The 532892-nt window shown below is 40.8% G+C and overlaps 1 protein-coding gene across 6 annotated transcripts; it reads left to right on the forward strand.

The window, feature by feature from the left end:
• The first annotated feature begins 64319 nt into the window (after nt 1-64319).
• On the forward strand, nt 64320-460437 carry NTM (neurotrimin). 6 transcript variants are annotated; one of them, XM_047823727.1, is made up of 10 exons: nt 64320-64369; nt 65926-66010; nt 292723-292955; nt 354324-354449; nt 439062-439196; nt 441122-441242; nt 445643-445794; nt 449136-449171; nt 454435-454467; nt 459472-460437. In XM_047823727.1, the coding sequence occupies exons 2-10, from the start codon at nt 65967-65969 to the stop codon at nt 459570-459572; spliced, it is 981 nt and encodes a 326-aa protein (XP_047679683.1). In that variant the 5' UTR covers nt 64320-64369; nt 65926-65966; the 3' UTR covers nt 459573-460437. The 6 variants fall into 6 exon arrangements, 5 of the variants coding, with proteins under 5 accessions (XP_047679683.1, XP_047679679.1, XP_047679682.1 ...); XR_007144903.1 differs by lacking the exon at nt 64320-64369 and adding an exon at nt 447146-447251 and having other exon boundaries at nt 65333-66010; nt 459472-459521; XM_047823723.1 differs by lacking the exon at nt 64320-64369 and having other exon boundaries at nt 65333-66010.
• Nucleotides 460438-532892: the final 72455 nt, after the last annotated feature.

Consider the following 532892-nt stretch of genomic DNA (forward strand, 5'->3'; position numbering starts at 1 on the left):
GCTTCTATCAATGCAGTACATGTGATGATACCAATAAGCCCAAGTTTGTATGGACACCCAGAAGACTACCACCTAACCCAAACTATAAGGTTCAGGGAAACCTTCTTGGAGAAGTTATCAACCTACTAATCTTCTAATAGATATGTAGGCTTTTTATATATAAAAATAGAGGTAAGGAGATGGGTGAAGAAAAATCTTCTGGACAGAGTTTCAGAATACAGTCATGGATTTGGGGGGAAAAATGTAAATGAGAGCATAAGCAGTTCAATGTTGCCAGCATGCAAAATGTGACCATGGAGTGGTTTGAAATGGACCTGGAGAAGAAGAGAGTAGTCAAGCTTGGCCAACCTTGCACAATGGTAATGAGCTTTGATGTTACTCTGTGGATAACAGATAGCCTGGGTGGGTTCAGGGCCAGGAAATAGTTATGGGCAGATTAGCGTGTTATAGAAATTTTGCCATAATTTTAAGATAAAACATCAGTTAAGATAAAACTAAAAATTATATGAGTCTGCACAATTTTATTGAGCACTCAGTGTAGTTCTTGGTAAAATTAGTTATCTATGAATTAATCATCTATGGTTGCACAGAAAATCACTCCAAAACATAGTGCCTTAAAGCAACCAACATTTACTTTTGTATTTCCCAATTGTTCTGGGTCAGGAGTCTGGTGGGCACAGCTTAGCTGGATCCTCTGGCTTTGGATCTATCATCATACTGATACCAAGGTATCTGTTAGTGCTACATTCATGTTAAATCTACTAGAGGTGAATCATTTTCAAGCTCACTCATGTAGTTGTTGGTAAGATTCATTTCCTCCTGGACTGTTGGCTGGAGGCTGCCCTCAGGTTCTTTCCACATGGGCCTCTCCATATGGCAGCTCCAACATGGCAGCTCATTTCACCCAAGGGAACAAACAAGACAGCAAGAGATAGAATGTGAGCAAGATGGAAGTAACCAACTTTTATAATCTAATGTGAGAGAGTGATAGCATCCCACCACTTTTGCTGTATTCTATTTGTTAGAATAAAGTTACTAGGTCAGCCCATACTGAAAGGGAGGAAATTTACCTAAGGGCATAAATATTGGAGGTCACTGGGACAATCTTGGAGGCTGGCTACAACACATGGGAAATGTCTATTATATATTAGTAATGTGTTTAATGGATGAATGAGATACTGTTTCTCTCTATTCTTTATTTTTTTTCCTTTTGTAATGAGTTTTCTGCATATCATATAGATGTGTTGTGTCATTGAATGGAATTTTGTTCAGGGGTTTTGAATGTCAGATATAAAGTTGGGATTAAAAAAAAATAAGATACCTTGATGCAAGCCTAACTTCTGTCTGCCTTTCCCTTTGGATTTCAGCTAAACAAATAATATAATAACTGTTCATAAGGACATGGAACCCTCCAAGCAGGAGTAACTCTCAAGTTGAAATTTTCTTGATTATTTTTTTATTAAATACTTGATCTAGTTTCTATGTCTCTGGTAAAGTTAAACTGTAGCTATTTGGAATCTTTTTTGTCTACATGAAAGTCACTTTTCTGATGATGTGATAATGTCAATAGTAATGTAGCTTTCAGCTGTCTGCAAGGCTGTGGGGAAGGTCATGATGGATGTTGTTACAGACAACACACACATTCCATGAAACATTCATGTTTTATATCAGCCTTTATTTAGATCTTTCTTGAAGAAATCCACCTTTCTTGAAGAAATCCATAAGGACCTTTGGTAATAGCATTAATGTGCATTCTCATTTTCAAAATACTATTAATAGCTAACATTTATATATACTTTACATTTTACAAAAAGCTTTCATATCTGTCATCAACCTTGATTCTCATCCTTGCTCTGAGAGGCATAAGATTGGCCTCAAATCACAATTCTCAGAAATATCAGAGTCAGAGCTAGAACCCACATCTTCTCCTTTGAGTGTTTGCTTTTAATTACATCACAGTGCATTGAGAAGTTCCAGCACTGTTTTTTTCTTCCCCATAAATTAAGGAGCATTATTTGAGTCACTACCTTACTGTATTAATTTTCAATGTTTCCAGGAAAGAGTGTCTTGCCAAATTGCTGACTTTTCTCATACAATCTATTTCACTACTTATAAAATCTAAGTTTTCACACCTATAAAATAGGGGTATAATAATTTCCCCCAATAAAAATAAATATATGAGACTAAATGAGCTCAATATAGTTAGGCTTTTAAGACCAGTTATTTTCTTTACCAATAGCATGTTTAAAACAAACCCTAGTACTTGACAAATTGAGAATGTAGACGGAGAGGCACCTAGGTGGCTCAGTCAGTTGGGCATCTGACTCTTGATTTTGGCTCAGGTCATGATTTCAGGGTGGTGGCATTGAGCCCTGCATCAGGCTCTGCACTAAACATGGAGCCTGCTTAAGATTCTCTCTCTCTCTCTCTCTCTCTCTCTCTCCCTCTCTCTCTCTCTGTAATTAATAAAAAGGAGGGTATCTGGGTGGCTCAGTTGGTTAAGCATCTGAGTTTGGCTCAGGTTATGATCTCACAGTTTGTGGGTTCAAGCCCCATGTTGGGCTCTGTGCAGACAGCTCAGAGCCTGGAGTGTACTTCGGATTCTGTGTCTCCTTCTCTCTCTGCCCCTCCCCCATTCATATTCATTCTCTCTCTTTCTCCATCTCTCTCTCCTTCAAAAATAAAATAAACATTAAATAAAACATGTATAACCTTTTAAAACATTAAAATAATTTAAAGGGAAATAGAGACACAGACCCTCTTCTCAGGAAAGATTGTAATTTAAAGAAGTTTTTCCTCTAGTAGGCTTTGGGGTCAAGCAGTTATTTGGATACTTTGAGGACAATGACCCTTCCCTGAAAAATCTTCACTAACAAAAATATATTGCATAACAATTTAGAGGCAACTACAGATTAGCTAAAACTCATCTTTGAATGCCAGTTAAGACCTTAGATCTAGAGGTACGTGGTCTGTACTTGGGATGCTAAATGCAGGTTACAGTGACCATTAACAGTAAACTAATGCCCAGGATTAGCTTTAATGGCTTGCTGACATTAGTGAAAATGTAAACACTTGAAATCATTCCATTGACAGGTAAAGTACACTTCCACATTCGCAGTTGTAGCTTTGAGTATTTGGGTTAGCAATCAAATTATGTGAAATAAAGTACTGCTGTACAATTTAATAATAGGCAGTGAATATTCATTTAGTTCATTCATTAGACTACATCTGTATCCTAGCAGCTATTATCAGATGTTAGCCCACTACAGCCTCCAGAAAAATAAAGCTAGCTCTGTTTCCTTTCCCACTTTCACTTGGCTCTGAGGTTAGCAACTCTTAAGTGAACACTAGCAAATCACACCTTTCTCCTTGACCCTGAAGAGTGTGCATTTCTACTAAGGAGACATAGAGTATGAAGGCCAAAGTAAGTTTTCTTTCTTTGACATGGAAGTTTGGCTTGTCTTTCCAAGTGTGAAGTCAGTGCTTTTGATTCACTTAAAGAAAACTAAGAAACAAACAAACAAAAAAGGATTAGCTGAAATTCCTTTGGGTAGGTAGTGGCTGCTGAGAAGAATGGTCTAATGAGGTGAGCAGCAACAATCAATGTTGAAACAGAGGTCAGCAGGCCAGGCTGTGCCATTGGATTTTGCTGGGATTGTTCAGTCAATAAATGACCTGGTAGGGAATTACTATAAACAAACTGCACCATCTTTAATTCAGGTGTGGGCTGAGGGGAGGGCGCTGACCCATAGGATTTCTTGATTAGAAGAATAGGCAGCAGGTTATTTCTCAGAATTCTTTGAACAGATTTATTTACCGAGCAGAGTTGTAAATGTACAGAGATGTCCTCTCTGCCCTCCCGCTTTGTGTTCTCATCTTTGCAGGCTGTCATCCATTCCACAGCTGTCTTGATACTGTCAGTGGGTGATCATGGGCCTTCCTGAGTGTCTACACCTAAGCAGCTGAGTTGTTACTTGCTTTAATCCAAGGAGAACCAAAGTTTACCATGGTCAGTTTGTTGCTTTGCAAAGCCACAAACAAGAGTATTTTGAGTTCAGGTTGAATATATTATTGATGTCAAATGGATCTAAATAAATTGTTAAACGATAGTAAAAAGTATAGCAGAGATCCAAATATTCAAAATCGTTGGTTCTATATGACCATAAGGTCCTTAGAATCATAGATGTGTCAAATATTAGCCAGCAATGGGTGTTGGAGGATCTAAAGACCAGCACCTGCTTTTCACCTGGAACCCCAAGTGATTGAATGATACCATGTTCAAAAGTCAGTCCTCTTTCTGCTGGAAAAATGTGTTTTATTTTTGTTTTTTTTTTAGCTAACATTTTCATTTAATGCGGCATTCTCCTTTAGCAAATGTAAAGAATGACATTTCCAAATTCAGGAGAGAGGTCTGTTGTTTCCCATGATTATCGCTAGTATTACTTGTGTCTGCAAACTCCTTTGCTGAGTTTTAAAAAAAAAGGAAGAAAAGAAAAGAAAAGAAAAGAAAAGAAAAAAACTCCTTTCAAATTCCAGCTGGTCTATAACCTTCTATGGTCTGGGAAGAACATGCACTGTCTGATGCCCGGTAAAGGTGAGTTCAGAAGAAATCTTACCACTTCTGTGAAGCTTCCACTTGCACTTTGCAACAGGGTTCAGCATCCCTCTTTTGTGTCACTCTTCCTTACACAAATCCCTAGTAGAGCACCATTTAAGACATGTTGTCATTCTTGTCCTATTAAGCAGTGATCTGCTACAGGCCAGGAACCATCCATCCCCAGCAGGGAACAGTCATAAATTCATAATTAAAAATAACTTTGTCAAATTATGGATCTAAGTATGCCCCATACATTACTCAAAACTTTTTCAAAAGAAAAAATAAAGAGGAACACAGAAGAAGGGGGAAAAAGAAGCAAGAAGGAAGAAAAAGTCCTCATTTTGGTGAGAGTTCTGAGGAAGGCTTAGGTCACTTTGCATTTCATATCCTAAATCAATTTGCCTGGGTGGAGCATGGGACATGCACCATGTTGGGGATGAGCTGGCTTTATTACCAGCTGCTAGACTTGCTGATAGAATTGTCCTTGATGTTCCAGAATGGAGAAAAAGGCAGCTACTGACAGAGAGGCAGTGTGGGGAAGGCTCCTGCAGGGACAGAGTGTTATAACCTGCTGAGGCGGCTCCCCATGGAGTCATGAGCTGTGTGCAAATGGCAGTAGGTGTGTGCTTTGAAGCCTCCAGCCTTGGGAACTTCAAACAAGGAGAGGGCAGACAGATGATCTATGGGAAATTAATATCTAACGGGGCTCAAAACTGCTCTCCCTGTCACCTTAATCTCCTGCCTGTCCACTGACTGTGTTTACTTTCTGAACATACCAAACATTTAACACAACAGAGGTTCCCACGTCCTTAATTTTTCTAAAACAGAGAAACTTGCATTTCAATTTTACCTATTTCTCTTTTTAGCTTCACTGAACTGTTCCTTTTTCTAGGTTTTGGAAGGTTCCCTAGGGAGCAGAGAAGTGAATGAGGTTTGAGGAAAGAGCTAGGCTGACAGATGGAACGCCGTGCCAATGCCATGCCCCACTCTGCCCAGAAGGTACTCACGGAATTATGTTCAAAGATAGCTCCCACTGAGTTAAGAGCAGGTCTTTTCCCCCTACTTGGATATAAAGCCACACACCCTAGGATCTTTGATTTGCTGGCAGTAGACAAGCTTACTGTGGACTATAATGGGGAAAAGGATAGGTTTTACCTCCATCCATCCATTCAACCATCCATCTCCCCATCCGTTCATCTACCACCTATCTATCCATCCATTCACTCATCCATTCATTTGAACATTCAGGCAGATAGTCCATCTACAAACATTTTTAGAGTACCTACTGTATGCCCAAAAGTATGCTAGATGCTAGTAACAAGAGGAGAATAAAGAGTGGTCCTGCCCTTAAGGTGTGTGTATTCTGTATTCTGTATTATGAAGGACTCATAATCAGACCATTCCTGCCTTTGATACACACTAGTTAGCTTATCCTTCAATTGCCACCTTTATAAATTTATACATTTTTTAATGTTTATTTATTTTTGTAAGAGAGAGAAGCAGAGTATAAGAAGGGAAGGGGCAGAGAGAGAGGGAGGAAGACACAGAATCTGAAACCGGTTTCAGGCTCTGAGCTGTCAGAGAAAGCCCGACACAGGGCCTGAACTCACAGACCATGAGATCATGACCTGAGCCAAAGGCAGACCCTTTGCAGACTGAGCCACCCAGGCACCCCTCCCTCAATTGCTTCTTAATGGCCCTTCCATAATGTCTTGTCTTTACTACCATTTAGGGTGACTAGTTTATGCAGATTTGCCTAGCACTACTCAGGACTTCCCCGCTTTTAGCACTGAATATCTCATCTCCTTCAGTCTTAGACAAAACAGGTTAATTGGTCACCTTATTGCCAGCATCTCAGATTCCCAATCAGTTGTTCTCACAGCATACCCCAGACATCCCTCATCCACTCAACCCCGTGTACAGGGAGGCCTCAGCATCATCTGGGAACTTGTCAGAAATGCAAATTCTAGGCTCTGCTCCTGACCCAGTGAATCAGAGACTCCAGGCATAACAGCAAGCTGCATTTTAATAAACCCCCCCAAACACTAAAGTTTGAGAAGCACTGCTCTAAACTGGTTCTGACTTCTGACCCATCAGTATTGTTCTGTCTTCAGAGGTGCTCAACATCCTGTAAGTGACTCATTAACCGATTTGATAAACTAACTATAGCTAGGTGTCAATGGTGGTAATATAGTCTCTGACCTAATAATAATTAATACAGAAACAAATAATTAAGCAAACAAGTAAATAAATTAGATATGATGGTTGAGGTATATGTAGGCAACCACAGAAAGCTGAGAAGCCACTTCTGGCAGCTTCAGGATACTTCTCCTCAAAAGGACAATATGCATGACAGAACAAAGTAGTGCCAAGCCCTGTGTGGGCTGCCTGGAGAATTCATCCCCTTCCTAAATCACATTTTTACAGAGTTGTGATGCTTTCATATAAAGAGTCTACAGTATTTGCCCTGCCATATTTGGAGCAAAGATTTGGATAACTGTCTACCCTACCTGTGCATTGAGCCAATTTCAAGAACTATGGTAGGAGTCAGAAAATCTGGCCTACCATCTCAGTTTGAGCATTAAATGATCTTCAATGAGTAAGTTAGTCTTTCCAAACTTTACTTCCTTCATCCATTAATAGATCTAATAATTCTTTGCCCTTCTTTAAAGAGGTTCTGAAGCAGCTTCTTTTGAAAACTGTGTCATCATAAACTCTTGTTTCTGTGATGATTGATTTATATACTCCTATACTGTGTATAATGACACAAGATAAGAATGATTTACACACTCCCATATTGAATAAATAATATGTTCTTTTCTTCTGTAATTATGTAGAAGTGCCAGTAATAGAAATTAGACAATGGAAGGGTCTGGGGCAGATGCATGTAGTAAGTTAAGAAAGCAACTCAGGCATATTGTGACACATTGCGATAACTTTCTGAGGCTCACAAAGATAGCACTAATAATAGTAAAAGAATCTTACAACTGAAGTCATCTCAGAGTAAGATATGTGTTTTCTAGAGTGCTTCCATCTCTAAAGCCTGTGAGGATCCCAGCTGTAGGCATGGAGAGTGTCTCTGACCTGTCTGTGCTAACAGTGCCTTAGGTATGAGGGGTGCCAAGCACACAGAGATAAAAAATGCACACTAGGTCCTTCCCTTAGGGAGCTACCATTTGAGTTAAAAGTTACTGCAATACATAGCAAATTTAGAAAAAAAATGATTGCATCTGTCATTCATGAGCACTGTAGAAGCGCTAAAGATGGTGTCATGTTTGTGTGGGGAGGGGTGGACTGTCTGGTGTGGTCAGGGAAGGCCTTTCTGAGGCTGTGGAATTTGAGCAGAGATAGGCAAAAAGAGAAAACCCCAGCATCAGAAGACACAGAAGGAACTGTATTCTAGGCAGAGGAAGCATAAAATGCTCAAGGCTTGACATCAGCATGGGCTCAGCATATTGGGGAAGACAGAGGGGCAGCATGGCTGCAGCACAGTGAGTAGAGGAGAAGGTACAGATGAGCTCAGGGTGACAAGGGGAAAATATCCAGTCTGGATCTTTGGAGTTTGGATTATAGTTTGATAGCGATGGAGAGAGATTGGAGGTTTTAAAATAGAGAGGACATTTAATTTATCATCCAATGGGATTCCTTTTGAAAGTGAATGGAACACCGTTAATAATCAAATGTGACCAGTGAGTGTCACAGGTAAATTGGGACTCCTTAGTTTTGAGCAGTATGCTGACATGATTTCTGTTTCTAAAAGACCATTGTAGCTGCTATGTAGGGAATATGTTAGGGGAGAGCAAGATTGGAGATTCTAGCATGGGAGTCTCCATGGCCAGGGAGGGAGCCTCAAGATGAGACTGAGAGCCAGCCAGCCATAGTGTTGGGCATGGAGTACAGATGAGTTGGCAATTCTAGATCATCAGAACCAAGAGGTACCACACGCAGCTTAGAAATGGCAAATTTAGAGCAATTAAAATGAAGTACTTTACCCAGCAGGCAGTAAGTACATGAAACTTGTTACTCTAAGACATGGTACAGGCTGACAATCTCAAGAGGTTAAAAGAAAGTGAATGGAATGAGTTGCTAAGGGAAACTAGGTTATTTTGGATACATCCATAATGCTGAAATATTAATGTGAAAGAAAGTAATGATGGCCTCTCCATACCAACTTCAGAAGCAAGGGAGGACAGAAAATCTCTGTAGGTTAAGTCTGCTGGACAATTTTCACATTTAAATCCCCTGCTCCTTAGCAACGAACTCAGATCCTCCTCATTCTCACAATGGAATAAATAGGGGCGCCTGGGTGGCTCAGTCAATAAGATGTCTGACTTCGGCTCAGGTCATGATCTCATGGCTTGTGAGTTTGAGCCCCATATTGGGCTCTGTGCTGACAGCTCAGAGCCTGAAGCCTGCTTCAGATTCTATGTCTCCCCCTTTCTCTACCCCTCCCCTGCTCACACTCTGTGTCTCTTTGTCTCTCAATAATAAACATCAAATTTTTTTAAATAAATAAAATAAAACAAAATAGGCGAGGCAAAAAACAAATCTTTCTTTTGACCCCCACTTTTCAAACTACTTTTCAAATCTTTTTATTTTTCTTGCTGCTGCCAGATAGCTTTAAGGTAGCTGCATGCACTTACTGATATTCTTTTTCTTTCCTTCCGTTGCTCCTTAAATGTATGCCTTTAACCTTCATTCTAACAATACTGTTTGAATGTCTTCCTCCAAGATGGTCCAAATTCCCTCGCAGCAAATGCACTTGGGTCTCTCTTCTGATCCGTTCCCTCTTGATTGCAGCCCTGGGAGCAAATGCTCCCTCTCTGTGCTTCCTGTACATTTGAGACCGTCCCCCCCTTCAGTGAATGTTGATCTCCTTGGGAATGGAGACTGTGCCTTATTCATCCCTGTATCCATAGTAGCTAGCTTAATATCTGACACCTAATAGGTGCTCACCCAATATTGTTTAATTTAATTATGTATAAAATGGTCTACGGTGTTCAGTGCCAGCTCCCCATTCCTGACAGATGGTGGCTGCCCAAGGTGTGTGTATTGAATGAAGGAAGGAAGGAATCTTTGGGTTCCTGGGATACTCAGAGCATATTTGCTGTGCCTTGTAGGGTGCCACACTGTGTCCTGGTACTCACATTCGTGGACAAAATAAAGAACCTGGGTTGACAAGCTCCGTTTCCTGGTCATCTGTTCACTCCTTAGCAGCTTCAGTGCCAGTCTGCTCCACTTCTCACAGCTACTGCAGACTTTCCATCTATGAGAGTATAGCAATGTTCTTAGAAACATCAAATACAGTGACATTTTCTTAGGCCTCAAAAAAATTATATATGGTATAATTTTATAATTAAGAGGCATTTAGAGATCATCTATACCAAGTCTCCAATTTTTTCAACAAATAACGCTCATTTTTAAAATCCCCATGAAACCATTTTCAAGAATTTCTCCCTAAATTTATATTCAGCAACAGCTAATTTTCTCTCCCTCTCTCTCTCTCTCTCTCTCTCTCTCTCTCTCTCTCTCACACACACACACACACACACACACACACACACACAGTGTTTGCCATGCAAAGTGACTGATCAGGATTAATTAATAAACTGAACAACTATTTATTGAGTCACTGTGTCCCCAGTTCTGTGCTAGATGCCAGGAACTAAATGATGAACAAAAATCAAATTCCTTTCACTAACAAACCTTATGATCTAGTGTAAACACTTTCCAGGATTAGCATGTTGAGTTTCTGTAATTCCAGCCAAAATAAAACACACATTTTATTTAGGTTCAACTGCCCTTTGTAGATAAATGTATCCATTTGTACATTACCTTATATATAACATATGCTATTACATAAAATATATATTTTAATACATTACATATTATTTGAAACACTGAAAATAGGCATGAGCACCTTCAAAGGCTTTGATATAGTGGAGGACCCTCCACATGTTAAGCCACTCACCTAGCCTGAGAGCCCATTTTATAGATAAGAGCATTAAAACCCAAAGAGGTTTTAGTGGGTTGCTCAGAGTCACACATCTGAACAACAATAAAGCCTCGGCTAGAATGGATTTCCAGTCCTGGTCTGTTTCCTTTTCTTTTCTTTTTCTGTTGCCTTTGATCCTCTTTCTTCTACTTTGTACATAATATTCAAGTATCTAAGAAGTCTATTAGTAATAGAACCTGCTAAACATGGTTTAATCCAGTATTTTCCAAACTTAATTTAACTACAATCCTCTCATTTCACAAAGTGGTTATAAACATCTCCTGGGACACAGGCCTTCCAAAGAACAGACTTAGGAAACACCGGCCCAGATAAGAAAGTTTTAACTCTTTAACCTGTCATTTAAATTCCTTCACCCTCTATCTGTTCATGTTTATCTTCCATAATTCCCATCTGTACATTGTCTCAACGACTGACTCCTCACTGCTGCATCCTTTGTCACCCAGTTCCTGGGTCGTCCCCTCCTTGTGGGCCCACCTGCGTCCTGCCCATCTTTCTGCTCTACACACAGCATCCCACGTGTGATTAACACAGTTGGAAGCAAGTCTGTCTCCTCTCCCGTGGTCCTTACAGTCTCTGCCTTCGTATGACTCTTTGCTGTTAGGTGTCTTTGAATGTTTGTATGTTCTCTCCTGAGAGTAGGAGCCTTGTCTTGTTCTATATAACTCCATAGGGCAAGCAGGCAGAAAAAAACTGAGAAATTTGAAAAACAGTCAGGATTTCTCTCTCTCTCTCCCCTCGCTAAATGACATACCAAACGTGTATGTCTTTTCCATTCCCATTGCTAAAGCCTGAATCCTGGCCTGTTATCTCTTGTCTGGCCCATGTTATTGTCTCCTAACCAGTCTCTTATTTCCTGGCTCACCCACCTCCAATCATCCTCCACCCTCCTACTAGATGACCTTTTTAAAATAGAAATCTGATCAAGTTATTCTAATGCCTGCCCAGCATCCTCAGGAGAGAGCTCTGACTCCTTCACATAGTATAAAAGGCCCTTTGTTGTCTGGCTCCTGCCAACTCTTCCGTCTCTACTTCTCTGTTCCTACTCCCTGTCTTTCCCACTTCCTACTCCTCACCTTCCTTCCCAGGCCATATTTTACCATACTGAGCCGTAGGGATTTTGGCTACACAATTTTGTGATTTTCGTACATGTGATTGCATTTTCCTGGGATGTTAACCCCCACTTGCCCACATGTTCTTCTCTATTCAGTAAAGTTTTTCATTTTTCCTTGTTGGCCATGCATATGCCAGTTAGTATGCTGATGCTTGTGAATCTTCTAAAATAAGTAGATCTCACTCTTTCTCTCATCCTTTCCTCTTTTCCTCTTCACTCTTCCCTCCTTGAGCGCACGCGCGTGTGCGCGCGCACACACACACACACACACACATTGTTTTGCAGTTATTTATTTATTTATTTATTTGTTTATTCCCCCATCGGGTTTCACACAGATAGGGATCCTGTCTGAGTCATCATCATATCTCTATTACCTACAAAAGAAGCTGACCTAGCTAAAGAGCTTAGTATTTGTTCTGTAAATCAATAAATGCATAAATGGTCACAGTTCATGGAACCAAGGAGGCTCCTGTGCACTGGTGGGCTACATGGATATAAAAATAGGACACTGAGTTAAGCGAGAAAGTCTTTCGAGACAGTAGCAGTTGCATGTCTTTGTTCTCACCTAAGCCAACATCCTGGCTCACTGACTGCTTAAGCAGGCATTGTAAGAAGTGGAGTCCCAGCAGCTGGGAACCCACATGTTTGAATCTTCCTTTCTTAAACGTGGACTGAGAGGGTGAAGACTAGAAAACATTCTGTGAAGCTTAAATTCTTTCTTGAAAATCCCCAAGCCAGGTGAAATTGGCAGCAATGCAGACAACTCCATTCTTCTGTCCATTGTTTCTCTATCCCTGTTTCCATGTGGAGGGACCTCAGGTACATTAAGTGTAGAAAGGGATGCGGCAGTCAAGAGCAACTTTATTCCACTTAACTAATTAATTCTTAGTCCAGAAAACTAGGAGCATAAAGATCAAAAACACCCAGTCAGGGGTTTGCTACCCCTCCACTACTAGAAAATGATTGCAATTTCCCAAAGTCTCTTTTCACCTTCAGCATCCATCCACCCATCCACCCAACCATCCATCCATCCACCTGTCCATCCATCTGTTCACCCATCCATCCATCCATTCATCCATCCATCTGAAAGACATGGTAGGTGCCTCCCTGATGCCAGGTATATTTATAGGATACAAAGGTATATTCATACAGTTCACTATTTAGTAAGTACTTTGTGATAACGTTGAAAATGCTCTGTATATCTATAATCCCGACCAGCAGGAAAGATAAAACATTTGAAAATTAAGCCTTCAAGAAAGTTCTTACTTCTTTAAAATCTTACAGAGGACTGAAAATCTGGAGCTAATAGACAACATTCTTGGCATCTTGGATAGCTTTCTCCACATGTGCTACTAGGAATTCAGATGTGTTAAGGGAAAATTAGAGGTAAGACTTCCTCTTGTTTCTTTCAGAAAGTCCCCTTAGGAGTCATGTTCTGTGTTATCTTTCCCCTTTATAAGCACTATTTCACTATTCTAATAATACTGAGTGTGAGGATGTCATTATGTCTGATACTTACCTTGTCTTCCTGAAGAACACATCTGAATGAGGTATTGATTCCATCACTTACCAGTTATGAGTTGGGCACATTAATATAAACTCTCCCTCAGTTTCATCATCTTAAAAATACAGATACTATTGCCCATTACTTACCACATCCCATTATAAATTTTACCTGAAATCCATATATGTAAAGGGCTTTGCACATGCCTGAGACATTGTAAGTACTCAACAAATAGTAGCTAAGAGGACAATATTGTTCATCGTGGTAGTAGATAGACTCTGAGACCTTTTGCATTTCCCTTCTAGAAGTCTCCCCTCTCTTTTGTTTTTTCTCTCTTTCTTTTTTTTTTTTCCCCTGAGACTATTAAAGATTGTTCTCATTAGTAAGGGCATTTCCCCTCCTTTCTCACCTCCTCCCCATTTGCCATTGCTCTTTACTTTCCTGGGCAAGGAAAAAAAACAAACAAACAAACATGAGTTTCTTATAGATGAGTAACTGCAATATCTATTAGAGTCCTCTGAGGACTGAGAGAGCTTAGTCACCATTGGGGGACATGCATCTATATTGGGCCATGGCTCAAATATGTAGTCTCCATCAGTATCAGAAGCAATCTCAGAAGCAGATGTGAGATTCAGGATTGATAGTAGGACAAGAACCAGCTGGAAAGTTTTCCTTGAGAGAGGATGTGTTGGGGGTCTCCCAGACCACCTCATGTTTGGAGAATCCCTAGGAAGATTCAGAAGATGTAGCATATAATTGTACTCATAAGTAAGATTTACTATAGAGATATAGTAAAGATACACATCTGAATCATATGGGACAAAGACACAGGTGGAGTCAGAACAATTCTTGTGAGGCTTCCCTGTGCTTTGTTTGTCCCATGAGGAGTCACACAGAGCTCACTCTTCATCCAGAAATAAGTGTGATGTTTCTGCCCAAGGAAACTCACTAGAGACTCAGTGCTCAGGGTCCTAATTAGGGGCTGGTCATGTAGGCATCCTCTGCCTAGCATGCCAAAATTCCAGACTCCCAGAAGGAAAGAAGGGGTCTGAAACACACACACACACACACACACACACACACACACACACACCCTGTCTGCACAAAGAGTCTATGAACAAGGAATCATGCTTATCATGCTTATACTTAGTTACAAAACAGTAAGAACCTTCTAAAACACAAAGTTCCCTCACACCAGCCAAGAGCCACTCTTGCAAGCTGGCTTTTCTTAAAGGCAGCAGTCTCAGACCTGCTGTGTCAACTCCTTTCTGCAGAAAAGGCCGTTAGTTAGGGAAGACCTCTAACTAAAAGTACTGTTTTCCACTTGTTGACTCAGCTCTGTGTGATTTCTGAGACAGTCCTACCCAGGGTGGGAAGTTAATTAAGAGCCCTGTGGTCTATGTAATTCATCTCACTACTGATGATCCTATGTGAACTCCAGGGAAGCTGTGTCTTTCCCCTGTCTTTTGTTCAGCCTCAGCTTCCTTCCCTCATATACTCCAGATCTCCACTAGCTCTGAATTTCTGCCCCAGGCCCCAGGCTGTCTACCCTGCCCAACTCCTCAGTTCTTACCATCTCTCCCTTGGAGGATGCATTGATGGGACTGCATCATTTCCCTAATTTTCACAATTTTCATGGACACACATTTCTTTCCTCATATCCTGCTGGCTTTGTACACATGAGAAAGGCCTGGGTGCTGGAGTAAGTTGTTGCTGATTCTGATGTGCCCCCGCTGGGTGTTACCTAGTACACTAGCCATTTCCCTCTGATTTAGCATGAATTAGAATTGATCCCAATTTACCACTGGCTTTTGTACCCTGTCCGTTGACTGTCCCACACCCCTTCCCAAAGGGTGTGACTTAGTACCCGAGGATTTCTTAAGCCTTATGCCTGGCTTTCTGGCTTTTTTCTTGTCTACCTTATTACTGAGAACAAGCATGTCTTTTGGTGAAGGGGGTAAGAGATTCAGAAAGAAGATCGCAGTAGTGTTAGAGAGGGCCTGAACACAAAATTCAAATGTTAACACAGGGAAGCCTGTGCTGTTCTATCCCCAAGTGTTGGAAATATTTCAGACCAATGTGACCTGTAACATTATTGCACATTTTTAAACCTTCCTTTATACGTTAAAACATAATCCCCCAGTAGTGAGGGGCATGGACAGGCCTGCTCTCCCTCTCCTACTTCATTCTTCCCCTCCTCTCTACCCATCTCATCTTGCTTTCAATCTCTTTTCTTATGTCTTTCTGTCTGCTCATCCTTCTATGTCCTCCAACTATCTTTTCCTTTCTTGATGAAAATTAAGAAAAAACAACTTGATAGATTTTCCAATAACCTTCCAGAAAGTCTCACCGGGTTACATTTTGCTTTAATAGCATTTAAGCCAATCTGCCTGATGTTGCTGTAAAGGTCAATTAAATTCACCCTAAAAATTTCACTTCTGGCTCATTATACAATTGGAAAATGAATTAGAAGCACATGCTGCCCCTGAGGTTTCTGATATTTCGCTAATGAATATGTCTTAGAAAGCAAAAAAAAAAAAAAAAAAAAAAAAAAAAGATGTTGTTAGGCCACACAGCTGCATGCAGTGTTAGTGGCCTGGCACAGATCATTGTCACATGTAACAGCTTGAGATGAGTGAATGCTAGTTAGTCCTGTCTTCACATTACAAGACATTCACATTTCTTGAATGCCCATGGCTATGGTCAGCTCTTCAGTGTCCTCCTCTGCATATCTGGAGCCCATTCTCAAACCCCAGATGAGACATTTAGCTCACCTTTGTCCTCAGTGGCCGTTGTTAGTGTGGGCTCAAGGACTCAAGGGCTAATTTAATATCAGCCTAAATAAAATCTGATTCTGAAGGTAAGTCTATAAGGAGCTATTTTTGGCGGGGTGGATCATATGTATTGCAAAGCCAGCTATCAGTTGAGCTGGCAATTCTCAGAATTCTGACAATGTGGAGAGACATGGTAGCTGCTAAAGAGAAAACAATGTGTGGAGGAAGGAATATGCATTTCTGGCTTAATTGGGGCCAAGGATATAGGGAACACAAAGTCAAATTTGGGTATGATTTCAGGAAGTAATTTCTAACTGTCCTTTCTCCCCACTAAGGGGGAAAAAAAATAAACTACCCAATAAGATGACATCTTTATACTTGAAAGAGTCTTCAACAGAGCAGAACAACTTTGTGGCAGCTTTCTATCCAGTGAGTTTATGTTTTATGTGTGAGATTCATTTATTCATTCATTTATTGGTTTATTCAACATATTTATTGATGTGTCATAGACAGAACTAATCTTGGGAATGGATACAAGCCCATATTCTGAAACTGTACAGCTGCTTTATTATGTATTAAGGATTTCTTATGAAGGTAAATATATTTTTAAAAGATGGCTCTGTAGATGTTTCTAAGGTTTCTAGTTTCAAACCTCATCCTGAAATTCAGGCTTTTGCTCACAGTGGAGTTTTGGAAGACTTTCATGTTCTCCAGACTGCCTAGGCCATGACTACTCCACTTGTATGAAATTGCAAACTGTGTTTCTATTTTAGGGCAAGATGGCTCTAAAGCTAGCAATATAAGTTATTAGATGTCTGTCTTAAGGTATAAGTATAAACCTAGCCGAATTAATTAAAATATATAGAGACAATCTCTCAAGTCCTTCAGGGAAGAGAAGGGAAATCTGCGATGTTCATCTTATATGTCTCACAAATATCTGTATAGGATTTTAGGATTTCAGAGCTGGGAGGTACATTGAGGTCATCACATGGAGCTTCTCTCTTCTAAAATAGGGAAACTGAGGAGGCTTTATTCAGGGAGTCAGTAAGAGAACAATCCACACTTCACCCAGAGCTTCCAGACTCCAAAGTAGTATTCTTCCATATTGGAAGGTATGGAAATCATGTTTTTCATGTAAACAGTGCTCTGGCAGGCAGAAGCCATCATGGTGTGTGTTGAGGGTGGCCAGTCAAGCATTGAGCAAAGGAGGGCATGGACAGGCAGGGTTGGCTTCAAGTCCCAGACAGTGATTTCCCTTTGCTGTACTTGGCCTCCTCAAAGCTTGCCTCTAAGAAGGATTTCATTCACATGCTGTCAATGTTTCCATTTTCATTTCCTGGTTCCCGGAGGTTCTTGTCTTTTATCTCAAACCTAGTGTTAGTAGAGGCTCTTGGAGTCCTATTGACTCCATTGTGCAGCAAGCTGGGCCTATTCACAGTGTCCCAAAGAAGCACAGAGTTATATCCAGGAAGTGATGATTGAAGTCACTCAGCCACTCATTAGCTTCACTGACTGTCAGCAATCTAGCCTTGGAGCAGTGAAAGAAAAGCCAGTGTAAAAACCAAGGGCTACAGATTAATGATGACATGAGGGAGGGGTTCTTTCTTTCTTTCTTTCTTTCTTTCTTTCTTCTTCTTTCAAGTTTAGCCTGCTAACCACAACTTTGAAGGCACAGAGCCTCCTATCTGACCTCCACAAAACCAGGACACAGGACCCTATGATCACACTGTCCTATTCTGCTGCCTCCTCCCTCCTATTCCTGTCTGTTTTCTCTTCCCTAGAAAACCGTCCATGAGCTCAGGATCTCCTGCTGTTCATGAACATGAGCTCAGGCTGCCCCATTGCCTAGGAGGGCTGGCCAGGGCTTGTAGGAAATATTCTGATAGTTTCTTATTTAAAAATCAGAGCCAGTTATACCAGTATGGCCTGACACAATCAAATTTCAGGTAAGCTAGGGCAAGCCCTCAGAGTTAAACTGATGAGTCTGGGGTCTCACGAGCAATGGGGTAGGCAAAATCAGGAATGAAATGCTTGGGCTCCTCAATGTGGGATGCTGCATCTAGGCTCAAAAGTCAGAGGGGCAGAGAAGACAGAGAGGAGGGAGGGAGGGATGGAGGGAGGGAGGGAGGGAGGAAGAGAGGGAAGGAGGGAGGAAGAAAGGAAGGGAGGGAGAGAGGAGGGAAGGAAGGAGAGAAGGAAGGAAGAAAAAGAGACAGCTGGGGAGTTAGATCAGTCAATTAGAGAATTATCCTGACTACAAGAGATGGAAAGACTACATAGTTTAGAATGGCATGTATCCTTCTCCAAGTGTAAGCAGTTAGGGAAGAAAAGGAGGGAAAGAGAAAAGCAATCCAATGAAAGACAAAATAAATCACTGAGAACAGAGTACATCAGGAGAGAAAGAGTCAAACAATTCTTATGTCCAAGGCAGGGCTCAGGTCACTAGAGTTGTGTCATCATTCTCCCATCATTCTAAAACTGCTGGAGAGTGGATGGGCAGCATTGACCCAAAAGAGCCTCTCTTTGGATTAACCAGTTTCAATTAAGACTATAGCAAAAGCTAATTATCATTTTAAACCTGAGTCTCAGATTCACTCTTCCTCCTGCTCTAAAAGGATTGCTTAATGGTCCCAGTGCAAGGCTCTGAAACACTGGAGGCTTCCTATTATTTCTTTGCCTCCAGCAGGGACCAGGGACTTCCAGAGTGTACGTTTCAAGGGAGAATAGGAGTAGCAATACTCTTTTTCTCTTTCACAGAAACAAAGACTTAGCATCGGGGGAACATTCAATTTGATTTTGATATAGTTGGGCCTTCTACTGCATCAAAGAGTTTCCCTACATGCCATCTCTGACCAGGATTACCTGGCTTTGTTTGAACACAACTGGTGACAGGGAGCTTGTTACCTCCGGGTCCTTTGTTGGGCAGCCCTCATAGCCAGAATGTCTCTCCCAGTGTTGAACTGACATATGCCTTTTTGCTAATTTCCATGCTCTAGTCTCACTTCTGCTTTATCCTCAAGGTTTTTGGGTTTGGACAGTCCAAGACTTTCTGATCTCAGCCTTTCTGAAGCCTGAGATTGGGAAATAGGAAAGCTGGTCCATTACTTCACTGCACTCTCCCTAACAGGAACTGCCACCCCAGTGCCATTCTGTGTTGGGGTACTAGGTTCTGAGGCTCACCTTTCTATCACCCAGCTTTTTCTGGATAAGTAAGGGAGACAGAGAGCCACACACTTCATTTCCTATGCTTTGTTATATATACTACTGTGAGACAAGGTGTAAGTACCCTGCAAAGTAAGTACTAGTATCTCCATTTTCAAATAAAAATGCTGAGGCTGGGTCACCTGGGTGGCTTAGTTAAACATCTGACTCTTGGTTTCAGCTCAGGTCATCATCTCACGGCTTCACGGGTTCAAGCCCCACATTGGGCTCTGTGCTGGCAGTGTGGAACCTGCTTGGGTTTTTCTCTCTCCCTCTCTCTCTGTCTCTCCCCCACTTGTGCTGTCTCTATGTCTCTCAAAATAAAAAAATAAAATAAAATAAATAAAAAATAAACTTAAAAAATGCTGAGGCTCAGAAAGATTAAGTGGCTTACTCAAGGTCACGCAGCTAGCACATGGCAAAAGCCAATATTCAAGCCAGTGTCTATTATCTCGAAAGCATATTTTCCTAAGTCACATGGAACAAAAATGTGGAATACATGGTTTATCAAGTTAAAATGTACCTGTGAGTATATTACAAATAGTTCTTGGAAACTGGGAGTATCCAGAAAAATCCCGAACATGTTGTATTTATATGGGCTAACTGATTGTTTTGCACCAAAACTATTCCATAGCTAATCCTTATACTTTGCTTAGTCAGCCTAACACTTCCCTCCTGTTCCGCACTTGATAGCTGGTTAAAACAAGCAAACAACACTAGCAGAACCTTAGTATAGTCATGTTCACATTCCTATGCTTGGCCTGACCTGGTAGGGCCAGCTCCTCCTCCCTAGTCTCTCAGTCTCTCAGCTCCTCACACACACACACACACACACACACACACACACCTTTCTTTACCCCTTTACATCCTTTTTCTATTTCCCAAATTTGCATGGGCAAACACAAAACACAAACATGAATATCTACTGGGGGTGAGGAGCAGGACCCCTCAATATCACCAGTAGGTTGCTGGCTGGTGCTTCAAAACTGCCACGCCAGTCTTTTGTGATGAGCAGGGCCCATTTCTCACAAGTACCAGGAGGCCAGAATCCTGGCACAAACCCACGGAACAGGGCACCAGGAAGCTGGACCCATTTTTCTGCAGGGACAGGCCTACTTTTCCTTTCAGATCTCCAAAATCCCAAAGGAATGAATATTCAGAACTAAGTACCCACCTTGCATTAATTTCGTGTGTATATGTATGTTTCCTCCCGTGCAAATCTGTGTGGACTAAAAATACCTGAGCGCTCCATGGCGCCAGAGACCGCTGACAAAGGAATTTGCATTTGCAGTCAGAAACACCCTCGGATTACTTTTGAAATAACCTCCCTTACATTTTAAACAGGTTGGTGGATTCATCATTGAGGCTACTGCCAGGAGTCAGCTATTAAGAGATGCGGCATGGAATGGCATTTTCCTTAAAAGGTTAAAAAGTGCTTATTGTCATTACAGTGTCGTGATTTTTCTGGTTTAAAAATAAAAGCTATTTGAACTTGGGATGCTTTTGACAAAATGATATCTTTAGGAAAAGTAGGTTAATAAGAAATGTTTTTGGAGAAACCAGGTTGTGCTCCTGATTCTTCTGGAATGAGAGCAGGACACCAGGTGCTACAGCCAATATGGAGAACAGGGCACAGATGGGGGGGATGAAGGGCCAGTCTCTTTCCTTCTGGGTCTCTTGGAATGGGGAGCAGAGGGTAGGAGGGAATTGCTGGATCAATTAGCAGTCTGCAAGTAAATTAACCAGCAAATTAACTTTTCAGATGTCCAACTGTTTGTCCTCTCAAATATTGCCGTCCTACCGGTCTGTCATTTGTCCTTTGTAGCAGGGCTGGGGAGAGTGGTTCAACTTAACCTCCAGGGCTTGCCAGGGTTCCAGAATACAGAGTGGGAGGATGTAGCAGGGAGGCTACCCTAGAGCTGAGATGCTGTGCATTTGTAGCTTGTGTGCGCATGTGTCTATACGTGTATGTTTGTGTGTATGTCTGTGTATGTATCTGTGTGTGTCTTATGCATCTATGTACATGTGTATTTATGTGCATCTATGTCTATCTGTGTGCATCTGTCTTTATGTGCATCCATATATGTGACTAGGCGTGCTTGTGTGTGTGTGTGTGTGTGTGTGTGTTTTCTTTGCAGGGAAAAGAGTGTGATGAAGGAGTTTTGAGGGCACAAAATGAGGATTTTACACTTGACCGCAGGCCACAGGGTCCCACACCAGCAGATGGTGCTGTAGGTACAAGTTTGAAGGAGGTGAAGCTGTGGGTTTGTTGGAGACTTCGGAAGCAATTACCCTGTTGAATGTGGGAGTTAAGGGCAGAACACACCCCATCTGCATGGAGAGGTAGCAAACCCTGAATTTATCTAGGACTTCTCTTTTTTCACCAAGGAGCCCTTGTTTTGACTCTGATTGAATTGCAGATTGCATCTGAATGATAACTCTCTGGTTCTATGATTATGGACTCTCCAGCCCTCCCATGCCCCACTGAGAATTAGAACTTCACAGTCTAGTGGAACCTTTGAGCAGGAGGCATCCCCTTTGTTTTACAGATGAGGGAAAAAAGAAATGGGGCTTAGCTCCCTGGCGCTTCCCTCACTCTACCCCACCTTTCCTTTTGGGGCCAAGTTTATCAAAACACCTCTTCCATCCTTCCTTCTTTTCCCTCCAGGTAAGTCCTTATGGCCTCACATACCTGCTCCTTTTCTCCTAAGCAGTGAGGCTGCCAACCCTCTCTCCAGGTCACCAGACCAATCTGCTCTACGCACAGCTGTGTTCATGTTGGATCACCCAGACTCTTCAGCGTCTCCACAGCCATCTGTGGAATCCAGACAAGAGTCTCTACCCTGGCCCCCAGTCTGGAAATAACACCCCTTTCTAGCCCCCTTGGTGGTACCTTTTTTGCTTTGTTCTTCCAAGAGTTACCCGGAGCTCTTCCCCATTTCCCATGTACACCCTGAGCTTTGTTGGTGTCTCCACCTTGTGACTGTTCTTTTTTTAATTTGTCCTTCTTTTATTTCATTTCCAAATGCCCCATCTCCTCAGATCTCTCAGGTCTTATGCTGCTGCTCCATGAAGCTGTCCTGGAATATACATTTCCTGCTCTGAATGTTCCAGGCCTTTCACCTGGACCTCTCGTCTGTAATTTGTCCTTTATACACATTGTGGTTCCTTGCATACATAACCCCTACTTTGAAGGTGACTCACCTGCTCCTTTCCCCACTACTAAAGTATATAATAAGGCTTGTGGGTAAATGAACACAAAAATGTGTCTTCAGATGTTTTTATCTTTAGCTAAGTTCCAATTCGAAGCAGTTTATGGTGGTTTTTCTCCCAGCTTGGAAATGAGAGATAACAGGTCCGTGTCTTTTCCTCTGCCTAGTCCTATGACTATTAGCAGTCACTCCCCGGGTCTGCCTTCAGTTACCTCAGCTCTTAATTGTGGGCTTTAGAGAGGATCAATCGATTTGTTTTTCGGTCTGTACACTGTCCCCTAGTGGCAGGCAGGTCTACCTTTGGGCTCTTGGCTGAAAGCCTTAAGATGAGCTTTGTGGCCAAGCACAAACCTATTGTAACCCCACCTCTCCTACAACTAACCTGAAAAGCATTGTTTCAGAGAAAGTCCTTCCCAGGTCTATCACTCACTGTGTAATTTTAACAGTGTAATTCTTTACTCTTTCTACTCTTCATAGCTTGAAGATTTTTCTCTTCTGCTTTGGGGTTGATATGGAAGCAAACCAGGAGTTGAGACGTTCTGCCGACTCTGACATCTGTTAACATTCACTAGCTTCCCCAAGAAGCTGGCCTGTTCTTTCCTTGCCCATCTTTTGAACCAAATAAAATTTAAAATTAATTCACATGGCTTGGTTGATGCCAGCTTTCAGCTGCCCGAATGCTATTTCTAAAAATTTATGTTCTCATTTTATTTTATTCTTTGTAAGATTACAGACTTTTAGAAACAGAAGGAAACTTGAGTGATAATTTAGAAGACTTAATTGTGGATATCAAATCTGCCACTGCTGCTGTCATATCCCTTCCCTCTGCCCCTGTCCACCCTTATCAAAATAGCTCCCAGAATTCCTAGTGGGATGAGGGCAGTCCTTATGGCTATACCTTGGCCCATTCAGCACTGCACTATTACTATAATGAGAGTACAGGTTGATTCTCACTCATCTCTCCTAGAACCCAAGCAACTCCATTGTTGCTACAACTTTAAATCACTGATCATTTACTGATTACTGACCATGTGCTACACAAGAGTCATTTAACTCATATCAGATTTCTATAAAGTATATCCCACTGTTTCATGATGAAAAACCTGAGGCATGCAAAGTTTAAGTAACTTGACTAATGCCCCCGACCTTCAAGAGATGAAGCTAAGATATAAGCCTGGGAATTCTGACTATAGAACCTTTGCTTTGAACTAGTCCATTTTAGGGGCGCCTGGGTGGCGCAGTCGGTTAAGCGTCCGACTTCAGCCAGGTCACAATCTCGCGGTCCGCGAGTTCGAGCCCCGCGTCGGGCTCTGGGCTGATGGCTCAGAGCCTGGAGCCTGCTTCCGATTCTGTGTCTCCCTCTCTCTGTGCCCCTCCCCCGTTCATGCTCTGTCTCTCTCTGTCTCAAAAATAAATAAACGTTAAAAAAAATTAAAAAAAAATGAACTAGTCCATTTTAATGCACTCTTGTGAAGGCAAAGTTCTAGGGAAAGGAAAAATAATTCCAAGGCGAAGTCACAGTAGAAAAAGAGTGTATGGGCTTTGGGTTTAGACTAAGCTGAGTCAAATTCTGGTTTTACTGGTTACTTGCTGTATGATATTAAGAAGATTAACTTTTCTGAACAATTGTTTCTTCATTAGCAAAATGGGATAACCATGCTGTGTCAAATAATAATAAGAAGAGGAAGAGTAACAATAGAACAGTAACTGAAGTTGTAATTGGGAATGCGTGGCAAGGGCATCTGGTGAATATTAGGTACCTCCTGGATGTCAGTTTCTCTCCCTTGAGTAGGAAGCATGGAAGTCCTTGCTTTTCTGGGTAGATGCACCAGTACCAGTTGGTCTCTGTGGAGCTTAGCACCAGATCTGACACCAGGTTGTGAGCTTGTTAGGGCTCTTCTTTAAGCAAGGCATCTTTGTAGCTTTGAGCAGGATCTCTCTCCCCTCACCACCGAGGCATGAGCTACATTACCATTTCCAAGGTTCAAGGCATTCTATTTCCCTTGAACTCTCAAGGTAATAAAGTTCTGATAAAAAGACACCAACTTGCAAAATTTAGAAGCCAATTCTCAGAAAGAAAGTGACTGACATAAATTCTTTCAGTCCAGAGTGTAGTGCTTCCCAATCAAGAATGAACATCAGAAATGACCTGTGTGTACTGCTCAATAGTTAATTTTATTAAAGGTATCTTTAAGCACCCATCCCATTGAATCCCACTGAATCTAAGTATTTGAGATGGAAACAAAGATCTGTACTTTAATGACATCCCTGAGCATGGTACCAGGCATGATAGAAGGTGGTATGACTGGGTCTACTTAGGGACCTGACCTAGCCTAAATATAGAATCTGCAAGCTGCCATCCATATGAAGCAGATGTAAGAAAGCCCATCTGAAAGCATTGTTATATATTTTATAAAACTGCAGCCAAAAATATGATCCATGTATTCTCTTTTGCTGCACATGCTAAACAGTACCAGGAAAGGGTCTGTGCGATCATGGGAGCTGGTTTGCTTCTGTTTTAATCAGTGAGAACATTGAAACTAACATACGTTGTCCCTCTTAGTGTTCACAGCTCGGAGCTAAATTTAGTGTTCAGTTACCCAGCCCAGGTGGTGCCTGATACGTTTCTTTCCTTGTTCTTTTTTACCGGCTTGTGTTCCTGTTTTCATTTTTAGCTATTCTGCTTTATATATATTTTAACATTGCAAGCTGTCTCAGACCCTTTTTTCTAAGTAGGTGGAATATAAATTATGAGTAAATAAATAAAGCTACTGAAGCAATGAGTGACTTCTGAGAAAGTATAGGTATCATAGGCAGGCAGACACAGCAGGACTGGATATTATTATAATGGGTTTTTATATTTTGATGATAAAACTATAGCTATTAGCTATGAAATATTATTTATACATTGTTGCCTCTTATACGTTTATTAATTGATTTGTATAAACTCACATAAATACTTTATCAATATGAATACTTTGCATTATGGGCTTATTTTCTTCCAATGAATCCAACGAGAAACACGGTGACAGTATTGCACCCATCAGCTGTTCATACTACTCTCCCCTCCAGAGCACATCCACCCTCCCCTGTTCCTATGGGCCATCCTGCCCCTGTTCTCTGGGGAAGATGTTCTCCTTTTTCTCTCTGCATTTGCAACAACTGGTCCCCTAGGTCATTCCTTTCTCATCATGTACCTTGTCTTCTTCCTCTTGCTTCCCCGCAGCTCCTGCATTTTCTCCCAATTAAGAATGAAGAGGTTCAGCCAATTTTAGTCCTAAAACTGGGAAAAACTGTCAGTGCTTTTAAGGGATTTCCACACTCTTCATGAAGACGTGCTATGTACACATACAGAACTCCCTTGGCATGTTCATGAGCTCCATTCATTCTTCCATGATACCGGGTTGTGCTTTAGTGTGTCTAACACATCTTATTAGCCAATCATTCTCTACTGGGTGCAGTGCCGCCAAATCCCCGAAGTCCCCCAGCATGGGTTGAGTGGATTCAGGCAGATCTGGCCCAAGTTATTCACAAACAGGCGAGGAAGCAGAACTTAGGTGCTCGGGCCAGTCCTTCATTAACCTTGAAGAAGTCCTTCATTAAATTTTACTGAGGCTCAGCAGTATCTGGCTTTTGGGTGAAAAGTTTCAGAAAGATTATGCACAGGGAGTTTTAGATATCGACATACTTAGTAATGCCCAGATTTGTCAATTTCTCAGTGTGCTCCTACCTCATTTCATTTGTCTTGATTCCCCGAAAGGGCCAGTGGCTGCCTCACATATTGGCTTGTTCAGCACGATCTATGTTCATCGGTTCTCCTTCTCATGACAGTCTTCCTATTCATATTGCCAAGTAGTTACTTATCATTTTCTAGTTTTCTATGTCAATTTCATAAAAATGTGGAAAAAGTCCAATGGGGTTGGTATATCTATGTACAGGTATAGTTGGAAGAATGGGGTTGATGTATATAATGAGTACAAAACACAATTGTGGCATTTAAGAACACATTCAATCTGGTGAATGTGTATTCTCCCATCAGTGTACAATTGACTGTATTGAAAATTAGTTCCATTAAAATTTAGTTAATAAATTATGTTATCGAATTGCTGGATTGGCAATGCTGGAACTTAAAACTAGCAACAGAGTGTTGTTGGTATAATGCCTTGGTGGTTGCTTTGATGTGAAAAGAAAATAGAGATAAGGCCTTCTTGGTCTTACCTAGGGTCCCTTGCTTTCTGCAGGTTGGGGAAAATGTGGCACATCACCTTTTCTTCTGCACACAAATGGTGTCAGTCTCTTTGACAGACAGTCCAGCAGACAGCAAATGAGGGCTGTGAAACCATGGCATGTGGCATACTGTGTGTAATCATGTTTTTCACTCTGATTTTAAGTGATTTCTTGAAAGATGAATTGTTTCCATCATGATGTTTAGTTTTCCAATTGCCTTTATTAAAAACAAAATGACAACAGTATTAGTAAACTGACAGGCAGATATTCTTCATTGAAGAAAAATTGCTAAGCATCAAATGACACTATTTTAAATCTAGACTTCCATGCATTTAATCGGCCACATTTCCTGACTGTAACATGCAAATCTTACAGGCCTTGATTTGAAGGGTTGTTGTTAAACCTCTAGTTTGTGACTTCTTGGGCATGCTCAACCCAGGTCTACCAGTTGGTTTAATGCAATGTCTCTTGGTAGGTTCCATTTTTCTCCATTCCTTCTAAAACCGCCCAACTCTACTCCATTCCAGATTGAATTTTCTGTTCCAGAGATAGAACTGCAGAAATTAGAAAATTAGTTGTGAATTATGACCAAGGAAAACTTTGATATTGGCCAACTCTGCAAAGGATAAACTCAGCGAGGCAAGAGCAAGCATCCCTCTCCTGATGCCTTTTAGTATTAAGACTCAGTGGGGCAGTATCTGCAAAACTGGCAAGAGTAGGGATTTGAGCTCCAACAGAGTTGGTACCACATCTTGGATGCTCTGTCTACCTATTAACCATGACTTGGAAAATTTGCCAACCCCCCTCAGCCTCATTTCAACCACACTGAAAATGGGATTAGTACACTCTCCTTTAAAAATTTTCTCACTATCCACTGTTCCACTTAACTGAAAACCCTGCTTTATTGGTGTCTTATATTAGACTTCCTGAAAATATTCTACGTGAAAATTGTTTTCCTGCACTTTAAAAGGCAAAATGATTTTATATCCCAGTTTATAGTGGTGTGTGGGTTCCCTGAAAGTGTGATCCGTGGTTTGTCCATTGCTCCATCTTTAGAATCCAACCAAGGACCTGATATATAATCCAGTAGAGTCTGAATTGATTTTGGAATGTTGAATGAAAGAATGAATGAATGAACAAATGAATGAATGAATGAATCTAGATAATGCAAACCATTTCTTGCTCCATGACCCTTAGCTGTAATAAGTTACTGCTGTTACTTGTGGTTGCTGTTGTAACAGAAGTAGAATAGAAAGTAAATCAGGAAACCTTTTTGTAGGACTGTGAAATATGTGATGTATTTTAAGTTATAAGAAGGCAGCAGTATCCCTATATGCTTCTCTATTTACAGGGACCTGTACATAGCCTTGCACAATTAATCATTTAATAAAGCCCTCTGCTGAGGATGTCACTGGAAATGATAAGCCTCCTTTCTGTGGTCTCCAATGGACCTTGTTCCAGAGATGAACATGAGCAGCTGGCAGAGAAAGATCTCTTATCCACTCATTTCTTTGTCCTTTAGTTTATTCTCTATTATTCCACTTAGTGAAAGGCTTTCCAAGGGTGATTTTTTGGCTCACCCTTTTTTCAAGCACGGAAAAGTGGCATCCTGAGGGGTAATCAATGGCAGAGGCAGCAAGGCAGCTAATAGGCAGGGTAAGAGGAGCTCGGTATGCAAGGCAGAGTCGGGCCACGGAAGTGACACTTGACAATTTAGTTTTGAACTTCTCTGTTATTTCCAGTAAAGCGATTTCCTTGACATTTTCTTGTGGCATTTGAAGGGGGGCGGGGGGGAAGTAGTTTTTTTTTTTTTCTTTATCGTATTGTTTTCCTTTTCTCCCTCTCCAAAATGATTTATCTCTGGTCTTTCTCCAAAAGTCAACACTCCTCAGAGCCTTTTAAATAGTGTGAGTGTTTTACAAGGATACACATTTGTGCTCCTCAGTCTGTGTGGGGGCCTGCATTCATATATGTGAGCATCATACACGTATGTGACACATTAAGGATCCCAGGAACTAGACAAACTGCTGGGTGCACGTTCGGAGGCCCGCCAGCGTATGCTCCAATCCCCTCTCACTGCCTTCTGAATCTCTGGTGTGTGGATTACCACACCCAGTCTCTAGACTCCAGCTGATCCTCAGGTGCCTGGCCCTATTACTCACCCAATATGTGATCATGAAAAGACCAATTAATTTTAATCTTAGCCCAAGCAAAACATAATTAGAGAAATCTGCTAGAAGAATAACATATGAGGCATTCCAAAGCTGAAAGCAGGTCAAATTCTGCCATGAAGACTGTCTCGGGAAACTGCATTTTCACCTTTCTCTCTGTACACCAGTACTACATTTAGAGAGGTATTACTCAGGAGCGCAGCATCAGAAGGAGCTGAGAAAGACCTGGCTGGATGAGGAGACATTTTCATTTTCTCTATTTTTAGAATGAAAATAACTATGGCTCTTCCCGAGGGATAATGTAAGATTTAACAGAATGATATGTGTAAACTGTAAAGTGTTCTATTAACATAAAGTATAATTTTTATTGAACTGATAATTTCTATACTGAATTTGTGCCTAACTGCCTGATTGACAGTGACCACTCTTTCAGATAGTTCTTGTTAAGGATCTTCCCTGTTAAGGCTTTGCATTTTTCAGCACGGCCTGCCAGGAACCATTCAGACTTACACAATTCTTTTCTCTTGGCTCAGTCCAGGGCTTTGGAGGGATAGGCCATCTTCAAATTCACTTCCAGAAGGAATCTGCCAGAATCTTTTTTAAACCTTTGCTTCTTCTTTTTTTAATGTTTATTTATTTTGAGAAAGGGGGCAGGCAGAGAGAGGGAGAGGGAGAATACCAAGCAGGCTCCACACGTAGGAAACCCCACGTGGAGTTTGATTCCACAAACTGTGAGATCATGACCTGAGCCAATATCAAGAGTCAGATGCTTAACCAACTGAGCCACCCAAGCACCCCAAAATCTTCAAGAATTTTTGATTCACACAAACCTCACAGGAATGTTCTTACCTGCCACAGACTGCACCCACGGTGTCCCAGAGACACAGCAGCTCATACCTGCTAGCCCTGAGAGGGCCCGTCTATGCTTCCCCATGGGGGGTGCTGCAGCCACGCAGCAATAATAAAATATACCCATTCCACGCATGCTTAAATCTCTGTTGGGTCTCCATTTTTCTTTCTTTAAACGCTTACGGAATAAATGGAATTTATAATCAGAAACCATAAAATGTGTCTGATTTATTACTCATCTTGATGACAATATTTAATAACTCGTGTATATTTTATCACATCTTTCTAATGCTCTGTTGTGGAATTTTACTTAAAGAGATTCCATCCTCCATGTCAAACTATGTTTGGAACCAAAGGGGAAGAGTATCCTTTTGAGCAAGAGGTCGGGAGATTGCTCAGCGTCCCACAGGTGGTTTGGGAAATCTCAGGCCCCCAGGGCAGGGCTAGGTCCTTCCCAAATGGCAAGGTTCTCACTACACCTGTCATGTGAGGCGTGTTAGGACTTCCTCATTTACTTGAAGCACTGAAAATTCTCTGCTTCGAGAACTATTCCTTTGAGCCTTGAAGACCTTAACTTTTCAGGTGTTCTCTACTAAAGTTCTAGTACCCTCAGAAGGAAAACTATATGAGGGACATTGAGAATTATGGAATAGCCAGTCAAAACATCCTGTGAGAAGGAAATCCAGGGCAGTGGTTAGAAATGGGGAGAAGAAGAGGGCTCAAAAGAAAATAAGCAGAAGTGGGGACCAGAACTTAGTTATACTTGACCATTTTGTTTTAAATTTTATGTTCATTTATTTTTGACAGAGAAGGAGACAGAGCATGAGCAGGGGAGGGGCAGAGAGAGGGAGACACAGAATCCAAAGCAGGCTCCAGGCTCTGGGCTGTCAGCACAGAGCCTGACACAGGGCTCAAACTCACAGACTGTGAGATCTTGACCTGAGCTGAAGTAGGACACTTCACCAACAGAGCCACCCAGGCGTTGCCATACTTGACCATTTTGATTGGCCCATAGACTTATCCTGTTAAACTCCTTGCTTCTGGGCCCAGAATCTCTTAAAAGAAAGAGAGGAGACATAGCTCTTTGCCTGAATGGAGGCCCCAGCACCCTAAATACTTCAGTGTTTACCTCCCCCAAATAAGAATTCTATCTTCCTTACTAATATATAACCCTCCCAATCAGGAAATCAGTATGATGCCAACCCAACTTTCCAAGCCACAGAACTCATTCATATGTTGCCAATTATCCTAACAAAGTCTCTTTTTCCTTTCTGGCTAAGGATCTTTTCCAGTAATACACATTTAATTCACGTGTCTTAACCCACAGTTTCCTTCAATCTGAAACAGTTTCTTGGCCTTTGGTCTCCCATGTCCTTATTGGACATCCAGTGTATGCAGTCCTTTCATGCTGCGAGATGGCTCTGAACCTGGGTCTGTCTCACCTTTGTTTATGACCAGGTATTCTTGGCAGGAATATCACAGAAGTGGCATTGCCATCAGGAAGACATCAGAAAGCACAATATCTACAGTGTACCACTCCTGGAAATGTTGAACTTGATTCCTTGGTCAAGGTAGGGTCTGCCAGGTGTTCCCGCTGTGTGGAAAATGTTTCCTGGAATCAAAAACCCCCCACTCCCAAACCCCAATTTTTCACACTCCTGCACTTAAACTGAAGTAAGATTAATGAGGTTAATTCAGCAACATAGGGCAAAAAAAAATTTCAGCAAGGTGGAAACGAGAAATATTCTGACCTGTCAGCTTATTACAGTCTTAATGCCTTTGGAAGGACTCCACAGGCTTCAACTTCAAAATATTCTCAATTATCTTTTGGAAAAGGTATTTATTTGAAAAATACTTATTTTATTTTTCACTTTCTGAATCACAGGAAGAGATGAATCCAGCTACTTGGGGTCTCATGGATAAACTTCCAAAAAGATTCTCTGCTCAAGCTGTAGCTCTTCTCTTTCCGTCTTAAATAGTTGTCCCAAATTCCTTTCTCCTCTCTAGATTCCATATATAGTCTTCTTTGTGTTCTTTGTGTTTCAGTGGTCTGTGGCCTGAGAATATTGGGAGGCTGAAAGAGTGACCTATGTTACATGGGGCCATTTTAGGATTTTTGTATCCATGTGATTGACCTTATGATTTACTGCTTTGCTTTTCTTTGCTTCCTGGTTTTGCCACCTTCAAGAATTACGATAGCAGAATACAGGCATAGTTGACCAGAGAGGTAGAGACAGGAGTCACAGAAAAATAAGCTTCCCTCTTTTAATTGGTTTCCGCACACTCCCCAACTCCCGGAGCATGTACACCACACACACACACACACACACACACACACACTCTCCACGACATACACACACATACAGAGCCATCTGGACAAATCTCTAAATCTTTTCTTACTCAACAGGCAAATCATAAAACTCTCCATAAAGACAACCAAGAGGACCAATTTTGAGAGTGACATTCCACCCACTATTTTTCGAACCACTGCTGAAGCCTTAAAGGGCCTCCACTCCCTTCTGCCAAGAGCCCAGGCAATGGAGCTCCTGTGCATGCTCAGTTCCATGGCTAACAGACCTGGGACTAATGCTAAATTATAGTCTAGAGGAGAGGACTCAGGGGGCAGATGATCACAAGCTATAAATACCTTCAAGGAAACAATGCAAATGAGGGAAGGGAATTATTCATTCGCTCGGCAGGTGCTAGGGCAAGGAGCAGTAGCCTGGAGCTGAGGAACAGAACATTCAGGCTGGGGATTAGCAGAAAAGCTCCTCACACAGAGTTTCCTGCCCAGGGCTCTGGACTTAGGAGTCCAGCGTCAGGTGCCAGGGACGGAAGCATGATAATAGATACTGGGAAGAATTCCTGCCAGATTCAAGAGTCATAGGAGCAAACCCAAAGCTTTCTGGTTATTATCTGTATTCTTAGGACGACATCCACATAAATTCCTTTGCATCCAGCATTTAATTTCTAACCTGACTGTTCAGGAAGCAATTCCTTGTATCTGATCCTTTGTGACAGTTGAAAGACTAACTCCAAGTCTCACTCTTCCTTTTGCCCCCAAAACTAAGAGTATCTATAGTCAAGCCATAGTGACTAGTGCCCAGCTCTGCTAATCCCATATGAAAAGATGTAGGGCTCCTGAGCCAGATTTTGTGGTTAGGAAACTGATACTGTCGGATGCTTAAAAGTAGGAATGGCAGAAAAAAAATTCCACTAATAATTATTACTGATTACATTATTATTTAGCTGTTTTTGAATATGTGCTTTCTCAATACTCAGTAATAAATATTAGGTGGAACAGAAAAAAAAAGGACTCACCTGAATTCCATCTTTTCCATAGCTAAATGAATGCCACCGAACAAGTGTTGACCTAGACTTTCTGAGCCTGAAATACTAGAATAATAATGCCTACTTCTGACAGCTGGTGTTAGATTCAGGTAGCACAGGCCTGTCCTATAGCAAACATGTAATTTCTCTATTTCTCCCCTCTAATACTTTTTCCCAAAATTTCCACCTTCCAAGAAGTATGGAGAGATTTGGGGACTAAATTATACATATGTACGTGTGTGTGTGTGTGTGTGTGTGTGTGTAGATAGGTAGATACCCAGATGTGGATATAGATATAAATGCATATTTTGTGAACTCTTCACCCATTCTATCACTACCTACTTAGTACAAAGGGAGGCACATAATAAGCACTTTAAAAATAGTTGTTGAATTATATTCCACTGGGTGGCTTTGTTGACATCTCCCAGACATCTTTAAACTGGCGTTCTTATTTTATTTCTGATCATTTCTGCTGTTTTCAATCTAAGAAATGAATTGGTGGTAACAGTTAGTTACCATTGTTAGTTACAAGCATGGGTCTAGACTTTACTGGCCTCTCCTGATCCCAACACCTCTGAGAGGTACACCAGCACAGATGATCTGGGCCAGCCCTGTACCTTGTGATGAATCTCAGGGCACAAGAGAGACACATAGCTTAGACCCAGACACCACTTACTAAGTTTTTAATAACACCTACACATGTCTTTTTAAGTTCTAACCATTTTTTATTTGAAAAACTACCTCTCTGCTCTTATATCCTGATTCAGCTAGGTCTTTCTCTCTGGCATCCAAAGATCACTTTAATCACTGGTGGAAGTTGGTGATCTGTGGCCATCTGGCATCCCCACCTCGTTCAGTGCTCCACAGAATTTCATACTCAGAATCTCCTCATTGTGGCTTTTAGAAGACTTCTTCTTTGGGAGTATCCAGCCATAACAGGCATCTCTTAGTCATGAACTGCATTTCACTAGCCTGCATGGGACTAGTCAGGGACTTTCTTATTGGAAAGAATCTATATATTCCCAAATGATCTGCTTTCCCATGTAAATTTTCTATATTTTTCAGTCCTGATTTCACCACTTTTTGATCTCCTGTAAAGGGCTTTGCTCAGTTACCTGGCTGAATTTGGGTCTCAATTATTTGCCCTTCATTTGACTGTCCTTGTTAACACACACTGAGCACTTGCTCTGACAAATTAAAACAATATGAACATAGGCAAATATTTCTTTTTTTATAATCCTTACACTCAAGAATTAGAGGAAGCACAGCAATCGTTTAAAGCACATGGATTTGGAGTCAGAAACACTGGATGTGAAACCCACATTGGTCACTTATTCACTATATAACCCTGAGTAATTTGCTTGATCCTGCTGCGTTTCCATTTGGAGATAATAAAACCCACCTAAAGAATAATTGTGGGGTCTCGTTACACATGCACAACTACACTGCCTTTGACATAGAGCAGCCAATACACAGTAGCCACTAGTGTCACAGACACACTGAATGTAGTGTGCAAACTGCGAGAATGTGCTACAGAATTTTCCTCCCCCCGGTAAGAAAAGCTTGAAAAGGCACTAAGGAAGTTTAGAGGAGAGAAAGATTATTCCAACTTCTTTTAGGAAAGAACAGGAAGACTTTAGGATTGTCCTATTTTCAATATATGATTCATTCCCTTCCAATCACTGAGTACCTTGTCTTCATACTGTTTAATGCTGGTGATGGGGAGACACGATGGGTGACAGTGAGGACTCACCTGCACCCCAGGGAGACAGGGCTGAGGCGTTAATGGCTATTCAAAGGCCACACACCACATTTGTGGGTCAATCAGCTGTAGGGTAGGAACGAACAGTGTGGTATGCCCATCTCCATCACTAGCAGAGAACAATTTTATGAAGCTCTCTTCTCTTTGTCTAATGTGAATTAGCTGGAATTTAGAAAGTTGGGTGAAATACAGAAGCTTCATAGAGGAAGGACACATTCTAAGAAAGTGCCTGAGAGAATGTCTTGCCTGTAGGGGAAGGGTAACATTACACTATGTTATACTACAATGCCACATGTTCATTAGGGTTTTCCAGAAAAAAAAATAGAACAAATAGGATGTGTGTACATATACAATGGGTTGTGTGATTGTGTGTGTATGTTATATATTTTATATATGTATATTTGTATATCTACATATATGTATATGTAATATATAATATTAAAAAGAGATATTTATTTTAAAGAATTGGCTCATATGATAGTGGAGGCTGGCAAGTTTTTGATAGAGAAGGCTGGCAGGCTAGAAACCCAGGAAAGAGATGATGCTACTGTTCAAGTTCAAAAACTGCTGGGAGAATCTCTGCCTCTCCAGGGGAAGTTCGTGTTTTTCTTTTTTCTTTTTTTCTAAGTTTATTTATTTAGTTTGAGAGAAAGAAAGTGAGCTGGAGCAGGGGAGGGGCAGAGAGAGAGGGGGAGAGAAAGAATCCCAAGCAGGCTGTGCACTGTCAGCACAGAGACCTATGCGGGGCTTGAACTCACAGAACTGTGAGATCATGACCTGAGGGAAAATCAAGAGTCAGACCCTTCACTGACTGAGCCAGCCAGTCACGCCACGTTTGTGTTTTTCTGTTAAAGTTTTCAACTGATTGGATAGGACCCACCACTTTATGAAGGGCAATCTGCCTTACTCAAAATCTCCAGATTTAACCACATCTAAAAACTACCCTTACAGAAACATCTAGAATAATGTTTGCCCAAATATCTGGCTGCCCTGGCCTAACCAAGGTAACTCATAATACCAACCGTCAGAGCATGATGGAGAAGTCACTTCACGAGACACATGCTTCATACTGCCCCCTTCATCCCTAGAGTGTCTCGCTGACAGTGGAGTTTAGATGGAACTTCACATGAAGAGGGGGAAGTGTAGGAAAAGGCAATTCACAACTGAGATGAAGTACGTATTTGCAGAAAAGAAAGGAGAGGGAGTAAATATTCTCTGCTAATTTTTGATGGGTGCTGAGGCAGGCGATTCTTAGCCTAATTATAAAGATCCTTGAATGCCGTGTTGAAAAAATTTGGTTTGGTGCAATTAGCAGTTGACAAGAGCTAAGAGTTCCTACTTCATTTTATTTCTACCTTTTTCATCTGAGAAAGCAGAGATGGAAAAGTTCAAGAAAATCATGTGTGTCTGGGCCACTCTATATTAAAGAGACAAAAGCCATAGTCCCAAGGATAGAAAATGTGTAGCATATCCTGGGTACACATTCCTACTGAGGATAGGAAAGATGATAGTACCAGGAAGAGGAAAGAACCCCTCTGCTCCTCAGTCTCACACCCAGCAAGTGGCCCAAGCAGCCCCCATAAATGAGAAATCAGGGATTTCTCTTTGGCTGTTTGCTGCTACACATCAGCATGTAACCTTTTCATGCCAAGTACAGCGCATCTCAAGTAATTAAAAAGGGAAATTCAAAACACTAATATTTCATATCCAAAGGTCGTGGTATCTCCAGTCTCTTTTCCAAACTGGGTGATAGAGAACTTGCAAGCTTCCCTACCATAATGCCATAAAATCCACACAGAAATCATGTTCCTTCTCAAGGTTCTGGGAACCAGAGCCTGTCCAGACTCTGGCCAGATTCCCAGAGACCTTTGGGTTATAGTCATATTCACAGCCTTGGGATTGAGAAGACCAATAATAGCCCCTGGTCTACTCTATCATTGTGCAGATGAGAGAACTGAAGTCTGGAGAGGAGTGGTTTTCTCTGCTCTGTGTTACACACTCATCTCTGGAAGAATTAAGACTAGGACTTAGTTTTATGACTACTGGTATGTGTATATTCCCTTAGCGGAAAGTTGGTAGGGAGAAAATGACAAACCAGTGGCAAAAAGTCTCTGTTCAAAAGTGCTTCCTTCAAAGGTGCTGAGTTGTGATAGATTTTCAAGTTATGCTTCATTTTCATGACAAAAGAGGAGAAAGGGCATGCGTCTTTGTACATGGGAATGACCTGCTGTTCATAGGCATATGCTGTAGAATGGGAAGAGTCTAATTTATAATTAAATGACCCCATATTTACATATGTTGGTGTATGTGGCATATGGTAGCTACAAATAATAATATTTAAAATTTATTGAATACTTAATATGAGGCAGGAGCTATTCTAAGCCCTTCAAAGAAATCAAGTCAGTTAATCTTTGCAACAATCCTGTGAGTTAGATAGTATCAGTGTCCCTATTTTACAGATAAAGAAACTGAGGTGTTATAAGTTATTAATGCATCCAGGGTCTTATGGCTAGAAAAATGGCAGAGCTGAAATTTGTGACTCTGGAGACAGGGCTCTTAACTCCTGCACCATGATTCCCATTTAACTTTAGATATCCAGATAATATATCATCTGTGTAAAGTATGATCTTCCACAAATGAAATATCATCTGTGAAAAGTATGATCTTCCACAAATAAAAGGGTCTAGCACAGGAAAACACTGGAGTCCAGATAAAATACCAGCCAGTGGGCTCCAAGAAGAGAGTACAGTGTGAAATATCTTGCAAGAGGGGACACGAAGGAAGAAGGTGAGCAGTATTATCTTGAGTGGTGATAGAATCATGCCCTTGAGAGATGGATTGACTAATCTGGGAGGGATAATATCCCCAGTAGGTTCCTGGGACAAAGCACTCAAATACAGTAAAAGAAGATTAAGGTCCTTTCTAGGACTTTAGAATGGCTAATATATTGAGGATTTCCAAAATCAAGATCCTATTTGTAGCCCTCAGTATGCATTGTCTCAATCTTCACAGGAAACCATTAGGCAGGTACTGTTAGTACCTCTATTTTCTGAGGCCCAGAAAGTTCCAGAATATGAGCTCATACTTATCAGCCAGTTAGGGGGAGTTGAGTCAATGTGGAGACTCACAGAGTTGGATGAGAGCCCTGGGATTCCACAGTCTAATGTGAGGATTAGTACTTATAAGTGGAACAGGGTTGGTAGAGGTTATGATCTTCAGAAGTAAACAAGTCTGCAAAAAGTGGGTGCCATACAGGTGATGCATGGTCACTGGACTAATTGTGGTGATCATTTCACTGTGTATACAAATATTGAGCCATTATGTTGTACACCTGAAACTAATAAAAAGTTAGATGTGAATTATACCTCAATTAAAAATAAAAACTGGCACCATGCATAGCCTGGGAATCATGGCAGATGAGATTCATACATTCGCTTATGTTGACTAGTCATCACGTTCCAGGCACTGGGTGTAGGACAACGAATGGGAAGAAAGGTCTCCTGCCCTCATAGAGCTTACAGCTTGACAGGATCAGTGGTAAGGAAAGAAGAGAGATCTGGTATATCTCTGAAGATCAATCTACTGTGGCAGAGCTATTCCCTCAAACAGCGCTTTTTACACTGTTCCAGGCAGGTGGGGGACCCTGCAGAGTGCCGGCTGACACATAAAAATGGCCTTCTACATTTCTGCTGACACATCATCTGTATCTGATGGAGCAACATCTTCGTTATGAAATTAGAATAAAATTCTGATGCAAAGACTAATAGATAACATCCCACGCTCTTCCTCTGGAGCCAGAGCCACAGAAACAGCAAAGAGCAAGGAACGGAGCCAGAGCCTGCCCCCACCCTATCTGATTCCATTTTCATACCCACCTGTCATCTCCCCACAAACGTCATTAGCTCACAGAGGGGATGGTGTCTCATTGCATTATCAGCCACCACCACAACAAAAGAGCTTTTTTACTGAGGCTGATATGAAATTATGGAACAAGTAGATAAATTTTATGCAAGAAGTTCCCTGGTGGGGTAGTGCTCCCTATGCACCCAGGACCTGTTATTTCTAGCACAAGAGCGAGGAAACTTTCTTTGTAGGCAGTCTGTACATAGAGGCCATTGAAGATTGGAGAGATGAAATTGTTCAAAAAGTAAGCCCAACAGCCTGAAGCCCCAAGTACTCATTTTTTCCTCTCCAGGGAGGGAATAGGAGTGGGTTACTCCTTTGAGAGACTGAGCACCTGGCTCTCTGTCTCTTCTTCATTCTCCTTGTTTTTTCCAGGAGACACCCCTCTGCCACACTGGCTGTGTCGGGCCAGCACAATTTAAACTTGGCTGTTGCATGAAGGCAAGCAGGCACAAGCAGGGCCCGTGGAGCCAAGGGACAAGTCCAATGTCCCCCTGTTCAGTTCACTCTGCCCTTGCTAAATACTCCTGTTGCTCAATCCCTGCCATCTACCTGTGTGCTAATGTCCCCACTGTGAAAACTACCAGCTCTCCTCAAATAAAACAAAACCTGCACACTCCCAACTGGCCATGGAGATAAACTTCCACTTGGACTGAGAAGGCTTCTGGGTCTCCTGGACCATGCCTAATTCCCCAGACATTGCTGTCTCTGATTTGCCCTCTGCCCAGGTGTGAGGGGAACATCTGCCCATGGTCAGGGCTGTGCAAAGGGATCCTCTTAGGTGCTATCAGCAGGGTTCTGTATTTGAGCTGGTGAAGCAGACCACTCCCCAGTCCTGGGTTGAGTTATTTTTGCTCATATTTGAGCTCCGTATCTGGGTTTATAGAGTGAACTGTGCTCATGTGGTACCCTTTTCTCACTAATGCAAAAAGGAAGGATTTCTCCATGGGGTTATGTTTGATTTTCCTCTTCTGTTTCCTAAGCTGCACTAGGGATTCAGATGGGATCCCTGCACCCCGAAGTGGAAAGGGCAAAAAGAGGTCAAAGATGTTAAGGGATCCTTCTTGCAAAGCTTTGACCAGGACTTGGGCAGAGCTAAATTTGCCAAAAGCTATTCTACTTTTCTAGCAAGACGTAAGGGGCTCACGTGGGACTCCTGCATTTCTAGGGCCCCCTGAGGAGGGGATCCCTGGAGACGGCTTCTGATCCTATGGTTTCCATCTGTCTTCCTTGAGGATACCAAGACATTCATTTACAGATTGCCTCCAGTGTGTTAGGCTTTTTTATGTACCTCATCTCCTATAATCCTCATTATAAACCTGCAAGTGGGCACAATGACCTCCATTTTACAACTTGGGAACCTACAGCTTGAGTGGTTAGGTTGACTGGCTAGTAAAATTCACTGATTTAACTCCAAAGCCCCATTGTACAGCTGGGTCCTTAGGTCTACCTCCTGTATGTTATTATTTCAGCTGTGTTTAGTACCCAGTTCATTGCATTTCTCCCCACCACTATTAGGACTCTAGGTTGAGACCACAGCTATCTTCCTCTAGTCCTTTCCTTTATCTCCCCAACATCCTTGCATCCCACCCAAAGGGGCGATTTCCCCCTTGACCAGCCTGAAACCAAACAATAATGTTACATTGGGAGTCACCTTTCTTTTTCATTGTGAAAGACACATCCTCAGCTCCCACTAATTTGGCAAAGCTCTGATAGTCAACATTTACTCGTTAGTACTGACACTCTGTCCTTCTTCCTGAGACTGGCCATTCAGTGGCTAAGCCTTTGGGGTTGAAGGAAATTTGTCTTTGTAGGATGGTAGGAGATCTAGGGTTAACATCTGACAACAGAGAAGAATTTTGGTTGGGGGTCACTAACATGCTGAGGATACTGTTGAGAGATGGACCCTTTTTTCCAAGAGCCAAAGAGAAACTGATTTTGCTTCTGAGATGTCAAACATCTGTGCCTCAGTAGCAGTGTGTGTTACATGAGGCTCTTATCTACACAGGTCCCCTGGTATCAGAGACTGTATTCCACTACAGATAACAGAAACTCAGATTCCTAGACTTAACTACAGAGCATGAAGTCCAGAGATAGACAGGCTCCAGATGTCATCAGCATCCCAGGTCTTCTAGCCTTCCTCTCTGCAATCTTTAGTGTCAGATTCTTGTCCTCATGGTTGAAAGGTGGATGCTTCACCTCCACTGTCACTTTGACTCCCAGGCAAGGAGAAGAAAAAGAGGTTAGAAGGGATAACCGGTGCCAGAATCACAAAACAAAACTGTCTGTGAGCTGTCTGGAAGGTTTCCACTTCCAGACCACAGACCAGATCCTCATCATGTAGCTAACCTCCAGGTGCAAGGGAGGAGGTAGTTTCTAATTATGCTCCTTAGTACCCTAAACCAATCCAGGGTTAGTTGAGTAAGGAAGATGGGGAGAACACATACTAGGCAAATAACTAATAGTGTCAGCCACAGGCAGATATTTCTTGCTATGTAGACATTTTCGAGGATACAGAAGAAGCCATTGGAAGGAAACTCTTAACATTCTAGACTGCTCTTAAAGACAGAGCTCTCCACTGGCTCTCACATTGTGTATTACAAGGGTCTCTTAACAGCGACCCCTCCTCATCTCTCATCCCATCAATTGATTGTCCAGTGCTGCTTCAAACATCTGTGTTCTTCCACTGCAGTTTTTATAGTTAGGGAAGAATTATTAATTTTGTATATTATATAAAGAGAGATTAAAATTAGTATGACAGCAGGTAGAGTAGTTCAAAATGGATAATGCTTCTACCTTTTTGTAAAATCTCCCGGTGAATCCCCATTTCCAACAAAATGAAACCCAAACTGTCTAGCAAGCCAGGTGGGGTTTTTTTTTACTAGGTTTTACCTCCCACCATTCATCAGGCACAATTTATCACTTTTTTAAAAACCAGCCATGATGAGGGGGCACCTGGTTAATTCAGTCAGTAGAGTATGTGAGTCTTGCTTTCAGGTCATGAGTTCAAGCCCTGCGTTGGGCATGGAGCCTACTTAAAACAAAACAAAACAAAACAAAACAAAACAAAACAAAACAAAATGCCATGATCTTTTAGACAGACTTTCATCTCTTTCTTTTTTCTGTACTCTTCTAGAAATAATATTATCCCTCTTCCCCAACTGGCAACTTCCTATTTCCTACCTATCCTACAAAACCTACAAAACCCATTTTGTCTGCTAAGTGTTCCCCAACTCCCTTGATCCTTATATCCAAAATCTCAGACTTCGTAGATATCACTATCTTAGCCCCCATCACACTGTTGATAATTTGTATGCACATCTGTCTCCTCTATTAAGTTATGAAACACTGAGATGTGTACGCAGGCACTTATAAACCATTGTAGCCACTGTATCTAGTACAATATTTGTTACACTATAGTTCCTCATTAGATCATTATAATAGCACTGTTCTGGCACTTTATTTCAGGGTGATGTTATCATTGTTAGCCCCAGTTTGCATATGACAAAATCAGTGCAGGAAGAGAATAACTTGCTGCATTTATACCTTCATGAGTAAAAGGGCCTTAACTGGAACCTTGGCTTCTGGCTTCAGTGTCTACACTTGCAGTTATTTCTCAACACTGCTTCCCAGTAACATATTTGATTAAAGAATGAATGAGGCCATAGATACTGTCCAGCCTCTTTCGAAAAGCATTTTTTTATAGTGCAGGGAAATGTGCAGTTCATTCCCCTCCAGCTTATGACTCACTTTTGACCCATCTGCCAGCCCAGTTCTCCTGCTTTAAGCAGTGAGCCTGGCACAGGCTCTGTGGGGGCTGCTCTCCCTGGGGTTCAGTCCCCTCAGGTCGAAGGTCACATTGCAGCATTTTGACATGGCTCCCTTGTGACACCTGCTCTCCCCATCCCTCCCTGCCTGGCCCCTCTGGCCCCCCTTTCCATTTCCCTGCCACAGATGTAAAATCCACGCAGCCATCTCTGACGCTGCTAACCACAGGCATTCAGGAACAGTCTTGCTCCAAATCCTGCCTCCTATTTTCATATTTCCTGTGGCGTTTTATAGAAATAGCAGAACAATTGCTCATCCACAGGGGGTAAAGAGAACAGGATTTTATATAATTAAATGTTAAAGTGACAAAGTTTTCAGCCTATGGGGGAAGTAGCAGGAAGGAAAAGTGGGATGGGGATGGTCCAGGGTGAAGGAGAAGCCTGGGTTGTGCATCAGTGATTCAGAATCCAGCTTTAATTCTCCTTTTCTCTCTCTCTCTCTTTTTTATCTGTGACAAGGACAGTGGGCATAATTTGTGCCTTTGGTTCTGCCCCTCCTTCTATCGAGTTGTAACAGGAAGCTCCAAGCGGTGATGGGTCTCTGCCAAAAGCTGTTTGGCATCACCTGCTTCCAGAGGGACCTCTGGATTTTAGACATGTTGATAATTTCTATCTTTTGCATTGGGGGAAGAGAAGAAAAATGATAGCTTATCTCCCAAAAGAAACATTCTTAACATGATTACGGACAGAGAACAGAAACATCTGTCTGTAGCAAGCATGCTCAGGGTTTTCCCATAAACACAGGTTTCCATGAAAACCAAACAAAGGAACATGAGGAAAAGGCCAGGCACATTCCACTTCAGCTCCCAGATGTAAATGAGTCTTATAGCCTCATTCCTTTTAAGGGCAGGGTACCAGAGGACAAGCCTGGGTCCCCAAGGCTGCACCCAGCCTGCACCCAGGGCTGGCCTTACACACACAGCCTCCTTTGCGCAAGCACGGGTGCACATATGCACGCTCTCCAGCCATTTGTTCCTTTGATGTGTGCTAAGTGAAACATAATTACCCACTTTGTCACATTGCATGTGACTTTGACGGCCCAGTGTGTGGGCTTTTTTAAAAAATACATTAGAAGGTCCTCAAGGGGGAAACAGTGCTCCTTTTGGGGTTTGTTTCAGGACTTTTACGTGGTTCTAAACAACATGAGCACCAGAACCAGTTCTCCCAGTAAGGAGCAGCTACTTCTTCCCTACTTCCTATCACCTGCAGAAACAGAAAGGACAGAAAAGGAAAACCAGGGTGGAAAAGGGCATGGAAAGCAACATCCATAAGGCTTTAATGAAGAAGAGGGGGAAGAACAAGAAGGGAAACAATGGGGCAAAAGAGCACTGTAATACACCACTTTTGCATGACAAATTTTTTCCAAAACCAGAGAGGGATGTCTCCTCAGGAATCCTCTCACTACACCTTCCAAACATCCTACTTAAGCATGCATTTACTAACTTTCCCAAAGCCCTGTACTCAAAGTAGCATTTCTCTTGCTCACATAGACTCCTCCTTCCCAGACATACAAAACTCCCTCCTACAGCAGGCAGACCTCACCCATTTTCACCAGCACCCTCCTCCTCCCTGACCCAGTTCCTTGCTGGCCGCACACCTGCATTTACATGCATGTACACGTATGCACACACAGGCACATGTATGCAGACAACACACACACACACACACACACACGCCCCTGACCCTCAGTACCTTCACTTCTTTGTGGACACACACTATACCCCCTGCAAACAGAGCGTGTGCACATTTGGAGCCTGTAAATGCTGTTAGGTATCAGGCTGCGAGTTTCCTTAAATGTGAATCCTACCCATTACTGCAACTAATTGGCATTGCTGCACTAATCATAAGGCAGCCTGCCTATAATAGAAGTGTAGAAGGGAGAGGTTGTAGGATTTGAGCCATGTGCAGGGTCTATAGCAGAGCATACAAGAAAATCATAGCATTTTCTTTTTTTGTAAAGCCAGGATGCACTATTTGATTTATATTAACAATATCCAATCATCTTTTATTGGTGCCAGATTGATTTTCTGTTCATATTTTTTAATGTATTAATGCATAATAATCTGAATAACTTTCATCCCTGGTCAGCTGATTAAGAATAATCACCACCCAGTTAAGAAGTTTGAATGATCCACTCATGAAAACCCCATTGGAAGAGAACAGACATGCTAAATGAAATGGTCATCTCTAAAATGAAGTTGCCTTGAAGATTCAATATCAATTGTATACGTCTTTGGGTGGTCCAACTTTGGTCATAGGATGGCAGGTCTGAGGGACTTGTCAGAATCACTCACTCAACCTTTCATTCTGACTTTGTTTTGGGCAAGTTCTTTGGGAAGCTAAGGGTGCAGGTGAATTCCCTTTCTAATCTGCCTGACTGTGAGAACTTGGCTCAAATGTGTCTGCTCTCCACACCTCTGTTTCCTCATCTATAAAATGAGGACACTGCTCTAGATGGCTTATACAGGCCTTTTCAGCTCTAAAGCAAGTTGAGCTAATGAAAGACAAGCACCATTCTAACATTGGGTTTATCTTTTGTGGGAAAGATGCCATGTGTTTATACCCAACTATAACACAAGGCGATATGTTTTACATGCTGGAGAAGATACAAAATATGATAAGAATTCAGAAGAAGATCATTTCTCAATGGGATAAACAGAGAAGACTCCAAAGAAGAGGGGGGCATCTGAGTTGTGTCCTGTGTGATGTTTCATTGGTAGGTTCAGTGGAGGAAGACATGTGCCATTAGATGGTAACATCACACTCCTGGGAAGGGAGGAAAGGCAAGCTGAAAGTTATGGTGTCTGGAATTACAAAGAAAAAGGCCATTTCAAGAATGCTTTCAAGAGATCAAGGAGGCTATTACATTCTGAACAAACCCCACTCTGGATAACAGGCCTCTGGTCCTTCTGATGGGCCCCATCAGGTCTGCCAATGGCCACCTGTGAAACCTCCCCACAGTGCCCGTCATGGTGGGAAGTGGATTCTTGTTCCCCGAGCCTGTCATGTCTATAAATCTTGCTTATTGTTCTGTGGACAATAAATGCTCCTTTCCAGAAACTCAGAAGTGACACCCAGGAGATGAATGACAGGACAGACCTCTTACATTTCTCAGACACTCTGGATTGTCTTCCTTTTCTTTGTGTCACATTCTATCCTAGGCCTGCTTCTTAATAATGGTTCTGGTTCTTATACCATCTGCTCTTGAGTTGTAGCCTTCCATTTGTCCTTCACAAATTCTCCCCATTATCCTGTCTGGTGCTCCTCATCCCCAACCTCCCCCCACCACCTGGGCCATGGCAAAGGGAGTGTCCCTCAAGGAAGGACAGTAGATTCTTGAATGTATTAAACTACAGTCAAGTAAAATGAGCCCTGAATTTTGAGTTAGAACATTTAAATTAAAACCTAGATGTTCCCCATTCTACCCTGGGCACTTTGTCAGTTTCCACTAAAAATATGGTCCATGGTTTTCTCATCTGTCAAATAGGAACAACGTTTCTTCCAGACAAGGTATATGGGAGAGAATCAAATTACATGACAAATACAATTTATTTTGCCAATAATTTAACTGTATGGAGGGAAATGATCTTCATTATTTTAAAAAGTTCATGGGCCATTCCATAAACAAAGTAAGCTATGCAACTTAAAATTACGTGTATTTTGCGTAAAATTACGTGCATAGCTTCTGTCAGGCAGTGTATAATTTCTTTTACTGTCAGGGAATGCTTGCCTATTTCTAACTGAAGTTAGAACATGGGACTTCTCCATTTATTTTCCTCCATGCATTTTCTACTGGATATGGAATTCCTCCAGGGCTTCTACTGGGCATTTGACTGCATAGCCATCTCGAAGGGTGACCATGACCTGCCCTCTGGGTGAGTGCACTTAGGTGATGATGGAGGCAATTTAAGGGTCCTATGGTGACCAAATTCAGTTTGCCCTCCTCTCAAGGAGTGGATCACATTGTGGACAGGACTGATAGTGCTTTTCCCTTGCCCTGGCCTGTCAGTGGTGCTCAGGCCAGCCTGCACCTTCAAGGAGCAAAAATGTCTGTTTCCTAAAGGCTGGAGCTTCTCATGGCAGGTGGCCCACAGCAGGGACACCAGCCTGCCTGAGTCCACCAGGTCAGCGCTTCTGCTTCCAGACAGGAAGCTTTTCTCCTGCCCGCCTGCTGTTCCTTCCCTGAGAACAGTCTCTCATATCCTTTCTCTCCCTTAAGGCAGAGCTCCAGTGCCATTTTTGGAGCTTAGAAGTCACTTTGAACCTTTGAGTTCTGTGATAGAAGATTCTTCCTGGTCTGCCAGGGAGGCAGAAAAAACCAAGAACATGAGAGAAGGACAACATATTTGTTCAAAATTGAGGACGTGGACCATGTGGTCCTGCCTGTTTGTAGGGATTTGTAGTAGGGTTATGGTTTTAAAAATATGCACTTATGCACCAGTTACTTTGGGGGCTCGACTGTTCAGGTGAAGGCCTTTTGAAATCACATCACTGCTGCTCTAAAATACATTTGAAAGCGTGAATATTGGAGGAGGAAAAGGGGGAGCCAGAAGCCCACTCATGCAAATATAGAGACATAAATGACTCAGTTTCCTTTTCCATAAAGAAGATAATGATGCTGTGTTGCTTTGCTGGCAGATTAGCTAATGGGTGGGTGTTGTGTTAATTAACAGCATAAAGAATTGCAAAAGCACAAAAGCTTTAGAAGTATCCTGTTGTAGTGTGATTCTTGGTGCATTAACCAGCCTGTATATGGCAGTATTTATGAAAGTGAGGGAGTAAGAGAAAGCTGGCAGCAGAAAGCAGGTGTGTGCCTACAGAGCAAGAGCAGTTCAAGGCTGAGTAAAGGAATCTAAAGTAGAGTGCCATGCTCATAAAGTTGATACACTTTTCCTGATTAAGTGGGAGCATAGTACTTTGGAACTTTGGATTTTTTGGCAGCAAGTAACTGGACACTTACTAATGGAGGCTTAGAAAATTAGGACATCAGAGAAGCCTGGAGGTACGGTGTCCAAAAGCTGAGCAACAGCCCCTGCAACCTAGAGTCTCACAGTTAATCTTCATGATGCTTGAGATGTCAGTCTTTATCCCATGAGTGGGAAGTGGCTGCCTTTTTCCACCCCGCACGCCATCACCTGACCATGATCAAAGACAGTATCAGTGGGGGTCTGGAAGAGTGCACCTCCTTCTTTTTGGTTAGTGGGGGATATCCAACTAATTTACTATGTAATGTGGTCATCCATAGCATCACTTGATAGTGAATTTCTGGCATTTGGAGCCTCTGTTGTGGGAGGCAGACTCTGCCAATAGAAAAGAAAGGAGGGGAGAATAAAATCATTTTATACAGCCACCAGCATCTAGCATCTTTGTAAACAATGGACTTGTAAATAAAGATGTGGGATTTGTTGGGAAATAGTTACTTCTGTGAACATCTGAGACAATTGGGCAGCTTCTCTCCAACTGCTAGTGATATGCCTGCCTCATCAGTGCCTCTGCAGTCCCTGCCTCATTGCATGTTCAGGCTGTAAAGCAGTGGCTTTGTAGTGCTTTCTCCCACTGATGGGTCATCCCCAACTGCAGACCCTCCAGGATATGAACATGATCCCTGCCTTGTGGACTGGATTCCTTTATTGTAGCATTTGTGTGCATCAGACAATATGTGAACAAGGGCTTGGGGACAGGCAGAAGCTTTGCATTCCCATGAGGTTTACTTGCTTTGAAAAACCAGATATGGTAAAATATGTATATGGTGGCCTTGCAAATCATTACTGACCCCCTGTCTGGCCTTGAAAGAAATGGGTGCAATTCTATGGAAAAAACCAAGCAGAAGACATCGCGGGAAATTAGTCAGATGTTCAGCAACACTGCTTAACCCACAGGCTTCCATATGCTTGTACCCTTCTCTTCCAAACCAAGTACCAGTTGTGTCTGCTCAGTAACCAACTGGCCATTCTCTCTCCCATCTCCTCAAATTGCAAACCACCCACAGCAGCAGCAAAGGTTGCCTCCCTATCAGACCAGAGCAGCGTATGAAAGTTGTTCATTCTCCTCCCTCTTTCCTGATGAATTTTTCATCATTAAAGGGAAAATGTCATTTTGGTGACAGATATTAGTATGATTGGTGTCAGGAATGAATCTTCCTTTCTCTGTCAGCCTTGCTTCATACAATCCTAAGACAATGTTCTGTTAAAAGGCCACTTCCATTTCCAACTCAAGCAGCGTGAGAGAAGGGCAGGCTTCGGCTGTGATGGATGGGCTTAGTCAAGGCTGGAGCTGTGCCAGGAAGCGCAGCTGGAGCCTGACCCTTCCACCACCAGGCAAGCCTGAGAAGGTTTCTGGGAAACCCATGTCTTTTCTGGCTGAATTCTGTTGGGAACATAATGTTAAAAGGGGGAAACCTGCAGCTCTGTTTGGTGACAAGGTTTTAAGAGATAGAAGATTTGTTATCATCAGTGGCATATAGAGTGATACAAATCCAAACCCTTACATCAGAGAGCTGACCTAGAAATGGAAATTTTTGTTTTCTTTTGGCAAAAATGTAGGCCAGCCTCTCTAGATGTATTTCTAGGGGCAGATCTGAGCCAGCCTCATATGAGCTGGAGGTAATTATATGTTCCCCCTCTATATCATGCCTCATCAGATGCTCTGCATAAAATAACCTTTCAGAACTCATTTGGAGCTCAATTTCCTCATGTGTGAAATAAAGATAATAATACCTAGTCTATCTCTCTCAATTACTGGAAGGCCAGTTCAATCCAATGACCTCATACTCTGGGCCACGTACTTTGCCAAACCTTGGAGTGGTACAGAAATGAACAAGAAATAGTGCCTGCCTTCAGAGACCTTAAGTGACTTCAGACAAATATACAATCAAATATATATACAGAGAGAGAGCATGTATGAGCGAGGAAAGGGCAGAGAGAGAGGGAGAGAGAGGATCCCAAGCAGGCTCCAAGCTGTCAGCAAACAGCCTTATGCGGGGCTCCTACCCATGAACCATGAGATCATGACCAGAGCCAAAATCAGCAGCTGGACACTTAACAGACCAACCAGGTGCCCCTGAAGGAAACAGAATTTTAACTGGCCCTTAAACACTGAGTGGGATTTATAAAACTGTGGATAGAAGGGAGGTGAATTCTGGCAAAGCCAAGCAGTAAAGTGTGAGATATTCAGGGAAACTGAGGAGTCACGGGATGATGGATGAGTGTGGAGGTGGGGCCACTGCAGAGCCTGAGCCTAGACAGTTGCCTTGGGATACCTCTAAGGGGCTTGGCTGCCAAACGTGGGAACTTGAACTATATGTCATAGGCAAGGAAACACTGAAATTTTCTGAACACATAACAAACATTACTGAGCTATGCTTTAGAAAGACAAAGCTACTTCCTGTGTATGGAATTGTTTTTATCAGGAGTTATCTATTTTACCTGATCCAAATCTTATTTGTTATTTGAGAACTATTTTGTATTTTCCTTATTGCTATGCAAAATTAATTTCATAGGTAAAATAAGCTGCCTATGCACGCACTTTAAAAAATGGCGTATATGATGTCCTAATTCAATCTACAAGTGAAATACAGAGAAAATGATTGATAATCAAATAAGTGTAAAACAAATCTTTCGCTACAACAATACCACAGGATGTTATGATGTGTAGATGCCTGTGTCACTATATAGACTCTCCATGAATGTGAAGGCTACAATAGAGATAAAGGGGCATAGAATTGGTGACTTAAATACTATGAGAAGCAATGCCATTGGTCACGTGAACTTTCAAACTGGTGATGTTCAAACGGTAAACAAATCAAAGCACGCTCTTCCCTGAGTTTACAGGTAGTTTCATTTCTGGAGGATTAGGAAGCATTAAAACTTTGAAAAATGTTCTGTTTATATATCAAATGGAATACATCTTAAGCTTAGATTAAAAAAAAAAAAAAAAGGTTTCACTCACCTCAGTGCCAGACAGGCATTCAACATCTGTGACTGAATATCCTATGCATTGCTGAGTGTCTAGCCTCCCTGTCCCCCATGCACTAAGTGGCAGGACTGTCTCCACAATTATGGTGACAATCCTTCTTCTCCCAACTTTTGACCACCCCCAAGGAGTCTATCTGGTCTCTGTAAGAAAGCACTGGTTTAGGTAGAAGCAGGGTTGGGGGCAGAGACGTGAGTTAAGATTTAATTAAAATAATAGAGAAAAGAGACAAGGGCAGCCTTAGTGGTAGTGAATTCCAGAAAGGAGGGAAAAAATGCAGGAGAAATTCCTACACCTGTGAGATAAGGGATGTAAATATCCGCAGTAAAGTTTAAAGCACTATGCAAATATTGTTGCTGTTAGAGCTAAATGTCATTATATTCACTTCACAGAAAGGAAATCTCAAGCACTAAAATGGTGCAGTGACTTTTCCAAAGACATAGAACAGGTCAGGAATTGCATTAGACACCGGATGCCTCAGACCTACATTTTCACTATAATTACTAATGCAAAGGAGCTTCTACTCAGTGTGGAGAATTATAAGCAGAGAACTGGAGCAGAGCAAATACAAAGATGGAAACACCTTCCGGAAATAGTCAAATTCCAAGTGCTCTATTTAGCACTTCATTATTGTATGGAATGCCTGGAAAACTGGGATTCCAAACAAAGATCAAGATTCTGCCATCCATCCACTTCCATATTTGCTTACACCTCTAAATATTCATCAGTAACATTTAAGACAAAAGAAAGAGATAATTACAAGGAGAGTTTTTTCAAGATATTAAAGGTTAACAGGATTCTTGGCATTTGTGTCCTGTCAATTTCCTTGTAATTATGCTCAATTCCCAGAATTCAGAGTCAGTTGTGGCTGTTAATGCCTAAAGATGGTATCCTTGGAAAATAATTTATAAGATCATTTCTCAAATTTTTCAGGTTCAAACCAAGCACTCTGGCTAATAGTCTGATTATTATTAATGTTATTCTTGCATGGAGTGTGCGAGGAGGTCATAAGTTGGATGTAGGGATTAGAGTGGATTTTTCATGAGTGTGGTGAGCTAGCTTTCCCAAGAGCAAAATGAGTGCACTGAAAATATTTATAATACCTAATTTATATGCTTCTCCTATTTAGGGCTGACAAAAAAAAGAACATGCAAAGGGCACCTCAGTTCCTTGGAAGGCTATTGGCCCTTGGAAGAAGGGAAGGGATCTGGTAGAGATGTCTGTGTAGGGGGAGGGACAACCCAAATGGAAGAATTTCATGGAAATTCATGGAAGAATATTGAGACTTCAGAGTCTAGGTGTTTTTACATGTTTACTCATTCAATCATTTGCCCTACATTGATTTATTATTGCATATATTTTACCTTGCTCTGTGCTAAAATGGAGTGATTCTGAATAAGACACTCTTTTTCTGTTCTCTTGTAATCTTGCACTTTCCCTTTGTAATATGTATTTCACTTGTGATTCATTGATTACCTGTACAATTATTTATAATGTTAGTCTTTGCAGCAAACTGTAACCTTGGGGGCTGGACCCAGAGCGTGCCAGTTTCTGTTGTATCATACCACTTACCCCAGCATAGACTTGCAGCATAAATGTGAGAAGGGTGCTTTCACCCCAGCAGGGAAATCAGAAACAATCTTTCCAACTAACTTCTGTGAACCTTGTTTGGGGGAAATTTTCTGGAGCATTTCTAGTCTTGGGCCTCCCATATCTCTGGAGTGCTAAGGCCCCAGCTATGTCTCAGGAAATGAAGGTTACTGACAGAGGTTCCCAAATGCAGTTATAGTGAAGCATATCATGGAGGGCATAAGCTGGGCACACAGGCCTGGGCATTATCTATTGTTTTGGACTATGGTTGCTACAGTTATCTTCCGCTAGCGTGAAAAATAAAGAATTGTATGTAAAACTGATCACTCCCCATCATGCCCTGGAAGGTAGGCTGACATAGGGAAGCACTGAGGTGGAGAAAAAAAAAAAAGACCATGGGACCAGGAGTTTAAAGACACATATTGTAATCCCATTCTTCCAGTTGTGAAAAGGAGGAAGTCAAGGGAGATGAGGGAGGTGCTCAAAGTACATTGGAAAGTAATGCTTGAGGAAATAGGGAGTGCAGGGTAGACTAGGTCTCCTAAGACATTGTTAGGAACAGAAGTCAGGAGTCAGACATGGAGGAAATAGCCAAGGAAGAGGAAGATAAAATCAGAAGGAAGTCCAACTAATTCTGCCCAAAGAAGACTTTCCCTTAGCTCAGGGTTCATTTTTCACAGAAACCATACACACATTTTCTTGCAGCATTTAAAAAAATGCTCTTACCAAGTGTAAAAAAAAAATATTCTAGAGTGGGTGTGCAGGGGAAAAGGATAAGCAAAATTCCGTTATCTCTAGCAATGTGGACAATAGAATTACTGAGTAGATGGGAAGATGACATTAGAAAGGTCACATCGGGTCACATCCATTCAGATGTCCTGGTTACCTGTTTTGGACAGTAGCAGTTTTGCATGGGAATCCTACTTCAAAGGTTAGAGGTATACATCAGGTACCCCTAACCTAATAAATCAATATAAGTCTGTCACCTATTAATTTATCCCAGACTTCCCTTTGTATTATTTCTGCCTGTATAACCTTTTATACAGGCATGCTTGTCTTTACCCTTACACTACCATCTTTCAATTTCTTGGGGTTCCTTTCCTTTTATTTCCAGCCAGAGTTTGGTCATGAAGTCATGTGCACCCTATCCTTACATGTCATGAATACCAAATGTCTTCATCTTCCTGATGTTTCTCCAGTGGAAATCCCTGCCAGAAAATCTTTTACCTTTTTGAATTTTTCCCAGATGTACTGGTCATTTAAATTCAACAAATATTTATTAGAAACCTATTATGCACTAAGTACTGTGTTAGGCTTCAGGAGTATAAGAGAGGGAAAGACACAATTTAAATGATTACAAGTATTACTTGTACAATGAGCATTTGCCCTAATCGAATGGAACAGTTAAAGGAAGGTCTTTAGGAGGAAGTTAGAGTTTACAAAGATGAATAGAACTTAGATAAATGTAGTGGCAGTATGCTAGGCAGGAACCCAGCATGTGCAAAAGTCCTGAGTTGAGAAACAGGAGCCTATGAGGGATTAAAAAATAATAAATTAAAATAAAGACTGGTGTGGCTCTCTATAAGGGATGAAGTGACAGGAGAAAACAGTGAAAACAGAAGCCACTGTCATGAGGTTCTCAGAAACTACATAACAGATTGGGGGCTTTATTCAAATTGCTGCATGAAGCCACTAAAGATTGAGTTGGCAGTGTGATATGGTCAGGTTTTCAGGAAAACTTTATATCAGATCTTTAGCTTGAAATAGAACTGAAAAAAATCCATGTGAGAGAGAATCTTACAAATAGAAGAAAATAAAGAGTTTATGATGCCATAGGCCAGGGCTGGGCAGCTGAGGTTGAGAAAGCTGGCCAGATATTAAAGATATTTTGATGAAGAAGCCACGAGAAAGACTGATTGAATTATGTGAGAGTTGGCTGTGGTGAGGGAGAAGAGATTGAAGGTGACTCCTGATTTCTGGCTTCAGATACTGGGTGCATGAGGTTCCTTTGTTATTTGTGAGCCACAATAATAGGTATTATCAGTAATATTTGAAGAAATCATGCACAGTGATTTTGAGTAAAGGTAACATCTCTTTCTTTGTTTCTATTTTTACCAATATGTTTCATAAAATGTGTGGCTCAACATTTCTCTCTCTCTCTCTCTCTCTCTCTCTCTCTCTCTTTTGGCAAAATATCCTGATATCTGCAGACAGTAATCCACAGTATTATATTCCAAAATGTGTTGTAAGGATCGTAGCTCGGGAACCGCTGGCCATAGCTATTTCCAACGTGTTTTTCCTGTGTCGTGAGAAAATAATCACTAGCCACCATTTTTGGCTCCTGCATGACAGGTTTTTAACTGGGTAATTTACAAATACTATCTCATTTAATCCTCACAGCAAATATATGAGGTCAGTGATATTCTTATTTAACATAGGGGAAAATTGAGGCTTTGGGAGGTAAGAAAATTATCCAAGGTGAAAGTAGCCATTTGAAGAGCTCGGCCTTCAAGCCAAAGCCATTAACCCCGACATCCATGTTCAGCTCACTCCTGATCACTGTTCCTTATTCCACTGCCCATAGTCCAGCATCTTAGAAGCACACTTTAGATGTTTTTCCCTAAACCATGTTGTATTGTATTTGCCCACTTCTCTACATACTCTCAGAACTTTGTGGATGGTTTGAAGCTCATCCATGTCAACTGCAGATTTCATTACTTAAGGGAACTTCATGACTTCTGCAAACTTGGTAGAGCTCTCTATGAATTCCCTTTGACAGATCATTGATAAAAATATTACATTTGGCTGGTCCCAGCCACAATCCTTTAGAGAATCTAGAATTAATACCTCCCCATATAGAAACATGTCAGTCTATCCTTGATTTGTGCCTTAGTGTTAAGCTAATTCTCCACCTTTGAAAAAGAAGATAGCTTTAGAAGATAGCTCATTACCCATTTTGTTTTTGAAGGTGTCTTTGATCTTGACACCTTGTCAAAACTGTTGTGAAAACCTAGGTAAATTATTTTCACATGTTATTCCTTATTCACATGCACACTCAAAACATTTGCCCGTTCTGTTCTCGCCAGGTTCAAAGCTACCTGGGCACAGATTAAGTCCACTCCTCCAAGCCATTCACAAATTGCTCTGACTTTCACTACCTGTAGCACCATGTGGAGCTTTTGGGTTAACTAGATAAAGAAAGCGTACAAAAGGTGTAGGGGAAGCAATTCCTCCCAGGAGGGAAAGCCCACATCGACTCTCAGGAAGAATGAGAGGTTCTAACTGCAGCCTTCATTCCTTCACCGAGAACGTCCCCAAACTCCTAATGATAATGCATATAGATGTGCAGATAAAGTAAAAGTCAGGATGGTGCAGAAGCCTACAGAAGTGTGTTCAATTCTTTCTTGGATTTCTAAGACTGGATAAAATAAAACATAAAGACACTTTGAATGTGGAGAATTTTTTTTTTAACTGAAGATAGTACATGGATGGAGGATGGGGTAGTGTCTTTAGTCTCACTTGACACTGATTTATGTAAAGGAGGAAAAAGGAAGCAGGATGGTTTGTGTATTTGGTTAGACACACAAAGAAGCATAACTTTTGTAAGCAGTGCCAATGCAGGCTTTCCTCAAGCAAGTAGTTCAGAATGTGTTTAGTCTTCTTAAAAATATGGGGGATGCCTTCCAATCTGCCCACCTTTTCCTTTTCCATGCCCCCATATTCCCCTGCTCATGTCCATCTCTGGCTCTATCCCTCTCTCCACCACCACCCAGTCTCCAGGCCTGGCAAGGCAAACAACGAACAAATTACAAATTGAACTTAGGGTCCTGCACCTTTAGACATTTTAGAGTCAGGGGCACCTGGGTGGCTCAGTTGATTAAGCATCTGATTTCAGCTCAGGTCATGATCTCCTGGCTTGTGAGTTTGGGCCCGTCAACTGGCTCCATGCTGGCAGTGTGGACCCTGCTTGGGATTTTCTCTCTCTCTCTCTCTCTCTCTCTCTCTCTATCTCTCTCTCAAAATAAATAAATAAGCCTTAAAGAAGTAAAATGAAAACCTTATTATATTTAAAAAATAGAAATCCTAGGGGTGCCTGGGTGGCTCAGTCAGTTGGGCGGCCGACTTCAGCTCAGGTCATGATCTCGCGGTCAGTGAGTTCGAGCCCCACATCGGACTCTGTGCTGACAGCTCAGAGCCTGGAGCCTGTTTCGGATTCTGTGTCTCCCTCTCTCTGATCCTCCCCCGTTCATGCTCTGTCTCTCTCTGTCTCAAAAAAATAAATAAGCGTTAAAAAATTAAAAAAAAAAATAGAAATCTTAGTATCAATTATTTTTATCCCAATCATTTCCCACTTCTTGAGGAAAGTTAACTCAGCTTGAACACTAACCCATCTGATTGCATGTTTATTTTTAATCCCCATGTTTCACTAGTAAACAGACTTGATGAAACCAGTGAGTGAGTGAGTGTGTTCATGTGTGTGTTTGATGTAGAAATGTTGTAAATATGTTATAATCAAGGCAAAATAGCATCCCAGAAGTTTAGCCAGGACCACTTTTATAATAAAAAATATTAATTGATCCCAGGGATAGCAAAGATCACTTCTACCCAATTACACTCCTGCTGCCCCTTCTAAGGCAGTGTGATTCAGGGATTCCTTCACAGCTCTTATTCTTTTATGTACAACTGTTATTATAAAGTGGTCTTTATGACACTTAGAATAATATATGTATAACTTACACGTATGTGTATGTGTACATATACATATATATGAGTGTATATAGAATTTGCTAAGTATCCTAAATGAGTCCTAAGAAACTCAGGAGAGATTGAGACAAAAACACAGCAGAATGAAACTCAAACATGAAGTCCAAGAGAAAAAAAAAAATTACTAACAGAGTGGAAAGAGAGAGAGAGAGAGAAATTAAAAATAAAGAGGAGACAAAGAGAGAGAAAGGAAACATACAATAAGCTTTACTGTATAGATGGGGAAAAACAGGACCCCAAAAAGTCAAAAGACACAGGATATAAAACTTACTATTCAAGCTGACCTCTAAGACTCTTCCAACCATGATATTCTAATAGTCTAGTCTGAAAAGGATGGCTTAAATATTCTCTTTTATGGCTGGATGCCTAGCATAGACTATGATCTAGACAGCCATGTCCCAGCTAGGCTTTAGGGGAAGATTCCCAAATGGGCAATTAATTTAGATTTAATAGGACAGTTACTGTAAGTTTAAATAAATGCCAGTTAAATATTAACAGCGTATTTATTGAAGATTAACATTGCTGGTTGCATTGTGGGATTTTCTTTTCCTTAAAGAAACCCTTTATCGGAAGAATTTTAATCACCTTGGCTCTGCCATCAGCTTGCCTTAGATGCAGGGCAGCTCATTTATTACTTTGTTCAATCGTGTTCTGTACTGTGAAGTGCATACCTTGGTTCTGGAGAAAGTAGAAGGACATGAGTGGGAGGGCTATTTCTCTATAGGAGGGATTGATAAGTGGGTATGAAGGATAAAGTGCTTTTGAGGAGAGTGTCGAGAAGCACTCAAACTATAGGCTATGAGAGTTGGAAGGGCCCTTGGAAGTCACCTAATCCAAACTCTTGGAATAGAAGAAAAGCGGAAGTGAACGGAGCACCCTCATGCAGCCAGCAGATGGCATGCTTGATGCAATACCCTGGACCCCTAGCCCTACCCTGAGAAGCCCTCTTGCTCTGGAGTACTTTTAATTTTCAAAAGTGCCCTAGCCCATTTAGATGCATTAGGAGACATTAGATTTTCAGAAAGTCCCATATATCATAAAGATTTTTGGTTCTTCTGACAAGTAAAAATTTGGAAAAAGTAATTTTTTTTTAAAGCAAGTGAAGTGACTTATCTAAGGTGATCTAATGAAGGCCTGAGTTGAAACTAAAACACAGGTCCTTTGGTTTACAAAACCATATTTATAAAATGTCACCTCCAGTGAAAAGTACAATGAATCTATATGTTTTGAGCAAATGTTTGTCTCTTCTGTTACTGATCTTGGTTGGGGAATATGGAGTCAAACCAGTAAAGAAAGTGCAGAGAAAAGGTTAATGAGATAAATGAGTAAAAGGAAATCCTCTGGGGAGAAAAAATTCAAGGGTAGAAACAAGCCAAATTCCTTTGATCTGGGATGTTAACTTCCAAGTTTGGGGCTGGTGAGAGGTTTCTTTCTCTATGAGAAACCCCAACCCGACTCTGGCAGGGCTGCCTCTTGTAAACATTAGAACTGCTGTCTTGGGTCTGTCTATGCACTAGATGGATGTCTTCATGGAACCCTCCCTCCCTTCTACAGAGGGAACGAAGCTGGTCCTGAGGCACTGTTCTGGGATGTTAAATGGTAGAAATTAGGAAAGGTAAGGCAGGCACAGGATATTATTATCAAATGACGAGTCTAAGATCTAGACCTGAGAAGGCTTTGATTTCAGGCATCAGGCACACAGGAACAAAGAAGGGTGTAAAGGTTTATGGAAGGAGTGGAAGGAGTGGGGCCTGCTCCTTTAAAGATGAGATGGAGGGATCTTGTCTTGTCTTCAGGTTCTTTCACTACCTTTCAGTTATATGTGGAAGCGAGACAGATAAAAGTTCCCAGGCTGGGGCGCCTGGGTGGCTCAATTAAGCAGCTGACTCTTAATCTTGGCTCAGGTCATGATCTCAGGGTTCATGTGTTTGAAGTCCGCCTCAGGTACTACACTAACAGCTTGGAGACTGCTTGGGATTCTCCCTCCCTCTCTCTCTCTCTTTCTGTTTTACTTTGCTCCTCCCCTGCTCACACTCTCTCTGTCTCTCAAAATAAATAAACTTAAACAAAAATTCCCAGGAAGAGAAAGCCCTCTTCTCTTTCCCAAACACAGGTCATTTCCCATAGGCCTATATCCTGTGTGCTTTTGTGGAGCATTGAGTTTGAGACACTACGGTGGGAGCTGGAGGGTCATCTTCTTCCTGCCCTGGTTTGAAGGCTAAGCTACTTCCTTTTATGACCACATCTCAGCATGAAGTGTCTGCTCAGTCTCTGTGATGAAACCTCTCAGCATCTGTATGCTCACGGTGCTCACAGGCCTACACTCAGCAGACTGCCCCTGGGTTCTCTGAATGAATATCAGGTCTGGCACTCCTCTGTCCCTGCCAGTCTTGATGTAGAAGCACGGTGGCTCCCACATTTTAACCCCTGCAGTGTGTGTAATAGGCCTTTGCTGAACTCTCTACATCTACTGTCTTATTTCTTCATCACACCAACACTCTGTGGTAGGCACCATTCTTACCATTATTTTTACAAATGAGATTATTTCCTCAAGTCAAGGTCACACAGCTAATAATGGAGATGATGAGTGTTTGACCTCTGGTCTGTCCAATTCAAAAGCCCATGGTCATTCTTCACTGATGCATTTGTACTGAATAAATTCATAAGTGAATGAACACAGAATGCTGGAAGAGTTAGAGATGTTCAATCACAGCACTTTACACATATCCATCCCTAGTTTACATGAGGGCAATCTGAGAATATAAAAAGGCAGCTTCTGCTCATGCTCTTTCTGGTCTTGGGCTGTGTGGCTTCTGTCCTGTCTGCCTACAACAAGGTTCCCGCCCACACCACCTGCCTCTTCATCTCCTCACTATTAAGTCCCAGTTTAAAGTCATTTTTGGGGAAATGTTTCCTGATCTTCCAGATTCCACAAGACCCTTCTGTCATATGCATTCTCTATTTCCCCCTCAAAGTGCTTATCACAACTGTATCCACTGGTTTGTAAAATTATTTATTTACTATCTGTCTTCCCTGCTGGACAGTGTGATTTATGAAGGTAAGTCTCATGTTGATTTTGTTTTTGTCTCTCTCTCTCTCATCACAGTTTCAATGCCCTGCCTATCCCATAGCTAGTGTAACACTAAATGCCTGTTTGTTGTATAGATGAATTTCTCACTTATGTTTATAAATCCTTGAGATCACCTCTCCCCTCCTAATGTCATTTTAAATTAAGTTCGGGAAACCATGGTCAGTGCCTGGAAATCTGGACAAGCTAATGGGACAAACTGATTCTAAGAGGGAGGTATATTCCAGCTTTTTTCTTTTTTCAATGATTACTTATTTTGAGAGAGAAAAAGAGTGAGAGACAGGAGTGGTGGGGCATAGAGACAGAGGGACAGAGAGAATTCCAAGCAGGCTCTGCACTGCCAGCACTGAAATCCAGAGTCAGATGCTTAACTGATTGGGCTCCCCCAGGCATCCCCCCCCCCCAGTTTGTTTTTCTTAGCACTGAGAACATTCTCAAGGGCTCATAGGGAGCGTGGGGATGAGTTCATGATAACTTCAAAATTCATGAGTGTAAATACAAATAAAACCACTGCCAAACCTAATAACACAAAACTACAAGCAAATCAAAGGCTGGGGCTATGTCTTTCATTCCTGTATCACTAACTCCAAAGTGATTTCAGGTACATAGGAGGAGCTCAAAGTCTACCTGTCCATACTTACTGAATGCACTGAATTCCAACTGATAATTGGGTACCCAGAGGTATTCTTGGCAGTAATAGTATCACTTCTTTTGTAGTTCTCTCTCTTGCCCATAGATGAAGCAGCCAAAGGAGATATTTTATTAGTTAGCTCTTAAGCAGTGTCCTTACCTGACAGGTGTAGCAGAAAGCTATATTGGAACAGGAGCCGTCAGTCCTGAGTTCCAGTTCTGATTTACCAGTTACTACCCTTATGTCCCTACAGTAATAACTCCTTCCTGGGTTCAACCCTCCACCCTTATGAAATGAGTGGGTTGTATGAAATATCTTCCAAGGTCCCCTCTGACCATATCATTCTGTGATTCTGTGACTCCAGGGTCTTATTTTGACCCAAAACCTAGGTTAGGAAAGATTCTGCCCCAAAGACCCCTGGCTTGTGAGATGCTCCCGTTTAGGCATCTGGCTTTTTCTTCATTGGTGCTTTGAATTTAATCATTCATTGTGCTCCTCCTTACTTTTCCGTCTACCTACCGATTATTCTTCTGACCATCTTTCCCCTTTATGCACCTCTTAGAAAGTTGTATAGCTTTCAAAGTCCATAGATAGCCTAACCTTTGCCACTTCTTCCTGTTCTCCTTTTCTATCCTCTCTATTTGTGACCCCTTTTTTCTCCTTAGAGGCTTCTTCCCCTCCTTCAAGTTGCTCTTTTGCTCTTTCTGTTGAAATCCTAACATACTGGACTGTAGCCCAGATGAACAACGATTTTATTTTGATCTTATATTCATATAGGAGGAAAAGAATAGCCTGTATTTTCCAGAGTTCTGCCCATCCCTGTTCCCCTAGAGACATCTCTTTATTCAGATCCACACCCCCTTTTCTGATTAAACTTTTCAATATCTACTCGGTGCCACGCCACTGTAACTGCCTTGCATCTTATCTTCCTGCCTGAGCTCCTGTTTGGAATCTCTACCAGGAGAGGGGGGCCTTTAGCCTTTTTAGAGAAGGAGAAGCAGAACTGGCATTTCTTAAGCTAGTGCTCTTCTTTTGGTCTTCCGTGTGTGTGGAATATTCATAGCTCTTTAGCTAGCCCCAGCTTTCTGTAGGTAACAGAGTGAAACAACAACAACAGCTGATTTCCCTTTCACAGGGAATTTCCTATTCCAACCTTGCTTTTAGTGTGTAGATGCTGCTGATGCCAGAAGCCTCCCTGTACCCCTGTCTCCACACCTGCCTGCCAGCTTTTTGGGGTCTGCACTGCAGAGCTCCTGCACTCCCTCTGTTTTGCAGTCATGGGATCATTAAAGGGAGTATGAGCATTTTCGTTTGCTCTGGCAGTGTGTGTGTAGGTGTGTGTGTGTCTGTGAGCTTGAAAAGCATTGTCCTATGGATATTTTTATAACCTGAAGCAATTACAGCTGTCAGCACAGAGACAAGCTGTGACAAGTTGATTTATGTGTACAGTATATGTGTATCCAAGAGGGAAGGGAGGAAGGAGAGGGAGATGGGGGGAAGAAGGTGGAGGTGGGCGCTTGTTAGGATGCTGCTTTCCAGGAGGCAGAAAGGAAGTTGTTTTTATAAAGAACACAAATAATGAAATTGCTCTGACTGTCATCCCTTTTTCATTAACTTGGATATGCTGGGAAAAATAAAATAAATCTAGCAGTTTTTATGAAGCAAGAGACAGGATATAGGATAAGCCACTAAGTGTTGGTTATATTTAGGGATTAGGGGATGGGCAGGGAGTTGACATATGATTTTGATCTTCATCTACTCAAACAACTTCAATAAGGAGTTCGGATAAAATGGATTATGGCTTGTTAATTGTGCGGGCATCTCTGGTCTTTCACCACTTTCTAAACTTCCATTTTTGAATAAAGTTTGGTCCCCTTGACTCACGGAGAAGGCATGAGGTTGCAAGTGGCTGTTCTATCTCCAACCTGAGTATTACCTGAGCTCTGCTGGGTTTCCTGCCAGATGCTGCAGCTCAGCACCCTCCCTTCATGGTCAGAGACAAAGATGGTTTGACTGTCTTAGATCAATGACATGCAGACTGGTATAAAATGAACATCTTAAAGAGCCCATATGAAGAATTATTTTTCTGCCCAGTCATAATAATGAAGTGGTAGCAGACAAAATGTATTAATAAAGCATCTTCCACCTTAAATGGATTTCTAAGTATTTTCCTGTAGAGTTAATCATGTATGTAGGTCCCTAGGGAAGGCTGGTTGTTGTCATTATCCACATTCCCAGATGCAAAAACTAATGCCATTTGTACCTACCTGGGAATTAGATGCAAGAGCCAGGACTAGAATTTATTATGAAAGGAATCATCCCTGCCATTCCCAAGCCTGCAAGGAAATGACTCCATAGCCCAGAATGAATCCCTCTCCCTTCCCCACACTGTAATTATTTCCAGCTGAGGTAGTGAAGATGTGTGTACACAGAAGGGTTGGTAGGGGAGCATGAGGGGTGGGTAAAATTGAAAGATGGATATTATTAGAGGTAACTCGTTGGCTTTAGGGGAAGAACAACTCCAAATTCAGCAGACTGTAAGTCAGCAAATACAATCTCACACTTTACTTCTTATAGGGTCTTGGAAGAATGGACTGGTGCAGAGAAAGATTTTCTCTTTTTTATTCTTTCAAAAATATAAGCAAAACTCTCCCGCTCTCCATAGATGCATAGATGCCATTTTTTTTTTTTTTTTGCTTTTGCTCCCCCCCGCCCCCGCCCCGATAGTAAAGTCATTTGTTGCAGGCATAAGTTGACAATTGATTTTTTTTGGTGCTATATATCAAAGGGTCCCTACTGGCCAAAAGTAGCAGGTGGGTTTCCCTGAGAATTTAATCTCAGGAAAAGTCACCAGAGGAGATGAAGAAAAAAATGGCCCTAATGATGGATTAATTGAGATCTTCAGTGTAAAGTTGCTCAACTTTTAATGGTTGACCAGTTTCTGGTTAACTATTAAAAGAAAAAAAAGAAAAAACACATATGCTCAGTCTGTCTTTGTTACCCTGGAGTATGGGTCCTACATCTGCAAACCCTATCTCCATCCCTACCAGTCTAAAGTAGGGTGAGGCAGTATGGTGGGTAAAATGCTTGTTTTATCTCTGACACATATGTTACCTACATGCAAGTAGTGGTTACAACCTGCAAGGTGTAAGGACTTTTCTGGCACTGGGACACTTATAGTTATAATGTATCAATCATTTTGGTGTTGGCTAGGTGGATTTGGGAAAGAACATCTTTTTCTGTTATTTAACAGCTATTGGAAAACAAAAAACAACAAAACAAAAACAACAAAACAAACAAACAAACAAACAAACAAACAAACAACAGATTCCTGGTTGTATCTGATAGAAAGTTGAGGGAGGAGAAACAAAGTCACTATTGGTTGCCTCTTGTCTAAGCCCAGGAAAAATCTGGGTCAGTGTAGAGGGCTTAGATCTGGAAGTCCCTGAGGAGAAAGTATGTTAGCATTACTTAGCACAGCTGTGTGGGTTGAGCTGCTCTGGGCTTCTCCCTAGCTCAGGGGCCAGGCCCAGGAAGGGGAATGCACTGCATTCTTTCATAGCTGGACTCAAGGGAGAAATTTAAATGTAGGTATACAGGGACCCACAGCAGCTAGAGAGAAATGACAAGAACTGAAGCAAAACCAGTTTTTCCCTGGGTTTCAAGAATTCGAAAAACACACCTCTTAAGATGATTTGAAATCAGCTCTGCAAGATTGTGAAACCCAGGAAATTTGGGAGTCCGCAGTATAAATAAAGCAAGTGGCTCACACTCATTCATCTGAATGAGCACTTTTGCAGGGCTAGCATCTTTTAATGTCGACAGAACAAGAATAAAGAATGTAAGTTAGTGTCAAACTTGACCAAAATTTTGATGCGATTTTGCCACTTTTACACACTAAGAGGCTTCTGTGATTTTCCATTTATTTTATATATGGGAGATCTGTTTAGAAAGGTGGTGTTGAGTCTCCAGTGTTGGAAAGTAGCTTCTGGGGGGGGGGGGGGGGTGCTGGTGGTGTGGGCATTGACTATTGAATAAAAATGAGATTATTCTAAAGCGTCCTCCAACACTCTAAATTTACTCTAAATGCTAATGAAATTAATCTGATAATTTTAAAGGTGCATGCATGCATGCTGCAGGGTTTTCCTTTCCTAGTTAATTAGTTTGTGACCCTTTTTAAGATGTCTTGGGTTTATTAAGATTGTGAGGTAACTTTGCCTTTCTTCTTAATTTGGAAGTGACAGCTCCTCAAGGGGGTAAATGGTTAAACTCCTCGCCTCGGCTGGTGCACTGCCGCGGCGCGGCGCGGCGCGGCAGGGGTTAAGGTGGGCGCCCGCGCCCCGAGCCCCGCGCCCGCCCGCCAGGATGAGCGCGCAGTCCGCCCGCTTGCTCGGCGCCGGCCCCGGAGAAAGTGGCGGTCAGTGATGGAGCTGCTGCCATGACAACCCCGGCGGTCGGGGCCCGCGCGCGTCGGGGCTGCTCCCGGGAGGAAGGCGGCGCGGAGGCCGGGGGCGGCCGCTGAGCGTGGCGTCCGCGCGGCTCCGGTGCCGGCTGCGCCTCGTCTTCCCTAGCCAGACAGCCAGCGAGCTAGGGGCCGCCGCGGTGCGCTCCGCCGGGCCGCTCCTGCCTCGGCCGCCGCCGCGGCGACTGCCTCCCCCGAGACTGGCCGAATCGCAGCGGCTGCAGAGCGCATTTCGGCTCGGAGGAAGTTGACCGAGGCGGCTGCCGCAGGATCACCGGGTCCGGATCGCACGAAGCCCGGCGGAGCCGCCTCCAGCGTGCCCCACTTTCCATCTCGGCTATTGTTACGGATTGTTTTTCTCCTGGCGATCCTTCCTTTGAAACTTACAAAGAAAGTGTTGGATTTCCCCTTGTTCGAACTGAGGAATTGCAGACCGCCTCTGGGGAGCCGGATCTGACCCACCCCCTGTCCCCTTCTGGTACCAAAGTGCTTACTCCACTCCAAAGTGCCATGTCAGAACTGCTACCGGGAAGAAGGGGCTCTTGAGACGTGCCCACACCTTTGCACCTGCCTTGCGCTTCCCCTTTCTTGGCCGTCTTCCCCGGCCGAAGCAGCACCGAGGAAGCACCCCGTGGATGTCCTCCGTGGAAATTGGTTACCCGAGGCCGGATTCGGGGGAGGAATATTAGACTTGGAGGAGTCTGCGCGCTTTTCTCCTCTCGCGCCTCTCGGTCGCTGCTAGTTCACTGCTCTGTCCCTGAGCTCGCTCCCTCACCCCACCCACTTCCTGTGCTCGCCCGGGGGGTGTGTGCCTTGCAGCTGCCGGAGTTCTGGGAAGTTGTGGCTGTCGAGGATGGGGGTCTGTGGGTACCTGTTCCTGCCCTGGAAGTGCCTCGTGGTCGTGTCTCTCAGGCTGCTGTTCCTTGTACCCACAGGAGTGCCCGTGCGCAGCGGAGATGCCACCTTCCCCAAAGCTATGGACAACGTGACGGTCCGGCAGGGGGAGAGCGCCACCCTCAGGTAGGGAGCTGTCTTTCTTCTATGAATTAACAATGATTTGTATGGGTTGTGGGGGGAGAGGGGCAGGGGTGCAGGTGTGAGCTCTGGCGCAGCTGGCACGGAGGTCGCTGGTTCCTTGGGCTGCACGATTCATGGATGGGGAGCTGAGTGCTCTGCCCCGGGAACGTGGTGGTGTTAGGGAAACGCTCAGAGGTTGGGGAGATGAGCTGTTTCTCCAAAATTGGCCTCCTTGGCTCAGAACTTGGTAAGCGTGAGGGGCGGCTAAGACAGAGAGTCACTGAAATTGAGGACAGTGGCATGGACACTGTGTGTGCCTGAACCTGGTGGCCATGGTGACTGGGGACCTGGCTGGGGCTCAGCATGAACAGTCATCTCTGAAGTTAATGAGTCCCAAAGGACGAGTCTGGCTCCGTTTGAATGCCTTCACTCTGCCTGTGCCATGGGGTGTTGCCAGTGGGCTCCTGTATTCTGGCAGACCTGATGTTTTGTCCTGGGCTTGACTGTGTCTGGGCTTTCCTGGGGTGCCTTCATGCCATGAGCTGGTGGGCAGAAGGACATGCTTTTTCCTGTCGAAATATGGCTTTCTGAGATTGAAGTCCTGGAGATGAGTCTGATTTGTCCATGGAAAACATCATTTACTCTGGTTAGCTGTTCCCTATTTTTTTTTTCCACTAAAATGGTGTGTGCAAAACTCATCTACTGAAAAGATAGGATATTTCAATGTTGAGTTGGGTCCTGATGGGTTTCTAGGGTTAAGGCTTACAGAAACCGAGGAGGAGAAGAATCTTGGCTATGTTTTGTGTAAGATGGGATGAGTCTATGTCCCTGATGACCCTGCCTACTGACTTGTTAACTCAATTTCCAGTGTCTAAGAAATGTATCACTCATGAGAGGGTAACAGAGAATTAGTGATGATAATGGGAAATCTTACTCTTTAGAGAGAGTCAGCATGAGGCAGAAGTTAAGAAGGTTCATATGAAGAATCATTTCTCTGCCTCTCTTTGATTTAATATTCTCTCTTACTTAAAGTTTTCCAAACTGGGCTACTGAGCTGACTCTAAGGCAACATGGCAATATTCCCATGCTTTGCATTCAAAGATTCTTAGAAAGATAATCGTGGTACTGGTGTCCATTGTTTTACCCCTGGTGACTGTTCTTTTAAAATTGCATTGTTTGTGGATGGTACGCTTAAGGGAATATCCACAGGATAGAAAATGTCGAGAAGGGGGCTCTGGCAATACAGAGCTGACTTGTCAGGACATTGCCAAATGAAGTGTGTGATTTAAGGACATATGTAAGGCCTACAAACATCCCGTGCTCCATTGTCTTTGAGGAGCTAACCCCCAAAGCCCCAGTGAACTCCTAGTTACCCATTGGCTCAGAAAACCCACCTCTTCCACTAAGCCCTTCAGCAACTACTTTGGACAAAGGTTAAATATCTAACTGCCTCCCACCCCAGAATTACTGTATCTGCTTTGTCAAGGGATGTCATGGAGCTCTAAAAATGTTGTGATTTCAGGCTGCCTAAAAGAGAAGTGCAAAAATGAAGCCTTAACACAATACGATGATGAATTTAGTGTTCTCTGGATGTTCCCTTTGTCCCTAACTCTTAGCTGCAAGGAGTGGTCCCAAAGAGATGAAATAGAGACAGTCTCACATGGAGAACATTTTAGAAACAGATGGGATGGTATTTTCAAGGAGAAGGTGGAAGGTAGTCAGCTCTGTGGAGATTTGGAGATAAAGAAATAGCAAAGGGGCCTTATAGATAACTGTCCCATATTGTAATGGGGATCATTTGAAGGGGGGTTGGATGAGGCAGGATCTGGTCTTCAGAAAGCATCTTCCTAGTCTCATGAGAATTAAGACTCTCTAGAGAGTGGCTGAATTTGGCAGATGTTGAGCCAGGGCATGGGCTTTAGTTAGGAACAGCTTCTACTTAAAATTGCATTATCATGGACTAGCTGCTTCCCTTTCTTTATCTTTCCCTCCATGCCTTTCTTGCTCACTCTGGGCTTCCCTGTCCCTGTCTCTTTCAAGTGCTAATGTTTCTTTGCATTTTCACATCTGCTCTGGTCTTATTTGGGTGTAGAAGGAGGAAGTGGAATATGATGGGGCTTCTTCTCTAGACCCAACACTGCTGTGACATAAAAAGACTCTTAGAACATCTCCTGCCATTCTGTAACAGCCCCTGGAATGAAATGTCTAAGTGACATAAGGAGGAAGACACTTCCAGTTGATGGAGCCTTATAGGGCAGGGATTAGAGGAGCTAGGATGTGACTGACACTGACCCACTGGCTAGGGCCTGATTTAGGATGTGAATCGGGCTGCAGGTGTATCAGATGACCTGCACAAAGGATGCTCATGTTCTGCAGGATAACCTTCATTCTTCCCAGGCTCTTATGCACTAGAACAAGCAAGGTCCGCCATGCTGAGGTGTTCTTTTGTGGAGTTGGAGCCTTTGAACCCTCAAACACAGTCTTTGTAATTTGGTGTGCAAAGAAGCAAATAGGAATTTCAGAATGTATTTTGTTTGCATAAAATTTGCTAAATTTGCAAACCTGATTCTAGATTGTTGTAGTGCAGTGTCTCAGGGCTCTGGAATTTTGTTTTTTTTTTTTTTATTTTTATTTTTTGGAGTTTTTCTTTCTTTTTTGTGTATTTATGTGGATCTTTTCATTTTATTTCCCTCTTTACCTTCTTCCTTCCTTCCTTCCTTCCCCTCAATCTCCTTCTCTCTCTCTCTCTCTCTCTCTCTTTCTCTCTTCTTTTCTTTTTCAGCATGCAACTAAGCTACACAGAATACAACTAGGGAGGCCTGGAGCACCTCCGCTCTGCCCTGGAGAGCAACCGTGTCCACATTGCTGTGGGTGACGCTTGTAGTTTACTTCTCAACCAGCAGAGGACTTTTTGCTCTGATTTCATTTTATTCTTTGTTCTCGCCAGTTTTATTTTTTGAAGATGTCTTCCAGTCCCCAAAGAATGAATGCTTCAGCAGCAGATTCTAATGTGAGGAAACTTTTAAAAATGTTTTATTTCATCCAATTAGTGTTAACGATCCTTGTGGAGGTATTGGGAAACCTTTCACCCGAGCCTGCCATTGACAGCCTGAAAAAAATCACAAACAATTTGCTATCACCCACCCTTTCTGCCCTCCTGCTGATAATCTGTATGCATATCTTTTTTTAAAGGTGAGGTTATGTAGAACAGGATATACCATAATAATAGCATTAACAAAGGTTTAGGGAGCATTTGCTATGTGTCAGGGAGGAGTCTGTTTTTCATAGCATCTTCTCTGTCATCCAGCTTCATAACATTAACATTTAACCCTAATAGAGACCCTCTGATGTAGATGCTATTATTATTCCCATTTTTCAGATGAGGAAATTGAGGCATGGAGAGTTTACCTTGTTTGATTAAGTTGTACAGGTAGGAAGTGTTGAAGCCAGGTTATGAGGCAGTAGTAATAATAATGTTAATAAGATGAATAGTAGTGTCAATGATTGGTCAGTTACTGTATGTGTTAAATAGTTTGTATACATAGTAACATTTAATGTTTGAACAACTCCCTGAAATAGACTTAATTATCCCAACTTCATTGCTATGGAATCTAAGGCCCACAGAGGGAAATTTAGGTAATATCACACAAGTAGTTAAGTGGCAGAGCTGGAAGCTGACTCAGGACTCTACTCCCTCATTTTGGACACCACACTTTCCCCGCTGCATTCTGTATTCTAATTCCTTGCTAGTACTTAGTGTCTCCTCTAGTCATTTTGGCTTAGACCCTTTCCTGCAATGATGTTGAACCTTCTATGTTCTTTCTCCTCATGCAATAGGGAACAGCTAGCTGTTGGAAAGCAGAGATCGTACCTTGTAATGTCATGAGCACTGTGTACTCCCAAATGTTTATGGAACAGATAAAATGAATAGAAACTAAACAAAAACATCCCCCAGCCTATATTCAACTTATTTCTTTACTGCATTTTTCCATCATTTTACTTTAAAATACAGCTGTGGTCAACCAACAAAGGTTTATTGAGTGGTTCTTACATGAAGGGTTCTGAACTGGGTTTTGGGGTATAAAAAGGCATGAGGCTTGGATGTCATACTCCAGGGCCTTAAGTCCAACTCAAAAGGCTGGGCTGTGGACAAAGAGGTAACTTACAGGTGAGGCAGAGTGTGCCCATCAGGAAGTGGGTAATGTGTGTGCATGTGGTCAGAAAAGAGCATCCTGTTTCCATGTGGGGTGGGATTCTCTGTGGAAATGCTGAGGAAAAAGTGAGGAGCAGGAGAGATCTGAGGTTCTCAACTATGTGGATGTCATTAATTGGAGACATTTTGGGGCACCTGGGTGGCTCAGTTGGTTGGACGTCTGACTTTGGCTCAGGTCATGGTCTCACAGCTTGTGAGTTTGAGCCCCGCATTGGGCTCTGTGCTAACAGCTCAGAGCCTAGAGCCTGCTTCAGATTCTGAATTCTGTGTCTCCCTCTCTCTGCCCCTCCCCTGCTCACACTCTGTCTCTCAAAAATGAATAAACATTAAAAAAATTGATTGGAGACCTTTCACTAAGTATCCACCTATCGTTTGGAAGTTCTGATGAATGTGTTTTGTGTTGTCATAGATTCCCCCAATAAGGTGACAAGTAGTATAGTGAATTATTTCACTGGGATCATCTGCAAAGTGAGTATCAAAAGCTAAGTTGTACCTGTTGTTACATGTCTAGAGTGTAGGCTTTGCCACTGCACAATGTTGAGGTTTTGTTTTTTGTTTGTTTCTTTGTTTGTTTGTTTGTTTGTTTAGATGAGTTAAGAAGAAAAGATCTGAGAAATGTATGAGATTGAAGTTGGATTTTGCCATAGCAACTCCATGGAATAGCGCAGAAGAATGTGTTTTTGATACTTGAGGAAACCCATGGAGTCCCCTTCTAAATATAGGAAGCTGTGGCCCTTTATTCATATCATGTGAAAAATTTAGCATTTCACTTGATAGCAGATGGATTCTCTCTTTATCCCTTCAGCTACTCCATTGTCTCTTGGGGGCAAAATGATGACTTTCTCATGTTTGTATCCCAGCATCCAGCACATGACTTAGCCTATCATTTTTGCTAATAAAGTCTGAATGTCTGTTCTGCTTGTCTTTCTGCTGTAGACATCCTGGCCTTTTCTCCACCTCATAAAGGTAGAAAACAAATTCTTGCTACAGAGGCCTTCTATTTGTGCTCATAACTGTTGGGGATACCTTACTCTAGATCTTTCCATGGACAGCTATTTATCATTTTGGTCTCAGCTCAGATGGAAACCCCTCACTAAAACCTTTCCTGACACCCAAGGTCAAAATAATGCCTACCACCTACACCAGTCTTACACTGGCATTTCATCTTGGATTTTTTTTCTTCAGATAAGTCATCCATATCTGAAGTTTTCTTATTCATATATTTGGTTATGTGTTTATGATTTGTCTTCCCCAAATGGACTTTAACTAGAGAATAGGTACCTTCTCTTATTCAGCACTGTGTACCCAAGGTCAGGCAAATAGAAGGCTCTCAGTAAATAGTTGTTGCGTGAACAAATGAAGGAAATCTGAGATCATTGCCTTCTTCTCCTTGCCCTTCTCTGTCCTTTTCCCTTAGTTGTCTTGTGTTGTTCTTGCCCTCGACATGTTACTGGCTCACTGTCATTTCTGACTAGTCTGCACAGATGTGTGAGGTTGCCCTTGAGGAAGTTACAATTACAGATAAGTAATTGGGCTGGTGTCTTTCTGTCAGGGACACAGATGGGCCACATCATCTGTTGGTTATTTCATAGCTGCACCCATGACACTTGTCTTCTTTCTGCCAGGTCACTTCCCTATCCAGTCCTTCAGCCTTTGAAGAGGAGCTCCTCTCTGATGAGGTGTTTAAGCCCAGGTAGACCTCAAGGAGATTAGCATTTTCAAGATGAGGAGGGGCACCAAAATGTACCTTTCTGCCCATCCTTCTTTCTCTCTCTTTGGAGTTTGCTAGCAATGGTTGTCTCGTGGTGTAACTATTGATCCATTCTTAATGAGTTAACTGGTTCAGAATAGCAGTGCCACTCAGGAACCATGTGCTGTTCTGATTGTGTTGCCTCCTCCCAAGATCGGCCACTGTGTGCTCACCTCCGGGGCTTGCCAGGGATCCAGCCGGTGGACTGTGGCTCAGAAGAGCATGGACAGATGGAGTTGTGGAGGGAGGCTCCTGGAAGCATATTCAGCCTTTTGAGGAGCCAAAGACTAAAATGGGAAAATGAAAAACCCAACAGAGCATGGGGCAGAAGGAGAAAGGTTTATGCCAGTTGTCATAGGAGCCTGGCAAGGGGCACTGAGGGACAGCCTGGTTCTCCAACATTCCTCACCTACAATCATAGGTGCTTTGCAGAAATGTTGCTTTTGTCTTTTGAGTTTGAAAGGATTGCAGAGATCTGTTTAAACCACCTGGTTTTACAGATAATGAGATAGTGATCATAAGTCTTGCACAAAGATGCCTTCCGGAAGGGTGAGGTGGAGCTGACATCAGCCCATGATTCCTCACTTAGCTGTGAGCCCTAGTATAGGGCTACCTGTGCCTGAAAGAAGTCCGCTGTTTCCTACAAAGTGCAAAAGTGTCACACTGACAGCATCATGACAGTCAGCAAGCATTTGTCACCATGCTTGGTTCTCATTGCTGGTTGTGTCTGGCACTGAAGTTTGTATTCTTAGCCTTCTCCACCTCTGATTTCATATAGGACAACTGTTTACTGTGTCAGGCTCCATGCTAAGCACTCTACTAATTTAGTCCTCATAGCCTTATTTAATCCTCATAGCTGCTCTAGGAGATGGATGCGATTATTATTCTGATTTTACAGATCAAGAAACCAAAGCACAGAGAAAAGTGAGACATTTTCCAAGATCACACAGTCAGATGGTGGCTGAGACTGGGGCTTGGAACAAGTTTTATCTGACTCTAAGCTGGTTCTCTTTTTGTACCAGAGGGCTCTTCTCAATCTATCCCTTCTTTGCTTCATTGCCGTGGTGTACTCCTTCTAGAAACCAGGTGAATTTGGCTTTTCCTCCTTGTCCTGAAGTGTAAGAATCTCCTTTCTTGAAGTATTTTAGGAATGGAGTATGGGAATGTTTAAGCTTTGATGGTGTGGAGACACAGAGAATGCCCAGCTGGCCTCTACAAGTCCCTTCTCATTAGGCAACCCTAGAATCTCCATAGTTTTTTCAGAGTAAGTCTATTCCAGGTTCTTCCACCAAACTTTTGCTTCAGATCAGCAGTCTCGGACTCTTGTAGAGAGTTAGCAAATCATCAGACATTGCCATGTATTACTCTGGCATGGGATATTGAACAAATCAAGGTAGAAACAAAATTCTATGAGGATCCCACAAGTCAGTGTATCTGGCTGTTCTGGCAGTGGGAAGCAGAGTGGGTGAAACCTTGACCTACAAACTTTCTTCTTAGTTTTTCTAGAAGTAGGACCATTGGCATCTCTCAACATGGGAGAATCTTGAAAACAATTATAATTAATGTTAATAGTGTATTTATTCTCTTAGGTTCAGAGTTTCCACTGACAGGTAAAAATAACATTATCCTTGTATTATTTGACGTTACTTTTCTTCCTTGGGATAAGGTTGATGGGTTCCCACTATGTGTAATAGATTACTGATAATAAATAAACAATATAATTAACTTCATATAGATGGTCAATTAGTACTACATTTAGGAACTTAAGAATTACTTGGGTTTAGGACACAATTTCCAAATTGCATGTGAGCAATGATGAGGAGGAGAAAATAAGAATGTTTTATGGGAGCACAATTGATAGCGGCAAAGGTCTCCAACAAACAAGACCATACTAACTCATAATCTAGTGGAAGTGGTATGCTAGAAAGAAAATGGATTAGGAGATAGGATTCTGCTCACCCTGACTCAAGCACTGTGTCTGTGAGCTGTCAGGCAAAAGCTTTTAATCTGTCAGTATAAAGAGGACAGTTATTGCCTACCTCAAAGGGTTATTTTTGGTTAAAAAGGAAATACACACAAAGTTTAGTGTATAATTATTACTCTCTTTCTCTCCATATGTATATATATATTCACACACACACACACACACATATATATATATATATATATATATATATATATATATATAATATTGACACATTTGGCAATTTTCATTATAAACTATAGCAGTTTAAACAACCATAGCTACCCTTTGATTGATACACCATGTAATGCTTCTGGAATGTCTAGAATGATAGGAATGCCTCTCCACCCACCCTTAATTATACTTTGGCATTTTCTCTACACATTTGTTTAGATCCTAGGACTCTTCTTCAGTTCAAGTAATTTCTTGCACTGTTTTATTTCTGACAGGGAGTGAGAAGAAAGGTATTTCTTTATTTTTCATAACAAGATTGTTGCATAGCAAGTTGTGACAGTTCATGGCTCTGAAGATGAATTTCCTACCAGAAAAAAGCCATACAGAAAGCTCTGTAGAGGCAGGTTCTCTGAAACAAATAGTGGGGTCAGGAGTTCATGTGCAGATTTAGGATTGGTAGACTTTTTTCCTTGGGAGACTGATTTTTCTGTGATAATTCCACTGGAGTCAACAGACAAATAGAGGTAGGGATGCCCTAGCTTGGGCCAGGGTGGGGAGGGGGTTAAGCCCTTCTAGCTTTAATGTTCTCTGATTGTAATTTTTCCATTCATTCACATCCCCTGTGCAGTCAGAGGCCAGCTCAGGACTTGCACAGTAATAGGGAAAATTGAGAAGGAAGTCTTTCTGCATTTGGTAATTTTTCTTCTGTCCAAGTCTGGGACAAGACCCTTGCACCTGGCATTAGAAATTGACTGCAGAAATCACCAATGGAACCACAAAAACAGTCCTTTTCACTTCAAACGTATGCCATGGAGCTAAAATTAATTGAAGTTATAGATAGAAGTCTCACCCTTTCTGCATCTGGCTTTCTCAAATCTCATTGATCACGTGGCTTGTTTTTTTGGGCTTATTTGGGCATATTTGGCCAACTTGCCCTCTTCTCAGTGTGAGATGCTTTGGCTCAGAAAGCTTTTGGGATTTAGATTTGTCTTATAAAATGAACATATGAATCAATCTTACAATCTTGCTGATGGATTTTTTTAAATCATAGAATTTTTAATGAAAAAAGCATCAACCATTAGACTGATGGAAAGTGACAAAACTGAAATCAACAGTCAGATAAAGCTTTGTTGGCCACATGTTGGCAAAGGAAGATATGTTTGTGTAAAAATAATTTCCTGGCTTTCAAACAGGCTCTAATGGAGAGGATGAGTGGAAAAGTGCACTCACACTCAGAATAAGCATCTTTGGACAAATTTACTTGTCAGGAAAGCTCAATCCATAATAATTCTAAACAATCAGAAGCAATGAGGAAGAAAATAAGATAGAGAATACATGCAAATTCTCTTTAATTTGGTACAGTTATTATACATAAAAACTGGAAAGGGTAATACTGTGGTGTGGGTTGAATCGTGCTCCCTACCAAAAGAATAAAGAAAAAAAAAAAGAAAACAAAAGATATGTTGAAGTCCTGACATCCAGTACCTCATAAAGTGACCTTACCTGGAAATAAGGCCATTGTAGATGTAATCGATGAACTTAAGATGGGATCATGCTGGAATAGGTGAGCCCCTAATCTAAGACAGCTGGTGTCTTCATAAGAAGATGAACACAGGGAAACACAGAGGACACACTGGGAGAATGCCATGTGATGATGAAGACAAAGGTTGGAATCATACAGCTGCAAGTCAAGAAATGCCAGAGATTGCCAAACAACCACCAGAAGGAAAAGGCAAGGAAGGATTCTATCCTACAGGTTTCATAGGGAGCATGTCCCTGCCATCACCTTAATTTCATACTTCAGGTCCCTTGAACTGTGACACAATAAATTTCTTTTGTTTTAAGACATCCAGTTTGTAATGCTTTGTTATAACAGCCCCAGGAAATGAATACACTAGGAGAAAGAAATTACAAAGGAAGAGTTCTCTTAAATAATCACCACCATCTAAAGGACCACTGAAAAGCTAGGTTAGACCACCCCATCACCCACTGTGACACAAGCCACTGCAGTCCATACAGGAGCAGTCAGAGCCCTGAATGTTCTTGGCATGGCAGTTCCTATCCTAGTCATGACCCCCCAGGCTCTCCATTACAAATATCTAGGAAGCTGATCTGGAGTATAACTGTACTCAGAGCTCGTTACCCTCTTTTTTTCCTAAGAGACCATAAGGACAAGACCTGTAGTTCCCACTCCTCAGTTATCTCAGTCACCTCAGAAGTCAAAGCCCACTCCTCCACCTAGGTCATGTATCATCATCTAGATTTTTATTATTACCATATGGTCTTGTACTTCCAATGATCTGAACCAACTGCAGACTTCCCTCTAATCCTCCAAACCTTCCTATTTACTATCTTACAGCTTCATGATCCATCACCAGCAGAATCCCTATGTTTCCAGTCTTTTCCCTGAATTTTCTCTTTTTCCTGAGTTGTTTCCATTCCTAGAGTCATGTCAAAAGAGACTGTTTTTTTTTTTTTCTTCGTATGTACTGGTTACCATGAGTCCTAAAAGTTGGATAGATATCCTCCTTGCTACTCATTGTGACTTCTGTGCATTCTCTTTCTGGCTTTCTCAGAATCCCTAATCATGTCAGCATGTGGGCTGTGAGGTTGCATTACCCACAGCCATTCTTGCTGCAGCCTTCTGCTCTTCCCTGAGCAGTCAGTCTCTCCTGCTGGAGTTCCAGATCATATATCCTAGTGTTAATCCACAGGTCCACTTTTATGGCTCAGATATTTCAAACTCAATGCCTTCAGCCAGAGCTCTTGATGCCAGCCGCATTTAACCCACCTCCAGCCACCAACTTGATCTTCCATCCCTGTCTGCCCCAAGCCCTGATCTTAGGAATGGAAGCCACCATTCATTCAACCACTCAGGCCCAAGACCCAATAAATATGTATTTTTTTTTCTTTCTCTCTTATGCTTCATCTAATCTATCAATACATCCTATTTGTCTTTACTTTTAAGATATATCTTGAATCAGACCACTTTAACCATCTCTAACACTATCTTTTTAGTCAAAACCACCACCAACTCTCACCTGGATTATTCCAGTAGCATCTCATCTGGTCTTGCTGCACCCCTTCTGCTCTACCAGAGACCATTCTCTACCTCATGGCTCAAGTTTAAGAACATTGTTCAAATCATACCACTCTCTGTGCAAAACCCCATGGTGGCTTCCAGTAATATTTAGGTTGAAATACAAACACTTCAATGGTATAAAAAAATGTTTTATTGCCAGTGCCTAGGTAGCTTACTTGGTTAAGTGTCAGACTCTTGATTTCACCTCGGGTCATGATCTCACTGTCTGTGAGTGTGAGCTCCACGTTGGCCTCTGCACTGACAATGCAGAAACTGCTTGGGATTCTCTGTCTCCCCTCTCTGTGCCACTCCCCCTTCTTGCATGCTCTGTGTCTCCCAAAAGTAAATAAATAAACTTAAAAAAGAAACAACTCTTTATTGCCTGTTGCCTGCCTACCCCTCAGAATTTCCCTCTATCACCTCTGCTCCACTCACAAGGATGCAGTTCACTGAACTTCTCTGTTGTTCCTTGAACCCACCAGGTCCATTCTTGCCTGTGGAAATGCTCTTTCTTCTGCCAGGACCCACCACAATGTTGTATGGCTGGATATTCATGACATTCGTGTGTCTGCTCAAATACCCCATCCTCAAAGAAGACTTTCCAGACCTTGCTGTTTGAGATAACCATACTCCAGCCCCCACTCTCCTGTGTTTCCCTACCTAGGTTTAATTTTCTTTATCACCCTTAACACTCAGAAAATTCTGTTATTTATTCATCTATTATTTATTTATGGCCTCTTCCACTAAAACTAGGGTCCCTAAAGCGACTGACTTTATTGCTCTCATTTATAGTGGCTAAATTATGGTCTGGAACATGGCATATATTAAGAAATAGTTGTGGAGTGAATGAAAACTTTTTTAGGAATAATAGTAAGCTGCTAACAGTGAAAATTATTTATCTTTTATCAGAAAGAGGGGACTTATGTATATATCTGAATTGGCAGAAGTTTGGGTGTTCCTAAACAGAGCTCAAAAGGAGTGGGTGTGATCTAGCCTTGGTTTTGTCTTCCAGGGCATTGAGTAGGATGGGAAGTTGATGGGGAAGTGTGTCAGGGTATTGTGACACACTTCATAAAATCTACATGGGCAGAGGCTAAAGGACCTTTAAATTTCCACTTTCACAGGAGGTTTTATAGAAAATCTAATAAACACTTGAAAATAAGGACTAGTTTCTGGTTCGAGTCTGATCACCGTGGCGGGGCGGGGGAGGGGGGAGGAAATAGCACTTAGAAATCAGGCTATGCGCCTCACTTCTAACATATTATTCCATGTATATTATGTCCCCTATGTTTCTTTCAAAACTATTTATTAAGGGAATTCTACCTTAAGGCTACCGAGCATGATGATTGAGTAGAGGGTCTGGAGCCAGGCACCTCCCTGGGTTCAAATCTTGGCTTTGCTACCTCCCTGTTGTGTGACCTTTGGCACATTGATTAAGCTCACTGGGCCTCAGTTTTGTGGTTGTTTGATAATAGAAGTGAACCAGGAGGGAAATAGGGAGTATTTAAGAACAATGCCTGGCACTCAGTAAGTGTTAGCTTCATATGGAGGGGGAAGGACAGAGCATGAAATGCATCTGCTGTGGGCAAATAGTATTCCTTTGAATCCAGTGACCCCAGGTGCCCCAGTGGAGGCTGATGTTCCTGCAAGTCCTGCACCTCTGTGGTGGGCTGATTTTGAAGAATTTCAGCAAAGGTCATTGTTTTTGGAAGGTGAATAGTGGTTGTGGGCTGGAGTGACCTGAGCCTCAAGCCTAGCTCTGTCACAACTCACCATGGGATGCTGCTAAAAAAATTAGTGTTTCCCTGTTTCCCAGTTTCCCTGCGTCTGAAATGAGAAGGCAGGGCCTGACCCTACTGCTCTGTTCAGTTCTTTACATTTGAGGAAGAGATTGTTAACTGTTCAAAAATATATAGGTTGTTTATCTTCTTCCCTGGACACAAAGCTTGACTCTCATTTCCCAGGCTCTTTTGAATTCAGGTGTGGCCACATGACTGAGTTCTACCCAGAGGAATGTGAGCAAAGTTATGTGCGGATTGGCCCATAAAAATCTCCCATATGAAATACTTCATGCTGTTTCTCTTTACGCCATCTGGATGTTGATGTCCAAAATTACCTTGGAAACCCATGTCCTATTGGGCAGATGCTCCATTATCAGCCAAGTCATTGAATGTCTCCACAGAGCAGGGCTTCCACACCCATCCCACCAGCTGACCCAGAACCTCATTTGTTAGATTATCGCATGAAGGAAAATTACGCTTCCATTGTGATAGGCTTCTGGGATTTTTGAGTTCATTTGTTATAGTACCTAGCATTACATGATATAATTCCACAAAACTATTATAATTCCTATTTTCTGATATCAGTTGCATAGAAATATACAGAGTTCTTAAAAAAGTCCAAACTTAAGCACTTATTAAAATTTCTTGGCAAGCTTTTTGGTGATTTTTATATGTGGCTGAAAGTGGGAACCATGGCCTTTTCAAACTGAAGCCTCAAATGTTTGATTTTCATTTGCTTGACTCTTTACATCTCTGAAGCAAGTAAAATGTCTGCTTTACAGAATATGTGAAAACCAGTGTCAAAGAAAAGTTTTACCTTGAAGTAAATTAGCACATGTCCATAATGGATACGACTGGAGACATACCGTAATTAGTGAAAATACTTCTTAGATGACAAATTGCTCATTAATGGCTGGAGGTTTCTTAGTGTAACCTTTTGTGCTAGAGATATTCCAACACTCAGTGTTTTAATTGACACACAGTAAAGAGACAGATGGGATGATTCGTAAGCTTTTTCTTAAAAATGTTGAAGAAGAGAGAAAACCACTGTCAGAGGTTACCTTTTAGAAGTGTGACCAGGTGGTGGGGTAGTCACTTGTGCATTTGAGTAAGGGGGGGAAAGAGGTCAGAAAGGGAAGGAGGAGGGCAGTTGTGGTAGGAGATCTGCAAGGAACAGAGGCAATGAAGACACCTAGAGATTTAAGGTGGCTCTATTACAAGATTTTGCATTTCAGGGGTCAGGAGTCTTGTCTTATGTTCATTGCTGTCTCCAAATGACTCACAACACCTGGCACATAATAGGAGCTTAATGCACTGTTGGCGAATAAGCGGATGAACTTCCTTATGTCACTTCAACACTACTTCCTCTGTATCTTGTACATGCCAGGCGTTGTACTAGGTACTGAGTTTCTTTTTCACAGAATGATTTTAAGTGAAGGGAGACTGGGGCTGCAGCTTGTATGAAATGTAGAAAAGAGTGTCCTCTTCCAGCATACAACTTAAACAGACTAGTTAGAAGTAGGTGCCCTTCCTCCAGTCTGACAACTCAGTCCCTAGGCCTCTTGGTGGGATAGACAGAGATGTGAATTTTTAACTCCCTCCATCCAGCATTCTTGAGCAGCACACAGCTTGTGTAACTGTACTTGGCAGGTCCAGTTTTTACTAAATAAGTAAGTAGACAAACAGTACTTTGTGTATTGGAAAGCACTATGCCAGAATTTAAAATATGGGTAATGGACAGTACCTTGGGGTGCAGGGAGAGTGGTGTTTGCAGGGTGGTCAGGAGCATGGTATGATCCCTGTAGGAATCAGCAGGAAAAACATTCTGGACAGAGAAATCAGCAAGTTTCATGACCAGTTGAAAAATGAGCAGTACTAAAAGGAGGCAGTCTCAAAACTGAAGATGGTGTAATGAGTAACAAAAATCCCAAAGACCAAAAAACCAAAAAACAAACAAAAAATCCCACAAAAAACAAACACAAAACAAAACAAAACAAAAAAACATTTGGGGCCTTGAGTGTCTGCAAGCTGTAGTATAACATCCAAATTAAGGAGCAAATGTTGATAGCAGCACAGATTTTAGGAGATTAGAAATAAATAAAAATCCCACATAAACAAAGACAACACCTGTGTTGATTTTCTCTGCTGTGTATAGTTTCCATGTGGATACTGTCTGGGTTGTTACAGCTCTGTGGTTCTGTGTCAGCCAATATTTGGTGCCTCGCCCCCCCCCTCACACACATCTAGCCATATGGACCTAGTGTTTTCTAACTGAAATGTCATCCTTCTTTGGTCCATTATGCTTTGTCATTGCCATTTATCACATCTGAAAATTATAAACATTGAAAATCTGCATAATATCCAATTTGATGTTTTACCTGTTGCCATTTCCAGGATATTACATTGTGAAATTAAGCCGGCATTTTATGATCCTGTGTGGATGTGTGTGTATGTATAAGCAGACACATATTTGGAATTAATGGACTCATAGAAATCAGAGATGGATTAGACCTAATGAGCTGTTCAGAAGAATTATTTAGCGCATATTTCATATCTCTATTCAGTAATCAAACCTACACACTGCGTATGCTAAGAAGGTGAGGTTTTTACATTTTTTTTTTTTTCAGTCCTTGGATCATCTCCATTTCTGCCTGAAAATTTAGCGTTGCACCCCTAGAGCATTTTGCACCAACTTTATTAAGCATTCAGTTTGACATTTCCCTACCCTTAGGGTTATCTTTGGTATTGAAAAAATAGTTGCTTTGCTTGTTACCATTAATGTATCATTAGTAATTGGTGCCGGGTTCCCAGGATCCCACCAGGATGCTGGGCAGCTCAGAGCAGGTGGTGGGAGTCATCAGAGACTCAGTCCTGCCCCTTCCCCAGGCCCTTTCCAGTCTCTGGGAGAGACAAGCCTGACTTTGAGCGTGTACTGAGTGGAAGACTTGGAGAGTTAGCCTAGATGAGAGGCTATATTCGAATTTTTATCCAGAGCAAATGATTTCCCTGCTGCCTTCTGTTTTCACTGAAACTATGCTAGAGCTGGTGACCTTCCTGCTGAATGAGCACTGGCTCTTGGTTATCGCCCACTCTGGTTTATATTAGCCCTTCAAGCCTTAAAATTCCAGCAGGCCTTCAAAATTCCATTCACAACAAGGTTTTCTCTACGAACTAAAAGGGGAAATGAAAGGTGAGATGTTTGAGAGTGTGGAAGTTTAACCAGAGAAGGACTGCATTTTTGAAGCTGTAACAGAGACATGAAATTATGGGAATTTAAAGAAAACCTCGGGGGTGGGTTGACACATTGTCAGCTTCCCACAGGCAGATGCCTAGTTTCTAAATGTTCCTTATAGCTTGTTTAAATATAATATATATTTTATATATATATTTAATATATTTAATATTTAATATTATATATATATATATATATATATATATATACTCAACTCTTGTTGGTCTACATAAAACATGCTAATTGAGAATTATTCTGTAGTGGGAATAAAGAGACTCTAGAGTTAGAACCTCATTTGTTAAATTATTAACCTCTCTGAGGCTTTATTTTCTTATCTGTGAAATGGGGCTAAATAACACCTTAATACCTACCTGACAGAGTTGTTGGAAGAAACAACAAAGCATAGCATCATTAGCAGTGTTTAATACAAACCTTTGTGTGGGTCATCTCATTCATCATCATAGTTATTTATGATAATTGTGTAAGATAACTTGTAAAATCTCAGCTATTGTGCTTGGTGTATATTAAGCATTAAACATGTTATATTCTTTCATAGTACATTAAATTAGCAATAAGAAAAAAAAAAGGTTAAAGCTATTTATCATGGATGGAAGATTGATGGAAGACAGGCCATCACATCCATGTTGTGACTCTTGCCCGGATTTCCAGACACAGACCTCTCCTGTTACTCTCGTCTGTGTTTTGTCCTACTACAAAGGTCCCCTTAAGGTGCTCCAGCATATATTCTCTGTGGCTTACTTAGCCTGGTTGGTTTTTCCACACCCTTCTCCCCTATTCCTTGTTTCTCCCCTCTCTCCCAGGCCCAAGTCTGGTGGAAAGACTGAAAACAGCATAATCTCACCCTTGATCTTCAATTGGAACAAACCTCTTATTCACCCAGATTCCCATAGTTTGTTTATGACCATGCATCGTTTGCTCAAAAAAATAATTATTCAACACCTGATAACAGTGTCAGATAGTGATGCACACTCCCTAGAAGAAAGCAAGCAGGTAAGGGAAGGGAGACATTAGCACCTACTAATTTTAAGTTTTTTTTTTAAATTTATTTTTATTTATTTTGAGAGAGAGGGGGGCAGAGAGAATCCCAAGCAGGCTGCACACTGTCAGCACAGAGCCCCATGCAGGGCTCAAACTCATGAATTGAGATCATGACCTGAGATGAACGCTTAACCAACTAGCCACCCAGGCACCTGGAATAAAATAGGTGCTAATTTTAGACACTCCCCACACGGGTTGGGGGAGGTCTTTCAAAGGTGGGGCTTTTGAGTGAAATCTGATGAAGTGAGGGAGTCAGTGTGTGTGCACATTTGGGGAAAGATGTAGCAGGGAGAAACACGGCAAATACAGAGGTGCAGAGGTGGAAACATCTTGGCTTGCCCAGAATGTGGAGAGGAGGGCAGAGCCAAGGCCAGGCCACTTGGCTGCAGTGACCATAGTGACCCCTTCGGATTTTATTCTTAGAGCTATGGAAGCTACTAGAACAGTTTGATCATTTTTGGGTGCTATGTATTATTTTTTCATTTTTCTGCACTTTGCTATTATTTTCATGCCCTACCCTTGTTTAATTTTAAGTTTCTTGAAAGCAAAGACCATGTTTGATTTGTATCTGTGTATCACTGATTGGACAGAACCAAATCCGACTAAATGAACCTCCTCTGAGCTCCCACAGTGACCTGAACCACCCCATCTAATCAGCACTTACCATAATTATGGAAAAGCTCTTTTTCTGTATGTCTTTGGTTAGGCTCACACTGGTTCACCAAGAATGAAGCCACTTCCAACTGTTACATTGTGAGGATTTGGAAATTCCTTAATGGATCATGAAATTACCCAGGAGTACAAATGCCTTGACTTCCTTGGATGAATAAACAGTCTACCATCCCTAGACTGAAGGCTCAGCCACACTGCCAGGCCCTTGTTGCTCCTGGTCTTATGATGGTTGAAATCAATAAAATGTCCTGAAAAAAATGATCTATAATAAAAACTTCAGCAGAGATTCATAAACTATTACTCTTATTTTATTTAATTAAAAAATTGTTTCATTACTAAAAAAAGTAAATAATTACTGTTCATTTTGCTTTGTTATGATTGCCTTAGTGCTATATTGTTTAACCCTACAGTGTATGCCTATGGCATTTTGGGTCAGTAATTACTGCTGAGTTGCAGATAAAATATTAATTAAACATACTCCCATTTTTAAGGAAATATTTACACATAGCTCCTGTTGAAAATACATTTTGAATTTTTCTGTGAACTATTTTTGTCCCCAAGTTCTTTCCTAATAGAAATTGGAAATGGTTGGGACAAGTAGTGATGAGGTTATGGTCCATGCACTTGGGCAGTGGTGAAGATCATGTGTTACTGGTTGCCTTTGATTGGTCCTCTTTCCTCTGGGAGTATAGACCTGGTTCATACTAGCCGCTCAGTAAATGCTGATAAAATGTTTATTTCAGTAGCACAATATTTCCTGTGTACTGGGAACAAAATATGTATTACTTTCCTTTTATTATGAAATATTTTATATCTCAATATGTGTATGATATATCTATGTATAAAAACATAACAGATTGATCACCTGCATGCCTTGCACCTACTCTAAGAAGTAGAACCTTCCATTAGTTGTGAAATCTCATATGTTCCCTCCTTTTTTTATACCCCGTCTCCTCTGAGGGGCTGGCCACTACCCTGAACATTTTTATTCTTTCCTTTTTTTCTTTAAGGCTTTACCAAATGTATAGATATTCTTAAATAATGCATTGTCTATGTTTGTTTGCTTATTTCTTTATATTAAAAAAACATTTTATTTATTATACTGTAAATGTTCATTTAACATTATGTATTTTCTAATAATTTGAAATTAATATCTTACTGAATATGGATAAGGGAAGAACTCTAAGTCATTTCAGATAATTAAATGATCTACAGCTCATCATTCAAAAATGGTTCAGTGCCCTGTGAATGTGTATGTATGCACACAAACACCTGCTAAAAATATACACTGAAAGGCTCAAATCTCAACATAGTAATGCTCATAAAGTTTCCGAGTAGTGGAATTATGAGTGACTTTGATTTTCTTCTTGTGTTTTCTATAATTATTAAATTTTTAAAAACTAGTTTTTATTTTTATGAAATCAGGAAGAAGTCAATGTTATAAAACCTAATAAAGTGAAAATAGGTTACCGTTTAAACCCATACTGTATGATAAGTCTTGGGGCTTCCTGCACACATGCTCCCATGTGTAAGGCATTGTTCTACCGGCTACTGGGATATAGAAAGCACAGCTCCTGTCCTTGGCCAGCCTCCAGTCTGGCCAGGTAGAGAAAGCTTCAGAACCAGCACCTCAGAAAGAGATTGGAATCTATGGCACTTGCCTGTCTGGGATCCCACTTGTAATCTGGGAAACGGGCTTGTGGGTTGGAGAAGCACAGAATGGACACTGTGGGGTATGGGGAAGAAGGCAAGAAGGGGCTAAGTCTGTGAGGGCTGGGGGTGATTGGGCTGGCAAGGCCCGAATATGACACTGGCCTAGAGCAGCACGAGGCCACTAACCAAAGTTGGCCCATTTCTGAGGACAGGGCAGCAGAGCTCTGGGCCTCATGACTGGTTCCTCCCCAGGGGTTGTGCCTGGCCTCGTGGAACTTCCCTTCCAGCAGAATGAGACAGACCGTGAACAAAATACATACAAAATACGGCATATAGGAACTGGTAATACATGCTATGAAAAAGAATGAGTGACAAGTGTGGGAGATAAGAGGATGAAGGCCATTATTTCAAATAAGATATCTAGACAAGGCCTAGTTAATTACTCTTCACTTACCTATGTATTTTAGATTTTCTACAGAAACATACAGTCTTTTGACAGGAGAACAAACACATTAGAAAAAAAAAAGCAATGGTTTAAGGCAAAAAATACAGTGGTTTAAGGCAATGTATGCTTTTTGTTCTACATCAGGGTAAAGAGATTGTACAAACAAGCTGCGTAGGAAATACGCTTTAGTGTCTAAAACTCTTTACAGCCAGGATGTTGATCTTCATTTATCATCCAAATTCTTTTGCCTCTATCTTAATTGCCCCTGTCAGAAAGAATAAAAAATGGAAACACTTTGTCCAGCTTCATCACAGAAAACCTATCTCTGATCAACAGAAGAGAAAAAAGGATATGGTTCTGATTATGGTGATTATTCATAACTTAATGAGCACGCCCTTATCACCAGTGGGCAAGGCAAAGAACAGGTCAGGATTTACACCCTGCCCTCAGGAGGTGTCTGGAAGACTGCTGAGCAGCCAGTATGGGAGGAGTAGAGAATGGAGGCTGGCTGCAACAGCCAGTCCTGAGGCAACTTTCAGCCCTGAGGCCTTTGGAACCAAATTGCGTGGAGCAGTTTAACTGCCCAGACACTCAAAGCCTCTTAAAAGCAATGGCCGGTGAATAAGCCAGAAGTCATAAATAGATCAACTAACAAGCAAATAATGGAATTAATAAATAGGGGAGCAGCACCCGTGCTGTGAGCACCCGCTAGATCAAGAAATGTCAGCTTTTCTCTCAGCTTTTCCTCCACAGCGCCAACTGTCAGTAATTTAACTAACATTTTGTAAATAAATGTGGCTCTCGGACAGCTGTCAGCGCGCCTGCTATAAACACTCCTTTTGTCACTGAAAGCTGGCAGTGGTGCACTGTTTCTCCTGCAAGTGTGGCCGGCACTGCCAGTTGGCTCCTGGGCCCAGGACTGTCACTGGAAAGGCATGGAGACCAAAGGCAGAAGCAGGTGTGGCCACAAGTCCTGGGAAGGCCCTGCTCTTCCAGACCTACAAGCTTGACTGCTGCCGGCTCAGCCCTCCCCTTACATGTGGCCAATTTGTGAGTCACTGCGTTTTCTTGCCTGTCCTGTTGCCCAAGTTCCACCCCAGGACAGTTGTTTAGGTTAGGAATTCCATACCCCCAGTGAATTTGCTTTTCCTTAAGTAAGAAATTCAATTATCCAGGTCAGAGAGATACTGAACTTGCTGTTTTCCAGTCCAGCCACTAGATGATTATTTGATGTTAGGACATAGCCAGATTCTGCTCCCTCTTTAGTTTCCTCCATTGCTGAAGACAAATGACTCTGGACTGCTCTTTGACTTTCCCAGGCTTAATCACTGAGTTTTATTAAGTTAGTGCTTCCATGTACCCTGTTTCCCTATGAGGCTCTTTCTCAAGTATTCTTAACCCATACCCAAGCAAAAGCAGAGCAAGAGGAAGAATATTTCTTAATATAACAGTCCCAGGGGCAATAAATTTGGGTTATTGTAATATATATAATATAGCTCCATGGAGAGAAGGGTGTACTAGGTAATTAAGTACTCAGGATATATTTAGTAAGAATAATAATTCTAACAAACCTTTACTGAACTCTTTCTGTTGGCTACGTTCCTTTTCCGCATGCTTTACATAGTATCTCACTTAATTTTTAGAGATCTGCGATCATCCCTGTTTTGCAAATGAGGGCCAGGAGTACAGAGGCTTTGAGGAACATGCTCAAGGCTTTACGCTTAAAGTGTAGCTGGATGGGGTTTTGATCCCAGGCAACTAATCACAGGGTCTGTGCTCTTGGCAGCTGCACTGCATTTCCCCATTTGTAGTTACCCTGTGGGCTGGGTATAGGATTTCCAGTTTTAAAGAAGTTAGGACTCAATCAAATAAACCCCACACTGAAACTGAGGAAGCAGCTTTGATATTTTTTCAATGAATAAGAAGGCTTTTTATAGTTATTATGGCAGCCCTTCAAGAACACTATTCCCTGGAGGATATCCTAGCATAATGTGTCAGCTCAGAAATGTACTTAACCTCACTGATAAACTAAGAATAGCAATTAATAGAAACTGATTTGTAGGGATGTTTTGAGGATTCAATAAAACAGTCCGTATTAAGTATTTAGTGGTACCTGGCATAGAGTAAATATTCATTCTCTAATTGAAATATTTATTATGTGTATATGATGTGCCATGGGTTCTGTGAATAAGAGAGATGTAATGTGCTCTTGGAACTTATATTCCCTTGAGAAGATATAGTGAACAAACAGACTTACACAAATATATCAAATAGGACCAAGTGCTGTGATCCAGGCCACCTGGGTGGCTTCTGTAGATTGGTGGTTTAGTGACAGTCTCTCTGAGAGGAAGTGACATTTGAGCTAAGATCTAACTGGAGAGAAGGATGTGAGAGTAGAGCTCTCCAGACAAGGGGAACAAGCTTTCTGTGTTGGTGGAAGAGAAAAGGGACCATTGTGTAGAAGCAGAGCAGACAATGGGGAGAGAGATTCAGGAAGAGGTGGGAGGGGTAAGATGGGCAGAACTCTGAAAGCCAGGTAATGAATGGATTTGGGTCTCATTTCATTATAAGAGAGGAAGCCATCAGAGCATTTAAAGACAGGAGTGTCAGGGCCTGAGTTCCTGGGTTACAAGAAAATGGTGCTGGGTGGCTATTTGGGGAATGGTTACAAGTCTGAGAGGTGTAAAGTGTGATACCTGTAGAGATTGTGCAGAATACAGGTGAGGGATGGCAGTGAATTTGACAATGGCAGAGGCAGTTAAAGATTGAGAGATGCTGACAGATATATTTGCTGGCTAACCAGACTAAGCTGACAGAGCCAATTAATATAAGGGTGTTTAGTGATAGCAATCCTTGTGGTCTGTATTATTGTAAAATAAAATGATACTGATGGTTTTATTGGATTATCATTATTGAGGAATTTAGATGCATAATAAATTATTTACGTCTTGACAAAAGCACCTAGAGAATTCTTTGTCACATTACTACTTCGAATCAAACATAGCTATTCTGATATGGAAAGTTATCACTCCCTACCTCTCATACTTAAAACCCATTCAGGGGTGCCTGTTTTCTTTATTTATACTGTCTTTACCTGCTTTACTTATGAGATTGAGGTCAGTATTAAATAATTAAACAGAAGGAGGAGGATATGATAGGGGATTTAGTGAGGAGAGGAAAGTAGACAGTAGAAGATTCCCTGGCTTAATTCACCAAATTCCCTCTGCAACCCTATCATTTACTCGCAGGGCCAGATACATTTTCTGTGGACCTGGTTTCATCTTCCATAGGAGAATATTTTAATTAGGGCCTCGTTCTCTACTCTTCTTACTTGTAGACTTTTAGTCCAAAATAATAGAGGATTCTCAGTCCTAGATTCAAGCCCTGTTTCATGCAGAACAGGGAAAAAAGACTATGCAGATGAAGACAGTGACATATCTCATTCTTTAATAAAATACTGGCACTCACTATCATTAATACTGATATTTTGTTCTTATGCAAAATCAGCATTAAAGTACCAGTATTGTAATTTTGCTCAAGTATTGCAATAACTAGGAGTGATAAAAAGAGAGGAATCAAGGAAATCATAGCTATATATGCATATAGAGAGAGCAGATTCTTAAATATCTCATTAACTCCTAAGAGTGTCAATATAAAAATTGGTGTTCAGGATGATGAATCTGAGGCATCAACATTTTAAAATATATTAAATTACACTCAGCATACTCAGTCTCCTAAGGCATTGAAGTGAGACATATATTTTGAGCAATTTGTCATCAAAGTTGGTTAAAATTAAGATGATAATTTTGGCTCATATAGAATTAAATGTCAGTTTATCTTGACATTCATTTATATGATACATTGCATTCCACTATATAATACCAGAAAACTGCAGTATCTCTGGAAAATGCATGTTTCTTATCTAAGGTTTTGAGTGTATTTTAAGAAAGTACTGTTTTCTTGGGTGTCTTTTTAGCAAGTGTTGGATAGTTAAATGATGGTGATCAATCTATTGGTCAAAGGGAACTGGTTCTCAAAATCAGCCTTTTCTCTGGAAAAAAAGATCCTATTATATACCAATATATCATACTGAGGAGTAGGTGGATCTTATAGGGCTCTCATACCAATATTCATCAGTCACTTATTATAATTACCAGATAATGTTCCAAGCATTTATATCTATCTCATAACAACCTTGAGATAGATTCTACTATTATTCTCACTTCATAGGTAAGGAAAATGAGGCCCAGAAAAATTAAGTTATATGCCCAAGAAAATATGACTGCTAAGGAAAGGAACCAAGTTGCTTATTCAGCCCCAAAGGAAATTCTTATACAAAGTCCATAGGAACACGTCCAACATACCTACTCTTTTAACTCTTTGGTTTTTAAGTATGAAACTATAAAGAAGCAAGAAGGAATATTCCTCCCTGTTTATAACTGTACCCAGCATGTATCCTTTATTATTTCTGCAGAAACAGAAGCTCTGCATTTTCACCGAGGAGTAGAGTCAGCAGTTTATGTGTGTTTTTTTAATACCCTCTTAGCAATTAATTATTCCTTTTAATAAGCACAATGAAAAAAGAATCATTATTGGACTTGTACTTTAATTGAATTAATAATGTATTCTGGCTATTAATGTTTTTTTAATATTCTGTGTATTATTTTTTGTTCTGTTAGACAGCTATGGCAGGGAGATAAAATGTGAGGGTATGTGGGGCTGTGTGGATATAGAGCTCTCTGTATAATGCATGGATTCTGACAGTGATTGGTATTAAGTGGGTGCATGTTGCAGGGGCAAGGTGTGAGATGCGATGCTGTTTCCTCATCACTGCAAAAGTGATTGAGGCCTTTTGGCTAATTTCTTGGGCAGAGGTGAATGAAATAGCAAAGCCATTCATATATGATGTGAAATTCTTCATATGAAATAATGGAGTCTATTCTCATTTCTCTAGTTATAGACTGATCTAGGCAAGGGGATACTTGGACCTTAATACCGTGATAATCTGGGTCTAACTAGAGAAATAAATCATAATTTCTTTATATCCAGTATCCCTTTTAGAGACATAGCCCCTATGTTAGAGTTACAATAAAAGGCATGTCATGGATTAAAGTTATTTTCTAGAGGATGTTCAACAAAATGTCTCAAAGGGCAGAGAAAAGATGAAATTCTTTCAGATTCTACATTCCCTGTCCTCTGTACTTGACTGTTTTTTATATAAGATTACTTAGCCAGACCTCAAAATAATGTCCGTGTCTGGATAATAATAGACATGCTTGCTATCAGTTTAGCTAGCACACATTATTTGTTAATTCATTTATTCATTTACCTAACGTCCATCGGGTGCTCACTATGGGTTGAGTGTTATTTTAGGTGGTCAGGATACACAGGTGACCAAATCAGTCTTTGCCCTCATAGAAGCTCACGTTTTAGTGGGAAAGCAAGCAGATGATAAACACAATTAAACAAGAGCATTTTTTGATGAACAGGAAAAGGAGAAGAAAAGGAGAAGAAAAGGAGCAGGTGACGTGATGGAAAATAACTGGAGCAGGGTGGTCAGGAATGGACTCTTGAGTTGGGCACAGTTGAGCAGAGCCTTGAAGACTGGGAAGGAGCCAGCTAGGCAGAAAGCCTGGAAGGAAGTGGAGAATTCTAATGAGAGAGAAAACAAGTACGAAGCTTGTGTGGCTGCAGCAGTCTTGGCATGTTTGGGAAAGACAAAGGAAGTCACTGTGGTCTAGCATAATGAGGAGAGAGGGTGCAGTGGAGAGGTCAGGTAGGTAGACAGGCAGCAGCTTGTGCCCTGCCTTGCTGGCCAGGGTGAAGCCTTCGCACTTTCTCTGGGTGCAGTGGGAAAGATTAGAGATTTCAGGCAAGAGAATGGCTTGGTGGCATGTATGTTTCTTGAATGTCCCGGCTGCTCTGCATACAATTCCATGCGGGAGGGTGACATGAATAAAATACCACTTTGGAAGTTCCTGTGATCATGCTAGTGAAACAGCAGTGGCAACTTGGATGTGGAGGTGAATATACAGGGATGTAGAGGGGGAGGTAGATATTGTGGAGGAGAACTGTAGGACAAGATGCTGGGCTTTGCAATGAGAGAATAGAAGGAACCAAGGATGGCTTCCAGGAATTTAACCTGAGCACTTAATGGATCATGATTCTTTTTACCAGCATAGAAAGACTGGAGAAGAAGTAGGCTGGGGGTGAGGAAGAACGAGGACCATCTTGGGTAGACTAAGTTTAAGATTTAGAATCAAGAGGAGTTTTTAAGTGGATTTATGGTTGTGGAGCTCAGTGAAAAGATGAGTGTTGGGGATATAAATTCGTTAGAGATCAGCTTATATTTGTTAAAATCTTGAAACTGGATAAAATCTCCAAAATAAGGATATGGTATAGTTGGAGTGCAGGATCAAGGGGTGAGCCCCCAGGCTTTGCAACAAAATTGGAAGAAGGAGGAGCCAACAAAGCAGACAGAGAAAACAGCCAGTTAAATGGAGAGAAAACCAAGAGAGCTTGATATCAAAACATGAGAGGGAAGAAAGTATTCTAAAGAGGGAGTGACCGACTTTGTGGCAGAATGCATCTACACTCAAAGTTCTGGAGACTGAGAAAAGAGGAATATCCATGGGGTTGGATAAGATGAAAGCATGGTGATCCTGGCAATATTGATTTCAGAAAAGTCACAGGGAAGCAGACCAAAAAATGATGGCAGTTGTAGGGGTAAATCAAGTCAAAATAATTGTGTTTGTGTATGCATTCACACACATTCTAGCCAGAGCCTGGCTGCATGCAGATGAGAAAGTTCCAGTAAAGATGGAATCAATTGTGATACAGGACAGCAGAGCTGAGAAGCTAAGCATAGGTAGAGGGCTGGCTTTTGCAAGAAGCAGAGGCACACTTTTGGTATGAGAGTACCTCTGTTGCTTGCTTCCTAAAGTTCTCTTCCCTTAGCAACCCCCATGCTAAGTTTACCTTCCCATTCCTGTAAACTACTCAGCTGGGAATACTGATAATACATTTTCATGAATTTTCCAATGGGACAGTTGAGAGTATGAGGAATTTAGCATCTGAAAAAATGAAATTTCAAGATTCCTCTTTTACTTCCATGGACTTGGGGGAAATTAAGAGAGTGATAGAGATGGATGCTAGATTGGAAGAAAAGAAATATGGTTCAGTGCCGGATGTGTAAGGATTGTTAAAAAACAAAACAAAAAAAACAAAGAAAAAACAAAATTCACCTGAAGATCTAGTTGGCTTTATTAATGATTCAAGAATCAGGTAGCATCCCATCTAACAAGTAGAGGGGAACCCCAAAAAGTTGTACAGAATGGAAGAGTTTTATAGGAAGAAGGGTAGGGCAGGAAGTTTTGCAAAGGAAAAGAAAGGAGAGGTCATTTTGCCTTAGGGGGAAGGACAGGTCATCTTATCTTACAGATTACAACATTTTCCATTGTCTGTGTGTGGAGGGGGTGGGGCGTGCGTCACGTGGAGAGGGTTCATGTGAGAGTTTACCTCTTTGGTGCCATTCAGAAAATTCCTAACTGACCAGTTAAGACTATATTTTTGGGGGATATTGAACTTGCAATTAGATATTAGGTATTAAGCCCTGGTCTGGTGACTTACTTGCCATATGTGATTCCATCTTGGGCCTGTGGTGTTCTTTTTAAGAGGACAATATCTGGGTACCTGGGTAGCTCAGTAGGTTAAGCAATCAACTCTTGATTTTGGCTCAGATCATGATCCAGTTGGTGAGATCTAGTCCTGCATTGGGCTCTGTGCTGGCCATACAGAACCTGCTTGAGATTCCTTTTGTCCCCTTCTCTCTGCCCCTCTCCCACTTTCTCTCTCTCTGTCAAAATAAATAAATAAACTTAAAAAAAAAGGACAATTTCATATGAGAAGACTCAACATGAGCTACTTCATTACCCTTGGACTTTTACCTGTATCATCTCTCTTGTCTAAGTCGTTTTGTTCTACAGATCTGAGCTGAACCAGAAGAAATCTGTTTTAAACTGGGCATAGAATATCTCACTTCAGAGAACCTTCCTCACTATTTTTAGCTTCATTGTAGATGATTCCAATATGGCATGGACAATTCTGAAGAGACCTGGTTTGTCTCTACCCAGTCTCCAACCTAAGAGGATGCTGCTCAATTGCAATGTCTTATTTTCACTCTTAACATGATGCAAAGTGCCAAGTGCAACTCTTATGCAATTTCACTACAAATAAAACATTGTCATCTATTCCCAGGAACCATTTGATTGTACAGGAAGGAGAGTGGGGAGTGCTTTTAGGAGATCAAAAAGTAAAGATATTAATTGGTGCAGTTTACTATATAAATATTTTAAAGTTTACTGCAGGGGGTCTGTGTTTACTTGGCTGTCCCAAGTGTTTTGCAAATCCTACCATGTATATGCACAAGTAATTTCCATGAGCAATGTACACATGATTGCCTGCCATTATCAAGGAACTCCATTATCAGGGAATTTGGTATAGATGTAGTCCACTTGTGTTACAGAAGGTATAGACACTTTTGTTAAATATGTCCCAGACCCTTCAAGAATATTTTCTTATTTTATTTTTTTAAATAATTTTTGTGGTTCTCAAGGTCAAGATGTCCTCTTTCTGTTTCTGGGTTAGTTTAGTAGAGTGTTTGTGTATAACACCAAATGAGGGATATATCACTCTTTGTACCCAACAAATGTTATGTGTAAAAGAAGGATCTGTTGCTAAATCCTGCATGTTGTCCTAATGTTGCTACATCCTTGAAATATGAAAATTATTTAAATAAAGTATTTAAATAGACAATTACCATGTTTTGATGACATAATCAGTTTATGAACTGACACAGTGATTTTTTAAATGTCATTTACAAATATGAGTATAAATTACCAAAATATTTTATCAAACTGTACTATCCTGCCAACTACATTACATTTTCTTCTTAATCGCTTCTATTGACTAGAAGGACAAGTTCACATGGAAATGTGAATACAGCATGTGGAAGTGTTCAAGGGGCAAAGAAGAATACAGTAGAGCATAAAAAGATGAGATGCACATTTTATAATTTCTCACATGTATATATTTGTATTTACATTTTTTAAAAAGGGCAATAACTCATAAATCTGTTGCTTTTATTCTCCTCACTAGCTGGTATTTTTCCATTCTGTATCTGTGGGGCAGAAGAGAAATTTGTTAGCCTGGAGCTAAAGTTGCATCCTCACCACTTCCCTGCCAGCCCTCCCAAGCTCCCACCCCTTCCAGGAGTCAGGATAATGTAAGGGAAAGAGCTCTTGGGACAAGAATTCCAATCCTGACTCTTCCACTTCTTGGCTGTGTGTGACCTTGGGAAAACTAATAAATTACTTAGCTCCTGTTTTCTTACCTGTAATCATTTTTTATAAATGATAATTACAAGAGGTAATGTACACAGCAGAGGGCTTGGTGCAAATGCACACAGCCCATTACATGTCTGAGCCTTTGTGTTGCCAACATTCCAGTAGTTCACTGCCTCTTCTAGTTCAGTGCCTCTTCTACCTCAGGAAGAGAAGGAGCCACTGACTTCTCATGTGATAGGTGCTGTGAAGGCTTCCTGAGGTACATGACCTCCTGACTGTGAAAGTCAAAGTTAATCCCAAAATTCAAACTCAAGCCTTTCTGACTCCTGTGTCCTTTCTGACTCCTGGGTGCCCAAACTGAACAGAGGCCAATGGCTCCTCACATCTGGTGCTCTGCAGCCTTAAAGCGTTTCCTTCTATTCTCTTTACTTATCTTCAGAGACTATCAGCACCTGGAGAGCAGGGAGTATGTCTTTGATTCCTACATCTCCAGAACCTGGCATGTTTCCTGGCCCATAAACACGGTGGGACAAATACAGGCTCAATGAGCAGTAGATTTTTATTTCACTTCTTACTACAAAACTGTGCAGTGTCAGGAGGACTGGGATAAAGCTTACAAAGCACCTAACACAGCTCACAAAATGCAGGCTCTTATTGGCATTATTGGGGAACAGGTATTATTCACTTGGAGTGATCAAAACACCCCCCCCCCAAAAACCCCACTAAATAATGGATTTGAGCTCTCAACCCAATTCTTGTGCTTCCACTTGACTTTATTGCCCTTCAATCTCAGTAAAGTGTAGCTCTATTCAAATGGGCAGGTGTTGGCTGCATAATAATCCCCATGAAACCACGAAAGAGCACACTTATAGGTACTGAACATCATCCCATATTATAACTGATTTTCCTTCCTCTACTTGCTTCCTTTTTTCCCTTTCTTCCTTTTCCTTCTGCAGACATTTATTGATTGTCTATTTTATGCCAGTGTTTTATTATTTGCTGGAGATTTAAAAAAGAATAAAGGAAAGAAAGCTATAATCTCATGTGAAGATCGGCACTTAGACAACTAACTCTAATATAAATGAAAAGTGGTATAGCACAGACAGGAACAGAGTGCTCTGCAAAAACAGGAGTGAGAGTGGATTAGTAGAGTAATTATTACTAGCTGCTATAACAAACCACTTCCAAATCCTAGTGAACTAAGACAATAAACATTAATTTCTTACTGACACCATATCCATTATAGGTGACATGTCTCTCCTCTTCCAGCTGGTGATTCAGGGACTTGGGCTCTTTCCATCATGTTTATAGTCTAGTCCTTGTTTTCATGCAGGTATATAGGGAAGAGAAGGCAGAGAATCATGCCCTGCCTTTTGGGGCCAAACCTGGAAATGGAGCTAGACCTATAACATGTACCCACTAAGATGCAAGGGGGCTGGGAAAGGCATCCTTGGTCTGGGACTAGGATGCAAATGAGAGCAGTTTGGTGGGCACTGAACATTGTCTCTGCACAGGAAATTGTTATTTATATTGAGAACAAGAATAGGAGTCTGGGGATACAAGAAGACTCTGCAGAGGGGGGCCCATTTGCCTCACCCCTTGATGAATGACTAGGGTTTGGCCATGTGGGAACATTACAGGGCATTCCAGGCAAAGAGATTCATAACAACTAAGCATGCATCTGCAGATCTTTGTAACACAGTCAGGGGAGTGGAATCATCAAGTGAAGAGGCATTTCAGGCAGCATTTTTCTATCACTGCATCCTCATGTCATCTTTTTATCCTGGCCTTCCACCATCCCACCTGCTGGTGGAAATTTACTATTCGGGTTATTCTCTGACCTGATTAGGGGAGATTAGGGAGAGATTAGGGGAGATTCTCTGCTGTGTGTACTGTGGAGGGGCCGTGGGCCCATCTTCCCTACGGAAGTTCTCTTCACACTGGCTTTCTCCCTTCTTGGCACCTAGGGTGTGGACACATGACCTGGTCTCAACCTAATGGAGCCCACATCCAAGATGTCAGCTAGTGACAAAAAGAAGTGGTAGCTAGAAGCCAGTAGTACTCCCAGGGGTGGGCCAAGTAGTCTGTGTTTTAACAACCCTCTCAGGTGTTCTGATGCATGCTACAGTCTGACAAGCACTGCTTTCCCCTGTTTCTCCTTGCTGAGTCCACCCTCAAGTTTCTGATTCAGTAGGTCTGGGGTGAGGCATGAAGGTGTGCATTTCTGACAAGTGGATGGTGCCAATGCTGCTGGCCTAGGGAGCACACTGAGAGAGCCTCTGTGCTATTTTACCTCACAAATATAGATACTGCAACTATATTACACCCAACATAGAAAGACTGCCACCGTATCACCCCAAACATAGAGAGGCTGCTGCCACATTATCTTGAAAACATAATTAATAGAATTGAGAAGGAGGAAGGACAAAGGGGTAGATCCTCCAGGCAGAATGAAAGAGGACAAAGCAAGAGGCTTCAGGGTGCAACTCTCTGGCTCTCTTCCCCCTTTGCCCTCTGAGCATACTACTCTCATTTCCCCCCATCCTTTCCCATCACATTGGCCCACTTTGCCTGGGTAAAACATTCTAGAAATATAACTTTTTTTTTTGTTTTACCTGTACAGGTGCCAGTTCTGTCATTAGAAATGTCTTGCCAAATTAGATCACAAATAAGCCAAGAATATCCTTCAAAGTAATCAAAGTGTAGCATCAGAACCTGATCTTTCTCTCACACATCCATGGTGATGGCCCAGGGCTGCTTCCTTTACAGCCTGGAAGATATTCTAATTCTGAGTCACATTTTTCTGAAGGGGAAAAAAATTACCTGTTAGACTAGTGCTCTTTAAAGAAGATTCTTTTTTAGAGGAACTTTGTGAAAGCCACATTTGGACATTATTTGTATGTGAAGATTGTGCTCTTCCTGCTCATAAACTTTTCTGAAACAGTTTTTTTTCTCCCCTCTTTTTTTGTGGGAGCTTAGAAAAGGGCTGGTAATTTTAAAACGTCATCTGTGACACTGATATGCTTTTGGTAGCAGATAAATGCCAGTGGCTGGTGTGAAGACAATTTGCCTGGAAACTATGAAATGCTATATATCCAGAATTACTAGGCACAGAGTAAAATTCTCCATTTGTTAAAAAAAAAAAAAAAGTTCACCAGACACTGACTTGCACCAGTTGAATTCTGTGCTGTGTGTTATTAATCCTTCTGTTCACAGTGCATGAGACACAGAGGCAGGGGCTGCTGGTCAGAGCTGAGTTCTTAATGAACCATGTTTTGGGAGGCCCCTGTGTTGCAGGAGACAATGCTGTCCATTCTCTGACTCACATACAAGACACAGGGAACACACTAGGCGGTTTAAACATGCAGCTTTCCTTCCAGACAAGGAACAATGATATCAGCATGTAATCGCAGTATTTTGCCCTTGACATAAAATTCTGCCCGCTGCTCCGGTAACCAGCAGCTCACTCCTCACTAATTTGAAATAGGTCTCAGTGGATTGGCATCCCCTCCATCTGAATTGCAACATACACTTCATCTCCTCCTGTTTAAAATGAGGATGAGCATGCTTGTAGCATTTAAGAGTTGGAAGCTGCTTCAGGGATAGGTATTTGTATTTTCATGAATTATTTATTTAAGCAAATGTATACAGAGCATTTGTGTGTTGGAGTATATGCCTGATCACACTCGAAGGGGTGTCATGGAAATGTATCATGCCACCGCATCACTGTTTTGACATATGTAGTGTGTAGAGTCAAAACGCTGCTCCTGGGATAGAACAGGATTAGTTCAGTTTGGAGTCATTGGCTCTCATGATGCAAGACTAAGTAAATGCGTTTTATCATCTCCCCTGTTGTGCAAGGATAAAGCCCAGCCTGGATCTATTTGGGCTTCATGCCTGGAGTTTTGAACTAAACACAGTCCCATTGGTGTTTGTAGGATTTCATTGTTTTTGTTTTTATTTTGTTTTCTCCTTTCACCAAGCACAGATTCAGAAAAACAGCAGTATGTGCTTTAGAGGTTTATATAGCATTTTCCCTACAGGGAGATTCACAAAGTAGTATAAATCAAGTTATGTTTTTAAATATTTGTGTAAGACAGAGTCTCTGCTTTCCCTTTTACCTAGCATTTCCTGTCATACATGTACACCCACATGCACATGCAGCCAGAGGTCTGCTGTAACACTTAACGATGCATTCAGGTGTTTAATTTGGAACAGTGCAGAAAGTGAGGGGCCTGAACATCCTCTCATATGTGGGAAAATCCAGCCTCAAGTTTGCTTTGGACCCTTTACTCCAGCATATGTGGAGACAGCTGTTAGGGACAGCTTCTTGACTCTGTGGACATTCTCACCTCCTCCTTTCTGGTTGACTGGCAGTTAAAGATTGAAGTGAAGGAATCTAGAATGAGCCCCTAAAACATATGTCAGTAAGTACTCCTCTCTGAAAACACAAAGAGGTGGAATAGAAAGAGTAAAGCTTAACCAGGTATTCAAGTTTTTGCCTAAATACTCAATATTTCTGAAATCATTTAAGGAATTAACTCCAAAATCAATCACCAGCCAGCCAGTGTTTGTCAAAAAGAAAGGGCAAATTGCATACGTGACTTGGCTAATTCCCCCTGTGAAGTACTCTGAATTGTGCAGTGACCTCTTGCACCTTTACTGATGCCCTCTAAAAGTCCCACATGGAAGGGTAACTATAATTGCTCGCTAAGATGCGTCCATCCTGAAATCTCCAGGAGACAGAAATATTAAAATGAATAGACGGCGCCTGGCAGATCGCTTCCTGCCAGTGATAAGCAATCTTGCCTATTAAGTGTCTCCCAGTGCAGGCAGATACTTACATTCCATGCACGGTCACAGGCACGGCGTGGGATGATTGATTGAACATATCTATACTTTGTATACAGCTAATGAACTCAGGATGGTTGCTTAAAAGGAAGACTGATAGAACCCAGAAGTCTATAGCCAGATTCTGGCCAGAAAGAGGGTGAGAAAGAGGTCCAGGGAATCAGGGTATAGGGGGAGATAAATCAGGTAGATAGACATTATAAACAGGCCTGGGAACCTGGGGCCTGCAGGCAGTGTGAGAGACTCTCGGGAAACGGAGAAATGAAGAAATGGAGCGCTGATGAATGCTTCACTGCCTTCTATCCTTAGCATGCTTGGGTTCAGCAGCCATATGTGCTTTTTAAAAAAGAATCTTCTTTCTAAATCCTAGAAACATTGGTCTGAAAATACGGTAAAAATTGTACCAATGCCCTTCTTTTAGATAGGAGAAAGCACCGAGGTAAAATAAATTGCCTCATAAGTTAAAGTCTGATTTCCTGATCTTTTTCTTTAAAATGGAAGTTAAAAGTGGGGGCACCTGGGTGGCTCAGTTGGTTAAGCCTCTGACTTTGGCTCAGGTCATGATCTCACAGTTCCTGAGTTTGAGCCCTGTGTTGGGCTCTGTGCTGACAGCATGGAGCCTGGAACTTGCTTTGAGTTCTGTGCCTCCCTATCTCTCTGCCCCTCCCCCACTCACTCTCTGTTTCTCTCTCTCTCTCTCTCTCTCTCAAAAATAAATAAACATTAAAAATTAAAAAAAATGAAAGTTAAAAGTTTCTTATTGTTCTTTAAAAAAAGAAAAGAAAGGAAAAGACCTCTGCTCATTATAAACTGACCTAAACAGTTTAGTATTTTTAGAAGTGCAAAGGGAAAGTTTCATTGGTGGGGCCTTTCTCTCCTTCTCCAGAACAGTCCATAAATTCATATGTATTTTTATATTTATTTTTCCTCAAGTACAATTCATACAATATGAATCCTACACAAATAAAATATGTCACATATTTTATAAAATATGTTATTGATCCTTTTATTTACAAATAGCATATTGGCAATATGCATCCTTGTTAGTATGGATAAATTAATTTTGCTTCTCCTAAGATTCCATGAGGTATTTCACTAGTCCCTTATTGTTAGTCTTAAAAATAAAAGTTATTTTACCAGAAAAAAAATAGGTTCATCCAGGAATGGCAGAGAATTGCAACTCAGGATATGCCACATGTGGCAAAACCATAGACAGGTCCCACAAACAAAGGAGAGGACTGTTATTTTATGAATAAAAAGGAGGAAGTTGGGAAGGGCTGTTTTGAACAAAAGTCCCTAGGAGAAAACCAAGTTCAGGGTGATGAAGGTTTCTCATTGCCTCAGTTGAAAGAATAGTTGATTTCTTATAGGAGACACAATATACATCTTTCCCTTTGGGGCCTATAAATGATGCTTCTTTTCTGTTGAGATTCTTTGGGGTCTGTAATTGACAATTATTGTTATAATTAATATTTAACTGATGAGGCTTCCCCTTCTATGCTCCCCCTTCTAGCCTCTGACTCCATTTTAGTGAGGTTTGACTTTATTAATTTCACATTGCAAATTAACCTGGAAGTTGTTTCTAGTTCTTCTGCTCTGCCAACCAAGGCCATCAGGAATGTCTTGGTGCATGTGTGTAAGTGTATCTGAAATGCAGACTCCTAGATACGGAATTGCTAGAACCAGTGGTATACAAATTAAAAGTCTAGGAATATTTCAAAACTGACTAGCAGAAAAGTCATTGCATTGTGCCATCCCACCAACTATGTGGGACCACCAGAAAATCTAGTCCGTGGGAGTATTTTCATGCTTTGACATTATCAGACTGGTAGGTGAGAAATGTTTAATTTATATTTCTTTAATCATGGAGTTGAATGTCCTTTCATATAATTACTGGGCATTTTTACTTCATGTTCTTCATATTGCTTGTTTCTATTATTTGCTTGTGTTTCTTTGTTTTTTCATATTTTTTTCTTTTTGATTTGCAAGAGGTGTAATGTGTTAAGGTAATCTGACCATTATCACATGTGTTATAAATTACCTTCCAGTTGTTTTTTCATGATCTTATTTTGTTTATCAGGTATATATATTTTATATACAATGTTTCATTTTTATGTAGTCAACGTTGCCTTTATATCTTCTGAGCCCCTAGTGGAAAAGATTGTTCCCTTCTCCATTCCCAAGAATTTGAACAATATGGAATATTTTCCTAATGGTTTGCATAATTTAAATCATTGATCCATCTGAAATGTATTTAGTGTCAAGAGGAGGATCCAGTATTTTTCTTCTGTATAAAAAGGTGTATGGTCCCAGAATCCTGTGTTAACTAATGTACCTACTCCCACCAATGGGAAGTGCCATCTTTACTTAGAGCCAATTCTGGACCCTCTTTTATTCCATTCATTTGTCAGGCTAACACTGAGGCAATTCTGTGTTTTTTCTAAGTATTATAGTTTCGTAAACTCTTTCAGTGCTTGTCAGGAAACATTCCCCACATTAAGCATCCTTCTCCTACTTTCCCAAATTGTCCCATGGGGGGTAACACGGGAGGGAAAGAGGCAAAACTTCACTGTGCTGGTGCCCCTGCAGGGCCCTGATGACACTCATGGTTGTGCAGTCCTCCACCTGAGACATTGGACATTTCCCTGATGAGCCCCAAAGGACTTTCTTCGAATTTCTTGGTATTGAAACCCTTTGGATGGGAAAGCTGTCAGGGGGCTTGTTTTGTAGCTTCCCTTCTGCCCGTCAACTCCATGTGCAGCTGGTCAGAGAATGCCTTCTTACTTTTGGTTATATGTTTTTTTTTTTTTTTTAATACGATGTTCTCCTGTGTGATTTCCTTCCCTAATTGGCACTGACAAACTGACTTTGTATCCATACCTGATTTTATCATCCACCTTCACCTTATACATTAAGTACAGGACAGCTTCAGGATCCACTTGAGCTCTCTTTGCCTGTGGATCCAGTAGGTTCTGCACTTCTGTCAGCCTGCCGATTTCTCGGGAGTATGTCCATCTGTCTTCTCTGAATCTCAGCACTAAGCAGGGCTCCTGGCATGTATGAGCACTCCAGAAGTGGTTGATAAGGAAGAAAGAACCAAAAGGAGGGAAGGAGAGAGGAGCACGATGATGCATGTATTCAGCAAGCATCTGGAATGAGTAGAACATTTGTAAGACACAAAGGCCCTGAGGTCTGTCCTTAATTCTGATTTCGTGATCTTGTTTTAGTGTTTTAGCATTCTGGGGTCTTGTTTCCTCATACATTGATACCACTCAGTTACCCATATGGGCAGTAGTTAATATACCAGTTAATAACATTGACTATGGCATCAGTCAGATGTGAATGTAAGTAATGGCCATACCACCTACTGGTTTTTGATTGGTTTAATTTACTTTTGTTAGCCTCAGTTTTTCCTCCTTAGATTAGCAGTGAGGATGAGGTGAGATTAATGCGCTGAAAACACTTGACACAGAGCCTGATATGTGCTGTAGGGACCCAATACATGTTAGCTCCTACTAGTAGGATTTCTGTTATTTTTATTATAATTATTACTGCTATCTTATTTTATTCAGTGGTAAGTTGATAAATGAAATTATTTACTTGACTATAAGGCCATAGGCGCTACACTGAGCAAGAAAATACAATAAAAACAAATTAAGCCCAATGATGATTGTATCCAAAGATCTAACAAAACTTAGCCACTTTCTTTTTTCAAAACATTACTGTCCCTCTGATTATGGGTTGTTGTTAACAAGGAGTTACTGTAATGCAGAAAGTTGACTTGCATCTAGAAAGAATGAATGATGGAAATAAGTGCGTCCTGCTCAACTCTTTAAGCTCAGGGCCTTTTTACTTGCTCTTCCCTCTTCCTGGAAAGGTCTTCCCCTTGGTATCTCAGTGGCTTCTTTTCTTACTTCTTTCAGAAGAGCAATGTGTCCGGGGAGCCTTTGCCGACCACCAGTATAACACAGTACAACCACCCTGGCAATATGCAGGTCCTTAGCTCTTACTACCACCAGACATGTGCATGTATTTTTATTTTCTTAGTTTTATCTTATTATGGTAAGAACATTTAACATGAGATCTACCCTGTTAACACGTGTTTACGTGTACAATAGAGTAGTGTTCACTGCAGGGACACTGTTGTAAAGGAAGTAGACCTCTAGAGCCCATCTTGTGGAATTGAGGCTTAATGTGTGTTGATTAGCAGCTTCTCATTCTCTTTCCTCCCACCCCCAGCCTCTGGTAATCACCATTCTCCTCTTTGAGTCTGTGACTTTGGCGACTTGAGATAACTCATGTAAGTGTAATCATGCAGTGTGTGTCCTCCTGTGACTGGCTGATTTCACTTAGTGTAATGTCCTCCAGTTTCACCTGTGTTGTCACATACGACAGGATTTCCTTCTTCTAAGGTTGGATACTATTGCATTGTATGTATATGCCACATTGTCTTTCTTCACTCATCCATCAGTGGGCATTTAGGGTGTCTCCACATCTGGGCTGCTGTGAAGAGTGCCGTAATGACATGTGACTCCTAATATGTTTTGTATACTTATTATTTGCCTGTGTATTGCCCACTATTCCTCACTAGACCCTAAGTGGCATGAAGGCTTAGCTTTGCTTTCTTCACTGCTATACCCTCAGAGTCTAGAATAGTGCACTGTTCTAGATTCAGACCCCAGTACTTCTTTCCTTTGTCCTTAGTTATGTCCTAAGATGGAAAGCCATCCCAGTCCCAGGTTTAAGCCATGTACCCAAAAAACTGACTGTGTGGCTGGAGAAGTGATCAGCTTTCACACCCTTGGAAATTCAGGTACTTGTGCTTGGTCCACCCTGAGTACTGGTCTCAGACCCAGAATGGTGACCACATTCCCATGGTTTCTGAGGTTCATCCTCTTGAGCCATGAACAGTGTCATTTGTTAGGTCCAAGTCATTTGCAAGTCTGGTTTTAGTTGAAGATCCAGACCCACTGAGCATCAGCACAATCAGCCTTACAGATCATTTGCAAAAGCCCTGAAGAGCAGAGAGCTCTGTTTTGATGTAAGATTCACATCCTTGTTCCAACTTCTGCCCCCTATATTCTCTGCATTCTTCCATCCTGTTGAGACTCTTGTAGCTATTCATAATTGTTTCTTCCATAACTCTGCAAACTTACTATTGTTTACTATTTGTAATCATTTTGTTACAGTTTCCTCCACTAGAATGTAAACTCCATGAGTGATGGTAACTTGTTTGTTTTGTTAACCACCCTGTCTTGACTATCAGGAACAGTGTTTTGTCATAGTAAAAGAATATTTAGTGAGCACTGATTGATTTAGTGAGCACTGATTTTGTTTCACCTTCCCATCCACACTCTATCCCAAAGGTGGTATGAGTGGGCTGCCCACCCTTTTCAAAACCCACCTTAGGTACCATATTCCTAGGTTGCTCTAGTGACCTCCTGTTTCTTTGGTCTTTTCCCCTCTGGATTCTTCACACTGTAGTGTAACTCACAAGAGCAGGGATCCCAGAAAGATTGTCTTGAAACATGGCCCAGAGCACTTTCCTCCTGTTTCCACGGTGTACAAATCTTTGCCTAGTAGACAGCATTCAAACATCCTTGCCTGGTTTTCTGGACATCTGACACACTGGCTTCAACTTTCCTTTCCATCTCACCTCCCCTGTTCCTGAAGTCTTGCTTCAGCTAAACCAGAAAACTCGCCTTCACTAGATATGCCCTGCGTTTCACACATATACTTTGTTCATGCAATACCCTCTGTCTGAAGAGCCCCCTCACTTCCCCTCTACCCCACTGTGTTCTTTGCATCTTTATGTCCTTGGCTTAAAAGGAACAAAGAATCAGGTCACATCCTGAATCTACTTGGTAAGTGGATAACACTTTTCTGAGCTTGTGTTTAATAATATGTCAAGTGATGGAAATAATGGCACCTACTTTATCAAGATATTGGGAGGGTTAAATTAAGATACTGTGTACAGGTGGTTTGTCATAGAGTAAGTGTGCCATAAATATAAGTAGATATTTCTCTTCAAAGACCACTCAAAAACATCCCCCTCTGCCAACTCCCTTCTAATATTCCCAGACATGGTCTTTCTTCTTCCTTACCATTCTGTTGGAGGTTGTGGCAGAGTTGGCCATATACCAAAATGCTCTATACACAAGTTCTTTCTTCCCTTCAATTTATCTAAGATGAGAAACACCTTGAAGTTAAGAATCTTGTGTTCTCTGCAGTACGCTGAACATCACAGTTGTTCCAGAATTGTTTTTCCTTTTTAATGGAGTGAATCATTTTGCTGCTTCTCAGACTACTTTCTATCACAATATCCTGTAGATTAGGTAAGGATAGCCTATTTTTCACTTTGGTAATGGCCCAGCAGCTAGGCCCTGATTTTGAGCTCTTAATATGATACCAGGAAAATCACTAGCATTGAAAGAAACTAGATCAGAGGGTGAATAAAAAGGCATTTGATGAGGCTGTTAGTGTAACAGAATGTCTCACTCATCTTTTTTCCTTAGTCTTTGAAATAGACAATGGCCTGGAGCCTTCTCGGCAGATGGACCATGTTTGTGCCTTAGCCACTTAACAGCCATTAGCCTAATTCCATACACTGCAGCCAAATTAAATAGTAAGTAAGAGCCTATGAAAAGCTGGTTTGGAGGCAGTATTACTGAGTCTCGCTTGATGGCCTTCTTGGAAGCACATGTTTCCTCTCCATGCTGTCAGCCTGGTTTTGGGACTAAGGCACCTTCCACACAGAAGCAAAGATGCATACCTTCAGGAGAGTTGTCTGCACTCTAGATACAGGAAGAACATCCTGATTATAAAGTCCAGCTTTCACCCCCTGCTCCTACCCTCCATGTCACCTACCAAGAAGACAACTCACAGTGATGTGATTTTTGCTTTGATTAGTCAAAAGTTGCTGTCTGTGTTACCTGATAGTATATAACCTACAAAAGTTCACAACAAGGAAGTAACATCTCCATTCTACTGCCAACAAGCTGATAAATTCTCCTTTATAACCCCTGTTTTCTTGCATTTGTAGCATTGCTTATAGATTCCCTTCTCCAAGAATGCCTCCCTGACAACCCCCAAATCCTACACATTCTTCAAGGAAGGGTCTAAATGTCTCTGTCCCCAGGCAACTGTCTCAACATGAAGTGCTTCTCAACTTCACCCCTACTGTGAATGACCACGTCCTCCCCTGAGCACCCTTCCCACTGAATCTGGACATAATATTTAATGGAATTTAATATTTTCATGCTGATATTATAAATTTTGTATATACAGTTCCTGAAAGGTAGGAACTCTATTGTTCATCTATGTACTTCCTATAGGTTTAACTTTATATGTAAAATGTTTGTGTGCATACATATATGTTCATACACATACAGTCAATTTTTTAATGAATGCCTGCAAACTCTTAGACATTTTAACTCTAGCTTCTCTTTCAGCTCCTCCATAGTGAACCCAAATTCTTTCTGCATGTGGACACACAGGTCTCTGCATTTGTAAAATATCTCTATCAACCATGAATGCTCATTACCTGATTTACAAGGGGTTAGATTCATATTATCTCCTAGAAAGTGTGGTTGCATTTCTTAACTTAAATTTTTGCAGAAAATAAAAGCAGAAAACTCAATTTTCATCAAAAAAGAAACTTTGGGTGGTTGGGTGGCTCAGTCAGTTAAGTGTCTGACTTTTTTTTTTTTATTTTTTCTTATGACTTTTTTAAATGTGAAATGTATTGTCAAATTGGTTTCCATACAATACCCAGTGCTCATCCAAACAGGTGCCCTCCTCAATGCCCATCACCACTTTCCCCTCCCCCCCCCCACCCGCTGACAATCAACCCTCAGTTAGTTAAGTGTCTGACTCTTGATTTTGGCTCAGGTCATGAGCTCATGGTTCCTGACATTGATCCCCATGGTGGGCTCTGAGCTGATAGCATGGAGACTGCCTGGGATTCTCTTTCTTCTGTCTCTCTCCGTGCCCCCCACCCCACTCCCGTGCATGCTATGCACACCTCTCTCAAAAAAAGGTAATAACAAAACTAAAAAAAAAAAGAAAAAAAACTTAAAAGAATACACTCATTAATACTAGAGACTTATTGCAAGTTATACTTCATAAAAAAGCATGCATGGTTCTTGTGTGTGGTAGCTGACTGGTGGCCAGTCCTTCACCTGTATGCTCTCTTCCTACCTTCATACAAAATTCTCTAGAGATAAAGAAAGACAAATTAAATTAGAATTTTTTTTCTTCTGTAATTCTGCTAGTAAGGTGTCATGCAGATTTAAGATCCCTGACCCTTTAAGTAACATGTACCAGCTTGTTTCTTTAGGTTGATTTATCAATTAAAAAAAAGAAAAACAAAAAAAAAACAAAACTAGAAGGTAGCCACTCATCATGGCTTCTGGACAGAAACTATGAAGTTCAGATTCCTCCAAATGCTGGCAAGGAAGAACATGGGGTAGAGAAGTCAGATACTTTTTAGTTTCAGATGTTAGGAAGATACTGGATGGTCTGTTGTCCTGGCAACACTTCTCTAATGTTTCAATAAGTGTGAAAAATGAAGTGCTAAGTGGTCCAAAAATAGAGGCATAATATACCCCCCCCCCGTTATGTTTATAAGATCTTTTCCAAACATATCTTAGGACTAAAAGTTAAGATCTATTTTCCTGGTTATGAGGGTAAGGTGTATGTGGTATCTAAGGCACTTTAAATGGCAGAAGCCAAGTCAATATGGCAATGTGTATGTGCATGCATATGTGTGTACTTTTGTACATAGTTAGCACAGAGAAGAGGCCTTTGCAGACACTATACTACCTAGAGGGCATGGAATGAAGGAAAATATAGTATTAAAATTATGTTCAATTCTTTAGGAATTGTCATTCCTATCACCCAATCCAAGGAAGGAGCTTTCTCTAAGTAATTTCATTGACTTGATTGCTTTATGTGGTTGGTTTTCTGTGGTATTCCTTGCCTGGGGAACCATTAAGTCCAGTGAAGGCTCAGTGCTAGACAAAATACAGAATGGCCTTAAGAACCCAGGCTTCTGTAGAGCTGCAATTCACTTTGTAATGACAAAGGAGGAGGAGTAAAGAATAGGAAAAAAAAAAAAAAAAAAGGAAGAAAGTTGTTGGGAGGCTACAAAAGTTTAAGAAACCAAGAGAAGATAAGATAAAGAGATCAGAGGTCACAAGGAAGAGGAGGAGAAATAAATGGTGTGCCATAAGGAGAATGCAGACCTTAAAATTGGGTCTGATTAACCCAAGCTACTCTTCAGAGATGCAGAAGGCCATCATATTTCTTGCTCACCTTAGCAGCTACTGTTTGTGGGAATATCAGTCCATCTGTAAGCTTGGAGAGGTGAGTTCCTTTTGTTTAATGATCTGTAATTATGTAAGTCAGACAAGAGGGATGCAATGGCATCATATGACACTGTTTCTCAGGGTGAACTGTGATTTAGTTAGGACCTCCTTTTCCCTAAAATAACTACCTGAAGGATGACTCCTGGCACTTGAGGGAGTCTGCAAGTCAGGTTAGTTTTGGGAATGAGACTTAGGCAGTGTGAGTAACACAGGGGGCTTCTCTCCTCACACCAGGAAGGAAGTCTCTTAGATTTATGGGAGGTGCCAGAGGGGAAGAACCAGCCTACTGTCCTCTAATCCAGGCCCCAGGAAGCATGGGGACCACTACTGTGGTTCGATAGTACCCAGGCTGCCGGCCAAGGCTTCAGCTGGATATGTGCAGGTCATAAGTGGGACCCCCATAATGTGCTGATCTACATTCAGCCAACAAGTAGACTTAGGGCTCCCAATACTATGGCAGGATTGTATAGATTCTTTCTTCTCATCAGTACCTCCTGGGAGCCTCCATGCTTCATTGGTAATTTCTCCCCATAGTGCTTGGCACAAACTGTGTGCTCAATTAACTTTTACAGAATTTTTTTTTTCCAGAAGCAAAATCATTATATGTTTATGGTGGGAAGTTTTAGGTAATACTGAAAAGGAAACGCCACACACACAATGCAAACCATCTATAATTCATTATCCACAGTTTGTTATTGTTAACATAATCATACATATGCTTTAAGTTTTAATTTTATACAGTGATAGATCTAATTACATTTTTCATTTACAAAAATGAACTCCCATAGTACACAATCTTTTGTTACATGCATATAAAGTATCTTTCCATGTCCCTAAATATTTCATACATTATATTTCATGGCTACAAACTATTCTATTTTATAGATGGATCTTTATTTAACTAATAATCCTCTATGGTTGGACAGTTAGACTATTTCCAATTGTTTTGCTGTCATAAATAACATTCAAATGAACATCTTTGTTGTTAAGTCTTTATTCAAAACCATAGTTATTTTCATAGGATAAATTCTTTCAAGTGGAATTGTAGCAGAGAAATTCCAATGACCAGTGTTTGTTGATAGCTGATGTCAGACTCCCCTCCAGATAGGTGCCACTGTGTGCTCCTTAGCAGAAGTACTACAGTGGGGTCATGTCTTTACTTGGTCACCCTCCCATCCCCATCAAGGCTGGCTAGGTAGGTTTGCTAGTTCAACAGGTAGGTATGTTTCTTTGAGGAGCAATGAGTTTGAACTTTCCCCTCACATGTTGATTGATTATTTGATTTTCTTTTTTCCTGGTTACCTACACATATGGATCCTGGTTGGACTCCCAAAAGTGGCAATATGGAAACTGTTAGGCTTTTTTTTTTTTTTGAGAGGCTTTAGGTAGAAAATATACCTCATCAAATGTGCTCAAAAACTATTTTAAAATGTAAGGGGGGAATGTAGATGATCAGAGAGACTGATTACAAACCTTGAGAAATTATAATAGTTTTTAAGAAAGGCAAACACTCAAAAGATATGTAATGATAAAAGAACAAAATGTCTTAAGAAATCCACTCATTAGGTGAGAATTCTATACTGAGTGTGTTTCATCAGGGAAAGCTGGAAGAAACACACCTCCCCCCCCCCCCCCCCCCCCCCCCCCCCCCCCCCCCCCCGCTCAGTACTCTCCTATGACTTAAGGATAGTGTGATTTTTTAGTGCCCCACCAGGGACACAACATACCCTTGCTCACTGATACCAAAATGTTCCTTTCCTAAATATAAAGCCCATGCTTTAGCTTTTAAAAATAACAGCAGAAAATGACCAGAGGGACACTCAGTGACGTCTAAAAATCCTGGGGCAAGGCAGCCTGTTCTTAAGATAGCTCCATCCTTGTCTCGCTGAATTATTTACAAAACCTGTGGGGGCAGAGGCTGAGTGAAGGCACTTCCTTTCTGAACATGCTCAAGAACTCCCAGGGCCAGGCAGGGAAGCCAGCGTCTCTAGGATGTCTGATACTTGGAGTCAGGGAGTCTGCCATTGATTTTCTTTAGAACAAGCCTTTCTGCAAATGCCACAGAACTGCATTAGCCGGCACTAGAGACACTTGGTCAGAGGCAGGCAAAGAGAATAGGGAATCCCGTGTGCTGATTTTATCTCTCTTCTAGACAGTTGCTTCCTTTAAATCCCATAACAATGGCAGAGAGAAGTCAAGTACCCCCACATCTAAGTTGGAATAGTGACCTTGAATGTTTGAAAGTCTTAGTTATTAAAGATACGATTAGAGCCACCCACACTAAAAAGTCATTTGAGAGTTGGGGAGTTATGGAAAAATGACAAGCATGATGTTTAGATTGATTTCTTCTCAACAAAGGTGATTTCACCAGGCTTTCCCAGACAGTTTATGATACTTTGTCATTACTTTGGATCTCTGGCCAGATTTTTCAGTTACATTAAGCAGGGAGGCTCTTAGAAAGGAGGAAACCTTGAGAAGACTCCAAGCCTTTGGGCTACTGTCCAGCATAAATTTGTCTTCATATCTGCCTCCAGGGAGGGGGTGTTGGGCCACAGTGCAGAGGAATGCTTCACCCAGGACCTTCCTTCTAGCCCAGGGACAGTGTTCTCCCATTCACAGTCACTAGCTGTCTTCTCATTCTCTTAAAATTTGCATTTCTGTTCCAGCTTGGTGTCTTCCCACTAATTGACAGGCACTGGGCACCCCCTTCTCTCCAGGGCCAGCCTCTGTCTGCGTGGGGCCACATCAAACTGAAGCAATGCTAGAACACCCTGAATCATGTAATAAGAAGTGAATAGGGCTCGGAATTGGAAGAGATAGTGAATTCTGAGACCATCCAAAACGATGGGTGAATATACTCAAGCATCTATTCTGTGCTGTCTGCTTTGTGTCTAGTCAGTTATCTCACTTAATTGTGTTAATTTTCTGTGAAGTAGGAACTATCACCGCTGATTTACCTATTCGGTAACTGAAGTTCATAGCAGTAAAAGGTCCTAGAAGCTACTAGGTGGCTATACTAGGATTTAAACATTGTTTTGTGTCTTTTTTTTATAGTGCAAATCTTCTTTTCTTTCCACGAGATTACAGTTGCCTTACTTCACAGAGCTGTTTTGAGGATCAGATGATTATAATACATATGAAAGATAAAAGAAAACAGTCTTACCATTGTTTGGGAGTGTTATATTGCTTCTATAGTGTAGTCACCTCTCTGTTATGAAAAGGCAAGTTTCCAAAGGGCCTGGCTTTGAAGGGAAATAAGACAAGTGGAGAAATTAGGGGCCATGGAGAAATAAAGGAGGGAGGTTGTTCTCTGTTGATCCCATGAAACCAGTTCCCCTGTTTCTTCCTCATTCCAGAAGGAAGGCCTATTTGTCGAACTGGAAAGGTGGCCGCAGTTGTTGTAGGTTCCACTGCTCTGGACTATGGGCTCTGCTGACCAGTCTCTGCCTCCCTTTTGCTTATGTCCATTTGTGCTAAAATCATTCTGAAATACTTCCTTTTTATCATCATAGGGCTCATGTACCTTTAAGCGCTGGAGCCCAAAATCTTACTCATGATTTATTTTATTTTTACTTATTTCACAAACAATACAAACACAAATAAAGATAAGACATGTGAGAGTATTTTAATTTACCTCCAAACTAGATTTAAGCATCCACTGTTTCTACATCTCTCTCTCTCCCTCCAGAGCATTTTGCAATAGGGAAGATTCATTCACCATCTTATCTTATTTTCTAATCTCAAATTAAAGATTTGGATTTTCTTAATCTCAAATTATATTAATATGAACATATTAATAGAGACATTTTAGAGACAGAGAACTCTTCCAAGGGATATAGATAGGTAGATTTACATATTTACTTCTCCCATGGCTTCATGTAGAATGTTTAAAGATCCTGGAAATTTTTCTCTAGGAATGGAAGTGGAAGCCGCAGGCTTCATGGTTGATTGCTTTTCTGATTGGTGCCATAAAAAAACTGCATTAAAGAGAGAATGTTTGATTTAAAGAGCGCCTAGATGCCGACACCACCTCTGTTTGTTTTCCTTCCTTTAGCAGAAACCTTGTAAAATTTTTATGAAGCATTAATGGATCTGAGATTTTCTCAAGCAAATTTTATGAGGTGAGCTTAATCCCACACATCCGACCCAATTTAGCAGTCTTTAGAGACATAGAGCATAAAAAGCACTTGGAAGGTATCCTGGGTACCTCAATGCCATAGGGGAAATGGCATTGGGCAAGGGAAGGGACTTTGCTTTCCCATGATGCTCTAACATGAAGTTCTAGCATCCACTATGGTAGTAAAATGAATAACCATGCAGGATGGAAAAAAGAGATTTCCTGGCCACAAAGAATGCCACACAGGTAAGCCAACACTGCAGGTATTAAATCTTCATTTATAATTTAGCACTAACTTCAAGAACTTCCCCTGTATCCCTCTATTCATCAATGAGAAAATCATGTTAGAAAAAACAAAAATTTATTTGTATCAATGATTTTTGTGATGTTAACCTGAAATCAATGACTTTGATCTCAGGAGACACACACACACACACACACACACACACACCACTTGCCCTCCATACCAATTTGTTTTCTTATATCTGAAACAAAAGGGTTTTGAAGAGGATAAATTAATTTTGGTACATGCTGATGGATGAAATTGTACTCTGTAATGTGAAGTTTGGTATTTCACAAACCAGGCGGCTGAATGTGTCTTCACAAACTAGGGAAAAGTGGTCATTTAGAGGAATCCTCCCACTTGCTTGTTTATGCTGCTCTTGTCCCACTATTGAGAGTTCTTGTCATTTATTGTGGGCATTCCATTAAATTTATGATCAGTTTGACAGGGGGAACAAGGTCTTTGGGAAGAGAGACAGGAACCCATTTACCCAATGGGTAATTTACAGTAATTTACCCAATTACTAGGCCATTCTTAGTGCCCTGTTCAACAACTGTGAAGAGTTTGAGGTTGCACCTGACTTTCAGACTAACAGGGCAGCCTGCTACTATTTTATGGATCCTGGCAGAAGACACAAGACTCCTAGGTCAGAGACAAAGGACTTCAGTACTCCTGACACAGCAAGAGGCATGTGTTCCAGTTCATACCAGTCCCTTTCATCCTTCAAGTCCCAGGAGGGTGATGTGTGTTGCCCAGGTAGATGCTATGTACTCAGTTTGCATGACTGGGGGAAGGGGGTGGAGAAGACAACAAAAGATGCAGACAGATGTCTTCTAAGAGAGTTATAAGACCTGGGGCCATCCTCTACTGTTTCTGATAAACTTTTCTTTAAGCTTAAGGGGAATAGTGATCAAATTGTGACCAGAGCCATCAGGCGAGGTGTGATAGACTCAACATTTAGTTAAATTAAGGTGTTTGCAGCGGTTTGGGAGTGCTGTACCAGGTCATTTTCCTCAGGAGGTAGGCTCCATGGATAGTTCTGAAAGACAAAGGGTGATTCATGTTCCTTCCTCTTTGTACTTTCCAGGATATGAGGTATCCTTTTCCAGGGACTTGGATTTTTGCTTCTACCTCTACAAAATTGGTGTGCCATACCTAGTAGCTATTATTTCACTTTTTCCAATAATCTTATGCCTATACATAGATATTTTATCTAAAAGAGTAGGTACAAGGTCTCAAGGGGATTTTCATAAAACTTAGATGCATTATGTCCCCACTTTGGCCTATGTGAGCCACTGTGGAGGGATTTGGACAAGAGTGTACTCAACCATGTGGCCATTATCCTTTTGATTTAGGACCATGTCAGCCCAACAAGAGAATCCAGGAGGCTGAACTAGAATTGAATTTGAATCCTCTGGATCCCCTTTTGGACACGTAGCCACCTATATGGTGGACCTACCAGGCTGGCCTAGGGTTGTTTTTAGGGGAATGAAAGAACAACATGCCCAGGAATGGTCAGGGTGAAATCTTGAATTTTCAGTAAAGGGTTTTATAACCCCTCCCCCATAGTTTATTTTGTCCTGTTTATTATCCAGGAAGTTACTAAAAATAAATGATTTTTTTCCTTGGAATAGCCATGTTCAGGAACCACAATGATATATTAAAGTCTGTGGATTAGGAGGAGGTAAAGGAAAGAGTCTGAAATCTTTTTGATTCAGTTTTTCAGAGGCTTTTCCAATACTCACTGATATCACATGACTGTCTGATAAGGAGAATAAAGGTCCATCAAATATCTTGACTATCAGCCCTTTGTTGAGATGTTTTCATGATAAAAGCTGTAGCACTGCTTGACTGCAAAGACTCCAGAAAGTTCAACACATGACCCAGATTAGTTTTAAGGGCTACAGTGTTTGTGGTTAAATTAGCAGATTATAGGGGCGCCTGGGTGGCTCAGTCGGCTGGGCGTCCAACTTCGGCTCAGGTCATGATCTCACGGTCTGTGAGTTCGAGCCCCGCGTCGGGCTCTGTGCTGACAGCTCAGAGGGTGGAGCCTGTTTCAGATTCTGTGTCTCCCTCTCTCTGACCTTCCCCCATTCATGCTCTGCCTCTCTCTGTCTCAAAAATGAATAAACGTTAAAAAATTTTTAAAAAATAAAATAAATTAGCAGATTATACTGGAACAGAAACACTGTACCATGAAAAATGTCCACCACAGTGAGGCAACATCGATAGCTCTGAAGTAGGGGATTGAATGGTCAGATATGGTCAGTTTTCCAGTAGTGGACAGGAGCAAAAACCCATGGGATGGGCCTCCCCGCTACCACAAGATAAACACATCAAAAGCAATAGTCCCAAGTGGTGCCCTTTGCATTGGAAACATAGAGTCATTTAGTGTGTATCCAGGCTAGGTTAGCCGTTGTGTTGCCATGACTAGCACAACGATGGATCCAGGCATCAGTGGTGTCCATCAAAGTGGTGTAACTTCATCCCAGTTAATCTCATGAGAGAGCCAGTCCTTGCTGTGGGGATCTAAATGGGTTACCCAGGCAGTTTGTTTAGCAGTTCTGTGATTTGTTTCCACAGCTCATGGCTCCAAAGAGTGGTGTCTTATCTTTAAGTTTGTAATTTTCTTAGTGGCAGACCAAACAGTTAGGCTGTTGACAATAGTCCAGGAATAAGTACAAATGGAACAAGTTTCATCAAGGAGAGTATTAGTAGGAACTGTGTGAATGGCTCTGAGTTCTGCCCACTGAGTGGAATGTCCATGTCCATGTTTGGTTCTGTTCTATTGGAGCTAAGGTTGAACAGCTGTCGCCATCTAGAGGATGCCATTGGGTTTCACCTTAGCTGAACCATCAGTCAGCCAAATGCAGGCATTTAGGAGAACCTCTGAATGGAGGGCTTCACTGGGTCAGTGGCTTTGATTCAGGCAACAGAGTTGGGAATAAAGTTTCCTCTGAGGGATAGCTGACACTTTTCATGTAAAGCTGAGATGCCACTGAACTAGGCAGGCTGCATTCTTGAATAGATCATTTCCATTTGACAAGCAAGGCTTGTTGAGCTCCACCCCCCCCCCACCACCAACATTGACAGCCCTTCGGGCCTAATTGAGACGTGTCAAAATAGGGATATCAGGCTGGAGAGTCTCAAGGCCTCTAAAGGTCACGTGTTCAGTTTTGCCAAGAACCCAGTAGCAAGTTAATAGCTGCTTTTCAAAAGAGGTGTATCTGGTAGTCGTGTCAGGGAGAGAAAGTGTCCAAATTCCCAAGGTACACCTCAGGGTAAGCCAGCCTCTCTTTCCCAGAAGCTCTAATCTGCGAAATCATTACTCACAGAAACATGCAGCTCAGAGGGGTCATTAGGGTTATGGGGCACCAAAAGTAGAGAGCATGCCACGAGTTCCTGGACAGCTTCCAACACAGACTATTGGTTTGGGTCCCACTTAAAGGAAGCTGATTTGAGAGTTAATCAATATAGAAGAGCAAGTAGAATGCTGAACTAATGTGCATCCTTCCATCTATTACCCAGCATGTCCAATGAGATGCCAGACCTTCTTCTTGGTGACAAGGGGCTGAAGAGACCAGAGGTTTCCCCCTGACTTCCAGGGGGATTAGACATTATAAATCAATTCAGCTAGTTCAAAGAAACTACTTGGCAAGCAGGTCCTTGAATTTTATAGGGGTTTATCAGCCAGAGTCCCCTGCTGGTGGAGGTGTGATAACAATACATTCAAGGGTCATTGAAACTGAGGCTTCTAACTTGCCAATCAACTAGATATCAACTAGAGAGTAAAAGCTTTGGCCATCAGAGAATAGAGGCATTAGTGCTAAATCTTGACCCAAGGCTTGATGACACATGTCAGGGGAATTCGTCCCACTGGCCCTTCTCTACCTCCAGCTCTCCCTAATCAGGAGGATCCCTCTCACATTTCTGGGATGTGAAAGTACAAACATAACACAGTAGTTCCCACTGTTGATGGAGAAGCAACAGCAACAAAAATAGTACATTGAATTGGCTTAAAGGGCCCAGCCTTGTTCTTCACATTAACTTCCCTTTCCTACTGTTAACCCTGCTCAAACCTCATTAGCTGAATCTGACTTCCTCTCCACAATGGGAACTAGTAGACTAGTGACTTAAAAACCATCCTAAGTGGGATGGCTTAGTGAATATCTTGATTCCCTCCCCTCCTCAAGATTCCTCAACATATGTGAGTACAGGGAGATCTCAGCCCCATCTCTAATCATCCTTATCCTTAAAGCAACTGAACAGAGTAGAAAGGGTAAGAATAAGGAAGGGGTTTGGAGGTAGAGAGCAGCTCTGGGTCAATAAGCCAGGTACTACCACCAAACAAATTTCTGGTGTTTTCAATTCACTGAGAGTTTTTTTTTTTAAGTTTATTTATTTATGAGAGAGAGAGACAGAGAGAGAGAGAGAGGGAGACGGGCATAAAGAGAGGGAGACAGAGAATGTCAAGCAGGCTTTTTCCTGTCAGCATGGGGCCCAATGTGGGACTCGAACTCACAAACCACGAGATCATGACATGAGCTGAAACCAAGAGTCAGACGCTTAGCCTACTGAGCCACCCAGAAACCCCTCAATTCTGTATCATCATTGCTAATGCCATTTATTTTAGCTCTGAGGATTCCTGGGCTCAACAGCTATAGCCATATTGTCTTTATTACTGGGGTTGTGAGGTTTGCTGTCCTATTGTCCTTATAACATCCCTTGTTCTGGAGGAGTGTAAGCAACAACCAATCACGATTCATGAGATTGTTTCAATCCTACCTATCTCCAGTCTCCAAATATTGAATAATATACAACACAATGGGGACTTTCACTCACTGCCCTCTACCCACTATTGATTAGGTAATATCATTTGCTATAGGATCCAAATTGTTTTATATCTCCTAATGCAGATTGTGAGGCACACATCCTTTCTCTTCCAGAAGATTCTATCTCCATTACTATCCTCTTCTTATTATCAAAACCTGTCAGGAACTGTAGAAGGGCTGAGATTTTACCTAACCATCAAGATGACAAAATAGTCATTTTTAAAATTAATTAATTAACTAACTAATTAACTAAATTTTAAATTTACATCCAATCTAGTTAGCATATAGTGCAATAATGATTTCAGGATTAGATTCCAGTGATTCATCCCCTATGTATAACAGCCAGTGCTCATCCCCACAAGTGTCTTCCTTAATGCCCCTTACCCATTTACCTGCCCCCACCCCGCCCTCAACCCCTCCAGCAACTCTCAGAGAACCTTTGTTCTCTGTATTTAAGAGTCTCTTATGTTATGTCCCCCTTCCTGTTTTTATATTATTTTTGCTTCCCTTCCCTTATGTTCATCTGTTTCATATCTTAAATCCCTCATTTGAGTGAAGTCATATGATATTTGTCTTTCTCTGACTAATTTCACTTAGCATAATAACCTCTAGTTCCATCCACATAGTTGCAAATGGCAAGATTTCATTCTTCTTGATTGCCAAGTAATACTCTGTTGTATATATATGCCACATCTTCTTTATCCATTTATCTGTTGATGGACATTTGGACTCTTCCCATACTTTGGCTGTTGTTGATAGTGCTGCTATAAACATTGTGGTGCATGTGCCCCTTTGAAACAGTATACCTGTATCCCTTTGATAAATACCCAGTAGTACAATTTCTGGGTCATAGGGTAGTTCTATTTTTAATGTTTTGAGGAACATCCATACAATTTTACAGAGTGGCTGCACCAGTTTGCATTCCCACCAGCAATGCAAAAGAGATCCTCTTTCTCCACATCCTCACCAATATCTGTTGTTGATATTTGAGTTGTAAATGTTAGCCATTCTGACTGGTGTGAGGTGGTATCTCATTGTGGTTTTAATTTGTATTTCCCTGATGATGAGTAATGTTGAGTATTTTTTCATTTGTCTGTTAGCCATCTGGATGTCTTCTTTGGAGAAGTGTCTATTTGTGTCTTTTGTCCATTTCTTCACTGGATGATTTGATTTTTGGGTGTTGAGTTTGATAAGTTGTTTACAGATTTTTGATACTATGCCTTTATCTGATAAGCCATTTGAAAATATCTCCTCCCATCCTGTTTATTGCCTTTAGTTTTGCTGATTGTTTCCTTTGCTGTACAGAACTTTTTATTTTGATGCAATCCCAATAGTTCATTTTTGCTTTTGTTTCCCTTGCCTCCAGATATGTGTTGAGTAAGAAGTTGCTGTGGCCGAAGTCAAAGAGGTTTTTCCCTGCTTTCTCCTTGAGGATTTTGATGGCTTCCTGTCTTACATTTAGGTCTTTAATCCATTTTGAGTTTATTTTTGTGTGTGGTGGAAGAAAGTGGTCCAGCTTCATTTTTCAGCATGTCACTGTCCAGTTTTGCTTGCACCATTTGCTGAAGAGCCTGTCTTTATTCCACTGGATATTCTTCCCTGCTTTATCAAAGATTAGTTGGCCATACATTTGTGGGTCCACTTATGGATTCTCTATTCTTTTCCATTATCTGAATGTCTGTTTTTGTGCCAGTACCATACTGTCTTGATGATTACAGCTGTGTGATACAGTTTGAAGTCCAGGATTGTGATGCCTCCAGCTTTGGTTTTCTTTTTCAGTGTAGCTTTGGCTATTTGGGGTCTTTTCTGTTTCCATGCAAATTTTAAGATTGTTTGCTATAGCTCTGTGAAGAATGCTGATATTATTTTGATAGGGATTGCATTGAATATGTAGATTCTTTTGTATGGACATTTTAACAATATTTGTTCTTCCAATCCAGGAGCATGGAATATTTTTTCACTTTTTTGTGTCTTCTCCAATTTCTTTCATAAGCTTTGTATAGTTTTCAGTGTTATAGATTTTTAACTTATTTGATTAAGTTTATTCCTAGGTATTTTATGGTTTTTGGTGCTAGCCACTGCTTTTTAAATGCTAGCAGAAGACAGTTGATTCCTGGGTAGGAGACAAAGGGGTTCGTTGCTCTGGCACAGCAAGCAACATGAACTTCAAGTTCACATCAGTTATCCCTGCTTCCCAAGTCCCAAGTCCAACAGTGATATGCAGAGCAGCTAGGTGGGTGGGTTTACTTCACAGCTGATAGCCACAAGTTTAAGGAACCTGAATCTTTTATAATGGACTGCTAGCATACCTGCCTGACATTTGCCAAGGAGGGAGACATTATTTTCATTATACTGGGCAGTAAATAAAATATTCTCTTTTCTGGAGGGAGATACTCTCTCTATCTTCCAAGATTATTCATTCCACAGGCATCTGTGATAAGATTGTCAGGTCCTTTGTTTGCAAGATGTACAGAAATGCAAGTGACCCATTGTGACTTTTTCCTGAGACTTGATAAAAAGATTCAAGCCAGAGGCACTAAGAAAGTGACTGTTAGGGCTCCAGTCCTGGCTTTAGAGCAACTTTTATTCAACAACTACTTGCTAGAATGCTCTAGGGTCTGGAATAGATCCAGAATATAAAAAATAATGTAGTAATGATTTATTCCAACAGAGATTCTATAGGCAAAATCATGATCAGAGATACACTTACACATGACTTACTATGTCCTAGGACTTTTGTAAGTAATTTACATTTTACTCATCAAAGTGACACTTTGAGGTAGATCCCATTGTTGTTATTCCCATATTTACAGATTAGGAAACTGATGGAAGGTGATGGAGTCAGAATTCAAACTCAACCAGTTTCTTGAGTTTGTGCTTCTAACCACTGCCTTTTTTTATCTTTAAGTTTTTTTATTGTATTTATTTTGAGATATATGGAGAGAGAGAGAGAGAGAGAGAGAGAGAGAGAGAGAGAGAGAGAATCCCAACCAGGCTTTGTGCTGTCAGCTCAGAGGCCAATGTGGAACTTGATGCTACGAACTGTGAGATCATGACCTGAGTCAAAATCAAGAGTCAGACGCTTGACCAACTGAGCCACCCAGGTGCCCCTGTTTTTCCAACCACTGTCTTATCCAGCTTCTAATTAATTTACCACGTGGTATCATGAATTCAGTTATTTTACAATACAAGAAGAACCGGAGTTTTCTAGGAGGAGTTTCTAAGCCAGACTGAAAGGTATCCCAAAGACTATTAAGAATAGTCCTGAAGGGTGTGTGAGTTTACCTCATTGAATGTTAGGTAGAGATCTGCCAGTGGGTGGACTGCACATGCAAAGACATTGGAAGGGAGTTGGGATGACTATGATAATATCTACTTTGATGGGTCCTTTACTCATCATGATGGCATCTATTTTTTGGGGATGAGGAAGCTTGAAGAGATTACCCCCAGTCTTCTAAATCACAGCTTTTTGTTCTATATATATATATATATATATATATATATATATAATAATAAAATATTCTTTGCTTTGATTGTTGAGAGGGCACATGAACCTCTAAAAGGTCAGCAAAGTAAACCAAAGCATAGTGGAAATGACAAAGCCCATCATTAGCTGGCTTTATTTTGATTTTGTAGGACTCATAGACCCCAGGTGACTAATTAGTTAGCTAGTAGAGGAATTAAGGCCAGCTGTGAAAGAGATTATGAGAGAAAAGAAAAAGATTCAAAGCAAGAAGTTTGCCTGGACAGTGATAGCTTCTGTGATGGTCTCTCTTCATTATGGGATTTTATTAGGCGTTGTTTTTCCCTTGGCCATTGGGTACATCTTACTTTTATTATTTACCTCCTGGTAGCACTGCAGGGTTGAGGGGGGGGTGGTTCCCTGGGTTGTGAGCACTGGCCTGGTTACACTGGTCTTCCCCACACTAACCTTCTCTGTGATCAGCCCATGTTTTCCTCCTCAGTATCTCCAGATGGAGAGTGCCTGTGATCTGACAGCTCTGAATAATTGATACCCACTCATACTGAAGTCGAGTTTAGGTTTTGTGGTTCAGCAGGATGCTTTACTCTTGTTGACCTTAACCTTCAGAGGCATTCGGGCATTACTGAGAGATCAATAAAACTTCCCCTGGCCAGTCTGAGAGGACAGGGGCCTGACAGAGAGTGATGATCAAGAGAAGAGGGAAGGAAAGATTGCATTCTCACCTGGGGAACAGGAAATGAAGGGTGTGTGAGGCAGTGGGGGCGACAGACTTGGGGATGGAGAGCATGTGGAATGAAAGAAAGAAATAGTTTTCCAGAAGGATGAAATGAAAGATAAAGTGATAGGGAGAAAAAGGGGTTGACAAAGAGGGAAGAGTGTCAGAAGAATAACAAACAGGAGCACAGGACAGCTGAGGGAGGGAAGTACAGGAATGGAGGGGATTTATTCCTTAATCCTCATGAATTGAAGTCTACAGTATGCAAAGCTATACCATGAGTGGTCTCAAGGAACTCAATATCCCATGGCAACCAGACAGCCAGATGCCCTACAGATTGAGGAGGAATCAAGTAAGGGTCACAAAAGGAATTCAGTAACTGTGGGGCATTTCAGGGAAGGGGATTAATGTGTGAATGACAACTCAGTGCTAAAAGGGCATCTGTACAGTATTTAGTTTACTTATTTATTATTATCTATTACTGATTATATTATTATGTAGTACATAATAAGCATATAATTATTAATTAATTTTTTAGTTTAATTATCAAATAACTTTAAGGTAGGAACTATTTTCATTTTAAAGATGAAGAGATGGAAGCTTATAGAGACTGGGTTTTTTGAGTAAGCTCATTGGTAAATGGTGGAGATGGACTATGAATTTGTCTCCTACAGCTCTTAAGCTATATCTCTTTTCACCATCCTAGGCTGCCACCCACACAGTGAAACATTATAGTGATTTATTCATAGGGAGGCATTGGAAAAATCTTTAGTGGACTATAAGCTAATTGGAGGCGGAGGCAGTGTCTTATTTTTTTTTTTTCTAAATCTACCATGGCTAACATAGTAAATACTGCATAAAATATGCTAAAATGTTCCTGGAAACAAGGAAGAGATGGAGGGAGGCAGGGATGAAGCAAAGGAGGGAGAGAGAGAGATGAAAGAAGAAAGAGTGGGAGGGAGGGAAGGAATTGTATTTGGGCTGAATCTAGAAGACTAAGTTGTATTTTCTGAGGATGGTTGTGGGAGGAAGAGCATTGAAGCTTGAATAGGGTAATCAAAAGTAGGGAGCATGTGTTTGTATAATAAAAGAATGACACTTCATTCCGGCTAGATTCTAGACCAAAGACAATGGTGGAAGACAAGATTGATGAAACAGAATGATTCCTGATTCATTAATTCATTCATTGAACAAATACCTTTCCAGTGATTACTATGGCTGGGCATTGCTAAAAGGGCTCAGGATATGCTAGTGAATCAAAAGGTAAATACACCTGCCCTTATGAATCTTACATTCCAGTGAAGAGAGACAGGCAATAAACATAATACACAAACACATTATACAGAATGCAAAAAATAGTAAGTGCTCACAGGTGAAAAACAGAGCCAAATAATGGAATGAGATACAGGGACATGGTAGATCATATATTGAGGTAAATCATTAAGAAGGTGAGATTTGAGTAATACCTTGAAAGAGGTGATGGGATATTTAACACATATGTGTAGGAAAGGAATTCTGGGCAGAGGAAATAGGGTGTTTAACAGCCAAGGACAGAAGTAAACATGAAATATTCATGGGACAGCCAGAGGCAGGTGTGGCTGGGGTGTGGTGCAGGGGAAAATGTTGAAGGGTGGAGAGGTGACAGCTGTCTAGATCATGTCGGGCCTCAAGAACTGTCTCACCATGAGAGGAGAAGGGAGCTGCTTGACAGTTATTGAGCAGAGGGGTGACATGTATTTGGAAAGGGTTACATAGGTTGCTATGTGGGGGAGTTGCGGCAGCAGGGGGCCAGTTAGGAAGTTGCTGAAGTGGTCCAAGCCATAGATGATGGTGAGGAAGGTGGCATCAGTGGGTGTGCTCCCAGGCCAGATTCTGGGTGCATTTAGAGGGAAGAGCCAATAAGATTTGCTGATGGATTAGATGCAGAGTATGAGAGAAATAGAGGACCCGAGGTTAATTCTAGGGTTTTTGGCTAAAACTGCCAATATCTGGGCTGGGAAATATTGTGGGCGATGTAAGTTTTTCAAATGAGGTCAGGTGTTCTCTAGTGCATAATAAGACAAGGTGACTATTAGACATCCTATTGAAGCTCTGAAGTGGGCAGGTGAATATGAAAGAGGTTAGAACTTAAGGGAGGTGTCTAGGCAAGAGGTTTACACTGGGAAATCATAAGCACATAAATGGTAATTAAAATCATGAGGTTAGGAAACACTAATTTGAAATGATGTATGCACTCCTTTGTTTATTGCAACATTATTTACAATAACCCCCATATGAAAGCAACCTAAGTGCCCAGCCATAGAGGGATGGATAAAGAAGATGTGTGTATATGTATGTGTGTGTGTGTGTGTGTGTGTGTGTGTGTGTGTGTACACATAATATTCCATTCCATATATTATGGAATATTACTCAGCCATAAAAAGAATGAGGTCTTGCCATTTGTGACAACACAGATGGACCTTGAGGGTATTAATGCTAAGTGAATTTCAGATACAGAAAGACATATACCATATGGTTTCACTTATAACAAAAACAAAACAAACAGATAAATACAAAGAACAAACTGTTTGCCAGAGGGGAGGGGTGGGTGAAATAGTTGAAGGGGGTTAAGAGTTACAGACTACAGACTTCCAGTTATAAAATAAGTCACAGAGATGAAAAGTGAAGCAAAGGGAGTATAGTCAGTTGAATTGTAATAATGTTGTATGGTGACAGATGGTGACTACACTGATTGTCGTGAGGCACCGAGTCATGTATAGAATAGTTGAATCGCTCTGTTGTACACCTGAAACTAATATAACATGGTATACCAATTATACTTCAATAACTAATTAAAAAAATAACTGGGGATACATTTGTTCATGGATATGTACCCCAAGTGCTTAAACAGTGCCTGACACAGCATGCTTAATAAATATTTGATAAATTAAAAAAAAATGGAAAATAGAAAACCCCCTGGTTTTGCAAGCAGAGAGAGAAAGAGCTCTCAAATGCTATGCCTATGGTTTGAAACTATATTTCTTGATCGATGGGAAGCTATTGATATTTTTTTGAGAATAAGGTAACAAAATCTCAACTGGGCTTGTTTTGTTGGTGTATTTGTTTGCCTGTTTTATCTAGATTCCATTCTGGTAGTCCTATGGCAGTTGGCCAAGGAAGACCAGTAAGGAGGCTGGTGTCATGTGAAAGGATAATGAGGACCCAAAACAGAACCATGGCAGTGAGGACAGAGGGGAGCAAGGAAGAGGGGGAAGATAAAGGCAAGAAGGGACAAGACAGAAAAATCAATTTTCCTTTCACTCAGTTCAAAACAGAAATCACAGGATCAATAGAAAAGAAAACATAATTTAAACCTGAAAAGAGGATTTTGTGTTTTCTTTCTCCTCTCTCTCTCTTTGCCTGTTTGTTTGTTTGTTTGTTTGTTTATTCAGTGCTTGAGGCATGGCTATGGTTTATAATGTTTTGCTTCCTGGGCATATCTGACAGCAGGAGGAAGGGAAAATGGAAACGAAGTTTTCAGTATTTCCGAAAACCAGTTCATATCTGAACTGTGGAGGCTGAGGAGCTTGTTCTTTTCATTAATTGTTTAGCCTACTCAGAATCTGAGGGAGATTTTGTGAGACACATAGATCTAAGTCATTCTGATAGAAAGATGGAAATGGTACCCTGCCCCAAATCCCTTGGCCTGGTAAATAATTGCAGTCATACTACCTCATACAGGAATAGAATAAAATAAAATGCATGAAGTACGTAGCCATGTGCCTAACACATGGTAACTAGTATGTGGCCAATAAGAATGCTGCCCCATTTCAAATTGCCTTTATAGGGCTTATCAGAATGAATTCCTACAGTAAGTAGTTAAAGAAATAAGGGATTCCCCTCTATTTACTAAATAACCAAGCCCTAACCAGGTGAAGTGACTTGCTTACATTAGGGGAAAAGAGAACCAAGAATCGAACCAATCTGGACACTGAGGTCTGCTTTTCCACAACACACACTATCAGGAAACATAGGGACCAGGCCACTGAATGCCTGGCATCTGGCACAACCTCAGGCCCATTATGTGCCATTAGAGGGTTCATGATTCTCTAAACTCAGCACCATCCTTGACAACTGTTTCTTAAAAATATTAGGGTCAAGAGTGGTGGGCTACTGCCATTTGCAAATGCACCCAGCAAAAGTGAAAGGTAGGTTCCAGCGCTGGTGGAAGGAGTAAAAACAGTTGTACATGTCTTCGTCTCTTATCTATAAAGTATCCCATCTTGCCTGATCAGGATTATGTCTCCCTCACTATGTGCACTTTGCTTCTGGGTGTTGCTGGCTGCCTCTCTATGTCATGGTAAGAGTACAGTAGGCTTTTGAGCTAAGTTTATTGCTGGGGTATTTGATCTCTAACAGGGCACAGGTATTCCTTTCTCATTTTCTGTAAATTACACCTATCTTCCCCCAAAGGCATTTTCAATGGAGCATTAGATGACTGAACACACACACCTTTCCATCCCCTTATTCTGACGAAATTATCTCCCCACTGACTGTTTCTCTTATTGCACTTTGTGTCTATTGAAGACCATTGGTGTTTAAGACCTACCTGATGGATTTGTTTGTCAGAAGGCAAGAGGCTTCTACCTCTGTCCCTGAAACATCTGTAATGAAACACATTTAATTATAGGTCAAATACAATACAGCAGCAGGGCTTACAAATCAATTAGCATGTACTTCAAGATTAACAACAGAAGAGGACTAATTCTGTTTTCCATTTGGGTGGTAGGCTGCTTAAGGAATAGTAGGACAAAGGCCAAAGTCTTTTCAAGAATACTTAATCAGAAGTAAAGAAAGTTTACCCAGGTTTCTTTGTTAATTATGAGAGATGGGACATTCTGTGACAAAGAGAGATGGTTGAAGGTCACCCACATTCTCTAGGAGATCTTTCATGGCTTTTGTCTTCTTAACCTCAAATCTACTCCTTTATTTTAGCTATACTCTGTATGAGTTATAAGCACTTGTTCATGTTTCTCTGTAATTATTCAAACTATGTCTTCTTAACCTATACCACGTGCCCATCAACTCTGAAGGGCAGGGCACTTTAATCTGTTGGCTTTAAGAGGGGGAGGGGAGGGTGAGCCCTTCATGCCTCTTATGGATTGGAGCCACACTGGATGTCAAGGGCTTTATTGTTTGGAGTTTGGTGGTATGTGATGTGAATAGGAGTAATTTAGACAATGGAAAATTCTGCTGCTTTGAAGTTGTTTCATTATCTCTAATTTTGAGTAGTTCACAGAATCGACAATCTATACATTTTGAAAATGATAGCCTGCTCTCTAGGCTGAAATTTTTCTCTATACTCAGGGAACTGCCTTCCTTTTCTCCCATTTCTATGTTTTCATATTGGTATAAGGAAAGATAGATGCCAATTCATATATGAGGCAGTGAAAGTAATTCTGTAGGAACTTCACCTACACCTTATCACAGCCAAATCATAATTGTCCTAATGCTTCCAGGTCAAGAATGATGGCATTAGAAGACACTCTTCATGGCTCTGATTTTCTCATGTTTTACCTTACCTCAGTTTCTGTAGGTCATGGGATTCAACTGTATATTTTCTGTTTCTTCCATATTCTACTTGCCAGTGAGCTTGAGATGACGCACATTTCCTCTGGAACCCTCTCCATGCTGCACTGGGTAAACTGTACCTCCACATGGAGCTTCCAGTTCATAACCTCTGTTGTAATTCTTTTGTTAAGCCAAATTGTCTTCAGTTCTCTTCACTAGACCTCAGCCTTCCCCAGCCAGGCTATTTAATTCCTTCCTGAAGATTCCTGTCTGTTTCTAGCTGCTGGGAGCCCTAGACTAAGGCAGCTGTTATTTAAATTACTGATAGTCTGGGGCACCTGGGTAGTTCAGTCAATTGAGCATCTGACTCTTGACTTTGGCTCTGCTCGTGATCCCAGGATTGTGGGATTGAGCACTGCATGGAGCCTACTGGGGATTCACTCTCTCTCTCTCTCTCTCTCTCTCTCTCTCTCTCTCTCTCTCTCTCTCTCTCCGTCTGAAAAAAAAATAAAAAAAAAATTGCTGATAGTCCTAGCTTCAGGAGTCAGCAATATTTCAACCTTGCAACCTGCTTGGCTGTGATCAGCATTCCAGTTCTCACACCTGGGCTCTTACCTCATTCTGCATCCTAATTCCACTCATTATTCTTTATTATTTATACCACAGATGCAGGGTGGTTGGGGGCTAAGTTAATCATATTCCCCACTTGATAGCACTTTGTCATTCCTGAAAAAGGGGATTGTAGATCCCCCAAAAGTACTATCTTACTTTCTCATTTATCTCCAGTCTTACTCCTGTTTTTCTTTCTTCTGCAGTGCCCCACACACGTTTCATGAATCCATGAAATGTGCACATATCTTCATGAAACATGGTGGTGTGGTATTACATGTGTATGTCACTGATTTATCCATTCCTACGATTCATCAGGGCTCTTTCCAATTCCATTCTATACCAAACAATTCCACAACAAACTTCCTCTTATACACCAGTGTGAAATTTTCCTAGGAAACAGAGCCGGTAAGTAGTGGCATTGCTGGGTAATGGCTCCACATGCTGAACTGTATTAAGTACTGCCATATTGCATTTTAACATGACATCATACATCCACACTCTCTAGTAGAGTGTAAGAGTTCCTATCTGCACCTATCTTCACCAACATTTAGTTTTATATACTTCTAGGTTCCTGTGTTTTTTTTTTTTTTAAACCATGTTCATGGGTATAAATAAACTGTTACTTTAATATTATTTTCATATTTATTTCTCTGTTTACTGCTGAGTGTAAGTATTTCTTCATGGATTTGTTTGCTTTGGGGGTCTTTTCCCACCCCTGTGTATGGCACATTCTTATCTTTTGCCTATTTATTTATCTATTTATTAAACATTTATTTATTTATTTTTGAGAGACAGAGAGAGACAGAGAACAAGCAGGAGAAGGGCAGAGAGAGACAGAGACACAGAATCTGAAGCAGGCTCCAGGCTCTGAGCTGTCAGCAAAGAACCCAACTTGGGGCTTGGACTCAAGAATCGTGAGATCATGACTTGAGCTAAAGTCGCACCCTTAACCAACTGAGCCACCCAGGGGCCCCTCTTTTGCTTATTTATTTAAGTTTATTTATTTATTTTGAGACAAGAAGAGAGAGAGAGCTGGAGAAGGGAAGGGGGAGAGGGAGAGAGAATTCCAAGCAGGCTCTGTGCTGACAGCTGTCAGCAGAAAGCCGCAGTGTAGGGCTCAATCTCATGAACCATGAGATTGTGACCTGAGCTGAGATCAAGAGTCACATGCCTAACGGATAGAGCCTCCTGCGTGTCTTTTTGCCTGTTTTTTTTTTAATTATGATGCTTCTATTTTTCTTGTAAATGTGCAATAATTACTTGTGCATTCTACATATTAATTGCTTATTAGTTTTAGATGAAGAAATAATCTTTTTTTTTCCTTTGTAATGTGTTACCTTTGTCAATGGTGCATTGTATAATGGTTAAGAACATATATGCCAAACCAAACTGCCTGGCTTCAAATCCTAGCTATGTGGTCTTACTGATAGTCCTAACTTTTCTGTCTGTAAAATGGGCATGGTATAAGGTTACCTTATTTATTAGCTTTTTCTGGGAGTAAATGAATTAAAGTTTGTAAAGAACTTGTAACAGTACCTGACAAAATATGAGTGCTATATGTTTTTTTTAATTTATCTATTTATTTATCCACTCATTCACTTATTTATTTAAAAGTTTTTTGAATGTTTATTTTTGAGAGAGAGAGAGACAGAGAGAGAGAGAGAGCAGGTTAGGGGCAGAGAGAGAGGGAGACACAGAATCCAAAACAGGCTGCAGGCTCTGGGCTGTCAGCACAGAGCCCAACATGAGACTCAAACCCACAAACCATGAGATCATGACCTAAGCCCGTCAGATGCTTAACTGACTGAGCCACCCAGGCGCCCCTGTATATGTAGTTTTTAAATGAAAATAATTTTTTAGCTTTATAATTATACCTTTCCCTTTTAGGTAATTAATATGAAGTCAAACTTAAGATAATATAACCTCAATATAAAAAAAGATGGGGATCGAGCTTTGATTTTCCTCATGGTGTGAGCCAGTGTTTCATTATCATCCACTAAACTGTCAGTCATCCCAGTTGCTTTGTAGGGCTACTGTCTTCATGTTGAGTTCCTATGCATACTCAGTTCTTTTAGTGAGCTCTTTAGTCCATTCCGTTGACCTATTGTTCCTGGACCTGTACCATCCTGTTGCATTATTCTAGCCTTAATAACTATTAGGATAGTTTTTCTTTTCTTATGTTTTCTTACTTGTGACCGTGTTTCTGCCTGGATCCCCACATCATTTTTCTGCCCACCTGTGCTAGCAGAGCACATGATATAGCTTTCATGGTTTCATAAGATTCCCAGAAGCTATCCTGGACCAAAGGACTCTTAATATATTTTTTTCCTCAATTGTCAGATTATAAACCTCTAGGAATTATAACACTGGTGCATCTTTTGTTTCTCTGTAAATTGTCAGGCATAGTGTCAGAGGCAGTTAATTAAGATGTTTTTAAGGATAAAAAAAAATAACACCACTTACTATCTCACCATATCATTCTAAATGAAAGGAAGTCTAATGATTTTTGTGCACTGTGGAGTGAATTGTGAGTCCGCTTTCTCATTTTGAACCCATCTCATTCAGAGAGGCCTAAATTATTGTGTACCCTCCAACTAAGCTGAGACAATTCAAAACGACAAATAATCAGACAGATAAATAAGCAAGCAGACTAACAACAACAAAAGCACTATTTACTGAAGAGTCTACTTAGCTTCATGGGCCTTACAGACTCACGAAGAACTCTAAATTCATTAAAATGGACCCCAAGTTCCCCAGAGAGTACTCACCTGGCTAGGGCTATCTTTCCTATGCCCCCACCTATAATTATGTCTGCAGGATGGTTCCATGAAGGGGAAGTGAAAAAACAAGGCCGAATCTCATATCCCTTCTATTCCTTTTGGTTGATTCTGTCTTTTTGGTAGAACACAGAAGGAGTTGAGCACAGGATTCTGCAATATTAACTCCAGCCTTTTGGTAATTCCAAAGCCTAGAATTCCTTTTTTTTTTTTTTAAAGTGTATTTATTTATTTATTTATTTATTTTTGAGAGAGAGACAGAGAGACAGAGAGCAGGGCAGGGGCAGAAAGAGAGGGACAGAGAGAGAATCCCAAGCAGGCTCTGTGGCGTCAGCACGGAGCCTGATGCAGAGCTCGAACTCAGGAACCCTGAGATCATACCCTGAGCTAAAATCAAGAGTCAGACACTTAACCCACTGAGCCACCCTGGTGCCCCACAAAGCCTAGAATTCTAAAAGTGGGACTTTCCCTTAGCCCTTTCCATATAGTATGTAGATTCAGTTCAGCTCCTCACCCATCCAAGAGGAGACTGTTGTGGCTTTATTAGTTTTTCTCCTGTGAGCTATCCATAACCACCCCTCCACTCCACACTGGTGACCTCTTTAGGGCTGGAGTGATGTCCCACGTTCTTCTGCATCTTGCCTTGTTTAGAATAGTGACCCACAAAATAGACATTTAAGACATATTTGAATGAATGAAAAAATAGATGAGTGAATAAACCGTGATAGAATCCTGAGCAATAAATTTTTACTTACACCAAATATATTTAGCCTAGCCCCTTTAAAGACTGGAATTCTTTTGCAGCTTTTATAGCATCCCGGGATATTTGTTCTATAGGTAAGCTGAGCGATATTCAGCATTGACATGTTTGCCATTTGCATGTGAATTTATGTCTCTTTGCTTTCATGTTAATTAGTTCAACAAGTATTGATTTAACATCTACCATGAGCACAGTATAATGTCTGAACGGTGCATGAAAGATGAGGACTGTGAAAATAGATCCAAAGAGGTGAGCATGAGCTCTTAGGTAAGATCGCCCAGGTTCAGATTTTGACACTGTTACTTAGAAGAACACACATTTGGAGAAGTCACTAAAATGCTCTTTGCCTTAGTCCTTTTTTTTTCTTTCAGTTTTTATTTATTTCGATTGAGAGAGAGAGAGCATGAGCAGGAGGGGCAGAGAGAGAGGCAGAGATAACATCCAAAGTGGCTCTGTGCTCTCAGCACAGAGCCCGAGGTGAGGCTTGAACCCACGAACTGTGAGATCATGACCTGAGCTGAAATCAAGAGTCAGACACTTAACCAGCTGAACTACCCAGGCCTTAGTCTCCTTATCGGAAAAATATTGCTTTTCTCATAGACTTATTGTAAAAACACGTGTGAAAGTCTGGCACATCCTTAACATGTAATTATTAGGTATTAGTGTTATTAGAGTTTAACCAGCAAAATTCTCAAATTTAGATGGGAAGATAAAACATAGCTGGGACAGGTTAAACTTTTGAAAAGGTTGAAGCCTATCACCAATGTTTTAAGTTATTTATTCCTACATTGTGTCCTTTGAGCAGAATTTGTAAACTCCTCAAAGGGGTTTCCCTACACTGAAAGATGAATATTCTGCACTCAGTGGATTATTTTCAAACAGGTAATCCGACCAACTTTATGCCTTAGAAAAGATTCAGATCCTACTGCTCTCTGATTTCCCTGTGTCTTCAGGTAATGAGTGAGACTAAAATCAGTATTTTTCATTCTTATGGAAAGCCTGGTCCTCTATGTTTGTAAATGGCAAAAAGTTAATAAAAAAAATCAAATCAATAATGAAAGCTTAAATGCTTAGACCCCTATATGGATAAATTTGTCATCAAGGGGGGACCAGGATTAGGGGAAGGTGCACACGTGAGCATGTGCGAGTCTGGCCCACATGCATGCATGTGGGTGTTGCCTCCTATCCGATTTAATACTGTTCTTGTTTCATGCTGTTTCAGTCCAGCTCCAGATGAATGTCTTTTCTGAGCAGTTTTCTTCTTGTGAGGGAGTACACGGGTTGGGTTCGAGAGTCCTCAGCTTTCTGCTATTACACTTGAAGGGAAGAGGGTCACTAGAGGAGTGGAATTTTAAGTCTCCATGGTCAGCAGGAAGAGGAAGAAGTTCTGCACAGAATTTCCTGTTGTTTATTTTGAAGAGCTCTGTGGTGTGCTCCGTGCAGGATCAGGGATGTGATGAGCCAAACGTGGGACCCCACGGGCCTCATCAGAGAATCAAGTGTTTCCAGCATCGGCAGCCAAGTGTCCTTAGTGAGGCTGAACCCGTGTTCTTCAAGGCCTTGTTACCCTTTCAGAAGGAACTCAATGGCCTTTGAATGCATTCTAAACATGTGATTGGTGCAGTTTGATTGGTGTTTTTTTTTTTTTAATTTGGAAAATCTTGAATGCACTTTAATTCTGCTTTCAATATATTTAATGGGATAAAGTTGAAGCAATGAGAGAAGGACCGTAGGTGCGCTTGGACCTGAGATGGGTGAGGAGAGGGAGGTGAGGTGTTCTAATTATTACTTTTTTTTTTTTTTGGTCTTGGCTACCAATTGGCCCAGTGGGAGGCAGTGTGCTCTACAGGACAGCCTACTGCCATCAGTCGGCTCTTACTTGTGAGCTGCCTTTTATATTTGACAATCTGAAATGATCTTTCCCCATTTTCTCTCCTAAGGAATCACTCTTATGCCCATGTCTTCTTTGATTCTTCCTTTGTTCCTGGTTAACACACAGATAGTTTAGAAGGATGCTTCTGTGTCTGTCTCCCCCACCTCTCACCTCCACCTGGTCCAGGAGTAACCACATTCACAAACGAATGGATCAAATTAATAGTCTTTGTCATGCCTCTGTTTTACTAATTTGCAGAGGCAAACAAGCCAGAGTGGTGAATAGTATTTTGCATGGAAAAGTATCACAGAAAAAAAAAATCCCATGTGATAACACCACTCTAATTTCCATAATTCTGCTCCCTCTGGAGCACAGGTACATTTAATTTCTCACAACTGTTACTTAAATGAAGAGCAGCATGAGGAATACACGGAGAATGAAAAATATCCATGTGTGTGGGTAGTACATGGCCACTAATCTTTCCTGACATTTACTTTCACTCATGAGCACAGGGGTGACCAGCCCCACCAGTCCTAGATGCTGAAGATAAATGTCAGCTCCAGCCAAGCTTTCTATGCATACATGCATATTGGAAATCAAATATAGTTGGCATATCACACACTGAGACTGCAGTGCCCATCCTTCAGAAGCGTAATGATTGCTCTCTGCCATCCCAGTCACCACCACCACTTGATAGAGCTGGGAAATGATAGAAGAGCTTGCTGTTTTTTTTTTTTTTAATGGAAGGAAAAAACAACTAAGCTTAACAGTTTTCACATCATATGCCTTTGGTGCTGTGCTTTGTCTTCCCATGTGTTTTGCTGCCAAATTTCCAAAGAGCATCTGCTCTTCCTATTGTGAAAACAATGAGCTGGGGTATGCCATGCAAGGGTAATTCTACCCCTGCCAAATAGTTGTGTACATTTTAATTGTCCTAAGACTGGGCTCTACCAGTTACTCAGGTGCACACTGCTTCTTCAGCCCTAGGCAACCAAAGTCATAATATTCATGAGCAATTGCTTCCCTCACATAAAGGAAAAAGGGTTTTGGTTTTAAGGCCTTACCAGTTCATTGACTAATTTACTCTTAACCCTGAATATATAAAGCCATTTGAACATTGTGCTTGGATGACATGGTTAAAGCCTTATGTGAATATATCCTGTAAGGGATGGGATTGTAAAAGAAAGTCAGAAAGAGGACACTGTTTCTTTTGACAATGTACGATAAAAATCTGATGTCCAATGAAGATCTGAAGCAGGAACCTTTGCAATTTAATGCAGTGTGAGTTGCTTTCAGAAAAAAGAAAACAAAAAAGCAGAGGGGGAAGTTCATTCTCAGGAAACCATTAACGATGTTGTATAATGCGACTTCTGATATGCAAGAATGGCCCAAAATAAATTATGGAGAAAATAAATCATGAACTAAAGATAAAAGAATATTAAAAATATACTTGCAAAGTCAGGAAGTAATATTTGTGGGAACATCTGGAGTGATGTTCAAGGAAGAGAGTCCTTCTTTAAGGGCTGTCCATGGTCAGAAGGAAAGGAGGCAGCCCTGTGAAGTCAGGCTTAGATGTACTTCTGGAATGTTAAGAATGAGAACACAAATCATTTTTTCAGTTGAGATGAAAGACTGCTTCAAAAATAAAGGTGTGTCTCATGCTCTTAAAAATTAAGTATGAATTGTTGATGGAAGGAACAAGAGCATAGTCCGGAAGCCTGGAATGAAATCATAATAAACTGAATCTAAAAAGCTCAAGGACAGTAATGATTTGGGTATTTTATCATATAACACATTTTCCTTAAAAACAGTAGTAGACTCAAAGACTGTTTACAGTAAAGATGCTTTAGAACATCTAGTCTGGTTGTTTTCAAATGACTTTGGTCATTTGAACCTATTCTGTACAGATCAGATTCAATATTAAAACATTAAAGCAAACAAAATAAGAAGAAAAAAAAATAAGTTGGCCTGTTCTGGCTAATAAGCTGATGAAGTTTGAGGCTCTTCCCCTCTGCCTGTATCTTCCCTGGAGGCCCCCACAGCAGAGCCTTGGGGCATCAGGGAACAGGCTTGGAACCCTATTTTTCCTGGTATTAGTTCCAAACTAGGCTTGTGGATACTCTATCAAAACGTGTTTTCTTTGTTTAGTAAGTTTGTAATGCTGCTTATATAGCCCAGAGCTTGGAGAATTGAATTGCACATTAACACATTGAAGGCTGTAAGGAATCCTTTTGTTTTTCATTGCATTAATGTATGTTTGACCTAGTTTTTTGCCTGCATACTTCAGTGTACCTGACTGGGGAACCCTTTCATCAGAAATGCCTATTAACATTTGTGGCAAACAAGTCCCCTAGAATGTGGTTTAGGAAACATAAATTTTTGGTGGGGTTCTAGTCTAATTCCCTTACTTTTCAAAAAGGGGCACTGAGATTAAGAGAGAGCTGGTAAAATAACCTGGTTCTGGGTGACACAACTGGAAGCATAGTTAAGGAACCAGATGTAGGACTCTTGAATCTATGAGGGTAAAAGGCTTTTAAGATATAGCCTCCAATATGTCTACATGTCTATGGGCAGGCAGCAATCATTGTCTGTTTTGTCCCAGTTGTACAGTGTAACACAGAAAGTCAGCATCACCCAATTTAATACCCAGAGTATTAAATTCCCCCTACTCTGCCCTGGTTTGCTTACTGGGTGCTAAATCATTTCCCTGATGAAGGGAAGAGGTAGGGCTGGCGATTTTTAGATATTAGGACATGCTAAGATAGATTTAAACTAAAGGCAATGTGTGATGGCATTATTAGCAATTGGCATAGTAATTTCTTAAGGTTTGATGAAACTAGTGTGTATTCACAACCCTTTGTAGTATTTTAAGGTGTTTTGCTATGTTGGCATTAGTAATTTGGTCAGACCTCTGGCCAGAATGAAGTTTAGCCCACGTGAGCTCTGGCAATGCAGTGAAAGGGAGCTTTAGAACCCTCTCAACTGCCTGTGCTTAATTAAGATCTGATCAGGCAGCCTCTCTGTGGCCATTAATTCATTGTCTGGTAATCCAATAAGGGGTTATTGTTTGAAGCTGTTTGAGAGACACTCACCTCGTTATTAACTCAAAGGTGCCCAGAAGGCAGCACTAAGCTGTCATTCTTTCTGCCCAAAAGAGGTTATGACATTGAAGGATATATCATATCTCCTTTTGACAGTACTTTACACTCAGACATTATGGCTCAGACGTTCACAAGTCTGTGGATGTGATAATAGAACTGGTGACATCAATTACTAAATGGCAATTAATGGCAATAGCCGTTTGTGAATATGTAGAGCTATTCTCTACAAGGGGCTCAGTTTTCTTTGCACATATTGATTAGTATAGATGAGCAGATGGTGACAGAAAGGTAGCCTTATAACTCATTGTTGGTGAGTAAACTGAGTCATATTCAAATTGCCCTGTATCAATATATACCAATTAGTTGCTTGCTTATTTGATACCACATGTACTATAATTTTAAAATTAATTGAAGAGAAACAGGAACTGTAGAGAAGTGGAAAAGATGGATGTCAAATGAACATCCAAGGCAGTATTAAACTTATTAGATACCTTAGTTACTTCTACTCTTATACTTTTAAAATAGGAGTTGGTAATATTTACTGAATTGGTAGCCAAATTGCAAACAGTAGATGAGTTTTGACAAAGTGATGTCTGGTATATCCAGATTAAGATTCATTTCATATTTCTCCATAGAGCCTCAAAGATGTTGGATTCTATTGTCAAGTCAAATTTGGCCTGGGTGGTGATGTTCCATTGGTCCTGGTAGATATAATTGATGTCTATTTGGCAAATGCCTACTTCATAATGAAAATTTTAATTAAAACCAGGAAACTGAATTGTGTTATCTCTGTTGATCCCATCCAAACACCGCAAATTGTTTTATGATTACTTGCAGAATTAAAAAATATATATATTTTTTTAATTTTTAAAAATTTATTTATTTTGTGAGAGAGAGGGAGGAAGAGCAAACATGCACACATGGGGGAGGGAGGGAGGGAGGGAGGGAGGGAGAGAGAGAGAGAGAGAATTTCAAGTAGACTCCATGCTGAGCATGGAGCCCGAACGTGTGGCTGGATCCCAGGACTGCGAGATCATGACCTGAGCCGGAATCAAGACATGGACTGAGACATCCAGGCCTCCCCCACGACAAAGAAAGGATTTTTAAAAAAGTATAACTACTTAAATTTTACAGTGTTTTTTATGGAAATCAAGTGAATTTTCATTACACTTTCAAATGGAAGACAACACCATTATTTTATACATTATTTCCTTCCCAAGTATTTAATAAACACATATGATGTACCAGTGTGCTGAGTCCTGAATTTATTTATTTATTTACTTTTTAAGTTTATTCATTTTTGAGAGAGAGAGAGAGACAGAGCATGAGCGGGGTAGGGGCAGAGAGAGAGAGAGAGAGAGAGAGAGAGAGAGAGAATGTATTTATAAGTTTAAATAGCTTGATCCTTTTACAACCTCCTTAACATCAACAGGGACCCATTTGTTTTGACATAAGGAAGGGAGATAAGATTTGGCATATTATAGACATTCAGTAGATATGACGTCACCCTTAAGTATAAGGTACATGAGTCCTGAACAATTTGAGTCTGTTAGTAATGGTGTGAATCTTTTTACTCTGCATTGTATAAGGCTACCTGTTGAGGCCTAGAGAAGAGAGAATTAAAGTTTCCTGACACTGTGTCCAGGTAGCCTAGATTTTAAGTAGACAACATTTTTTTTCTACCAAAGAAGCTCCCATGCAGCTGTGTTAGACCATGGAGCTTGCTGGTGAACTGTGTGATGCCAGCTGGATGTCCCCTTCTTTTATGTCCCTCGGTTTCTGGTTAGGCTTGGGCTGGAGTGGTCTTGATGTATTTCTGCAAGCACTCTTCCCTTGTCCAAGGGATGATTCATCGGCATGAAGCTCCTAAGTGAGTAAAATAAAACATTTTTATGGAAATGCTCTGCTTACCCTGTGTTCCCAGGCACCTCTGCAGTGTCTCCGTGGCAAGAGAAGACCAGAGGGGACACATATCATCTGTGTGTGTGTGTGTGTGTGTGTGTGTGTGTGTGTTTCTCTTCTGTTATAACATCCAATATTTCTATGCTAGGATAGGACCTGAAAATTATTCCACTTCATTCTGATAACCCTGAATGTGCTGTAAGGGGGCCTGGAAAAGAAAGAAGATAACAAAAAATTACAGCTTATAACTATGTCAGAGACTGCCCATCTGTCTGAAGGGACAAGAAGTCTATGAGAAACTATTGAAGATGGCAGACTGATACTTTCAGACAGCAGCACAGTGTCACTATGCAAAGGGAAGGTTTTGTGTTTGTTTTGTGCATAGAAACTTGCCCTGATTGGAGAAAAGTTTGCAGTTCTTCTCAGTGTGGGGGTTCTTTATTAAAATGACTTAGAGAAGGCATAGAAGTAAGAGTTTAAAGAGAACAAGGAACATAGATACAATGAGCTAGGGGAAAGAAAGGAAGATCCATCACGTGGATGGAGGGAAAGGAGGGCTGAGATAGGGGGAGCAGATGGGGAAATGGAACAGATGCAATTGCTTCTTGAATTGCGATGCAAGAGGATCTGCCCGGAAGAGAGGGTCCTTCCAGCCAGGGGGATCGCCTAGGAAAAGCAGACTGTCTGCTTCTTCAGTGTGTGTGCCCTTTAAAGCAAGCAACACTGGGGACATATAAAATGAGAGAAAGGGAGGGTGGAATAAAGGGAAAATTATTGTCATTCTTGGATGATTTTAAAAAGCGGTGATTGGATTCTTTTATTCATTACACATCATAAAGGACCCAGGCTGTGTTGCCCATGGTTTTAAAGTCTAGGACCCTATTAAAACCTTTCTTGTTAGTAACTCTGTGCTTTGGAAAACTCCCTAAGAAAAAAAGCCAATTTAATCAAGGTGAGATTTAACACAAAGAAAAGAACTGATCTTGCCTTTCTGAAGAAAAACTTTCAGGATCAAATGGCTTATCGTTTTCATTTACCTAAAGAATCCCTGTGGAATTAGCAGTTGGAGGGAGGGGATCTTTTCATTTGCTTGCAGGGCACACCCAGATTCTTTTTCTTCACGCTGAGTCCTGACTGCTTCCTTAGCTCTATAAAGAGAAATAAATTTTTAAAAATCATGGTGTGTGCAAGAAAACCCATGAATTAACCGAGGGGCAAAAACAAATCTACCTAATATCTGAACGTAGGAAAAGATTGGTTGGTTTATCTTGACCCTAGCAGATCCTTTTCTTAATGACCGGTAGAGTATCTTCGATTGCCAAATGGTAGTGTGGTACAGTGAAGGGGGATGCTGGAGTCGGGAGACATAGGTTTGAGCCCAACGTCTGCATGTTCAATATCCCTAAATTAAGTAAAATAAGTTGTCTGAGCCTCATTTTTCACATCTATAAAATGGAGGGTGCAGTATTGCATTTGTGAAAAAAAAAAAAACACCAAAACATCATTGAGTTAACTCAATATAAGTGTATGTCTTATTCGCTGAACAGTCTGAGTGTTTCTGATTGTTAGTGAGGAGAGAAGTCCTGCTCTACACAGTTGCTCAGGGACCCAGTCTAAGAAAGGTTATGGTTTCTTTAACACATGACATCCAAGAGGACCCAAAGCACTAGTTGCTAGCCAGAGGAAGAGGAAAGAGCACAGAGGAGTACACTTGGGAGGTTTTAAGGGTCATAATGGTATGTGTCATTTTTTCTCACTTTCCTTTGGCTAAAATGCAATTACTTGGTATACCTGGCTACAGAGAATCTAGAATCTAGCCTACTGCCAAGAAAAAGGAAATCTAGCTGAGAAAAGGAATCTAGCCTACTGCCAAGAAACAATAGGAAATAGATATTATCATACCGCTAGCAATCATACCTATAATATCTTCACCAGATACCCATTTACACCCCTTTAAAATATTTAGAACATACACAGGCCCAAGATAGACAACTCAAAATTCAATTTAACTGTTACATCCAGGTCAAAGTCCAAGATCTCTTGGTGTATTTACTCCTTTTCTTCATGACCAGACATGGCTTTTTCATGCAAAACTAAAAGGGTTGCCATCCCTCATTTCAACTTCCTGTTTAATAGGGTCACAGGGCAGGATTATAAAATAAAATGTTTGGAAATTTTGGAATTTGGAAAAGAGAGGAAATAGAGATACAAAACAGTGAGGGGTTTGTGGTAGTGGTGATGCCTTTGTCCTGGCAGCTGGAGACATTTCTTACTTAGATTCTGATTCTGTTCTCCAGGAGGAAAATTTTGTCTGCAGTTGCCTGGGAAGTCTACCCACTGGGTAGCTCTTTGTTCAGTATCTTCCACGACCTCATCTAAAGTGGTCATTGTTGAGCACATCCACCTTGGGGCTGAATGGCATATGTGCAGCTCATTTTCTGTGAGTGCATGTTGGAGAGCTTGCAATTGTCTACAGTCACAGGCTCTCATTGTTCCTTTGACTACACAATTCCTTCAACAATGCCATAAACTTCTGCTCTATGTTTTCGTTCAGGCAAATCCATTTGCCACATGAAAAATCTCAAAGGCATAAATGGCTATAACTCTGAAGCCTGCAGTATTTCCTTCCTTTTGTGCCTGTGCTCCTCTTTTCCCACTTAATGTGGCTACATTAAGGTGGTCTGAAAGAAAAGACTTGGTAAAGAAGTTGATGACCATGATTTGGTATTTGCCACTAAAGTGTGTGTCCTTTTGTCCAACTGAGAAGTCTTAATGGGCCTTAGCTGTTTAGAACTACTTTCTGTCTTCCCGATATTTGGGATCCAATTCAGTTGACTTCTCCAAACCAGAGAGGCCTGAAATTTCTAGAATCAATCCTTCTCTGCATCTTTCTTACTTTAGCTCTCATTTTAATATCTGATTAAAAACTGGCACATTTTTTCCTGAGCTCATCTCTTTTTTTGTAATCATTTGTGTAAACAGAGAGGAGTAATTAAGACACATAAACACTTTGGCTCTTTCTATCCATTTTTTTCTAGACCTATGGGCTTGGTTGGCACTTAACTGGCCTTAGAAATTATCAGAAGTGACAGTTTTATCAAATGTTTGCTATTCTAAAACTGGGATTTCCAGCCTTCTAGCTCACACTATCTGTTTCACTGATATCTATTGACTAACTACAAAAGCCATTAACATATATTTTTGGTTTATGCCAAAACTCTATTCCTGGTACCAATTTCAGTATTAATTAGGGTCACACTAGTTATCATAATAAATAAATCCCCAAATCTTTGTGGCTTTACAATAGGCATTTATCTCTCACCATTTAACAGATCTGTATGGTGCTATTGGTTGTAAAATGTGGAAGGCTTTACCTTGTGTGCTCAATCAGGGATGCTGAATTTTGGAGGCTTTTCTTTTCTTTTTTAAATTAATTAATTAATTAATTAATTAATTTTGAGAGAGAGAGAGAGAGAGAGAGAGAAGGGGAGGGGCAAAGAGGAAGAGAGGGAATCCCAACTAGGTTCTGCACTAACAGCATGGAACCTGACATGGGACTCAAACTCAAGAACACGTGAGATCATGACCTGAGCTGAAACCATGTCAGCTTAACCATCTGAGCCACCCAGGTGCCCTTGTAGGCTTTTATATCTTCAACATATGCCTACAAAGTTGGCCATGGTTATCAGCTTTTGGCTGGGGGAAGGGAAGACACAAAGCAGCACATAAAGGAAAATTTAAAGGGCCAGGTCTGAGAAGTTACACATGGCACTTCCACCTTCATTCCAACAGGTAGAACTTGGTTACAGCATCACACATAATTGCAAGAGAGGTTGGGAAATGACATCTAGTGAAGTGCTCAAGAAGAGAAAGCAAGTTTTGTTGAAGAGTCATCAATGTCACAATACCCACCATTTTTTTGTGGTAAGGATTCCAATGGGCTGTATGCAAAGGACCCATCATGATGAAAACACACTTAGGTACTTGGTGTTTATTCTCTTCACCTCCCTGCTCACTCTAAATAGCTCCCAGGTTATCCAGTGATCACTCAATAAACAGAGACTAAATGAATTAGTAGTTGTAGTTATTTCTCCTCTGAACTGGGGACTTTTGAGATCTGGCCTTGATTTGGACTGAACTATGTTCAATCTCTTTGGATCTGATTTTCCTTTGAATAGAATCATCTTTCAGGAAATTAGACTATTTTCCAAAGAACTCCATCTGGTGTATTGGAAACTGTTTCAGAGTTGAAACTTTAACCCTGACAGGTCCTTTGGCCACTAAAGATGATGCCCCTGAGGACATGTCTATGCTGGCTATTAACATAAAATAGCATGGCAGAAATCAGATGAAAGTGATCTGCTTTGATTATTTTTACATCTGCTGTGCTGATTTTTAAACATACCTACCTTACACAAAAGCTTGATTTTCTTTTCCCCAGATTTTAAATCACTTTGTCAACTACAGAAATAACTATAAAGGACCTGTTTTATTCCATTTCGTTTCTATACTTGTTTATAATGTTGGCTTTTTAGTCTATTTGTTTTATTTTTTTCTGTATGGTTATTTTTTCCAGATTTATTGAAGTATAATTGACAAATAAAATTGTAAAATATTGAAAGCACATGACCTGATTGTTTGACATATGTGTACATTGTGAGAAAATTTCTCCCTCCCATGGAGTTAACAATTCCATCACCTCTCATATTTACCTTTTCTTTTTTTTTTCCTTTTTTGATGAGGACAGTTTGCTACTCTCTTAATAAACTTCAATTATGCAAACAGTGTTATCAACTGTAGTTACCATGTTATACAGTAATCTATATATTCATCTTATATGTGAAACTCTATAGCCATTTATCAATATCTCCCTGTATTCTCCATCTCCTAGTCCTTGTAAGCACTCTTCTACTCTCTGTTTCTAGGAAGTTTGATTTTATTTGTTTATTTATTTATTTATTAATAGGGTTAGGGTTAACATGTTGTTTAATTTATTTTGAGAGAGAGAGAGAGAGGCTGTGAGTCGGGGGGGGTGGTGTGTAGAGAGAGAGAATCTCAAGCAGGTTCTGAATTGTCAATGTGGAGCCTTGTGTGAGGCTCATACCCACGAATTGTGAGATCATTACTGCAGCCAAACCAAGAGTTGGATGCTTTACCAAATGAGCCAATCAGTAGCCCCCTTTTTTTTTTCAATTTTTAAACATTTGATATATAAGTGAAACCATGCAATATTTGTTTTTCTCTGGTTTATTTCACTTAGAATAATGACCTCCAGGTTACCTATGTTATCACAAATGATAGGATTTCCTTCTTTTTGAAACTGAATAATATTACATTGTGTGTGTGTATATAGGAGGGAAGGAGGAGGGAGGGAGGGAGAGAGAGAGAGAGAGAGAGAGAGAGAGAGAGAGAGAGAGAGAGATTGGGGTCCAGGATAGGAAGTAATGTGCAGGCTGTTGGAAGAGGAAAGAACACAGCCCAGAAAAGGTGCAACATCACCTAGAAAAGCAGGTGGCACATCTCCCTTTTACAGATTAAGAAAGTGATGCTTTAAAAGACATACTTATTTGTCTAAAGTTACATAACTAACAAGTGGTGAAAACAAGATATTAATCAGGTCTACACCAGTGATTTTTTAAAATCTATACCAGCGATTTACAAACTTCTTCATATCTACCTATAGAGATAACCATAGTTTAATTATAATGTTGTTCAGACAGGTGCTTGTACATTTGTATTTATACATACTCAAACAGAAGTATTTATTTTCTCATGTGTAAAACATTCTAATATTTCCTATTCTATTCTGTTCTATTCCATCCCACCCCAGTCCTATTTCTTAATTTGATTTTGACCCATTGAATTGTTTTTGCAGCAAAACAACTGGGTTGCAAAGCAGAATTTGAAAGTATTTGCTCTTTGTCTTGTTCCATGGTATTGAAAGGTTCTGGGGCCCCAGAGCACATGCTAAGGATTTGGAAGACTTATCGAGGAGATAATATTTGGTTAGGCCTTGAATGATGGGTTGGATATAAGGAAAATATTTAAAATAGTAAACATTTTACCCAGTCAGGCAATAGTACTTATATAATTTAGGTTTCTATCATATAATCCAGATACTTGGCATTTTATGATGAAGCTGAAGGAAAATAAAAATGCTCTAATGTGTGGCTTTCTTCATAATAATAATCCATCAGTCAATTGCTGTGTCATTGTCATTCACTTGGAAAGTAACTATTGAGCTGTAATTATATATTAGGCAGTGGGTTCAGCACTGAAAACATATATGTCTACAACATGTTGTTTACCCTTAGGGAGCAAATGTTTGAATGCTTCTTTCCATGAACTGATCTGGCAACTAATCCTTTGAACTGCGGGCATTAAACTGTATTCCCCGGTCCCTGGGGAACTGGTGTTCCTCTTACTTGGTTATATGCTTGGTGTATGGGATACAGTATTGCTCTCTCCTTCCGCCATCTTGAAATGGCATTTATAAGTTAAAACACAGCCATTCATTGTGGCCTGATGACATATTGATTGCATTTGTGGGTTTCCTTTGTTAAAAGCATTCCATGTGAATGATGGTTCTAGAGATGGTAAAGTAGGTTTATGGGTTTTATCATCTCTTTTGCTTGAGATCAGGTTTTTTCCCCCCAAAATCAGAGGAATGAAAGTTGCCTTATCCATTTAAGTTGAGGATTATCTAGAGAAGTTGATAGGTGTGGCTCCCTGCCCACTACCTTCATTTTAACAGTTTTCTGGGTCTGATGGATTGATTACCAGAGAGGAGGTTAGGAAGCTGAGTTTAGGCAACAAGGCCTCTGACAGGAAGGTTTCAAACAAAAGCCCCTATTTTACATAGACTTTCAATGACTAAAACATAATACCCAAACCATTAACATATATTTCCTTATTTTAAGCCTGTAGTATTTAACATGCATTATTTTGGGATGGATACACGACAAACTAAGATATATAAACACAGAATAAAATAGAAAAAATATCACCTTTCTAATCCTGTAAATCTAACAACAAGTGGCCTGAAACATTCTGTACATTTTTTTAATTTGTTTATTTGTTTTGATTTAATAGATACAATAGAGTTTATCTCAATCACTGAGATATGGTGCTAAATATGCTGCTGCTGATTCCATTTTATAATACTTTGGCCTGAATATCCTTTGAAGATAGTTCTGTGTTATATGCCTCATTGTGCTTTATAAAAATTAGCTGCTCACAAATATACTAATTGACAATTCAGTACCAACTAATACATCAAAACAGAAATTTGTAATTTATAAAATACTTTCATATGCATTTCACCATTTGGTTTAAAAATCAACAACAATTTATTTAATGATATGTTCTTAGAAAGTTTTTCCAAAGTATTCAACTTACTCTTCATAGAATAAAATTTCAATATGAAATCTCAATAGTTATACATGACATACAAGAAACTGATTCTTGTTAATTATTCACGTAACTTGTGGAATCAGAAAAATGCTAATGTGCTAGGTATTAGTCCAATGATTCTGGGCTTTCATTATGTTTTTTGGAGGAAATAGAGTGTAGTGAATCTGGTGGGTATTTAAGTGAAAAATTAGTTAAGAGAGGTTCTAAGGTGTATTAGTTAGCTTTGGCTAAGTTACGTGGTAATAACAAATGTCACCAATATATCAGTGGCTTACAAGCACAAAGGTGGCTTGCAACTGTGTTTTATATATAATTTGTTTTTAAATTTTAATTTGTATATTTGATATTCCTTAATATATATGGCCTATATTGAGCCAAAGTAGTTTCTTTCTTCCATTTGTGGATATAATCATTATTTTATGTTATTTTATTAAGATTCTCATTTTTGCATATACACGTATGTGTGTGTCTAAAGTCAAGCTCCTGCAGTCCTCTGCAGGACCTTATATATACACATATATATACATACACACCCATATATATACACAATACACACACATTCATTCACTTATTTGTTTGTTTATTTATTTATAAATGTGCATGCACACATGCTCTGGCCTATTTTCTTGTGTGCATGTTACAGCGTGTGTATCACACATATAGAATGTGATTTATCAGGTAACTGAGTAGCCCACCCACTCTAAAGCCAAACAAAGATTCAAAATGAAATACTCTTTCTTTTTAGAATAGAGCATGTATATGTGTACATATATGCATAAACATATGTGTATATTTATATAATATTGTTTATTTATTTCTGTATTTATAAATGTACATGCACATAAACATGGATGCATATACACTCAAATTTATTTATTTATTTAATTTCTGGACTAAAGTCTGAAGGAATCAGTTTTATTTAGGATGTGCATCTTGCTCCAGAGAGAAAAGAATGAAAGAACCACATTATGGCTCTTAAAGTTTCTATTTTACAGTGGCATATGACAGTTCTATTCATTGCATTGGCCAAAGCAAGCCAAATGACCAAGACTGATGTCAGTTGTATAGAATGTATAATCTTTTCATTGGGAGAAGCTTCAAATACTTGGAACAATAAAATGATATACACCATACTGTTATTATATATAGTAGGAATATTGAGATCTGAACATTAGAATAATTAACCTCACATTGATTTTGATCCTCTCAAGTAACCATACGTTTGGCAGAATAGATGTTATTCAATGTGTTTTATAGGCAAGAAAAAAAAAAAAACTAAGGCTAATTTTTTTTTTTTTAACATTTTCAAGTCTCATAGCTGGTAAATGGCAAAATCTAAATTTAAACTGATCTAAATCTGACTCTCTTTATAACCTAAATATAAATCTGATACTCTTCATGGCCATGCTACATATGTGAGTGTCTGTGTTATGTCAGAAACTAGAATGGAAAATGGAAACGTCCCAGCCATGGGATGCTGGAGAATTTGTTTCTAAATTTTCACTTGTATATTTCATATTTCTTAAGATGACCAATATTGAGCCAAAGTAGTTTCTTCCATCTGTGGATATAATCATTATTTTATGTTGTTTTATTAAGATTCTCATTTTTGCATATACATGTATGTGTGTGTATCTAAAGTCAGGCTCCTTCGGTCCTCTATAGGACCTTAACAAAATATTCTTACATATCCTGCTAAAACTGCTGAGTTTCAAATCAGAAATTAGCTCTGATTCTGTTGATGTAAACCTGAACAGAGAGGAGAAACATAATCCACCTTCCTGCATTATTAAGATTTCAGATATACAGTTTTGATAAAAGCTTGCAAGTACAAAATTTGCTATCAAGCCTAATGTAGCATAGAGGATTTTGTCTGAGCTAGCAAAGGATCACATTTTCATCTCCTATGAGGCAAGAACCGAGCTCTGTAAACTATTTTCTACATGCATGCTCTACTAAAAAAAAAAAATTCATTTTGAATCTTTGTTTGCTTTCAGAGTGGGTGGGCTCTAAATCCAGTTGCCTGATAAATCACCTTCTATATGGATAATATACACAGTCTCTAACCTAAGCGAAGAACATTGACTTCTGATACAAGGCAAACCAGTGCTGCACAGTAGATGGACTAGATGACTTACTCAGTTCAATTCACATTAGTACTGCAGTGTGTACTGTAGAGGAGATGCACTACCCTTCCAGCTGTCAGGGAGTTCTTGTTGAAGAGATGAATTATACAATCTTGGGGAGATGCTCCTGAAGCAGGATTGAAAAGAAGCTTTCTCCATCTTACCTACTTTATTTTCCCTAAGATGGGAAGAAAAAAAATCTATCTACTATGTTGCATAGTTGAGAACAGTAGTTCCATAACAAGAGAGTTTGGTTTGGAGGTCTGAGACTGTAGGTCATTATAGGACAGAGATAGTCACTTTTTGGACCTTTTCTCATTTGACATCCTTTTCTGATTAATTAGTAGTTAAAAGGTGATTCTTTAAATGATCACTTCAGCCCTTCATTAAATATACAGGTCATTATTTGTGCCCAGAGCTGTGCTGAGAAAGCCATATAAGCACAGCCCTTCCCCTTTATCTCTAAGTCCAATGGGGACAAATCAACCAATGACTCCAAGGCCATGTAGCAAGAGCAATGTCAGCTTTAAGTACAAGTTCTTTTGGGGCAGAGGAGAAGAATTTTCTAGATTTAAACATCCTGCTAAGGGTTTCTAGCAGAAGTGGTCCCTGAAATGAATCTTCATGGATGGGAAGGCTAATTACTAAGATTACAAAAGTGGAGGAAGAGCATTCTATGACATGTTGTATATGTCATAGTATGCACCAAGAAAGTAGACCAGAAACAACAGGTAAAAGTAGTCATGAGGAGTTCTTAAGTAGAATGGGACTGTGCAGAATTTTGGAGGAGGAGAAAAGTTGGTGATGACGGTAGACAGGTAAGACAGAAATTGAATTCATGAGGGGCACCTGTGTGGCTCAGTTGGTTGTGTGTCCAACTCTTGATTTTTGCTCAGGTCATGATCCCAGGGTTGTGGGATTGAGTCCTGTGTCAGGCTCCACACTTAGCATGGAGCCTGCTTAAGATTCTCTCTCCCTTTCCCTCTGCCCCTCTCCTCCACTCGCACACTCTCTTTCTAAATAAAATAAATAAATAAAAATGAAATAATAATTTTAAAAAGAAATATAATTCGTGAAGCTATTATAGTCCATTACTGGTCTATTATCTGCGTGATTTTGGACTTATGTATGGAAACACATTCAGTCTAGCATAGGCAAGAAAGGAAACTTCCTTAAAAATATTGGATGCTCTCTGGGGCGCCTGGGTGGCGCAGTCGGTTGGGCGTCCGACTTCAGCCAGGTCACGATCTTGCGGTCCGTGAGTTCGAGCCCCGCGTCAGGCTCTGGGCTGATGGCTCGGAGCCTGGAGCCTGTTTCCGATTCTGTGTCTCCCTCTCTCTCTGCCCCTCCCCCGTTCATGCTGTCTCTCTCTGTCCCAAAAATAAATAAAAACGTTGAAAAAAAAATTTAAAAAAAATATTGGATGCTCTCTTGGAGTACAAATTCAGGACTATAGCTTGGCTTCAAACATTGGCTGCCACTGAGAACAGGGATGCCATCAGGAACCCCTGTTCTGCTGTTCCCTTTATGGGTTCTTTATTCTCCTCATTAATGCATAACTGCTTGTCTACATGTCTAACCCACATGATGCAACACAAAAGGCAAGACCTTACATATACAGCCACCCGGAAAGATTGAATGTCTCTCTGTGTTCACTAACAAATTCTCATTGAAAGGAAATTGGTTTGGTCAGCTTGAGTTTGCTTATACCACTTCGCCTATGGCTAGAAGACAGTTTTGTTGTGTGAATATTGTTTCTGTGACCACAGTACACAGGGGAATGGTTGCACTGGAAATCCCTAGAGAAAGAGACTAAATTTTACAAAATACATGTAGTATATTAGTGGGTCACAACAGACCACTGATGAAGATACCTCACAATAACTTCCTGAGTTTTGGAGCATATATTTATGGGTTTCACCTGCTAAACATTCTGATTCATTAGACCTGAGATGAGCTCTGGGACCTGCATTTTTAAAAACTTCAGTAAGTGATTGTAATGCCCAGCTAGAGTGAGAACAATATTAAGAAATTTAGATTTTAGGGGGCCTCTGGGTGGCTCAGTCAGTTAAGCATCCAACTTCGGCTCAGGTCATGATCTCACAGTTTGTGAGTTCGAGCCCCACGTCGGGGATCCATGCTGACAACTCAGAGCCTAGAGCCCACTTCAGTTCTGTGTCTCCCTCTCTCTCTGCCCCTTACCCACTCACGTTCTGTCTCTCTCTCTCTCCTTCAAAAATAAATAAATGTTAAAAATAATAAAAAAATAAATTTACATTTTTTCTCAAAGAAGAAAGGAAACCTCAGGAAGAAGAAGGAAGTGTATGGAGTAGATTTGCATCATAGTATAACCTACTTTGTCAAATAGTTTGGTGAGGAGAGCATAAGAGTGGAGTGGATTCTGAGGAGTTTATTTTGTTCATGAAAAGGGATGAAAGATCCTATCGAAGGCAAAGCAGTACAATAGAAAGGAAGGAAAGTTAGAAGATAGAACTGGCAGTTTGTTGCCATCAGTTATAACTGGGGATAAGTGTATGTAGACCAATTCCCATATTTTTTTTGCATGGGTAATGAGGTAATCAGGTGATATTAGCAATTGGATATATGGGAGTTTAGGAGCTACAGATGAGGCTTTTGTAATAATTGTTTGCAAATGACAGACAAAGACATTGTGTGCAGATTTCTGATGGTGGATGCAGTTAATTAAGGACAAAGGAGGCTGTGAGTTTTGGAGACATCAAAAATTAACGGAAGGGGTAAGAAGTTTGAGAAAGAGAAACCAACAAGGGGATACATAAACAGAAGTAGAATATAAGTCAGAAGAGACTGGTATCCTTACAAAGTAGGGAGAGATTTTAAAGAAGACAGGATTAGCCAATAGTGTGAAATATTAAGTATAAAAATTGTACACTGGGTTTTGCTAGTAGCAGGTCAGTTATGACCTTGAGGAGAGCAGTTTTGTTCTTTAATATTATTTTCACACATCTGTCTTCTCCATCTAATGGTGAATTTTGTCCATGCATTCACTGAGTAAACCTTCTGTGGGCAGGACTGGGAATCCTGAAATACATAATTTCTTACCCAAGAAGTTCATAATTTAATGGAAAGACAAATAAGATTATAGCAGAAAGTGATGAACTGTGATGGAGGTATACAGAGTATTATGGGAGCCCACGGGGCGCATATCTAACCACTTAACTAAGTAGGCACTCAATAAAATTTTATTAAATTAGCATATTTATTAAATTTTCTGGTGCAAAAATAAGTAATATCATCAGTAAGCGCACAGACCAGCTAATATGAGCTGGAGTGTTGGCAGAAGTTTGTTAAGAAAGGCAATGAGTCCTAAGTGGTTTTTTAAATGCTTATATTTTTCAGGGTTTTCTCATAAGCCCACTAGTGTCTTTGGCTCTACACAGACATCAAGGACTACTTCATCCCACTTCAGGGATTTTAGCCTGTGAGCCTCTAACTCCCCAATTTATGTTTCTGGCCTTTCCAGATACCAAATCTAATTCTCAAGCTGCCTGATGGACATTTTCACCTGTATGTCTCCCACGTACCTCATATTTAACAAGGCCCAAACAGGACTCTATTTCTAACTTCATTTTATGAATCCTTATTCCTAAACCCATTATCCACCTGGTCACCCAGACCAGATTGCCCAAGGGTCATCCTAGACTCCTTCCTCTTCCTTATTCCCCATTGTGTGCTGACTTTATGGTTGAATGGCTTGTCTCATATCTGCATTCATGATGCCACTGTGGAAGATGAGACTGTAGTCATTTCTTCCCTGAATGACTTAAGTTAGCCAGGCTGCCTGCCTCAGATCCCCACCCTCAAATGCATCCTCCTCCACTGCAGGGCCAGAGTGATCTTTCTTCATCCTTTTGGCCAGTGCCCTGCTCCCACTATTAGTGGCTTCGTGCTAACTGTAGGTTACCATCTAAACAACTTAGCAGATCATGCAACACCTTAATTGGTTTCCAATGTAGGAAACTATTTAGCAATTTAACAAAATTACATTTTTTCATATTATCTGCAAGGCACTGGGCCAGGTCCTGTGATAGCAGTGTTCCGCTCTAATGGGACTAACATTCCAGTGTAGGTGACCCAAATGGAGCACAGAACTGAGAATATAGTGAGTGTTTGCAAGAGTACCTGGAAGGATGGGGCCATGTAACTGTATGTCTTGGTTAGTATGAATGGTACAGTGGCATGGAGTACCTTCCATGGAGGCTCCTCGGAAGAAACTGTGTCTTGGCTGAGACCTGAGTGGATGAGGAAGAGCTAGGTAGGCACAAGTTACAGGGAGGAGAATAGCACTTGCCACGAACCTGAGTGGAAAGAAATGTGGTATGTGACAGATGGAGGTATGGGTAGAAAAGAGTGAGCAGAAGGGCCAAGGCTATGAGATGCATCTGATTGGACCTCAGAAAGATCATGCCAGACCTTCTGGACTGCCTTAGGGAATTTCTTTCATGGGGTGTAGCAAACACCTAAAACATTTGAAAGGGTAGTGACAAGGCAAATTTTTGCTTCAAGATCACTCACTATTCTGAGGGTAATGGTTGGATGAGGTCAAGAGTCAAGACAGGAACTTCAGCCATCTTATTGGTCTCATATGTCCTTGTCTCCCAGACCCACTACCTCATAACTTCCACAGCCCACACAGCACCTGACACATTAGGCAAGGCAACGACGTAATAGGTAAACCTTTCCTACAAGGAGCTGATGCTCTAGGCAAGGCAGATGGCTTACTTTACGAAAATATGGGTGGTTATTTTTTTAAGTTAATTTATTTATTTTTGAGAGAAAGGGAATAAGAGAATATGAGTGGGAGAGGGGCAGAGGGAGAGGGAGAGAGAGAAACAGAGAATTCCAAGCAGGCTCTGAGCTGTCATCTCAGAGCCCTACATGGAGCTTGAACTCATGAACTGTAAGTTCATGACTTGAGCTGAAGTCCAGAGTCAGACGCTCAACCGGCTGAGCCCCCCAGGAGCTCCTGGTTGATTCTTTTATATCTGCAGCCACTGCACAGGTTTTCTTTGCTGAAAATGCCCCTCCCCTTTGGCCACAGCTCTACAGACTCCTATGCACTCATTAAGATGCTGCTCAAATCCCACCCTACATGCCTTATCTCCTTTAATCCTAAAAGCAACCATATGAGTCAACTGTTTTATCTCCACTTCACAGATGAGGAAAAAGAGACTCAGAAAGATTATGGACTTGCTCAGAGTCACAGAGGGGGTTTTGGGATTTACAGCCAAGTCTCCTTGTCTTCCTACCTGTTTTCACCACTCTTCAAGGTTCCTGAAAACACGAGTGATTTAACAGGAATAATTACTGACTCTGGGGCATTGCTACAGCCCCAAGGTAAACTTTGCTCCCTGGATGTGCAATTGCCCTCTGCCAAGATTTTTGATTCCCTCATGCATTGCCTCCCTTGTTCTCCCACACCTGTCCCTTCAGATGTCTGGAGATCAGTTCCACACAGTATTAGCACATCCACACCTGTCACTTGCTTTCCTGTTTTCCTGTCTTCTCCAACCTGGAAAACCCCGAAGCCTCCACAGTCAGTCACTTCATGAACACTGTCAGCTTCATCATGGCCCTCATTTGAACCAGATGCTCTGGGGGCAAAGCATCAGCCGTGGATGACTACACCTGAGGTATTTCAACACACTATCACCTCTGTTTCTTATTTTCTGAGATCTACAGACAGTGTGCCTCACTTCAGCTGCCTTCCTCAGGGTCTGTGTGGATGACTGGTGGCCACCATGGGCTTGCTCAGGAAACCTTCTCCCCCTGCCCCAGCCAGCTCCCCACCCAGCCACACTGGTGCTCCCACCAAGAACACCCATGCTGCATTTCTCCGGCCTCTGTCCATGACTTCTGCAGGATAGCACTATCTTTTTGTGGGGACATGTAGAGCACAGAACCTGGCTAATAAGTTTGGATGATTTAAGATCCCAGATCAAAGCACAGGATCAGGTTGTCTCAGTCACAGTGACTCAGAAGGGATCGGTGGGCCTGAGCTAAGAGCCCAGCTGAGGAGGATTAACATGCTGGGTCAAAAGGTATTCTCACTGTGATTGACAAATTTTCTATGAACTTCATGGAATGTTTCAAATGTTCTGAGCCAGGGATGCCTCCTGGGTGGCTCAGTGGGTTAAGTGTCTGACTTCGGCTCAGGTCATGATCTCATAGTTCATGGATTTGAGACCCGTGTCGGACTCTGTGCTGACAACTCAGAGCCTGGAGCCTGCTTCAGATTCTACGTCTCCCTCTTGCTCTGCCCTTCCCCCACTCCCTTTCTCTCTCTCTCTCCCAAAAGTAAATAAACATTAAAAATTAAAAAAAAAAATTAAGTGTTCTCAGTTGGATTTCTAGCTCCTATTCTTTCTTTGTGTGTGTGTGTGTGTGTGTGTGTTGTTTGTTTGTTTTTCCTTCTGTAATGCAGGTGTCATAATAATGGGAAGATGTCCTTGAAAAATGCCATGGAGCCTGTGATTTCTGGGAGGCTTCAGTTTTTATCTTTCCATTGAAGGTGTCCAGCCCCTGTTAGTTATGAATCTGTCTGCTGAACCTTAAGCTCTTGCTGTGTTTGGTGACTAGTACTGGGTCATTTGGGTGCTCTGAAGTGCAGGAAACTGTAAAGCCATGTTCATATACATCTCTCATGCCCACCTTCTATCTGCCGTTGCCTCCTCTCACTCTCCAGTCCTTCTACCTCACCCACAACCTGCCTTCACTCAAGGCAACCCCCCCCTGGCGGTGTTCTCTCCATCTTTCCTGGAGGCCTTGTAAATGTACAGACCATTTAGACTTTAAGACAGTGGGGCCACTTTTCATCTCGGGCCAGGCTGCTGCCTGGTTTTACAGGGTCATAAAAGTCCTGACAGGAGTCATAAAAGCCTCCAATTGCACTGCAGAAACCCTTGGAGTATATTTTAAGGGCCCCTGAGTTTTCATTTTGCTGCTTTTATGGGGACTCGTAAAAGCTGCGTGAAGTGAACCCTCTGATTGGCTGCTCACCACGGAGGTAGTTAAAATTACAGCTTTAGACAAATTGTTCCAGTCCCAATAAATCAGCATACAGCATGTGGCAGGGGGAAGGCTTCCAGCCCTGCTGCATTCCTTGTGGCCTCCCTTGTCCCACCTCAAGGCAAGGCTGTGATTGGGGAAACCTTATCGGGGGACACCATCATTCTCCAAAACCATTCTTTGCAAGAGAACACTTGTTAATCAACTTGCTGTTTTTATGCATTTTACCAAATACCTAGCTGACTCCTTTATTTCCATAAAACTCATTATTTTATACCAGATTGATTTATTTTTAAATCAATTGGAGTTAAAGAGACACAATCTCAGACTCTTTCCATCAGCATGGCTGCAGTATGGCTGCTGAATATAACCTACTTTCTCCCTATGGATCCCCTGACAGCACCTCTCCCCATATGTCTTACTGTTGTCTTAGCAAATCAGTCATAGCCCTCCAGTGGACCAGTGTAGGGCTACCATAGCACCAAAATGGTCTGTAGGAATGTCATTCTCTGGACCCATCTTAATTTTCTACTGGTTGTGCCTAGCAGAAAATCACCCCAGAGTGAGGATTATGGGATGCTGCTTTGTTTTGTGCCATTATCAACTTTCTATTAGCTTTTGGCCCAAATATATCACCAGTCTAGAGAATTCTCAAGACATTGAATGGAGAAGCAGACATTATCTCTTCCCTTCTTTCCAGACCCAGCATTAGTCAGGCCCAGTTGAATTACCATGCTAACATCCTGAGCTTCAATCAGCCTCTTGAATGGAAACTTGGAAGTTGAGAAGAAAGGGACTAACCCTTTACCACTCTGGGCATTCTTCCTTTTCAGGCAAACAAAGGTTCCAGAAGATGCCCTGATAGGGGTAGAAGCAAGGAGGGGGCTTTGCTCATGCCCCCTTGGGAGAAATGTACTACTGGTGTTTGCATGGTTGCCTCTGTTCCCATGGCAACCACCTCTCTCCCCTGCTATTTCTGAAAAGCATGTGCTTGGGGAAGTATCATTCTGAAAACGAAAAAAATGATGCATACTCCTCCTTCCCTGGAGATTAGCCAAGTCAATACCTCCAGCAGTACGAAGTATCTTATTACACGGGAAATGCCCAACTCAATGTAGATTGGTGGGAGAGTCAAGTGAGGTAGGGAGAAGGGCTTGGAGTAGGGAAGGAATGTAAGGACTGCCAGGCAGGGATTAGCCTGAGAAATTAGACCAAGATCCATGGGTGGAAAGCTTTGCCACCATTACTTCCCTTCCAGAGCCATGGGCTGGCATATCCAGCCCTGCCAAGACAAGAAGGAAAAGGGATACAGGTATTGTTGCAAATTTCCTGCATAAGTCAGAGGAGAAAACAGGTTCTCTCCTGACATATGCCTCTGTTTTGAAGGGTCTTATTCTTTTCTTAAATATATGAACCAATCACAGAAGTTACAGGCTACATGAGAGAAAAACACATCTTATTTCTGTCTTGCTCTAGTTTTATATAATTATTATATCAACTGGGGCTGATCAAAGCATTCATTAAAGAGAAACTATCTCTCCTCTGCTTTTGTTGCAGTTTGGAGAGATTTGACAGGCTTTCTATGTCTCTGGCTATGTTTCCCTTTTTCTTTTTCACGGTTGATTTCTCTCTTCTTCCTCTCCTCCTCCTCTTTCTCCATACCAGTGATTTTTAACACGACATTTTTTTTTTCTCCTCCACCTGGCTTAATCAAATCTCTCTTAAGGTATCAAGGCAACCATGAGCCAAAGCAGCTCTGGGAGTTATATCTGTGTGCTAGAAGATGAGCTCCATAGCAGATGTCCCATTGCAGAGAAATGATCAGACCCATGGAAGTGCAGAGGGCCTCCCCTAGGCATGCCTGCCCCAACCCTCCTTTTTTCATATCTTTCTCATGGATGCTGATTTATGTGCTGAGTTTCCTGCCCCACCCTTATAGTCTCCTTCCAAAGACAGGCACATATCTGCCATCCCTTTGTTAAACCTAAGGGGAATTCAGTGCCAGCTGGGGATTTCCATATTGGCAGCTCTGTCTTTGTAAGCTCTCGTCTTTCAACATGGCTTTGGCGGCTGTTCCTCTCATTATCCCAGTGCTGTTCTTCCAGCTGCGGTTTCCCCAGTTTATTTACCATAAAGGGTTTTCTCCCGGGGATTTCAGCAACCCAATAAATTACAAGAGGATGTGACTTGAACTGGAAGAGGATTTGGGGTGAATGTATGGAAGTACATTTTTCATATCAAGGTGCCTCTGTATCCCATTGTGTGGCATAATTTCATCTTGTTCTCCACTGAAAAATTTATATAAGTACTTTGGTCTTCAATCTGTATTTCATCATTCATTTATTCAGTCATTCAACATACAAAGCACAGACTATGTGCTTGGTACTATTCTGGTGCCTGGGGACATGGAGATAAATAAGAAACAATCTCTGTCTTCTTGCAATTCATAAACAAATAGGGTAGGGAAAGTGTAATCAATTACTTACTAAGCATTGTGGAAAATGCCGTGACATATAAGGAGGAAGAAGGGATAAGTAGTGAGTTTCTGGGAGTGTTTAATCTTATCTGGATTTTCCCCAAGAGGAAAGAATCAGGACAGGGCATCCAGGTAAAGATAGCAACAAAGGAGACTCCCAGAAACATAAAACAGCATGTTGTGGCATTCATAGTTCTCTGCTGAAGACAAATGGTGAGAGAAGCCTTGAGCAATAAAGAGGCTGAAGAGAAATTCAAGGATCAGATTTTGAGAGGTATTTGTATTGAAAGATACAGGATGTGGGTTTTGCATTACTAAAGAAAAAAAGCAGCATCAAATGTTTCCATATCACTGTGGGGTATTGTATGCCCCTTCAAGTTAGCAAATACTCATTGAGTGCTTGCTGTGTACAAAGTAGTGGACCAGATGTGGCAGGGATACAAGGACGAAGAGATGCAAAAGAGAAGAGATATATTGAAGACAATAGAAAGATGCATCTTGGAGGGCCTGGTGGCTCAGTTGGTTAAGCATTCAACTTCAGCTCAGATCATGATCTCATGGTTCATGAATTTGACCTCCACCATCAGGTTCTGTGCTAACAATTCAGAGCTTGGAGCCTGCTTCAGATTCTATGTCTCCCTTTCTCTCTGCCCCTCCTCTGCTCTCTCTCTCTCTCTTTCTCAGAAATAAATAAACACTTTAAAAAATTTTAAAAAGGTTCATCTCAGTACCAGCCTTCTAAGGATTAGACATTTTGTTGGACAGACAGGTCATAAAGAGAAAAAAAAATCCACTGAAAGCGTATACACGTATATATATACATGTGCATTCAACAGCAAAGGAAAATGAGATCAGATCATACGTGAGTAACTGTCAAGTAATCTTAAGGACAGACAATTTTGGAAGTGGAGAGCATAATTACATAGACGTGGATGATCAAGGAAGCCTATATGAAGGAGGTCAATGCAGCTGAACGCAGAAGGGTGGGCACAATTTGGAAAGGTGGAGTCTGCATGTATGGAAAAATTTGATGGAAAGTATAATGGTGGGAAAATCCAGATCAGAATTAGAGTGCAATGAATGAGTTGGACTTACTGGAAGAGGAGTTAATGGGAGCACCTGAAAGCTAGGACTGGGGGTGTGTTGTCTGCAGATCACAGAGGGTCTTCAAATGTTATAGTAAGAGTATTGGAATTTCCCCTAGTGGCAACAAGGAGTCCCTGAAGGTATGAGAAGGAAAGTGACATGGTACTGGTCAGCCTTCCCTTATGGGATGTTTGTGGCACCTTTATTGTACAAAAGCCATCAAATTTAATAATTCTTCAGTTATCTGGAACATTACTATAGCAAGATAGCCTATCTTTTAATGGGAATTCAGGAATGGGAGTTTACTGATAAGCAGCTGAATTAGGAGGATATCAGGAGGGAAAATTTGGGTGAAGAGGATAAGAAGGTACATTTTGAGTTGCAATGGTCCTAGATAAACCTTACTGTATTAATTTCTTCTAAGGGAATACAATTAATACTCTATAAACAGGATGCAGGAAAACACAATGGTTCCTTTATGTATACTCCCAAAGCTAAGAGGCTTTTGGCCATTGCTTGCATAAATTTCTGTTATGGACAGAGGTACTTTTTTTTCCCTTTTATTTTACTGCTCATGATTCTCCTGAATCATTCCTCCCCCCTCAAGAATCTCATCTATTTAATTTTATAGTACCATATTGTCTGGGTTTGGACTCAAGTTTCTTCACTTCCTCGTTCTCTGATCTTGGATGAGTTATTGAAACTCTCTGTACGTCAGTGAACTCACATGGAAAATGGGGACGATTCTAGCACCAATTTAGTGAAGTTGAAGATTAAGTGAGTTTTATATATAAAGTTTTTTAAACCAGTTCTGCCCTTAGTAATCTCTTCACCTGTGTTAAATTTCATGAATCTACTGCCTAGAGATCTAGTGTCACCCGGATGTTTCATGTTTAGAAATTATTTCTCACTCAGCCACCCAGATTCTCTAAAAAGCTCAAGGTTCTCTTACAATCTTTTCCATGAGCATCCTTTAGTGCCTGGATGGCCTAGCACTCCTACCTTCATTTTTTCACGTCCTGTAGTCTCCTTAATCAAACATTAGCATAATGTATTAGCATATCCATGGCACAGTTATATTTTGATTACTCTAGTCCCAGTCAGACTAAAAGATGCCTTCAATCTAGATATAAATAATTTAGAATGTTTGCCCCAAGGAGAATTACAGAGGAGGGAAGGAGAGAATATGTGTGTGTATGCAGTCCGGTGGGTGTGGTTTAGTGATGGTGGCAAAAGACAAATTGGGTTGCTGCTTTATCTTGCATCTCTTCTCTGGGTTGTTCTCAATAAGAAGGCACATGTGTATATATATTCAAAACACAGATACCATTTTTAATTGCTTCTAATCCTTTCCTTCCTTTTAATCTCATTAAAGCTGTCAAAAATGTGTCTCATTTATTAAGTAAGAAATAGAGTGTGGTTTTGAGATTCAGTTTCTTCCAAATGGCTAGCTCTCTGTGTAAATACACCTTCATGCGGTTCATCTTTGGAAGATCTCTCTTCCCTTGTCCAGTTAACTTTCTGACCACCTCGTCGTTGATAACACTTGTGTCTGTGCTACTCTGTTGTCAGTTTGGAATCCTGATTTTTCTTGATTGGTGTTCTCTGTAACAGGCTAAAAGAAATCTTAATATATTTTGGGTCTGAGGAAGGTTCACACACACGTACACAAAGGCATCATATCAGATGGGCATATCTGTGGTGGGATCACAATCATTCAGAGCTTGTGAAGTTCAAATTACCTTGGAGATTGATCCAGCTTTGGAGCAGATGTGAATGACAAGATAAAAGGAGTGTTCTCCATGGGAATGTTAAGTAATGATGTTATTGGGTCCTCTGAGAAGCATAGAGATAAATTTACTGGAATGGAGACAGTTCTTATAAGTTACATTTAGAATGGGTGACATGTGCATAAGCCCATTCATGGAAATTGTTACTTTTGCACCTTCCCTACCAGAATGAAAACAGGTGCTTGGGAGTAGCAGACATGATTACTCTTGCTTCTGATGTGAGGAGGCTGTTGATCAGGGTGGGCATGGTGAGCGAGAGTGTGGGAGAGGTGGGGTTGACAGTGTAAAGTGGTTGCATTGGTGTGGCTGGTCATTAGATTAGGTTCTCCAAGGGAGTTTTCAAAAATACAGATTCATGGGCCCCCAGCCTAGAGATTTTGCACATCTGGGGATGGAATTCCATCAGCTAACTCTAACAGCCTGCCACATTTGGGTCATTTTGTTTTAAATAGCGTCAGAGAGCCATGAGCTTGAATCTTGTCATGGCCAATTAATATCTAGAAAACCTTAGGCAAGATACATAGTTTCTGAGTCTCACTGTTTTCATCCTGAGTTTATTGTTTTCTAGCCCATCTCCCCATTAAATGGTGAACAACTTGAGGGCAGTATCTCTGTTTTCTCTTTTTCACCAGCTCCTTGCCTAGTACCAGGCAGAGAGCAGGGACTAATTGATTGTTTTAGAATGGATGAGTGAATGTGTGAATAAATGAACATTGGAAGGATGGGGTATGTGATTAGGTTGTGTATACTTTTTTTTAATTTTTTAAATATTTATTTTTGAGAGAGAGAGAGAGAGAGAGAGAAGGCATGAGCAGGGGAAGAGCAGAAAGAGAAAGGGAGACACAGAAACTGAAGCAGGCTCCAGGCTCTGAGCAGTCATCACAGAGCCCAATGTGGGGCTCGAACTCATGAACTGTGAGATCACGACCTGAGCTGAAGTCAGACATTTAACAGACTGAGCCACTCAGGCACACCTGTTGTGTGTATTAAATGAGATAATTATGTGTAATACTCCTGACATATAATGGGTATTTAAAGAAGTTTCCTTCCTTCTTTTCCTTTTCCTTTTCCTTTCTATGTGCACCATGCTCATTAAGAGGTTGTTGATTTATATTCTTTTACCTTCCTTTTCCCGGTTAAAAAGAGGAAGAGGTCCTTAGACTTTATCCTTCCTAGTATCTATTTCACTTTCATGGACCCACAGCAGATCTGTAGCATACATTATTAGTCTATGTAGATTTATAAACTGTCTTTCTGACTCAACTCCTTCTTGTTGCCCTGAAGAGAATGCTTCTCTTAGAAATTTTAAAACAACATTAAACAAGAAAGAAAAAAATTTGGAAGAAATAAAAAGTAAAGGGTTTTAACTGCATCTGCATATTTCAGTTATTAGTGCTCACCTGTGCTCCCATTAGTGCAGATAAGTGAGATTTTGCATTATTATTCTGTCAGAAGCACAGCCCCTTTCCCTCCCTCTCTTCTTATTAGGTATTCCCTTCTTTCAGAAGCCTCGTCCCATTTGGCTAATTCATCTCGACAGCTCCTTTAATAAGAGTGCTTGGTGTTAGCATTCAAGGATGTGTAGGAGTTGACAAAAATCTCCCTTGCAATTTTTCCATGGCTCAAAAATAAATGACTTCACCCAGGGAGGCCTAGCACCTGCATCTCTCAACCCAAAATGGTGAGAAAGCTTGAGGGAAGCGGAACAGCCATTGATTTAACAGAGACAGTTTGATTTGTTTGTGTGTCTTTTCTCTCTTTTTTTGTGAAAAGGCTAGAGGCAGGAGGGAAAATTTGGGAAACAGAAAATGTTTAAATCTACCCAAAAAGAGTAAAAAAATCCAACAAGAAGAAGAATCTAGAGAATGTGAGAAGGCAGTCTCTCTTGGTGTAAATTAAAGTCTCTATTGCAAGAACTCCATAGAACAAAGGTGTATCTGTGGTCCTGAAAACCTCAGCATGGCACAGACATCCTGGTTTTCACACTTAAAGACAGCCCTGGAGGAGGCGTCCCATGGGCCAGGTGTGAACCAGACACCTATTCTGAATTCAATAGAGTTCTGCAATCATTTCTTTGGGGACAAGGCTTAAGGGGCTGATGTAATCAGGGGTACACTAGGAATCTCTTTTTTCTACAGTACTGACATAGACCAGGTCAACCAAAAATCCCTTCCTTCATTTGTTCCCAGGATTATAGGATCTGAATCTCCTTGTCCTTTGCGGTCATGGAATAGCCTTGGGCACCATGGTGGGCCTGTGCTAATCATTGGTGCTACTCAGTGATTATTTTGGGCTCTCTGCATCCCAAGCACTTTCTTTGGTAGGATTCTCCTTCCTCTCTTATGGGGCAGAGGAGAGCATGTGGCTAATCCTGGCCAATGAGAGGGAAGTAAAAGTGACATGTACCACTTGGGGGAGGGGTGGGTTAATTATTTTATTTCCAGTTTGAGGTCCTCCAGAGCCCTCTCTTCTCCCTGTCATGTCAATTAATAGCTTTATAAAGATTTTGACTGGTCCCTCAACCTGGGTCCGTGAGAGAGTGGATGAAAAAGAGCCATAGGGCTGCCTCCTGCCCACTGACCTGGGATGGACATCTAATATGAGAGACAAATAAACATTTATTGTTTTAAGCCACTGAGACTTTCTATTGTTTATTTATTTAGCATAAATTAACCTATCAGAGTCTTATTCTAATGCAAAAAATTATCATGACTTTTAGCCTAGCTGTCTACAGTGGCTCAGCTTTTTCTGCAGGGTAGTTTGATGAAATGGAAATAAAGGAATAGTGGCTATTCATACCAGGATGACTTGGGAGTCCTAATAGGCTGGCATGGGGCACCTGGGTGACTCCATCAGTTGAACGTCCGACTTCAGCTCAGATCATGATCTCACGGATTGTGGGTTCAAGCCCTGCATTGGGTTTGCATGTGGACAGCTCAGAGCCTGGAGCCTGCTTTGGATTCTGTCTCCCTCTTTCTATGCCCTTCCCCTGCTCATGCTCTGTCTCTCTCTGCCTCTCAAATATGGATACACATTAAAACAAAAACAAAAACAAAAACAAAAACAAAAACAATGGCGCCTGGTGCCAGGCTTCAAGCTTACGAGGGCCACTAGTATAGTCTGAAGGGCATAACTTTGGCTACCCTTTTGGAAGCAATAAGTGATTTGATGCCTGCCAATAGCTAAAGGCTAAATGAATAGGTCCAACGTGTGAGTTTTCCAGGCAAATATTTCTGATGCTTCTTTGTATTATAGTCTACTTTCCTTTATTTATGCAAAGAATATATCCCTGGGGGGAAAATAAAGTCATATCATAAATGCATCAGAGAAGCTTACTATTTAAGGAAGTCTGTGGTGAATCATTTTGTGAAGGAAATAATCATCTACCCTGATATGCATTTGCTTTGTAAATTGTGTTGTGTTGTGTGTGTATGTGTGTGTGTGTGTATGTGTGTGTATCAGGTTTTATGAATTTAGGGCACATAATAGTGTATGACAAACAAAGTCTAACAGAGCTGAATTTTAATCTTAGGTCAGCAAAAACATGTAGTGTGACATTGTAATGGGAGTAGAACAAGGGTACAATGAGGTGTGAACTTTTACTCAAAATGCCCTGCCTGTTGAGAAGGTGGTACAAGGTAGTTGGCAGGGATAACCCTGGGTCGGATTAGTTTGGATATAAGGGAAGTCATAGAAGCAAAGATATATGAGGAGTAGACAAGGAAGCATTGAGTGGACCAAACTCAAATTTTTAGAATAGGTGTTAGTATTGGCATGGGAAAATTGGGGGAAATCCACCCAGCCATGTCAAGACTTTCAGTGAAGAGAGGCAAGAGAACAAGTCTGAATGTACTAAGTGTGAATAAATAGAGAAATGGGATTAGATTTGTCCAATTTGCCCTAGATTCCACTGCATAGAGTCATGAAATAGTAAGAAGGAACATGGTCTATGGTTTACGATAGATGAGAAATTAAGTTCCAAGTATGCCTCTTGCTGGATGCATCTCTTTGGGCAAGGTTTGTATTTTTAAATTTTATTAATGTTTTAATCTTTCTGAGCCTTGGCTTTCTATCCGTATGGTGAATGTCATAATCCCTCCTTGCAGGACTGTTGTGTGGATCAAGAGCCCACCAATGTCAAGTACTTAATATTATAGTTGACCCTAGACAGGACTCAGGAAATTAACACTATCAATATTGTTGACTGCATATTTTTTTTTCTGAATATCCTAAATGTAAAGTATTAGTGTCGAGTCTATGATAGGGCTTTCACAAATATTTGTTGAAAGAATGTGCCATCTTGGTCGGGCAAGGAATGTGGAATGGAAAATAGATATGAATACTGAGGGGCAATGAGCCTCTGTCTGTGTATCATTTGCTTTTCCTCCCAGCATTACAAATGCCCCCAATTCCCCTAAAAATCATGGCTATTCCACAGAATCCATATTGCTCAGAAAGAATAAAACCATTTCAGAGATTTGGTGTTCTTTTTTATGTTTTCTGTTTTGCACATCAGGTTCTCTGACCATTTGATTTCAGCAACTCAAAGAGCTCCCTCTTTTTCTTCTTTGTTTCTTTTTTCCTTTCCTTTCCTTTCTTTCCTTGTCTCCCCCCCCCCTTGTCAGAGCCCTAGGAGTTTCTTTTCCCTTTTTAATTAAGAGCGAATGAAGTTAACAAAGTGTTTTATAACTGGAGAGAATTCACCAGTGGGATACCAAGGTGGAAATCCACACGATGAAAGGCCAGCAGACAGACACCATATTGGCACCATGGGGAAGGTGGTCTGCCCTTGTGTTCTGCGCCATGCTGTCTTATTGCCCAGCCTTCCCCCTAACCATTAGCCTGGAAGCTTTACACTGAGGAAGTCCCCCTGTCTTTTGTTAAGAAAAGCTGTAGTTGGAAGTTTGTGTTTTAAAACCATTTTTAAACACACAATGTGCTCTCCTGAAATACATGTGTGTGCCTGCAAGGGTCCTGCAAGTTAAGTCCTGCTGCCCAGGAACTGTCCTAATTTCTCCTGACTTTCCCTGACCTCCTCCTCACCATGTACCCAGCTGTCTTTAAAAACAGGTACAGTTTGTGATCAAAACAGCAGATCTCCTGGAAGTGTCAGTCAGATGTATATGTGTGTGTGCTGATGTAAAGCAAAGATGGGGGGCTAAGAGAAAGTATGTAAGTAGGGAGAAGGAAAATCAAATCCTATTCCAGAGAGCCACACAGAAAAAGAAGCCCTTTCCTGCACTGATGCTGTGCCCAGTCCAGTGTTTTGTGTGCTCTCCTGGGAGCTAAGGAGCAGTCTGGTCTTGACAGAATGGAGTGCATGCATTCAGTGTCCTCTTTGGAGCCCTGAATCTGACTCATTGCTTTCCGGAGCTGTGTTTTGCATACCACTCTTGGAGGATGGCATTATGAGATTCCTAATGAGGAAAGCATGCTTTTATTAAACTCCTGGACCAAATTGCCTCCCTGTTGCCCTCTTTCTTTTTCATGAGACATGATGGGTTATTACATTGCTGATTAAAAAGATCCGTCATCAGTGTGTTTTGCCTTTTCAGTTTTGTTGGAAGGTGATCATGACGCCAGTTCTCAGAGGAACAGAGGATGGAGAAGACAGGGCAAATTCTGATATTTAAGGAAATCACCCTGCGGAGAGGGTTGACTCTTCTTTCTGCATTCACTGCTGGCCATGTGGCTCAAATAGCTGTGAAAGGTCACTGAGCTGGACACATGAACACTGTACCAGTTCTGCACAGCAGGAGTGAAGAAAATGGACAGGCTGATTTTTTAAGCCAGTTACCAGATTGTAGATATCCATACAGATAATTCTGGAATTTTTATAAAATCCAAATGTTTATCCCCCCACCACGACTTTTATAATAATAACTAATCAGCTTTTTGTTTCTTGTTAGATTTGCACTGTCAATTTTGATCTGAATGTTTCAGAAATGAATGTTTCCTTAAAAAAAAAATACTGACTACAATAGCGAGCATTTGAAATTCAACTAATGTGTGATTTAGCTGCAGCCCCGAACTTCCATCTCACCTTGGTGACTCAAATATCAAAGGAGGATGAGTGTAAGGATTCTGTTTCTCTGTGGTTAGACCACATGCTTCAGGATGTAGATATAAAGTTATAGGGATGACTGATACAGTACAAAGGGCAATTTTCTTCAGAATTCTCCACTGCTCTTCCCAATGAGTTGACTCAGGCTTGGGTGAGTAGGATGGCCTCCTAACTCATTTCTTTTTTTTTCCAATCTCAAGCCTCCATCTTCCTGTGTTCAGGTATAGTTCTTTATGCTAAAAGAGTGCCTTGTTCATGTTGATTCTCTCCTTGAATAAAGTTCAGTGAATTTTCCCATCAATGGCCATTCCTGTCTTATCCTGGCATTTGAGGTTCTCTATTAAGTTGCCTGCTTCTACTTCTTTTAGTCTTCCACTAGACTCTCCTATGAGCTCTTCATGGTGTCTGCATGGCACTACTGGCAATCATTGAAGGGTCTCTTACATTTTCCCCAGGTTTGGGACTTTGCCAATATCTGTCTCCCCATTAAATTTTGCATCCTTTATTTTTGCCTATCAAAATCACACATTTTTCTCAAGGCACAGACTCATGCCATCCCTCCTAAGAATTCCCTGATGGAAGTATCATTTACTTGATGCTAGGTGACTCAACTTGTAACCTTAGCTCTTGGTTAAGACCCTAAGAATTCTCTGAGTATCAGTTACTTGTCTATGTATGTTCTCTAAGCTCCCTTGATCTTCATTCTATAATAGGAAGTGGTCTATTAGTTAAATATATCCTATGGACATTACCACTATGTATACTGTCTGGGAGTGTGTTATTTGTATATGCTTAATTATAACCTCAGCAAATGTGGCATTATTTCTTATATTATTGTCATCCTTCATAACAAGTCTATGCTTTGTAAAATTTGTTCCATAAATATATGAAGGACTGAATGAAATCATCTTTAGTAAAAACTCATACTTTATAATAATTCTGTGATTTGAGAAAAAAAAAGATAAATCAAGATGAGGAACTCCTTGAGATAACAATTTGTTGTGGTGTTCTAACATTATCTAGAATTACAAATAAGTGAATTTTAGTAAGTCATCTTTTCTTTGAAGTGATCTGAATGCTGGCAGTGCTCAGGAAAGAAAGGGATCCAGCATTTCTGTTAAGAAATGCTTAGATGAGAGCAGGGGCGGGGGGGCAAATTAGCACCTCCCCACAAGATGGATGAGCAGTGGCTGAGTATCTGTGCTGTCCTTTCCTTTCTTCAGCAGGGATATTCATATCTAACATGTTATTTTTTTCTTGTGAGAAAAGGATATTTGCATTTATGATTTACATTTTATTGCATATAATATACCTGAGCTTTACAAGCATTATCCAATTAATTCTCATAATAATTTTATGACCAAGACATTATAATACACATTTTAAAGTTGAGAAAACTAACATTCAGAGAGCGTAAGTAATTTGGACAAAGTCACACAGCTGGTAAGTGGTGGAGTTACCATTCCAACCTAGATCCATCTCATTCCAGAGCTCATGTTCCTTCTAGTGCATCAGATAGTGTCTATATATGTCCTACATTTTTCTGTTTCTGGGTCTCTGTGGATGCTCATTCCCAAGCCTGTATTGCCTTTCCCAAGTCTACACTGCTATGAGTGTCCCCTTTTATCCCCAAGCCTTGTTCTCCATTACTTGGGAAGTAATAACTCTCTTTATTACTTTTAAAATTTTATTTATTTTGAGAAAAAAAGAGACAATGCAAGTGGGGGGGCAGAGAGAGAGGAAGAGAGAGAGAATCCCAAAAAGACTCTGTGCCATCATTATAGAGCCCGATGTGAGACTCGAACTCACGAATCATGAGATCATGACCTGAGCAGAAACCAAGAATCGGACACTTAACTGACTGAGCCACCCAGATGTCCCTGGAAGTAATCATTATTTCAGTGGGAATTCTCACAGCACTTTGGATTTTTATCTAAGTCTCTTTAAAATAATTCATCACTTTCATCCAATAATACAGGCATTTATGTACTGATTCTATTTTCCTTCTGACACAGGAAGCTCCTTGAGGGTAGACTTGATTCCCTTTGATTCATCCTGGGATGCACATCCAAGTGTTAATGGAAGAGTTGATGCACAGTGTAGTCACTCTGGACACATGCTTGGAAGATGGGGTTGGGGAAGGAAGGAGGGTGAGAATGGAAGAAATTAGACAACAATAGAAGACACTGTATAATTAAGTGCTAAATTGTGTGGTTCAGACTAATTATAAAGCCTTTTAAAGAAATGTAGTTTTATTACTTTCAGGAACATAAAGTTAATTAATGGCTAACAAAATGTTGTCAAGTAACTGTCTTGTCATTCCCACTATAATTAATCAATGCTTTTTGCATAAATGCAGAAGTGGACTTAAGCCCAGCCCAACTCCAGATTATTGAGAGTTTTAAATTAGCACAGTCTGAAATAATGAGTTTTGTAGAGGCTTAGATTGAAGTCTAAAGATAAATGCATACAGATAGAGAATGCATAGGACACTTTTAAGTGCTTTTCTCTTTAACCAGTACTAACCAGGGCCTTTATAATTGTTGAAACACATATAGGACCTTTTTTGCCAACATGATAGCACATTTGCTTAGAATTTTGAATTACTTATTTTCTCCTCCTTGTTTGAGTAAGTAAACATTTTATTCACTCATTTAAAAAAGAGAAGATATAAAATGACTATTTTGAGGCTATTTCAAAAATGCTAAATGATAGAGTAATAAAAATGATGAAGCCAGTAGAATAGAGGGTGAAAAGGAGGAGAGAAAATAAAATGAAGAAAAAAACTAGAAATTATAGGGTACGATTTGTGAATAATCCATTGTGGGTGTCAGGGAGAGGAAGGACTGCCAGGTAAGTTTTCAGATTTCATGTTTAGGTGACTATTTGGAAAGAGGGAGCACAGAAGGATAAGAAGAAGCACATTCATGAGGAAGAAAATGGAATTTAATATTGGGCCTACTGTCTTTGGAATGTCTCTTTATCAAATTAGAGCTATTCAGAGACCAGTTGACATATATTACTGACACTCAGAAGAGAGGGTCACCAGAAGATAACCAGTTGTGAAGTCATCGGTAGTTGTGGTTGGTGAAGCATTTCACAAAGGAGGGATGTGTTAGGTTACAGGGAATAGAACAAGGAAGGGTCTCACAAAGATTGAAGGTAAGAATCAGAGAAGTTATCTAACAAGTGGTTTTTTAAAATTTTTTTAATGTTTATTTTTGAGAGACACAGAGCATGAGCGGGGAGGGGAGACAGAGAGAGAGAGAGAGAAAGAATATGAAGCAGGCTCTAGGCTCTGAGCTTCCAGCACAGAGCCTGATGTGGGGCTTGAACCCACAGGTCACAAGATCATGACCTGAGCCTAAATCTGTCACTTAACCAACTGAGCCACCCAGGCGTCCCTAACAAGTGGTTTTTAAAACGAGTGTGCAGAGAAGACAGAGGAAAACCCAGAGAGAATGTCAAGGAAACTAAACAGAAATGTTTTTAGCAGGGATCTCGAGGAGAACGGCAAACCATCTGTTAGTGTTGTATTTAGACTGCCGGCTGTAGATAAGTACAGGTTTACTGTGATGGTGAAGGGAGCCCAAGTGGGACTTGTGGAATGAAAAGGGAGAGTGGGGCCATGTCTGTCACAGAATGTGGTAAAAGGAAGGAACTAGTGGGGGACTTGAGAGAAACAAAGGCATTTGGGAATAAAGCGGATCTAGCAGAAGGGTGATGGGGCATGGTCTTGAACAGGGACAGAATCATCTGTCTCCTCCATTGAGAGAAACATGGAGTGGTCATCAATGTCTGCCTATAGGGTAGAGCCCAGTGCAGAATGCAGCTCACTGTTGTGTTGTTTGTTTTTGTTAGCTTTGTTAATGTACAATTTACATAACATAAAATTCATCTGCTGTAGTGTAAAATTCAATTATTTTAAAGTAAATTTATAGGTGTGTAATCATTACCACAATCTACTTTTAGAACATTTCCATCACTCCAGAAAGTTCCTTTATGTCTATTTGCAGTTAATCTTCACTTCTGCCCAGCTGTAGGCAACCATTTATCTTCTTCCTGTATCCACTTCTGGATATTTCATATAAATGGAATTATAGAATAAATACTTTTTGGATTTTGCTTTTTTCATAATTTTTTCATGGTTGGTCTATGTTGTAGCACGTATCAGTAATTTATTCCTTTGTATAGCCTACTAGTATTCTGTTGTAAAGATACAACACATTTTGATTATTCATTTGCTAGCTGTAAGACATTTGGATAGTTCCCAGATTTGGGGCTATTATGAATAACACTGCTGTGAACATTCACCTACATGTCTTTATGTGAACATATGTTTTCATTTCTCTTGTGGAGATTCCTAGAAGTGGAATCACTAGGTCATATAATAAGTTTATTTTTAACTAAAAAAAAAAAAAAAACTTGCCAACTGTTTTTCCAAAGTGGTTATAACATTTTACATTTCCACCAGCAATTGATGAGTTCTACATCTTCTAGACATCCTTACCAGCACTTGTTTCATCTCTCTTTTTGATTATAGACATTCTAGAGGGGTGTATAAACCGCAGGGGGTATCTCCTTTTGGTTTTAATTTGAATTTCCTTAATGACTAATGATGCTGAACATCTCTTCATGGCTTATTACCCTTCATGTATCTTCTTGGGTGAAGTGTCGGTTCAAATCTTTTGATGATTTCTTAATCGTGTTGTTTATAGTCTTATTAAGTTGTAAGAATATTTTTATATTCTGTATACAAGTTCTTTATTAGATATACGATTTGTAAATATTTTCTCCCAGTCTCTGGCTTGTCTTTTCATTTTCTTAATGGTGTTTAAAAAATTATATATATATATATATATATATATAATACAAAAAAATAAATATAAAATATAAAAAATATAAATATAAAAATTATATATATATTATTTTAAATAAGTCCAATTGATCATTTTTCCCCTTTATAGGCTATTCTTTTGCTGTTACATCTAAGAACTTTTTGCCCAATCACAAGGTCATGAATTGTTTCTACTATATCTTCTTTGAGACATATCATAGTGTTTTAGGTCTTACATTTAGATATGTGATTCAATTTGAGATATTTTCTGTATATTATAAAGCAAAGGTTAATTCATTTTTATTCACACAGATATTCAACTGTTCTGGGTCCCTATGTGATATGAGATTTATTTCTGGAATATCAATTCTATTCCATTGATCTAATCGCCTATCTTTCCACCAGTATCACATATTAATTACTGTGACTTTATAGTAAGTTTGAAATCAGGCAGTATAAGTCCTCCAACTTGATCATCTTTTTTCAAATTTGTTTTTGGTCTTCTATGTCCGTTAGATTTCCAAGTATAGTTTAGAAATAGATTGTCAATGTATACCAGCCTGTTGAGGTTTTGATAGGAATTGCTTTGGATTTATAGATCAATTTGGGGAGAATTCCCATCTTGGAAATATTAAATCTTCAAATTCATGAACATGGAATATATTTCCTTTTATTTAGATCTGTTTTAATTTCTGTCCACACTGTTTTATTGTTGTCAGTTTGAAATTTTGTAGGTGCTTAATCATTTCCAGAAATATGATTCATTTTATTTATCAGTGCTATTTCTTGCAACATTGCAAAATTGTGTATTAGTTCTAATACTTCTTTGTGAATTCTTTACAGTCTTGTACATCTGAGATTATATCACCTGAGAATAAAGACAGTTTTCTATCTTCCTTTTCAGTCTAAATTTTCTTTCTCTTTTTCCCTCCCCTTCCTTCCTTCCTTCCTTCCTTTTCTTTCTTTCTTTCTTTCTTTCTTTCTTTCTTTCTTTCTTTCTTTTTCTTCTTTCTTTCTTTCTTTCTTTCTTTCTTTCTTTCTTCTTCTGTTTGTGCTGAGTAGAACCTCTGGTGCAATGTTGAATACAAGTGTCAAAATTGGATATCCTTGCATCTTCAGTAATCAGGAGGAAAGTATCCAGACTTTCATCATTGTATGATGTTAGTGTGGATTTTTCATAGATACCCTGTCAGAATGAGCATGTTTATTCTAATCCTCTTGTTTGAGAGTTTTCATCATGATGGGGTATTGAATTTTATACAGTGATTTTTATTCATCTGCTGAGATGATCATGTGGCCTTTTTCTTTTATTCTGTTACATGATATATTTCATTAACTGATCTTCAGATACTAAGTCAAGTTATTCCTGTAATAAATCCTACTTGGTGTTAGTGTATAATTCTCTCTATATGTTTCTAGATTCAGCTTCCTAATATTTTTAGAGAGTTTTACGTTTGTATTCATGAGGGATATTTTTCTATGTTTTGGGTTTTTTTACTTGTGATTTCTTTGTCTGGATTTTGTATCAGGTAATACTAGCTTCTTAAAATGAGTTGGAAGTGTTCCATCCTTCTCTATATTTTGAAAGAGTTTGTGATGGATTAATATTTTTCTTTTAAAAATATTTGATAGAATTCACTGTGAAGTCACATGGTCCTCACTTTTCCTTGTGAGGAGATTTTTATTAATCATTTAATTAAGTTCTGTTCAGATATTTTCCTTCTTTTTGAGGCAGTTTGGTAACTTTTATCTTTCTATGATTTTCATCTCAATTGTCTAACTTATTGGCATAAAACTGTTAATATTTCCTTCTGTTTTTGTTGTATTATCTTAGGATCTGTAGAATCATGTCCTTTCATTTGATTTTGGCAATTTCTTTCATCTCTCTTTTTTCTTGGTTACTTTAACAAAAGATTTGTTAATTTTGTTAATGTTTCAAAAAGTTTTTAAATGTTTATTTATTTTTAAGAGAGAGAGAGAGAGAGAAAACACGCCAGTGGGGGAGGAGCAGAGAGAGAGGAAGACACAGAATCTGAAGTAGGCTTCAGTCTCTGAGCTGTCAGCACAGAGCCCAACGCTGATCTCGAACCCACAAGCAGTGAGATCATGACCTGAGCTGAAATTGGATGGTTAAAGGACTGGGCCACCCAGCACCCCTAATTTTGTTAATCTTTCAAGGAGCTAATTTTCGTTCCTTTGGTTCTATTGTTTTCCTCATTTTATTTTGTTTATTTTTCACCCCAAATAATTATTACTTTTCTTCTGTTTGATTTTGATTTAGTTTTCTCTTATATTTTCTTTTTTAAAAATTTTTTAAATGTTTTATTTATTTTTAAGAGCAAGAGAGAGACAGAGTGTGAGTGGGGAGGGGCAAAGAGAGAGGGAGATACAGAATTCAAAGCAGGCTCTAGGCTCTGAGCTGTCAGCACAGAGCCTGACATGGGGCTCGGACCCATGAATTGGAGATCATGACCTGAGCCGAAGTCTGATGCTTAACCGACGAGCCACCCAGGCACCCCTCTCTTCTGTTTTCTAAGGTGGAAGCTCAGATTACTGATTTGAGAATTTTCTTCTTTTCCAATGTTAGTAATTTACAGGTATAAATTCCCCTCTAAATGGTGCTTTTGTTACATTCCATAAATGTAGATATGTTTTTGTTTTCATTCAACTCAGAACACTTTTTTTAATATTTTCTTGTGATTTCTTCTTTGATCTATGCATTATCTATAAGTATATTGTTTAATTTACAAACATTTAGGTATATCCCAGATTTCTATTATTGGCTTATAATTTAATTATACCAATATTGGGAAGTTAATTCCCATGATTCAATCCTTTTAAATGTTGAGACTTATTTTGGTCTACTATATGTTCAGTCCTCAAGAATGTCCCACATGCATTGGAAGTATGCATGTGTGTTATTGATGTTGATCAGAGTCTTGTAAAAAGGAAAAAAAAAAAGGAAACATGTCAGATAAATTCATAGTATTTTTTTAAGACTTCTGGGTTTTATATCAACTATTGAGAGTGAGGTATTGAAATTTCCATCTTTAAAAGTTGATTAGTCCTTTTTTTTTTGCAGTTTTGTCTGTTTTTCTTTGCTGCAATTTGAGGTTCTGTTTTTAAGTTCATATACATCTGTAAGTTTTTTATCCTCCTGATATATGGACTTCCATGAAACACATCTTATGTGGATTTCATTATGCAATGTGCTTCTTTGTCATTAATAATGCTTCTAGTCTGAAAATGTTTTTGCCTGATATTAAAATTCTTCCTTTCTAATCTGGATGCCTTCTTTTTAATGGTTATCATTTGCATGATATCTTTTTATTTTCACTTATTTGTAACTTTAAATGCAAGGTGTATCTCTTTTAGATAGCTTATAACTGGATCTTAACCAACCTAACCATCTTTGCCTTTCAATGGAATACTTATGCCAATTATATGTAATGATAATTATTTTTATGGTTGGATTTACAGTTGACATTTTGTTCTTTGCTTTCTGTATGATTCCCACTTTTAAGTTCCTTTGCTTCTTTTAAATTGACTAATTTTAATTTAAATATTGTCCGTGTATCATTTTCATTCTGTGGACATTTTATCTATATATTTGAGTTGTGTTTTTATCAATTGCTTTAATGATTTCACTATGCAGTTTAGCTTATAACAATCTACTTCAGATTAATGCTAACTGAATTCTGGCAAAACATAGAAAATTTATTGTAGCTCTATTTCCTCCCCCCTTCTCTGTGCTATTACTGTTAGATATGGTATATCCATATATGTTATAAACACAGCAATACATAGTGAATTCTTGCTTTACTCAGTTTTACATTTTAAAGACATTAGAGAAGAAATGAGAAAAAATAAAGATGTTTTATGATTTATAAAAGACTTTATATGATTCTACATACTTACCATCCTTTTTTCTTCTTTTCTTGCTGTGAATTCAAGTTACCACTTGGCCATTTCTTTTCATTCTGAAAGACTTTCTTTAGTATTACTTGAAAGGTAGGTCAACTAGCAACAGATTGTTTATCTGAGAATGTCTATGTTTTACCTTCATATTTGACAGAGAATTCTACTGGATGTAGAATTGTTGATTACAGTGCTTTTTCCTACCTTTTGAATATATCATTCCACTGCCTTGGCCTCCAGTGTTTCAGATGAGAAGTCAGCCTTAACCATATCACTGCTCTTCTGTCATTTTTCTCTTGCTGCTGTCGAGATTTTCTCTTTCTCTTTGGTTGCAATTACTCATTATTTTCTAGATATGGATCTCATTGCAGCTACCCTACTTTTCCTTTATAGAACTTGTTAGTTATGTAGATTGTTTTTCATCAACTTTGGGATACTTTCTCAATAATTTCTTTGAGTATATTTTCTGCTCTTTTCTTTCTCTTATACTGAGACTCCTATTACGTATATATTGGTGCTATGAGACTCATTTTTCTTCCATTTTTTCCCCTTTGTTTGGATAATTTCTATTGATCCATTTCCAAGTTCACTGATTCTTTCTTCTGTCATCTCAAATCCACAGTCCTCCAGTTAAATTTTCATATTCTTATTGTATACTTTTCTATTCCATAATTTGCATTTGCTTCTTCATAATTTTTGTTTCCATGTTGAAAAACTCCACTTATTGATTTATTGTTGTCCTACTTTAATTAAAAAAAATTCCTTTAGTTTTTAAAATATATTCATAAGATTTGCTTTGAAGTTTTAAATCTAACCCCGATATCTGAGGATACTTAATTCCTATTACCTACTTTTTTTGTGAGTGTAGGTCACAGTTTCTTGTTTATTTGTGCATCTCATATATTTTTTAAAGTTTTCATTTTATTTAATTTTTTATTCATTTATTGTTTATTTTGAGAAACAGAGAGAGGGTGCAATTGAGTGAGGGGCAGAGAGAGAGAGAGAGACAGAGAGACAGAGAGAGAGAATCCCACCCAGAAAGAGAGAGAGAGAGGTAGAGAGAGAGAAGTGAGGCTCACCTGAAGCAGGGCTCGTGGTTTTTACATGAAGTGGGGCTCAAGCTCACCCAAAGTGGGACTTGAACTCACAGAATGTGAGGTCATGACCTGAGCCAAAGTCAGATGCTTAAAGACTGACCACCCAGTTGCCCTAAAGTTGTCTTTATATATGGTATTTAGTAGCAAATTTGGATCCTGGGCCCTAGTCCTCCCCTCTTATGCTTTTGTTTTTGTTATGCTTTTGTTTGTTTATTTTTTTATTTTTTTATTTATTTTTTTTTTTTTAATTTTTTTTTCAACGTTTATTCATTTTTGGGACAGAGAGAGACAGAGCATGAACGGGGGAGGGGCAGAGAGAGAGGGAGACACAGAATCGGAAACAGGCTCCAGGCTCTGAGCCATCAGCCCAGAGCCTGACGCGGGGCTCGAACTCACGGACCGCAAGATCGTGACCTGGCTGAAGTCGGACGCCCAACCGACTGCGCCACCCAGGCGCCCCTATTTTCTTTGTTTAGTAAATTGGCTAGAATAATCTGTGAAATCCATCTTCTTTGCTGTACAGAGTATAGTCACTAATATCTCTCTTCAGATTTTTAAAAATATCTGTGTTTTTATTTTTAAGCCTAGCTTTCTACAGGTTGCCCCTTGGTCTTTGTAGCTGTGTTGTCAGCCAGTGATTGAACAAAGGCTGTGCTTAAACAACTCAAGCTAGTAAGTCTTCTGCTGATAGATTAGTATGTGGGTAGGAAACATATTCAGCATTCAAGCAATTTTCAGATATGTTCTGGTTTTTACCTTCTACTAGGGCCCTTTGTGTCCTTTATGCTCATGTTCACAGCCTCAGAGTCAGTCAGTGAAGAGTGTATGGCTGACATGGGTGCTTTCTAGGCCGTACAAGCATGCAGATCCATGGTTCCCCAGCCCTGACCAAACTGCATACTTGTAAAACCATTGGCTTTCCCCTCTAGCCTTTCAGAGTGTCATTTCTATCAACAATACCAGCATCACCCACCACTCCAATGCAGGTGAGCATCTTAAATCATGGCAATGGAGCTGCTGGTCCTCACAGCTTGCCCCACCTTGAAAGAACCTCCAAATTGACTGGGCTGGTGGTGGGGTCAGAACACCAAAGATCCCCACAGGTATTCCAGTAAAGTTCAGTGGTTTTACAAAAATATGTTGCTCTAGTCATTGTATGTCGTTCTCAGTTTTCACATCACTTACATAGTTATGTTTTTTTAAAACAATTTTGTTCAACTTTATAGTCTATTTTTTGTGGACAGAACATTTCCAACCTCCTTTATTTGCCATAGTGGAAGTTGCTGGTTTTTATTTAGTACTGTGATCAGCCCTTTATATTTGTAGCTTTGGGTGATGTTTCTTCAGAGTCCACATGATATTTGTTATCACAGCTCTCTAAATTTGTAAGTGAACTTTTAGTCCCATGTGGCCCCGCAAAAGACACTGACCCCAGTTTTTGTTGGTTGCCTGATCTCACCTCAGAGGCTTACAACACTTAGCTTCCAAGATGTTAGCTCTGACTGTGAAGTAAAATTAGAGTCCCATATTTGTTGAGCTGAAAAAAGTCAATGGCAGTCCCCGATCCAAGCTTCTCTTAAATTCACTGCTTGAATTCAGGACAAACATTTCATAGGCATCTTTAGCTCTGGAAATTGTCATGTGGACTGGATGCCTAGAACTTTATTGAGTAATGTATAGCTTAAAGAATCTAAGAAAGTGTGCATCGTGGTCCTTTAAGATTTGAAAGCTGCAATTCAAGGGCTGTTAAGACCTTCAGCTGGTGATAATTGGATTTGAAAGACAGTGCAACATGTGATAAAAACACTCCTGTTGGATGGGATCCCAGTTTTCTTCTATCCTTCCTATTAATGTGATAAATGTTGCTGTCTCAGCTGATAGGGCCATGTTGGATAATCAGATTGGAATCAAGTTTGAGTTCCTCAGGCTGACTTCATGTGAAGCTCGTGGGAAGACTTGAAAAAAAATACTGTAGAAAATAAAAGAGGGGCCTGGGTTGGCAAAGGGAACATTTAACTTTCATTACAAGGCTCCATGGTGCAGAAAAGACTCATTAACCATAGACTTTAGCCATGTGCTACAACCTCTGCATGCCATGTCCCATGGGAGGCTGTGGGAAAGGATCCCCAGTGTTACTGGACACATGCCACAGTGGAGGCAGGGGAGAAAACAACTGCATCTCTTCATATGGGTGTTGGGCCAGTGAGGAGCCAAAATAATGTTGGAAAATTAAACCTCTCTTAATTAAAGCTGATGGCAAACAAACTCCAGTAATATGGCACTACAGCTGGGAAACAGAACTATGATTTGAAACTGAACAGCTGTGAAATTGATCCCTCTGGTTACAGCTGGGCATGCAAAAGGGACAGAAATCCCGGCAAAGGTGTTGCCCCTGCCTGGAGGATTAGTCTAGGGACACACAGAGTGTGTGGTTTGCTTTCCTCATTGTTTTCAAAACAGTATACCCCACCCAGTTATCCAGTTCTCTGGGTTTCTGGAATCCTGGGGTCTGTTCACCAATACCCTTTTGTCCCGCACATTTGTTTAGGATTTTTCCTGATGAGAAAAGCATCCTTGTGGGTGCTGAATTAAAGAGAAAAGGCCCAGAGAGCCTGGGTGGCTCAGTTAGTTGAGTGTTTGACTCTTGATTTCAGCTCAGGTCATGATCTTAGGTTTCCTGGGGTAGAGCCCTACATAGGGCCCTGCCCTGACAGGGTGGAGCCTGCTTGGGATCCTTTCTCCCTCTCTCTGCTCCTCCCCCACTTGCACTGTCTCTATGTCAAAATAAATAAATAAACATTTAAAAAAAAGTAAAGAGAAAAGGCTCACAGGGGGAAGAAAATATAATTTATTTTGTGATTTAAAATATTTTTTATCTATTCATATTCCTGAAGATCTCCAGGCAGTGTCCTTCCCAACCAGTACGGTACATAGGTCAGCTCTTGCCATTCTATTACTGACCATTCTGCCTTGAGAGCCCTGTGTAGGTGGGGCAAGTGCAGAGATGCTAGCTTTCCTTTTTACATTTTTGCCTCACCAATAGAGGCTAGAGTCTGGCTGCACTGATGTGAGGGTTGGGATATTCTGAGATTTCCTTGAAGTTATGAACTTCTGACTCAGTCACATCATTAACCTCTGAAGCATGTGGCTATCACTTCTTTCTGAATATTTTCCTTAGGCCTCTTTCTCACTTGTCTGTCAAATTTAGTTGATGTTTTGATTGTTTAGGAACAATCCCCAACCATGTACACTGATCATCAGGTCAGTATCAGGATGACCTAGACTGTGCTGTCGAAATAAACCCTGAGATGTTCAAGGCCAAATATACTTCATTTAGTTCTTTCACCCTTTATTGCCTGGAGTGGGTTGCAGTCAACTTGTGACTCCTGGATCTGCCTCCCTTTCCCTTGTGAGCCTCTACTATCTTGGAGTTCTGTGGCCTTCACATCACACGCAGATGATGGAAAAGGAGTCTGGAGGACTGAGCAGTGGGGCAACACTGGAGATGGAGCAGGATGTTTAATGGCCAGGCCCAGAGTGACATTTCTCCCCATACTCCATTGTCTAGTGGTCAGTCACATGCTTTCAGCTTCCCTGTAAGGGAAACTGGAGAATGGAGTCTTCCTGTGTGGCCAGGATTTGGTCAGTCACTATTAATTGCAACTGCTAGTATCTATCTGTCCAGTTAACAAAGTCTTAGTGTCTGGGTTTGAAGGGATATTTGGAAGCAATTTAGTAATTCTTCTGTCTGCACTGAAAATACCTTGGATCCTTGCTTTTGAAAGTGTGGTCCTGGGACAAGGGTGGTGGTCAGTAACACAGGGTAGGTGTTAGAAATGCAAATTCTAGGGCCCCACTGCATCAGGAATTTGGGGAGCAGGGCCACATGATCTATGCTTTAATAAGCACTCCAGGGAATTTTTTTAAGTTAAATTTTATTTATTTTGAGAGAGAGAGAGAGAGAGAGAGAGAGAGAGAGAGGCAGAGAGAGAGGGAGACAGAATCCCAAGCAGGGACTGTGCTGTCAGCACAGAGCTTGACTAAAGAACTCAGGAAGAGTGAGATCATGACCTGAGCCGAAATCAAGAGTCTGATGTTTAACCAGCTGAGCCACCTAGGTGCCCCCGCCCTCCAGGGAATTTTAATGCTCCCTAAACTTTGAGAACCACTGTCCCAGATCCTCAGTTCTCACTTAACTGGGTCACCCCTTAGGATTGCCTGCCTGTGGAGCTTTAAAAAGTACTGGTAGCTAGTGCCACACCTAGGAGACTTTTATTGAATTGATCTGGGGTGTGGTCTGAGGCAACTACAGGAAGCAGTGCCCTAGAATGATTTTTCAGGAATACTCTTCCTCCCTGAAAATTTCCATGAAAACAGATTTCACCTGGTTTCCCTGACACTTCCTAAGGTCTCACAGGCTATGGGAGTGAGGAAATTTCATGTTCTAAGCACTTCCTTTTCCCCTTCAACTGGAAGCAACCACCCAGCTATCCAGGGCAAAAGAGAGATTTGGGAATTTAGAAGTGGAATCCTGATTCTGTCTTAGACTCATCATACAACCTTGGGAAAGTCGATTAATTTCTCTTTGTCTTGTGTCTGTAAACAGCAGTAGTAACACTTGCCCACAGATGTTGCCAGCATTATTTAATTAATGAGCAGAGAATGTTTGGGAAATACAAAGTACTGTAGAAATGCTAATCGTTATGATGAATGCAATGCATTTCGCAGATACAAAAGTGCTGTGTATATGCCCATAATTATTATAATTATTGCTAATACCAATAATATTGCTACTAGTAATACATTTCCCCTGCAGTGGGAGCTCAGGATGTCCTTTGGGTTAACATTTTACTCCACATTGTCAGGAAGTCTTGCTAAAGCAGCTGTTTAATGACCACTGCTCTCTACCTCCCTGGAAAGTGTCATTCATCAGGAGGGCAAATAGTCAAGCATGCGAACCATCCTGGGGTCCATTTATGAAATGGCCCTGACTGCTGGGTCATTGCCAGATCATGTTTCAGAAGCTCTTCTTTAGGTTAAGCAAGTGCCCAGAATATAGAGTTCAGCCATTCTTTTTATTATTTTCATCAGAGGCATTTTTTCCTCTTCTGTTGGTCTTTTATCTACAGTAATTTTGCCATCTGCTTTCATATGGTTTTAAATGTGCTGAAGAAAATCCTAGTGTGTGTTGACGAATATGACTAGCTTCCAATGCCCGTAGTTCACAGGTATGACCAGCAGCAATTGGTGTTGAGAACAGGGCAAGTATTTTTGCTGCAGGTTTGTTTTGTTCAGTTTTAGCTTGGGTTTTGACTTGGTGGAAGGTGCATAAGAGGGGAATTGTGTCTCTTCATTTCTCAAGAAGTAAATGGTATTGAGGATTATATGATTGGTATGGCAAAGCAGATTGGAAAAAAAATCAACAGATGATGTTCAGTTAGCAATTTAAAAAAAAAAACATTGCCCTTATTCATGTTCCTTGTGACTTCCATTTCCTGGTCATAAAGACATGGATGTCCAAGTTGCTTAGGCTTTGTCCACACTGTGGATAAAACAAATGGGAATGAAGCAAATGTGAATGAAGCTTACAAAATAAGCTCATCCTGAGCATTTAATTTAATCCGAGGCCTTGGAAAAAATACAGAGTTCCCTGATTGTCCTTACCATAGACCACTGCACTCCTTCCATTTATCATCACTATTTCAAAACCCTGATGGCTATCTTCCTTTTCCCCTTGGTGAGGCCATACATGATAACTGAAATGTCAAGTTTCTGTGCTGTAGGCTGGAACTACATCAAATCTTTTGGTTAGTGCTGATTGTCTTATGTTGATCAGAAGCTCTGACTGACAAGAGATATCTTACGTAATAATGGGAAAACAAAATAATTAACACTTTATGTGACTCCAAGTCTCTGACCTATGTCATTGCCCTTCTTCCTGAAGAACATTGAAAAAAAAATGAAAGACATATTTACTGACAGCCAATTCCCTTAGCTTTTGAATGTTTGAGAAAATATTTCTTTTTCACTTTTGAAGGATAATTTTGCTGTATACAGTATTCTAGGTTAGTGGTTCTTTTCTTTTAACACATGAAACTTTATTTAATCTACTCTCTTCTTGATGACATCTTCTCTGAAGAGAAGTCCAATGTGGAACAGCAGGGTGGGTGGCTCAGTTGGTTAAACATCTGACTCTTGAATTTGGCTCAAGTCATGGTTTGTGAGTTTGAGCCCTGTGCGGGGCTCTGTGCTGACAGTGTGGAGCCTTCCTGGGGTTCTGTCTTCCTCCCTCTGCCCTTCTCTTGCTCTGCTCTCTCTCTCTCTCTCTGTCTCTCTCTCTCTCTCTCTCTCTCTCTCTCTCAAAAAAAAAAAACATTTGAAGGAAAAAGAAGTCTGATGTGATTCTTATTCTTGCTCCTGTATGTGTATGGTGCTGCTCCAGCCCCACCCCCCAGCCTCTTTCAAGATTTTCTCTTTGTCTTTGGTTTTCTGCAGTTTCAATATAATGTGCCAAGGTGTAGTTTTTCGGTCTTCTCTGGGCTCCCTTCTTGCTGTTCTCTGAACTTCTGGATCTGTGTTTTGGTGTCTGTAATTAATTTTGAGAAATTCTCAGTCACCATTTCAAATATTTCTCCTATTATTTTTCTTCTTCTGGTATGCCCATTATGCATATGCTACACATTTTATAACCATCTCACAGTTAGTAGATACTCTGTCTCATGGTTGTTGTTGTTGTTGGTGGTGGTGGTGGTGGTAGTGGTTCCTGTCTTTTTTCTCTTTTTATTTTAGTTTTGGAAATTTCAGCCAATTCATTGATTTTTCCTCTGCCATGTCCAGCCTACTGATGAGCTCATCAATGGCATTCCCCATTTCCATTGTGGTGGTTTTGGTCTCTAGCGTTTCCTTTTGATTTTTTCTCAGAGTTTCCATCTCTCCACTTACATTACCCATCTATTCTTGTATATTGTCCACTTTTGCCTTCAAAGCCCTTAGAATATTAATCATACCTGTCTGAAATTCCAAGTCTAGTAATTCTAACATATCTGCCATATATGAGTCTGGATCTAATGCTTGCTATTTCTGCAACCTGTGTTTTATGTCTTTTGTTATGTGTTGTATTTTTTTGTTGAAAACCATACAGGATGTTCAGGGTAAAAGAAACGGAGGTATTTGGTATTTTGTGTAAGGTTTTATATTTATATGACTAGGGGTTAAACAGTGTTTATTGTTTGTTGTAACTGTAGGTGTCAGAGCATATAACTTCTGCTGCACTTGTTTTTTTTCCTACCCAGTTGTCTTTAGGTTTCCCTAGAGACTTCTTTTTTTTTAAGTTGATTTATTTTTGAGGACGAGAGAGAGAGGGAGAGAGAGAGAGGGCACATCCATGAGGAAGAGAAAGAGGGATACAGAGAATCCCAACCAGGCTCCTCCTCAGTGACAGCATGGAGCCCCATGCAGGGCTTGAACTCAAGAACTGGGAGATCATGACCTGAGCCCAAACTGAGAGTCAGATGCTTAACCGACTGAGCGATCCAGGAACTCCTCCCTAGAGACTTCTTTAAAAAGACCTGAGATGGATATATTTTTTTTTTTTTTAGTTTTACTCCCATTATTAGTATACATGAACCCTTTTGATATAGAAGTAATAGGAGGGAGGAAAAACATTCTATGGTCCTATGATTAAGTTTCAGTGTTTCAGTGAGCCTGTGTACCTGAACTGTGACCTTTATAATTACCTCTCAGTTTTACTTTATTTTTCTCCTTAAGTGAAGTAGGAAAGCTGTAGCCAACTGAGGTTGGGTATTTCCTATTCTCCAGGCCATTTAGACTCTGTTTAATTCATTTCTCTTACTATCAGAAGAGTAGAATGCTCTGGGAGTATTTCAAAAGGGCTACCTCTCCTTTCACCCTATTGGAAGTACAAGGGGATTTTTCTCTGATCATCACTGAGAGAATCCAGTAGTGCTCCTGGGGGTGATATTAACAAATGTGTGTGTGGGCATGTGGAAGACTGGAGCCCCTTGGAGTTTGTAACTCCCAAAGATGTCTGTCCAATTGCACCTCTGATAGTTCATCGATTACAGTGTAAGCATTCCTATCCCGGTACTGGTTCCCACAAAGTTGTTTGCTTTGGGCTTCTGCTCCTGTAAGTTGTGATTCTCTGTACCTGATTCACCTGTCTGTCCCTTCAATTTGGGAGGTAGCAGTTTGCTGTGTGGCCTGAGTTCTCTGGTGGATGTAAGGAGAGTTGTTGATTTTTAGCTTGACCACATTTTTCTTATGTGATGGGAGTAATGACTTCAAAGTCACTTCCATACCAAACTGGAAACTAGAAGTTCTATTTAATCCAATAATTATCACTTAACAGATTCAGTCTGTGTATTCCATCAGGAAGAAAAATAATCGTTTGGGTCCCTAGTGTTGAAATGATGTGAAATGGAGTATACATTAACTTATAGCTACAACTATTTGTTACAAACTGCCTTTTCAAGAAAAAAAGGAAGAAAATCATATAACGGTAGGAGAAGGTGGGTCAAGAAGAGGAGTGGGTATAAAATCAATTCTGCCTATTATTCATGGGGAAAGAATAATCATCAAATTCATTATAAATCCTTATGTTTATATAGGAAAGTCTTATTTATGAGGTACCAGCAGTGTTCCACATGAATGAATTTGTCATATAACTGAGCTATCATCCTTTAAATTGAACTTAAAACATTACAATCCTTTTTGATAGAGTTCTTTTCCTAAAATATATTATTGTTCTGTCTTATTGAGCAAAGCACAGAGAATATCATTTATCTTATTTTGTTCCTTGGGTCATTATTGTAAACATCAGTCACAGAGCAACTCTGTTGTAATTCAGAGCAGCTCTCAAGGGCTCTGGAGGTGACTGGGATCATTGCACCTAAGCACACTACCTGTCTTGCTTCCCAATGCTTTACTTTACCATCCCTTTTCACCAATTACTTTAAAAGCCCCAGCCCATCTACTTAATCTAAAATAAAATTAAATATATTTTAATTATATAAAATCTGTCCATTTATCTACTAAAATCATCTCACATATTGCTTCATTATGCACACACAATAGTTGGAAAAACACTGCTCTATAGGATAGGGAGAATTGAAAATCAGCAGGGGAAACTGAATTTATGTTTGTTTAATTACTAGGCAGATTATATGTACAAAAGTGAGTTAGAGATTCTGGCCTATAGGCTAAAAAATAAATAAATGTGTAATATGTCAGCTGTATTATGGAGTACTATGGAGAAACATAAACCAAGGCAAGGGGTAACAGAGGGGTGGAGGTAGGGGTAGTCATGAAACACATTGTGGTTAAGGTATTCAAGTAGAGACTTGAAGGAAGTAATAATAATTAAAAAAAAATGGGATATTGTGGAGTAGGGAACAAGAACTGCATGTACCAGGGCTCTGAGGCAGGAGAATGTTTGGGTCAGAAAAATAAGAGGCCAATATGCCTTGGTCAGCATGAGGGAGGAAGCAGAGAGAAGGAGATGAGAACTGAGAGCTTGTGGGAGGCTAGATAATTGAATTAGTAAGCTATTGCCATGCAAGTGCTACAGATATTACTCAGGGGCATTTAACAATAGGATTTTTTCCCTCACTTTTGGATTTCTGGATTAACTGCATTAGCTGTAGTCTGTAAATAGGGCTCAGGCCTCTTCTATGTACGTTCATCTGGGACCCAAGTTGAAGAACCAGAACCTATCCTGGGCCCCCAAATCTGTTATCCATGTAGAACAGCAGAATTCAAGAAGAAAGCCTAAGCACTCATGAACTTTGCCAGCGTGCTTACATTTTATCTGCTAACATCCCTGAAGTCAAAGCAAGTAATAGACCAAACCCAAAGTTGAGAGGCAGGAAGGTACACCCTGCTCACACTGGGAGGGGAAAAAAGCAAATGACTGTGACCAATAACTCAATCTACCACAAGTAGGGACAGGTCTGTAGACCGTTAAGAAAGTCTTTTGTTTGACTTTACTCTTTATGTAAAGGGAAGTTACTAAAGAACATTAAGCCAAGGGCTGTCTTGTTTTTACTTTTATCTTCAATGAGTAACTCTGGTAATGTGAGAAGAGGAGATGTAAGGGTCCAGTATGATGTAAGAACAGCAGGGAGACTGTTACCATGTTCCAGATGAGAGATGATCGTGGCTTTGACCATGATGTAGAAGTGGGGATGATGTGGAATAGTCATTTTATGAGTATATTTAACAGGTAAAGGATTGGCTGGTGAATTGAATGTTGGGTGGGAGAAAAAGCTAGTGGTCAAGGACTCCAAGGCTTTTGGCTGGAGGACCTGGCTGGAGCCATGAGCAGGAAGACTGGCCAAAGAACAAGTTTGAGAGTTGGAAGTGGAGAATCAGGAGTTCTGTTTTGATTATTAAGATTTAAGATATCCGTTAGGTTTTCAAGTGGAAACACCAAATAGGCAATTGCACATATAAGCCTAGGGCTCCAGAGAGAGGTCCAGGATGGAGATAGGGTTAAATTAAAGTTTGTAAGAGATTTAGACCCATATTTCTCTTGGATGTTGAAAATAATATTTCACTTAGAGTCAGACTCTGTTATGTAATCTTTTGTGGGTGGGAGTCTAAATCCTCTCATTCTCTACTGGCTTTTACCCCAAAATATAACATGCCAAAGCCCTCTGATCCCTCTCTTGCTCTTTCTCTGTCCCTTTCATTCTTAATTGACATTTTTGGATAGTAATTTACTCCCTCATTTCTATTCATTCTTTAATCAACTGAAATCTATATTCTGTACTGCTATATCTATTAAAAAACTGCCCTGATCAAACCTTTCAAACTCTGCACAAATCCAAAGTGCACTCTAGAGTGCTTATTTCATTGCTGCATTCAAATTGTTGCACCCTACCTTTCCCCTTCCTGAAACTCTACAGCTCTGGGTTCTGCAATGCTGCCTCCTCACCCTATTTTCTTTGTGCTGCTCTGGCTGCTCTGGCTTCGTCCCTTATGGTCTCTTTCCTTCCTGTGTTAACCCCTTAAACACTGGTTCTGTCCATGACCCAGAGCTGTCATACTTCTCCATGGGAAACCTCATCCATTTCCTAGACTTTCACTGATATTTACATGGGGGGGATGTCCAAATTGCTCTCTGACTCTGATCTCTTATTTGAATGTAATAAAATTATTTCCAGCTACATGTTGGATACCTCCAAATCAATGTACAATAGGTACCTAAATCTCAGCATATCCAAAAGGAAACATTCCCTGGTGACTGGAGAAGTACAAGCAAGCCATCACTCTTCCTGTAAGCTCTAGTGACTCAGACCTTCCTATAGATATCATGTTCAACAGTCCCCATGCCAACACCCATTCACCTCTGAATTGATCTGTGATGTTCCCACAGGGGGATGTCCTCAAAACCACCCTTTCCTTTGTTTTTAGTTACTCCTCTTTGACATTTGATTCAAATAGCATGTCCTCTAAGAAGTCTCCTCCAAGTTCCTAGGATACGGTGTTCCTTCTTTGTGTCTCACCAAACATCCTGTTCACATGTCTTGTCAGATGTTGACATTATGGGTGCATAACGTCACAAAGTTTGCCAAATTTCTAAATCAGACTTCTCCAGGGAAGACTGCTGTGTTCAGTATACCAAGATCAGTACTCAGCACTTGGTAGAATCTCAATAAATGTTTTTGAGTTTGATAGAAATGACATTTGGATCAATGAATCCAACTAAAGATAAACAAGGCCCAGGTATAGCCACAGACACATGGTCTTCTAGACCTCATAGCTTCACCGCTGGGACTCATAATAACTTTTATCCATTCACAAGCTTTTTCTTCATGCCCACTCTACACACATGAGAGTGTGCTTGTGACTGTAGGCAAAATCATTGGAAGATTAACATGAATTCTGACAACTCCTCAGAAAGAGAAAGTAGCCCAATCATCCCTAGCGAGATGATGAGTGTGTCTCATGTTATTTCCAGGCAATGCAAGGTTTTATTTTTGTCGCGCACCAAATGGACTTGGTGTCAGGCAGTCAAATGTCTGGCAATCTGCCTAGCTGAAGAGATAACATGAGTAGTGAATAGAGCATTATTGTGTGATAATGATTTCCAGCAGCTATTGAAGATAAATTCCAATGCAAAGTAGAAAGCTTTATTTCCAGGGGAGAAGATATCGATCCTGTGGCCACTGTAAACAAAATGAGAGTTGCAGGTGTAGAGAGTCCTGTCCTGTCATTGCCATTGAGTTCTGACTAACAGAGGGAACTGCCTCCTGGAGCCAAATGAAGACCCACTTGGTGAAGAGCAGTTTGATATTCCCCGGATATTGTTACTTTCTTACAGGAACATGTCATGGGAATCAGATGCAGCATGTGAACATAGGTCCCATCAGCATGTTATGGATACAGCACCTAAATGTGTAATGAAACAAAGACCTCTGGATCAACCATGATTTGTTCCATTACAGTCCCTAGTATCTTGCTTGGTTCTTTGAGAGAAAATGTCTTATATGAGTCAGAGATAGGTTAGGAGCCTAGATGACTGAATTGTTTTATAGACTTAATGGTTGGTTAAAACATTAGTCTCTTTTTCTTTATCTACAGATTGAGATTGAGGATGTGATTATTCTTCATTAGCTTTTGAAGAACTGATCATTACAGACTTTCTAGGTCATAGACCATTCAATCTAGGAAGGACCTTAAGGATCATCTCATTTAATCCTTTTATTTTTCAGCAAGGAAATGATGACCCAGAAATAAGTAACATTACAAAGGGCATAGTTAACTTGGCTGCTTTTTTTTTTTTTTTTAAACATTGTCAAAATGTATAACTCTTTTTTAGCTTACTAGAATTCTGGTGATTATAGAGGAAGTTTCCTTTGTGATAGCACTAATTCATGGAGACCTCTCAAATTCTTAAGGATCTGGAGGAATGCTAACTCTTCTTGTTTCAGAGGCTAGAAGATATATATATAATGTTTATTGGTTTTTTTTTTTTTTGAGAGAGAGAGACAGAGCATGAGTAGAGGAGGGGCAGAGAGATAGGGAGACACAGGATCTGAATCAGTGTCCAGGCTCTGAGCTGTCAGCATAGAGCACAATGCAGGGCTCAAACTTATAAACCGAGATCATGACCTGAGCCAAAGTCAGAGGTTTGACCAACTGAGCCACCCAGGTGACCCTAGATGATATTCATTTATATTTCTAATATGGATAAATGCAGACTATCTGGTGCCCTTATTCTCACCCTGAGATCAGCTACCAGTAGGCAGTATGGATCTATGTTTTGAATCTTCAAGATCTCTGGAGGGTCATGAACTTCAAGGTCACTAACTTTGAGATCTATACTTAGTAGGTTTGTTCACTTTGCACATCAGTGAAGAACATTTGCAAGGTAAATGTTGATGGGGATTTGTGGCTGGAAGGTCAGCCAGTGAAAAAATTACTCAAGCAGGTATGGGGATGATGGCAAATGGGTTCACATTAAATCCAGATAAAATTCAAGATGTCATTTTGGTTACCCCTCAGCAAAAACTGTACAATAACTCTGTCATGTTGCTATTCTCTTAACACCTACTTATGAATAGCAGTTAGGAGGTTGGGAGTTTAGGGACAGAGGAACCTGGAGAGACTAATAGGTTCTTTGTCTTTCCTCACAACCTCAGAGAAATGCCTGCAATGATCCCCAAATTTTGTGTCCCATAATTATTGTGAATGGATGAGGACCTTGATTAAGGCCTTTGTACATTCTTGGGATGCCTGGGTGGCTCACTTCGTTAAGTGTCCAACTTCAACTCAGGTCATGATCTCACGGTTTGTGAGTTTGAGCTCCACATTAGGTTCTGTGGTGACAGCTCAGAGCCCGGAGTCTGCTTCAGATTCTGTATCTCCCTCTCTCTCTCTGCCTCTCCCTGACTCACTCTCTGTCACTTTCTCAAGAATAAATAAACAATACAAATTAAAAAAAAAAAAACAAAAACTGGGGCTCCTGGGTGGCTCAGTCAGTTAAGCATCTGAGTCTTTCAGCTCACGTCATGATCTCATGGTTTGTGAGTTTGAGTCCCACATAAGGCTCTGTGCTGATAGCTCGGAGCCTGCTTGTGAATATCTCTCTCTCGCTGACTGACCCTCCCCACTCACACTCTCTCTCTTTCTCAGTATAAATTAAAAATCTCTAAAAAAATTAAAAAAAAAAACATTTGTACATTCTTACCTTGTTGATTGCAATTCTGCAAGCCTAGTTGTTAAATGCCTGTGTTGATCAGAAAACGTCCCTACAACTGTGGACAGATTATGTACATGTATACCCAAGCTATAAACATTCAAAAGCTAAAGGGATATTGAAATTATTAGTATATATCTGATCTTCCAGTGCCTTGGCTATACACAATTAAACTTGTTTATGCTCATAATTCTGATGTTTTCCTTCCAATGTTTGTTTTTCATTAATGAAAACTATTTTAATTTTTTTGTTGTTGTTGTTAATTTGCTTTTAGAAAACAGAGAGCACTGTGGATAGAGAGATCTTTGAAATGTCTCTTTCATATATATATATATATATATATATATATATATATAATGTTTATTTTTGAGACACAGAGAGACAGAGCATGAATGGGGGAGGGTCAGAGAGAGAGGGAGATACAGATTCTGAAACAGGCTCCAGGCTCTGAGCTGTCAGCACAGAGCCTGATGCGGGGCTCAAAATCACGGACTGCGAGATCATGACCTGAGCCAAAGTAGGACAGTTAACCGACTGAGCCACCCAGGTGCCCCTGAAGTGTCTCTGTCTAACAGGCTATCAATGAACGTGATATTTCAGCTCTCCTAAATGTTCATTTGAATATATAAGAAGCCATATTTATGATTACACCACCCCAAAGTGAGTTCCCTCTTCTCTCTACTTGTGTAGCTCTTGTTGTCTGTACCGGTCGTTTGGCAGTTAATTATATACTGCCTTGTGGCAATATAAATTAACTTATTATGTATTTATATTATTTGTGTCAGTGGACTCAGATCCTTGAGGGAGAGAATTGAGTATTATGCTTCTTTGTTTCCTCTCTTACACCTAGCAGAATGCTATGAGCACAGTCGGCTGTCAAACAATATTTGCTGAATAATCTACCACACGGAATTTCTTAATGCCTCCCCATAATGGTCCCAGAGAGAATGTTGCATAAAAAGAGATAATATTCTTCCCAAATATTAAAATATTTGGTGAAATGCTACAACAGTGATGTTTCAAATGTCTGCAGATTAAATGGTTGAGGGAGTATAAATTAGTTGCTGGTGTGTTTGTGCCCATATGCAGGTGGAACATTTTTGTGTGCATGTGTTGGGGAACCTGTTCCTTTCATCTCTAATTTGGGGAAATTTAATCAGTCCCTCTGATTAAGGATGGAGAGCACTGGCTGGGTAATGGATATCTTGCTATGGATGGCAGGGCAGTGATGCCTCAACTGGAAAATCATTAACTCCCAGATTTCAGCCTGTCTCTCTATCACCTATCATAAACAGCAAATCTGCTTTATCAGCTAAGAATTCCCTTATCTCTCAGTGACTGTGGGCCATGTGCTGCTGCTTTCTGTAGATGGGAGATAGAGCTGCACCATTACCCGGAGGTGACAAGGATATAATTTACAGGCTCAATCAGTTCTAGTTACCATGTAATTACAGAGTTATTACATGGTCATTTGTTCCTGATGGACACCAGTGATCTCTTATCGTGTTCTACTGTGGTCTGTTTCTTGTCTTATGCAACCAACGATGTTTAGTCTCATCTGCATGAAGTGCTAAATGGTATACTAGGGAGGTAGGACAGAAACGATTTGGGATAAGATGTTGATTATGCTGAGAAGCTATTTGTTCTTCTCAATTGGCCTGGTGATGATAACAGCATCCTGTGGCTTTCCTCCCCTAGGCTCCAAGTTCACATTTTATCCATAAGAGAGGATGGAGACAATATTGTACTTGGCTGCCTGGGGGAAATTGGGTGTAAGGAATATTCTGACCCATACCACCCAGTGATACGAAGGGAATATCAACCTCAAGACTATGTCACTGCCTCTTGTAATTTGAAGCTCATGGTAATGAAATGCTTATTGAAAGAAAAGTTCCTTTGTATAATAAAATTAAGAGGAAGCATTTAAGTGTGTAATTTGGTATCATAGAGAAATCATGAGAAGGTTCAATAACCTGCCCAATGCCACCAAGTGAGTGATATGTCTAGAACTCAAATGACAAAGCTTGGTTCCTTCCATTCTAACATATTTAAATGAATTCCTTTATTTGAAGGCAACATGCTTTTAAAATCACAAGTACTAGATATGATGTGAAGAAATTTGAATAGTACCACATATTTGCTTGAATGATTTATGGTAAGTTCTTTAATCCCATATGTTTATTATCTATCAATTGATGTGTGTGATACCCCTTCATTTTCTGAGTGTGTCTAACATGTGTGGATTCCTAATTTGGGGGAAAATGGACTGAATGTGGTATTTTTTGTCACCATTCAAAAGTGCGATATCCATGTCATGATGTAGGCAGTATACTAGAGTCACCATTGTAGGGCAGGAAATATGGGTGTAGTTTCAGTTTTCCCACTAAACTGTGTGATTCAAAATCTGCTACTCTGCCTGCATAGGCTTCAGTTTCCTGCTCTGTATGATGGTCAAGTGGACCAGAGAATAGTGGAGGTCTTTTCCAGCCTTGACAGTTGCCTGTGGCTCCATGATTTAAGTTGTCTTGCAGGTGAGACTGAGAGCAGTTCGGCTTGTTGGGTGCAAGGTCACAGGAAGATAATATTCAATGTTGTTACCAGAAAAGCTTCTCCCCACATGGGAGCCAGAAAGGTGCTAGTGTGCATGTCATATTTCAGTTGATGGAATGCTGGGAATCATTAACACTCACTCTCACTTCTCTCTACTTAAAACACCTTACTGATTTAATTAAAATACTTTTTTTTCTTTTGAATGGCTTAAAAACAGCCCTAATTGTAATGTAACTGTTATGTAACTAATATGTGCAGGTAATATTGTGATTATATATAGACAGCCATATGCTACAATGCAGCCATTTTCCATGCTGTTAAACTGCTGAAGCGGATAACTCTATGTCCGTGCACAAGGTAATTGCACCAAACTAATTTGTGTTTGCAAACAGATCCCAAATTAACTATGTAAATAGGCATATATGCAAACAAAATATTATAATGTGCTTGTGTGCAGACTCAAGGGGCCGCGTGGAAGTGATTTTCTACCTGCATGAATGATGATGTCAGAGAAGAACTGGGGCTTGCCTGTGGCATGTGTTGCCTTTTTGGACCCCAGGTTTCTCTGAATTCTTGTCCAGCATCAGTCATTCTGAGTCACTCTGTTCAAATGCGGATGACTGAAGGCAATCTGAATTTGTTTTCACTAGGGGTAAAGGGTTATTCCAATCCATCTACCTTTCTTGACCTTGCTTACTACCCTCACGCATTTCTTGGTCACTGATGCTTCCAAGATGGCTGTCTCTGGCTCAGTATTTAATATGGAGTAAATATTTTCTCCCTAAGAAGAGAGGAGAGTTGGTTGTGTGATTTGACAATTGTTATTGCCCTGAGGACTGTGTGGGCTTTTGAGTCAAACATGGCTATGCAAAGTCTGGCTTCACCTTGGACAGGTCACCTCATTTCTCTGAGTCTTGATTTTCTGAACTGTAAAAGGAGGGGATGATATTAGGACTTGCTTCATAGGGCTGTTAAAAGAAGTGAGTGAGTGAGTGAATGTGTGTGGCATTCAACATGGGGCTGGCATGTGATCAAGGTTCATGCAGTGATTGCTGCTGCTGTTGCTAAGCTTGATGCCACAGTGTTTTTTATTTTGTTTGTTTGTTTATTTGTTTGTTTTTTAATCCCTGGACACTCCAGCACAACTTCCTGTGTGCTCTGTGAGCAAAGCTGAGACTAAGTTCAGGCAGGTTCCCAGCATGGCATGTCAACTGCAAAGGAAGCTCATGGAATTAGTGAGAGTTCTCCAAAGAAACAGAAACAAAGGTTATACAGAGACATGTATGACAAGATTTATTCTAAGAATTGGCTCATGAGATTACAGAGGCTGAAGGATGCTATGATATGCTGTCCACCAGCTGGAGACCTAGGAAACATGGTGGTATAATTGAGACCAAGTCTGAAGGCCTGGAATCCAAGAGCTCTGAAGGTAGGAGAACAGGGACATCCTGGTTCAAGAAAAGAGAAAGAGAATTCAGACCTTCTTTTGCCTTTTCTGTTTGGGTACTCATTGGATTGGATGATGCCTGGCCGCAGTGGTAAGGGGGGGATGTTGTTTACTCAGCCTACCCGTTCAAGTGCTAATCTCTTCCAGAAACTTCCTCACTGACTTACTCAGCAATGTTATTTTGCTGGCACCCTTTAGCCCAGTCCAGTTGACATGTAAAATTAACCATCATACCCACTTTGACTAGGCAAGGTGGACCCTGAAAGGAAGTCAAATGTGCATATCTTTTCTGTATCCTCTGCACACCCCTCCCTCACCCCCTGTTCAGCAGCTATCCCTCCAGTGCAGAATGAGAGGGCTCGGCCACTGCAGCAGTCCACCTAGGCAGAACTTTCTGTTCTTCACTTTTCAGACTTGCTTCTTGTTTTCGCAAACCTTACCTTCTTGAGGCCCAGTTTTCAAGACTTGCCCTCTACCTGGGTGGTTGTTTTGAGCAAGGACATTCGGAGGGTACAGTACTGATGCTGGTCTCCTTGCTTCCTGCTCTAGCTGGTGCCTCTGCCGCAGATACTCTTTCCACAGAGACCCATAGGGTCCCTGCCCTCTGCTCCTTCAGGTCTTCACTCAAACTTCACCTTCTCCAGCAGGCCCGCCCAATGGCAGAGCCATCTGTCCCTGCCCCCTTCACCCTGCTCCCACCTAGGCCTCCCTTCTTCTTACCCTGTTCTAGTTTTGCCTTTTCCATAGCTATCATCACCTTGTACTATTTTATGCAATTTTACTTACCTATTTCATTTGCTGCCTATTTCTCCATGCCTGCTTATAAGCTCTTTGAAAGTGGGATCTTTATTTTTGTTCATTAATGTTTGTCAAACTCTCAGTCTGTGCATGACCCTAGGAAGGTTCCTCCTAAGTTTTAATCACAGATTCCTGTCTGTATTCCTCTATCTGTCGCCTCAGAATCCAGGTGGACTGAAGGGAGAAGGACCTGAGACTAGGGGACATAGAGCAGAGAAGCCTTACCAGAAGCTGTCAGAGGAAACAAAACTGGGGGACCAGATAGAGCTAGCAGTGTTGTGGACAGGGACTCTCAAAGGGGGCCCAAACCAAAGAGAGCAGAGGCAAGAGTCAGCCACAGGTGTGTGGGGAGTAGAGGCATAAGTCATAGGCAGGAGTCAGGAGAGCAGAGGTACACATCAAGCCAGGGGTAGGGGGAGTGGAGGACACAACAGCGACTGAAGTTGGGGTGAGAGAACATCAGCAGTAGAGACCTCATGCCCTCCAGCTGCACATATGACCCAGTGAGTCACTAGATCTGTCTGCAGCTTAGTTTTCTCATCTGTAAATGACAAAAATATTTGACAGGTTTACCTTATGTTTTTTGTTTTTTGTTTTTTGTGGGGTTTTTTTGTGAGGATCAGTTAAGGCAACCACATGAATGTAATTGCATATATAAGTATATCACAATTCAAATGTTAGTGGTTTCTTATTATTTCTGTGTCTAAGTTTATCTGTATGCAAAATAGACAATTAATTAGAAAGGGATTGAGTGTGAAAAAGGTTATCTCTGAAGAACTGTAAATCACTATTATAATCGCTTATGGATTACTTTCATGAGCCAGCCAATATAGAGCACATAGGTGAGATAGACTACCATAACAGGCCAGGGGAGATGAGACAATTCCAAAGATTTAACTCAAAGAATGACTAAAGAGCATTATATGCACCAAGAAGTAGGCCAATTTGGGAGACACGTTTCAATAGAAGAACTTTTGGGGGCGCCTGGGTGGCTCAGTCGGTTAAGCGTCTGACTTTGGCTCAGGTCATGATCTCACAGTCCGTGAGTTCGAGCCCCGTGTTGGGCTCTGTGCTGACAGCTTAGAGCCTGGAGTCTGTTTCAGATTCCGTGTCTCCCTCTCTCTCTGACCCCCCCCCCCCCCGTTCATGCTCTGTCTTTCTCTGTCTCAAAAATAAACGTTAAAAAAATATTTAAAAAAAATAGAAGAACTTTTGCCTTCCTTAGCATACCTGGGGACATTTCTTGTTTCATATTATCCTAAGATTAACAATACCCCTATGGCATAAAACATTGGGGCTATTGATCAAAAATGAATAATTGGTCCTGGGTTCCTAGGTCCCCTTTCTCCCTATAAACCTTTTTATATTGAGGTGGCTTGTGTATCCCCTTTCTGTCCAACGTGGACAGCCCATTACAAAACTCTCTAGCCATCAAAATTTGAGAATGAAGTGTCTTGTGCTCTCATATTCTTCAGACTCTTGGGGAATCTTTTCTTCTGCCAGTAGGTGATCTAATTAACCTGTTTAAGGCTTGAGAGAAGGAAACAGATTGTTATCTGTGCATGTGCTTTGACTCTAGAATCTGATGCAGACATCAACTCATCATTTGCCAGCTATATGACCATGAGCATATCACTGGAGCATCCAGCTCCTTTACTGGTATAAAGGTAATAGCCCCTCAGTTGTGGCCAAGGTTAAATTAGTTCCTACGTGTGGAAGTATCTAACACAATTCCTGGCATATATTAGGCATCCAGCAAATGTTAGTTTTGCCCTTCTATTCATAAAATAAATAAGCTGGAGCCTTCAATATCCACTATTTAAAAAGAAAAGGGTTTCATTCATTTAGATTGGAGAAGATTCATTTAACAAGTTGCAGGTATCTAGATTGGAGACTTTGTTTAGAATGCACATTTCAGCCTGCATCTATCTCTTTGTTATTTTTACTGTCTTCTTCTTTTTTTTTTTTTTATTTATTTATTTATTTATTTATTATTATTTTTTAATTTTTTTAATGTTTATTTATTTTTGAGACAGAGAGAGACAGAGCATGAATGGGGGAGGGGCAGAGAGAGAGGGAGACACAGAATCGGAAGCAGGCTCCAGGCTCTGAGCCATCAGCCCAGAGCCCGACGCGGGGCTCGAACTCACGGACCGCGAGATCGTGACCTGAGCTGAAGTCAGACGCTTAACCGACTGAGCCACCCAGGCGCCCCCTTTTTTTTTTTTTTTTTTTTTTTAAATGGCATATGTGTATTAGGGCTTATTTTTAGGGAATTATTTTTTTTTTGTTTTGTTTTGTTTTGTTGATTGTTTTTTTTTTTTTAACTTGCAAACCAGGCAATGGGAAAAACCAGGTGAGAATGTGGAAATGAAGGATATTCACTAGACTTAGTCTAAAGTGCTGACAGCAAAGGACTTTATTTCCTCAAATCCTCTCAAATGTATTCAGAATAACCTTAAGCATATTTAGACAGTCATACATTTTATTTTTGTCTCTGGGCATTAATGTGCTGACTTGTGGGATTATTAACCTATAATTCCCCAAGATATATTTCTGTCACTCAGTAGGTATGAATGTGCAATCATTAGTAAACCCAGGATTTAGGATTCTTTCTCCTCCATGTTAAATGGGAGAAGAAAAAGGAACATGACTGATATTGCAAGCTGGGCAAACACCTACCACTGTTCCTGAATCATTGGAAACTTCTGAGTGATAGTGGTAGGACTGGAATTTTGAACCAGAAAACATGAAGACCAGTTCTGGCATTGCCATTTATCAGCAGTGTGACTTTAGACAACTCAGAGAACCACTTTGAGGCTTAGTTTCCTCATCTATAAAATGAGGAGAAAATTTGTCTTGTGATGATCAAGTAAGTTGGGTGTATTAGCAGATTAACAAACTTGAAAACATTATAGTTATAATACTTGTTATTAGTTGTCTTGAATTATTACTCAGTTTTTTTTACCGTTATTACTTGTTTTTGTTTTTTTGTTGTTGTTGTTGTTGTTTTTTAATTTGGGAATGAGTACCAAGATTATAGCCTAATTATTATAAGAGCCTGCCTTCGTCTATCGTGTTTAGTGTTATGCAGCATTTTAAATGCCGGTGAGCAGCCTGTCATTCACAATACCATCCCTCTCTTAAACTTCAAGTGGCAAGTTAACTACGCATCTGCGTGCTTTAAAACAAAAATGAAGAATGTGTTTGGTGTCAGAACTTAGAGAGGCTGCTTTCCTATTTACCAACAATGAAGAAGTGGACTTTGTTTTTTATTTATGTTTTGTATTGTATTTCATTTTATTCTATTGTATTTTTTGGACTTTGAAATTAAAAACACAATACGATTTACATTTGTATTCCCCCCAAATGAAATTCTTAGGTGTAAGTCTAGCAAAATATGTGTAATATCTTTCTGTGGCAAACTACAAAACTCTAATAAACAAAATCAAAGAACTTAAATAAATAGAGATGCATTCCATATTCATGGATAGAAAGACAATATTGACAATATGTCGATTCTTCCCAACTTGATCTATAGATTCAGTGCATTCCCAGTCAAAATCCCAGCAAGTTATTTTGTAGATATCAACAATCTAATTCTAGAGTTTACATAGAGATTTAAAAGAATAGCTAACGTAATATCAAAAGAAAAGAACAAAGTTGGAGGACTGATGCTTAAGGTGGAGACCTCAAGACTTATTATAAAGCTAGTCATAGAGACAGTGTGGTATTGACAAAAGAATGGGAAAAATGTTAAGGGTTAAAGGTTATGTTTTACTTTGATCCTAGATGTCAGATGGTATATCCCCTTTCCTTATTCTGTTGGAAAGAATCATGTCCTCTGCATTAGCTGAGGGGAACAGCCATATTCCTAATACAGATATGACCGCTGTAGCTGGGAATGTCCAAGAGAGATTTACACTTTTTGCTGGCCAATCACTTCTCTGCAGGGGCTCCAGATGTGTTTCTTCTTCCTGAAGAGCACCCCAAACAAACAAACAAAAACTGTATCAAATCTCCAGAAGGGAGAGGGTCCACATGTTTACCTTATATTCTCAGTACACAGGACTTTGTCTGGCATACAGGACTTTGCCCAGCATACAATTGATGCTCAAAATATTTCTAAGTATTATCCCATTGACTGAGCTTATTCCAATAGTGGGCTTAGGTACTTACTTATTCTTCTGTTTGATGAGTAAAAGTGTGGTGAGGTCAATAATAAAGTGGAGGAGTTCTAGAGGTAGGGACTGAACTTAGGATGCTAAAACATAAAATTAAAATTTAGAAATCCTTTTAAATTACTCCATGGGCCAAGGGATAGCTGAAAGGCATTTGATTTTGGCAGTGTACTGAGAACTTCTGTGTTTACTGTCATGTTCTTGCTACTGCTTATTTTTGGTTTGTGTCTTTCCAAATTCCTGCATGGCCACCAAGGATCTGGACTGTGTTTTGATATTTGACCTGATTCATTCACTTCAAACTATGTGAATTCTAGTTAGTGGGTTTGCCAAAGGCAAAAAGAACAATTCTAATCACATGTCACTTAACCAAGGACACTTTTAAAAATAAGAACCACATGCATATCAACAAATGTGGGTGGAGGATGGTTTGGGCTGGCTGTCTAGACTTCACAAAGCTCCCTTCCTGCATCATCCTTTGCTGTAACATTATGGAAGTAAGATACTCAGGAGCATATGTCCCCCTAAATGAAACCACAGACCCTAACTCAGGCAATTTTCACAGTTGTTGATTTGGGTTCATATAAGTTTCTACAATATTGGAAAGTGGTCACCCATTATGGCCCTTGGCTCTTACTTCTGGGTCAGTTCAAGCACATGATTCAATTATTCTGATAGATGGCTGGCAGAGAAAAACTAGTCACAGCATCAGATATTCAGGAAGTTCTGAACTTACTATTATTCTGGCAGTATCATTTTGTGTGTGTGGGGAAGAAGAGAGAATTAAAATTCAAGAGTCACACAGAGAGTAAAAAATTCTGGTTTAGGGAAATACATATCACTTGGCCAATGTCACCCTCTCCTAGAACCATTCTGGTTAAAGAAGATCCAGTCTTTTCAGGATAAGTGGCAGTGTTGCCATCCTAGCAGTTTACAAAAGCAGATACTGACTCTGTGGTGTGTGTGTGTGTGTGTGTGTGTGTGAATAGTTGAAATTGGCCTCAGGCACTACCTACTATGAGGCTGTGCTGTGGTTTGTGACTACCCAGTCTCTCATAATGTCAGCCCCTAACAGGGCTCAAGTGTTGCTAATTTTGCTTCTGTGACTCTTTCTTTCAAGAACATATAAGACCTTTCCATGATAAGATTTATGTTCCTGCTGCAGTATGTGGAAATTGGGGCAGACAGGACACTTTGTATTTCCTATATGGGAAATCTGAGGCCAAAAGATTTAGGAATTGTGGATCTCAGTAAGTGTGTCAGATCAAGAGAGAGGGTGCCTCTCCTGAATATTGTCACCCCATAGTATTTCCTTTATGCATCTTCTCATGGATCAATATATTTTAGTATGTCCATATCCCTGAGGTGGCCCACAACTATGAAAGAAAATGAATAATACAGGAGAAAAGGGCTGGGCAACAAGAGAGAACAAAGGTGCCCCATGTTATCATGGGCATTTCCTTGGGTACAAGGAAAACCAGTCTCCAAAACAGGATCCTAGACAGTGCAAGTTCTTTAATGAGATTCTATTCCAGAGCAACCTGTGCTTTCCCAAGTATGCCTTCATTGAGCACTGCCTAGAGAGACAGGTCTGCAATGAGATTAAGGGAAATGACAGTTTTTATTTTGTAGTAGCAGCTTTAGAGTTTCTTATCAGGTTGTTTGTTGCATTTTGTTTTGTGGTAGATACACCATTCCTGTGATGAGCAATTATACATCTCTTTGTATTCATTAAAGTGTTAAGCGGTGGCAGCTCTGTAAGGCAGTTGCTATGTAAAGGAAGTGGAATCAAAGGTGTTACTGATCCTGTTGGGAAGGGAGAGAAGTGAGAAGGAGGCAGTCAAAGAAAGAAAGGAGAGGACACGAGTGGGCATAATATAACTTACCCTCACAAGAGTATCTGTGATTGGACTACACTCTTTAAAGATTGATCACATTTCATTTTTTGGTTTATAGTTGTATATCTAGAGATACCTCAAGTTATTATTTTGACATATTTCCTTAGCCTGGCTAGCTTATTTGGTAGAGCATGAGACTCTTTGGTATATTTCCTTGTATTTACCTTCTTTTACAAACACAATATTATGTTTCCCATATGAGTAATTATTTTTCAGACACATGATTTCAATAGCTATTTAATATTATCTTCTATTTCACAGCCACTCTTTTCCTTAAATATAATTTAAAAAGAAATGTATATAAAGTACATAACTCCCAAGTTGGAACTCAGCTAGATCAGGGACAGGGGCTTCCTTAAACACATTTCTTAACATGGATCAACAGTAGTGGCATTGAGGTTTTCTTTCCGGTGCTCTTCTCTTTTCCCATGATGCAGTGTGGTAGCCCCACATCTCAGTGTCCTTGGATCTCCAGCTCACTTTCTTGAAAGACTCCCAGGAATAGATGACCACTTTTTTTTTCTTTCTGAGCTCTTTCTGAAGTTCCACTGTCTCTGGAAATCCATCAGTGTCGATAGAAGTGTTGTGGTTAGAAAAATTAAATGACGAGAGAATACTGCTGTCCTGGTCCCATACAGGTTATGTATAGAAATACAGTAGCTTATATAAAGTTAAGAAACTGAAAGGAAACTTTATCTGTGCAGCTGTCTCCCCCACCAGACTATTACCATGAACTTGGATGAGCTACTCAACATATTCAAACCTCCATTTTCACAAAATGGGGATAATAATAGTGCCTACTTCATAGGATTGTTTGAGTATTAAATGAGATAAATAAGATAATGTGCATGAAGTGCTTCACAAAGAGAGGGACCTAGTGAATGCCAAAGAAATGGTTACAATTCTAACTGTTTTGTCATTAGTGTTATCATTCTGAGCTTTTCCACAGCAGAGACCATATCATATTTATATTTGTCAGAGACATTCAATAAATGTTTGTTAAATTGAAGTAAGTATTCTAAAAACTGAATAAATAAATAGGGAAAATGAAAAAAAAAATCCATTACTTTATGCTAACAATATCACACTTCTACTGGCCAATGGAATAAGCATGCATCCTTACTGCTGTGAGTTATTATATTCTCTGAATGAATATAAGCCTTTCATATGGCCTAATGATTAATGACTTATGCAAAGAAATTTTAATTCCATTAATAAAAAAAGTAAGCAGCAAGCTCTCCCCACTTTTTTGACAGTGTCAGGCTTTCACCTGTTCTCTTGGGGACAACAGGTTTCCGGGAACATGCTGAGTACAGAAAATAGATCATTCCCAGACGGTACTCCCCTGTGTTCTCCATGTCTTTCTGACCAGCACGTGGGATAGATACAAGGTACTTTATAGATGGAGGAGAGGGGTCCTTGTGGAATGAAGCAGAAAGGATAACTGAGTGCTTGCTCATTCTCTCTATTTCTTCATCCATCCATCCATCCATCCATCCACTCCCTCAGATAGAGGATTTACTCTGTGTCAGAACTGGTAACACTAAGATCTGTGTCATTTAACTCTAGGAGGTTCATGTGATTACCCCAATTTTACATATGGAATCCTGGGCTCAGGCATGGTGTCATGTCCATGGTGATATAATGAAGTAACAGATCTGGAATTGGAACATAGGTCTGTCTATTTCCCAAGTTTCTGCTTAACTTTCTCACCTAAGTCCAGACTTCTTTTGCTCTTACATATTGGGTCTGAAGTAGGAATTAGCCAGTTTAGTCAAGATGACCAAAATTCTATCACCAAATGCTCAGGAAGGGAGTCTTATCTGATTAAGTGAACAATCTTTCAATGTTGCAGCAAAATTTCAAGCAAAATATCCAGGCTGGTCTGATGCTGAATCCTGAATATCCCTCATGAACACTTGTCTCCAAATACTTGGATATCAGTATTTCCACCTTAGATGCCATTTCCCTCACCCTTCAAAAGCTTGGTCTCAATCTCCATTATTCATTTGGAAGCCAAAGTTCCAAATTTCCAGAACCAGAGTTTTCAGGCTTCAAAACCAGGGAGTCTGGCAGAACCCAGTCATCACTACAATTTTTGGGAAAAAGCTAGTTACCAGGCCACACCTTTATTCTTGACTGTAGTGACCTGGGCTGGACAATATGCAAATTTAGGTACAGATTCATGTCTTTGGCAAACTTTCTTCTCTCAGACTCCCATGTTTCCTCACAAATGCCTCTTTAGCTAAGGGAAGAGAACTCTCTCTCTTTCCCAGTAAACTACTCCTCAGGGTGGTCTTAAGGACCCCATTCCATCCTTGATCGGTATCTGAGCAGAGTTGGGTGGACTGATCATATGATATCTCAAGTGTATGGTTGAATTACTCTTATCCTTAATACCCTCACTTCCTATATTGACCTAGCATTTGATTCTTAATTAGTTTGGATGATGATGAGGAGGAGGATGAGGATGATGATGATGGCTGTGTGAACCTGTATGTGTGCATTTAGGTTTATGTGTGCATACCTACTCTGTAGCTACATTTCAACTTTCAGGAGAAAGAGCCACTCCTTTTTTATCTGCATCTTTGATGACTTCAAAGTCTAGGGGCATACATGAGGGTCTCAAAATGTACTGCTGCTTGTCCTATACACAGACTTGCTCTATTCTACTGAATCTGAAGGCATGCTTGTGGAGTAGCAATACACCACCCCCCAGGCATGCATCTACCCTTTTCCCCTCCTTCCAATTCCAAAGAAGAGCCCAAAGAGCCAGATTAGATTATCTTCGGTTCTCTTTAAAACTCTCTGTGTCCACATTACGTACAACTTTAGACATGAGTGGGGAATGGGTGTTCCATTTTTTGGATGCTGAGAATAGAGGGGCCAGTATTGCATCTTGGGGGTGCATAGCAGGACCACTGAAGCCCTTGAATCTTTGTTTGTTTTTGCCTTTGAAAGAAGAAAAAGAATAGACTATTCCCACAATCAGAGTGGAAGATTCTGCATCTTCTTGTCATGATTCCAGAGTCCCTCTGAAGCCATGTGTGAGAAAGCAGTGTGAACATGGTTGACGTTTATGGATGGTTGAGTCCAGATGGCAATGACAATGGATCAGGGACCCGGGAGCTGAGAAACTCCAGAAGAAATCATTTTGGTCTCAGCATTAAAATCCAGCGTCCTCAAAACAGATAGACAAGCCACAAAAGAGCAGCAGCAGCAACAACAAATAAAGCGAACAAAAACTCTGGTTGCCAGAACTAAAGAGATGTTTCTTTTTGAGCATCTGTTAAAACACAAAATAGCCAGAGGTTCTTTTCTTCACCCCCCCATTTTGTGCACAGTGCTAGGTGGGGAGGCATCTGAAGAGTCAGTCCATACCCTGTAGGACACCCAGTCTAACTTACTCAAGAGACAAGGACTTCTGTCTGTGGCTCAGGAATTTTGTTGTTATTTTATTGTTAATCGGGAGCCCCAAAGAAAGGAAGTACAGTTTTTCAGATATGACCAGGTAATAGGAAATGTAATCGAATAAAAATGTAATAGAAAGGTGATACAGCCTCTTGATGTTAGGTTACACACCTCAAAAACCTACTGAAAGGAAACAAAAAGAACAACTTAGACCCCTCTGACAAAAAGGAGAAAAATCAGAACATAAAATATGTCTGAAAACAAAGTCTCAAGTGACCCCCGAAAGGAAGATGTCACCAGATTGCTCAGGAATGGAGACCATCGGGGATCACGGGGCCATGGGACACTTCTGAGGGGAAAAGGGAATAGATGTCTTCCCCTTCATTCCTTCAGTGCCATTGGGCCTGGCTATACATCCAGGTTCACTGGATCCTTTTATCCACCTCAGGCTCCTCTGGAAGCAGGGCTGGGTTGAGGCAGGGTTGAAGATTAGAAAGACGAGGAGACAGGATACAGCCCTTCCAGTGAGCAAAGCATCAACTCCCTGCTAAAAACATTGTTTTTGAAGTCAATAAAGTCTCTCTTGCAGCTGCAGTCAGTGGGAGGAGTGTGCCCTTCACTTGTGACCTCGCTGGTTATCAGCACCGCTAGAGATGTTTATTGCTTCCATCAACACTCGCCTGGGACTAGGTTTTACTTATGTTGCTGGTGGTGTGACAGGTGGGGATGTGACTCATCTGGGGAAGCCAGTGTGCTGCTGTGTTCAGTTAGAGGTGCAGTATCGGAAAGTTGAGGAGGAAAAGACAAACTAAGGAAGACCATACATTTCTGTTGAGCTCAGTCAGGAGGGAGCCATTAATGCTCTGGTCTCTTTGACAAACCTACTTGATGGAGGAGGGGCATTCAGCTCAGGAGGTCTGGTAAAATGGTCATCCCATTTCTGAGCCTTTTACTGTGGAGAATTTCCAGTAGTGTTCATAGGATCTCCAGGTAATTTGATAGATGCAGTGTCTCCCTCCCAGCTTCCCTACTGACCTTTTCGGAATTTCTAGTTTGGGCTATCCCAGAGGCAAATGGAAATTTGCTCAGTGGCATTTACCTAACTGAGACCACTGATGGTGTGACATAGTTGGGTGACTTTAGGGTTTACAGAGAAAATGCTGGTGGAGAATGAGAAGAGCAGGAAGGCAGGACGGGGAGACACAGGCTCCTCTTTTCTGTAATGATACGCGAGCTTGAAGGCAAGCTGATTGGCTAATATACAGCCAGGAGCAAATGGCTGGAGACCCACTGCCCAAGTCAGGAATGTTTGAGACAAATGCAGAACCTGAGTCTGAAGCCAGCAGGACTGAACAAGCTGCTTGTTTACACAGCCCCTGTCTTCCTGGAGCACCAGAACATTCCACAGTTGGTCCTCACAGTCATTGTGAACAAGCCCACCTCTTCAAGATTTTTTCTGCTCTGGAAATTCAGGAAGTAGTGTCATAGGAGACAGAGAAGGGAGGAGAAATGCCCAGCAGGTCTATCCCTGGAGGGACATTTATTTTGTCTGCTAGGCACTGTGCTCCCTGTTGGAGCAAGGGAGAAACTTCCCCTACCTTTATGATGGGTGCTATAAGTGAGGAGACAGATATAAACACAGAATTACACAAATAATTGCTTACATTTGAGATCTGAGCTTCAAGAAGAAGTGTGTTCCCTAGAAGAATGTGTGTGGGGGATAAAGCCTAGACTGTGGAGTCTAGAAGCTCCATGAATAGATAGTATTTCAGCTGAGACTTTAGGAATGAAGAGTAGGCGGCTAGGTAAAGGGGAGGATATAGAATTACCTATAGGCAAAAGGTCCTGCAGCCAGAAGCAGCTGAGCACACAGATACCTGGGAGGTCCTTGTGGCAGGGGTGACAGAAACAGAGGGAACACACCCCCCCCCCATGGCTGTTGGGTGACCATTCTCTTTTGGCTTCATTTATTTGTCTGCTGCTGTTGTTTTTCGGTTCATATTTATGTGTATTGCTTCCCCACAGATACTATAAGCAATTTACATTGTCTTGTCCTTCTTATGTGTAACATCTCCTGAATAGCAGTAGGAACTCCAGAAATAAGACCTGATGAACTGAGAGCCATGCTGTGTGTCTGAGGGTGGAAGGATGTCTTGGTGAAAGGTGGTTGGCTAACGTTGATCAGGAGAGGTGCCTTGTTTCTTGGTTAAGGGTTTGCCCTTTGGAGTCAGATATATTTCAGTTCAAATCCTAGCCCTGTGACTCTGGCCAAGACACATAATCTGAGTTTCTGTCATATTGGTAGAAAAATACAGATAATGTTGCTTACCTTTACTCATCTGTAAATAATGATAATGATAACAATAGTAAAAATGACACTTCTGTGCCAGGCACAGTTCTGAGTGTTTCATAGATATTAACTCATTTGATCCTTAGTGTGGCTCTATAAGACAGGTGCTATTTTTATTCCCTTTTTACAGGTGAGGAAAGTGAGACACTGAGAGGTTATTACACAGTTGATATAGGTTAAATCCAGGTTTAGAATCCACTGACTCTGGAAACTGATTCTTCACTCTTACTACCATGTGTCCTTGTAATTATTTTACATTATTTTTTAATGTCTATTTATTTCTGAGAGAGAGAGAGAGAGAGAGAGAGAGAGAGAGAGAGAGAGAGAGAATGGATCCAAAGCGGGTTCTACACTGATAGCAGTGAGCCCAAAACAAAGCTCAAACTTATGAATCACGAGATCATGATCTGAGTGAAGTCAGACACTCAACCAACTGAGCCACCCAGGTACCTGTTCTTATAGTTTTAGTCTGTGTGGAATCTGGAGTGGCTGGTGATATTGAGTTCCTGGTGACCAGATGGGAAGGAAATGAGGTGGCCATAGTGAGCCAATCCTCCCTTCCTTGTATGTCATTATTTTGTCTAGGGTCATTATTTGCCTGTGATGTGGTGGTCTCTTATTGTCCCAGGGAAAAGGACAGAGGAACTGAAGGGCGGGCTTTGGCAGCCTGGACAAGCTGCCAGCAGGACTGGCCCAGGGGGGCAGGAGCTCCTTCCTTGCCCTTGGGAAGAGTTCCTGCTAAACTCTGGCTACTCCTGATTGCTCATCCAACTACCTCCACCCACCGTTGTGACCCGGAATATGAGGAACAGAGCCAGGCATGCGCTTTCTCAAGTGCTGAGTCAATTTCAGAAATGATTGTCAGGAACTCATGGATGCTGGTTGCTTATTGCACTGTGATCCCTGAAGATTGGATTCAGTGCCGTGGAAGCTGGCCAAGTAATGTGCCCGACCTTGCTTGTGGGGTCACTGACTGATTGCACCAGTTGGCCCTGCACTCATCTCCCTGGCTGCGGAGAGGTTGGAGGCAAGAGGATTGATTAAATTGGTGGCAGAAGCTTCACCTTTAAAATGTGGAAAACAACAACAACAAAGCAGACCTTTTATATAGAAGTTAATGTAATTATTAAAGGGAAATAAAAATATTGGCATGTTAAGAAAATATCCAACTGGTTTAGAAAAGTGTTTTCTAAATCCTCAATAGATATTTATCCAGAGGAGGAATATTCACTAAGCAAAATTTGCTCTTAATCCTTAATCCACAAAGCTAAGATCTCACAGTTTTACCAAGTAAGAACAGGCATGAATATTAATTACAACTCACCCTCTCTTCCTCCCTTCCCTTATTTGTTGCACACAAGTATTGTCTCTAAGTGTGGGAGGCCGGAAGTATTTTCCTCCTTAAAGAGTAGTGTTTGAGTCTACATCTTACCACCCTCTTTGGTATTCACAGTGTAAATGGCACTTTATTAGGTGAGAATGTGAATCTTGTCAACAGCCCCCAGCTCTGCCAGCTTATCAGGGAAAGAGAGAGAGAGAACAAGATTCAGAGAGATGTACCTAGTCCTGTTCATTCCAGAAGAGTGATAGATAATAACATTTCCAGGCAAGAAATGGCAGGAAATTTGACGTACAGGAATTAAGGCACCAAATGGAAAAGTCAATCGCTTATTCACTCCATGCTTCATATTTGAAGGAAATGTTATTTGATTTGGATGCTTCCTCTTTCCTCTCCTTCTTTCTTCTATGAAGCAGGCAGAATAGCAGAATTGATTCTCTCTCTTTGTAATCATATTTTCCAGGCTCAATGAGTCTCTGTGTGTGTAAATTCCCATTTAAACGTATACTAATGTTTTGCAAATGTATATTTCTCAGCCACATTTTAAAGCTCTGCATAAGTAAAAGGAGGTATTTTAAAGCTCTGCATAAGTAAAAGGAGGAATCTCTGTAATTCCTTTCTTATGATGTCTCTTGTCACTTCTAAAGTAGACCTAAATTCGGAACTCACATAATAAAAATAAAAATGATAACAGTACTGCCTTTGTAGTTCTGTGCATCATATTTTTACAGTATTTGATAGTTCTGCATTGTATTGGATTTAAATCACTAATTGCAGTGGTGTATCAATCACAACAAAAATAATCATCAACTAAATACTGGACGTGCATAATTTAAGTCAATGTTTACATTGCCCCTATGAGGGTGTATCTATCATGGTCCTCACTTAGTACCTACCTCAGGTTAGAGGTAACATGTCGAAGGTCACTCACCCAATAAGTGGTGGAGATGAGATTTGACCCAAGGCATATTTGACTCCAGAGCCTGACCTCTTAAAAGGTTCACTCTCTAGGTCATGAAAATGAGTGGAGGACGGCTCAGGTCACAAATAAATGAAGGACAGATCCACGCACTGGATCTAGGTCTTGCTAACTCTTATTTCTTTGCTTGTTATCCTGCCAAGGTCAAGGATGAAGAAAACCTAAACACCAAAATAAATTACTGTAGGGTAGGGACCTTGTCTCAGTACAACAGAAAATGTTTGTGGAATTCTGGACCAAGTAGGTGTTTACTTAGGATGTGGGAGGTAGAGGGTGTGTGTGTGGGGGTGGGGGGGCTGACTTCCTAAGGGTGAAATAACATGAAACAAAGAACATATACTCTCCCTTCCCCTGCCACCCAACCTTCTAAATACGATTCTTGCAAATTTAAGCAAACGCTTGCCTCAAAACTTCAAATAGAGGATTCATTTTCCCTAAAGTTGCCCAGGTGTTTCCTATAACAGAAGGCAGTTAATACGTATTCTTTCTTTTCCTTGGACTGATTACCCCTAATTGGTGGGTTCTCTTCCAATAGCCGCTGCCAGCTCCCCACGAGAGCAGTTTCACTGAATCTTTGTGGTCTATTTACAATAGCAAATCAAACAAAAATCAAACAAAAATAAATTTAAAAAAATAAAATATTGTGCCTCAGCCTCCCGCTGCACACAGGACCTGGGATTTGGTATGTAGCTATGTGCTCTCCATGGAAAATTTGGGATTGGCAACTTGCTGTCTTGACTCCCTCCTCCTCCTCCTCCTCCTCCTCCTCCTCCTCCCCCTCCTCCTCCCTCTTCTTTAAACAACGTTATAAAGTTAGATACAAAGCTATTTGTCTATACCGTCCCAAGATGAGCACAGGTGATTCCAATTTGGAGTCACATTTGCTGAAAATAGCCAAATAATTTTAAATGTACTTTGATATAGAATCCTTTCTCTGAAGAGCTCAAAGCAACTTAGTGTTTATTTTGTTGTTTCTACTCAAAACATCCCTTTAAGAGGGGAGGGTGACAGTGATAATTTTCACACTGGGAGAGGGAAATGAATGGAGGCATGGCTAGTTTGCAGTAAGTTAGAGGTCTATCAGCCTCTCCTTGATTGTTCTAGTGGCCAGTAAAAGGACTAGGTATAGAACATTTGATCTAGATCTAAGTGTGCTAACAGAGAAGGAGGAAGGGGCAGGAGTGGACAAACCAAATTACATACTTGAGATTTAGGATTATCAGATCTACCCTGAGTGGAAAAAATACATCTCTTCAGGTAGTATTGGTAACCTTCTAAAAGCTAATCTGGGGGGCACCGGTATGGCTCAGTTGGTTAAGTGTACAACTCATGATCTTGGCTCAGGTCATGATATCATCGTTCCTGAGTTTGAGCTCCTCACCAGGCTCTGCACTGACAGTGCAAAGCTTGCTGGGATTCTCTCTGTCTCCCCACTCTCTCCCCTCTCTCGCCCCTCTCTCTCTACCTCTATCCTGCTGGCACCCTCTCTCTGTCTCTCTCTCTCTCCCTCCCTCTCTCTCTCTCTCTCAATAAATAAATAGACTTTCAAAAACATTTCAACAACAATAAAAAAATGCTAAACCAGTTATTTTGTAGTTTATAACAAATTTAGCCAAATGGTCCTGTTAGATGATGGAATTGAGATAGAGAAAGTGGAAAATGATCAGAACCCCTTCCTGCAGGTAGAGCTCAGACTCATCCTTGGATCTGGAGGAGCCCTGGCACACAGAAGGTCCTTTGTTCTTCAGGAGACCTGAAGAACAAAGTCAGGTGGTCCTGATGAGGTGTTCCACAGGCTTGATGAATGTGCTAGAGGGTGTGGGACATGGGTACAAAGCAGAGTGTGAAGAGATCTCAGAGTCTCTGGAATGTAGGTACAAGGGTCTTCTTTTAAGATGTTCTGCCCACTGGGGTAGATACTCCCTTCAGAGAACCTAATTGCTATGGACATTTAGATATTCAGCTTTCTACTGGCAATGCAGATGTAACAATGGTTGTCAAGAGCTCAACTTCACTCCGAATGAATGTGTTTGGTGTGTTACCTATTGTTTTAGTTGATTTGGTTTCTCCCCAAATATCTAAAAAGTCTTCCTTAGGTTATTGGGTATTCAGTGCTGGACACCAACAATGATAAGTGACAGTGCCACTTAGTGCACATTGCAGGCCACTAGTCACTATGTCAATGGCCTTAACCAAGTTACCTCATTCCACCTTCATAGTGTGTTATCGTCGCCCCTATTTGGGATGTGAGGAAGTCAAGGCTCTGAGAGGTTCAGGAACTAATCCAAGGTCACATGGCAAAAGGGAGCTGTAGAGCCTGGGTACAGCCACTACATCAGGGCATTTCTTGTTAGTTTATTTAGAAAGGAACTTGATAACTGAGTGGCTTCTAGGTCTCAGCACATGTCTGCAGTGAAGTAAATGTGGTCAGTAACCACCATGGCATTGTGGCTGACTCCCTGGGTTCAATCCCTGAGTTCACCAGCTGTGAACTAGTAGTTCCCTAGTTCATCAGCTGTGCGGTCTTGCCCTTGCTCGAGTCATTTAACCTCTCTGTGCTTCATAGGACTGGTGTGAAGAATAAATGAGTGGGTATTTGGAAATGAGTTAAGACAGTGGCATTTGGTATCACAATGGTTTGAGGAAAACCAGTAGGGCCAGTGAGTAAAATCAGAGAGGGTGTGGGTTCCCTGCTCAGCTCTGAAGTGGAGAGAGCCACATTGCAAAGGTTGACACTGGCACTGGGGGGGAATCAAGTATGGCTGTAATTTTGACTGTCAGTTTTCATCCTCACATCTTCTCACTTGAACACCTTTTATTGGCACTAAATTTGTTTTAGGATAATGAAAGCAGATGTTCCGTTTATGCCCTCACCCCACTCACCTGCATGTCTCCTCTCAAAGACACTTTCTCTCCCTCAGGACTAACTCTGAGCACAGTGGAGCCCATGTGTCTGAGGCTAAGGCTGGCACTTGGAAAGCGTGTTCCTGGAGAGCCGTAGCCTGGGAGGGGTTAACGCATTATCTGGGAATACTCAAATAGTATGAGCCCATCAGATAGAGAAACATAGCAACTCGCAAATGAATAGAAACATGTTTATTAGAGTAGAAGAAAACAGCTTTTTTGGCACCACCAGTGCTATGGCATCAGGCACAGCAGCTGCAGCCTGGGACAACAGTCAGGGAGAACCAGAAAGTAAACATGCATTTTCTAAGTGCTTAAGTCAGGAGTGGGCATTTCCAAGCAAACAGAAGGTTCATGCACGTGTGTATGTGTACGACAGAGAGAGAGAGAGAGAGAGAGAGAGAGAGAGAGAGAGAGGTGGGAAGAGATGCAGAGGGGCAGGCACAGAGTTGCAGTGGAGTGGCATGCAGGTAACTAGGCAGTAGCAGGTAGACATGAGGCCCAGGTGGACCTGGGGTTGAATGTCATCCTGGTTCTCTCCCAGGAATTTGGTGGTCTTGGTCCTTTTAGTAGACCTCTGGGAAACTGCATGTTTATCTGCACAATCCCAGTCACAATTATCCTCGGTAGTTTTATATCTCAGGAGCATATAAGGTGACATATTTTAAGCATCTATCAAGGGACCTGGCACACAGAAGGTGCTCAGTAAATTTGAGTCCTCACTGAAGTTCTGTGGTAGAATATTCCAGAAGGCTACAGTAGGTCTCCCATGGTTCCTGAGAACAATTCAGTTTTTCTCTCAAGAAAGGAGAGAAGGGAGAGTGAGGTGCGAGGCAGAGATGTCATGAAGACCATGTTTGATTTATAATTTCATTTATGGAGTGGGTAAAGAAATATAGAAGGATAAACTCCTCCTCTTTTAAAATTAAGGGTTAGAAGTCTTCATTTTTATTCAATAAATACAAAATGTGGCTGAACTATACCCTTGTCCCAATTTAAATGGGAGTTAGAAAAGAGAGAGGGAGGAAGGGAGGGGTGAGAAAGGGAGAGAGAGAGAGAGAATATAAATGGCTGAGAATGATCCTGGATTACAAGCCTGGGTTCTGGGTTCCTCTGCATCCTCCCATCCCACCCTGAAGGGAGCAGCTCAGCTTTGATAACTTGATGAATTTTCATTATAGGATTTCACTGGCAGATAGGGTTCTACTATCTAGAAAAGTGATTTGATAGCCACTGCTGTACATCATTTGATATCTCTTCTTCTGCACTAAATGTGAGCTCCATGAGGGCCAAGGTCACTGGTTCACATAGTAGGTGATCTAATCTGCAGGATGAGTTAATGCACTGAGGAGTAAGTGAATGTAAAGAGGAGAAGAGGTGAGGATTGGAGGGGAGTGGAGGGGAGAGGCAGGGAAAATCAGACTTTCTTGGACACAAGAAATGCTCTGTCCTTGAATGTTGAAATTATTTTTCAGTCTGGTCTTGCTCTTCTCAAACTCCCTGGCCTGTATTCTACAAATCAGGACATTCTGTTATTTCTTCATTTGATGGGCCCCTAATTTCATTTTTAACCAAGTTCTGGTGTCTTCGCAGATGATCCTCAGCCTTTGTATATTCCAGTCTTGCACAAGCCACTGTGTGCGTATACTACACGGAAACCATGCAAGCCCAAATGTGTTCTTGTGTGGCCCCCTGAGAAACAAGCCATAGCCTGGTGGTCTGTTGACAAGCCAGCAGCTTGGTTTCTGGAATCCACTTGCTTGGTCAGTATATCAGGGTCTGCATGACTATTTGAATATTTTATTGCATTTTTTCCTGGCAGAAAAATAAAAATGCTGATACCAGCGATAAGAAACGTAGGTTTCATAAACTTAACACAGTTGAGGCCAAGATGGAAATCATTAGGCATGCACAAAAGAGCAAATGTTTAGCCTCAGTTGGGGTGCTTATCACACTTGAGCTGTCTGTGCGTTCATCTGGGAAGGAAAAGGAAAAAGGAAAGGAAAGAAAACAGGCACAATGCAGTAAATATTGTCAAAGATTAAGTCTAAAATACATGGTACATTTTGGAATTGAATTGTATTTTTTAGGCTTCCAAGAATGCACATGCAACTCTGGCTTCTTTTTATTCCTGCTAATGTTTTTAGCCAGGTCCTGTGTTAGTGCAAGAATCTCTTTGCCAGTTTCCCCACCCACCCTCTCCCTGCCCCAATTCATTATTTATTTGTACCTTTACCACGATTCATCTTTGATCCTATCCTATCTTTTCCTTAAGGTTTCACAAGGTTTCCTACTTTGTCAGATAGACTCAACTATGTGTTTTGTTTTCAAGAATTTGAGTTATATCTTTGAAATTGCCCAGTTTTTAGGAAAAAAAAACATCTCTGCCAAAAAACTGCTTGCATTTCCCCTGCCTCCTCCAACATGAAGTGTCCACTATATGCTGCCCTTTCTCAAAATTCTGCACCACCCTGCCAGTTCCTGTCTTCTCTACTTCTAGATCCTGCTAGGACTGCATGTTTCCTTTTCTATTTGGTCTTCTCCTGGACCAATTCCATCAGGGAACTCCCGACACTTATTTTTTGTGGGCAATCATGCCTACGTAGTAGATTCTAAATAAACCATTTAACTAATTTTAAAGTAGGTCTAGAATCCCTCTGTCCTTTCTCAGCTGTTTTATTTTATTTTTCTCCCTTACTTAGAGTGTCCAGTTGCCATGGACTACTCTAACTGTTTGGGTGTTTTGTTTTGTTTTGTTTTTTCCTCTCCACTTCCTCTACCTCATCTCATGATCACTTGGTAAATTTCCAAAGACCATTGCCCTAAGTGTGTTTCATTCTCAGTTCCAAGATGCGTAATTGGATATTTTTTCATAACCTCTACGTTGAGCTCATAATTCCTGTTCTTGTTTATAAGTGCAGTGCTCTTCACATCTTTCTTTAGATATGAAGCCAACTTACAGAGCCCTCTTCTTATTGCTCTTTTAGCTCTGATTTCTCTTAAGTTTTTGTCTGTTGAGATTCTTGTTTCTGTGTTTGAATTTCATGGTATTGGCCTTTGTGAATTGTATGGTGATTCTTTTATAATGTTTATTTATTTTGAGAGAGAGAGAGAGAGAGAGAGAGGGAACATGTGAGCAGTGGAGACACAGAGAACGAGGGGGGAGAGAGAATCCCAAACAGGCTCCACATTCAGCACAAAGCCTGATACGGGCTTCAATCTCATGGAAGTGAGATCATGACCTGAGCCCAAATCAACTGTCAGATGCTTGACCAACTGGGCCACTCATCTTATCTTATCTCTGTTAAGTGTGAATGCCCATAAACTGCCTGGTGCAAGTGTTTATGCATTTGGATGGAGGAGGTGGGCAGGAGGTGCTGCATGTGAAATGTGTGTTGCATTCAAAGATAATGGGGAAGGAATGGAAGGTGCTGTGAAACAGTGCTCTTGGCACTGGCTGTGGGTGATCTCAGATCCCCTCCAAATCACCAGCTTTGGGAGCTCTGCCCTACATATTGGACCTGATCTCCTATACTCACTTCTCAAGCCCTAAGTAAGACACTCTATTTCTTGTTACTTGGCATAGAGATTTAGTCTCTGTGGCTGTTCTCACTGCAGTGGAGTGACTAATGCCATGTTTCTTCAGACCTTCATCCACCTCTTGGCATGAACACTTTCCATTTCCCTGGTCTGTAGCTTCCCTCTGTGGTGGTTACTGAGTTCTGCTTTTTATCATTCAAGGGTTATTCAAATTCTTATCTTTAGTATGTTTCCTTTCTGTCATTTTCTGTGGGTTTGTCTGGGGCAGGGAATTCATGTAGGAAGGGAAGACTGTAGGAAGCCATGTAAAACTAGGAGGTATCTTCTTCTCTGAGTCTGAGATGTTCTGACTCCCAGAACATCCTAAAAATCAGGGCTTCATGGCACTGGATCTGTATGAGATTGTTGAACCCTGTCACCTGTCATATATATGCAATCTATGCATCTGAACTGGAAGTAGCAGGGGTAGACAGTGGATATTTCTCTATGATGGAGGAAATCAAGCCAGTGTTCCCCGTAGTTCACTTTGTAAATGTGGTGAAAATCTGAAATAGAAGAATGAGGGGGGAGTTAAGTATATGGAATTATGTATGGAATATCCCCAGTCTTGTGCTTTTTACCTCTTTCCTTTCCTTTTACCAACCTTATTCCTTATCATAGTCAATGTGCTCCAGAATCAGGCTCTTGACTTCCAACTTCCCTTTTAGTCGTGCACTTGAATCCTGTCCAGTTCTTGGCCTCTTTGTAGAAATGGGCTGGTCTGACCTGACAGGAACATGGGTTATGTGGTTCATCACCTGACAGAACAGAGCCTCCCTGATCCTCCATTCCTCATGGCCAACCTGGCCTCATGGCTGTCCTGAGACTCAGCCTGTGACCTCTTGAGTGCCTGGCCCCCACCAAGGAGGAATGAACCACTGAGAAATGTTTGCTGCCTCTAAGCAACAGTGCCTCAGGTGTGCTGTAGACAGAATTCTGTGTTTCCCCTTCCAAATTAATATGTGGAAACCTTGACCCTTAACCCTGAACCAAATATGTGACTATTTGGAGATGGGCCTTTTAGGAGATAATCAAGGTTAAATGAAGTCATAAGGGTGGGGTTTTAATCGATTAGGATTAGTGGCTTATAAGAAGAGAAGCTGAGAGAGCTCTCACTCTACACACATGAACTGAAGAGAGGCTATACATAGGCACAGCGGGAAGGCAACTGTCTGTATGTCAGAGAAGCAGGGTCTCACCAGAACCTGATGATGCTAGTACCATGATGTCAGATTTCTAGCCTCTAGAAGTGTGAGAAAATGGATTTCTGTTATTTTAGCCACCCAGTCCATGTTATTTTGTTACATGGCTTAAGCTGACTAGACCAAGGTGTGTCCCTCAAATCATGGAATAGCGACACAGGGAAAGGCATTAGGGAGCACATGATGATCCTTTCACCCATTTGTTTTAGGAATGAATAAAATGAGGCTAGACATGTTACATGATTTTCCCAGCAAGTTGAGAGCACTTGCCAATCTCATAAATACCAGTTTCATAAATTGGTCAGCCAAACCTCAATTCCTAAGCCAGTCTGATGTGTACAAAAGCAAGCATCCAGATGTCCTCCAGGGCAGGCACTGTGTGACTAGTTCCCATAGGAACCCATTTCTGAGCACTTTGAATCTCTTCATGAACTTTGCCTTAGTCTGATTTAGTTCTTCAGGGTGTTCATATCAAGGATTCCCACATTTTAAAATTTTTCAACATTTATTAATTTTTGAGAGACAGAGCACAAGTGGAGGAGGGGCAGAGAGAGAGAGGGAGACACAGAATCTGAAGCAGGTTCCAGGCTCTGAGCTGTCAGCACAGAGCCCATTGTTAACCCACATACCGCAGGATCATGGCCTGAGCTGAAGTCAGACACTTAACCAACCAAGCCTCCCAGGTGCCCCAGGATTCCCACATCATTTTATTCCCTTCTCTCTCCATTGATCCCCAGATCCATTCCCCAGCCAGACCAAGATTGCACACTGTCTCATGGGCTCTTCCTGCAGTGCATTCTCCAGAGTACCTCCTATAGGGCTAGGAGCTGGATGCATGTTTTTCCCAGGTCAGAGTCTCCTCTAGACACCTAGTGCCATCCAAGATCCCCAGACCAGAACTTCACAGCCCCATAAGGTGTCCTGTAAAAGGCCCAGAGTTCTAGCAATAGAGATCCTGCTGGGAGGTCCCCTTCCTCATGGGGTACAGGCTGGTAGAGCTACCTCCACAGGCCAACACTAGGTCATGCTGCTTCTCGTGGAGACCACACCTTGGGTTTAAACTTCTTCCTGAAGATATAATACATCCAGCAACTCAGGCTGTGTGTCTGATGTTCATTTATGATTTAAGTGTCTTATTACAAGTTCCCTCCCTATTAGGGGACTGACAAAGGGAGGAATCAAATTTACCTGGTGCATTCAGGTTTGATGACCTAAGAAAGCACAGAGACAGGAGACCAGGTCTTTGGAATTTTCATTTTCCTAAGTGATTCTAGCCTAGAATGAGGACTTCCTACATTTTAAATGCTACTATGCTATAGATGGAGGGGGTATCCACATTTAATTGGACATGGGCAATGGGAGGAGGTGAAATATTTGAATTGCTGTCCTCCACTGATGTAAGGTGGATAAAGATAGCTTATTGCTACTGATAAACTGGTAAAGTAGATATAGAAATGGGATGTGATGCAGAAAGCATTTCACCTTGTCACATGTTATTGGTGGAAACTGTTCATAGAAACCAAAGGCAGACTTTGACTTCCAGTCACAGAAATAATATACTACATCAAATTTCCTTGAGAATATACAATCTCCTGTGCAATTGCAGACTGCTACTATTTTCCTTCCAGGAGGGTCTAGACCTGTGGTTGCAGAATAATTTAGAAATCAGTGTATTGCCTGCTTCATATGGTGTGATTAATCTTTTTTGATTTCACATGTCTACAAATGGTGTTAGTGGTCATAACTGCAAACTATTGCTATTTTTATTGGTTGGAATGTGAATGTTTGTGTTAGAGCATCTGCAAAAGCAAACACGTTTGCTATGTTGAAAAAAATAATGAAGATCTAAGTGATTTTAAGATGGCATTTTCTGAATGAACACGGAAATGCTGCTAGATTTTTATTTGTTTTACTGTTAATGCTGCATTGAAGATAGAGTCATGCTGCGGCACATTTTTTTGCCTGTTTCTTCTTTTCCTTTGTCTTTAGAAACATATCCATTCTAGTTGCAATTTTTACTCACGAAATCAAGATCATTGCACATTAAGATAAGTTCATAATCTAAGAAACGAATAAATGTAAAAGGAAAGCATGTCATAGCAGTATCAGCTATTTTGCATCATACATAAGTAATACCTTGCTTAGCCTTGGCATATTTTCTGTGTATATTTTAATAGAATGTCCAATATATCACAGTCATCTGAATGTCCTTAGCAACATCTTAGGTGTTATACTCACTGGTGTTTAGCATACTTCATGTTGCAATTATAAGGTCCCTCAAACCCTGGCTGATAATTTATTTTTAGTTCTTTGTGGGGAGGGGTTGTGTTTCACTAATTTTCATACTAGCCTGCATCTAATAGAGTTTATGGCTAATGAATATGTTGAATTAAATTGGATTAGATTGAATTGAATTGAACAGAAATAAATTGAATTGTATTGAGTTATAAACCAGAGAGTGCAAATACATGGATATCTAACAGCATCTGATAATAACAGAATATGGAATTCATATGCCCAACTTAGGAGATATTTGATAACTCATAAGTGAGACGATTGCCCTCCTCCCATGTTATTGGGTATTCTTGCCAAGTGGAGATGGATGTCACATGAAACCCAAGGCAATTACACAGTTCAAGCATCTTCTGTATTTGTGCAGGAGCAGACTATGCCAGGAGAGTTACAGACCTGCTTTATTATTCTATATGTCACAAAGTAAGAGCTCCATTTTTTAAATAATTATTTTTTTTCCTTTTGTTCAGCAGCAGCTGGCTCTAGGCAAGCACTTAGAATAAAGTGGTGTGTGTGTGTGTGTGTGTGTGTGTGTGTGTGTGTGTGTATCAGATAGGGAGTATCATTTGCTAGTTTTAATTGGTAGATTCAACATCTTCCACTAACAGTGGCGAAGCCACTGGCTGAGACGTTACCATGGTAAATCAAACCACGGTGTTTGATTAGTTGACTTCGGAAGCAGGTACAATCATTTTAATCAACTCCAGGAAAGTTGAGGCCATCTGGTTTTGCCTCACCTGGAGGTAATTTACCACTCCAGGTGCAAAAAAATTACTCTGAGGTCAGTAATAGTAAAGCTGCCTCAAGATGTTCCAGCAGAGTATGAAAGAGGAACAGTGTCACAAAGTAATTTTTATGTTTGTTTTTATATTTTCAAGCTTGGGAAAGTGAGGGGCTAATCATGAAAACCAGAACCAAGAATAGATTTGGCAGGTGCTAACCCAGTTAGTTCTAAACAGCAAAGTGAAAATCCCTTAAACTTACTCTAGAGTAACTATTTTAATGGTCCAGTTCTGAATGCCTGACAGATTTTTAAAGAAACTTTTCCTTTTGAGAATCAAGTTTCTCAAAAATGTGGCTGAAGAGAGTGGTGTGCTTTGGAGATTAAGGAATGAAATGGAATGAGTCATACTTTGCAGTGAGGGAAATCCTCCCCAAAAGACTTCCCCCCAAAAACATATTTTGGACTTGTCAATTTTACATAGTAACTTAGTATTTTATATATTCTTGTGAGCAAATAGGATGTAACCACTCCCAAATATAGTGAGAAGACTTCAGAATCATTAGCTATTTGGATTAGTTAGAAGGATTTATTTGGCTCATGTGACATTGATTTGTTTTGGCTGCACTTGAAATGTGTGGTCTTTGCGAGTCAATAGAAATGAAGTCCTTTATTGAATAGGAAAAACTGCATGGAGTGAATTAGAGAAACAGAAAGCAAAGGGTCTTGTTGTCTTGTGTATCTGTGGGAATGGAGCTAGGCAGGATGGGTTGAGCTTTGGAAAGGAAAGCACAGAGATGGCCTTGACCAAAAGGGGTCTGGTAGGAGTTACAAAATCACCTTACAGGGAAACCATGGAAGCTTGGGTTGAAGGTTCACCAAGATGAAAGGTATGATAGTGGGAAGCCTGGGATAAAGGGGGACAAAATACCACCATAAGTCATGGAAAGGCAGTGATTCTTCTAGAAGTGTCATAATCTCAGAGGGCTGGGGATGGAAGGCCTAGTAGGACATGTGTCGGGGAAGGAAAAAATATTCTGCCATTCATTGTTCATGTAACTGGACTAAGAATTAAGTTGACATGAAACACATTAACAGGGGAAAATTAAATTTATTTTTGTACATACTGGAAATCCATACAGACATGAAATTCCAAAGACAGTCAGGCAAAATGAGATATACATGTCTTCCCGAACTAAGGAGAAGGGGCAGGCACCTGGAACTATAATGGGAAGGAATATAATTCATAGGAAGATGAAAAAGAGTAAATGTTTGGTAAACAAATGTGTGCTGGGCTACTCAGGAACAGAGGTACATAGAGGACTCTGATCAAACAAACCAAGCTAGATTCCTCCCTGCCTACCATACCTAGTTCATAGCATAATGCAGTTATCTATGGGTATAGCTCCCTTCCTGGAAGAGGTCTTCTATCTAAATTCTTTTAGGTATTTGCAGGTGGAGGGGAGTTAAGGTTTTTCCCTGAATCATTTTGGTCTTGATTGTTTTTGGCTAGAAATAATCTGCATGCCAAAGTGGCCCATTTAGCGAGATGCCTTGTTTATTGATGAGGGAGTGGAGGGCTAGAGAGTGGCTGAGGGCAAGGCTGACATGGAGTGGTTATAACAGAAGTGAAGCCCAGTTTTATAGCACCCTCTTTGGGGAACTTCTGATCCTCCAGAAGCTGATAAATCCATGGATTTGAGTCTCTCCTGACCCCCCTCCATGCTCTACTTACTCATTTGTTTCAGAACTGAATTTTGGTTACTTGACATGATGATGTTCATATTGCAATGATGGAGGGGGCACTTCTTGTTCAGATTCCCTTTGATCATTAGCTCAGTTTCACAGAGGCCAGAACAGGTGAGGTGAGAACGGACTATATGCATCATCTCTATCTATCTAAACTTGTACCTAACTTGTACCTACATATACATATGTATGTCCATATGTGTGTGTGTATATATATATATATGTGTGTGTGTGTGTGTGTGTGTGTGTGTGTATGTGTAAGTGTGTATACACACACACACACACACACACACACTAAATTGCAGTTACATTAGCCATGAGTTACCCAAATGGAAACAGGACATAGACATGAAATATAGTCTCTCATTTTCTAAAAGGCACAAGTGTGAATAACGAAAGGGAACTGAGCAAAGACAAATTCAAGGTGACTGTCAGGAATGAAGAGTTAATGGTGAGGCCTCCCACAATGTAGCGACTTCTTTAAGGGAAAGGATTTGAGGACACATGTTTTGGATGATTTAAAATGAGTTTCATGAAAGCCCTGGATAACAGTGCAGGAAATAAACCTGAAAATAGCTAAAGGAACAGGCAGAGAAGACGAAGAGATTTTTACTCTTTGAACCCCATGGTTCCCTTTCATTTCATCTTTCTTCAGGCTAACAACTTGACTTTCCACAGGGGAGGCAGCTTAAGTGACCACCACCTTGGGTCATGGGTCAGAACATCATGCCATACAATTTCACATAGATGAACATTTCGTAAAACTACTGCATTTCATTCTTTTTCCGGAACATGATTCATTGCACGTTTCTGCATTTTTGCTTGGTTGTGAAAGGCAGTGTAATATTATAGATTCATTGTCACACCCGCAAGGACTTGCACATATGCTAAAATTCTAAAAATGCATTTGTCTCTGCTTTCAAAGGAAGAGGTTAGGGAATTGTGTGCCTCCACTGGCCTATCTGCACGAGAGCATAGGATGTGTGAGTCCTGGAAAAACATATGCAACTAGCCATCAAGATCATTAGGAATCATGAGAGGCATGCTTTATAAACATTGCATACATTCCCAGCCATTGAACATTGTGGCATTTCATAACCATCTCCCTCAGAAGAGATGCCAAGCTCAGATGTCCTTTTTGGAGTAGCCTTGCATAATTAGGCTGCCCCCAGCACTTCAACAGCACAAACAGACATGCAATATCTTCCTGCCATTGAGTGATCCAATGTGCCGGTCCACTCTTCTCCTCTCAAATATAGTCTCAAGTCATAAAGGCACAGTATTTGTGGGGTGCCTGGTGGCTCAGTCAGTTAAGCATCTGACTCTTGATCTCAGCCATGGTCTTGATCTCAGGGTCATGAGTTCAAGCCTGTGTTGGGCTCTGTACTGGTCATAAAGCCTACTTTAAAAAAAAAGCACAGTTTTTGAAAATGTGCTTCCTGTACCATATCCACTGTTAATCTAGGCCTCATTATCTCCTTCCTGGACTCTCTTGCAGCAGGTTCTGAACTGGCTTCCTTCTCACTGATGTTTGACTGTTCATGTCTTTCTACCACCAGGCAACTATCTGTCTGGAACACAGAAAAAAGTTGTACTATTTAATATTTAAAAATATTTTTGTGGGTTTGTCTTTTAGATTCAGCATATGAGTGAAATCATATTGTATTTGTCTTTGTCACTCTGACTTATTTCACATAATAAGCATAATGTCCTCTGTGTTGTCACGAATGGCAAGGTCTCCTTTTTATGGCTAAATAATATTCCAGTGTGTGTGTGTGTGTGTGTGTGTGTGTATACACCACATCTTCTTTATCCATTTCTCTATTGATGGATACTTAGGTTGCTTCCATATCTCCACTACTGTAAATAATGCTGCAATAACAATAGGGGCAGGTATATATTTTTTAATTAGTGTTTTCATTTTCTTTGGGTCCATTAGTAGAATTACTGGAAAATATGGTAGTTATATTTTTGATTTTTTAGGACATCCATACTGTTTTTCACAGTGACTATACCAATTTACCTTCCTCCAAATAGTGCCTGAGAATTCCTTTTTCTTTATGTCCTCATAAATGCTTTTATTTCTTATCTTTGATTCTGGCCATTCTGACAGATATGAGGTGATATGTCATTGTGGTTTTGATTTGCATTTTCCTAATGATTAGTGATACTGAGCATCTTTTCATGTGTCTATTGGCCTTCTGTATGTATTTTTTGGAAAAAATGTCTATTCAGGTTCTCTGCCCATTTTTGAATAAGATTGTTTTTTTGATGATGAGTTGCATAAGTTCTTTATATATTTTGATATTAACCCCTAATTGGATATACCACTTGCATATATCTTGTCCCATTCAGTAGCATGTCTTTTTTTTTTTTTTGATGGTTTCCTTCACTGTAAAAATGTTTTAGTTTGATGTGGTCTCAATAGTTTATTTTTGAGTTTGTTTTTCTTACCTTAGGAAACAGATCTGGAAAAATGTTGCTACAGCTGACATAAAAAAAAATACTGCCTATATTTTCTTCTAGGATTCTTATGGTTTCAGGTCTCACATTTAGGTCTTTATTCCATTTTGAGTTTATCTTTGTTTATGGTGTTAGAAAGTGGTCTAATTTCATTGTTTTGCATGTAGCTATCCAGTTTTCCCAGCACCATTTATTGAAGAGACTGTCTTTTCCCCAGTGTATATTTTTGCCTCCTTTGTTACAGTTCAATTGACCATATAAGTGTGGTTTATTTCTGCTTTATCATTCTCTATTCTGTTCTGTTGATTTATGTGTCTATATTTGTGCCTGTACTATATTATTTTGATTACTGCAGCTTTGTAGTATATCTTGAAATCTGGGATTGTGATACTTTCAGCTTTGTTCTTCTTTCTCAGGATTGCTTTGGCTATTTTGGGGTCTTTTGTGATTCCATACATATTTTAGTATTATTCTAGTTCTGTGATAAAAAGCTGTGACACTCTAATTTTATCTCTCAGTAAACACTGGTCTTGCTCCACCCTTCTCAGACGATTAATTTAATTGTTCTTCCATGTTGAACAGTGTCTTCTCAGATCACACTCATCATTTCTATGCCTCTGCTTCTACTCTCATCATATACTCTGCTCTGTGAGAACTCTTTCTCAGTCCTCTGCACCCAAAGAACAATTCCAAGCCCTTCACACTTTGGCTGTATTGCTGCCAGCCCTGTGTTACAGTTATCAAACATTCATCTTCTGTAGGTTCTGAGCAATTTGAGGGAGGATTATAACTTTTCCATCTTAGTTCTCTATAGAGTCTGTATTAGCTTTATGTGGCTGGTGTAACAAATTACCAAAACTTGGTGGCTTTGTATGACACAAATTTATTCTCTCATAGCTCTGGAGCTCAGAAGTCCAAAATCAGTTTTACTGCACTGAAACCATGGTGTTGTTGGCCGTGCCACACTACCTTCAAGGTCTGTAGGAGAGATGTTTTCCTAGGGGTGCCTGGGAGGATCATCCAGTTAAGCATCCAACTCTTGGTTTTGACTCAGGTCATGATCTCATGATTTTGTGCGATTGAGCCCCACATTAGGTTCTGTGCTGACAGTGCAGAGCCTGCTTGGGATTCTCTTTCTCCCTCTGCCCCTCCCTCGCTGATGCTGTCTCTGTCTCTCTCAAAATAAATAAATAAATTTAAAAACATCCTTTCCTTGCCTTTTCCAGCCTCTGCGGGCTGACACTATTCTTTGGCTTGTGGCTATTTGCTTCAATCTTCAAGACTAGCATCTTTAAATCTCTCTGTTCTGTCTCCACATTGCCTTCTTTTTTATGTGGGTTCAGATAGTCCTTTTCCTTCATAAGGATATATATGATTACATTTAGTGCCCACCTGGATAATTCAGAATTATGTCCCCATCAGGATCCTTAACTTAATTACACCTGCAGAGATCTTTCTTCCCCCCATATAATCTTACATCTACACATTCTAGGAATTGGGATGTACATGCACATATCTTTTGGAAGCATATTTTCCATCCTAACAAAGTTTGCCCCTCGACCGCCAAAGATTCATATCCATTCTAAATGCAAAATGTGTTTGCCCTACCCTAGCACCCCCAAATGTCTCAAACCATTACTGCATCAACTCAAGTCAGAACTCTCATGTAAATATCATTAGCCTCCAAAGTCCCAAGTTTCAACATCTGAATCTAATCACTCATCCTCTGATGGGTGGCGCTCTGGGTATGATCTATCTTGAAACAAAATTCCTCACCATCTGTGGAACTGTGCATGTAGAAAACATCGTCTGCTTCCAGAATGTAGTGGTAGCACAAGAATAGGATAACAATTCAATAGTATTCTTATTCCAAGTGGGATAAAATGCAAGGAAGGAAAGGGTCACCAGTGCTCTGCAGCACTTTCAAAAATCCAACAGGGTACATTCCATTAGGATGCAAGGACTGGGTAAGGCTCAGGCTTCAGAGTCAACCTTCCTTTTTCTTGAAGAATTGCACATTTTTGCAGTGTGGTAGCTTTATTAGCCTATATCCTACCTGTATAATTTGGAGAGCTCAGCAGCTTTCTTTCATTTTGTCAGATCTTCCTCCTCCTTTTAGTCTAAGATGACAATATTTCTGCTTTCAAATGTTCTAAAAACTTTGTGGGTCTCCTCTGTATATCATGGGGATTCATTCTACTAGGCAAAAGCATCTTCCACATAACTTTCCTGGAGAATCACATCTCTAATCCTGGTTTCTGCTGATATTGCTAAGTTGATCTGTGTGTCATACACCTAATATCTTTAGTGCTAGCCAAAGGGTTCCCAGGCATATGCTTGGTCTTCTTTTTCGAGCACATTTTCTGGACAGTGAATCTGCTAAATTTAGCATCTTTTACAATTTAAATAAGTTAACAATTTTTCAAATCATCAAGTCACTTTAACAATTCTTCCCCTCAATCTATCTTGTTTCCTGTTGTATTTTTCTACAGGCAGAAATTAAAAACCAGGTCATGTCTCTCACACCTTGCTTGGAAATCTCCTCAGCTAAATATCCAAGTTCATAACTTACAAATTTTGCTTTCAAGTAAATATAAGACAAAATTCAACCACATTTTATGCCACTATATAGTAAGGATCATATTTTCTCCAGTTTCCAATATATGTTACTCATTTCCTTCTGAGACTTCACTAAAAGTTCCTCTACTTCTCATATTTCTACTAATAATTGTTTAAATAAATAAAGGATTTTTAGATCATGCCCCTAAGAATTTTCCGAATTAATACAATTTATTTTTTTATTTTTTTTAATGTTTATTTATTTTTGAGACAGAGAGAGACAGAGCATGAACGGAGGAGGGGCAGAGAGAGAGGGAGACACAGAATCGGAAGCAGGCTCCAGGCTCTGAGCCATTAGCCCAGAGCCCCACACGGGGCTCGAACTCATGGACCGTGAGATCGTGACCTGAGCTGAAGTCGGACGCTCAACCGACTGAGCCACCCAGGCACCCCTAATACAATTTATTTTTTAATCAAGTTAGCTAACATACAGGGTATATAGTGTGCTTTTGGTTTTGGGAGTAGATTCCTGTAATTCATCACTTACATACAATACCCAGTGCTCATCCCAACAAGTGCCCTCCTCAATGCCCATCACCCATTTACCCCCTCTCCTGCCCCCCCATCAACCCTCAGTTAGTTTTCCACATTCAAGAGTCTCTTACGGTTTGCCGCCTTCTCTGTTTGAAACTGTTTTTCCCCTTCTCTTCCCCCATGGTTCTCCGTTAAGTTTCAAGTCCCACATATGAGTGAAAACCTGTATCTGGTTTTTTTTTTTCTGACTTATTTCACTTAGCATAATACCCTTCAACTCCATCTGCATTTTTGCAGGTGGCAGGATTTTATTCTTTCTCATTGCCAAGTGGTATTCCATTGTATATATAAATCACATCTTCTTTATCCATTCTTCAGTTGATGGACATTCATGCTCTTCCCATGATTTGGCTATTGTTGAAAGTGCTGCTATAAACATTAGGATGCATATGTCCCTATGAATCAGCACTCCTATATCCTTTGGATAAATTCTTAGTAGCACTATTGCTGGGTCATAGGGTAGTTCTTTTTTTAATTTTTTGAGGAACTTCCACACTGTTTTCCAGAGTGGCTATACAAGTTTGCATTCCCACCAACAGTGCAAGAGGGTTCCCGCTTCTCCACATCCTTGCCAACATCTGTTGTTTCCTGAGTTGTTAATTTTAGTCATTCTGACCAGTCTGAGGTGGTATCTCAATGTGGTTTTGATTTGTATTTCCCTGATGATAAGTGATGTTGAGCATCTTTTCATGTTTCTGTTGACCATCTGGATGTCTTCTTTGACATAGCAGGGAAGAGTATCCAGTGGAAAACAATCTCTTTAGCAAATGGTATTGGGAGAACTGGACAGCAACATGCAGAAGAATGAAAATGGGCCACTTTTCTTACACCATACACAAAATAAACTCAAAATATATGAAAGACCTAAGTGTGACACAGAAAACCATCAAAACCCTAAAGGAGAAAACAGGCAACAACCTCTTTGGCCTCATCCACAGCAATTTCTTCCTTGAGGCATCTCTGAAGGCAAGGGAAATAAAAGCAAAAATGAACTATTGGGACCTCATCAAGTTAAAAAGCTTCTGACTGCAAAGGAAACAACCAACAAAACTAAAAGGCAATCTATGGAATGGGAGAAGATATTTGCAAATGACATTTTAGATAAAGGGTTAGTATCCAAAATTTATAAAGAACTTACCAAATTCAACACCCGAAAAACAAATAATCTAGTGAAGAAATGGGCAGAAGACATGAATAGACACTTTTTCCATTAATCTAATTCTAACACCAATTACACATTTTTAAGTAGTTCTTCCAATTTTCTGTTACCAAGATCTGTGTTGTCAAGGTTTAAACAGAGAAATTGAGCCAGTTAGAGACATATACTAAGGGGTTTATTGCAGGGCTTGACTTACATGATTGTAGGGGCTGACTAGGGAAATCCAAGTTCCTTAGAGCAAAACATCAGGAAAAGTAGGCTGGAACTTTCTGGCATGGGTTGAAGCTTCTTTCCACAGTGGAATTCTTCTTCTTTCCTGAAGTTTCAGCTCTGCTCTTTGGACCGTCCAACTGATTGGGTGAGACCCATTCAGATTATCTAGGATAATCTACTTAAAGTCCAATGGTTTTTTAACATTAATCACATCTGTAACAACATTGCTGTTTGTATTAATAACTGGGCAATATTCCTAGCTAAGTTGATACATAAAACTGACCATCACAGGGGTGCCACAGTGCTTACTTACAGTAGGTGCTTGATGCATGTGTACAGATTAAAATTAAATACTACGGTAGTAGACTGTTATCCTCATACCAGTGAGGAAATCATTTGATTGAAGTACAAGACAATTAAAGAGACATTAAAATCCATTAGATATGGTTATAATGACACTGTGGGGAAAGAGTATGCTAAATGTTTATAATGGGACTGTGGGGGGAAGAGCATGCTAGAAGTAAAACTTCTAATAAAATGAGGTTTATTCACTGGGCCTGTTAAAAACAGATGAGCTCCAGGAGGTACATGAGCTCTCCAGAATTACATGCTTTGTGTGTGTGTGTGTGTGTGTGTGTGTGTGTGTTTGAGAGAAAGAACATGTATTTTTCTTCTGAAATTAGACTCTATAGTGCTCATCAGATTTTCAAGAATGTTCACAAATATTCACAAATGTGACCTCATTGATAGCAGTAGCCAGTTCATCTATCAGTAGAAACAGGCCTGCATTAGGAGTCAAAGCTATGGATCTAATACAGTCTTACAAGTTAAACTCACACCTACCTGGAAAATCTAGAGTCAACTCTTGGAGAACTCAGAGATAATGCCTCTTATGGGACATGGTTAGGGAAGAATCAGTAGACACCTATTAACCCCAAAGCCTATTAGGACATGGGGTGGGAAAAAATATTCTGCCCTTCATTACTTGTGTAACTAGACTAAGAATTAAGTTGACATGAGACACATTAACAGGAGAAAATCAAATTTATTTTTGTATATACTGGAAATCCATACAGACATGAAATTCCAAAGACAGTCAGGCAAAATGAAATATACATGTCTTTTTGAACTAAGGAGAAGGGGTAGGGGCCTGGTACTACAACAGGAAGGAATACAATTCATAGGATGATGAAAAAGAGTGAATGTTTGGTAAACAAATGTGTGCTGAGCCCCTCAGGAACAGTGGTACATAGAGGACTCTGCCTACCATACCTAGTTCATAGCATAGTGCAGTTTTCTATGGATACAGCTTCCTTCCTGGAGCAGGTCTTCTATCTAAATTCTTTTAGGTATTTGTGGGTGGAGGGGAGGTTAAGGTTTTTCCCTGAATCATTTGGGTCTTGATTGTTTTTGGCTAGAAATAATCTGCATGCCAAAGTGGCCCATCTTGGGATGGCCTGACCTTGGCCCTTACATATGGTTACCTCTAATAACAGAGTCCTGCTGGCCCCACATCAATGATCAGATAAAGCAAGAGATTGGTAAAGCAGAGTAACTGTGAGTGAGCCGATCACAGCCCCTCTCCTGACTTAGAAAAGGGTTAATGCACACAGATGGCTGCAACCCCCCCAAGCAGTCAGCATACTGTAAAACAATATTAACATCATTGCCTTTTGACTACCATGTATGTAAACCCCAGGATATGACAAGCCTCTTTAGAATCTTCTTTGATTGTGTTACTCAGTCTCCCGTAGGGAAGTAGGGAGGGGTAGAGGGTAGATAGCAGGGGAAACATATAATTAGGAGTCTCTTAGAACAATAAGGGTTCTCAAACACATATGCATGAAGCTGATTTGTTGCTTTTGGTATTTCTGTTGGTGAGTAATTAACCAAGTTTTGTGAAAGTATGTGCTAGCTTGGGCAATCCGATTGTTGTGAACCATGGGGAAAGAATAGTTCCCTTTAGCTATGTTTTCAGAGAAATACTAAATGGAGATGTGAATGGAAAGGAAAGAACAGAATTTCTGGAGAGATGCCATTATGGTAATGTCAGAACTTCCTTTCAAACTCAGATAAATCTTTCTTGTTATCATCCTTATTTTCAGTTTTACAGAAGACAGGAGGCCTATTTCTATGAGAGAATGCTGTGTACACAGATCTCCTTGTCACCACCCCAAGAGAGACCTCTGGCTGTCTCTATGGGTCTCTGGTTCTTTTCTTTTACATAATCTTTTGCTGGTCCTGTAGTGAGTGTGTGTGGGTTGTGGGGGAGGGGGTGCTTTTATTTTACTTCTGAGAGGAATAGAAACTTTCTCCTGGGAACTCTTCTGCGAGGAGAACAAGTTTCTGACAAACATTTTCTGAAAGTAACTCTATGGCCAGATCTGAACATATCTGAAGATAGTGTCAATTCTGAAAAATGAAGCTGGTTTAAGAGTCTGGCCCTCTGGCACTGTGCCTATAGCCACTGAGCCTCTTGGCTTAGAGATGTGCTGGCTCCACTTGTTCCGGGGACCACAGGGGCTTAGTGTTATTGGCATGACAAAAGAGAGTTTGGCAGTTCTTTAGGCCAAGGGTTTCTGACTTAAGTGGCCTTCTGAATTTATAATAGCCAAATAGGAAGTTTTGTACATGTGAAGGTAATCTAAAGAAAGCAAAATAATTTTATTTACTTTGGAGACCTTGGGCATGTACATTATCTTCTGTGGGCCTCAGTTTATCCAACCAGAAAAATGGGAGTGGAGGTCCTTACTTATCAATAGGAATGTTACATGACTTAAGGAAGCAATGCTCTGTAATGATTTGCTGATATGAATGACATCAATAGTGCATTATATTAGTCATAGCAGGTTTGCAAGCTACCTGGATCCTCTGATAACAATGAGCTTTGGAAATGGCAGGCTATGAATATTGTAAAAGGGAGAAATAGTTTCACTCCCTTTCCAAAAAAGGTACAAGAGGAATATAGGGCCACTTAAATAGGAAGTGAAGAGATTCCAAATGCCCTGACCTGGAGCAGTCCTTAAAAACTGCAGTTCAAAACCTTCTGCTGAAATTGACCAAGCTAACCATTCAGAAAAATTCAGTTTGGAAATGCAGCACCATTCATTTATCTGTCCAGTAGTCCAGGCTTCTGTGTTGGCGCAAGGTTGCATTTGGTGGCCAAAGTAAGTGCTGGGGCTAAGCAGCCATTCCTCCTATAAAAGCTTTGTACTGTCCACAGTCTCAGAATTCCATTCTTCATTTGTTCAGAGAGCTCATCTCTGGACACAGACCTGTTCTGAATTTGATAGGCCATTGTTTGATGTACACACATGCCCTCCCATCAAGTTAGGACTGCGAGAACACTGCAAGTCTGCCACGAGGTTTCTTTAAGGACTTTGGGGAGGGGATTGACATGATTTGAATGTGTGCTATCAGGCCAGTGTCCCAGTGGCCATTCTAATTGACTGAAGATGAGTCTTGAAATGTCACAGAAAGATTTATCTCTCAGCACAGATTCTTCCTCGACTAATTTTTCAATAGGCCACCAGATAATGGGTTGTTTGGAAAACAATGCACATTTTCACTTGCTTTTGTTTAAGATTTAACTTTGGTAGGGCATTTGAAGCAAAAAGGCACAAGGAAATGAAACCTACAACTGGCTTAGAGAACACTTGGCACTGGTGGCAGCAGGCTTGTTTGTGAGAAATCTGGCTGTGTTTTTTTCAGGGTGCCATCCTGTCCTTGTGGGGACTCATCAGACAGGTAGGTGGAGAAACCTGCCTCAGAAGTTAGGGCTTGGGAAGAAATACGGGACTTGACATCTTAGACCAACATGTTATATCAGCAGCAAGGATTAATTTCAGAGAAGCTATTTTATGAAAAGCGGATTCTGCCACTCATTTCTGGTTTCCCAGGAAAATATATGTTGTTGATTTGAAGGTGCTATTATCACCTGTAAGGTGCTTATTGATTTAAGAGCAGCTTTTGGGTGTTGGGAGAAATAGGTAGATGGGTACCATGTTTCATGTACATATGGATTAGAAAATAAATTTCTAATTCATAAACACTAAAGTGTGAAAATGTATTTTGTAAAACAGTATTTTTAGGCAGAGTACAACAAAAGCTCAACACTCATTGGTGTAGAATCTTGTTCCAATGGAATTCCCAGGTTAATATTGCATTTCTTACGATACTAAAGGATTCTCTCTTTTGTTGACTGTTTTATACACGTGTACATCTAAGTATGAAAAGAATGTCTGATAATCTGGGGTTCAAACAAAGCCCTAGCCCAGGCTAGGAATAGCTTGGAGAGTATAGATAATTACAATCTACACAGAAATCTAAAAATAAAGTTTTATTCATCATCTCTAAAGATTTTTTAAGCACATAATCTTTTACCAAAAATGTTTCTAAATGCTTAAAGGATGACTCTTTCCAACCCCTTTCCCCTGACCCCAGAAGTTTAGAGAAAAAGTGAAACACCTAAAGGCAGAAATCAGAAGAGAAAAGGAAGCATAGCAAAGGTCCTAATCTGTCTTGAAATGATTGAGAATTGGGTGCAAATTTAATTCTTCTTATGCAATAGGTAACCTTTATGTGTCTGGAATTTACCTGAACTAAGGTAAATGTTGATAGCTTGGTGAGTATATAATCAATGGCATGCATTCTTTTTTTCTTAAACAAGGGACACAATAGTATTGATTACCCCATACATTTCATGCTAGGTAGCTGCATTAATCTGACCTAATGAGCATGCTTGCATTATAGAAACCGTTGTCCTACAACTTGAGTGTGTTATTAGCAACAATCCTGCTTGCTAAATATTTCTTTTCTTCATCTCTAACTTCCACTTTATTATTGTTGAACCAGAGGTCAACAGACTTTTTCTGGGAGGGCCAAGGAGTAAATACTTGATGTTTCATGGGCCATAGTATCTCTGCTGTAACTGCTCACCTCTGCCATTGAGGCACAGAAGCACCTAGGGGTAATGTGCAGGCAAACAGGCATGGCTGTGTTCCAGTACAACTTCATTTGCTTACATTGAGACCATGGGCTGTATTTGTTCCCCACTGACATCCAAGGTTGGAGAAAGAAGCCATAATCACCACCATGACTTGTAGAGGGCTGCCTATGCAGAGGCGTGGTTTAATTCCATGGTAGCAAGCTGGTCCATAGGGAGGAGGGAAACAGAAAAGCTAATAAGTAAATGAGTTAACAAAATAATTTCAGTTGGCCATAAGCTATATGTGGAAACAAGATAATTTGTGATAGAATAACTTGTGGTTAGCTCGGTCTAATTTGTTGTGAGGAATTACAGAGTTTTTTATATATTTTGAAACCTATTTTTTATTTTACTTTTTTTTTCATTTGCCTTTTGATTTTAATATCCTCTCAAGGCATCGTTAGGCCCATTCCCATTTCTAAAAATGTTTATATCTATCTCCATGCTTTAAATATAAATCTTGACAGAATTTTAGATATTTTATGAAAATATTTCAATCACGTTTTGTCAGTTATGTCCAAACCTACATTCAGAACCTACCATGTTTTATGCCTTTTTAAAAAGTTTTGTTTGTAATTTTTTAAGGGTTTCATTTTAATTCCAGTATAGTTAACAGTGTTGTATTAGTTTCAGATGTGAAATATAGTGACTCAACAATTTTGAGACCCATTTTCTAAGGAATCTTGCATTATCCCTTCAGCCTCTATGGCAGAAGGGATAGAGGCAGAAATCAGAAGAGATTTATAAGCCTATATATATATATATATATATATATATATAAGCCTTATATATAAGCCTATATAAGCTTATTGCTTATAAGTTATTTAATAGCAATACCTATCCAATAGTATTACCCAGATAGTAAGTAAGATTTGTAAATGGTATCTTTGAACCAGTAGAGCCCACGAAATGTTCATCGCATCTCATTGTCAGGACTGTTTCTGACGTTGTTTTTATCGCCCATATCTTTATTATTTGTCACATTTGCTTGGGAATTTTGTTGCAAAACATAGTAGAGATTCTTTAAAGATTATGGTGGACTATAGTCCTTTGTCTTTACTATCTCCTTAAGGGAGGATTTCTCTAAGTCATTGGCAAGCTGAAGCAGCTGTCTTCATTTCAGCTGACATGAGGAAGCAGTGTTTATGATCCCCACTATACCACTACTGGAATATCTGTCATCATCAGTAGACAGAACCATGGACTTATTGATAGCACATGAAAAAAACCTGGCATGAGCTGGTATAGACTCTCAGAAAAAGACTGAAAAAAACTGAGAAATTGTTCTTCCTTATCAGAAGCTTTATAAACATCTATTGGTGAAGCTGATGACTGACAAACTGAGATAAATAAGCTCCATCATATTCAGTCCTCTCTAATTCAGAATGACCATGTGAAATGTATATTGTTTCCATTTACTGGACTATTTCAATAAAAGTTCAGAGTTCTTAGAAAATGCATGTGTACAAAATTGAAACAGCATGAAGAAAATACAATAGCAGCTGACCTTTGCTGAGCCCTTATAAGCCAGGAACTGTGCCAGGTGAATTGGATTCTACTTTTTCCTAAACCCCACAATAAATGACCACAACATTCAGGGGTGGTCAAATTCTCATTTTACTGAGGAGGAAATAAAGACCTGGAGAATCTCACTCAATGTCATCTGGCTGGTAAGTGGCAGAGGCAGAATTCAAGTCCAGATCTGCCTGATCAAAAGCCAACACTACATTTACCAGAAAGTTGTCTCTAATTTTTTTTTTAATTTTTTAATGCTTACTTATTTTTGAGAGAGAGCATGATCAGGAGAGAGAGAGAGAGAGAGAAAGAAAGAGAGAGAGAGAGAGAGAGAGAGAGAGAGAGAGAATCTGAAGCAAGCTCCAGGCTCTGAGATGTCAGCACAGAGCCTGATGTGGGGCTCAAACTCACAGACTGAGATCATGACCTGAGTTGAAGTTGGACACTTAATCGAGTGAGCCACCCAGGCGCCCCTTTAAAAGTTTTTTGATTGTTTCTATCCACCCATAGAAAAACAAACCATACAAAATAAAACAAAGAATAATTTTGAAAAATCACCCATATGCCTGTGTGTATATTATGTTTGTGTATTATCTATTATATATGTATACTTATTAACAAGTTAAGTGTCTATTATACTAATATGTATTGAGCAAATTGTCAAACATTCACCAAAAGAGAAATATAAAAAGGATGCACTAAAAGTAAATACAAACGAAAGAACTGCTATCTTCTTCCCCCACATGAGAGGATCACCACCTTCTTGGAATGATGTGTAAACTCTGCAGACCACTACGCTGGACCACCTGGGAAGGCCAAAAGACACATTAAGTCTAACACTATTTTGTCTCCCTGGTAAATCCAGTTTAATCTCCGCATGTAGCACTGGCTACATAGGCTTTATCTCTCAAGAATTCCAAATGAAGGCTGCATGGTCTGGTGAGGCTGGCTCAGGCTATCGGGAGCTGGCATTCATTGGTGCAGGGCCTTATCCCTCATAAAATCAATCGCACATGTTAGTATGCCATCAAAAGTGAAGCAGAGCCTTCCTGTGAGCTATGTGGCTGCTGCTGGGATGCCCTCACCCACCTGGGTGGGTACCTGGGTAAGTGCTGCTGGACAGCCCAAGCCTACTGCTTCAAGAATGAACTGCTTCTTCCACCACACAAATATCTTGCTAATTAGCAATTAGCCAGCGAGGGAGAAGAGATGGAGGGAAACTGGGGATCTGAAATAGTCTCCTAAGAGACATGGGGAAAAAAGCAGCACTTAATGGAAGCCAGATAGAAACAGGGAGCTGCCTCATTTGGGCAAGATGTCTCGCGCTGTTTTTCTAAATGCTTTAGATTCAGCAAAGGGCCCTGATGCATTCTGCCAAGTGCTTTTCCCTTTAATTTTTAAATGCATTCAAATTTCAAGGGGAATTTAATCCGTATGTTTCTGGTTCTTTTACACTTAACTCATCAAAATGTTGTTCTTTAAGAGCTGTTTGATCTGCAAGGCTTATGAGCCTTTGTTATAAGCCTTTTCAAAACCTCTTTCCCCCTTTTGAATCAGCAAATGGAATTGTGCCAGTTCTGAATGGGATTTGAATAAGAGAAGTCCAACTTTAGGATTAAATGCAGAACCTGAAGGGTGTCTGAGCTGACTCTGCAGAGACACACACTTGACCTTTGCATGTTCGTGGGTCCAACAGCACCATGAATACACTCAGCACAGGGGGCAGTGCTTGATGAGAGCCCAGGGCAAAGAGGCAGTACAACTCAGTACAACTCATGTGCTTCTGCCAGTGGCCCAATAAACTATGAATTGACCTTAGAAACCCCTAACCCATCCTTCCATTCAGTGACATCTGTGAACATAATGGTGACATAATAGTTGATACTCTGGAATACCACCTACTGCACTCTGTTTTCTAGTGATATATGTGCCTCATCTTCCTTAATCCTCATCACAGATCTGTGAGGTAGGTGTGGATGTAATAAAACTCAGTGGATATGAGTTTAATATTTAGAATCTATTGACCTGTGTTTAAATCCTAGCATTAGTATTTTTAAGCTCTAGTACATTAGCAGAGTTCATGAATACTCCGCAAATTGTGCTTCCATTTGCTCCTATCCCTGTGACTATTGTTGTGGATGGTGTGGCTGCTGATGCTTCCTTTGCTCTACTATCTTATGGGGAAGATATTTCTATTGTTAGCTACTATTGTTACAAACTTGTGCTTTTTTTTTTGGTTTGTGTTTCTGTGTCCAAATCTCCTCACAAATCACAACTATTAGTTCTAAAACAGAGTCAGACTGACTTCTCTTTTTTTTTTTTCTTTTTTAGAGAGAGAGAGAACACATGCATGTGTATGAGCAGGGGAGGGGCAGAGAGAGGGAGAGAGAGAATCTCAAGAAGGCTCCATGCTTAGCCCAACATGAGGCTCAATGTCACGACTGTCAGATCATGACCTGAGTCACAATCAAGAGTCAGACGCTTAACCAAGCCACCCAGGTGCCCCTAGACTGATCCTTCTTCTGCCATGGCAGGTCTTTGCACACTTGAAGACAATTATGATATGCCTCAAAATTCTCTTTTCCGGGTTAATAACCCACATTTGATGTGCAGTTCCTTACAGGGACATCTGCCCTCTGTCTTTTCCCTTCTCGCACTGTCCTGACACACTAGAGTGAGTGACATGTGTTAGATGAGATCTGACCATTGTGAGGTGTGATACAAGTTTGTTCACTTTTGTATTTTACACCTTTAACAAATATGGTCTTTTAATCTTTTTAGCTTGGGGAGGTCACATAACTCCTTTTTATCCATCTAGAAATAATGTCAATAACATAATTTTTCTCACACGAACTGTTTTTCAAGCAGTTCATCATCTCCTGTATTTCAGCTGTTCATTTTTTGTTATGAAATCTAATGTTTTCTTATGTATCCTGCTGAATTAGTAAACATGATTAGAGATTCAATGAGAAAATGCATAATGTACAGAGGATTTAGATGTTAAGTGGGGATGTGGTCCAACAGGAAGAATTTCACAAATTCCTGTTTGTATATTAACTAGATCCATTGACCCCAGTTCCCAAGCCTGTAGAGCCTCATTGTGAAGTCATTGTGAAGCTCAGGTAAGTTTCAAACTGGAAGAAAGCTGAAAAAAATCTATTGCCCTTGGCCCTTCCATTGGGTAAGCAACTGAGAGCAAGCTTACAGCCTGTGTAGGACATCTTTTAATTTGCCAAGTGAATAAATGTGCAGTCACTGCAGCAGACCTCCACCAGCTGTGCCCACATGGCCCACTCAGCTGGACTGGTTTTCAACGAACAGACAGGACTCATCCACCTTATCTTGGTAATGAAATCCCCTGCCAAGAAGATCATCATTGGGTTTGAACATTTGCATGAAACTCCAGGCAGCTAAGGATAGGCAGCCCTGTGTGATGAAGGCACTTCCCATCTTCTAGGTCAACAGGAGTGGTTTGCCCACTGCTGGCCATGGTGCTAAAGTGGCTAGGCCCAGGGGATGACTCGTCCTGCCGGTGATTCTAACCATCTTTCCGCTTAACTTTTAAGTGCATTTCATCTCTGTCCTCCTGGGTTTTGGCAGACCCTGTAAGCTTCACTGACCTATTCCGCCTACAAGCTAGGCAGTCACTGCAGGTCCTTACTTGACCTGAGAGATTTTCAAATGCATCTCCATGGAAATTTCTTCTCTTGCTAACAGTCCTTGGTTTGGATTTTAATCTCAGAAAACTGTGAAATGTACTTGTTTCGTATGATGTTTTCTGAGAGGTTGCATAGAGATCTAATAGGTCTCTATGACAAGTGGGAATGAAGACCATTGATTGCACATCAGCACCTGCATTCTTAATAGGCACCCAGCCCAGGACTAGATAGGGAAGAAAGTGAAACTTTGAGGGACGGTCCCCCATCCTCCAGCCAGCCCTGATGACTATGTAACATGGTGGATGGATACATTTCATGTATCAGAAGTAATATAAATATATAGGAGAATTATGCAAGTGGGTGCTAAAGAGTATGGTGCAGGCAGTAAATACTGTGGTCACGCAAATGAGGAAGAGGAAACTATGGACCAGAAGAATCCAGAAGGCAAGACAGGATCTGGGCTTCTGAGCTGGATGGGATTTAGTTGGTCAAGTAAATGGTGAGATTCAGGAATGAGGATGGATCCTTGGGAAATTATCTTGTACGTGGAAACCAAACCACACACACACGTATACATCATAGAAACTACAAGCCAACACGTTCCATTTGCACTCAATTCACAAATAACTAAAAGCTACATAGCTGCTGTTGCCAATATGCAACAGGATAGTGCACATTGGCATTTTTCTAGTAAGACGTTTTTTCGCTTCCCAACAGGAGGAACACTATTCATTTTGAAAGACAGAGTAGCTCTTTAGAACTACTAACATTTGTCTGAAATAATATTCAGAACACCCATCAAAAGAGTACATGAAATATTGTAGCAACTGGCACACAAAAGTTGAGCAGCATCTATATTATTTATACTTTCTAGAGCCTTTACTGTGTGCTAAGTTACCTCCCTCCATCTCTGTGTGTGTGTGTGTGTGTGTGTGTGTGTGTGTATAGTTTCATGTAATCCTCATAACAGTCTCTGAGGATAGATGATCTTATCATCCCCATTCACAGGCAAAGAAAATGAGGCACTGAGAGATTGAGGGCAGCACTTCATAAATAATATGGTAAGGCTATGGACCAGGAATTCTGATACCAGAATAAGGCAGGCATTTAAACAGTGTGCTACATGTGGGGTGCCTGGGTGGCTCAGTCGGTTAAGTATCTGACTTTGGCTCAGGTCATGATCTCATGGTTCATGCATTCGAGGCTTAGGTTGGGCTCTCTGCTGACAGCTTAGAGCCTGAAGCCTGCTTCAGATTCTATGTCCCCCTCTGTCTATGTTCCTCCCCCGCTTGTGCTCTCTCTCTCTCTCAAAAATAAATATTAAAAAATTTAAACAATGTGCTACATGTAATAAAATTGTTCGAATCTGCAGAGCAGTCAACCATTTGGAAATAACCTTCCCATGAATAGTTTCTGCTGTCTTTCACAACCTTCCCATGGCAAAGAGAGCATTGCATCCATAAGAAAGCTGAGGCAAAGAGAAAGTTTCTCCTAAGGGTCACAGTCTTCCTTTGCTCAGACCTGTGTCATGCCATGTTTGGTGGTGATGACTCAGCAAACACTCTGCCCTTTGAGTGTTTTTACCTTCCCATCTGTAGCGAGTTTCATTCACATTCCTTCCATTTTGACACTCCAGCCTGTGCTTCTCCTCTGAAGTTCATGATCATGTGCAGCGTCTTATGCTTTTCAGTTACTGGATCAGATATCCTGTACTTTGAGCACGACCTCCTGTCATGTCCCAGTTTGTTCATTCAGTTATTTCTCTTCTCTAACTTCATTGGAACTTAAGGCTCTTTGAACACTGTATTTTTTCTCAATTTCTAGATTTCATCCTGTCTTCACTTCCTTCCCCATACAGCCTAGATGTAGCGATCCATGGTTTCATCTACTGTTGCCAACATCCTCAATGTCCTTATCCCTCCAATTTCATATCACACTCTCCTGGAAAACTTCAATTCCAGAAAAAAAAATGTCATTAGAGTTTACACTGGGTGCTGCTGGAGAAAAATATCATAAAGCTCTTGATAGTGGTGGTGTCTCCACAAAATGCCTGATCTGTAACCTCACCTAGATTCATGGAAAACCGGGGAATTCTGTTTCCCTGTTTTGACATCTCTCCCATTTTCCACAATAACCATCTTCAATCTTCTCCATAGTTCTTAGTCCTTCTAATCCTGCTTTCCTCTCTTATTCCCAGAGGATTACATTGCCTCTAGCTTAGCCTTTCTACCTTTGGTGAATTTCTTTCAAGTTTCAGCTTAAACATCATTTTTTAAGAGAGGTTCCTCCTAATACCTACATCCTTTAGTAATTTCTTAATCTTAACCAATTATAACACATGCCACCTGTTCTATTAGTTTTTTCACTTCAGTGGTATCTGTAAGTTTCAAGAGGTCAATGTGTGTTGCATCCTCAGCAAGTATATATTTTAGTAGGTGCCTAATAAATATTTGTTGAAAAATGAATGAATGAGAAAATCAGTGAATGGGAAAAAATGCACATATGCCATCACATAAGAACTTTCATAACCTTGCCACTGAAACCATGAGTTTTCCCTTCTTTCCATCTTCCATCCTCTTACAAAGGAAAGTCCGCCCCCCTCCCCCGAAGCTGCATTTTCCAGTGGTGCCATGGGCCTCACTTACCCCATATTCTTGGCTCCCCTGTTATATAATTATCCTTGTCTTTACTATACATTTCATCTATTTTCATTGTTTCTTTTCAGCATTTAAACATGATCAAATCTATTTTATCTTTAAAATAATACCTTTTTCGGGGCACCTGGGTGGCTCAGTCAGTTAAGCGTCTGACTTCGGCTCAGGTCATGATCTCACAGTTCGTGGGTTTGAGCACCACAGTTCGTGGGTTTGAGCTGCTGACAGCTCAGAGCCTGGAGCCTGCTTCAGATTCTGTGTCTCCCTCTCTCTCTGCCCCTCCACCACTCACACTCTGTCTGTCTCTGTGTGTCTGTCTCTCTGTCTCTGTAAAAAATAAATAACCTTAAAAAAATTCAAATATTTTTCGTGATCCCATGTCCAGCTTCTGTTTTGTCTCTTCCCAGGTATTGCTTACACTTGGCATCTCTAATTCTTCAGCTAACCTTCAGTCCTCATTGTGCCTGACCTCTGCCTCCATCATTCCGCCAAAACCATCTTCTTTGTGGCTGTCCAGTGACAGCCATGGAAATATTGTCTCTGTGAGGTTAATTGCTGAGTCATCTTTTCTCTTCAGTGCCATCTATATACTGATGACTCCCTAATCAATAGTTCCAGTCTGTTCTCTCCCCTGACCCTCAATCAGTGTCCTCTGGACAGCTCCATGGAGAGGCCCACAGACATCTGAGAATCAGCAGGTCCAAACTGATTGCATTATCTTTCTCCCAAACTCACTTTTCATACAGTTATCTTTTTAAAAATATATTTTTTAACGTTTATTTATTCTTTTTTTTTTAATTTTTTTTTCAACGTTTATTTATTTTTGGGACAGAGAGAGACAGAGCATGAACGGGGAGGGGCAGAGAGAGAGGGAGACACAGAATCGGAAACAGGCTCCAGGCTCTGAGCCATCAGCCCAGAGCCTGACGCGGGGCTCGAACTCACGGACCGCGAGATCGTGACCTGGCTGAAGTCGGACGCTTAACCGACTACGCCACCCAGGCGCCCCTAACGTTTATTTATTCTTGAGACAGAGACAGAGCGTGAACAGGGGAGTGACAGAGAGAGAGGGAGACACAGAATCTGAAGCAGGCTCCAGGCTCTGAGCTGTCAGCACAGACCCCGAAGTGGGGCTCGAACCCACAAACTGTGAGAGCATGACCTGAGCTGAAGTCGGATGCTTAACCGACTGAGCCATCCAGGGACCCCTCATACAGTTATCTTTATCCCAGAAGATGAAGTCAGAAGCCTTGGGATCATCCCAACTCCTCTGTCTGTATTTCTCAAAGCTAACTCAAAGCTGGCTACTGCTCTCTCTCCCCACCACCACTTGGGTAATTCAAGCTGTTTTGATCTCTTGTTGGGATTACTGTAGCAACCTCTAACTGACCTTCCAACCTCAGGCTGGCCCAGATCCAATTCATTCCCGTTGCTACAGCCTGAAGAGAGCCTTGGAAATGGAAGCCTGATTCTATCCTTGTGAAGTTCTACCTCCTTAAGTAGGATTTGGGAGCCCTAATTCCTCTACCATCTGATGAGTTCTTTACTCTTCCTTCCATTCTCATGTTTTTACCCATGCTATTCCTTCCATCATATTCCCCACAACCCACATTCTATTCCCTGGCAACACGGAACTAATACCAGCTTCTTGCTCTCTATTATTCCTGGACCTTTGTGCATGCTGATCCTTCTACATAGGACATTGATCAGAAGGTCTGCTATAGTAGCACATGTGTACTACATGTGTAGCTCAGTAATGATACCATGTGTTGCCCTTTTTCAGAGAGCATGGTACACTGGAAAGGACACAAGACTTGAAACCAGAGACTGGCTTACAAATTTATTCTTTCATCTATCTCTGTGGCCATCCAACAGATACTGAATTGAGCATTCTTTTCCTTCCTTCTGCCAAAACACATTTCGCCTGTTTCCTACTAATCTTCATGCTGCACCTTAGCCATCAACTACTCCAGAGAGCTCTTCTTTAGCACACACACACACACACACACACACCTCTTTTTAGTGTTTATTTTTATTTTATTTTATTTTATTTTATTTTATTTTACTTTTTTAAGAGAGACTGAGCACAAATGGGGGAGGAGCAGAGAGAGACGGGGACAAACATCTGAAGCAGGCTTCAGGCTCTGAGCTGCTAGCACAGAGCCCAACACAGGGCTCAAACTCATGAACTATGAGATCATGACCTGAGCCAAAGTTGGATGCTCAACTGACTGAACCACCCAGGTGCCCCACTCCTCTCTTTTTATAAGAACTTCACCGATCGTAGCAGCTTCTTTCAGTTAACAAGCATGCATTGAATGCCTCTCTTGTACCAGGCATTGTGCTAGGCACTGGCTATAAATTGCTCATATACTTGTATGTATCCTCAGTAGAATGATGTGCCCCATGAGGTCCATGATAATGAGCGCTTCACAGTGGTGTTGAGCCAGTAACTAGCATGACTCCTGGATTAGATTATCAAAAAACTACTCGTGGGCTGGCTGACTGACTGGGTAGAAAGATGGAGGAGTAAGCTGGCCTGATCTCTGGTTATTTCCTATGCTCTTCCTCATGTATCATGTTCTCTGTGGGCTCAGGAAACGTGTTACTAGGACAGATATTCTGATGACCAATAGGGGGCACTAGCTACTCTCAGGGGGTCAGGACTTCCTCTTCCCCACTACTCCAGTGTTTCTCTATGTCATTTCTCCCTGTGAGAGTCTAAACCCTTAAAGATATTAATCTATCTCTTTAGGAAGGCCCCCCAAACCTTCCTAGGGTACCACATATCTGAGGGATGGGGCTGGGTTAGGAAGGACTGAATTATTTGGTTAGAATTCAGCGATCCATTCAGGACTCTGGACTCCGTGTGTTGGTAAATAGAGAGAGGTCCCTTTTATTTTAAGAGCAGCAGGCTTTTCCTCCTCTTTTATTGTGATTATTATTATTATTTTTGTGGTTCCCATGGAAACTACTGGAGTGAGAGAACAAAAAAGTCAGGGAGGTTAAAGTGATGAGGCGGCCCCCATATGCTTAAGAAGCCTGAGCATGTCTGTGTGCGTGTGCATCTGTGTGTGCGTGTGTGCACCACACTCACTTTGCTCTCTGGCATGCTGGTGGGTCAGGGGAAATTGTGATGTTTATTCACAGCATTTGTTACAATCGGGCTCAACAAGGAGACAACTATCAGCTTTGAGCAATTAGTGAGCCTTTGTAATGACAGCTCCATCAGATTAATAGCAGGAGGAGGGAAGGCAGAGATGGAGACATTCAGAACGTGAGCCAGGGGAGTGTCAGAGAAGGAGATAGAACTCAAAAATGGAGTCACCAGCTGGGCCACATTCCCCTCACGTTCCTCAGAGTAGGATGCTCTGGGTGCCTCCCATTTGGTTTTAATTGACATGGGAAAGGCAGCTGCCTGGAAGGCCTGAGAGGCCGAGGGTCTGCATCTGCTGCCCCCATGGTTGTCTCTTCCTGCCTTTGCAATCCTCTACCTCATTTGTGGCAGTGGGTTGAAGAAAAGCCAGCCTGGGGCCCCTTTTAAGAATGGTCAACCAGAGCACTAACATCTTGAGCCACCAGGAGAGGGTCACAAAAAGGTCCCTCGGCAAAAGAGCATGTTCCCCCACCATCTTTGTTGTGGCTCTGGAGGTCCTTGGTACCACTGTGGCCATGCTGATCAGGGTGGCCATGATGATCTAGGTGGTATATTAACCACAAAAAAAGCAAGGAAAGAAACAGACTTGACATCCCTGAACTTAGGTTGATTCCTTCTGATTGGTAGTTGATTAGAGAACACAGAAGCCATGAGCCAGGGAGGGCACCCATGTCACAGAGGTCACCTGTCCCCTTCAATTGGTGTTCCCCCTTTGGTCATTTGCTCTTATGTCTGAAAAAGAAGGACCTCAATTTCCAGCCATCCTTGCATCTGGGCATGGCCAGGTGTGTTGTCCTCAATACTGTGGTTGCATATGCCACCTTCAGGCCTTCCACCAGCTGTTTATGGACAAGCAAGACCATCTTGGAAGACTCCTGTTAGAAACAGAGGAAACCTCATCAGCCCGGGGCCTCTTGAAGTCTGCTCTGAGTGGAGCCCACAGTGTCACAGGTCCTGTCTAATGATGGGGGCTCTCACACTGGACTATACCTGAGCCAGAGACTCTTCTTTTGTGATAGCCATTGAAATTGTTGAGTTTTCTAGCAATAGTACCTACTACTACCCTAACTAATGCAGCAGCTCACTGTATGGTGGAAGGAAGTAGAATGTCACTTCCTAACCCTTCCCTATTGCCTTGTCAGCCCCCTACATTTGCCATAGCTCCCTTGTGACAAAGCACAGTACAGCCTGAGTGACAGATTCCATCTCACAGCCTGCTCTTCCTCCTCCTTCAATACCACTGTAAGAGTTGTACCCCCCCTTAACTTCTAGGCTATTTTTTTCTGAATGATTTTTTTTTCTCTTTCTGACCAGAAGCCTTTGATTGCAAGGAGCAACTCAGTTACACATTACCAGAGCAACAGAGTGTGTTGTAATTGGCCAGGAATCGGTCTTGAAATGTCAAGGAAAGATTTATTTCCTAGTGCAACCTCTCTAGGTGCTAATTTTGCTATAGGCTGCTGGATAATGGTTCCCGCTCACAATGGGCAAGAGTTCCTAATCAGAATACAGGGCTGTAATTGGGTTGAAGGGATTTTAAATCATTAAAGTTGCATTTAGAAAGGGGAATAGAAATAGAACCCCAAGATTGAATGACTCACTTAGTATTTAATGAGGGAGTCATGGAGTATTACTTATAATATTCTCTTAATGACCTTACAAGCAATGTAACTCCCCCCGCCCTCCAGGGTCTATTCACAAGGCACAATTCTGCAGTCTCAGATCCAACACTGTGGAGCAATTAATTACTGACGCATCAAGGAGCAATCAGGCTCTGCTCAGCCAGCAGAAGCTCTGAATTCTTTCCTCACTGTCTCCTCAGTCTTCATCTCCCTGACTGCCTTGTTCTAGTGCTGCCAGGAGGGGAGTAGACATTTACCAAGCCATAAATCATCATGCAGTTGGTGGAAAGCCAGCTTGCCAGGAGAGCAATAGGGTGTCAAAGAGTACTATGTGGAAGGTCCAGAGGAGGGAGAATCAGAAGGAAGATGGAAAGCTCTCAGGAGTCCACAGTCTGAAGGACTCAGGATCTTTTCTGGTGTTTCCACCTGGGCTAGAATGTGATAGTTTATCCCATCTCAGTCACTGGTTTTGTTCTCTAATGACTGGATCTCCATATTCCTTGGAGACACACTACTAACTACCAGTGTCAGCCACGGATGTAATGGAAAGAGAACAGACCTTGAAGTCCTGTAGATCAGGCCCTGCCTCTTTTGAGTCAAGTTACCTCAGGCACGTTACTAAGTGTCCGGGACATAGGAGGCACTAAACAGATGGTAGCTGCCTTTCATGTGATTCTGATTACACCAACATTGTCTCACTAAATGTGTTTCATGTGGCTCTGTATACACCTGTGGAAAGAATGATTTCATAGGTAATATAGGGTTTTCCTTTTTAAATTAGTCTTATCATTTTACTTGGGTAATTGTGAAGAGTCCCATCCCCCTTAAAAAGTCAAGAGGGAAAGGGGGAAAGGAGGTTTACATTGGTTGACTTCTTCCTAGTGGATAAATGGGAGGCTGGTTGTTGGACAGATGGACCTTGTATCCTACACTCATCGTGCAGTTTAATCAAGCCTCATACTGATGCATAGACTTTCTGAAAGCCTAAAATTGTCCCCCTATCAGTTCCCCCTTTGTCCAACTAATACAAAGAAAGAGGTGTGGCAAATATTGTGTTATAATATTTAGTTGTTATTGTGAATATCCATTGAGCCCACTAGAAAGAAATGTGTCAGGATTTGGAAAGTGAAAACAACAAGGATACTCTTTAATTATGAGGTGTTGGCTAATTTAAATTTAGTCACTGTGAAAACATCAGTAGTTATACTGGTAGTTGACCAAAAATTAAAAATTATAATAAAGCCTGCTTCTTACAAATCAAAGACAAAACAATGTAACATTGTGTGTGAAAGAACATGCATTAATTTATGCAATTAATCTATTCTCCAAATTGTGACTCATTTATAAAAAAATCAAAAAAAATGTCTTAAATGCAAAGAGGTGGTCCATTATTTTCAGGACTCCTACAGAGACTCTTTTGTTCAAGGATTCTTTGCCATTATAGCCATCTCCATTAGGTCATCCATTCTGAAACTTCCAGTGTCTGTTCCTTTCTTGTAGAGAGGGCCACCTCTGTGCATAATGAACTAGAGTATTAAAAATTCTCTTTGTGGGATGCACTTGTTACCCAGATGCTAGAATTACTGAGACTTGTGCTCCAGACCACATGCCTCAGTTGTTCCCAGATGGTGGCCCTTTTCTGACTAATGCTATTACTTTAGCTATGGCTTTTCAATCTTCAGTTGCAGTTCCAGCCATGGGTGACAGCTAGCTTATAGGGTACCTTTTAAGAAGTAGAAAACATACCCTAGTTGGCAAACGCAGCCCACAAGTGCAAGGCTTGTGAAACCTGTAGCATCTTTATGCAGATTAGATCAAGATGTGTAAACCCAACCTGGAGCCATACTGAATTTTCTCTCCATGTACTCCTTGGACAGACTCCTTTGTGCAGTGAATAACCTGTGCAACTCATACTCAGAGCCCTGCTCTCCTACAGTCTGGACTTTTTGATCACAACTAGAGCAATGTCCAAGGGATCTGTAAATATTCACATGAACTTTATGTTTATGTTTAGTTGGAGCGATAGTTTTGTCTTCTTTATAAAAGCAGCAAATCTCAGAAGCTGGTCAGAAGCACCAGCTGTTTACTGCCTGCGGCGGCTGCTGCTTATCTCCTTGTAACAACCTTCCTTTTAGAGATCATGTCTTAATTAACTCCGTGTTATCGAAACTGAAATTGTAGCAACGTTGTAAATTCAAATTGTAAATGAAAGATAAAGGGGAGACTGCTCTGCTGACCAGGGAACAGAGCATGGAACTCTCTCCTGAGCTGGTTGTTGGCTACAAGCTGGCTGTTGGCAGCCTGCTGAGAATCAGAAAAATCAAATCATATTTTGTTCCATTTGGAAGGAACACTTAGAGCTCTTCTAATCCAGTGACTTTCAGATATTTTTCTTATTTCATGACATACAACTTATTCTTAGGATGTTCACTATACTGTGATATTTTCTATTCTCTCCTATTTATTCCATTTAAAAGAAAACCTGCTGGTTAAAAATCATCCAGTTGACTTGACCCACTACAGAGTGACAACATGAAGACTGCAAAACAGTGATGCAGTCCTTTCCTAAATTTTAAAGTTAAGGATTAAGGGCCAGAGAGGTGAGGTGACTTTTCCAGGATAGCTTATTGGTGGCTGACCTTGTTCTTAAATCCCTATCTGTGACTTTTCTCCAGTAGCTCCGTACCCGCCGCTTACTGAAGCCTGTCACTGCAGGACAGCACTCCAAGAAGCAGGACCTTGCTCCCCTCAGTGGAACATGGGCTGAGACATGAGCGAGACATCCTTTGTGGAGACAGCTGCTTTCTCATATAAAAAGTACTAGTAAAAACCCCTGGTAGTTGGTGCACTGCTCTGGGTTCCCACACTGTAGCACTTGAAAGCGCAGGATTACAACTGCCAGGTCTCTTCACTACCCCCTTCTCTCTTACCCTTTTCACTCACGTTGCATCAGCGAATGCAGGTTGTACTCGCCTCCACTTGACCTGCTGCTTCTCAGCAACTGTACTGAACTGGCAAATAAAAGAGGCAGTCTTGGGGAGACTATGACTCCAAATTACAAAAACAAAAAACAAAAAAACTTGGGATTTCAGATGTTTGTTAATTTCTCTGCCTGTGTTTGCACATATTTAATATAATAAAATCATTTTTCCAAATGAAAGCCTCCTGGTAGATAACCACACCCTTTTGCTTCATCTGCATGATGCTTTGAAACAATCTATGGACCCAAATGGGGTGTATTTATTACATTTCTGTAATATTGATGGGTGTCATTGATAAAGTATGCATTTGGTCTCATTGTCCCAGAGCTGGAATTGATTTGGATGATGGTTAGCAGGCACTCAGGATGCTGCCTGATAAGGGGCAGCCAGGGGATATCAGGGGGATGAGTCAGGGGAATGAGTTGGCCCAACTAGTTTGCATCATGCCAGCCCCCTTGGAGCTTCACCCACAAACACATGCTTCCGTGACCCTTTAACCACAATGTACAGAACAGGGAAGTGGGTGGGGGCAAGTGTTGTCTATTAACCTCTTATGAATCCTTTGCCTCATTTCCTGTTGCCCCGGCATGTGGGTGCCACCTTACTTGAAAAGCTGCATTCACAGAAGCACAACTTTCTCCTGCCAACTGGCATTGGTGTTGCTGCCTTGGGTGAGCTTAGTTCTTCCCTTGCTGAGGGAATTCCCTCCTTTCTTCTCTCAGAGGGTTCACGCCCACTCCCACCCTCTCACAGAGGTATACAGGCACTGAGCTGTGTTTAGATATGTGAGGTGAGCGATCAGCTGTGACTTAATGAAGAGTATCACTGTCAGATTTTACAAAATGGAATTTCATCAGACGCTGAAGGAAGACGTCTGCATAGAAACTACAGAGAGAAACTTGACAGCTTTTTCAATCCAGTTATCAAAGCATTTGCAGTTCAAAGCATGTGAAATAATAATGTAATCTTAGCACTGAATGCTCATTTGTATCTGAGTGTTTCAATAAATAAAATGGTGGGGGGAAGGAAAGCAGACCTGTTGTCTCCAATCCACTAAATTTAATATCCAGAGTATTGACTGACAGCTTTTTATCACCATAATTAGTATGGATTGTTCCTGAGGCCATTGATCAATCTTCTCTACCTCTATGGACTTGAGTTGCTGTTTTCTTCCTCGCTTGCCCTCCCCACCTTTTATTTTAATATTGATCCTGGCAGTTGCATTCCACCACAGGAGGCTGCTCACTTAGACAAAAGAAACCTCAGGGCCAGGAGGACCGGCTGAGCTGCAGCCATTCCTGAGTAGGGTTCCACCTTTGACAGCACTATACCTCATCCGCTATGATCTTGTGACTGGATTCCTGGGTCTCATGACTTGCTGCTCCTCAGATGCCACCATGCACACTGCCTTTCCCACTGATGAGAGCTACATGAAGGCAAGCCACAGACTCAGTGGTCTGTATCAGATACTGGTTTGGGTAGATTGATGAACTCAGACCTGTGTGTGTGTGTGTGTGTGTGTGTGTGTGTGTCCATGCACACAATTTGTTCCATCTAATGCAAGCCAGAATCCCAAGTCCTTCTTGTATTTCTCACCAAGTTTTTCCAATTTGATATCCTAATTTTATTTCATCTCCTCTTTGTATGTCTTTCTAGCTCTGTTTCTCTATCACCAGTGAGAGAGTTGTATTCCCCACTAGCTCTTTCCTTAACTGCTGTGATCATGTGCTATCTGCTCTCCTGCTTCCTCTCCTGTCTTGGCTAACCTCAATCTTCTATCCTAAAACCCTCAATACTAACAACTGGTAGGATAATGTAAAATACACCCTTATTATTCCTCTTGAATGTTTCTTGCCACACAAGCTTTCTGCAACCTGATCCCTCCTTACCTCAAAGTTTCATCTCCCCCCAACTCCCTACTGGTGCTCCACACTCTGGAAGGAACTGCCTACAGTTCTTACCATCCTTCACATACCTCAAGAATTTTGCTCTGTTGTTAATTTTGCCTATCATAGCCTTCCCATCCTTTTTCTCCTTGATTATTCTTTTTAATCCCTCAGGAATGAGCTCAGATGGTATCTATTTCAGGAAGCATTCTTTTAGCCCCCAGAGTACTCTAAGTAAGTATATCTTTCTTCTGTCCTTGGAGATTCTTATGGAATGTGCATACATTTTCTTTTTATAGATGCATATCTATCTCATAGTAGAAGGTAAACCCCTTGGGGACAGGGATTGTGTATGTTTCTTTATTCTATCCCTGATGTTAGGAATAACACCAGGCACCCAGAATGTGTTTTCTAATACTGGAAATAAGTATCCATAAGAAGAGAATCAGTGGACCCCCTAAGAGCTGGAGAGTTTTTATGTGTGTGTGTGTGTCAAACAGGGCATGTTCATTGTGCACGTAACATGCTGGGCTGGGCTATACCATGAACAAGAGCTAGACAGAGTCTTACTTATTCTCAGGATGGGGAGAAGAGGTGGGCAATTGCCCCCTTCTGCAGGTAAGGAAATATCAAGGTATCTTTCTCTGACCACAAAGAATCCAGGTATTAGTTACAGACCACAAAGAATCCAAATCAGTTAGGATGCACAATGTGAAAGACCTTAGCAACCTACACACTGAAATGATGTGTTTTCATTGGTTTGCTTAATAGGTTTTTCTATGTCTCACTTTGTAGTGAAGATCACACCATCAGCATCACTTTTCTAAAGGACAGTTCCTAAGAAGAGGAAGTATTATGCATTTCTAAAAGTGCCCAATGAGGCCTCATGGACTGGAATGGCTTCCATGCTGTCTTGGAGACAGCCCCTAACCCCCAAGTATGCCTAGCCACATGGAGCCTCTCTTCCCCACATTCCTGGCACAACAGCTCAGCCCCTTACAGGTGCTTGCACATGGCATACACCTCATGTTCAGGCATTAAACTAAGTGTAACTCTCATCCCTAACTGAGTACAACAGAGCCAAATTGGACTGTAAAGGCCACACATTCCTGATGGGCCCCAGAAAGCCTGTGGCATCTACAATGTAAAATGGCCCCGTAGAAAAGCAAGACTGTGCCAGGGCTGGCCCTCATTTCATCCCCATCATGCCTATTGTGGAGCACCAGCAGCAGATGTTTCTGGCGGTGACCCCCAGATGCATGCAGGCACACACAGCACCTCCTCCTCAGCCGTCTCTATCCAGGCTTCCATAAGACGGATTTGACAGACTGATACCAATTGGCACATCTTCCCTGCCAGATTGGAATCAGGCCCTTATACTGTCTTTGGGGTCCATTATGACTTCAAGGAAAATGTACAGAAGGAATGTGATTCTTAGTGACACAGCCAATTTTCCCTTTGCTTCTGTGCTAGCATTTCTAATCTCGGACATTTTGTTGCATGGCTACAAATGCAATCTCCAGTATAGGAGTTTTGATATTTGCAGGCATTGGAAATGTCTATTTATGTTTGTATTGTTGGTGTGCTTAATTTATCTTAAAGCAAAGATATTAAATGAGCTTCAGATTATATTGTTACATGCTTCCCAGTTCAGTTATATAGTTCTGGCAAGGGGTGACAAAAATTAAACAACACACCTACTCTCTTTCTTTATCTGAGTTTTCTGTGGCTTTTACCTGTATGTACTATAGCCCAGGAAGAAATGTCAGTACTCATTTGCTTCCTGGACCCACATCCAGACTATATCACTGAGTGGTGGTGAATTTAAGGAAGACACTTATTTTTCTGAGACTTCATATCCTCACTTCTTTTCCAGTTGATGTGAGGGTTCAACAAGATAACACACATGAAGCAGGAGAGCACAGAGCCTGATACACAGGAGTCAATACATGCATTTCCTTTTCCTTTTCCCTAAATAGTGTCACGTCATAGTCGGCTCCTCGTCCCACAGCACCTTTTAATGTAGTTTATAAATAGTGTAACCCCATTTCATGTCATGTCTATAATGCACACAACTGTATTTAGGCTACTTATGACTGTATGAGGATAGGAACCCACATGCTTTTATAGTAGACATGTCTTTTTTATTGCTTTCTTTAAAAACAAAGTTTTAATTTATTATGTGAGAGAGAAAGAGAGAGAGAGAGAGCAAGCAGGGAAAGGGAAGAGAGAGAGAGAGAGAGGGAGAGAGAGAATCCCTAGCAGGCTCCACACTGTCAGGGGAGAGCCTGATGTGGGGCTTGAACTCATGAAACATGAGAACCTGACCTGAGCCAAAATCAAGAGTCAGACACTCAATTGACTGAGCCATTGAGGTGCCCACTGAGTGAAGACATTTTGCAGTAATGTCCTTTGTCCCTCCCTCCTTTCCTTCTTTCCTTATCTCTCTTCTTTCTTTCTTTCTTTCTTTCATTCTCTTTCTTTCTTTTCCTTCCTTCCTTCCTTCCTTCCTTCCTTCTTATTCATCTGGTTTTTCCTATAATGAACATTTGATAAATGATTAAGAGGTATGAAATTACTCTAGCTCTTTAAAAATTGACTTTATGAGAAGCCAGAAGAAGGCAGCAACCTTGAAGGCATGTGAGGAAGCCTCACTGTGGTGATTTGTCTGTGTCTCTCCTCCTTTTACCATGAACAAACTTCAGGTTCCTTCATGTTCAGGTAATTCCCAGTCTGACCTAGATTCCCATCACCTTCCCACTAGCAGTTCCTGGCAGCACTCAGCCAAGGTTCTAACCTTGCACAGAGGAAGGAGTGTGATTTCGGACCAGACATCTGAGCAGAGTTTAAGATGTAATGCAGTTTCTTGAAGCTGCACCCCATTTAGTGAGGATGAATGGCAACTTAGAACATAGCAACTCCAAAGGGAGGGAGATGCTATATGTTCAGAATAAATAAATGTGTCTACTTATTAATTTAATATGTACCGTTAGACCAGGAACCCATTTGTGTTAGCGCAGAAAAGAGCTATTAAAAATCATCTCCTAGGAGAGAAGCATGGGAAATGAAGAAAAGGTTGAAAGGAGCACAGTAATAACAGGGACATGCGGAAGTGGGGGGAGAAGGAAGAGCAGGAGAGAGGAGCAGGTAGAATGCCTTACTAAGAAAGAAGAGTGGAAACAACAAAACAGAATGAAACCAAAAGTGACAAGCCAAGGGATCCAGCAGAGAAGCTTTTATCCTAAGTCTGCAGGGTCAGTACAAAGCTCAGGGTCCTACAGCAGCCTGACCACATGGTTAATTGTCTCTAATTCTCATCGGTTGACTCCTCTGGGCTCCTAGGCCGAGGATGAGGGGTGGGTTGGCTTTTCTCTCATTGGCTGGCTGGCACCGCAGTTTTGTGTTATCACACAGCCTTGATGGGCCGGCCACCAAGTGCTGAGCTGATTGATTCATGCTGGGGGCCCCTGGCTTTCGACCTAACTCCACCATATCCAGCTCTTTCTCCTTAACCTAAAGGTTTTTTGAAATGTAGGGAGAGGGGGTGTTCTAGGGACATCTGTACATGTTCTGAGAGAGGGGAGGGGTAGAGTACCTTGTACCTGGCTAACCAATCTGCAAAGTCCTTGCTGTAAACCCAGCTCCTCTTTGGTCCAGGAATCTAGAAGCCAGTCAGTTTGAGGGTGGTCTGGGAGCATGTGCTCCATGGCTATTAGGGTGGATGCTGGCCTGTAATAAGTCAGTGAAATAGTGAGTTTCAATTACTTACATGTTCCCTGAAGCTGAAACAATTGCCATTACCCCATATAATATTGCTTGACCTACATTTTTACTTGAAAGCCTTCAGCTAATAATTAGTTTGAATGTTGAGTTATAAATAAACACATTCATATTCCAGAAACAAAAGGGGACAGGGGAGTGATACCCGATGCTGCTTGCTGTCTTCCCACCCTTTGCCTTTGCTTGATATTTCAACTTAGCTCTTCCAAGGTGATAGTCATTGGGGAGTTCTTTAAAAGGGCCTTGTTCAGAAGTAATGAGGCAACTGGGCTTTCTCCGGGAGAGTGTCAGGATCATTGTTGCTGGGGAGATTTGAGCCATCTGGATAGAAAGGGTCAAACTATCCGCTGGCAGCAATTAAGCAGCTCCTTGTGGAGAAGCCATGTGACCACACCAAAGGAGCTGCCAAGAACAGGAGATTAGTAAACAAAAGTACCCAGCAGAAGGTGTCCAGGTTGGCCAGTGCTCTGGCCACTTGGCATTTGCGCAGCTTCCTCTCTCTGGTCCCATCTGTCTGTGTCCACTGCTCACCTATAAGCTGTCTGCAGAGGGTTTAAACAAACTCAGAGCTGAGTTTGTTTAAAATGTTAAAAGTCCAGAGCCAAGTGGATTGTGATGATGAATATTAGACATCCATAGCATCCCTTCTTGAACGTGTCTGTAGTGCCTCCTGTGTGTTTGATGGCTTTTTGCTGCTTCCCTATGATAAGTCAAAAGGTGTGGAAGTTCAGTCTGATGCTTAATTCTCTGATGTTGATCGTGACAGTTCATCCATAAATATTTACAACTAGGTTAGAGGAGATTCGTCTGGATTATTTTAGCACAAGTCTTTGTGAAGTCTAGAGAATAAACTGAGTGGCTTTCTGAGTTCTGGAACCCTTTTATAAAAAAATCCATGAAAGGCAGGGCAATCTCCTAAATGTATTAATTTATTCATTCAGCATCTATTTCTTTGGCAGACGATGTATCAGTCTCTGTAGCTAGAATAGAGATCCATTCTCACACATATTGCCTCTTGGTAAAAAGGAAAGTGAACAGACATCATGACTGTAGACTAGCCCCTACACAGACTCTCCCTTCTAATCTCTAGCTGGAGTCAGTGACCCAAAACTAACTTGTTCCAATGATTGATAACACCTGAGGCTTTCCTGTCCTCTGCAATGTGTCAAAATAGAACGGTAGTTCAAATAAAAGTTCTACACTCTTCCAAGGGTTAAAGATCCACAATACATTCTCATTGTTCTTAATTTGCTTAGTTTCTGTGAGACATCACTCCTCTGGCTTTCTTTGTCCTACTTCACTGGACATTGGTCCCTTATACCATCTTATTGTACTCTTTCTTCATGTATACTCTCGATATCTCTTTCATAAATTTACATCATTCCTTCAACACCTCAGACTTCTGGGAAGGATTTCATGGACAGTCCCATGCAAACGTAAGATGATAATGCTCACTGTGAATTCAAAGGGTGATTCCAACACATAATTGCATTTACATGTCTCAAAAAGAATTACCTATTTTTCTCTCCAAGTTTGTTAATCAAGCCCTCTCCATCTCAACGTTTATTTATTTTTGGGACAGAGAGAGACAGAGCATGAACGGGGGAGGGGCAGAGAGAGAGGGAGACACAGAATCGGAAACAGGCTCCAGGCTCTGAGCCATCAGCCCAGAGCCCGACGCTGGGCTCGAACTCACGGACTGCGAGATCGTGACCTGGCTGAAGTCAGACGCCTAACCGACTGCGCCACCCAGGCGCCCCAAGCCCTCTCCATCTCATAATGAATGACATCTTCCACCTGTTTCCTCAGAACAACAGGTAGAAGTTAAAGTTTATTCCTCTGTCATGGTTCTCCCCAGCCCTGCCATCACTCCTGTTTCTAATCCATGCACAGGTTTGGTCGAGTGTACTTTCAAAATAAATCTCTAATCCACACTTTGATCTGTATCTCCACAGTTTGCATTTAAAGCCATCACTATAAAAAAAATTACATGAGCTTCTCAACATTCTTCCTGCTATCTTGGTCTTCCCTTGATATTCTGTTCTCCAGAAGGAAGTCAAACATCTCTTTAAAACATAAATCAAGGGGCGCCTGGGTGGCTTGGTCGGTTAAGCATCTGACTTCGGCTCAGGTCATGATCTCACGGTCTGTGAGTTCAAGCCCCGCGTCGGGCTCTGTGTTGACAGCTCAGAGCCTGGAGCCTGTTTCAGATTCTGTGTCTCCCTCTCTCTCTGCTCCTCCCCTGTTCATGCTGTCTCTCTCTGTCTCAAAAATAAATAAAACGTTAAAAAAATTAATTAAAAAAAACATAAATCAAGTCATTTAGCTTTTTTGCCTAGAACCCTTCAGACCAAAATCTTTACCCTTAAAATCCAGTCTCCTTATCAAGGTGTTAAGACATGTAAGAGCTGCTGTTTACCTTAATTGTTACCTCAACGTTCTCTGTTCAGCTGGGCCCACTTGGTTGGCTATGCCAGTTTTCTCTCTGATCTTGGACCACACTGTATTCTCTCCTTTCTCAGCATTTGCATTGTTCTTCCCTTTGCTTTCCCCTAGATCTGCACTGAGTTGGCTCCCAATCACTATTTCAATTGCAGGACCAATGTTACCTCCTCAAAATGGACTTACATCAAGGCAAAACACCGCCCCCCCCCCCCATCCACTGCCTAATTATCTCATTATTCTGTCATCCTTTGCTCTGTGTGTGGTCTTTAGAGCACATGCTGCTCTCTGAAATAAAATACATTGTTCTAGCATCTCTGTCTTCAACCTGTAGGAGAGGAGGAGTTGTCTTTTTTGTGTCCTATGGCAGTACCTACGACTGTACTTGGCCCCCAACTCGGTGCTCGACAAGTATTTGTTCACAAAGAGAATGAATGATTGAATAAAGGAATAACATACTCCTCTTCCCATAATTTTGGTTTTCCTAGTTCCAACAAACTTGAAAAATAATATCCTCTCTAGTGTTTCTATACGCCTTACCTCTATCAAGGACAAATACCTCTCTGGAGAGCTGAATTGTCAGCCTGTGGCTGAAGTGTGACCAGGTGGACTGTAAGCATGCACTAAGTACATTCCTTATATTGTAGCTGCTGGTGGCATGGGCTTTAATGCCTTTTTCATTTTTGGATAAATGGCTTCAATGCAAAGGTTTTTAATCATACTCATGTGTAGTTGAAATTTTGTGACAATAAGTAATTTAAGGAAATAGGGATTATTTAACTTTGAAAATTATATTAAAACATACTATTATTTCTGGATATATTTTCAAGATTTAAATGAATACATATAGAATTGTTTCTTGAACTTCTGTATTCATAGAGAATATATTCTCATGTCCTCTTCTTAAAAAGGCAAACTAGAATGTGAAATTCTTATTTTATGCTCCAAAGAAGGGAAAATATGGTTCAAAGTTTACTCTTAGTTTGAAATAGAGTTAGCTAGTCTCTTTTGTAGCAATATATATAGCAGTAAATTCCCAAAGCTTTCCACGTGTGTGTGTGTGTGTGTGTGTGTGTGTGCATACATATACATGTATCCATCCAAGGTTTTGATCTCTTGGCACTTTTTTCCTTTCTATTTCTTTTTATGGGGAAAATTTAAGATAAAAAACTTCAAACCTCAAAATCGTTGGTAGAGTTTACCTACTCTAGGGTCAGTGAACAGAAGGAACATATTATCCTGGGATACTTTTTAATAAGCTTAAATATAAATATAGCTCAAATGCAGCCTAGACATTGAAACACAGGGCAAACATCAGGAAATTATGTCTAAATCCATAATGCTACAAGTCCTCTGCAACCCTAAGCAAGCCCATAACCCCTCAGTGTCACAGTCTTCTGTGAATAAGGTAGGAACTGTTAGGAATATCAGTGATGGTTTAATGAAATGACCTTCTGAAAAGAACTGTGGATGCTTCAAACATCAATGTCAACTAAGGAAAAATAAGAACTAGGCTTCAGCTTTATTCCATTGAATAAATATTTGTTTATCTAAATTCTTCAACAGGTAAAATAGAACATGTCAGCCAACACCAAGTGAGATTGAAGACTGTCTCCATAATCACAATATACATTTTTTTAATTTGACAGAGAAGGAGAGAGATAGAGAGCTTGTAAACAAGGGAGAAAAGCAGAGGGAGAGAGAGAAGGAATCCTAAGCATGCTCCTTGCTCAGTGCAAAGCCCTACTTGGGTCTCGATCTCATGACAGCAAAATCATGACCTGAGCCAAAATCGAGAGTTTGACACTTAACAGACTGAGCCACACAGGTGCCCCCCATAATAACAATTAGTAACAAAATCCCTTTAGCATTAGTTAGCATCTGCTAGTAAGGTTGTCAGTGGCCAGGCTTGAGGCAGAAGGAAATCAGTTTGATTCTAACATAGGCATTTTGGCAAAGGAAGAGGGGGGAAACTTTACTTTTCTCAACAGAGGCTAGAAATGACTCTGATTGCAAGTAGCTATTCTACCACACAACAGAAGGTCACTTCTCTCTCATTTTGCTTCCCCATTTGTCTGGAATGAGGGCCAAGCTATTCCTGCCCTCCCTTCTTCCTCATGTCCCAATGCATGGACTTCTTTATGTGGTGCATTCTAGTTTGTGTGACCCAGGCTGAGACAGTGCTATGTCAATAGATGCATCTTAAACAGACCATAATTGAAGCAGGCTTGAATCATTTCTCCTCTCCACTGTAAGGCATTGAATGATAAATGAAAGAAACTAGTGTCCCTTAACATTTATCCTAGATATATGTCTTGAAAGACAAGTTGCATAGAAGGGTGTAGTTAATCTATTGGGGGTTAAAATACAAAAGAAGAAAGCAAAAAAGAAAAGACAGATTTTCAGAAACCATTCACTTTGTAAATAATGGGACTTCTTAGAAAATCCCTTGAGTTTCTACATTTATAGAAAATGATGCTTCAGTCTTGATATGGGGCATGGCTGGCCAAGTCAACATCAAGAAAACCAAACTCCCACTGGGAACACATGTGTGGCTAAGTACTGTGTGGGCAAAACTGAAGCCAGCCCACAGCACATACATGCATCAGAGAGGGTGCCACTTTCAAATCCTAACCTCCTCAGGCTCTCAGAGGGCAAGACTTAGACCTGAACACCTGTGTTTTCCTTAATAGGCATTTACTGGGAAACTGTTCCCTTACATGCGCACATGTTATGTGATAGGAAGGGGTTGTCTGTGGAACATCCCACAGCTTCTGTTGAGGCTGGCTTTGAATGAAAATGTTAGCAACTCTCTTTTCTTATTTTAATATTACAGAGATAATCATCCTTGATCACAGTTGGGGAAACAGTGAGAGGGGGTCTTGCCACCTTCCAGAAAAGACCTGGAAAGCATTTGAATTCCTGCTGGGTTTACTGGACCATCTTTTATGTTTTTAGACAGAAAGAAAGGTACCCTAGTAGAGATCTGGAAAATTTCTCCTCCCTGTCTCCTGCTCCCAGGCATTGCTTATGTGCCCCTCCCTCAAGGTACATTCCTGTTTGTCTACATTATTCAAATTGCCTGATTGCCTTGATCAACTTAAGACTGAGAGGGGCTCCCTCCTTGCTGTGTTCTGTGGTACTGCAGCCCAAGCCAACCTCAGTCAGGCACTTTACCTGGGTGGCTGGTAAGATATTCAACTAGTGACTTGCTTTTTAAATAACTTTGGAATCATAACCACAGTTGTAATAAATGCATCTGTATTTGCATTTAAATAGTATTTTCATCCACAGATCACAAAGAGGAAAGCTATCTTAACTCCACATCATGACCTGAATTCTCTTCATCTCAAAGCCAGCCCATGTGCACCCAGCACAGATTTTCCCTCTGTGTCTCATTCAGATCCATGTGCCCTACTGATCAAAACAAGTCTTTGCTTGAGTGTGGATGGAAGCACCCAATGATTCAGGCGTGCCCTGGTTTCTCTGCCTTGCATGCTCATCCCCAGCAGAGATCCCAGTGAGCTGTGACTGCAGCATCTCCATCCAGGGGGCCAGGACAGAAGGGCGTGGCTTGACACAGGCTTCAGTCACCTCCACCCCCAGAGGGTGTTCCCTGCACCAGTTGAGAAAGTAGTCTCATGAGCTGTCAGTGAGGCCAATCTGATCTGGGAGTGATTGAGAGGCAGAAAACATAGACCCCCCCCCACGCCCCAATCACTTCAGCAATCACTTTCTGGAGTACTATTGTCCTTCGAAGGGACTCCCTATGCTCTCCTTTGGGTTCATTGACTTGTCATTCCTGGGAGTGTTGATACAAAGAGCTGATGATGCTCAAAGTCAGGAAAGAAATCTGAAGGAAACATCAGGCACAAGACTTCAGCCCCATTTATGACAGTGCCAGCCTGATTACCCAATTTATCCACTGCTGCAGTCTTTTTGCCAGCCTTAAGCCTTTTGTCCCATCTCATGTCATTCTTTCTCATCTTTTGGCAGGAATTTTTTTTTTCATTCTGTACAGTTGAACTTATTCCTTCATCAACACATTCTTCTCTGTCCCATGGATTCTTTAAAAGGCATCCTTTGAAGATGTGTTTCCATTCAGACACAAGCTTTTGTTTAAAAAAAAAATAAAGGAAGTGTAAATATGGAATGTTATTGAAAAGGTCTTATCTTGCTTTAGACATAACATCTAAAAATGTGTTTAAAATAAAGAGCAAGTGTCATACAAGGCATGTGTCAAGGCAGTTGGCTTCCTGTAGGGAGAGCTGGGTACTGCATTAGACACATTTCTGTCCCCGCAAAAGCTTTTCATGCTTTAGGTCCTCCCACAGCCCCATTCCTCCCTAGTACATGCCCCTTCCTGATCCACACTAGAGGGACATACGGTGCCCTTGGTTTGCTGCCTTGTTCAGATTACCATAATTAAACCACTTCTGATGAGGTAAATTTATTTTTTTCAGAAATAATGGTGTCACCCATATAAAAAAGCATACTCTTGTTGACTCATCACTGCCCTCTTTCTTTTCCTGCTCCCCTCCCCCCCCCCCCACATACTCTGTGTCTCCATTTACTCTGCATGTGCATGTAACACTTTCATAATTCTGTAGGGCAGAGAAGGGCACAGGGAATTCAAGTTTGCTCTCTCAATCTAACCTACAATAGTAGGTAAGTTGCAGGGGAAGGATCTTTGTGGACCTCTAGTTCAGACATTTTTTTTGGGGGGGGACAGAGAGAGACAGAGCATGAACGGGGGAGGGGCAGAGAGAGAGGGAGACACAGAATCAGAAACAGGCTCCAGGCTCTGAGCCATCAGCCCAGAGCCTGACGCGGGGCTCGAACTCACGGACCGCGAGATCGTGACCTGGCTGAAGTCGGACGCTTAACGGACTGTGCCACCCAGGCGCCCCTAGTTCAGACTTTTTAAGATGAGGGAACCTAAACCCAGGAATGACTGGCTCAAGGTCATACAGTAATTATCAGCACCCCCCTAATTAAAACCTGGTCAGTGAGAGATTCTGAATGCCTTTTAGTACAAAGCTTACCTCACCAGGTGCATGGTGGTCTTTTTAGCTAATATTTGTCAACTCCACTGCTTGTGACCTTGAGTAGTATCACCCTGTAAGTAAAATAAGAGTAAGCACATGCAACATTTCCTATACACATTTCAAGAAGGTGTTTCTGAAGGTGTAGGCAGACTGGTTTTGTTAGGAGAGGCGGGCCTTCATCTAGACTCAGTGACATTCCACCATAGTTGGTGACCGGGCCACGCACATAGCCTAGGAAACAAGTTCTGGGCCCAAGATCTGTTGCAGATGCCACAACTTAGTGTTCCCCTGACCACTTGCCCTTGCCGGTCTAATGTTTACTTAATTTACAAAATGATGATTTTGCATTCCTGTCCCTTCATTGATTAGCACTCAAACCTTCTGGGAGTCTGGAAATGCAGACTATTGCAAATGCTGCACTGCAAAGGTGGTTGAGCTCAGCTCCTTCACCACCTCTAGATCTGTAAAGGTCCTCTATTACACTTGTGTACAAACAAGCTGAACAACCTGAAAATGGCTGTAAGCATGCTGATCCTCCTCCTGCTATGTGCTCCCCACCCTCCATTCATCCTTTGGCTTGTTGCTATGGCTTCTTCAAATTCAGCTCAGGAAGGTGTGTGTCTCTCTACTTATTCCATGGGAATTTTCTTTTCCTTCTTAGCCTGGATTAGGTGCCTCTACCAGCCAGAAACCACTTTCTCTGTGTATCAGTAAGCATACTTGGTTACATTTGAGAAGATAGTGGTAGAAGAGCCAGGAGCCAAATGGGGGATGGTCAGGCAACCGAGAGATTAAGCAAGAGCAAGTTATACGACCCTCCTCCCATTCCACATATATCTCCAGGGCTGGAGGGAAGTAGGATATTGCACCAGGCACTAGCTTGAGCTTGGGGGTCCATTCAGCAAAAGATACCCCATACAGGGAGGGTCTGGACCCACTGGGGAGTTCCAGCCACTGCCTTGGATACTAGAGGATTCCTTCTGCCACCTCCTGCTCTTCCATTGACCAAGACAATGCTGAAGACTGAGGACCAAGAAGGCTAGGAAATGTAGAAAATGTGGTTCTCTGGATATAGGTCAGAGTGGAGGAGAATAGGAAATAAACAGGAGAACAGATGTGTGGATAACCGAGCCCCTTCATTGGACTCATAGCATCCTGTACATACTGCCCTCGTAGCAGTAAACCCATTGTGCCCTGATTGTCATTAGAGCTAATTTATTTTTTTAATGTTTATTTTTGAGACAGAGAGAGACAGAACATGAATGGGGGAGGGTCAGAGAGAGGGAGACACAGAATCTTAAACAGGCCCCAGGCTCTGAGTTGTCAGCACAGAGCCCGACGTGGGGCTCGAACTCACGGACCGCGAGATCATGACCTGAGCCGAAGTCGGCCGCTCAACCGACTGAGCCACCCAGGCACCCCACATTAGAGCTACTTTAAAGCAAGGATTGATTATTATACCACAGGCATCTAGCACAGCACCTGGCACAGAGAGGTACTGAAGGAATGAATGCTGTGATCTGTGTAAGTATAATGATATGTAAGTAATTGTTATTAAGATCAAGCCAAAACTAAGAACTCGACTGAGGATGATGAAGTTATAGACCTTTCTTTACTACATATAACAAAGGACTAGACCCTTTCTCCAGTGCTAACTTCCTTTGCAGACATAAAGATGAAAAGTAATGCAGTTAATTAAAATACTGTGAATAAATCAATGACACGTTTAAGGGAAGAAAAAAAAGTGTCATGGGGAGCCCAGGTTAAAGGACAGTGAAAGGGGAAGTGTCCTCAGAGGACAATACAGAACTTATGGTAATATTTTCTCAACAGGTGAGACTGTTTCCTGGCATTGATTGATCAAGGCAGATCTCCCCAGCCCCTACCAGTCCTAGAAGTCCATAGCTCCTGAGTGACTCACATTTGTTTCAAATTCTGCACTAGAAAACTTCTATTAGAAATTAAGAGGGTTCTTTTAAAATTATTATTTCTTTGTATTCCAGCTATATTCTACTAGTATAGTAAACTTTCTAGCAATATAAATGGTATTCAGTCTTGCTACATGTAAACAAAAAACATATTTGCCAAGTACCCTGTAAGAGAAGGGAGCATGGTTTCTGTTCTTTCTTTTGTTGACACTGAAAAAGTTAGAAAGGTATGTCAGGCTTCAAACTAGGGACTAGGAGTGTGGAGCCCTCTCCCTGATCTGTGTGTGCCTCCTGTCTGTCTTATTGGCTGTACATATCACAGATGAACCCTTGGCTTCTGCAAGCTTCTGCTGGTGGAAAGAGTGACAAGTCATTACTTGCAAAACAGAGGGCTATGATTTGGCAAGGGGCTTTGAAATACTCTGATGCATAAAGCATTACCATCATCAGTGTAACTAATACTGAAGAAAGCATCCTACTAGGTCCTTTGATTCCTCCCAGGAAGAAAATCCCAAAGGCCACAGCCTCTAATCTGCTTGGCTGATATGATGCAATCGTACTAAAATAGTAAAATAAAATCACCCTCCACATTTCCTATTCTCCTTCCCCTCATTTATTTTTCTCCACCGCGTTTATCATCTGATATATTTACTTAGTTTGGTTTTTGTTTGTGTAAGCTCCATAAGAACAGAGCCTTTGTCATTTCCTTTTTAATTCACTGCTCTACCCCTAGCTCTAAGAATAGGCACATGGTGGGGGCCCAATAAATATGCATTCTACAGAGTAATATATATTTTAGACACCTGTCCTACTTCAGAGCAAAGCTTAGCCAATAGTTATAGGTACCTGTCTAGCTCCTTCCCTGTCTCCACATCCCCCAAGTACCTAACTTGAAATAGAAGAAGAACTTGGGCTGCTTTGGAACCACCAACTCTGGACTATCTTGAATTAAATCAATCTTGTCAGTCCCATCTGTCTGTCTCCATGTCAGTGCAGATTAATTACAACATGATATAAAACACATTGATATAACATCTTCACAATAGTGTCAGTGTCCTTTACAGTCTTAGAGTCTAATTGAATTATAGTTTCAACATGAGTTTCTTTAGTTTAAATGTATAAAGTAAGCGGACAAACCCTTTAAAAAAAACTTCCATTCTAAAACTGAAAGACTGGCTGATTTCAAAGTCCCCAAGTATTATTAATTACAAGTGGCTCAAATCAATGCACAGTTTGTCGAGAAAGCTATTTCCTCCTTAGGTGAATGGCTGGGAATACAATGTGTACTAATCCACAATTTGAGCTTGTTGGAGATTGAAAGTGTATATCAAGTCTGAGAAAAAGGCTGGGGCTTGGCATCCCCCCCCCCACACACACACACACACAGGTGGCAGAGAATGAATCTTGACTTTGTCAAGAAGACAGAGTAAGGTGGAGGTATCTTCCTCACATGGCAAAAATCGCAGAGAAAAGATAGAAATCCCAGAACATGGGCGTCCTCTTCAAGCACAGCTCCCTGCAGTTTGGAGAAGCTGATACTCTCTTCTCTCACCATGGGAAAACTGCTCTCCTGAGGAGTGGCAGGAGGGGCCGGGAACAGATGAGAGCTCACCAATGGAAAGAATGATGAAGGGGCCCTTTAAAAATAAATCTCTGGAGCCCCAAACCCTGTAGACTTTCCCTTAAGTATTCAAATGAGATTGCAGCATCAGATTGGTATGCATTAGGCTGGTTTCAATGAAAATTAACATGTAATTGCTTCAAATGAAGTAAGTGAGGAGGTAATCTGTTCTTAAATTGGATTCCCAGGATTTTGTGGTACCATAATGCAGCTGTGAAATGAAATATATTTTAAGGATGATGTCCTCAAGGGGGTGAAGGGGCTAGGAGGGGGAGAGGCGTGGAGATAGTATGTAGTAGAAGCTTCTCCCCCCAGCCTGCCTCATCTTTTCTCCAGCTCATTCTCCATCAACTGCCAATGGATGAAAGGATAGTTTCCTACCCATGGGTGGCTCCCATTTTCTGATACTGAAAGGGATGCAGTCTTCCATCTAGACATCTGCTGGTCCTCTTCTCATTTTACAGTGCCTGGAGATGATTCTTAGAGGCACAGAACATTCCCAGCCTCTGTAGCTCTGTGGTCTTCCGTCAAAGTTGGGTTTACAGGGAGAAGATGCTCATTCCACAAGTGATCTCATATGGAGACCATCTGTTACTGAGGCATGCACCTCCAGGGTAGGTCATCTTGTCCAAAGCATGTTTTGCAGTGGCAGGAAGCATTGCCCCTTGTCCTCCTGATATCTGAACGTGGAGAGATGAATGCTTGACCCCATGACTGATCTTATGATATCGAAGACAGCAGTAGTGGCTGCCAAATTCAGTACCACTACTGTCCTCCAAAGCCTGAGTCTAGCCACATCACCCTGCCTTCCACCCCCAGCAGTCATGATATGGTCTGTGAAGTCCAAAGATGAGCCTGGGAATAATTAACCTTTTTACCCTTCAATCAAAATGGGAAGCAGCTGGGTGAGGAGTCAGTGCAGGTTAACACATTAAATAGTTTTCCTTCACCATCCTAAGCTAAAATGGGATTTTTGGTCACAACTGAAATGAGTTGGCAGTCCTCTGGTCCCGTGGCAACACTTCTGTCTACTGCAGAGCCATCTCTGATGGGCTCTGGGGATCTTCTGCAAGGCCACAGATGGGCAGAGTCAGTAAATGAAATGAATCACCTTGCAAAGCTGGTGTGGCGGTTCAAAAGGCAGTAGTGCTGTTGGTCTAGACCAAGTTCCCTGTCTAGGGGCTGGAATCACAAGCCATGCCTAACTGTGCCTTAGCTCCTGAGGAGATAAGGATTTATAATATGCTGTATAAAGAATATATGTTTCAATAAAAGAGTCCCCATCAGAGCTATAGAGCAGGGAAATTAATAGGAAATCAAGAAGAATGAGATTCCGTGAGTTCACTCTTGCACCGCTGAATCGGGCCCCCAGTCTGAGCCTCGCTTGCATTTTCCCCCAGTCACAGCTTGGTTTTACAGCTTGGATGATGATTTTTTTAATTTCTGTCTTTGTTTCTCTCTCTGTTTATGTTGCTATTTTCTTTCTGCACATGTTGAAACAGCGCTCCGGCTTTAAAACTGATCAGAGATAATGGCTTCTTCAAATGTACATGTTGTATTTCTGGAGGTCTTTCGGTCCATATGACCAGGCTGATCTTTGAAGGAGTGCCAGAATGTTTCCCTTCTCCCTGGGGATTGGTGGGCTGATGAATTCAAAGATGATTTAAGTGAAGAGAACAGGGATGAGAAGGTGTGGCAACATGCAGCTTACCTGGCTGAATTTAGGTCTCCCTAGAAACAACAGACATAGATTCTTAAGATCCTTTATTTCCTACTATAGGTACAGCCACAAAGTTGCAGAGAAACCTCCACACAGAATCTTCACTGTGAGCAAGGTTCACAATGGCCTGTGTGTCTACTAGTCCCACTTTGCCGTAGAACCACCCACAATGCTGACATTTTAAATCATTCCCTGTAGAGAATCAGACCTCTGGCTACCTTTTCAGACAAAATTTCTGTACCACATTGGACAAATCTGTGTTGATTGGTTCTTTGCTTCTGTCATTTGGGGATGGGAGAAGAATAGTATTTGCCTATCTGCCCAGGGTTCTTCAAGGATTAATAGCAAGCTTGTCCTCCAGAACCCCTAGAGAGAGGCATGCTGGCAGCAACAAAAGAGAGTTTAGCATACTTTTCTAGATTGTTCAGAGTTGCAGTATCTACTTTGCAGCACATTTGCAGTCTGAACCCTGCTGCCACCCCTTGATAGGATCTGACTGGGCTACTATCAGCTGAGCTAAGTTAGAAGAGGCTGAATGCAAATAGATTTCAAGGTGTGTGTGTACTCATGCACATGTATGCATGTGTGTGGGCGTGTACATTAACTATTGTTTTTCAATAATCTGATATCTTGTGCTAATCATCTTGACACTTTTCTGCCATCAAAATCTGTCAAATGATCGTCCTGATATATTCCTCTGGTTTAACTCTCATCAAAGTTTGCAGTGTTCAAGAGAAAAGTAGAAAAGGCCAGTGGTTTTATTCCCATTTTAGAGACAGAGGGGCTTTTCACTACATGAGCCTGAGGAAGTGTAATTCATCTTAATCACTGAACTTGTCTCATGTGATGACATCCATAAGCCCTTCTTCCCGGGACCTCATTTGCTTTGAATATAAAATAGGGGTCATGGTGTTAATTTCTTGCTCTTAAAACACAAACCAACGTCAAGGTCCAAGTACAAAAAGGGAAATATAAACCAAAATGCATAAAGTGGTAGCCCCAGTCAATGCTATAGTCTAATATGGAATGCTGAAAAAAATCCAAGTCATGTGTAAGACTAGGGGGTCAGCAGGGGCGTGATGAAATGTGGGAGATGAAGGACAAAATGGAAAATGCCTGACTCCATTTATTTAAGTAAAAAGACTATGAAGTGCAGAAAATGTAAGAGAAAAGCCAGTCCATTACAGGATCCTGTTCCGAGCTCTATTCTTGCCATCCCCCCTTTTGACCTATGGAATCCCCTCCGTACCTCTCTTAAATTCTACTTCAGAAGTTTTAATTCTCATTTTATTTTCCTTTCCTGCTTGTCATCTATGTCCTTCTGCAGCTTTGTACCCCTCTATTCCAATGGGCAGACACACCCGCCTCTGTTCCTCCCCCCTCTCTCTAACAAGCCTAGACTGACAATTTTGCCAATAGTTTTCATATATAATAACTTAAGTGCATCACTTTCCTACAAACATGTTATCATTAGAGTTCAATTCTTCTGCTCCTAGCCTTTGTGCCGGGTAAATATATTCCTTTGACGTGTGTTTTGGAAGATGGCTCCATTTTATGCATGTGCCATTAGTGCCAATTGCACAAAGCAGAAACACAAATTACCTGCATTCTACAGACATATCTAATAACCTAGACACCATGGACTGGCATTCACTGCAGCCTCCGCCTCTGTGCACAAAACTGAAAGGGGAACACCCAAACTGCCTATTAATTTAAAATGTAGGTAAAGTGCTGTAGGCGCTGAACAGCACTTAGGGGAGCTATGGCACAGCATTGTGCTCCGAGCTGTGCCCTGGGTGTGAGCCCTCCCTCCGGAAGGTTGGCTCAGGGGAGGGCCAGTCTCTTTGGGGAGATCTAGGACTGGGGACCTTTGGACCCTGCCAAGGCTGAGATTAGTGTTGAAGGGACTCCCCACTGGAGAGGAGCCTGAGCAAGGTAAACAACAGGGGAGCCCAAAGAAGGGTACCTCCTGGTGTATAGGACACCTGGAGAGGCTGTGTGGGTTTTTCCCACTGTGGTGTTCTGTAAGATTCTCTTCCAACTGTTTTTATTTAGGCAAGTCTATAGTCAGCAAATCAGCCTCCCTGGGGCTGTTAAATTTAAATCAACAGGGTTTTCAGGGGAACAAATATTTTTAACAAAGAACCTGGGCTCCTCCAATGCCACCTACTGTCAGACTTCATGAATTTGTTAAGGGCACCTAAAGATGTGTCTCCTGGGCCCAAGGGGAAAGAAACACAGGTCCCCTCCCTATATGGGTCCTGTAGCCATGGCTCCTCTGGCCTGGAGCTTTTGGTGAAAGACATCTTCAGATAGCAGCATTGTAGCCTCAGAAAGGGACAGGGACATAGCTGACTGGGAGACCCAAAGGCCTCCAGAGTTTAGCTACGTGCAGGGCTGTAGCCTGCCTTTCCCAAGCCCCATTCCCACTCCCTCTCTCTCAGGAGCCCCTCAATTGGTGTTTCTTTGAAGACACCTTATCTTATCCTGCTCAGAATTTCTCCAGGTTTGGAACATGTCGCAGTGCTACTCAGAATTGGATTCTTGATGCCTTGTCACACACACACACACACACACACACACACACTTACACTCATTCATTCAACAGGAAACACAGAGCCAAAGAGAATGGGAAAACCTGTCTTTGTATTTCCTCCTTTCTCCCGATTAAAAAAAAATACATTTTCCTTATATTTTTCCTCTCTGGCCTTCTCATATGATTTTTCTCTTTCTCTCCTGTGCCCTGTCCTGTCAGCCTTCCTGTTTCTCCATCTTGACTCACCCCCTTTGCTTCATTCTTTCTTTCTCTTTTCTCTCATTTGTAATGAGGCTGCTCAACTGCCGGAGGGTCAGTGCCGTATATCACCGAGGGATCAGTGTGAGGGCCACATTGACAAGGAAAGCTGTCATCAAATTTTACAGCTTCATATAAAATGCACTGTCCATGGCAAGGACAGAGAAGGGGCTGGAAGGGCACAGGGGTGGTTTGGGGAGAAGCAGGGAGCCAGAAGAGAGGATCTATAATAGGTGAGGGGGGAGGTAAATCTATGTGTTTTCCACAAAAAGGCATTCATGGAGACCAATCTGCTATCTCCTCTAACCCCAGACATGTCCCCAGAAGGCTTACCAGGAGGCCCATCAGTTAATAAGAGCTTCAGTGATGGAATGTCTGTGTGGTCCATTGTATAGAGCCACAGAGATAGCTGATCAGAGCTGTCTGAGTGCACTCACACCAAGGACAGTGTTATGGATGTGACTTGCAGCCATTCTTCCTACTGGTCCCGTCCATAAGCAAAGCTACATGCATATCCAGTGTGTCCCTCAACAGGTGTCTGTGTACCTGCCAGGGGAACAGCTGGTGTTAATTGCCACTGAGGCTTAGCAGGAAGTCCCCTGTCCTAAATGCATTAACAACCTGGGTGGGCAAGCAGGCCAGCCCACATGAATCACTTGGAGAAGCACATATGACAATTCATTACTTAGACTGAAGTTCCTACCTGCACAGGTCCTTCTAGGACCTTTCCCAAGCCAGAAACTAGGAGGACAATAGGACTTTGCTGTGTACAGTATGGGTCTCTTGACCACCAGAGGTCCAGTCCCTGCTCTGTAGCTTACTATATGATCTTAGGCAATTTATTAGGCTTCCATCTCCTTGTGTGTAAAATTGATATATTCTTAACATCTCTCTTACAGAGTGGTTGTGCAGATGAAACAGGACAGAGTGTGTAAAGTACGCACTTGGCATAGCTCCTGGTGCATGCAGGTGATCCATACATGTTAACCATTATCACTGTGTCACACACCTTTTTTCCTTGCCTACCCCTCCCAAATGTTCAATCTGGGTAAACATCTCTAGTCTCTGTCCCCTGTCTCCAGCTCTGGGGCCCTGCCCTGCTTGCTTCAGACCTTGCAGATGGTGGTCTTATAAATGCAATCTCTGCTTCTCCTCACCCCACTCTCCTATGGGCAGCTATGGTCTCAGAACACAGATCTGTGTACATCCCTGTCCTGTTTGAAACTCTTTGTACCTAAATTTTTATTACAGATCCCTTAGGGCAACAACACGGAAGGCCCTTCATGAAAATGCCTTTCCTTACTTGTCCAAGGTTTTTACAGATCTGGTTCTAACTCAAGCCAACTCTCCAGCTGCTTTCAATATGGTTCTCAGCTTTAAGCATCAGGAAAATCTACAGAACTTCTTTTTAATATTGAGGGGAGCGGGCCTTGATTTACAAAATTCTGTGAAAAACATCCACAAGTGTGTCTCATGTGCATTTCAAGCTGGAAAGCACTACCACTGACACAAACATACCCTGTCTTTGGCCACACCCTGTCCCATTCGCCTTTGTGTACCCAACCCCTAGCACATTGACTGTCACACAGTAGGGATGCAAAACATGTGTTTTGGTAACTGACAGACTGAATACATACATAAAGGATATTTCCCATGAGACCTGAGGGAAGCAGACTGAGTCACTGGTACCTACAGGACTCAGGGAAATATAAGAGGGTATCGTGTGCAAGTAGGTAAGTGTGTGTAGACAGAGATTGGGGCCCAGGGTGGGCAGGGATGTGTGCGCTGTTGGCAGAGGAAGAGACACAGCCCAGGAAAGGGGTAACATCCCATTTTTTTAGTATGTCAAGTCCCCAGGAGCATCCCTGTGTGATGTGAGGGAGTGGGGGAGTGAGTGTAAGTGGGGGTTTGGCCATCTGTGTGTGAGAGCCAACTTACGTGGGTGGGAACAGAAATACAAACAGCCAAGATCAAGAGGATCCTGAATCTATCAATTCTTCCTAGAAGAAAAGTCAGATGGGTTTGAAATGGTTGGTTAGAGAGCACAGTGAACAATTGCAGGGAGATGGAGGGTCTCTGTCCTCACCTGTGGAGAGTGGCTTCCTAGTAGCCATGTGGTGAGTTATAGGGGCAGTGCTGGCGGTGACAAGAGATGCCAGTACCAGTTACTCAATGTGGGAGATAAAGGTGGCTCTTTTTTTCCGTCCCTCCCATCACCCCTTCTTCTCTGTGATAGATGGGGACTGAGCTGTTTGAGGTATGCAGAGGCTGACAAAATGAGGCGATCAGATTGGAAATCAAAGCTCTCACCAAGGCTGGCAATGTGCCGAGACTCTGCAGCTACCACCCATGGTGGGGGCAGGAGAAGGGGGGAGAAAGCAGCTGCTGTTGTTTTCTCCCTAGGAGTTGTTTGGGGTTTTACTTTTATTTCTCCCAAGAGTAGAGGAGCTGAGGAGGGTAGCCAAGGTAGCAAAGGAAGAAAAGGAGAGAGATGGCAAGAATTGGAGTGCACAAGGAGAAAGAGCCATTCCAAGGGACGAGGAGAGAGGGAGGCGATAGGCAGAGGAAGGAAGGTTTCAGAACATTTCTTTTTCTGCTTTTCATGGTTGTGGACTTTGCATCTTGTCTCCTTGCCAACTGCCCCTCCTTTGTTGTCAGAAATGCTCTCTATGATCTGTAAAATGTGTTTTAATGTATAATTCCTGTGTTTGCTCTCTTGACAGGTTGGGAAACTGAGGCCCAGTATATGCAGAGCACTTTAACTTGCTCATTTTGGTTTCTAACTCTCATTCCTTTTACCTTAAAATTCCAGAAAGTATCCCCACATTCATCTCACAGGATGGAGAATGTATCTGTTTCTTTGCTTTTCTGACTGCTTCTCCCAGGATGCCTCTACCACAAACTACCCCACAGGGTCCCTGAGCCTGAGTCTTATGGGTTGACTCTGCCCTCTGCTGGATCAAAAGGTGGAAAATGAGGTAGAAAGGGGACTCATTCCAGAAAACACACCCTGGCATGCTTCCCAGGAAAGTCTTTGCTTAGAGCAACCTGAACCCTAAATGAATACAGTTCAATATGCCTGTGATGTATTAATATCCTGATAAGCTGGTCAGAATGTGTTTCTAAATAGACCTATTACATAAGTGGCAATAAATACCAGCCATCTCTCCCCTCTCTGTAGTTTGTGCATAGAGAAGGATCTATAGGGTAGGATCCCAGAGTCGTGCACACAGAGCTTTGGCAATTCTGACCTTCAGACTGATGGTGAGTCCTGTGCTCCTTATAACACAGGTCCCCCGTGACATTCACATCACAGAATTGTGCCCTTTGCCCGCCGTTTTAATGACTTTCTATTTTGTTTTACAACCTGCAATCTGCTGCATGTCCTGGTCAACAGTATCTATCTTTTCTGCCATTGCTTGCTGCCTTGGATGCTTTTATGGGCATTGATTCCCTTCACTGGTTCCCCAAAGAGGTTCTTTTCCTTGAGCCAGAGCGTCATTCCAGCAGATTACGGTGTCTGCCACTCTGCGCTCCGATTTATTGCCATCCTGGGTTTTATTCTCTCCTACACTTGCAGCCAAGCCTCATTCATTTAGCTTTCTGGGGCGAGCAGAATAGAAGAAGTTGCTATTAATAGGAGAAAGGATGTCATGCCGGCAGGCTTAGTGATGTCTAAGTTTATGGTCTGTAAGTTCCAGAGCCTGGCTGTGGCCTAGATCCCCTTTTCTTCCTCCAAGTGACTGAACTAAGCAGGATTCTCACAAAGGAATGGACACTCTGAAAGTTTTACACTCTTTACAGGCTTTTGTGGACATACGACATTCTTGTTTGGGGGCAAGCTCATCTGGGTATCCTCCACCTTCCCCTGATTGTGACCATCGGTTTGCCTTTGGAAGAAGGCAGGGCAGAGTTGCAGAAGTCTGGGTGCAGAGGGATGGGGAAGAGGGAGGAGAGGAGAAGCACATGAAAAATGGCACACCATGTCCTTTTAGGGTGGTTTGCTTTTTAGGTTTCCTAGACACTAATGTATGTTAATCTAAGTGAAATCACTCTGCGGGTTTTATTCACTTTGATAAATATGTTTACTATCATATATCACAAATCAAATAGTAGAGCGATTTCTAAACAATGTCCTACACATAATAAATGTCTTTTGAATATGCATACAAAATGTTACATATCAACTGTCACTTCCTTCAGCAGGAACATTTAGGAGCTACTCCAAGAATACAGAGAGCAAATGACAGAGGCTGCCTCTTCAGGGACAGTTCTCAGCTCATTGTGGACTGTCCCCAGGTTGTATAGATTTATATCTCCTTCATACAGGAACCGGGGCCACGGAGCATTTTTCAGTGGGTTATAGCCGTGGGTTTTAATTTGAGGAGTTCGCCCAACCAGCCTGACTTGCTGGGAGATCACACAGGCACAGATACATAGTGGAGGTTCAGCTCTAGACAATGCTGGCAGGTTTCCTTTGGCATGGATTTGTGGTATTGGCCATGGAGGAGGTCTCTTTATAAAGCACTCCTGGGAAAACACAATCTGCAAAGAAGTAGCATGTATGTGGGGATGGGGGATGGAGTAGACTCTATTTGGCCATGTATTATAGAAGAGAGGTTTGGAGGTCTTCATATAGGGACTTGGTATCCCAAACTATTTGCATTCTGAATGAGCAATACTGTGGAATCAACATGGCTATATAAAAAGTATAATTACTGTTGGGTCTCTAATGATAGTTTAGAGCTAACTTAGAGGGTAGTTTTCCAGCCTCTTACGCATGTATTGATTCAGAATGTTTAACTTCACCTCCAGTAAGATAAGAAAGGGGTAGCAAACAGATCCCAGGTGCCCGAGTCCAGGTCTTTCTATTTCTAAATGAGCCCTTACATGAGGATTCTGGAAAACTTGACCCAATCACATCCACTTCCTGCATTCCTATCCTCACTTTTAAGACAGGCAGGAGAAATATAATTTAAGATGAAATTCCTAAATACAGACCTTGGGTGGGTTTTCCATGCCTACTTAGAAGTTAGGTCAAGGTTTGGATCAATCTACAGCTTTCTGTCTGCTCTACTGCAAAGTCATTGAAGGAAAGAAAGGTTTGTTAAGAAATGAAAAGTGGATTTGTGTTGTGATTGCCCTGTTTTTTTCTTACACACACACACACACACACACACACACACCACACACTAGTTGCCTGCCTCCACCAGTCATTTCAAACCATGGTTCCTATGACTATATTAGAAAGACAAGAAGAATGTAAAGAGTATGAGAGGTACCTGAGGCATATGGCCACAACCCTGGGAAACAGTGTAAGTTATGTTGAGACAGTGGTATGTCTTTTCCCACCCCTTCCTGTACCCTATTCCCTTTTCCTGAATTTTCTGGCGCTGTTTTGCTCAGATTATTTATTACGAACAATCTTAGCTCCTGTGGATAACATATTGCCATTCATTTTCTCTTTGGGTGTTCTGCTGATCATTGAACATTTTTAAATAGGTTTTGATGAAGCTAAAGGTACCAACTTGCATCCTATTCTTAATGAGAAGAACCTAATTCCAGAGACTGCTAGGACTTGGGGAGCAGGAGATTTGTTTCAACACTAAATATTCTCAAGAGAAAGGAGCCCAGAAGTGACTAAATAATAGGAAATCATCTTGGCAGATGGGGCCACTTGCATCTAGAGATCATTTGATGTGTGGGGGAGGAGGAAAGAAACAGCTCAATTATGAGAACTGGTAAGCTTTGTTTGGGAGATGTTAGGGGATGCCATATAAAGTCACAAGATTTAAAAGAGTGGACTCTGTTTCCCAAGTGAAAGGAAGGGAAAGGAACTACATTTTCATCCCTGACTTTTTTTGTGTGATTTTCTTGATAATTTCAGTGAAAGGAGCAATCATGTTGCTAATTTTACTCCAAGCATTTAAATTCTAATTAATATTATTTGATTCTCCTGTGTCCTGCCAAGGTGAAAGAAAAATGCTTTCTTACACCTTTACACCCTCTTTCTCTCAAGAATTTGCATAAGAAGTGAAATCATGTTTGCATTTTTTGCATTTCAGTTGCTCTCACTATTCTATTCCACTTTCTATTCTAACCTCCTAACCTTCCCTCTCTCTGTTCACCTTGGCAAAGAGAGGAACACTTACAGGTTTCAGGCAACTCTGCCTATCAGAGAACAGGGAATATGTTATGGGGGAGCAGGCAGCAGACCTGAGGAGTCTTGCAGAGCCGGTTGGCCTTGAGAGATCACTTTGTCTTGTACAGATGAGGAAACTGAGGTCCAGAGAGGTGAAATGGCTTGTCTACAATCACACATTTTATAGTCCTGGGTCTGGGGATAGAGGTTTGTCTCTGTGTCCAGCTTTGTTTTGATGATTCCATGAGATACGATTATATGTGAAAGGATTTTGCATGCTGTCATGCACAAGGAAAGCTTGAGCTCTTATTTGTCTGGTTAATTAATAAAATGCTCTTATGAAATATCTGCTGCATCCTTTCTCCTCATTTTGCAAGCTTGTGGAGCCTGCACCGTGGCTTGGTGACTTCTAGTTAGGGGGGCTCACCAGTGCTACCTGTACAGGCATGTCAGGCTCCTGGCAGCCTGGCATGAGTAACCATGGAGAACTGTTGGAGAGATTCCAGTATTTGGGTTGTGCCTGAGGCTAGCTATTGTCTCAAAGACACCCGGTTTAAGATAGATGCCTGCTGCAGTGTGACTTCACTTCAAGGAGCAGATATTTACTAACTTACAGTGATAATGGACTAGGTACCATGGTAGCACAACAGGCCTGGGGGGGTGTCAATATAATAAAGATAAATAAAATACATTGGCCCTGCTTTACAACTGCCATATGGCTTGGAAAATGATGTGGCAGAGGTAGGCAAGGTGCTGGGGAGTGTGGGTGTTAGTGCAGATGTGGTATGGTGGAGGGAGTGTTGTAAAGGAAGGTGTGTGGGTGATGAGGTATGAAGGGATGTTCTAGGTGGAGGGGACAGTATGTGAAACTGGATGCCACGCTGAGGAATCTGCAAGAAAACCGCAATCGCCTGCTGTGATGTGGCTCCAGTTCAAGGTGGTGGGTCTAAATGAAGCCAGGGGCATCCTGGCATGTCATTCTGTAATATTGCAGCTTCATACCGAAGGCTGTGGGAACCATTGAAGGGTTTTAAACAAATGAATCCAAAATTTTGCTAGAAAGAGACAGAAAGAGGATTAGCTAGAAGGGTTACAGCAGGAGGCAAGAGGCCAATTAGGAGTGGGTGGTGCTACCTACCATCTGGGTGACTCCAGATTAGATCCCACCCCAAGCAGCACCCTCACTTCCTGATCTTCCAAGGGTGGTCAATTTGAGATTAGACAATGATTTGATTTTGCTGTTGAAGGGTCAAGGTCAGGGAATACTTTTTGCAGAGAAAGAACTAACCCTCCTACAGAGCTACCAGAATCCCTTCCTACAGAGATCAGTTAATAGAGAACACCACCAAAGGCACGGAGAGTTTCTGTAAAGGACTTGGATAATTATGTGCCCAGTGCCAGTTGAAGGAAATTACTGCAGAAGCAGCGGCCGAGGCAGCCCTGGCACTGAGAGGACTGAGTCCCTGGGGAAGTTTTTCACCTGAACCCCATCACTTCCCCTCCGTCTTTGCCTTCATCATCAGGGCTGTGCCTGACTTTCTGCTAGCGTGTGCATGTGGGATGTGGGCCAGTGAAGGAGAATACTCCTCTCCTCTTCCTCCGTCTCTCCTTTCCTGCTTTGGTTCCCGGGGTGGCATTCTGCTTTCAAGGTTAAAATTGGACCTAGTCTTCTGTGTGTGCCCCCTGTTTGTCATTCAGCTGCCTGTGCAGGTCCCCTACTTTCTTTCACTTAAGTAGGTGTTCTCTTCTTTGTATCATAGGCTTCTAAAATATAGAGAGTAAGGAATATGCTTTGTCCTGAAGAGTGTGCAGTACATCTCCACAGACGTGGAAGTACTATAAGTAAATGTTTAATGCTGAGCATGGTGATGCAGACATGCATTTGGTTACTTGGGAAATATGAAGAGAGGGGGTGACTGTATTTTCACACAGAAGATTTGTAAACATTAACTCCTCCTTGTTCTTTAAGTTTATACTCTTCCTTAAATACCTGTTTTGACCCTCATGATAACCAGAAGAATTGAGTGGGCAAATTTTTCCCTGTGGACATAGGAAAACTGAGTCATACAAAATCTAAGGACTAAGGCTTGTCACAGCAGATTAGATAATAAAACAAGGACCCAGCTAGTTCTGCTCCATGGAAATCAGGCCAAAAGCTCTGAGCATGATTGCTGCTTCTCTTAAATATGAACATGCAAGCTGAGGTTATACCAGATAAAATATACCAATTCATGGCAGCTTCCAGATGGCAGAGATCTTGTTAAAATCTGAGTAACACCCAGTGTATTGTCAAGCTTTTAGAATATTCATTACAGAATCTCTCTTGGAATCCACTAACCCCCAAAATCACTATTTTTTTTAAATCTTGGTTTAAGGCATCAGGAGATGCAGATTCTCATCCCTAATCTTTCTTTCTTTCTTTCTTTCTTTCTTTCTTTGTATATTCTTGAGAGAGAGGGGAGGAGGAGTGGGGGAGGGGCAGAGAGACAGGGAGACACAGAATTCAAAGCAGGCTCCAGGCTCTGAGCTGTCAGCACAGAGCCTTGATGCAGGGCTGAAATTCACGAACCATGAGATCATGACCTGAGCTGAAGTCAGAGGCTTAACTGACTGAGCCACCTAGGCACCCCACCGATCATTCTTTAACTGAATAGCTGCATAGACCTAGGCTTATGAATGAAGTAACTGTATAGACTTAACTTCATTAGATGCTTACCTATAGGTTGGTAAACCATCTCACAGGTCCCTCTGCGTACCAAATATTAGTTTCTAAAGTTCTCAGCAAAGGCACCATTTTTGCAAGACTTCCCCTGACCCCTTAGACCAGTATAGATTCCATAACACCCATCTATTTTCTATATATCACCCTATAGCATCCTCCCATAAGAGACTCATACTGCATAATGTGTTTTTCTTTGCCTCTCTGATGCATGAGCAGAATGTCTGTCCCTGTCTGTCTTGTTTGTCTCTGTATCGCATTAAGTGCTAACACAATGCATGGCACAGAGTAGGTGCTCAGTGAACACTTGTCAAATGAATGAATAATTCAATAAACCTATTCTTACCTCAGTTTATCCATATCTTTGGAGTAACAACTATAAGTGAGAGGCAAAGAATGAGAAAGAGAAGGGTAAGCCTGATGATAGGATCCTTATGAGTGCAAAGGTTTTTATATGGGCTTGAGGAATGGGTAAGAATCCTATTCTTAACAGATATCCTTTAACACAGTCCCTCCTGTAAGCCCTGTTTAACATGATCCTGTCCATAAGAGAACGTGTGTTCAGATATGTGGTGCATGAATAAGACCCAACATATTAGAGAAGGGAAAACCTTCTTCAGAAGGGGACACCTCAGGATTTACATGGCTTCTGGCAGTGGCTGGCTCCCCACCTCCACTGTCTTCTTTCTCCTGCATTGCTCCCAAATGTGATTTTCATTATGCCATTCAGCTCCCCCAACCCCATAAAGAGAAGTTCAGTGCTACACATGAGAACATTCTAAGCCATCTACAAGCTGACTGCAGCCTTCTTGCATCCCCACAGAGCCCCCAATTTTATCAGACCAGACCCTAAGCATCTTACTCCATACCCACATTCCTATCTTATGACTCCATTTTCTTCTTATGGGGGATACTCTCTCACCTCTTCTCCTTTGATGTAGATGTATTTCCCACTCCGCATGAGCCCAGGGCTCACTCCCTCCATGAGATTGCTAGTGCACATGCTCTTCCCCTACCACCAAACACCTGAAATCCTCACCAGGTGTCTCTAGTACTTATACCTGCCTAGCTTGTATTCCCCTTGGTGGTAGTGTCCTAGATGGTCCCTACACCCAGTTGGCTCTTCTTGGCTTCAGGCTCTACTTGGCCCTGCCCCATCTCTCCCTGGAGCTCAGGATGCCCCTAATGCCTCCCACCCAGTGCCTGATTACAGAGCAGTCTGCACCCCTTTAGCAGCTTTTTGCAGCCTCTGAAGCATTGCCCTTTCCTTAAGAGTTTCTCCTTCTGATCACAAAACCTTTGTGAGAATTACAAATAGGGCTGTCTCACTTCTGGAGCCCAGAAGCAGGCCCTGGAGATGGGAGTTTGTATTGAAGTGACTTATTAAGGAAGTACTCCCTGGAGAAACACAGAAAGAGTGGGGGAGTCAGGGCAGGTAAAGGCAAGAAGCCAAGTAGAACTGCAATTTCAGTCAAATATCCACAAAGGTGGCTTCAGTAGGATCTGCAGTGAGACTCTGGTAAGTAGAGAGAGACGGCTATCCCACTCCTCCACAGTCAGCCCCTGCTGGCTGCCCTGAGGGGGTGCAAGCTCCCAGACTCCTCCAGCTCTGTGAGTGAGCACACAGGGGCTCCACAGCCTAAAGGCAGACCTGCAAAGAAAGACCCAGATGTGGGCTGCTCAAAGCAGAAGCACATAGAAACTTGGGAGAGGCACAGAGATGATATGATAAAAGCGACTCAAGGGAGGTGGGCCGAACACTGGCTAACTGCCATGTCCTGCCCAAGTAGGGACATTATAGAGAATTGCAAGACCCAGAGACCCAGACGCTGCTCATTGCCTCCCTGACCCATGATTCTCTGGCTGCATGCTTCAGATCCTCATGGCACACTTGCACAACTCTGCTCTGGAGACCTGGTCTAACAGGAACTGAGAGACCCCTTACCTCCAGGAATTAAGGCAGAACGATAGGTGTGTATTTCCCTTAGGTGAACACACTTCGGAGACTTTTTTTCTAGGCCTTTCCTTCTGTCCTAGGAAAGGTACTTTTAAGGCTTCCCACAGTCCTTGGTACATGAGAATGACTGGATTGGCTAAGGGTGTCCCTTGGCGCCTTTTCTCTGCACCCTGGCAGCCCCCTCTGAGCTCCTCCCTGTAGCCAGATTCTGTTTTCTGAGGAGGAAGGCAAGAGGGGAGGGGTGGGGCTGATGCTGGTCCGGGGACACCTTTAACAACAAATCAATGTAAGAGATTAGCACTCTACTCAGAGGGAGTGCCTCTAACAACCAACTGTCACAGAAGGATGAAGAAATCTGACAGGAAATATGCAAACAGTGAGGTCTTCCACTGGGAGATTGAGGATTCCTAGTGGCAGCAGGCCCAGCCAAGGCTGATCCTTCCCCCGGGAGCTTCCCCCCGGAGCTTTTGTCTTTCTGGGGGATATGTCCTGCCCACCCCCCCCCCCTCCAAAGTATCACATCTCATAGATTAACTCTCTGGAGAGGTCCAATTTGCTCCTCTCCACTTAATTATTTTTACATTTCCTTGTAGTGAACACTGGTTTTCTGGACCCTGGGGATACTTTCTCTTCACAGGCCAGCAGAGGATGCACAAGTAGAGAAGGAGCCTTGCAGCTGCTCTGGCATGTACCTCCGCATTGGTTCTGTTCTTCTGTTCCAGCTTGGTCTCAGCTCCCACGTGGTGGAAATGGAGCTTCATAACCTGGGAGGAAGCCAGCCTGCTTATCACTGGCCCTGATTCCCATGGGGGCCCTGAGCAGTAATTTGAGACACAGTGGCATCACCAAGAGGGGAAATAATGTGTGGCCAAGGTCACATAGTAAGAAAATAGAGAAGGCTCCTCCAACCTAGGAGCTCTTTTTGTCATGCTACATCTCATTGGCCTGTTCTTCCTTCTGGTGCACCATGGGAGTTTGAGGTGGCAGACTATCTCTTCCACCATAGAAGAAGAAAAGCTATGGCCTCGTTCTGGATTGCTTTCATTCTGACTCCTTCTTCCCTGACACAGGGTCATATGTGTACACAGTCTCCATGGTGAGAACCAGGTAGAAACACAGCCTGGTCTGCTGACTAGTCAGAACTGCCTGGATGTCAGGCATGCTCATTGGTGGGAAGGAAAATGTCAGCTGTGATTGGTCTAAGATATGGTTTTGGCCTCCTAGGCCACAAGTTCTTCCTATCCTGGGCATATTTAAGTTCTAACTATAGGCAATTTTCACCAGTTATGGGAGAGGCACTAGAGACAGGATCCAGGCCTGGGGAAGGATTTAGAGTTGTCTCAAGAAGGAATTAGAGTTGGAACTAGTCCCAGAGATGAAGCCGCACTGACTTCACCTGAGGCTGACTCCTAGACACAAGGCCAGTGAGGCTGGTACATCTTTCTTAGCCACTCGAGGACCTGAGCCAGTGAGGAGGTGGGTACTTCCAGACCCTTTTTCATGCATGACACCAAAGGTCTAATATGTGCCATCCATCTCAGTTCACCTGAGTGAGTCCTGGCTTTCCCAGTGTCATTGTAAAAAGATATCTAGACTGGATAATAATTAGAAGTGTGCTTTCTACTTACACCTGCCAGTCTGGGCCCAGCTTCTCCAGGATGAAGCCCCATCTTGAATGTGGCTTTCCATGGAGCAGCTGATGAGGACCAGGATGGGAGACAAAGAAAAGGAGAAAAACAGATTGCAGACAGATTCATTTGCTGGAACTGGATTTCTTCTTCCCAGCCCTTTCCATGCCAGGAAGGACCACCCATTGGAAGACAGAGACAAGCTCAAGTTTGGTGCCTTTTCTAGCCATTGATAATTTTTTGAGTTAGCCACTGCAAAGTTTTTCGGTTTGATTCTCTGGTTCCTCTTGACTTCAGGATACAAAACAAAACAAAACAAAACACCCAAAATCTTTCACATAGTGTACTGCACAATCAACCTGCAAAAGTCAGGGTTCCTGCAGGGAAAAAAAAAGATGGCATACTCAAATAGAGTAATTTGAGGAGAGTTTAATAAAGTGGATATTTACAGAGGTGGAACCAAAGTGTAGGAAAACTACAGGGATAGTCAAGACCATAGGGCTAGTACAAGAGGAGATCATTAACACCTACAAGGCTGAGGGAATTAAGGAGGAGGTCATAGCTCCCACCAGAGACAGGGGGCTGTGTGGAGAGGTCCACTGGCTAGGATCAATCATCTTTGACCGAGGGAATTGACAGCCTGTGACAGCCCCTCTCCTACCCCCCACACCCCATCTCCTGCCAATGCTTCCCATCAGCCAAAACCCAATAGGAAGCCAGAGGAAATATCAGTCTGTGGTTGATCTAGGTGACACAGAAATAGCAGTGTACTCACTCACACCCCCTTAACCCATCCTGTCTAAATTTCCAAACTTCTACAAATATATGAGGATTTAAAAAAAATGTTTATTTATTTATTTTTAGAAAGAGAGAATAAGTGTGAGAGGGTCACAGAGAGAGAGGGAGAGAGAGAGAAATTCCCAAGCAGTCTCCCTGCTGACAGCATGGAGCCTGACCCCACAAACTGTGAGGTCATGACCTGAGCTGAAATCAGGAGTAGGATGCTTAACCAACTGAACCACCTAGGCACCCCTACATGCCAGGAGTTTTTTTACAGCTCCATTGTACTTTGCTCATTCTCTTCCTGCTGCCTGAAAGGCTATGCTTGCCCTCTTCTATTGAGCACCTCCTTCTAACCTTAATGGGCACCCCAACTCTCAAAAGATCCAAATTGCCCTGAAAGTAACCAAGGGATGTCTGGAGATCAGTCATAGGGGATTAAACATTTTTGCAAATGATAGGCAGTGGGGATACAAAATCATATTTAAAATTGGCCTTGATAGGGGATAGGAATTTGTTTACCACACAGTGAAGAAGGGCATTCTAAAAACAGTGGGTTACTGAATCCTACAAGTGAATAGAACACTCAGGTAACAGTGAGAAGTAATCCAAATACCAGACACACATCTTGCCTAAAGCAGTGGGAAATTAGGTGAGGCTTTGCAGGGGATCATTCACTGGACCCCAAGGTCAAATGGCAGATAAAGTCCGGAGTGAATCTCCACTGAACTTTTCCCTCAGCACCTCTGGGTTCTCTCCCTTAGGAAATGTTGGTTTCCACCAAGGAGTTCAAGAGACCTCCTCTAGGTTTAGACAATTTTGTATATGTTAGGGAAAGGAATGGTAAAAATAATAATAATAATAATAACCTTCTGGATGCCTGACTTTGGTCACCTAGGGAAAAAAGACTCCATTGATATCTTCTGTGGTTGTATGACATGATCAAGATGACTCATAGCCCACAGTGTTGCATGCATGTGACAGTTATAGAGTAAGGAAGTGGGTTGTGGGATCAATGGCTTACAAATGTGATGTGACCAGATAAGCAGTTCCAAGCCTTCTTCAATATTTGAGTTTGCACTGGGTTTTTATCACCAGAACAAATCAAAATCTTGTGCCATTCATTTCAGACAAGTCATGGCCCACCTCACTCAGCAGTTTGTTTTGAGGTGATGCTACTTTCTTTGACTTAGGTGGATAGAGGTACTTATGTGGAACACTTCTTGGAGGTCTACAAAGCCAAGCCTTCTGGATTCATCTTCAAGACATTAGTGAAATGGAAGGGCCTCCACTGCATCGAGGGTGGTGTCTGCATTTTGCATTATAAATTCATTATAAATGATGGGCAGAGTAGTTATCCTCACAACCTGGGCCTTTCCTGGACACAGTCTCCATGATCTTTTACTTCTGAAGAGATTGTGATATATGAGTGATCTTAAACAAAAATTAATCAGTCAACAGATATTTATTGAATGCTTACTAGGGTACATGAGAAAAATAAGGCATGGCCCTTGCTTTCAAGAACTTACCTTTTAATCAGTGTTGCAACATTACATGGAAGACGAGAAAGCAGTGTGTATAACATTGTATAATCACATTGTTTGTTGAGTTTCTAAGTGCAAAGGAATGCATTTAGATGCATGGGTCCATTTAATCTTTTCATTAACCCCATGCAGGAGGAAATGTTATTTCCATTGCAGATGAGTGAAATGAAACTTGCTGAGACTTGGCAAACACAGATCCGGGACTATGATTTCTGCAGTCTGACTTCACAGCCTGTTCTCATGGCTCTTCCCACCCACCCTCAGACCATAGCTACCCTCCAGCAGTGTGGGATCCCAGGGTAGCACGTGCAAGCTAGAATTCATCCCTGGTCCTTCTCCTAGGACTTCTGTCTCTACCCAGGAATGGGCAGTGTTGTCATTTTCATAACTAAGAAAGATGTTATAGCCCATATCTGTTTTTCTTTTCAGTGTTAAACAAAAAACAGTAGTAATTGAGGGATTCAAGGCCTGTGTGAATGGAGTGTTAAGTTCAGTGTTTTTGTCTCTGTATAGCCCAAGATAATTTTATAAATATCAACCTGAACTTAGACTCCAGTAGAGTCAAAATGAGCAACCCTACTAAGGAAGTCTTCTCCTACAATAAAAGGCTAAGGTACCAGTGATGTCTGAATTTTCATCAGGTTGGTGATAAAGCATCTTGCTTTGCCTGTTGGTTTTCCCCCAGGAACAGATCTGGAAGACACACATGCAAACTCCATGAGGCTGGGTGTCGGTATTTCTCAGCTGTCCACATTGTAATGATTCTCTGTGAAGCTTGTAGTTAGGGGCGGGGCACAAGCCAAAAGCTCAGAGGAACCAAACTTAGGGGCAGCTGGAGCATTTCTGTGCAATAAGAGGAGATTGTGACCAGGTGCTGTGAAGGGCGGAAGCTCTTATTTCACTGTAGTCTCAAGCGTTGCTTAAGATGTGGTGCTTTTCAAAAGCAGTTAAAGGGCCATTTGATAGAAGGAATGGTTGGATTACCCACTGTCTGGATCCATTATAGTCCTCAGATCTTCAGGCGGGTGTGTTTAAGAAAGGCCAAGCCTGGATTTTTCTCTCTTTCTGCAATAATCCTTCTCTTTATTTCAGTGCTCTCTTTGTCCTTAGAAGATTCCAAGAAGATACTTTTGCTCTATTTTTCTTACAATTTCTAGACACACACTCGCTGTCTGCCTCTTTCTCTTTCTCATTTCCTTTCAGATCCTAAAGTAGCTTGAGACCCTGGATCCAGACTCTTATGATTCTATCTCTGCAGCCCCTCATCCTGGGCTTGCTTAATCATTGTTTGCTGTTACTCTATGTATAAATGCAGCAAGTGTAATAAAGCCACTATTCATCAGCAAGAGATTAAAGACATAGAGGGCTGTATTTTTGGAGCTTTGGCACAATTGTTGCAACTACAGAAAATGACAGGTATGACAGCTTTCTCTGCCATACACTGTGCTCGGGTGCAAGGTACAGCATAGGCATGTATGTCTGATCTTCTACTCAACTATATGTGAAAATTTTCATCATCAAAGAAAATACATTCCCAATCCATGCAGGCCACACACCCTGGATTATCTGTATTCAAAAAGATCAGGCCTGCTCTTTTTATAAAGAAATTTCTCCAAGGAAAGGAGTAGGGTGCAGATAGACACATAGACTGTGAAGGACACTCTGGCTCATCAGTGAAATAATAAACAAGCATCTTTCCCAGACTCTGTCTGTCTGTTTGGATTCTGCCAGGATATCTCATAGGTCAGGCCATGGGCTGTCTGTAGGAAACCAGGAGGTTCACAGGCCTGGTAGGAAAGGAAGGCCATTCACACAAACACTGAATGCTGATGGCCACTGGCCAGAGGGCTGGAGGATGGAAATAATTAAAGCTAGAAGACTGGAGATTTCAGAATTGAGAGATAGATGTTTGAAGGTGGGGGATTGGGAGTTCCAGGGATCCATTCAGAAGGCTTAGGTCTATAGACGTTGTTTCTCTTCGTATGTCTGCCAGGATGGTGGAAAGGATGCTCAGGTTGGGAGCTTAGCATATCTCAAGAATGCAGGGAGAAAGGAGAGAGTCTATCAAGGTTTGGCAGGGTACTTTCAACTCTTTCTGTCTCTGCATCTCCCTTCCTGGCCTGTCTTATCCTGACCTGTGACCACTTCCTGATAACAAGTGGTCATTGTCATCTGTACTTGCCTGGATTAGGGAGAGTTGAGTTTGAAGCCTTCCCTACCTTTAATCATACGGTTAATTACCTTCCTGAAGGACATGAAATATTGTGATGTGTTTGAAACGTCTTTTGTAGATCTTTGTAAAGGACCATCTCTGCAAAAAGGGAACCGGTTGATGGAAATTTCCACCCCAGTCTTCTACCAAACCCCCCCAACCAGAGCATTCTGACTGAGGGAGCAATTATGCTTGCTTTTCTTTTCTTTTCTTTTTTTTTTAACCTGGGAGAATTGTCTCCTCTGCATTGTTGTGGAGATTCGATAAATGAGACGGATAGATGGGGACAGGTATGAGGAGGTGACTGTAGTTGGCTGCCAAGTTACCTTTGTGATCCATCTCTGCAGAAGCCAGCATTAATGCCGTGGAGACTCAGCAAGACTGATATCCAGCAGTGACAGTTTGGACATCTAAACATGACCTTGGATGTGCCCAAAACCACAGCTGAAGCTATGCCAGCTTTTCAGTGTAGTATATCACAGGGGCCACATAACCGTGCTGGAAATTGGCTGTGTTCAGAGCATTAGTGTATCTGCAAATGAACATCTTTGGCCCTGTACACACAGTGTGGTGTAGTGAGACTGCTTCGTTTCAGTCAATTTCCAATAATTAGACACTCACAGGAAGCCCATGACTGTCCTCTCGGATTCATCTCAGAGAGGCTGTGAGATGCCCCATTGCGGGCATCAAAAACAATTATTCAAGCTGTGCAGAGGTTGCTCATCAGAATTTCCTGCACCACGGCTGACCATTCACCTGGTGTCTGGTCAAATTTTAGTTGCTAGAGGAGAAACTAACTAGGACTCTGCTTTTGGCTTTCCAGAGCAGATTGGTTGCAAGGAAGTTCTCTCCTTTAAAGTAATGGAAAACTGTTTCAAACAAGGGTCATTTCCTAGTGCCTACTCGCTCTGCAGCTCTCATTTCACCAGAAACCAGATGTCTAAATTAATGGCTTTCAAAAATGTGGTCTCCAGACCAGGGAGGGGCCCAGCAATCTGTATTTTATCAGGGTTTGCTGCTGATTCTATTGCACATTGAATTTAAATGTTATATAGGGCACATATATATATATGTGCTTATGAGGGCTTATGAGGACATTCAAGAACACCAAATTTGAAACCAAATAAAATAAAACTAGGTCTGAATTCTGGCTCTGAAGCTTAATACCACTGTTATTCTACTAAATTCAGGTATTTTTTTTCAATCTGGATATTTTTTTAACTCAATTTAACTCCATCTGTAAACTGGAATTAATAAGTGAATCTACCAGGTTTTTGAGATGATAAAGTAATCTATATAATAGGCTTCCATAGCACCGAGTATACAATAATATGTGTTCAGTAAGTATTAGCCATGAATATGAAAGTCTATTTCTCTGCTTTGGATCTAAGCAAAATGTAGAGCAAGGACCACTCTTAAGGTAATTAAGACAAATAACATCCCAGGTGTATTACTAGTAAAGTATCCTGTGGAGTGTGTTGTTCAGGGATTTCAAAACACTGTGGTTCCAAATCCACATTTCAAGGGAGGCAACCTGAGAGGAAGAACATCAGGAATGTCTGCAGGGAACCTAAGGGAGGGGATGGCATCAGGCGCTTCCTTGTTGGCCATACTTCTCCACCTCTCATTTGCTCTCAGAGTATTCTAGGTATTGTCATCAAAGCCAAAGGAAGTCTTGAAGTGCATTCTAGACCAGCCCAAACTTCACATGTGTTATCTTACTAAAATGCACATTCTCATTCGTTGCATCTGAGGGAGAGGCAACGTCTCTGCATTTCTACCAACCTCCCAAGGGATGATGATCTTCTGGGTTTCTGACCACACTTTCACATAGTGAGGTGCTTAGCTGAGTGCTTCCCCAACCCTAGTGTTCATAGTTTCACCACTAGATTTATTCAACTTAAGGAATGCTCTAGAGCCATCAGCATTGGCATTATTTGGGAGACTACTAAAAGTTCAGAACTAAAAGTTCAGGAACCGCCCCCCTCCAGGCCTACCAAATCAGAATGTACGTTTTAATAAGATCCCAAGAAGCGTCATAAGCACAATAAAGTCTGAGATCAACTTAGAGTATGTATTTATTCACACATAGCCCTGCATTCAGAAGGACCCTGAAAATGGTTAAATTCTCTGTTCTCAGTTTCTTGAAATTCTTAATAATTCTTGAACAAAGAGCTCTGTGCTTTCATTTTGTACAAAGCTCCCCAAATTATGTAGCTAGTCCTGGACACATGGCTCCATACCAGTGTTTTTCAAACTTTGGTAAGGATATTACCCAACTGGAATGTTGTTAGAATTCTTATTTCTGGATACCCAAAGCCTGAATCAGTAGGATAGGAGGTGAGAATAAAAACCTGGAACAAATCCCTCATGCAATTCTGATGCAATTGACCCATGTCCAATTCCAGAAATATTCCCTTGATCTTCCCTGGTAGGTAAGATCTTCCATCATTTACAACCTGCATTGTCTAGAAAACACAATGAACAACATAGAACTTGCTGGACACCAGAGCAAAGGTGTTTCTAGTTGAGCAGCTTTCCCCACAGGCACTTTCAGCAAGGCTCCCCACCTGTGCCTGAGTGGCCCTGCAATGATCCTGTGACATTTACACAAGTACAAGCAGAAAGGATGCACGGTACAGGATATCTCATCTTGAGAGGACCACCCGGGGAAGCTGGTGTGCTCAGTGGCAATTCTTAGTTTTTTTTGAGAATTCAGCGGAAGCAATCATCCTTCTCCACTGAACTCTCCCTTCCCTTGAACATTTTGAGGAGGCCATGGGACCAGGAATTAGACGACCTGGCTGAGAGGTTTGTCACTTCCTAGCTCTCTAACCTGGGCAAGTCACCAGACCCTTCCAAATAGTGGAGTCCTGATCTTTAAAGTAGACAATGGGTAAGATCATCTACTTCACAGATTTGCTGCAAGAATCAAAAGAGACAGTGTGGATGTAAAAGCATTTTGTACACTGCAAAGGAATATATAAATTTGAGGCATCATTATACATACTGAGCTACATTGCTATTTCCAGCATTATAGTTAGGATCAGGACACTATTTGTGAATTTCGCCCAAGGCCATAGAACATACTTGGTGTATTGAGAGAAGGAAATGAATACAGACAGAGAGATGTGATTAGGACTTGGCGAGAGAAGCTGGAAAATTTGAAAGTGTAAGGAAAGGGAAGGGAGCTTCCACAATTTGGGGACTCCAGATGCAAAAATAAAAAAGACAAAATCTATTTTTACATGTGCAAACAGTTTTGAGATTTTAGAAAATGTCTTTAGTCTCACAGTAATTGAACATTTCTGCCCCTGGGTATAATGAAGATGAATAGCAATGGTGGTGGTCCATATTTAGTTTTGACTTCAGAAGCCTTCTGTTAGAACTCACTATTCTGAGATAATGTTTAGGAGTCAAAATCTAGGTCTCTGATCTGGCATATATTATCTGTGTGACTTGGGAGAAATATTTAGTTTCTTTGTTCTTCCATTCCTTTTACCAACAGAACCTTGCTCATAGGGTTGTTATAAATATTGGATGACTTAGTACTCCCCAGATGCCTACATCATGGGAATCCTTAAGCAAAGGGCGAGCTATGGTGCTCAAAGGGCCTAGCCACTCTGGGTGTGGAAGATGCCTCCAGTTGTAACTATTGAATAGTAATGACTATTGAAGTAGGCTTGTGCTTAGGTGGTTTAGGAAGCACTGGGCTGTTCAAGGCCCAGAAATCTCAGATAGTGTTCTGAGACAATAATCTTATAAGACTTCTGTTTCCCCATCCCAGAAAATGCCAACCATGACAAATCAAGCAAGATATGCGTATGTGATGGTTCCCATTTCTCTCTGATCCCTGGACTTAACCATCTGGTCTTCCCTCCAGGTGCACAATTGACAACCGGGTCACCCGGGTGGCCTGGCTAAACCGCAGCACCATCCTCTACGCTGGGAATGACAAGTGGTGCCTGGACCCACGTGTGGTCCTCCTGAGCAACACCCAAACCCAGTACAGCATCGAGATCCAGAACGTGGATGTGTATGACGAGGGCCCATACACGTGCTCTGTGCAGACGGACAACCACCCAAAGACCTCAAGGGTCCACCTCATTGTGCAAGGTAGGGGTCGCTTGGCTGGATGGTCTGGATGGATGGCTGGGAGAGCCTGTATTGAACACTTTTTCTGTTATCTCCAGCAGAGATACATTCAGTTTGTTCCATCTGGCCAGGACAATAGGACAACTAACTGTCAGTTTGTGGTTAGAAGCTGAATTTTGAAATAAGTTTTAGTGTTGAATAGGACTAGGATTTTTTTGTTTTTGTTTTTGTTCCAATAATATATTTTCTCAGAAAATTATCTTCTGATTATTGCTTTCCTTGGCTTTTTTCTTCCCTTAAGTTTCTTTTTTTTTTTTTAGGTTCCATCCAGTTCTAGGCCTGCTTTATTTTAAGACCAGTGTTTTAGCTCTTCTGGCACTTCACACGTGCCATACCCTGGAGCAACCTTCAAGAAAGCAGAGTCCATCACACACGTTCTGAATGCCCACCTGAGACGTGTCCTTCACAGCCACCTCCATTGTCTCCAGCTTGCCTGTGTCTCTCATCTCCCAGCCCTGGGTTTCTGATGCCACATCTCCCTTTTAATAACCTGCATCTGATTCACTGTTTGGTGGCACCCCAAGTTCCTGCCCCCAGATTTTTAGGCCTATGTCAATGTTCTGGTTTTGCATCTCTCTTGGTTCTGCTCTGGCTGAGTTTTTCAGGCCCTGGGAATGATTCCTACCTATTCCCCATGAAGCAGAACTGACCCTGGGGAATTCACATGACACTTTACCATGGTGGGCAGCTCTTAATTAGGGAGTAAGAGCTCAGAACCAGACTTGGCCTCTTTATGGCTGTGAGACTCAGATCAAGTTACTAACTGGGCTTCAGGCTTTCCTTCTGTAAAATGGAATCAATGTTGTGAGCAGCTTGCTGAGGACTACACTTTACATAACACTTAGAAGCAGGCCTACAGTGCTGTTGAAGTGTTAGCTATTAATATATTTTTATTAAAAATATTTTTTATATATTTTTGAAGAGAGAGAGAGAGAACAAGTGGGAGATAGTGGAGAGAGAGGGAGACACAGAATCCAAAGCAGGCTTCAGGCTCCGAGCTGTCAGCATAGAGCCCGACCTGGGGCTTGAACCCATGAACCATGAGATCATGACCTGAGCTGAAGTCAGACACTAACCAACTGAGCTACCCAGGTGCCCCATCATTAATATATCTTTAAATACTGATATTGCATTTTAGCTTTTTAAAATTCTTTTACAGTGGGCCAAATTCCTCATTCTATGATCTCAGAAGCTTAAGCCCTGAGCAGTGTAGCCTGGCCCTTCTGCTGGAGTTTCTTCCCCAGTTCGATTTTCAGTTCCCTCCATACAGCTGAATGCCATTTGGGGCAAGAAGCTCCTCTTGGGGAGGCGCCTCCTGCCACTCTCTTGTCAGGGAGCCCAAGGAAAGGGGATGGACTTGGTCAGTAAACAAGGGCAGGAAAGTGACTGCAGAAGGAAGAACACAAAGGAGCTGGAGGTATGATGGGAACCCTAGCTGTGAGAAGGCAGGAGGCTGCCCACCCTGGGCTGCGGCCATGCGCAGTTGAAGGGTGAGACAACGCGAGTGGGCATGAGACACAACCATCCAAGGGCACCGTGACACTGGCCCTGGGCAGCAGCAGCGTCCTTCCTGCCAGGGCAGAGCTTGGCCACACCACGTTGTTCTTACTTATTTTTCTCTCTTCTAAAAAGAAATTGCGATGGCTTTTTCTATTATTGGTTCTCCAAATGATTCTTTTTCAAACGGCTGGATGCAAGCAGCATTTTTTTTTAAAGGAAATGGAATTTCATAGAAGGTATCAGTGTTTTACAAACAACAGAAAAAGTATCATTATATAAGATTTTTGTTTCAGAGTGTGTAAGTTTTTAATATAAAATACATTTTTATTTTGGTGGATAGTTGGCAAAAAAAAAAAAAAAGGTTTGAAAATAATATTCGATGAGGAGGCCTGGCAACTGCTCCAGGGTCACCATCTGTAATCTCTGCCAAAGGGTGCTTCTGAAACCCCTCCCTGAAACCATGCTCCCCTTGCACCCCCACCTGCACACATGTATTGTCAAGAGCAGGATACCCAGCAATGACAAGAGAAATCAGGAAATGCCCACTAGTACAGACATTCGCTTTATGGAGTAGGACCTTTATGGACCTGGAAAATGGAAGGAATAGTGAAAAATGCTGAAACCTCTCTGAAAATAAGGACCATGTTTTTATCATTTGTTTTCCTTAAGCTCTCCCTCCCCCCCCCCCCAACACACCCACCAACACACTTCTGCCCTAAATACCTGGGAGAGTACCTTATCCAAAGTGCACATTTAATAACTACTTTTTGAAGCAAATGGCTACACTTACAGTCCAGAGGTCTTATACAGGCTCAAAGACAGAAAGTGGAGTGTGTGTACGGGTGGAGACATAGGAGAGGTGAAGTGAAGGGGTCTACATCAATCTTCACTCATGTCCACACTAATGGAAAATGTCTAATCCCCAGCTAGGTGTTTACATCTGTGACTTGGCTAGGTGGCCTCTTAGCATGACACACCACCTCAAGTATTGGAATCTCATCTTGGGCTAATTTTCGAATGCTGATGGGTGTATTGATTTGGAAACAAGCTAGGTTAAAAAAGGCATTGGTCTTGTACACAGACTCAGCCCAAGCTAATCCGCTGTCGATATGCCTGGGCTGAGCATTATTGACACTTTAATGAATAGTGGACCATAGTTTTTCAGAGCCAACCTGTCCCCCCTCTTAGAAGCAATCAGACAAACTAAATAGAGCCAGACTCCCCCATTTCTGTATTGGAAAGAGGATACATCACCATCCAGGATTTAAAAAAAAAAGAAATATATTTATCTTGGGATCATTTATTGTAGTGAACATAAACCCTAATTCCCCTAGCAGGAGCTGACTGTCTGGATTTTGTTGAAGTTGCTATTCAACCCTGAACAGAACACTGCCGGAATGAAAGTCAGACATATTAAGTTTTCAGAATGGTATTACAATCATTAAACACTCACAGACACACACTGACGCACAGACACACACAGACAAGCTAGCAGCAGCAGGAAGAACTGAACTGATGGTCTGCCCATGAGTGTGTGTACTTATGCATATGCAGTCAGGTCCACATAAAAATAAACACACATGGAAGGAAGGTAATGACATTTTCATAGTATCATGTGAGCTGCTTAAGGTCTGGGATTAAGTCTTTCCTCTTGTTATCAAATACCCTTTGTACCCCACCAGTTCTTTGTTCTGGATCTTTTGAGTTCCTGCTGACAGCAGTGAAGCCACCTTTGCAAGTGTCTGAGCTTCAGAACTTCAGCCCTTTGTTATGCACTTATGAGTACTTTCATTTATTCATATGGTAAATAATTACTGAGAAACAACTCTGGTTACTGGTACCTTGCCCAACCACTTAGCACATGAAGATAAACAAAAAGCCACCTTTGAAGAGTTAGTTCCCATTCAGGTGGAAATGGACTTCTGTGATGTTTGCCCAAGTCATCCCCAAGAATTCAGTTTCTAGAAGTATAGCTGCTGTTGACTGAATCCTGGGGTACGAACCTGCTCCAGATACTCCTGGAAACACCTGCAATGTGGGTCTTCTTACCCCCATGTAATTATATATTTTAATAGAATTCAGAATTGACATATATAGAAATCAGATTGGTCCTTTTATGTGGCAGCCAGATTTCCCCATGCTGCTAAGCACTGGTCTGTCTCAGCTCAAGAGCAGGGGTGAAGGGTTAGAGGCCTTTTCTTGGTTCGTGTTTGCCAGAACTTTAGCTGAGCACCTAATCTTCAGTCTATCTTGTCCTCAGGACAACCTTTCATTGGTGGCAAGTTCTAGATGTGTGCATTTCTGCTAGGATAGGTTTTTTTCTTTTTTAATTTTTTTTTTAACGTTTATTTATTTTTTTGGGACAGAGAGAGACGACAGAGCATGAATGGGGGAGGGGCAGAGAGAGAGGGAGACACAGAATTGGAAACAGGCTCCAGGCTCTGAGCCATCAGCCCAGAGCCTGACGCGGGGCTCGAACTCACGGACCGCAAGATTGTGACCTGGCTGAAGCCGGACGCTTAACCGACTGCGCCACCCAGACGCCCCATCTGCTAGGATAGGTTTTAAATCTATGGATAGCATTGCATATTCTTGTGGTAAAGGAAAAAGGGAAATGCTTAGATCCTTTCCTTTCTTTTGTTTTTATGGGTTCGTCTCTTCTGTATATTGCTGTTGAACTGTATTTTCCCTTTCTATTTTGTTTTGTTTTTCTTTAAATGACAGCTCTAGGGATGGGGCACTTGGGTGGCTCAGTCGGTTTAGTGTCCAACTCTTTATTTCAGCTTGGGTTATGATCTCTCAATGGTTTGTGAGTTCGAGCCCTACATCAGGCACTGCACACACAGTGCAGAGCCTGCTTAGATTCTCTCTCTCTCTGCCCCTCCCCTGCTGTCTTTCACAAAACAAATAAATAAACTTTAAATAAATAAATATAGCTCTGGGGCTACCTAAATGCTCCAAAATCTTCCCTAGGGTGTTGGGACTGGGTATATTTTCTTAAGGTCTTGGCCAGGCTGGTCAAGCAGCTAGAACATGGACTGGGTCAGTCTAGCCTGGGCTGCAGAAGAGGGTCCCTGTAGTGGTCAGTATAGGGGGTTGGGAGAACAACTATTAAGTGAAGTCATGAGAAGCACCAGGCAGAGTTAAGGGTGAATATCAAAACACAGAGATCTCAGCCTCCATGGCCCAGGATGTTAGACCAGTCTGCAGGAAAATGGTAATGGTTCTTTTGATTTGTATTGTCCAAGGTCAACATGGAGAAAGGAACAGGATCGTAGTTGTACACAGAGAGTCCAGGTGATCAGGTGGGACATGTCTTCTAGGCAAGCCAGGAATAAAGGACAACCTTGACTAAGAAAGTGGCTCTAGGGGGCAGCATGGAAGGAGGATGAGGGAAAAGGCAGCAGGGGCTGGTGGTGAGAAGGGGGAGGGAACAGAACTGAATTAAGTACATACCTACCACAGTGGCTATTTAAAATTAAATGAGCTAAAACCAAATAAAATTTAAAATTTACTTCTTCAATCACACTGGTCACCTCAGGTGCTTCAGTAGCCACATATGACCAGTGGCTGCTCTATCAAGTAGTATAGAAATAGAAAGAATATTCTATCATCTTAGAAAGTTCTTTTGGGCAGTGTTGTATGTGAGTACCATTATGGGCCAGCACATGTAAATGAAAGGTGGCTTTCATTGATTTGAGGGGCCCGTTGTGGTATAGAAAAGAGAATTGGATTTTGTAGAGAACATGGAAATAGGAAAAGACAGAGGTCTTTTAAGACAAGAGAGTATTATTATAAAGATAGAGGACTGGAGTTCCTCTGTTAGCTGGGGCAGAGTAGAAAGCCCAGAGTCTGAAGATATATCCAAAGGAAAATAGACAGAATTTGGGGGTTGGTTACATGTGGGAATTGGTGGGGGAGTGGGCCAGGACATTGAGATTTCATCTGAGTGCTCTAGGGCAGGTTGATACTAACTCATCTAAACCCTCATGTGGTAAAGCATCATGTGTTGTGGAGCACTTCAGATCTTTGGACTTCTTAATTTTAAGATGGCTTGAATCCTCCATTCAATACTAGTTTGTGAAAAGTAAGAAATACCACCCACGTATTTTCACTTGGGCAGCCAGAACACAATCTTATAGGTCAGCGTGAGGGAGATCCATTTTAGATTTATTGAAATTTGGGTCTAATGATTTCCATCCCTTGACCTTAAGGTGTTCTGCTTTGTGAATGTAATTAATAAGCGCCTGCTTCTGGAGTCCAGCTGCATATTTTAACCCTTTTCCTCTCTTAAACCTGCTGCTTCTCAGGGTATCTAAATACTTCCACCTCTGTCTCTATAGTTCTTTGAAAGAGACTGAATCATAGAGAGCACAGAGTGAATAAAACACTTTGTGGGACTGAACTGTTTGCTAAGTTAAGGGCAATATGGAAGATATCTCAAAGCCCTCATCATTTCATAAGCACCCTTGCGTGATGGCACAGCACAGTGACCCTGGTGGTCTGCAGAACATAAGCAAAGATCTTTTTCATCCACACACAGAGGCCTGGGTCGTACACCTGAAGGGCTTTAATCTCATTCAGAGACACATCTGCATGATGCGAGTGTTAGCATACAGTGCTCATAAAACAGGGGTAGTACTTTAATAGCGATAATAATAAAAATAATAATAACTAATAAAACTTTTGGTCTCTATCAGTTTCCAAGTCCCTTTCTAGGTCTCTCTTTTGTCACTGGAACACCTAATCACCCCCTCCCTTTTGTTTGCTGTAAATGAGTTTTCTAGTTTCTTGCTAAGCAGAATTAATCTGAAAATCCCTGCTATTGTTTGATAGTTAATTACCTGCCTTTTGGAGTCAAACATCTCTGAAGCTCACGAAAGGGAGGAAACACTGTCTTTGGAATGGGGCAGAAATGAGAGAAAGAATCCAGAATGTTGTTGTCATTCCCTGTGTTAGTAGAATTCCAGAGAGAAAGGGCCTAGGCCAGGGAGATAGTACAGGCAGGTAACTTGAAAAAGATAGAGCTTGGGCGGTACCAGCCCTTCATTTACCTTTTATCTTCCTGTTCTGGGCCCTCTCCTCTTACCCACTGATATGTATAATCGTGCTGTTTTCCAAACCTGAATAATTAATTGACCTTGTCAAATCAAACTCATTATTATGATTAAGGTAACAGGAACAATAGCTTTTAATTTCTGGACACCTATGCCCCATAGACCATCCCCCCCACCCCCACCCCACTCTGAAACTCTACAAAAGGAAATTTGAAGCACAACATTTCAAACTGAACAATGTGCTGTAATCCTTACACTGAAAGCAAAGATTTCTGTCTCTCCAGCTACATCACCTAGAAAGCACCATGCCTCCCTGGCACTGTAAGAATCCCATAGCATTGAGAAGACCTTTGTACCAACTTATTTCCATTTGGGCTGCAGCTTTCCCAGCCTGTTTTGGAGGGAAACATCACCATCCAGTTCTGAATCAACAGAAGTCACCTTCTGAGTACATCTGTGTTCTTTGGGTTTCAATAGCCCTGTGTGACAATAGGTCACATTTGCCATCCCAAACTGTTTTCCAAATTATCTTTCCTCTCTCTGAAATGGATGAACATGGACATTCAGTCTGATCATAAGACTGTGCATATGAATTCAACAGAACTTTAAAAAAGTCAGGAAATTAAATCCCACCACAAAATTAGAGTGATCCTGGAGAATTAAAATTAAAGTACCCTGGAGAATGACAAGGAAGTAGGGCATTTTACCTGAAATTGATTTACAGAATTTAGACAGCATGCAAATGAAGCATTTCTGTTCTAGCTGGTGAGTTCTTAAATTTCTTCATGCAGTTACTGACAATGGATGGGCTGAAGAGTCTCTTAGACTAAAGAAATCTGAGAAAATTGCTGTAATGAAAGTCATATTGGTTTAATAATGGCATTTTCTGTGCCTTCTGGAATGGCTGGGAGGGGCCTCCCCTTTTGGAAGCAGTTTGGAAAACTTGACATTTGCCTCCTGGTGTTTCCTGGTCACATCAGTAAATAAAAATAGGGTCGCCCTGTCCAAGCCCTTCACACCATTCATGGCTCTGAGGAAGCAGAAAGTTCAGGAAGCCTGACCCTATTGCTTCACTGAAAATACTTACAGGAGTCACACAACATCCCTCCAGGTAAGCAGCTAGGGCTCCTGCAGGAGGGTCTTTAAGTGACCACTGAATTCTTATCCCTGACATGGTTAATCCCAGAGAATCTGAGCTGCCTCGAATTCTAATAGTATAGTGGTTGGGATTCCTCATGGATCTGATATATCCCTGCAGCCTCCACATAAGACATACATTTTATTTGAGGAGAAGGGCAAACAAACATCAGATCTGAATGAGTAGCCCTTTTAAAGTACATTCCTATATATCCTCATTCCCACATGAGAAGCTTCCAGTAGTCCAAGCTGAACTTGAGACAAATAGTCCTACTTAAGGATTGCATGAGGCCTCCTTATTGTCTCATGACCCACTGATATGGATCTGGCTAATCCCATAATATGTTTGAAACATTCCTCATACAACATTCCTAGAGGTTTTGCCATTAGAAAGTGTTATCAAGGCCAGGATCACGGATCTGAATACCAGGCTGTTGCCAGAGGACTCTTAAGTACTTGAAAGACTTAAAAGCCTCCAACAATTCTTTAGTTTTTGCTAAAATTGAAATACCTAGCTTTTTAGGGCATGAGAAGAAGTTGGTGACTATGTGTCTCAGTCCATCTGTTGTCTGAGAGATGTCAACTGAAACTTTTCAATTCCATTTACCAGTATTTTGAAGTTAGGCACTGGGGACACAACAACTCAGAGTTCCTGCCCTGTCTAGCAGAAGGCACCCCTACACTTACAAATAACTCTCTTCTACAGTAACAGAGGTTAAGATGCTCATGTATATAAATGCTTTTAATATACTGAGAGGGAGTAATTGAATTTATCTGCAAGACTAGGCAAAACTGCATGGTTACATTTCATCAACCCCCCTCAATGGTGAATAGGAATTTTTAGGTCAGGAGAGAAGGCATCACTTTTCTTCCTCAAGGAAAGTTCCGTTAAGAAGAAAGTTGTTCTGGCAAAAGGACGAATATCTACAAGTCTATCAGTAGGATAGAAAATCACAAGCACCAGGGTCAATAAACCTCAGTAGGAAGAGAGAAGTATCAGAATAAAAGAATAAATACAAACCCAACGAGTTCTTTGTCCCTTGCATGGTAAAGATATAAAGGGGAAATGTTGCCGAAACCTCTTCTACCAGAAGTCAGTTTTTAAAACACTAAAATGTATGTTGTATAAACATTGCAGTTATAACAATGATTCTTTTTCCATAGTAAAGTTAAGCTACATTTCTCTGTACACCAGTAAGTAGAGCACACAACAGTAAGACTCTTTGCTCTCCCCTCATGGTGATTTTACCAGAGGGTGAGGATGCTGCTAAAGATAAAAGTGAGCTGCAAGGGGCCCACACCTTTGGGACCTGGGAGACTGGTTCCTTGCCAGCAGCCTCCTCTCACGGGTACCTGAGAGCCCACTGCATGCAGGTGAAGGAGTCTCAGACTTTCAGATGTATCCAGGCTAATTTAGGCTTTAAGGAGTCACCACTTGGCATATATCTTAACACCTCTATTCTTGCCGAACATCATCTGTGGTAAATTAGTGTCTGATGGTAAAAATCTAATTGGTTTCTGCTGGAGATGGGCTCAGTGGTGAAATGCTCCTGGAGTTGCCAGAGCACAGTGTTTTTCTTTTGAGAGATCTTCATTTCATGTCATTTGAGAAAGAATTTATTGATTTAAAATTAGGACAGTTTAATTTGGTGGCATGTTTTCTTTATGTCTCAATTATATATTCATGTCTTTGTGGTAAACTCAGCTGGTGGGGGGATTAAGAATTCAAAATAGAGGATTTTCACTTGGCAAATAGTGCTTTCTACTGTGATTAATTGGGAGTCTGCACAATGAACCCGGTGTTGGCTCCACTGGGGATTGAATAGCTTAGTAGGAAGAAGGAAATTTCAGGATTTAGGAGTCCTGGATTCCAGTCCGAATCTTGACAATAAGTACCTGGAGGAATGACCTACTTCTTTAATCTATTTCAGATTAGATGCACTTTGTAGGAATATTTTGATATATCACATAATCTAATTTGGAGAAAGTTACCAAATAAAAGGCTGCCAAATGCCATTTTCATATTAAAATCCTTCATTTGTGTAACTATTTATAAATAGTAAATGTTGCCAAGCTTTTGTGTCCATTTGTCTTGTTTTGATTTCTTTAAACAGACCCACTCTTCTGTACCAAGGATGCATCTGTGTTCTGTTGCTGGTGTGGGTCCTCCTTCCCAAGAATCTGCTTGGATTACATCCCCGTTCCCCACCCTTGTTCTGAACTCCAGTGTTCCTGGTTTTCTGACCTTCTGGCCTGGTGATGTTCCTGTGCTGTCTTGCCCTCATCCCCTTTGCTCTCATAATTCAATTAGACTTGTTTTATTGTGGTCTCATTGTGCTCTGAATCTAGATTTCAAAGAGGGGTTCTCATACTAACACTGCCCCACACTCCAAGGACTCAAGCCAGCCTAGCCCTTTCTACCCCCCCTGAGAAAGGCAGATCAGACATTTTGGTTTTCTTTTTTCCCTTTCATGCACATGTAGACCACCATGAGTGAAGTACGGAAATATAGGTTGAGACAGATACAAAGACGAAAGAGACCAGTTCCTCCCATCAGGATATATGGTGGGGGTTGGGACAGATGGTAAAGTTTGAAAGGAGGGGCTGCTAGGATTGAGCCATTCACAGGAATCCCAGGACTGAGAACTGAGAGCCAGGTGCCTCCCCAAGCTTGGGAGCAGGGTGTGAGTGTGTGAGAAGGCCACACAAAGAGAAGTGTTTGGAAATGGACAATCTAGCATTTCAGATTCTGGCTATGAAAAGGAAAATAATTAGTGAGTTTTCACACACCCACTCAGCCCTCCATCACCCACCCTTTTCCACTCACAGGCAGAGTTATTTTTTTAAACCTGAATTGGATGGTACCTCAAGGACTTAACATGAGAGAACTAGTTTTTTTATCAAGACCTATAGGTCCCTGGGATGAGCCTCCTCCACTCCTGGTTCACGCTGTGCTCCTGCCTCCCATGTCATTTGATTTTATTTTACTTATCTTGCTCTTTCTGTTCATGGGCCCTTTCTATATTCCCTCTCCTCTGACTTGCATACTCTTCCTCTTTTCACTCAGCAAATCCTATTTATCCTTCAAGCATGAACTTGAACATCATTTCTTTAGGGATGCTTTTTCAGACCTGCCTGTCTTGCATTAACTCCTCCCCTTTCCCCAGGATTCAGAGCCATGCTATTCTTTGTGTTTCTTGGCACAATTATAATTTGACATTTGTTTGATCACTTGGCTATGTCTGCTTTGCCAGTAGACTATGAGTCTCCTGAAGGCAAGGGGCCCATCTCTTTTTGCACCTTGTCTCAAAAGTCTGGAAATTAATAGGGCCTCAGAGGTTACTGGTTGGATAATGAGTGGATCTGTAAAGTTTCTTTTCTTATTATTGAGCAGAACAATTCATTTTGTGTTGGGACTGGCCATGGAAGGGTGAATAAGAGCCACTCCAATGTATCAGATTCTAATCCTTGGAATTGTAAATGATACCTTATAGGATGACATCTTTGCAGATTTGAGGAAGTTAAGAGTTTGAGATATGGAGATTGTCCTGGATTAGCCAGGTGGGTCCTAAATATAGTCACATGTATACTTATAGGAAGGAAGCAAAGGGGAATTTGATACACACACACAGAAGAGAAAGCAACGTGAAAATGAACCGGAGAGAGTCAAAGTTGCTGGCCTTGAAGCCTGGATGGATGTGGCTACGGGCCTAGGAATGTCAGCAACCAGCAGAAGCTTAAAGAGGTGAAGAACTGACTCCCCACTAAAGCATCCAAAGGAAGCACAGCCCTGCTGTCACTTTTACAGATTCTGATCTTCTGATCAGTCCTTCCAGTTGCTTGCCAGATCATTCAGGGTAGAACCCAAATGATCCTAAACCCAAATGTGGCCTAAAAGGTCCTATGCTGTGTGGCCCCTGACATCTCTCTGACCTATGCTCCTAAAACACTCTTTGTTAACCTATTTACATGATGTTCTTGAATCAGGGATACACTTCTGTCTGGACCTTTATAGCTTCCTATGCTGGCACCCCATGCCAGGTGTCCCTTGGGGCTCTACTCTCAAAGGTCACCGTACGGGAGAGGCCTCTCTGACCACCTGTATGGCAGCGAGCTCCTCACCTCCCCAAGTTACTCCCTGGGACTTTTCTGATGTGTTTTCATCTATTACATTATAAATATTTACATGTTTAAGATCTGTTGTCTGTTTCACTGCAGGAGAACACAAGCTCCACGACGGCAGGGAGTTGACCTGCCCTGTTCACTGTTGTACCCAAGTGCCTAGAACAGGGTTTGGTGCATAGTAGACACTCAGTAAATATCTATTGAATAAATATGTGAATGAAAACTTGAAAAGCAGCCTTCCATTAAGTGAAATTTATCTATTTTTATTTTTTCCCCAGTGTTTATTCTGTCTCTTTGCTTGAGTGAGAAAGTCTGAACTTTTCTGTTATTTCTACCAAAATGATTCTCAGACCAGGTGACATTAAACTAACTTTAATAGGGTGGGTTTTTCTGGGGCATCTGGGTGTCTCGGTTGGTTAAGCATCCAACTTCGGCTCAGGTCATGATCTCACAATTTGGGAGTTTGAGCCCTGTGTCAGGCTCTGTGCTGACAGCTCAGAACCTGGAGCCTGCTTCAGATTCTGTGTCTCCCTCTCTCTCTACCCCCCCCCCATTCTTGCTCTCTCTCTCTCTCTGTCTCTCAAAAATAAATATATTTTTTTTAAATAGGGTGCATTTTCTTAGCAAAGAAGAAGCTAGTGGTGCAGACTGAAGGAATAACACAGGAAGGAACGGAGAGACCTGAGTGTGGGTTGCTCCTTATAGCAGGCTGCAGACAAAACATGAGTTGTGAGGAAGTGGCCCCGAGTGTCTCTCTGAGGAGAGGACCAACTCTCCAGCAACCCAAGAAGTTCAGACTTCACTATGGAGGAATGGGGAATCAGAGGAAAGTTTGAAGCAAGGAAACTACATGAGTTCTATTTTAAAAAAAGACTTTGGCATCAGAATGGGGAGTTGATTGGAGGGGGAGTTTTGAGGCAGGGACACTGATAGAGAATGATAACATGGTTTGTATCATGTTATGCCATGTCCTTGGCCTGGAGAGATTCCCTCTCTTCTTAAGAAGTTACACAAATAACACATTAGAGCAGCTGGTAGAGGCTGGATCAGTGTACACACACAGTAAGAGTAGGCTGGGCTCAGTTTTCTGGATGGTCCTATTCCAAAGATACATGTATTCTTCTCAATGTGTGACTGGTTAAGGTTGAAAGTAAAAGAAACTTAATGTTTTCATCTTTGGTAAAGTTTTGGGGTTTTGTATTTATAAATAAGTGTGGGGGGGAGGCTGTACCATGTTTTGTTTCAGTTTGGAATCTTGAGAATATGGCTTTCAACTTATTGAAATGAAACCTGATCACCCAAGAGGAGATAAGGTGTACACCAGCCCATGAAGAAAGCTTAAAATAAGACATGATAGGAGAGAATCAAGCAACAGAAGGGTCTTTTAAACAGGAGAAGATATTTGAAAATAGAATAGCAGATTCAGAGAACACCAAATCATGAGATACCAGAAACTGCCTGTCAGCCCACCCTGATGTCTGCCTCAGACTCTCATGAGGAACTTTCGAGGAAAAGAAAGTAATAAGAAGAATGTTGTCTTTCCCCAGACCAACTGGACCTGAATCACTTTGGTGGAGGTGTGGGTGGAGAACCTTGTGTAGCTGGATTTGGGAGTTATAGGTCAGGACACAGTGGAGCCAAGAGCCAGAGGCAACTAAAAGTCAATTTGATAAGACTTTTTTTTTTTATATTTATTTTTTAGAGAGAGGGTAAGAGTAAGTTGGGGAGAGGCAAAGAGAGAGGGAGACAGAATTTGAAGCAAGCTCCAGGATCTGAGCTGTCAGCACAGAGCCCAATGCAGCACATGAACCCATGAGCTATGAGATCATGACCTGAGCCAAAGTCATATGCTTAACTGTGAGCAACCCAGGCATCCTGAGAACACTTTTTTAAATATAAAATCCTAAATTATGTTCATGCTCATTAGTAGGAATTGTGTCAAATCGGGTAAGTGGGTGTGCTCTGTTTCTAATTACAGTGTATCTTTCATCTTCCTGAGTGTGATGCTGTATTGTTGTTAAAATGAAAATTAGGAAGCAGAGTCATAAAGAAGAGTGATTCCCCTAAGTGGGTCACCATAGTCTTGCCTATATTCCCCTACATTGTTTTAAAATAGTTTCTCAAGAGTTATTAGACTGCCGGCCTTCATTGCTATATCCTAAGACATCTGCAGCCCTCCCTTTTCTCTCTTTAGGCAACATATAGTCTGCTCAGTACTCAGTGAAGGCATATTCAGCCTCTTCTGAAGCTCAGATGGCCATTTCCCCTATAGCCAGAATTCACAGGACCTAGATTCAAGTGGCAGAAATGGCAGTGACACTATTCACTATCCTCCCTAGTGACCCAATAGCCAAATGTTTGCCTCCTGTCCCCTCAACTTTATGATCTGCTGGTCTAGAGACCTTAGTTCCAAAGGGAGGAATGCTTGCAACAGGAGAAGCAATGATTCCATTGAACTGGAAGTTGAGACCACAACCTGGCCACTTTGGGCTCCTCATGCCTCTGAATCAACAGGCAAGGAGGGAAGTGATGGTACTGACTAGGGAGGTTCATCCTGACTACCAAGGGGAAATTCAAAACAGGGGTAGAGAAGAGTATGTTGGGAATACGGAGGTCCCTTAGGGCATCTCTTAGTATTATCATGCTCTGTGACTAAGCTAAGGGAAAACCAACAATCCAGTCTAGGCAGGACTAAAAGACTGCAGAGCCCAGACCTTTCAGGAATAAAAGATTGGCTACCCTGTGAAGTCAAGAACCAACAGCAGCTGAGATGCTTGCTACAACAAAGGGAATTCAGAGTAGTTAGTAGAAGAAGGTAGTTATAAACAGAAGCTACAAGCACATGGCCAGTTACAGAAATGAGGACTCTGTCTTGAGTATTTCAATAGCTTCTCTCTATTTTGTTATAAATACTTTCGTATGTGTATATACATATATTAAACAAACATCTTTGTTTTCTTTCCTTTCTTATTCCCTTATCATGTAACATAAGATGTATTGACTTTCTGTGAATTTTACATCATAGTATTTATGGTACAGGCTATCAGAAGAGCAAACATTACTCAAGGACTTTATTTCCTCTTCTAGGGAAGGGATTAGTACATCTTCAGTTGTATGCAAGATAGTTGTATCATGCTAAGTGGATCATATAACCTTGTTATTGTCTTCATCTGGAGATTAGTTGTAATTTAAGGAAATGGAATGGGTATCAAGTTGCTAGGGGTAGACTTGTGATTGCTAATTTTATGTGTCAACGTGACTTGGCAAAGGGATGCCCAGATAGCTGGGAAGACATTATTTCTAGATATGTCTGTGAAGGTGTTTCCATAAGAGATCAACATTTGACTCAGTAGACTGAGTAAAGCAAATTTCCTTCACCAATGCAGATGTGGATCCTCCAATCCATTGAAGGCCCGATTATAATGAAAGCCAGAGAAAGGGTGAATTTGCTCTTTGCTTGAACCAGTACATCCATCTTCTCCTGCCCTCAGACATTGGCCTTCTGATTCTCAGGCCTTCAGTCAAGGATTAGATTACACTGCTGGTTTTTCTCATCCTCCAGCTTGAAAATGGCAGATTATCAAATTTCTCGCCCTCCATAATTGCATGAGACAATTCCTATTATATATATAATCTCCTCTTAGCTCTGTTCCTCTAGAGAAACCTGACTAATTCAGATGACAAGTGAGTTTTTCATGCTAAAAATCTTCCTCAGATTTAGAATAAGTTTAGCCCTATAGGTGATAGCTAATGGTACTGGGAAATGTAGGTAAACATAGCACATAGCACTCAGAAAAGCAGGAAGCTCACTGGCCTAGCAAGTGAGGGTGAACTGAAATAGAGTCATTACTATCTGTCCCACCAAACACACAGAAACTCTGGCCTCACCTTTCTGCTCAGAGGCTGGATGAAGAAAGAAGTATTTATCACATAAACTCTGCTCCTTCCTTCATTCACTATTCAAATATTCATTGAGTTCCTACTGTGAGCTACATATCATGCTGAACTCTGAGGGTAGAACACAAATACCAGATACTTGTCTCCAAAGAAATAATATTCTAGTGGATGACAAGAGAAGTCATAGTTCTGTTGCCATTCAAGAAGTACATAGTTCATTGTAAAACAGGCAGAGAGTTGGGTCAAGTGCCATGGCTGTGGCACTCAAACATGTTGTGTCTGTGTGGCCCCTTTGGAGAGACTCCTACCTCTTAGAACCTCAGGGGAATTCCAAAAGGAAGTTTTGCCTTAGTTGAGAGCTGAGTTGTTAGGTAAAGAAGGGAAGGTGTTCATGCCAGTCAGAGTGGCTAAAATGAACAAATCAGGAGATGCTGGCGAGGATGTGGAGAAACAAGAACACCCTTGCACTATTGGTGGGAATGCAAACTGGTGCAGCCACTCTGGAAGACAGTGTGGAGATTCCTCAAAAAATTAAAAATCGATCTACCCTATGACCCAACAGGGTAGACCCATTGGGTAGAATTTACCCAAGGGACACAGGAGTGCTGATGCATAGGAGCTCTTGTACCCCAATGTTTGTAGCAGCACTTCCAACAATAGCCAAATTATGGAAAGAGCCTAAATGTCCATCAACTGATGAATGGATAAATAAATTGTGGTTTATATACACAATGGAATACTATATGGCAATAAGAAAGAATGAAATATGGCCTTTTGTAGCAACATGGATGGCACTGGAGAGTGTTATGCTAAGTGAAATAAGTTATAGAGAGAAAGACAGAAACCATATGTTTTCACTCTTATGTGGATCCTGAGAAACTTAACAGAAGACCGTGGGGGAGGAGAAGAAAAAGAAAAGGGGTTAGGGAGGGAGCCAAAATATGAGACCCTTAAAATCTGAGAATAAACTGAGGGTTGATGGGGGGTAGGAGGGAGCGGAAGGTGGGTGATGGGTATTGAGGAGGGATGAGCACTGGGTGTTGTATGGAAACCAATTTGACAATAAATTTCATATTAAAAAAAATAAGGGAAGGTGAGCTGTTCTAGACAGGTAAGAGCATATACAAAGGCTAGGAAGTGAATGGGAACATGGCCTGTTCAGAGAAGGTGAAAGCATCCCACAGGTGGGCCATTAGAGGAGGTGGTACAGGGATCTGAGGTGAGACCTGAGAGATGGGCAGGAGCCAGATTACAGGAGCTAGGAAGCTTTTATTAATGGTAGAATGGGCCCAGAGTAGACCTTATTCAGGAGGATTGCTCACTGGGTGTCAGTTTTGAAGAAGGTATCGGGGGAGCAAACCAAAGGCAAAAAGGCCCTCCATGGCTCATCATCCTTACCTAGACCATTCCTTACCCTGCCTTATCAGAACTTCCTTGAGTTAAGAGGAGGTAATATCAAAACCAAGCTCATAGCCTATATTTTAACCTTCAGCTGGGTTTAAATTGTGGATAGATCCTCCACCTTGGCTTCAGTGAGCACCTACTCAGGTCAATAGAGTTAGTGTGGATGTAGACATGCACCTTTCCTTCTATGATAGGCAATTCTCTTTCCTCTTTGCTGTTTCTCATCTGTCTCTCTGAGGCAGTTTTTCATTTGATCTTGCCAGAAACTTCTTTTTTATTACCACATTGACTTTTTGTTGTCTTCAGCCTATTATTGTTGTTTTTTTTTAATCTTTTTTTTTTGTTTTTGTTTCTTTTTACTTTTGTTTTGTTTTACCCTCTCATCATTCCCTTGCCTGAGCCACTCTCCTCTCACTTGTCACTGACACTACTCTTCATGTTGACCTTGAGTTCTCAGGACTGTGCCTTTATGCTTAAATGCTCTTTTTTCCAATATTTGCTAGAAACTTCTTTCCTTCACCTACATTTTCTTCTATCCCTTTCTTTTTTTTTTCTCTTCTTTCTTGGCCTCCATATGCTTTGATACCCCTCAGTGTCACCCATTGTTCTCTGCCCTCCCAGGTCACAGCTCCATGCTACCCAGCGTGTTGGCCCCTCCCAGCCATGCAATCTCTGTGTCTGACCTGTTAGTGTGAAAGCCATTACCCCTTGACACGGCATCTGTGTTTTTGCCACCTACACTAAGAGTTCATATTGTCATTATGGAGAGGATAAGATCATCAAATACTCCTGCTTATTTATTTATTTATTTATTTATCATTTCACTTAATAACCACATCTTGAAATTGAACCACAGTTTCACTCAGGTGACATCGTTTCCTCTGGGGAGTCCATATCTAAACTTAGCTGAAATTCTCTCCATGCGCAGCACTAGGAGAGAAGATGGTATATTTAGGGTTTCTTTATTGAGACTCAAACATGTTGTTTCTGTGTGCTCTAGTGCAATGTGTACATGTGTATGCAATAGTGTGTATGTTTGTGTAGGGAGGTTTCCATCTGTTTATTAGCCAGAAGGAACTCACAGCTGATTGTGGACAGGATGGATTTGGCAATATTTATCCAAAGTGATGTGAAGACCATAGAGGAAAAAGGCTCTACCTGACACTGGGGACTGCTGGGGTGGCATTAGAAGAGGGGCTGTTCCAGAGGCCTGATTCTTTATCTATGTAACTCTGTGCTGATCCACTCTAAAAGAATGACAAGTTGTGAATGCACTGATCATCAGAAATGCCTTGGCCACTCCACCAGCCACATGGAACCCTTCTCTGAAGAGAGGCATCGCCTATTATCAGCCCTGGCCTGGCCATCAGCAACATCAGGAAAAAGGGATTTTCTATAGTGGTACAGTGGCCACAGTAAAAAAAAAAAAATTACTGAGTCACAGGGATCTTCTCTAGCCCCTGCTATGCCCAGAGGCCTCTTCTGCTGTAGGCTGGAATACTTTACTGGGGCAGAGTGACTTTTCTGTGCCCAGAGGTATTATTTTGTAAAAGATTATAAACACAGCTTCTAATCTCAAAGGACTGTTAGGGACAACTATGGTAGCTGGCAGGTCTTTACATGCAATGATAATAATATTTATAGCTACACCTTACTGAAACCTTACTACGTAGCAACCGGGAATCAGATGAAGAATTTTATGAATATTATCTCATTTAAAGTTCAAGACAACCCCATGTAACAGAAGCTATTATAATCATTACTTTAGGGATGAGATGGAAACCTACTAACCTGGGTAAGACCATATTACTAGACCAGACATATTACTAGAACCAGAATATGAAATCAGACAGTATGACTCTTCATAGTCCATCCTCAGACACTGTGCTTCCCTTTATAAGCAGATTCAGGTTAATCTGAATCAGATGATGGATCCTGAAGTAGGCATGGTCTCCATAAGTTTGGGCCACAGGTTCAAATCATTTCAGAGCTAGAAGCCATCTTGAAGGCCACATAGCCAGTGATTCTCAACTCTTGCACATTAAAATTATTTGGGGTATTATTTGACAAGAGCAATGTTGAAGTCTTCTCTGCATGGATTCCAGTTCAATTTATTGAGAATAAGACCATGGCATGATTATTTTTTTAAAAACTCCTCACGTGCTTATATTTTTTATCCATGTTGAGAACCACTGTCCTAATATTATCACAGATGAGAAAAAATGAAACTTAAGAGGTTAACTGACTTGTCTAAGGTCACACCACTGGTTATAAGGGCAGTTGTGAGGACCAATCCCAGATCTCCTGGCTGTTATCCAGTGTTCTTTCCCTTACCCCCAATGAAAGACAAATTTTTCCTTGTGTGTGAGAGAGAACATGGTGAAACATGGTAAGATTTTGGAGACACAATTGGGCTAGAATAGTCACTGTGTAATCCTGGGATTCAGGTATCTGTGCTTTGGGTTTGTCTCATTTTACATAATGAGCAAAATTATAGAGCATGTCTTTAGGAATAATTGTGAAATTATGTTGTGAGATGATAACACATAAAGGTTACATAATTCCACTAAGAATATGGTACTTTTTCTACTGTATAGAATGGACCACTCATCGAACATAAGTCTCACAAGCCATCCTCATGGTAGTCAGCAATGATACCAACTTTAAATTTTAAAAATAAACTAGTATGTAAGTAGAGAATTTTATTGAAGATACCATGTGCTCATAAAATGCATCTTGGGCAAGTTGATATTGCCTGTGGACTCACACTGAGTGTTTACTGATGGCATTTCCAGCCACTGGATTGGCTGCACTGGGCCAGGCATTCAAATGTAGTATTGCCCTTCTAGCATGTTAATCACAAATGGGGGTAGTGTTCTGCCTCCCCAGGTTCTTCTCAGTCTCATCACCAGAATAGAAGTAAAGACATTTATAATGTTGATGAATGGGGAAAGAATCAGCACTTATCCTGTAGACTAACAAGACAGTTTCTCTATGGAATTATGACTTTGGGAGGCATGTTTTTTTCCACGATTTTTTTTCCAATTCTATCCAATAAGAAAGACACGGTAAAATGGACTTTATAGATTGTTTGTCATAGTTGATGTAACAGTACTCTTGCCAAGTTTCCCCTTACCTCACTAGGCCTTTCCCATATGGCTGTATTATTATCAGCTTCTTATTACCTGTTGGTCTCCACTCCTTACCCTTCTGTTCTTCTCCTTGTGTTACATCATATCCAATGACCTGCCGAAGCCCATGACTTCAACTAATGTGGTTTCACTAATGACAGCCACACCCTTACACCCAATACCAGCAAAGCTATATCTGGAAGAGCCTGTTGGCTTCCTCTTAAAAGTTCCACAATATGTTCAAGTTAAATCATCTCACCCCACCACCCCTGCCACACCAAATACCTCTTGCTTCTATATTAGCAATCTTGAAGAATGGAAGAACTGTTTTCCCATTGCCTAGGAGAGACCACTAGAGATTATCTTTGATTCTTTCCACCCTCCATTTCCCCACCCCAGTGCTACACCTCATTAAGTCATTCACCTAATCCTATAGATGTCCGTTACTCACATCTCTCCATCTTTACTATCACTGCCTTGGTTCAAGTTTTTGTCCCATTTTACCTGATTTCTTTATAAAGGTCCTCAGCCTTCCACTCTGTATCCAGTGGTCACAGTGAAAATAATAATAAACATTTATTGGGATCCCACTAGGTGATGGGTACCTGCTTAGCATTTACAAAATCTCATTTAAATTTCACACCCCAAGATGGTAAATAGGACTATGATATTTATGCTTTTTAGAGAGGAAACAACTTAAGTAAGACAACTTAAAATCTTACTAGAGGTCAGAGTACTTCCAGGTAGAAGATGGGGTTTGAACCCTCATCTGCTACTGAAAGAATGCCCATGGATGGCTCCTCCCCTCTTCTCAGGAGGCTGAGTTCTTGCTGGGCTTTCTCAAAATCATCCTCTTGCTAAGTGCCACTTCTTGCAAAGAATCTTTCTTCTTTTATTCTTTGAGGCTTTCTTATTTTCTCAGCAATATTTATTTCATTGCATTTTCATATTTCATGCTTTAATTTAATTTATTTAGTGCTATTGTACAGTCCCCTGAGCATATTGGGAGAAGCAAGAATTTTATAAATAAAATTATTATTACAACTGCTCCAATAGCAGCCCCTAAGCTATTTAGTAGATATATCAATTACTCTCAGTGTTGAAAATTTTCACCTAAAGCCCTTTATGGCTCAAGTTTTCCTGGTCCTTTGCTACTCTCTCCTGTGTGTGTAATCTTGGCCCAGCTATGTAGCATTTCTCCTTACTATCCCCATCAGAATTAACCAGAGGGCACCTCAGCCAAAGGTCCGTGTAATGTATTCTGGAGAGCATGACCTAGTTTCTTTAGCCTTTTTGAATCACTAAGGTTCTGAATCCCATTTTCTAGACCTAAAATGTCAGTTGTACAATGAATGAATCAACCCTCTTTTCCCGCCTCATGCTAAGTAAGACCTCATTATCTATCAGGCTGTGTTAGAAATCTCTTCCAGGGTACTCTAGAGCTTGATATGAGTTGTTCACGACACTTGCTTGGCACCTGGGATTTGGGGACTCTAAACTTTGAGATTGGTGCAGACAAAATGTGTCAGTCTTGAAATGAAGTGAAGCCAAAAAAGGGGCATAGTGTAAAAGTCACTGGGTTATTCATTTCTGGCATTAAGCCTACTTTCTGGAACCTACCTACCACCTCACAATCTCATAACTTTTTACTAGCAAAAGATGTGAGAGGAACATTGTCTTCTACTTATAGAATGTCAGTGACATGCTGAAGAATTCACAGGATAAACCAGTAACCAGGGATTTCTCCCAGGAGATCCCCCAAATCATGATAGTGGACTTGATTTCCCTCTCCTAGCTTCCCCCATAATATGGTCTTTCCTCTTATTTTTTAGGACACTATATTCAGTCATCCATTCAATAAAAAAGGAACTACACACTTTATACGTGCCAACAGATGGTTGCATGGACAGTGATGAGCAAGATGTATGTAGTTCTTTTGGAGTTTGGATTCTTCCTCCCATTTTGTCTTGACTTGCCTCCCTCTCAAGAATATATTCTTTTCATAATTTACAGTTGTATTAAGGAGTTCTGAAGAACTTTCCTAATTAGCCAGGAGCAATACACTGTTCTATGTTCATTCTGCATCTTTTTTTTTTTTTAAGAAAACAAATTGAAGTAGCCAATCTGTCCATTACAAATGAGTTCATTCTTATTCAAGCAGCGGCTGTCAGGTACCTTGCCTGAGGCTTCTTACGTTATGAGCAACATATTGGTTTTAGTTGTCTGTACTTCCCAGCTACACTGGGATCCCTAGATGAATGGAAGACACAATAACTCAAGAGAGTTTATTGTATTATACATGGTGGTCATGCATAGTTTCAGTAACATAGTGAGCTTGTTCAAGGTAGATATGAATAATCCCTCTCCTGGCCAGACAGAGGTTGTTGGATCTCTAACAACCATATTTCCTTTTAGCAAAATAAGAATATGAAATAAACTGTGACCCAGATGTCTAGATCAGCAAGAAATAGATAGGATGAAACCTGTTTTTCTCCCAAAGGAAAGAATAATCTGCAATAAAAAAATGACTAAGTAGAAATATTCAAATTGCTGTAAAGGATGCAGCCATAGAGAATTGTCTAATTCAGTTCAGTTTCCCTGCAGCTCAAATTGCTTTGCAATGCACAGAGTAATTGTTGAGAACCCAAGGAACTTTGCATTCCTCAACCTGGTATTCTCAAGACACATTAATCACTCAGTAACCATTCACATCCCTACTAAATACAAACCACTGGTTGTGAAGCTGCTTGTGCTAAATAGGTACATTCCACTGTAGTACCTAATTTTATGAAGACTTAGGCCATAACAACTCATCTTTTTTCACCTTTCTGGAATGCGTTTAAGGAGCATTCTAGGCTCATCCTCCCCCTATGATTTTTCCAGATTGTGAACTTTGGATCCTTTCTTGCATGGGTCAGGGCAGTCCTGGGTTGCTAACTGAAGGTTTGCTTGGACCGCATGTCCCCATTCTGTTGGGTATCTCGTATCCGTCTCATTGTAATTCTATGTTAGTCCTTCAATAAGAATGGCCAGCAAGCCCAGAGATAACAGAATAGGAATCAATGGGACCTGCGATTGTCTGCATGCCAGATTCTCTTGTCAACCTAGTCTTCAATCCATTCTGCCAGCTAGATCTCCTCTGGGACTGAGATGTTTGAAAACAGTGCAGCAGCCTCATCTCCAGGGCAGTGTTTTTCTCCATCATTTGCTTTATTAAATATTGATTTTCTGTTGCATTATTAAACCTCAAGTCCAGAGCATAAATTCTGGGCTGATACTTTAATCTGGCTCTCCTCATGTTTTTTGGCTTTTAGAACTGATTTTCAGGCCAGCTCTCCTGGGGAATCTTTAAGTCAACTAAAGGCCTGAGAGAAACCTGCCTTCAGGAAGGCAGGAACCCAGACTTGAGAAGGAAACTACAAAAAAAGATGGAGCTCCTGCAAAGCAGATCTTCACCTTATACTTGTTCTAGACACAGAAGCCTACCCACATTGGGATTCAAGTGGTTGTACCAGGAAAGTCTTTTGGATTCACAACGTCAAAACTATTGAGTAGGCAAATGTCATGCTGAATTAGTTTTAGAATCCAACGTCACTGAACTGTTCAGACATTATCTAATCCACTATCTATTCATCACCCCCACTTTTTTTGATCTTTATTATTCCTAGGATTTGAGTCATCTTGTTTAGTTACATAAGCTTTTGCCTTTTTACTTACTGTGGTTTATTCTTATTTCCTCTTCCTCTTTGTTCTCTCTGAAAGCCAGTGGTTGAGTTGTCGACTATGTCAATCCATTGTAGGATAGAGCCATCACAGACTCTTTCTGAGGGATGTTGACATCTCCAACCAATTGTGTTTGCTAGGGTGACCTCCAAGTTTAATTCCTTGTCCTTTGAATAGTTTCCTAGACTGACACTGTCATTGGCCTGAGCCTGCAGGCATAAGCCTGAGGATAAGAAGCAGAAGGGATCATCATGCCTTTGTCTTCAACACTGACAGACCAACAGGAGAAGAACAGAAGTAAATATTTATGGAATTTCTCTGGCAGGACTGGAACATGTTGTGATCCAAGTGGATTTTTGCAGAGAGTGATGATCATCTCCCTGTCTGTACTTCAGTTTATCTCTGATTTCTCTCTATGCTGTGTTAGGTCCCCCATATTCAGAAATCTGGTGTTAGGAAATTATTGCAGGAACTGGTGGAGCATCTGGTAAAAGTCCATGGGTTAGAACAGGAATGAGGAATGACATTATAGGATAGAGAGAGAGCACAACTAACTCAGGCTGGCCACTGACACCTACTTAAAGTGAATCTTCAGGTGCTGTGGGCCACGAGCTGACTAAGCCCATGTGGCCACATTAGATGCAACTAGAACATGTTCCTGGGGAATATTTCACAGAAAATATGTGAAAGTCAAGGTGGAACTAATTCATTTCCTCCAACATTCTTCATGTCACCAACATCCTTAGGCCTCCAAACAATAAGAGATGTGCTCTTGAAGGTCAAGGAAAATCTCAGGCTATGTATCTTCTCATAGTTTTGTTCCAAACCTGAATCCCTTCATAGTAAGTATGTAGGTAGATAGTACCTACAATTCATTTATCAGTGATGGACAACTAACTAGCTACTTAGGGAGGTACTTCCTTTACAAAAGCTCTAACTTTTTAAAAAATATATATATTAAGCCAAAATTTGCTTCTCTCTAATGTGTGCCTTTTGGTGATTTCCACTAGAACTAGATAGAATAAGTTGAATCTTTTGTAGTAGTAAAAAGTGCTTGGCTGTCAAGAGATAAGAGTTTTGAATATTAAAGATTTCCATAATTTATACATCAAAAATGGCTGAATATTTGTAGCTGCATATGTTTCAATCTGATATTTAATATCTTTGAGTTCTGGCTTTCTCATTTGTACAACTCAAGTGTAACCATTCATCAGTTACACTAGGGGGTGAATTAGTTGAAGTGCCTAATATTAAGAAGCATTCAATATTTTAAAAATTCAATTTGACAAATGTTTGCAAAACTCCTACTGTGTGTCTGGCACAATAGTAGGTGCTGGACATAGAAAAATTAGTCCTAAATGGTTCCATATCTCACCATGGGAATTACAATTTTGAAGGTGCTTATGTTCCTCAAGTTTCCTCTTTTCCTCATAACAGAATAATTCAAGCACTGCATATGGCTGTCATTGTTCTCACCTCATTGTATTGTAAATATTTCTTCACCCAAAAGGTTTTTCACCTCCTCTTTTGGGCTCAAGAGTCATTCATTGAATATCACATATTTTTTCTCAGTAAGTGTGGGCTGTTGAAGAATTTCTATTTCTTTATCTTTCCTTCTGTGGTATGTTCTAGTGTCTTCCCTTCTCCCTTCAGATGTTAGCTACATTTCTCCAGGGCAGGGTAGCACACTCTCATAAAAGCCAAACAAGTGCTCAGACTTTGATGTGGTCACTGCATGTGACCTGTCCTGTTGCTGATACCTTTATTACTCTTTCATATAATTTTACTACTTCTGTTTTTCCCTTGGTTTCCTCACTGACAAAATCTACCAATACAATTGGAGTCATCATTAAGAAATCTATCAGGATCATAATAATTCACTCAACTGGTAAAAGAAAGTTTATTGGAAAGTTGGGCTGACTTTGTGCAAACAAGTGCAGAGAGGAACAGGCAAACCCTATGGCATGGGACTGCCCTTGACAGTTCCTCTCTGTGCTTCTTTTGTTGGGGCTGTGTGGTCACATTGTTGCTTCTTTCTACACATCTCCCATGGTCTCTTGCATCTCTCCCTTAGGATTTCTCTGATCCCCACTAATTTCATCTCATATATGGCCTTGTCCTGCCTTAATAGATCACAGCTATATGATTTGGTTTGGAGGCCTCAAGTTCAAATTAGCAAGAAATGGAGTCAGGCTTTTACCTGAGTCAGGTGTTCACCCTTGCTCCAATCAGCAATGGTTGGGGTAAGGGTAGAGATCACACAATTTATGATGCTATTTTTATCTATTCAGGGTTATGCCATTTCCAAAAGTTAATATGAGTAAAAGGTTAGTGATTGGAAGATCTTATATAGAGATATTTTTTAATGTATGAAAAGTTATAAACCAAGGGTGATCAGCCTGGACCTTCCCTGTTTTTCTCTGGTTCCTCTCATCTACTGCACTTCCTTTCTGAGCACAGCTAACTTTATGTCTTCACCTGAAACACAATCAGAAGATGTGTCCAGGAAATGGAAGGCTTCTCTCCAAAAAACAGGACTTGAGGGAAATGTGTTCAGTGGCTAGAAATCATCCAAATTTGAAATGTTTGGCATTACAGAGGAATAAGCCTATTAAAATCTACCTAAGTGTCAATAATTAAAATCAGGAATAGCGTTGGAAAGGTCAGCCATGCTCTGTGTCAACACCCAGTTCTCCCCAGCATGCAGTCTCACAAGATGTATAATCTCCAGGTCACATAGGAGTATTGCAAATGGGTAGGGGACCCAGGAATCTTTGGGCTATTTCTGTCTCAAGTTATTTTTATTTTTCCATTTGATGCTGTCAGAAACTCAGGAACTGATCATTTGTGCTGGAAATAGCACAACTTCTGCCCTTTGTTTCGATCGTGTTTGCCATGTGTGATTGGTGAATTTGATTGCTGGCCATAGAAAATTGAATTTGTGTCAAGAGCATTCTGAACAGATCAATGCAGGAGGAAACCAGTCAAGATCAATTGTAATACCAAAGAACTAGTATAAAAGTCATAGGAGGGGCACCTGTGTGGCTCAGTCAGTTAAGAATCCGAATTTGGCTCAGGTCATATCTCATGGTTTGTGAGTTTGAGCCCCACATTGGGCTCTGTGCTGAGAGCTTGGAGCCTGGAGCCTGCTTAGGATTCTGTGTCTCCTTCTCTCTCTGCCCCTCCCCAACTTGTACTCTGTCTCTATCTCTCAAAAAATAAATAAACGTAAAAAATAAAAATAAAAATATTTAAATATTATTTTTTAATATGAAATTTATTGTCAAATTGGTTTCCATACAACACCCAGTGCTCATCCCAACAGGTGCACTCCTCAAACCCATCACCCTCAATACCCATCATCCCAACAGGTTCCCTCCTCAATACCCATCACACAACACATGCCCTCCTCAATACCCTCCCACCCCCCATCAACCCTCAGTTTATTCTCAGTTTTTAAGAGTTTCTTATGATTTGGCTCTCTCACTCTCTTTCTTTTTTCCCTTCACCTCTCCCATGGTCTTCTGTTAAGTTTTTCAGGATCCACATAAGAGTGAAAACATATGGTATCTTTCTCTGTATGACTTGTTTCACTTAGCATAATTCTCTCCAGTTCCATCTGCATTGCTACAAAAGGCCATATTTCATTCTTTCTCATTGCCAAGTAGTATTCCATTGTGTATATAAACCACAATTTCTTTATCTATTCATCAGTTGATGGACACTTAGGCTCTTTCCATAATTTGGCTATTGTTGAAATGCTGCTATAAACATTGGGATACAAGTGCCCTTATGCATCAGCACTCCTGTATCATTGGGTAAATTCCTAGCAGTGCTATTGCTGAGTCATAGGAAAGATCAATTTTTAATTTTTTGAGGAACATCCACACTGCTTTCCAGAACAGCTCCACCAGTTTGCATTCCCACCAACAGTGTAAGAGGGTTCTTGTTTCTCCACATCCTCGCCGGCATCTATAGTCTCCTGATTTGTTCATTTTAGCCACTCTGACTGGCGGGAGGTGGTATCTGCCTGGAGGAGGTGGCGGGAGGTGATGTATAGAAATCATTTTCATTCTTATACACTAATAATGAAGCAACAGAAAGACAAATAAAGAAACTGATCCCATTCGCAATTGCACCAAGAACCATAAAATACCTAGGAATAAACCTAACCAAAGATGTAAAAGATCTGTATGCTGAAAACTATAGAAAGCTTATGAAGGAAATTGAAGAAGAAACAAAGAAATGGAAAAACATTCCATGCTCATGGATTGGAAGAATATTGTTAAACTGTCAATACTACCCAAAGCTATCTACATATTCAATGCAATCCCAATCAAAATTGCACCAGCATTCTTCTCAAAGCTAGAATAAGCAATCCTAAAATTTGTATGGAATCACAAAAGACCCCGAATAGCCAAAGTAATTTGAAAGAAGAAGACCAAAGCAGGAAGCATCACAATCCCAGATTTTAACCTCTACTACACAGCTGTAATCACCAAGACAGCATGGGATTGGCACAAAAACAGATGCATAGACCAATGGAATAGAATAGAGACTCCAGAATTGGACCCACAAAAATATGGCCAACTCATCTTTGACAAAGCAGGAAAGAATATCCAATGGAAAAAAGACAGTCTCTTTAACAAATGGTGCTGGGAGAACTGGACAGCAACCTGCAGAAGAATGAAACTAGACCACTTTCTTACACCATTCACAAAAATAAACTCCAAAAGGATGAAGCACCTGAATTTGAGACAGGAAACTATCAAAACCCTAGAGGAGAAAGCAGGAAAAAAAAACTTTGACCTCAGCTGCAGCAATTTCTTACTTGACACATCTCCAAAGGTAAGGGAATTAAAAGCAAAAATAAACTATTGAGACCTCATGAAGATAAAAAGCTTCTTCACTGCAAAAGGAAACAATCAACAAAACTAAAAGGCAACCAACAGAATGGGAAAAAATCTTTGCAAATGACATATTGGGCAAAGGGCTAGTATCCAAAATCTATAAAGAACTCACTAAACTCCACACCTGAAAAACAAATAATCTAGTGAAGAAATGGACAGAAAACACTAATAGACATTTCTCTAAAGAAGACATCCAGATGGCCAACATGCACATGAAAAGATGCTCAACATCACTCCTCATCAGGGAAATACAAATAAATAATTGTTTTAACATTTATTCATTTTTGAGAGACAGAGAGAGACAGAGCATGATTGGGGAAGGGGCAGAGAGAGGTAGACACAAAATATGAAGCAGTATCCAGGCTCCGAGCTGTCAGCACAAAGCCTGACGCAGGGCTTGAACCCACGAACCGTGAGATTATGACCTGAGCTGAAGTTGGACACTCAACCAACTAGCCACCCAGGCCCCCCCCCCCACCAAAAAAAAATTAAAGTCATAAGACTCAGATGCCAACCTGTAACTCTCAAGTCTAAACTCCTCCAACTTTCCTCCCCAATGTTCTTTAGTTAAATCTCATAATACTCTATGAGGTCAGTTAGTGTCTGATGGTAGACATCCAGAAGAGAGAAATATACTTCCAGTCCAATTTTACTTCCCAAATTTGTAAAAAGTGAGGCAACATATAGTAATAAAAATGATTATTATAATTGCTCCATACATTTCCCAGGTACTGTGTTGTGTCCTATATGCACATTTTCTAACTTAACCTTCAAAAGAAGCTTACAAGTTAAATGTCTTTATCATTAGCATTTATGACTAAGGAATCAGACCTGGACAGGTTAATTAATCTGTGTATGATGGCCTATGAGTTCACAGAAAGTGAGTTTTAGGTCTTCTATGGCTCCAGACTCCATGCTTTGAACTATCTCTATTTGATTTCTTTGTATTTTTAAACCACAAAGATGCTTACCAATATGAATAAGCACATGATTGCTGCTCTATTCTTATAATTTTACTAATTCTACTAGATGTGTAGTAAACTAGACATTCTATCTTCTCCATGAAGGCTCACTGGGATCCATGGAGGAAAGTTACTCAAACTCCTATTACATTTGTAGTAGTGACATGGGTCTGAATTTATAAAGTGGTTTCCCTGTCCACTATCACAACCAACTTAGGAAGGTGTGGGGCAAGCAGGGCAAGTGTTATCAATTTCATTTTCTGAGTGGAGACAGTGGGGCTCACAGAATGTGCTAAGCACCCAAGTTAGTGGAGAGTGCAGTCCCCTGGCTGCAGGGCTACTGGTCTTTCTGCTTTTTTTCACAATAAGATAAAGCATTTACTTTTAAAGTTATCACAGCCTAAATCGTATGAACATTTTTTCTTAAATATTGGACTGCTTCCACTCCCAGTTCCTTAAAATAATCAAACAATAGCAACAGCAATCAAAAACCAGTTCAGAATTCTTTAGACACAGAATCTCTTATGTTTATATCTTTATGCACAGAATGTCTTATAAACCCATTTGGTGTGACCTAGCCTGTAATAGAATGCTTTCAACAGAGAGACACATTGGAAGGAGGCCTTAACTGACTACTTAGAAGACCAAATTCATGACTTAAAGACCTAATGATTCAGTCTCATCAATCTTTATTGCCAAAAAGTGCTTATTGATGGTCTCCTGTATTCTACACCATCAGCTGGGAACTTAATAGCTGGATGACCTTGGACAAGTCATTTAACTTTTCCAGACCTTAATTCTATCATCTGAAGAATAGACTTAATAATGCTCCTTTCCCTACCTCAAATAGTTATTTTAAGAGTAAAACTAAATCATGAATATCAAGTGGTGATATAAACAAATGAATTTCTGTATTTATATGATGCATTGTTTTTTTAAGCTCCCAAAAATGTTTGTGAATATATTGGCAAATGAAGAATGCACTTTTCTACATGCCCCAGGAGTAACTGAAAACAATGTTGGAAAAATTCCATCACAGACCTGAGGTGTGTTGGATGAAGGGCAGGGCAAGAGGGAAGTCACTGTGTCCTGTCTTTTTCTTGCTGGGTAGAGAAGGCTGCCTTTGGCAGAATTTAGCCACTCATTTTTGCTCTTGGAACCGCTCGCTCTGAATGGTGTGATTTCTGTGGCATTTTCGTCTTTTTCTTTCTCTTTCTGGCAAAGACTCTTTGAAATATTATTTTTGCTTCTTCGATGGCAGGGCTGTATAATTGATAGCCTCTCTGGGTTGCTGGAGCTGTGCATTTAAACCATGCTTGCCTTGGCTCCAACGCCTCAGAGTTCATTACTTTTTGAAAAGCTGCACGTCTGTTTGTGTTCAGATTATTGTTGCTCTGGAGAGGGAGGTTATTGTCAGGCAGGAAGATGAGTGTGGAGAAGAATTCGTGATAATCAAATTCTCTTTTCTCTTTAGATGAATATTTCTGGGTAACAGGACTTCACATTTATCTGATATGGCTGTTCTGAACCAGGGGACCAAGGACCTTCACTTTTCCCCTGCAGCATGCTGGAGGGAGCTCAGCAATATTCAGTCCTGGGATGTGGGAGGCTGCTGCTTTGCAAATAAAGTGGGTAATAAAAGTGCCCAGCTCTGGTACTAGAGAATGATTTAATGCAGAATATATACATGTAATATTTTTAATTAAAGGTGTGGAGTATACGTGGTTCTCTGTGACAGTGTGGGTGGAGGGCACATGTCCTTTCCACTTGAGTCTGTGATCTTCTCTCAACTCTTCAATGATCATCACATCATTCTCAGCCCCTGTATCTCTTTTTGCCACACAGGTCTGCATACACTATTATCACTCATGTATGCCCACACCTAGTGTCCTACTCTCTGCCTTGTACAGGGTCCATAACCATTAGATTTTATAAAGTCAACCAAGGTTGTGTAAAATTAGAATATACCAGAACATTGTCTTTATGGCAGATGAAGAATAATTCCTCCCTTTCCCATGGATGGAGATGCAAAAACAGAGTTCTTAGAGTGGTTGTGGGAGATATTACTGAGAACTTTTAGCTGGGATTCTGCCATTCTCTGTCCCTTCCTTTGCAGCCTGAAAAATAAGAAATTGTACCCAATTCTTTAAGACTGAAATGAATTGCCTTCTTTGAGAAGCCACCCTTAAATATTTCCACATCCCAGCCCAGCCCATCTTAAGAAAGTTGCTGGGTTCTTCCCTTGAACTTTCAAAAAATGTATTTGTAACATGACTGCAGCATTCCTGTCACTGTTTTGTGATTATCCATCTCATAGGTGTTCCCTTTGCCCCCATTGCATCCCTTGAGGATTGGATCCAGGTTTTTAAAATTTATTTCCATTTCATCACCATCTAGTGAGGTCCTGACATATGCTTAACACTAAAGAAAGATTCATTGAATAAATCCATGAAAGGATTTTGCGTGATCAAAGCATATTCAGATTTTCCCTCCAGTTAAGTGTTACTGTATGCAGAAGAGAATCTGTGTAGTGTGCAGAAGGCTTGCTCATTCATCTGTCCTTGGAAAACTCACATAACTTCTCATTCCAGAAGGAGAGGTAATCAGGTACAGTGCCTCAGGTGGGGCTATTTGCACAAGGTTAGGTGATAAAAAGTAGGCATTTTTAAAAGATTTTTTTTTACATTTTGGTCAGTTAGATAGAATCAGTCTTTAAAGAAAGGAAAACACATAGAAAAAATCAGTTTCAAAAGGATTTTTCATCTCTATAGGAGATGAAACACTTTTAAGTTGAAGGCAGTTTCTTTCCCTTTTACAATATAACAGGTAGAAGATATTGTCACATCTTGTCATTTGAAGGGTGTAAAACTGGGTTATATAAGTGACAAAGGATATCATGCATATGCTGGTGTTTTACAAATAATAAATATTTGAGGGATTGCTCAGTATATATACCACAGGACTTTCTAAATAAGACACCAAGGGGTAGATTTTCTCCAAGGTTTATTCTTGAAAAGGGCTATTATATCTGTATCCTCCTTAGTATTCTGGGAGTGGGGAAGGCTTTTAGCCTCTCTGAATCCTAGTCAAGTATATGAGCCTAAGTTTTATTGTTTCTTTGTTACTCAACCTTCTCTTGATGCATTCCATAGTAGATTGTGTGGATTATTACAGCCTAAAGCTCAGCAAAGTGGAGGTGATTATCAGAATTTGAAATGCTGTGACATTTTGCTGCCAAAAAGTAATTGATTTATTAGAGACATTACAATACATGCATGATTCAACATAAGAGGTTTCTTTGAAATTGTTCAGTATCAAATCCTGTGGGAGACTATTTGCTTTCAGCACCACGGACAGAAACTCTCTTTCATTCAGATTCAGTTGGCCTTGTACAAGTAAATATTAGAGCTCAACAGTAGCACTCCAATCTAGTGGCCACAGTATGATTCAATTTAATAGCTTTAACAATTTCAGCTGGCGAGTACCAGAACATTAATACATTGTTTTGCACTTACGTTGCCACAAAGTGGAACAAGGGGACAGGATCGGATGACTTTATAATACATTATTATGATTACTATCATTACTGTTGCTAAAACTAAGGATAATATTTTACAAAAAATCAGATCAAATATAGAACATTTCAGAAGATGTTTGATGTTTCCTAACAAGCAAATTCTTCGTAATTCTGTACTTCAAAACTCTATGCAAGGAGCCATAATTGAGTTCAGTGGTTCCACACCTGAGCAATGAACCAAACAGACTAACAAAATGCCTAAAGCTAATGAAAATCTTGTTGTTGAAAGCAAAGAAGCCCCAGTGGGGCATGGGGTAAAATACTGGGAAGATTAGGATCTCTGCCTTAATGGCTGTGAAATAATGTATTTATCCTGACTAGGTAAACCTCTTGTTAATTCCCAATTGCTTCAGGCAACTGTTCAAAAACTTTTAAAATAGAGACACAGTTTTAATCCAGGATACTATTTGCTTCTTTATTTACTGTTTATTGAATATAAACCTTCCAAAGCAACGATATTACTCCTTACACAACATGACAAGAGAAATGAAAACTAATAATGGAGGAATATGGGGGTTTTGCTGAATCATTCACATTAAACCGGTTTATACAATATATACCTATGTTGATGCCTGAATTAAAAATATTTATATGACATAAGATGATGTAAGGCTTAAATAACTTAGATAATATAGGTAAACTCCGGATCATTAGGATAGTATCACTCGATTGTGGTCTCAGGGATAAACACACATGTGGCTTATGCTTATCACTTGTTTGACACAAAGAGGGTGGTGATAAAATTTAATATTATGTAAGTTACCTTCTTTTGCTTTGTTATTCAGAAAAGGTCCAATGTTTACTTCTTACATAAAAAAAGCATCTGTATAACTAAACAGTATTCCCATTTTGCCATTTCTGTCAGGAAGCTCAAAAAGAAAGGTAAAGCTTAACATCAAAGTTTATGTTCACGTTTATCATTGCATTTGAGGTATTTTCCCTTTTTTTCCCTTACCTTATGTATTTTCTCTTTTATTTTGTATTTTTATTGTAAGGTGCCTCAGATTTATTGTGGAAATAGTGGAATATAAATAATTACACATAACCACACACACAAACACACACACACACACACACACACATATATATATAGTATATATAATTTAACTTAATTTATTATTGTCTTAAACATGCCCTTGACACTTGACCACTTGTGCTTTATATAGATATGGAATATTTGTCCACTTTAAAAATTGAGGGTGGGGGAGGAATGCTCATTATTTATCCATCAAGAAAGCATGATGTAGAAGGGAATTAACAGTTAAATTAAAAGAATAAGAATTTCACAAATGTACATCAGGCCATCTAAGAGATGGAAGATTTTTATTCAGAACAAAAATGTTTTTAAATATTATGGTAATATGTAAGTTCTGATAATTGAACATTTAACTTGTCAATTGGATTAATGAATTCAAAGCAAAGAAAACCTTGGGCATTTCAGTCATTCAGTTCAAACAATTATATTAATTAAGTAAGCTGAATTTGCTTTTTGTTCCTGATTTTATTCATTTGCCATCCATTTGTTGAGTACCTGTTATGTTTCAGGCACTCAGTACTGTCTGGGCATTCAAAGATAAAAGAGAATTGCTATTCTCAGAGTTTTCAGGAAGCTCCACTGTCTATTAACATCTGATACAGTGAACTGTCCTAGGATGCTAGAGAAACAAAAAGAGGGTCAATACTGAACTGGTTTAAGGTGGTGTGGAATCAGGGAAGGCTTCCAAATCTGAGTCTTGATTTAAAGGGCTAAGAGGAGTTGGCTGTATGAAGATTGATAGTCTGCCAATTGAAGGAATCAGAATGGATGCACAAGAGAGAATTCTGGTAAAAGGGGGATGGGACAAACATCCAAATCCAGCTTATAGATAATGGTTGAAATATAGGTGTGGGAGGGCAAAGGATGTGAGTATATGTGCATGTATGCCTCTGTGTGTGTGAGAGAGAGAGAGACCAAGGTTGGGTGAGGATCAGATTGGAGATGTGTAAATGCACCAGTGCTGAAGGTCTTTAGTTAATATACTCAGCTAAGGATTTTACATACTGCTAACCTGAATGAAAAGTAAATAGGTTTTAATATTATAAGAAGATGAGAGGTGTCTGGGTGGCTCAGTCAGTTAAGTGCCTGACTTTGGCTCAGGTCATGATCTCATGGTTTGTGAGTTCCAGCCCCAAATCAAGCTCTCTGCTGTCAGCACAGAGCCTGCTTCCAGGTTCTCTGTCTCCCTCTCTCTCTTTCCCTCCCCCACTCTCTCCCTCACTCTCTCTCAAAAATAAATAAGCATTACAAAAATATAAGCAGATGAGATTTGCATTTTTGAAAAGATAATTCCAAGTCATTTTGGAAGATGGTTTGGAGAGGGGACAAAACTGGCACACTCAAACTATAGTAATTTCAGGGGAGCAGTGAGAATGGCCTAAATTAAGGTAGTTAGCCATGATGATAAAGGAGATATAGCTGAATGATTTTTCATCTGTGAGAATCCATGGGACTTGGTGACTGATTGGTATGGGGTATAAGGAAACTGAAGAAGAATGGGATAGTGTCTTGACTGAGGAATTGTATAGCATAGTGGTTTAGCATGTGACCTCTAAAAGCAGAATGGCTATTTATTTATTTAAGAGAGAGACCATGAATGAGAGTAGGGGGAGAGGGTCAGGGGAGAGAGAGAGAGAGAGAGAGAGAGAGAGAGAGAGAGAGAGAATCCCAAGCAGTCTCCATGCTCAGTGCAGAGTTCAACTCAGGGCTCAATCTCACAGCACTGGCATCATGATCTGATCCAAAATCAAGAGTTGCATGCTCAACTGACTGAGCCACCCAGGCACCCCAGAAAAATGGCTGTTTTAAGATGTGGCTGTTTTATCGTGACATGTGGTTTCAGTTTCTTCAGCTGAAAATGGGAAATGTTAATAATTACAGTAGTATAATGTTACATGTACTTTCAGAAAGTTATTGGAAAATCTGACACTTCCTGGACTCTCTTTAAAAGCTCATGAACACCAGTTTAGAGCTGTTGGACTCTAAACAGCTGTTTAGATCTGTTTAGTCCCTCTAAAGGAGGGACTTCTTGGGTTTGGTGGGAAAAGTGGTTCCTTCAGTATGGGACTTCACATTCACTTTATATCATGTATTCACAGAACACTACATTTTAATATAATCTGTGAAGATGAAAGAGAATAATAACATCCTTAAAGGGGATATAATAATCCAATAGAGAGATGTTGGAGGTGATTAGCAAGGGTATTTGAAAGGCAGAGAGAAGTCAATAGTCATGTTAAGTCAAACACAACTTTTAAACAAGCTACTAGGGGCACCTGGATGGCTCTGTCTGTTAAGCATCTGACTTCGGCTCAAGCCATGATCTTGCAGTTTGTGAATTCGAGCCCCACGTTGTGCTCTGTGCCGACAGTGCAGAGCCTGGAGCCTGCTTCGGATTCTGTGTCATTCTCTTTGTCTCTCAAAAATAAATAAACATTAAACAATTTTAGAAAGCTACTAGTTACTGATAGAGAATTATTAAAGGAAGATATTAGCCAAGAAGTAAAGCAGACAGCTTCAAAGGAACAAGGAAAATGGGGTGAAAATTGTTGGTCCTTAAAAGAAAAGGACAAATGATAGAGTTTTATGCAATTTAACAGCTTTCCCTATATAAGTAATTCTGGTCTGTCCTTGATTCCAGAACTGCAAGCTCATAGGTTCACAAGCTCACAATAGAAAACAAAACAAAACAACTCTCTCGGAATTTTCTATACTTTGTGTCCTAGACACTTGGACACAAATCCAAGGACCTGAGTTACTAATCTCCATGTCTGATACCTGTACAGTCACCATAGTTTGTAGTTCATCTCCCCATCTCCATTCCACTTATCCTTAATGGATGAAAATTTTAAATCTTATAAGGCTGTGCCGTCAGGTTGCCTCTCCATTGTTTTATGCTGCTACCAGACCCAGGTAAACATGGGCCTCTTCTTGGGTAAAGTATCAGAAGAAAAAAGTGAAGAAAAGAATGAGCAGAGAGGAGAAGGAAAACATGATAAAATTCATTCAGCACTCTATGTATATGATTAATCATTCAACACGATCAATTAAGGCTACTTATTTTACTCGAGGATCACAGAAAAAGTTACAAAAGAGTGTAAGGTAAGGTAAGCTATTCTTCTAAGGACACCAGGAATCTCTTACTGTCAGATCCGTTGATATCTTTTCAGTATTTTCTCTGCTGACATTGCTTCAGTTGCTGCCCCTCTCCTTGATATTCTTTCTTTCCCAGGTTTTCATGAAACCACTGTCTCCTTTCATCCAGCTCTGACTCACTCTGTCTCAGTTTCCTTTGTTTGATAACCTAGATACTTCTCACAACTCACAAATCTGGAATTCCTCTGGATTCTAACTTTGAGTCTTTTCCCTTCCAGTCTTTCTCAGGTGATGCTACTCAATCATGGCATTAGCACAGAGGTATTGATTTGGTCAGTCCTTAAGGTGTGCTCTATCTCATCTCTTTCTAAATTCTCAAATGATTTCAGGCTATCTAGTGAGCATATTAACTTGTATGTCCTGCAAACAGCTTGAACTCCACATATTTCAAACTGTTCTTATTATCTTTTGTACGTAACTGGGTTCTTGGTTTCAATCAACAGAGATTGATTAAGGTTGACTTAACAAAAATGGAATTGATTACAAGTATATTGTATAACTAATGGAATTGATAGAGGGTTGATTCAAAAAAAAGGGAAAGAGGTCAATATACACATACAACAATCAGTGAAGGAAGAGTCTCCCAGGGCATTAGAGCCATTGCAGCTAACAAGGGCACCATTATTGGCACTATCATGGAACTTCTGATGTGTCTGAGCATTAGACATCCCAAAGGGAATAAATTCCAAACTGTCCCTCCCTCTTTTCTTCACTTGATAAAGGCAGAGTCCTTTATAAGAGCATGCAATAGACAGAGACCAGTTGATATGCCCATTATCCAGCTACAAGAGTGTAAAAGCACAACTCTTTGACCTTATCAGATTTTATAGTGGACTCACACTATATAGGGTTTCTTAAATATAGAAAAAGGGTTCAGATTCTGGGTAGTATTTTTAAAGAAAGACAAATTCCCACTGCATATTCTATGTAAGTCTTCTCTACAAGTGGTACTTCTCATCTCAGCAAATGACAACAACGTACAGTCAACCAAGCTAGAACCTCAGTATAACCTGTATTTTTTTTCTTTTTTTATGGTATAAATCTATTTGTTGGTGCTGATTATGTAAGTCACCAAGTGTTACAAATCCATCTACCAGATATTCCTTAACTCTTTTTCATGCTACCCTTTCCCCTCTTAGATCGACCCTATCCATGCCATTTTTTTTTTAAAGAATACCTTTAATACTTTTGGGCATTAATAATAAGGTTAAGGATGTTATGGGTGTGGGTTCCAGCATCATACCACCTGGGTAAAAATCATACTTCTGCCACTCACTAGCTGAGTGACCTTATGCATTTTACCTAACCTTGTTCTGTGTCATATGTAAAATAAAGTTTTAATAATAACTGCCACATGGAGTTGATGCAAGGATTAATTGAGGTCGTGTTTTTAAAGCATTTTGAATGCTCACAAACAATAGGCATCAGTAAAGGTAACACTAAAAGTGAAAAGTAGTGGTAGTGGGTGAGGTGGTGAAGATGCTAATATGGTGATAGTAGGAGTAGAAACTACCTCTCTTCAGTACTTTCTAGAATATGCAGTCTATATTGCTGATAGCATTATCCTTACAAAACATTAATTTGATTTTGTTACTCTCCTGCTTAGAATTTTCTGACAGCTCCCATTTCCTGAGATAAAAAACACTCTTTCATGAGGCGTATGAGCTCCTGCAAAATAAGACCCCAGATTATCTTTCTGCCACTGCCTTCTACCACTCATCACTATCCATGTTGCAGACGGGGAACATAGACCAACTCACTCCCCAGCATTTCAGACTTGTTACTTCTAACTTTCACACATGCTATTTTCACTTCCTGTAACACTTTCCTTTGTACCCTTACAGCTTCCACATTTCCTGTATGACCGAAGCACACATTTTAGCTTACTTCCCCCCACCCCCCCGCTTGTGTTCCCATCATACTTGACACATGCATCTCATATGGTGGCACTGTATAGTATTTGTTGCATGTATCATCAACTTCTTCACTCACTGAGGTGCCCTTGCACTGAATGCTCCTGCTCTATTCATTTCCATCTCTGTTATGTGGGACTGGCACATAGTAGGTGCTCATGGAATGGTTATTCAACTGTTGCATTAATGAACACATTTGTAATGACTCTGAGGACATAGAGGAGACCAGGGAGAGGTGCACCAACTTGTTCCAGATGAGCACACCTGTCTCACTGGCTACATTTGGCAGGGAAGTGAACAGGCAAAGTATTTGAGGGCCTTGACTCATGAATGTATGCTTTAATCATTTCCAGTTTGTGCTTGGCACAAGCCACCTTGCTAGAGATGTTAACAGAATACCGGGAAAGCATAGCCCTTTTTTTCTGAAGGAATTTTTATTCCGATAGAAACTGTAGATTAGTGGATATCATACTTATAAGACTCTGGAGCCAAATTTGCAATCACTGTTATGGGGAAGAGCCCAAGGACTGTGCATTTATTAGTACAATATTTTAAATCAAAAATTACTACCTTTCCAAAGACAGGTGCCATTTGAAAAGCTCCATGTTCCTTGAGAGAACCAGGACAAGCATATTTTCTCTAGATCAAAGAAGTTGTAGAAACTTTAGATCCCCTCCATTCAAAATAAAATAAAATCACAAACCCACAATCAGGCTAACTGCTACTTTCTTTATTGTCTTTGAAAACAATGAACACTATTGGATGAGACTAGAAATAATTGTTCAGAGATAATTTTCACAAAATTTAATTATGGAAAAACAATAACTTTATAAAAAGTGAGTGAATACCCTTTCCATTCCTAAAATATGCCACAATACCCTGAAAGCATTCCCATGTAATATTAAGTTCTGGGGACCAGGACTAGGAAATTACTGGTGTAAAATGTTTCAATCCCAGACACTGTGCTTTAATTCAAATATGAAGGATTTCAGTGTGTACTTGGAAATTATAAATCATTATCTAAGAAACAAACGAATGCACAAGAGCAAAGGTATGACACACTGACTGTCCTATAACCCTATAGTCAGGGCAAATAGCAGCAAGTTCTCCATTGCCAAATAGCAACTGTTTTTGCTTTAGAATATGATGCCTACACCCCTTTAACCTCCTGTGCTGCCAGCACCCCTACCTTATGAGTGACTTGATGAATGTTACTTATGTGGAAAATTGTTTGATCTCAGCATCTCCTGTACATTTATTTGAACTAAAATAAGGAAGGTAGTTATTCTGAATTTAAAATATTTTATTTTTGCTTTGAATGGACTGGGTTTAAGGGTATCCATGGCTCTTCTTGCCTCATATCCTGTTTCCACCAACAGAAAAGGAAATTCCACCAAAATGTTTTTGTCCTTGCTAGGGCTAGAGAAAAGATTGCCTTCCTTAACTCCTACTTTGTTCTCTTGCATAAGAAAGGGTGAGCCTGGGCTCATTAACCTGACCCATACATCACTGTTTACTATTTCCAAAGCAGAGTCCCCTCCCAAGCTCATTTTAGACTTGTCTTTGCCCAGGTTTACAGGGCACTTGCACTCCCTGTGTTCCTGCAGTATACAGACAAGTGGAACTCTTCTCTATTCAGCTTTCCCACCTTCCACTTGATAAGTAGATCAGATTGGTTTTAGGCAAAGAGTTGCTTTACCCAAAGAAAATGAAAACACTAATTCAAAAGGAGAGACACACCCCTATGTTTATTGCAGCATCACTTACAAGAACCAAGATATGGAAGCAACCTAGGTGTCCATCAATAGATAGATGGGTAAAAAAGATGTGGTACATATACGCAATGGTATATTACCCAGCCATAAAAATAATGAGATCTTGACATTTGTGATAACAAGGATGGACCTAGAGGGTATTATGCTATGTGAAATAAATCATATAGCAAAAGACAAATACCATATGATTTCACTTATATGTGGAATTTAAAAAAAACAAAACAAATGAACAAACAAACAAAACCAGATTCTTAAATACAGAGAACAATCTGATGGTTGCCAGAGGAGAGGTGAGTGGAAGGATGGACCAAATAAAGAGGATTAAGAGGTACAAACTTCCAGTTATAAAATAAGTAAGTGATGGGGCAAAAAAGTACAGTAGATTGAATATAATCGATAATATTGTAATAATGTATGGTGACTACACTTATCTGCTGAGCATTGAGTAACGTATAGAATTGTTGAATCACTGTGCTGTACACTTGAAACTAACATTGCATTGTGTATCAGCTACATCTCAGTAAAAAAGGGGGAAACGGGAAGTTTTTCTTCCTACAGGCCCTACCACACCCCCAGTCCTCCTGATCTGACAGTAAGACTGGTTAGACCATTGATCCCAACTGAAGCTTTGCTCCATCCTTCAATTGTTAGTACCTGCAAGGAAGAACCACAGAAGGATTAGCAACCTAACATTTCATTGCTGCATTTTTTGAACGTGCGCTATTTGTAAAGCCACCACCTGAATTTGATGAAGAGTTAGCTACAGGTAGTTTTATGGCAGAATATTCAGTTATAAGCAGTTGATCTTCAGTCAGGTTAACACAACATTATTAATGTACTGTGTCACCGTGAACCTAAGCTACACGTTGTCTGGTCAGATTTTGCAGTTTAAGAGACAGCATTCTTATGAAACTGTATGGCTGTGCTTTGTGTTTTCAGCTCATCTTTTTTTGTTGTTTTAATTTCTGTTGATTTGGATTATGATTATACTCTGCCTCAGCACTCCAGATTCTTTTGCTGAGACTGTTTATACATTGTGACAGCCTTATGATGGTATCTGATCTGTTATTCTCCTAGTTCTGATTAAAAAAAGTCTCCTGTCTGTGTTCAGCGTTATATAAATAGAAGAATTTTCTAGTAAGAATGGGAAACAGAACAAAAAACTCTAAGTATTTCTTGTCAGAAGTCTTTCCATGCTTAAACATCAAATTTCCTCTCTTATGGTCTTTACTCTCACACCCTCCCCAGTATGTGTATATGTATATATACATGTGTATGTAAGTCTGCATGGGTGTAGACAGGCATGTATATGAACAAACATATGTGTCTACAGTTTTTGCAAAAGAAATCAAACCTTTTGTTTTTCCCTTTAATGGTCTCTTCTCACTTTTCTTTCTCTAGAGAGGAAGTTGTCTTTCATCAGAGCATCGAGCTGAAATAAGCTCTGTATTTATAATGCACGTAGAGTTTTTCCAGTGCTTGTCTAATGAGAAACGATACCCAAAATTAGAGCTTGCTGCCTTCCAATTATCCCATTGCATATGATTTTGTTATAGCACAAATAGTTATTTTCTTCCTTCCCCAATAGCTACATAAATGGGCCATGGTAATCTACTCCAAACAAATGGCCAGGCATTATTATTTTTGCTGTATATAGTAAAAAAAAAAACACCCCAAAACCAAAAAACAAAACAAAAACAAAAACAAAAATCTACTCCATTGTTATTGAAGAAGAAGAAGAAGAAGAAGAAGAATCATCTCTTGTTAGTGTCTGCTGGTCACAAACACCAAAGGAGGGTTGGAAGTCAGTTCTCCAAGAGCACAGCTTTTCTATAATCTGGGAGAGAGCCTAGGACAGGATTACAAGGTGCTGCAGGGCTTTGTAGCATCAATTACTTTTACTTTATTTTGGAGTTTGGATTTTCTAATGTTGACACTGCTTTGTGCACAGGCAAATCATGGGTCAAGGCACTTAAAAGGAGACAGCTGCACTAGACTCAATTCATCCTAATCAAAAATAATGGCTGTGCTTGCCTATTAATCTCTTTGCCACCCAAGAAATTGAGAGATTAGGGGAAGTTGAAATCAAATGTAAAGTGTTCTGCTTTAGATGGTTGAGAGGATGATTGAAATCAATAAATCTCAGGCTTTGGGGAAGCCCAGTTGATTCCAGATTTACTAAAGATAGAAAGAAATAAATGCCAGCAGGAGCCTTTAGTGACCAGAACTTGACCACTGAGCTCTGCCGCAGCTGTCTCCTCACTGGGACCTCCTACGGAGGAGTATAAGTTTACCTTGATCCTATCTCATTATGTTGTTCTGCCTGTGAAAAGCAGGAATCATAGTAAGGACATGATCAAGGAAATTGAAAAACAGAGCAGCCACAGTTGAAGGATCAGTCAGTAACCAGCAGACTCATCAATAAATTGGTTTGTGTTTTTCTAATAGCCCAGATCTCCTCTTGGGAAATCCCATCAAATCTCAGGTCACTCAGGCAGCCTCCTGTCTTTAGTTTGGCTCATGTATCATGGCTCCTGGAGAAACCTTCAGGCCACCTGAAATTCATGATGGCAGCAGTGGATAGAGGCACCATCTCATCATCTGCATGGCTACTGCATTGGACAACTTATCTTTCCTGCAACTTTGGAATGTTTTGGCCTTCGGGCCATGGCATCCCCAGCTGTACTCCATATTCTCTTTGCCTTATTGATAGGAAAACACTTTCACAGAAACTGCCTAATTTTACTTTTACAAAAACTCTATCAGGCAAAGCAGTTATGATAATTTCAATTTTATACATGAAGCCAATAATCCTTGATACATCAACCCTTTGTTCCCCAGCCTGTACTGGGTCTAGGAGCCTTGTTGTTTCTTCCTGGTTCCAGTGCCCATTGCACTGTTACATTGGGTGCTCTTGGCTGCAGCTCCCTGTGACCTCTTGCAAGAGGGTCTGAGTGCTTACATAATAGCTGGAATGTGCTTGCATTCATGCTTTCAGAGAGGGGTGAGTGGTGGTGACAGGTGTGTGCAGATGACTGCTCTCTTGACCCTATGTCTAGGAGAACACTGTATGTCCTCTGATGCCAGGATCTGTTTAGGTGCCATCTCACAGCCTCCACTGTGTGTATCATGGAGTCAGAGCCTGTGGATCTGTGGCCTATCTAATCTTACCATGAAATTCCACAGGGAAATTTGCCACTGTGGGGACCTTTTCAGAGTTTTGCTTGTCTTTCCTTCATCCTCACTTGTAAGGAAGTTGCTCAGATGGTGTGAATTTTTTTTAAAGCTTGGGTGCCTTGAAAAAATAAAATGAAAAGTCTAGAAGTACATTCAGAAACACCATATCTGGTTTCTCTGTACATCCCCCCCCCCCACTTTATATTTTTCTTAGCTGATCTGTTTTAGTTAGCGCCAATATAGTGCTCCCCTCCCACACATCCCTTTAGGGTGAAATGCCTGCTCAGTGTGCTTCGGAAAGGCAGTATATTTTAGGCAGTCTGATAAAAGACTCTAATAGCCCCAGATTAATGCATTCATTCCTAGCCAATGGAAGGATTCATTACAGTGCTTAGGCTCAGGCTCCTCTCTGACGAATTTGCCCTGGGTAATGAGCCATTCAGCAGCTGCTACTCTGCACTGCTGGTAACCTGCAGAAGGGGGCAGTGAGATGGAACAGGCATAGGTAAAGTACAAAAGTGGAGGAAGTTTCTGGTACCTGCAGGTGGTCAGGGCAAGAGAGAGCAAGAGGGTGCTTGTTGACACAGCATCTGCATCTGAAGCTGGAACTGAGAAGTATCTAGTGGGGGATGTGCTGAGGAACGTGACAATGAATTTAGCACCACTGTGCCATTAAAGGCTGAGAAGTGAGGTTCATGGCAGACAACACATAACTCTGCTTTGAAAATGAACCCTGGGCAATTAGAAGGAGAGTGATATGTGGGAGAAGCTTTCAAACAAGTGTAACTATCACAGAGTTGGAAAGTTAGGAGACATTCCAAGAGTTGGCTAGCCCAGTGATTTGGGGTGGGGGGGCAGGTGTGATGGTGACTTAACCCTCCAGGGGACATTTGGCAGTGTCTCAAGACATTCTTGGTTGTTGAAACTTCTGGGGTCATGGGAGTGAGATGTTACTGGCATCTAGTGGGTAGACCAGGCATGTTGCTAAACATCCTACAATGCATAGGCGAGCACCACACAACAAAGAAACATCCATCCCCAAATGTCAATAGTCCCAAGGCTAGCCAGGTGCTAGCCAAGGCTAGCCTGACACCCTCCTGTTATGGTTGAGAAGGCTAAAGTATGGCAAACAGTGATGGCTCACGGTGACATAGATGGAGAACTGAAGACTGAGAGGGGCAGAAGTCTGTGTCTTTTCTCTCTCAATGACATGCCCTCAGCCCTGGGAGGACTGCTTTCAAATTCTGCACTAAATACTTTTGGAAATAAAGTTGTTCCCTCTCCTCCTGGACTCCAGAGCACACTTCCTAGCCCACATCTCCAGTATAGAAAATTCCATTGCCTACTTTTATGAACTCGTGCTGGTCCCTAGCCACTTTGGTCTAGGCAGATCTCTCTTGGGGGTTAGCTTATTATCTTTGTTATGCATTTTAGAAATGGATGGTGCTGCTGATAAAAATAAGAATTTCCAGAGGAGCTAGCACCAGACATTATGAGATGCTGTATGTGCAGTATTGTTGCAAACAGTTCCCCATGAGGGTGAAAAGGAGACCCTTTCCCATACACATAACTGTATCTCACAATTATTAAATATTGATTCATCTCAGCAGGGGCCTGTGCCTGATTTCAAATGAAGGCAAGTACATTAACTTGTGTTAATCTCATCTAGACCCATAGCATTGCACCCTCGTCAGTATCCGCTGACCCATGTTCTCTGATTGACACTGTAGATGGAAGCCGATTCCTATGCCAACCATTCTGATTCTAGAAATAAGCATATATGAGTTTATATCTGGAGTTATAGAATGTGTGGGGTGTGAGCACTAGAGCTTATTATAAGAGAAAAGAAGCCTACATGATGATGAATAGCAATTACAGGGAATTAGATTAGTATCAGTGTCTGGAGTAATGGTAAACATTTTCTGGTGCCGACGTTTGATGGCATTGGGGAGGTGGGGGGACTGGGGGATGATAGAAAGGAAGGGAGGCCAGAGATAAGAACAAATATGCAAGTCCATAGTGTGTGCTTAATGGAACTGAGATTTATTTTTCTGTGTGTCTTTTTAAGCCTCCAGATAGATCACAAAAAATACAGGCAGCCAGAAAAGAAATAGCCCAAATGTAATTTAAAGGACAGATTTTTAACTAATACTTCAGCTTGGAGACACCTGTCCTATGTTCCTTGAAGATGCCCAGCTCAGGGGAGGAGTATTAAAGTTACTGATTTATCTTCAGTAGCACAGACCTATTTTTAATTTATTGCCTGGTGACAGATTTTTGTTTAGCTTTTCTGTGTTACTCAACACAACCTCAGTAAAAGAAGAGCAGCCCATAGGCCATTGTTTCCTTTGATGCCCTCATGCCCTGGAAGAAGATATGGAACTTGGACTTCTCAAAAGCTTGTTGACATTTTCTCTGGCTTCCTGACAAGCAACAATTTTTGTAGTAGGAAATATGACTGCCCTGCCCGCTGATTCTTGATAAGTATAGCGTGTGTGTGTGTGTGTGTGTGTGCGCGCGCACACCTGCTTGTGCTCCTGTTCCTATAGACCACCAGTGTGGCAGTAACAGTTTAATCATTCCCATTAGGCCACCAAACCTATCACCAAAAATATCTATTTTAATACTGTGGAGCCACAGGAAAGAGAATATGTATGATGCCATTCAAAAACAGATATGAACACTCAGTTGTTGTGCCTCTAAGTAAAGAATACCTTCCATGCTGGGGGATACAAAAGGTGAAGCATGGAAAATAAATAAGAATAGTATAGATGTTTTCTTACAAGTCTCGTATTCTAGTGAGGGTGCTAAGTGCTTATGCCAAAATTTACTAAGACGGTACATGATATTCTGCATGAGAGGGGTTTGAATAAATGGGCGCAAGAAGACAAGGAAAGGAACAACTAATTCTGACCAGGGGAGTTCATGTATCCATAAAAAAATAATCCCTAGTGTGCTGTGCACTATTCTAGGTGACAGGGAGAGAGTGGTGAGATATGGATGTGGTTCTGTTCTCATGGGCTTTGCATCCTAATGAGAAGACATAAACAGCAAATAGCAAACAAATGAGGATTTCAGGAAATGGATGCATATCCCAGAATAACTAAAGCAGAATAATAGGGTGGGATAGGAAGCTATCTTAGATGGTATGGTCAGGAAGGATGCATAGTAGGTGACAACTGAAATAAGAACCAAATGACAACCAACCAACCAACCAACCATATGGGGATCTGGAGAAAGAGCATTTCTGGAGAAGGAACAGAAACTGAAAGACTGGAAAGTGTGAGGGAAAAGCCAGCTTGGCATCTTCAGGGAACAGAAGACAGGTCTGGGGACTGGAGCTGAGTTAATTCTGGGCAGAACAGTCGATGGTAAAGTCAGAGCTCCTCAGGGGGCAGCTGTGTTAGAGACACAGGTATGAACTTCAGATTTCACTGCAGTCAGGGGCAAATTGAGGTTTTTAAGGAGGGGATGTAATCTGAATTATGTTGTTGTTTTTAATTATTCCATCTTTGATGCAGGGAATGGAATTCCCATGTCAATGGTATAAGCACAACCCCTCAAAAGATGATGGGCCTGCAAAGTAAGAGACAAGAAAATGAGATCAAGGCATGGTGAGGGTTATTTCTGAGATAAATCCAACAGGACTTAACAATGGTTGTGTAAATTGAGATAAAGACAGAAATAAGAGATGATTCCTGTGTCTTTGTCTTGGACAAGTAAATAGATGACGGTGTCATTAACCAGGATGGAGCAGGTAGGAGGGGGTGGAATCCAGAACTCTGTTTGAGACATCGTTCTATTGAACAATGAAATAAACATGACAAATAGGCCAAATTGTTATCCTTTGTTGAGCACACACTGTAGACACAGTATTGTTCTAAGCCCTTGATGCATATGAACTCATTGAATCCCCAGGATAGCCCTATGAGAAGGATAATTATTAGATCCTTTTTTTTTTTTACAGAGGGAGAAGTGAAGCTTCTTGATGCACACAGATAAATTAATGTTGTCCTGAGTGCACATGTCTTGCACTGTAATGGAGAAGGGCAGCTGCTGCCATGAAGACCATGCAGTTGTATTTCCCATAGTAAGCAGTCAGGTGTTTTCCACCCCTGGGTATCAAAGAGGAGAAATCCCTGCCTGAGTGATGCGGGGGAGCAGATAGCCTCGTGTCAAGATTCATTGACATCCTGATGGGCCCACTTCCACCTGCTGTGAGCTGATGAGGGAGAAAGAGAGTTATTGTCAAATTCCCAACTTGCCCTTTTCAATATAAAGCTCGATATATATATATATATATATATATATATATATATATATATATTACTTCGGTTGCTAATGCATTTTGTTCTCTGGAGTGCGAGAGACCCAGCTTCCTGCATAGCCTTTAATTAGTTTCTGGATGATGACATCTCCACCGAGAAGCAACTGGTTGCATCCCTCCAATCTCCGGGGGAGATAAAAGAATCTAATAAAGACATTTGGTATTTCTAGGTGATGTGTTTGACAAGCTTTGTATTAACAAGAGGTCATGTTGGAACTTTTTTCTTTCCCCAACTGCTTCCCTCACTTGCTCCAGCACTGTGACATTTCACAGGGGGATTAAGAGAGCCATCACAATCACTGAGAACTTGTAGCTTAAAACAGACCAGCCTGCATCTCCACCCCTCATGCTGGAGGGGAAGAGGCTCCACCTTGATCTGCTCACAGACCTTAACCTTTATGAGGGATTTAGTGGCAATAAGGCCTCAGAACAAGAAATCAGTTTAAAACCAACTGACAAGTTACTTTGGACAGCACTGGGGCCACTTCCTGGGCTTCAGGATTCAAGGCCAGACAATGAGATGTTTCTTCCACTTGCCTAAATTATTCCCAAAGATGATGGTCACAGGGAACGTGGGTATAACTCAAATTTTCATTTTGACATACATGATAGCGGTACTCAGGTGGAGAGAGGCAGAAACTCCCCTCAGGGCTGTCTCCCTTCCTCTGAATTCAACCTTGCAGGCACGTTCAGGAAAAGAGCAACAGCTGTGGAAGAATCCATTTCATTCAACAGTCAAGGGTGGAGTGGGGAGGACTTCGCCACTACCTCCCAACTGCAGTCGGCATAGTCCCTTGCTGCACATGGTTTTATAGCCTGTGTGTGAGTGCATAACTACCAGTGCTTTTAGGCAATTAGGAATTAAAGTGCCAATGTCACCACCAAGGCAGCTGAGAAGGTAAGTGAGCTTGTCACTGTTGGCAGCTAGCAGATTGGCAGCCCAGAGACACAGCCTTCTGCAGGGCTGAGCCCAGAGTCTCCAGGAGGTGAGGGCTCCCTTCCTGCCCCCTGTCTCCCTTGTCTCTATTTGGTCTGGATGGAACAGCCCAGAAGTGGGCAATGGCTGGCACCTGAACACCTGAGCAGCTTTTAAAGGCAAGAGGAGAGTGTGAGTTAAGAGAATCATTGCTAGAAGTCCAAGAGATTATGGTGACCTACACAGACACTCTTACTTATTATCTTGTACCATCACAAGATGGAGAAGTATGAATCTGTCCTGGGGTTAGGAGATGGCACTGAGTGTGGTAGAAGGACCATTCCTCTCTCCACAAGGCAAGTTGCTGTGTAGAAGCAAGAACATCCAAGGGGCAGAGTTAGCTAACCTCCTCCTAAATTGGGAGGAAAAGGACCCCTATTGAAAACATCATGGCACCACAGGAATGGCAGGCCCCTAAAACTCAAATGTATCTAAAGGGTTTCTCCAGCTAAGGCCCAGGGTGACAGGCATTGTCCTGAGCCATATGGGGTCTGTGTCTCCTTTCTCTGGAGATCTTTCAGAGCTTACGCAAAAAGTCTTTCTGGAACAGGGGGCAACCAATAATGACTGGGGGAGGAGCAAAGTGGCAGACACAGTTCTAGAGCTTTCCTTAACTGGCCGCTTGAAGTTCATGGGCAGCAGCTGCATTCTTGCTTTAGGAAGAGAGAGACATAGCGATATGCCAGAGGGCAAGGGAACAAAGGAAACTGCTTGAAGAGGCTTAGTGGCAGGCTCTGGCTTCTGGGGAAAACAAGAGTAGACACTTGCTGGTAAGCAGAAATTAGAAGCAGGGGGCATCAGAATCTTCCTACCACTGCCACCTTGGAGATGCATGTGAAGAAAACATGGATTTCAGAAGATGTCATAGGTGTGCTATAAAGAAATCCCGGTCAGCAATTCCGGGTTGGATTGTTAGAGCAGACAATTATGCTGTTTACCACTAATTGATTGAACTCTGCATTATCTCAATCACAATAGCATTCATTTGTGGAATGATTAGCAGTTCACTAAGTGATTTCAATTGTACCTACATATTTCATTTGATACCCAAAGCCCTATAGAAAAAGCTTGAGTCTGGGATCTGCCACTTTCTAGCCTAGTGACTTTGAGCACATTGTTAGCTATTTAAAGCCTCAGTGTTTTGCATTAAATGGGAAAATGCATGGCAAGTGCCTAGTATTTATTAGGTGTTCAACAAATATTAGTTCTCCTCCATCAGGAGTAATAATAAAAAGTAATACTGCCTTGGATTTCTCTCTCTCTCTCTCTTTTTCTTTTTTTTTTTTATTCTCATAAAACTATGTAAGTGAATCAGGCTATTAGTTGATTCCCTTTTGGGTAGCATTATTTTAGTTTTTGAGGAACTCTAGTTTGTGTAAAGTTTAGATGATATTTTTAGAAATACATTTTTAGTGAATTTTAGTTGTCTGACTTCCTGTATGATGACCTTGGGTTACTTGTTTAACTTCTCTGAATTTCATTGTCTTTATTGTGCAGTGGGGATAATGCCTAGGAATTACTGTGAGAATTTAAAAGGAAGCAGAGAATGTCAAGCTCTGGTAAAGTACTTAGCATAGAAGGTGTTCAGTGGCCCTTCCCTTCCCTTCCCATTCCGTCTCTCCTCCCTTCATGACCTGGTCTCTAAAAATCAGGTCCTATTTGGTGAGTGGAGCATGAAGTCGGTCATGCACATTGAACCAAAAGCAAATGCCATTGTGCTGGAAGCTGGAAAACAACCAGTCCTGTCTGGATGGCAGGTCCACATCATGATTAGTAATAATACCCTTTTGTTCCCACATTAAACAACTGATGAAAAGATACTTCTTAGCAATTTCTTGGAGGATGCCAAATATAATGGAGCACTTATGGTTCCAGGTAAGTTGCTGTGAAATTCAATTCACACTAATATGCCCAGAAGCAGGAAAGCATAGAGTGAAGAATGCATGGTGTTTATTTTATTCTCCTACGTCTCTATCAGGAACAACTAAATTGGGTCAGAGAGCAGAGCTCATAAAAACTTCCTTCCACATTTCAGCTGATCCTGAAAGGAACAAATTCCAAACTTCAGAACCAGTGGTTTATGACTAATCCTGAATAAATCACTAGCTTTTCTCCCAGGACTTCATGATTTTCCAGCAAACATGAAGGGTTTTAATATGGAGAGAGAGAAAAAATGAGATATAAGAAATGACAAAAGGGTTCTAGTAAAAGATGATACAATCTGCCTGAGCTTTGCCATTAAGAGCAATTTCAACCTCTAATTTAGGATTCTGAATTTCTGTAATCTGACCTTTCCCTTCTGGAAAGTGGAGGCAAGCGAATAGGGTCTTGTTGCACATCCCCATCCTGGGCTGCAGCCAGCATCCTGACTTAAAGATGCCTCAGAACCACTAGCACAGGTATCTACCTGGTGCTTAGCATACACTTTGGCAAGGGGTGGGGGTCCCATCTCCACCACAAAACCAAAGCCCCTCCCCCACAGCCCTTAATGTCTGTATTTGTCTTCATATTGGCCTCTAGGGGTACACATTTTTAGTAACACTAATAAATCACTTTTGAATAGTATTTTATGTTTAAAATATGATTTCTCACAGTCTTGTCTGATCCATAGGCAATCTATTCTAAAGAAGCAAGATAGTATTCATATAATTAAGGAAATCAATGAGTTAAATGATTTACATGAGTTTATGCAGCTAGTGATTGTTGGGTCAGGTCTTAATACCTGATCTTCTGATGCAAAGCTTCAGGTTCTTTTTATTGAGGGATAAGAAATCCCACAGAACCCATAATATTGGAATATGCATTCAATTATAATTTTTTTATTGGAAAGAAGGAATAAGGAAGGAAAGAGAAAGAAAGAAAGAAAGAAAGAAAGAAAGAAAGAAAGAAAAAGAAAGCAGGAAGGGAGGGGAAAAGGACAGAAGATGGAAAGACTGACTGACTAGTCTCTTCAGTCAAAATAAGCCAAATAAGTTCTCAGTGGACACAGCAGTGGGTTTAATTGATTATTTCTCTGCCATGGTGTAGAGACAGCCAGGAACACCTGGTTGGATGAAACAGTCAGGTTGGGGGAACTACAGTGCTGCCTCCCAGGAAGGCTGTCCAGGAAGGCTACAGCTACCTGCCTCAGCTCATATTAGTAGAAGCTAAACATGAGGGTGCTGATGAGGAGGTTCTGGTGATGGAGGAGGGAGGACAACATGATATTTATGCAAGAGTGGGAAGTCTCAAGAAATATACTCCTGAAACCTCCCCTCCACTCTTCTGACAGAGAGTAGCACCATATACAAATGAGCAGAGAGGGCTCCCTTTCCCGAATGTACCATAAGCATGAAGATATTCACATGGAGAGGTGAAAGGGGATGATGGGTGAAAGGGATGGATAAGTTTAGCAAAGGTCACAGTTTTTGGTAATGTGAATTCCAATAGACTTAATATATTTGGATCATATAGAATCTACATTCAGGTCCCACTGTCAATGCTTTACCTGGATAACTTTGAGCAAATTACAAAAATCTCACTAAGACTTAATTTCTTCATATGTAAGTAGGAATAGTAGTATTCCTCAGAGGATTCTGTCAAGATTAAATGAAATAATGGAGCCAAGCTCCCTATAAAATATGTAATGAACAACAGAGATTCAAAATGTGTCAATGCATGCATGTGTCTATGTGTGTACTCAGTATCTGTTTATGGTTTTTAAAGTATGCATCCATGATTCCACATGCAGTTTGTATTTTCTAACTCATATAATCCCTCATTTTCAAAAACACTCTTCAACTCTGCAATCTTCAGTTGTATGCCCTTGAACAAGTTCCTTGATCTCTCTGAATATAATTATTCTCATCTGTAAAATGTAGGAAAGGAAATAATTAGGGAGACAACACACCCCATTTGCCTGGAACTTTTCTGATTTTGGCAGTGTAAGTCCTATGTTCCAGGAGACTCTACAGTTCCAGATAAATGAGGACATTGGGGCACTTTAGAAGTAATATCTACTTGTGGGGTTAATGCAGGGATAAAATAAAGTAATATACGTAAAATATCTATTATACAACAGGTATTTAATAAATAGTTACTATAAGTATTATTATAGATACTGAGAGTCCTTAGGGGTCATTTCAAGATCTTGAGGAAGTTCATTTCATTCAATTTATTTGCATTTCCAAATAGTCGAATAAAAATACCCTAACGCAGGGCTCCTGGGTGGCTCAGTCGGTTGAGCATCCGACTTTGGCTCAGGTCATGATCTCGCAGTTTGTGAGTTTGAGCCCCATGTCGGGCTTTGTGCTGACACCTCGGAGTGGAACCTGCTTCGGATTCTGTGTCTCCCTCTCTCTACCCCTTCCCCACTCATGCTCTGTCTCTCAAAGATGAATAAATATTTAAAAAAATTAAAAAACACCCTAACTCATTCATTCATTCAAAAAAATATTTATTGAAAGCTGTGCCAGACATTATGGTATGTGCTGAGCATCTCAATGAACAAAACAGGCAACAGAGCTTACATTTTACAGTAAAACCTTGGATTGCAAGTAATTTGTTCTGTGAGTATTCTGAAAGATGAGCAAGAATTTCTAATAAATTTAACTTGATAAACGAGCAGTGTCTGCAATACGAGTAGTACGTGATGCCGAGTGTCACATGGTCACAGCTGAGCCAATTGTTTTTGAAATTCACTTTGATACACAAGTGCTTTGGATTAAAAGCATATTTCCAGAATGAATTATGCTCACAAACCAAGGTTTTACTGTATTGGGAAGAGGCAGGTAATTATGTAACCATCTAGTATGGCACGTTCCACTTTAGAAAGGGTGATCAAGGAAGGCTTCATAGAGGAGCTAAGATTTAAAGAATAAGACAAAACCATCCAGGTGAAGAGCAGGGAAAAAGATAATCAGAATGCATCTGAGTCAAGGAATGAATGACCTGTGAGTGTTCCAGGAGGAAGGGTAGCCGGTGGAGTGAGAAAAAGAGAATGATTTGGGATGGAGAGAGAGAGGCAGGCTCTGGTTCATGAAGGGCTTTTGACCTCAAAGAAGGAGTTTTCATGCTCCATGACCAACTCATCTCTTTGTTTAGTCCGAATGAGAAAAAGAAGTTCAATTAACAGTTATATTTTGCATGAGACTTTGCCCTGGTCTACAGTGACCAGTAAGAAAAGACGGATTAGTCCACAAACCAACATCTGCTTGATTGCATCTTCAGCTTTTTGATCTAGATGGTACATTCATGCACCAGGCTATTAACATACACCTGAGAGTCTCTGTGTGGGATCTGGAAACCAGGAAAGTTAAGGGTGTTCCAGATTGGCCCTTTTAGTTATGTAAGGACAGAGGTCTCAAGGCCTTAGTAGTGAAGCAGCCCTTGCTGTGAAAACTACCATTAGCTGCCATAGGCATCTCAGATCTTCACTACAGAGAAGAGGCAGGAGAAGTGCCACTGGCAGAAAAGGGAGCCATCTGGGATGCATAGATCTGCATGTGCCATGGGGAGCAACCTGGTCCAAGCAACTTATGTGCATTCCCAGCCCCACAGGACTGTGCAATGCTTAATAAAGCATCTTAATTTGGATTTAATAGGATATCTACTGTGTGCTAAAAACAGCAAATTGCTATTTATTAATGGCATAATTATTAAAACTTAACACCTGGGCAGTGGAAGCTAAACCAAGAATGAGGAAGTTCCCTAGAATACCGTTTCAATAATTATCTTATTTAATTATTTACACTTCTGAATTAGAATTCAATAAGAGCCAGATTAAACCTTAACATAATGTATTAAATGTGGAACTGTATTCAGAGTGTGGCTCACTGGGCTTCTGCCTCCCTTCCCAAACATAACCTCTTCACTTCTTGGTCTTCCTGTTCCCATATTGGTGTTTTTTTCTAGGTTCAGAACTTAAAGTCAGCAGACATGTTACATACATGTATGTGGAAACTAGCTGATGGCCTTTTTAAGGAAGCATGAACTCCTAGCACATCTCATTTACTTTTGAAGCTTCAATTATTACTCCTCTGCTGTTGACTTTCAAATCCTATTCTGGGACCTTGCCCCAGACCTTTAATGGCATCACTGTAATTGCCGAAAGGTTAAATCTGCCTGCATGTCTATCAGAATGTCTAAAACAGAATCTAACTCATCAAAATAATGTCCTCCCCAAAAGATCTCCATATAGCTTCCAGGAATGTGCTACTTAGCCATCTAACTGCTGTTGAACAAAATGGCATTCACACTTGACTCATTATTTCTAATTCTTCCCTTCTGGCAATCAAGTACCTGTGCATTTTCCTGGGCGTTGATCTTAAAACCATCCTTTTCTTTTCATCCTTATAGAGCCAACAGTTTAATCCATGCCTTGAATATCACTCTAATATAGATTGATTTATTTGACTTCAATTTCTGTCTTTCATTCTGTCTGACACATTTTTGCAGATTGTTTTGCCTAAAGTACATTGAAAATATTAAGGATTTTTTTTCTTTAAAAATTTTCAAATACATGCTGTTGCCTATAGAATAGAGTGAAAATCTAGGATCTAGTCAAGCTGTTCCATAATTTGGCTTTAGCTTTCTTCATTGATCTTATATCCTCTTCTTCCTTTAATCAGTTAAAATCTATCAACCACCCATTCTGTATTGACACTACATAATGTGTTTGCCAAGTGCATATAATATTAAAACTCACTTATTGAGCACTTCAAATTGCTAGGACCTCCTTTAAGTCCACTTTGTAAACTTACTCCTTAAATCCTCAAAAAAACCCAAGAGGTACATGGTATTGTTAGCTTTGCTCCATAGATGAGGAAGTGAGACACAGAGAGGTGAATTCATTTGGCTAAGGTTACCCAGTTTGAACATATTCAAGTCAGGATCTCAACCACTACTCTCTTTTGTCTTTTGTAGTAAATAAACTGTGTCTTCATACATTTCATGAATTTCTGCTTCCCATTGATCCCCAGGTGTTCCTGTTCCACTTGAAGTGGCTTTACTTTATCAGCCTTTGTGACTGTTTTTCATTTGTTGGTATCCAAAATAGACTCGCTAGCCAAGGCAAAGTCACTCTAACACTCCTACTTGCAGTGTCCTCCCTTTTCCCAATTTACAGGACTGAATATTTGTACCATTCACTTGATATTCAACCCCACACAATTTTGTGACAAATGTTGCTTTATTTTTCAACTCTCTAGGATGTTCATAGTCACTGTCTCCTCAAACAGATTGTAAGCCAGTGGAGAGCCAACAGAATTTATATATTTCTGCATGTCTTTCATATACCAACAACACAGTTGTGTATATAGGAGTTGTTCACCAAATGTTCGCTGAAAGACTTTTGGCCCAGCCTCTGTCAGCAGCTCTTCTTCCATTAATAATTATGCCTTGCCACAAAAACTCTTAATAATAGTATTCTTCTTATGTCTCCTTTTCCTACAATGCCTTCCCTCTTCTCCTCTTCAGATTCACTTTTACTTATCTTGGGCTTAGTTAAATGTCACACATCCACAAGGTCTGACATGACATCCATCTCCAGGCTGGCTTAAGTGTCTATCCTTTGTATTCCCTTAATACCATTTCTATTCTTCTGTGTCACAATACATTAAAGGTATATACTTCTGGACCAATTTTTATATCTCTAGACTGTAACTCCTTGAGGACAAGGGCTGTGTCTTGTTTAGTGTTAAATTCTTAGTGCTAAGCATAATGCCAGTGTATGGAAGTGATCAATGAATATTGATGAAGGAAGGAAGGACAGACAAAGTAATCCTAGTATGTTTCTAACAGCCTGCGTAATGAGAAGAGGTAAGATGCATAATGTATCCATGGAAACAATATAAATATATAAATAATCCTATCTTAGTTGGCCAGAACTTTTTTATGAACATGAATTAGCTAAGACCACAGTGCATCCTTATCAATTCAATTTAATTTTAAATACTGACAGTGTGCTAGCAGTTTCCTCCTGGAAAGTGATACTTTCAATCCCCTAGTACCTTAGGTACTATGCCAATTTAGTTCTGATAATTGGGATTGCACCTCTTGTCAAATGACCACAGCTCTATGCCATGAAAGGTCTGCCTTTCAAACTCATCTGGGGCCATGTGCCACCTCTGAACTGTTCTCCTGGGCAGAATTGAAAGGACAGCAAGCATTTCTCCAACTTCTACTTCGTAAGTTGGATACTTTCCAACTGTTAGTGGAGGGAGACAATTCTAGATGATTCTTCCAAGCATAAGGTGTGATTGTCTCATTTAATATACTTACTGTGCTGACAGCTCTGGCCCAAAACACCTTCTATTCTACTTGGGGGCTGTCCATTGTTCTCTAGTGTATGATTAGCAGATTAGCTATCATGTAAGAAGCCAGGAAAATGAACTCCCAGTAAACCCTTCCAAAGCAAGAGTAATTCATTACCCAGTCTGATTTCCACTTAAAATGTACTTTAAGCACACTTCCAACTACAAACCCTAAATCACCCTGTGTTCACAAAGTCCATCATTTTTTATTTTATTGCATGGCGTTGGTGTGACATAATCCCTTGCAAAGCATCTCGGAGTGCTTTACAGATCAATAAATTACTTACCTGCACAGTTGAAGCAGTGTCTGCAAGGCCAACACAGTCATTATGCAAGCTGCCTGTCCTCCAGGAAGCAAGCAAAGCTTTGTGGGTGCCAACGCTGGGTGGGAGCAAGGGCCAGGCGAATGTATGGGTTGGGGGAGTGGTGGTGCAAGCAGTGACTGTTACAATTAAAGCAGTGAATAAAATATATCAAGTTTAAATGATTTTAAGACTGAGAGCACTTAGAAACTTGGATCCTTCAGACAGTCAGCAAATCAAGTGTCCAGTCATTAACCCATCAACTGTCTTTCTGTCCAAGAAGATTCAATCTAGCTTTTAAAATGGTGCAGCCATAAATTGCAATGTCACGTCTTAGAAGTCCTGGATCATAGAGCCAATGGGCACTCCCCAGCCCTCACCACATTGATTCTTCTACCAAATAGTTGTATCTGTCCTATCAAATAGTTGTGAGAGTGCAGGTGTATGTGCAAATGCATACACACACACACACACACACACACACATGCTGTCTCTCTGTCTAAAGCTCAATATGGATTTATATCTAAAAATGATTAATTGATGTTTACTTTTTGTATGACACCCCACTCAAGACAGCAGAAAATAACAAAGTAGACTAAGTCTTTAGATCTTATACTCAGAATGTATAGCATACCGGAAAGATGAGACAAGTGTAACATAAGCAAGTTTATTTTAAATGACTTGGAAGAGGCTATGGGATTGCCAGGAAAGAGAGGTGACATCTTTGTGGAGATATCTGAACAACATTATAGAAAGCCCTCACCTGAGCCTTGGATAATTCCAATAGGTATACATAGTTGGAGAAGAGAGTCTAAGTGACCAAAATCAGCAACAAAGGTGTGGGGATTAGGAAATAAATGTGCAACACATGCTTATTAATGAGTGTTCCCAGTAAGGTGGAGTGTGGGAAGGGAGTGGAAGACACTATGCAAGAAGGAAGGAAGGAAGGAAGGAAGGAAGGAAGGAAAGAAGAAGGCTAGAAGATACCTGGATGATCCCGTTTTCATGGAGAAGAAAGTCTAACAATTAGAAGTGAGTGACTAATGGTTCAAGCAGAAGAAGAAAGTCCAGCATGGAAATTTGCAATCAATCTGATTTTCAAATGAGGCGGTTCATCATCTGGCCTTGGGACAGGAAATAATTTTACATTTAAGTTTCCTGGGATCTCCAGCAAGCCAGATGGCATTGTGTATTGGGTAGATGATGTGTGCTGGAATTGCACACTCTGATGGCTCAGAGGGTGGCTTGTTCAAGGGAAGAACCTAATTTGAAGAGCCCTAAGGGAGCTGAATGGAGGGGTCACTTAATTTATGATGAACTAATGTGTTAAAACTAGTGCCTGTGAGACTGAACTGATATGTGTTTGTAATCCAGTCCTGATACTGTTACAAACGTGTAGCAGGTTGGAAAGGTGGTTCCCTTGAATATCATTATAATTCCATCCTATAAATATTTGTTGTGGTTTTTCCCTGGTTATAAATATGATTCAGTCATGGCTCAGGCTGTGAAAAAGTTCTTGGTTATTGGATGGGAGATGCTAAGCAAATAACCATAACATAGATAGGTGTCAAGAACTGGAGTCTGGAAGCTCATGAATGTCACCCTTACTTTATAAATCAATTAGAAAATAAGAGAAACAAATGTCATACTTGAGCTAAATGCCACATTCACCAGTGGGAAAGATGGTACTAGAGAATTAGGCTTAGATGTATAGCAACAATGGGCTTCTAATTTAGAACACAAGAATGAGACAGATACATATAGGCAAGTGGAGGCTGTGCTGTAGGGTGTACAAGACCCCATGGGATGCTGCCCCTGTGTCACATGTCTGAGGAAGATGCCACTAGAAAACAGCTTCCTAAGGGAAGCCTGGTTCCAAAACAAAAGACTGAAAGAAGTGTGGGATCCTACTCGCAATTTTACCAATTAGAATAAACCCTTCGCCTCCTTGGGGGATTAATTTAGGATAGAGAGAGACAAAGAGACCAAATGTGTTTGCCTAATTGCTGTTCCCTCTGATTCCCCGTTAGGTATGAGTAATGTGCTCTGGGAACACAGATAAGAAGAGCTTTAACTTAAGTATCTGAAGGAGGACAGACACGAGTAGGGGTAGGGAACGCTGCATCAACTGGCATTTGATTTGGACTTTAAAGGATGACTAGAGGGGGACCTGGGTGGCTCAGTCAGTTTCAGTTTGGGTCATGCTATCACAGTAAGTTTGAGCCCCGCATTGGACTCTGTGCTGACAGCTAAGAGCCTGCTTGGGATTTTCTCTCTCCCTTTCTCTCTGCCCCTCCCCTGCTCTCTCTCTCTCTCCCTCAAAATAAATAAACTTTAAAAAAGAATGACCAGAAAATTTCCAGGAAGACATAAGAGACAATATAGATCCCAAACGCGTGATGGCCAAGAAGGACATAGAGTGTCGGGGATAACAAGGAGGGTAAGGAAAGGTGAGATCATAGGTAGCATAGATTGATGCTTGATTCTGAACTGCCTAGTATGCTGGCATAAAGAAGATTGTGTATTTTCAGGTAGGCAATACGGAGCAACTGGAGGTGTTTAGGCAGAGATGTGGTACAATCAGAACTGCATTATATAAAGAGTACTCTGAATGCGGTGTGGAGAATGACTGGTGAATGTGTGTCGGAGGTGGGTGGGGGTGAGAGTGGAGAAGGAAGCGGGTGGAGGCTAGGAGAACAATTATTGCAGTATTGCAGTGGAATCCATTCCCATTCAGACTCCCTGACTCTGTGTTTAAATGGGAAGAAATAAAAGCTAAGTTCAAGGTAAGATAATTCTTTCATGTTTAAGGTAATTCCTCTAATTTTTAATCATTTACTCCTATAGTTCCAATATTTCAGCCCTGGGCTGTGCTGCCAACTATCATTATAAGACAACAAAGAAATGTTTCAGCAAGATTTTTATTTACCTCTTATCTTTTTTGTCTCTACAGTATCTCCCAAAATTGTAGAGATTTCTTCAGATATCTCCATTAATGAAGGGAATAATATCAGCCTCACCTGCATAGCAACGGGTAGACCAGAGCCTACAGTTACCTGGAGACACATCTCCCCAAAAGGTAAGAGAAGAAATGGAAGAATTGTTGGCCATGGCTAGGAGGTCATGGCACTGGTGGCTTTATCCAAATGGCCCTACATTTTTGGTATCCTGATAATAGTATACTCATGGGTCTGAAGGGAATTTTGGTGATCTCTACAAGACAGGAATATGTCCTGTAAGATTTCAGAAATCAAATCTGAGCATTTCTCGAATGCTGGGGAGATTAATTCCAATTCTTTCTGGGTGCAATAGTGGTAACCTGTTCTGGGTGAACTTTATTGGTCTTGTTTGATGACGGAACAATCATCATTGGTGGCATTGTCCAGATGGTTGTTCTAAGATACTAAAAACACAACACATAAGGATTTAAAAAAACTTTGAATGGGCATAGTCCTAAAAGGAAAATGTCCAAGTCTGACTCCTCAGCATTGACAAATATCTGGTCCCTAGTCCATGAGCTGTTTTGTGGTTTTGTTGTTGTTGTTACTCAGATTAATCTTAGATAACAAATATAGCTCAAGGTGTGACTAAATTGCAAAATTTACCTTGTCTAAATGTCTAGATGTTTTGTAGACCAGACTAAGTGCTGTTTTGTGCTTTCATGGATTAAACATTAAACCTTTAGAATTTAAGGGGAGATGCCATTTATCATTAAGGTAGCTTTTATGCAAGATGCATTAAATTATTTCATTTGTTTTTAAATATGTACTGAGTGCTTATAATAGCCCAGACACTCTGCTGAGCACTGGGGATATAGCAATAAAGCAAAACATATCAGTTTTTGTTCTCATGAGCTTCCATTCTCAGGAGACAAGTGACAAAAAAAATGAATCTACAATGTAACAAGTGGTGATAAGAATAAGAAAATAGAGCAGTATACATTGACAGAAGAACCAGAGGTTCAGTTGGAGAAGGCTTTTGAAAAGGTGACATTTGAGCAGATATGTGAATAAAGATGCTTCATTTCAGTGCTTATTGCTGGCTAATGTGAGCTATGTTTAAGTAAGTGTGTATGTGTGTGTGTCTATGCATGCATGTATGCATGAAGTTATGTGTATGGCTGAGTACTACAGGTTCAAGGATTCTAAAGGAATCATCATAGTGGATATCTCCTTGGTGTTGCAGGTTGGGACCCCCAAAAGTAGACCCTGACAATGTGATTGGCATGCAAGAAGTTTATTTGAGGCTCTCTTGGGATCAACTTCTATGAAGGGGTAGGGAAGGAAGCAGGGCTGGGCTGAGGGAGAAGCTGAGTTGCCTGAAGACCAGTGGAACATCTCAGCTGACCCTGTGGAGAATTCTGAGGCCAGTGTTACCCTTTAGCAATGCTTTGTTGAGATGGAGGTGACCTTTTATACCAGCAGAACAGCCTTGGAATTTGGGCTATCCCCTGAAGAGTTTTGACCTTGGAATAGGCGTCTCTCTTTACACTAGATAGTCTGCATAAGGGGCTGCACCAGAGAGCTGCCCACCAGCAACACATCTGTCCCTGGGGGCAGACATCCTCTCTTCCTGAAGATGGCAGAACATTTGGACATTTAAATGAAATCAGTGTAGGACTATGAGTGGGCCCTCATATCGAATTCCTCTCACAGAAAGAGACAGACTTGCCCTGCTGGAGATTCTCAGAGAAGTCATGAAATTTTCAGTGTGTTAGGCCTGAATTGCTGGGAGCAACCCCATGCAACCATTTCTGACTCTACCACTGTGAGCAAATGGATCTGAGAGAGTACTCACATGTCTGCAGTTCTCTCGATTTGGAATGGCCTTACAAATGGACTGGCCCAAAAGCTGGGAGGAGACTTCTACTGTGCATGAGATCATCAGTGAGAGAACGTGGCTCTAGGGCACCTCTGAGGCAGGGTCTATCGAAATGGACAGACTTTCCAAGTTCACAGTGCACGCCATTCATCACTGCTTAATGCTTGTCCCCAGTGCTATTGGACGCCAGGGCTCTCTGTGCTTTTAAAATCTGTGGAACATTCATCATCCTGGGTAGACTCACTTTACCTTATGTAGAGAGGCACTGGACCCCTCCTTCTTGCAGGTCTCCCTCTGTCTCCTGTCTGGTATCTTCTCTGATTTCCTCTCCCAGCTTTTCAGCTCTTTGTCCTTTTGTAAGTACTCCTCCTGATATTTCTCCTCTGTACATCTTCTCCTTCTGTCTTGCCCTTTCATGCTTTCTCTTTTTATTGTTTACTTTCTCTTTCTTTCTCAGTCTCTTAAACATCTGTGCATTAATTTCAATTATCCCTCCATTTTTTTTCCCTCTCTCTCTCTTCCTGACAATTACTTCTGTCTCTCTTCTGGCATTGGAGCCCCCTCTTTCTTTTATCTTGCTGAAGTTCACACTGGCATACCTTAAAGTCTTTTTACCCCTTTTGTGGCCATTAAGCAGACTCATTGCCTCAGGGGACTTTACCTGAGCCTGTGCCAGATGCTTCCATTTTACTGTTTTGGCTGCTATGGAAACAGAAGATGGATCAAGGAGTGAGGAGAAGGATAATCTGAATCTACCTGTGGATGAGAGTAATTTAGATGAACAGCCTTTTCCAGATCCCTGGTCCAGATTAGCTATCGCAGATTCAAACTGATGAGACATGCCAAGCAGTAACTAATCACCTCAGAACTCACCAGGGTGCCGTTTTCCCAGTGACTGATTATTTGGAGATCAGAGGTGTCAGTGGACTGCTGCCAGATCTGAACCGAAGCTGGAGACCCTTAGCAGTAAGACCTTCATCATTCCCCCCTAAATATTTCCAAAAGGGTACTTATTTTAAATAAGTTGGGACAGTCTTGGGGTTCCTTGGTGAAAAAAAAAAAAGATATGCCACATCTTAGCAAAGCCTCCAAAGGTAGAGAGCTCTTGTCATCTTTTGTTCTACTTTGTGTGGGTAGACCATGTTTCAATTTGGACAGTTCTCACACACATACCCATAAAATCCCTGAATGGATAGCTGATGGAGGCTAAGCACATTGGCAACCCTGATGGCTTCACTGCATTTTCTCCCTCAATACTGATGTGTTTGTTTTGTACATTTCTGAAAACTCCTAGTTTCTTCCATCATAACTCATATGGTGCTGCTTGCAATAAACTTCTACAAACCTCTTTAGAATGTGTATCCCAGGCTTGACCCCTTTTTACATGGAGAAGGAGAACAGGAATGTTAACCACCATTTTAGTAATGGCTCATGCATTTTGGTACACAGACACAGGAGTGATCATCTGATCAGAAGCAGAATGGAGGGGCCTTGTCCATGAAATTATCTGCCTAGCACTTTACATCACATGGATAAAATGCCACTTTTCCATATCCAAGGTGAAGAGGAAGGTGAGGCCTCCCAAGACACACCTCTGTGCTGCCATTGATCATGGGAAGTAATTGTCTCTTGTTACTGGCAATATGTCTTCTAGTTCTCCTCATGAACTTACCACTCCCAAGAGTTCAAGAAGAAAGTGCACAAGCTTTGTAAAGATACCTGCCCTCCTTCTGCACACCTGTTTCGGAGTGTACATGTTTTGCTAACACCTGTATGGGCCTTGGTCTTTTCAGAAGGAAGAGCCCTCCTCTCTCTGTCCTCAAGGAAATTCTATTTGGATGGGCACAAATGTTTTATTGGCCTCTTACCAAATTCTGTGTAAATGCTAGCATCCTACTCCAAGGGCTCAAACACCATCAGTGACCCTTGTCTCGTATGGGCACAGTCCCCATTAATGGCTCTGTGCCTTGTCTTTTGTCCCCATCTAGGCATGCAATAATTTATTTTAGCAAAGCCTTAAGCGTTAGTCTTTCTATGTAAAAAAGAATACCTTTAAGGTTCTCTGTTACTCTGATTCTTCCATGTGTCCTAAAATTTTTATGTCTCCAGTTGCTGTTGGATTGTAGGAGCTTTAGAGAGAAAGGTGAGATTCCTATATTGCCACATCCCCAGGAGCCCAACATGGAACTCAGGTGAAGATTTGAGTCAGATCACTGACATGCAGATTCTACTATACCTACGGAATCAAGGATCATTGAGCATCCTAATGGGGCATCCCTTTTCAGTGTGCCTACCTCCACTTCTCTGCCATCAAACAAAATACTGAAAATAAAAACCTTACCAAGGCTACTGAAAGAATACTTTGTACTCAGATGTCGGTTGGGGGCTCAGAAAGGTCCAGTGAGCTGTTTACAGAGATGTCCTGATTTCCGATTCATGAATTCTTTGAGACCTATGTCTCTTTGAGGGCCCACATCTCACTTTATTTCTTGACCTTCTAGCACAATGTCCATCACCTAGAAAGCATTCAAGAAATATTTGTTGATTCTGTGAACAAGCACTTACTTTCATCAGTGCCCCAGAAAGACATGCTTGTTCTCCCATGTCAAAGACTTCATCCTGATCCTTGAGGAACTCCACTTTGATGCTGCTGTTGAGACCTGAGTGTTTCCTGCTGAAGCTCTGTTGGGGAATTTCCAGGACATTTTCTCTGGTCTTCACAGGATTGTCAAGCTTTTCCAAAGTTCTCCTACTGGGAGACCTGCTGTGGCTGGTCTTAACTTCTCCTTGAAGGAGAGACTCCTTTTCATGTACTCTTTTGAAAAAGTTGAGAAGACTCACAAGTGACTTTGAAACTGGATCCTCTAGTGAGCTCTCTTCTACCCTAATCACTGCCTCACTGCTGTCACTCTCCTGATGCGTGTGTTACTCTCATATGTTCTTCATCTGGCCTCTCTGAGTCTCTTGGTCCTTTTGGTGTCTTACTCTTCCCAACCCTAATTGTGCCTAAACTCTCAATGGCTCCAACAGTTTCATAAAATAATCCTGGATGTTTCCAGGGAAAGTTACTTCAACTGTATATGGAAATTTGTTTCTCCTCATAGGTTAAAAAAACAAAAATTCAAAGAAATAAATCAGTGTGAAAAAGAGAAATAATAGTTTAAAAATTCTCCCTGCCCCTGACACTATGATAGTTGAAGTGGAAAATAGATTGGTTTTTCTTAGGGCCATATAAAGACTCTGGGAGCAAAATTAAGAGCAGGGCCATACATCTTTTGGGCTCCAAACCTAGCGTCTGTTATGGAACACTTACCTTTCAATGTGCAGTGTGAGCAGTGGACAAATACCTGTGGGACTAAGAAACCTTCCTCTGCCAAATCTCTTCCCTTCCCACCTCAGGTCTCCTCTACTTGAAGAGGTCCAGGGCACCTGGTTTTTCTAGACCTTGTTTCTCATAGCTTTGAAAGGCACCAAAAACCTCACCAAGTTGTTGAGGACAAAGTGTCCCTTGGATGGAAGCTTTTCTTCTCCTTGTCAATGCCCTGAGTCCTTCCCTCCCCCACCCCCACCACACCCACCTACTTTCCCATTTGTCAGTACTGACAGGTCTTCCTCCCCAGCCAAGCAGGACACTGAAGCACTAATTGGCACTGGAGGTATCACAGCTTGAGTTCAACCAGAGCTGGCAGGCGCCATGACTCCAGTGACAGCTCTGTGAAAAAGTGTCAGGAGCAAAGCTGTGGCATGCCATCGGCTGACTGCAGCACCCTGGCACTAATGAGCAGCCTGTCAGCACCAGCATCAGGGGCCCCATGTGGCACAGAGATCATTAGGATGGCAGATGAGAAAAAACTTCTCCAGCAAAGAAGAGCCAGGATTGGAAGGGAAGGAGGACAAAATGGAACTAAAGACCTCTCCTTACCCACAGGTGGTTATCTCCCCGCAGGAAAGGACCAAAAATACACACACACACACACACACACACACACAACATGTTTATAAAAGATCCCTATGCCAACTCTGGACAACCCTTGGAGTCTCATTTTGGTTGAGTTGCCCTGTAATTAATTGATATAGGCCACAAATCTCTTCTGCAGTAAGCCAAGGGGGAGCTCAGTGACTAAATTAACTCCGGTCATGGTCGCCCATACTATGAAACCAGGAAGTAGTGTAAGTTCCAAAGAAAGAGGGACCTGAGGAAAAAAGAAAGCATTGGTATCAGTGGGTTGCTTTTTTTCTTTTTTTCTTTTTTGGCTACTTTTCAGGGCAGACTCCCTGCCCAGGGAAACTGCTGAGCTGCCAACTGCCTGCCTGTCTTCCACTGGAGTATGATAATCTAAGAGACACAATTAAGAGAAGTAGTTTTGTTTTGTTTTGTTTTGTTTTCCTTTGTTATTTCATCCCAGAGGTGGGTTTGGGAAATGGCCAATATGTCTGCTTTGTTTTTCTACTTCCTGAGGGCAGGTGTGAATTCTCCAGCTCCATTCTTCTGCTTCATGCTTTATGAAGAGTCTGGCCTCTCTCTGAGTTTTGGTTACCTCGAATGGCTCCATTTCTTCATGGGTGGAGGTGACCTGACACAAGGTGGCCATCTGTCTGAAAGAAATGGGCCTTGAGAGCAGGTCCAACTACATTTGAAATTGCTTCCACTACTTACCAGCTGGGTCCCATTGGGGTAGTGATAAATCTTTCTGAAGATGTGTTTATATATTAATTTTGTTCTTGCTTCTTGGTGTGGCACCAAGAATTTTCATTATTTGTTTCTGTAGCCCATTTGCCCCCCACGCTGCAGTTACACTAACAACTGGACATTTACTTTTGGTGTCCTTACCTTTGCACTCATCAGCTGGTCTCCCTTGATCATGTCCTTGCACATTTTGGATAGAGTTCTATTCTTTCTTTAAGACCATGGTCAAATGCTACCAGTCACCTCTGGTGGCTTTCTTCAGGCAAAGTGAGTCACCCCTTTTTATGAGATCCCATAGCATTTTTCACACATTCCTAATGATGGCAATTCTTACAATGACTTGTATGCTCAAAAGGCCCTCCTTATGTCCAAAGGACAGTTATTATGCTGTTTTATTTTATCCGCAGTGCCTAGCACAGCACCAGATGTTTGCAGGTTCTGTAAGTGATTGTTGAACAAAGAGGTATCCAATCTATAGATAGATACAGTATTTTTCACCCTCCTCTTTTTAAATTTAGTCTTCCTGATGCATAATTTAAAATAAAAGTCACTTTAGTGAGTAAAGGGTAAGATACAGGAACCTCATCTCTTCACATCATTCTTTACTGTCTATCATGTTTCCCAAACCAGTCCAAAGAATTTGTAAGAAAATGTTCTCCCCACTGGTCTGCCCCCAGAACCAGCCCTAACACTCTTCATATGCAAAACAGAGATAATAAAGCCTTCCTAACATGGATGCCATGAGGATTAAATGTGGTCTTCAGTGCCACGGGCCTGGCCCCAAAATGACACATAGTAGGTGGCCAACAATGTGAGCTTCCATAGCCCCAGTCAGCATCTTGCCTTCCCTGCCACTCAGGAGACAAGAGCAAAAGGGGAGAAAATTAAAATTCTTGTCTCTGAAAGGGTTGAATCCTTACAAAAGCTGAAGCTCAGTCAATTGCCAGAATGGATAGACATTCAAAGGTGCTTAATCAGCACCTCTCTCACCGCCCCCCCCACCATTTTCTAATTAACGTAGGTGCTTGATTAAAATTCCCAGAGTACCCCCAAGTAGCTATCCCAGGAGAACTAAGTAATTGCTATTGCAAAAGATATTACAGTGGTCATTGATGGTGGAAAAAAAATAATTGCATCATAATTGAAAGTGGCAGATCTCCTGTCCAGTGTAGCAGCAGAGCATACGGTATTAGGCCCAACCTATACAGAGAAAGCCATTTATTATGATAAAGATAAACCAGTGGCACAACTTCAAGTCTGGGGCAAAGTGATCCAGAAACTCGTTAAGCAAATGCTTTAAACACAGACAAGCAGACCAAGGTGGGAAGGAAGAAAGCTGAGGAAGACATTTACAGATGACTCTTTAACTCCGTAATTCTCTTTAGCCATAAAATTACAGCTGGATAGATACAGTTAGGGTAAAATTTGCCAATGTCAATAAGCATTTTTGTAAGTTTAAAATTTATGATCTGGTTTGAAGCAATATTATAGCTGTGCAACTTCCTACTTCAAAGAAGAGGAGAATCATAAAAAGACTAGTGGGGAAATTAATGAGTTCAATGTGCCTGGATTGAGAACATATGAAATCAAGCCTCAGCCTAGAAACCAAGGGCAGAAGTGCATACCACAGACACTGTTTGTGGTTTTACTCAATTATTTTAAAGCCCTTGAAAAATGTTCTAGAATCAGACGTCGGCTGAATTCAGTCATTGCTAACAGCATCCTTCCCCACACTCTCCTAAGTCAGGCTATTTATGCTGGTACTTGGTGACCGTTACTATGCAGAATTGTTTTGATAGAACAAAAAAGGAAACATAAAAGCAAGAATATTGTATCATCTTCCCCACAGATGCTAACCAGCCCTAGCTGGTTAGATGCAAAGGGCTTCTTAAAATGGGAGCCCCTCCAGGCCAGAAGACCACATTTCTGATGAGTATCTGTAGCAGGCAGGTCTACTTGGCATCCAAGAAGGTCTCAGCAGGCCTCCCCATCCACCACAAACACAGTGACCTTCTGGCTATCACACCCCTGGAGATCACTTAAGGTTTTGGAGTTCCATGTCTAGCATCCACCATGCTTAGATAAAGTTTTCCATGCCAGCTTGGAGAAAGCTTTTCATTCCAAATGTCCTTGTCACAAGCAGTGTGAAGCATGTCCCATGATTAGGCTGCTTTATCAGTGAGAGAGGGAGGCTTAGAGAGGTAAGGCTAATGGGTCAAGGTCACACAGCTCCACAAATATGCAATGGCCAAAGTAAAACTCAAATCCAAGTCTTTTTGACTCCAAGGTCCATATTCTTGAAGTGTATTGATTTCCTGCCAGGTTTCTGACCTATTGCTTCTTCTGGATCTTCTGGGACATGTATACTTTCTGGTTTCAGACCTCTTGCCAGCCCAGGGCTCTGCTCCTTGGGTCATCCACTTTTTTACAGCCTTCTTGTAAACTCACCCACACTCTTGTTCAGACACTGTACTCCATTTGGAGCACTGTGCTTGGCCTTGACATTCCATCCTCTCCAATGATCTGTGGCTCCATGCAGTGGATCTTTGCATGAATACCTCTGAGCAAGGGACAGAACCCCAGCATGGAGAGTTGACCTCACCTCAGTTCTCCAGTGAGTTTTCTTCCTCCCACTGAGTCAGCCTTTCTGAGTTTTATGCTCTGTCAGCTTTCCCCCTCCACCTGGACCGGGACTCATGGCAGTGATGTGGCTGTTCTCTGACTTGATTTATTTTTTCTTCATGTTAAATACTAACATTCGCTCACACAATGGTATGTCTTTGGCTTTGATTGTTATTATTAGGTTGTTTTACACTTTAACAGCTTTAGATATGAAAATAAATTGCTGGATTCCTGTGTATGTTTTTCATTATCTGACTCCATTCAGTTTCCCTTATGTGTCCTTGTAGTATTTGGCATATTTTATCTTCTCAGTGGTGTAAAATGCTTTTTACTACTGGAGCCAGGACAGTTGTGAAGTAATGAACAGAATACCAATTTAGTTCCTTTCAGATCAAGGAGACTCCAGATTTCTCCGTGGCTGGACTCCCCAGGTTCCCCACGTACTACCGCACACTCAGGCTGGTCATCACCTTTGAATTTGGGATGATGAAGAAGTAATTCTTCCTGCCATAGGAGGATCATCTTACCTGCTGCTCCCCAGCAGTGATAGATTCTTCTCACACCTTCCCCTTACCCTGAAAAACAAATCCCTCTTCTCTCTACTAATGGAGATTTAAAAGGAATGACTTTGGACTTTATCTTTCCTCCATAAGGGATTCAGAACTCCTCCTGTTTTTTAACTGTCCTGCACTCAGGAGGCCTTGTGTTCCTTCTCTGAATTATTGCATCACTGCTTTGCACTCTATTAAATGGTTCACTGAGGTAACTGTGGTTGAAGATATTTGGCCAGTCATCTGCATGATAAAGAAAGACAAATGGCTTTATCCCATCATTGATTTATTTATGCTGTCACATACCATCCCAGAAAAGAATTTCATCAGAGAAGGTGACATGGATTCCACACCTCCCCCAGGAAAATTCCTTGGAAAAAAAGCTTTGATTGTTCATGAATTACTCAACAATTTCTTGGTAAGCACCTCTCTCTGCTAGGCCACTGTCCTAGGCAGTGGATACGCATGAATGAACAAAGCAGACAAAATCCTGGCCTCATATAGTTCATATTTTAGTGGAAGAGACAGAAAATAACCTGATGGATACAAAAACTTTGTAATGTATTATATGGTAATTACTGTGGAAAAAATGATCATAATAAAATGCAAAGAGATGATCAGCATATGTTTGGGGGTTGCCATATTTTTTTTAACAAAATCTCCTTTAATTCTCAATGTTACTAACATTTCAAATTTAGTGTACTAAGTAAATACTACTTTTGCTATTTTTATGTACGTAATTCACTTATAATCAACATTAAGATTCATAATGTTGTGGCAAAAAATGTTTACATCCCCCAGGAAAATCACATTTTTGTCATTAATTATTAAGATCGGTTTGCATGATTTAAGCTTACATGGGTGTTATAATGTTAACTAGAGTAGACAGGGATGGAGTCATTAAGGCGGCCCAAGAAAGTTGGGGGAGGACACTAGGATGACTCCAGCAAGAGCGTTGCTGGCAGGGCTTGCAGTAAATACAAAGGCCCTGCATTAGTACACAGCTGCCACATTCAGGGTCATCAAGGAGGCTGTGGAGATACCAGAAGAGTTATGTAATACCTAACTTCCTCTCAATAGACTATAAGTTACACGAGGGGAAGGAACATGCTCTTTCTTGCTTACTGCTATGTGCACCAATGCTTAGCATGTATCTGTCAAATTACAGACATTCAATAAGTATTTCTTCAATGAATTAGTGAGTAACGTCAGCATGGGGTTATAGTAAGAATACTTGAGCAAGCATTCTGGAAAGAGACAAGGTTCGAATTAGAAATTATGGTCCCTTGGGGTGTCTGGGTGGTTCAGTCAGTTAAGTTTCTGATTCTTGATTTTGGCTCAGGTCATGATCCCAGGGTCCTGGGATTGAGCCCTATGTCGAGCCTAGAGTTCAGCTCTATGCTGGGTGTGGAGCCTGCCTAAGATTCTCTCTCTGCCCCTTCTGCCCCTTCCCCATTGGTGTGCACATGCATGAGTGCTCTCAAAAAAGAGACAGAGAGAAATTGTGAATTGCGTTTTTTTCATTAGTTATTGAAGGTATTGGAAAATAACATAGGCAAATGACAGTGATAGAATGTGGTTAAAGGGAAGGTCCATGGAGAAGAGGGATCCATGTAGCTGACGGTGCAGGTGTCTGACAAATCATCAAAGGGAACGTTAAAGTCACCCCAGATAATGGCTGAGGTTAGTGACAAGTAGGGCTGTGAGCCACATGTGAAAGCCCTCAAAGAATCATGAGGAATTCAGGGCATCAGTCATTGGAAGTGAGAACAGGTAGATGCAACATAGCCAAAGAGCAAAAGCTTTGAATGGACTTTCAATAAAACTGTAAAAGAGGAATGGTCTCCAAGTGATCTTGAGTGAGAAGGACTATCACCCCAAACAACCCAGTGATTTCTTGAGAAATACACGAAGGAAGTGTTGCCCTCAGGAAGTAGCTGGGTTTTAATTACTTAAGGCAGTTCAGGGAGTGGTCAGCCTAGAGGCCGAGGGCCCAGAAGTGTGCTTTGCTTAGGTAATATGTGGCTTCCCAGAAAATGTAAGGTGGGAGGGGTGAGGAATGAAAGAGCTGCAGGACACTGACAATGGGGGGGAAGGGGCGCAGAGTCACCCTGGCAGTGACAGATGTGAGGCATGTTAGATTTAAATTGTCCCCAGTGGAAGACAGTGAAACCACACTTTGCAGATTTCAGCTGCAGCCTATGCCTGTGGAGAGGGATAGAAATCCCTTCTCTTCCTGAACCTTAAGGTGGGGTAGTGACAGTTGTAGCTTTTGGCAAGGTCAGGCCTTTTTTGTGATCCAGAGCAAGGGGACTGACTTTTCAGAGGCCATTAAAAGGCCAAGTTTGGCGATCATGAGATAGCATGATAGCAGGGGAGGAGAATAGATTCTGGGATTAAGAGATAATTGGAGGTGGGGGTAAGATTGCCAGAACCTGCTGATAGGGTCAGAGTTTTCTCCAAAATTGATTATAACAACTCTAGTTATATTTATTTTTTTAAAGAATCAGGATTTATTGGATTGAACAGAAATGATAGAGTACAATGGTTATGATAAATAGGCAGAAAGAATTATCTTTTATTCAACAGATATTTATTGAGTACTTAAAACATGACAGTACATATCTAAGTGCTTCAGATTGTGTGGTGGACACAGCATTCAAAGATTCTACCCTGTGGAGCTGCAACACTGGAGTATAGGGAATATTTGTTAAATAAATATGCAACCTAGTGTCATGGGAAGATAGTACTGTTGGGGAAAATGACACGTTTACCCCAGGGATGTGGTAAAGGATGATGAACGGTACTACTTTAGTCAGAGTACAAGGATCAGCCCTGACCAATACCTAGATGCCCAAGGGAAGCGAGCCACTGACATATCAAGAGAGGGTCTTCCAGACAGAAGTATCTGCAGATACCAAGACCGTGCATCCAGAACATGCTTCATGTGTGTGAGGAACCACAAGAATGTGGACAAATGTAAGTGGCATAGTGTGTGCTAAAGAGACCCCAGGGTCAGGTCATGTGGTGCCTGGAAAACCATGTTAAAAACTGGAATCTGTTTGAACAAAAGGCATTGGCAAGTTTTAAGCAAGAGAGTGAAGTGATTTAATACATGTTGTTCAAGGGCCATTTTAACTGCTTGAAGAGAAAGGCAGGGGTTAAGAGGTGGGTTAAAGTAGCAACTGGGATGCTAGTTCGGATTCTGCTTTGGTCCCTCAAGAAATGATGATGATGTGGATTATTGTGGTAGGGTTGAAGGTGATAAGACTATGTTTAATGTGCAATGTATTCTGAATTAAAGCTGCCAAGATTCCCTGACTGATTAAAGATGGGAGTTATGAGGCAGAGTTAGGAATCAAAGGTGACTGAGATTTGTGGCCTGTGCCACTGGTGACTAGGGATATAATTTTCTGTCACGTAGAACTCCAAGAGGAACAAGTCTGTAGGTGGAAATAGGAGCTTGGTACTTAAGATATGCAAATGTAAATGCTGATTAGATAGCTGGCTATGTAAGCATACAGGGGTATAAAAATAAATGTAGGGGTCAGCAGCATTCTGATGGTATTCAGTACCACAAGGCTGTCTGTCACCACCTATGAGGTGAGGCTAGTTAGAGGAGAGTTCTGTGGACTGGGCTTTGGGGCACTCCAATACATAGGTGCCAAGATGAGAGGATGAGTCAGCATGGATGATGGTGGGAAAGTAGAGAGCTGTGAAGCAAATCTGAAAGGCAACAGAAGAGGATGCTTCATAAAGGAGGGGTGTGCACAAGTGTGGCTCAGAAGACAAAGGAGATAGGGAGCAAGAACTGGTAAAATGCACTTGCATGAGAGTCTGGCTGGTGAGAATGGTTCTGGTGCAAGAAGATATGGACAGGATTGATTAGGAAAGGAAAGAAGGGGTTCAATAAATGGAGAGACCAATAAAATGCTTTGAGAAGCTTTGCTATAAAATATAGCACAATATAGGATTAGATGTTGGAGGGGAATGTGAAGGTAAAGAAGGACTTTTTCCCAAAATCCCATCTGCAGTCTGGCTTCCCTTGGCCATTCCTTGGCTATTGTTGCTGTGTATTCAGAGTGGGTCCTTGAACAACACAGGTTGGAACTGCCTCGGTCCACCTATATGAGGTTTTTGTTTATTTGTTTGTTTTGTTTTGTTTTGTTTTGTTTTAATAAACTGTATTTAAATAAATACAGTTCAACACTGTAAATGTGTTTCTCTTCCTTTCTGTTTTCTTAATAATGTTTTATTTTCTCTAACTTACTTTATCAAAAGAATACAGCATATAATAGGTATAACATACAAAATATGTATCAATTGACTTTATGTTATTAGAAAAGCTTCCAGCCAATAGGCTATTAGTAGCTAAATTTTTTGGTTTGTTTGTTTGTTTGTTTGTTTGTTTGTTTGTTTTGGAGAGGGTGGGGGGCCAAAGATTATATGTGGACTTTCAGCTGCACAAGGGATCAGCATCCCTCACCCCCAAGTTGTTCAAGTGTCTGCTATACTTGTGTTAGGGTTCTAAGTTGCCCCTCTTATTCAGGTGGAATAAAAGAAAGAATTAGCTAAGACTGGTCTGTGCTTGTGGTGCTGCCTATAAATCTTGATCTACAGCTGAGTGACCCTAAAATTTCTCTATATGGCTTTTGTTTGATCTGGGAATTTGAAGCCAGAGTCTCCATGTTGCTAAAGCAATTGACTCTCTGACACTGAGGCACATTGTCTGGAGGTGAGACTCTGTACCATCAAATTTAGTGAAGATTCCACTGATCATTGATAGATAAAGCACTTATTGAAAATGTTTAGAGTGTGAAATAGCCAATGAGAAGGAGCATTGAAGATGATATCTGCTTATCTCTCAACCCCTCCTTAGACACCAGGGCAAAAGTTCTCAAAGTCCTCCATATTTGATCTTCCATGACCAGATTTCCAACTAAGGCAGGGTTATTTGAATTAATCTGTTCTTCACAACCAGAACAGGGACCAAGTTAGACTTGGGCAGCCACCCATCTGGCCACAAATGTTTATCCTGCTGAAGCCCCTCTAGGAAGCTCCAAAAGGGATAGAAGAGGATGACCAACTAACTACCCTAACTGTGCCAACAAACACAACCTAAGTCCTATTCTGGGGGAGATTATCTGTATACGGGAAATACTTTAGTTCTCTGCAAATTATGCAAACATTCCTGCTGCCTCAGTGTTGCTGAGTCTAGGTCAGGCAGGGCAGAGAATGCAGACAACCTCAGTATTTAATCTAAAATGATGTTGGAGACGGGGGACAGTTCACCAACATGGAAGCAAGTACCAGTGGCAACAGGTATAGTGAAATCTTCTCCATTTAATCTTGGCTTGAAGGTATGCTCCCAAGGATCCATCCAAGTTATTTCTCCTGACAGTCCTAACAAGCCCTTTCCCATTGCCCACACTACCCTAGAGGCACTTCTTTCCTTTGAGAGAGGGAAAACACACACACACACACACACACACACACACACACACACACAGCTTGATTGATAGGGCACATTGTGAATGATGATAGGGTTGTAAAGAACTGGTTCCATCCCTCTTTGCATCTTAGTTTCTAACCAGAACCCATGGCCTTTGAGAATTGAGGGCAACTTACTGAGTGTGACCACAATGTTTACTCCAAAATAATTTTGCTTCCTTTGACTTCACTGCCAAGCATCCACACTGGCCAGGCCTTGTTCTTCTCTTTAACAGTCACATTCCTCTGTGTGTTGATGTTTTCTCTCTTTATCACATCACTTTTCTAGGCCTCTTGATTTTGGTCACTCGGGTGTTGTCATGGCAATGACATCCTCAGTAGAGTGGTGCTGCTCATGTTGTCATGGTTATAAGGACCTCTTGATGAGAGCCCTACTTCATTGTCATAATGCAGACAGCAGTAAAGAACTCTAGGATCTCTTGGTAAGCCTGAATTCTTAGACTAGGAGCTAGTGTTTCTGTGCCTAAAAATGCAAGTGGCAGTAATTAGAGAAATAGCAGCAGTCTAAAATGGTTAGACTCTATCCACATGGAAAGAAGAACACTAAAAGAGGGATCATTATCATCACTATGAGCATGTCCTCTTATTCTTTTTTTCTATCATCATCATCATCATCATCATTGCCAGTGTTTTGAAAGGAATTGTCTATGTTCCAGGCACTATTTGAAGTGATTTACATGTATAAACTCTTTAATTTTCTTGACAGCCTTATGATGCAGGTCTTATTACTGTTCTTCTATAGATTAAGGAACTGAGACCCAGAGGGCTTGCGTAAGTAACTTGCTCAAAGACATACCCTAGTATGGAGCTGGACAAAACTTAACCAGGCAGATGGTTTGCAGAGGCTCCACTCTGAATCCATTACCCCACTGCTTACTGTTGGACTGTTTTATAATTGATAGCAAAAACAAAGATGAATCAGCCCATCTACCAAAGGGGTTGCAAACTCAGATAATCTTTTTCTGCTAGAATTCAAATAGTTTCTATTTTATATCATTTTTAGGTTTTAAAATGTTTTTACATTTTCATTTGAGTCTCTAACAACCATATGATCTTACTATTGCTATTAATTTCATTTTACACATGAGAAAACCCAAATTGAGAAAGCCTATGATCTCCCAGGATAACTTGGCTGCTAGTCCTGAATACATGACCATCATTGATGCAGAATCTGGTGTTTTGTTCTACCCTACTGCACAACTGTGTGACATAGCCTAAGTCTGGCTCTGGGGAAGAGGATGGCCAACCCATCTAATGTGAATAGTTTCTAGCAGTCAATATAATGGTGATAGAAGTAATAAATGTTGGTCTTGCAAAGTCATTCACATAGCCATTTGTCCTTGTTTTCCCTCCTATTTTATGCCTAATAACTCCACTATTAATGGTAGCCACTTTCATCTATCACAATCTAGATAAGAGAGCAGTGGCCTTCATACCATTCCAACTGCTGCAGCATGATGACTCTGCTACTTTGAACAAGTCATTTAACCTGTGTGGGAGACTCCCAATAAAAGGTTAATTACAGCTCTGTGTCTATGCTGATCTTCAGAAAATGACAATTAAACATAAATAAGTTATTTAAAAACTGGCCTCAAAGAAAATATAGCTTTTAAGACAGAAGGAGCTCAGGCCTAGGAGTTGATGAATCTTCTTGAGTATGAGGGGATTGGAGGAAGATATACTGAGTGAGGGATGGCACTAAAGTTAATAATGGTGGAAAACAAAACAATAGTAGCAAAGACTGATAGAATTCATATAATATACCAACACTGTACCTCTATCAACTCATTTAATCTTTGGAACTGCCCTATAAGTTCAGATACCATTATTATATATATTTTGCAAATGAGGAAACTGAGGCACAGAACTGTTAAATAGTTTGGTGAAGGCCAAGTAGCTAGCAAGAGGTAGATCTGGAAATTGAATTTGGCCTTCTGGATATATCTGCAGATATTGGCATGCTGTCTTTCATGGACATGGGTTGGGTCCCAGAAACCACCTGAGCTTCATCAGAGAGATGACATGGGGAACTTTTAAGACTTGAGTTCTGATTATACCACTTATGAAGCAGTGCCCCCTTGGTCACATTGCTGACCTTCTCTGAGCCTTAGGCATCTCATCTGTAAAGTGAGGCTTATGGTAGGATGTGTATTTGGGTTTGTTTAAGGTTACATAAGATAATGTGTGTAAATGCATGCCCTGTGGCTGGCATAAAATGGATGTTCAAAAATGTGATGGTAGGTGGCATTAAAGGTGGTGCTATCAGTGATCACTAGTGTGTCATTTTCTCTGTCATTGACATTAGCAACTTATCTTATTTTTAAGGATGAACAGACTGCTCCTGATACTTGAGTGAAGTGTCAAAGGTCACATGTGGCGAGTAAAATGTAGATTTCCAATTCTTATGCCTTTCCACAATACCTCGTTTCATTGACTAGAATTTGGCCTATACTAGTTTCAGATGACTTCTTGGTATACAGGCTACCATTTCCTTTTGGCCGCCTTTTCCACATCCTCAGTTTCCTCTTGAGTCAAACCTCCAGGTTCTCCTAAGGTTCCCAGTGGACACCACAGGTTGCTAACGAGTGTCTGTTGAATGGAGATAGTGAATATCTGACTGCTCATTGGCTTTGTACATTTCTTTGTTTCACCTGTAAAATAATATGTTCACAGTTAGCAGTGTCTGATTTGGGGAGAAACGGAAGTTTAAACTGGAAGGAAGTAACTGAAGTTTAACCAAAACCAGTACTGCATTCTAGGTTTAACAACAAAAAAAGTACAAATAGAAAATGTTATTTCTGGTCTAGGAAACCAACTTATTTGGTATATAATGGTACATTCTTGAAGTGGGATGTGTTGTCATCATTTCTGTGTAAGCAGTGTTCTAGCCATGTTAATGAAGTGCTTGGGGTCTTGAGCTGGGATCCCTGTGTCTTCAGGGATGTGAGGCTAGTCAAACAGGCTTTTCCATTCCCACTTCCAAAAAAGTAGCTTGGAAATAGAGGTGATGCTGTCCACAGGGATTGATAATGTCAGGATGCTTTGCTGCTGTCCTCATGTGATACTTAAATTAAGCATTGGCTTTGAGGATGTTTCCGTGTGCCTTTAAAAATGAAAACCTTCTTCTCTGTGTAGCTAATCGATAGGGCAGCCTAGTGGGAGAAGGCTCGTCTGCCGCCCTCCCTGAGCGCCATGGCTGCTGAGTGAGTTGAAGGCAAAGTGAGAGAGAGCCAGGAGGGTCACAGCGGTGTCTCTTTCAAAATCCAAGTTAGATACAAAAGGGAATTAAAAACTTCATGTTGAGTTGTTGTCACTCTCCCCGTGTCTCGCCTGGGAGAGTTCTCCAGCTGGAGAGCACTGAGAACACAGCCCTTTGGAGCTATTACAATTCATATAGACTATAAACTTCCCACTGCGAGAATAAAGGAAGGAGGTGCTTGCCAAGTGCTTGGAGGGGCAAATGCGAGTTATTTCACCATCTGATGATATACGCCATATTGGGAAACATTAGGAAAAAAAAGAAAAGGAGAAAAGAAAGTAGAGTGTGTTGAGAGACTGGCAACTGATCATCCAACATTCCTTGGTGAAACTCAGAAGGAGGCACATTTGTGAAAAGCAACAGGCATCCAGGTCATTCTACCCAGCATGTGTCTCCATTAATGGAGCTCGGTTACCTCTGCTCTACACTTGGGAAAGGAGAACTTTCAACACACAGTTGCAACCTGGCATCCCAGGTTCACACATGAGGAGAGGAGGGAGCAGGCAATATCGGAAAGAGAAGATCACTATTGTCAGGACAATTGGTTTGGCTCTGCTCTGCCAGTTAATAAGTGGATAGCCCTCTTGGATTGACCTCTGTGAACCTCTGTCAACCCCAGTTTTCCTCTGTGAATCTCTGCTACCTCATCTGTAAGATAGGATCACAATATGAGATTAGCAGTCCTCCATCACAGATACTTTGTAAACATGAAAACATTATGGGCATGGTCCTTCATTAAAGTTCTGTATGCATACCCTCCACGGAAATGCTAAGCAAGTCAAAAAGCAAGGAGGAGAGATGGAACCCCAGTACAGAGCAGTTTTTTAAGACAAAGATATTTTTTACATTTTTGAAACACAAACTGAAAAAGTAGATGATGTAACCATTGATTATGACCGTTGTTATAACAACAGCAATTATCATTTGGTGAATCTTCCATTTATTTATGCAACATAATTAATTTGAAAGTTCACCTAAGCATTTCACAAATGCTACATAGAATGTAGCCCAAGAGAGTGAGGAGAGTTGAATCTGCTTAAAAAGAGCAGAATAACAGGACACACCTGTGCATAACAGAAACCAAAAGGGAAATCACAGGGCGATAGGAAGATTTGGATCTGTGCTACTTTTAGAATCAGCCCAGGGTCTATGACTTCCCAAGAAGTCAGTACCTCAGAGCCGGCACTGGTTCTCATTGCCCAATTTCATGACACCAGTGATCTGCAGACTATGGCCAGCTGGCCAGATATGACCTGCTACCTGCTTTTGAATAGCCTGTGAGTTCAGAAACAATTTCACACTTTTAAATGGTTGAAGAACACTAAAGAAAAATAATACTTCATGACATGTGCAAATTATTTGAAATTAAAATGTTTTATGAGAACATAAGACAGAGTTTTAAGAGAACACAGTCATACCCATTTGTTTACAGAAGCTTTTGTCTTACAGTGTCAGATTTGAGCACTTGTAACTACACCATATGTCCTACAGAGCCTGAAATATTTATTATCTAGTCTTTTAGAGGAGAAGTTTGCCGATATCTGTGTTACATGAAGACTGACTCTTGACAGTTCTGATCACTGCTATTAAAATTCTTATTTTTAGGGGGCACCCGGGTGGCTCAGTCGGGTAAGCGGCCAACTTTGGCTCAGATCACAATCTCGCAGTTCGTGAGTTTGAGCCCCACTTTAGGTTCTGTGCTGTCAGTTCAGAAACCAGAGCTTGCTTCGGTTTCTGTGTCTACCTCTCTCCCTGTCCCTCCCCTGCTCTTTCTGTCTCTGTCTCTGTCTCTCTCTCAAAAATAAATAAACATAAATTTTTAAAATTCTTATTTTTATCCATATTCCCTTCCTTGGTTCTCTTTGTCATGACTCTGAATTTGCAATTAGGATTGTTCTCATCTATATTCAAAATGATTCTTCCAAATGTGGAACATCTGAAAGTGGTCCCATGCCATTCCTCAAGGGCTCCTCTCTGGCTCATGGTTGTAAGGGTCCACTGACAGCTATGTTTTGACTCTTCTACTGCAAGGTACTCATTTGTTGGGCCCCAGAGGATTACTTCTGATTTTGAAAACATTCTGTTCTCTCCCTACTTTGCCTTTTTGGGGGTTGCTTTGTCTGGGGCCAGATAGAGGGCAGGTGGGTCATGAAAATACAACCCTAGCCCTGGGCCTTTGATCTTGTCTGCTTAAAGCATGTTCACTGGTCTGTTGTTGATTCCAGTTTTCCCTTTGAGGAAGTTTGTTCAGATGTTGCTGTTTTTTTTTCTTTTTCATATAGTATTTTGTGGTAACACCAGAATCTGTCTTCGCTAATAGTTTTAATGACAGGCACCATCTTCTGGGAGGAACACATGTGCATTTAAATCAGAACCTTCCAAACATCCCATGTAATTACACTCCTTAGCTCTTCTGGTTTCACATCCACATTTGACCATCACCAGAATTACCCCCCTCCTCCTGTTTCTGTCTGAAATCTGTCTATAGTACTGAGTTTGTGAAGACAGGCCTTATGTTTTCCGGATGATCATCGTCATATGAGCTCTACCCAATTTATTATATTCCTTTTGAATTCCTCAGGCATCTCCTAGATGAACAGTCTTTCAGAATCCCATCATTATGATTTCATAGTTTCAGAAATATTTTACACATTATCATGATAATAATAATTTGACCAATGAGAGAAAAGGATCATTCTGTCAAAGAGATTTATTTTCTACTGAGATGTACTTTGAAATCCTGTCACTCACTTTCAAAGCGAATCCCAATTTTTACATCAAAAAATTAATTAGTGGTTATTGCTAACTGTTAGAAGTACAGGTGTTATTTATATTCTTCTTCATAACTTTTCTTCTTTTCAAAATGTTTAATATGTGTTTGCAACAATTTTATCATCATATATTTAACCTTTAGAAGTAGATTTTCAATTTTCCATTTTAGTAAGATATGCTTGGAAGAGACAAGGGATTGAATTAGGAAGGCTAGATGGATACAGCAAATTGCTATATCTGAGATTAATTCTCTCCTTAGGACAAAGCCGAGGTCTATCAGTTTATTTCCCCTTTTTCTGTGATTCCTAGAGCTCCATGAGATCTTAAGACTCCATAAGATCATAACATTCCCTAGTTGTTGCCAAAGGGTAAATTCTGGAACAAATCTCAGATATTCAAGTCAGTGCAAATGGGTTTTCTCATACAAATGTAGGTGGTCACCTCTGCTTCCATCTTCAGTAAATGCCATTAGAATCATCTTCAGACCCCTTGGGGAGATGGAAAATTCTGGAGTACTCCAGTAGTTTATCAGTGGGGAGCATAGTGTGTTATCAAACACATATCAAGCTTTAATTTTGCATGTGTGAGTATATATGTGTGCATGCATGCAGTGTGTGCACATGGGTGTATCTGTCCATGTGTGTGTGTCCTTGGTTCCTGTGTATCTCTACCCTACAAACTGTTCTTCCAATTATGTTCTTGTTAAATTGGATTGAAAAGTCATGAGGTTTTATAATTCGCAGATGACTAGAATTTAGTACTTTGGGTAACACTGGATTAGGAGGAAAACCTATTAATTTTTTTTTTTGTCTTTCCTCACCTTGTTTCTTTCTTTTTTTCCTCTCCCTTTATACTACCTTATGAGAGTCCCTACTGCTTTTCATCAGTTAGATAAGATAATTTATACTGAAGACACATGGGACTCAAAGAGACTATCCCCACCAGGAAAATCAAGGATTAAACAGCTGATGGAGTCAAGTGTCAGATGTGTTTTCCAAGATAGTTCCACAAAAATGCTATATGGGCCTGCTTATTATCTCATCATTAGAGCTTTTAAAAGTGAATTCCCTGTGAAATCTTGTACCTAATTCATGTTCACCTTTGCATATATCATCTATTTGAATATGGTGTTGTTGACTAGTCCTGGAACTTAGGTCTTAGTGATACTTTTAGTCATAAGCAATGCTGGGAACCTTTTTGAATTACCTTTCATGGAAGTGCGGGTTTAATAAATAGGAGTACATATACTCCTTTCATTACATATTTGATGTACATATATATATATATGTGTGTGTGTATTATATATCACCATCAAATTTATATATGTATAAAACATCTTATCACTTATCTGATTCACAATGCTTTGAATTATAAAATGGCTGTTTACAAAATATGATCTATGCTTGAAGAATGAGTTTGCGCTCATTGAGGTTATTAAAAAGCATCATTAAGTAACTGTACTCAGGAATTTATTTTTTGCCAAGCTGTGTACAGAATGCTTAACACGTGTGATCACGTTGAATGTTGATAAAAGCCCAACGAGATAGGTACCCTTATCATCTCCTTTGTACAGATAAGAATGTTGAAGCCTCAGAAAGGTTAGGGAACTTTTCCAAAGTCACACAGTAATGACTGCTGTGTTTGTTGTTCATTAGCTCTTATGGTATCTATAGAAACTAACTTTACACAGAGGGAAATAGCATGGTGGAAAGAGCATACACTTGGAATCAAACAGACCTGTGTTTGGATCTTTCGGCCTTTGTTTAGTCTGCTTCAGCCAGTTTCCTCATTCATAAATTGGAATAATACATATCACTAAAAGTAAGAATGCGTAACTATTCTATGTCAATTATAGGCATAAAGAACATTTCATCAATAATTGCAATGATTACCATGTAATCATGAAGAGATAATGGAGAGATGTATTTATACATAAGTTAGCCTTGGGATGGACGAATCAATGAAACAATTTGGAATAAAAATTAGAGTCAGAGAAGCTATGGTACCTCTATGGAAAGGCAAAGACTGGGTAAAACTGGCTGAATGGGCTGTATTGGTGTTAACCAGTGGTAATGGGCATCTTAATTAGGTGTAGAAGCCCCACACCTGACCTCCTATGGAATGGAAGAGGGCAAAAGCAAGGCTGTGCACTTTCAATGCCCAGGTTACAAAAGACCATGAAGCTTCCACTGGTTTCTCGTGGGACACTACCTGGGAGTCTGGCCACCGTATAAGAAATACAATAACCTTGACGTTTCCATATGGAGAGACAATGTAGGGAACATTCGAGAGAGAAAACCTAGGGAAGTCCAGATCCCAGGCTCAGCTGGTGGAGTCAGAATGAGCAGACCTTAGAGAGGGCTCCACCTCCAGCCTCCACGTGGCTCATAGCCTCATGTAAAGCCATGGTGAAGTCAACTGTCTAAGCCCAGACAACTCCAGCCCCACAACTAAAATGACATGACTGTTTTTGTGAGCCTCTGTTTGGGGTGGTTTGTTACTCAGCAGTAAATTACTGGAACATGGGCACGTGATATGAGGAAATCACAAAATTCCTCACTTAGATACATTGCTCTTCTCTTTCTCACCTTGGTTTCTCCTTCTCCCTGCACTTTTTCCCCTCTGACCAATGTAGACCCTACCAATCTTGGTCACATGGGGCCTTCCCAGAGCCCACGATATATGATCTGATCTCAGAGCTTTCCTTTCAGATTTTAGTAATTTGTGGTGAGTCTGGTGTTTCCATTAGACTTTGGGGAGCTTCCAAAACTGCAGAAAGTGCTAAGTTAAGCACTGTGTCCTGAGAATTAGCTCACTACTATCTCTGCCCTTGGACCATAGCACCCATAAAAACAGGGAGTTTAGAGAAGTCTGTCATGTAAAGGTCCCTGGTTTTCTAACCCATATGTTAATGTGCTCACTCCCTCACAAAGCCCTACTTAGTCTCAGAATTTCAGGCTATGGTATCCTCTGTGGATCCAATGCCATTCCCTCTTTCTGGAATCTAAGGCAGAGGCCCAATGCCACTATCCCTGTAATTCCCTGTAAATCAGAAGTAGGGCAAGTAGAAGCAAGGAAATTTCTCTCTCTTTCTCTCCACGGCCAGAGGAAATCATAGAGCAGAGAGAGATTTGGAACACTTGAGCAAAGGATAAAAACTTCATCCTACCCTTAGCCAGTCCCAGGCCTGGGCTCCAAGTAAATTAAGTGAACCATTTCAACAGGCTTGAATTCTGTCAGCAGCTCAACCATCCCCTTGTTTACTGTTGAAATAATTACTACTTTGCCATAATATTAGCTCTGAGCCGTGACTCCATTACCATTATCACCGGAATATTACCGATTTATTATCTCCCAGCAACCCTGGAAGATGAATACTGGGCTTCAGAGACCAATTGTTTTACAGCAGACAGGATCTTGGTGTGCATTGTTTAATGAGGTAAACTACATTATAGCCAGCATTAATTTGGCTGCAGTGCACTCCACTAAATCACTCTTAACCTGTAAATCTGCCACTGTTTTTGATGTGCACTTAATCAGTGAGGAGGGGAGACATCATTTGAGAAGAAAATGAAGCTGGGGGAGGGGGAAGGAGAAGGTGAAAGTGGGCAAGTCCATGGTCCTGGGAGTGTAGGCAAGATGAGGAACACTCTGAAGGTATGGGTGGATCACAGGCAGCAGGAGGAGGGAGCAGCCAGGGTTCACGCATCCTCTGATTCTTTTGGCCAAAACTCCTGAGAGAATGGAAAGGTTATGTGTTGGGTCAGCCATAATCAATATGCCTTCCCTTTAGCAGTTCAGGAGTTGTGGATTCACAGAAAGGATTTTCTGATCACTTTTAGCTCTTGTCTTCTTCTATTTAACATCTTCGGTATGACCATAGCGATCCACAACAGGCAGATTAGGAGAAACTGAAAACAGAGCTAGAAAATGAGATTGTCCTTTGCCACAAGGGATGGGAGAGACTCCCGGAAACATGTAGCTCTCCTCATTTGGTGAGCTCACAGGAGCCTGCATGTGGGTGCACAGAGCTCATTGCCTTGGAAGAAACACAGCTGGAAACACACCAGGGGAACAGAGCAGCAGATGAAAGGAGTTTCTTCGTCAGGCCTCCCTTGTCACCTACATTCCTGCTTTTCAAACTTTAAGGTGCATATAATCACCTAGGGATCTTGTTAAAATGCATGTTCAGATTCAGTAGGTCTGGGGTGGGTCTGGAAATTCGGTATTTCTAACCAGCTCCCAGGGATGCTGATGCCACAGGTCATAGACTGACCACACTCTGGGGACCTACTGAAAAGGGAGGAGCCTCTTCCAACAGAAGGTTTTCTTCTAGAAATGCCAACACTGGCTTGTACAGAACATGCTCACAACCATCTGAAGGAACAACAACATTGTCCCCACTTCAGAGGTGGACAAGAGGAAATATGTTGCTTTGTTCTGGCAAATGCTGGTGACTTTCAGGTAGGTCCTGGAGTGAGTGAGGCATCAAAACTCAGAAGTAATGTTCCAAGAACAACAGAGAACAGGAAGACTGACAGAAATTGGTGCCTTCATATTTTAAGGTGGAGAGCATTGTATTCCTGAAATATCCTAAGACATTACTTTTATATTACAAATGGAGAAAAAACTAAAATGGTTTGGATGCAACTTTGGATTCTTGAAACCTCAATCTACTCATGTTCTTTAAAGAGAAATATATTCTCCACCATGCCACTCATGAGTTTCCCCAAATCACTTATGTTCTTGATTTTGGAGAACTTTTCTCCACACAAACTAAATAAACTTGAAACTGAAGCAGCTATTCTACATATCCAACCCAGTTAATCAGGGTTGAAATTACCAAATCGTTTCCTAGAACATTCCAGAGTTTTTCTTTCTTTCTTTCTTTGAGAGCTGACATGCTTCTCAAAAACTTGTCCCGGTTTACCCCCAGTTGATCTTCCCAAGCAAGTAGCACTGAGTTTTTCTGAGATAGGTGGGAGGGGGAGGAGAGAAAAAGAAAGAGAGAGAAGGCCTTTGTGATTTAAGAGGTAATCCCAGGAGCAACAGAAACTGGCAGACAATATAAATTTGGAAACATCTTTTACTGTATATCTTCCTTACCAAAGTTTTCTGTTGCATCCATTTTGAAAACATGGGGTTATTATTTCTATCTTAGGGCATGCATCTGAAGTATAATGACAAGGTGTGAGGATGTGCATATGCTTTGTTATTTATAACACTAGAACAACAATATTAATTTTCCTCTTTAAGTTTTATTATAGTTAAGAAAAAGAACACTACTAATTTAATTCCCTATTATCTACCAAAACATTCCACTAGCAGTTGAATAATACTTATATGGTTTAGGAATATTATGCCTTCCCTGGTTCATTTATCCATCCATCCATCCATCCATCCATCTGTTCATTTGTCCATCCATTTAGAAACATTTATTTAACAGATACTAGATTCCAGTAAAATGGGAAAAATAAATAGATTGGAAAAATAAAGATCAAAGAGGCATGGTTACTTCCCTCAGAAATTTTGCAATTTAACAGCAGAGGCTAACACACAGATAATTTATTGTAATACCACTTGGTACATTCCGGTTGTTCTCTACTTCCCCTAATCCTGCAAACATTTTGCTTTACTGAGATTATAATTCTTTTCACTGAACTAGTGACAAAGGAATGTGTAGACTCAAGCAGAAAGCTAAAAGTGTAAACTTGTATATAACATTGAAGTAATGATTATAAGACTTCTTGGGGGGGGCAATTTCCACTACAACTAAAACATGAGCTCTTTCTGAGTTCCCCAATTTTAAAACTAGGCTGTACTAACTTGATCATTCCATCTCAAGAGTGTTTTTATATACTCTGATGAATATTGTTTCAAACATGGTGGAGCCCTCAGCTACCTTTATATAGCAGTTGTCCACTCTCAACTAATGCTGCATATTTGAGAGAAAAATACCATCTTGCTGAAAAAGCTTTGTCACTAGTCTTTATTTAAGCAACCAAAAGTGGGAGACACTACTGGAGAAAATCTGTTCAAATGAACTTGAGAGATAGTGGGATGATATTAGAGGGGAAAAAAAACTCCAAGCTCTCAGACAGATGTGTCATTCGTAAAGGCATTTTGATGTATGAAATTGAGGAATTATGGCAGTTAACCAGGAATACTGGGGATAGGGGAGTCCCAAATGTTTCTATTGCATGTATGAAGATATCTGCCTATTAGAAAATTTAATCATGAATCAAATAATGTGTATATATGTACATTAATATAATATGTTAATAATTAGTAATTAATAATTAATATAATGTGTATATATATAGCATATGTGTATAAGTATATATACATACATAAATAAAATTTATATTATAGTATATAAACATATTATGTATAAATAGAATATAATAATGAAGTATATATGATATATAAATGTACATATATGCATATAATTATGTTTTCCCTTTTGGGAAAGGGAGATTTTGGTTGAGACTTATGTGGCTAGTTTTCTGATGCAGAATTAACATATGTATTGAATGGTAATCATGTGTTGGATACAGTACTATGTAATTAAATTTATATTTTTTTTATTCTCCATGTCTTCCTAACAATACAGTGCAGTGATGTCTAGTTGCATGAGCCAAATTAACTTAGGGGATGTTTCAACTATTGATTAGGGATATACAGTCAGAATAACTCAGAGTTACAAATACAAACAAGTGTCTTTTTTGTAATTGACTCTCTCTAGGAACCTTCACCTCCTCCTATAACCTATTACATTTTCTCTATAAAGTGAAATTTAATAGTGAGGTTTAATTGCTTCCTAATTCTTAATACTCAAAATATCTAATATGCAGATAAAAACTTTGGGGGCCTTACTTAAAAGCTATATGAAAATGCATAATTATTTTGCATGTGTTTGTATGTAAGCATTTCATCCATCAGTGCATTCTCCTGTCCTGCTCCCTGATTCCTAGTACATCCATCAAGCCCAATTGCCCATAAACAGTAGAAATGCTCTGTTAAGAAGCTGTGTTTGGGAGCAAAAATGTAAACTAGTCTTTGTTGTTATGGTTCTGGGGTAGGTGTGCTGTGTTCTCTCTCCCTTAGAGGCAAATTGCTATGGGTAAAACATGTATTATGCTATCAGATGCCATCCCAGCCTTTGTTCAAGTGCACTTTGCAGAGGCACAATAGATTGTGGTAGTTTGATACTATCTCCTTAGTTTCTTTCATCACATTTGTTTGTCTCTGCTAATCAGCAGAATCCAGAAGCCTTCAGCAGGTACTCTCTGTCTGTAGTCTCAAATCAACCAGTCAAGCCTTCACCATCCTGGGAGACCCTCTGGACAGCAAACCTTCTTTCTTTGCATTATTATTTTTAATTTATCCACCCTCAAGGAAAGTAATACCTTAACAATAAAAGCTTATACAAGATGACTGAAGTCTAGAAGGTGGTGGGGGTGGGAGGCTCATCCTGAGTAAATTCTGAGATTTTCAATTTGTAAAGATAAATGATAAATTTTAAAAGGTTCTGCTTAGTTAAAAAAAAAAAGGAAAAAAGAGGTAGGAAGGGGGCATGTGGAAGAAAGAAAGAATAGCAAAGAAAGAAGATGAAGTCATTTAAGCATCTCAATTGTGTTTCCTCCCCTGGTTGTCAAAGAGCAAAGTGATCCCCACTTCACTCCCCCTCAGGTGCCTGCAGCCAGCTCAGCTTGTGCTGGGTTTGGAGGTGGGTTTCAGGTGGTCCAAACAGCCACCCCATTTGAAAGGAAAGCAAGAGCAGCTAGGAGTATCTGAGATTCGTGAGATCACTCCACAAATTAAAACCTTTTATCAGCCTCTAATAGCTGTGCAAACTAATTATATTTTGGCCAAACTTTGCCAATGACTCCCCCGAGGTATTATTATAAAATTTTGAGCTTGGAAATGCGTCCCCATTCTGTCAACATCAGGATGTTTCAGCTGCAGGAATTGGGCTCCAGCTCATTTTAGCTTCCATGATGTGCTTTGCATAAACTGGCATTTGCACACTGGTATGGCCAGGAGGGTCACGGAGGGAGCACAGCTGTACTTGAAAACAAACAGGGGGTGTATTTCTAGCAGTTAGACTTCAGACACAGGGGCTGCATTGTGAGAAGAATACATTTTTGACCCCAGATTTTAAGGAGATGCTGCAGGCTGCTAACCCCAGATGTAAAGGCAGTCACTCAACCGTTCTGTTGAAACAGCTTCTAACTTGAGGGGGACATGTCACCTCTCTTCTCAATGCTTCCATTTCTCCATATGCTGGAACAGTGTTTCCTAATGTCCCTGCTCAAATCCTTGAGCATATTTTAGAGTAAAATCTGGAGGAGGGGGACTTTCTTGAAGAGTTTGATAAGAAGTCAGTAGACCCTGATTGGTCCCAGAATTTAGGTTTACAAGTTATTTAGGGTTCAAGCCCTATGTAGGTCAAATAAAAATAATTTGTCAGTCAGCAAATGCTCATCAAACACACTCGGGCAGTGGGACATTATTAGAGGTGTGTGATGGCATTCAGTGTACCCATGTATGCCAGCAGATTCCTTTCCTGTCCTTCTACTTGCTGATAATCCTCTGTGTGGCTGGCCTCAGAGAGCAGAATCACTCTGCAGCAAATGTACACTTTCACATGCACAGAGTCCCATGAAACAGTAAAAATCAGAGGGGACTGGATAAGCCCAGGGTTTTCCCTCATCCATCGCCAGCTATCAGAGCACAGAGCCAGCGAGTGGGAGATGCTGTTTATTTCCTTTGCTGGCTTCATTTAGTCCAGCTAAAAGCAGAAAACCTAGTGAGATGACCTTCCAGTGTTCCTAGGCACTTTAGGACAATGTGTTTTGACCACTGCCAGAAATGATCATCTGCCTAACTTTTTGGACAGCTCTGGGCCACTGGTGCAGCCAGGGATCCTGGAGGGTCAAGGGAAGCAGGAGGAGACTCTTGCCCAGCAGTTTAGGGGAGAGCGTGAGTCTAGCCTACGGCGACACAGACCCTCTGGCACTGCAGTGTAGCCCAGAGCCCTCCCAGACCCAGAGCAGAGGCAGGAAATGTGGAATAAGGACACTGCCAGAGTCAGACCCTCCCTCACCATAGGGTCCCAGGTTCATTTTTGTCTCTGCCATCTGCCATCACATCTCAAAGGCTCCCAGGATGGTTTCATCAGATTCTTGATTTCGTTCCAGTTGTCACTAATTACACTGCAGATCAGTAAATCATCTCCGGCTGGGGCTGACAGGGAGAGAAACAGGCCCTCTGCCACACAGGGCTGGGGTTCCCTGGCACACCTGCAGCAGGCGCCTCTGAGGCACCCTCCCGAACCGCACTCCGTGCAGAAGGTAGAGATGCCCGGTCACCCATGCTCGGTACCTCTCTGTCCCTGGGTTGCCCCTGCATATGCATTCTTACCCTGATATCTGTTTCAGGCAGTATAGCTACTTGGGAAGAATTTAGGCAAGTCTCCGACCAGAGGAGACATCAACTTTGATTGTTGAAGGTAGAGGAGGTGAAAGGTGATCTTATTAGTTCCTCTGGAGTTTTATGAAGTCAGGATGTCTCCTCTCAAATTTTGTTAATGAAACACTAAGTTGATTCATTCGTTTTGGGATGGGGTATAATAATCTGCATTTTAAATGTGCACCCCAGGTGCTTCTGGGTGGCGAACCATTAACCCACTTTAAGTACCACTTTATCCCTCTCTGGCTGTAGACTCCAGCTGGCCTGTTTGCGGATAGGGTGGTGAACTTCTCCTGTCAACCTTGCTGTTCTAATAAGGACACAGATTGTTCTGATTCAAACTGCGCTCAGCCTGCCCATACACTGGACCTACATGCACAGCCCAGGTGCACAGGCTAGAGGCTGTAGCTCTGAGAAAGCCTGTGCCCTTGGCATCCTGCAGCCATGGTGTGGTAGCCTGGGAAGGAGTGCCCCTAGAGCCCCAAGCGCCCACAGCCCTGTGTCTCCCAACCCAGCCCATTCACTGCACAGATTGCTAGCTAATGGGGCGGAGCTAGCTCAAGTGCCTTCTATTAATGGAGCAGAATATAAACAGAATAAAGCCTTCATTTCCCAGGCTGTGGTTTCATTATTAATATACTTTACAGTTCACAGGTTGTACGTTTGCACCCGTGTTTTCTCAGCTGGTGTAATCTGCAGCTCCGAGTGAGAACAGTCATAAAATTTTCATTTCCAGTTGAATGTGCGTCCAATTCGCCGTGAAATGTTCTATCTGTCGTGAATATTAAGTGCACTGAAGCAATGGCTGCTGGATTAGGTAAAGAGGTTCATTCCCTGGCCCCTCCCAGGCTTGGTCAAGGACAGAGGTTGGCTGGGCTGTGGGTGTGACTTTTACTGAGAATCTTTGTGGCGTGAAGCTTGTAGGTTTGAGGCTGCCTCCCGGAGCTGTGGTGAAGGAGAGGAAACAGGCCTTAAGAGGCAGCTGATAGGTCAGGAATAATGGAGAATGTGCACCTAGGGGCCAATGAAAAGCCATCAGACAGGAGGCGAAAGGGGACTGGAAGTTCAGGTGCAGAGAGGAAAAATGGAGACCAAGGTAATGCTAGGGCAGGGGTGAAGAGGCAGGGGTGAGGCAAGAGGAGATGGGAGGGGGTTGCAGAGGAGAGAGCAGGCCCGGGTGGAGAGCTTGCAGGTGCATGAGGAGGCTGCTCCACAGGCATAATGTTACCAGGAGCAAGCAGCATTTTATGTGTTTTATGCACAGTGCCTTTTTAGCTGAATCCTAGCAGTGGGGGAGATGCAGGGACAATCAGGAGCCATAGCACTTGCGAGAGCTTCTGTCTGATGGCCTGCAGCTTGGAGCAGGGCAGGAGTGGCAAGGGGGCTTGGGCCCAAGAACAAATGTTACCTGCTGCCCCTAGGCCTAGAGTGGAAGTTAGTGACTTCCCAGCACTAACTTGTTATCCTTTCCTCTCAGGCCACTCCCTGAGCTATTCCAACTAGTTCTGTCTTCCAGATCCCTCCCCTCCATTTAGTTGTTGGAGGGCTAGGATCCCTCACCCCTCCCTGCAGTGCAGGGAGCTCCAAGCCTCAGGGAGCCAAAGCTGGGCAGGCAGAAGGTAGAGAAAGGGAAGTTCCTGGATTCCAGCTGATGTTTCCGGTTCTCTCCTCCCTGGGGGCCAGGTGCCCATCCTGTAAGGGTTTGATATGATAGCTGCCCCAGGCTGGAGGAGAAAGCGAAGCAAATAGGAAGACTTGGAGCAAGTAGAGCCTCATTGCCTCAGGTGCATAGCCTCCTTAGCAGAGGTGAGAGAAGCTGGCTATGCCCTGTGGGAGGATCCCTATAAGACATTGACTTGGCTTCCCAGAGCTGAAGTGGTGACTTCAGCTGGAGCAGAGAGCCCCAGCCTGTACTGCCCACCCAGAAGGGACTCCTCCAACTCCAGCCAGCTGGCCCAGAGAGAGAGAGAGAGAGAGAGAGAGAGAGTTCACACATGTGTGTGTCTGTATATACATAATCACACAACAGAGTCAATCGGCTACACAACCCTTGGCTATTTAGAGTTAAAGCTCATGACAGCCCAGCAATGGTTATTTTCCTCACCTTTGTGGTTAAGGAATAAAGCACAACTGCCAGGTTTAGTTATTTCTCCAAGTTCCCAGCATGGAACTCACGGTGGAGGCCAAAGAAAATGCCCACATTCTGATTTGAAGTTCTGCACATCCCCCTCCACCCATATGTCACAATTATTTGTTTGACTCCCTTTTTCCACTTTCAATTGTTTAATTTTGAAAAATATTCAGATAATTTTGTGTTTCTCAAACACAAACCTACTGGGAGGAAGAAGCTGAAAATGAGCTGGGCAAAGATAGCAGAATGTTCAAAGATGAGTGGTCTACCAAGCAAAATCCTAAACATGTCCAGCTATAATCCAAGGATGGCTAGTCTGTTTTATAGTTAGTCCATCCCTTCTTGTACCAGTTGCATACCTGCTCACCTGAGTTGCTAGCCAGCGTCTTGAGAACAAATCCAGAATTGTTCACATGGTGTATAAGAGCCTCCATCCATTGTTCTGGCTCACCACGGCTCTGCAGGGTTTCCAGTGCACATATGACATACATGTGTCACTGCAAATGCAGCTCCCTCTAACCAGAACCCTCCCCCCCCAACACATCTTGAGCTCACCCTTGCAGTTCAACTTAAATGCCCCTCCTTGGGGAACCCTTCCTTGGCACCTATTTCACCCCCCAAGCACAGCCTCCCCCACCGTCCTGGGCTCCCCATGAGCTTGAGCTGGACATGTATACACTTCAGTTCCAGCATTAATCTCACTGTGATTTGTTAACCATTTGCATGTCCATCTCCCTCAAGGGACAGTGGACTCCCTCAGAACAGGGACTATAAAATGTCCATCATTCAACAGATATCCAGCTCAGAGCCTGAGAACACGGACATTGGAATTAGATAGATTTGAGTTTCAACCCTGGCACCACTTTTTATGCCCCATGAGACTCTGGGTGGATTGTATAACCTACTTTTACCTTGATTTTCTCATCTTTAAAATGGGGATCATTAGCTTCCATAGAGGGCACATTATAACAAAAATCAGTGAGTATATATATATATATATATATATGAAAATTTAGATACTGAACATAAAATAAGCACTCAGAAAATGTTGGTTTTCTTCCCTTTAATATCTCTTCTTTTCCATAAATATTTATTGAGTGATTTAAAAATATTAAGTACAAAATTAATTAATCATTCAGATTCAGATTATATGGGGATTCAGAAGGAAAGGATCAAGACCAAGTATGACCAAGGTCTTCCATGAGCAGGTGTCCTTGAAGTGATCCTTGATTAAGACACAAGTACCTTTTTCTTCTGAATTTAGGGGTTCACCTCTGCACATTTATGGGTCCCTCTCTCTGTGTCTGTCTCGTCTCTCTCTCTCTCTCTCTCTCATATTCTCTGATTCCTTTCATTTATTGAAGCTGAAAATGCAGCTGACCCTTCCTACCTCATGGAGCTTTAACCCATGTCTTTCTTTAATGTTAAATTTGAGATCAGTGACATCTAAGTGATCTCAATGCTGATCACTGACCTCAGCCCTTAAATACTGAAACCTTCTGAGAACTTAGCCTTCTGTCCATAGGCCCTGGAGAAAGGTATTAAGATGGCATCGAAAGGGCATTAGTCACAGCCCAAAGCATCTACACATGGGAGAAAATGGAGAAATTAAGAGAAAGTGCTCTCAAAATATGCATGCCTGCTGAATCGTTAATTCTACCCCTTGTTGCTCAGAACTCCTGCCCTTAAACTGCATTCAGAATGAATTCCACCAGTGGCCCATTCTCAGGGAGAGACGGGAGGGAGAAAACTGTACATCCTTCTCCTGGCTTGTCACTGTAGAGTTGAGATAATAATAGTCTTTTTCTGATCCCCTGAACTTTCCCATCTGCTTCATAAAACAATGGCAATTTTTTTCCCTTGCTCTGTCTTCCTCTCTCTCTCTTTTATTTTTATCCTCCTACACTATAATTTAAAACTGTGGCAGTGCTATAGCCCTTGAGTTTTTTTTTTCCTTTCTTCTCCCCTTGCTTTAATACATGACTGTTATTTAAAATGGGCTTTCATCTGAGCACCAGGAAGCTGCCTGGGCAGGGAAACTGCCTTGTGCCTTTACAGAGGGAGGGTCAGACCAGTCTGGCCCCCAGTCTAGCCCAGGACCCAGTTCCCTTTAGCACTGTCATGAAAATCAGAGGTGTTGGTGCATTTGTTTAGATTTCCTCTAAGGCATTTTTAAAGAAGAATTGGAAGCCAAGGTCTTAGGAATGCCCCTACATCTGAAATGTCCATCATATTAAGCTCGTCACCCTCAGTGGCTACCAGGCATCAGATTCAAACACAGAAGTATCAGCTGAATGCAGTAAGTTCATTGTGCCCATAGATGCCAGGAGGGGGACATTTGTCAGCCGCCAAGTGCAGAGGCATTCAGCTGTTGCTATGCAAGGTTTTCCTCAGCTGCTCTGCCAATCACACCCATCCTTATGCATCTCTGCCTCAGCTGGATGGGCGATGTACATTGAAAGTCCATGGCCAGAGGCTGCTTTCCCTGGGGAAATGTCATCTATTTTAGGTATCAGGAAGGAGGGTGCATGACCCTGGTGTTTCCCATACCAATGCTACAGCACCGCTGCTTCTGGTTTGGATCTCTGACTGTTATCCCTGTGCTGGAAAATTCTCCACGCACTGCCTGTCTCTGTGTCAGTTCATTTCCATGTATGCACCTGTACCTCCAAAAGCAATTTTGGCCTTGTGTTTTCTGCCTGAGATCTCTCCAGAGCCCCCTCTGAACTGGCAATGGCAAAGCAATCATATTGTAAATGATCTTCTTGAAAGAAGATGCCATTGCAATAAAGCACAGGGGACAGAACAAGGCTGAAGGCTAGAAAAATGTGTGTGTGTGTGTGTGTGTGTGTGTGTGTGTTGTGAGTAGGAAGGTGTGTCCCAGCCCTTGTGGAGATGATTATTCCACCCTTCAGAATATGTAGCCATCCTGCCAGTTGGAGGAGGAACTCTCTGGGGAAGACAGGGCTTGCTGTCCCCAGCTGGTATGCTGGGGAGGCCACACGCCCGCTGGAAATGGAGACTGTTATGCTAGCAAGAGTGGCTTGTCTCCCTGGCAGTGATGCCCAAAAGGGCGGGTGGCGGGAGGAAGTGCTTAGAGATCCAGTCTCTTGGTTCACACTGTTGGAATAGGTCCTGGGTGTCATTGTTTCACTTCCTTTTGGAAATCTCCCTTCTCTTCAATATTGGAAATGATCTTTAAAACCACATAGAAATATGGGGCGCCTGGGTGGCTCAGTAGGTTAAGCCTCCAACTTCGGCTCCGGCAAGTACTGCGTCCAGCTCTGTGCTGACAGCTCTGAGCCTGGAACTTGCTTCGGATTCTGTGTTTCCCTCTCACTCTACCCCTCCCCCACGCACACTCTGTCTCTCTCTCAAAAATAAACATTAAAAAATTTTTAAAAAGTATTATTTTACATAGTTTTCATTTATCATATACTTATCATATCTTTTGCTTTTTATTGCTCACTGCCCTTCCATCTGTTTTTTGTTGTTGCTGTTGTTTTTCTGCTTCTTTAGGGTTTCTTCCTACATAGATCTGCTGCTGGTATATTTTCCCATTTGTTAAGTAATGAAAATGACTTATTTTGCGCAGGTTTCTGAAAGGTAGATTTTTTTAGTAGATAATTTTGAGTTGGAAGTTTTTTTGTTTTTTGTTTTGTTTTGTTTTTGTTTTGTTTTTCCATCTCATAAGGGTCTTTTGACATTCAACATTATGGAGGAGTCAGTTGTGAATCTCATTTTTGCTTCAGGGAAATTTATCCCTCCCCCCCCCCCCCACAACCTCCAAGGATCTTTGTTGCTTTTAAGACTTTTTCTTTGTTTTTGTTTGCAATTTCACTATGCTGTGTCTAGGTAGAGATTTCTTTCCTTTTTTTATTTTTAATTTTGCTTGGAATTTGTTGCTTTCTTAAATTGTGGATTAATGTTTTCATTAGTTCTGGAGATTCTCAGCTATATGTCTTCAAACCCTGCCTCCTGCCCCATTTTCCCTTTCCCTCTCTTTCTGGGATTCCTTAAGAGTGTGTGCTAGACAGACCTCCTCCTTCTTTCTATGTCCCTTATTAATTCTTTTACATTCTCTGTCTTCTTGTCTCTTCATTTTACTTACAGGGTATTATTTTCTTACTTATTTGTAATTAGCATAGTCTCTCCTTAGCTGCATCTTATCTTTTAAGCCTTTCCATCAGTATTTTTAGTTTCAGTTATATTTTTCATTTAAAGAAGTCTTATTTTTTTTAACATTTATTTACTTATTTTGAGAGAGAGAGAGAGAGAGAGAGAGAGAGAGAGAAAGCATGAGTGGGAGAGAGGCAGAGAGTGAGAATCCCAAGCGTGCTTCACACTCAGCATGGAGTCCAGTGTGGGGCTCAATCCCACGATGGTGAGATCATGACCTGAGCCGAAATCAAGGGTCTGATGTTCAACCAACTGAGTCACCCAGGAACCCCTCAAGAAGTCCTGTTTTTTTTTTATTAAAAAAAAAAATTAATGTTTATTTATTTGTGAGAGAGGGAGGGACACAGAATCCAAAACAGGCTCCAGGCTCTGAGCTGTCAGCACAGAGCCCGACGTGGGGCTCAAACCCATGAACTGTGAGATCATGACCCAAGCCAAAGTCAGACGCTTAACCAACTGAGCCACCCAGGCTCCCCAAGAAGTCCTATTTTTATTGTTCCCTTCAAAAGTGCTGTTTTAAAACTTTTTAGTTTTATTTTCCGTGAAGATTTTAAAGTTTGTGATTCATTTCTTTATCCAAAATTAACATGGCTGTTTTATAGTCTGTGCTTCATAATTCCATTAACTAACATAGACTTCAGTCAGTTTTATTGTTGTTGTTTTTGTTGTTGTTGTCTGTCTTATGCTGCTGTCACTTTTGCTTTCTTGTATCTTGCTTGTATCTTGTGTCTTGCTTTCTTGTGTGCCTGGTTATGGTCTGCTATGTGATATCCATTGTGTTAAGGATAACCTGAAATAGTTTGGGACCTGGGATTATAGTACCTTACTACAGAGATGATTTGGGTTTGTGTTGGCAAGATGGCTAAGAAACTCTATTCAGAACCACTTTAAACAGAACTAAGGTTCCTCTGATTCCCCAGATCATCCAGGTAAATCAGACCATACTGCAATTTCTTAGAAGGGATGCTCAATATTCATCTCACTCTCCTCTCTTGGGGATGCAGCCTTCCCAAGTCTCAAATTACTGTAGAGATGTTTTCCTTGTAGACTCTCTCACTTGCAAAGGGTCTTTGGCTTTGATTTCTGATCCCCTGGACTTTTGTTAAACAAAGGTTCCAATCTGCCTGACGACGCAGATGCCCTAAGGGCCAGCTGTCCCTTGATTTGTTTTCCCTTTAATTTAGGGTTTGGTGAATCCACACCAGGAAGGGGACTCTTGGTGTTTTCAAGAAGGTTTAAGTATGTCTTATCCAGCTCTTTTAGTTGTTTTCAGTTGGAGTGCTGGCTGATAATCTAATCTGTCCTTTCCAGAAATCAGAAGATCAGTATTTTCTTAACCTACATCCATATCCCCTTTCCATCCACATGCTAAAACATATTTATGTGAGGTTGAGTGTGCTCTGAGGGAGAAAGGAAGACATGTGGATTTCACTCCAATATTCTCTGGCTGTTTTTTGTCTTTCTAAGTTTCAGTTTCCTCACATGTGAAATGGGGAGACAATAACCTGAACGGCCTACCTCACAGGGTTATTGCAAAACTTAGAGAAGATCATAAGTTTTGTTTTTTATTGATTTGATGGTATCTATGAAAGTGTTTTGTGAGATGCCAAGCCTACTACATATTTACTAGCTTGCAATTTGCTTGCTTCTCAAAGAGGGTAGAGTCACATGAAAAAAAGTAGACTAGGGAGCAGAGGCAGGACTTCTGTCTGCCTCTGACCCTACCCAGGAGAAGAAAGACTTCAGGCTAAAAGTGACAAAGCCTAGTATCATGAAGGCATGAAAGGAATGTGAGCCCAGGTGGTGCTCAACACCCCCTGCCACTTGTGCCAGTGCAGATAGAGACTGTGGAGGTGGGAATTGAGGAAGTTTGAGTTTCCCAGTGGATGTCTAGAAAGGGGTCTCTCTTGGAGCCCTCACCTATCCCACAAAGCCCTCAGACACTCTCCTTCTACCAGCCCTTTCCCCAACCACCTCAGCCTGGGCTGGTCATTCAGTGGCAGTTCTACTTGGCCAACCTTTCCTCTGTCATTTTTATTTTAACATTTGTTCCCTGTCTCATGAAAAATTGGAAATTTATCTGCAATCAGCCCTTCAACTTGTCTCCCTATCAAATCCCCCTGTTCATCATTTCTTCTCATTTATTTCTGACAGGCTTCATGTAACAAATTCTTAATTTGATGAGCTAGATACAGCCCAGAGGCAAAACAGTGCACTGAAGTCAGGTCTGACCACAAGTCCCAGTTAGTTATCCTGGATGTCCCAGACCATCTACCCATCTGCTCCTGAGAGCTGAGCTCCTAGAAATGAAGGGCGAGTAGGGTGTCTAGGAGTAAAATGGGTGAGGGTGTAGGGAACTAGACAAAGGAGGCCCAAACAAAGGCCAACAGTTTTCTGTAAGGAAGCCTGGAGGAAGGGAGCTACATGGAAGTATGGGGCCCTGGATGTGGGTGTGTAGGTAGTTGTGAACAAGAATTTCATGGCTGGTTGAAAAATAGGACTACTGTGTCTTTGGGATACTCTTTGATAATGATGGTTAAGAAACATGGGCTTGGGTACATGAACGTTTGGGTCTGTTCATGACTGACATAAAGCTGGGCAAGCAAGGGATGCATCTGTGTACATTCCTATTTCTGAAATTGTGTTCAGAGTAACATTGATGGTCTCTTAGAGGTTAATAGATATTTCTGTAGGAAGGAAAAATGGACCTTCGTCAAATAAGTTTAAAAAACTGTATGGGCTCTATTCCCCATTTGGAGATCCATGGTGTATAAGAACCCATCAAAGATTCCGAAAAGCCCTGCATTTAATCTATTTAACCCAAAGTTTCCCCAAACTTATTCAATAAAGAAGTCATTCTTTCCAGAATACTGATTATAGTAACATCCTGCAGGGCACTTAGAATTTGGGGAAAAAAGCATTAATCCTGGAGCAATAGCCATCTGTGTTTTACCTCTGCTATTGAGGGATTTTCTGTCAAACCACATGTTTCCAGAATGGTACCTGTGAGTAAAACTCTCTTCCTAAAATGTATCCTCATGTCCTAAGAGCTTACTGTCTGGCAATGGTAAATATTCCCAATTAATAAGGGTCTACTTTTGTCCTACATGATTTATTAGTGCACATCCTGTAATCTTCACAAAGATCCTACAGGATATATGGCATTATCCCCATTTCATGGATGAAAAAACTGAGAGTCAGGCTTGTTTAGTTAATGTACCCAAACAAAGCCAGTGGCTAAGCCAGGACTCTATCTAGGTCTAGCTGAGTCTAATGCAATGTTTCCCTACCATATTACATCAATTGGGTAGTATGAAAACGGGGCACATTTACAAAGTGAAACAATTTTTTTTAAAGTAAATAAATTTAACAACCTTTCTAAAGTTATATACAAGCACCATTTCTTGTTAGCTCCAGAAAAAGAATAAAACTAAAAATTATCTAGCCCTATTTTTCATTTCTACTTGCAAACATGGAAATGGAGTTTGGAGAAAGTGTAATGACTCACCCAAGATCATATGGCTGGTCAGTGTCAGTATGATCACCACAAATTACCCTAGCTTTTGGTCTAGAGTTCTTTTTACCCATGGCAAATCTTTCTCCCCCTTTGATCATCGAGATGAGCGGAAACTTCTTATCAGGCTAAGATGTACCAAAGCATTCAGCTTGCAAAGTGAAGATGAGGACCACACCCCTCTCCATATATCCACCTGGTGGATAGCTCATTCCTTGTATGGGAGAGTGTCAAGAACAAAGATCCCTCGATTCATCTGCGCCTGCTGTGGGCCTAGCACAGTGCCTGGTGCAGAGCAGAGTAGGAGCTGAGTTAGTTATTGTCCAGGATTCTCCTGATTTTCTCCTCAAATATAGAGTCTGAAGAAATGAGATGGTCTTTGCAGGCCTAGCCATGAACCCAAGGGGGGGTTTGGAGTGCAGCTCCAGACTCTGCCCAAAGCCTCATTCTCACAGTGTGTCCTTTGCTTTCCAGTTCCCCTGCCTCCACCCCACCAAATGCTTCTAAATTTGAGCTGCTGAATAAAGCTGACAGTGGGCCACTGACTGATAATATTCAGGTCAGCTCCTAGAGGCAGACTGATCTGCCCCATCTCTTGCCAGGGAAGCTTCTTTCCCCCATCCTTACCCTTCTTTTCTTAATTTTTCTCAGCTTTTTGTCTCTTACTTGCGTTACCTATTTTTTCTATGATTTCTCTTCTGTCTTCGTCTAGAAGCATTGTTTTTGTTTTTTCCTCCTTTGTCCCCATGGTTCTTAGAATACCACACATCTCTCCTCACATCTGAAATCTTCCCTGTAAATATGCTGTATTTTATCTTTCTTACCCTCACCAAACATCTTCATAGTATTACCTCACACCTCTGCCATGGCATCCTCTCAGAGTAACTGCTACCATTCTCCTTTCTTTAACCGTTCTTTCCTCATTCCCCTTAATTTTCTTTTGCCTTTGTTTATATTATTCCTCTTTTTCCTTGACTATTCCTTTAAAGAAGACCCATTTCTTGCCCCAGTATATTCCCCATCCCTCTGCCATTTGTATATGAGCCTCTTTATCTCTCTTGGCCTCTGTTATTGTTTGCCTTGTTACTAGAGAACAGAGTAGCTCCATTCCACAGAAATGCCAATGGCTGGTGGGTTGAAGGGAAATTGAACTTCCTTTTCTAGTGTATTCAGAGGGGTTCCAGTTGGTTCAGCCTCCTCTGGCTCCTGCCTGTAACTATAGCCTGCAGATCCTCAGCCTTGGCACTATTGACACTTGGGGCTGGGTAATCTTTTATTGTTGGGGGCTGTCTAGTGTATTGTGTTTAGCGGCATCCCTGGGTTCTGCTCACTAGATGCCATTAGTGCCCACATCTAGGTTGTGATGACCAAAATGAGAACCACTTACATAGCCCACAGGCTGCAGCCTTACTTCTGGAACCCAATGCTGAGGTGAGGACACAAAAGAAGCAGGCATTTGTCAGGATGAATGTGAGCTTGCCTTTTTGTTGCCTTTGGTCTCTTTGGCTCTGCTCTGACCTTCTTTACTAACCTTTATTTCATCTTTCTATCTGTGTTCTCTATAGCCTTCTTTCACTATAACCCCAAATTCTGTTTCACATGATGACATGACAGGCTTGAGTCCCTGCCTGCTAAAAATGTCCCTGATTAAACCCTTTCAATGATTCTTACATAAGAGGCTCTGTCAGTGTTCCATCTGTACCCTCGGAAGGTCAAGGTGTAACTCAGCTGCTTGAGGGAACTTAGCTTCTTGGCTCCCAGGTGGTTAATGCCTGTTTGATTAGCTGTAAAACAAAATCCAGAAAATGCCAAGAGGCAAATCTCAATTCACCTTTCAGAATGTAGCTCTTTGCCCAGTCAGGGAAGAGGATGAAGAGGGGATGGGGAGTTTCACAGCTGTTAGATTTGTAATAGGTAAGCAAGCAAATAGACTCAGTTCTGACTGGCTTTGCTGGTCTCCTGTACCACCTGAGTCACCTTCACCTTTTGGCTGCTGACTCTTGACAGGAAGACAGCTCAGTGCATTTGCTGCCCTCTCTGCTCAGCTATCCCTTCCCAGCTGGGTGCCCCCCTACATTCCTGGCACCCTTCCTCCCCCTTCCCTAGTCTGATGCCATCTTGTTACTTCTGTAATAAGCTCAACTCCACAGCCAACAAACTGGTGTCCAGTGTGTCTCTCTACCATGCTTCCCTAGGAAATACATCACACTCTCATATCTGCCCAAAAAATTAAAACCAAAGAATACAAGAAGCCACACATACTCAATGAGCCCTCCCCTACATAAAATAAAACACCTCCACCTTCTTTTCTCTCCTCTGTACCACATTTGTGCTCACGCCATCCTGGAAGGCACATGTGGACTATTCGGTCAAGGCTATGGATATGGTGGGTTCCCAGTAATAATCTCCTGTGATGTTTTCTTGCACATACACTATGGTTTGAATATGATTGTTGCCTTGTGTTCTTTTCCAAATCACAGTGCAGTGCCCCCCATGTACAGCCATTCATTTATGAAGACAGCACTAATGACTCACAGTAATTATTACTACTCCAGCATTAAGAATACATAGTGCCAGTTGCCCGGTGTTTCCCTCTGGCTGCTGGTGATCACAGAGTTAGCATGCGAAGCAAGTTAACCAGAACTTAAAAGTCATCAGTGACCCAGGCCACTGCAGCATGGGGCTTCTGTAACCTGTGTGCTTACTTATCTGGCAGAGCCAATTCATTGCTTTCCACCTTTACGTTACATAACTCTGCTTGCTTTTCTGACTCTCTGCCTTCTGTGCATTCATGGCTCACCACATCATTTTTACCCCAGGGCATTCTTAAATAGGGCTTTCTGAATCCAGTCTGACTCCTACTGTGCTGGTTTTCCCCCTGGACCTGTATTACCAGGCACGGCATGTTTTCAGGTGGGGAGGGTGAAAGTGACATGAATGCAGCATGCGTGTGTCTCTACAAAGCCCTCCAGGTGGTCTTCAGTGACCACAGGAGAGGCCAAGATGGGTTCATCAACCAACGTCTCTCAAGCCCACAGCTCACCTGTGATACCTGCTGACTCCAGCCGAATGAAAGTGGGCACGCCTCCCACAGACCCATGTTGTCATCATCCAGGCCCCCAGCTCCCACAAACGGGATGTGTGTGTTTGTCTGGCTGACTTTCTGCAGGAGCATCTGTCACTCTCCAACATTTCCTTTATTATTGCAGCAAAGTATTTAAACACTACCCACTGAACCCCATCTGTCACTGCGCCCCATCGCTGTCAGGGCCCTGCCTCCCCAGGTCTGTGAAGAAACTCGCTGGCAAAGGCTCTGTGCCAAACAACAGGGCAAATTAAATCAAAGCGCGCTCTGGCACCCAGGGGGAAAATGCACATCAGCTTTGACTTATTGCATGGAGCACGCTTACAAGAGAGAAAGCAGCGGCTTTTGTCACTGCAAGGGGCCATGAAAAATGAATTAGGGCCTCTGCTGAGAGAGGGCATGGAGGAGAATCTTTCATTCTGAGACGTTGTCCTCTCTCACCTTGCAAGGAGGAAATAATAAAAGAAGAACTTGTGGGTCTAAGTCTCTCCAAGCTTTGACTGTATCCTCAAGCACTCCTGGGTGTAGAAGGGAAGTGAGGAGTTGGGGAGAAAAGGACTTTTGCAAGGCCTGGGAACAGCCTGAGGTGCACAGTGCTCCCAGGGGCAAGAACAGGAGCAGGTACAGCTGAGAGTAAGCAGCTCCCTGCAGAGGGGAGGCAAGCTGGGGAAGCAGGAGGACCAGGAGAAAACTCTGGGTCTGGTTCTCATCCTCCTAATTAGTTTGAAACTTGGATCCATAATATTTCTAAACCCTCTCTACAGGTCACTTACTGGGATGACCCTTCTTCACACTTGATCTCTCTAAATCCTCACATTCCTATGAGATGAGGAACACTTTTGCCCATTTTACAGATGAGGAACCTCAAAAACATTAAAGCAATTGCTCACAGCCATCCAATTTGTGTGTGGCAGGGCCAGGATTCAAGTCTACATTTGTCTGACTTCAAAGCCCATTGCTTGCCTTCATTAAATAATTCTCCCTCCGTCTCCCAGCTCCCTGTGAGACACAGCTCATTTATTTCCCTATAATGAGGGAGGGGCCTCTGATTTCCTAATAGATTCCTCACCTGCCATACTAATGGAGCTGGCATTCACTGTGGGTTTAGCCGCAGAGTCTTACCCACCAGACACATTTGTACCTTGTGACAGCACTGAACACGTGGACAGCTGCTCAGGCATTTCTAATGCAGCCCTTCCCAGGCAGAGATCCCAGTTACAGATAACATAACTCCATCTTCCTGGAGAGGAGGAACCCACAGACCCTATCTAATTAGATCCCAGGCTAGACAACTCAACCTTATGCTTCAGGAGCTGGAAATGCATGCCAGGGTATTAGGTGCTCTGGCAGAAAGGGCACAGGACCAAGGGATAGATTTTCTCTGCTCTGACCTCCTCTTTTCTATCCCTGTGTATCTATCTGTGGGTTATTACACTCTGCGATTGTGCATTTTCCTCAAGTTCAGGGCTGGGCTTGGATAAAATATATTGGGCCCTGGCTTACGTGGCTGGTAAGTTTTCCAATTTTCTTCAGGAGGGTGGCTGAATGTTGCCAAATGTCTGGGCAGTGGTTGGACTACCTATGCACTTCAAACAGAATGTGCCACCCTAATGAGTGTGTACTTCCTGCACTTTCATAACTGGGTGATATCCAGGCCCAGTTTTGTGCTATGCCAGAGTACTTTCTTAAGTGCTTGCGCTTATATATAACTTTGGCTCTCCTTCAAAGATTGTTGGCCATAGAGAGAAAAGCAAACAACTCCAGACCCAGGGCCACAGTATGGAAATGAGCCTTTTATCTGACCCACCCTTTTCACTCAGCACGAGCACTAGGGTATCATATGTGGGCAGAATAATGTGTGGCTTTATGGAAAATACATAAGCACATTATTATAGTGACAAAGTGTTCATCCATAAGACAGTGACAAGCACCCTTCATACATGTGACAGTCAAACAAATGTTTGGCTAAATTCAGTCAAAATAGTTCAATTCAGTAAAAACTCAAAATAATTCTGTTAGGAAGCACCTTCTATGCTTAATTCCATATGATTCCTATTTGTAAACCCACAAGTGATTAAATGGTAGAAATATTGACTATCTCTTTATGAATCTGATATAAGAATTGACCACCCCCTATGCCTCCCATCTATTTGAGAAACTACTGTTCTATAGGTTGGCTCATGTGGGTAGGACTGATGATATGTAAGTATATTCTATCTATAATCTCTCTCCCCCAAATATGTAATTTCCTAATACAGTCATGCCTTTAGAACAGTTACCATTGTCAATGTGAATGTAAGTTTTGATGGGATTAATATTATAAAAAGAGTTAAATTCCACTGCGTAATCCTAAAAGATAAGACCCCAGGGCAGGATGAGAACTCTGCAAGAGGCTCACATGAAAGTAATGGAAACATGGAAACCAGAGCCTGGAAAGTTGCCACTGAGGAACAGCCATAAAACAGGCCTTTTATTGGTCACTAATAAGTCAACAAGGGAAGTTTTGAGTAGAATCAGTTGATGAAGGGATTTGCCAGGGGGAGCATGGAAGATGTGCCCTGAGAAAACATGGAGGGTATTTTGTGACTAGAGTACTGGGGAGGGAGAGGACTACCAGTTGGGATAGTTGGTGACTCTCTGCTTCACATAGAACTCATCCTGACCCTAAACTCAAGATGAAAACCTGGGTTGAGTAGATAATCCTTTCTTCAGTGATCATTGGAGGCCAGAGATAAATTACAGGTTTAATCTGGAAAAAAATTTAAAAATCCCACAGTCTATTCTCTCTCTCTCTCTGTCTCTCCCTCTCTTTCTCTTTTTAAGATGAGAGAACACAAGTTCAGAGAGGTTAAATGAATTTCTCAAGGTCACACAGCTAATTAGTAGCAGAAGCAAGACTAGAATCTAAGAGTTTGACGTTTATCATAATATTCTTCTTAAAACATCCTGCTGTCTTTTTGTATCACCATGCAGATATTTAATGTTGTTTGTTCATTTTTAAGAAAAGTTGACAGTTTTACTTTACTTACTTCAAAATGTGGATGATATAATTAAAAGCTACAGAAACCAGAAGATGAATAAAAGATGGTCATAACAAATCTTTGGTATGGTACTCAGTAGTGTTGAGCAGGAAATCTGGTACAAACCCATGTCCTCAGATTTGACTTGTCTGTAGCTGGCACAACTAGATTATGAAATACTTCAAAAAATGTTTTAACTCACAATCTGGCCAAATTGACTTGTTTTGGCTAAAGACCTGCAGCAAAAGAGGGTCACCAGATGGAAAAGCCCTTTGTCTCCAGAGCATGGCCTGATGCACAGCTGAGTTTTTAGGTGTTGGCAATAGAACACCAGGGAACCTTCTGTTCAAATATGCCCCAAACTCAGCAAATCATAATCCTCAGCCTGGTTTGGAAAGTTGTTTATAGGAGTCTTTTCCTCGTTTTCTTCTGAGCACCTCTCATAGGCTCACCTTCTTTAGGAGAGGAAGACAGGAGGCATTGCAGCTTATATAGGAATGGAATCATGGATAGAGTTTATGCTTAGGAGCCTGAGGATTTGGGTTCACTTTCTGGCTCTCATCATCCTAGCTGCATGGTCGTGGGCATATCTGTTAATTAGACAAAGAGAGGAGATGGTTTGCTAGTTCATTGGTTGGCCGGGTGCACTAAGCCACCTGCTTTACCTATTGAAAAAAAGTGGGCTTTTCATCGAGAAAACTGTTCTTTAACCAAGGAAGTACAGATGGCTTCATCTACCTTCTAGAACTTCAAAATAAGCTTTCATGAGCCTTCAAATATTGCTTCATCTCCCTGAGCCTCAGTTTTCTCAACTCTAGAGTCAGGGTGGTAACGATACCCCCCACCCCCCGCCCCCTAGGTATTAGTCCACCTGGCACCCCCCTCTGCCCACTCCCAGCACTGTGCCTGGGGGAAACCAGCCACTCCTTGCTGTTGCAGTGCTTACAATACTTTGAAGGGTCAGGTAGAGCAACGGGGCAAGAGGGAGCAACACGGGAAGAAGGAAAACCCAGGATCTTTTGCGTTTGGTCAGAACTGGATAAATGCAGAACTGGGGTTAAGATTGCCAACATTTGGAGACATCATTTAGAAGGCAACTTAATTTCTAAGATGGAGATTTGAGCATGGAAGGCCATGGGAGCACATTCACTGATAGAACATCTGCACTTCATTGTCTAGAGAATGGTTTGGTTTCAGGCTTTGGTAGGGCAGTAGCTTCCACTCAAGTAGTTTTAATAGAAATGGAGCATGCAGATTTCAAGAAAAGAAATGAGTATAAATATTGTGAGTGGAGGAAGAGAGAAAGCAGAGAGATCATGTTTGACTAGTCACAGTGGGGAAATGTTTCAGAAACTCTATCCTGGAAATTCTTAGAGCTGAAGCAGGTGACTGGGTTGAATCCACTGTCAGCTATGAGTCCAGGTCTTGCTCCATGGGTACACATTAATGAGGCTGAGAGTGGACAGGAGAGCCTCCAAACTGGTGGGCCTCTACCAAGATTGAAGACCATCCGGGCATATGCAGTGAGCACTCAGCATTTTGTACCTTTGGCCTCCCCCCACTGCCTCCCTGCACAGCATCCAGGGAGCCCTGCCTGCAGAGACTCTGAAGCTGGTGCCTTGGCCAGAGGGATGCATAAATAGTTTCCTTCAGGGGCATTTGCAGGGCAGCAGCCCTCGCCACCTTGGCCCAATGGATTTCTTCCTTAACAGCATCCTGATTTGCCCCACATATGCAAACCTGCCACCCGCCCTGGCCCCTATCCCTTTTCAGTGTGCCAGTTTCCTGGGATTTCTCTGTGTTGTTTGGTCTGAAGTCCCAGGGGAAGCAGGACCTGCTGACACTGTGCTAAAGGATTGCCTCTACCTCTTGCCCTGACTCTGTTTTGCCTCGGGCTGATGCCCAGGTGGCCTGATGCCCAGACAGCACCTCACCTGGAGCATGACTACTCTTTTCTCTCAAAAGTCCAGCCCCTGCCGTTCTCTCACTACTTCTACCTGTGTATCACCTGGGTTGCCATCTTCCTCTTGGACTTAAGCTGTGATTGCAGACTCCTGCCCTGGCCTTGTCTGTCTCTTTTCTCTGCTTCTCTCTAGATCTGTCCCCCTCCCATCCCCAGCATGTCACAGTCCAGGCTCTTGCTAATTCAGTCCATCTCTGCTCCTTGCTGGTGCCAATGCTAATTCAAAGGATACAGTTTATCCTAAAAGGCTTATCTTTTATTTTGCAGTAGGAAGTAAAAATCACGGGCCATTAAAAATCCCATAGAATTTGGGACTCCTGGGTGGCTCAGTCGGTGAAGTGTCCAACTTCAGCTCAGGTCATGTTCTTGCAGTTCATGGGTTCAAACCCCACGCTGGACTCTGTGCTGACAGCTCATAGCCTGGAGCCTGCTTCAGATTCTGTGTCTCCCTGTGTTTCTCTGCCCCTCCCAGGCTAGCATTCTGTCTGTCCCTCTTTTTCAAAAATAAACATTAAAAAATAATTTAAAAAGAAATCCCATAGAATTCAAATTAGAGAGCATTGTATTCTTTTGATAAGTAATGGAGAACTGGTATTTACTTAATGCCTACGTGGCCCAGGGCATTCCTTTTCTCTTGCCTGGGTTTTTGCAGTACCCTAATAACAACCAACTACCCCTCAGCCCCTCTTCAGCTTATTAGTGGCATAGCACCCACAGTGATCTTACTAGAGCTGCATCTTGTTACACTACTGCACCAAAGCTTGCAGTGCTTTCCCATCTCACTTAGAGAATAAGCCTGCATCATCTCTCTTAGGGCTTCATTTCCTCTGTCTCTTTGCACATTCTATTCCATCCATATCGCCTTCCTGTCTGTTCTTCAGATATATCATGCAGATCCTTCCCCAGGGCCTTTGTACTTGTTATTACGTCATGGATTGTCCTTCTCCAGATATCTACATGGCTCACTTCCTCATTTCTTTAGTTTTACTCTCAAATGTCATTCTGTAGCATTTTTCTGGGTTTCTTGCATCAATTTATCTTTCCATCACAGAACTTCTATCCCAGTATAATTTCCTACCTCTCAGCACTGACCACCATTTCTGTGCTATATATTTCTGTATTTATTTTACTTATTTGTCTCCCCACTTTAAGGTATAAGCTTCCTGAGGGCAAGACTGTATTGTTCACTAATCTATCCCTAATAGCCAACATAGTATTTGGAATGTAATAAATGCTCAGTTAAAAATGTTTAATTAATAAAAACCTTTATTCATCCCTGTTGACAGTTTAAATGACCATCCTTCTAGAAAATTTTCTGTACAATTATACATATGTGCATACATAACACACAAGCCATATGTAAATGGAATTCCATTGTACTCACCTTTAAAACTATGTATTTTAAACTTAACAATAAATCATATAATTTTTTATTTGCATATACATAGATAGTGGCATTCAGTTCAGCACTGCACTATCCATAATATGACCAGATTATAACTTATTAAACTTTGTGATAGTCATTTCTAGTGTTTCACTCTTTCCAAGAGTATTTCCCTGAATCATTTCATACAAATATCTATGTGTGTGTATGTATGTACATATATATGTAATGTATGTACATATAATACATATATATCATATGATATACATACAATATATGAATATTAAATATATGAATATTTCCATTGGTTGGATCCCTACAGTGGACTTGCTTGGTCACAGGACATGTTTATTTATGTATTTGCAGCTAGATTGCCACCCCCCACCAAAAGGGTTATGTCAATGAACACTCTTGCCAACAAGTGGAAGTTCCCATTTCCCAGTCCTTGGCTCTGAAGAGGTACTCTCAATACTTTATATTTCTGCCAGTGTGATCAGCAGGAAGTGGTACCTCCCTTTAATTTGCATATCCCTGTTACTAGGCAAGTTACCCTGCAATTTTTTTTTTCATTTCTCAAATGTTTATTGGGTATTCGTATTTCTTCTGGGAATTGCTTATCCATGTTTTTCATCTATTTTTTCATTGGCTTGTTTATCATTTTTAAAATCGGCTTGTGGAAGCACTATATATATATATATATATATATATATATATATCATAGATGTTAACCCTTTGTTATAAAGGTTGCAGATCTTTCTCCTGGTCTGTCTCTTGCCTTTTACTTTGTTTTATGATGTCATTTGTCATACAACAGTTTTCAATTTGTATGCAATAAAACCTGTCAATCTTTTCCTTTATGACTTCATCATATCTTGTGTTTTGCTTAGGCAGGCTTTCACACACACACATACACTGTATGTGCACTTGGTAAACCATCTCAAACCCCTTTAAAAAATAAAGGCAAGACATAAAGAAATGAATGAATTAAAATAAGAAGAGTTCCTTCCAGGCACATCACATGGAAGACAGAGGTATCTTATATTTACATAGCACTTTTACTTCCCAAGTGTTTTCAACTTTATTATCTCATTATTCAGGTCTGCAATTTATCCAATAGACATAACTGCCGAAGGCTCCCTCAAGCAGCTGCTCATTGCATTTACCACTATTCCTTCTGCTCTACCCCTGGAGGGATGTGCAGGCCCCTTTAGGTTCATAACAGGGGGTCACAGCCTTGCCCCACAGTCCCAGACCCTCCTGGTGTGTCATTAGTAGGTGGATGCAGGCATGGGGAACAGAGCCATGTTCCAGGTAGTTCAGGAAGCCCCATTAATTGATGAGTGGTTGTGGACCCTCTGTAGCATCATTTGCCCTGATGTTTATAATCCCCAGCTATTTATTCCCTAAGAGGGCAGTCACTGTGAGACCGCAGGAGGTTACAAATGTCACTCTCCATGGATAGCTAAGAAGCATAGTGGGGAGAGGGGGCAGGGGACAAATGGAAAAACTTGTCATCCACACTTCCATCCAGGAAGCCCTACATGCAACTGATTACATACTGACAGTCCAAGAAAAATCTTATAATGTTAAAATGAGGCAACACAGAGGGAAGAAGACAAGACTGGGCATCAAAGTCCAGAGGCTAAGGTGAGCATATCAGCTCTCCTGCAGACTAGCTGTGATGGGGCAAGTTATTTTAACTTCCCTAGTCCTATTTGTCTTTCCGTTACTGTGACTCTAGAATCTACTCTTAGCTCCTCTGATTGTTCTGAGAATTAAATAAAATTATACATCTGAAGCATGTTAAGCATAAGTATCCCTTAAGAAAAGCCAGATATTTTTATTAAGAAGTTATAAACTTCAATAACTTCTGGTGTGGTTGAAAGGAAATGGCTTCTGTGGACAAAGCTAGGTTTTACTCCTGGCTCTACTCTTTTTAAGCTATGTGATGTTGGGTAAATTACCCAACTTCTCTGATAAGCTAAAGATCTTTCCTTGCTCAAAGGGGACATCATATCTGCTCTGACTTTACCCAGAAATCACCTAAGCTCTCCAGGGCTTCTTGAACCTAACTAGTATTTGGGTTGTACTACTTAGGAGTCTTTGCTTGCACTGATTCTGACTAATATAAGCCAAAGAGTGTCAAGAATTTGGAGGCCCACAGAATCTATTGAAAGCTGGGCAAGAAGGAGGGAACATGACAGAAGAGGATAGAAAGAATGAAGCACATGAATAGTAGAATTATGATGATTATGGTAATGAGAATGACTGATGACATAGTCTCCCTGTATATCATGTGCAGGGAATAAATCATTAAATTATAATACCAACTGGAGGGGATATACATTATTATTATTCCCATTTTATAGATAAGGAAACTGAGGCTGGGATGCATATTATAACAAATACTTACGAAAGTGGCAGATCTGGATCTCAAATTGACGTGGTGGGCTCCAGCTGCAGGTTTTTCTCAATAATGCTATTAGGATTCTCCATCCATCTTGGTTCAGGGTTCATGGAAAACAGAGCCTTGAGCCAAAATCTTACCTGCTAACTCCTTATTCAGGGGAACAATCTCAAAGAAAGAAGAAGACAAACGTGAAGCAAAACAGAAAAGGAAGAGAGGTGAATGTAAAGGGTTGCCTTGCTAGAGTTGGGTGCAATTTCATAGTTCTGCATCTGTCACCTGGTCCCTGGGATGACTCAGTAGAATCCTGTGAAACACTGGGACAATGATTGATCAACTGGCTCCTTCACATGGCCAGTATTTCTTGGTTGAAGCCCACACCACAGAGCATTAACTCCCCACATCTCTGGCTGTGTTACCCAGTCTCCCAGGAAGCCAGATACTCCCCAGGGCCAGTCTGGCCAGGGTGCAGGCACGGCTGTCATCCCTCTTGTCATTCACACTGTATGTGGGCTCCTGGGTCTGTTGTAGTAGTGGCCACCATGGCCACAGAACAATGTCATGCAGATTAAGATCACTTCTGCTAAAAGCACAACATTTGGCCAGAGCAAACTGCTGTGAGTAGAAAGTGAGTACCAACCCCCACCCTCCATTTGGAGACTCCTCCAAATATTATTTCACATGAAGATCACTCTACCAGGGCCAAATGGAAGCCACATATAATGAGGAGAAAGGCCTTTAATCTCTTCCTCTGAGATGGCAGCATGATCTAAGTTTTAAAGATAGAGAACTCGAAGACTGGAAGGATTATGTGATTTGAACAAGGTTTTATAGTTATTTAGACATGGAGGTGGAAAGAGAATCCTGGTGCCCTAGACCTTTGTGAGTGAAGACTTCTGGATTTCCAATTTTTGTCAGTAATATGGATCTAATATGCTCCTGACAGTTTGGGGGCAGGTGGGAAGGGTTACCGAGAGAAAAGCTACAGGTGTGTGTGGAGATAGATTATGGTCACTTGTTTTGGAGTAAGCATATGTAATGGCTGGATAACTTAAAATCTGAACCAGAGAAGTGCATTAATAGAGTTTGACTGTAATTTGTTTCATTTGAAGCCAAATGATATTTTTAGAGAGTAACAAACATTAGGGGTTGTTAGTCCTCATCAGGGAAGGTTGGCATATCAAATTGTGATGAAAACATCCCACATGATGCTCAGGTAACATGAGTCAAGATGGGGGGCATTCACCATTTATCATAATTTTCATGTGCTAGCACCTTGTAATAAGGACAGACAGTATCTTATATGTATATATGGTATTTCTTTTCCCTGGAGTAGTTAGATCAAAGTAGTTCTCCTTATGAAATCTCGTTTAGTCTCATAGCAAAGATTCAGTAGATGAAAGGCTAAATGTACAGTCTGGGAGTACAAAATCAATTAATTTGAAAAACACAGTGTAATATATTATACTTAATTACTTAGATGCTGGTGCTAAAATATTGTAAAGATCATTGGAAGACAAGTTATCATTTAGATATACATATTTGTCACCCTTTGGTTATACCACTCTCCTTAAATCTACTGGAATTTACATAATCTCGCTTACTCACTGTCTTTACCCACATTCAGTAGGTTTCAAATACATGCCAAAATCCTGATTATAGGCATTTTCTTGGAACAAATTTTCATTCTAACTTTGCCCAGATGCCTATTTTTTCTTCACTTAAAAACTCATGGAAAATCATACCTTATCTATGAAGCCCCCCCTATGGAGTCCAAGTGGATGCTTTCTTCAACATGCAGGAAAGAAACTAATACATAGGAAAAATAGTCAAATACATCACTAAGAGTACTCTGTCCCCCTTGGCTCTATTAGGCATGAAGCTCTTAAAAGTCTGAGACTGGAACATGCACCCAAGGGTTCATACCTACATTATTGCCAAATCATGAATTTAATGAATATTTATGGAGCACTTACAGTATGTAAAGTTCAGTGCCAGTGTGACATTGGAGATACATAAATACAAAAGACATGTTTCCAACAGGTGTGTCTTCTGAATGAAATATGGCCCTTTGTAGCAACGTGGGTGGAACTGGAGAGTGTTATGCTAAGTGAAATAAGCCATACAGAGAAAGACCGATACCATATGTGTTCACTCTTATGGGGATCCTGAGAAACTTAACAGGAACCCATGGGGGAGGGGAAGGAAAAAAAAAGAGGTTAGAGAGGGAGACAGCCAAAGCATAAGACACTCTTAAAAAACTGAGAACAAACCGAGGGCTGATGGGGGGTGGGAGGGAGGGGAGGGTGGGTGATGGGTATTGAGAAGGGCACCTGTTGGGATGAGCACTGGGTGTTGTATGGAAACCAATTTGGCAATAAATTTCATATATTAAAAGAAAAACCAACAGGTGTGTCTTCTAAGGTAAACTTTTGGAAGCCTTATATTTTCTTGATGATCACAAACCTAAAGTAGGTCTGTATAACTACAAGGAAAAGGAAAATATTTCGACTGTCTCTCCATGACAGGCACTATGCTGGTTAAATGCACCTTATTATGTTATTTTGATCTAAATCACAAACATGCAAAGTAGATATTGTGTAATTTTTCAAATGAGGACTTCAGACTCCATGAACAGTTCAATAAAAATTTAGCAGCACACATATAATAATCAAACACCTCCTGCATCATGTTTTATTTTTGCTTTAAAAGGTTGGCATAAGATCTTGTTTGGTGAGAGAAGAGGCTGCCCATATGTTTAGGCTTGGCTAATGGTGGTGATTACTAATTCAAGTGTGTGTGTGTGTGTGTGTGTGTGTGTGTGTGTGTATGTGTGAGAATGTGTGTGTCTTTAGGGGGGAGAGATGAATTTAGGATAAACCTGCACTGTTTTTAAAGGTAGTGTGGGCTAATGCTAATTTTGCAGTTGAAAAAAAGTCCCAGTTTGCTAGGGGACAGTGATGTTATTAACGACATCTCTAATAGAAAAAAAAATAATATTGAATCTGGGTTAGGGGTCTAACAAAGGTCAGAGAAAGCTGGCTGTATTTATTGAGTGATCTGAAGTGATCACTCAGACATGGTCAGTTATGATGGCTGAGCCTCAGACATAATCAAAAGATCATCAGGATCTCCATTCCTCCTGATGCCTTTATCCCCTGTATTCCAGAGCAAAAGCAATGTGAAGGCTGTGAGGGGAAAATAAAATTGAATCTGCAGGCTGACTCTGTGTGTCCAGTTGAATTAAATGTAAGGATGTCTGCTGTGTGAAGCAAAGAGAGAAAACTCAGGAGGAAGTATAAGATACTGCTCTGAATCAGAAAAGCCGAGAACACAGAATAGCATAAGAAATAAAATAAGGAAAAGCTACCAACTGTTTTATGTGCTTTAGAATTTGTCTTCCATTTAGACTTATGTTCTATTGCAGATCTGAAGATCTGGAGTAGAGGATAGAGAGGGAAATACTAGTGATTTTATTTTTTAAGTTAATAACCAAAGGTAAATCTTCGCTTTGAGTTTGGATGGAAACATAATGGACAAGCTCTAACTTGCAGGCTAACATGCTTCCTTGGCTAGGAGACCATTGCACCATCTACCCCGACAGAAAATTGCAAATATTTCTACTTCTCTGTGTAGACTTGTGTTAATAAGATATTTAGCTGTAACAACCCTGTCCAATAGGGCAGTAGTTATATAGTCCTCGTATAGTTCAATCTGTACAACAACTCTGTAGAATAGGGAATGGATAATGTTCCAAGAACAGCAAAATGTTCTCAAGGTTCATTCATGTTGTGACATTTATCAGTGCTTCATTTCTCTTCATGATGGAATAACATTCCATTGTATTGATATACCATGTGTTATTTATCCATTCACCAGCTTATGGGCATTTGGTTTTTTTTAATTTTTTTCACTTTTTCACTACTGTAAACAATACAGGTGTGCCCTTTTGTGTGCAAGTTTTTATGAATATATTCATTCCTTTTGGGGTATATACCTAGGAATGGAATTGCTGGTTCACATGGTAGTCTTATGTTTCACCTTCGGAGACGTTTCCCAGAGTTGCTGCATTATTTTAGATTCTCACCAGAGTGCATAGGGGGATTCATTTTTTTTTTTTTTTAGTATCCATATCAGCACTTGTTATTATTCATCTTTTTGATACTAACCGTCTTAGTGGATACGAAGTATTATCTCACTGTGGTTATGATTTGCAATTTCTTCACAGCTAATAATGTGAAAAAAAGGGGAAAAGCTTCCAGTCTTTCACGTTAAGTTTGATTCTAGCTGTGGGCTTTTCATAGATCTACTTTATCAGGTTGAGGAAATTTCCTCCTATTCCCAGTCTGTTGAGTCTTTTTATCAGAAGGGAGCGGTGGATTTTGTCAAATACTATTTCTGATCTATCGACATGATCATGCATTTTTTGTACTTTATTCTGTTGATTTGGTATATTACATTAATTGATTTAAAGATATTGAACCAATCTTGAGTTCCTGGTATAAATCTCATTTGGTCATAGTGTATATTCATTTTTGCATGAATCTGGATTTCAGTTGCTTGCATTTATTTGTAAAATTTCCACATCTATACTTGTGACAGATATTGGTCTGCAGTTTTCTTTTATTGTGATATGTTTGTCTGGTTTTGGAATTAGGGTAATACTGGCTTTGTACAATGAGTTAGGAAGTGTTATTTTTTTAAATAATTTGTAAAGAACTTATATTAATTCTTCTTTAGATATTTGGCAGATTCACTCGCAGAGCCATATGGGCCTGGCCTTTCTTTGTGAGTAAATTTTAGTTACTAATTAAAATTTTTACTTGTTGTAGGTCTATTCGTATTTTTTTAATTCTTCATGAGTCAGTTTTAATAGTTTTTATCTTTCTGTGGATTTCTTCACTTCATATGTTACTTATTTTATTGGCGTATAACTATGCATAGTATCCCCTTGTGGTCTTTTTTTCCTGTAAGTTTGGCTCCTCTTTCATTCCTGATGTTAATAATTTGAGTCATTTCCCTCTATTTTCCTGGTCACTCTTTCTAAACATTTGTCAAAGAACTAACTTTTTGTTTTATTGACTTTGTTTATTGCTTTCTATTCCCTATTTTATTAATATATTCCATATTTTTTATTATTTTCTCCCTTGTGCTTGCTTTTTTTAAATTTTATTATTATTTTTTTCTTTAATTTACTTCCAAATTAGTTAGCATATAGTGTCCCTTGTTCTTGCTTTAAGTTGAGTTTGCTTTTCTTCTGGATTGGTAACTAGTTCCTACACTTACATTAAACTTACCTTAACTGATAAGGAAGGTTCACTGTGCCTAGACTGTTGTACAATGAGTTTTATGCTGCACATCTGCTTTCCTTATGAGAGTCTAGAATTTTGATATATAATATGCAGAGGGTGCAAGTCCATAATTAAAACTATAGGCACTGTCTCTAATGGGCTTCCTTAGGCAGAAATATTACACACATGTTGCTGTATCTTCATTGCTGGGGGAAAGACTGTGCTCTATGCGACCCTTCATGGGAGGAAGGGAGTATATAGACGCCTCATATGAATTCCTTCTGACTCTGCCTGTGTCTTTTTCCTTTATGACTCAGCTATATATCCTTACTACATCTCTGTAATAAATCCCAGCCATGAGCACAGCTACATGCTGAGTCCTGTGAATGCTTCTAGTGAACCCTTTAGTATGAAAGTGGTCTTAGGGACCCCTGACATATTATTCTTGCCTTGTTTCATACTTAAACCAGAAGACTTCATTCTCTCATTGTTAATTTATTATTTACTTTTCAAGTGACTTATGATTTAATGACTTTACCATTGCTTGATATTTTTCTAAGAGTACATTTCTCCTGAACAGGAGATAAGACCAGAGCATATGCTGTGTGGGTATGAGATGACCAGGTATTGAAGGAGAAGGCCTTTATTTATGACTATAAAAGGGATTAAAGGATGATATTGTGGTATCTGAAGAATGACTTAACATCTTTTGCAGTTTTTCCTCTGACTTGCTTTTCTTCTTCTTCACTTATATAGCTCTTAGTTTCTAGCCCAATGCCTAACACAGTAGGTCCTGAAAAAGAAAAAGAAAAAAAGGTCTTCAAATACTTGAATCAAAACACAATCACTATAAGGGGTTACTATTAATTTTCTCAAATGCATAATAATATCTGGTAATGTAATATCAAAAGCATTACTTTTTAGGGATATATCCTGAAGTATTTCCAGAGAAAATGATATAATATCTGGGGGTTACTTTAAAATATTACAGCAAACAATGGTAGTAACTACAGTGAGGTTTTCAGAATATTGATCATTGTAAAAACCTAGTGCTAGGTATACCATATTTAAAAGTATTTTAAAAATATCAATCAAATGTCCTAAAATTTTCAAACAAATAGGTAAATTCTGGTTGGGGGATTTTTATCTCCTGAGTTCCAAAAAATGAGTAACATATTTGACAATTAATTTTTCATGATGGATTATTGAGAATTGTAAAGATATCGGTACTGTCAAATCATCAATTGTTGAAAGATAAGAGAGATGCTTGTAGAAATAGCGGTCTGCTTTCATTGCTTCATCTTCCTTGGGCCATGTTCACTGCTTAACTCACAAGGGTATAATTTCTTAACTCACCCTGCACTGGGAGAAACTCAGACAACCACATGTTTTATAGATGCCAAATCTAATAGACACCTCCTCACCTTACTTCAAATGTTTGCCTTTATTTGTAGTGTTTATAGACTGCTCAATTTCTTTTGGATTTCTATTCCTTTACTTTGCCTCTGTTCCATGCAGCTAAGAAACTATCCCCAAACTTACTGGTGTAAACCAACCATTTTATTACACCCATAGATACCTTGAGTCAGGGATTTGGACAGAAGCCAATGGGGCCAGCTTGCCTCAGCTCTGTGACTGGGAAGACCTGAAGGCAAGGCTGACTAGACAGCTTAGGAGGGTGGAATCACCTCAAGGCATTTTCACTCACCTGTGTAATTGTTCATACTGATTTTTGGCTAAGACCTCTGTCAGGCTGTCAGCCAGACTCCTACATGTGGAGTCCTGCATGGCCTTGTTTGGGCTTCCTTACAGCAGGACTACTGGGTTCCTACAGGAAAAGTGAAGCTGTAATACAATCTCACCCAGATATAAGGAGAAGGAATTATTGACCCTGCCCTTCATTGAAGGGATTGTCAAAAGTCAGTATGACATGGAGACATTGTCCAGAGATCTGCAGAAAACACTACTTCCCTAGCCTCATAACAGTCTCAGCATTCTCTTCCCTCATTAAAATTTTTTTCTTGAATATCCAGTGGAAAAAAGACAATCTCTTCAATAAATGGTGTTGGGAAAACTGGACAGCAACATGCAGAAGAATGAACTGGACCACTTACATGATACACAAAAATACATTCAAAAGGGATAAAAACCCTAACGGTGAGACAGGAAACCATCAGAATCCTAGAGGATAACAGGCAACAACCTTTTTGAGCTCGGCTAGAGCAACTTCTTATTAGACATGTTACCTAAGACAAGGGAAATGAAAGCAAACATGAACTATTGGGTCTTCATCAAGATAAAAAACTGCACAGTGAAGGAAACAATCAGCAAAACTCAAAGGCATCTGATGGAATGGGAGAAGATATTTGCAAAATAAAGACATAAAGAAAGGGGCTAGTATCCAAAATCCATGAAGAACTTGTCAAACTCAACACCCCCCAAGAGAGTAATCCAGTGAAGAAATGGACAGAATACATGAATAGACACTTTTCCAAAGAATACATCCAGATAGCTAACAGACACATGAAAAGATACTTAACATCACTCATCATCAGGGAAATAAAAATCAAAACCACTGCGAGATACCACCTCACACCTGTCTGAATGGCTAAAATTAACAACTCAGGAAACAACAGATGTTGGTGAGGCTGCAGAAAAAAGGGAACACTTTTGCATTTTGGTGGGAATGCAAACAGGTGCAGCCACTCTGGAAAACAAAAATTCCTCAAAACTTGAAATAGAACTATCCTACAACCCAACAATTGCACTACTAGGTATTTATCCAAAGGATACAAAAATGCTGACTCAAGGAGCACAAATAGACAAATTATGGAAAGAACCCAATCGACTGATGAATAGATAAAGAAGATGTGAGATATATATATATATATATATATATATATATCCCCTATGACATTTTTCCTTTCATCTCATTCCAGACCCCAGCTACTATAAACTATAAATACCACCAAAGTGCAGCTGCAATGAACAACCAAAGAAGGAGGTCTGCATAGTTCAGGCTCCACTCCTGAGCTCCAAATCCAAATATCTATTTAAAAGACATTCTCATTTTAATGCTTACAGCCACTTTAAACTTATAATTGGAGTCCATCATTTGCTTCTTGTATTCCTTATTACAGGGAATGGCACTACTGTCCTATCATCTCACACAGAAAAGTATCAGTTAACTTAGCTTCCCTCTTTTTATTTGACATATCTTTTTAGTTTCTGAGTCCAAGTCCTTTAGAAGCACTTCAAATCCTTCTGAATATCCTTTCAATACATTAATTTCCCTCCATTACCACTGCCACTGCTGGTTGAGGCACAGGTTGTCCCTTACCAGGATCATTCACTATTTCTCTTGCTGATCTCTTTGTCTCTTAGACCTGTGCTTCTCTACTTCATCCTCCGTTCTGCTGGTAGAGGGCACTATCATAGATATTTCATTTTGTTCTTCTCTTGCTCCAATTTTATAAATGGTTTCTCTTGCTCCTTAGGAATATCCTAAAACCTTTTTGTCTGTCATATTTAGATCTCTACCCAAATGCCCACCCTTAATGCCCACTATTCTTTCCACTATTTCACTTTAAGCCCTGGGATCAACAATTGATTTATAAACACTTCTCAATTACTGCTTTTTCTGTCTCTGTGCTTTTGCACATACTATTCCAGTTTCCTAGAATCCTTTCCCCCTTGTCTTCCAGGCTCTTTGTTTATGTTTGACCTTTTAAAATCGCAAAAAAATAAATAAAAATAAAATCTCAATTTAAGTGTTACCTTTTTCTAGGGCTCCTAGGTGGCACAGTTGGTTAAGCATCTGACTTCAACTTTGTCTCAAGTATGATTTCATGATTCCTGCATTCAAGCCCTGCATCAGGCTCTCTGACGTCAGTGCGAAGCCCTCTTTGGATCCTCTCCGTCTCTCTATGCCCCTCCCCCACTAGTGTTCTCTCACTCTCTCTCCCAAAAATAAAAATTAAAATAAATGTTACCTCTTCCATGAATATTTCCCTGATAAATAACTCCCTTTACCACTGCCCCCCCCAAGATACAAACCCACCAGAATTAACTATAGAGAGAAGAACTCTATAGTCTTGTGGATGCAATACTCTGATTGCATTGTTTCCTTTACACACTTCCAGTATAAAATATCCCAGTGTGTTATAATGGTTGCATTACATAATTCTCCAGAGGCTGTAAGCCTCTTAAAGCTAGAATTCTGCCACAGTAATTTCTTAATTATTAATTCTATTAACAAATAATTATTGGTATCTCCTGTTATATGCCAGTCACTGTTGTCAGGTCATTATCTATTTCTAGCTCCTGGTAGGTCTTCAGAAGATTTGTGTTGAGTTTTAAATAAATAAGCAATAAACTATTATAGGTGTCCACTAGTGTCTTTAAGAGGTTGTTGAGGTGAAATGTGCCAGCATTGCATGGATCTAAGCTGGGGTCATTAGAGACATTCTTCTGGGCCAGAATTGTGATTTACATAATTCAAGTAGGTAAATTTGAAGTTTGCTGTTAAAACTCTCTTGATTAATTTAAAAGGCTGTTGACATTCATATCCCAAAGAAAAATAGTAATGTAGCATCATGAGATTTCAGGCCTGGGAGACTGTCATGCTGTTCTAACAGTATTCCTTTGGTGGATTCTCTGGGAATCTGCCTCTATTTGCTTCTGGTTGTATAGACAGCACCCAGATTCCAAAGCAACAAATAGATCTTCACCCTCCTACAGAGTTGGCTACCATTGCCCACAAGCCTACACAGACTATGCTGGAAAATTAGTCTTGAGACAAATAACATTCCACTTTTAGCAGCTCTTATCACTTTTTTTTTCTTTTGGCCTCTATTGCATTGCAGACATTTTTATAATGGGCATAAATCTTCATTTAATTTCATTTGACATACGCTGCTTTAAGAGTGCCACATCACCACAGAGTATCACTTTTTTAGTAACTGAATTCTGCTAACAGCTGTAAAGGAACAACTCTGGGTGTTATCAGGGGTGATTTGGAGCATGGCCACATTTAGATTGGTTAAATTTTCTGTTAGTCCACACACCAATTACTCAAGCATAATCACAAGCTTGAAGGGTGCGGGAACTCTTATAGGGAAGTAACATTGCTACCTTTATCAGTGTATTATTATTTTTAAGTAAGTACCTGATAATGTCTAGGTAAATAAATTCTGTTCATACAGAAAGCACAGTGTGCCCCCAAAAGGAAAATAGTTGAAAAATATTTTTTCACAATTCTACTTATGCAAATAACACAGAAATATTTGTTGACTTTCCACTGGGTGCTGTTTATTGTGTCTTATAGAGGAAGAGGTCCTTGCCCACCCAAGGGACTGTAGGAGAACCTTCTTTCATAAACATAACCCCAGTTTATTCTTATTAGAGATGTAGAAATATAGAATCCTGATGCCCAGAAATCATCTGTGAAGCCTGATTCCAAAGCATGAAACATAAAACCTGAAGGATGACAAGACAGTATGTAGTCACTCACATATAGGTCAAGCATGGGCATATTTTTCTTTTAGGTTTAGAATAAGGGTCAATCACATAATCTAGAAAGCATTCGGGACTATCTCTTTGAAAATTCTCATAGTTATGAATAATATCAAAAATTAACCTCACTCATGGTGAAAAGAACAAGAAAGCTGAGAATTCTTTCAAGTCTTAAAAAACACCATTGTGATATTAATAACATAGATGAAATTTATTTTTATTAACTCCTACTTCTAAGATTTCAACCAGTGTGCTTTAAACCCACATCTTATAATACAGTTATATTTTATTTGCCAAAAATGACTACATATTGATATTTCAGAAATGCTGCAGGGCCTTTATGTAACTAGTTGCTATTTTACCTCAAAAAATAAATAATGCTTCCTGTTTTTACTTTTACTTATCTGGAATAAGTAGCTATTGACATCTGCTGAAGTCAGTATAAAGATTTATTTACCTGAGTGCAAATATTGACCAATAGGGAGCCTGGCTCAGTGTTTATATTGAAGGACTATAAATTTTGATATTGACTGGCTGAGACATCGATATTTGCATTGTTGTTAACATTTTAAAAATCTCCATGAAATATTCTTCAGAAATTCTCTTGTCATAAGTGTAGCTGAGCTAGAGCTGTTTGGGGAATAGCTTGTGTCTGGAAGCGAGTGGGTAACTTGAAATACTTATAAATTGTTCTGATTTCCAAGTTTACATAAAGACACATTTTTTATGGTGATGGATAAGAGTGATTATTAGGAGCTTTCAGATGACAAACCAAGAACTCCACCCCCAGGTCGAGGATTTTGTCTAAAACAGCTCCCTGAGCAGAAATATTCTCCATGATCAGCTTATGATGTGAAAATCTCATGTTTTCCAAAGAATATCTGATCTCTGATACAGTTAGCATCATTAATTCTAACCAGACTAACTCATAACTTGGGATATTTATACTGAGCTTGGATGATTTTCTCCTTTATGTTTCCAGCAGAAAGAAGATGGTTTAAAACATATTAGGGCAGGTAAAATGATAAATTGAACACTTACTGAATTTAAAAGAGAAATTACACAAAATCTTATAACTTATACCTTGAATGCCTGTGTTTACCTGTAACTTGTTGAATACAAGTGGTGTGTGTGTGTGTGTGTGTGTGTACGTATTTATATGGTATGCATGATTTTTTTTTAATTTGAGAGAGACAGAAGCAGAATGAGTGGGGGAGGGGCAGAGAGAGGGAGAGAGAGAATCTCAAGCAGGCTCCATGCCATCAGCACAAAGCCCAACATACGACCTGAACTCATAAAACCATCAGATAATGACCTGAGCCAAAACCAAGAGCCAGACGCTCAACTGACTGAACCACCTAGATGCCCTGGTAGGCATTATTTTTAATTAATTGTTTGGATAGATCCAGGGTTACATACCTGTAGTAACATTCCTTAATATTATTGCATGTACTTGGAACAAAACAAAGCATGGGCAATTCCTATCATATAGTGTATGAATTAAACTTCTGGCTATTATTCTATTCTTAGTTATTTACAAGTGAGTAAGGTCATTACCTACTTTGGCCAGCACAGTAGCTGTAGGTGAGTGATTCAAGGTAATGAGCTCCATAGACTGTCCTAGTTCAGGGTTTGATGCCCAATGTCTCTATACAGAAAGGCAACTATGACAGCCTCCTGATCAGAGATCACACACCTTGGGAAGATGGAATATTATGCCTATTAAAGTTTGAGCATGAATTTGGATGGAAAATTTGGCATTTAAAAAAATATTTGCATCATGTGTATTTTCCTGGAGGATTGGGGGAAAAAAGAAAAAAAGAAACATCTAATATGCCCTATAGTTGCTTAAACCTTTTCTCTAGGCTGTTCTTCACAGCACCCTGTTCTAAGTTGGTCTCAGGGACTGACAGTGCTTTCAGCTAAGAGGGCTGGAAGGGAGGCCAAGATGGGCAAGACTAAAATAGGCCTTCCATGTTAAATGAGGGGCTTATTAGGGAAAGTGGAAATTTTCCTGCCAATAATGGTGGCTGCAAATGAAACATTCAGCTCTTGCCCAGTTCCTGTGGCAAGCCCCTGTTATGTCTTTGCCCTACAGTCACCATTTCCATCTCCTCTTCCCACTCCTTTTCTTGTATCTTCCTCTCTCCAGCCTCCCCGTGCTTCCCTTCTCCATCCCTTTGGGGAAGCTTCTTTACCCAGCATTGGGCCTGTGTGTCAGGCCCAGTGTGCATGTGACTGAGCACAGGGCCCTTGAGCTAGCTGTGTATGTGTCAAGCTGTGAGTGTGTATGAGATTGAAGTTATGTGATTTCCTAGGGGGAAAAAAACATCTGGTTTATAAGAAAACATAATACACTAAAAAGAATTGAGAAAGGGATTTGGGAGACTGAACAACCACTAGAGAATATGATTATAGGAAGTCAAGTGCAAATGAATTAAGGACTTATGATTCCATGAATGCTTCCCAATATAGAACATCTGAAAAATAGACTTAAAGGGAAATAAATGGCAAATATAAGTATTCTGCTAAATATATAAATAATAAAATGTGCTAACAATGTGTATATGTGAGCATGCATATGAGTGTGTCCCAAATAGGCCTTCAATTTTATTAGCTTACACTTTGGGGTCTATGTGCATGCCCAAAGAGAGTACATGGTGTATGCGAATAAAAGGAAAAACACAGTGCTCTGAAGATGTCCTGGGTGAATATATGTCTATTTTGAAGAATATTGAGTAATAATTAAGGTTAGTCATTCAGTATACATTTATGTGGTTGGCAGGGACAATGTATTTTATCCCTGGAGGCAAGACTGTTTAAAAGTGAAATTTTAGTTCTTTATATGCTTTGTGAAATATATTCTCCTTTTTTTGTCAAAAACCCTTAGAATTGTGTGCTATACACAGAGACTAGAGTTAGTGTTTCCCTGGGAACTGAAGCAGTTCTACCAATCAGTGTAGAGGGGAGACAGCCTGGACAGGACACAAAGCACAGAGTGGAGAATGGGATTCTTAGTAGAATCCAGAACCAAGAGCCACAGAAGAAAAAAGGGCTATGAGTTTCCCAAAATATCCCCAATTATTTGAAGGAACCTTGAGTTTCTCAGTGCACTGAAAATACTGATTTACTTAAATTTAAAGAACAAGTAAATTTTAAGAAGAGCTCTAAGCTTGGGAACATCCAAGACTTTGACTTATGAAATATAATTTGTTTGGCACTTATGTTGTACCATGCACTGTATTAACTGCTAAAGGTAGTTACTTTTTTTTTTTTTAGGTATACATTTCTATAAATTTTAACATGTTCCTCACCACTAAAACTGAACAGAATACCCAACAGCCCCATCACCCCAAGACATTTATTATGTTGCCCTTTTGTAGTCAAGCTTTATAAAACTAGAAGTTTTCTGTTGAAAATGTATATGTTCATTTCAAAAGTATTCATTTTTATTTCATGGGCCCTAGCTACTACCTGCTTGAAAGTCTGATATTTGCAACATATAGAACTTCTGAGGGTTGGTTTCTGTTGTCTTTGGCTTTGTGAGTTGTCGAGCATTTCCTTGTTCTTTGTATAATTAGTGATTTTGGATCATGCCCCACATGCTGGAATATTAGGTTAGTAGGCTCTAGATTTTATAAAAATCCTTTCAGTAATCTGCTCAGAGATAGAATTGACTATTTTTACAGCCTATTAGTTCAGTTTGGTCCATGCCACAAATATTGACCCTCTTTTTGCTGTCTGTGGTTCCAATGCCAGTTCTACTCCAAAGTCTTCACAGTGTTATTAAGATATGTCTTCCATTGGCTAACTAGGACTCTGGGTTAAACAAGACTTCAGTTATTGAAACTTTGGGTATGCTGTTTGGAGTGAGTTCCACAGGTGTTCAGAGGTGAACTTGAGGTTTTACACAGTGTTTACGTGACCCTTTTCTTGAGCTCCCTTCTCTGTGATTTCCTCCTACTCTCTAGCACTCATGGTCCCCTTTTTTTGCCCTCTGCCTAGAAAACAAAATTATTAGACTTTCCTTAATGATTCTAATTTCCTGTGTTTGAATCAAACTCTGGGGCAAAGCAGTGAAAGAGGACAAATGGAAGAAAAAAAATATGTAATGGAAATTCCTTCACATTTTTCAGACCACAGGGGTCCTTTTCCTTAGTTCTTTTGGTCATAAAGAAAATTATTTTTTTTAAGTTTTAGGTATTTTTGTGGTCACTACTGCCACTACCATTGTTGCTGCAGGACTGCAGCTACAGGACTGAGGTTTACCTCAGGGCAGAGCCAAGAAGGGAAACAGCAAAAAACAAAACAAAACAAAACAACAGAGAATGTCCCTTACTCTCCCCATCTTGCAAGTTTCCCCTGTCTTCATCCTCAGACCCAAAAAAGAGGGCTTATATTTTCTCAGTTTTCATATATCACACCATTTCAGGATTCTGGCTGCTCTGTGTTTATGCTGAAAAAGAAAGGGAAAAAAGCAAAACAGGAAACTTACCACTGTTTTGGTCTTTCTTCAAGTTTTGATTTACCTCTCCAATCTACCTGTTATTGTTTGTTTTTCAGAGTAATTAGATGATTTTTAAATGTATTCTGTCTAGCTGTAATGAGTGGAAGACCGTAAGGTGTGCTTAAGGTACAGTGAGCTTACTCCATCTTAACTGGAAATGCAAGTCCTGCAGAGGATTAATGATAATGATAATAATAATAATAACAATAATTGACTAAAATGAGTCCAATTTTTAAAATAATCACCATGAATGTGTAATTTTTGGGTAATGTCAGCAAACACACATCCCCCACTGGTAAACCACTGATGTAAGAAAGATGGAAGCTGGGAGTAATAGAAAATGGGACTAAAGTCAGGTATGTATGTCATGTGTTATTAAAGAATTTAATAAGGGCAGATTTCTTTGTTAGGCAGCCCTGAATATGCATTTGATTATAAAGTGGGTTACTTGAAAAAATTCTGTCCATACAGATATAGACAGAGAATTAGTGTGGACCTAGTTAGCTATAAATTTACTGACAGCAGGGAACATATTGGCTAATATATTAAAATACATTCCTTCATTCATTTAATAGCTATATATTGCGAACACTATGTGCTACATATACAGAACTATTATCTGCTCTTAGTGGACTTTTAATCTGAAGGGAGAAACAGAAAAATAACCAGACCACTTCAATATGATATTATAAGTGTTAAGGTAGAAAAAAAAAACTGGGTACTTATGACATACGATGAAGAGAGGGATAAGGTGTTATTCCAGGGGCACCAGGAAGGTTAAAGAAAGGGGCATCTGGGTGGCTCAGTCAGTTAAGCATCTGACTCTTGATTTCAGCTCAGGTTATGATCTCACAGTTCCTGAGATGGAGCCTTGTGTTAGGCTCCATGCTAACAGCACAAAGCCTGCTTGGGATTCTCTCTCTCCCTCTCTCTGTCTTTCCCTCAGTTGTGTTCTCTCTCTCTCTCTGTCTCTGTCTTTCTCAAAACAAACAAATAAACATTTAAAAAGAAAGGTTGAGGAAGGATTCCCATATGAGATGAAATCTAAGTTGTGACCTGAAGGAAATGGATAAGGCAGCCTGAGAGAGAAAGTGTTTCTAGGTGATAGCATGAGTAAAACCAGGGACCAAAGAGAAGATGATATTCTCCTGGAATTACAAGTTTTGTTTTGTTTTGTTTTGTTTTGTTTTGTTTTTAGTGAGGCCTGAGCCAAGTACAGAAATATATTAAGGAAAAGGTGGTAAAGAGAGAAAGAGGGGTTAAGTCATGATACACTATGTAACAATTTATGTTTATTTGGTGTTTACTGTATCAGCTGTACCTACCTGGTAGTGTTATTGGAAAATATTGAATAGATAATAATTTTTTAAATTAGAAAGTCCAGAGGCTGTTTCAACAGTATGCTCTGTGTTGAGCATGGAGCCTGCTTAAGGTTCTCTCTCTCTCTCTCTCTCTCTCTCCCTCTGCCCTTTCACCACACTCGTGCTCTCTCTCCCTGAAAAAAGGGAAAAAAAGAATTTGAGATGGCACATTTGGACAATAGTTTCAAGATGCTTAGGGTTGTGAAACAGTGTCAAGAGAGGAGTAATGTTAAAACAGACATTTAAAAAGTGAAAAAAATCTGAGTGGATTACAGCTAGGAACTAAGACTGGGATAACAAACTCATTTTTATCAGTTAAACAAAGTCAATTGGAGTAACTGCCTGGAATGGTGCCTTTAAAAATAATTTTTAAAAAATCTGTGAGGCATAAATAAATAAAACAGAATGATGTCCTCAAAAAAGTGAGAATGGAAGAAATTATAGATCAAAAGGAAGACCTTTTTTTTGTTTTTTTTGAGAGGAGACAGACAGCTGTTCAGTTAGAGGGCAGGGGAAGAGGAAGAGGAGTTGAGGGTACCCTCCAGTAAAAGTTTACAATGATGGGTCATTTTCCACAACTCAGGAGACAATGTGATGATAAGCACAGATATAGAGGTCTGTAGATTTGATTGTGAAAAAAGGAGTGATACTGCCTGGTGGCTTCTGGGTCCCCCTCATTAGCAGATCATCATCAGAGGATGGCACAGATCATCATCAGAGAGATGATGACCTGGCAGTGAGGTGTTTGAAGGAGTGAACAAGAAAAATGAACCTTGAGAGTGGGAGAGTCTGGTTATCAGAGAAACACTGTAAAATTCCAGAGCATTGGTGAGAGCTTATTTGTGATGAATGTCTGGTGAAGTCAGGCTCCTCTTTGTGTGATACTCCTAGAGTAAACACAGAGAATACAGATATCTGGATCTATGTAGAATGAGGCTTCCTCAGGCTAGTATAATGTACAGGTAGATGTGAAATAGTTGTGAGTATTTTCCAGTGACAGACTACAGTGATGGGTCATAAAAACCTAAGTTTTATCAAAAGGAATGTCAAACGAAAAAAGAGTAAAAAGTGTTGTGTCAGTGGATTTGAGGCTTCAGGGAAATAGAATAATGGTTTCCATAAAGTCATTGAGCAAATGTGTAGGCAAAAATATGAAGTCATGGACAAAGTGAGATGCTCAGATTCATGACGTCAGAGGTGGTACAGTTTCTTATGAGTTACATGTGTGCGTGTGAAGTAGGTCACTGAAGTGAGCAGAGTAGAAACTCATTGGAGATAAGGGATTAATAATGTGAGAATCAAGTTTTTGATAGATTATGTTTCTGGACAACAAATTCACTGAGAATGATAGGTTGGAGGTGGCATGGAGTTTAAGACTCTAAGCCAGGAGCAAAGGTGTTCAATGAATGGGAAGGGATGACCAGGAGGTCAGTAGAACAGATGTGTAGTGAGGCAAAGGAGTGTGCAATTAGGTACAGGATTTTATAAAGATGGAGTCTAGAAATTTCACTAGAAAACAAAGATACCAACAAACAATAAAATACATCAGTAGCCTCCACTTGATAGGGTGGGTCAGTGGAATGCATACCCTTAGACTCCATGACAGTGAGAGGGAGGTATCTGTCCAAGAAAAGTGGGAGGAGATAAGGGAGTCTCTGGTCACTGCTAGAGGTACAGAAAGCAGAATGGAAGAGGTTTGAAAGAAAAGGTAGTGTGAAGTTGAGCCAGATTAAAGTCCTGTGAAACTGTGAGATAAGACTATGGGAAGTAGAAGGCGACTGGAGAGATTCACACTTGTACATCAAAAGTTCAGGAGCTGCAACAGAGGCTGTATGGGCTACAAGGTCTAAAGTATTTTCTGTTTGGTCTATGTACAAAAAGTGTGCTGCCCCCTTTTCCGCTTAGATGGGTTTCCTGGAAGGAGTGGTTATTCTAGCCAATGCCAGGGTCTTTGAAGCCTAGTAAGACACTCAAGTGCTGTGCAGACTAGCTGCTCCCACAGACTTCATACAAAAATGTAGTTGTGTCTAACTACTTCCAGAGTAGTGACAGTAGTTTTGATGAGAACACAGTAGTCATGGGAGCGAAATTTGATTTACCTAAGCAACTGGATAATTGCCTTTAGCAAACGCGTGCATTCTGCTTGCTTCCTTTGTTGTTTGATGTGTAATTTTATCATCTGCTCAAGCTCTACTCTCTTACACTCTCCTCCTCTATTTCACTGCCTCTGTCTCTTTCTCTCAACCCAGACTTTACCAGCCATTGACTCTATGGGCTGCTTCATGAGCTTCTATCCACTTGTCCACTGCACCTTAGAAGGTGCCAGTCAAGTCTTAGATGTGGCAATTAGTCTCCTAAAGTAGAGAATTAAAACAGAAATTAAGAATAACTTATGGCCCATCAGTTAAGGCAGTTCATTGTTTGCATTCAAGAATTAGTGACACTTTGGTCAGTGATAAAATAAAATGTCCCTTTATCCCATCTCTTCGAACTGTAGGAAATGGGAGCTAATGCAGTTTAAATAAAGCAGTGGAGGACAGGTAGAAGCGAAAGAACATGACGCTGTTCATGTCAGTGGCAGGCATAGCCCCTAGATCCTGAGAAGGAGAGAGGGCAGGGGACTGTCATGAGCCCATGTGTGAGAACAGGGACAATTGTTTGGTCTTTTTGTGCATTTTGCTTTCAAACTTCATGGAACAGGTGATGGGGAGAGCTCAGGGTGCTTCTGATGCTATAGTACAATGTTGCAGTATGAGGCCAAGTTCAGTATTTTCTCAGTAGAAGCAGCCGTTGCTTGAAACCACATCCCCACTTACCAGCTTCCATGCCTGGTGTGATGCTGCTTATTGTAGTGCTTATTGGCAGTGGTGTTTCTACTGCAGAGGCTCCCCCTTCTTCTGTTGAGGCCCATTTTGTGTTGACGACAGCACTTTTTCCCTGCCTGTCCCAGGAAGGTAAAGAGCCTAATCACATTGCTTGCAATCATTCCACCACTAATTACATATAGGCAGAGCTGAATCACCAAGCTGATTCCAGTTGGAAAAAATTCATCCAAATTGACTATGACATAAGAAAGCTCTCTGAGACACTTCTGATTAGGGCACACTGCATCATAACTCGTTCAGAGGAAGCAGGGACATTAGCTACAAGAGCTTTTAACTAAGGATATTTGTGGAGATGGCCAAACCCAGCTCTATATTCACTCCAGGCCTAGCTTGATGAAGGCTTTTTTAGCTCACCTTAGAAAATGTGGAAAAAATTATTTAACTTATGGAGATTTGAGAGGTCCAGCCCTTTATCAGAGAGAAAAACAAAAAAAAAAAAACTTAAAAAATAGACCTCTGCTGTTTTCTCCAGAAGAAGGTTTTCAATAGTTCATTATGGCAGCCAGAACAGCCACCAGAATTATAGTCAGTTAATTCATTCAATCTTTGGCCATATGATCATTTGGTGCCTTCTTTGGTTAAACACTGCTATAGTTATTAGAGATATAGAGACAAATAAGAGTCCTTCTTTTCCTGAAATTTTGAGTCCAGATGGGTAAACATATGCAAATACATAACGATGCAGTATGATTAGTGCAACACTAGAAACAAAATAAACTGGGTAGAAAGGAAGCAAGGAATTCTGAATGTCAAGAAAACGTTCATTCCCAGAGGAATGATACCTGAGATGGTTTTGAAGAATGTGCAGACATTTGAAAGGGGACATAGGGGCATGAGATCCCCGGTGGAGAAGGACAAGGTAGAAAGGCACATATCAATAGCCTAGTATTTTAGAAACTTGCTGGTGTGTCCAGTGAATGTGAGGAGAAAGGAGTTGGTAAGAGAGAAACCTGGAGATGTAGACAAGAGCCAGCTGCTAAGGAGCCTGTATATGCCATGTCAAGGAGGAATGTGGTGCAGTGAAAGGATTTAAGCAGGGGTGTGATTGTTTTTTATTTTTAGCAATAATTGGACAAAAACAAAAATAATGAGTTGGAAGCAGGTAGATCAGTAAAGAGGGTATTAAAATAATCTGCAGTAGATAATGGACACCTGAATTAAGATAGTTAACAATGACAAGGAAAAGAAGGAAATAGATTTAAAACCTCTAAGGAAGGTAAAAACAACATGATTTGTTGAAGAGAAAGAAGAATCACATGTGACTCTTTTTTATTTTACTTTATTTTATTATATTTTATTTTATTATTTTATATTTTTTTATTTTATTTTATTATTTTATTTTATTTTATTTTATTTTATTTTATTTTAGGAGGATGGGGAGTTAGCCAGACCAGCAACAGAGCCGAGTGGACATGGGGTGAGAGCAGGTTTGAGGGGCAAGACGGTAAATTCAGCCCATGGTGTCTGTGAGACTAGTGAGGCATTTGGTGGGTGGAAAGTTCAGCAGAGCCTCCTGGGGTGGTGATGTACATGTGGAAATTATGAGCATAGTTGGTATTTAAAATGTTGGAATAAGGTTTCAAAGTATAGGTTGACCTGGAAGGGGGTAGATGTAGCAAAGTGGCCCTGATTTAAGGATTATCTACTGTCCTGTGGTTTGTTCCTTCTAATATTTATTGATCATCTTCCATGTGACAATCACCCTTCAGTGCCTTCCACACGCATTCTCTCATATAATTCTCAGCCCCAGTCTGTGAGTAATAAGAAAAGTCTTCACATTTTGGTAATGGGGGAACTGGGGCTCAGTAATTTACCCCAAGTTCCCTTATTTCTAAAAGAAATAACCATAATCAGGATTCAGACACACCATGCTTGTTCTAGTAGATAATGGTTGTCTTGTCTATGTGGAGTGCATTTCATCCTGGACCCACGGGTGCATGCCTACTTTTAGATTTTATGTGAAATGAAGACAGGTTGATGGAAATAGTAGTGTCACTAGTGAAAGAGTAAATTAACTCTGCTTTTTCATACATTCTCTTTTCATGGATTCCATGTGGTTGAAAAGTCCAGCTGTATATAGTGGAACGTTAAGAATGGACACATGGCTCATGTACATGTTGCAGGCAGTATGATTTGGTATCAAGTAGCATTTGTGGTGGGTAGATTTTGAGAACTATTTTCAAAGATACACACACACATACACGCACACACACACACACACACACTCAAAAGCTGTAATAAAATATGGCAAATATAAAGGTTTTCAGCCATGCCTTCCTTTCTCTCTGGGCCCAGATCATCCTACATCAGTAGGGTTCCTTCTATTCTATGGGTAGTTCTATTTGATTTTCTCAAGGCATTCTCTTACACACATTCTTTTATCCCATGCCAGTTTGAAATGTTGGTATACTCTCTACATGTCTAGTATTGATGGTACTTTGTAGACTCCCCTCATGATCTAATCTGAATATATCCATTAGATTACCTTAACCATAGATATGACCTCACCCCAGCTTTTCTGCTCCCTTCCTTCCCCCAAATGGTCATTGAGTGTTTGCTTGATACAGTCACCAATAGATGGGATTCTTCAGGGAATTCATTCTGCTCCCTATCTGAGGATGCTGCATGCCAAGAGAAAGCCTTATCCTTCTTCCCTCTGTGTCCAGCAGGCCCCTGGCTAATCAATAGGTGATCACGGTGCTCTGAGGGAATAGGCAGAAAGCTACACACTTTTTTCCTTTCAACCTAAGTCTTGATAGGCAAAGCACTTCCCCCTCTTTTAGTGAAGAAAGAACTCCTCAGCTCTGCATAAATATTCTTCAAAAGTATTATTTAGAAGTTACTTACCTCCCCATCCTCCCCAAAATATTTAATGACATATACACAATGCTGTGTTTTTTCTTCTAGAGTTCTGTCCTTCCTATCGTTAGTTTTATTTTGAGGAGCTTTTCTGTTTTATCTTTGTGGGGCTGGGCATTGATAGAGATTTGAATCTGTATCATCACTGGGAGACAAACAAAAGGAACAAGAAGTGTAGATATTAATCTTTTTCAGAAAGGTATACAATCCTTCATTAAGGAAAACACACACACATATTTGCACATGCATCAGGTCATTTCTTGAGAGTCAAAACATACACATATATGTGCACATGCATCAGGTAATTTCTTGAGAGTCAAAACCCCCTGGGGTTAGAGTTCCAAAATTCTCAGATTAATAACTCCTGTTTTTAATCTAAAAAGTATCTTCATGACTAAATTACAGACCAACTGTACAGACTGCTCTGCTTTTCCCAGGCAATTCAGAGCCAGGTTGTGAAGGTGACTCTGGGAGTGGACTTCTGGCCTGAGGGTATGCGGGCTGGTGTTAGGAGAGCTTTCCCCCATTAGGAGCCTCTCAAGTAAAAATAATTCCCTTAAATTAATCTGAGCAGGAAATTTCAAAGCAATTAAATTCTTCACATTTCTCAGAACTCAGTACTGACTTATATCTCTAGAGATTTAGAAAAACAGAAAGCAAACAACCAAGATACTGAGGTAATATGACACTGAGGAGTTCTATATTTATCCCCTATCAATGTCTTTCAGATCAAATTGGCTGAGTTTACAAATCAAAAGCTGATTTCTTTCTTTCTTTCTTTATTTATTTTTTTTTTAGCAGCCATCAGCTGCACTGCTGCAAATACCCAGGTTCCAGACATCAAGCTGCAAACTCCAAACATCCAGCTGTGTGCTTTCTGACTCTGATATCATCACCCATAATAGAGGGTCTGCATGCAAAACCTAGCTGACAGGCTTCATGCAAAGGCTCACAGAAGAGCACACAACTCCCAGGGCCCAGGCGGCTGCCAAAGCCGCATCTGCACAGAGAACTAGTGTCATATCATTAAGGGAGGAGATAGGCCTCAGAGATACACAGGGCTCGGCCCTGTGGAGTCCCAGGGCTCATTTTCATATAATTACATTTTGGGCTTCAGCTCCTCCTTAATACAAAGTTTATGATTATTCCCAGAAAGTTTCCTAATCAAAAATTAACAGAATTCTTTTTCTTTTTTTCCCCTCTTTATATCTGTATAATAATATATTACATTTTTATATATGTATATTCATACATATTCAAACAACAAACATATATTCAGTTTTATCTATAAGATAAATTCTTAATATATGCTAGGATCTATCCTAATTGTCTCTCTGTTATCTTTGCTGGTAGATAATAGATTGATAGATAGGCAGATAGATAGATAAATATAGGTAGATGATAGATAGATAGATGATAGATAGATAGATAGATAGATAGACATGCAATTTATAGTTGGCATCAGTGTATGTAATGTTTTTATTGGATCTCTATCACTTTATGATGGAATCAGATTAATAGATTAATTTTTAAAGTCTCAGTTTGCGTTCTCATCTTAAGCAGAGAAGGTCATGAACAGTGAAGCTGTCTGGGGAATGATATCTTCTGTGTGTAGAATGTGGTACAAGAGGTGCTGTGACCAGCTGGAGTTGCTCAGAACAACCAGTTCTTAGGTCTCTAACAGAAAGCTGAGGGAAAGGATGAGATAATTTTCACAGGTGTAAGAAGAGGCCATGTGACACAGATACAGATCTGAGACTGGCAGGTAGGTAATGGCTTGGAGACGTTGCCGTACATAGAGTGTACATTCTGCAGTTTTAGTTCCCAGCTCACTAGCAACAAACACTAACATGTTTAAGGAAGAGCTCTCATATAGTGGAAGCCAGCTATTTAGAACAAGTCAGTTTGTCTCATTTCCCAAACATGGTCCCTATGTTGGTACCAAGAGTAACTTTCTAAAAGACTGAGGCTGTACCTCAATGTTATACCAAGTAAAAGCAGGTTTGCACTCTCTAGAACATTTTTTTCTGAAAGAGATCTTATAAATTCGCTCATTCAGACTCTTTTCTGCCAGTCATATTATCTGTATCCAAAGGAAGTGTCAAAGAGAAAGATATATATATATATATCACATATATATATATATATGTTATACATATAACATATATATATATGTGATATATAACACATATATTTATGTTATTTAACATATATTTATGTTATATAAGTTATATATATATATATATATATATATATATATATGTGAGAGTGTGTGTATACTTACATAGAGACATTTCTCAAGCTCTCAGCAGGTCTCACATGGGCTATGCAGCTACACCAGCTTTCCTAGAAGAAATGATCCTGAGAAACTGTATCCCTTATAAGTCAAATCCTATTTTAAGTGAAGGGAGTAGAACTTTTTAGTTAAAGTATCTTTGGTGAATCCTTCATAAAGTTTATTACTATTAAATTCCTACTAGAAAAGCAGAGATCTTATTCTTTCACTTCTTCGTTGAGATTTTCTTGTATCGAGGATCTTGTATATTAAAATGTGCTCAAACAGAGTTGTGGTATCAGTAATAGCTAGCACCTAATGAGAACTTACTATGTTCTAAGTACTTTACACATATTTACTTATTTAATACTATAAGGTAGCACTGTTTGCCCCATTTTACAGAGGAGGAATGTGAAGCACAGAGATGGGAACTATCCACCAGTGTGTTCTATGGGGCTGACGTTAGGTCGTGGGAACTCAGCCCTGCCAACAGAGCAGTCAAGGCAATGGTGCTGATATCTGTGATCAGCTCTTCAGCATAACATCAGACCCTTAGGGGCTATTCTGTGTGGACAAACTAGTACTGTTACTATGTTTGGATATGGTTTTTAATATCATAATCTCACCCACTTGCCATAGGTATTGCTGTCTAGAGTCTTTGTGCAGCCTACGTGTCCCTAGCCTGGCCCCACAGCACAAGGATTACATCAGTGCCATGTCAGTATGGCTCTCTGGGCCCAGCTGCAAGCCCAGAAATCTCCAGCAGTATCTCAGTGTCTCCTCTGCTTAGTTCTTGGAGTCGTTGCCACGTGTTCAAATATAAGTATCCTCATGTTCTGCTCCCTGTCCCCTCAGTGAAGCCCCTTTCCTTTGCCTCTGCTGACATAGAATGAGCCTCTGTTCTCAGTGGTTGTTGGTTGTGAGCTCACAGTCCAGCCTGCACTGAGTTCTCAGGTGCTGGAGGATGAGGAAGGACTTCCCCTCTTCATTGGCAGATATTGACCCTGGGTCTCACAGCAGCACCACCCACTTCCAACTCATTCATGAACACATCTATAGTTTCTGAGTCTAACCGCGGACTCTGTAACCATTTTCTCTGCTTGCAGAAATTGGTGTTGCAGAACAGTAACCATACCTCTGTCACATGGCTTTTGTCCACCCTACCTCCTAGTGTCTGAACAGACCATGTTTTTCCCCATAAAAACACAAAATCTCCCATGCTGGTCAGCTCATAATAAATGCCCCAGAGGGACCCCAGCCAACCAGTCATGTAAACATCTGTCTCTGAAGCCCAGTCTGAGTGTAATAGGAACATCCTGATGGAAACCAAGAAAGAGAGCAGTAGCAAGAGTACTAGCCTAGTACTAAACTTGTAATAGTATTTGGACCTAAATTAAAAATAAAAATCCAAGTCTCAAATTCTGGGAGTCTGCATTCTGTGTGGTTTTTTTTTTTTTTCAGTTTCTGAGGTCCCATGATTTTTATCTCAGCTGGTATATATGCTATAAAAATATTAAGTAAGGAAACAGCTGTGCCCTCTCCTCTCCAATAGCTACAGCTGTTCTCTTGAGAAGCTTATTCTTGGGTGCAATAAAAATGATAATTGTGGCTATTATTATTTTTCAGTTATAAAGGTTTTTAACACCCAATATATGGAGTCAGAAACTTGGGGTTTTCTTTCCCACATGGGTATCACTTATACAGGGCAGTTTTTGTCATTTGATTTGTTAAAAATTGCTGAGCTCAAGCCTTTGGACAATGTGAAACCACTCTAGGGATTGAGAGACAGGTGTAATCACATTTCCAACTTGCTTCATTTCACTGCTTGGGGTGTCAGATTCCACTTCACGAAATAACTGTGTTCCTGAAAAGTTGGCTGTAAAACAAACTCTGTTAGATAAATCATACTTCCTCATTGATCTACATTTTTAAATTAAGAATGCATTCCTCTGAGGAAATAATTGGCCCGAGACTAAATATAAATTATACTAAACACTCAATAAACCTTTTAAAATCACATATTTAAAGAAAGTCTGTTTTGTTAGAACACTAATAGTGATGGTATTTTTTAAAGTCAGGAAATACAAATATTGTGCTAAGAACGATTTCCAGAAGTGGCACCGTCTTGGGAATAGAGCCAATGAAGATTAGGTGAGCAACGTGGAGCTCCTGACTTTTTTTTTTTAATAGAACTCAACCCATAGTTCTGAGCCTATCAGTCAATCATTTTATTAAAAATCAGTTGACAAATTTCAGATTATGTAAACTACTTTCCTAGGTGCTTGAAAGCCAGAGATATTCAAGATTTGGTTTCTACTGTCAGTTTCATTTGCACTGGAAAATAAAACCAGTGCATACAGCATAAAACAGTCATTACAAAATACTGTTTTAGTTCCAGGAGCTGTGGATTGGACATCAAGAGACCTGGTGGGCTCCATCACTAACCAGACATGAACCCCTCTGCACTGCAGTTCCCCACATTAAGATATAAGGATTTAACAATATCACTAATTCCCAAACTCGGCTCTATGTGACAATTTCCTAGTAAAATTAAAACTCCTCATTCCAGAAGATTCTGATTTAATAGGTGTGGATGGGATCTAGAAATCTATATTTAAACAACTATTCTAGGGAATTTTACTGAAATCAGACTATGTCCTAATGTAGCAAGTATGGCATTATATAACCACTAATATCTCTTTAAGCTCTTGAGTTTAATTTTCTTATGGTTTTAAAGCCTAGAAGAGCTCTACGTACAACAAGAGTGCAGGACAGCCATAGGCACTGACAGGAGACAGATGGGAGTCTGGGAGTTTTCTAAGAATGCCATAACAAAGTAGCCCAAACTAGATGGCTTAAATAACACAAATGTGTTGTCTCACAGTTCTGAGGGCCAGAAGTCCAAAATCAAGGTGTCAGCTTGCGTATGTTCTCTCTAACTATAGGGGAGAATCTTACTTTGTCTGTCCTAGCTTCTGTGGTTGGCCAGCAATCCTTGGCTTTCCTTGGCCTGTAGAGGCATCACTATGGTCACATGGCTATCTTTCCCCCATTGTCTTCCCATGGTATTTGCTCTGTGCCTGTCTCCAATGTTCCCCTATCTATGAGGATACCAGGCACTCTGGATTAGGGCCCACCCTAAGTCCTCACTTTAATTTGATTACCTTTATAAAGACTCTATTTCCAAATAAGGTCACATTCTGCTATTACGGACAGGATGGTAAGGGAGACACAGTTCAACCCCTAACGGAGTTCTCATGGAAGAATTAGAATTTGAAATCTAGATGGTGTCTGCTTTAATGACAGGAAGAATATAGCTCTCTGAGTGACAGATGCAACCTGTGCAAAAAGAATGAAGATATTTGTCCAAGATGAAAAATAGCATGGCCTGGCTCAAAAGCTGTGACAGCGGTGGTAGAGACAACAGTGGTGACAGTACTAACACCTGCAAAAATGTATCACGTGCCTTTCAGTGTGCTAGCTGCATTGTGCATGCATTCCATCTTCAAAGTGCCTCTTGGGGTCTGATAACTGAGTTGTAGAGAGGAAGCAATGCAGGCACAAGGGAGTCAGGTAAGTTAACTCTTCAGGAAACTTGAAGTAGAGGATTGGGTTTGTCCGATGCCAAAATTTGCTTTTTATCCTGATGACGTATTGCCTTCCTCACAGCACAGATGTGAGATGAGCTGGGAGGAGTAGATTGGGGCTTCTTTATGAAGGGCTTTGATAAAGCAGTGGAGTTTGTGTTTGATATTACAGAAAATAGGGAGCCATTTTTAGTGTCTGAAGAGGTGTGACATGATAGAGGCGGTATTTTAGGAAGATGAGTGTGTCATTCCCACTGAGGGATGTGTTTTCTTTGGAAAGGAAAGACTTAAAAATGAGAAGCTATTGACCATGAAGGGTTTCTTTTCATAGAGTTTTATCAAGTGATTTGCCCCTTTCCCACTGGTAGTTCTTAACCAGGAATTTCCTTTAGCACTTTAAATGCACTTTAAAGTATGCTCTGCTTATCTGCTTCCCCCACCCCACATTCTTTGTAAGTTCCTCATGTGAGTGATAAAGCATTGATTATTTACAGCCAGAGCACAAGTGCTATTAAAAAGAAAACTCCTTGAATCATTAAATCTATAAATTCAATCATCAACTCTGTAAACTTTAACTTAGGATTTTTTGTTTGTTTAATTCTTCATTTGTTTTAAACAGCAAGTATAAGAATTTCATTTCTGGTGGTTCAAAGTATAATCCATTATGCGTATACTGATCTTTTTCTCTCTGGTTTCACTATCCATGCTTCTACTGGAGAAAGAAGCATAATCAAGAGAAAAGGGAAAATAGTAACAGTGGAAGCTAAAATGTGTGAAGCATTGTACTATACAAATTACTTTTCACATGTTTTACCCAATTTTATCAGAAAGTGTAAATATAATAATTGGTAAGCAATGGACTCATTGTGGTTTTCCTATAATTCTACATTTGGTCTGGAGAACATATGATAGTAAAATTAAGCCTCACTGCTCTTTGCAGGATGACTTAAGTGTAAATCCCTTCTCTCTGTTAATAGAAATCTGGATCAATGGAGAACATACGGCTTCCCCAAGTCTTAAGCCATCCAACTTTCTTCCCTACACAAGATTGCCTGATATTCATGTATAAAATTACACATACGCTAATACACATGTCCCCACAGAAAGCTTGATGAATTCTTAATTTTAATTAATCTAATATTTATGTGCTTTCATTTGAGACTGTAATTCCCCAGACCTGCTTCTCAATTTAGATGTCCATAAAACGAGCTCATCCAAGCTTGGTCCTTGTAAATCTTACTGTGGTCACACAAGAACATATTTGGATGGTAAAATTAAAAACCATGCTTGGCATCTCGTTGGAGAGAAGAAGAAGAGATTAAGATACTCCTGTGTCATTTTGTTTCCTTGCTTTGGTGGTATAGTACATGGCCTCCCAGGAGATGTGAGGTCCTACAAATCACTGCTCTGGCACTGGAGCTCAATCCAGAAACAGCTGTCCAGAGCTAATTTATTTCCTAATGCTACGGCACTGTTAATTTATAAATTACATTGGTAATTTGAGCTATTATTAATTTCAGATGGTGTAGGGCAAGCCTAATTAAAATATGACACCAATTGCCACACATATGTACCAAGGACTACCATTTAAAATTAATGGGAATATTAAGTGTGACACTGGTCTCTGAGATGCTTTGCACAGTAATTATAGCATTCTAGCTGGAAAAGATCTGACAAATGTGGGCTTGAGGTTGGTAGAAAATAAACAATGACAACATAAAAGGAATCACAAGTTTTTCATGTAAACCTTTTCTTCTTGTTTCCTACACTCTTCCTCAAATCAAGGTTAATACTTGTTCCCCTCAAGATGGTTAAAAGAGCAATAACAAAAAAGCTACCTTTTGGGACACCTGGGTGGTTCAGTCAGTTAAGCATATAACTCTTTGTTTCAGCTCAGCTCATGATCTCATAGCTCATGATTTCTAGTCCTTCAGACTCTGTGCTGACAGTGAGGAGACTCCTTGGGATTTTGTCTCTCCCTCTCTCTCTTTCCCTCCCCTGCTCATGCTCTCTCTCTCTCTCAAAATAAATAAGTAAACTTAAAAAATAGCTACCCTTAATAATTAGAAATTTCTTAATGATTTGGACTGTGAGTCTCTATGGGTTAATATTGATTGTCGTCTCCATAGCCTGGACTTTTTGGTGCTGTGTCTTAATTATTAATGTGTTCCTGGTTCTTCTGGTGAATTAATAATTCTTGGTTGCTTGCAGTAATAGATAATAGACTGTTTTTTTGCTCTCTAGTCGGGAGTAGAGGCAAGAGATTTTCTATGCATCTAGACTTTCTACACATATGGCATGAAGAAGAGTGCACTTGTTGTACTTGTTACTCAACGGTGACACAGACTTCTTATGACCAAACAGTGGTGGCAGTGTTGGGCAGGTAGTGGCCCCTCTTTGCAAGGAAGTCATTTTCTTATTGCTGTCATTGTTATTACTGTTGTCTTGACAAAACAATGTAACAACGTCACAGAACAAATACAATGGTAACTTACATACCACATGGATCATTCTTTGTATTATAATAGTTTCTTACTATTGTCATTTTTCATGCTTTGGATCAGCAGATCCATGTGGCATTATGCAGGGTTTTTTTTTCACCTGGAAAGAAATGCTCCTTTGTTTCCTTTCCACTGATGTGGACCACTCACAGTAAAATAGTTTCACTCCACCTGAATCTGTGCCTCCCAGAGGATTATAGGCTTACTACCTAAAGGAACAGGTATACAGCATGTGAGAGTTTTCAGAATGCTTTCATATATATATATATACACACACACACACACACACACACACACACATATATATAGATAGATAGATAGATAGATAGATATATTCATGTTATTCCAAACAACCCTGTGAGGTAATATGACTGTATGCATAACCTGCCTGGGAAATGTCTCTCAGTTGCCAGGGATAATATCAATTTATGCTTATTCCTCTATAGTAACTATTAATAGCACCACTTTTACTCTTAAAAGTATCCCAGTTTACACTATAAAATATATCATCATGTTAATTATCTTTACTTAACAGATAAGGCAGGAAAATGGTGGGATATAAGCAGTTCCTTTTTTTTTTCTCCATTGCCTTTCCACAAGTAGGCTGAAGTTGAAGGTGACTATGGGAGAGAACTGTGAAATCAGTCTTCTAGGCTTTAACTTTATGGTCTTTCCATTGCCAGTGCTCATGGCTAGTGTTTAGGTAGGAAGCCAATAGGTAGTGGGTTGGTATTGTTATTTATAATTTTTCAATAGAGAAACTGAGTCTCAGGGTAGTGACAAGACAGCAAGATTTGCAGCCATGTCTTCTTGGTCTTGACTTTCTTCCATATTTGTGGTTAGAGTATGGAGTCCTTGTTGTTGGTTTGTCTTTAGAATCTTCTACACAAAAGCTCCAGCAGGTCCAAGTTTAGACAACTGATCTTTGCTGATCTTATTGAAGTCTAAATTTAAAAACAGGAATTTAAATTCATTTTATTAGTGTCTCCACTGCCTTTTGTGTCATGTCTATGTGTGTGTGTGTGCGCGCGTGCGTGTGTGTGTGACAACTAGTGTGGTATTTTTAATTGACTCATGGTCTGGGATTCAGTGTTCAGCTCTACACTTCAAAGTTCAACCTCAGTGATACCTTGAAATCAGAAAGAGTTAATATTCATCTGAGGTGCCTAACGCAGATCCCAAAGCCCCATTGCTTGGTAATATTCGGGCAGTGTAAATGTCAAAATTATTAATCACTTATCGAGGACCACTAATTCTCTAGGCTCGGTGTTTAGTCTAAATAGGAACACAAACATTTCAGCTGGTCCACTGGGGAACTAAAAGAAATTGATGAAGGAGGCAATAGTGGGGGGCCATGAGTGAGGGAAAGAGAATAGACATTGTTCCCAAGAATCTGAACTTAGAAATGGCACAATTCTCTGCAGACATAACCATTTTATACCTTGTTTTATAAGTTTATACTTTTGGTGTGTGTGTGTGTGTGTGTGTGTGTGTGTGTGTGTGTGTTTTCTCACCACAACCTCTCCTGCAGCTATGGGCTTTGTGAGTGAAGACGAATACCTGGAAATCCAGGGCATCACACGGGAGCAGTCGGGGGACTATGAGTGCAGTGCCTCGAATGATGTGGCTGCACCAGTGGTCCGGAGAGTCAAGGTCACCGTGAACTGTAAGTGGTCTCAGGAACCCTCACCCTGCATGTGTGTGAGTCTGGCTGTTGGCATGGCCACAACAAAGAGCTGGATCACATAGCCAGCTGCTCACTCAGGATGGGAAATAATGCCATATCATCGTCCATTCTCTGCTTTTAAGAGAAAGAAGTCAAAATTCTAGTTTTAAAAATAATTGTAGCTGAAAATAACTTAATATAATCCCAAACATGACTTGTATTCTTAGAAGATCATCAAATGGATTTCAATGCAAAATTGATAGAAATATGTCTTTGAATCCCAATTTTTCCCATACTTTACTCCTTATGTTCCCAAGCTCCTCACTCTCTAGACCAGCCATATCCATAGTGGGGAGCAAATCTGTGTATATGAAGGAAATTTATGATAAATTTATGGTACATTTACATGGCCTAATACATTTTGTGATGTATATATGTTGATGTACAAAGTACACATTCATAATTTAAATATAGATAAGCATACACATATTAGAGGGTGCATCTCAAAACCTGTTTTGACTAGTAGAGGTACAGAATCCAAAACTTTTGGAAGCCACTGCTCTAGTACCCTCATTCTTTCTTATCAACCACCCAGATTCTCTCTGACATTGACTCTACTCAACTTCCCCACCTCTCTCCCACCCTCTCCCCTCTTGATTCCTCATAGTATACATTGATTTTCTCTAAGACATTTTTAAAGGTTGCTCTGCTTTGCCCATTTTAAGAAGTCTTATAACAGTATAGAACCCAAGAACTAAATCACCAGACAAGAAGCCTTTCCTTTTCAAAACTTGGGTGAAATGGAAGTGCAGGGAGAATATCGTGCCTTGATGATTACTCATTCTTTAATATTTTGCTTTCTCTTACAATTTGAATCTAATTAATATGCGGCACTTTAAGAAGCAAGGAAATAGGTATAATAATGCTACCGTTTTTTATACCAAAAATTTCATCACCGATTTTTTAAAGGAACTTAAAATGACTTGCAGGTAATAAAAATTGACCTGAAGAGTAAGGGGATATGAGCAAAGGCAAACCAATTTAGGAAAATAAAGGGTAAATCAGCACAGAAATGATATACCACAAGGTGGGTAGATGCAGGTGCAGAATTTGGCTTTGAGTTGTGAAATCAAAGAGGGAAAACATTATCTGTTTTAAGGTTTATGTCCATAAGATGAAAGCAAACCAGTTGCCTGGGAGAAACACTGCTTTTTCTGGTACTGAAACCCAAGAGAAATTTCTCTTTAGTGTCTCCACAAATAGATCACTTTGAGATATAGTCAACAACATCACACACGGTATTTCTGCAATAAATAGAATGCCAAGTTTATTATGCCTGTTTTTCATAATGTACTTCAATGCAAACTATTGGAATTGCCAAGGGTAGTTAGGTAAAGACTTCAAATGAACGCAGGCCAAGTTTATAGGTCTAGTTTGGTCTGGCTTGATTCAGGGATCCATTTTAGAATACCTGGAAGAATGACTGATCTGTCTACCCTTCAGGCAATTCTCCATGAATATTATTTCTTGAAACTGAGCTTTTGATGGGAATTGAATAGTTCGAGGTTATATACTCTGGCAAGAACCCCGTGTGCAGAAATTCTATAAAGCTGATTAAAGGAGTGTAGGGTTGATGGGCTCCCATTCTCCTATGAAAGTTAAAAAGTTTAAACAGGAAATATGCCTGAATACCTGGGCTTTCCACCTCTGCACAGAGGGAAACAGAAGCAATACATGCTTGGAAGACATGCTTTTCCTTAGCAAGGTGTTGAGTGGTTTCACTTTCGGGCTCAATTTGTGTATCAATTTGTCAGCTCAAGCAAGCAGAGGTAGAACAGGGAGGAAAAAACAAAGCCAGTGAATGAGGCGGCCTGCCTCATTTTAGGATGCATTGTAAAATGCTCCGGGACATCTTCTCTCTGCAGATCCACCATACATTTCAGAAGCTAAGGGGACAGGCGTCCCCGTGGGACAGAAGGGGACTCTGCAGTGTGAGGCCTCAGCAGTTCCCTCAGCAGAATTCCAGTGGTACAAGGATGACAAAAGGTAAAGACCCCTTCCGTCTCTTACCTGCCCCCAAGGGGAAGAAAGTTTTTCCAGGTTCCTGACTCCATATTGTTACAAATGAATTTCTGAAAAATCTTCTTCTAGTTCCAGCTAGCTATCAAGGAGAGGGGAGCATATATTCTGAATATTAATGATTTTCAGATAGGTTTTTAACATTTCCATACAGACTTAGCACTTGCCAATCAATGGGCCTGAAAGAAAACATTTTTTTAGGAAAGCAAAATCTCAAAGAAAGGCCACCAGAAGCCTTGTAAGGCCTGTGTTCTTTTCTTTTCTTTTCTTTTCTTTTCTTTTCTTTTTTTCCTTTTCCTTTTCCTTTCCTTTCCTTTCCTGTTCTTTCTTTTCTTTTCTTTTCTTTTCTTTTCTTTTCTTTATTTTCTTTTTTTTTAATAGGGCAAGAAAATAACGCATTCTGCCTGAACCTATTTTTAACACATTCTCAGGTTTGCATTAAGAAGCCTGGAATATTCACGGGGCTCTGGGAGTGGCAAAGAAGTTAGCAGGTCTCCAGTTCACTTCCAGACACCATCGGTGGTGGTGTAGAGAGGAGTCTATTGCCCGATTTGCCCTCCCTTTGTGCCCAAGTTGTTCCTTCAAGGTAAAAGAAAAGAAAGGGGACTATTCCCTTCCCTCCCATTGTTGCAGGCCTCATCGGGATTTTTGTTGTGATTCACTGAAGATTGTCATTGTGAGGAGTTATCAAATGGCAAGTTAGCACAGGGTTCAGCAGCTCAGAACAGCCAGGCAACATGACAATTACTGTTATCAAAGAGCTATTTTAAGGTGGATGAACAACAAATAAATGTGCAAGAGCTGTCCATGTTCAAAACACTAATAAAAAATGGGGACAGGATGATGCAAAAAAAGTCCGAGGTGTGTATGGGGTGGAGAAGGAAGGCTTTACAGAGACTGAGAAGCTAGTAAGAAAAACAGCAAAGATGGTAATTGTGAGAACACTGAGCAGTTCCAGGCCAGGAGTGACCCAGCTGTTGTCCGTACTATTTAGAACACCTTCAGTGTTTCTTTCTCTATGAGGTCTTTATAGATGAAAAGAATGAAGGCAGAAAGGGAAAAAAAAACATGAAGAGATAAGAAGAAATAGCTGGCTTCTCCCTTCTTCTAAGAATCCGGAATCAGGCATAAGGGAGTAGCATTTCCCAATAAATAGCTTTATTGCAAGTCCTGCTTCATTTGTCCCTCCCCTTTCCTATAATAATCTTAGTATCAGGAAAAAAAACCAAAAAACAAAAACAAAAACCAATAGTAAAATCCATGGAGCTGAACACGCAGTTCCTGAACCTTCAGTTGTCCAGATCTTCCCACAAACTAATCAGAAGCATCTTTTTTAGATACTTTATGAAAGAAAAATTCAAAAAAAAAAAGGTAGGGGAGGGTCACCTGGGTTGGCTCAATCGGTTAAGCATTCAAGATTTTGGTTCAGGTCATGATCTCATGGTTTGTGGGTTCAAGCCCTGCTTTGGGCTCTGTGCTGACAGCTTGGAGCCTGGAGCCTATTTCAGATTCTGTGTCTCCCTCTCTCTCTCTGCTCCTTTCCCACTTGTGCTCTCTCAAAAATAAATAAATAAACATTAAAAAGAAACATAGGGGAAGGTAAGATCTTATGTGGAGGAAATTAGAGCAGACCATAGGCAAAAATGGCCAAAAAAGGAAAGTCTGCTTTACACACTTTGTCACCAGAGGTGCTGCTGTCTATGCGTTATTAACCCAGGAGGAGAAAACCCAATTATGTCACTGGGGTGGGGGTGGGGGGGCTTCAGAAAACCCTGGCTCAGGCAGCCTTGATTCCTCCTCTGTCCAAGCTCTTCTCATTGGGCTCCTTTTTCCCCTTTAATTGATTCTGGTCAGTTTTCTATGTGCTCTGCATTTATGTATTTCCAGTGTTCTCCTACTGAGTGGAGTTGTCTGCCTTCCTGACACCCAACTCAGCCTGAACATCTCTGGCTCTGAGATCCTTGTCCATGCCAGTCCTTCCTGTGCCCCTGAGGCTGGCAGGCAACCTCCTCTAGTCGGATATCCCTGGGGAAAGAACAGCTCTACCCTAGCTCCTATTCCAGTGAGATGAGTGGACTTCTGAGGCAAATCAAAGGAGTCAATATGATGGGGACAGGCGGCTTTCTCAAAATTTGGGTAGAAGTCTCTTTGTCCACACACTAGCACTACTGAATGGCATGTATCAATGAAAAGGAGAGGAAATAGGATGCTGTGTGTAATAAGAGCCACCCATCCATGGGGGCATGAGCCAATGAAAAGCCTCAGGTTCATTAAAAAACAAAACAAAACAAAACAAAACAAAACAAAACAAAACAAAACACAAAGCCTGGGAGCAGTTTGGGATGGGGGAAAAGTGTGACCACACAGAGAAAAGGCAAGTCTGTTGCCCTAGAAGCTGCAAAGTGCTGCAAAGAATGGATCGCCACCCCACCCTGCTTTTAACTAAAGACATTTCAGAGCTGTCAAGTAGTAACCTGCTTCAGGTAAGTGTCTCTCCCCACTGCAGAGCTGAAATCTAATTCACAGCGTGGTTCTGATGTGAAGGCTTCCTCCCCAGCTCAGGAATAGTGTCAAAATGGCAAATGGAATCAATACACTTGACGGGCTCTCTGAAAACCTCCTCGTGGGTGGCTGTAGAGCCTTCTTTGGACAGCACCTCCTAGAGGATCAATATCTACATAACAAGCTGGAAATATAACAGTGGCGTCTGACAGCACAGCCGGATGACTCATTCCGTTCCTACAGTGCTCACATTTTAATGAAGTCCATGGACTCAGGCCAGTTCACTGCCCCTAGCTTAGGAGAGAGAAAGGCTCTCAGAGGAAAATCTACATAATGAAAAGCAAGCAAGTTCCTTCATGCAACCTTCTGACTTCCCTGGAGACAGATGTTGCATGAGGACTGAAGCCAGAACCTGGCTTTCTCTTCTGATCATGGTAGAGATGGTGGAGAGAATCGTCCCGTGGTCCTACAGAGACAACCCCCTCAGATGATGACAAAGCAGCTGTCCTCTATGCCAAAAACATGCTGGGACCCAGGGATAGGCAGGAGTTCTCGATGTCTAACTCCACAGAAATACAGTATATTGAATAACATTGTATAGTTTATGGAGCACTTCCTCATCATTGTCTTGCTGGGCTTCCCTTTCTATTCTGCTTTGAATATTATCTTTCTCAGTGTGATGACTCTGAAACCAGCCATTTGCCCCAATTCCTGTCCCCTGTGCCTGTTCCATTATGTATCTACCCTGACATTTCTTCTACACATCCTGCCCCAACCAGGCCTAAAACCATGTTTGCTGAGATCCTCCATTCAGGATTTTTTCCCCACTAGCATTTTATCTTTCCCATAGCATAGACTCAGCTTCTGGGCAAGGAAGACCATTTTATTTCAGGGAATGTAAAAGGTTGGCTTAAAGCCCATTCTCTGAAATGGGATGTTCCAAAGTTCTAAAAAGGAAGAGAGTCTCATAAATTCTATGTAGACATGCATTGGTAGTAGGAATTTTTGTCAACAGTGTCCTGAGATGGAGGATGTGTCCCCACTGACCCCTGAGCAGTATTCCCCTATCCTCACCATCTGTCCAGTAGTGGTATCCATGGTTCTACTAGGTATATCTGTTTTCCCCCATTAACTCTCTGTGGCCTTTCTTTTGTAGTCCTTACCACCAATGGGAACCCTTGTGGCATATGGGGCTGCCATCATGGATTGCTCAGGGAAACTGCCCAGTCTATAGGGTCATATTCTTAGGAATCCATAATTCTTCCCAGACTGAGTTGCTATAATACTCTGGGAAGACCGGTCTCTCAAGCCCTTCAGAGTACCCTGCTTAAAAATGATCCTTGATTCTTATAACTAAAAATAAGATATTATCTATAGAATGCCTCAAGCTGATAAGAGAAAATTTATTACCCAGGTGCTTGAAAACATGTTCTTTCAAACTCCTTAGGATCTTCTCTTTGAAGACTGAGATTTTTTTATTTTTATTTTTATGGTTGCCATCATCATCTTCTTCATTAACACCATCATCAACATCGATTAGGTTCACACTTGGAGCACCTACTGAGTGAATAATACTGCCTGAATGTCTCACAGCTGGCACATTAGAGTTGTTGAAGGCACCTGCCTTCAGAGAACTTGGTGACTGTGTAGTGCCAAGAAAGTCTCCAGACACCTGTGTAAAAATAGAGAAATACAATTGTATGCATCATTGTGTGTTAACTTGTATAAGTGAGTGGGGGAAAAATAGTCCTCCTAACATCAGAAAATGGACAATAAAAAGATCATTAATTCCAGAGTCTTTCTCCTATGAGAAAAATATAACCATCTCCTTTTTTCTTCTTTTTTGTCTCTCTTGTTTGTCTCAGACTGGTTGAAGGAAAGAAGGGAGTCAAAGTGGAAAACAGACCTTTTCTCTCAAAACTCATCTTCTTCAATGTGTCTGAACATGACTATGGGAACTACACCTGTGTGGCCTCCAATAAGTTGGGCCATACCAATGCCAGCATCACACTATTTGGTAAGACTGAGCCCTGAGTTGGGCAGTAGGAGCAGGAAAGGGTCGCATGGCACAGGAGGAATTGGAAGGAACGGCCGGGGTAGGGCGGCAAGTGGAAGAGAATCAGGAACAGCTGGGCAGGGTTGAATGGAAAAGAGAGAGGAGGGGGAGTTGGAGACAGAGAGAGAGAAAGAGAGAGAGAGAAATGACTGGATGGACGAAAATGGGTCTTAGTAGCAGAGGAAAATGAGAAAGAATGTTCACATTTTATTCTGAAATGGAAAAAACCCTGAAGTGGGAAGAAACGATGTTGGGATGCTGAAGCGACATTTAATTTTCTTCTCTTTAAGGTCTCCTCAGCTAACTGAGGTATCAGGGTTCCAACTGGGTGTGATAGCAAAGCGCTCAGAGAGGAACATTTGCTATTTTCATACTTTGTTCCTTAGAGCAGTGTAAAACATTACCATTGCTGAGCCTTTTCCGGGTTGTTGGGACATAGGAGAAACTGGATTCTGTTTATAAAAGATGGGTATTGAGGAGGGCACCTGTTGGGATGATCACTGGGTGTTGTATGGAAACCAATTTGACAATAAATTTCATATTTAAAAGATAAAAATAAAAGTGGAATCATAGGGCTTGGGATCCTGAATGATATTAGCTTCAGAGGGAGAATTAATAGAAAATGGGGGATTTCCCTAGCTCTTCATTTATGTCAAAGTGTATTGTCTGACTGGATTGAGATATATTTGTCCAACCAAGCCACCATCCTAACAGAAGCCACATAGTCATTCATGCATTAATTCATTAAACAACTATTTATTTGGGCGGGAGTAATATATGCACAGAAAATTTCTATGCCTTCATTACCTCTCTGGCAACTATACTTGTGCCAGAATCAAATGAAGAAAGCAAACAAACTCCCTTGTAGACCTGCGATGTCTCAAGCAACTACATACAAGTGAGCCTGGCTGTCTAGGTGTGTGTCATCAGGCAGGACTCCAAGCATCTGGTGATGGCTTTCATCACTTAGTAGATGCAGATTCGTACTACAGGCCATATGGTTAATATCTGGTTGCTTTCTGGGGAAGATCCCTTCATATCCCCACAAGTCAGGTAGCTTGGAATTTTTCAAATCCATTCCCTTAGTCTCCCATGGTAGCAGGCACTCTTGAATATGATGGGGAGGGAAAGGGAGTAAGTTAGCAGATAATTGGCAAGAACATAAATTCCTTTTATTCTGAGAACTCCCAGATAATCCCATAGCTTCAAGTACCTCACTTCACCCCCCAGCCTCTACCACACCCCCTCCACAGACCAGTGTATCCAGCCTTACCCGAATAACCCTCCTGTGCTGCTCCATTGTCCCATCTAGGCTTCCAAATCACATTTGGCCCACCTTCTGTCCAGCACCTAAAACAAGGCCCAGCTTGATCCAAAGGGGGATGGGAAGGGGAAGACTGCCCTCGATTCCAGACCTGGTAGGTCAGAATGGACAGAGATGGGATTAGAGTGATTGATCTGTCTGACATCTCTCACACAGGGATAGTCAAATTGCCCCTCACATTTGTCAGGCCTTTCTGGCTTTCTGGCAGGTGTCTGTCTGCATGAACAAAAGGGCCAGGATTATAAAGGAATGGCCCCTCCTTCCCTGGCCTTGCAAATCTGAGGCTCTCCCAGCTGTGCCTCCCACCCCTCCCCAGGCCTGCCCCCCACCCACAGTGCCCCTCATTCCTGTGAACAGTATTCCTCCTCCTCTGACCTCCTCGCTCTTCTGATTTGGATGCATGGCATGGTTTTGCAATTGGCTTTATCACTACTGTCTAATTCCCTGGACTCTTCCCCTTAAGCCATCTGAAGATGAGAACAGGGAGAAGGCACAAGCTTTAAGAGTGAAATAACTGGAGTCTGTGGCAAGAAACGCAGTGAAGCATGTGCCATAAATCTGCTCTTCTCAGCTGACCCCCCCCCCCCCCCGCGTGGCAATTAGAACCTCTGCCTCCCAGCATCATTCTGTCTGCATCTGCCCTGTGTCATTGGGACATTCCTCCAATTGCCAGCTCTGTGGATCCCAGGATTCTCTAAAAAATAAAAGAAAAAGTGAAATTATGTGTTCATATAAGTTTAGAAAGACTGGGTCAACCGAGATGAATGGGGTGTATGCAGGGATGTTCTTTAATGCAGAGACCTCAGAGCTTTTCTTTACGTGCTAAATCTCTAAGAGGGAGAAAAAGCATGGAACATTTGCCAAATTTAATCTAACAGTAAGCACTTTTTCAGCCTCAATTGAGAGACCATTTGTGAGGAGGAGCCCTTCACAGAAATGCTCCATGGCTAACATAGTTCCATGAAACTAGTAACTATATACTATATACTATATACTATATACTATATACTATATACTTGCACAAGTGTGCAAGGTGGAGTAAAATGGCATTAGTGTGCAAGATGGGTGTTTTCACCCTGTCAGCTCTCTCTGAGGCTAGTCCAGACATTGCAGCCCCCAAACTCCTGATGGACACCCATCATCAATAAGTCCTTTTGACAAATACAGACATAGCAGAGTTTTCTGTGTCATCTCCCATTATCAGCAGACTCTCAGCCCAGAGCCATCAAGCAGACTAGGGTGAGGGGAAAGTAGCATTTGTGTTATGCGAATATATGAACTTTGTGATGCAGTCCATTCTTCTATAGCATCACAGAAAGCCAGCTACATTATCACAATTTTGCCACCAATTTTTTCACAACCTGCACGTTGTGCATCATGCAACCTGAATGTTGAGAAGTGAGGAATGCTGTGCTAGGAGGTCCCATTGTGGCCATATCTTCAACGGTACTTAAGCAAAATGGAGCAGGGTGGTCCTTCTTATCATGAACCCATGAGATCATGCTCCTGATCCCTAAGACTGCAAGGATAGCAGGGGCCCCCATAAGCTGAATCACCATGGTTCTTGGGACCACCTTGTTCCTGCTATGGTGCCATGGGACCAGAAATTCCTGAACTTGGTCTCCCGAAGTGAGACAATGGGGCTAAGACGTGGGACAGAAATCTCATCTGGAAAGGGACTTTGGTCCTTTGCTACCATGTCAGTTCCCCAGCTCAGCACAGCACTGTAAATGTATGAGCAGCCAACTCCATCACTTTCCAACCGTGGCATCCAAGGATGGAAGCATAAGGCACCTTAGTGCTTCTCATGCTGCATCTTGTCCACCTTTGTTTTTTGTGTCTTCCTTTATTTATCCATCCCTCAGAAACGTGTGTGAATAGCAGTATACAAACTATATATGACAAATATATAGCTACTGTATATAATATATGTGTTTGTTTTCATTTTTCTCTCCTGTACGTTCCTCACCCGATTTAGAACTAAATGAGCCTACAAGCTCAACTTTGTTGCAAGGTCAGTATTCCCCTTGCTTTATGGTTTTTTGCCCTTCCCCCCTTCTGCCAGTATCCCCCTTCTCATCCCCCACCCACATTACCTGTCTGTGGAGTTGCTTAGAGGGTGCCAGGGGAAGCTAAGGAAGTCAGTGGAGCTGAGAAAGCTCCCAGGGAAGCTGTCCTTTCTCTGCTCACACCTTGCCCACACTTCCCCAGAAGGGCCTGGAGGGGGAAAAGAAAATAAACACCATTACATCTGAAAGCCCAGAGATCCGTGTGTAGGCCAAAGATAGACAGCATAAGTCTGAACCAGTAGGAAAACAGTCCAGCCCACTGAGCAGTTTTCATAGCAACCTGCATAGCTTCAATGGCCCATGAGCAATAGAAGCAAACACCATATGCATGAAGGTTTAGGTGTTCCCTAAAATGCATCAGCTGATTCAAAGCGAGGTTCTCCAAGAAAGGAAGATGGGCAGGGTACAGCGTGCATGATAATCAATAAGTAGTGACTGGGAGTGGGATACCACTGGGATCGAGTTCAGAGCCTGACATTTAGTAGTTCCGTGCTCTTGAGCATGCCACTAAACATTATTGAGACTCCATTTCCTCTTCTATAAAATAAAATTGATCTGTCTTATCTACCTTACAGTTGTTCCAACTTTCACCTGAAAACACATTAAAAAGGCTTTGAAAACTGCCAGGTGCATTTTGAATCATTCAAGCCCAATCCCCAGATGCAAACTGAAAGACAAGAGTTTCCTTCAGTGTAACGTCATAGGGGTTAATTAACTCGTTCAAGCTCTTCTCTCCAGCCCCGTAAATCCTATTCCACCTCAAGCCCTTCCCCTATAAAAGTCCTTCATCTCTTGCTTCTCTTTGCACAGCCACAATTTTTCTCAAAGGCCCACCAATATAAGTGACTCACCAGAGTCCCCTAACATAGCAGAGGTGGTTCTCTAAGACTGAGACTGAGCATTTGGGCAGGAGTGAGACTACCCAAGTGGTGCAGTGGAATCCATGTGGCACATGCTACTGTTTTCCTCCTGAGGACGGTGCTGATCATAGGGTAGCCTAGCAGGAAGGCAGCTTGAGGCTTTACCCACCTTACACCCCAGTCCCTGATCTTTCTCCCACACCCATCTCCTGCATCCCTTCCCATCTGTAAGATGTCCCATCTTACAGTAGACTTGCAAGGTGGGAAAGAGATGAAAGGAGATAAATTACAGGGGAAGCTGTTTGACAGATGAGGAAAAATACTTTTGTCAACAAAAAGAATCAGGGCTGCGTTCTTCACCTTAGTGATGTAGAGTGCCATGGTAAGGCACTGCCAACAAGAAAATGAAACAAAGAAATAGAAAGTAAAAGTGAAGTCAGTGGAAGAATTCAGGTTCAATTTATGATTCAACTTATGTTTATTAAACCCTGGCATGAGAAGATCCACAGATCTCAAATTAAGAGCATTAGGAGATGAGAATAATGAGAAAAGGAGGAGGCATGAGGGACTGGAGTGATGACAGATAGTGCTACAGGATGTGCTTTTAGAAGTGATTCTGATCACTTAGCTTTTTATTTTCAGAGGGAATAGGAACTTTTAAAACAGGTAGTGGTTGCTAAGGAGTTAGTATTTACCTGTAGGTATACTCAACTGACAGAAGGGGCATTGTCCCACACCAGAGCCAATGATAATGAAACAGACCAGAAACAAATCACTTCTGTCACTGCACTGGAGAAGGAGAAGGACACTTTATAACCAGGCTCCACCTGCTGAGACAAAGCTGTCCTGCCTCACCCCTCTCTGCTGCAACAATGAATTTGGGTAAAAGGATCTGTATGCCAGCTCTGTACTCAGATTCTCAGGCTGCTCTCAATGCCACATCCTTCTTGTTGAGTACACGGCAATGGGTCATTGCCAGAAGTTGTAGATTGTAGACATCTGGAATGTTCCAAGATTTGGATTAGTGTGGTCTTCAGTATAGCTATTGGGTTCTTTTGTACAACTAAAAATATCTTAAAGAAAACAAATCTTGTGCCTGGGGCATTTCTCCCCTTCATCTGTGTTCATTTTATTTCCCCTCCTTCTTTGCTAGTCTCCTATAGAATAGAGAGCTACCTATTTTCTCAGGGAATACCCCCAAGTTATGCTCATCTTATGCCAGAAATACCAAACAAGATTTATACAAATGCATGGATTTCCACTGACAGGATACAGTTGGCTTTAAGAGAAGTTCTAAGCTATTTTGTTACTCAATATCTGGATGGACTAGAGAGATTCTGATAAGAGAATTTCATTCCTCCTCAGCATTTTCTGCCACCTTGAAGTATTTCTCTGCTCCCCTTTTGCAAACACAACAGATTGCATGTCACTTTCTCGTATTAATATTTGGTGGCGCAGTACTCCTGCCATGATAAATAAGGATTCAGGGATGCACCACCATCCCTCACTGAGTCCCTCCCCGGCAAGTGTGCCGGGGCCCACACTGCAAACTCAGCGTCTTAGTAGCTGTTCATTTCCCATCCACTGTTCTTTGTTTTTTATCTCCTAGGCATGAAGTCAGATTTGATGGTATCAGTGGGCTGGGAAAAGTTGGCTGATTAATGTCTGTGAACCTCACAGTGACCATCAAACCAACTTATTAAAGAATGGGGGAGTTAGTAAACTCTGTATATCAGAAGAAGAAAAAAAAAAGTGCAGTAGGAAAGATGACCACTTCTTCCCTGCAGAGGATTAAAGATAATGAATTAGGCCCAGCCGTCTAACAGTGAGCATTTCTATGGCACATAGAATGTTTAAATACTGAAGGTATAAAAAACATTTTATCAACCTCTTTCTAGAAGGTGAATATATCCATCCTGGCATGCAACCAGCTCTTCTCTGCACACTAGAATCAGAAACCCAGTGTTTACATAGGTACTTAGATTTAGCTAACATTGTTTCCGGTGGCAAAAAAGATCACATTATGGATTGACTACAGATACTGACTTGCAGGCTTAAGGGGAGTGGCTCTTTCTTTCTTTATTTCTTTCTTTCCTCTTTCTTTTTCTTTTCTCTTATACTTTCTTTATTTTGAATATTTTATCCAGTTCTACCTGGCTTCTCATTAATATATCAACAAAATTCACCAATTTCAGTCAAGTTCTTGCCAAGGAAATACATGCTTGGATTTTCAGGGATTGTTTGTTTTATTGATAGCCAACAATGAACTCAAAAACATGAGGTTATTGGTGGCTAGTGCTCCATGGGTGGCTTGGAGGCTCAAGCAAGGCTCATACTTCTTCAAACTGACACAACAGTGATAGCATGTAGACCATGATCTAGAAAGCATGTTAACCTTTCTGCATCTCTTCTTGGAGTGGGATGGAGTATAGCATCAGGGTAATATCAGGGTAATACAGACAATATCATGGCAACATTACCCCCCTCACTGTGGTGAGATGTAAGGTGGACAGAAGGACATTCCAGTTAGACAATTTGAAATGGTCACTGAAGAGTATTGTTCTCATTCAAGTAGTGTGTGTTGGAGTTCAGGAGAAAGAATAGCTGGATGGTAACAATTAAGCTAAAGTTGTTTACAGAGGCTTTTGCCTTACATAAAATCACAACATGTATCTAGAGCCCTGTGGAAACTTATACTTTTAGTTCACTTCTCTTTCGATGTTCTGGCAAGCCAAACTACCAAGTAGAACCCTTCCCTGTGTCCTTCCTACAGCAGTGTTTAAACCAGCACCCCATAAGTCAGTGGCTGCCCTCCCTCAAATGTACCGTACATCTGCACTGCTTGTGGTTTGGGGATGAAGGCCTATGACTACTTTTTCCCTCCATGAGTTTCTCTTCATCCTCCATCCTGCCAGTCACCCTTCTTCTTGGTACAGAGAAACTCTAGTCAGTGGTACCTGAGTGAGACATTTTGGGAAAATAACCCCACATTGGCTTTGGGGTGGGTCTCTAGGCCCCAACAATCACTCCAAGAGACTGTCCTTGATAAAAGCACAGACAATGAGACTTTTCTTTACCATCTTGATGTGACAGATCTTCTGTGAATCATACCTTTTTTCTCTGATCATGGATTATCCCTTACTTTTTTTTAGAGTGGCTTCCCAAGGCTGCCAAGGTCCACTTAGTTAAAGAGGGATATCATATCTCGGGCACCCTAAAGAATAGATAGCTTGAATGCATACATACCTATTCATCTGATTTTGGTTAAATATTTTAGTTGAGTTTAGGTTAAGTTATATCCAGGTTGCCTTTCCTTCTATATGCAAGGACCTTTGCACAGAGAGCGGTATCACCTTGATGCAAAGAGTTTAATGCATTTTTTTAATTTTCAGATTTATTGATGTATAGCTGACAAATAAAATTATGAAATATTTAAAATGTAAATCACTGATCTTCATACACATTGTGAAAGGATTTTCCATCCTCTTTGCATCCAGGCTGAACTATTGCAGACACCTAGTTAAAGAGGCAAGTAAAATGTTAGAGATTGGACCACTTTCTGATGACTCAGGACATCTGCTATTAGCAGGAAAGTCTCTATGGATTGTTCTGAAGGCCTGCAGCTGGTGAAATGTGGGTCTTTTGTCGTCTAATCATCAAAGAAGAGCTGGCATCCCAGTAAATTTCCACAGGCCGGTCTTACTTAGCAAGTGTAAGTGTAGCAGCATAGGTGTGGGTCTTATTGCCTGAGATTGTCCCTCTGGACCAGCTTGCTATATAGTCTGACTCATCAAGGGAAGTCAGGCATCACAGGTATGAGCTCCTCTGGCACAGTTTTTGTAAAATGTGCAGATAAGTGCCAAAGTTTTACATCTCAATGTAGCATGGGCACCTACATTCAGATTTTTATAATATAATCCATTTGTATCAGCCAATTTTATACTTGAGGCCTACAGACTTTAACTAGGGGATAGTCCAGTGGCCAAAGAAAGAAAATTGTACAAAGAAGTATTATTGGCTTGGGGCCTCAGGCTCCAGCGTGTACCAAGCTTCCTGCTATGATCAGATGGGTGTGTTGGTTCTCTTTGGATTAATGAGCCAATCTGACCCTCAGTCATATCCTTCCCCATCCCCCCACTCAACCTTATGGCAACTGACTTCCCAACAAAAAAGAGAGGTGCACATACAAGAGCTGGACTGTGGTCAAGACAGCAAGAGGCAAGTGCAGAACGGTTGGGGAAGGCCCTGGGCCGGGAGAACCAGCTTGTTCCCAGAACCATCAGAGGACAAAGCAAGTGACTCTGACTGCTTTCTACCTTAACAGTGGCTTGTTTTTAATTTCTTTTAGAAGTGACAACTACAGCTCTGACCCCTTGGAAAGGTTGGTATATTTATTTCCAGGCACCTGCTTGCTGCCTGGGTGGGGATGGGTATCCAAAACTCTTCACTTTCTTCCAACATGCCTTCTCTTCTGAGCTAACCCCACAAGCAGCCCAGTGGGATCCCTCCCTGACCTTGGGCCATGTCTGTGCCAATCTAGATTAACCTGTCTCCAAGGATATGCCATTCACCCTGGGTAGCTTCCACTTGCAGACCTCTAACTGCTGTTTGCTGGCAGCACTAATGAGCACCTGCCAGGGCCCAGAATAGCTCCATGTCTTGGCTGCTCCAGACCAGACCAGCCTCTCCTCACAAGCAGATGCTCTAATGTGATGACCTTCTTAGACCTTGGCCTTGCATGCTATCCTTTACTTACCCTGTTCTCTCTTTCTTTCTAACTTGGAGCTGGAAGGGGAAGTGGGGGAGGGAGGGGAAACTGGAAGGAAGGGGGAGGTTCTTCGGTGAGTCACTTGGCCACAAATAAAACACATCTTATTTGAGGCTTTCCTTCCCACTAGATGTCTTTGATGGTTAAATTGATGTTCATCACAGTTCTCTGGGACCCCAACTGTCCTGGTGATTAGTCTCTTTAGGCTTTCACAGCTCTCTAGTGAAATAAAAGCAATAAAGGCATCTGAGGCAGAATGGAGGCGTGGCTGGATGATGAACAGAGGCCTCATCTGTGTGGCCCATGTCACCAGGCTAATGGACTGAGTTGCTGCTCTGTCTGGCACAGGCTCTGAGAGGGCCTTGCTCCAGGATGCTGTGATCTACACCTGCCTAGACAAAACACTCTCATCTCGTGGAATTCTTTCATGTGCTGGCAAGTGTGGGAAACCATGTGTGGGTCCCACCTTACCCAGTACCGATGTGGGACAGGCCCTGTGGCCTCATTTTCTCTCCTTTCTTCATTCTTGGAAGATGTGTGAGTTACACAAAGTGACAGCCCCAAGTTGGTGGAAAGAAAATTGTATTTGGAGACAAAAGTCAAGGGAGTTAAGCTCTCTGAGGTTAAGTGTCCACATATGAAAGCACAGAGAATAATCCTCATTTCATACCTGAGTGCTTTTAAGGGACTGGAACACCTTTCCAACTGTAAGAATTCTTCCTGGAATCCTAATAGATATGGTTTTGCTTCTATGTATACTTTCCCTCAACCATAGGAACTTTGAGAGACTTTTATTGGAAATAGTTGGAAAAAGAGGGAAAGGATGTTTGGAAGAGAGAAATTGAGATAGAAAAAAAGGTAAAGAATTTTTTGTTTTGTTTTGATTCAGTTGGTCTTTTGCTTTTTTGTCTCAGTAAAATTTTAAGAGAAAGGAAAACACAGAGACAGAGTAAATATGAACACATCAGTATGCATCAAAATGTTCTGGTTTCTTCTTTCTTTTAAAAAACATTTGTTAAATACCTGCCATGGGCCCAGTTAGACACAGACCCTACCCTTCCTTAAGATACTTTATAGCACAGCAGAGGAAATTCATGTTAGGCAAATAAAGAGAATTATAACACAGATAGTATGTATTTTAATAGTGGGATACATATGATGCTGTGGAAGCAAAACAGGAGCAAGTCAAGGAAGTCTTCCTGGAGGAGGTAAATGGGGATCAGAACAGAATCTGGAACAATGAGTGGCAGTGATTTGGGTAGAGAGCACATAAGGCATGGAGGCAGAGGGTATGTGAGGATGGAAAGGAAAGAGAATGTGGTTCACACACACTCGTTTATGTGACCATGAGTATGTGTAGTGTCTGTGTGCTTGTGTTGCATGGAGTGGGGAGTGGTGGCAGGGAGTGAGGAGAAACAAAGGAACATGTGTCAGGAAAAGAGGCTGAGGAGGCAGATAGCAAGCAGACTCTGAAATGTAGGGAGTGTTATACCAAGCAGTTGGGAAGTTTCATGAAGGCTGCAAGAATCACACAGATTAGTGTCATGATGAGTGTGGAATCATAGAAACACCGCTCTGGAATTAGCATAAAGAATAAACTGAAGGGGTCAAGGCCACAGGTAGCAAGGCACGGTCTGTGAATTTCTATGGATTGGAGGGTTGAAGCTGTCCCCTTTGGGAGGATGACTGGAATACCCTTGTCTCAATGCTTCTCCAGGGTCCACTCCTGTTTCTTCCTCCTTATGACCAGTTTTGTCCAGGTCAGATTTCCTGGATGTGCCCAAGAGAAGGATGGGGGGGCTGGAGAGGGGAGAAAGTATGTGGAAAAGGAGGAGGCAGGCTGGATATGGCCCCACACAGTGAGTGACGGTCCCCTGTCACTCTGGGACAGGAGAGAAGCAGAGAGACCCTGTGTGTTGGGCAGGGAAACAAATGCAGGCAAGAGGAGGAGGCTCTGACGCACTTGGTGGCCTTTTCCTTTCTTCTATGGTAAGAGTTTTTTGACACAACAGGTCAGGACCTCTCTCTGCTGGCTCTCTGTGGTGCTTCCCAGCAGGCAGCAGAGCCACAAAGGAACTCTGAGAGGTTTAGCAATGAAGCAGAGCACATGGTGCCCAGAGAGCACACCTGCAGAGGCATCAGCCATTGTGAGGTGTCTTGGGGATGGTTTGCCGGCTCACAGCCCCTCCCTGCAGCGCTGCATAGGCCCTGGCTGCAAACACGGTTTTTTGACTTTTCTTACATGGTAAGGAAGCAGGCTCCTGCTGCGCTCTCTGCCTGGCTTGTGGCATTAATTCTCCACTTTCCTCCCTGGAGAATCCCACTAGCTGGGTGGCCCCAAAAGAAGAGAATGCAGGTGAGAATCCCAGAGACACTAAATTCAGATACCTGGCATTTATTCCCTTTTACTTTACCACAGGGCATCTTCTGAGCCATGGCCAGGGCTGGGAGTATGGTGGGAATGTGCTGGGGTGAATGGGGGAGTGGGCTGCAAAGCTGTGTGTGTGTTGAGGAGAACAAAAGACATGCGAGAGAAAGAGTGTCATGCACCAACAGATGTGTGCCTGGCCAGGAGCGTGGTGTGCCAGGCACATAGAACACACTTAGAATCACCATGCATTGCACAGGGGGAAGATGGAATGCAGCCAAGAGGACTTCCCAGCTTAAACTCAGAACCCAGCTACACAAAGACCTACTGGCCTGCTGGCTTCAGAAACAACCTTTGTGGCTTAGAGTCAGCTTCAGTAACAGGCAAGGGTCTTAATGTGAAGAATCTTGGAGTGGCCCAGAGCAGCAGGGCTTCTTCACTGGAGAGAGAGGCAACCTCATCCTAGAAGGCAGGGGGAGTGGCTTCTCTCCTGGGGTTCCAAAGAATGCTGTATAAATAACACAATGATTGAATATGAAGAAATGAGTCCTGGTGGTGGTTTACATAGAAACACAATAGTTACATTTTGCAAGACAGAGCCAATTAGTGATCATTGGTAAATGATAAGCATTTCTGAAATTGAAGTGTAAGTGATAGCAGCGTAACAGGAATGCTCCTTTGTCATCTGTATCCACCATGGGCTGTAAGAAGGAAGGCATTCCATGGCAGATGCCTTTAGTTTTATGTTGCCCAGAAGTTCACTTCCCAGCCAGTGGAGAACAGAATACCTGTGTTTTGTGCTTCTTATCATGAGAACTTGCGCTGCCTGGCCTTGGGAATATTGGGAGCCAGACATCACAGATACATGAGATTGGAAGACCTGATACATTCAAATTCATGACCATCTATTTAACCACTGCCCCAGAATCAGAGTTTTGTCCTAAAGGTCTAAAACATAAAATTGTATGGGCAGTGGTCCCAGGCCAGGGCTTCAAGGATGTGATGGAATCATCCCATATGAAATCAAGAAAGCTTGATTTGATGCTGAACTGCATTAGCCAAAAGTATCTCTGATGCTTAGCACCCAAGTCAGGCAGGCAGGTTCTGGCTTTGTTTCTTGACCACAATGGGGAGGTGGCCTTAGGGGGGATACCGGCTTTAAATACTTCCATTAAATTCAATGCAACAAAGCATGCCAGAGCAGGTGTAGCCTGAGAAGGTTCTCTGCTGCAGTAGGTACCTAACTCATCTGGGCCTCCACCCTTGTGTGTACTGTTCATGAATCATGGCCCCATTTTTTATGGGCATTCTTGGTCAGAAAGCTGATGTTTCAAATGATAGGCAAACTGCTGGGAAATTTCATGCACCTCATAGTTTTCTTGCCTCCAACATTTGTCCCCATCTCCCAGAGTATCTGCATGCAGGCCAGGTGGAGCTGTGTCTCTCAGGGAAGTATGCCATCCATTTCCAACCCACAAACATGCACGGTGGCAGGCTCTGCATCCCAATTTCCACATAAGCCTTCTCTCACTTCCATGTTCACAGCAGAAGGCCACCTGTATTTTTTACTTGATCCCACTTCGATGTGCAGCAGGCTGATTTTGGCCTTTCAGGCACATGATACTTGAGTTAGGTCTGCTATTACCTTGTCCAGATAGGGAAGAGGCCAAGTGTTCCAGGCAGAAGCCCAGTGCCCAGTCCTGCGATAGAGTGATTGACAGAACAGGCACCAAACCCAACGTGGCAGCAGCAGGGAGACAGATTGCTGTGTTCAACAGGTCCTTCCCAGCACAACAGGTTGAACAGCTGGAGAGCTATGTAAATGGTTAAGGCACACGCTGATTGGTCAGTTGATGATGCAGACGATACAAAGGTTTCACTTCCTTGACTCCATGTAGAATATGAAATAATCTGCCACCTTCTTGAACTTGACCCTGAGCCTTGTCCTTAGCATATTACAACATGAGAGAGGATTAGTGGCCAACAGCACACTTTAACCTGTTCCTCATGTTCTCTCTTTGCAAATGAAGGCTCCCTCTTATACAGCGTGCATCCATGGGATCCAAGCTGTAAATGGTTATTTCTAATGCAGCCACTCCCCCACCCCTACACACACATATGGCACTGGAGCATCAAATGTCCCAGTTACAGGGATGCCTCATCAGAGGCAAGGCCTAATGACAGCACATAGGGTGACAGATGTTCCATCTTAGACCAGGCAGCCCATGACGAGTCTGTTCTCTCCACAGGCCCAGGCGCAGTCAGTGAAGTGAACAACGGGACATCGAGGAGGGCAGGCTGCATCTGGCTGCTACCTCTTCTGGTCTTGCACCTACTCCTCAAGTTTTGATGTGAATGCCACTTCCCCCACTGGGGAGAAGCTGCCGCTGCCACCACCAACCCAACAGCAACTGGCAACTCCGACAGCAGCAAGAGCATCCCCGTTTCTTATGAGATCTAATCCAACAAAATTCAGAGAAACAGAGCCTAATGGGACACAAATTCGAGGGAGGGGAACAAAGAATAATTTTGGCAAAACACATTTCAAAGGGAAATTGAAAATCGCCTTGCAGGTCTTGCAGATCAGTATGCACAGCTGAGTTTTCTTCCTTTGCCCAAACGGAAAGAATGTGCACCCTGCTCTGGACCCACCCGCAGCTGCATCATGACCTGTTTGTTACCAGGGTGGGCAGGGCTCAGCCACTCCGCCCACTGACGCACCCCAAGCAAGGAAAATTCTGGAGTCGGCTGTTCCCAATTCCATAGAGATGAACGCATAAGGAGTCCTGCGGACCCAGATGTGCCCCTGTGGCCCCGTTCATAGACTGTGCCACTGTTGTGTGTGTTACAAAATGCAAAATTAAAGAAAAAAAATAAAAAGGAGACTAAACAAGACAGCCTGACAGCTACAACAATCCCACAATCAACAGTCACAAAAAAAAAAAAAATTGTTACACTTTTTTTGTTTGTTTGTTTTCATTTTACTACATGGACATCATGGATAATAAGGGATTCTGGTTCATTATTAATTTTATTAATTATATTTTCTGATATGAGTCTAGAATTTAGTGCAAAAACAAGACAAGACTAAAAACATACACATATGAAAGGTGAAGAGAAGTATGTTTGTTAAACGTTAAAAATAGTGTACTTCTAAACTAGGTTTACAACTGGTGGACCACCAGGCATTAACCACCTGGTAAGGATATGTCAAATCCACCAAAAAAAAAAAAAAAACACATACGATTTAACCAACATCTCCACCAGCGCTACAGATTTCTCCTTATTCTGGCATTTAATGCAGAAAATACTATGCTTCTACATGCTGTTTAGAAATGGAAGGGTGATCCACACTGTATCTTGAGTTTGTTGGCTATGCTTCTTTTGATGACATATATTATACAGTATATATATACATATATTTTTTTTGTTAGAGTTCTAGCCATTTTATTTCTCAGCAGGGTCCTTTCTCAGACATTACTGCATGCTGTATATGGCGTTAGCTGTGTGTTGATCTTCTAAAAGATGATAGAGTTTACTGGTAATTGTGTAATCAGCTCCTGCCTTTTTATTTCCTTGGTTATTTACACGTCAGAGACATTTATAAAAAGTGAAAACAGAAAATGAAAACAAAAACAAAACAAAACACTAATACTAGGCGCAGCATCTTTTCCAGGTGTGGCTCTTGGAGGCCCGGGCCTTGATGGGAGGCCTGGCTTCTCTGTCCTGTCTTAGGGCGTAAACAGCAAGCAACTGAACCAACCACACAGTCAGTAACCACTTGCTTTAGCCCATTGTGGGAAATCTCTGATGCCTTTGTTACTACTGGAGAATTGAATCCTCTTGGTTCGTTTTATTTAATTTCCCACCTTTGTGTGCGTGTGTATGAAAGAGAAGAAAATGCAGTTTTTAGATAACTTTTTTTCCTCCCCTGAAGTCTGGGAACCAGAGAGGCCTCAGGGAGGGGTCCTGGATGTGATGAGGGAAAGTGGGATTGGGGACTAGGGGAGGGGGGGTTGTCTCTGACTTGACATTAAAAAGTGTTCCATGTCCCTCTTCACCTGGTGTGGTAACTCATTCTCAAGCGGGGTAGGGTGGGGGTGAGGGGCCAGAAAGCCCACCTGGCTCAGGAGTGAAGAAGATGGAGGGAAATGGACATCTGAATCAGACTAATGGTCTTTAGCTCCCTCCTTGGGTGGAATGGGTTCTTTCTGTAGAAGTGCTCTGATGACAGACACGTTCTGGAAACCACTTTCATCCTCCTAACAGAAGCGAAGGAGGGCTGGGTCTCATGACCTCCAATGCCTTCAAGAAGGTTCTGGCTGAGGTTTGTGGCATCCTGCTCATGTCCAAACAACTCAGCTCATAAGCTGGGCAAAATGTCAAGCCCAGTTCAGGGAAGGCTATTATGTGTGATTGTTTCTGTGAGACAGCGTAGCGCAGCTATCACAAAAAGAAGAAAGAAAAAACAAAAACAAAACAAAACAAAAAAAAACAGAAAGCTTAAAACATTGTGGGTTAGTAATATATATTTCCAAATTCTACCAACCAGTGTTTGGGGGAGTCTCTTCTCTTCACAAACCTTGCCTCTGGTCACAAATTAAGAGAAAAGGTAGATTTTAATCCAAAATAGTAGCCACATAATTCTAATCTGTTCGGATTGATTCTGGGAATTAAGTAAGCAGCTGAAGATTCACTGAGAGGCAGAAATAAGGTCAGAGCCAAAACATTCAGGAGTTATTGTACTTGGGTCCTCAGGGGTCAATTCTACCTGAGAGGAATAAGCAATGTTTAGAAAGGAATAGTTTCATTTCTGTCTGTTACTAGCACAATTGAGAAAATACTGTTGACTTCAGGTCTGTCTGTGTGTCCTTCTGACCTTCCACCCTCATCACCACGTGCCAGGTATACCCACTTTCTTCCCAGCAGCATGATCTGGAGCAGTCTGGCCAAACCTCACAGATGTTGGCTGCATTGCAGCCATCCCCTCCCATATGTCCCAGAACTAGTAAAGGCATGGGATTTGGGTCTCCTTAGACTGAAAGTGGATGGGTGAGATTTTTTCAGCTCTCCCTTGCCTGACAATACTATAGACACTGGTGAGATAATTTGCATGCAGATCATGGTTCACAGGATTAAAGTGAACACTGGTAATTCCCATATTGCTAAACTTGAGCCCAGAACACATCTGAATAAAATGTACCAAGGCATCTGCAAGTAAACACTTCCCAGAATTTGCTTGGATGTGAGAGTACTGTGACACATGATCTCCATTTGAATCAGATCTTTCTCTTTCATACTTACCAGGCATGCTTCAGATCACTGCTTTGCCACCCTCCCATGAGGACTGCTCAGTCACGACCAACACTATAAAGTAATATTGATGAGGAAGACTTAAATTTACCTATTTGTGAACTTGTAGCCCTCCTCATCTTGTGGTTCATTAGAGCTCTGATTATTAAAGAGCACATGCCTTGTAGAAGCTGCTTTGGCATGACTGATAGGTTCAGCAGATAGGAGAACCACCCCCCCCCCCCATTCTGCTGCAAGGGGGAGTTTCTCTCATCTTCCCTGATCTGCTAAATTTCAGTCTTTAATAGGAGCATCTATTTTCTCATAAGAAAGGGCCTTTAACCAGATTTAGAGTTCCAATCCAGGAGGACATGACTTTGATTAGGACCTTATAGGGACAATCTCAGGCCTATCTCTTCTCAGGAAAAGGAGCTTGGCTAGAGAGTTCTTATTCATTAGAATGAAGAAAAACATCCTGAAGAGTGTCTGAAGTTAGCTTTCTTGGTACAGGTACTGATGGAAGACCATTACTACAGGCTGGCCTAGATTTCAAGTGTACCAGAATCCTTGGGCCTAAAGTCAATGTCACACTTTAAGATTCACCCACCACCCTAACTTTGGGATGTCTTTTGGGAGAACCATGCTTTAAGTCTGGCAGGTTTTATCCCATAACAATCTCTCATGTGTTTAGGGGGCATGGTGGTGGAGAATATTCTAGCCCTACCCACTCCAAGCAAACTCTTGAAGAACTCCATTCATCTTCTTTCAACAGAATATCTGTACATTTCTATACACACAGATGTTCAATGGCTCACGAATTATACTTAGGTACAAAATGTTTCTACACAGTAGGATCAGATGTCTAACCTGAAGCATTCAATACTTGTCCAAGGACTGCCTTGTGATTATTGGAACTTGCAGATCTGGAGCTATAATTACAGTAGATTATCCCCAAATGTTTGCTTTTGTTGCTGTGGATGGTGATAATGATGGTGATGATGAATGATAGGTATTGTTCTTTAAGCTGCAGATAAGTTAGCAAATGAATTAATACTAAAATATGATTGAAGTTTAACACAGTTCACTAGCCCAACCTATCTTTATTGTATATTTCTGTTTAGAACGGAGGACAGTCACACCAATCAATCACAGAAATATCCCTTTAATGTGTGCACTTGATATAAAACATGTAAAATCTGGGATCAGTAAAACATCTACAATTTTTTAATATTTCCAATGGTAAAATTTTGAGGTACTTCTCATGAGAGGAGAAAAATCTATCCAAAAGAGATATGTGACAGAGTAGATGGTCTCTGCTAATGATGAGCCTACACACCCTGGTGCTTCTATGGCCAAATGTATATGCACATGCCAGTCATTTATTCTTCATCAGATAAGCAACTTAAAAGAACTGTGAATAGTGGTATCTGAGAGAGGCACTAAATAATACCTCTTTCCAGTATTATTTTTTAAATTTAAACCGAATCCCAAAACTAATTTGGTTCACAACCTGCTCACTAGGATTTGATTGTATGGTTAGCGTCTCCTTTGTCACTACAAACTGCTCAGTCAGGTAACTCTAAAGCATCAGCTCTTACCTCTCTCTGTTTTTAATTCAGACACTATCTCCATGAGTGTCCAACTCTATCTTTCTCCCAGGCAATAAATGCAAATTAATATCCCCATGATTTGTGAGTAACTGAGATCTCTCTGAGTCTTTGCATCTTCCTTCTAACTGTCCCTTATAACTTCATATCTCTCTCACATTTTGTGACTAGATGGGATCTCTCTCCACATTATGTGACTAGAACAACATGGCTTTCTGTAGAAAAGACTTTCCAATTCCTGAGCTCAAGACATAATCACTTCTTATAATTTATGTCTAATGCATGTTGGTGTATTTTTTTTTATGAAGGGGGTTTAGTTTGGCTTTCATTTTCTGAATGTTGATCTTACCCCCATGCAAACTTCCATATAACTTAAACATTGCTTCTGGCATATTAAAGTACATGAATTTATTTCTATACTTCAGGGATCATTATTAGCCTTATTTGAAAATGAATTATACCTCTGGCAGAATACATATGTGTGATTAAAACTTCCTAGAAACATATGTTGGCAATGTCCATAGCATTTACCTGGTTTCCAGTGACTCTGATTTTAGAAGTTCTAAATATCAGTACAGCACTTTGGATACAGAACCAAACTGTTGACCAGTAGAATTAAGAAATAGTCCAGATTCTATTACTAGCAAGTTGGGTTCTTCTTGTGTTTTACATAAGATGTTATCGATGGAAGATTAATAATAATTTTCTATCTTTAAAATTCAATCTTGTAATTTCAGATTCTATAAGATTTCTACCAGAAAAACTTGGGAAAGCTGTGTTTTTGATAAATGGAAATGGAAGGTGTGGATCAGGGTGAGTTCCAGAGCTGATGCATTGTCTTTGTTCCAGAATGGCTTATAAGAAGGGGACATGCATGATCAAAGCTGCCATTTCTGCAGATTTTTGGAATGACTCCTTAAGGAGAATTTTAGGGATGACCACTGCAGCACCTGGAAAGGAGTGTTATCTACTGAAAGACAATGGCTTTTTCTGGAACAGAAAATGATGTCATCCCCAAGCTGCTGTTCAATTTTGCTCTCTACATGACACAAATAAAACAAAAGAATAAGTTGCCATACAACTAAAAGTCTAGGGAAGTCAAAGATATTGGAGATACGCAAAATACTCAGAGTTCTTTCTAGGAATGTGTGCGTGCATGCTTGTATGTGTATGCACATGCACATCCATGTGGGGAAGTATTTACTGTAATTATTAAATTACTTAATCCTTCAAAATAGATGGCACCTGTTATTCCCAAATTCATCTTTAAAATAATAAGAGAGAGTAATGAAAAGAGAGGTCTCCAGATAAGATTTTTAATAATTATATCACATCATTCTGGTAAGTGCTCTGCTCAAGGGTCCAGAAGTATTTGTGCGGGTCTCATATGACATATGTGCATTGTTGGTCCAATTCTAAGTTCATTTAATGCCCCTCACTTTTCATGATGCTCCTAGACTCTATGCTTCATTTTTACCTCCTCTGGGAAGAGCATGAGGCTGTAAGAGGCAGTGGGCAAAGACTTGACTGAGCTTGGTGTTCGAATCTTCATGGTCCCTGATCCCTTTTTCCAAATGTTTGTCCCTGGCGACTACTGTCTTAAGCTTTAGTTTCTTCTGAAGGTTCATTTGCAAAGTTGATGAAAGGTTTAGGTGGAGCCATCAAGCCATATCTCCTGTATCTATGAACTGCAAAGGGGAAAAGAGCCCAAAGCATAGAGGACACACATGAGTGAGGATTCCTTGTCTTCTTTTGGAAGGAGGAGGTAGAAAAAGAAAGGAAATGAAAATAAATACCATGTCACCAGTTTGAGCCAGTGCCTTGTCATTCTTTTCACTCCTGCCCACAATTCTCATTTGTACTTGACCAGTTGGAAAGGAGGACAGCAAAGAAATAAGATGTACTGTAATAGATGCTGTCTATTAAATACAACATTATTTTCTCTAAGTGTCCATCTTAGAGTTTAATGAACAAGAAAAATGAAAATAAAATGATAGAGAAGAAATTCAAAAGGTATAACTCATTCCTGAGCTTGTATGTGTGCAGGGGTCTACATATGCATATGCAAATGTGTTCTGTAGTGCCAAAAGTAAGTTCTTAGAGGGTAAGGCAAAGTCCTGCCTCTTTCCTAATCAGCCACTGGGAGCACCATTCCTAGATGGCTCTTGGCAAAATACAATCAGATTTCATTTTGCATAGTAAAGGTAGTATATGCTATCACATGCCAACTTCCCCTCATTTTTGAGGAATGAGTATGGGTAGAATAGAGAGAATATGAAACAGGCAGGCGAAGGCTGCATTATGGTTTGCAGTGAGATCTGCAATAGGTCACCACTATACCTTCTGGGGCCTTGTTTTCCTAATTGCTAAAATGAATATTGGACAAGCTGGTCACAAAAGGCCTCCCAAGCTCTGAAATCCTCTGGACCTTCCTTCTCCCTTCTTTCATTGTTCATATCTATTTCCCAAAACAAGAGAAGTCCACATTTGAATTGGTCTTGTGGAGGTATGTAAGAAGTATCACTATTCACACTTGACTAGGAAGGGCCTCTTTTTCTGGCATGGAAATAAGGATTTAAAAGGCTACCATTCTGAAAGCTCTGGATGTCAGGCTACTCTTTGAGAGTCTGAAGAAATACAATCACATTCTCAATACAAGAAAACCAAACAAGTCCACATGCTTGAAAAATGCTTACAAAATGCTCTAGATGGTTATGGATGGTTTGTGGACTATTCCAAATCCATGTTAAAGAACCCTACTGTGAAATTTCACTCTGGATTTTTCTTATAGGTTGCCTACATTTCCCAAATATATTTGATAAGAATTGTGTCCTATATGCATTGATTTTTAACCAAATAAAAAAAAAACAGCAACTTTTGGAATCACCCAGGGAGCCCCATATGGATTAGAGCTAATCATTAGTAATGATGTAGCTGCACAAGCTCTTTGCCTACAAACTCTTTCTCCTGACTGACTGAGAGAATGTTCCTTATTTGGACAATGACACCAGTTTAGGTAACAACAAACTTCTTGGTGCTTTTATTTGTAATAGCTAGTAATTCTGACTCTTCTTGTCAGCAAAACAGCTCATAGCACACAGAAAGCCAAGGAAATTAAATCAGCACTGTTTTCCCCCATGTTTGTTAGGCCTAAAGTCATTGGGACATTCTACTTAACAAAAACTAATTCACCAGACCCTCTATGATCCAGAATAATGGATAATTCATCCCACTCACTAGCATTTTCTTCCTCATGTTCTGGGTACAGGATGCCTCCCTCCAAGAATGAAAGGCTTTCTTCATCTACTAAGCATTTGATTGAGCCAACACTAGCACAGCACATGTGTAAAAGGGTCAGGCAAACCATTTGCCCAGGCCTAGTTCTGAACAAAGAAATCAATATTCCACGGTGTAATTCACCAGTCAGAAGTAATCGCCCTCTATCACAGCAGCCCAAGGGCAGCAAATTCATTACAAGGTGTTTGTTGCCATTCTTGCACGTACCTCAACACTGGTGCTTTACAAATACGTCAGACACCCTGGCCTCCTGATCATTTTTGCATTAATACCTGTCTTTTTTCGAAGCCACATGTAGAGTCATTCTTCTAAACATTGGCATACTGGGAGCTTCTATATTAATGTCTCATCATTCCTTGTCTTCAAAAATATAAAAGAATAATCAGTCAGGTAGAGTCCATGGCATAGGATTATCTGAGCTCCAGAACACTGGGCATCAAATTGGAATTTATGAGTACAGCCATAGAGTATTTTCATTAACAAACATAGCATGTTAAGACATATCCTTGAATTATCAATGAGAGAGCCTCTCTGATTAAATAACCTGCTAGCCTAGCTCACCCATGTCTTCTTTAGTAGCATTTTTTTACACATTTCCCTTTATCTTTTCTCTTCCCTATTCCTTTCCTCCAGTACAGCCTACCTTTTATTAAGAAACTAGAGATTTAAGAATTTTGTGGGGAAAAAATCACTTCCATAGAGTTGTTCCAGTACTCCTTTGTTTACACTAGGCATTCTGGGAGTAATTATGACATTGAGGAAAGAAATGTCGTCTAGTTGGGCTATACCTAGAAATATATATTCCTAATACTTTGAGTTAGATATATAGTACCCGGAGCTACAAATTAGCCGAGGTCATTGTCAGGGGCTTGGTAGACCTCTGAGGCAGTTCTACTCCATAAATGGCATAAATACATCCTAGCCACTTCGTTAATTTGAGGGAGAAAAGCTGTTTTGACTCAGACACATTTATCCAGCTTTAGTCATCTGGTGACTAATCCAGATTAGGCACATGAAAAGAACAATTACCAAAGAACTCCCATGTTCCATTAGTCCAAAAGGTCCTTGAGGAGTGACATCAACAACATGGCTGATAAGACATTCTTGTCAAATCCCTGCTTTCAACAACAATTTGGCACACACCCACAAGCAGAAGGGTCTTTGTGGGAACTGTGGGATTCAGCACCGTGTTCCTAGGGACCAGAGGAGCCTTGCTTTTCTGTGCATCAAGTAACAAACATATAGACCTTGGTCTGGCTTTGGACCCTGCAGTGACCATGAACTGGCTCCAACCTCTCTCAGACAGTCATGGAGCCCCTGGAGAACACAATCTTAGATCAAGCATGAACTTGAGAGCCTTTATGGAAGCCTGAGTTTCCAGCACAGAAGTTCTATTTTAGCATTAGAGCTAAAAATTCAAGTTTTACCTTGGAGAGGGTAGGAGGACAGTCTGACTTTATTGGCATAATGCTTTCTCCAAGGCAGCACAGCTCAGTACCAAGTGATACCTTCTCAATCCATGATTTCTCCCACAAGGGAAAGTAAAAGTGTGTGAGTAAGCATTCATCTTCTTCAGATGGGGCCCATTTCCCTCTCACTCCATCCCGAGTATTGTCATGAGTTGGATGACTGGGCGGCTGAAAAAGGCTGTAAAAGTGGCAGATAGGACTCTAGGAAGACATAAAAAAGAATGAAGATCTTACTGACTGATCACAGCCTCCATCAGGAAGCCTTCCCATGAGCTGCTTGCTTGTGATACCTCATCCATGGATTCCCCCAGTTGGCCCACCCTCAGAATTCCACATGCCTCACCCATACACTCCCACATCCTGTGACCAGTTCTCTGTGCATGCCCTTAACATTGGAAAGTGTAGGCTTTGGTAGATGACTAGTGAGAGTGTACAGAAAAACAGACCAAATCTATAGGCTAAGGAGAAACAACAAATTTAAGTTTTAGTGCTTCCTTTGAGAAAGCATAAGGGAGGTGTCAGCACTTGGTCTAGTGCATTGCAGAACAGAGAAAAAGCACATAAGCTTAAGAATTCTGCCATAAGAGAGATCAAAAAGTGTGGAAAAGGCATAACCATAGAAAATCTGACAAAGCCTCAGAATCCCTAGAAGAGCAGAGAAGGTATTTCTCTCCCAAAGTCAGGTAGTAAAGACTGGAGGAGGTGATTGCTACTGATAATGTGAAGACAGCAAAACTTTAAGAAACATGAAAAATCAAGGGGACTTGATACCACCAAAATATCACAGTAATGTTTGAGGAACGTAACCCAAAGACACAAGACTGGCAATTTACCCAATAAAGAATTCAAAACAGCTATTTTAAGGAAGCTCAAAGAGCTACCTGAAAACACAGAAACACAGGTCAACAAAATCAGGAAAACAATGCACAAATGAGAAATTTAACAAAGAACAAGAAATTGTTTAAAAAGGGAGAGAGAAAAACTCGAGTTGAAAAGTATAATGAATAAAATAAAAAATGCAATAGAGGCCATCAACATCAAAATGAATTAAGCAGAAGGAAGAATCTGCGAATTACAAAACAGGATCTTTGCAATTATTCAGTCAGAGGGAACAAAGGAAAGGAAGAAGAATGAAAAAGAATGAAGAAAACCTATGCGATCTACGCAATATCATTAAAAGAATAAGTTTCAAATTATTGGAGTCCCAGAAGGAAAAGAGATGGAGAAGGTAGCAGAAGGCTTATTTAAAGAAATAATGATGGACGACTTCCCAAATCTGGGGAGAGATTTAGATATCCAAGTTAATGAATCTTATAGGTCACCAAATAAACTCAAAGATAAACAGTCTCGGGGCGCCTGGGTGGCTCAGTCGGTTGAGCATCCGACTTCAGCTCAGGTCACGATCTCACGGTTTGTGAGTTCAAGTCCCGCGTCAGGCTCTGGGCTGATGGCTCAGACCTGGAGCCTGCTTCCTATTCTGTGTCTCCCTCTCTCTCTGCCCCTCCCCCATTCATGCTCTGTCTCCTCTGTCTCAAAAATAAATAAAAACATTAAAAAAAAAGATAAACAGTCTCCAAGACACATTAAAATGAAAATGTCAAAAATCAAAGATAAAGAGAGAATCTTTTAAGATTCTCTTTGCTTGCTTTTAAGCAACAAGAAAAAATAAGTTGTAACTTAGAAAGGAGTCCTCTCAAGGCTCTAGACAAATTTCTCAGCAGAAACTTTACAGGCTAGGAGCAAGAGTATGATATATTTTTATTTATTTATTTATTTATTTATTTATTTATTTATTTTTGAGCTAGAGAGAGAGAGCACGACAGCAAGAGAGGGGAAAGAAGGGGAAAGAATCATACATAGGGTCCATGTCCAGCACAGAACCCAACACAGGGCTCGATTGAGCTCACAACTGTGAGATCATAATCTGAGCCAAAATCAAGAGTTGGATGTTTAAACGACTGAGCCACCCAGGATTCCTGAGAGTGATGATATATTTAAAGTGCGAAAAGGGAAAAACAAAAACATAAACGAAAACAAAAAACAAAAAACCTGCCAGCTAATAATATTCTATTTGATAAAGTTGTTCTTTAGAATTGAAGGATAGATAAACTTTCCAAGATAAACAAAAACTGAGGGAGTTAATCACCACAAGACTTATCTTATTAAAAATGCTTAAAGGAGCTCATCAAGCTAAAAAAAAAAACAAACACTCAAATATGAAAACATATAAAAATATACAAAACACTGGCAAAGTTAAGTTTATAATCAATTTCAGATTGTACCAATACTATAATACGGTGATGTGTTAACCACTTAATTGTAGTATAAAGTTAAAGGACAAAATAGTAAAAATAACTTCAGTAAAATAATATGTTCATGAATATACAATATAAAATGAGGTAAATTGTGACATCAAAAGTACAACTGGGGAGTAAAAGAATATAGTTTTTGTATGTAATCAAAGTTAAGTTGTTAGGATAAAATAGACTTATACCTATAAAATGTTGTTTGTAAGCCTATGGCAACCACAAAACAAACACTTACAGTAGATATACATAAGCTATAGGGAAAGGAAAAAAAATCATGCTGCTATAGAAAATCATAAATTTATAAAGGAAGGCAGAAAGAGAGGGATAAAGAATAAGGGAACTGCAAAACAGCCAGAAAGTAACTAATAAGATGGCATTAATAAGTACTTACCTATTGATAAGTAATTTTAGCATAAATTTTTGAAATCAAAAAGCATAGCTTGGCTAGATGGATTAAAAAAAAAAAAGACCCAAATATATGCTGCCTACATGTGACTCACTTCAGCTTTAATGACACACAGGGGCTCAAAGTGAAGGGATAGAAAAAGATATCCCATGCCAGTGAAAATCAAAAATCAAAAGAGAGCAGGGGTTTTTACAAATATATATCATATGTAAGCCAAATTGACTTAAGCCAAAAACTGTAATAAGAGAAAAAGACCATTATTATATAATGATAAAGTGATCAATTTATCAAGAAGATATAACAATCATATACATCCAACATCAAAACACCTAAAATATATTAAGCAAATACTAAGAGATCTGAAGGGAGAGATAGACAATAGCAGAGGACTCCAATACCCCACTTGCAACAATGGATAGATCATCCAGACAGAAAATCAATAAGGAAATGTTGGACTTAAATACAGTTTAGACCAAATGGACCTAAAACATGTAGACAAAACATTCAATCCATCAATATCAGAAAACACATTCCCCTGAAGTGCACATGGAATTCTCTAGGATAGATCATACTATAGGTCACAAGATAAGTCTTATCAAATTTAAGAAGACTGAAAACACACCAAGTAACTTTTCTGACCACAATAGTATGAAACTGAAAATCAATTACAGGAGGAAAGCTGGACAATCCACAAATAGTGGAAAGTAAACAACACACTCTGAACAACCAATGAGTGAAATATGAAATCAAAACTATCTTGAAACAAATGAAAATGAAAACACAACATACCAAAACTTATGAGATGCGGCACAAGCAGTTCTAAAAAGGAAATTCATAGTGATAAATGCCTATATTAAGAAAAAAAGATCTCAAAAAAAACCTAACCTAACTTTACACCATTAGAAACTAGAAAAAGAACAAACTAAGCCCAGTATTAGCATAAGGAAGGAAATAATAAAGATGAGAGTGGAAATAAAGATATATAGGACAGAAAAACAATAAAAAAGATCAATGAAACTAAGAGCTGGAGTTTTTTTTGAAAAGATAAACAAAACTGACAAAACTTTAACCAAAATAAGGGGGAAAAAAAGAAGACCAAAAAGCTCAAACCAGAAATAAAAAATAGGACATTACAACTGATGCTACAGAAATATAAAGTTCATAAAAGATTACCATGAGCAATTACACACAAATAGATTGAACAATTAAAAAACTGATACATTTCTAGAAACTTACATCCTACCAAAACTGAGTCACCAAGAAATATAATATCTGAACAGAGAAATAACTATGGAGATTGAATCAGTGAACAAAAGCCTTTCAACAATGAAAACCCAGGACCTGATGGTTTCCTTGGTGAATTTTGCCAAACATTTAAGGAATAATTAATGCCATAATTCTCAAACTCTTTTAAAAAATTAAAGAGGAAGAATAATGAGGTGAATATTACCCTGGTACCAAAGTCATATAAGGACACAAGAAAAAAAAAACACTATAGAAAAAATATTCTTGATGAATATAAATGCAAATACCCTCAACAGTACTAGCAAACCAAATTCAATAGCACATTAAAAGGACCATATACCATGATTTAGTGGGATTTACTCTTGGGATGCAAGGATGTTTAAGCATATGCAAATCAATATGCCACATAGGAAAATGAAAGGTGAAAATCTTATGATCATCTCAATAGATGAAAAAAATTTTGACAAAGTACTACACCTTTTTATGATAAAAAAAAACTCTCAACAATTGGGAATAAAGGAATGCTCCTCAACATAATAAAAACCATATATTAAAAACCCCCAGCTAACCTCATATTGGTCATATGAGGTTATATTGGTCATAACCTCATATATGGTCAAAGGTTGAAAGCTTTTTCTCTAAGCTCAGGAGCAAGACGAGGGTGCCCACTCCTATTCAATATAGTACTGGAAGTCCTAGCCAGAGGAATTAGGCAAGGAAATTAAATAAAATATATTCAAATCTGAAAGGAAGAGTTAAATTGTCTTTATTTGCAGATGATATGATAGTATATAGAGAAAATCGTATAGAATCTACCAGAAAAATCCACAAATTCATTAAAATTGCAGGATAAGAAATCAACATAAAAAATTAGTTGTGTTTCTGTACACTAATAAGAAAATATCTGAAAAAGAAATAAAGAAAACAACACTATTCACAATAGCATAAAAATCATAAAATACTTAGGAATAAATTTAATAAGGGAGGTGAAAATTCTATACACAATAAACTATAAGACTTTGATGAAAAATTTAAAGAAGACTGAAGTAAATGGGAAAATGTGTTCATGGACTGGAAGAATTAATATTGTTATAATGTCTGTATGACCCCAAACCATCTATAGATTCAATGAAATTAAATTCAAAATCCCAAAGGCATTTTTCACAAAAATACAAAAAGAAATCCTAAAATTCATACATAGCCACAAAGATCCCCAAATAGCCAAAGCAATGGGGAGAAAGAACAAAGCTGGAAGTATCACACTTCCTGATTTCAAACTGTATTACAAAGTTGTAGCAATCAAAATAATATGGTACTGGAAGAAAAATAAATGCATAGACCATAAAAGAGAATTTAGAACCCAGAAATAAACCCTCAGACATATGGTCAACTAATATTTGAAAAGTAAGCCAATTTTTCTTCTTGTGGTTGATTTCAAGTTTGATAGCAAAAATATTCAATGGGGAAAGGTAGTCCCTTCAATAAATGGTGCTATTGAATGATCACATGTAGAAGAATGAAATTGGTCCCATATCTTGCAACACTCACAAAAATCAGGACACCTGGGTAGCTCAGTCCGTTGAGCATCAGACTTCGGTTCCGGTCATAATCTCACAGTTAGTGAGTTCGAGCCTGGCATTGAGCTCTGTGCTGACAGCTCAGAGCCTGGAGCCTGCTTCAGATTCTGTGTCTCCCTCTCTCTCTCTGCCTCTCCCCTGCTCATGCATGCTCTGTCCTCTCTCTCTCTCCCAAAAAATAAACATTAAAAAAACATAAAAAAATTAAAAAAAAACAACACACAAAAATCAACTCAAAATGTATTAAAGACTTGAATGTAAGTCCTGAAATCATGAAACTTCTAGAAGAAAATATACAAGACAAGATCCTTCACATAGGTCTGAGCAACAATTTTTTGGATATGACACAAAAAGCATAACCAAGTAAAGCAAAAATAAACAAGTGGGACTACATCCAAAACCTAAAAACTTTCACAGCAAAAGGAATAATCAAAAAAAGTGAAAGGTAACCTACAGGATGGGAGAAAAACTTGCAAACCATATATCTGGTAAGGGGTTATTGTCCAAAATATATAAGAAACTCCTACATCTGGATACCAGAAACAAACAAAATCCCAGACAACTGGATTAAAAAAAAAAAAGGCAGAGGAACTGAATACACATTTTTCTGAAGAAGACATACAGATGGCCAAAACTCTTAACAACTTCAGTGTATGTCATAAAGTATTATTAGTTATGATCACCATGCTATATATGTTTTATATATGTATAAATATATGTATATCTATATTGTTATATATTGTTATGTTGCTTATAATTATATAAATATATTGTTATATATTGTTATATAATTACAAATATATGTAAATAATATATATGAATATACAAAAATAATATATATGAATATATATTATATATAAAATAAATACATATAAATAAATAATATAATTATATATAAAATATATAAAACCTTAATTCACTCATGCATAGATAGACACCTTTTGGTGTGTAAAAATGTCCTTAATATCACTAATCACCAGTGAGATGCAAATCAAAACCACAAGTATCACCTCACACCTGTTAGAATGGATCAAAAAGAGAGAACATGGGTTCACAAGGATATTAGGAAAAGAGAACCCTTGTTCACTGTTGATGAGAATGTAAATTGTTGCAGCCACTATGGAAAACATTATGGCAATTCCACCCCAAATTAAGCATAGAACTACTATATAACCCAGCAATCCCACTTTTAGGTATATATCCAAAGAAATTAAATCAGGACATCAAAGAAATATCTTTTTTTTAATTTTTTTAACGTTTATTTATTTTTGAGACAGAGAGAGACAGAGCATGAATGGGGGAGGGTCAGAGAGAGAGGGAGACACAGAATCTGAAACAGGCTCCAGGCTCTGAGCAGTCAGCACAGAGCCCGACGCGGGGCTCGAACTCACATACCGCGAGATCGTGACCTGAGCCAAAGTCGGAGGCTTAACCGACTGAGCCACCCAGGCGCCCCTCAAAGAAATATCTTAACTTCTATGTTCATTAAAGGATTGTTTTTTTACAATAGCCAAGACATGGAAATAATCTAAATGTCCATCTATGCATGAATTAATAAAGAAATTGTTATATATTGTTACATAATTATAGTATTTATATTATTAATTTATAGTACATTATTATATAACAATATGTAACAATATATTTATATAAATATAAGCAATATAACAATATATAACAATATAAATATATTACATATAAATATATATAAATATAAATACAAATATATATATATATATAATATGTATAGCATGGTGACCATAACTAATAATACTTTATTATATACTTGTAAGTTGCTAAGAGAGTAGATCCTAAATGTTTTCACCACAAAAAAACAATAGTAATTATGTGAAGGGATATAGGTGCTAACTACCCCTCATTTGGCTATATATGAGTAACCATTTGGCTACATATGAGTGTATCACATAATCACATTGTACACTTACACTTTCATATGTAATTATGTATGTAATATGTTAATTATATCTCAATAAAGTTGGTTGAGTTCCTTAAGGGAATGAATGGGTCATTTTAAACTCCAGATTCCCAGTGACTAGTGATTTCTGGTGTGAGAGGGTCTGGCAATAAAGTTCTCACTTTAACACTGACATTAAAAAAGGACTTTAAAACTCCTTTTTGGAACATTAGGACTCCACAGAGAGTGGAAAAGTGAATTCAACAGGTTTTTGGTCTTATTTCTGACATTTAAGTTTATGGAAAGATTTTTTTTTTGGTCTAATTATTTTCCATATATTTTGGAATCATATTATCTTCTTTCTGGTGCATTCTAGTCCTAAGGGTAATCAATGAACTGCCACCGAAGAGAAGAAAAGTATTTACCCTTGGAAATGATAAGAAACCACATATGTTAATGTATCCCCCATTATTTATTGAGTACTTAATATATTCCTGACACAGTCCTAGGTGCTGGGATAAAATGGTGAGCCAAATAAAAATGGCTTAATTCCTGAGACACTTCCAGTCTAGCATGTGAGAACGTCAATGATAAAATTGTCGCAGACACACACACTGCACACATTGACACACACACTGATATACATACACACTGTATAGACACACTGCACACACAGAGACACACATTACACAAACATTCGCACACAATATAAATGTGCTCTGTGTAGGGTGCTATGAACACGTGTATCATGAAGAGCTATGTGGGAGTCCAATAAGATTTCTTGATGGGGTGCAATTTGATTTGAGGCAGGAAGGATGAGAAGGGGTTACCTGTGTGGGTAGGAGGAGGGAGGGACAAAGGACACAGGACCTATAGACACAAAGGCCCTAAAGTTGGAGGAAGGACTAGTGTAATAGACCCCCCTTCATCTCTTGCTTTAGGCCTCTTATCTGCATCATTTCAGCCGATTACTATTTTCTTTTCAGGTACAGTAACCTTCATATGTATAACTGAATGCAAACCAGTATACTTGTCATTCATCTCACACACACATGCCAGTGAACTGTTGTTTTTTTTTTTTTAATATAAAGGTTGTCTGTGTATAATGAGACTTAGACTATTCTCAAATCTGAATGCAGTACATCTTAATCACTGGGGGAGGTACCTATTAAATTGGAATCTCCAGGGAGAAGGCCACAGAATGTGTATTCTAAGCAGCTTCCGCAGGTGAGCTCTCAAAATGAGAAAACCCAAATGCTCTAAAAAAAAATCATGTTCTTCCAATTTTCTTTACCTCCATAACTAGCATCATCAAACTTGACTCAAACCCAAACCCTAGGACTTATCTTTGACTTACCCTCCCTCACCACCCACATAAAGTCCATCAGAAGATTCTATAATTTCCAGTGTATCTCACATGTGTCCAGTTCTCTCTGACTTTGTTGCTACCAAGCTCCCATTATTGCTCCAACTATTCTATACTGGTTCCCTAACTATTCCACAACAACTCCTCACTGGCCTTCTTGTTTTCTACATTCTCCACACAGTTACTGGAGTGATATTAAAACACACACACACGCACGCACATAGACACACACATACAACCTATCATTTCACAACCCGTTGTAGTTGTTGACTCATTTTAATTCAATTAAATCTGTAAAATTTATTTTAACACTTATTTATTTTTGAGAGAGAGAGAGAGTGAGACACAGAGCACAAGCAGGAGAGGAGCAGAGAGAAAGGGAGACACAGAATCCAAAGCAGGCTCCAGGCTCTGAGCTGTCAGCACAGAGCCTGACACAGGGCTCAAACCCACAAATTGCAAGATCATGACCCGAGCTAAAGTTCGATGCTTAACTGAGCCACCCAGACACCCCTTTTTAATTCAATTAAATCTTAACAACTCTCCCTTGGAATACTTCTCTAACCCTGACATTCTGATCCCTATGTTCAAACACAGAGAGTGCTCAAGGAACCAGAAGTGAAGTTAGAATTTTCACCCAGGTGGTCTGATTCTGGAACTTGCAAATTCAGTCTCTGAGCTATACTACCTTTAATTACTACATTTTTTTTTTAATTTTTTTTTCAACGTTTATTTATTTTTGCGACAGAGAGAGACAGAGCATGAATGGGGGAGGAGCCGAGAAAGAGGGAGACACAGAATCGGAAACAGGCTCCAGGCTCTGAGCCATCAGCCCAGAGCCTGACGCGGGGCTCGAACTCCCGGACCGCGAGATCGTGACCTGGCTGAAGTCGGACGCTTAACCGACTGCGCCACCCAGGCGCCCCTAATTACTACATTTTAAATCAATTCTAAGATGCATATTTTTTTACTTAAAAATCTTTCAAATTGGAAATATGTCTTGCAATCAGAGGCATACCACAGTTTAACTGGAGTAATTTTTTTTTCTTGTGTTACATTAAAATAATGGTGTGTCTTACAACTGATACCTCTTAGAGTTAGTAAAATACAATATTTGTTGCATGGAATGACGAGGGTAGGTCAGTGGAGCTGCTGTGGCATCTCTGCTTAATCTTCGCTTGTAAGGGAACAGTACAGCACATTGAATACTTTGGATAAAAAACAATAGAAAGATATAAAACTATTCTTATTGCTATCAATTATTTATGGCTCCAATTAATTATATTTTAACTTATTTAACAACAAGAAATTTGTTGCTACCAAGCTCAAACTTGGTAGTTCTTTCGAACTCCTATTGTGAGAATTTTTAAAGGCATTCATTTCACCCCATTTTCCATCATTGTAGGTGGTTTTAACTAGATGGTCCTAATTTTAGTCACCATTATTCTCTACTGTGAGTCACATACTTCTAAACACAGCCTGAAGTTTATTTGTGTTAGAGGGAAAAAAAAATCCCCACCAGGTAGATATATGATGCTTGCCTTTCTACCAATTTGCATGTATTTTATTCATTACTTAATGCAGATGAGTTGGGTTGGACATCTGGTGGTTTGCAGCATTATAATCAGTGAGTAAAGAATATCTGCCAATACAAACATACACTGGTAATAGTATTAAAAATAAAAAATTATACTCATCTGTTCTTCGCAATTTACAAAGCACTTTCACATACCCTACTCCTTTAATTTATTTAAATCTCCCTATAACTATGTATGCAGAGACTTGGCCTTTCACACTCTGAATCTTCTTAATTGTACCTCTGTCTGAATACTCTCTGGGCTCTGAAATGACTACTTTAGACAAGTGCAAAGTCATGAATTAGCCAAGGAGATACTGGGTCAAGAGTCTCAGCAAATTCTCGAAGTGCTTTTCTGAGTGATAATGAACCTGCAACTCAATTATTCAAATGTTAGTAAGACCAGAGCTCAATAATATGGGTTCTGTGGCACCTGGCATACAAAGTTTGGGTCGCAGAAAACGAACAGGGCAGGGCCTGGGCAGCTGGAACCTCTAGGCCCATTGTATCTAACTGTAAATAGCTTTGTCCATTTATCCTGGAATGTTGTATACACATTCTATGTGTGCTACAACACATACAATGTTGGAAGCACCACAGAACTCATAGCAGATTGAACCTTCTATCTGGACCCTATCAATCCAGCCATGCTTCACTGCACAAGAATGGCAGGTACCATTACCCGTGGTCTACGTGAGGAATGTGTCACAAAGCTGTGGGTGAAGTACATAGCCCACTTGGCTTCATGCTGAGGCCCTGCAACTCTCTGCAACATAGCTGTTAAAACTAATTCACCATCCAAGCCTGGATGTTACCTCTTCCCTGGAGATTCCATGCCAACCCAGGAGCTTTGAAAAGTATGGGGCTTTGGGAAACTTCTAGGAATGACCTGCTGATCTCTGGATGGGTAAAATTCAGGGTAAGAATATATTGCACAACTGTCACTCTGCTTTTTGTCTCTCAGTGACTCAAAAGGACTTTCACAAGCTCTCTTTCTTTGGCTAAGATGAATCTCCTAGGTGAGCTTTCCAGGTGGGACAGAAAGTTTTATCATGGCAGAAATACATCCTGTGTGGTTAACCCAGCGCTGTTGAATGAGAGCAGGTAGCTAAAACCCATGGATACAATGTGGGTACTAGCTCTTTATGTTAAAAAGGATTAACAGCCCAGCCATTAAACAGAGCTGTAATGCCAGAGACTTTAAGACCCTCCAGGAACCCCCAGACTCTGGGAGTTTTTTCCTTCTATTCCATTCAAATCCAAGAGGCTTTCACCCTACTGGCAGCTCCAGAGTTACCGCTGAGGCTTAGGGAGAAGCTGTTATGAAAAGCTGAGGTTGTTGCTAAGCAAAAGAAGTCTCACAGAGGCAACTGACAGAGTAAAAGCAACACCTGGTTAAACTGAAATTGACATGAGAACTCCTCTAGGCTTTAAGCTGCTTTTGTAAGGGTTAGAGTTCCATCCGCCTAATATTGAAAAGGCAATAAGCATAAAAAATCGCAGTTTCTCCAGACACGCATTTCCCTAGCAGGGGGGACACAGTGAGAAATATGGCAAACCACGAGGGTGCTGTTGGGTACTGGTGTATGAGAAGGTATCCACATATCCTCAACTCCCAGGCACCTCATGTCCTTTGTTGAGGAGGGGGCTGTGTGGAGGAGCAAGCTCTTGTACCTTTGTTGTCCTTTGCTGTCTTCACCCAGCAAAAGGATCTGTGAGGGGAAATGGGATCTCCCAGTCAGGAGGTCTTCAGACCTGCTTGTTCTGAGGGCAAGGCTCCTGACATCTAGTGTCTAGGTGTTTTGAACCAGAGGAACCTGGAGGAGTCATTTAGCAGGACTTTGTTCCTTTGGGGGTTCTTCCCATGGACTCATCTTGTGTGAGGTGTGTTGGGAGATTCGGGGGGAGCTGCTCATGGTCTCACCCTCAAGAAAGTCTCCTCATGACAGTACTAATGCACAAAACAGACTTATTAAGAAAATAACAGAATGGGGATACGTGGGTGACTTAGTGAGATAAGCCTCTGACTGCAGCTCAGGTCATGATCTCACAGTTTGTGAGTTTAAGCCCCACATTGTGCTCTGCACTGATAGTGTGGAGCCTGCTTCAGATCCTCTGTCTCCCTCTCTCTCTGCCTCTTCCCAGCTTGTGGTCTCTCTCTCTCTCAAAAATAAATAGACATTAAAAAAAAATTTTAAATGAGAGCAGAATATAAGGACATATCAAAGGACATGGGGGTAGGGGGTGTGGGTGGCTGGAAGGGCAGGGTAAGTCATGGAATAGTACTTGAGTTGGGGACAGGAAGAAGGTAAGGTCTCCCAGTAGGGAAACGACATGTGGGAATCTCTAAGGTGGAAATGAACAGAATAATGAGACCTTTCCTTAGTGGAAAGAAAGTGTAAAAGATGGCTGAGTACTAATAAGATGTTGCCTTTCCCTACTGCACATCAGCACAGATCAAAGGTAAAGGACACACAAAGACACTCAGCTTATTGCTATAAAGTGTTCACTGTAAACACCAGGTAGAACCACTAGCCCTGGAGCCAGGTTGGCTCTCCTGTGGGTCACAGTCCTATTGTCTGTTGCTTAAAGACTTATTACCTGAAGAACTGAAGGAGTTACTTCCTGTTCTCATCCTTAGGCTACACCCTACTCTCTTTTACCTGCTTGAGTTGTAAATTCTAATAGGATAAAAAATAATAATAATAAAAACTAACGCAAAGGGAAAAAGGGAGATATATTCTAAAACTTGGTTCTTTAACAAGAGCCTGGTGTCAGGGTAGAAACAAAGCTTTACTACTGGTTTGCCAAGGCCAAGAATGGATAAGGATAGACTCCAGCCCTTTAGGAGTGGCCAGCGGAGCCCCTGCTCTGCCAAGCCTTAAATGCTTAGTACTGAGTATGTTCCTTTTGCTCCTCCACACTGATCTCCTTCCTTCTCCACCCTTTTCTGCACCCATGGAGCTGACCTTGACTGCCAGATGTGTTGTATAGCTACAGGCTGGATTTGGCTGGTAGGGGCTATTCATTCCGTGGGTTCCTCCCTGCTGACCTGATGTTGTCAGTGGCTACATTCTTCCATAAAGGCCTCAGCACCCATCAGCTGGCTGTTGCCACAGTTACAGATCTAACCAAATTCCCATAGGTGCTCCTTGGCCTTCAACCTTCAGGCCAAGTAATAGAAGTGACAGGTTCCCACTGTCAACAGACATGGAATGTCTTACCATCCATTGATCATTTTTCTTAACCCCAAACATATCACTTTACCTGAGCTTTACATTAATCTCTTCTCAACTGCTCTTTTGGCATGCCACCTGCTCTTAAAACAACTCTGAATGATCCATAAGTTGATGATGGAGCAGTGCAGGAGGCTCTATGGGAGAGTGGGTGGGCATTCAGGAGACTTACAGCAGGGGTGATACACCAGCAAGTATTGAAGCATTTCCATATTCTAGTAGCCACTGTAATCATACAGGTGGGTGCTGGCTGCCTGTCAGCCCCATTCGGTGCATTAACTGCTTCTGTCTCATTTTGCAAATAAAAAAACCAAGACTCAGGAAGGTAAAATGAAATGGCCCATTATAATTTTCCTGTCTGCAAGGGTTTTGGGCTTCAGCTTACAATTCCTTTTTAGGATGGTGAATGCCACATTCTATATATAAAACCATGACATATAAAGGAAACATGTAAGAAATTCTTTCAAAAGGGTCAGAACCCTGACTGCATTTATGTTCTTTACCTGTGATTTTTTTTTCCACTGACTCAATGAATTTAGTTTCTCTGCTTCCTGGGAAGAGCCTATATCGTAGCAGAGACCTTACCTAATTCTTTGTTTTGGTACAATGTCTAACATGTTTTTGGCATTTAATGAATGTCTATGAATAGAACCTATCCATGGGGGGCTCTGCATTCAATGTGATCACTTGCTGTTTCATATACAGACCTACAATACAAAATAAGGGATTGCCTTTATTCCCTATGAAATCATGGATCAGCTCTTGAGAGTTTTCAGAGGTCTTGAAGCTCAGCTCCTCAACTCTAGCCAGGACTGGGTTTGAATTGTAACAATCAGACCAGTGTCTCCCATGAACACCTCTGCACAGGTCCCTGGAGGGACCTTCCCCAGCTGCTGGCAGCCCAGCAGTATGAACTCCCATCTGATGAGAATCCCTTCCACCACTATCCCTGCCTGCAACAGTATGAACATAGTGGGGAAAGAAAACCAGTTACAGGCCAGGAAAAAGTAAATTCATTACAAATGAAAACAAAATCAAGTGGAGAATTATGGCAAAGGGCTGAGAGATGGTGGGCTCATTACCCCATAGTCAGAAGCAAGAGCATGTACATATTTAAAACCTTTTGGAAGCATTTATCCATTTACCCACCAAAGGGACAGATCTGAGCATCCACTGTATTTCAGACACAGCATCAGGCACTAAGGAGATATAGGAATGGATATGAATATCAGAATAAGATATAGAAATATGGATATAGGAGGAGTAAGATATAGGAATGAATCTTTACCATGAGGAGCATTCCTTTTTAAAATGATGACAATTATGAAAAAGTACTATATTTGATGTTTATCCCCTCCCACATGTCAAAGAGGATGTACTATGTTCTAGTAGCTTGAACAAGATATTCCTGTAACTCTCTGTACTAGGTTTACTTTCCAACAGGGAACTAGAGTTAACCAATAACTATTTCAACTATTTCTAATAATTATTCAAATACTACAGTACTGACGGCATTGAGTTTTGTTAGGATTAAATGACTCTGTGTGTGTGTGTGTGTGTGTGTGTGTGTGTATGATAAGCAATATGAATATCACAAATGAAAGGTATAGTGTGAATTGAGAGAAAAACTAGAGACCTAACCTGCTCTTGGGGATCAACAAATTCCTTCTGGAGAAAAAACATTTAAACAGAATCTAAGAATGGGCCGGGATTAATCAGGCAAGGGTTGATTGAAGACCAGGGGAGAGATCTCTGGGCAGAGGAACTGGCATCGTGCTGATACCACAGGACAGAGAGCATGGGATAGGAAGGTTGACTGGAGTGCACGTAAAGAAGTGAATGGTGAGGGATGAAGCTGGAGAGGTGCTCAAGGAGCAGATTGTTCAGAGCCCTGCAGGCTGGGCAGGGGGTGAGTCTAATCAGCGTCCCTAGAGCATTCCAACCCCTCCTCCTGGGCATCCAGCCTCCTGCAATTCTGAGGACCATTAGTTTGAAAGGAGTCCACTATGGCTCATCAGGACTCTCCTGATATGCTTACAGGATGGGCCCTGGAAGCTGAGTAGAATCTGCCTGGGGCAGGTCATATCTGAAAGCAATGCTATACCCAGTGGAGGATCCTCTGTCAAATCATCCAGGGACTTTACTATTAAAACTTGTTTATTTCCATCACCTGAAGAACGAAACTCCCAAACAAATAAAGAATTGGAAGGTCATGGAGTAAAGATGCAAGGACTATCACCGCCCCCCCATGAAGTATTGAAGGCATTAACACTGTGAAAACCAGCACCCTAGGCACTGAAACAGTGCTCGAAAAGGAAGAAGTGTTCAAACAACTAATGTTAATGGCACCTTTTTCTGGGGAAAGACCTGAAGCAGCTGCAAAATGGGAGCAGACACAGTTTTGGGGATGTGGACCCTTTTCACACTAGCAAAGCCTCCTCAAGGCTAGGTCTGCAAGTAAGTGATGGAGGCTGAGTCTTCTGCTCTGGCTGCCTTTCCTGTCGTCCTCGTTTATGATGCTTACCCGCCGCCATGCCTGAGCCCAAGGTGTCAGTGCTGCTAGGACTCCATGTTTCAGGTGACATTTGTCCCACCCACAGGGAGCCATCAGCAGGCCAGCTTCCAGTCCCCACAGCCTCATGATCCAGGACAAGACCCCCTCTGCCCACATGGCCAACATGCCCCAAGCAGGAACACTTTGTTTTTTCCTTACAAAACACAAAAGTTCCGATCACCCTTTCCTTAGGACAAAGAGCCCTCCTTCCTAAAGGAAGCTGCACTTAGTGATTCCAGAAGGACCTTCCTTCTAAGGGACTCGCCCAAGCACTTGGATGTTTTAGTGTAGCCACTCCACTCAGTGATTCCAAGGAGACTTTCCTGAATTTACCAGTATTATAAAGTAGTTAAACTAAGAAAAATGAACACATCTATTTCATTGTAATGGCAGACCCCTTCCAAAAGCTTTTAGAACAATCCTGGTTAAAGAGACTAGTTTGAGGATTTCCACTTTCAGCCCTGCTGCAGTAACAAGGACTGGATTTATAGTCCTGACTTAACTGGAAAAAACAAGCTGAATACAGAAACCCAGATTTCAGTCACTGGATAACATAGCCAAGGCAGTGTAGCACAGTTGTCCCTAAGAGAAGGGAAACAAAGGGGTGAGGTCAGCGATTGGCCCAGCTTACTGCTCAAAAAAGTTTCCAGGGGCTCCTGGGTGGCTCAGTCATTCAGTGTCTGACTCTTCATCTTGGCTCAGGTTATGATCACATGGTTTGCAGGATCGAGCCCCACATTGGGCTCTGTGCGGACAACACAGAGCCTGCTTGAGATTCTTTCTCTCCCTCTCTCCCTGACCCTCCCCTGCACACACACACACTCTCTCTCTCTCTCTCTCTCTCTCTCTCTCTCAAAATAAATACATAAACTAAAAAAAAAAAAACATGTTTCCAGGCATGTTTCCAAAACACCCTTCCATGCAGAGACCAAGGGCGTAGCATCAGTCTCTAGAGCTGAGTTCAGAGTTTAGGGAGGTGGACACAGCCAGAATTATAGGCAGAGTGTCAGAGAGAAGAAAGCTGTACAGAGAGAGGGTTCTGGGGATGCACACAGGTTCCCATGGAGTCCTCCCTGGAAACTGACCAAGTGACCATGTGTGTGCATGTGAGACCAAAGTCTGGGAAAGGCCACCAGCATGGAGCAGGCAGAGAAAAAGATCATGCAACACACAGGGAGAAAAGTCGTTCCTGGTCCCAGACAGAGTGCAAAGTCCTCCTATACAGAGGTGCTTTTAAGAATAAAGGAAAAATCAGCTGCTTAACACAGCAAGCCTGCATTTCCTACATAGGGTGCAGCCCGACTCAGGTTCCTGGTCAGCATCAGGAGTGTCTACAGTCAGTTGTGAACCTCAGTTTAGGCAGGCTTTGCTGCTGTATTTGACATTGGTTTCTAGGAATGACCTGTAGAAAGTGTACCTGTTTCTTAACAACTTTGTCCTGGAAGTCACACATTATCTGTTTTTATTCGGGAAGAAACTGTCGCATTGGCCCATATACAATAGAGGCTGCCTGGGAAGCCTCTTCTTGGCATCAATGAGTCCTGGTTTCTGCAGCAGATAGTAAGAGAATTCAGGCATAACTCTTTTGTGTCAGTGACTGAACCCAGAAAGAAATCTGAGGAGTAACGGGTGGAAATTAATATGACTGCCATCTAAAGATCAAATCAGGACTCTGAAAAGTTACCCCAGAACACAAGTGTATCACTAATTGTATTGATTGCCTACCATGCCATCACAAACTTACCATCCAAACCCAGTTCAATAAGCTTCAGCCAAACTCCGATGAACTGATGTAGACAGTTGAGGATTCAGTTCCACATTTGCTCTTGAAATCATCATCATCATTTCATCAGTAACTAGCATTTAAGGAAAGAAGTGGCAAATTAATATTTAAGCACAGTCACCAAAATTAGAGAAATGGCTTATTTCTTCTTTTTCTCATAGACATAATGTGTCCTTGATGTTATCACTCGAGTGTCAAAGTTTGGGGCGCCTGGGTGGCTCAGTGGCTTTGGTATCCAACTCTTGATTTTGGTCATGATCTCAAGGGTCATGAGATGGAGCCCTGCTTGGGATTCTCTGTCTCACCTTCTTGCTCTGCCCCTCTTGTGCTCATTCTCTCTGTCTCTCTGTCTCTCTCTCTCTCTCTCAAAATCAATAAATAAACATTAAAAAGAAAAGTGTCAAAGTTCAAAAAATATGTGTTTGAGCTCTCATCTGACACTTTCCCTACTGCTCCATGGTTGGTTCCATCTGGCCACAGAGCCTTCTGAGCATGTCAGTGGCAGGAATGCCTGGATGGCTTCATGATAACACACAAATCAAGTGAAGACAACTTCCTGGATGTTAGCTACCCCTCCAAAACTTTTCCAGAGCTGTAGAACAAAATCATATAAATGTTAATTTTTTTCCAGTCTTATGACAATTTTTCCCAATAGTCCTTTAAGGCTAATCCTATTGCACTTGGCCACATGCCTGGTTTCAGCCACATAAAAACAAGGGAGAGAGGCAGCAGCTAAAATCAAGGTTTGTGAACACAGAAAGAGAGAGTATAAACTGTAGTAGGGTGTCTCTGGCTCAGCCTACACTGACTGTGAAGAGGTAGGGCCTGTACCTCCCCAGGATTTTATTGGCATGAGAGAAAAATAGGACTCAGGAAGTCCTTTGTGTCTTAAGGCTTGGGCAAAAGATGAGAGAACAAGTCATTGTTGAGCCCTGAAGGCATCCCTTCTACCTCAGCCCTTGGATTCAGTCTGAGCCCCATGAGGGGAAGTAGTCTCGCCCATTTTGGTGTGTGAAACATCATATTTGCCAAGGAATAGAATGATGTTGTGGCCTCTCAGGGATTTTTTTTTTTTGTAGGCTGAGAAGGAACATTTTGTTTAATATATATATATATTTTTTAAGTTTATTGATTTTGAGAAAGAGAGAGTGCCAGCAGGGGAGGGGCAGAGAGAGAGAGAGAAGAGAGAATCCAAAACAAGTTCTGAAGGGTCAGTGCAGAGCCCTATGTGGTGCTTGAAGTCACGAAACTGTAAGTCATGACCTGAGCCGAAATCAGGAGTCAGACACTTGACAGACTGAGCCACCCAGGCTCCCAGAGAGCCAACATTCTCACAGAGGGAACTAATAGCAATAGAAATGGTGTGGTACCTCACCATGCAAGACTGGTCACCAACACCATCAAGCAGGCCACAGTAGAAGAAAAAAGCAAACCAGGGGAACTTGGGTGTCAGAGACAAGTCAGGAAGGTGGGCATGAGATCCTGTAGTTACTCAGAAAGTAGGAAAGGCCAGCCATGTTCATGTCACAGAATTCCTGAGACACAGGCTGGATCCACAGCCTGGATCATTTGCATTATATATTTGTTGATCTGATGTAATATTTGGGGGATTCTGGTTTGGCACCCCTTAACGTGATGACTCATCACTATTTTTAGAATAGAGCCAGAAGTACACTTTTGCCACAGCTTCCAAACTGCCCAGTGGCTCCACTGAGCATAGACTTACCCTCAGCAGCTGAGTATTGGCATATCACACAATGGGAAAAGACAGGTTGTTGGAACTACTTTGATGCTGGAATTGATGCCCCTAAGGAATGTACTGTTAGGAACTGGATGTATCATACAGGGAGCAGGACCTATGTGATTTTTTATGAAATTTCTAACATGGTAAAATATATTAAAATCTCTCAAAAGCATCAAGAGAAGAAGAGCCTGGAGGGTAATATACATGTCAGTTTCTATTTACACCCAATTTCTAAACCTATAGAAGGCATCGCTCAACCTAGAAAGGAGGCATATGGCAGATGTACGAAGAGAATGTGTGAACCTCCATCTTGCACAAATGACATCTTGGGACAAATCTGCCATGATGACTACCTTCTCATAGCACCACCCTCACCCCCATTCTTTCCTTTTGTTTATCCAAATCCTTAATTATCCCCCCAGGGCTTAAGGTCCTTGAACTGCTCTAAAGTTATGATTATCCCAAACATTTCCTGCCAGGTGGTCTACCAGCACATACACCCCAACCTCTAGAGATATAAAAGCAGGTATTATGGGAAGTGGGGTTGTATAGATCTACTCATCCTACAGTCACCCAAGATATGCTTCTGTCTGTAAGTCCCCTTAATAAACCATTTCTTGTCCAGGTTGGGCTACTTGGTCCTTTTCTTTGGTCTTATGGCTTCTTTGGCCTTTGGAGGTCATTTTGCATATACCTCCCTTTCATGGAACTGAGAACGTCAGACTGTGTCTATACTGTATGGACACCTGTGCAGGCAATGTGGTAGGCAGTGAAGCCCAGAGTAAGGCTCCAAGAGTACCCACAACTACAGATTTCATGAAATGTAGTCACAGTGCCTAGAAAAGATTTTTTAAGCTATAACTCTACAAAGCCATTTAGATATTACAAGACTGGTAGGTCCCTGAGGCAAAGCAAGATAATAATTTGAAAAGTCTACAAGTTCCTGCACAAAAGGTCATCTGTGACCTCAAAACTGCCAATGCCTCAGTACTTGTCGCCAAGGGCTTAACATCACTTAAATGGCAGCTGGTCTTTTAGAGGCTGTAGGAACATATGTGTCAATTTTCTTTTCCATGAAACATGGGGCAGAGAATACCGTGGTACAAGTGATGGAATTAGAGAAGCTTCTCCAGGAGACCTTGCAGAAGGGGTCATGGGATGGAGTTGGGCAAAGGGGTCCAAGTGGATCTCTTGACATTAGACATTCCTTAACCTGAAATGGTGCTCTGAAAGTTCACGTTTTGGTCTGGATGGTCACTGTTAGTAAAGTTAGTTTGGGAAGAGGAAGAGAAAGAACCAATGACAGGGGTTCTCACATAAGAGGAGTGGACAAGAGAAGCAGCAACTGAAGGTCCAGCTCTGGCCTCAAGGGTAAGGATTGATGTGTATGTCAAAGCACCTTAGGGTGAGTCTGTAACCCTGAAGCCTTCATGAAGGAGAGCAGCTACTCTTGTCCTCCACACAGGGCTTTCTGGGTTTGGTGATGCCAATTTGCTAAGGAATATGAACACAAGCAAATCATCCAAGGAAATAGCCCTTTAGTGTATGAGGAGGCAAATCTGAACACCCTTGCATTTTAAAAGACTCAACCCTTGCAGAGGATGTCCTTGCAATTGCCTCTATGGCAACCAAGTCCAAGAAAGGCACCACTCAGCTCTCAAAGAGGAGCCTCCTGAAAAGCCCTAAGACTGAGTGCCAGTGCTTCAACTGTGTAATTAGGTGCATTGTTTTCCTGTTGCTGCTGCAACATATTCACACAAACATGTAGTGACTTAGTACAAATTTATTATCTTATTGTTTGCAAGTCAGAGGTCCAAAATCAGTCTCACTGGGCTAAAGTCCAGGTGTCAGTGGGCTGATTCCTTCTAGAGGCTCTGAAGTTTATTTATTTATTTTTTTAATGTTTATTTATTTTTGACAGAGAGAGAGAGAGAGACAGGGCATGAGTGGGGGAGGGGCAGAGAGAGAGGAAGACACAGAATCTGAAACAGGCTCCAGGCTCTGAGCTGTCAGCACAGAGCCCGACATGGGGCTCGAACTCACAGACTGCGAGATCATGACCTGAGCCGAAGTCGGACGCTCAACCGACCAAGCCACCCAGGCGCCCCGAGGCTCTGAAGTTTAAATCTACTGACTTGCCTCTTCCAGATTCTTGAGGATGTCTGCATGCTTTGCAGTGACCCCTTCCTCCATCTTCACAGCCAGCAGTATAACAGCTCTGACTCTATCTGACTCTCAGACACCTGCTTCCTTTCTCACATGGCCTTCTTAGACGCTGACCTTCTAAGGCCTCTTGTGATTACACTGGGCCCTGCCAAATAATCCAGGGTGATCTCTCCATATTAAGGCCTTTAATTTAATCACACCAGCAAAGTACTTTTTGTCAACTGAGGTAACATCTTCACAAGCTGTGCCAATTAGGACTTGGAATCATTTGAGGATGGGTGGGAGGCATCATATGGCCTATGGTGATTCTGAAGCCATGTCCTTCAGGAACAATGATGATAATCTAGAAGGCCCCAAGGCGGAAACCAGTATGTTATTTTCAGGTAAAGAAGTTCAGAAAACAGTTTATTGAAAGGTGTCTTTTTTTTCTTTATGGATGAATGAAACCCTGGAGAGGTAATGAAAAATATGGAAACATGGGGCAGAGAGAAGTACATTGCTGTCTGTGCCAGACATCTGCATTCAGTGGTAACACAGTATCCTATTTAGCTGGTATAGCACTGCATTGTTTCTATTATGATAATTATTAGGAAACTCTTAAAGTAGAAGTATGGGATAAGGGGCTTTCTCTAGCTATGTAGCAGACAGATGCTGGCATAAAACCCACAACTTTGAATAAAGAAAACTGAAACTTGAGATTAGGTATAGGAAACCATACCTACCCATCTAGCCAAAACTCATTTTCAGACTCACTTTCTTTGATTCAAAAACAACTGCCAGACAAGAGGACTTGAAATCAGAGTCTCCCAGACAGGACTAGTGGACAATGACTACAGCATTCATGCCAGGAAGCCTGTGTTGGGCTAGAAGAACCTTGTCTGGTGGCTCTGTTTAAGAAAGCTAAAAATATGCTTTATGCCCAGAAAAACTAACCATGATTCTGGGAATAGACAAGGAAGAGCAATGCCCAGAACTCTTTCAAAACAGAACTGGCTGCCACGCTGTTGAAGTGTGATCAGCATATATCCCAGATCAGCCAGCTCCTTCAAACTCAACCACAACTGCTAGGAGCCACCTTGCTCAAGGTCATGCCCTGCCTGGAACAGCCCACATGTAGTGACAACAAAATAGGATCTAAGCTCAAAGCCACTTTGGATGGAAGTGGAACACTCTGAGAAACAGGACTTTCTCCAGTGCTCCCTACCACCTTGACCAAGGCTTTCTTGACCCCTCCCTCTGCCCAATTCTCCTTCCTCTCCTTTCCTTTAATAGGTGTCGATACCTAATAAATATATTGTACCCAAAGCAGTATATGGTTTAGTGCTGTTGAAATATAAGTCGCCTTGCCTCAGAGAAGCATGAGCAGATTCTGTAAGACCTGAAACTGGGAGCCCAGATGTACCCGAGCAAGGATTAGTGATAAGAAAGGGCATTATCCAGAGGGGAAAATAAGTCTAGATATGGAATTTTTGTTCAAAAGCAAGCATCCAGGGAAGATATAGTTGTATCCATGTGTGCCATGATGGCAAGCTCTTTGGAACCAGCCACCTGGAATGGGGGTATGCTTTGAAGAAAAGCTACTAAACGTGCACTCATCAACTAAGAAAGTAGTAATTTTGGAGACTAAGCATGCATCCCCACTGCTGTGCTGGCAGGATTGGCAAAGCCTCTCAGGACAGACAAGAGTTGTTCTTAGCAGTGACAACATACTGCAGCAAGATTAATGGCAGAAGGTTGGTAGGGTACTCCTCTTCTCTCTCTGTCTGGCATTTGAGAGCACTGTTTCCTTCACTCACTCCTCTGTTGGACCAAGTGTGTTCCTAGGGTCTTAGATAATTCAGGAAGCTATGCCCTTCAGAGAGTGAGGTCTTACTTTCTATTAGGGTTGGCACGAGGTTCCTTGGTAGCTAATTTAAAATATAAAAGAAATGCGGGTGTATTTGTAACTAAAAATGATATAACAGGTCATAAGGGTATCATTTGATACTCAAACTGTCACTATCACTAATGTATAATATGAAATTAATACTAACCCTTAGAATCTTCCTTTCCCCTTGTGTGGAGGAGAAGTTGTCATTTGATTTTCTTTCAATATAAGAGAAATTCAAGGAATATGGATCATGAGTATGCAGAGTGGGACAGTGGGAAGAGTGGAGTTAAAATTCTTCAGAACAGAGGATAGGATTCTAAGGGAAGACAAACCTTTGGTTTCAGATGAATGACTCTGGAGGTCCCCTCCTCTCCTTCTCATACCCTGGCAGCAGGTTGATTACAGCATACTATGGGGCATGCCTCTCCATGGAAGAAATTTAGGAGCTCAGAGATTTTGTGCAGTCTTGCTCATATGTTGTCATTAATTAATCTTACAAGGAAGATTGTGTGTCATTAGCCAGCATCACTGTGCCCCAACATAAAAAATATGAAAATTATGGTGATAGTTTTAATATTATACCTCTAAGGCAGTGTCTCGGGAAGTATATTTCCCTGTGAAGTAGAAGTTTGGGGATCTTTAAGTTGAGGTTGTGGCTATGGGAAGGACACAGAAGTGAAGAGTCTCTCCAGGAGAGTCTATGTCATTCTCATTGGGGAAGTAGATGACACCCAGACTGAAACTGAATAGATCATCACTATGTAGGTGTGAGTCACACATGGCTCATGCAAAAGTGGTGCAGATAGCAGGATTGCTGCTCTTTCACCTGGGAACCTATGTGACCTAACGACAATAAGAGCTCTAGGTCTCTGGGGAGTTGGCTGGAGTCCCCACTTCCATGTTTGAGGCAAGTAGTTCTCAACATCTGTACTAATTAGCAGTGGCAGTCAGTTTTGAGACAGGTCACAAGCAAGTTGTTGGTAATAATAAAGTAGCTAACTTTGCCAATGATTGCTTCCATTATAAATTAGACTAACGTCTTAAGACTTCTTTTGTTGCAACTAAAAGACACCCAAACTGAACTTTTTTGGGTAAGAAGAATGAACTGCAAGCTTTATGTAACTACAAGGGCAGGAGTGCAGTTGGATGTCAACCTGGAACTGAACCCAGTGTCCCCAGGGCAGGCTCATTCCACCTTTCAGATCTCTCTTCTATGCATGTTGGATTCATTCTTACTACAGAAGTCTTCTCTACATGGAAGAAAATCCAGCAACAGACAGTTCACAAAACTCACATGTCACACATTTTGCCAGCAGAGCATCCTGAATCTCTGTTTTAGGTTTCATTTTGGACATCTCTAAGGAATTATTTCTCTGTGTGTATTGGTTCACACAGCCATGGCCAGCTGTGGACAAGGTATGACACATTCCTGTTTGCTTGACTCCAACAGAAGTCCAGATAGGCTATCTCTATCAGCTAGACTCAGTCTCCAAATTGCCAAAGTGGCCATTAGTCTGGCACAATCTTCCACCTGTCTCCAACACCCTTTATATTCTAGTCTATAACTTATAGTCTGCAAGTAGAAATTCCCCTCCATCCTGAACTTTTCACTAGAAGTGATTTTAATATTCTTCTTCTAACTTCCCTAGTAGATACCACCTCTCCAATTCCTCTCAAGTGGAGACTGGCTTTTTTTTCTCTCACTGTGCCCCAAATGCCTCTGGGTCTGTACTACTTGCTCTCTGTGGCTGCCTCTGAACCACTTCTTTCCTACTAAAAATTCCCCCAAGCCTTTGGAATCTGGCCATTAAACTACATCTACTCCTGTTCATCTTTGTTCCCTCATTCATTGACCTACTGATCATTTCACCTCATTCATTAAAGGTTTGAGCACTTGCTTCATTATCTTCTTTGCCTCCATTACCCAAATCTTTGAGAACAATTCATATATCCTGCTGTTATATTTGGGTTTTATTTGGAAAAGCAGGGGATGACATGGGGTATAGACAAAGAAGAAGGGAAATTTTAAAAAGGCATTGAGTCCTCAGCTCAGCCTTGATTATGTATAATTGTTCTACAGTTGGTGCAGGGAAGTATAGGCTGAAAAAAGAACAGTATAGTCAGCCTCTCAGAGACTAGAAACAGCTTCATCTATTTCAAAAACTGGAAATTATTTTGATTGGCCAAGACAGGGTAAATAAAAGATACAAAGGGGTAGGAGAACACAACAGAGACTTAAACCAGATAGGGTTATCTATGCCATATCTAAAGAGCATCATTTTCCACTTGTTTTTACAATGAAGGATATTTGAATGGTTTATCACCTGCACACATCTTGATCACAGTGGTTTGCACATTATACAATATGCTTCTCAGTCTCTCTCCTTTGACTGCAAATTCATGAGGGTGGAGACCATCTTATGCATCTTTATGATTCCTTTATCTAACAGAACACACACAATCAGTGCTCTATGTTTACTGAATGAAAGAGTAGACTTGTGAGATACCTGAAGATTTACTGTTCATAGAATCATTTATAAAGAAAAATATAATAAAAACATACACCAAGTTGCAAATAATAACCTTTTAGACAAACTTTAGAAACACAGCCAGTCCACAGCCCTGGGTTTAAGATTTTGTAACTTTGACAATTTTTAAGCCTACTCTAGAGAACCATGATTAAACAACCTTGTGTTGTTTTTGTGAATGGGGCTAATACTTTACATGGCTTTATTGTTTTACGGTCTGCAAGATGCTTTTCAGCTACATTATTTTATTAAATCCTTTCCATCAATTTTCGGAGAGTGAGAGGTAGGTCTTATTATTATCCTTACAATGAAGAAAGTAAGTCAGAGATTTTAAGCCATTTGCCCAAGATCATACAATAAATAAGTGGTAGGGGCTGAACTTAAACTGGAATCTTTGGTTCCAAGTACAGTGATCCCTCCATTGCTTTGCACTGCCTCTAGATGACAGCAAGGATGTCTGACATTGGAGAAATTGTAGGTAACAAGTGAGGTTGCTATATGGCACCACTATAAAAAATCCAAGGTAAAAGCCATCTGTACTAATAAGTGTGTGAATTGCCTACAAAACCTGGCGATACTTTTATCCTTTCACTGTGTATGCTATTGGTCAGACCCTTGTATTATGTCTGGTCTGAATCTGAGTTTTTCAAGAGAGATGTGCAGAAATGTAAAAGGGATTCAGTCTATTATATCTGATCTAACAGAGAATATTATAGGGAGGATTATTGCTCACCATCTCCACAGAGGGCATGGCCTCACAGGAAATTAGCAAGTTACAGCAACACAAATATAGGCTAGACCAAAGAAAAAACTTACTGATTGTGAGGACTATGAGATGCAGGGAATATGTTTTCAAAGCAGGATATGAAATCTCTGTTACTATATATTTTAAGAATAGGAGAAATTTTGTTCAGAATACATGAAAAAGCCTGTAAACTAAAGGATATATAAAATTAGCTCCTCTACCATGTCCTCCAGGGTGGGATGTGGCAATGGTAATAACCTTGGGGCTTACCCTGACTTTTTCCTCTCCATTTCTCTTCCTCTCTCACCTTGTTACTAGGTGGTTGGTTTACTACAAGTAAATTTGTTTTGTTTTCTTTATATCATAAAGCATGTGAAGTATGATCTAGGTTTACATTCTCAAAGAAAGTCTGCTCTCTGAACAGTACCCTCTGTTGATGATACCACAGGTGAGAACAGAAAACAAACAAACAAAAAATAAACCATATGTCTCTTTCCTATCTTGGTTCCTCACCAAACCCATAACCATGTTAAAAAATATCATATCATACTTTTAACAAGGGTGTTAGTTATCTTTTCACTTTTTACCAATTTCTTTATTCTGTACTCTTTCCCAGTTCCAAAGTGATTACATTTTCTGTCTCCTTATTTAAAATGTATGCATATATGTAGGCATGTATGTATACTTATAGCTCTTTAATATTTTTCTCCTTACATTATGTACACACTGTTGTTAGGGTCTGTGTGATATGTTTCCAAAATGACCCAATTTTTCATTTCCCTGCATCCATGTCCCCTGGAGGAGATGGGTGACTCATAGACCTTACAGTTTGAATCTGGACTCAGCCTTGGGACTCCAGTGGCTTATGGGATGTCAGCAAATGTGACATAAGCAGAGGCATTAGAAGTGTTGGGCCTGGGGGTTTGTCCTCTCTCGCCACTCTGATCCCTGTGGCCACCCTGTGAAGAAGAGGCTGGACTGCTAAATAATGAGAGGCCACATGCAGAGATAAGTAGAGATAAGCCACTCCACTGGCAGTCCCATTAGAACAACTGACTTGCAAGCTGCCTGACATAGGCTTGAGTCCATCCTATATCATCTAAACCCCAGCCCACTCACCCACTCACCTCAGTCTTAGGAGAGTCCAACAGAGACTACCAAGACTAAGTTAGCCTAGACCAAACTAACCACCAGCTAGTCTGCAAAATCATTAGTTAAATATGTGGTTGTTTTAAACCATTTTGTTTTTGGATGGTTTGTTACACAACTATAGACAACTGACAGAATCTGTAAACTTAGAAATGGCAGGATTTATTGGTCAGTCTCCTCCCTTTTGAGTTAATCTTGTTTATTTTAGGGGGAAAATAAATACAGAAACTAATATATCAAACAGCCCTGGATACAACACTTAGATATTAATGTTGCAAATGTTTCAGATTATGTAATATAGAGATAATTATATATTCAAGTTGATCTCCTTACAAGCCTATTCTCCTTCTCACTTCTTTTCAACAATTACTCTCATAATTTAGGTATGTATTTCCCTTGTCCAAGATTTTCCACTTTTACTAAAAATGTATGTGTGTATGTCCATGCTTCCTTTAGACAATAAATTTTTTCTTTCTTCAATGAGATGGATATAATTATATATAAATTATAAATTATAATTATAATTTATATAAATATAATTATATATACATTTACTTTATATATTGATTTCATTTTTTCATCCTCCATTAATGGACATTTGGTGTTGCTTTCAACATTAAAAACTCTGTGTCCATAAAGATTTCTGTACATATTTCATTGTACACATATGAAGGTATTAGCTTGAGAGTCATTAAATCATTTACTGATATTTAGTGATATTGAATCATTTTTTTCCTTTTTTCCATTTTTAACATTTATTTTTTTTAATTTTTTAAGGTTTAGAAGTGATTTTATTTATTATTATTTTTTAATATGAAATTTATTGTCAAAGTGGTTTCCATACAACACCCAGTGCTCATCCCAACAGGTGCCCTCCTCAATGCTACATTTATTTATTTTTGAGAGACAGAGAGATACAGAGAATGAGCAAGAGAGGTACAGAAAGAGAAGGAGACACAGAATCTGAAGCAGGCTCCAGGCTCTGAGTGAGCTGTCAGCACAGAGCCAGACTTGGGGCTTGAACCAATGAACCATGAGATCATGACTGAGCCAAAGTCGGACGCTCAACTGACTGAGCAACCCAGTCACCCTTCATTTTTTTTTTTTCATTTTAAAGTATCTTTAATAGTGCATGCACATGGTATAGAATTCAAATGGTACAAAAGGATATGCAGGAGAAAAAAAAATCAAATCTGCCTACTTCCCCTCTCCATTAGCTCTCCTGGTCACCTCCCTGAAGTCAATCATTACCAGTTTCTTGTATATCATGTAAGAAGTTTTCTTTGAACATGTAACCATGCATGGTCTTATGTCCTATAAGTCAATCTTAAGAAATTTCACCAGGTTTAGGTCTGAACTATTAAAGTGTATGAGTAACATTTGTACCATTTATCAAGTGCTTGGTTCTCACATCCAAATTCAGCCTTCATTGCCTGGTCTGCAGTGATGGATCTGGACCCTGTAAATACTTCTCCCCTCTCAGCAGGCACAATGTTTCCCAATTTTACAAGAAATTGCTAGCTCTCCAAAATACCAACAATAATTTAAATTTAATTAGCAATGCATGAGTTTGAATTTCCTTACATGAAACAAATACTTGGTTTTTTTTTTGTTTGTTTTTCAGGCAGGCAAGGATGGGTTTGAGGATTAATCAGAAAATTATATAAAGACAACTGTGTATAAAAAAACTTAGATATAATAAATGTCAATATATTTTTATAACAGGTAGGTGGAAATAGTGTTGGAAAGGTTCATCTTGAGCTGGACCTTGACCTCTGACTGTAAGGGTGGGTTTCAGATTTCACCTGGGAAGCTCCTGAGGATGGTGGGAACCAAGGATAGTATCTTTTTTTATTTGCATTTTATTGGTTATTGATAATATACAGTATTTATTTATATGCTCATTAGTCATACAGACTTTCTTTTCTTTGAATTTCCTGCATATATCATTTGCACATTTTTCAATTATGCTTATCTTTTTCTTATTGCTTTTTAAAAGATTTTATATGGATGTTTACCTCTCATTTTCTATAAGTGTTGCAAATATTTACTTCAGCTTGGGTTTTGCCTCTTTCTTTGTCTATAGTATACTAGGCATACAGAAATTTGCGTTGTGATGTAAATTAGTGTAATCAATCTTTTATTTAATACATGGATTTATTTTTCTGTTTCAGTCTTTGTTTAAAAAATTATTTCCTCTATCAAGTCCATAAGATATTTACATATGTGTTATTTAATAATTTTATGGATTTGCATCAAATCCATGTGGAATTGAGTTTTGGGTAGAATGAGGACATGCATTATTCTATATGGAAAGAAAATTATTTTTATGCATTTTAAACCATTTCTGCTTTCCATATTGATTTTTAAAACCATCTCTATTAAATGATAAGACTTTTAAAATGTTTTGCTGTAGTTCTAGATTTTCTGTTCTGCTCTGTTGATTTTTTTTTTGGTCTCTCCCTGCATCAATACCACGTTCTTTTAATCACTATAACGTTAAAGTAAATGTTAACAAATGGTAATATGAGTCTCTCCCTTTGTTCTTATTTTGTAGAGATGTCTTGATTATTCTTATTCATTGCCTGTTTTATTTTAGATAAAATGTTTAAAATATCACAAAAATCCTTTGAGATTATGATTTTCATTACATTTAAAGATTAAATTGGATGGATTATATGTTTATAATATTGAATTTTCCTATCAGAATAATGGCTATCTCTCTATTTATTTATGTCTTCTTGAATGCTGTTCAAGAGTTTTATATTTATTTTCATAATGGTTTGCTCATCTCTTGTTAGATTTTTCTGAAGGAAGTTTTATAATTTGTGGTTCTTATTACAGATAAGATTTTTTTTTTCTGTTACATTTTTTATTTTATCATACCTGGGAAAAATGAACAGTCTTTAGTACACTCAGACTCTGTCCAGCAACTCTACTGTACTTTTGGTTCATAAATTATTTTGGGATTTATACATATGGAATCACATTTAAATGAATCAACAAGAATTTGCACTCCTCCTTTCCAGTTTTAAACATCTTTTCTTTTTCTTTCTTGTTTTTTTATTGTTTAAGACCTCCAATAAAATGCTTAATATTCATTCTTATAGCAAATATTTATGGAAAACTTATGACATGACAGACTCTGCTTAGATGTTTGCAATGCATAGTATATAAAACAGAAAAAAAAATTCTTCACTCATGTTGCCCATATACTAATAAGAAACAGTCAAAAATTTATAAATATTATTTATACTAACATTTATATCTGTGTATACACACACATGTATAACATGTTACACAATCATGCATTCTATAAGAAAAATATAAGAGGGCACCAGCTGCCCTTTTAAATGGGATTATCAAGGTAGGCTTTAATTAAGTGATATTTGAGAAAAGGCTTGAAGGAGGTAAAGGAGTTCACCTTGCAAACATCTGGGAGAACATTCTAGGTAGAGGGAAATTCTCAGACAAGTTTCAAAGCACTGGGGAAGGTGAATAATAAGTGATTGAATTTTGGATTTTCTGTTGGATTGAGTGTCATTTTTGAGAGAAAGAAAACTCCCAAGAAAAATTGTAAAAATTTCAACCTAAATAACCAGAAATATAAATGTCCTCTCAACTGGGAAGGGAAAGACAGAAGTTAAATAAGTTAGGGAAGAGAAGATCAAGAATCTAACTTCAGACAAGGAAAGCTTAAGATGTGAATTAGATGCCCAAGAAGAGATGTTGAGAGAAGAATTTGATAGTCTGAAGTTTTTAAGAGCGTTCTGGCTGGAGTTATTGGCAAATAGAAAGTATTTAAAGTCAGGAGACAAGATGAAATCATTAAGCCTGAGGCCTGAGGCCTGGAGCACTCTAAAATTAGGAGATCATAGAGAAGATGAGGAAGCAGGAAAGGTGAGGGAGAAAGAACAGCCAGTTTAGGGGGAAAGGCAACACTATGGTGATCTGGAAACTAAATGAATATGTGACAAGGAGAAGAGTGGTTAGTAGTGTAAAATGCTATAGACAGGTCAAATACAATGGATCTAAGAATTAACCATTGAATGTAATAATATGGAGGTCATCAGTGAACTTAATGAGTTCATTTTCAATGGGGATAAAACACCCTTTGAGAGATCTGAAGAGAAAATGGACAGAGAAGTATGACATAGCAAACATAGATAACTTAGAAGTTCATTATAAAGGAGAGCGGAAAACTGAGGCTGTAGCCAAAAGGAGGAGGAGGAGAGACAGAAAGAGAGAAAGAGAGCACACTTATGAAAGACAGTTACAGAAAGAAAAATAAAGACACAGAAATCTACAAATAGTGTGTTTATATGCTGATGGAAAATATCCAATAGCAAGAGAAAAATTAATGATGTAGGAGACAAGAACTGTAGAAGTTCTTGAGCAAGTGAAAGGTAATGACTTTGAGTATATAGGCACAGAGATTAGTTTTGATAGTGCTAATAAGGAATTTCTAATCAAGTCATGTATATGTCCTTCGATTCTACTTTGCCAAGAGCTTGGTTTTTTTTTTTAATTTTTTTTTCAACATTTATTTATTTTTGGGACAGAGAGAGACAGAGCATGAACGGGGGAGGGGCAGAGAGAGAGGGGGACACAGAATGGGAAACAGGCTCCAGGCTCTGAGCCATCAGCCCAGAGCCCGACGCGGGGCTCGAACTCACGGACCGCGAGATCGTGACCTGGCTGAAGTCGGACGCTTAACCGACTGCGCCACCCAGGCGCCCCAAGAGCTTGTTTTAATCATAACTGAGCATTAAATTTCGTAGTATTCTCTTGAGACCTACTTACGTGTCCCTAGTATTTTCCTTCTCTTCTTAATGTAGTATAATACTGGCTTATCTCATGTTGAATGCCTTAGCATATATGGAATAAATAGACTTAGACATAATGCATTTTTAATGCCCTTTATTTTCAATATTTTAAGAATATCACTTCTACGTTTATAAGTTACATAAGCTTATAATTTCATATGGTCACTCTTCAGTTTTGGTTGATATTATACAAATGTTTAAAATTAGTTGATTAAGACAGGAATATCTAATTCTTAAAAGACAGGGATCATCTATTTTTTTCTTGCAGATTTGTTGAAATCTGTAAAATTATCTGCAACTGATACCTTCATATAAGAAGAAAATTTAGACTATTGACTTAATTCCTTCATGATTATTGATATATTCAAATTTTCCACTTCTTCTGGAGTCAGTTTTGTGATTATTTCTATATGCTTCATACTCCTTTTCTTTCTTTTTTTTTAATGGTGGTAATAGTTGAAGTACTGTCTTAACTAAACCTATAAGTATGTCACCTTTTCCCATGTACATTGTCTTGGAAGATCTATATTTATATATAATGTTTTAAAAATGAATCTTATCATAAACATTTACTTAGATGTATACAAGAAGAAATAACTTGCAAATGACTTTTCTTAATTCCAAGAAACCTACATTTTTAAGTGTAATTCTTAAAAGGTCTTTGAAAACTTAATCAGTGTCCATGCATTACAAGGTTTATGAGTAAATTCAACCTTCATAACAAATACCAAGTAAGTCTATACAATTTTTCATAACTGACAACTATAACAAGTGTTGTATTGATCATAAACTTGAAGTTATAAATACAAACCACTTTGGTGAGAATCTCTTAGGAGAATTCTTACAAATAAACTAGTCATAAAAACAATTTTGTGGCAAAATATAACATAATATAATATAAATATAATTTTTTAAAACCTTACACCAGCTGGATAAAAAGCCAGCTACTTTAAAATCCCTCTACTTGAAATTTTTCATTATTTAGCATTGAAACTAGTAGCCTATGATGTATTCTAATTTTAACTAAGGCTGAATCAATGTATAGTGGTTCATTGAACAGCTATAGAAATTAGAAATAGAAAATAGAAATAGAAAATAGATATTTTCTATTTCTACTGTCCCTCTTTCTTGAAGATTTACAATAAGTCTTCTGTTATGTCATTATAGTTTATAGAATCTGTGTTTGGTTTTGTTGAAAATCTCTGTAGATCCATTTAGGTTTTTTCTATTTTAATCATGTTTTTTTTTATTTCCTTCATTTATTCTGTGTTTTATTTCTATTGGTGTAGATTTGTTATTGAATGCATAACTCATCAATGAATAACTCAAGTTTCAGATTTTCCTATTTTTTAATTTTGTGTTTTTAAAGCTATAAAATTACATTTAAAGCTATAAAGTTCCCTCCAATTACTACTTTAGCCACAACCTGCAATTTGACTACATAGTAGTAGGTGTTTTCTTACAAGGCATTTGTGCTGGAGTTGTGGAGGGGATATGAAGGGATAGCATGAAGCCTCCTGGGGAAATCAAGGGGGTGGGGGAAGGGTTCCAGATGTCAGGCTCCAGTCCTGTTTCCATGGACATTTCAGGTAGAGCTGACAAGTGTTATCTGGTAGCTCAAAAATGAAGCTGGGACTGAGCTGGACTTGGATTGTGCAGCAAGACTTGTGGGCACCCCAACAAGTCCTAACTTTTCAGTCCCCTTTCCTCTTTCCCTAGGGCTATTCCACTATTTTTTTCTTTGTGAGCAGTCCAAGAAGTACCAGGTGCTGAGCAAATTCACCTGTTAAGAAACAGGATGTGTCTTTCTCCTGTCTCACTGCAAAATGGAAGCAGGTCAGTAAAACATTATTTGCATTGCTTCGCATTTCTTCTCCTTGTTTCACTTTCCTTTACCTCACTCTCACTGACCTTGGTTTGCAACACTTAAATACAAAGTCAACACTTTAATGCTTAATTCAGGTTCTGTTGGCTAGGAATACCAGACTAAGGCAATTGATATTGCAAGTAAAATCTGCAAAGCATATCCTTCAGACTGTTTTTGAGTCAGATTGTCTACCTGTCTAGAATTAATATAGACTTTATTGCTGGTAGTTACTGGTATGATACACTTTGCTATGGGGTAACTTCACAACTGATCTAAACATTCATTGCTGGTTAATTGGGATGAAATGTAGTTACAATGCAAGGCATTGGAAGGGTACTTCAAAGTCAATTATAATGGGAACTATGAGCATTACAAGTTTTGTGGAGCAGGTGGGTGATTGTGATGTCTGTCAGTAGAGACTTTGAAAAAATACCATGCTGAAGACAGTTTTTCAACACCTTAGTATGTCCTAAAACTAGAAGGATTCTTTGGTAGCTTTAAAAGAGACTCTTAAGTTATAAAGTTTCAGAGTAGACTAAATTGAAAATCAGACCCTAAATCTGAATGTAAAGTAACAAAGATGCATAGAAGATTAAACATATAGCCACAGAAGTCTTCCACTATTGATGTCAGTGTCCTGACAGAGAGAGATGGGATCTAGAGATGTCAGATGGGGTCATTTTTACCCATGAACCTAAAAATATTGAATTCACAAGTTTTCCTGAACATTTTTGACTGGAAAATTCTCAAGAGTAAAAAAGTCCCTTTTCTCCTGAATAAAACATATCCTCCCTTTACTGAGAGACCATGTGATAATCTTGTATAAAGAATAAACTTCATTGGATGCTTTTACTTTCTACAAGATCCCTCCTCACTGTGTTCTCCAGACTGATAATAAAGCACATACTAAAAAAATGGAAGAAAACAGTCTTTTCTCCAGGAAGGTGTAATCTACATACCAAAAGAGTTTCAGTATCTGGTGATTTGTATAGCAGTAACCAGAGGAACACACACAGCAGTAGGTCTTGGAGGTACTAAAACAAGGTTGGGATAAAGTATCAAACAAGATAGTTGGAAAATCACTAAATTGGGGCTATTGTGCCACAATTCAAGGGTCAATATTTTAGCAAGGACTTCTGGAATAAAACTTACAGTGATTGGCTGGATTGGTTTATTGAAACCTGGACTCAGCAATGACCTGTACAAAACTATGCATATATGTCAGTTTTGAAGAAGAGATAAGAAGACAGAGATATAGAAATGTTAGAGTTAATTTATTATGTGTGGCCTTGACCCTACCATCTGATTGCATTTCTTAGGAAGGTCAGAAGACATTTACTTCACTAGGGCAGTAATGGATGCATTGGTTATAGGTGTATGGACATTGCTCAGAATTTGAGTCACAGCTACCTTCTGGAGGCTATTGTAGATTTTAAGTGTTGCAACCTTTCAACTGGCCTTCTTCAAATCAACATCAATAATGGGATCATGAAATGACAAAGGCCTCATGGAAGCACATAACCATCATAATCAAGGTGAATATAATTGCTACAATAGGCAGTAAGCCTGCCTCAACTTACAGGAATATAGGTGGTCAATAGAGTATGGTGTTTTTAAGGGTAAGAGAGAAGGATAGAAGACTAGGGTATAACTTCAGAGAGATAGCAAGTAGCAGATTGATGTCAACTGCCACAATAAAATAATAAATCACAGCTCCTTGTCTCATTATCAGATCTAAACTGGTTCTAAGCATCAGAACTCACTATTTATAGACAAGGTTATGTCCCCATCAGGAACTGCCCTGCTACTGTAAGTATTTTCAGTAAATATTTCTCCGATTTTTTCCCAAAAAGATTTTAAGAAAAATCTTCTCTATGCAGTGGGGAAATAGATATCTCCAGACTTGCTAACTATTGAGTCTGAACTTACACTTACATCTGAAATGAAAAACACCAATAGGGACCCTATAATTGTGGTGAGGGCTCATAGAAGTCAGTTTATAAATAGATTTTGGCCTGAGATTATCTCCATTGTGGCTTCACTGAGTCAGCAGATTCATCTTGTGGTTATTTTGTTGAATACAAAATGTGTAATTGGGAGTAGATATTTTTAGCATCTAGAAAAACCTTTGCTTTGGTTCTCTGAACTGTTGGTATAACAGTATGCACTATTAAGCATAAACTTCTGAAATGATTTCCCCATCATTCTTCCTCTCCCCGTTACCCCTCAAAAAATATTGTATTCCTTGAGGAAACATATATATTCATATCACCACTGAAGACATAAAATGATGCAAAGGTGATAGTCACTATCATACCTTTTTATCTGTCTGACCCTGAAAAATGGATTGTGGCAGATGGTTGTAGAATAAAAGAGAACTTAATGAGATGGCCGTCAAAATCCCAGCTGTTTCAAGTGTCATCTTTATTGAGAAGATTAACACAGTTTCTGCCACTTGGTATGTGGGTAATAATTTGGAAAATGCTATTGTCTGTTGTCTTAATTTTGATAATGAAAAGGATCAAAAGCATTTAGCCTTTACATGGCAAGGAAACCAGTATACCTTACTTTCTTGCTTTTGTTAAATAGTATGCTTTATGTTGTAATGTAGTCAGCTCACAGAGATTTTCATTGTCCGGATATTCTGTGGAATATCAAGCTGATGAGCAGAATCATAGGTAGGGTCCCTGAAGCATGCTTCTCATATGATCTGTAGTAAATGTCAGTTTAAAAAGTTGTTGTGTCTTTGCTTTGCTTTATTTTAATTTTTAAAATTATTCATAAACCGATACTTTTGTAAAATACAGAACCAAAAGCCTGGATGTTGTAGAAAAGTCAGAATGATATATAAAATTGTCCAATCACTGTCATTGTCTGTACTTACTCAGTTATCTTGTGGACTGGTTAATTTATCTTTGGACTCATCTAATAGTTCATAAACTAGCAGCAGTTTGAAGATTACATTTTGAGTGGCACCCTTCTAAATGCCTGAGTAAGACACAGTGTGTATGTTTATATATATATATATATATATATATATATATACACATATGTACATATACATGTACATATATAATATATATGTATTTTTATCTGGCTTTTTGTACATGTGTATGTATGTATGCATATGTATACACACACAAATGCATGCATCAACCATAGAAAAAGAAATAAAATAATTTAAGAACTTCAGAAACATGGCATATCAATGAAGATCTTAGCTATCCTGTGATCTGGGATATACTGTGACATTTTAGACTATAACTTGCTGCATTTCATATCTCCCTCAACCAAACCAGAGTCATAGCATTTGTTTGTTCTCTCTGGATTTTGGAGGTAAGATAAACTTCATTTGGGAATATTGCCTCAGAGTATTTATTGAGTCATCCATAGAGTGTCATAAAAGGGATTTCAGTAGTTTTCAGACTACAGTACATACAGCTCTTCTCCTTGGGCCATATAATTCATGTGGTAGAAGACCCATGGTGAATAAAGATGCTATAAGAAGTTTTTGCTGAACTCTGTTAGAAGTCATAGAGAAGACATCTAAGGTTTTGGCCCAAAGCCATGACTTCTCTAAAAGAAAACTATTTCAACGTGAAAAACAGCTTCTCGTGGGATATTAGGGTATAGTAAATACTGAGCACCTGATTGTAGAAAAGAAATGACTCTAACCTGCAATGTCAGAGGAGCCAGAGGACAAGCCCAAACAAAAAGGCACATTTCAAGCTCTTCTTCAGTCACATCTGTTAACATTCCACTGGCCAAAGAAAGTCGCCAACCTAACCTAAATTCAAGGGGCAGGAAAGTATATTCTGCCCACTCTGAGGTCAAAGGAAGTCACATGACCTGGTCAAACTTTAATGGAATTGGGATGTATGGAGGTGGAGTGGGAGAATGATTTCTTTAAAATAACACAAGCTAGTGGCACCTGAGTTTCTCTGTCAGTTAAGTGTCTGACTCGTGATTTCAGCTCAGGTCATGATGTCATGGTTTGTGAGATAGAGCTCCACAGCAGAGCCTGCTTGAGATTCTTTTTCTCTCCCTCTCTCTCTGCCCCGCCCCTGCTTGCTCTCTCTCTCTCTCTCAAAACAAAAAAAAAAAAGAAAGAAAGAAAAACTTAGGAAATAATAACACAATCTATCACACCCACTAAACTATTAAGCTGGGCAAGCTGATCAGAAAACCATCATGGAATGGAAGCGGCACATTTATGAATAATCTCAAACAGATCCAGAAGTACAAATGTGTTATGTGAACAGATGTTATCTGCATTTGCTATCCTCCTTTCCCTCAATCTATACTTAAAACCTCATTGTGATGTAAGCAGTTTCCTTTGACCAACTTACTGAAATTATTTACTGAAATTTGACCTGATTTCCTAGATGGGTCAGCACAAAATCATAGCACTAAAATGAAATGAACTACTGCCTCATGGTCTCAAAGGGGTGATGGACAGTAGTAAAAGCAAATCCTTTTAAGTCAGAGCTACCCATCCATCTGGTATAGTGGGAGAAGAAAAGATATAGACTGACTTGTGACAAAATGGTTGAATGATTCACCAAAGGCTTGAAAGGGGCAAGACTAGAAGAATACAGATGAGGAGACCGGGGGCGGGGGGGGGGGGGATTGTGTGGATGGATCTCTGAGTGTAGAACAAAGTGTAGAGGTCTTTCTGTCTCATGTCAGTGCCCCATTGCATGCATTATAGAGTAGCTGCTCAATAACCAGGTGAAGAGGGTGACTTCTTTAGCATATGTGAGTCAGCTTCTTTCCTCAACCAACTGATGCATGGCCAGTATGCCATGGTGACAGAGATGGGACTATGAATGCATCCAGCGATCTAAGTTTGTCTTTATCAAGACTTCTCTAGCTAATGCGACTGATAGCAGCAGAAATAGACATGGGGCATTACACCTTGAAGAACCTACCAGCCATTTGGCAGAGATCAATTCCATTGGACTGTTTCCATAATGAAAGAGTATAAGTTAGCTTTTATGAGAGTAAATAGTAATATGTACATGTGCCTCTACCATCACAACCATCCATGCCTTACAGAATACCTCATTAGGAGACATGCTACCATATCACAGTGCTTCCTGTTGAAGGACACATTTAACAGCAAAGGAGATTTGACAACAGTCCCATGGAACCACAAGGTTCCCTGCTTTTATCTATACTGTTACCCAGAAGTAGCCAGCCTGAAATAATAGTGTAACAGTTGCCCATTGTGGCTTATGCCTCCAGGACTTGGCGGGTGTATTAAATCAACTACCAAGATATGGTTCTGTAATTCTAAGAGCTAGAATACATGGGATCAGGAGACAAAATTGGAAATAGTGTGTGGCTCACTATCACACCTAGTGGCTCAGTCACAGAGTTTCAGCTTTCTATTTAGTCAACCTTAAGATATGCTGAGAGAGAAGTTTGGGCTCACAGAGTGTGAATAAGGCTGCCAGAAGATATATTAAATGTTCCACTGAACTAGAAGCTGCAACTGTCACCTTGTTGATTTGGGCTTCTCATGTAAGTGGATAAACAGGAAAAGAAAGGAGTTAATGTAACTAGTGGAATTAATAAGTCTTGTTTACCGTGAGGAGCTAGAATTGTCACTACAAGATGAGGTAAAAGAGCAGAGTTACTTCACTAAGGTGTCTCTTAGAACTTCCAGACTTGGTAATAACCATCAAGGAGCAAATATAGCAACCACAAATCAAAAAGTATAGGCAAACTAAGGGCTTAGATACTGTGGGGTCAGAGTCTGGATCACCCTACCAGACCTGTACCCTTGACCAACCTAATTGCTTTCCAAGAATGAAAGAAAATGTAGCATTGCTGGCAGAGGAGACAGATGATGAACAACTTCAGTCTTGGGGCCAGGTATTGTAGCAGTCAGCACTGTTCTTTACATCATTGACTCTGCTTAAGTGTTGCAAGAGCTCACAATTGGCTATAATTTTAAATGAGACTCTGTGAGCAGTTGGACTCATGCCCCAACTCCCTGTCCTTTGTGGAAGGTGTGAACATGTCATTTTCTTGCAACACACATATGCACAAGTGCATATATGGTAGAAGTCATATACTGTAAGGAGGAAGATGTATGTAACGGGTAAGCATGCTTCCTGCCTCTGCTACTGCCCTCCTACCAAGCCCTGCTCCCTAGCCACTATCACACCAACTTTTTCACAGCTACTAGTAACACTTCCAAACTTGGGTGAAACACCACACTGCATGGCATGGGATCTCATATCCCAAGAAGCTGCCAAAGGGGTCAGGTGATACAACCCAGAAGTACAAGAGACTTTACACTGCACACAGAACACTTTAACGAAAAGCAGAGGATGAAATGCAGCTGGGAAAATAATTTCCCCTCGTCTCTCTCCCTCTCATGGATTATTGCAAAGCAAAGTTCTTCCATGGAAACTATCTAGAGAAAGCCCACATGTTGAGCAGCAGCAACTGCTAAGTGACCTGCTTTGCTTCCTCCTTGCTGGGCTCACTGTGAAGTGGTAGCCAGAATAGTAAAGCATCCTCTTGTTTTGTTTTTGAGGTCTCTTACCACTACAATTCCTTTTTCCTCATCCATGTTGCCCTGTGCCTGCACTACCCAAATGAAGCATTGGCAGTTCCTGCCTTCTAAGGAATCCTGACTAGGAGATGAGCCTTCTTCTGTACACACACATTCTGATTTATCTCCCCTCCCAAGAAATAAGTTACCACTCTTTCCATTTGAAGGCATCTCTCCTGGGACAGTAAAATCTGTCCCTTATCTTCCCACTTAGTCTCAAGTCTTTGTCTTGCCACGATTTCCACTGTCTCCTGCATTATCTCCTTGCTCTTTCTGGAGTCACTCCTCAGACCACAGACATGCCAGCATTTCCCATCTTCAAAAACCTGTCCCTTGTCCTCACTTCCTCCTCCAGCTACTACTTATTTCTCATAAAGACAAGGCAAAACTCAGTGAAGTAACTATCGTCTCCACTTCCTCTTCATCTATTATTTCTTTAACATATGCCAGGAATTCTCCTCATTGCTTCATATCACTGAAACTGCATATCAGTGTCCTTCCTCTTAAAAATGTATTTCTACCCCAAATATGTCAGTCTAGTCCCAATCTTAATCTTGTTACACTTTTTGGCAGCATTTGACCTAATTGGTCACTGCTTTGAAACACATCTTGTATTTGGTTTCTGTCCCTCTCCATTCCCTTCTGACCTCCGTGTCAGCTCACTCTCACTCTCCTTTACTTGATTATGCTCTTGTTCCTCATCTCTAAAGGTTGGATTGCAGACATCCTCTCATCTCTAGCAATAATTTCTTCCTAGTGTTTTTTTTTTTTTTTGAGACTTTGGCTTTAAATCTCATCTATATCCTAATGGCTGCCAAATTTGTGTCTCCAGCTCCGATTTCCCCTGAAGCTCTGGACTCATATATTCAGCCACTCGACATCTGGATATCCGAGAGAAACCTCAAATGTATCATGGATGCACATGGACACACATGGGCACACACACACACACGGCGAATCACCCTTCTTCCAGTTGTTTAGAAAGGACAGTTGTTAAGACACATCTTTGATTTCTTGATTACTCTTTCTCTGGCACACCAACATGTCAGCAAATTCTGTTAGACTTTTCTTAAACATGAATCTTAAATCCAGTGTTTCTCACGATCATCCCAGATCGGCACCTAGGAGAAGCCACCAACATGTTCAACCAGGATGACTTCAGTAGTCTTCAACAGGTCTCCTTTTCTTCCTTTATTTTTTTCCTTGTAATCTACTTTTCCCATAGCAACCAGAAATACTACTTTAAAAATGTAAATCAGATCATGTCATTTCTAGTTCAGAAGCTTCCAGTGATTTCTCAACCCACTTAGGTAAAAATAAATAAATAAATAAATAAATAAATAAATAAATAGTTTTACTTACAAGGTCCTACATAACCAGACCTCCAGTGACCTCTGTGATTTCATGTGCTACCTCTCTATCTTACTCACATACATCTAGCTTGAGTTCTGTGCTATTTCTCCAACACACACCCATGTGCTTACCCCAGGACCTTTGCACTGGCTATTTCAGGTGTCTGGAGTGCTCTTTTCTAAGACCTTTCTGGCTTGCTCCTTCACAACATTCACATCTCTGTTTGGTCTGTCTCCTTTAGGCTATTTTATGTTTCCTCATTGCAGTTGATCACTGACAACTTATTACATATTTACTTAAATAGTTCCTGTATTTCCCACTAGAAAATGAGGTCCACAAAGGTTGCGGTAATGTTTTATTCATCATTGCATCACAGCATTTAAAAGACGATTTGGCTCATAGTTGATATTCAATAAGTATCTGTTGAATAAATAGGAGAGTAAATACAATGACTTAATTGTTCTTTACCATTAATACTCAAACATACATTCATATTTACACTTATTTATTTAAACCATTTGTTCTTTGGTGTGTGCTCATAATGTCTTTCCACTTTAGGAATTTTAGGTATCTCCCAATCATTGTATTATTTACTTTAAATATTGTGATGTTGGATTTCCATATGTGTTATATCATTTTGGATTATGAGCTCATTATTCCAGACATTTTCTTCTGTAGGGGCTTTGTAATATTCTATGGACTACAGAAGCATCCACAGAGGTGGTTTCCTAGTTGCCTCTGAAATTGTTGCTAACTTTGCGATCCCAGACCAATTTTACTTCATATAAAAATTGGGGTCTTATATTTTAGTACAGTTCAGACGTAGGTCTCTGACTTCTTGCAGCTGAATCATTATCCCCCGGTGGTCTAGCTGGAGGTATTGTTTCCCTGCCTTCTTCAGGCCAGGAAGTGAAGTTTTTCTAAGTAGGCACATTTTCCAGGCTCCTGGCTTTTTCCAAGGAGCATATTTTCAGCTGCCCTACACACATAGGACTGGAAATTGATGTCCATTCAACACATACATTAAGACCCCAATGGTATATATCCTGTCCATTTTCCTTCCTGGATACTATGATCTCAACATCTCCTTTCTACCATGTGTTCCATCTTTCCTCTGGAAAATGTAGTCTTTTTTTTTTTTCTTTTTTTATTTTCACATTTGGCTACATGTTTTATTTCTCTTAAAAATGTTTTTTATGTAGTGTTTTTATGTGTTTGAAGTGGAAGATGGCTTCTTATAATTCAGTATACTTTGAATTATAAATCTCTAACTTCATTTAAAAATACCTAGGATAATATCATAGGCTCAGAGATCACAATTATGGTGGTAGCAGTGGTGTAAATGTGGTGTATCATTTAGGAATCTGGTGAGATTAAAAAGGCAATTAGTATTGGGAAACATGTCCAAATGTTCAAAAGAAGTAATAGGCAGTATTCTGTATTTCCTATTGTTGCTATAACAAATTATCACAAACTTGGCCATTTAAAACAACACCTATTTATTCTGTTACAGTTCTGAAGGCCAGAAGTCAGAGATCAGTATCCCTGAGCTGAAATCAAGGTGTTGGCAGGTCCATGCTCCTTCCAGGGACTCTAGGGGAGAATCCAGCTCTCCTAGCTTGCCTCATGCAGCTTCTGGGGATGTCAGTATTCCTTGGCTTGTGGCTGCATCACTTCAACTTTGAAGGTTAGAATCTTCAAATTTCCCTCTGCTGTCTTCACATTACCTTCTCTGGATGTCAAATATCCCTCTGCCTTTCTCTTATAAGGGTACATGTGATGACATTTAGAACCCACTGAATAATTCAGGAAAATCTCCTCATTTTAAGACCTTAACTATGTAATTACATCTATAAAGACACACCCTTTTTTCCATCTGAGGGTAAATTCACAGATTTCAGGGGTTTCCTTTTAGGGAATCATTATTCAACCTACCCCAACCTATCACAGAAAAGTATAAATGGGAAAACTCATCCACTTTTTGCCAGCATCCTAAAGCCACAATTTCAGAGGGAGAAAGCAAGACTCACAGAAAACAGGTAAGCCAAGACCAGGAGAACTGATTTATATGGAGGAAGCTAAAAAGAAGTTGAGTCAAATCACAATGGGAAGTGCATGTCAGGGAGATGCTAGTTTGAGATGATTTTGTTCCATGGAAAGTTCTAGGGACAAGATTAGGACAAGGAAGATGGCAAAGCTTTGACAATCCCAATTCTCCATAGCTCAATTAAATTTTAGACAAGTTTGCATTTTGGAATTAAAACAGTTTGTGATTACTATGAGTAATATGAGGAATAAACCTGCACCCTTGTTATGTCATGGTCTCCTTCTTCAGCAATGCCAGAATCAGAAGGAGCAAGTGGGTCCTGGGGAATGGGGTCAGGCAGAGATCAACAGATTCATTTCCAGTTTGCCAAGGTCAACCAAAGGTCCATGGAAGTCCCTTAAAATAAATGGAGACATTTTCTGCAGGAAGAGTATATTTCCTAAATTTGTGGAGGCAGAGTGGAAAAGACCCTGGTCTCTTGGGGTCACCTAAAAAGAAGGGTGGGTTTGCACAAAGTTCACTAAACTAAAACATTCATTCTTGTCAAAAGAAATGATTAGGGGGTGGCTCATGTCAAGTTAAAATCCAACTGAATTCTGTCTTCTCTTCAAAACTAGGCACAATAGGAATGTTCTTGGAAGATAGAAGAGATCAGAGGGGAAAAAAAAGGTATCTTTCCACAAATGGATTCAAGTTTCCTGCAATTCACATAAAGACAAGGCAATCAACCTTTTAGATGTGAGGATCCAAATAATTGGCCCACTTTCTTCTGACATTGGAACAATAGTGGAGAGTCAGGTGGTCTAAGACTTTGACCTAAAGTGATGGAAAACCCCAAAATTCCAACTCAACATGATCTTTGTCTACATGCTACCCCTTAGAGAGTCACAAGGTTAGCAGAATTATTTGTCTGAAATGCAAATAAACACTGAAAGAGCAAATGTACTGGTCATTCACTGACCTCAATGTGTCTTCTGTAAACTAATCCCGTTGCCTTTTCTCTGCTCCAGTTCTCAGGATTGGGGTAAAAAATGATTGCAGTCATGTGAGGCACTTAGAAGAAAGTGGAAGCACTGTTGAGTGTGGGGCACTAAGAAGGGAAAATCTAAGGAGATGCTGTAGCTGTGAACTTTGGTCCTCATCAGGGAAGGGAAAGGAAACTAATTATGTGCCTTGCATATTACCAGAGTGTACCTGACTGAAATTTTTTCCAACCCCGTGGGTGTCAGGACTCTCTGCAGTTACAAAGGTAAGAGAGTGTGTCAAGGGGGAACACTGTTTAGGGTCAGAGACAGGGCATGAAGTCCACACTGGATTTCTTTGTCTTACCCTATTGTCAGCAGCATTCTAAGGGCCCTGATGGGTGGGGTTTGAAAATAACCGAAGAGAGCTGTCCACACATTCCTTACTCGCATTTCAGTTGCCTTAGTTCTGGGGAAAAGGAGTGGCTACACTTTTCTTCTTCCTTCCCCTCTCTCTTCAAGAAGGGTACAGATACATCCCTCCACTGGCTTCTCCTAGCATCCTGACCCTAGAAAGATTATTTTACATTTAATTGCCCTTGTTTAAATTGCCCCCCACTGGGCTTCTTGAGAACAGGAATTGTGTCTTCCATAGGGAGCTCATTGCATTGGGTGCCCTGCATAGGGCTGACTATAAATAAATGGCACAGAAACTACACATTCTTTTCACTATTGAGTGAGGGCATAATTCTGGCATTACATGGATCCAGGGAACAGAATAAAGTGCCTCTGTGCTCAGGTCCCCTGCAAAGTACTTACACATAATTTTTATTCAGTAATTCTCAAACCAGCCCTGAGATACTATTATTCTTAATTCCACAGACAGAGAAACCGAGGCTCAGGGAGGTAAAAGGATTTGCCTGAGGTTACATGGCAATGGAGGGTGTTAGGATTATGCTTTCTTTACACCACATTTACAGACTGCCCCAGCATGGACACAGCTCTCTATCAGACCAACACGAGAAAACATGGCCTTTCCACAAAGGGAGTTTACAATAAAAGAAGACAAAGAGAAATGTCTAGGGATGCTTTAAACAGCAGCATGTTTGATATACAAGTAAAGGGCCCACTGACCCAATAAGCTCGGGAGACAGGAGGATTAGGAGTGACCTGGGTAAGTGGGGTTAATCAGAGAAGGTCAGATTTCCTAAAAGAGGTGGCATTTGAGCCAGCATAGCCAGCAGGTCTGCAATGCAGAACTGGCTCATTGAAGAGCAAGCTAGGCTCACTGGGAAGTGGGTGTAATTAAGTCTTTCCCCAGCAGCTGCAGAGCTTGAGGTTCTGGGGCTGCCGCTGGTGTATTGCTAGTGCCCCCCTGTGCACAAAGGAAGAAGTGGAGCACTTTATGGGGTAAAAAAGGGGAGTGGCACCACAGCTACCAGTGCCCTCCACCAGGAGCATGCATTTCATTGCTGACTTCCCCAAAGAAAAATTTTGCAAGGGCTTCTTTAATCTGAGTAAAAAATAACTAAGCAGTTCTCCATGCCCAGAATGAGACTTCCCCTTCTCATCTCCTGCTGCAGTGAGTGTCTCTGGTCCTGGGTATGAGCCACAAGATCTCAAGAGGTCCTCCAAGGGTGTGCTGTAGACAAGGAAGAGCTGAGAATTCCTCCAGAGGATGAACAAGGGTTTCGCTCCCTGGCCAGGGCTCTGTGCAAGGGTTGCCTGATGTAGGTGAAAGAGCCCCGGGCTAGAAAGTGTGAGCTGAAGATGTCAGTGTTTTTGCCTAGTTTTGTGTCACTGCACAATTTTTTCTTGGGACTTCAATTTCTCCATCTGCAAAATAAATACTGAATCATATGGGAGTTGACCTGCCTGTCATGTGTTCACTGCCCCCTGCTGGGTCCTTCCAGAACTCTGCAGGACAGTGATACTCAGCTCCTCTCCCTGGCTGCTCCTCCATCTCACCTTTCCCTTGGAGTCAGTAGCAAAGAATTCAGAAAGTTTAATGAGTTAGATCATTTATTTTAGATTACAAAACTGAAGGAAACATTTCCTGAGGTTCCTGTGGCTCCAGCCTTAGATTCCATGTAAGGAGATTCAGTTCCTATCCAAGAAGGTGAGCAGCACTTTTGTTCCTTTAATTTAATTCAACAACATACATTTATTTAGTGACCATTATATGCCAAGCGCGATACTGCTGAACTCACCGCTACCCCACCCCATCCGAATGAATCACCTAGAGAAGACATCCACTTGCATCTTAGTTAACTGTAATACGAAATTATATCTCTGTCATCCTTACATCTCTGTGAGACTATCTGTGCATGAGGACAAGAATTGGAGAGGAATAGAAAATACAAAAGTAAGACAAGAGCTGATTTAATAGGGTATTGGGAAGCTGGCAGTAAGCAACGTGCAGTGTTATAATGTCGTCTATGCAGACATACAGACCATCGCAAGGGTGTATAGATGGAACGGGTGTATTAGACATAGGGTTGCCATAAGACAGGGGGAAGCACAGAGTCACGTTTACGACCCCAGCCAGAAAGTCTCGCCAGGGATGTCATTTTAATATCCACATTAAAGGAGTAAGTTCATGTACCCAGTGAAGCAAGCTATGGAATAAAAAAAAAATAATAATAAATAGATTCATTCATTCAGTCAGTCATTCACAGCTGAAGATACACAGATAATTAATACATAGTCCATGCCCTGGAGGAAAACTCAGGGAGAACAAACAGGAAACAGTCAAGAAATGTTCTTTATCAGATGAACACAAACCCAAGAGAAGTGTTTTCTTAATTAGCAATTAATGATAACTTCCCATCTTCACAGCTCACTGTTTATAAGCAATCTGTCAGTTATGAGGAGTAGTATTATTATTAGTATTAGTATTAGTATTTACTCTGTGTGTATAGGGTTTTCTGGGAAAAGCAGGAGGAAGAAAAGAGAGTGAGGACCTGGCAGGGAGGGTGTATTTTAAATGGAGGTCTGGTCTGCAATTATCAATACAAAAACAAAGCTCTAAAATAGAGTTTGTGAAAATTTGAAGAGTCCTCAACAAACAAATTAATACTAAACTCACCCACTGGGGCGCCTGGGTGGCGCAGTCGGTTAAGCGTCCGACTTCAGCCAGGTCACGATCTCGCGGTCCGGGAGTTCGAGCCCCGCGTCAGGCTCTGGGCTGATGGCTCAGAGCCTGGAGCCTGTTTCCGATTCTGTGTCTCCCTCTCTCTCTGCCCCTCCCCCATTCATGCTCTGTCTCTCTCTGTTCCCAAAATAAATAAACGTTGAAAAAAAAAAAAAAAAAAAAACATCATTTAAACTCACCCACTGCTACCAGCAGCCTCCCTCCAGCTCCCATACCCAGGACAGTCTACCTAAGGATGGTATGTTTTGTCTGATTTACATTTCTTTCTCCCCCAGAAGAAACTGCATGCTGGTCCTCCCTGCACCCTCATGCTGGGCTGACACCAGAATGCTTTTCCCAACAGGCCAGATGCATGTGAAATCCCATCACCTCCTTTCCACATACACTCCCTATTTGCTTGTGATACAGAAGCAAGACCAACCCTAGGGGGAGGAGCTGGGGATTCTAGTTCCATGGAGAGTTAGGGATTCAGGCAGGGCCCCTCCTTGTCACCTACTGAAATATTGGGACAGCTTGGGGAAAGACAGACTCCAACCCTTTCATTATTGGCCCTTGACACCACTAACAGAGGACAGCCTGCTGACCCTTGCAAAGGGGGACAGCCACTTACTGGCTACTTTCTGCCCATGGGCTAGATGAGCTCTCATGTTCCTGGCCTGCTCCATTCTTACCTTCCTATTGGCTGACAAGTGATTTAGCTCATAATATATATATATATATGTATAAATATATATATATCACCCCCAAACTTTACTCCATCACCACCATTATCACCAAATTATTCAAATCTCCAAAGAACTCTAGGCTTAAATTCATGTGAATAAAATAACCCCCTTTGCCCTCACCTCCTCACCCTACTTTATCTACCATTAAGCACCCTTATAAAAAAAGTATATCTTATAAGAAACACTATGGAGAACCCATGGATTTTTTTTAGGTGGGTCTTCCAAAACAAGTTGCCATCTTTAATATCCTCTCCATGAACTCAATGACAAAACATTGTAACTAAAATGAATGAGGAAATCAATTTGAAAAAAATCAGAATTTTTTTCTTTTAATGAATGTATTGAGGCTAAAATAAAAGAGAACAAATTAAAAAACAAACTATCAAAAGAAAAACCAGCCTCTGCCAGAGAAAGTATATCAGAGCAGGTCCTGCATATTTCTGTTCATTCCTTTGTTAAACGATTATATCTCTCCACTTAAAGGAGCATGGGGAAATGAATGTAGGACAGATTCTGGGGCTTAGAAGGGTTAAACACCTTTTTCTTCGTCAACAGTATGCTCTGGGGATGCAAGAAGAACCCTGGTCAATAGACAGATATATTGACTTGTTATTATTTAAAGTTGTTTAACCAGGTAGAGATAAACGAAAGCTTTCAGCAGCTGAACTATCACACAAATCACAATTAAGGTGGCATATGTGTTTGGAAGACGTAAAATCAATTCCCGCGAAGATAATGTTTTAGGCTCTATTTGAACTTGAAAACAGAAGTAAATTTTCAGCAGCAACAGCTGGGCTTGTTCCATCCAGGAGGCTCTCTATTAACTGTACAAGAAGGGCCTTTATTACCTCTTCTAATGGTTTTCCTCTATGGTTTTGTCTTCATCAAAAAAGCCAAATTGATTGCTGTGGTGCTGTTTACTGATGTGGCTGTTGAGGACAGGGCAGCAGCTGGGTGCTCACCCACTCCAGTCCCTGGACCTCCCTCTGTTCTGTGAGTGCTATTTAATGTTTAGGAGAGAACAATGGAGCCCTGAGGGCTACTGTTAGGATTAGGTGGGGAAGAGAAGGGGATTAGCCCTCCTTAGTTTCACTCCCTAAGGTAGACTTCCCTGAGCTTGCCTAGGTGGGAGAGCCTATGTATAGAAAAGTAAGGCATTTATTCATCTAAAGTAATCTTTGTGATTTAATCATTCTTCGGAGTTTCTTCCAGTGGGATGTGACCTGTGAGAACCGCACCTCACTGCTGAAAGATTTAATGATATGAATTTGTGCATCAATTTTTGTGGTCCTCCTAATTCTAGCCTAAGCTCCCAGGAGGCAGGGACCACATTTAATACCACTAGATTTTTTATTGGACTTTGTATGGTGCTGGCACACTGTAGATGCTCTTTAAAGGAGGGCATGGATATTAGGAATCTGCTGGTCCAAAGGCTGAAATCCAATCTGCTTCCTCCCTGCATTGCCCTTTTCATGATATTCCGTGAGAAGTGAGGCCAGTTGAATGTTCTACTCCTATTGAATTCTCCCTAATGTTTAATTAAGATACAAAGGTGCAGTATAAACTGAATGGAAATGAGAGTGGAGCATATGTTCCCCTTTTGGGGGTCATGGGGCTTACGTGTGACTGAGAAGAAAAATACATTGAGGAAATAGAAGTTGGACTTCCCGTGAGCAAGAGATAGGGTTCAAGGACACTGCATTTCTAGAGTGACAACAGAAGCAGATCAGGGGAGGAGAGACGACCAGGAAAGGAACAGTAACCAGGGAACCTGAACACTAGTTCTAAATCTGGTTGCTAACTACTTGTGAGACCTAGGATAAGTCACTGGCTTCCAATGTGTATATGCTTTGTCAGAAAAGTACGAATGGTGGGACCCAAGCTGCTTAAAACGTGAGCACTTATAAAAACTTAAGATTAGTATTGCCATTGAAGACAAACAAAACAAGCAATAAATAAATAAATAAATAAATAAATTACCTGTTTCTAGTCAGGTCTATTTCCCTTTAGACAAGAAGTAATGTAGATGAAAACAATGGATTCTCCCTTCTCAATATCTTTCATATCTGTAAGTTCCTTTCCAACCCATGACTACCTCCTACAGCAGACACTCATGATCATAAATATGGACCACACAGAGCTCTCTACTTCCCCTACTCCCCACCCTGCAAGTGTTGACACTCTTTCACTCTTCCCAGCAGATCTCTACCAGGCCTCTGCTCACAGGAACATTTTGTTCATGGTATTTCTCAACTCAAAAGCCATAGATACACTCATTCAATAGACACTGAGCTTACCATGTGCCAGACACTGTTGTACATGTTTAGGAAACTGCAAAGACATAAATGACCTGCTGTCACTGAATTAGGTTCATGGAGGATGATGAAGGATGATAGATAAGGAGAGGAAGTAAGAGAGAGAGAGAGAGAGAGAGACATTTAGACATAGACATATCCATTTATATTTATTTAAAGTCAATGGCTCCCATTTGCTTGAATGGAGTCATATTTGACTGAATAGGGTCTATATTCCATTGTCCATAATCTACCTTCCTAGGCAGATTTTTGTGGATCTTTCTTGTTTTATCCAAACTGGATAACCAAGAAAAGCTACTCCTTCTTACTTATATGACACTGTATCATATAGTTGGAGCCTGGAATTACATTCCCTCCTCAGTTCTTTGTACAATTTATAGTTCCCTCCTACATGTTGCTTTTCTGTTACTCTCAGACCTGTGCATAGTTTAGGGTCAGACACACATAAGCCAACGCTACCACGTGCTTGTTCCTCAATGGAAAAGTGGGAAGGGTCAGTGCTGAAGATCACAGGGCATTGTCTAGGGACTCAATGACATTTTTTACATGAGACAGAACCCCCTCAACTTTGATCATGGAAGCTCACAAAGAAGGTAGACTTACGAAAGACCTAACTGACCTGCTCTTGGGTTCAGTAAATAGATTCCAGTGCATTTAGGAACATGGGGTCAAGCCTGAGAATGGGGGAGGGGGCATTTTGGTGTTGAACTGGAAAGAGCATGCAGCAGGACATCGAATGGACCTGCATTGGATTCCTAACCCTGCTGATCTCCAGCATTGTGCCTCTGAGCTGCAATGAGGATAATACATCATTCCTGAGGTTGCTTTTCATATTATATAAATTAGTATATGTGAAAGCTCCCAGCTCCTTGTGTGATTTCAATAAAAAATATCAGTGTTAGAGGCTTTTTGCCCTTGCTCTGCCTCCTGCTGTCTGCCCCTGTGCACACATTGCTGCTGTTGTAATGCTATTGTACAAGGAATGGGTCTGCTAAAATATCATTAACCTGTGAACTGCACTGTGTGAAAACAAAAAGCATATTCACAAGACAGTATTCTTCGCCCCCCCTGGCACCTTCCACTTCTTGTCTTATTCTCTTCTGCAGCAGTTACAAGTTCCTTAAGGTAAGAATTAAGAGGAGGGAGGGGGACCGGTTGAGCAGTGCTGAAACTGCCCACAGAACAGATCAGTACAGGAAAAAGCAAGGCAGGGACAATAGAGAATTCTGCGAGTAACTCAACAAGGAATTGACATCAAAGGGGACACATTCAAACAAGCAGACTAACTCAGGTACTGGAGGCACCGTCGCACGAGGTGGAAAATAACAGACAGGGAGAAATCACAAATGGGGGTGTCTAAGCTGCCTGCTGCAGTACTGAGACTGGAACCCTGGCTTCATCAAGAGAACTGGTGCCTTTGTATGTGAGAACCTCCGATGAGTCTCTTTACTGTCCTCACTGACTTAACCACACAGCAACGGTTTCTCTAATAAGCGGATTCCCCTGAGACCTTTACCCATGAAGAGACAGAAACTGAAGTAATCTGGTCTTGTAACCAGAGCAACCATCCTTGCAAAGCCACGGAACAGGGAACGGTGCCAAGAGCACAGGAGTAGGCTTCTAGGGTAGTGCCAGCCTGCCTTCTTCCTCAGGAACAACGAACCCGGAAAGTACCCCACACCCCACAGGGTCCAGGCATCAGGGAGTTAAGAGACATCCTCTGTGCATTTGTAGTTGGATTGTTGACACTCTAGTGATGGCATGGAGGCACAGGAGAAAGGGGAGAAGGAAATGTCTACTATTTAACACTAAGGAGCTAGATACTTTTCTAGGCACTCTACAAGTTTTATTTCATGTGATCTTAACAACAACAACAACAACAACAAAATCAGAGAATGATATTTAAGCAGAACCATCCCTTACACTATGCCTTCTGGCCATCATATGTGGTAAGTGTGGTAAGACAGAGCAGAGGGTGAATGAAGAGAATTCACTTAGCGACTTCTCTGTGTCAAGCACCTACAGGCCAGGAACTTGCCAGGTACTTCCCCACTGTACTCTATCATACACCTCTCACAGCAGTGTCATGGCATAGTTACTAATGTTACTTTGCGGATGAGTAAAACCAAGCCTGCAAAAGGTTGTGCTATAAACCCATAGGCACACGACTAGTCTATGGGAGAATTAGGATTTAAACTAAGTTCTTCTTTGCTTGCAGATCTGCTGCCTCACCTCAGAGCAGAATGTACAGATGGGTGCAAACTCACACGGCTCTGTGTTGTCATATACTGATAGACCCACCTGCAGAACCATGCTGCTGTGAGATGCAGCCAGACACCAATGGCTTTTTGTTGAGGTGCAGCCTTCCCAGACTTAGAGGGCCTCTCTGGGATCATTGGGGAAAAAATTGAACAGAGGTAGAATTATATCTATATCCTCAAGTCATTCAAATAGAATGTATTCCTCTTAACAGTGGCTCTCTGATGAGGTTTGAAAGCTTAAGAACCTTTCTGAAATGTGTTTGCAAGCAACTGAGCATCAGATAATATGATAACACAAAGAGGACTTGCCTCACTGTAACATAACAGATGAATTGTAATAAAACACGTTCAAACATTCTCTCGTTTTCCAGTGAATAGTGGTTTGGCCCTTTGCAATAGACTTGACAAGTGCCAAATCCCATCTGGGTAGGGGGACAGCTGTGCCATTTCCCCCCTTCCTTCCTTAAATCATCTGTTACTTCCTGGCTGCCTAATCAGAGAACTACTCTCTACCCTTCCATCACAACAAGCAACAAAAACAGTACCTTTGTAAGACAAAATCAGGATACAGAGAAAATGGAGGATCAGAATGAGTTGCAGATTATCCAAGGAGCTAGAGTTCCTATGGAATTAAAGTGGAAGGCACAGGAAGGAAATCAAGCATCCCTTGTTGATGATGATGGATATAATTAGATGGCTCAGGAAAACGCTGAGAGAGCTTAAACCTCTCCACCTGGAGGGTCTAAAGGTGCTTGAAAATGGATGTATCAAAAACTGGTTAGAACATCCCCCTCCTAAGTTTTAGCATCATAGAATAGTATTATCTTCCACCTAATTGGCTAAGTTGGAAACCTGGAATATTCCCCATATTTCACATTCCCCATCACCCTATGTATCTAGTCCCTCTGATTCACCCCCTAAAAATCATCCCAACTTGCCTGCTTCTTCTTACTCTTCATTATTTCTCACCTAAATTATTTCAGTTGCCTCTAACTTGTGTCTTCCTTGCCAGTGTGACCAACAAAGATTAATTGACCCTTCTGTCATGGCAAGCTTTCCAAATTGCCACCCAATTCAGTCATTCTTCTGATGAAATCCTTCTGTCTCCTCTTTCTCTTTTTTAGGACAAATCCCAATAACTAATTATTTCTTGTAAATTTATTAAGAATCTCACCCTTACATATTCATTCTACCTTGTTTCCTGCCATTTAACCTTTGCCCTCAACTGTCTTGAGATAATCTGCACTTGCATTTTCTTGACTTTTCTATGTTTCTCATGCCTGCACTGGTTCATCAAGGAAGGATGAGCCTCTGTATGACTCACTTGTTCCTTTTCCCTCCCTTCTTTTAGCTTTTCTTCTATTCCTTCATAAATCATTTCTGAAAGTGCATGTGTAGCCCTAGTGTCTGGTTATGAGCTCTCTGCTGGGCACCTCTAGCCTTGAACAACACCTATTATGTTGTGCTATAGTTTTAAATCCTCCACTGGACCTAGACCTTCTTGAAGATAGACACTCTGTCTCTCCTACATGTATCCTTTGTACTTGCCATATATTAGCTCTCCAATACATATTCATTAGATTGGAATTTAAGTTTTTCTCTATTTTTTTTTCAAAATTCCCATGGGATTCTACCAAAAAATCTTTCCACTTTCTAGGTTTACATCCTTGAGTGATCTAGGACTCAGAGAGTTTGTTTCTCCTTTTTAAACTTCAATTAAAAAAATAATACATAGGGCTACCTGGGTGGTTGAGCATTGGACTTCAGCTCAGGTCATGATCTCATGTCCATGGGTTTGAGCTCCACATTGGGCTCTCTGCTTATAGCTCAGAGTCTGGAACCTGCTTTGGATTCTGTGTCTCCCTCTCTCTCTAGCCTTCCCATGCTCACACTCTTGTCTCTTTCTCTCAAAAAATAAAATAAAATGTTAAAAAAAATTAAAAACTAACATATAAATATAATTTACATTTTTTGAAAGAAGCAAACACAGTTGAAATTATATTTTATAAAGAGCTCAGGGAAGTGAGGGCATTGAAGGAAGCCTGAGGGAAGAATAGGAAGAAAAGGGGATTATTTATTTTGCAACTAATATCTACTATGTAATTTCTTGAACATCCTTACCTACTCACACCCAATAATGTCCCAGTCAGTCTTCTGAGGTAGATATGATGACCGCCATCTTAATAAAGATAAGTCTGAAGCCCAGAGAGGATAAGAAATTAGTCCAAGGCCACATACCTTGTGACTTGTGATGTCAGAGTGTAAAAGAAGTTCCCCCAAACTACAACACATTATGTCTCTGAAGAGAAAATACATGGTTTGAGCATATAAACTAAATAAAAGAAAATATGTCTCACAGGATATAGCAAATAGTGAAGAGATAAAAATTGTAAACTATTCCTACTTTTGAAATAAGAGCTGCTGTGGAACACTTAGATGCAAATGAGCCAGGTATTCCATCCTAAATCCTAGAGTTCTAGGAAAGTCTTGCCCTGAGGAACTCAGTTTAGAGGAAACTATTCAGCAAGTTCACACTATCTTTGCCTGTCATCCTTCAAGTTTCTGCTCTGCCCGTACTCACAGTTGTTGTTTCCTCTTGTCCCCACCAGAAAGTATCGTGGAGCTTTGAGATCCAATGGAAGACGATATGCTCAATAATCCCATGTGGGAACAAAACTTTATATTCTAACCAGAATTGACATTATAGGTGGTTCGTCTCCCTCTCTGGGAAATTTTGTTAACTTTCTCACCAATTGGGTCGTGTGGCCCTTTGGACATTTATAGTTGAATGCGTTTCATGATATTAATTTATCCAACTGATATCATTCACTCTATCAATAAAATCTTGAACACTGAATGTGCCCTGGCCCTGGTACCCCATTTATTTTTGTATTAATAGATCTGTTCACCACATCCACTGCCTGTAGGAGCTCTCTACCTCTCAGCTTTTCATCCTTGGGGGATAAAAGTAGCTTCCTAATCACTTCCCAATATTTGCTTCTGCTATACTCATTTTCTCATATCTGTATTATAATTCTTGCAATATTATACTGTAATTTTCTCTTCATATAGCTGTTTCCATATCTTAGATGTGAGCTCCTTAAAGGGAGTTCTTCACTAAATGCAATGCATGAACAAATGAATAAATGGAAAAAAATTAAGAAAAAAAAAAGATTTCCTACTGATCAAATGAACATGTTCCATGAAAGTAGCATCATTTTTAGTTTGAAACTTTTGTTTTCTAAAGCTGATAAGATTTGATACCAATTAATGCCACTCCCCACCATTTTCATCAAAATTATTTAACAGAAAAACAAAAAAGAAGGCAGAATTGCCAGTTGAGATCTCTCCTGTCTTCAGCCATTTGTTATGTTCATTGCAAGACTGCATTCCCAGTGTTATAAAATTCAACATTGATGTCTACTCATCTGGGTGTTTCCACTCAGCTCCCGATTCTCCATCTTTTTTCTTACTGTAAAATATCCTGATAGGAACAAAGTATGCCCTTAATATATTTACTAAAGCCCTTCTCTGTAGATATGTTTTTAATAGGGTGTATTTTGGGTGAAGATAACAAAAATGTATCCAATAATTTAGCTGCCGAGCTTAAGAATAACTAGATAGAGGCTCCCTTGCAGAATGAATAGATAGCAGGAAAGATTTTCATTACCTTGAAGTGGCTTGGTAAATAGGTATGTCTGCCAAAGGCTAGTTGGAGAAATCTTGGTGGATGGATTGACAGGTAAGGGAAATATACATGGTTTAAATAAATAAATGAGAATAGTAATATTAGGGAGTTTCGTGAGTATTATAGATAGAATAAGAGTTAGATAAATGGGGACATAATATATGAATAAAGAGATGAATGGTTTGCTAATGGAAGAATAAATTGGTACACAGAAGACTGATGGAACTGAGTGGCCAGATGGAATGAAAGACCAATGAATGTCTATGCCTCAGCAGGAGAGCCAATAGATGGGTAAATGCTGTGGTATGAACAGAAGCAGGAGATGGTCAGGTGTGGATGGGAAGAGGATGATTAAAAAGAGGAAGAAAGAGGAGAAGGGAAAGGGTAGCACTAAAGGTATTATGATGGTAAGGGGGACTGGAATCTGTTACCTTGACAAGTCATAATTTTACAATGAGTCCGAGGAAATTGGAAACTCTCAATCATTGGTACCACCATATTCTTGGTATTTTAATTTACAAAGAACATGACCTAGTTTATCAAGCTATCTGTGCTCCATCTTCTGTTGGGATGACTAATTTTTTTTAAGATTTATTTTAGAGAGAGAGAGAGACAGAGAGAGAGAGGATGCACTTGAGTGGGGAGGGGCAGATAGAGAGGGAAAACAGAATCTGAAGCAGGCTCCAGGCTCTTAGCTGTCAACAGAGAGCCCAATGTGGGGCTCAAACTTAAGAACTGTGAGATAATGACCTGAGCTGAAGTCGGATGTTTAATCTGAGCCACCCAGGCATCCTGGGTGAGACTAAGTTTTAACAGGTTAGGAATGACCCATTGTTTACCTATGAACCCAATAAGAAATAAGCCTCATAAATCTAGCTCAGGGTCATAGCCAGAGGAGCTAGCTAAGATGTAAAGTCAACTGGAGAATTTTAACACACTTTCTGCTGTATTCAAAACCATAGTTAGACATTGGCCCTAGGCTTCATGTGGGGGTAGTCTTGAGAAATCCAATAGCTGAATGAGAAATAAAAACTGTCCTAAAAATTTTGAAATAGAACATACCAACAAGAATCAATTCAAAAGTGGTGCAGATGAGGAGTCAAAGAAAAGGAGGGTCAAGTGTCCAGTCCAAGATCACATAGTTAATGGCAGAATTAGGAAGGGTTAGCTGATGTATAAATGATTGATGAGAAGCTGAGTTGTAAGAAAGAGGTTAATAGCCATCCCTTCAGAAAAGCAGATGGACAAACGATGAAGATAGAGGTGTTGGAGTTTTGTTGAACGAGAACGGTGTTTTAGAAAAGACAATCAGAAAAAGGGAGCTTCTTCTCCTGATCCCTTTCTTATGCTATTTCCCATATGTATACTATAGTAAAAACCTAAGATGGAGAAACAATCCAATTACATACACTCTTAAGAATAAATGCACATCATAGCCACCATATTTTCTACATATGTACTCTTGTCAAAGCGGTTATGATTCAGTGGAATCAAGTCACAGGAACTGTTAAGGAGTGTCATTTTTTTTCTTGAAACTTCTCTATTGATTTCATTTTAGATTAGGTCAAGACATAATTTAGACTTTGAGGCTGCAGCTACATTTTCTATTATTTGTAAATGGCATAGATATTCAAATATATAGGTATAATAGCAAAGTGCCTAGGCTTCCTTCTACTGTGTGTGTGTGTGTGTGTGAGAGAGAGAGAGAGAGAGAGAGAGAGAGAGAGAGAGAGAGAAATAGGCTACTCAGTTTTCTGATTGCATCTACTCCCCAAAGCTTAAAGCACACATATGGAAGAAGCATATGGGAAAAGCATAGCCTGTTTTTCTCCATTCCTGGATACTTAACAAGATGTCCTAATAAACAACCCCCCAAATGTTACAAATTTCTTTGAACTTTATTGATACACTGCACAATCACAACCATCTCGTATTCATCCTGAATTAGAAAAGGTTACAACTACAATGTAACATGCACAAAATTCAGGTAGTATATTCACCCTTAATACAATTATTGACAGAAATCAAGTCTTCATTGATTTTTGACGGAAAAAATAAGAAAGAAAATAAAAGAAAAAGAACTCTAGAAGTTATACTCTTGTATCATGTGATAATTTTTAAAGCATTTAAACATAGATTTGTTTTAAGGATAATTGTGAGAATGGGCACACCCATTGTCTGACACAGCTATAACGGCACCATTGATAAGTCATATATATATTTCTTTTTAATCTAAAGGACTCTGAACTTGACAGATACATTTTCGTACACCCACACATTCCTCACAACTGCACTTTACAGGTCACAAAAATTTTTGAATGATTAAAAATGCTCCCTTTAACTAACACAAGGGCAGCTATTATTACTTACCATTGCTATTATTGATATCCTTATAAATCTGCCAATAATGTAGAATGCGGCCCTAGAAGGATAGTAGAGGGTTCACAATCTTTCTTTCTCCACTCAGTGGCATGGAACAATTGTATGCCTTTAAAAGGGCACCATTGAAAGAAACAAAAAGGAATCTCTTTAAAATATTGGAAATGAGGCTTAGCTGCTTACTTTTAGGATGAAGACAATGGCACCTAATTAAGTCCACTCCACATCCCCTTGGACTCTGAGGCTCCTGCACCTGAAGGCTCAATTGCACTGGTTCAGCTCTGTCATTCTGCCCTATCTTTTAATTGCAAATCTGTTTCTTCTTCCTTTCATTTACTTCTCTTCTTTTAAGTAAGAAATGAGGGAAATGAGAGTGGCATTTTTATTTGTTTGCTTTTAGTGATCATTAGGAGTCCTCATCATATGGTATCTTTTGAAAATGTTACTTTCCTAGTTACACACCTGTGAAGTTTTACTGCAACTGCTCAAACTTATTTGTCTTAAAACCAAAGGGAAGCTCTGGATGGTAGAAGAGGCAATTGGGTGTAAGTTTCTAGGAATATAACTTGTGTGAAACAAAACCAAAACATCTTCGCTCTTGGAGAAAAGGACAAAAAAGTAAATTTGCCAACAAGAAGAATTTTATGTTCCTTTCCCTAATTTCAAATATATTAAACTTTACTCTAAGTAAGTTTTTGTTTGTTTGTTTGCGGGGGGGGGGGGGGGGTTAGGTGGGAAGGGAAAGTGGGCTGGTTCCTGGTGAGGACTCAGGGTCAAATTGGAAAAGATAACCTCCCCCCATAATCCATCTTATCTTGAGCCACTCCTACCCTCTTTCTCCCCATGGCTCTGATGACATCCATACACAACTACAGAGGAAAGAACATTCCTTTTGGCATTGGAAGCACCAACCAAAACTAGAGCATTCCATTTCTGGACGCGATGACAATGATAAGCTTTCTTTGATGTTGACTGCCCACTTGGAGGTTCTCTGCTCTTTTCACATAAGAGTTCTTCCAAAATAAGGAGAACTTGTTAACATCTCCATGTTGAGATCAAGTTTACTGGATCCATGCAGAAACAGGCCCTTAAATTTAGCCTTGGTTGTGGAGTTTCTGGAGTCCACTTCCACCCAGTGGAGCACACTTCCCACCCAAGTTTTGAGAAAAACTGCCCAACCTGTGGAATGTATCATCTAGTATGAGACATAGGTTTCAGGGGACAAAGACCAAGGCCTATTTTTCATAGAAAGCCTTAACTTTCCTTCCATTTCAGCTAGCACAATTGCAGTAGAACAGCCGTGCACAATGCTCCCTGCATAACATATGTGCATGTTTTGACCACTGCTCACCTAAATGTCCCCTCTCCCCCAGTTAAAACAAGAATGAAAAAAAAAAAAAAACTAAACACATTTGCTTAGACTTGCAGATGACTGTATCAGGCACTTGACAATAAACTACTGAAAAACAAGCTTGACCAGAGCCTTAACACTAGCTCATTCATTGGCATTACTTTGGTGGCAATACATATTAACTGTGTTTTAGGAAGGGGGAAGGTTTCAGAGTAAGTACATTGCTGAATTTGTCACACCTAATCTGATGATAAGTCTTATTTGGTTTCCTTCCCATGTGAAAAACCCATGGAGAGTTATAGGTTGCTCAGAGTTTTGTTTACCTTCCTTCTTTACCCCTACCCCATTCTTGGCACTGGCACCTTAAAAAAAAAATCTATACAACAGGCATTATCCATCTACCCTCCATACTGGAAGCTGAAAAAGCATGTGTGAGTGTGGATATTGTCCTTAGTAGCATTTAATGTTCTATACGCTTCAAATGTTGGGTAACAGCTCCTGTTTGATGGAGCCATCCCCACAAAAGTAACCCAAACAACACAGAAGCTGGAGTATGTCTATAGTGAAGAAGAGCCATTTTCTTTCCTAGTGCCCAGTTTTCTTCGTTTATTTACTTGGTTTATTTACTTATTTACTTGATTTTCTTTATCCCAGACAGATGAGTATTGACTGTAGGATTTTTTTTTCCCTCTAAAACATGGTTGGAATAGGCAAACACCAGAGGTGCTTCCTGGTATCCAGTGGAAGAGGGCAGCATAGAATTCCATAGTGACTCTGAGACCCAGCCTCATCATGTTCAAAAGGTTCTGGTGATCTTTCTGGTCAGAGGAAGATGGGTCCCTTCCTCTAGAACAACCCTTGACATGAAGAACATGTATAGCTTGTCCACTTCAAGCACTGTGTTCTCCAAGACAGCAAGCACTGTGTTACTCCCCAGAGCCTCCACATTTATTTTACTCCAAAGTAACATTTATTATCAGTAGAACACTCAAATGATGAATTTAATCCCCATACAATGTCTGACACCAACCTGACTCCAGGTGCAGAATGTGATGACAGATCTGAAACACTGATGTCCGACCTTTAATTCTGACTTTACGTCTGCTCATGATTGTCCCTGGAACTTGGAATCAATACACTGCTTTTGGCACATCATTTATATTCCCAGAATCTGGCTCCTGGCAGCTCACTAGGAAATGCAGATGTCTGTTTATAGCTGTCAAATGTAATATTAATTTTACTCACACCATCTCCAACTCTTACAAAAGTGCCTAGCATTTTGTATGCCAAGACTACCTACCCTTGTATACATGTAGGTATCTATGTATGTCATACATATCTAAGTATATATTACCCCACTGTGTATGTCATGTTCATGTGCCACTATGGACAAAACAAAGAGGCCATTTATATTGGAGGCAGAAGATCAATTAAGCATTAAGGGAATGGAGCTCTATAAAGCTCATATTTATTATTTTTTTAGATTGTGGACCTGAAAGCTTCCCACTGAGGCAGAGCAGGTCTGTGTGATGCTTCTTTCCTTTCTCAACATCTCAGAAGGTCAGTCCTTGCAGCACGAGTAAAGAGAGGCATAAGCTTGCATGGTTTTCAATGCCATTCTTTTGGATTATAGGCACCCTTGTTGGCTGAATCTTTCTTGTCTCAGGAAATGATGCATAAACGTCAGGTTAGCTCTTGTTTGTCTGCTGGATCTGCTGTGAAAATGGAAAACTGAGGACATTCTTCCCCAAAGCCACTGGAGAAGCAGCCTGTATCAGAGGAAATTGTGTGTCACTTACACTTTCCCCTCCTGTTTGCAGTGTTGTGTTAATCAAGTGCTTGGAAATTAAGTCAGTTGCTCAAGTGCCCTCAGCTCAGAAGAGCTTCCTGAAACAAATACCAGAGTTGTCAACACACCCGCCATGTAATTGGTTTTCATCAGCTTTACTGGATAGTTTTCAAACAGATTAAACCAAAACTGGAAGAGGGAGGAGACAATAGCTGAATTCATTGCACTCAGACAGGTAGACTTCTCTCTTCACTGCAGAGACAGATATGTGTTTCCTCTCTTCTGTTCTTGCTATTAAGAAAAGCCAGCCATGGAGTAAATCCCATAGGTTTCTGACACACACTTTCTTGGAAGGCCGAGGGAAACATGAAGTTTGGCATCTTGATCCTTCAAATATGAAAGGAAAAAACAACAACAACAACAAAACAAAACATGGCACTGATCAAGGCCTTTCCAGGGCTGATCTGCTTCCCAAGAAGATGTTTTTGGAAACACAGTACTCCAGGAATGGTGAGGGACTGATCCTTAGATTGCTACTTTGGTCCATCTGT

This window comes from Prionailurus viverrinus, chromosome D1 (genome assembly GCF_022837055.1).
Source record: "Prionailurus viverrinus isolate Anna chromosome D1, UM_Priviv_1.0, whole genome shotgun sequence".
NCBI lineage: Eukaryota > Metazoa > Chordata > Mammalia > Carnivora > Felidae > Prionailurus > Prionailurus viverrinus.

What these genes read in the sequence shown, in the direction of transcription:
- NTM (XM_047823723.1), top strand. Translation starts at nt 65,844, where the DNA reads ATGGGGGTCTGTGGGTACCTGTTCCTGCCCTGGAAGTGCCTCGTGGTC. An exon ending in GGTCCACCTCATTGTGCAAG is followed by an intron (nt 292,956 to 354,323) that starts GTAGGGGTCGCT and finishes TTGTCTCTACAG; the next exon opens with TATCTCCCAAAATTGTAGAG. An exon ending in AGCTCTGACCCCTTGGAAAG is followed by an intron (nt 454,468 to 459,471) that starts GTTGGTATATTT and finishes TTCTCTCCACAG; the next exon opens with GCCCAGGCGCAGTCAGTGAA.